Raw genomic sequence first — 510,522 nt, forward strand, 5'->3', positions numbered from 1 at the left:
AAATAACCACCGTCCTTGAATTTCATATTCACCAAAACTATCTTTCAAAAGCAAAGGTGAAAAAAATGTACTTATAAGCAGAAGCTGAATTTACTACCTAGAAACCTACCTGTGCAAAGAAACTTCTAAAGGATATAAAGAAGAAAGAAAATGACTCAGTAGGTAGTCTGAAAAAAGGATTAAAATAATATTCAGTGGAAGTCTGTATGTAAATCCAAGTAAGTAATATTTGTGTATAATAACAACATCTAATTTGGGGTATTAATAGAAAGAATAGTGCTAAATACTGTTCTACATAATGATACGTGTGATGAAAGGAAGTGTCATGAGAGTAAGAGTATTCTAAGGTCCCTTTACTTTCTGGCAGAGCCTAAGAAATTATTTAGCTTTAGACTTTGTTAAGTTAAATAATCATGGTAACATCTCAAGGGAAATTAATAAAGGAAAAAGTATCTAAGTTCAAATAATTAGAGATAGATAGAAAAGGAAAGAAAAAACAGCCCCCCCTCCCAAATGGCAAAATAAGAAAATAGAAAGCATAGAAAATCTAGGACAAATAAGATTAACAAGGTAAGACAGGAAAAAAAAAAAGTAGAGAAAGTCCACATTAAAAATCATACTAAATATTAATGGACTAAACTTAAATGTTTTATCAAATTTGATTTTTTAAATCTAGATAACTATTTTTAAGGGACATTTTAAAGCATACAGATATGGCAAGATGAAAATAAAGGGAAGGGGACAAGCTTTTCAGGAAAAACAACAACAAGGAAACCTAGTACAACAATATATTAATATCAGCATTGTTAAGCAAAAACATTATTAGAGATAGAGGGCATCAGTATGCTTATTTAATTTACCAGGAAGATATAACAATTCTAAAATTGTGTGCTCCTAATAAAGTCGCCTCAAATGTGTAAAACAAAAATAGGACCACAGGGGAAAATAAATAAATCCACCATCACCATGAACCCATCTTTCTCAATTATTTATAAGACAAACCCACAATATAGGGAGGAGTACGGTTTCTGGTTAAAACCTATGTGTGATTTTTCAGGCATGACCGCAGGCCATGACAAAGGCTTCACCTGGCAAACCTCCTGGGGGAAGTGCCCTCCCCACACCAGATCTGGGCACACCAATGCAGCACAGCCTCTGAGGGGCGTTGCAGTCAAGGACTGGGCCCCCTCTAACAAGTCATGCTCTTTCACATACATTCCCAGTCCCAGAGCCTTCATCTCTAGGTCTCTTTAGCTGAGCCTGGGCAGAGATCTTCAGCTGCCTCTGCTGAGGCCTCCTGATGGGGGCAGAGGGGAAAACCTAGAAGACACTTTTACTCAGGCAGCCTCAGTACTTTTCCACTCCTAGCTCTTTCCCCTCACCCTGACCCTGACCCCAGTGTCCATAAAACTATTGAAGTCTTTTGTTCCTGGACTCCCTCAACAGTGAAATGACTCCCACATCTACATCTACATTGATCCACCTGACCTTGCCCAGTGCATCATTCCGTGGGGGAAAATGAAACAGGAGGAGTCTGCACTTTCTCCTGCTTAGCCTCTTGCTGGTACCATAGCATTAAGTGATTAAAGGCTTAGCTCTTTCATTTTTGGCTTGTTGCTTTAATCAGCTACTCTGACTCCTGGCAGCTCAGGTCTTTCTTTCTCACTCTTTCCCTCAACCTCCCCCCTCTTCCCACCACTTTCTCTGTCTCTGTCTCTTTCCCAGCTGAGATGGCTGAGCTTCTGACATAGATTTTTTTTTAATTTTTTTAAATATATTTTTATTAATTTCAGAGGGAAAGGGAGAGAGGGATAGAAATATCAATGATGAGAAAGAATCATTGATCAGCTGCCTCCTGCAAGCCCCACATGGAATCGAGCCTGCAACCCCGGGCGTATGCACTGAGCAGGAATCGAACAGTGACCTCCTGGTTGACACTCAACCACTGAGCCATGCTGGCCAGGCAAGACAGATTTAAAAATAAAAATTTTTTAGCCCTGGGTGACTCAGCAGGAGCATCATCCCATTCATCAAGAGGATTGGGGCTTCAATTCCCAATCAGGGCATATACCTAGGTTGCAGGTTCAATCCTCAGTGGGGGCACATTAGGGTGAATATAAGAGGCAACCAATTGATGTTTCTCTCTCCCTCCCTCTCTAAAATCAATAAACATATCCTTGGGTGAAGATTAAAAAAAATTTTTAAACACCACAATCTTAATGTAATGGACATATGTGAAACTCTGTACCCAATAATTTAAAAATGTGCATTCTTCTCAAGGACTCATGGAGCATTTACAAACATTGATTAAGCATTTTACTTAATAAAGCATGACTTGTGGATTCTGTAAAACCAAGTAGACCATATTTTCAAATTGTAATGCAAGTTATTCAAATAACAATAAAAAGACAAATGAGGCCGAAACCGGTTTGGCTCAGTGGATAGAGCGTCGGCCTGCAGACTGAAGGGTCCCGGGTTCGATTCTGGTCAGGGGCATGTGCCTTGGTTGCGGGCACATCCCCAGTGGGGGGTGTGCAGGAGGCAGCTGATCGATCTTTCTCTCTCATCGATGTTTCTAGCTCTCTATCCCTCTCCCTTCCTCTCTGTAAAATATCAATAAAATATATTTTAAAAAAAAAAGACAAATGAGGCATAAAATAAATTTTGGAAGTGAAAATGCCCACTCTTTAGTAGATCATAGGTCCAAATAGAAGTCATAATTGAATTATAAAAATACTAGAGGCCTGGTGCACGAAAATTTGTCCACTCGGGGAGGTGGGGGTTCCTCAGCCGGGCCTGAGCCCTCTCGCCGTCCAGGACCCCTCGGGGGATGTCCACCTGCTGGCTAAGCCATTAATTGGATATCCTTAGTGCTGCCATGGAGGCGGGAGAGGCTCCCACCACTGCCGCTGCGCTCACCAGCCACGAGCCAGCTTCTGGCTGAGCGGTGCTCCCCCTGTGGAAGCACACTGACCACCAGGGGGCAGCTCCTACATTGAATGTCTGCCCCCTAGTGGTCAGTGAGCGTCATAGCGACCAGTTGTTCCAGGTTCATTCGCTGTTATGGTCAATTTGCGTATTACCCTTTTATTATATAGGAGGATTTAGAACTAAAAAATAATAAAAGTTTAAATATCAATTTATGAGATATAATGAAAGTAATATTTGAGGGACATTTACAATTTTAAATGCTTATATTAGAAAAGAAGAAATGGGGAAATTTAGTGACCTAAGTATTCAACTTAAGAATTAGAAAAAGAACACTACAATAAACTCAAAACAAGTAGAAGAAAGCAAATAATAATGAGCAGAAATAGATGAGATAGTAAAATACAATAGAGACAGTCAACAAATAAAAGTTATTTTTCTTAAAAGATTAATAAAATAGACAATCAAGAAACCAAGATGGCGGCATAGGTAAACACCTAAACTGCTGCCTCGCACAATAATTTCAAAACTACAACTAAAAGACAGAACGGACACCATCCAGAACCACAGGAAAGCTGGCTGAGTGAAAATTCTACAACTAGAAGGAAAGAGAAAAGCTCACAGAGAATTGGAGGTACGGAAAAGGGGCTTTGTGCGCGCAGAGAGGAAGGGCGGCTGAGAGCCTGGCTGACTTTCTCTGGAATAGGGGGAAGGAAGCCTCCGACGGCACTGAACCCCAGTTCCGGGCGAACCCCTGGGGACCCACGCTCTTACGGGGGGAGTCTGGACTCTCGGGCAGAGACTCGAGCTGGGAAAGGCAGAAGTCTGAAGGCGCACGCGGGCCAGTGCGCACAAAGGCTGCGGAGGTTGCCACGGGCTTTCCCTAGTGGAAGGGAGTCAGAGGATCCTGACTGCACTGAGCCCCAGTTCTGACTGCAGTGAACCCCAGTTCCAGGCAAGCCCCTGGGGACCCACGCTCTTGTGGGGGGAGTCTGGACTCTCGGGCGGAGACTCGGGAGCCGGGGAAGGCGGAGGACTGAAAGTGTGCACGTGCGCGCGTGCCAGTGCGCACAAAGGCTGCGGAGGTTGCCACAGGCTTTCCCTAGTGGAAGGGAGTCAGAGGCTCCTGACGGCACTGAGCCCCAGTTCTGACTGCAGTGAACCCCAGTTCCAGGCGAGCCCCTGGGGACCCACGATCTTGTGGAGGGAGTCTGGACTCTCAGGCGGAGACTCGAGCTGGGGAAGGCGGAGGACTGAAAGCGCACATGCGCGCAAGGGCAAGGCTGACAGGAAGCCAAGACTGAGACTCCACCCCATCCAAGCTGAGCACAGAGGCTATTGCAATTTGGCAAGTCTAATCCTATAAGGCTGTCTCCAGCACCGAACTTCTCCCAGCATAGACACAGCTGATCCTTACAGCCAACTGGCCTGGAGGTCAATTCTTCCCAGTGATACCAACAACAATCAAGACTTAATTACAACAAGGCTGTACACACAGTCCACAAAGGGGTGCACCAAGAGTGTCCACCTCAGGTTAACTGGGGAAGCAGACCCACTGGGCCATATTGGAAACCTAGCACAAATATCTACCTTACCAACTCAGGGAATCAGTGAAAATGCGGGGTCAAAGAATCAGATCACAAATGAAAGAAATGGAGGAAAACAAACGACTGGATATAGAATTCAAAACCACGGTGATAAGACTTTTTAAGAATATCCTAGAAAAGGCCGATAAATATAACGAGACCCTCGAAGATATGAAAAAGGACCAACTAGAAATTAAACATACACTGACTGAAATAAAAAATATTATACAGAGACCCAGAAACAGAATAGAGGAACACAAGAATCAAGCCAAAGAATTGAAATACAAAGAAGCAAAAAACACTCAACCGAAAAAGCAAAAAGCAAAAAAAAAAAATCCAAAAAGTTGAAGATAATGTAAGAAGACTCTGGGACAACTTCAAGCGTACCAACATCAGAATTATGGGGGTGCCAGAAGAAGAGAGAGAGCAAGATACTGAAAACCTATTTGAAGAAATAATGACCGAAAACTTCCCCCACCTGGTGAAAGAAATAGACTTACAAGTCCAGGAAGCCCACAGAACCCCAAACAAAAGGAATCCAAAGAGGACCACACCAAGACACATCATAATTAAAATGCCAAGAGCAAAAGACAAAGAGAGAATATTAAAAGCAGCAAGAGAAAAACAGTTAATTACCTACAAGGGAGCACCCATACGACTGTCAGCTGACTTCTCAACAGAAACTATGCAGGCCAGACGGGAGTGGCAAGAAATTTTCAATGTGATGAATAGCAAGAACCTACAACCAAGATTACTCTACCCAGCAAAGCTATCATTCAGAATTGAAGGGCAGATAAAGAGCTTCACAGATAAGAAAAAGCTGAAGGAGTTCATCACCACCAAACCAGTATTATATGAAATGCTGAAAGGTATTCTTAAAGAAGAGGAAGAAGAAAAAAGTAAAGATAAAAATTATGAACAACAAATACATATCTATCAACAAGCGAACCTAAAAATCAAGTGAATTAAAAACCTGAGGAACAGAATAATCTGGTGAATATAATAGAATCAGGGGCATAGAAAGGGAGTGGACTGATAATTCTCAGGGGGAAAGGGGTATGGGGGGTTCATGAAGAGAATGGACAAAAATCATACACCTATGGATGAGGACAGTGGGGGGGAGGTAAGGGCAGAAGGTGGGGTGGGAAATGGGTGGAGGGGAGCTATGGGGGGAAAAAGGAGAAATAATTGTAATAATCTGAATAAAGATTTATTTAAAAAAATAAAATAAAATAGACAATCATCTGTCAGGATTTATGGGGGAAAGAGATTATGCAGAATTAGACAATATTAAGGATGTAAAATGGGAACATAATTACATATACACTTTAGATTTAAAAGACAATAGAATACTCTGAACAATTTTATGCCAATGAAATTGAAAACTTGGAGATAAGTTTCAAATATGTAGAAAAAATAGCCTGCTTTGTGAAAGAAAATAAAGCAGTAATTAAACATCTTTCCATGAAGAAATAGCCAGGTTTATGGTGAATCTTACCAAACACTTAAGGGACAGATCATTCGTTCTTACATAAACTATTCCTGAGATGATAAACAAGAGGGAATGCTGGCCCACATGAGGTGGGGGGTGGAGCGGGAGGTGATGACAGCATAAGGACTTCTAAAAATTTGCCTCTTTATAAAAACATTTCTCCACATCCTCACCAATACTTGTTATTCTTCTTTTTATTGTAGCCATCCTCCTGAGTGTGCAGTGTTATCTCATTGTCATTTGATTTGTTTGTCCCTGATGGCTGAAAATGTTGGGCGTCTTTTCATGTGCTTATTGACCATTTGTATATCTTCTCTGGAGAAATTTCTATTTACTATAACCTTTTTTAAAAAAAAAATATTTTATTGACTTTTTACAGAGAGGAAGGGAGAGGGATAGAGAGTTGGAAACATTGATGAGAGAGAAACATCGATCAGCTGCCTCCTACACGGAATGTGCCTGCAACCAAGGTACATGCCTGGGACTTTTCAGTCCACAGGCCGATGCTCTATCCACTGAGCCAAACCAGTTAGGGCTACTATAACCTTTTAAATACACTTCAATAATAGTTTTGCTCACAGTACTCCACCAAAGTTTTCCTTGATATAGCTCCTCCTTCCTTCAAGAGTCCTTTTTTGTCTTCCTCTTACTTGAAAATCAGCATTTTCTTCTGTATACACTTTCCTCTCTCGGCTTCCAGAGCCGCCAACTCTTCTGGGATTTCCTCCGTCCTCCCTGACACTCCTTTTCTGTCACTATTGCTGATTCCTCTTCAACCCCAGGATATCTAGACATTAGGTGGCCCCCATGACTCAGTGGTTGAACCTCTTCTGTTCTCTATTTATACTCATGCCCTGGAAGACCTCAGCCGGCTCATGGCTCTAAATCCCATCTTTATGCTGGATATGCCGAACTTTCTCTCTCTGGCCAGACCTCCCCTCTGATCACATGTCCAACTGCCTAACCCACATCTCCATTTGATGTTTAATACCTAACTTGTCCAAAACAGAATTCCTCATCCTCCCCTCCAAACTGCCCTTTTCACACTCTTAGAGAATGTCCACTTCATCTGACTTCTAATTGCTCAGGCCAAAAACCTCAGCGTCTCCCTGAGTCCTCTTTCTCTCATGCCCCAAAGTCGATCTGTCAGGAAATCCTGGCAGCTCTGTCTTCACACTATATCCAGAATTCTTACCCCTGAGAAAATTACCGGGCAGCCATTAGAAATAGCATGCACACATTTTAGATACAACATGGAATGAAAAGAGGCATGTAAGTCCCATGTGTAGTGTGATTCCCACTGTGTAAAATATGCTTTTAATAAAGATTTGAAAGCCACAGAAATAATATCTTCAAAAAGCCACACACATATTTTCATATTGTCCCATATTTTTTAAGAAATTATTTATCAAGCTACAAAAACTTCCGGGAAGATTTCAGTGTTTATATTGATGAATGTTGATGGAATACAGTACCCTTTTAACTAGCCCTGTGACATAATTTGGGAAGGGAACTCATACCTGTAGGCCAACTTGTATGATATACTACATTCAGTGTTTTGCACATGCTATCTTATTTAATTCTCTGGCCCTTTTTTAAAAAAAAGCTTTATTGAGATATAATTGACATACAATAAATGTTTAATGTAGGATTTGATAAGTTTTGACATATGTGTATACCTGTGAAATCATCACCACATCAAGATCACGACTTATTCACCCCTTCAAAAGTTTCTGTGCATCCTTTTGTAATTCTTTCCTCCTGCCACCCCCTGATCCTTGGTTCCCCAAGGAATCACTGCTCTACTTTCTGTCACCATAGATTAGTTTGCCTTTTCTAGAGTTTCCTATAGATGAAATCATGTTAGGTACTTTATTTTGTCTGGCTCCTTCCTTCCCTCTCCTCACTCGAGGATATTTTTCCACTGATTTTTAGAGAGTGTGGAAGAGAGAGGGAAAGACAAAGAGAAATATCAATGTGAGAGAAACACATCGATTGGTTACCTCCTGCATGTGCCCGACCAGGGCCCAGGGCAGGGAGGAGGCTGCAACTGAGGTATGTGCCCTTGACCGGAATTGAACCCGGAACCCTTCAGTAGGCAGGCCAATGCTCTATTCACTGAGCCAAACTGGCTAGGGCTTGTCTGGCTTTTTTCAAACAAATTTTCATGTCTTTTAAAAATTTTTTCTAATGTCTTATTCACATCTTATGGTAAAAGAAGTAGATTCGTAGGAGTTATGTAACTTTCCTAAAATCATATAGTAATGTGTTAAGCGATAGCTCTGGAATTCCAACCCAATTCTGCCTGTCACCTCAGTGTGTTAAAAGTTAAGCCACAGCCCTAGCCGGTTTGGCTCAATGGATAGAGCGTCAGCATGCAGACTGAAGGGTCCCAGGTTCAATTCCGGCCAAGGGCATGTACCCTGATTGTGGGCACAATCCCCAGTAGGGGGTGTGTAAGAGGCAGCCAATCAATTATTCTCTCTCATCATTGATGTTTCTATCTCTCTATCACTCTCTCTTCCTCTCTGAAGTCAATAAAGAAATATATATTTTTTTAAAAAGTTAAGCCACAAATGGTTCCATTAGTTGTCAAAAGTTATAATAGCAGTGAGTGACAAAAGTAGGACAGAAACCCGCCTCTTGGATATTTATGTGGCTATTAGAGCATTATGACTTCTGTTGGGTTTCACTAAGACCACATTTTTTGAAGTTCCAGTCATTAACTCGACCTTGATGATGGCCTTGGGCAGAAGATCCCAGGTAGTGTGTTCTGATAGAGCTTCCTTCAACCCAGTTTCTTTCAGCTCCTCAGAATAGAGGAATCTTCTGTAGAAGCTGCCTCTGATGTCCTGTGGATTACTGTCCTTTTTAGAAAGACACCTGAGCTGGCTGAGGTTAAATAAAGGAAACCTCTGTTAGTTTGGGCTCCTCCCCTCCCTCCTTTCTCTGCTCCTTCTACATCCCTTCCTTTTTCCTTTCCTCTCTCTCTTCCCCTCCAGTTTTCTTCTGCAGTATTTATTTGCAGCGAATCCTCATCACTTTTGTTATCATTGCTATATACTCTAGGTCAGTGGTCGGCAAACTGCGGCTCGCGAGCCACATGCGGCTCTTTGGCCCCTTGAGTGTGGCTCTTCCACAAAATACCACGTGCGGGCGCGCACGTACAGTGCGATTGAAAATTCGTGGCTCATGCGCAGAAGTCGGTTTTCAGCTCTCAAAAGAAATTTCAATCATTGTACTATTTGGCTCTGTTGACTAATGAGTTTGCCGACCACTGCTCTAGGTGACCTAGATTGCCAGAATAATGCATGCAATTGGAGCAAAAAGGCTTGGTTTGTGACTCCTAAAACTGCCACATTCTTAGAGCTTGATTTCTAATTAATATATTATTAGGCTTATTTGATGCCTTTATATTTAAGAGATCACCAAAGTTTTATGTTAAATGCTTTTTTAGTAACTGCAAGGTTTAATTAGTGGGTTAAGTGTTGTTTACACCTCAAAAAACAAGTTTTAAAAGATAGAGCATTTTTAAAAGATAAAGAATGAAAAGGATAGTTCGCAGTAGTCTTCCCCTTAGCCACAGTTTTATATTAAATGGAAAATTCCAGAAATAGACAATTCATAAAATTTAAATTGTGCACCGTTCTGGGTAGTGTGATGAAATCTTGCACCGTCCTGCTTTGTCCAGCGCCCAGGACATGAATCATCCCTTTGTCCATGCTCCCCACCCCTTAGTCACTTAGTCTCAGCTATCAGATCAGTTGTCAGAGGAGAGAGAGAAAGAGAGACCATATTCATATAACTTTTTTTACAGTATATTGTTATAATTGTTCTATTTTATTATTATTGTTTTTAATCTCTTACTGTGCCTAATTTATAAAGTAAACTTTATCATAGGTATGAAAATATAGGAAAAACATAGCATATACAGTGTTCAGTACTATCTGCAATTTCAGGTATCCACTAGGGGGGTTTCAGATAAGGGGCATTACTGTATATAATGAGTAATGAGATGAAACCCTGGAAAAGGTATTGAAAGTATTGAATGCTTGTCAATAGGCAGAGAAAAGACCTTCATAGTGTTTAAGATCTTCTGTTTAAATAATAATATTAATTGTGTACAACTATTATGCTCTATGCGTGTAAAGCTAAATGTCAGAAACCATATGTTTTGATTAAATTTCTGAGGATCTTGGCTAACTAACCTATGAAAAATAATATTCTATATCCACTGGGGCAAAGTATTTAAGGAGATATGAGAAACAGTGACAGAAGCTCCCATATCACAAATGCAAGCTAGAAAACTCTTGGGGAATTGTCCATATAAACATTAATTGGTATGGGAGCCTGAGGCTGACTTATAAAACTGCAAGCCGGAAGGGAATAGAAATCATCTGGCTATAGGTGCCTCATTTTCCTGGATTTATGCCCAGCAACTCAGCAGAGTAGGAAGAAAGTACTAAACAATTTTTAAAACAATATTGATGAGAGAGGGACAAATCAACCTTTGTCCTTTCTCCTGAAAAATTCCAGGTTATAGATATGGAATTCTATTTATGAGATCCTGACATAGTATTTAAGTCTTGTTTTAGAGATGAACTGTATGCTTGATGAACTTATACATGGAACCTGGCAAATTTTTATAAAGAAGTAAACAAAATGTAATGAGATTCTTTGACTTCTATACTTGTGAAACCTGCTTGTTCTGATCTCTGGTGTTCTCAAACTTATCTTCTATTTATTTTTATGGAGATACCAGGCCTAAGAGGTTATACACAGGGCACAATTTATATAGGTGAAAAGAGAGAAATAAATGTATCATGGTTAAAGAAAGAAGTCAAAGTTTTCAGTTTAAACTAGCCAATTGCAAAACACCAAGTTGAGAGAACAAAAGCATAAAATGAACATGAGGGTAAAAGGTGGGAAATGAAATGTTCTAAATTCAGGCCTCATTTCAACTCTTTTGACTTCAGTGACATTGTATTGTAGAGATACCAAGTTCCTGGATCTCTCTATTTTTATATGTCCTACATTCTATGAGCACAAAGAGTGGAGAAGACACAGAATGTGCAGAGAGAGGAGGACATCCACATATTTTCCAATCATCTTAGCAAAGTTATTTCATCTCTCTGAACTTCACTTTCCCATATGTAACATGGAACTGCTCATAGTCCCCGCCTCACAGAGAGCTACTGGGATGAAGTGAGTTCATGCATTTATTTTTATTTTTATTTTTTAATAAATCTTTATTGTTCAGATTATTACAGGTGTTCCCCTTTTTTCCCCCCATAGCTCTCCTCCACCTGATTCCCCACCCCACCCCATGCCCTTACCCCCTGCCACTGTCTTCATCCATAGGTGTAAGATTTTTGTCCAATCTCTTCCCGCACCCCTCACACCCACTTCCCCCTGAGAATTGACAGTCCACTCCCTTTCTATGTCCCTGATTCTATTATATTCACCAGTCCATTCTGTTCTTCAGATTTTTTATTCACTTGATTTTTAGATTCACTTGTTGGTAGGTATGTATTTGATGTCATTTTGTTGTTCATAATTTTTATCTTTACCTTTTTCTTCTTCTTCCTCTTCTTAAAGAATACCCTTCAGCATTTCATGTAATCATGGTTTGGTGGTGATGAACTCCTTCAGCTTTTTCTTGTCTGTGAAGCTCTTTATCTGACCTTCAACTCTGAATGATAGCTTTGCTGGGTAGAGTAATCTTGGTTGTAGGTTCTTGCTGTTCATCACTTTGAATATTTCTTGCCACTCCCGTCTGGCCTGCATAGTTTCTGCCAAGAAATCAGCTGACAGATGTATGGGTGCTCCCTTGAAGGTGACTAACGGTTTTTCTCTTGCTGCTTTCAAGATTCTCTCTTTGTCTTTTGCCCTTGGCATTTTAATTATGATGTGTCTTTGTGTGGTCCTCTTTGGATTCCTCTTGTATGGGGTTCTGTGCGCTTCCTGAACTTGTAAGTCTATTTCTTTCACCAGGTAGGGAAAGTTTTCTGTCATTATTTCTTCTAATAGGTTTTCAATATTTTGCTCTCTCCTTCTGGCACCCCAAAAATTCGGATGTTGGTACGCTTAAAGTTGTCCCAGAGGCTCCTTACACTATCTTCATATTTTTGGATTTTTTCTTTTTGTTTTTCTGGTTGGGTGTTTTTTGTTTCCTCATATTTCAGATCTTTGGTTTGATTCTTGGGGTATGTTGATCTACAGTTGAGTTTCTGTATATTCTTTATTTTAGACAGTGTATGCTTAATTTCTGACTGGTCCTTTTCCATTTTTTTGGCATTCTCATTAAGATCCTTAAAGGTCTCACTAAGTTCCTCAGCGGTTTTTAGAAGATTCTTGAGTAACCTTATAAATGTGGTTCTGAACTCTATGTCGTCCAGTAGTTTGCTTTCCTCCATTTCCTTCATTCGTGACATGTTTCTTTGTCTCCGCATTTTGTTGCTTCCTTGTGTTGATGGAGTGGCTTTGTGTGGTAGGTGACCTATAGGGGCCAGTAGCTCAGCCTCCCCAATCACCTGAGGTGGACGCCTTTGGTACACCCCTTTGTGGGCTGAGTGCAAAGTCCTGGTGTAGTTAAGCCTTGATTGCTGTTGGTACACTGGCAGGAATTGACCTCCAGGCCAATTGGCTGTGAGGACCCGCTGTGTCTATAATGGAAGAACTGCTGCGCTGGAGACACACTTATGGTGCAGGACTTGTTTCAGTGGGGCTTTGGTGCTCATTGAGTCTGCCTCTTGAATGTGTCACTTATGGATGTGAGTGGTTGAAATCTGGTGTCTCACACTGACCACTAGGTACACTGGCTTCTGGATCTCCAATGGGGTGCAGGTCAGCTACTGTCTGAGGCTACCCAGCAGGAGCTACAGCGAGAACTACAGTTTTCTCCTCTTTGCTTGGGGTTTGGAGGTTTTGGAGCTGTCTGACCTGGGCTACAAGTTTGCTAGGTTAAGCTGCGATAGGGCAGGTCATTCATATGCTAAAGCCGCTGCTTGGAGCTTGGGTGGGTTTGTAGATTGTGCGGGGCGGGGTCTCAGGGCATCACTAGGCTAGGGCGTGGCAAACAGCGATGGCTGCCAGTAAGCCGGTTCTGTGTCTCCGACTGCATCTCTGAGTCCCCTGCCCCAGCACAGTAAGCAATTATTCCTGCACGCAGCCCTGCAAGCAAGCCTCCCTCACTTTCCGACCCGATGGCAGACAGTCCAGCTTCTCCCCGTAGGAGTTTGGGTCCCCCGCGTCTCCCCAGAAACTGGAGTTCGGAGTAATCGGGAGCTTGTCTCCCTTCGGGTTGAAAAAAGCAGCGCTCCCAGTCGCCCGCCGCCAGCCCGATTCGTGCGCCTCCGTACCTCAGCTTTTCAGCGCTTGTGCACCCCTCAATGCTGTTTGCTCTTTCCTTCTAGTTGTAGAACTTCCACTCAGCCAGTTTTCCCGTGGTTCTGGGTGATAGACGTTTTGTCTTTTAGTTATAGTTTTGAAATTGTTGTGCGAGGCAGCAGTTTAGGTGTTTTGTTTTTTTTTTTAAATATATTTTATTGATATTTTACAGAGAGGAAAGGAGAGGGACAGAGAGCTAGAAACATCGATGAGAGAGAAACATCGATCAGCTGCCTCCTGCACACCTCCCACTGGGGATGCGCCCGCAACCAAGGTACATGCCCCTGACCGGAATCGAACCTGGGACCCTTCAGTCCCTAGGCTGACGCTCTATCCACTGAGCCAAACCGGTCCCAGCAGCAGTTTAGGTGTTTACCTACGCCGCCATCTTGGATCCTCTCGAGTTCATGCATTTAAAGTGCTTAGCAAACACAGCTGATATTCAACATCACATTAGTTTCAGGTGTACAGCATAGTGGTTAGACATTTATGTAACAGACTAGAGGCCTGGTGCACGACATTCTTGCACTGGGGGGGATGTGTCCCTCAGCCCAGCCTGAGCCCTCTCGCAATCTGGGACCCCTTGGGGGATGTCCGCCTGCCAGCTTAGGCCCCGTGGGGAGCTGGCCTAAGCCCGCAGTCGGACATCCCCTGAGGGGTCCTTAGCACTGCCATGGAGGCAAGAGAGGCTCCCGCCACCGCCACTGCACTCGCCAGGCATGAGCCCAGCTTCTGGTTGAGCGGCACTTCCTCTGTGGAAGCGCACTGACCACCAGGGGCAGCTCCTGCATTGAGTGTCTGCCCCCTGGTGGTCAGTGTGTGTTGTAGCAACCAGTTCATTCCACTGTTCGGTCGATTTGCATATTAGGGTTTTATTATATAGGATGAGGTGATTCCCCCCACCCCCGATAAGTCTAGTACTCACCTGGCACCATACATACTTAGTACTATATCATCCTATCTAATAAAGAGGGAATATGCTAATTTACTGTCACGCCCTCACAAAGATGATAGTGCCCACAGCCAATAAGGAGGGAATATGCTAATTGACTGCCACACCCTCAAAAACGGCGGCACCCACAGCCACAAGATGGCGGTGCCCTGTCCCCTCAGCCCTGCCAGGGCGGCAGGTGCGCGGCACAGCCAGGCCTGCCCCCAAGCGGGTCCGGCTGCTCCGCGTGCCTGCCTCCGGAGTCCCCCAGTTCCCTCAGCCCCCCAGCCACCGAGGGCTGGCCCGAGGCGCAGACAAGCCTCAGATGTTGGCTGCCCAGCCAGCCAGGACCGGCCTGAGGGATGACCAAATGACTGAACAAGCAGGCTGTGTGGGGCAACCAGGCCAGCAGGGGGAGCTGTTGGGGGCGACCAGGCCGGCAGGGGGGGCATTTGGGGATGACCAGGCCAGCAGGGGGAGCTGTTGGGGATGACCAGGCTGGCAGGGGGGCAGTTGGGGACGATTAGGCTGGCGGGGGGGGGGGGGGGCAGTGAGGTGTGACTAGGCCAGCGGGGGGGGGGGGGGAGCAGTTGGGGGTGACCAGGCTGGCAGGGAGGGGCAGTTAGGACCGACCAGGCCAGCAGGGAGGGGGTAGTTAGGGGCAACCTGGCTGTCAGTGGGGGGCAGTTAGGGGCGATCAGGTCGGTGGGGGGGCGCAGTTAGGGGCAACTAGGCAGGCAGGCAGGTGAGCGATTAGGAGCCAGTGGTCCAGGATTGTGAGAGGGATATCCCAGATTGGAGAAGGTACAGGCTGGGCTGAGGGGACCCCCTCGAATTTCGTGCACGGGGCCTCTAATAGACTATATTCGGTAAGCTGTACTTTACATCTCCATGCAATCATTCTGAATAAATACATTATTTTTTCAATTTTCTAGAGGCATGTCTTTTTCATAGTACAACTTCTCATGTTTGTTAACAGACCAAAATATATGTAGCTTCTTTTTACTGTATAAGATGCCAAAAGGAGATAACTTTATGGTCAGCAAGAGAGAACGAGAGAGCACTTAGCAAATAGCTGTCAGGGTGTCAAACATGGTAATGATTACAAGGGGAGGGACTAAACACGTATTTTAAGTTGGTTTTGTGGTTAATCTGGGTTCTCTCCTTTTCTTGCCTTGTCAATTGCCCATACGTTTTGCTCCAAGGACACCAAGTTCTATCTCCATAAATCTCTCCAAGTCAGGCTCCCTCTTTACTGCCAATCTGACCTTGCCAGTTATTATAATTGCGACCTCTGGCTATATACCTAGGAGTGGAATTGCTGGGTTAAACAGTAACTCTATGTTTAACTTTCTGATGTACTGCCAGACTATTTCCCCGAAGTGGCTGCACCATTTTACATTCCCACCAGCAGGGTTCCAATTTCTCCACATCCTTGACAACACTTGTGATTTTCCTTTCGATTATAGCCATCCTACTGGGTGTGAAGTGGTATCTAATTGTAGTTTTGATTTGCATTTCCCTGATGGCTAATGAGTTAATCTTCTTTTCGTGTGTGATTTGGCCACTTGGAAATCTTCTGTGAAGATATGTCTATTTGGATTCTTTGCCCACTTTTTTTAAAAAATATATATTTTTATTGATTTCAAAGAGGAAGGGAAAGGAAGAGAAAGATAGAAACATCAATGATGAGAGAGAATCATTGATCGGCTGCCTCTTGCTGCCTCCTGCACACTCCACACTGAGGATTGAACCCACAACCTGGGCATGTGCCCTGACCGGGAATCGAACTGTGACTGCTGGTTCATAGGTCGACACTCAACCACTGAGCCACGCTGCTGGGCTCTTTGCCCACTTTTTAAAATGGGTTGTCTTTCTATTATTGCGTTGTAAGAGTTCTTTATATATTCTAAATACAAGTCCCTTATCAGATATATGATTTGCAAATATTTTCTTCTATTCTGGGCATTATCTTTCCACTAGGTCATCTAGCAGGGCCCACACATCTGTGTGCTAAGCACCCAGTCAATAACTGATTCCATATTACATGCCAGGAATTTGCAAATCAATAAGACATGTTTCCTGCTATAAGGAGGGAAGAGTTACACAGAATTGGAACACTTGGGTCATCTCCTGGTTTTCCTCAGTCTTCTGGCCACTCCTAATCTTTCCAGCCTGTCTAACTGTCCCAGAGCTCAGTCCTGAACACTCCCTTTTCCCCAAACATGTCAAACAAGGCATGCAGTTCGCTGACCGCAAGTTTGACATGCTTGAACTACACTCATCTTATCCATCTATAAACCAATGATTCCAAAATTTGTCTCCATCTCGGATCTCTTCCCTGAATGCCAAACTCACCTATACAATTGCCTACTTGACATAGTCCCCTATGTATCCAATAGACATCACAAAGTTAAAATGACTAAATCAGGACTTCTAATATGACTTTCCAAATGTGTTCTCCCCCTAGCCTTCTCTGTTTCATTAAATGGGAATCCCATTTTTTTAAAAATATATTTTATTGATATCCTACAGAGAGGAAGGGAGAGGGATAGAGAGCCAGAAACATCGATGAGAGAGAAACATTGATCAGCTGCCTCCTGCACACCCCCCACTGGGGATGTGCCCGCAACCAAGGTACATGCCCTTGACCGGAATTGAACCCGGGACCCTTCAGTCTGCAGGCCAACGCTCTATCCACTGAGCCAAACCGGTTTCCGCAGGGAATCCCATTTTTAATTGCTCCAGCCAAAAAACTTGAAGTGATCTTTAATTCCTCTTTTTCTCTCATATCCAACATTCCATTTGACAGCAAATCCTATCTCTATATTCAAAATAGATCCAGATTCTAGCAACTTGTCACCACCTTGCTCACTGCTAACAGCTGGATTCGAGTCAAGACATCTCTCATCTGGATTATTGAGCTACCCTTTTGATATCTTCCTGCTTCTGCCCTTATCTACCTCCTACAGTCTATTCTCAACGTAGACTCATTAAAAATAAGTCAGATCATGCCGCTTTGCTTATAACATTCCCATGGTTTCTATTTCAAGTGGAGAAAAAACCAAAGCTCCTGCAGTTATCTACAAGGCCCTACAATGATCTTGCCTTCCCCCTGTCTTAGTGCTCTGATGTTATCTCCTCCTATTCCCCCAAACCCCCTCATTAACTACACTCAGCCACACCAGCTTCCTTAGTCATGCTTATGCCACAGGGCCTTTGCACTTGCTGTTCCCTCTGCCTGGAATGCTCTTCCTAGGGAGTCTCATGACCACTCCATACGTTCTTCAGGCTTTGGCTTAAATATTCCTGTATCTGTCAGGTTTCAGCCATGGAAGCAGAGATACCATGAGTGTTGTTTTTTTATATATAGGAATTAGATCTTACCCAGCTGTGGAACCAACTGGGGAAGTGAAAGTCTGGGATGGTGGATTTGGAGGATCAGATAGTCACTAAGAAGTTCCCCTGAAGCATTGGTGCAAGACAGAGCTTGCAGGGAAATCTGAGAAGCCAAGAACATTCAGCCACTAAAGTGGACCACAAACAGGGAATTTGTGGACAGAGCTATGAGAATCTGTTTCTCTTCTGTATTTACAGCCCGGTCGCTCCCAACTTCTCTCCCCTGCTGGCCTGGTCACCCCCAACTGCCCTCCCCTGCTGGCCCAGTCACCCCCAACTGCCCTCCCCTGCTGGCCTGGTCACCCCCAACTGCCCTCCCCTGCTGGCCCGGTCACCCCCAACTGCCCTCCCCTGCAGGCCTGGTCACCCCCAACTGCCCTCCCCTGCTGGCCTGGTCACCCCCCCAACTGCCCTCCCCTGCAGGCCTGGTCCCCCCCCCCCCCAACTGCCCTCCCCTGCAGGCCCAGTCACCCCTAACTGCCCTCCCCTGCAGGCCTGGTTGCCCCCAACTGCCCTCCCCTGCCGGCCTGGTCGCCCCCAACTGCCCTCCCTTGCTGGCCTGATCACCTACAACTACCCTCCCCTGCCGGCCATTTGTGGCAGCCATCTTTGACCACATGGGGGTGGCCATCTTATGTGAGGGCGTGAGGGTCAATTTGTATATTACCTCTTTATTATATAGGAGATATATTTATATATATATGTATGTATACACACACACACACACACACAAATATATTCCTATCAAAGTAAGGAAGAAATAATTTAACTATTTATAGTCCCTGTTTCTGCAACTGATCATGTGCTTGCCAGATTTATGACTTCCTTCTTCTATTCTCACTGGCCATAAGCATGGATTGAGAGAGAAGAGGAATTATAGCAGGAGAGAAGCCACGGGGATCTGAGTCACCTGCTCACACAACATATTGTGAAGCATTTATTTGGAGTGGGTGGATGTATTGGTTTCCTAAGGCTGTGGTAACAAAATACCACAAATTGGATGGCTAAAAAAAAAAAAAAACTGGAATTGTATTTTCTCACAGTTCTGGAGGCTAGGAGTTCAAAATCAAGGGGTTGGCAGGGTTGCGTCCTCCTGAGGGCTCTCAGGGAGATTTTTTCTGATTCTCTCTCCTAGCTTCTGCTGACAGCAATTCTTGGCATTGTTGGCTTGTAGATGCAACTCTCCAAGCTTTGTCTCCTTCCTCACGTGGTATTCTCGCAGTGTCTCTGTGTTTTCACATGGTTATCTTCTTATAATAGCACATCAGCAATACTGCATCAGGAGCCCATCCTGTTCTAGTTATGGCCTCATCTTAACTAATTACATCTGTAATGATCCTATTTCCAAATAAGGTCACATTTTGAAGTATTGGGTTAGGACGTAAGCTTATCTTGGGCGGGGAGAGGGGTGCAAAGATGAACCTGATAATGGCTTGTATCTTGTATAATAGCCGAGAGTTTAACATTTTTGGAATGGGAGGTCAAATAGCACAATGACAGACTCAATGCCGAACACAAATATGTTTGTTAAATGAATGTTGCCACCAAGGAGCTCAGGATTAAAAGACAAGCATCTCAACCATTGGCCTAGTGAATGAGTCAGATGGTGACCGCTTGCCACATAGGAAGTGGGCTTCAGGCAGTTCTGAGAAGAGACTACCTCTCCTGCTCCCCAGTTATTGAGATATGTAAACCTATTGGGAGGATAAGGGTCATTTGGGCAACAATTAAACAATTATTTCAATTTTACAGCAAGGCTTCAAACAGGAAATCTTTTTCCTTAAAGTTTATTTCAAATGAAATTATGTTTTATCCTTTTGGGTAGTTTTTAGGCCAAGGAAATTTAGCTAAAACAACTTTGTGTATAGTATATGTATACATAATCAGGTTTTAATATGTTCTAGAATTAATAAATTTCCATGAATCAGTCATGTGCACTGCATTTTATTTCATATGTATTTGCTTTAAAAATAATATTCTTATTCTCTGAATCTCCTTCTGTTTAAGCCTCACTTTTCTGTGTTTCTTTATTGTTTTATATGTTTCTTACTTTTTCTGTTTCCCATACCCCTTTCCTCTTCAACTTACATGTCTATTATGCTTCAAACATGTGCAAAATGTGTGATATTCCTACACACTCTACTTAAAATGTCTGCCATGAATACTCTAGAAGCCACAAACAGAAGAATAATAGCTTAGTGATGAAGTGATTAATACAGGGTGATCTTTATGAACTTTCCCACTTTGTATCTCATTGCAAAGGCCTAGGACACCCATTTTTTAACACATTCATTCATGTGTGGTTGTTTACTTTTTCTTTTAATGGTGAAAACAGGAGCCAATGTGTTTGTTTTCTGATAACCATAACCCCACAGGAACGTTACCATTCTAACATATTTAATGTTTAGTGTTGGTTTTCTTTACTGTCAGCTCTGACGACTTTTGGTGGTTTATGTTTCAGGTTAACTGACACAATGAGGAAGAGCCTTAAAAGCTAAGGAGCTTGCCCTAGCCAGTGTGGCTCAGTTGGTTAGAGCATCATCCCATGCACCAAAGGGTCGTGGGTTCAGTTCCTGGTTAGAGCACAAACCCAGCTTGCAGGTTTGATTGCTGCTTGGGGTGCAAACAAGAGGCAACATCGATATTTTTTTCTCTCTCTCTCCCTCCTTTTCCTCTCTTTCCAACCTAAGTTTTAAAAGTTCGTCCTCTGGTGAAGATTTAAAAAAGATAATAAAAATAAAAAGCTAACAAGCTCTCCTTCAGGAATGAGAATGGCCTCAGTATCAGGGAAGCTATAAGCCAGTAAGTACCTTTGGAAAATAGGTTGTGAACTGGTCACAGAATTCATTAAAATATTTTTCTGGACTAAGGTTTCTTAGTAGCCTCCTCCTCCTCCTCCTCCTCCTCCTCCTCCTCCTCCTCCTCCTCCTCCTCCTCCTCCTCCTCCTCCTCCTCCTCCCCCTCCCCCTCCTCCCCCTCCCCCTATTCCTCTTCCTCCTCCTACTCCTCCTCCTCCAAAAAGGTTTTGAAACCATGCATAATCATCCCAGAATGGATGGGTTATTCTGGAGTAACAAACGACTTCCTAAATTTCAGTGGCTTCAAACAGCAATGATTTACTAGCTCTCACACTACATGTCCAAAGAAGGTCAGGGGAGACTCTGCTCACTGTAGTTCTTCAGGGATCTAGGCTGAAGCAGATATTACTTTGACATGAGCAAAAGGCATGAGTGCCACTTGGCACTCACATTATGTCCACTCATATTTCATTGGACAAAGCAAGCTATACAGCCATGCTTGGTTTAAAAGGGGGTGAAAAATGCAGTTCTATTTGTGAACAGGCCTCATGTCTATCATACCCTGAGTGACAGATGGCTATAAAAGCAAAAGCAATTCTGGTTATTGGAAATACTCCAACTTAGAGCCATAGAAAAGGAACCCCATTGTCAATCAAGTGCATGTCTAGATATTAGTTTCCCTCAAATTAATCTATATTCCATGTAATACTAATCAAAATTCTAAAGATATTTCTTTACAAAATGGTAGATTTATTGTAAATTTTTATAAGGAAGAGATATTGTGAAAGAAGAGCTAAGGCAGTCTTGGTAAAGCAGGAAAAAGATGAGAGGCCTACTGAACCAGATATCAAGATAAATAGTGCAGTATTAGCATAAGAATACAAATTAATCCGTGGAATGGAATAGAGAGCCTAGAAACAGACCAATGAGAACTTGGTGTGTGATAGACGTGGCATTACAGACATGGGTAAGTCAATACATTGCATCAGAACAGTTGGCTTTCTACTTGTAAAACTGTATCTGTATCTCACACCATAATATAAAGAAAATTAAAGATCTAACTATAAAAACATAAACAAAACTTGAAAACAACGAATACAATAGGGAAAAGTATCTTTATAACCAAGGGATAAAAAAAGTCTTTCTTAATCAGGAATATTTTTCCCGCCCTGGCCTGTTTGGCTCAGTAGATAGAGCGTCAGCCCGTGGACCAAAGGGTCCCGGGTTCGATTCCAGTCAAGGGCACATACCTCAGTTGCAGGCTCCTCCCCAGCCCGGGCCCTGGTTGGGGCCTCTGGAGGAGGCAACAAATCAATGTGTTCTTCTCACATTGATGTTTCTCTCTGTCTTTCCCTGTCTTCCACTCTCCCTAAAATATTAATGGGAAAAAAATGCTAGGGTGAGGATTAAAAAATATATATTTCCCAATCCTATTTTTATTCCTGGAAAAACAGTAACATTTATCAAAGTATGTAGAACTGCTTTGAAAATCATGGATGAAGAAACATATATACTTCCTATTTCACTTAGTATTTCCTCTTTTCCTAAGCAAATGTTCTTTAGGAAAATTCAAAGGCAAAGTTTTTCTAAACATTTCTAATTTAGTTCTTTTCTTATAATAAATAACATTTCTATGATGTTATCACTTATCACCTCAAAACTGTTATCTAATTTAGTAATACAAAAGTTGACATAATTTCAATGAAAGTAAATGTTTTTCTCTCAGTGATAACTTTCTGGACAGGATATAAAGCTAAAACAAAAACGTAAACACTGGGAGACTGTTTCCCTGCTCCACTTTCCTGGTTTGGGCTGCATCCTATTTCTCCATTTCTTGGGCATTTTATTTCCAAACTATTGCTAGTGCATGATGGGAGAAAATATATTGTAATTTATCATGTTTACTAATGCTCTTTGATTTTTTACTATTATAATCTGAATGACAGTAGAAATTATTACTTGCAAAGTTATTGGTTTGGATACTATTTTTCATGAGAAATTATATCTTATTTCATTAAAATAAAGATGGATAATTCAATGTCAAAAAATTCATTTGTCTCCTAAGAATAGCATTTCAGAGATTCAAAGGAATTAGAGGTGGAAAAATCAATTAGAACTAATCTACCAACTTGTCAGAAAGGATAGCTTTCCATAAAATGTATTTTAGTTCTTTGTCCAGGTTAATTTTAAATGTCTCAAGGGATAACATACTTGTTATCTCCCTTTGAAGTCTTTCCTTTTATCTAACCTTACCAGGAATCCTTTTTCTCCTAATATCTAACCTCCACATTAGGTATTAATTCCGTGCTATTATTTTAAATTACACTTCTTTTTCCTATACTAATGCCCCTCCACCTCCCAGATTCAGTTTTTATGCTCTCATGAATTTGTAAGGAACTAGGCTTCATTGAACCTAATGACAGACATTTACTTACTAGTATAATACTAATCTCTTAAATCCAAAATGTCTCTAGGTCTTTTTCTCCATTTACTCTCTCTGTCTGCCCTCCCTCCCTCCCTCCCTTCCTTCCTTCCTACCTTCCTTCCTTCCTTCCTTCCTTTTTGTAGCCCTTGTATTGAGGCACTTAAAAGTATAAGATACTTGGCAGGAACACGTAGAGAAAGGAGATAATCAATTCTTTGCTTGATCAAGGAAACTATCAATTGCTTTGCAAATTAGCAATATTTTGCTTGCCCATCTCTGGTATAAGTGAAGCATTTATCTCTTGTACCTGATTTCCGGTTCTTTAATAACCTCTTCTGTCTTTCAGCATTCTTCATTTCAGATTCCCCCCTTTCTATTTAATTATGTTTACATAAATTTTAAAATGAGTATTACTCCAGGTTGCATGGTATTATTTAGGTCATACCTTTGAGCATGAAGGTGATGATTTTCCTCCATTTGCAAGATTTAAATTTCTTGCCCTTATCTATGCAGACAGTTCATTGTGAGACACTATGCACTTTGGTACTCTGGACTCAAATTCCTACTGTCTAAGGATAAGCAAAACAAGGTTTTGGGAGGGTGAGAGGATATAATATAGACAGGGAAAGAGATCGCCCTGAGCATAAGAACATAAATTCTTTGTACCAGAGTCAGTTCAATAAACTGCCAGTGTCTTCAGTAACAACTCTTGGTAACCTGGGGAAGGGCAAAGACAAAGAGTGTGACGGATTTTATTGTGTGCTTTAGTGCTCATAAACGGAGTTTCTAGGAATTCCTGCATAGAGCACATTCATTATCATTGCTCAAGAACCATGAATAAGTGTTCATAAAATTTCCTAAATACATTTTTAATAGTGAGAATTTACAGAGGAATTTAGTTAGCTTTCTCCTCTTACTAGAGGCGGTCGGGGTTAAAAAAGAAAAAAAAAACAGTTGTGGTGGAATTCCCTAGAAAAAGAATTATGTACCAACTTTCACAGAGTTATAACATCTCATTAGGTAAGAGCCTAAGCTCTGGAGAGCTTGTACCTCTGTCTTTCAATAGCTGTGTGACCTTGGGAAAGTAACTTAACTCCTCTCTGCCTCAGTTTCCTCTGTTAAGAAATGGCGATACAGTCTGAGAAAATATTGAATTATAAATTGAGAATAAATTGAGTTAATATTGTAAAATTCTTAATACAATACCTTACTAAAAGCTAATTTTCCTTCATTCACTAAACAGATATTTATCAAGTGTCTTCTATGTGATAAAGCTGGAAAGAGGAGTTCACAGTATAGCAACAAAGAATGATACAACATCCAACTATGTGTATGAGGTGCTGTAAAAACATATGACACTCTGAAACTAAGAAGTGACCAATTAACCTGTATAGTAGATTCAAGGAAGAATCTTGGCCTTTGAAAAATGGGTATGATTTTGAAGAGTGGACAAGGTGAAGGAAGTAGGATTGGGTCAATGTGTAAAGCAGGGAGTATATTCTAAACAAAGGGAATAGCAAAAGCAAAGTCATAAAAGCATAAAGGTACATGAGGGGAAATGAGGGAGAGGATAAGACCCTCTTTCTATTTTTGGTGAAACCCCTATTGTGTGAGTTTGGGTGGTAGGAGGGCCCTAAATCCCAATAGGGAATCTGAAGGGAGGCAAACATTCCCTCTCTTTGCCTTGTGGCTGCTAATGTATGGGCATGTGACCTTGGATATCTCTACCGGTGACCTTGAATTGGGAGAATGTGGTGTTAAGTTGCAAAGATTTAGGAACAGTGGTCACAGCACATGGCCGGTGGGGTGGGCCATAGCTGACATACAGTGCCACAGTCTGGTCCATGTTTGTTGCTGCTAGGCTTCCATAGATCCTGACCTTGTTCTGAACCAATTCTCCATCTTTGTGTTAATTCAGTGAGCTACCAGACAATGCTTCTGTAATTAGTTTTCTGAACAAATTAAGTACAGAGGTTCCTTTTATTTGCAACCAAGAAGTTCTCAAACAATAGAGAATTTAATCCTTTTGGTTTATTATTTCTGTTCCCTAAATTTTGTCCAATAAATATCAATTACTTCTATAAAAAATACTTTTTGTTTAATGTAAGATCCAATGGAAATTAGAAACATTTTTTGCCAGTTAAAAAAAAAAAAAAAAAGACCCGCATAGAGACAAAAGGATAAAATGGATGAATAATCATAACAGTAATAATTTTAAGGTACTATATTTTGACCTGGGCACATTATTATAAGCTTTATGTGCATTATCTCATTACATACTTTCAACAACACTAAGTTGTATGTGCTATAATTAGCCACAATTTCAGATGAGGAAGCTGGGATTGGAGATGGTAAATCACTTTCCCAAAATCACCAATGGGATTGTGGTGCATCCAGCATTTAAACCTGGGTAGCCCAAATACAGCAACTATACTTTTAAATCTATGGCACCACAGACAAGCTGGTCACCACCTTTCTCTGGGGCAGTTGCCTAAGCTTTTATAGAAGAGATACTATCTGAACTGGAGCTTAAAGAATACGTGGGAATTTGCTAGGAAAAGAAGATATAAAAGGGTCAGTTCAGCCTGAGAAGGGTCTGTGCAAGGGCAGAAATGTGAAAGGCCATCACTTGTTCCAGGAATGCCCCATGGAGCACTGGTTACTGGTGTAGGGGGTGTGGTGGGTGGGGGGAAAGGAGTATAGGGAGAGTTATGAGCTGGGGGAGGGGCGGCTGAAAGAGAGGTTGGTAATAAAGGAGTTCAATGTAAGTTTGAAATGTAATGGGAGGTTGGTCATGTGAGTCTTTAGGTTTAATAGTTAAGTTTTTATTTTTAAGCAACTGGAAGTCATCAGTGGTTTTAAAGAAGGTGAGTGACATCATTAGCATCTTTTTTTAGAAGGATCACTCTGGCAGCAACATGAAGGAAGGGCTTGGATTGGAAGTGATGGGTGTCACCAAGGTCAGTTAGCAGGATACTGAAATAGTGGTGAAGGAGATAGAGAGGAATGCCCAGATTTAAGAGATGTCCCTGAGGTGGAAGCAACAGGGCTGGCAGAGTAATTTGAAGCCAGTGGTTGAGGAGGAAGAACTGAAGATGACTGAGGTTCCTCATTTGGAAAACTGAGTAATTGGTGATGTCATTAACTGAAATAGGAATGGAAGAAAGGAAATCTATGTAAGGTCTAGTAGAAGCTTTATATGTGTCATTTCATTTAATCCTAAACACACGCATGATGAAAAGATTAAGATGTCCATTTTATAGATAAGAAAATGAAGTTCATTGAGCTTCAGGTACTTGCTCAAGGTCACACAGATGGTAAATAAGAAGGCTAGGGTGTGAAATAAGGTCGTACATCAAAGCCCATATCTTTCCATGATAGTATTCCACACTCTGATCATAATTTTAGTTTGGAAAAGTGGGGCTGGAACTTAGGGAAAAGGTAGAGCTGGAAACGTGGTCCTCTCAGAGGAAGAATGGCAAAAAGTGAAGAGATGTCACCTTACACTATTAGGATAAAGGACTGCAGCAGCAGCATCCCATACATTTTCTGCAGGGATGGAAATGCTTTGCACTTGTACTGTCCAATACAGTAGCTATCAGTCCATGTGGCTATTAACACATTGCGTAATGCTGGTGTTCTTGACCCAGCATCTAGAAGGGTTCAGGAATCTGGAGAAGGCACTGTGTGTAAATTGATTAGAGTCCAGAGATGAAACATAATTTTGGAAGGCATTTGGGGGTCCAGAGAAGATTTAGCTAAAGGAACTAAATTCTCCCTTGTCTCAGGACCCCTTGCTTTTTTATTAACACAAATTGTCCTAAGGCAAAGTAGATATACATCAAAGGCCAGGGTTTAGTATACAGAATCCATTGTCAGATTGGAAGAATAGCTGTTCAGGTGTTTTCCCAGTAGGAGGCAATAACATGTAGATTGAAATGACCTCAGCTATCTGGCAGCAAGCAATCATCTATGCAATTCTTTTTTTTAATTTTTAATTTTTATTATTTTTATTTTTTATTTTAATAAAACTTTATTCAGATTATTACAATTGTTTCTCCCCTTTCCCCCCATAGCTCCCCTCCACCCAGTTCCCACCCCACCTTCTGCCCTTACCTCCCCCGCACTGTCCTCATCCATAGGTGTATGATTTTTGTCCAGTCTCTTCATGAACCCCCCATACCCCTTTCCCCCTGAGAATTATCAGTCCACTCCCTTTCTATGCCCCTGATTCTGTTATATTCACCAGATTATTCTGTTCCTCAGGTTTTTAATTCACTTGATTTTTAGGTTCGCTTGTTGATAGATATGTATTTGTTGTTCATAATTTTTATCTTTACTTTTTTCTCCTTCCTCTTCTTAAAGAATACCTTTCAGCATTTCATATAATACTGGTTTGGTGGTGATGAACTCCTTTAGCTTTTTCTTATCTGTGAAGCTCTTTATCTGCCCTTCAATTCTGAATGATAGCTTTGCTGGGTAGAGTAATCTTGGTTGTAGGTTCTTGCTATTCATCACATTGAATATTTCTTGCCACTCCCATCTGGCCTGCATAGTTTCTGTTGAGAAGTCAGCTGACAGTCGTATGGGTGCTCCCTTGTAGGTAACTAACTGTTTTTCTCTTGCTGCTTTTAACATTCTCTCTTTGTCTTTTGCTCTTGGCATTTTAATTATGATGTGTCTTGGTGTGGTCCTCTTTGGATTCCTTTTGTTTGGGGTTCTGTGCGCTTCCTGGACTTGTAAGTCTATTTCTTTCACCAGGTGGGGGAAGTTTTCAGTCATTATTTCTTCAAATAGGTTTTCAGTATCTTGCTCTCTCTCTTCTTCTGGCACCCCCATAATTCTGATGTTGGTACACTTGAAGTTGTCCCAGAGTCTTCTTACACTATCTTCAACTTTTTGGATTTTTTTTTTGCTTTTTGCTTTTTCGGTTGAGTGTTTTTTGCTTCTTTGTATTTAAATTCTTTGACTTGATTTTTGTGTTCCTCTAGTCTGTTTTTGGGTCTCTGTATAATATTTTTTATTTCAGTCAGTGTATGTTTAATTTCTAATTGGTCCTTTTTCATATCTTCGAGGGTCTCGTTATATTTATCGGCCTTTTCTAGGATATTCTTGAAAAGCCTTATAACCGTGGTTTTGAATTCTATATCCAGTCGTTTGTTTTCCTCCATTTCTTTCATTTGTGATCTGATTCTTTGACGCCGCATTTTCACTGCTTCCCTGAGTTGGTAAGGTAGATTTGTGTGCTAGGTTTCCAATATGGCCCAGTGGGTCTGCCTCCCCAGTTAACCTGAGGTGGACACTCTTGGTGCACCCCTTTGTGGACTGTGTGTACAGCCTTGTTGTAATTAAGTCTTGATTGTTGTTGGTATCACTGGGAAGAATTGACCTCCAGGCCAGTTGGCTGTAAGGATCAGCTGTGTCTATGCTGGGAGAAGTTCGGTGCTGGAGACAGCCTTATAGGATTAGACTTGCCAAATTGCAATAGCCTCTGCGCTCAGCTTGGATGGGGCGGAGTCTCAGTCTTGGCTTCCCGTCAGCCTTGCCCTTGCGCGCATGTGCGCGCCTTCAGACCTCTGCCTTCCCCGGCTCCTGAGTCTCCGCCCGAGAGTCCAGACTCCCCCCACAAGAGCGTGGGTCCCCAGGGGCTCGCCTGGAACTGGGGTTCACTGCAGTCAGAACTGGGGCTCAGTGCAGTCAGGAGCCTCTGACTCCCTTCCACTAGGGAAAGCCTGTGGCAACCTCTGCAGCCTTTGTGCGCGCACGCCTTCAGACTTCTGCCTTCCCCAGCACCCGAGTCTCCGCCCGAGAGTCTAGACTCCCCCCGTAAGAGCGTGGGTCCCCAGGGGCTCGCCCGGAACTGGGGTTCAGTGCAGTCAGAACTGGGGTTCAGTGCGGTCAGGGGCTTCCTTCCCCCTTCCGCCAGAGAAAGTCAGCCAGGCTCTCAGCCGCCCTTCCTCTCTGCGCGCACAAAGACCCTTTGCCGTACCTCTAATTCTCCGTGAGCTTTTCTCTTTCCTTCTAGTTGTAGAATTTTCACTCAGCCAGCTTTCCTGTGGTTCTGGATGGTGTCCGTTCTGTCTTTTAGTTGTAGTTTTGAAATTGTTGTGCGAGGCAGCAGTTTAGGTGCTTACCTATGCCGCCATCTTGGTTTCTCCCATCTATGCAATTCTTTAGGTGTGGGGAAATGCCCTCAGCCATCTCCAGATGATTCAGCCCTGCTGACATGCTGGAATTGGCTTCCGGCAATTTCGAACCATTAGTTTTATTGCTAGCTTTACCCAGTGGCCAGATAAGTTTCTATTGAATGAGTACAAAAAAAAAAAAAAAGGTTTTCTCCCAGGTCTCCAAATGTTAGAATATTCCAAAAGGAAGTACACATTCAACAAGATAAAAAGGTAGATAGAGTTTATCTGTGGAATCTAATGAATAAAATAAACTGATGAACAAAATAGATCCAGAGAGACAGAAGCATGGAACAGACTGAGGAAGCTCAGAGGGAAGGAGGGGGTAAGGGGGTAGGGGAATTTGGGGGGTTGGAGGATGGAGGGGCATTCGGGTGAGGGGGGAAGAGATTAACCAAAGAACTTATATACATATATACATAACCAATGGACACAGACAATAGTGTGGTGAAGGCCCTGGGAAGGATGGGTGTGGGGTGGAGGGGGTCATGGCGGGGGGGGGGGGGATATCTGTAATACTTTCAACAATAAAGATACATTTTTTGAAAAGTTATCTTATTGTAGCATAAGTTTTGCAGTTATATTTGTATTTCACTTTGATTTCTATTTTGTTAAAGAATTTAAATCAGTACAATGGCAGGTCATAACACTGCTATTTTGTTGTGGTCATCATTAAAATTCCCTTGGCTTTACCTCAAAGCGTTCATATACCATATGATCAAGCAAAAATACTGGAGACTCTTTAAGTGTTGACTCAAAAGATTCCTTGATGTGTTGCGGTTCTGAACAATTTCATACTACTTTAATTGAAATATTTAATGCTTGGTCTCTGACTATCTTAGAAGTGGTTGGGTAGATCAAGGACTACTTAAAGAGGAATGACTTCAGAAGTTGGAACAAGTAATAGGATCCCTTCTGTTGCTATCGATTTTGTACTTTGTATTCTTGGGATGGAATAAACAGCACTGTAATATATAGTCTTGCTCTCGGTGCAGTATTTGTGCAAAAAGCACAAATATATTTTTTTCATTAGACTGAGGTGTCAAGAAATCTGGGTTCAAGTGCTATGTCTGCCATTGATTTACCTGTTACCTAAGGAAAAGTAATTTACCTCTTTGGACCACAGAGAGATAATGTCCTCTGTAAAATATGTTGACCCAGACTTAATTCTAGAATCACCTCCTGAGTATCCTTCCAACCCAAATTTCTTGAATCTGCCTTTTCCTTTTCCCTTTGCCCTTAACGGTCTTCCCGAGGTAGACCTTAATTTTTACTTTCATGCTTTTATAAACATGCTCTTGGAATACTCGTGGAATATATAATTTCCTTGGAGAATAACTCATTGGTGAGTCAGCATGAAGGAAAAAAACCCACTCACAAGAGATATCAAAATTGCATGAGGTGGGGACACGAGAAATGATTTTCTTTGTAAACTGAAATTATGAGATACAGAGAAACCAATTACTTATTTATACAATGAGTGCATGGTGGAAGGCTTTATGTAGCAGAGCTAAGGAGCTGTTATTTATTTAGCAAGACGGAGTCCTCTCTATACTCCTTCAAAACTGCTATTACTATAAACGTTCCTTTCAGAGAGGGAGAAAGAAAATGTGTTGGGAAGTGGACAGAGGAAGGAAGGAAGGAAGGAAGGAAGGAAGGAAGGAAGGAAGGAAGGAAGGAAGGAAGGAAGGAAGAGCGGGAGGGAGGGAGGAAGGATCGGTAGGTTAAAAGCCCTGTCTCCACCCCACCTCCAGCCCCCGCCCATCTTGGGAAATGCATAATCCAGGGAATTTCCTCCAGCAGCCCCAATGCTCGGTGGCAGTATCCTCGTCACTATTAGGGCGGCCAGGGATTTTGCTTTCCCAGGCGGTGATTTCCCAGCTCCTCCGGCCGGTCCATTGTGGGACGCCGAAGGTCGGCCCCCGTCCCAGGCTAAATCGGGGGACCGGGCGGCTTGATACCCGGGCGGGGGTGTGTGCGCAGCGGCCAGAACGGTGTGGAAGCGTTTCCTGGGTGAGCGCGGAGGCCGGGCCGTTTCCGGGAGGCTGATTGCATCAGGTGTGGAGCTGGGCGCCTCCCGGCCCAACCTGGCGGCCACTGCGCCTGCGCGGCCGCCCCGCCCCGCCCCGAGCACTCCACCGCGGGTTTTCCTCCCGGTTCCGCGGAGGCCGAACCGGAGGGGTGGTGCGCTTTTCAGCCCCAGGACCCTAAAGAGGGGCTTGCCGAGCAGGACTCCTGGGGGACCGGGGAGCTTTAGGGTTCGAGGGAATAGAGTGCTGGGTGGAGGACCTGCCGGGAAGGTGGGAGGCCGGCCCGATCTGCTCCCGACAGACGGGGTGGTCTGGGGCTGATTTCCTCACCTCTTTGGGCCTGAAAGACGTGGGCTAGAATTAGAAGGCTTTCCAGCTCAAAGCCTGCATTTTCGTAAAGTGGGTTAAATTTCCCAAAGTGGGCTCCCGACGGTCCATGGTCCACAGGTTCGATAGGCGGATCTTGGGGTGCAGAGACTCAGCCCCAAGGGTGAGCACTTTCATAGATTTCCAGTTGCAGGCAGGGGCGACATGGTGGTTGGCCTCCAGATGGCTCTGAGGGAAATTGTGCAAAAGGCAGAAACACCTCTTCACAAGGCAGCTTCCCCTCACCATTCATTCCTTCCAACCGCATTGTGCGTCTGTGTCAGGTCCCATGATACACACTTTACACACAGTAAATTTCCCTCTAGCACTCTCCACGTTGAAATGACATTTTTGTTGTTGTTAATCCTCATCCAAGGATATTTTTCCATTGATCTTTTAAAATATATATATATTTTTATTGATTTCAGAGAGGAGGAAGAGGGAAATAGAGATAGAAACATCAATAATGAGAATCATTGATTGGTTGCCTCTTGCACACCCCACACTGAGGATCGAGCCAGCGAACCAGGCATGTGCCCTGATGGGAATCGAACCCTGACCTCCTGTTTCATATGTCGACACTCAACCACTGAGCCACACCCACCGTGTTTCATTGATCTTTTTAGAGTGTGGAAGAGAGAGGGAAAGACAGAGAGAAACACATTGATTGGTTGCCTTCTGCATGCACCCCAACCAGGGCCCTGGGTGGGAGGAGCCTGCAACCAAGGTACATGCCCTTTACCAGAATGGAACCCAGGAACCTGATTCTTTGATGGATGTGTCTGTCCACCTAGCTGGACTGTAAGCTCTATGAAGGCAGTGCCTGAGCATTTTTATTCACTGCTATCCCAGGACTGTGGATCCTCAATAAATTCACAATGTTTGGAGGAATAAAGTAATTCCCACTCCAAGCACGTAGAGTCCGCACTTGTAGAATTAGGGCCAGCTGGTGTGAATTTGTTATTTGAGGAAGGAGTACATTCTGAGACCAGCAGCACCTGGGAGCTAGTTAGATATACAGATCGGTGGAACCCACCACTCCTACCCACAGACTCTGGGAGTGAGACCCAGCAATGTTTCCATAAACTCTGCAGGCGATTCTGACTCAGGCTCAAGTTTGACAGCCACTGACTGCATGGGGAAAGAGCAATCCCAAGGATGCTTTGGGGATGGCACTCCCAATCTCTGGGCAGAGCACTGGTGACCACTTACAGCGTGTCGGTTCTTAGCAGGACCTTGCTTGTCTGCTTACAGTTGAGTTAAAGGTAATTTTCCTGGTGGTGAAAAGGAAATTATGCTTTCCCCTTCCTGCAGGTGTGTTTTTCCCTGAGGTGCTCTTGCTGTGATTTTCACATCGAGGAATAGTGTGTGTGTGTGTGTGTGTGTGGGGGGGGGGGGCATATGCCTAGGGCTCTGGATAAGGAGGCAGAAGGAAGGACGTCTCCTTACAAGTTGCATCTGAGAGGGTGTGGGCAGCTCTCATCTGGGGACATTTTCCCATTATAGGGGAATGCAGACATGTAGGAGGAAAGACAGCTAGGGCTAAGGTTACGCAACTGCCTTTTAGTGCAGACAGACGCCAGGCCACATGGATGAGGTACCCGGCTGCTCCCTAACTTCCAGCATTTGGGTCTCCACACGCTAGGCCCCACCGCCTCCTTACCATTTTCCCAGACGATGCGGGGACTGTGCGTCCCGGAGGCCCCGCAGCATCTGCCTGCAGAGGTCGCACTAGGAGCGCGGCCCGCCCCCTCCTCCCCGGCCCCCGCCCCCGGCCCCGCCTAGATCCCCCTTGGCCCCCGCCGGACCAGCCCCTCCAGCTTCTCCTCGCGCAGCCGCCGCCAAAGCCTGGAGAAGTGGAATGTCGCCGGCGCCGCTCCCTGCGCGGGACTCGCGGAGCGGCACTGGGCATGCTCAGTCGCCGGAGCCCGTCCTGATCTCAAGTAGGAAGCTCGCGCGCTGCACCCGCTGCTGATCCGGGCGCTTCGCGGAGGGCGAGACTGGAGCAGAGCTATCGGGCACTGTAGCCGAGGCGAGAACCGCGCGCACCACCGGTGAGCCTCGCTTTCTTCCTTGCTTTTGCCCTGGACCCCGCGGCGGCCCGGAGTGCTGGCGAGGCACCCGGGCAGCTGCGTGCGGCGAGTGGCTGCGCGTAGTCCCAGCGGCTGCTCCTCTTCTCCCGGATCCCAGGACTGCGCGGCCACTGCCGCCCGCCCAGCCGCAGCCCAGCCACAGCTGCAGCAGCTGCCGCCACATCTGCAGCGGGCGCCCGCTGCGGAGTCCCGTGCGCCCTGCGCCCGGCGCCGCAGGGCCGGGTGGCATGGTGACTGCGGGCTCACTCCTTGACTTGCATCCCTCCTGCTTTCCGGCGCCCTGTTTCCCTCGGCAGCCCCAGCTTGGCAGGGCCTGGGGCGGCGGAGACAGGCTTAGAGGGGGTGCGCCCGAGTGGGGGCTGCGTAGGGGAAAAGTGAGGGTGGGCGCCAGCGGGGAAGAGCGCACACCCCCTAACCCTGGCACCGGCCTCCGGTGTGCGGCTGGGCTCTTCCTCCCGGGGCGGCATCGCGCTCCTGACGGGGAGTTGGAGAAGGGGCTGGCTTCTCGGAGGTTTGGAGACCAAAAGGGGAAAAGTTCATTTTTCCCCTCGGAGGCAGAGAGCGTTTTAACTAGAAAATGGCTGTGCGAAGGGGATCGAACCTAGAAAGCTGGCCATTGGGTCCAGAAAGCCCCTCTGCTGCTCGCGGGGCGCAATGGAGGGGTGAACGCTGGAAATGACATTTGTGTGATGAAAACCTTGCTGGACGGAGGCAGAGGTTCGGAGTCCCATAGAAACAATGAAAGGTGGTCTAGACTCTAGATATTTGGTGCAGAGAGAGGGCAGGGAAGACAGGGGCGATGGGCCGAGGGAGCATTGGACTTAAAAAAGAATTGGAGAATTCAGATTTCGAGTTGTGGCCGTTTTGTAGTCAAGTTCTGTGCAGTTTAGAGAAACGACTGTCACAAAGGTTTTTGGGTGGAATGAGTGGTTGGGGAGAGCCAAGATTGAGAGGTCAGTGTCGGAGGCGCCACGCCTGGGCTGTGGGAGGGCACAGTTTTGTTTAAGAAGTCCCTCAGTCACTGGCTTTACATTGTGCCTGATGACTTCGGTGAAATACCCAAAGGATGATTATAAAATGATGCCAGCAGCGGTGTTCAAGAAATGAGGAAACTTTGTGAGGTTGGCATTGGTCTGTCATTTGTTTTAAAATTCCATTGATTTTATTTAAAAAAGCAAACAGTGGCATCTTGGTCTGTTGTTCTGGATTTGGGTCTATTAAATCTTTGATTGATTGATTTTTTTTGCCCTTGCCATGATTTATATTTCAAGTCTTGTCGTCAAAGGTCCATGATAATTAAGAGCATCTGAATCCTTGTAGCTGGCCTTTCAGGAACAGCAGGTAATCCGTGCGAGGGGATTTCCTTACCATGTAGGTAGCAGCTTTGTTGTATTTTCAGTTTGTAGCTTGAAAGCAATATTTGCTCAACACTTGTTTATCATAACTTGCAGAATCCTAGAAATGGTAGTGTTTTGAAAGGATGACATTTGTCAAAAGAACGAGGAACCTCCCCGCTGGGGGAAATGCTGGGAGAACACAGGGGGCAGTAGCGTACAGTGGGCTGGTAGTCAGAGCACCAGGGGGGAAGCAGATGCGCCTCTTCTGTTCTGTCCTTTACTCATTGGCCGGAAAAATCACTCAGGGTCTTCAAAACCTGGGATGGGTGTTTGCTCAGAACCTTTGAGAGACGACTCTAAAGTTGAGATTCTTTTCCAGGGAAGGTGTTTATGTTTTATGCTATTCTCTTCCAAAGTATACTTTTAACTAAGTAGTAATGGGCCTCCATGGAGCCAGTAGTCCTGCTTTCTGAAACTTTTATATAGAGGAAAAGCTCGATAAGCTTAAGTGTAAAAGACTGGTGTTTTACATTTAACTCGAGTAATGTGAGTACTGACTACAAAGTTATTTAAGAAAAGTCCACTAAACATTGCAAGAATCTACATGTGCAAAGATAAAATATTTTAAAACTGTTACTCTTTTTATGTCATGTTTAAACTTTTGAGGACTGTTTTCTTTCCTTGCTACCAGATAAGCAATAAACATAAAATTCACCCCCCACCATTACAGCAGGAATTAATACTGAAAACTTTGCCATAACATTAGAATAGTGTCATGTTGATTTCCCTGAATTCAGGATATCTAAATTTGTCTTTTAAGAGAAGTCAGTGCACTTCTCTGGGCCTCTGTTTTTCCTATCTGTAAAATATGTCTCTCTCTGCCTTTTTCAGTTACAATTTTAAAATAAAATAAAATACCATGATGATATAGTACCTTACATTTTCCAGGAGTGGAGGACAGACATTTAGGAAAGTAAAGTAAGAAGGTAATTTCTACTTATGTGGGTGATACTTAATGTTTCCCACCCTGGGTCAAGGAAACAAGCATTTGTTCAATGCTTACTCTGTGTCAAGTCTGTTATTAAGCTCCTTCCATCTATTATCTAATGCAGCTGTCGCCAACCTTTTGGGCCTCACGGACCGCCAGTGGCCCACGGACCACCGGTTGGCCAATGCTGCTCCAAAAGTTTCCTTAAACCAGCGGTTGCCAACCTTTCAGACCTCATGGACCACTGGTTGGCGACTGCTGATCTAACGTGTCAGTATCTTTGACATCAATGTCAACTGTGACTTGAGGAAGTCAGTACACTTCTCTGGGCCTCTGTTTTTCCTATCTGTAAAATGCGGCAGTTGCCATAGAATGCACCCTCTGGGTGTCTGTTGGGTTCTTCGTGGCGCAGTCTAAGGCTCTGCGGTACAGCCATTTGAGGAGAGGGGACTTCATTTAAAGTATTAGACAAAGCCGACTTTGTGTTTCCCCAAGTCTGGCCTGTCCGGCTTTGTTGAATGCCCTTCTTAACTCCCTTTTAGTTTTTATTTGTTAAAGAAAGATTGTCCTAAAATTAACTCTTTGTGCCTCTACCAAGACTATGTAGGAAATAAAATGATGATTAGATTTGGGTAAAGTACATAGGATATTTAAAACTTTCATAGAATCTTCTGAGGAGAGATGCAACTCTTGGGCATTCTGAGAAAGAAGCCTCCGAGGGGGCTGCAGAGGAGGCTGTTCTGTGACTTGGTGGCCAGGGCCCACCCACGTGACATTTTGGCAAGCCTTTCCCATGTCCCTGCCTGTGATCGGAAATGCAGCCCTTGGTGTCTGGCTTACAGTGATCATTTCGTGTTAACACCATCACTGGGTTGGGTCCGTGTCCATGGTCAGCTGCTGCAGTAGCAGGAGCGATGGCTGTAGAAATGTGCCCACACGTTGTTGGCAAGATCATGAACTTTTTAAAAAATTATTTAATTTGGCAAGCTATGATGATGGGGCAGAGAGCGAAGAAAACCGATCCCATTTGGTGTTTTTAGTGCCCTTTGCTTTCAAGGTACTCACAAAACTCAGCCTCATTAACCTTTAAGTGAGGGAGGTGAGGAGAAGCCAGAGTCGTCATTGCATTTAAGTAATTGATAATAAATGGACAGTGCGCCTGGAACTTCTGATCATAACCAGGCTCCAGAGGTTACTGGGCTCGGCTAGGAGAGGAGCAGTCACTCGGAGTCTAGGCACTAGATGAGAGCTGGAAGAGAGGAAGGACAGGGAGGACAGAGAGTCAAATCATCACCACTTGGCAAAAAGCAAGAAGTCTGAATCAGTATCAGGGTGTAGAGTTACAGGAGACACATATCATATGTGAATTGATAAGATTCACATCATATGTGAATCTTACCCAGTCTTCTAAGCATTGAACCAATGCTAGGACAAACATTGCTTTCATCAGGAGACAAGTCCAAATGTATAATTTATTGATACATAAAACATACAGTTTTGTATGGACAAAGAGGGGAAGAGAGCATGAAAAAAATGGAGTTATGATTAAAGTTTTTCTGTATGTATTAATGATTTGATAGTGGTTATAAATAACGTGAACCATTCTGTCCTTTGCCTCTTACAGAAATCTTACAAAGTTTGGTCTGCTAGGTAATAGCTGAAGTTTTAGAAATGCATCTCTAATGGGATAGTATGCTTTGGGAATGCTTAGAGTGAGAGGAAGAGTGATTTTGTTCTTCTCTATAAAGTTGATGGAAAAGCATGCAATTTTGGAACTGAGCTAGAAGTGTGCACTTAGGAGGGTTTGGTTGGGGAGATCTTGCAGAGCTCCAGAGAGAAGGGAAATGCCCTTGATGAATAAGAAAAGCATGGTGTTACCGGTGGTGTGGGATGCAGCATTTACAAAGCCGCTGCTCATTGAATCAGAGCTTAGGTTCTATTCAATTTAAAATAACTGAGTGTCTACTGTATGCAAACCACAATGCTAGGCCTGCTGTCATTGTCTGTTGGTGAGTTTTAGCTGTCCTTATCAAAATGATACTGATGATGACTATTTCACTGTATTCAAATGAGAAAATATGTCCTTGTCTCTGAGATTATACTCTTCAGATTTGGGGGTAAGATTTTTTTTTTTTTTTTTATGAATTGATGGGAATATTTTTACTTGGCAGTTTAATGGTCCATGAAATTGATAAGTCTGGGAATCCAGGGCTGAGATGTAGACAGCCCTACTCTCAGGATCAAGTTGAGTAGTAGAGGCCAGGTCAAACGAGCTTGTGGGTGGGCCTGATGATGGGGCCTTTGGGCCTTCCAGGAATGTAGTCACTGGTACAGACCCAAGATCCTAGGAATTGAGAAGAAACTAATTTTGAAAGTGCTCTGGGAACCAGCGTACTATTTTTGAATTATAGCCTAAGAATGACAAGGAAAGTGCCAAGATGAAACATGAGGGTCTGAGAGAGCAGAAGGGACTAGTGACTGAAATGTGAATTTTAGCAGGCCTCAGAATGATGGATCTCAATGTTTATTTCTTTGCATGCAGGCCTCTTTCTGCCAAAACAGCACGCTTTAGCAATTGGAGGTTGGTGATTCTAGGAAATGCTGATGGAATCAAAGCCATAGAACCACGAGTTGTGTAATAGGCAGCTTGGTTTGGACCTCCAGGGCAAGCTTTGATGAATCTCTAGAGGAAACTTGAGAATAATTTGCTCATGGAATTGCAAAACTTAAATTATTTGTGAGTTTTAAATAGTAGCTTGTGAAAATAATGTATTACTGATAATATTTAAGAAATCTGTGCTTAGTGCCCTGGCCAGTGTGGCTTAGCTGGTTGGAGCGTCATCCCGTGCACCAAAGGGTCATGGGTTCAGTTCCCCGTCAGGGCTCATACCCAAGTTCAAGTTCAGTCCCCAGGGGGGTGCATGCGGGAAGCAAATGTTTGGTGTTTCTCCCTTCCTCTCTCTAAAATCAATAAAAAACATATCCTCAGGTGAGGATTTAAAAAGAATCTGTGCTTAGTGATACCTGCATCTCACTGGTCATAATAATAAATTATTATTATTCTTGTAGAGCTCTTATTTTGTACTAAGAGCTTTATAGTTGACTAGAGGCCTGATGCACAAAGATTCGTGCAAGAATGGGCCTTCCTTCTCTTGGCTGTTGGCACCGCCTTCACTCGGCCCGGAGCCGCCTTTCCGCCTTCCCATGCTGCCCAGAGGCCCAGAGCGGCTGGGGCGGTGTGGAACACCTGCGTCGTTGTGGAACGCCTGAGTCCCACCCCCGGCCGCTTGGTGCCTGCATATGCAAATTAACCTGCCATCTTTGTTGGGTTAATTTGCATACACACTCCTAATTGGCTGGTGGGTGTCACAAAGGTACAGTCAATTTGCATCTTTCTCTTTTATTAGTGTAGATAAACATTTTAATTCTTAAAAACATTGAGATACTGTTCCCATTTTAGAGATAAGGAAACTGAGGTTTTGTTGTTGTTGCTGTTGTTTTTTACTAAAGACTGCACAGTGAACGATGATGCTTTACCTGGAATTGTGGTCAATGCAGAAGAGTGCATGGAATGCTGAGGGACTGACAGGATGAAGCAGTAACATTTATTGATGAACTAAGGGTTACGTATATGCCTGGTGCTATATAGGAAACACTTCACTTAGTGTTTTGGGCTACCTCCTTCTTATTTCCTCTTTTATAGGTGAGGAAGCCTTGGCTCTGAAAAGCTAAGGACTTGCCCAGGCCTACCAAAGCCTGTGTTCTTCTTTTCAGCTCACCATGAAACCTTCCCAAATTCACCATTTTCATAGTGGATGTTCATCTAAATCTTCATATTCAGTGGTGGAACTATTTCCTCCAAATTATGGCCCCATTGTGTATTTCTTTCATCTGAACACAAATTGGGTAGTAGGGAAACCCAAATAGAACTACTGACTATGTGTGAAACGTGGGGTTGCTGTGTTGAATGTCCCTGGGCAGATTCCAGGCTAGAATGTTTCTGATTTGTTGTCAGGTACCAATTGTGAGGCAGTGTTGAGATGAGAGAAACTTCTGGTGACTGGAAGGAGACAGGTGGTGATGTCAGCCCCTTGGCTGACTCGAGGCTTCTGGCTGCTGGAGGGGTGGGTCTGGAGAGAGGACCTGCGCTCCAGGTGATGGGGCCTCTCCTTGGGAGCATCCGACGTGCTCCTGGGTACTGGCTCTGTACTTACCTTCTGATCTTCATTTGGTTTCCCAGTAGACTTTTGTCCTGGGCAAGACAGGCAGTGGACCTGGCACACTGAGTGTCCCAATTTGCAGGACAGCACTGTGTGTCAGTGGAAGTGAATGAGTTAGGTTTCTTGAGTCGATTTGTTCCTCAGTGAACGAATACAACTAAATGTTTAATATAATAGCCATGGCCCGGCCTCATAGTGAACTTGGGGGTATAGGTACTTCACAAGCACTGATTCAACCTCAGATTCTTCTAATGATCTGACCAGAACCTCTTATTCTCCTCAAGAACCAAGTTTTATTTCCTTATGCCTTTTTCAGGTCCCTAGTGAAGACAGCGATACCTTCATTTAGTGACACCCAGAAACCTCAGCTTCATCTGTTCATGCCTTTGTTCAGCAAATGTTGATGGAGCCCAAGCTTTGTGGCCGGTACTGTGTGAAGTTCAGGAAGACGGGGAGGAAGGTAGCAGAGCACGGGTTTAAGGTGCTGCACCGGTCTAGGCCTCAGAGAGACTGTGTGTGCGTGAGGTTCTAGGGAATGGAGAGAAGGAGGCTGCCCACTCTGCTGGAGTAGGGAGGCCTCTCAGGGTAGGAGCCGTGGCAAGGGACTTCTAGTATAACCACCCCCCCCCCCCCCCCCCCCCGCTAGAGAAAAACCTTCAGCTGTCTCCTTTTCCATCTTTTCTTCACTCAGTAGAACTGTTGTAGCCTGTTTCTTCTACCCAGCACTTGCCGCTCTTTCTATAAGGGGCCTGTCAAATCTCTCTAACTGTGATCCTCAAAGGGGGCAGTTTTGCCCTCCAGGGAACATGTGGCATTATCTGTTGACATTTTTGATTGTCATGGGACGAGTCACTTTTGACTATGGAATGAGTACTACTGTCATAGAGTGAGTAGAGGCCAAGGATGCTGCTAAACATCCTAACAGTGCATGCAGGGACAGCCCTATGTGGACGGAGGAAGTCGGGATCTGGAGGTTAAAAGCCAGACTTTTAGGGTTCCAATACTGCTCTGCAGTTGAATAACCATGAGTTATTAGAATTAGAAGCTTTGGTGTAAAAATGGGCCAGTTTTTGTTTCTCTGGTTCTTTTTTGTCCAGGGGTTTTATTTTCCACTGTTTTCACCTCTTGATTCTAAGACTTTGGGTAACTTTGCCTTTCCTTCCTCCCCTCTCCCTTCCCCCGTCCCCGTGAGGGACCCAAATCTGTGTCCTTGATGAACCTCCCCTCAAAGGGCTAAGAAATGTATTTATGATTTTCCTTAGCTTTGTCTATTTTGGGAATAGTGAGAAAACAGGAAGCAGGTCAGGGAGATGTTGCATTACTTCCTGATTGTCACAGCTCCTTTCTCTATAAAATTCTGTGCAGGATTGAGAGGCAGGTGGTAGTGCCTGCTTAGAAACTCTTCCTGCTACGCCCACCAGCTCCACCCCCAAGTTAGGTGCCTGCTGCTTCCAAAATACCCTGTAATTGGGTCACAACATTATCTGCCTGCTTGAAATCATTTCTAAAAATCAAAGCAAAGGCGTAGACTGTCTCAGCGGGATATGAAATGTCTCCATCCTCTACTGCGAGGCGTTGCAGATTGTTCTGAAAACGAAAGAAAGCAAACTGACTATCTCAAATAGGTGGCAGTTTCTCTGGGCCTAGACCTGTGTCTTACTTCCCTTGCAGAAGCACTCAAACCGTGGTCCTTTCTGACTTGCCACAGGAAGATGCGTTTGTGGACTTGACCCAACCTGTCAGATTTACTGTTGAATTTTCATAACATAATTGACTTGAAAAGATTTTCATCCAGTGGTTTGAATGGTAGCAGCAGACTAGAGAAAAACAAAGAAGTGTCGTTGTTTTAGCTTTGTAAGTCCTTCCCCGTGACATCTGGTCATCTCCCCCCGGAATGAGAGCAGTGGCCTCTCCGTGGCCTCCTCCTGGCTTGTCCAGCTTCATTCCTTCAGTTTGGCTTTCCAGGTGCTGGGTGGGCGCTCTTCCAAATGCTGTATGTGGATACTGATCGGGATGGATACTGACCAGGATGGCCACTGCCTCTGCCTGCCGGAAGCTGTCAGTCTATAGGGAAGGACCGACAGCCAGAGAACCAACTACGATGACATGGGATGGATGTGTGCTTCCAGGAGAAGTACTCAGTGCTTCCCTGACCCGCAGTTGCCCTGGTTGGGTGTGGAGGGTGTGCCAGGGAAGGCTTCACAGGGAAAGGGATGCTCAATCCATCCCACAGTGTGCCTGGCGCCCCATCTCTGTGTGAGGCACCCCTGACTCTCAGCTCCCTCTTGGAGCCCTGCTGTTTCTGATGGTGTGCCTCTACTTTCCTTCTGACCACTATTGGCTCTCACTTAGAGTCTGCAGCTGCCTTCTCTGTGGCCTCTCTGTGTTTGTTTTCTACACTGCCTCCAAGGTGAAAACTTCTGTAGGTCTTAGATGTCCATCCTAACCCTTCGTGGGTTCCTTGCTCTCCTCGGGGTGAGGTCCCAGCTCCTTGGTGCCACACCTGACACCCTTCATGACCTGCTGTGTTCTCTGTCCCAGGAGCTCAGCTTGAGTCACGCTGTTCTTACAACATGCCGGGGTTTCTGTGGCCTTCAGGCATTTATCCGCTGTTCTGCCTGCAGCCACCCTGTCTGTCTGCTCTTTACCTGCTTGACTTTTGTTCCTCCTGCAGGAAGTAGCTTACTCATCATCCACTCAGTATGTGTCAGAATGACTTGAGGGCTTGTTAAAACACACATGGCTGGCCACACCTTCAGAATTTCTTGTTCCATAGGTATACAGGGGTGGCCAGATGAACGTTTGCACTTCTAATAATTTCCCCGGTGATGCTGCTGGGACCACACCTGGAAGACGACGGGGCACTGCAGAGGGCGACTTGTGCTTGCTCCCACTGTGAGCCCCTCACACCCACTTGTGTCACACTGCCTTCCTTTCCCGGCTCTTCTCTAGTCTGTAAGCTGCTGCAGGGATGCCCTGTTGCTTCTTCATCTTTGTGTTTCCAGTGCTTAAGAAGCCCTGGGTGCTCAATAAATATTTGTCAAAGAATGGATATTTGAACGAAAAAGAATTTTGTCATCGGAGGCTTTAATAAATATGCCCCAGGACATTTTCAGCAGCTAGTTTTCCTGAGCGGTCATCCCCAGTGATGATGATGTAGTCTTAGAGCAGGATCTTAATGAGGTCAGTATGAGTTTGGTTAACATAAGAGTCAGTTAACTTTGTGGTTTTATGTCCAGATTCCAGAAAGGTCTAGGGGAGGAGTTCACTTTAAACCCATTGTTTCTGAAATGGCTCAAAAATATATAGTTTTTAAATGTTTTAGTGGCTCAGTCTGAAAATATGTGTCAAAAAGAAATGCAGATGTCATTTAATTTAGTAACCATATCATAAGCATGGTCTCTTTATTTGAAGTAATAAATCATATTGAGCTGAAATGAAATATAACCAGGTGTATAAGTAATCATTTTTCCAAGCCAGAGGGAGGTATAGCTAGAATATTTCATTTACTTATTCATTCTGCATATGTTTATTGAGCACCTGCTATGTGCCAGCAGGCCTAGGGATATGGCAATGAGTTAAATGCTTTCTGCTGTCTGTGTGGAAGGTCCTGTAAAGAAAATAGAGATGGGTGGTATGATATAAAATACCTACTGGGCTCCTTAGATCAAGTGGTCTGAGTGAGTAGCTATTAGTCTGTGTTCTGAGTGGCATAGTGATGTTCATGTCGAGGTCATGACATGGAGAGGAGTAATTTCAGGCCTAGGGAATGGTATAGAGCAGCAGTCACCAACCTTTCGGACCTCATGGACCACCAGTGGTCCGCAGACCACCAGTTGGCAACCGCTGGTAGAGAGGGTTTTTTAAAATATAGAAATATATATATTTAATTTATTGATTTTTAGAGAGAGAGAGAGGAGAGAGACATTGATATGTTGTTCTGCTTATTTTTGCATTCATTGGTTGATTCTGGTGTATACCTTGACTGAGGATCGAAAACACAATCTCGGGATGACGCTCAACCACCTGAGTTACCCGGCCAGGGCCAGAGGGCCTCATTTAAAAACATCTCTTCAAGGATCCCTGCTGTCCCTGCAGACACTGGATGGATGTCGCCTGTTTATCCAGGTCTCGGCTCTAACCTGTTTCCAAGGCCTCCAGAGCAGTGCTTCCCGAAGTGTGCCCACGAAACCCTCGTGATTGGAAATGTGTTGTGAATAAAGGCTTCTACCATCAGATTCATCTTCTCTTCCCGTTAACACATTCCAGAAAGGCCTGCTGAAAAGGAGATTAATTTCGTTTAGTTCCGTGTTTGTCCATGGGCCCATTTTGTACTTTCCCCAGAGCTAGTAGTGTTTCCTCGTGCACACCTTGGACAACCAGCTCTAAAGGTGCAGCGGTAAAGGTACTTCAAGTGATGGAGACTTCTCTCTACTCCCCACCTTCTGCTCGCCCTTCTTCAGTGGCTTTGTGAACATTGTAGAAGACTGCAGTACCTTCGGCAGAGACAGGATTTCTCAAGTTGGTTTTTAAAAAAACTATATTTTTATTCATTTCAGAGAGGAAAAGAGAAGGAGAGAGAGAGAAACATCCATGATGAGAAAGAATCATTGATCGGCTGCCTCCTGCACACCCCCAACTGGGGATTGAGCTCTCAACCCAAGCATGTGCCCTGACTGGGAATTGAACCATGACCTCCTGGTTCATAGGTCAAAGCTCAACCACTGAGCCAACGGGCCTCATGTTGGTTTTCCTTGTGCCTTGTGTCCAGTTGGTCTGTCCCACCGACTTGGATCCAGAGGTCAATGGCATGTATAGTCCAGGAGATTATTGCTCATTTGCTGCATCAGGAAAGAGCTGGCTGCAGTGCCACCTGGCACCCAAGCCAGTTTTGTACATGCTTTGTTGCAGTTAATTTAATGAAGAGTGGTTTTTGACTTGAATTGTTCAAATTATGACTTCATCCTATCTTCTTTTTGGTATTTAGACATAGCCTTGAATGTCAGCTGTCCCCAAGTAGAAATAGGGAGAGAGGACTGACCTATTTGAGTTGCTAGGGGTAAGCATTAGGTATGAGAAAATAAACTTGGGCTTAGACTTGGTTAACATGTCTGACATTTTTGCTGACATTTTGGAATCTTGATCCCAACTTAAAAATATTGACTTTTAGATTTCCTTTTGGTTGAGGTATATTTAGTTTTGGTGCTTCCTGAAGACAGAGCTGATGGTCTGGGTCTCTCTTTTCAAAGAGTTGTTTTTCTCTGATAGTCTTTATGGTTCTAGTTTGGCACAGCAAACCGGGAAAGAGAAAAGGTGTGTAAGCTCACGAGAAATAGGGGAGGAGACCCTATCCTGCGCTTCTGATATTTATTTTAGGCTTGGGGCAGTCTCCAGAAAGATGCCGGGGACTTTCCTGAGAAGAGGACTAAAAGAAGTCCAGAAATATCCCCCCCGCCCCGTCCCCCGGAAGGGAACCAGGTCTGGGGTGTTAGGGAGAATTCAGGGTGGCATCCCCAGGACTCCTTGCAGTTCTGTGTACTTGGACTCTAAATTTGGAATGATTGGTCCTTTGGGGTCCCCCATGTTGGGGTGCTCTGATTTCCTGGTGCTGTGCTCTCCCTAAATGAGACAGGAAATTTGGTATGAACAGTGGGTATGTTGGACACCATTACTGTGGACAGGGTCTCTATGAATGCAATCATCTCGTACCCTAAAATCAGGGGGGGAAACTCCAGTATTTAATTGAAGTGGGTTCCAGTGATTTGAGCAGAAAACGTATGAGCAGCGGTGCAGCCAAAGTCACACGCACTGTTCTTCCTCGTGAGACCTAGCAATTGGGTCAGTGTCATTTTCTAAAAATGTCTTTTTTCCAGGACTCGAGATTATTTCTACTAAAATAAATAAAGGAAGTCTTGCATTCCATCAACTTAATGTATAATTGTCTCCCGATCAAAGTCATCTCCTGCTGACTTGAGTTTTATTTCAGCTTAAGTCATTTTCCTTTACTGGCACTAGATCCTGTTGTTAAATATGTACATATATTTTTACAAGCCACAAATAGAAATAAGAAACAAAAATAAGATGTGGAATTTTATTTTTTTTCTCTTTAGTTCTGAGAACATGTGGATTGCAAGAAAAACCAATAAAAAAAATAAAACTGAGGAGAATGTTGACTTGTGGCTTTATTATCTTTATTTCCTCTAAAGAAAACAGGATTTTTATTAAATGTTATGCTGTTTTCCACTGAGAGATATAATAGTGGGAGGGATGGCTGCATTTGGAACTTATATACAGTTTTACTTAACATTTAAATGATTTTGTATGAACATTTGTGAAGGTGTTGTCTTCTCCCTGCACCAACTATTAAACAATACGGTACTGCCAAGAATAATTTTCTTATATGAGAGTGAACCTTCAGGCACTATTAACTTATTTCAATCATAGGAGAGCTCAGTAGATACAAGTTTTCATGAAAGCTCATTTATTTTTCTTTAGTGTTGACCTTGAAAGTTAATTTTTTTAAAAAAATACATTTTATAGATTTTTTTACGGAGAGGAAGAGAGAGAGGGATAGAGAGCTAGAAACATCGATGAGAGAGAAACATCGATCAGCTGCCTCCTGCACACCTCCCACTGGGGATGTGTCCGCAACCAAGGTACATGCCCTTGGCCGGAATCGAACCTGGGACCTTTCAGTCCGCAGGCTGATGCTCTATCCACTGAGCCAAACCGGTTAGGGCTGAAAGTTAATTTTTGAAATAATTGCAGAAATATCACTTTGATAGATGGTTATGTTAAAGAAGGAAGATACTCAGTGTGATGTAATTATAAAATATTTATAGAAATAAAGATGCAGTGGTTCCATGGTGGGATTATGTATGATGGCTTTCTCTCTCTTCTTCCTCCTCAGCTATCCTTAGTGTTTTTATATCCTTTTAGTAATGAGTAAGTAGATAGGGAAAAATAATTCTCACTTGTTCATTTTTATTTCCTCTAGAGCAGTGGTCTGCAAACTCATTAGTCAACAGAGCCAAATATCAACAGTACAACAATTGAAATTTCTTTTGAGAGCCAAATGTTTTAAACTTAAACTTCTTCTAATGCCACTTCTTCAAAATAGACTCTCCCAGGCTATGGTATTTTGTGGAAGAGCCACACTCAAGGGGCTAAAGAGCCGCATGTGGCTCGCGAGCCGCAGTTTGCCGACCACGGCTCTAGAGGATGTGCATTTCAGGATGTTTATTCAAGGAGACTAACCGGGGGCCGGGGGGGGGGGGGGGTGAGGGGTGGGGGGAGAGAACTGGCCTATGCTTAGTGAAATAAGCCAGTCACAAAAGGACAGATATGTGTAATGTACTTATGATACCTGGAATAACCAAATTCATAGAGACAGAAAGTGGAATGGTGGTTACCAGGGGCTGGGGGAGGGGGTAGTGGGAGTTATTATTTAAGGCTTGGTCCAGAGGGTCAGTTGGGGAAGATTAAAGAGTTCTGAAGATGAATGGTGGTGATGGTTGCCCCCAAAATGTGAATGTAACTTAATGCCACAGAACTGTACACTTAAAAATGGTTAGGATGGTAAATGTTGTTATGTCTATTTTACCACAATAAAAAAAAGTGTATCCTCAAAAAAAAAAGAAGAAGCAAAAAGGAAAGGAGAACTAGTCCCATGTCCTCACCAGCCCAAGAACTGTGATCCAAGGATATTTGCCTTATTGTCCATTTAGAACCCTAAGGAGGAATTAATTTGCTTTGGACTGAAGCCACTCAGGGCATGTCCTAACCTTGGTGCAGTCTGCTACTAAGACCTGAAGCTCTGTCCAGTGGGGAGGGTACAGGCCCCAAGAGCTGGGGAAGTTACGGGTACCACTCACTTGAACCTGATGCTGAGCTCCTGTCTTTTCAAAAGCTTTCTTTTGTGCGAAATTAACACTGACCTAGATAAGTTTGAAATTGTGATTGGGTACGTTCTACATGAGGCATGTTTTGGGTCATGTCTATTACTGACTTCTACTTTGGAGATGAAATAATTTGGTAAAAATTAATCTTCACTGGGATGTCCTCAAAAACGGTCACCTTTCCTGTTTATTCTGTTGATTGTACCCTCAAAGCCAAGCAGTTAGGTGGCCTAACCTTTCTTTTGCCTTGTCCATGTGGTTTTAAAGAGAACATAGGTTTTAGATCCAGACAGTGCTGAGTTTCAGTTCGGGCCCTGCCTTGCCCTGATACAGGTGGAGGTGGGTGGGTGTCCTGCCTGTGCCACAGTTTCTCCATCTGTAAAACATCGGATACCTACCTGATTGGGAGGAAATGCATGCTATAAAGTGATCAAGATATTTACTTTTTTGATTTCCTGTTGGTGAAACAGTCAGTAGATTTACCAGGCATTCTAGTTTAAGTTCACATTTGTTTTTGCGTCATAGAAGATAGTCCTTGGTCAATAACTTACATACTAGGATTAAAATATTTTAAAATAATTGTGGGGGAAGGTTAATGGGGAGACAATTGTAATTGATAGTAAGTTTTTAATGCTTTATGTTCAACTGCATGGTCTTGATTTTTATTGTTACCTTCCCCCTCCCCTTTTAGTGTCTTCAGAGAATGTGGATGAGAGTCCCTCAGTGTGTTTGATGCCTCAGACTATCGTTTATAGGCTTGGAAGACCGATACTGTACTGTGGTTTTGAACCTGAGTTAGTCTATCATCACGGTGACCTCACCTGTGGCAGGATCCTTTAAAAATTATAAAGGTTAATGTTTATTGAGCACTTACTGTGAGACAGTGGGCACAGTGAAAGATGTATTACATGGAGGATATTATTTGGCTTCACACCTCTATGAGGTAGCTGCTGTGATTAATTATCCTCAAATACAGGTGGGGAGGCTGAGACTCCCAAGGTTGTCCAAGGGCATACAGCTAGAGCAGGTGATAGGGTTGATCTGAATACAGATTACGAAAACAGAACTTGATATTGAGGAAGGTACTCTGTAAATGGGAGTGCAGGCTCCCCCTATTCCCTTAAATTAATATTTCCCTGAGACACAAGAGCTACTAGCTTGCAAAATTGGGACTTCCCTAGGAGGGTAGAGAGTGTCTAAGGACCAACTAGTGTGAGAAAGCTCATGTCAGAAGCACAAACTGTCCTGAGACTGTGCTCAGTATAATTACAGAGGCTAAGCTCCTGCCGTCAGGGGTAAGCAACTGGCCGTTTAGAAATGTTCTGTACATATATTAGCCTGAAAATTGCATTTTAATGTGGTGTCCTGGTAAAACAGAATTTTACTTGCTAAGTTATTCCATGTTAATAACACTTTCTCTAGAGGAAGGCTATTTTATTATTTATATTTTTAAAATATGGTTCATTTCTTTCTTGAACTGTCCTTTGGAATAACCTGTTAGACTTCCACTTCTGTTTGAGTCTAGATAACTGATGGAATGCAAGAAACCAGATCAAATTTCAGATCAAGAGTTTGATTTTTAGGAAATATTTTCTCTACAATGTTTTTTTTTTTTTTAATATTTTATTGATATTTTACAGAGAGGAAGGGAGAGGGATAGAGAGCTAGAAACATCGATGAGAGAGAAACATCGACCAGCTGCCTCCTGCACACCTCCCACTGGGGATGTGCCCGCAACCAAGGTACATGCCCTTGACCGGAATCGAACCCGGGACCCTTCAGTCCGCAGGCCGACGCTCTATCCACTGAGCCAAACCGGTTTCGGCTACAATGTTTGTTTTGAGTAGCTTTGGCCTGCAGTGCATCCTGACTTAAATGTTATATTTTAATATTTAAAATGAGTTGGGTCACTTTATGTGGTCTTTTTCACCATCTGCATGATGTTAGCAAACTATTCATTTATTTAGTGATGCCATCCAAAAAACCCATTTCAAAGAATAATTCCTGAATAGTGGGGTGATTAACAATTATACAGGCCAGAGAATTTTCCCAAGTCTGTTTCAAGGGCTAAGTTTTGATTTAGCCTTTCTGGAAATTTCTGGTTGCTTCCCTAACATACAGAGAAAAGGAGGCTGCCAGTGTACGGTGAATATATTTCTCATGACTAACAGATGAACAAAGCACAGTTTGACACTAGAATAAAGAAGCTATCAATGGGGGAAATTTGAAACACACCTCTTTACTTGAATACTTGTGTACTTTGTTTACATTTTTCCTTACAGGCTAATTTTTGTTAATCAAAATTTGAAGATTGTATGTAATCTTTTTTTTTGTTGTAAATATATTTTTGTTGATTTCGGATAGGAAGGGAGAGAGAAAGAGAGATAGAAACATCAATGATGAGAGAGAATCATTGATCAGCTGCCTCCTGCATGCCCCCCACTGGGGATTGAGCCCACAATGGGGGCATGTGCCCTTGACTGGAATCAAACCTGGAACCTTTCAGTCCACAGGCCGACGCTCTATCTGCTGAGCCAAACTGGTTAGGGCGATTGTATGTAATCTTAAACTGTTAGCTGTAGACCCCAAAGAATCATTAGCTTTCAAAAGAAATGGGCACTTCTTCTAAGTTTTTAAAATAAAATAGCAAATTTCACTATTATGGAATATTGTTTAATTATTGTTCATTGCTCAAAATTCAAAGGTGTTGCCTTAAATGGAAGAAATGGAGGTGTATAATAAATTAAGAGGGGGGAAGGTAAGCAGATTATAAGTATTGAAAACATTTTCTGGCATATCAACTGCTTTCCATTCTAGGGAACTTCTTACCGTTTTGTGATACAGTTTTTCATTACTTAAAATACATTTACATTTTGATTGTGATCTCTTTACCTTATATATAAAGAAGCCCTTGAATATCAAACTTTTAATCTTTCCCTTATTCAGAGGAGTGATTGAGAACTGGCAGATCTTCATTAATCAAGAGGGTAACTGGGAAACAGAGTCATTTCCCTGTATCCCTGGAATCAGTTCTATACAAGCTATCTAGTACGGGTTAAATTGTGTCCTTTCCCCAAAAAAAGATACCTTGAAGTCCTAACCCCTAGTACCTGTGAATGTGACTTTATTTGGAAAAGAGTCTTTGAAGATGTCATCAAGTTAAGATGCGGTCATACTAAAGTAGGGTGGGCCCTTAATCCAGTATGATTCGTGTCCTTATAAGAAGAGGGAAATTTGGGCACAAGCACAGGGAGAACACCATGTGAAGACAGAGGTACGCAACACACAAGGAATACAGCCATGTGAAGAGATGGAGACACAGTAGAGTTATGCTGCACAAACCAAAGAATGCCTGGGGCTACCAGAAGCTGGAAAAGGCTAGAAAGACCCCGCTTCTCATGGCTTTGGAGTGAGCACAGCCCTGCCAACACTCTGATAGCAGCATTCTAGACTCTGAAACTGTGAGAGAATACATTTATGTTGCATGAAGCCACCCACTTTGTGGTAATTTGGTGCAGCAGCCTCAGGAAACTTCAGGACTTTAGAGTCAGACTTGGAGCCCGAGTTTGAACCCTGGTCTCACATTCTAATTTTGTGAGTTTGGACCAGTGATTGAGCCTCATAGTGCCTCCGTTTCATCATCTATAAAACCGGGCTAAAAAGACTATCTTCCTCATATAGTTGTTTTGAAGGTAAAATACTATGTGTGTAATACTTTGAACAGTGCCTGGTGCTATTATATGTAAAACAAAACAAACCCCAGTTATCTCAAAGCTAAATAGAAATGACTTTTGATCATTCAACAAATATGTATTGAGCTTCTTTTTTAATGACAGGCCCTATGCTCGACAGTGAGTGTCCAGTGGGAACCAAGCCCTCAGGGGTCTTTCAGGTGACCATTCCTACTATTAATGTGAAGGAGAAAAGTGGATTCCATGTGACACCTTTATGGGCAAGAATTGGGACCTGGAGAGTCTGTTGCAGAACCTGTGTCCTGGGAAGGCTGTGAGCGTGGAACCAGACATCCTGGGGTCAGATTCTGCTTTTTACGAGCTCTGACCTTGGGCAATAATAGAATTTTTAACTTTCTCCGCCTCTGTTCAAAGTATTACACGTATATTATTTTACCCTCAAAATCACTATATGAGGAAGATATTCTTTTTAGACCTGTGTTATAGATGAGGAAACTGAGGCACTGTGAGGCTCAATAACATGTGCAGAATGAGGACAATAATAATACCTTCCTCAGTAGGATTAGAGTTAAAATACATAAAGAACCTAGAATGGAGCTCTTAGTAAATATTACATTATTAAATGAACCCTGAAAGATCTCAAATTTGTAAGTTAATTTATTCTTTTGATACTTAGTAAGCATAGAGAATTCAGGTATGAATCAAATGCAGCTTCTTTCCACATAGAACTCATAGTCAAGTTGGGGGAGATATATTTACTTGTTAGTGAAATAGCATATAACAAAGACAGTGGTGGGCGAAAGTAGAAAGGGCATGGTTAATTCTCCTGGGAGTATTTGGGACCGTTTCCCATGGTGAGATTTGGAGGTTGAGTAGGCATTTGCCAGACAGCAAAGGAGGGAAAGAAAATTAGGGAAAATGAGCCAAAACCGGTTTGGCTCAGTGGATAGAGCGTCGGCCTGCGGACTCAAGGGTCCCAGGTTCGATTCCGGTCAAGGGCATGTGCCTTGGTTGCGGGCACATCCCCAGTGGGGGGCGTGCAGGAGGCAGCTGATCGATGTTTCTCTCTCATCGATGTTTCTAACTCTCTATCCCTCCTCTCCCTTCCACTCTGTAAAAAATCAATAAAATATATTAAAAAAAAAAAAAAGAAAATTAGGGAAAATGGGAGCAGTATATCCACAGGCAAGTGTGGGAGACACCCAGTGATCGTTCACAGTGGTATAAGAGCATAGGACCTGGAGCCAGGCTTCAGATTCGGCCAACTTAATGCTATGTGACCTTAAGCTACTTTCTTGACTTTTCTGTGCCACTGTATTTTGTCTTTTAAATAGTGATAACAGGCTGTGGGAGGATTGGATGGGCACATTAATTCAAAGTGCTTAGATCAGTGCTTGGCCAAAGTAAGTGTTCAAAAGTATTGGTTCTAATTAATGTCATTACTCTTGTATTTGCTATTAGAAGGCCAGGTTAAGAAGGTTCACTCAATATTCCTAATCCAGTGCAATTATTCCTGTGGACTTGCATAAAGTGTACACCCTTGGGTCTGTATACTCTCAGGAAAACAACTTTCACCATTTGAACACTGAAAAAAATGTAACACACATGTAAATAGAGGGGGAAAATGATTAAAATAAGCCAGACATTGGCACAGAGCTATTTGTAGATTGCTGATTAGGCAAAAGTAAAAACAAACCCAGCATGTTGAGCCAACATGGTCTTGTTTTTAAATCTGGTGAACCACCTGTATCTTTAAGTGATCAGTTTAAAGATGATTTTTGTTTGTTAATTATCTCCAAATTCAGGTCACAGCCCGCTGGCCCATTTGGCGTGTGTTCAGAGGTGCAAAGGAGGTGTGCGGCCTCAAGATTTCTTTGGCTGCATTTCTCAGAGCTGTGGATGGCAAATTGGTCTTTTCAGCCATGGTCTTCCCTATGTTTATTTGTTTAAGAAGGGTCATTTGAAATTGCGGTTTTCTTGAATACATATTTTTTATTGATTTCAGAGAGGAAGAGAGAGATAGAAACATCAATGATGAGAGATAGTCATTGATCGGCTCCCTCCTACATGCCCCCCACTGGGGATTGAGGCCGCAACCCAGACATGTGCCCTGACTGGGAATTGAACTGTGACCTTCTGGTTCATAGGCTGACGCTCAACCACTGATTCCCACCAGCCGGGCAAAAGAATTCAAGCTTTTTCGAGACTTTCACCCATTGCTAGGATTTTAGACAGTAAATAAATAACCAACATTACAAGCACTGTGGAGAAAAACCCACCAGACTAGAGGGATGGAGAAAGGCGGCAGGGGGTGGGGTGGGGTGGGTGGGGTGGTGCTAGAAGCAGGGGTTGGGAGTCAGAAAGACTTTATGGAGAAGGTGGTTTTTGACTCAGACTGGAAAAAGGCTGAGGGAGGAAGGCCAGTGCTGCGTCCAGGAGCAGATATCAGCACAGGTAGAACTGGGTGAAGGAAGGGGAAAGGAGTAGATGGGATCAGGTAGATAAAAAGGTGGGGGAGAAGGGCGTGAAACATTCTGCAGGGCTAGGTAGGTCATTGAAAGGACCTTGAACTTCATGTCAATTAAGATGTATAGCTGCTGGACGGTTCCCAGCCAAGGGTAGCTCTGACATATATTTTACAAGGGTCATCTGATGACTGTAGTGAGAATAGATTTTAGGGGTGCGGGGTGGACTGAGGGAGATCAGTTAAAAGACTGTTATAGTAATCTCATTTTGATAGGGGTAGAAATAGAATATTGAAGACCAGCCATAATTGTAAGAAATATTAATCATGCTCTGTTAACTATGATTGTTTTGTTCTGATTAAAGAAGGGCATTCTAACCTGGCTGGGAGTTGCACGTAGGAACTGGGAGCTCACCTGGAAATGCAGATTATCATGGAAAGATTAACAACCTTGTTGCAGAAACCAGAATTGCTAGCTCTTTGAAGACCCCCAGCCCTTTGCATATCACTAGCCCTTTGAAGACCTGTAAACTGCCCACTTGGCATATACTCTTGCCTACTTCCTCATGTAATGTTAGTCCTCCTACCCAGTATAAGCAGCTGGCTTATGGTGGGGTGGAGAGCAGAGTTTTGTGGATGACCTGTACCTCTCCCATACTGCCGGCAGTATTGGAATAAACGCTCATATGAGTCAACCCTGTCTCTGCTTAATTGGCTCAAGTAGTGACAGGCAGCACAGACCCATTGATTGTCCGGTTACAGTTTGAGAGATGATGGAGAGTTGGACAAGGGTGGCCACTGAGGTGAGAGTGTGTCTTGGAAGCCAAGTGAAGATGTGTTTCAAGGGAGGGAAGTGATCTGCTTGGTCAAATATAAAAATAAATCACATCTCTGTGTAAAAATATAGTAATTATTGAAAACTGATGCATGTTCTTTAGGTTTTATCTTATTTATTTCTTGAGATACACAGAATTGTATTAAGTATAAATACCCCATTCTCTCTCCTACTCTTTGTAGATAGCATTAATAGTTAACAGTCTGGGTAATCTTCCAGATGTGTGTGTATATGTGAGAGTCTTTGTACATGTATTTTGGTATCTGTGTTTTTATCTCAACAAAATATTTTAAATACACAAATATTGCAGGAAGTAGAGACCAATGTATTAGATACTGATGTGCCTACTACCCGTATTAAAGACATGTGACCACTGTTCTGGATGTCTTAAAATTTATATCTACTTCCTTATCATTGCAGTTAGTTCTACTAGTTTATTTTTTTTTTTTTTTTTTTTAAATATATTTTATTGATATTTTACAGAGAGGAAAGGAGAGGGATAGAAAGCTAGAAACATCGATGAGAGAGAAACATGGATCAGCTGCCTCCTGCACACCTCCCACTGGGGATGTGCCCGCAATTAAGGTACATGCCCTTGACCGGAATCGAACCCGGGACCCTTCAGTCCGCAGGCCGACGCTCTATCCACTGAGCCAAACCGGTTTCGGCAGTTCTACTAGTTTAATTTGTGTTCTATTCTTATTTTTGTACACACATGTGCATCTTGCTTGCGTGCATGCCTGTGTGTGTTCTCCCTCTCTACTCAGGTCCTTCCACTCTGCCCAAGGCTGTGCCATATTTTTCCTTCAGCTGCTGTAACAGCAGCAACGTGGTCCTGTATCCAGCTGGGCCCTGGGAGAGCCACAGAAGTAATGATGCAGAAAACAGCAGCCTCCACAAGGGATGTGGTAAGCTTGCTGAAGGAAGTGGCCTTGGGGGGTCCCAGGTTTCCATTTGGAGTGCTCAGGAATGCCAGTGCGAGGACCATAGTTTAGGGGAGGGCCCAGGCCTTGGTGTCCTTCAGTCCTTGCTTCAAATCCTAACTCCGTCCCTAAGTGTGATCATGGACAAGTTACACCTGAGTCATCTTCATTTGCAGATTAGAGACACTAATTCCCACCTTAACAGCAGGAAGGCAGGGGAGGGTGTGTGTGTGTGTGGGGGGGGGGGTTGGTAAGAGATTAACCGAAGGACTTGTATACATGCATATAAGCATAACCAATGGACACAGACACTGGGGGAGCAGGGTGGGGAAGAGAGGTGAGGGCATGTGCGGGGGAGGGGGGAGGGGGAGCTGGGGGAGGTAAATGGGGGGAAAAGGAGACACATGTACTACTATTTGTAATACTTGAAACCAGTGGTCGGCAAACTCATTAGTTAACAGAGCCAAATATCAACAGTACAACGATTGAAATTTCTTTTGAGAGCCAAATTTTTTAAACTTAAACTTCTTCTAACGTCACTTCTTCAAAATAGACTCGCCCAGGCTGTGGTATTTTGTGGAAGAGCCACACTCAAGGGGCCAAAGAGCTGCATGTGGCTCGCGAGCCGCAGTTTGCCGACCACGGCTTTAAACAATTAAAAAAAAAAAATCCTTGAGAGAGGATTTAAAGAAAAAAAAAGGCTGTGGGGATTGTAGGAGATAACATGTATGAGGAAAATGCCTGAGGGTTTATCACGTAGTAAGTACCCATTACATTCATGCTTCTCCAGGTCTTTCTCCTCTTTTACTGTTAAGGTAATTGGTGGGTGAAAAAGGCTTGGAGGTATATTATTTCAGTAAACATACTCTGATTATCTAAAAAGGAATATTGAGATTAATGAATCTTAGTACCTAAAGTGGCTAATCTGAGACTAGAGCTCTATCAGTTTGTTTGTTTTGTGTGTGTGTGTGTGTGTGTGTTTTAAATCGGTTCCTTAGCTAGTAAACCTGTTTCACTGTGAATAGGTTTGTTTGTCAAGCTCACACTACCAGGTTTGATGGTCTTCTGGAAAAGAGTAGCTAGTGATTTGGCCTCTCTGACTATGGCCTTGCCCTACCTATGCTATTTTCCTGCATCAGGAGAGGATAACACTTCCAAAGGTCTATTTCAGCATCATGATGGTGTGGTATCAGTTGTCAAAAACATCATTTAGCTAAATGCCATCAGCTATTGTTTGTGAAAATGCAGCAGGTGAGATGAAGGGGTTGAAAACAAGTGGGGAAAGGACTTCATTTTGTCATTGCTGACAATGAACGAGTTCTGCAAATGTGTAGTATTGGCTAAATGTTCACTATGTTGCCTTGGCCACTGCCTGGGGATGTGATTGAGTCAAGACCACCCAACATACCAGAGGCACAGTCACGTGGCTCTCAGACTGGCAACCCCACTTGGTGAGGGCCTTGTGTTGGTGAGAACCATCTTCCTTTACACTTGGGTTTTTGAGGGAGGGTTTCAGGGAAAATTAAAATAAATGAATGCATAAAAATAAGATTTAAAAAGAGCTTAATAGCTGTTGACATAGCCCATGGGTTGAAAGTTACACAGAAGAATTAAGTGGGCTGTTGCTGATTGTTCATACCATGGTTTGATCATGTTAAGCACACAGGCATTAATAAGGGGGAAGTAAAACCACAATGAAATATCACCTCACACCTGCCAGAATGGCTCTCATCAAATAATTAACAAACAAGTGTTGGAGAGGATACGGAGGAAACACTAGTTCACTGCTGATGGGAATGTAGGTTGGTGCAGCCACTATGGAAAACAGTATGGAGTTTCCTCAAAAAATTAAAAATGGAACTCCCATTTGACCCAGTGATCCCACTTCTGGGAATATATCCGAACAACCTTCAAACACCAGTCAGAAAGAATATATGCACCTCTATGTTCATAGCAGTATTATTTACAACTAGAGGCCCGGTGCACGAAATTCATGCATTGGCAGGGGGCGGGGGGGGGGGGGGAGGGTGTCCCTCAGTCCAGCCTGCACTCTCTCAAATCTGGGACCCCTTGGGGGATTTCTGACTGCCGGTTTAGGCCCGGTCCAGCAATTGGACATCCCTCTCGAAATCTGGGACCGCTGGCTCCTAACCACTTGCCTGCCTGATCGCCCCTAACCACTCTGCCTGCCTGCCTCATCGCCCCTAACCCCTCTGCCTGCCTGCCTCATCGCCACTAACCCCTCTGCCTGCCTGATTGCCCCTAACTGCCTCTGCCTGCCTGCCTGATTGCCCCTAACCACTCGCCTGCCTGCCTGATCAATGCTAACCACTCGCCTGCCTGCCGGATCGCCCCTAACTGCCTCTGCCTTGGCCTCCGCCACTGTGGCTTCATCTAGAAGGCCATCTGGAATGACATTCGGAAAGTCGTTCAGCTGTCTGGTCTAATTAGCATATTATTCTTTTATTATTATAGATAGCTAAGATTTGGAAACAGCTCAAGTGCCCATCAGTAGATGATTGAATAAAAACGGCATTGAGCAGAGTGTAAGGGCCTGAGTAGAGAGAGAGAACACACACAGGCATGCACGCACACAGGCATTTACACTGTTGAATACTATGCAGCTGTAAAAAAGAGGGATATCTTAACCTTTGGGATAGCATGGATAGCCTTGGAGACTATTATGCTAAGTGAAATAAGCCAATCTGAGAAAGACAAATACCACATAATCTCACTTATTTGTGGAATCTAATGAACAAAATGAATTACCCAACAAAATAAGACCTGAAGCATGGAGGCATGGAACAGACTGACATACCTCAATGTGGGGGTGAGGGAACGAGAAGAGATAAAACAAAGAGCTTATATACTTATATGCATAGCCCATGGACACAGGCAATAGGGTGGTGAAGACCTGGGGGGTGGGCATAGGTAGGGGTTGAGCAGAGAGGGACAAAGGGGGGAAATGGGAGACATCTGTAATACTATCAACAGTAAATATATCTATATATTTTTTAAATAAAAAATTAAGGGGGAAGGAGGCTATTGATTGGCTAAAGTGGATGAAGGAGGAAAGGATGTGTGGTGCAAGTTTTCCATTGCCCAATCCCCTGTCCACAAGTGGCATATTTTCAGTCTTTACATTCTTTCTAGGGCCTATAAGGCTGCTTGTACTTGTGACTTGACTCCATTGGGTTCCTGCTGAATTCCTCCCTAGGGAGAACTAAAATAATCCAATTGGGTCTCAAAGCATCATCCACACGGGGAATGGCAGGCCAGCTACACCTGTCTTATAGCTGGCCTGTATTCCCCTTCCTTCAGCCTTTTGCTGCTCTTGTCCATCAGAAAAAGACCACCAGCTCCTTACTGGTCCATTTCTCCAAAGCTCCTTAATCAGAAGTGGGAGATTAGCTTTCTGAGATCTCTTACAGAAGGGTCTTACTTTTGGAGCCTTACTATTGGCTCAACTGCTTTATTTTACTGGGAAGTGAAGTTTAGCTAAGTCCAGGAATCAGGCCATATTTTTATGGCCCAGTATATAAGACTAGTATGAAGTTGTCTCTGATGCATAATATATACAATTAAACATTAGAAACCAAAACATGCTCAATAGCCACATCTGATTATAGAAAGGAGGACTTGTATTCCTTTTTTCATGACTGATACTTGCTCTTCTTTTCGCACTTCTTCTGATGAGGTGATCACAGGCAGAACTTTAAGAAATAGACTAGCTATGAAGCTGTGGAAAATTTTTTCTTCAAGGATGATAATATTAGGGAACTAAGTCAACTTAAAAATATTTTTATAGATTTCAGAGAGGAAGGATAAGAGAGAGGTAGAAACATCAATGATGAGAGAGAATCATTCATTGGCTGCCTTCTGCACCCCCCTCACTTGGGCTCGAGCCCGCAACCCCAGACATGTGCCCTGACCAGGAATCGAGCCATGTCCCCCAGGTTCATAGGTTGACACTCAACCACTGAGCCATGCCAGCTGGGCTAAGTCAACTTTTTAATGAAAAAATAATAATAATAATTTCATGTAAGTTTGGACCCACTTCGATAATTATAAAAGAAGATGTGACACTTGATCATTAGCCATGAAGTTTGAAGGGAATTTTATTGGAGGCATATTGACTTGATCAAACAAAATGCAGTAAACATTGATGGAACATCAGTCCTATGCTAGGGCAGTGTACAAGGTGCTTAGGAGACAAAAGTGAATAAGCTGTCATTATAATAAGTGTTATTATATAGAGACCTGTTGTGCTAACACATAAGCAGGATCGATGGATGTTGTTTGGGGGTTTTAGAGAAAGTAAAAGAGAGGGGATGGCATACTATGTCAGAGCCACAGTTCTGCATCTGAAGAATGTGAGCCATGTCCAGAACATTTAATGACTTTCTCAGGAAAGCTATGTATTACATACATTACACACACATACTTAAACACACATTTACTTGTACTGTGGATTTCAGTCCTCAGTCATTGTAATAAGTAAATTTTACTTATGAAAATTTTAAATTAAGGTATAGCTTCTCTTCAGTGATGTGCATATGTCATAAGTGCAGCTTGATGAGTTTTCCCCATATGCAGCAGCTGTGTACCATTATCCAGATCAAGATAGAGAATATTTCCATCTGTCCTGCAGCTTCCCTCCTGGCCCCTTCCAGACAGAAACCCTCCCATCAGACCTCTGTCATTGTATACGAGTTTTCCCGGTTTCGAATTTTGTGTAAATGGAGTGAATATGTCAAAGAATATATGTGTGTTCATGTTGGCTGTGAAGGGGTTCAGAACAGAGGTCCCCACCATGTGCTATTTTACATGTGAGTTATTTTGAGCTGAAGACAATCAGGACTCTGGGCGCATGAGACACTTTTACTTCTCCCTTAAAGAATTTAAATTAGGGGCCTTGCCCCTAGTAAGACTTATCTCCAGAAATAACTTTTTATGACCTATCTATAGGGCAGGGCAAACTTCCAGTTACTGAACATCTGCTCTTATTGTCCTGTAAAAGACCTTCCTCCCCTCATATGCCCCAAGGGGCCTTACCTCATCCTTGGCCCAGAATGTCATATATACTACCTCAGTCCCCCCTTTTGTCTCTGAACCTCTCATGTGTGTGGGGTTCCCGTACCTTAAATTTGGTCATTTTCTCTTGTTGATCTCTCCTATGTAGATTTAATTATTAGACCAGCTGAAAGAACCTGGAAGGGTAGAGAAAAATTTCTTCTCCCGCCCCTCCCGTCAGCTGTCCTGTGCTCAACTATCCATAGTGTTGTGAGTAGCAGTAGCTCAGTCTTGTCCATTGTGTTATATTCCATTATATGACTATACTTCAACTTATCTATGTTTCTGTTAATAGACATTTGGTTTTCCCGGTTTCTGGCTATAGAGAATAATGGTGCTATGAACATTCTTGTAAATGCCTTCTGGTGGCCATTTAATAAAGTCTTTCAGAATGTTTGTTCAGGTTTACATCCCACCAGCTATGTATGATGCCACCACTTTTTAAATTTGTTAGGACTTCCTTTATTCCCCACTATAGTTAACAGTATAACCATCCCCATAGGCACCGATGCTGGGAACCTTCCTGTCTCTTTCCTTTTGCCTCATCCAAGTAGGCTGTCAACAGGAGTAATAGCCAATCTTCCAAAATGTCCCTGTAATCTGTTTTCTCCTTTCAGTCCCCAGATGTCTTCATACTTTCTCACCTTGATGGTGGTACATCCTGCTAATTGGTTGTTCTGTCTCTAGATTTTCTTTTCTACAAGTCAATCTCCAAATGTTCTCCTAGAATATTAAGATACATAACTAATAGTGCCCATTATAATTCATAGGCACTTTAATATGAATTGAATGGGGATCTAATTTAAAATTGGCTGTCATGTAAAGTTTAAACTTCTTTGCATGCATATATATATATATATATATATATATATATATATATGTATATGGAAGAGTTAAGGAGTAATGATTTTTTAGTCTGTTGCTGATATCATTTGGGAATATCATTTGAGAAATACACACACACACATACACACACACACACACACTTGTGCACTTTGCCTTTGCAGTAAAATTTGGCTTCTAAAATGGTTAAAATAGGAACAGATAAATTTGTGTCACAGAAATGAATGAGAGTACTATCTATTTAAGGATCTTTATATTTATATTTTAAAATCGTGATTGTTAATAACTCTTAGATGGCACTTTACAGCTTATGAATGTAAGTGTGCACATAAATACATGTGCTTCTCATCTAGTTCTTACAGCGACCATGTTCAGTATGTAGTGTTACAGTATCCTCGTTTTGCAAGTAAGGAAATGTGGTGTCTGAGGAGTTGAATGACTCCCCGGGGGTCACATGGGCAGCACTGGATAGTTTGGTACATATAGACAAGCCCTCTGACTTCATAACATGTGGTCATTCTATTTAATTTTATTCTTTCTGTTTATGGCTTCTGTAGACAAGATCTGAACTTAAGAATCACTTATTTATTTTTCTAAAATTGAAATACTCTTTTTTTTTTTTGAAGCTCCATCCATGTTTTTATTGCAGATAACAAGGTATAATTTTTGATGGTTGAATAATATTCCATTATATACATCACATGTAAAAAAATAAATCTTTATTGTTCATATTATTACAGATGTTCCTCTTTTTCCCCCCTGTAGCTCCCCTCCACCTGATTCCCCCCCCCAACCCCGTGCCCTTATCCCCTGCCACTGTTCTCATCCATAGATGTAAGATTTTTGTCCAGCCAAAACCGGTTTGGCTCAGTGGATAGAGCGTCAGCCTGCGGACTGAAAGGTCCCAGGTTCGATTCCGGTCAAGGGCATGTAACTTGGTTGCGGGCACATCCCCAGTGGGAGGTGTGCAGGAGGCAGCTGGTTGATGTTTCTCTCTCATTGATGTTTCTGACTATCTATCACTCTTCCTTCCTCTCTGTAAAAAATCAATAAAATATATTAAAAAAAAAAAAAAAAAAAAGAATAGCTAAGGCCAGACAGTGTTCTGATTAGATGACAGGCAATAGCTATTTAAAAAAAAAAAAAAAAAAAGATTTTTGTCCAATCTCTTCCCACACCCCTCACGCCCCCTTCCCCCTGAGAATTTTCAGTCCACTCCCTTTCTATGCTCCTGATTCTATTATATTCACCAGTTTATTCTGTTCATCAGATTTTTTATTGACTTGATTTTTAGATTCACTTGTTGATAGATATGTATTTGTTGTCACTTTGTTGTTCATAATTTTTATCTTTACCTTTTTCTTCTTCCTCTTCTTAAAGAATACCCTTCAGCATTTCATATAATCCTGGTTTGGTGGTGATGAACTCCTTTAGCTTTTTCTTGTCTGTGAAGCTCTTTATCTGACCTTCAATTCTAAATGATAGCTTTGCTGGGTAGAGTAATCTTGGTTGTAGGTTCTTGCTGTTCATCACTTTGAGTATTTCTTGCCACTCCCTTCTGGCCTGCATAGTTTCTGTTGAGATATAAGCTGATAGTCATATGGGCATTCCCTTGTAGGTAACTGTTTTTCTCTTGCTGCTTTTAAGATTCTATTTTTGTCTTTAGCCCTTGGCATTTTAATTGTGATGTGTCTTGGTGTGGTCCACTTTGGTTCCTCTTGTTTGGGACTCTCTGTGCTTCCTGGACTTGTAAGTCTATTTCTTTCAGCAGGTAGAGGAAGTTTTCTGTCATTATATCTTCAAATAGGTTTTCAATATCTTGCTCTCTTTCTTCTTCTGGCACTCTCATAATGGGAATGTTGGTACATTTGAAGTTGTCTCAGAGGCTCCTTACACCATCTTCATATTTTTGGATTCTTTTTTCTTTTTGCTCTTCTGGATGGGTGTGTTTTGCTTCCTCATATTTCAAACCATTGATTTGATTCTCAGAACCCTCTTCTCTACTGTTGAATCCCTGTATATTATTCTTTATTTCAGTGTATGCTTAATTTCTGACTGGTCCTTTTCCATATTTTTGGAAGTTTCTAGAAGATTCTTAACCTTATAACCATGGTTCTGAACTCCATATGCAGTAGTTTGCTTTCTTCATTTCTTTCATGTGTGACATTTTTCTTTGTCTCTGCATTTTGGCTGCTTCCTGTGTTTGTTTCTATGTATTGGTAGAGCTGCTATGTCTTCTTGAGTTGTTAGAGTGGCCTTGTGTAGTAGGTATCCCCTAGGGCCCAGTGGCTCAGCCTCCCCAGTCACCTTAGCTGGGAGCTCTAGGTGCACCCCTTTGTGGGCTGTGAGCACAGTCTTGTTGTGGTTGAGACTTGATTGCTGTTGGTGTCACAGGGAGGAATTGACCTCTAGGCCAATTGGCTGTGAGGACCAGCTCTGACTACAGTGGGAGAGCTGCTGTGCAGGAGACACCCCTATGGAGCAGGACTTGCTTCATTAGGGCTTTGGTGCTCACTGAGTCTGCCCCTTGAGTGTGTGCTTATGGATGTGTAGAGTTGAAATCTGGTATCGTCTGACACTGACCACTGGGTACACTGGCTCCTGGGGGCCCAGGGAAGTTTAAAGTCAGTTACTGCCTGGGGCCACCCAGCAGGAACTACAGAGAGATCTACTGATTCCTCCTCTTTGTATTGGGTTTGGAAGTGCCCAGACGAGGCCCAGCTGTGAAGCAAGTCAGGCTGGTGCAGTTCTTGGTCCTTTTAATGATAGGTTTGGGGCTCCCTGACCCAGCTGCAGCTTGTTTGAGATGGTTTAGCCTGAGCAAGGACAGGCCACTCATATGCAAAAGCTGCTGCACCCAGCTTGGGTAGGGTTGTAAATTGGATGAGGCGGGCTTTTAGGGAATCACCAGGGCGGAACAAACAGAAATGGCTGCCAGTCAGCCCTATGACTAGGGAGTTCCCAGCATAGGAACAATGATCCCTGCGAGCACCTCTGTCTGGGAGAAAGCCACCCCCGAGCCCCTGCCCTGATGCCAGACAATCCAGTTTCTTCTAGTATGTTTCTAGGTCCACCAGAGCCTTGTCCTGGTGCTGGAGCTCAGAGGAAGCAGGACCTTGAAAGTTCAGTTCATGGTGCTGGTGTTTTAAGAGGAACAGCTGGGTCTCTAGCAGCCTCTGTGTCATGAGCCCTAATCTGCACTGGTTTTTACAGCCTGTAGTTCTTATTGCCCAGGGACTTCTTTTCCCAGCTCTGGGACCCTGGACTGGGGGTCTGGGACCCCTTGCTCCTCCGGGCAGCCTCTGTAGAGATGATCTCCCTCCCGATTATAAAAGCGGCATATGTGGGTGCCGGACCAGCCCGTTCCGTGCCTCCGCACCTCCTACCAGTCTCAGTGTGCTTTCTTCTTTATTTCTCTAGTTGTAGGACTTCCATCCAGCCAGCTTTCTGGTGGTTCTGGATGATGGTGGTTCTGTATTTTAGTTGTAATTTTGATGTGGTTGTGGGAGGCGGTGAGTACAGGTGTTTACCTATGCCTCCATCTTCCTTTCTCAGGTTTTTCTTTTTAATATGATGGAAGCCAAAGAACTGTTGCCCTCTGTTACCTGAGAGTCTGTTTTGTATCATCATGTCTTCACATCATCAGGAAACAAAATTCTAGCTGAAGCTCAGAGCCTAACCTGACTTCATTTCTGTGCTGTGGTCATCTGAATGCTTGAAAATAATCTTAAATGAGAAGACATAATGCCAAATAGCACTTTCACATTGATTACTGTGTGTGTGCAGAAGCCATGAATTTTAGTGATAAAACTAGGTTGTCTCTATGCACCTTAAATGTTTGTTTACACTTACAATAATTTCCCAAGGAACATATAGTGCAGTCAAATGCATGGGGTTTCCAGTCTGACAGGCCAGCGTCCCAGTACTGGCTTCATTGCTTCCTATTTGTATGGCCTTGGGCAAGTTTCTCAATCACTTTGAGCTTCAATTTTCTCATCTAACTGGAATCATACCACCTGATAGGGTTGCTATGGAGATGACAGTGGGATCATGTCCGTGCAAAGGCAGTTGTGGTTATTTTAGTAATAGTATGATGGTCCTTTATTTATGGCCAGCAGTAATTTGTTTCCAAATGAAGTGGACAGCTGAACTTCAGCAGTGACAATAGTGAGTGTCTCATTAGGATTACACACAGCTTCATTTTTGCATGTGGTACAGTTGTTGGCATAGTGGTAAGAGGTGGCACATGGTACTTTGGAACTTCCTGGATTCTGCTTCGTGGCCATCGGCGGCAGAGAACTGAAGCTCACGGTTGCAAAGAGCATGCACACACAACCCGGTGAAGTTAGGTGCATACCAGACAAATGAATAACATACTAATTGTGATCCTACCTTGGAAAAGGTCTGGTAGAAGTGTAGCTTCAGGCACTATGTAAAAGACCTAGCTTTTTAAGCTGGCAAAATAATGATGACTATTTTTAGTTTAATTTATACCCTTTAAAAACATGTAGTATACTTCTTACTACTCCTGGATGGCTTTATGTATTTTAATTAATGTTATCTTACTGCATTTGCACCCCGAGGCTGCTTTTAGCAAAAGATGTAACTTCAGAATGTTGATGAAATTAGATAGGTCTGACTGGGAAGATGCTGTTATTCATATTTATGGTTATAAAATATTTCAGGTACACCTGTGTATGACATTCTTGTGCTGTAAACACCCTGACAGTGTTCTGAATCAGACCAGTGAAGCAATAGCTCCATTGTGGGTTGATTTCATTGTTTTTGGTGTTAACATGTCTTTTTTCTTTTTCCTTAGAATTTCCTCATGCACAATGATACCTAAAGAAATGAAAGTACTTCTATAAGTCAAACAAGCACAACTCCCCTCCCTCCACCTTTATTATTATTATTTTTTATTTTTATTTTTAAATATATTTTATTGATATTTTACAGAGAGGAAGGGAGAGGGATAGAGAGCTAGAAACATCGATGAGAGAGAAACATCGATCAGCTGCCTCCTGCACACCTCCTACTGGGGATGTGCCCGCAACCAAGGTACATGCCCTTGACCGGAATCGAACCTGGGACTTTTCAGTCCGCAGGCCGACCGACGCTCTACCACTGAGCCAAACCGGTTAGGGCCTACCTTTATTATTTTAGAGCGAAACCTCACATATCCTTGATTGACTTGGCATGAGGTGCATGCGCAGGTAGAAGTGAGCGTTATTTGGGTCTGAGCTAGTAGCCAACTATAGAGCATAAAAAATATTTTTTAACTCATTTGCCAGAGCAACACAATTAGTCTTGCAATAAAGTGAAAGACAATTCGCCAAAAAAGAGAAAATAATATTTTGAATGAGGCTTGAAATAAGACACAATCAATAAAGAGAAAAGCTATAATAAGCTCTTTATTATGATAAAACGCAGAGCAGACTTTCTTGTTAGTGGGAATTAAGAAGTAACATGTCACAAAGCTATGGTACAATAATGAAGTGGTATCTTCCCTACTTTGAAGGTTAAGGTATTGAAACTATCTTGGTGGTAGAACTTGAGGTTGCAAAATGTCAAATCCTAGGAAGAGGGGAAGAGCCAGGAGTATCAAGACAATAAGTGAATCTTACAAACTTCATACATATTTTTATAAGTTTCTCTGAAATCAAACAGCAGCGTGTTACTTAGAAACCTCATACAGTTTCATTGTAATAGTGTGTATTCCTTTGGCTCTGTGGCAGATAATGACCATATTAAGAGGCTTTTGTTTTATCCAGGAGCTAGTCTCCAAATAGTGCCTTTCTCTCCTTCCCTCCCTCCCTTCTTGCCTTCCTTCTGATAGTTCTAGTCGGTCATTTCCTGTTTTGTGACAGGAACTATTTTAGACTTTGGGGACACATCAAAACCAAGTCCCTGCCCTCAGTAAGATTACATCCCAGTTGGGGGGAGTACACCAGTGTCTCAGGGTTGGGTTCTCCAGAAGCACAGGCTGACGTGGAGTTCGGGGAACAGATGTCTGTCTGGGATCAATACTGTGAATACAGGGGACAGGGTTGGGCAGAGGAAGAAGTGTGAACTGGGCTGCAGATTTGACAAGGCCTCCACCAACCCAACCCAGCAGGGAACTCGAGAAGGAGCATTACCTGTCAGTGTCCCGTACTGAGTGGAAACCTCGTCCTGAGTGGAAACCTCGCTCCTTTACCAGGTGTGTTATCAGGTGTGGGCTGCTCTGAAAAGGGTGTGCCCTGGGCAGGTGAGGCAGCTCTGCACCTGAGGCTGACCTGAGGCGCTGGGCCCTGAAGGTCATCTACCTGCAGCTGCTCAGTGAGTTCTGGCAGTGCATCTCCCAGTTGACAAATACAAAAAGTATTTAAAGTGTCTTCTGGTGACACAGGATGGAGAAAAATAAGGCTGGTGGAGGGGGGGTGGAGAGTGTCAAAGGGAGAAATCCTTATGGAGGTATTGGAACAGAGAACTTCAGGAAGTGGGGGCCCTGGGGCAGGCAGAATGGTCCAGGCAAGGGAAGAGCCAGAGCAAAGGTCGGAGGGTCCCTCATGTGCGGGGGAACAACCAGGAGGCCAGCGAGTGAGCCAGGTAGAGTCATGTGGGGCCTTTTGGCCATTGCAGGTTCTCCTTTCATTCCGTGTGACATGGTGTCTTAGTTCGCTAGGGATGATGTAATAGAGGACCACACACTGGGTGGCTAACCAACAGACTGTTTCACAGTCTGGATGTTAGAAGTTCATGATCAAGGTATCGGTAGGGTATTCTTTCTGATGGCTGAGAGAGAATCAGTTTCATCTCTTTGTTCTAGCTTTTGGAACCTGCGGAGGGGAGTGAACCATCAGGGCTTTTAGTTGTAAGTTCCCGCTGCTCAAATGCTCTGTGAAACCAGGTAGAGAAAGCTCTGTCCAGAGGTGGAATTGGTTGCAGGTGAAGGCATGCACTTCAACTTTCAGGGCCACCTGTGCCATTTTGGAATCAATGGAGATATTAAATGCTTGGTTTCTACAGGGCCGTATTAGGCCTGAATTTTTTTTTTTAACATAAATGATAGAATTAAATGTGATCATTGATGTCCTTCCTTTTTTGAAGAGGATATCATTTAACAAGAGCACACCTATTTTATTAACTTCCAGAATTCATTTGACCAAATGTGATTATTTCTGAGATGAAAGGTTGTTTTTTTTTTTTTTCTTTCAGGGGTTTATTCTCTTCCACTGAGTTCACAGAGGAAAAAAAAAAAAAAAAAGGAAGTGAAATTAAACTGCACAGAGAGAGGAGCTTTAGATGTAATAAGAGGGACGCTTTTTCTGACGAGGCCCCTGGAGGACGGGTAGGCTTCTCTGCAGGGTTTATAAATCCCTCCCTCGTGGACTGCCAAGGTGTGGGAAAGGCAGGTGCGCAGACCTGAAAGGGGCATGGGAGAAGGGCACATTTGTTCCATTAGATATACAAGAGAACATCTGGGCAAGTTTAACTCTACTTTTTAATTTTTATTTTTTGATGTTAGAGAGTGTATGTGAGAGAGAAACATCGATTTGTTGTTCTCCTTACTTACGTAGTTCCCCATTCGGTTGATTCTAGTATGTGCCCTGTGTGGGATCGAACCCACAACCTTGGTGTATTGGGACGATGCTCTAACCAACTGAACTGCCGGGCCTTTAAGTCCCTCAAGCACAACCACAGCATCCTGTAGGTTTACTTAGGCTTATTCAAGCCTCCCAGGACCATAGTGTTGGGAAGCAGTGGTGTCTGTGTCGGAGAGGTGAGCTGGGAGACAGGCGTTCTTCATGGACTCAGACCTTTGCCCACGCTCACAAATGGTTTCTCAGGTTCCTGTCCATTCCAAGCATTATTTTGTTCTTGCAGCTGTCCTCTTGTCTGAGGTTGGCTTTTCACATTCAGCATTGAAATTTAGGTAGGAAAGAAAGGGGGAGGATTCGTTGGGTATTGTTTTTATTAAATGCTGTACTGCATTTACATATTATCGAATACTCTTTTATATGCTTTCCCTCAAGGCTGTAAAATATTGTCATTTCCAAGATAAGGAAGAGTCCCAGGCTGCTATCTCCCTTTCTTCTGAATTCATATATAATCTAGCATCATTAACCCTTTGTAGCTCTTTTTCATGCCAGTATATGTCTGTTATGGGAAATTTTAAATAAAGCCAGCTGTGTTAAATATTCATAGAATCGATTTTCATTTGTTTAAAGTCTTGGGTGATTTATCTTCAGGGAGTGTTAATATGGCAGTAATTCTGCATTACATTTCTTGCACCAACATTTAATTGATACTATATTTCATGAGGGTTATTGCAGGTTTATTGCTGTTGTATTTCAAGTTGTGGTTCTGTGCTAGTAATCAGACGAATAGGACCCCTGAATCTTGTTTCTATTTTTAATTGTGTGTGCTTTTGAGCTGACAAGTTTGAAAAGGGCTTTTTAACAGACCTGATGGATGGAGCAGACCTGGGGATACTTGGCTTGAGGATGTCATTGAATGAATATATTTTTTTTTATCATGGGAGATAAATTTAATCTATATTCCTTTTTAAACTGATATAAAATTTTATATATATATATATATATATATATATATATATATATATATATATATATCTTTTTTTTGATGGGCATTAGTGTTTGCTTTACTTCTCAATTAAGGTACCAGGGACATAACAGGCTTTTTGAATGGCAGCGATTATGTTGCATGAAAATCTGGTTGGTTTACATTGTTAACTGTTTTCCAGAAACTTCAGTAGTTTTTCAGACCACTAGGGTGTCAGTATCCCAACTGTACACTTCTCATTGGGACCTCATATAGCATGGCACTCAGCAGGTGCTCACTGTTGTACTGAGAGAATAAAATAAATGTCCCTACAATGAAAAACTTTTGTTGAGTAAATAGATGTCCATTCAGTAAGTGCCGCACATATCGGGGAGTGGTGGGCCCTGAAGGAAGAAGGGGGTTTGCCCATCAATCACAGTCCTTAATAAATATTTGTTTATCTGTTGAATGAATGGAATGAATGAAAAGTGGGAAAAGAGGTAGGAGGCAGTTCTGGGTGGGTGGAAGGGAAGAGGAAAAACTTCAGAGCCTGGAAAGTGCAAAGCACAGCCAGTGCCTGAGTATTTTGTATTAGATTTAACTCAGGCAGCAGAATGTTCTAGAAGGAACTTCAGACTGGGAGTTAACACACCGGTTCTTTGTCACTTGCAAAGAATGTGACCCTGGGTGACTCAGTGAATTTTCGGACCTTGGTTTTTCTCCTCTGCCCTGCCTTCCCTCAAGGCTTTCTATGTGGCTAAGACAAGAGAATTTATGTGAGTGTTTGGCAAACTGTGAAGGGTCATACATATTTAGGTGATGGTGTGAGCCTTGATGGATGAAGAGGCTCATTCATCCATCAATAGTTACCGAGCACCTGTAGCAAGCCATGGCCTGTGATAGACAGTGGTGGATAGAACACAGACCTACCTCCTGGGCTTTCATCCTAGTGGTGAGAAAGGTATTAGCCCAGCAATCACTCAAATATATAACCACAATCTGTTATTAGAACTGTGAAGTACAGAGTGCCAGAGGCTCATCCTAGTCTTGGGGCGGGGGTAGAGCTTGGTTCTGGGGTCTGAGGTTTATCTTATTCTCTGTGGGGTTTTTTAAAAAAATATATTTTTTGATTTTTTACAGAGAGGAAGGGAGAGGGATAGAGAGCTAGAAACATTGATGAGAGAGAAACATCGATCAGCTGCCTCCTGCACACCTCCCACTGGGGATGTGCCCGCAACCAAGGTACATGCCCTTGACCGGAATTGAACCTGGGACCCTTCAGTCCGCAGGCTGACGCTCTATCCACTGAGCCACACCGGTTTTGGCTACTCTGTGGGGTTTTTAAAGGCTTTTGTAGGGACTTAAACACAACATTGCTTTTAGTACATGTAATCTAGTGGCTACATAGAGTCGATTGACGCAAGATTGGAGTCTGAGAAAGAGTTACATGAAGCTACTGATATGTAGATCCTCTCTCTGCCATATAGATCCTATATGTCCTATGGCATGTATGTCATATCTAGTCTTGGAATTGTTTTGATATTTTAAATGTCTAATGTTGATATTTTTACGTGAGGTTTTCTAGGGGCTTGATGTTTTTGTTGTTTTCCATTTGGTATATTAGTGGACATCTATTTTTAGTTAAAGATGAAGTTACCATAAAATATTAGCAAACGCTTACATTGGTTCTTCTGTGTGCCAGAGACACTGTGCTTAGTGGCTTATATATATTCACTCCTGTTGACTTTCAACAACCGGGTGAGGTGTTAAGACCATGCCATCCTCATGTACAGATGAGGACACTGAAGCTTAGGAGTTCAAGGCTGTGCAGCTGGCGAAGGGGGACTTCCACCCTGGCCACCTCCGTCCAAGTATGTGTTCTTCATTATAGCATTATCACTTCCCATTTAAAAAGTATTAATTTAACATTCTATAAGATGAAGATACCAATAAAACAACCTTAAAATAATCTCTGTGAATCCCTTCCTTCTCAATATATTTCCTTCTTGTTTTGTGTTTTTTAAATACGTGTTTCTTAATTACAAACTCAGGAAGAAAACCTATGTTAAGACCAAATTGTTTTCAAAGTTCTGTTATGATTTTATGCATTGGTCCATGAAAAATGATACAAATTTAGTAGTTAGTCCCTGCATTGCTCTCTGGGCTGAGTACCTCCCCATTTTTTCCTTTGTTTCATAACCAGAACAGCGATCAGCAGGTCAGCGAGGGTGCGGATCTGCCTCCTGCCTGCCCTTCACTGCCCATAAGAGCTTCAGTTTAGTGTCAGTTGTATATTTACTTCCCAGGCAGTAGAATCTTTAGTGTCTATAGCACCTGCGGTGTGTACATAAGCTGACTCCTTGAGTTCACAGATGGGGACCCCAAAATTAAGGTGAGTTGTTTCCACGGGACTCTGGTGCTAATTATGGGTAGAGCCAGAATGGAGAGCAGGACTCTGAACATCAGCCCAGGGTCCCCACAGCCTGTGGAGGCCTTACATGTGGAGGGCAGCAGAACATGCCAGCCCAAAATATGACTTAGGAGTTCAGGACATGCTACCGGGAAATATGCCTTTTTGATACACTGATTTTTTTGAGCTGTGGACACTTGAAAAACAGGAAATGCAGGGAGAGGCTTGAACTTCCCTCATCTGCCTGAAGACAGAGCCTCCAAAAGGAACTCGGCTGTCATTGATCCCTCCCTGGGAGTTTCATCAACCAGGGAAGATGGACTCTTACCTACGGAAGTGGACACCACACCCAGACCGCCTTTGTCCAGACTTTCATACTTCCCATCTGTTCTTCTAAGGACCCATTTATCTTTCCCGAAATCAGTTTCTCTATGAGGATGGGATTTAAGCCTGAATTCTAAGCCACTTCTTTGAATTACTCATTTCTCCCTGGGTGTCTCCCATGTATACATGAGGTATACGTGTTAGTAAACTTCTGTTTATTTTTATCTTGTTAATCTGTATTTTATTTCGGGGATCTCAGCTAAGAATTCAGAGGGTAGAGGGAGAATTATTTTTCCTTTCCTGTATATGTTTCCATGCCTTTTCCTTGAATATTCTTTTCATTGTATTTTATTTGTACAGTATGATTGGCAGTGAAATTTTATGTTGATTTAGCTAAGTCCCAATGCTGTGAAGTGGAGATAGGACACACTCTGGCTGTTAGTTCAAAATAAGTTTGTCCTCAAATTATTTCAATATAAATATTAATAAAACTAGAGGCCTGGTGCACGTGTGTGTGTGTGTGTGTGTGTGTGTGTGTGTGTGTGTGTGTGTGTGTGTGTCCCTCTCCAATCTGGGACATCCCTCTCACAATCTAGGACTGCTGGCTCCCAACTGCTCGCCTGCCTGCCTATCTGATTGCCCCTAACTGCTTCTGCCTGCCAGCCTGATCACCCCCTAACCACTCCCCTGCCAGCCCAATCGACGCCTAACTGCTCCCCTGCCGTCCCGATTGCCCCTAACTGCCCTAGCCTGCAGGACTGGTCCCCTCCAACTGCCCTCCCCTGCAGGCCTGGTCCCCCCCCCAACTGCCCTCCCCTACAGGCTTGGTTCCTTCCCACTGCCCTCCCCTTCTGGCCTGATTTCCCACAACTGTCCTCCCCTGCCAGCCATCTTGTGTCCACATGGGGGTGGCCATCTTGTGTGTTGGAGTGACAGTCAATTTGCATATTACTCTTTTATTAGGATGTTTAGAAATATTTTTCTATAACTTTTATTTTTGTCCACCCAGAATGCTTTATTAACTGAGACTTCCTGTGTTAATTTCCCTCATCACACTATTACACTTTTCATTTGTTCTGCTTATTTTTTCTAACACTGAATTAAAACATTAATCTGAAACTGTGGGCCAGTGTAGATAACCTGCAGAAAAGTCTGAATTCAGAATTAAACTTAAACCCATGTCTTTGGATTTGTTCAATGCATGGATTAGCATCACTGACACTTTTTGTAACTATAGTGAGGAAAATGTTTTACAGGATCTCAAAAAGCACTTTTAATATATTTTTCGATTTATGCTTTTGTTTCTTGACCTTTCAGCTTTGCCTGTGAAATTGTCCCCCAAGGGCTCTGCTTTCATTTGGTTAGTTAACTGCTAAAAGGCACACTCTCTGCAGGAATCGGGTGTGGATATAACATCCGCAAGAAGGAGACATATGCTTTGCAGTTTCACAGATTGTTTCATTTTCTTTATTTGGTTAAAATCTCTTTTTGGACTCCTTGCGCTTTTTGTGATTGGTGCGAGCCTTTCCATACATTGTGTTTTGTCCCCGTTTTATCACCTACCAGTTACATCTCAGTAACAGAGCCAGAACTCAAACATGTCAATGTACATCGTGTTGCTGATTTCTGGTATAGGGCCCCATTTGTGGTTTCTACATTGGCTTTTCACATAAACCGCACCCGTGATGCATGGTCTGCCTGGTTTTCAGTGTGGGTTGCTTTGATGTGTTACAGGAGCTTTAAGGTACTTGTGCACTGAGTGCAGAATCCTTGCAGATTTTCTGATATGTCTCCGAGTCCTTTGCATTTCTTCCTCAGATCTAATATACCAGACATTATGTTAGTGTTTTACTTTTGTTAGATTATTGCACATTATTCAAATATTCAACTTCATTTTATAGAAACATTAATTTTTCTGGACTCATTTTATATGTTTACTAGTGACCCAGTGCACGGATTCATGCACATTGAAAGGAAATTAATTAGAAGGTGGCCGGTGGGGCAGGACTGGGCGAGATGGGCTGGACATGCCCTGGAGCCAACCACCCACAGTCCCTCCCCAGTGTCTGCAGCGTGAGCGGGGCCCCTCCGGCAGGTGGGGTCCTTCGGCCTGACCTGCGGGCCTGGCCTGTGGGGATCAGGCCGAAACCAGCTCTCCGACATCCCCGAGGGGTCCCGGAGTGCGAGAGGGCACTCTGCAAAGTTGCTGTCATACAGGATGTGGAACGCAAATGCAAGTGTGCAGTAAACCAGATTCGGGACCGACAGTGCTCCAGGAACAACATAACCCATGGCTGAAGGTGGAATCACGCGGCCCCGTGAGGAATCAGGCTTCCTCCTCTCTGGTTTTGGGGTGTGTCACCCTAGAACCACTGCTGCCAAGTCACTGCAGCTCGGCAGCTCCTGCATTGAGCGTTTGCCCCCTGGTGGTCAGTGCGCTTCATAGGGACCGGTTGGACACTTAGCACATTAGCCTTTTATCTTATACTAGAGGCCCATTGCAGGAAGATTCCTGCAAGAATAGGGCTTCCTCGGGCCTATTCCTACAAGAATAGGGCTTCCTGCGGCTGTCCCCGCCACCCCTCCTGTCTCCGCCGCCCTGCCTGCTTCCCTCCCTTCTCTGTGACCCCGCTTGCTTCTCCGCAACCTTGCTCCCTTCTGCAGCGCTTGGCTTCCTTCTATGCTGTTTTCAGTCTTCGCTCTGCACCTGGATATGCAAATCAACCGCCATCTTGGTTGGGTTAATTTGCATACTCGCTACTGATTGGCTTGTGGGCGTAGCGGAGGTACGGTCAATTTGCATGTTTCTCTTTTATTAGTGTAGATATATAGATAGATATGCAATTTACTATGTGTTTACATATTAAATGATAAGAACAACTGGCATGAATAGGTTAGGAATAAGCATTATCTGTCATAAATTGGTTAGGAATAAACATGATACAGTGTGATTGGTGGGAGCAGATTACTGCTTCTCAGCTTATGTTGTGAATGTGTAATCTTTTTCATTTTCAATCTGTTACGGAACTGTAATTTTATAAATAATAAAAAATAAAAAACACATACAAAATTACAAGCCTTAATATTTTAACTTAGTTTTAGAAACAACAGAAATAAAATTACGTTTTATTAAATGTAATCAGAACAAACATAACATAGGGAAAAAGAAAATTACAAAATCTGTCATGTTCTTCAAATCTGGGCATATAGGCAATTCACATACAAGACACTATTAATTGCATTAATTTGTTATTTAAGTTATAACTAAACAAAAAGTTATGCGTGAAATGTTGATTCCCCATATTAAACACTTCATGTATACTTTGAATAAATTCCATATATACATATCAATATTTAAGATTTTTGATATCACAAATGAATTTGCTTGTTTACCTATTTACTCTAGGTTGGTGACAGCTTATCTCAGGGTTAATGTATCTAAATTGTTTATTGTTTTGTTTTAATAACACTCTTGGTGGAGGAATTGGTCTTACAGAGGGATGTTGAGAATGAAAAAAGACATTTTAAAGCAATTTCAGCAAGTTCAAGATCTTAATTTTTCACTTTTCTCCAAAATAAAGCAAGTGATGCTGCTGTGTCAAAATTCACCTTCAATCCTTCTTTAGTAGCCAGTTCCAACAATTTATTCTTTAACTTCCTCATCAAATTTAAAAGACCTTTTGGTGGAGGAAATGGATTCTGGATTTTAATACTTTTGTATTACAGTTGACAAAGTGACCTTAAACTATCACTTGTGGTGACATGGTTCTACAGGGCTTGAGTAGTAGGCAGCTGGTGCCACATGCAACTCACCTTACAAGGTCAACAACACCAGAACTGGTCAGTGCGAGGAGTCTGCTGGTCATGCGTTTGGATGTTGCAACCATGTCTAATGGCTCCACACATTTCTAATGTCCACTCTCCATATCCTGGGCAGCTGGTTACAAACAGTTTGCAGACCGGCATCTGTTTCTGAACCAGACTTTGAGAAGCCTTATACTCATCCTGCATCTCCTGTTAGTTGTGAGTGGTTAGTGTGCTCAAACATCAGTCATTATGCTCTACAGGGGGAATGGTTCATTTGGCAAGGTGGTTAAATGGAGATCAGCTAAGACAGTCTCCTTTAATATAAGCCACTCCCCACCCCAGAAAAGATTAGTAACTTTCATGACAGTATAAGGCGTGTGCATATCCTATCCTATGTAATAAAAGCCTAATATGCTAAGGGTCCGGTCGTCTGTTCAACAAATCAAAGCATAATATGCTAATGATATGCTAAGGCTGCTCAACTGCTCGCTATGACGTGCACTGACCACCAGGGGCAGACAGTTGACCGGTCAACCAGTCGCTGTGACATGCATTGACCACCAGGGGCCAGGCGCTCTGACCGGTAGGTTAGCTTGCTCCTCGGTCCCGCCGATCAGGATTGAGTGAGCCAGGCCGGACATGCCCTGGAGCCCTCCCATGACGGTCCCTCCCCGGCTAGCCAACTTCTTGCGTCCCTCCCCACCCCGATCATGCACTGGTGGGGTCCCTTGGCCTGGCCTTCGCCCTCTCGCAATCTGGGACCCCTCGGGGGATGCCAGAGAGCTGGTTTCCGCCCGAAGGTGGAATGACCGGTCGCTATGACGTGTATTGAGCAGTGCTGGGGATGTCCATCAGTCAGATATCTTCTGAGGGCTCCCGGACTGCGAGAGGGCGCAGGCCGGGCAGAGGGACCCCCTGCACCGGGCCTCTAGTTTGTATACATTATGTATCTGTTTATCCCATGATTATGAGGACTGGGATCATGCTTTCCTCTGAAGGAGTTCAGGACATGCCACCCCAAAATATGCTATTTTGGTATATTGATGATTTTGAATTGAAGGCTCTTGAAAAACAGCAAATGCAATGAGAGGCTTTCTCTGAATCCCTATTACCTAGCTAAAGACGGATCCTCCAAAAGGGAGTCAGTTGTCATAAATCCCCTCCCTGGGGGTTTCATCAGTCAGGGAAGATTGACTTCTAACACACACCACACCCAGACAGACTTTATAACAAGCTATCAGACCTCCTCTGTCTGTTCATCTAAGGTCCCAATCATCTTTCCTAAAAGTCATTTCCTCGGGTTACATCGCCATCTCCCATTTATTTATATAAAAAAAAAAAAGTTCCGTCATTTCGACGTAAGTACATATGTGTTTTATGTTTTTTATTATTTATTTACCACAAGTAAAGGTCAGGAATTGTTATCTTTATTTAAAAAAATATTTTTATTGTTTCACTTCATTACTGCTGTGTATGTACTCCATGTGAGTGACGTAGATGCTTATGTAGGTGAGTTCCAACTTACGGCGAAAATCACGTTACCTCGCTCCAACATAACCTGAGGACCTACTGTACTCTCTCCGGAAAGGCCCACAATCCTCCCTCCACTTCCTGTATTAAGGTAGTCTATAAACTCTCAAATCTCACTGCTTCTTGAGTATTTATTTCCCCCCTCTTTGTGATCTTGTGCACATAATACTAAAAGTAGTAAGTATGTATACCTTTTCTCCAGTTAATCTGCCTGTTGTCAGTTTATTTCATAAACCCAGCTATCGAAGCTAGGAGGGTAGAAGTAAAGTCTTTTCTCCCCTTCACCATCTATCTTTGAAATACCCCATGGACTTTGCATATATCTGCTAGGTATTACTGCATATGATACATAGCTGTGGGAAGTAGCCATTTCAATGGAGACATTTTCTAAAGCCTAATTCTCTATGGTGTAGTTTTCTGCTAAGGACACTATACAATCTTGAATTCTCATTTCTCCTCTGGTCTGTAGGAATCCGTTTAGTTATCTGTCCCCTAAGATAATCTCAGTATTTGGTCCCCATTTCCTTTGCTTGAGTATATTGTCTGGGCCCAGGAGAATTTAGCTGGTGTTACAGTGAAACAATCCTAGAAAAATGACCAATTTTGGTGTTTCAATCCTCCATCTTATCTTTTAACTAAATTACAATTTTAAATGATTTTAAACTCTCCTATGAACAAGGATGACTTGGGATAACTGTGATTATCCTGGTTTTATAGTTCATAGTCGAGATAGAAGCAAGTTTTTCATGGTTTTAAAGCAAATGAAATTTTAGTCAGAGTTGAAACTCATTTTTATGAAAGTTATTAGTGGAGTATTTGGTGTTTGAAGAGGAACCGCCGTCTCTGTGTGAGTAATAACCAGGACTTCGAAAGAGAAGACGGCAGTGAAGGCTGCAGAGGGAAGTGAAAATTTAGTGATGACGAGTATAGATTTATCTCAGTTAAAAAAAAGTGTAGTGTGTTAATTTTGGAAGCATTTCCTTTCTTGATGTTATACCTTGCAATTTGAAGTTTTCAGTTTCTTAAAATGAGCTGAGTTGACAGTCAAAAAGTATCATTGAAAAAAATTACAACTTGGCATCTTTAGCCAGGCTTTTTTTTCTCCTCCATCAGGTGAAAGAAAAAGCAGTGGTAAATTTCAAGCATATTTAGAGTGAAGTCATTTGAATGTAATGCAAATAGCTATCATTTATTGAGTGCTTGCCATATCTATATGCTTGCTTGGCTTATTTTCTTTAACTCTTGAAATAAGCTGAGGACTTGGGGATCATTCACCCTGATGTCTGATGTGCAGAGGGTTGATAGGCATTGGGAAGTGGTAATTTGCACACCAGATTTAGTTACTGGCTTCTGGATGCTGCTACTCTAGTGTGGGGGACGAAGAGCCTTACAAATATATAATTAGAAATGGTGGTGGATTCTAAGAAGAAAAATTGTAGGATGCCATGAGAATGTAAACAGAGAGTACTCATCTAGTCTCCAAGGTTGACCAGGGAAGGCTTTCCTGATTAATTGATATTTAAGCTGAAACCTGAGTAAATCTTGATGAGTGGAAGTTAGCCAGGCTGAAATGTGTGTGTAGAGGGGAGGGGAGGTGGGAAGACATCCTAGACAAAGATCACAGTTTGCACTAAGTCTTTGAAGTGATGATCAAGGCTGACTCAGGGACTGTAGTGTGCAAGGGCGAAGGATGCTGATTAGGAGTTGAAACAGCAGGCAGGAGCTATGACTCCAGGCCAGGACCAGGATTTTGGTCTTTATTTTAAATGCAATGGGAAGCTGTTTAAGAGTTTTATGTTAGGGAAAGACATGCATAGATTTGTTTTATAAGGATAATTCTAAGTCACTGTGGATACAGCTCCTCATGGAGCCTTGTATAAAGGTTACTCAACTCAAACAATCTGCTAAACTTTTGCTGAGTTGTGTATGAGTTTGGCTCTTGGCTCTTAGCTATTCTGTCCTCCATTATCCTGTTGAATAAGATTCAAAGTTTTCTGCTGACACTGTCCCCTGCTTTACCAGGTGATTTTAGCTATAGTACATTCTTTTTTTAAACAATCCTCAACTGTGGATATTTTTCCCATTGATTTTTAGAGAGAGTGGAAGGAAGGGAGGAGCGGAGAGAGAGAGAGAGGGAGGGGAGGGGGAGAGAGAGAGAAAGAGAGAGAGAGAGAGAGAGAGAGAGGGAGACTGAGAGAGACACATCTGTTGGTTGCCTCCTGCATGTACCCCAACCAGGGCAGGTGATTGAACCTGCAACTGAGGTATGTGACCTTGACTAAGAATCAGGCCCGAGATCTTTTGGCCCACAGGCCGATGCTCTATCACTGAGCAAAATCGACCAGGACAGAGTACATTCTTTTTGTTGGAGCTGGCTGTTGTCTTTGATAGAAGCTGTGGAATAGTAACAATCTATGGGTGTTATAGGTTTGCAGAATGGTTGTTGGGCAGTGTCTACTAGACGAGTAGCTCTTTATCACCATCGTCTGGGGTCTGGTTCTTATTTTGATTACCTGGAATTTAATTTTCTCAGCACACCTATACAGTGATTGGAATTTGAGGGTCCTCTATGATTCTTGTTAACCCAGGTCACAAGAAATTTATGCAAACAAACATACACATGGTTAATGTCAGAGTGAAGACTTCGGCTGGGAAGGGGTCCGGATACTAGTTCTGGATGGGAACCTACATGGGAAGCCAAATGAGAATCTGACGTCACATGTTGGTTAGATCTCCATAAGGGGCATCTCTACAGAGAGGACCAGACACTTTAACCAGCTGGACATTAATAACCATTGCTGTTTGGGCTTCCTTTTTGTTGGTCTATACCTGAGGTCGGCAAACTGCAGCTTGCGAGCCACATGTGGCTCTTTGGCCCCTTGAGTGCGGCTCTTCCACAAAATACCACGGCCTGGGCGAGTCTGTTTTGAAGAAGTGGCGTTAGAAGAAGTTTAAGTTTAAAAAATTTGGCTCTCAAAAGAAATTTCAATCGTTGTACTGTTGATATTTGGCTCTGTTGACTAATGAGTTTGCCGACCACTGGTCTATACCATTTCTTGTCTATTAAACATATTTTATTGTTCTTAACTTTTTGTTTTAAAATAATTTCAGTCTTTCAAAAAATAGTACAAAGAATTTCCTTGCATTCTTCACACAGATTTTCTAAATGTTGATATCTTATATTATCACTGTACAGTGACCAAAATCAGAAAATAAACAATGATTTAATACTATCATCTGAAGACCTTATTTAAATTTTACCAGTTAATGTCCCATTAATGTCCTTTTCTGGTCTGGGATCCAATCCAGGATTACATGTTGCATTCAGTTGTCACAGTTCCTTAGTCTTGTTAATGTGGAACCTGCCTCACTGTTTCTTTGTCTGTCATAACATTGACAGTCCTGTAGAATGGCCCTGAGTTTGGGTTTGTTGGTTGTTCCCTCGGGACTGAATAAGGTTATGCATCATTGTTAAGACTATTATGGGAGTGATGTGTGCTTCTCAGGGCATTTTGTCATTCTTCTCTGTTTTTAACCTTAAAGTAATTTACTTCTTCCTTCCCATTGGATATCATACAATTAGCTAGGCTTGAGATGTTGACCTCTGAGACCATATCTGGGGTACCACAGCTTGAGAACCATGAGCTCTCATTTTAAGTGATCTTGGTATCAGCGAGCTTATAAATGCAAATGTAGGAATTGAGATTATATGACTATAATCAGCTTGGTATCTGGATGGCCTAGGATATACTTATATTACATATATTAATTTTAAAATTATTATAAAAATAGAAAAGAAATAGAAGTTTGTAAATCTCAGACTTCTGGGGGAAATGTCTCTGGACCCCACAGTTAGGGAAACTGGAGAGGGCTCTGACATTACCCTTCGTAATTGCTGCACTCACTTGAGAGTGTACCATTTTGTTAAGGGATTTGGGAGTTCCTGGCCTTGAACTGTGTATTTAGGCTGGGTACTCTCCCCCAATGGCTACTCAACTCACTTATTATACATGGACTTTTAGTGTAGAGTAACCTCATTCTGTTTTAGGATTGTTTTAGATTAACGAATTAAACTAACCGACATTTTTCTTAACAAAGTTCATTCTTTTCTAATTCTCCCATTTGTAGCTTTTATCTTAAAAAAACAACAACCCACAGTAATATTTTCTTTTCCTTTTTTCCTCTATTCATTTTTGGCTTTTCACCCTTGTAAACTACTATAAAAATAAGTCTGCTAAATTTTAGCATAAATACAGTGAGAGCCAGCTATTGAAATGATTGCAATTTGGAAAAATGTTAGATGGAGGCACATTAGAAAAAAGATTTCACCCTTTCTCAGGCTGCTGCTTTGAAATAACTCATGTTTCTTTCCCACCTCGAAATTGTCATTTTTCCAATTCTCTTTTTTGGAAGTTTCAGTATGCAAAGCTTTGACAACGATTTAGGAAACTGAAATCACTACCCACTGTATGTGACATTTACTTGAAGATAATTTATTTGGCTCCCAGTTGGCGGTTGTTGAAATGGGGGAGACAATGAAATGCTTGCACGGCTTATTGTTTAACGGAAGGAAATCGGTCAAGGTGGCCATTTAATTGCAGGGCTGTGAAAAGCCTTTATCTGACTATATATCTTTGAATGGATATTTTTTTCTTCAGTTTCATGGAGAGTTTTATGTTACGATTGGAATTCTTGGTACCCTTGCCTGCGTTGTGTCGTATCTCCACCTTTGTCCTTTCTCTCAGTTTACTTTGGGCTGATGGTTAGTTAGTTCCCTGCATCAGATAAAATAGTTTCTATTGTAAATGGCAGAAAAGTCCACTCAAACAGGTTTAACCAACAAAAGGTAACTGTTGGCTCATCTAACTAAAAAGTAGAGATTGAGTCAGGCTTCCAATGGTTTGACCAGGGCTGAGTTCCAATTCTCAAGCTATCTGAGGAAAGTGACTTTAAAAAAATTCTAAATCAATGCAGACCAATACTTTAAAAAATAAATTTTTATTGATTTCAGAGAGGAAGGGAGAGAAATAGAGAGATAGAAGCATCAATGATAAGAGAGAATCATTGATTGGCTGCCTCCTGCACATCCCACACTGGGGATCTAGGTCACAACCCGGGCATGTGCCCTGACCAGGAATCGAATAGTGACTTCCTGGTTCATAGGTCAACCCTCAACCACTGAGCCATGCCGGCTAGGCCAGACCAATACTTTTGTAAAATACAATATAAATGAATTACTAGAAAAGTGAAATTAAAAAATGCAAATATAAACCCAGATCCTTAATTTACTGTATTCAACAGATGTAAAATTATTCTGTCAAATTGCTATAACTGTTTCTAAACATGCTTATTCTCAATTTCTTTCTGACCTTCTTACAGACTGTTACAGGCTATTGAGGAGTGCTGCTTTGGTGCTGGCCTCTGCTGCCAGCTCCAACCCCCCTGCCGCCCCCCACCCCCCGCCCCGGCCCCAGTGTGGTCCTTTTCAAGGTGACAAATGGCTGACAGTAGCTTCTAGAATGGTGTGTATCTGTGTTCACATCTCAGAAAAAAGTTTTCCCAGTTATTGTTCAAATGTGTTGAGCCTCATATTGGTTGGACGAACTTCAAGTCCTATAATCAGCTTGGTATCAAGTCCTTCGCAGTGAGCAGGGGAATGCCACCGGGTCCTTGTGCATATTCCACAAGTGCTTACATGACTCCGGTGTACAGGGAGGAAAGGGTGACGCCCCAGCCTTACACAGCTGAAAACTGCACGTCTGGGGTCCTTTGACTTATAAAGCTCAAAATCACATTGTCTTTCTCTACATGGGCGTATTGCATACACCTCAGATGGTCAGATAAAATAGAAAATAATTTTTTTTTTTTTTTTTTTTGTGAGGGGATTGTTAGGGATTTAATGGTTTAGGGAAGTGGTTGATTACTCTGATGGTGAAAATTTTTGCAAATGGGCCCAAAGGGAAAAGATTCCCACTTAAGATCCTTTGTAAAATTAAACTTAAAAAGGAAAATGAAAATCCAGAATTGGTCTTAGAAGGTGGACATTGTGTTAACCTTGATGTATACTTAACCATCTAGATTTAATCTGGTCCTCGAAAAAATAGCCATGTTTTAAGGGATCACTGAGGAATATTCCTAAGTAACAACTCTCTGCTGGTTCTAAAAGCACCTGGAATTTACTCTATGCCTACGTTAAAGCTAGTGTGATATAGGATTTAAAATGCAGAGGATAAAATAGCTGTTTTAGTTATTTAAAGGTTAAGATTTAAGGAGAAATGGTATTATTTCACTTTTTCAGGCAATCTGTAAAGGGTGGTTTTTTTTTGTTAGTTGTTTTAAAGGGATGTATCATCACGGAAAGTATCTATTAAGCACTTAATTGGGTTTGCACTGTCTGGTACAAAGAAAAGGATTGTATTCTCCTAATTAGATAACGTGAAGTTATGTGCCTCGAGGTCTTCTCTAAATCAGAGGAGTCTTCTCTTGTGCTCTGTGTCAGTGCCTTGAAATTTGTCGTCCTAAGATCCTGATTATAATTCGTGTGGACATTTAAAATCAGTTGTGAATTCAGAGACTGAGATTTAAACACTTGCTTGCATTTTTTCCCTAAACACAAGAGTTGGTGAAGCAGGTTTACAGTTGTGAGTACCTGAAACACTGTTTATTCTTGTATTATTATTTATTGTATTATTTTCCATAGGAACAACTCTAAACCTACTTTGCCCACCCTTATATAAATATAGAGTGGGATGGGGGGGATGGGGGGAATTAGGGGCTGGGGGGCTGAAGGGGGATGGGAACTAGGTGGATGTAGAGCTAAAACAAGATTGGCAGTGAGTTGGTAATAGTTGAAATGTTGAAGCAGGATAATGGTTGTAATGGGTGTTTGAAAGTTTCTGTAATAAAAGGTACAGGGTAAAGCAAGGGATAATGGGAATCTCTGGGGGTTGTCAGGCACCAGATGTTCAATAAATATTAAGCCTGGTGGTGTCAGGTGGTTTTTTAAATATATACATATTTTTATTGATTGCAGAGAGGAAGGGGGGGAGAGAGAGAGAGAGAGAGAGAGAGAGAGAGAGAGAGAGAGAAAGAAAGAGAGAAACAACAATGATGAGAGAGAATCATTGATCGGCTGCCTCCTGCAAATCCCCTACTGGGGATCAAGTCCGAAACCTGGGCATTTGCCCTGACTGGAGTTGAACAGTGATTTCCTGGTTCATAGGTTGATGCTCAAACACTGAGCCACGCCATCCGGGCATGGGTCTTGTTTGTAAAATATTGCAAGGGTGTGAAACTGGGGTCTGTAGGCTCAGATTGCAGCCCTGGCTCTCTAATGACCTGAATGACTTCGAGTCGCTCATTCGACATCTGAGGGCCTCGTGGACTCTCCTGAGTAAATGAGTTCACGGGTGGGCCCTCGTTGTCAGTGGTCACCTATGAGAGAGACTTTGGGCCTGCGCTCAGGGAGAAGGATTCCAGGATTAAGGAGCCATGTCTGCGAAGGGCCGGGTTTCACTCCAGCTGTGCATTTGCCAGATTGTAGTTCCAAACTTGTCGCTTCCTCTTCCCCAGAGACACCGGCAGCTCTCTGTAATGCACGCTGTCGGTTTGAGTTGATAGAATTTCAGCCAAAGAGCAAAGAAGCATCATGTACTTCGTGGGCAGTCTCATCCCTGACGGTAACGCTGCGTGTGGCGTGGTTAAGAGCTCAGGCTCTGGAGGCCAGGTTCAGATCCTCGCTTACTCACAAACTGTGTCCCCGACAAGTTCCTTCACCTGCCTTCCTTAGAGGGCTTTGTGAGGATGAAAGGAGCTAATCCATGCCTGGCACATAGTAATGGCTCAGTAAATGGTAGCTATGCTTTCTACCAGCGCCATTAGCTTTGTTTATATTTGGGGTGTCCCGTTTTTAGAGGAACCATCCTCAGTGTCATCCCTCCTTTCTCCCTCTCTTTGGAGAGCGCTCCGCAGTCTGTGAGAGGTGAGAGGGAGACCAAGGTCACACGGGGAGGCAGTGAGTGACCAGAACTTCCTTGTACAGGTCACCCTGTCTGCCCTTCACTGGGTGCTGATGGTTGGAGTTGCCGGGGCATTTGCCTGCGGTGGTGCAGCCAGGGCGTTTGTGGAGCCCCCTCTGGAATCAGCCTCCCGACTGCCACTGGCTTCTGCTGCCGGTTCAGCTTTGCGATGCCTCCTCTGGCGTCCTAACTGCTGATGAGGGTGCAGTGTGGGGAGAGCAGTTCTTCCTGTGTGTCTGGTCTATGTCGTACGTGAAAACCACTCCCTCTGTTGAGAAGGAATGTCTGGGGATGCTCTAGCATTTGCAGGGAGGAGAAGTGGAAGCGAGCGTGGTGTTCCTCAGGCTCTGACTAATCTCTTAGGCAGCGGGGCTTCTGTCGTTTCCTCTGTCAGGCCTGGTGATCTCAGGCCCTTGTCCTGGCCAGGCCGGCGGCACCTGTGAGGCCCGTGTGCTCCTTGCAGCCAGCTTGCCCTGGGTCCCGGATCACTGTCTGACGGTGGGCGGAATCACCTCCCCGCCCTTGTTCCTCATCCTGGCCGTTATTTCTCCCGCACCCACAAAACAGCATCCTGTGATTTTCTTTTGTTCGTTTTTCTCCCGTAAGCCTGTTGTTTTTTCTCTCTTTAATTTTATTTCTCGATTGCCTTCATTTTCTTTGGATGTTTCTATTTATTTTCTATTCATTAAGCTGAAAATAGGTTTACGAGCTTCTCTTATTTATTCCAGTTTATAGATTACCCACATCCCTTTGCTTTTTCTGCAGCTTGGAGGCACTTTACGGCTAATGGGAATGTTCTAATAACAGGAAAAGTAGTATCTCTATGACTTGACAGACTACATAGCAATTTTATAGGCAAAATAGCATACTAGCCTTAAGAACTGAAAGGCTAGATTTTATCCTGGGTTTGAATGTCCATTCATACTCTGTGGGTCTTAGGACAAGCTATTTTGACCTTTTTCTACCTCCGTTTTCTCATCTGTGAAATGGGACTCTCTGGGGTTGTCAGGCACCAGATGTTCAATAAATATTAACTTACGTTACTGTGGATCTTGTGAAGTTACCTGAGCTTCATAGTAAAGTAGTTTTTGAGGTAGATGAGGCCATTTTCTTCATTTTTATCTGACTATTAAGTCATCTATTCTTTTCTTCTTGCTTTATTAAGAAGAAAAAAAGGGAGAGAGAAAGACTGAAGGCTAAGACATTTCTGTTGTATATATGCATCATTAAGACCTGTTGGGCCTGAGATTTGTCCTAAAATCTTTCCCTGGAGAAGGCAAGGGGTGAGTAGACCCTTTAAACCTCAGCTTAGTCCTGGTTCAGTACAGTCTGAGAAGACCTGGGGTGGGATGTAGTGTCTGTGGGAAGGACCTCCTTCAGTCCAGTTTCATTGACTTTGATTTAGAACCATGGGTTCCTGAGGACTGGGAGGCAGTGTGGTGCCGAGGGCAGACACACCTGGGGGTGGGGGTGGGGGTGGGGAATCTTGGCTCCGCTATGGAACTCTGCTCCTCAGTTTCCTCCTTTGCACAGTAACTGTGCACCGAGTGATGGTGAGGAGCAGGATGTGTGTACCCGTATCTATTTATATGTAGACTAGAGGCCTGGTGCATGAAATTCGTGCGGCGGGGGTGTGTCCCTCAGCCTGGCCTGTGCCCTTGGGGGATGTCCGACATCCCTCTTGCAATCTGGGATGCTGCATGCACCAGTGAGCATACTTTTCATACAGGTGAAAGGCATCTTGCTGTTGTATGGGCAGCTACATTTTATTGCCTTGATTATAAAAAGGAGTACATAACATGATTCTTCTGAGGCAGTAGTGCCATTTCCCCCATCTTATGTGGGGGGCAAACTGAAGCAGAGAGAAGTTAAGTAATTGGCTTTGTCACACAGTTATAAGTGTCAGAACCAGGGCTGACCACAAAATGTGCAAGCCAGAGTCCATGCCTGTCATCGCTGCATCATCCTGTTTTCTCAGTGTTAGAGTAGCCTTGCCAGGTTTTAATTTTTAAATCTAAGAGTCTGTTCCCAATATATAGGGTAGAGTCCCTAGGCCTGGCCAGCAATCAGGGCCGATATGTGGGGCGACTGGCAGGCAGGGTGATTGGGGGGCCCCCGCTGGCACCCACCTTGGCTGGTGGCCTGGTGCCACCCACTTGCCGGACCTGCCCCCCGCCGCTGCCACTGGTTGCCTCCCTCTTCAGGGCAACTGGCAGGAGGGGCAATTGGGGGGTTCCCCACTGGCACCCGCCTTGGCTGGTGGCCTGGTGCCACCCACTCGCCGGACCCGCCCCCCGCCGCTGCCACTGGTCGCCTCCCTCTGCAGGGCAACCAGCAGGCGGGGCAATTGGGGGGTCCCCCACTGGCACCCGCCTTGGCTGGCGGCCTGGCGCTGCCCGCTGGCTGGCCCTGCCCCCTGATTGCCGCTGCTGGTTGCCTCCCTCCCATCTGGGGGCAGCTCCTGTGTTGAGCGTCTGCCCCCTGGTGGTCAGTGCACGTCATAGCGACTGGTCGTTCCGCAGTTCGGTCAATTTGCATATTAGGGTTTTATTATATAGGATTATAGATAGATACACATATACACGTGGCCTGACACGCTGTAGATGCTCAACCAACGTTAGTTCCTTTTCTAGTTTAAAATGCATGTTTGACGTGTGCAGTGGGAATCTGCTAAAAGGGATTTCAGGCAGCAGCACGCAGGCTGCAGAGGCATCTTCCAACACCCCTGCACTGTCCTCACCCTGCCAAGAAAGGCTGGACTTGTAGAGTTCGGACTTGCTTTCAGCCAGTGTTTCTCATGTCCAGGTGGGCATTAGAGTGACATTACTTTGTCAAAATGCACATTCCGAGCTCCAAACCACACTCACCGCCCAGGCATGTACCTTTGGAAAAGCTGCTCCCGATGCCACCCTGGCTTAGAGCTGAGAGCTTTATGGACAGGTAAGGATGACTTTCTAGTGAGTCTAAAATGTGATTCACTTTATGAAACATTAGTTTGGGCGTAGCCTCTTAAGGATACAGCGGTTTTTCTGAGAAGACAGTATACTCTTGTCCAGTCCACCTCGTTAATGAGAATTGGGTGTAATTCTTTCATAGCAGTAATAGCTAACTCAGCTGCTTTTACACATACTAACTCATTCAGTCCTCAGAACAGCTCTACAAGTGAGGTGCTCTCATGGTGCCCTTTCTACATGACACGTCCAAGGTCACACAGCTAGGGTGTGAAGGAGCCAGGTTACGAACCCAGGCAACCTGGCTCTGGAGCCGGTGCCCTTGTCCCTGGTGGTACTCATCTCTCTTCATTACAGATAGGGTGGCCTCGGAAGTGGGCTTTGGACATGTAGCTCTTACCCAAGCACCATGGAAGTTTGGTAAGAACTGGTACAGTAGCCTCTTTTTCTACTGACTCTGTGTTGTTCCTTTTTTTTTTTTTTAAATGTATTTTATTGATTTTTTACAGAGAGGAAAGGAGAGTGATAGAGAGTGAGAAACATTGATGAGAGAGAAACATCGATTCAGCTGCCTCTTGCACACTCCCCACTGGGGATGTGCCCGCAACCAAGGTGCATGCCCTTGACCGGAATCGAACCTGGGACCCTTCAGTCCGCAGGCCGACGCTCTATCCACTGAGCCAAACCGGTTAGGGCAGTGTTGTTTCTTGGCATATCCTGGCCGGTCCAGACTCCCAAGAGGATTCATACACTGGAGCAGTGGTGTGCGCTGGCAGGTGGGGGTAGAGGTGACAGAGCGAATGTACAACCCCGCTCTCAGATTCGTTCCTTCCACACACCCGCTTGCTTACTCTTTGTTTGGGATGAGCTTGTTCCAGGAGTGGAAGTTTGGGGTCATTCTTTCGGCTTCTTTCACTATTAGCTAAAAAGATAAACTGAGCCCTTTTTGAGGGCGCTGGTTTGGCTCTTTGAGAAAAGCCTCAGGGGAGCGCCGGGCTCACAGCTTTGACAAGCCTGGTGGTGTCAGATGGTCCTCTGAGAAGGACTGTCATGTGAGAGCCCTTTGCAGCCTGGAGCAGAGTGTTAGTCGGGGAATACTTCGTCGGGGAATACTTGCTTCGGACCGTCCTTCCCAGACAAAAAAATTGCAGAGCCCTTGGGCAAATGTAGCAGGTGTGAAAATAACCCCCAAATGGCCACTTGCTGTGTGCCGGGCACTGTGGTAGGCTCTTTAGGACACTTGGCCCCCAACCCCACTCCATCCAAACACTCGATGTTATGGTGCTCATCGTATAGAGGAGAAGACGGACTCGGAAAGTTAAATGCGTCTCAAAGTCATGCAGACAAGTGGTGCAGTGAGGTCTTGAACCCATTTCTCCTCCCGTTCCAAAACCCGCGTACTTTACGTAATACTCTGCCCTTCTGTGAACGAAAACTGTGCCCTGAACTTCACAGCAGACATCAATTTGTAAATATTTTCTTTCTTACTATAACACCAGGATTTTCTTTGGGGTAAAATGAATACACACTGCTAAATGTCCTGAAATGAAAGAAGCAAAAAGAAAAGAAAAGAATGAGTATTGAGAGAGTGAGAGAGCGTGTGAATGAAGCCAGCTGGACTGCTGTGGATATATGGAGTACAGGGAGACCCTCCTACAGTGTCCTCAGGAGCTCCGATCGTTTTCTTCGGAACAAGTTTGTTGGGGATTTTTATTCCCCTTTTTTGTTAACAATGATATATTACAGTTTCTGGACCATGAGGTAGCAATTTGTATTTTTAGCTACATTTAATTTCTGACTTCTTTACTCTTGACTTTGTCCCTCAGTTGATTGTGCCTTCTGTCTCTCCCGTTTTTATTTTCCCCACCTGTCTTTTCTAGTAGAAGGTTTTGCTTGCCAGTATTACTTGGTTTAAGGATAATGTATACAATTTTTTTAAAGTTCAGATTTTTTTGAAAACAGCCTCAATTTATGAATTACAAAAAAAAATAGGATGCGTTTCCCAACAAATGTTGTTATTATAATACTTACGGTTCCATTTCCAATTCAGGCATCATCGATGCCCTGAGGAAGCAAACACAGGGAGAAAACACGATGTGATCATAGTAATTATGATTTCACTTCTGTGGTTAACTAGGTTTCCTGCGAGAGCTAGAGTTGCTTCTTAATTAAACAGATATTTCACGAGGGCCCGAGACCTGCCAAAGCCTGTACTGGCCTTTGATTTCACCTGTTCTTCAGGGGATGGTGCCATTTCTTCTTTGAGTTGGTTTTAAAAATTCTTAGCCGCAGCTCTCAGCATAATTTATTAGGCCAGAGTGTAGGAATGTTATTCTATAAAAGCCACTTTTCTGCATGCTTGAAGGGTAACACCATGTCTGTCTGTCTGCTGTCTGATCTGTTTGAGCAGTACATCTTTTGAATTCTCTCTTACTTTTCTTCCTTTATTCTAACTTTCCTGACTAGGTAGAATGGTTTAATTTTTCAAAATTTGAATAGATCAGTGTTTCCCATCAACTGGCCTTCAGACCATCAGAATTATAATCAGCTTGTGCTTGTTATAAATACAAATTCTTGTGCCCTACCTCAGATCTGAATTTGAGAATCACTGACTTAGAGTTATATTTGGTTACTATGTTATTTTAAAACTATCTGTAGAATGTTACTGTTTTTTCTTTCTTTGAAATAAAAATGTAATCTCACCTCCCCCCCCCAAGTTAATGTACTCTGAATTAAAAAAACAAAAACAACGAAAAACACTTCTAAATAAGTATCCTAGGATTAGGTTTCAGAATTTGAGATACTTCCATTAGGTTTTTATTGAAACACGAGTTGGTGTTTTATAAACTGTGGATATCAAGTTATTATTAGCAAAATATCAATCAAATTATTGGACTTAAAAATACCAAATTATTGGTTAATGATGACCACAGTCATTAATTTGAAGTCCTGTTTCAAAAAACTTATGATTTAAAGTGAGTCAGATGAGTCACAGAGTTGGATTGGGTGGCAAGACTAGGGAGAAGCAGATTCTGGTCTCTGCCCATCAGCCGTGTGGCCCCAGGGAAGTCTTTTCAATGTTCTGGGCCTCAGTGTGCTGCTCTGTCCAGTAAGCAATTGCTGTGACCCCCCCCCCCCCCCCCCCGCCCCTTTCTGGTTCTCACTGAGTCAACTCTGTGGGAAGAGAAATCTAATGTTGACACATGGGTCAATATGTGGGAGAAAGAAAGGTTTATCTTGGTATGGAGGACTTTTAAAATAAAATATCTGGTGGTTGAAGGAACTAGCGTCCATCAGTCCATAAAGAATAAGAATATAGAAGTTGCTCTGACCGGTTTGGCTCAGTGGATAGAGCGTCGGCCTGTGGACTGAAGGGTCCCAGGTTCGATTCCGGTCAAGGGCATGTACCTTGGTTGCGGGCACATCCCCAGTGGGGGGTGTGCAGGAGGCAGCTGGTCGATGTCTCTCTCTCATCGATGTTTCTGACTCTCTGTCCCTCTCCCTTCCTCTCTGTAAAAAAGTCAATAAAATATATTTTAAAAAAAAAAAAAGAATATAGAAGTTAAAAAGAAATGATTGGGAGTTTCTTGTAATCATTCAGAACAACAATGCTGTACTCACTAAAATTCCCGGTTATTGAAACCCAACCAGGAAATGGACTTCCTTAAGGCGAAGACTGCTTTGTTTGACACATTTCATTTGCTGTATTGTTGCCAGGTACACTTGTACCAATTTATAAGTCCTAGTAGAAATGGGTGATAATGGGAGCTGGACAGGGCAGTGTTTCTAGTGGTCTTATACGAAATCACCACTATCAGAGGAAAGAAACAAAGCATGCTGTCTTAAAAGATTCATTAGTTTTTAGTTGATTCAAACAGTGGAGAATTGGGGAGAAATTGGAGTTTAGTAAATGATTTCTTGCTTGTGCTGTTATATTCCATTTCTGGCTATTCATTTGTGGAGAGAATGATGGATGTATCAAAGGTGTCAAAGTATGTAAAGACCAGTGTTTCTGAAATCTTACTAATTTAGGACCTCTTTATTTAAAGGAAAAAAAGTTCTCATAAATCCCCAGTACTGGTATAAATATTTTTATTATGAACTAGCTTTAAATATGCCAAATATAAAACTAGGTATAAACTCCTTATGCCTCCAGTTTTTATATAACTATAAAACAATGACAAATTTATACAGTAAATTCAAGCAAATCTACAAAACCAATAAAATCCTAAGTAACATTAATTTATCATGACAGATATCAAGCTTCTTCTTGAAAATGTGATTATGGTCTGACAGCCAGAGTTCCAGCTCTTCTGAGAATCTTGTGAAACTCATTTCTCCTTCCACTTACCTATATTTGAATCTTTCTTCGTGTAAAGCACCTTTATTTGGCCGACTACATGATTTTGGTTTTACTTCTGCCTTATTTTTTAAAACATTTTCTTGATAATTAAAATTACACTACTAGGTTCCACATTGACCATACACTTAAATGCAAACCCACTTTTGATCAAGCAGGAAGGTGGGACGTGATGACTAGTTGCACTTGAGGCAGTGGAGGAAAGAGAAGGTCATTCATTGGTACCTGCAATATTGGGTTTCAGATTTGGGCGAGAGTCCGTGGTGCCCTTCAGCAAAATGTGGAACGAAAGAGGAAAAGTAGGTTTTGAGGAAATATGAATAGTTCAAGACTTAGGTTTCTAGCATGCGTAAGATGGACTGGATACTCTTAACTCACTTCCACACTAAAGCATTGCATTCTGGATAGAACATTTTTTTACTGCACTTCTGGGATTATGATCTAAGACATCTCCAATGTCTCCTACCCCACTGACCCTCAAAGCTGGGAGCTTTGTGCGTAAACAAACAGAAAAGACAGGTATTCTGAAGAGCAAATGCTGGTATCACCACTGTGGTTGGAGACTAAGCTTTGGGTCACTTGCAAGATAAGAGAGCCTGCATTTTACCAAGACTCATGAAAGTAGTTGAGTGGCCCCAGGTAGACAGTGCTCCTTGGTTTTTGGCAGAAGCAAATGTGAATCCCTTCTGGAGGAAAGCATCCCTGCCTTAGATCTCAGGGTTCTTCTGATTAAGATCAACCAAGGATGAGTTCAGAATCAAAGATCTCCAATCCTACTAGAAAACAAGCCACCGGGAGTGAGAGTCACCAGATACCAATAAAAAGCAATAGATTTGAAACACTGAGGAGTTTAGATATTAAAATGATCTGATACAGGATATAAAATAACTACGGTATGTCGAAATACTTTAAGGAAAAAAACTGTAATTACAAGTAATTGTAAATAGCGTAAGATAAAATTTGACCAGTCATATTATTTAGTCATTAAAAAAAGAAGGAAATCCTGCCATTTGTAACAAAGATGGATGGACCTTGATGACATTATGCTAAGTGAAATAAGTCAAACAGTTGAAAACTGTACTGTGTGATCTCACTTACATGTGTATTCTTAGCAAAAAAAATGCCACTCACCCACACACACAACTGAACTCCTAGGAACAGAGAAGAGATTGGTGGTTGCCAGTACCAGGGAGTTGGTAGTAGAGAAAATGATTGAAGGTGGGCAAGGTATGGACTTCGAGTTAGAAGATAAATATGTGCTGGGGATATAATGCTCAGCATGCAGACTGTACTTAACAATATTGTATATTTGAAAATTGCTAAGAGTAGACCTTAAAAGTTCTCAAAACAGGAAAAAAACTTTTGTACGTGAGGTGATGGATGTTAACTAAACTTGTGATAATTTTGCAATGTATAGTACATATGTGAAATCATTACGTTGTACACTTTAAACTATTACAATGATATATGTCTACATAAAATGGAGGGAGGAGAATGTGTACCAAGTCAACATTAATCTAGGTGGTTTTGTTGCTGAAAAAAATTTACCAGGCAGATTTTGGAAAAAACAAACAAAAATAAAACCTAAGGAGAAAAATAACTGTTGAAATAAAAATGTAATAAATTAGATTAGAAGCAGCTGAAGAAGCAATTAATGAACTAGGAAAAAGTTTGAAAAAATTAATGAGAATGTAACAAACGAGAAGAAAAACAGGAAAATGTAGTTGAAAGCTACAAGGAGATTTGTGCAGAGTCCCAGAAAGATAATAGAGCAAATGGAGGGAGGTAATATTTGAAGATCTAGCATATAAATAATTTCCAGAGAGAGTTTATGAAGAACATAAATGACCTGTGTTCCTTAAACCCAAGTAATTTATGGACAAAGGAAGCACAACATACACCAATAAGGACAAGTAAATTGAAAACTATATCTAGATATGGGAAACTTCAATACATCAAAATTAAAAAGATGATCTTAAGCCCTGGCCAGGTGGCTCAGTTGGTTGGAGCATTGTCCCATACACCAAAAGGTTTCAGGTTCAATTCCCAGTCTGGGCACATACCTAGGTTGAGGTTCGAATCCCTCAGGGCACATGCAGGAGGCAGCCATTTGATGTTTCTCTTTTACATGGATGTTTCTCTCTCTCCCTTCCTTTCTCTCTAAAATCAATAGACTGAATTTTGTGATTTAAATTCTGTTTTAAAAACTTTAATGCCTATGGTGTGTTATTAAGATGAGTAATCACATCCTTAGCATAGACTGTAGAAAAAGGACTTACCTTATTGAAGATCACCAGATCCAAGTGCTAAGAAAATATGGGGCAGATAAGACATGAGTAAAAATCGCAGGTCCTTGATTTAAAAGTTGTTAACATCAGTCAGGTTATTTGACTTCTTCATGACCCAAGTTTCCCCACTTAAAAATAGGCATAATAACAGTTCCTTCTTCAGGATGGGCATGAGGATTAATGTTAAGTACGTAGGAAAACAGTTAACCCTTTATTATAACACAAATATTATAATTTTTTTCAATACAGAAATAAAGTGAAACAGCGATTCCCAACCAGGTTTTGTGTATCAGCATTATTTGGGGACAATTAAAAAAATAAAGATTGCTGGATGCTACCCCAGACCTGGTATTTAGGGTACTTGGGCTTTGGACTGTATTTTATGTGGGGACCCCAGGTTTGGGAACCCTTGCTTTGGAGTTGAGTAGCATTTTGGTCAGTTTTACCTAGATATTTACTTTTTTATTTGTACTTTGAACATTAGCTCTTAGTATTTGTTGAGTATGTAAACTTCTAGGTTATTAATACGGATCAATGCAAGGATCTGCACTCATATACCTTCCTTTCTCTTTCTCACTTCATTTCCTTCACTCCCATCCGTAGTGAATTTTTAGACAGTTGGCCAAGTCCTGGAAGCCTAGTTCCCAGGCCTTTCTTAAAATATATATATATATTTTTAAAGAAACCTTTTAAGGCAGACATTTGGCATGTCAAAATTGAACTTTAGTTTCTAAAATAAATAATTCGACTTTATTTTATCTTTAAAAAAATGACTGCAGGAAATGTCTCTAAAATAACTGATATTCCCCTTCTTAAAACTGGGGTTGTTATTGGATAGATTCCAGTATGTGTTCTTTTTCTTTTGGGAGTGGGGGACGGTGTCTGGGGAGTGTTCTACTCCATTGCCACCAACATGCAATGGTAATTCTTCAAGCCCAACAGCAACTTTTATATGATGGCAGTTATTTGGTATATGGTAAAACGTGGCCTGGAGATTAAAATAACAAAATGTTTACTGTATTTAGATCAATTAGAATATGCCTTTTACCTTTTGTATGTGGATATTTTGGTTTAAAAACCCATTTTATTGTAGCAGAAGCAGCCTTGGTGTTTAAATCTATTTAGTTCATGTATTTTACATTCCGTATGGGTGAGGAATGACTGAAATGTTAGCTCCATTAGGGCAGAAATTTGTTCAGTGCTAAATCCCTAGCACCTAGAATAGTGCCTGAACATGGCGAGTGTTCCATAAAAGATGTGCTACATGAACGCGCTAACAATTAGACAAACAAAAGTAAAAACCCCATCTACCACTGCTCACAACCAGATACTTGTCTGGTATTGGGATTAGAGGTTGCCTACATGTTCCCATAGCTCCCTGTGCCTCTTACAAATTACACTGCATCCCTTAATCTAGGTCCTTATGGTTGCATCCACAGCACCATATCTGGCAGCATTGTAGTTTCTTAGGAAATACTTGTTGACTGGCCCTAGCCGGTTTGGCTCAGTAGATAGAGCGTCTGCTGGTTCGATTCTTATCAAGGGCATGTATCTTGGTTGCAGGCTCCTCCAAGGGCCTGGGCCCTGGTCAGGGCTCATGCAGGAGGCAACCAATCAATGTGTTTCTCTCACATTGATGTTTCTCTCTGTCTTTCCCTCTCTCTTCCACTCTCCCTAAAAATCAATGGAAAAATATCCTCGGGTGAGGATTAACAAAAAAACAAAAACAAATATTTGACTGAATACATAGTGCCTTAAAAATTTCTATACTGTTTTTATATTTGGTTTCATCAGTTGACAATCCCATGAAGTTGGCTGATAGTCTCATCCCAGTTTTACAAATGAGGGAACCAAAGTTAAAGAGAATAAGTTAATTGTCCCAGAAAGCCTTGAGTCATAAGTAGCAGAACTGGGACCATAACTTCTATATGTGCTAATTTCTTCATCCTTTGTTCTTTATAGAACAGTCTTTAAAACATTAATAAGCATACATTTTCACTCTCGGCACTCCAGTTGAAATTCTCTTTATTTGAGAATATGACAGGGGAGGTTACTGTGTGAAACCTTTTCTGAATTGCCATAATATCTTCATCATCAGCCACAAACTTTGTTGGGTGCCACTTTGGGTTATTCATTAATAGATTCTTTTCAGTTGCCTGTGGTGGGTACTTAAGATACATTCTTTTTTGGGGGGGGGAAAAAGGAGACAAACAAGCTCTCATTATTTCATATAATTTATACCTTCTCCCAAACATTTTAAAATGTAAACTTGTTAAAATGTGAATTTACATTTTAAAAATCAAATTTTAAAAGTGGTTAGAGGAATGTTCTCCAACATATTCTTGCCTGGATCTCCTGGTCATTTTGAGATAGGAATTTCAGAAGTCTTGAATAGACTTGGCTGATATTCCTGGCATCAGGCACAAGAAGGAGAAACTTTCCCTGTGGCATTAGAATAGAATAAATAAGATGCTGGCCAAACATTTAAGGTTTTCACACAGTGGCAACATCTGGGCACACATTTCCCCAAAGGCATTCACTGAAGCTAAAAACTAAACAACACACAGCCAAGTGTTAGGTAAGAAAGGATTTCAAAATCTGTGAATCCAGTTTAATTATAGCTTTTGTATACTAGTCTCTATTAAGAAAGAGAATTTGGTGATGTCAGTAAGATTTTACCCAATTTGATTAGTACGTCAGACTTCATTCTACTAGACTGTTAGATTTAAACATACTGCCATTGCCTTAGACTTCAAAGAGTTATTTGAACAATACTCACCACAAAGCTTTAATTTCATTGTATAATAGCAACAAGAACCTAATTCCTTGTGCCCACCGTGGATATTAACCTTTGGCAATAGAACTGAGGCATCAATGGGAAAAAACTGACAATACGGTCTTTCCTTCTGGATCCAGCCATGGAAATATACAGGATGGGGCAAACGTAGGTTTACAGGTATTTGTATGGAAAATAATACAGCAATCCTATCTAATAAAAGAGTAACATGCAAATTGACCGTACCTCCGCTACACCACAAGCCACACCCACCAGCCAATCAGGAGCGAGTATGCAAATTAACCCAACCAAGATGGCTGCAGCCAGGGAGTGAGCAGGAGGCTTGGGTTTCCCTGGCAATGGAGGAAGCCAAGCTTCCTGCACACCCTGGCTGGCCCTGGACTCTACTCAAGGCTACAAAGTTTCAATTATAGAAGATAAATAAATCCCAACAAACATGGCGGCAGCCACAGAGCTGGAGAGAGCAGGAGGCTTGGGTCTCCCCGGTGATGGAGGAAGCCAAGCTTTCCGCATGCCCTGGCCTCTGCTCAAGGCTATAAAGTTTCAATTATAGAAGATAAATAAATCCCAGATACCAGGGCCTCTGCTTGGGTCGCTGGGGAGGGGGGGGGAACGTGGCCAGCCTGAAAACCACCACAGGCCCCTCACCCAGGCCACCCACGCCCCAGGGGAACCCCCACCGTGATCCGGGACACCCTTCAGGGCAAACCAGCTGGCCCCCACCCGTGCACCAGGCCTCTATCCTATCTAATAAGAGTAATATGCAAATTGACCATCACTCTAACACAAGATGGCTGCCCCCATGTGGACACAAGATGGCCACCACAAGATGGCCAGCAGGGGAGGGCAATTGGGAGGGACCAGGCCTGCAAGGGAGGGCAGTTGGGGGCGATCAAGCCTGCAGGGGAGGGCAGTTAGGGGTGACCAGGCTGGCAGAGGAGGGAAGTTGGAGGCAACCAGGCCTGCAGGGAAGGGCAGTTGGGGGGGACCCAGGCCTGAGGGGAGAGCAGTTGGGGGGGACCAGGCCTGCAGGGGAGGGCAGTTGGGGGGGACCAGGTCTGCAGGGGAGGGCAGTTAGGGGCAATCAGGCTGGCAGGGGAGCAGTTAGGCATCAATCAGGCTGGCAGGGGAGTGGTTAGAGGGTGATCAGGCTGGCATGCAGAAGTGGTTAGGGGCAATCAGGAAGGCAGGCAGGTGAGCAGTTGGGAGCCAGCAGTCCTGGATTGTGAGAGGGATGTCCGACTGCCCGTTTAGGCCCGATCCCAGTAGGCCCAATCGGGCCTAAATGGGCAGTCGGACATCCCTCGAGGGGTCCCAGATTGGAGAGGGTGCAGGCTGGACTGAGGGACACCCCCCCCCACACACACACACAAATTTCATGCTCCGGGCCTCTAGTTAATAAATTATGATACAAGAATAAACTCTGGGTTTCACCTACTCACAACTGTAGACCTACTTTTGCCCCACCCTGTATGGTGGGGATGCAAAGAGCAGTTTTGGGTGGAAAAAACACATTTTCTTCTCTGCTCCAGTGCCTGACTTCTCCGATGGGGTGGGACAGAGCCATTGTATTTGTTCTGGCTCTTACAAAGCGAGATCACATCATCCCTCGATGCAGCTTTTTTATTAGCAGCGTTACAGTTCATGCCTTTGTTGTCCTGCTGCACAGTAGCAAGGGTGGTGAGACGTGAGCTCGATAAAGGCCTTTCAAGGGAGCGCTTCTGTCCTCTTCTCTCCTCTGTTTTTCAGGCTATTCACCTTTTGTGATACTCTTAGGTTTCTGATTAGCGTGGCCTGGACACTGTAGGTAGATGCTAAGAAAGAAGTAGAGGTGAGCAATATTTCAAATTAAGAATTTAGAAGAAAAGAGAAAAACCTGCTTACTCTCTACGTCACATCTGACATAAGACAGGAAGCAGTTGGATTATTTTATTTTAGATCTTAGAGAGTCTTGTTAATTTTTGAAATCACTGATGTCTCTCCCCAAAGACATGGGTCACTTTGGAAGGGAGAGGCCTGGATGGCATACATCACTTATTTCCAACACTAGCGTGGGCATGCATCCCACCTCTCTCTCAGATGGCTTGGGTGCAAGTGTCATCTTGTTGAAAATCTTTCGTCCTGCTCTGAGTGGTGGGAATGTGCTGTTGTCAACAGAGCAAGTACTGGGACCAGAGAGCTTTCCGTGTGATAGGCAGTTTCAGTTCAGGACACCTGCTCCCCGAGCACACTGCAGCCATTGTTTCTCTACCGAGCGTGTGCTGGGTCGTCTGTGTTAGCCTGCGGTTGAGTCTTGGCTTTTTTCCCCGCATGCATTTCATTTTCGGTGGAACACATTTCTGTCTTGTTCTTCTGGTTTTGCTGGTATGGAATTAACATGTGCAGGTGGTTCATACAAACTGGTTTTGAGGAGTGCTGAGACATTGGGTGGTGGGAAGCGCGCCTGGTCAGCGCGGAGGCAGGTGATGTGGACTCTCATCCCTCTCAGGAAAGACATTGGACCTTTCTGGGTGGCAGTGTCCTCATTGGTAAACCCAGGGGTTGGGTTCCTCAGAGTCCTGGACTGCCAAGTCCCCGGGTGTTACGATTCCACCCCGTGTTTGGTGTTTTCTGAGATGCTGAGTATCAGAAATGGATGTGGCGGTGTTTATTCACCGAGGGCCATGCCTCTGTGAAATTGTCAGCAACACGGGGAGGTGCTCTTATTGGATGACTGGTCAGAGAGGGAGGTACCGGGGCCTTTTTGTTTCTTTGTGGCAAATGTACAGAATAATAGATAAAAATGTCTTACTTCTGAGAAAGTACTGTTGTTAGCCCTGGAAGTGTTTATTAGGCACTTGGTTGTTGAACTTTTAAATTAAGAATTACTCAGTTCAGTAATGAAGACTTGTTAATTCATTAGCCCTTCTTGTTCAGATAAGAGGAAGCCTACAGATCAGGCTAATAGAGTATCACACCCCATTTCTGATTTGTACTCCCATATCCCATAGTGTTTAATAAAAATCTCATTAAAATATTCTAATAATTATAGAAAATTTGGAAAACACCAAGAAATACAAATATCTCCTAATCCCATTACCCAGAAATATCTATTATTCAAACTGTGGTGCCTTTACATTATATATACCCAGTGTTAGAACAAAATTGGGATAGAACCATAAATACATAACTTGGTATCTTTTTTCTTGCTGAGGTTTTTGGGTTTTTTTTAACTTATTTTTGGGACTAAGGTTTCAAATGAAGGTAGAGATTAATGTAATATTATGCTTGGCACACTTATGATAGGATCTATTTTGACTTACAGAAATAGAATTATGGACCCAGTACCTGAAAATAACATTTGTCCGGTTCCTTTTTGAATAGGCTTTCAATATTTAGCATGTATAAATGTTGTCATAACTATTACTATCATTAACAAGTGAAAACTTCCTAATCTATTCGTTTTTAATTGTTCACTAGTTGCTTTTATAAGATCTCCCCTCATTTTATTTTTCTGCACCAGAATTGCTAGCTGCAACATCAGTGAGCAGACATTATTTTAACACTGTTTTTCTGGATGCCATGATTCTTCAAATTGAAGCATGGTAGCTAGTGTGGGCCTGGCCACAGGTTAGGCTTGGAGTAGGATAGTTAAAAGATTTCCTTTTGCTCGAATATGTTAAACACTTGATAATATTTGTGAGCCGCATGTTGAATATTGGTTTCATATATCATTTTCCTCTATTAGGAAATGAAAGGTGATTAGTTTCCCCTTCGGATTATGTTAGCCTATAAAATTTTCTGCTGCATCCTTCATTTTGCATTGAAAATACATTCTAAATTCTGAGCCACATGGAATTTTTTCCTGACCTTTCCCTTATATGTCTTTTGGTGGTGCCCTTTGAAGGCCTGAAATGTTTTTATATTTGATTGAGATTAAATCTGGGTTTCATTTTACTTAAAAAAAACCCCACATATTGAGCAAGTTAATTTTCTGTTCAAGTTCCTAGGGGGAATGATTCCAGCCTTCTGTGTCCCAAGAATTCGACTGAGCCCTGCCAGAACATTCCTGTGGTTTTCCACAGGGCAGAGCTGTATGCTCATGAAATTTTAGTTGTAGCTTGTGTTTTCTGTGGTTAATTAAAACAGCTGGCTTTTAAATTTTCCACAAACAGAGCCCAAGCATTTGGCCAAGCCTTTTCAATAATGATTAAATACTTTAATCTTCCCCTCACAATAGCCCAAGCTTTTCTCTAGGACACTTGCAAGCTGTTGTCTCTGCTCATTAATGATTTTAAACATTTAGATGTTTGAGGTTATCCTGCCAGGTCCATAGGAGAGAGAGAGAGAGGGAGAGGGAGGAAGGAAGGGATGAAGGAAGGGAAGGAGGGAGGGAGGGGGAGAAGGAGGGAGAGAAAAAGAGAGGGAGAATGAATCTCCTTTCTTCTAGTCTTCTAATGGCTTCTGGCCTTTGCCCCTCCAGGTTGGAGCTGTTGTGGGTAAGCTGCTGCGGTCCATAGCCAAGCATGCTGTGGTCGGATCTGCCCAGCTGTGGAACAGAAACATTTGCTGGATGGAAAATCCATAAAAGAAAGCTGCTGTGAGAGCCTGAGACAGACCATCACTTAAGCGAGATCAGGTTGGTATAAGGTAACAGAGGCTGGACAAAGTGGCCTGTGCCAGATGCGGAAGATTTGTTTTGTTAATTTCATAAAGTGTTTTTGAGACGACCCCAAATAATCATTCCTGTTACGTGAGAGCATCAGATAAGTGGCAGATGCTGTACCCTGATAGACTTCTTGTACAGGGTATTGTTGTCTTCCTTCTTCCTCTCCCCCCCGCACCCCCATCTTCCTCTTCTAGAGGAGAGAGGGAGATCTCTAGCACAAATATGTGACAGGGCACTCATAACAACCCAGTGATCTTGGCTTTATTTTGGAGAGGAAGCAGTGACCCTGAGAAGCAGGACTGGCACTGGCCCTTTCAGAGAGGTGCCCCCATTTGGGTTTTCACACTGTGAAGGGTGATCATGGGGGCCTGCCCTTTTAGGGGGTCGTTTCTGTTTGTGCTCCTTCAGTTTGCGTGGCAAGTTTTTACTTTTGTCTCCCCCAAAACAAAAGCTGGCAACACATTTGGTTTCAGCAGAGGGCACTGGGCATTAAGCGACGCATGTAGGACAAAGGAGAAGAAATCCCCTAAAGTATAAGAATGTGAAGAAGGGCAAAATGAAGCGGACCACGAGAGTGACACTGCACAGCAACCCCACTGGCAACAACATGGAAAATAATTCATTGTGAGAAAGAGGGTTGTGTTACAGGGATGGGCACCGCGGACCTTTTTATCGGATGTTCAGTGGGAAACGCAGCAGTGGACATAATACGCAGTTAATAAATACTCACTGGAAGGGAGCGAGTCAGCAGTCTGGAGAACCTGTGAAGTACTGAGCATCTGTTGACTTTGCCCACCCAGCATCCTTTCCTCCTCCAAAAATGTCCCAGGTTTCCCTGGGCAGTCACCCTTGCTTTGTTTTTAGCCTGTGGAGTTAGAGGAGGTGACCTCAGTGTCTCTGTTGTGGGCATTTGACATAGCCTGGCTAGTCAGGGTCACCAGGATCAGTTCATGGAGGAGCCCCAGTATTTTCACGGAAACTATTGCAAAGACATTTTTCCTTTTTGTGGGTTTGTGAAGCTGGAGCTGCTGGTTACTCTCTTTGCTACCACTTAGGGAAAGCCTCCTGAGAATGAGGTCAACACAGGAAATCAGAGCAGGGAGATGGAGGAAACAAGATGAGGAGGGAAGGGGTCACACACACACACACATATACACACCACACATACACACACACATACACAAAACATACACACAACACAAACACATGCAACACACACAACATATATACAACATACAGAGCATACACACACACACTACACACAAAACATACACACACAACATATACACAACACACACACAACCCATACAAAACATACACGCACAATACACACAAAATTTAAGGTCCCAGATTCTGTATCACCTAAAGCCAGCAAATCCATTTTTACTTTTCTGGCAGGTCAGCTACTTAGTTTGAGTTAGTGTCCATCACTTACCTCTGCAAACATTTTGATGGGTAATGCCTTTTAGGATGGGTCTTAGCATGAATGACTGTGGCAGTCTCTGTACTCAGGGGCTCACAGGGAGAGGGTAGGCTAGATCAGTATTTGGCTAGCTGACAGTGAAAAATGTATCAGTAGAGGTAAGAACTAAGTTTTGGCCCTGACCGGTTTGGCTCAGTGGATAGAGCGTTGGCCTGTGGACTGAAGGGTCCCAGGTTCGATTCTGGTCAAGGGCATGTACCTTGGTTGTGGGCACATCCCCAGTAGGGCGTGTGCAGGAGGCAGCTAATCAATGTTTCTCTCTCATCGATGTTTCTAACTCTCTATCCTTCTCCCTTCCTCTCTGTAAAAAATCAATAAAATATACGTAAGAAAAAAAAAAGAACTAACTTTTGTGGGAGTAGAAGAGATGGAATTATAAATTCTGCTGGGTAGTGGAGACACTAGCAGAGAGAGCTATTATTTAACAAAGGAGAAATAGAATTTTTGTTTTCATAAACATTTAAAAAATATACTTAATTCAATTACTTGGTTTTTGAATCTGAAAGAAAGGGAGGCTTTCCAGAGGCTATCGTTAAATAAATTGCAGATAAGGAAGATAATTTCAGAGCTTGCTAGTAGCAGAATCTTGGTATTTACTGTAAACACAGTTGTTTCAGGGCAGCCAAATGAGAGGTTATCAGAGAGCTATCCAGAGTTTATTTTAACACCACAGGGTGACAGTTATTCTTCTTATGAAAACCTCAGCTGGCTTTCTGTTCCAGGCAGAATTTCAAGTGTGTCATGAATTTTAAAGATTTATTTTCTCTTCTTAATATTAGACTTTATTGTTTTATAATGGACATGGTTTGCTTTTTTAAAAAAATCATAGACTTTATTTTGGGGAGGGCAGTTTTAATTTACAGAAAAATTGAGCAGAAAGTACAGAGTTCCAACCATCCCCTAAGTTTTCCTAATGTTAACATCTTGCGTTGGTGTGGTGCATTTGTTAAAATTGATGAGCCAAGATTGACACATTATGATTAACTAAAGTCCATGGTCTACATGAGGTTCACTCTTTGTGTTGTACATTTCATGGGCTTTGACTAATAATTAATGACATAGATCTACCGTAACAGCATCACACACAATACTTTCACTGCCCTGAAAATCCCATGTTCTAACGATTCATTCTTCCCTCCCTTCCTCCCTCCCTATGAAGTTTTGGCAACTAGTGATCTTTTTACTGTCTCCATAGCTTTGCCTTTTCCAGAATGTCATCTGGAATCATACAGTACTTAGTCTTTCATATTGGCTTCTTTCACTTTGCAATATGCATTTAAGATTCCTCCATGTCTTGACAGTTTTTTAAATCCTCATCCGAGAATATTTTTGCATTGATTTTTAGAGAGAGTGGAAGGGAGAGGGAGAGAGACACAGAGAGAGAAACATTGATGTGAGAGAGACACATCAATTGGTTGCCTCCCGTGTATGCCCTGACCAGGGCCGGGGATTGAGCCTGCAACTGAGGTACATGCCCTTGACCAGAATCAAACCCAGAACCCTTCAGTCCACAGACCGATGCTCTATCCACTGAGCCAAACCAGCTAGGGCTTGACAGTTCTTTTTAATGGTAATATTCTATTGTCTTGATGTACTACAGTGTATTTATTCCTTTACCTATTGAAGGGCATCTTGATGGCTTCCAAGTTTTAGCAGTTGTGAATGAAGCTGCTATAAACATTCATGTGCAGGTTTTTGTGTGGACATAGTTTTCAACTTTTTTAGTGAACACCAAGGAGCATGATTGCTGGATTGTATCGAAGAGTATGTTTAGTTTTGTAGGAAACTGCCAAACTGTTTTTCAGAGTGTTTGTACCATTTTGCATTTCCCTCAGCAGTGAGTTTCTCCACATCCTCCCCAGCATTTGGTGTTGTCAGTGTTTTGCATTTTACCCATTCTAATATGTGTATGGTGGGTATCTCATCGTTGTTCTCATTTGCAATTCTCTAGTGATGTATGGTGCTGAGCATCTTTTCATAGGCTGTTTACCATCTGTATATCTTCTTTGGTGAAGTATCTGTTCAGATCTTTTGCCCATTTTTTAAATTGGATTGTTTATTTTCTAATTGTTGAGTTTTAAGAGTTCTTTGTGTTTGGGTACCAGTCCTTTATCAAATATGTCTTTTGCAAATATTTTATTCCAGTTCTATGGCTTATCTTTTCATTCTCTTGACAATTTCTTTCTCATGGGAGAAAATTTTAATTTTAATGACGTCTAGCTTGTCAATTATTTCTTTCATGGATCACTGGTCTTATATCTGAAAAGCTGTTGCCAACCCAAGGTCATCTAGGTTTTCTCCTATGTTATCGTCTTGGAGGTTTATAGTTTTACATTTTACTTTTAGGTTTATAATGTCTTTTGAGTTAATATTTGTGGAAGGTTTAAGGTCTTGGTGTACATTTTTTTTTTTTTGTGGATGCCTAGTTATTTCAGCACAATTTATTGAAATTACTATTCTTTCTTCATTGAATGAATGGCCTTTGCTCCTTAGTCAAAGGTCAATTGACTGTATTTGTGTTAGTCTCTCTGTTCTGTTTCATTGATCTATTTGTCTATTTTTTCCACCAATACCACTGTCTTGATTATTGTAGCTTATAGTAAATTTTCAAGTCAGATAGTGTTAGTCCTCTGACCCTGTTCTTTTTTAAAAAAAATATATATTTTATTGAGTTTTTTACAGAGAGGAAGGAAGAGGGATAGAGAGTCAGAAACATCGATGAGAGAGAAACATCGATAAGCTGCCTCCTGCACACCTCCTACTGGGGATGTGCCCGCAACCAAGGTACATGCCCTTGACTGGAATCGAACCTGGGACCCTTCAGTCTGCAGGCTGATGCTCTATCCACTGAGCCAAACCGGCCAGGGCTGACCCTGTTCTTTTCCTTCAATATTGTATTGGCTGTTCTGGGCTTTTTGCCTCTCCATGTGAACTTTTGAATCAGTTTAACAACATCCACAAAAGAACTTGCTTTGAAATTGTGTTGGGTAAAGTTGGGAAGAACTAGCATCTTGGTAATATTGAGTCTTCCTACTCATGGAATAACTATTTCTTTAGATCTTCTTTGATTATTTCATCAGAGTTTTGTAGTTTCCCTCATGTGGATCTTGTACATATTTTGTTAGGTTTATATCTAAGCATTTCATTTATTTTGGTGCTAATATAAATAATATTGTGTTTTTAATTTCAAATACCAATTGTTTATTACTGGTATATAAGAAAGCAAGTGACTTTTGTATAATTAACTTGTATTCTGCAAACTTATTATAATTGTTTATTGGTCTCAAGAGTATTTTTGTTAATTCTTTGAAAGTTTCTATATAAATAACCATATTATCTGCAAACAAAGACAGTTTTATTTCTTCCTTCCCAGTTTGTATGCCTTTGATTTTCTTGTCTTATCTCACTATCAAGGACTTCCAATGTGATCTTCCATGGGAATGGTGAGAGGTGATGTCTGTTCCTTGATCTTGTTCCTTAGTGAGAAAGCATCTAGTTTCTCACCATCAAGTCTAATGTTAGCTGTAAGTTTTTTGTAAATTTTTAAAATTAAGTTGAGGAAGTTCTCATATTCCTAGTTTACTGAGAGTTTTTGTCACAGTGGATGTTGGATTTTTATGAGATGATTTTTCTACATCTATTGATATGATCATATGGTTTTTGTTTTTTAGCTTATTAACGTGATAGATTATATTAATTCATTTTTTAATGTTGCACCAGCCTTTTGATAAGGATTGTATTGAATCTCTAGATCAACTTGAGGAGTATTTCCAACTTAACCAATATTAAGAATTCCAATCCATGAACATGGAGTGTGTTGTATGTTTATATTGATTTAGTTCTTTAATTTCTTTCAACAGTGTTTTTTGCTTGTTTGTTTGTTTTTAGGGAACAAAATTTCTTATTACATTTATTCCTAAGTGTTTTTCTTTTTGATGCCTTTATAAATGGAATCATTTTAAAAATTTTATTTTCAGAGTATTCATTGCTAGTGTATAGAAATACAATTGATTTTTGTATATTGATCCTGTTTTCTTCTACCTTGTTGAACTTTTTTTTTTTTTTTTATCAGTATTGATAACAGTTTTCTTTATTGTGTATGTGACTTCCTTAGGATTTTCTACATACCAGATTATATCACCTGTGACTAGAGATAGTTCTATTTCTTGTGCAATCTGGTTATTATCTTTATTTTTTACAGTGATGTGAAAACTTGACTGTCATATGATAAATATGAAGTAATGTGCTTTGGAGTTTCTAATGAAATCATCTTATTTTGTAGCTTTTGAAAAGGACAAAGATGGTAATTATGAAATTTATCTTCTCATAGTTAAGCTAGTTATTCAATCAGTGAGCTTCTTAGCCACTCCTATCTTCTTTGGGGAAATGCTATTAAAACCCTTTGCATATTTTTATTTTAGGTTATTTGTCTTATTGGATATATGTAGTTGTACATATTTTCTCCCAGTCTCTGGCTTGTTTTTTTTTTTTTGCTTTCTTAATGGTGTCTTTTGAGGCTCAAAAGTTTGTAATTGTAATCAAGTTTAATATATCATATTTTCTTTCAAAGCTTATGATTTTTGTTTCTAAAAACTCTTGGGCTAACCAGAGGTCACAAAGATTTTTCTCCATTGTTTCTTTCTAGCCCTACATTTAGTTCCATGATCCATTTTGGATTAGGTTTTGTATATGGTGTGAGGGTCAGGTATACTTTTTATTTCCTTCTGTTCTTTTCTTTTTTTGCATATGGATATCCAGTTGTCCCAACACCATTTGCTGAAAAGACTATCCTTTACTTATTGACTTATTTGGCACCTTTGTAGAAAATTAATTGACCATAAATATAAGGATTTAGGAATCTCAGTTCTGCACTTTATGCTAGTAGCTCACTTTAGTTAGTTTTTTACAATGCAGTTTTTCTATGAAAAAAGTTGCTTCAAGAAATGGGCTTAAGTTGAAATATATTTCTCTTTTTTAAAAAAAATAAACTATTATTGTATTTTTGCTACTTTTTCTCTCCCTTCCTGTTTGAGTGACTGTGTTAAAGGAACTCTAACGTCTGGTTATTTCCCTGGGGATAACTGTGGGAATCGGAAGTAGCGGAAGAGAATGTAAGTCAATCTACATGCATTTTCTAGATTATTATATCCGTTTTTTTAAAGCAAAAGTACTTCTTTTCTGATTTCACTTTTATGTTTATTCCAAAAAACAAAGTAAGCGAACAACAAAACAAAACAGAAACAAATTCATAGATACAGAGAACAAACTGATGCTTGCCAGATGGGAGGGAAATTGGAGGGTAGGTGAAGGGATTAAGAAATATAAATTGACAGTCACAATATGGTCATGGGATGTAAAGTACAGTATTAGGAATATAGTCAATATTGTAATAACTATCTATAGTGCCAGGTGGGTTTAAGACTTATCTGGGTGATCACCTTGTAAGATATATAAATGTCTAACCACTATGCTGTACACTTGAAACTAATATATAATATCCAATGTCAACTGTAATTGAAAAATTAAAATTTTTAAAAATAGTAGTTTTCTCATGAAAGTGATAAGCATTTTTATGCCATTATCCATTTGAATAAAACAGATTAAATTAAAAAATGTTTATTACCTCTTCTTAACCATTGCCAATAACTACTGACAAGGACTTACAAGTTTGGTATTATTTCAAGAATATCAAGAATTTTCACTAATGGTTATATGAGTTGAGTCTTTTATACAGAAAAAGCTACATTTCACAAAACTATTCTTGTACTAAATGGAAAATATTAATTAAAATGCCTTGGGTTTTGGGAATATAGTATGGTTTTATGTTTTACGAAAATTGGGTAGTTTTCATAATATAATTAAAATGCTAGCTGTATTTTTATACTTAGCTTTGCTATATTTTTCTTTGTATTAGTATGGTTCTCAATAGACTACTGTGTTGATATGAATATAATTATATGGAAAATGTGAAGACTAAATTTATATCTCTTCTTTACTTATAACTTTGTAAGAATTATGAATGCATTAAGATTGAAAAGGAGTAAAAAAAGTCATTGCTTTATTGCAGCAATTTTCAACTGGTGTGTTGCAAAAACCACACTGGTGTGATGCAAGGATTTTCAAAACATGTAATACCTATGCAGTGACTAGTCAGGAGCATGGATCTTATTTCCCTTAGATTGTGAAATTTTAAAAAATGACCACAGCCAACACAACAATAGCCATTTGTTATGAATGAATCAACATTACATCAATTTTTTTTTGTCAGATTGGCAAAAAATAGAACATATTTTTTGATGTGCAGCAGAATTTTAGTAATTCTTTTATGTGTGCCATGAGATGAAAAAGGTTGAAAATTGCTGCTTTATTGAGATGTTTGGACTCTAGTTGGCCATTTTCTTTCATTTTGTTTTCTAGTAAAGTTATAATTTTGTTTGGGGACTAACTTATTTTTAATGTGAAAATATATAAATGTGGTGTTGAATAAAATTCAGAGACACTTTGCTGCTCCTCAAATAGGTAAAAGCTGATTTCTCCTGCTGGGCTTTTAATTAAAGCCACAGTATCAGATTTAAAATATGTTTTTTGCAGATCTGTTAGTAGGTCAAGCCATGCCTCCCAGCTCTCTTAGGGCTCAGTTCTCCAGAATGGCTTACCTGCTTCTCCTCTTTCATTGTAATCTTCTCATTTCAACGTGGGTAGAGCAGCTAGATGGGAACTGACATGTTTGTTACCTGGCCCCAGTGCATTTCTTGGCAGTCCTTTGGCTGATTTATCAGTTCTTGGCTGATAGTATCACTTCGTAAAAATGCATCTATAGAGAGCAATGTGGAGTTACTATTTTTTCATTCTTCATTTAAAAGAAAAAAGCCATAGTTGAGCTTTCATTTATATCTCTAGGATCCTGGAAGTGGGTATCACGAATCTTTTAACCCAGTCACTCCTACAAATCTTTTCTTCCTCTTTGGTGCCCTTTCAGAATTCTCTGTGACCTATTCTCAGAAGATGAATGACCCTATGAGGAATGTAGTATAATGTTCTAGGAGAATTTGGTCTTGTTTTTCTTAAGAAGCTGAAACAGAATATGGCTGGGTGACGGTAACTTTTTAACTGCCCTTTACTTTGAGTCGGGTGTTGTGCTGACTGAAATCAGGGGTTCAGGATGATTGAGCCGGGGAAGTTTGAGTTGTGGTACAATTACATTTGTGAAGGCTTCAGCCTGTTTATAATTATTTGGTTGCAGGTGAAGAAAAAGCACCACATCAACGTAGTCACATTTGGGGAGCCAATGCAAGATGAATAAAGAGGGTTTCTGTAACTTGCTTTCATTAGGAGAAACCATTTTTGTGTAAATCTGTAATAAGGGTGTTTATGATAAATACTAGTGCACTGGTGGGGTCCCTCGGTCTGGCCTGCGGGGAATCTGGCTGAAACCAGCTCTCCGACATCCCCTGAGGGTCCCGGATTGCGAGAGGGTGGTTCTCAGGTGACGCACTCCGGAATCGGGCTCCCTTCTCTCTGGTTCCGGGTGCGTCACCCAAGAACCGCAGCTGCCAAGTCACCTCAGCTCGGCAGCTCCTGCGTTGAGCATCTGCCCCCTGGTGGTCATTGCACATCATAGGTAGTGGTCGGATGGTCAAATGGTCGGACGGTTGCTTAGGCTTTTATATATAGAGATACTAATAGGGTTCAGAATCTTACGTGTTTTGATTTTTTTGCTTGTCTTTATATTTTTATGTTAAGTAACCTGTGAAGTTTTAGGTTTCATTTAAAAGCCTTCAAAGATACTGCACTCGAATGACATATAGTCAATTGTCATTTATTTTAATGTAGCTATTGGTATAAACACAGGTGATAGTTTCTCAGTTCAATAATGACCTACTGGTATAATGAACAAAACATTTAATTTGATTCTATTTCACAAGTAAGATCTGTATTTATGACATGACTGTTCAGAATTTCTGAAGTTTCCAAATTGATTATTATCTGCTCAAAAAAGGATTGATCCTCAGCTTCACTTACTAACGAAAATAGTCTATTGGATGTTTTTACATAGACGATGTCCAAGCCCAGTAATTTATTTAAAACATGAATGTCAGCATCAGTCTAGCTTGTGTTAGGAAATTTCTCAGTGCAGTGTGCTAGCGCACCCTTTTTAGGAATTAAAGAAAAGCAGTTTTTCCCGCAGCCATCATGTGAGGCTCTTTTAGGACAGATGTTAGTATCTTAGTCACTGTTCTGTGCTTGGTTTCACCAGGGTGATTTCCTTGAAGACTTAAGGTTGCAGATGGTTTGTTCATGCTGTGGCTATTATCTAGTTAAAGCGTGACCGTGCCCAGGAAAGTAAGAGGGTAATTAATGACTTTACCAAAGACTTATCACAAGTAAAAAAATCTGGAATTCCAAGCACGACTTTAGGCCCTCGAGGATTCTAAAATTGGACTCAAAATGACCACTGATCTTGAGCAGGCATTTATTTATGAGTGATAAGAGATGTTGGATACATTTTACTTAGTTCAGTGCAATTCCATTAAATCCCAAGTTAAGTTGTTAATGGTATCCTCTATGGAAGTCTAGTTCGGTAGTTGCTAGAGGGAATAGAATGTAATATCTTGGGGAGAGACAGCCAGAATACAAGCTCTTTTGGGAGAGCCCAGATTTTATTGAGCATGTCCCATGTGTTAAGTACTTAAGCACTTTCTCAGTCTTTGATGGGGAAGCGGGGGAAGGAACTTTATTTGATCTTCACATCAGTCCTATGAGAGAGAGAGTATTACCCTCTTTTAAAGATAAAGAAGCTGGGGATTGGCAAGACCAAGTGATTTTATCCACATCTCACATCTACTAATTTAGATTTGAATCTGAACTTTTTCTCAAAACATTAGATGCAGTATAAATAAAAGCAATGCCTATGAAGCGATTGACCTATAGAAAACTTTCTCTCTATATCTTTCTTTATGTCGTTTACTCTTCTTATAACTTAATGAGACAATAACGGCCCAAAGTAATAGATAAATTGAATGCTTTGGAATTCTCAAGGAGAGAGTGCAATGTGAGTGTAGATTAATCTGGAGAAGTGGCATTTTTTTTTTTTTTTTTTTTTTTTATAAGTAAGTAGGAGGTAGGAGGCTGTCAATGAATGGAGGATTTTAAGCCCTTTTACCGGAGGAAAATACCTAATCAGACCCTCAGAGGTGGAAATAATAATGCAGGGTATGTTTGGGAATCTGTCCCAAGGTTTTTGTTCTTTGTGTTTTTTTTAAATGTATCTTTATTCTTGAAAGTATTACAGATGCCCCCTTTGTTTTTGTGTGTTTGTTTGTTTTCCCCTATCGATCCCCTCCACCCTGTACCCGCCCCTCCCAGGTCTTCACCACTCTATTTTCTGTGTCCATGGGTTATGCATATATGTATACAAGTTCCCTGGTTAATCATTCCCCTCCCGTCCCCCCATCCTACCCTACCCCCTCTGAAATTCATCTGTCCCAGGTTTTACAGCCAAGCTATGTAGCCCAGCCTTGCCTCTGTCAGTTTGCTGTGTTATTCAGAGCTGTCTGGTTGCTGGGGGAAGCAGACTCTCCTAAGCAGCTACTTAGAGAAGGAAGGAAGAAGGTCATTCCTTCTGGGATGTTCCTGACTGCATCCCCACTCTGCATTCCTTGTTTGGGTCTTTGAGCTTTTTCCACACTGACTGCCTTGGGGGGCTCCCGAGGATTTGACAATGGGGAGAGTCCAAGGTGTTCAACTCTCTGATGGTATGTGACTGCCCTCTATCTACTGCTTTCCTAGTATTTTCAACTGCTAGTATTCTTAGGTAAGTACTGTGTGATCTAAATGAATGTGCCCCCCCAAATTCATACGTCGGAATCTTAACTCTCAAAGATGAGCTAAAGAAGTGGTGACTGGGAGGTGCTTCAGTCATAAGGGTAGAGCCCTCATGAATGGGATCAGTGCCTTATACAAGAGCCTCTAGGGAGATCCCCAGCCCCTTCCGCCGGGTGAGCGCACAGGGAAGAGGTCAGCCATGGAGCAGGAAAAGAGGCCTCACCAGAAGGTGACCATGCTGGCACCTCAGTCTTGGATTTCCAGCTTCCAGAACTGTGAGCAATAAATTTCTATTGTTCAGAAGCCACCTGGCCTATGGTATTGTGTCATAGCGGCTAAATAAACTAAGGTAAGTACCCAGCAGAAGATAACCCCCCCGCTCCCCCTCCATCTTTTCCTGCAGTTGTGTCTTAGACAAAGAACGTATAAACAAGTAAAAGGTCAGCTGCACAGAACCCTGACAGAGCTGTGATGGCCACCCTCCAGCTTTGTTCTGGGATGTTTCTGGTTGGTTCATAGAGTGTGTGTTGTCTAGAAGAGCCTGACATGGTCTGGGATGGGTTGGTTGTCTGGCCTGCTGTGCTGCAGCTGGAGACAAAGCAGGTTATTTGTGATACTTACCGCACATGTAGAAAAGGGACTGCCATCTGTAATTATTTGTCTTCTAAAATAGACACCATTGGAGAGCAATTTGGCAATGTATTTCATAAATACAAACGTATTTATTTCATAAATAAAAAGATAAATCATAAATAAGTTCACTTAAAACCAGCAATTTCATAAATAGGTTCACTTAAAACCATGCCAAGATATTTTACACATCACATTATAGCATCTTTGTAAAGAATGAAGTAGCTCTGTGTGTGTGTTGATTTGGAATTGTTATACACACACATACACTTATATGTGTATGTGCATGTATCTATATAAAATGAAAAATGTTTTGTAGACCCATATGAATACCATTTCCTTTTGTATAATTTTAAAAAAGCTGGTATATACATATTTTTTCCTAAAAAAGATGTGAACTTTTATATATTGAAAAACGTTTCTTCTTTTTCTTTTCTGCATGATTTGAGTTTTCTACCTATGGCCATATATGTATTTTTTTTTTCCTTTTAGAAAAGAATCAGGAGCTAGCCAGGTAGTGTGATCATGCGTCATTTTGCTTTGTTATGTTTTAATATAGTTTCTAAAACCCTAGTAAATACTTTTTAAAAACGTTATTTTTAAAAAACTGTGTTTATTGGTCAGTCTTTCTTATCCTCTTGGCATGCAGAAGAAGTAGGTAATTTTTGTGGGAAAAGTGGTAAAGTATGTGCTGGGCCAGCGAATGTTCCCCTGAAAGCGTATTAGTGAAAACCCTGAGCTGCGACAGAGGAAGGAAAAAAGACAGATGCTTACCAAGTGTGATTTGAAGGACAAAGAACCCATCTTGCTGGCGTGTGTCTGAAAGTGTACCTTTAGGCTCCGTCTGTTTGCCTTAAATATGAGCTTTGGTCTGCACTGTATTTGCTTTTCAGGCGGTAAGGCCGGGGGTAGCCTTGGAAGTCTCCACAATCTGATTGCTAATCAGGAAGGCTGTTTGCTAAGGAAGGCCTGCCTGTTTGGACTAGAAGTAATGACTGCGGCACAGATAAAGGCAGTGGGCCTTTTAAATATCTTCTGATTTCTCTGTACAGATTTCACTTTCCTCTTAATTAAAACCTAGGTGCAGGTTGTAAGTCAAAGGAGATGCCTACCCTAAACTCTCCCAATAGCAGTAACTGCTTAACTCTGCAACTCCTGATGGGCTTGTCTGGAAACTGTTGGAGTCATTTCTCTGTGGTGTGATTTACCTCTGTAGCCTTAGTTTGAACCCTGAAATTTAATAATCCTAAATAATAAGAGGCTAATATGCAAATTGTACCCTTGGGAGTTGGACTGACTGGGAGTTCAACCTCTCGCTATGATGTGTGCTGACCACCAGGAGGCAGCGCAGAACGAAGGAAGGCCCTGGCCAGCAGCCAGCAGCGGTGGGGGAAGGAAGGGCCTGATGGGCCCTGATCGCCAGCCACGCCTAGGGACCCTACTGGTGCACGTATTTTGTGCACCGGGCCTCTAGTAGATAAGAAAACGATGACAGTTTTTCTTTTGAATGTAGGCAATGGTGGTCTGGAGTATAAACTCATTATGGCATCCCTTATCTATACATATTTCAATACATTATAATTACTGTTTCATTTAAAAAATAAAGCCAAATTGTTTTTTCTAATTAAAAAAAATTTTAAATAACTTTTTTCTTCAAATGGTTTGATTGATGGGTAGACCATCAGAATTAGTAATATTTATTTTTTTGTTGTCTTCCTTTTTTTCTTTACAGCTTATGTACTAATATCTGACTTACTTACACTTAGTCATGGCAAGAATTGTACCCCCATACTTTAAGGTATTTGAACCATAGTGTAGGAATTGTAATCTCTTAGGGAGATTAAGATGACATTGTCCAAAATACACATATGTGTATGTATTTGTATGTGTACATAATTGGTTATTTATGTTTTTAATACAGAAAAGGCTGAAACACTACCACTGTCACTGGGTGTCATGCATGACAAGCACGGAGGAGACAGGTCGGGGAGGGCTTCAGAGCAGGTCTGTGCTCCAACCCGCTGTGCGCAGCTGATGGGAGAGCCATTCTGAACACCACCCTGCGGGGGTTTGTAGGATGAAGAGAGGAGAGAATTGATGGAGAGGAGAACAAATTGGAGCCTTTCACAGACACGAAGGAATGACGAGAAGGGTCTGAGCTGGGGCTTATCACTATCAGTGAAAGGAAGAAATGTAGACATGTTTCCAAGGTCCAGTCTGTCAGAAAACTTAATGGACTTGACCTTTAGAACATATCTATTGTTGCCACCTTGACCCGAGCCACTGTCTCACCTGGACTATTCCAAGGACCTCCTAACAGCGTCCCTTAATTCTCTCCATGCCTTCCCATACTCTATTCTCACGAGAGAGGTTCTGTAAAGTCTTGGCACTCTTCTGCTCAAAACTTGCAAAGATTTCTCTGTCCTCACGATAAAAGATGAAGTCCCTGGGATTGCCCGAAAGTCTTCATATGATGTCTCGCTTGTCTCGCTGACCACATCTCCTCATATTTTCCCCCAGCTAACTCCACTCCACGTGCCCTGGCCTTTGAACACACTGAGCTTATTTCTGCCTCAGGGACTTCACATTTGCTTTTTCTTCCTCCTGTATGCTATTCCCCAGATATTCACAGGGCTAACCTCTTCTTTTCTTTAATCTTTGATCAGATGTCACCCTCTACCTACCTGAATGACATACTGAAAGCTGCAGACCTATGTTTTAAGTTACTACGTCTCTCTCCTCACTATAATACAAATTCCAATAGGCAGGGATAAGTGTGTGTGTGTTCAGTGATATATCCCCATAGTTCCAGTGAAGGTTGGGTGCTTTATAAGAAGTTGTTGCATGAATGAGTAAGTAGTTTTCAAGAGGCACTCAGTATTTATTACAAGTAAGCCACTGAGAATAAAAAAGAAAAAGAAGCCCTAACCGGTTTGGCTCAGTGGGTTGAGCATCGGCCTGCGGACTCAAGGGTCCCAGGTTCGATTCCAGTCAAGGGCATGTACCTTGGTTGCAGGCACATCCCCAGTAGGGAGTGTGCAGGAGGTAGCTCATGGATGTCTCTCTCTCATTGATGTTTCTAACTCTCTATCCCTCTCCCTTCCTCTCTGTAAAAAATCAATAAAATATATTTAAAATAAAAAGAAGAAAAAAGAAAAGAAAAAGGACACAGGCCCTGCCCTCAGATTGCATGGTTTTTTGGGAGACAGCCAGAAAACAAAGTGTAATGATTTAAGACAGTATGTCTAACGTTCTGTGCAAACCAAGCAAAGGGGCAAGTAATTCTTCCTTTCTACGTCAGGCTCGGACTGTGGATTTGGGCTTTCCGAGGCCCACAGGTGGGATGACGTTTCAGGGGGAGGAAGTCGTGCGAATGAGCTTATGGAGGCAGGGGCGTGCATGGAGGAATTCAAAGACCAATGGGTGTGTGTGTGTGAAGCCAGCAGGGTGTGAATGATGGGGAATGACGGAAGACAGACTAGAAATGGGAAGTGGGGCCAGAATGAGGGGCCAGGAATGTCATACACAGGAGTGCTGCCTTCCCATATTTCTTGAGCTCCTACTGTGTGTCAGGTACTGTGCTAGGAGCTAGGGGTTTAAAAGTGAGTAGTTCATTATTCCTGCTGTGTGGGTTTCATCTTCTAGAGAGGATGTTGAGAAGCAAAATGACCTGGATTATGGTGGTTGGAATGGAGAGGCCAGAAGAGACGGGAAGGGTTCCAGGGTCTAGTGAAGGATAAGGCGTGTGTTGGAGAAAATGAGGGGTGAAAATGTTGAGAACTTTCTTCTTGAATTCTTTCTTGATTGGGTTACTGGGACACCCTTCATTTGGATATTTAAAACATCTAGAGACTAAAAAGCGAAGTGTTGCCATTCTCTGCTGTGAATCTAAGGTCAAACGTATCTTTCAAGTTAATGATACCTCTTCTGCTTAATACCAAGAAGAGATCTTCAGATTGCTTATTTTCATATACTGCTAATGTGGAACAGAGATGAGACTATGATTAAAACTGAGCGAACTTAAAGTCTTCTGCTTTAAGTTATGAAATAACACGTTTTGGCCCCGCCGTCTCCCAGCCTGACCTTTTCAGCAAATTTTACGGCTCCTGGGGACAGATGACTCTGAATTCTAGAAGCACCTGAAATCAAAATAGTTCTCATTCCAGAGCCCACACAACAGGGTGTGTTTAAACGCACTTGAAAGCAAAGTGTAAGCAACACAGTGTACACTTTATCATAAAACATTGTACTGGAATCTGCCTTGCCCCAAAACGTGGGAGGACATCCTCTTCTCTGCCTAAGCTTTTGTTACAGTTCCCCTTTCCGATAAAGGAAGGAGCAGGGCACCTTTTTTTCACTAGAGTGGAAGATGAGAGTCTTAGATGAAGAAAAAGATGCTTTCAGAATTTGTTTGGAAATGATCAAAATCTGGGTGGAAAGACAGTCCTGAAAGAGTGATTAGTAATGTTTATTCACCCAGTAAACTGTTCATCCAGCACATTATTCTTTGCCAAATACAGTTATTCCATGCTTAATTGTAGCTACCCAGCCGATTGATTGACTAGATGTATTTTGTCTATAGAAAAAAAACCACCCTTAGAAATTATTTAAACCAGGGGTCAGCCAGCTACAGTGTGGAGCCAAATCCAGCCTGCTGCCTGTTTTTTGTATGGCCTGTGAGCCTGGAATGCTTTTCACATTTTCAGTTGGAAAAAAATCAAAAGGAAAATAGTACTTCATGATGCTTGAATATTATATGAAATTCATATTTCAGTGTCCATAAACAAAGTGCTATTGGAGCACAGCTGTGCTATTCATTTGTGTGCTGTGTGTGGCTGCTCTCCTGTTACAGCAGCGGAGGTGAGCAATTGTGACAGATTCTATGGCCTTCAAAGTGGAAGTTCCGTCAGGCCCTTTACAGAAAACCTTTGCTGCCCTGGTTTAAACAATTGTTTAAGTTTATTCATGTTTTCTGTTTGTCTACTGTGTACTTTGCTGGATTGATGTGCAGTGTGGAAAATCTTTATGTAGGATGGCACATTGTTCAACAATCTCCTCTTTTAATTTAAACAGAATCCCTTCCATAGCATCTTCGAAAGCTGGCCACTGAACATACTGGTCACAGGAAATTTAGCTGTAGTCCTTAAGGAAGCAGATCGGCAGTTCTTCCATTTATTCAACAAATGTTTAGTGAGTGCAGACTGTATGCCATGCCCTGTTGTAGGCAGAGGGAATGAGCGGTGATCCTAACGGACAAGGTCCCTACTTTCTGGGACCATGCACTCTCGTAGGAGAAAATGGACCATAACCAATAAACATATCAGTGTAATAAGCACAGTGGAGAAAAATCAAGGGAAAAGAGAGCTGGAAGCTCATCAGAACCATTAAGGAGATGCAAATCAAAACCACAATGGAGGCCTGAAGTGGTTCTCACCTCTTGCCGGTGGGCCATGGAGTTGGTGGCACAGTAATGTCTGAGGTGTGAGGATTGCAGGGCCGGCGGCCATGGAGGCCGTGCTAAACGAGCTGGTGTCTATGGATGAGCTGCTGAAGTTTGAAAAGAAATTTCAGTCTGAGAAGGCAGCAGGCTTGGTGTCAGGAGCATGCAGTTTGCGTATGCCTGGTGCTTGGTACGAAGCAAGTACCATGCTGACCTCCGTCAAAGCATTGCACTGCTGGAGGAGCTATTGCTGCAAGGGAGCAAAGAGGAGCAGCGGGATTATGTCTCCTGCCTGGCTGTGGGGAACTGCCGGCTCAAGGAATGTGAAAAGGCCCTAAAGTATGTGCGAGGGCTGCTGCAGACAGAGCCCCAGAGCAACTAGGCCGAAGAACTGGGACAGCTCACTGACAAGGCCGTGAAGAAAGTTGGACCGGTGGGCATGGCCATTGTTGGAGGCATGGCCCTGGGTGTGGCGGGACTGGCTGGAGTCATCGGATTTGCTGTATCCAAGTCCAAATCCTGAATGAGACTGCACCTCTGCCTCTGCCCAGGGATACATGGGAGCCCATGGAGAACACTCGGAGAGGGACCCATCCATTCTCGCTGTGTTCCTTTCTTCTCCTGCACCCATCACTATCCTCTATGGCCTCAATCTCCTCTCCCCTGACATCTGTCCTCTAGCCCCAGATCGTGTGCTTTAGGAGGAGGGTAAATAAAATTGGGCTTTGATTTTGGGGGAAAAAACACACCACAATGGTGTTTCACCTCACACCTGTTAGAATGGCTGTCACCAAAGAGACAAGAGATAAGTGTTGGCAGGGATGTGGAGAAAAGGGAACCCTTGTGCACTGCTGGTAGGAATGTAAGTTTTTGTAGCCACTGTGGAAAACCATATGGAGTTTCCTCAAAAAATTAAAAATAGAACTATGTGATCCAGAAATTCCACTTCAGGGTATTTTTCTGAAAGCACACACACACACACACACACACACACACACACACACGAAAGAAAACACTAACTTGAAAAGATATATGCACCTCCTTGTTCATTGCAGCTTTATCAACACACTAGTCAAGATATGGAAACAACCTGTCTGATGAATGGATAAAGAAGTGAGATGCACACACACGTGCACACACACACACACACACTCACACACACTCACACACACACACAGACATACATATAATGGAATATTATTCAGCCATGAGTAAGAAGGAAATCCTGTTTTTACAACAACACGGGCAAACTTTGAGGGCATTAAGTCAGACAGAGGAAGACAAATACTGCATAGTATGACGTATATGTGGAATCTTAAAAAAAAAAAAAAATCAGACTCATAGAAACACAGAGTAGAAAAGTGGTGCCAGGGGCTGGGGTAGGGAGAATAGGGAGAGGTTTGTAAAAGGGTACAAACGTAGCTGTAAGATGAATAAGGCCTAACGATCTAATGTAAAGCCTGCTGACTGTAGTTGATAACCCTCGGTGGGAGGAATCCTTTCACAATGTATACCTATATCAGATCACTACAATGTGCACTTCATTTAATTGAAAGTATTGGGATGACATTGGTTAATAAAATTATAGGTTTCAGGTGTACAATTCTATAATACATGATGTACATGTGTAATATCACTATTTTTATATGTCAGCTATATCTCAATAAGGCTGGGGGGAAAAAGACCACTTAATCTACAAGTATATTTCTATTACTGTGTAATTTATTACAGATGATGACATTTTGAGGATTAAAATAAAAAACAAAAACAAAAAGCATGTCAGTGCACCAGCCAAAACAGCTTTAAAAGGTTCTGAAGTATTGTAGATGGACTCTTCTTTGACATAAGTGATGTCGGGCTGTCATAAAAAAGGGATCAACCAGTGCTAATTACAGGACACTATCTCGTTAGGTGCGTATCCAAAGGCTTTAGGTCTACATAGTAGTTAGGTCCCATCAGGACACAGGTGGCACATTCAAACTGGGAACTCAGGCAGGGTGTAGGGACCACAAGGAAGCTCAGTGCCCTGGGGCTTATAGCAGCCAAGCTCCTTCCACTCTGTACCTGGGGGGTAAAGGAGGTCAGGTGGCCACTACACTACAGGGAGACAGAGAGCTGTGTGTAGTGGCCACCTGACGGGACTGGTGACCTGAGAGGACCCCGCATGGCAGGAGTTGTTCTCCCTCCTTCTGCTCTCCTGCAGGCACCCTCCTGTGAGAACCTCTCCATTGGCTAAACCCAACCATGAGCCAGAGGACAAGGGCGCCTGTTGTTAAATGCTCAGCCACCTGGAGCAAAGAACAGGGTCGAAAAGCAAAGGGGCAGGTGGAACCAGATCATAGGAGGACCTAAGACACTTTTTATGAGTTTCATCTCTGATGCCTACCCTCCCCCACATCAACCCCACCCCCAGGCACAGCACACATGAGCACCCATAAGTGTGTACACATACCACATGTGCATGTGCGCGCACACACACACACACACACACACACACACACACAGCCCTAAGTTCCTTCTGGTATTCTGTGATGAGGGCAGAGGAGCAATTCAATAACTGTGAAATTTGAGGACATTTCTAATGATTTCAGTTTGACTCTACATTATATGCCTTTGGATATACAAGAAAAGGTTTGGATCGCTCTACACACCTCATCTCTCATTTCTGATAAAAAAAATTTCAAAGCACGTGTGTTACTGATGGTAGAATTAAACATTTTATTATTTTTATAAAGCCTCTTTTATAGTTGGACACAGAAGGAAAAATACAGTGAAGCAGAACTTAAAACCTTGATGAACTATATTCAGTTTTGGTTATTCTGGTTGAAAACAAACAAAGCAAGCATTGAATGTTAGCCTCTTTGATCCCAGTGGTTTTAGTTTTCCACCGTTGGACCTGGTAAAACTTGGAAGACACAGAAGTACTATTCAGTAAACTGCTTCTTTCAGCAACTTCTGTGATGTCCTGGCGCAGGGGAGGCCTTCGGTTTCCCTTCAGGCAGGAGCCGTGAACTCCGAATTAGTCCCTCTCTATGTGAAGTCAGGAGCTTTATATTTCATACTAGGGGGCCGAGAAGAATTTTTTTTTAATGATTTGATCTTTCAAAAATATTTGACTTTCTGCCCTGGCTGGTTTGGCTCAATGGACAGAGCATCAGCCTGCGGACTGAGGGCACATGCCTGGGTTGCAGGCTCGATCCCAGTGTGGGGCATGCAGGAGGCAGCTGATTGATGATTCTCTCTCATCATTGATGATTCTCATCACTGATGTTTCTCTCTTCCTCTCTTCCTCTCTGAAATCAATAAAAAATCTAAAAAAAAAAAAAATTGACTTTCCATCTGATTTAGCTTCTGAGAATCAAAGGTTCTCATAACAAAATGGTCAATGTGGCCAGTAAGTCCACAGAAAGAGAAACACTGATTTTAGGTGTTTTGTAGAGGGTGGTTCCTGTCACAGGAACTCAAGCGATATAGATGGTCAAACTCATTTTCCTCTCCCTGTTTTCTGGAATCTGGATACAAACCAGGACCTGTGGCATGTTCCCCAAATGTTCTTGGCCCCAAATTGAAAGCCGAGCTGAGGACTCAGGAGGAAAACAGAACACTTTATCTTTTCTATTTATGGTTATCAGCCATGTTGTAAAACAGAACCATAATTTATTTTGCTTCAAGGTCAAGGAAAAACAGTCACCTTGAACTTCCTATTCGTGTTCCGGAACCAGAACAGGGTATATTTTTGTTTCACAACTTCTGCCGATGGATAAGCTTTGTGGCACAGGATCATGCATGTGGGCATGGGCTGTGGGGTTTGGGGAGCACCCCCGTGGGAGGCATTGTGTCAACATGCAGGGGCTGTAAGAATGAGTGGGGACATGCCCTAGTCCTGAGTTGGTTTACATAATTCTGCTCAGGAGATTGGATGCATGAACAGATAAATGACCTGGAGAGAGAGAGGAGGGGGGGAGAGGGAGACGGGGAGAGAGGGATTTTGATGTAAAATAGAGTTACTGTTACTCGTGGTGATTTATTAGGTTAGCCCCACATAGGAAGGTTTTACATGGGGAAGTCTAGCAGATCTCACAAAGGCAGCCGAGAGAGTCATGTATTACAGTGGCGAGAAGTCTCTGGATCGGGGATCTGAAAGTTCTCTTTGGGAGAGAATCAAGCATGGATGGTTGCCTTTGTTCATGTGCAGGTGCCTAATGTTCTGCATTTGAGGTGGCTATAGAACTTGAGAATTGGGACTTGGATTTTTAAGGAAAAAATACCAACACTATTTTTTCAAAATTGAATTTCCTGGAGTCTTTCTGACACTTCCTTTAAGACCTTGACTTAGAGAAGTAGGAGATGTGGTAAATTCCTTCTTGGGCATGTTGGTTAAATCAAACATGACTGGACCACTCTTCTTTGGAATTGTTGTGAGAGGCGGTGTATGAGCCAATCAAGAAAACCAACCTCATTGTCACATTCTTTTTTCTTTTTAAAAAATAGACATTCTTGCCCGGCCGGCATAGCCCAGTAGTTGAGCATCGACCTATGAACCAGGAGGTCATGGTTGGATTCCTGGTCAGGTCACATGCCCGGGTTGTGGGTTCGATCCCCACTGGGGGCATACAGGAGGCAGCTGATCAATGATTCTCTCTCATCATTGATGTTCCAGTCTCTCTCTCCCTCTCCCTTCCTCTCTGAAATCAAGAAAAATATATTAAAAATAAAAAATAGACATTATTTTAAAGAATAGTTTTAGAGTTTCAGAAAAATTGAGATGATAGTACAGAGTTCTCATATACCCTTCCATTTCATTTCTCCTATTCTAACATCTTACATTCATATGGTACATATGCTACAATTCATGAACCGACATTGGTACATTATTATTAACTAAAGTCCATAGTTTGTTCAAATTTTCTTATTTTTTTTATGTGGGTCAAAAACTGCCCTATTCCACTCAACCACTTCATCCCATCATGTTGAGCCGGTGTTTCCTGACAACAGAGGCTTTTCCACAGAGATTGGTTGAGGGAATGAGTAAGTGAGGTGCTCTGCCTGCCTCCAGTTGCCATGTGTAGTAGGGAAGGGTCAGGGCACCGAGCAAATGACATGCACTTTAGTGCTTAAGCCTTTGGGATCCGATGGGGCTCCATGGGAATGAAGCCTGGGTCTGCCACTTACTCACCTGGTGACTTGGGTAAGTTACCCAGCCTTTTAAAGCCTGTGTCCTCACCTGTGAAAAGTGAGTGATAACAGTTCCTATCCCAGTGGGGTAGGAATAAAATAAGTAAATGGAAGAACACATGTGGGAGTAGGCAGACCAGGGCCTCACACAGGGGAAGCTGTGTGTAAATGTCAGCTTCAGTTTTTGCCATGAAAGACGGACAGTGATCAGTATGATGACAGGTACTCAGTGTTATGGGGAGTCAGAAAACAGTGATGCATAAAGTTGGCAGCAGTTGAAATGGACCTAAGAGAATAAGTTGAGTCTCACCAAAATAACTTTGACTGGAGAGAAAAAATATCAGGTTGAGAGAATATAACACATAGGTCAGAGGTGGGAAGGTGTGACAGAATGTCTTCGGGAGGAAAGATAATCATTGATTATAGTTGGACTGTAGTCTAATGTGGCAAGACAATAGAACAGTGGTTCTCAACCTTTCTAATGCCGCGACCCTTCAGTACAGTTCCTCATGTTGTGGTGACCCCCAACCATAAAATTATTTTCGTTGCTACTTCATAACTGTAATTTTGCTACTGTTAATGAATTGTAATGTAAATAGAAGGCTCTACAGCAGCGGTTCTCAACCTGTGGTCGCGACCCACAGATTGAGAACCACTAGCAGGGTTGCCTAAGACCATCGGAAAACACAGATATTTACATTACGATTCATAACAGTAGCAAAATTACAGTTATGAAGTAGCAACGAAAATAATTTTATGGTTGGGGGTCACTACAACATGAGAAACTGTATTAAAGGGTCGCGGCATTAGAAAGGTTGAGAACCACTGCAATAGAATAAGGGAGATAAAACTATAAGGTCGTAAATATTATTTTATTGTTATAAATTTAAACTTTTAATTCTAAAAGTTTTCAAATGTAGAAAAAGTAGAAAGAATAGAATGATGAACACCCATAGAATCCCCATCTACATTTAACAATTATTAACATTCTTTTCTACGTATGTCATTTGTGTAAATTTATACGTTTTATGTTTTGCAGAAATAGATGGCATGATATTTTACCCCTAAGTATTTTAGCAGGCATCTCCAAGAAATAAGGAAGCTGCCTTAAGTAAACACAATACCATTATGACATCTAACAAAGTTAGCAATAGTTCCCAAGTATTATTTACTAACCGTCCATTGTCAGATTTCCCAAATTTATTCCCCAAGTCTTTGGCATTAAAAGACGGTGTATTACTTTTTTTTTATTGTCAAGCTTCTTAAATCTCTTTAAATTTGAAATTCCAGCTAAGATAGTAAGCCATTTCAGCTTTGGGGCACTGAGAAGATTATGGTGGTCTTCCCTCTCTCCTGCCCCATCTATCATCAATGTAATCATCATCATAAACAGCTAATATGCTAATGGTTGGGACGCCGTAACACATAACGACCTGCCTGCGCGTGCTCCGGAGACGGGCTGAGGTGGGGAGGCGCCCGGAGAAGGCGGGACCATCCTCAGGCGACTCCAGGGACTGAGGGCGGGGCTTGAAGCAGCCAGATAAGGCCAGAGGGGTCAGGGGCTGGGCCAGGCGCGCTAGAGCTCTGCGTGGACAGGTTTGGGTGTCAAGGCAGGGCGGTGGGTGAGTGGGTGGGTGGGGCCGTGCGATTTCGTGCGCTGGGCTCCTAGTTAAAAAATTAAAACAACACTGACTTTCAATAAAATAGGTGTAAGGAAGTCTAAGTAAATTCAGATTTCCCCCAGGGAAGACGATGACTTTGGTACTCGTTTTGAAATCTCATGTGATCACACTTTAATCATCAGTATAATGCTTACCTGTCTGGAGTGTTCTGGCGCTCAACTCTCAGAATTCAGCAGAGATACGATAACACGTTTCCAGTTGAGCCAAATGTCCAATGTGTGTAAACCTCAAAGCTATGAAAGCACTTCCTTAAAGCTACTATGTAGATACACAGAAGTGATTTTCAGTTCATTGTATATATGAGCTTTCCAGACACTGAGTTCTAATCCTTGCAGGTAGTTTCACAGTGAGAGTCCCCAAATCAGTTAGGACTTGCAGGTGCAATTGTCGTGTGAATACCTGGAGCTTGTGATGGGGAATGCTTCTCTGGAAGTTGGGAGAAAGTTGAGTTGGGAAGCAGAGGATGCAGGGCTGGTTAGTTCCGCTCCGACTAGAAGGCCCTGACAATGCCGTGGGGCAGGGTGGCTGGGCTGCTTCTTTGTTTTTGGCCTCCTTGAGGCACAGACAGGTATGGCTGGGCAAGTGTCTAGAACGGATGCAGGTATTGGAGCGGGTGTGAAATGCCCACCTGCCAGGCCTGCAGCTTCTACCAGCTGCAGAATAGCCCTGGCATCCTTTGGAACGCCACCGAAGGGGAGTTGGATATCTGGGGAATGTTTTCTTGCAGATGGGCACCCTGCATTGCCTTTTCCTGATGATCTCTCCTTGTTATGCTTTGGAATTGGGGCTCTTCTGAGGGTCATTTCCTTCCACCTCTCTTGTAGGTGCTCAGCGAGTGCTGCTTTGATTTATTCCATCCAACCTTGTTGTGGACCCCAGCCCACCCTGTCTCTGCCGGGAGAACGCGTTTCACTTCGCTTTTAACTTTCATGCAGTTCTGTTGACCCACTTGGAAGAGGTTCAGTGTAGCGCCTGCTTGTTTTGTCTTCTGTCCTTAATTTGGTTTGCCTTTTATTGTATTCCAACTGAATGGATTCTTTCTCTTTCTGTTAAGGGAAAGGAACCTGAGAAAAACAATGCTTACAGTAGTGGCTGCTTGTTTAGTGTAATTGCTATTTTATGTTAATTTGCATGTTAAAATGAGTATGTAGGGGATTGCTAAATTCACCAACCTGTTATCTCCAAAGTCTAATCCTTTTAAATATATTTGTTGCTTAAATAAAGATGTAGGCATGCAGAGTGAAAAGGTTAAACTCTACAGGTTTTTATGCATGTACATACAGCATTTAGAATTTTTATTTCCATCAGCAAGAGTCATTATAGAACACTAGGGAGTTACAGAAGAGCAGAAAGCAGAAACCCAGAGATAACTAGCATTAACAGTCAGTGAATGTATGTCTTGTCATTTTAGTCTACATGCTATCTCTCTCTTTTAAAAATATATATATTTCAGAGAAGAAGGGAGAGGGGAAGAGAGATAGAAACATCAATGAGAATCACTGATCAGTTACCTCCTGCACCCCTCCCATTGAGGAGGCATGTGCTCTGACCGGAAATCAAACTGTGACCTCCTGGTTCATAGGTCAGCGCTCATCCACTGAGCCATGCTGGCTGGGCTATATCTTTTTAAATGGGCATAATTTCACTACAACTGTCTAGAACTTTTTGCTACTCATAAGCCTGTCTGTAGATCACCTGCATTACCATCTCTTGGAAGCTTGTTAGAAATATGAAATCTTGAGCTCTATCTCAGACATACTGAATCATAATTTGTATTGAATGATAGTACGCATACATTACAAGTTGTAAGCTCTAGAACACAGTATATATACCTCAGGCAGCAGGTGAAGTGGATCTGCCCCAAAGGGCCAAGACCTGTACTCGCTCTTCTTTTCCATTTCCCCTCTGCTCCTCTAGTCTAAAATAATTCCCTCCTTATATGGTAAAGATAAAAAGTGAGATCATAAATTTTTGTTAGCAAGGCACAGCAACCCAGTTGAGAAACCCAACTGTCTCATGCATAAACATTTCATTCATTGAGCATTCATTAAGTGCCTACTCTGTTCCAGGCATACATGTGGCTGTCGTGCACCCCGCAGTTCAAGCTTGCACACCTGAAACCTATGTGACTTTATTGACCAATGGTACCCAGTAAATTCATTGGGAAAAAAGGCTTGCACATACTGCAGTAGAAGCATACAGAGGCCAGGAGGACGGAGTGGTTGGTTCTGTAGGGATGGGGGCTGGAAGTCAGAAAGACAAAAGGTCTCTGGGCTGAGTCTTTTTTAAAAAATTTGTTTAAAATTGACTTGTAGTGCCAAAACCGGTTTGGCTCAGTGGATAGAGCGTCGGCCTGTGGACTGAAGGGTCCTGGGTTCGATTCCGGTCAAGGGCATGTACCTTGGTTGCGGGCACATCCCCAGTGGGGCGTGTGCAGGAGGCAGCTGATCGATGTTTCTCTCTCATCGATGTTTCTAGCTCTCAATCCCTCTCTCTTCCTCTCTGTAAAATATCAATAAAATATATTTTTTTTTAAAAAAGAAAAGAAACTAATAAAATAAAATCTACCAGAATGTTAATAAATAAATAAATAAATAAATAAATAAATAAATAAATTTGACTTGTAGAGAGAGAGAAACATCAGTGTGAGAGGAATAACATCTATTGGCTGCCTCCTGTATGCCCCCACTGAGGACAGACCCTGCAACCCAGGCATGTGCCCTGACTGGAATCGAACTGGCAACCTTTTGGTGCACAGGATAACGCCCAACCACTGAGCTACACTGGCCAGGGCTCTGGACTGAGTCTTGAAATAAGAATAAGTGAACATGAGTTACAAGCATGCTTGGCTGTGGAGAGAGCTCAAAGTTGGATAAACTGGATCCCTTCCTTCAAGGAAGGTTTGATGGATTTAAGGACAGGAGACCGTGTTTAAAACTAATGAATGACAATACGAAGCACTTTGGTATTGGGGTAGAACCTGAAGAGCAGGGTCTGAATATTAGCTTCACAACTCGGTGACCTTGAACAAGTTTATTGCACCTGTCTGAGTAGCTGTTTCTTGGGTAAAGTAGGGATAAAATAACATAAACTACTTCACAGAATTGTAGTGATTTAAAATGAGGTAACCGAGCAAAGCACTTGCTTGCCTTGGGTGCAGAACCAATGCTATGTGGTGAAGAGATTTTTAAAAAGTGCCGAGTGAGTGCCATAGACAGAAATATTGAGAAAGAACAAGAAAAGAGAGGTCATTTCTACCTGGACTCTGAGGGACCTTGTGGCCAACATGGCTTTAAGGATGTGGACGAGGAAGAGAGGGTGTGAAAAATGGGCCATTGGGAACTGAAATAAAAGATAAAGCTGCAATTTTGAGACTGGAAAGGAAAGAGGTAACAGAAATGAGGGATCAAGTTTGTGGCGGGGGCTGGGGGGTGGTGGGGGGACGGGAGAGAGAAAATTCTGTGTCAGACACATTGAGTTTGGGCAGCTGCTGACAGCTGTGGGTCTGGGACAGGGGTCCTCAAACTTTTTAAACAGGGGGCCAGTTCACTGTCCCTCAGACCGTTGGAGGGCCGGACTATAGTTTTAAAAAAAAAACTATGAACAAATTCCTATGCGCACTGCGGGCCCGGGACGAGTCGGCTGCTAAGCAGGACAGGCAGCAGCACCTGGCGGGCCGGATAAATGTCCTTAGCGGGCCGGATAAATGTCCTTAGCGGGCCGCATGTGGTCCGCGGGTTGTAGTTTGAGGACGCCTGGTCTGGGATGTGTGTTTGCTCACATGGCTTGTAATTCAGATGCCTGGCCCTGTTCTAGGCTTGACCAGAGGTGGGCACAGGATGAAGTCCATGTATATCTTGCAAAGGGGCCCTTTCTGCCTCATTGGAAATGCCCACACCCACACCGGGTTTCTCATCAGGACGGGAAACAAGGCAGATCTTTTAAAACCTGGAGACCTAACTCTTCTTCAGAATGGGTGGAGGAGAACTGAACTTTTGTTGCTGATCTTGACCCATTGTTTTCCCTCTCCTTTGGGTTTCTTTTTCTTTTTCAATCTCCTTCTCCCAGCTAACAACCATTAATTGCAGCAGAACAGAAATGAATCGGAAAAAGATTTTTGAATTCTGAAACGGAAAAAGTTTTTTGAAAAATGGACTGAATGCTCTAACACCAGTATTCCTATTTGTGTCTGTTTCCTTTCCACCATAAGCTCTTTTATGATCTCTCTTTATACAGAATAGATACAGCCTGCAAGTAACCATGGTTACTCATTTTTATGTTAGGGCTACCCTGCCATAGAAGATGCTAGCATTTTGCCAAGTTTGCTTTATCTCTGTTTTCTCTCTCTCTCTCTCTCTCTCTCTCTCTCTCTCTCTCTCTCTCTCTCTCTCCACACACACTTAATTTTTTTGCTGAACCATTTGAATTAGTTGTACAGATATGACCTTTAGCACAAGAATATTCTTCCACCTAACTGATAATACTATTATCACCTAGAAATATTACCTCACATATAGATAATATTTGAATACCTACTTAAACTTCCTAAATTATTCCAATAATGTATTTTCTAACTCCTCTCCTCATCGAAGATTCATCAACAATCATTCGTTGCATTTTGTCTTTTTCGTTTCCTTCCATCTGGAACAGTCACCATGTTTTTGTTTTGTTTTGTTTTTTTTGTTTTGTTTTGTTTTTTTTTTTTGTCATTCCCAGCACTGATATCTTGGAAGATTCCAAGACAGTTGTCTTGTAGAAAGTACCACAATCTGTATTTGTTTGTTACTTTATAGTTACATACAGATTAAGCATTTTGATCGACATACCACATAGCTCCTGTGGAGACACATATATTTAGTTGTCCTTTAACTGAGCTCAAGGTACCTTTCCTCTTAGGTAAGTGGTGTCTGCGGGGTGATCCTCGGAGACTGAGTGTCCTGTCGCACAGCAACCTTTTCCCTCATGGCTTTAGCATGAATCAGTTATTGCTTCACTGGTTGCGAAGTAGGATTTTCTATTTGTGCTCTTTTGGTGTTTATTGCTTGCATTTTAAAAATAATGATGAGCTTCCCACTATCCTCTTTTTCATGACTATCTATGGGTAAATGGTTCTTTTTGATTCAATGTGTTCTAATTCATCCATATCGTTTTGTTGTTGTTCAAAGTGATGACCAGGTCCTACCAATGTTTTTTTGTCATGTCTGCATTAATAGTTGAGCACTTCTTGCTTTATGGCATAGAAAGATGTTCTAGGCTTATCTTGTACTTTTTTTTAAGCTCAGGCCTGTACCCAACTATTTCTCCAAAGAGCTAAAATATTTAGAAACCAAAATCTGGGTAATTTTCCTTAAAAATGCATATAACCCAGAGAAAGTTAAGTCACTCATCATTTGTTTAAGCTTCCCCACCCCTGAACTTCTGCTAAAATATTCCCATGGAAGCATTGTGAGTTTAGAAATTGGCAGGAAAGGACCAGTGAGAGGAGGAGGTCATTGAAAGCAAAGATCTTTGGGTTTTGGACCGGAAGTGGCACAGTGATGCAAAAAATGACCTGCGATGGTGCCAAAGACCAGTTTAGATTATGTTGGAATTCTGCCCCAGGAGAGACTAGAGAGCCTGAGAAAACGATTTCTGCTTGTTTTCCAGGTAGACTTTGAAAACATTGGTTGCCCTTTTTTTAATACCCGGTAATGCTGCAAGACTGTATTCCCCTGAGCTATGCGTATGTTAATTCTTGCAGCAATTTAAGAAATATAGGTTTCATACTGAGAGTTCCTCGGTGCTCTACATTTTCAGTCAGTGTGAGGCATGTAAAGATGGGTGTGTATTTCAGCATGCCTTCTTTTAAAAATTAAAAGTCATAGATTTTCTTTTGAATACTCATAGTTGAGTATAGTATCTGAGTTTACTTGCTGCTTATACTAGTAATATTTGGTTGCAAATTATTAAAGGTGCCTATGTGCAACATTTTAGGCAGCAACTTGTGAGACACAGAAACCAAGAATTCCCAAGTTATTTTCCGAAGTAATCGGCATGCATTTGATAAAATGATAGTCTCCGAGGGGGATCTTGAACTTGAACTGACTGATTTTTCTGGAACTCAGTATCTCCTCTGTGATCTATTTTTATATGTAATAACATAATTAAAATGTTCATTTGCCTATTCTGTTCTTTCAAACAAAAACAAAACACGATGCCAGTAGCTTTTGTTTCCATTTGCTAGGGAACCTATGAAAATGCTTAAAAATACAAAAGCAGATTTGAAACAGAAGGGCTTTGTTTTTGTTTTTTTTGTTTTTTTTATGGAAGTCAGCATTTTTTGAAAGAAAACAAAGAAGCAAAGACTACTTCATCTATGCTTTGTGCAGCAGGAATATGGTTATTATTTAGGTGTATACATCTAATGTTTCAGATGCTTTATACTTTTATGAAACAAAACCATACACACATACACACACACACACACACACACACAACACACTTTGACTCTTAATCTTCAGTACATTTTTTGAGAATGGGGAGTCATAGTAAAGCAGCTGATCTATACAAAATAGTTACTGGCTGTATGGTACGTGGGAAGGTTAAACCAAAAATGGAAAGGGACACATCATTTAAATGTGCTGCTAATAAGCACAGGTGAGTGAACTCAGGTGTGTGGGGGCCAATCTCTTGAGTACTATCACCATTCAGTTGTTATGTGATTTCTGCCTATGGGATTAGCGACATGCACTCATGACTACAGAGTCACCACTTTTGGCAAGTGGATTACTTTCAAAGCCAATTTCGTCGTGGGTGGGGACATTTTAATATAACTGAGTTCTTTTGGAGATCATAAAGATCAATCTCTCTGTTCTCACTTTCTATTTAAAACTGCCCAAGTGAACATTCATCCCTGTGCCCAAATCCATCACTCCTTGTATTTCTTTCATCTTGCTTTTTCAAACAAGAGCTTTATCCAGAACACAATTTCTTCATTCAATATAAAATTTCCTTCAGACATTAAGACAGCTTGTGTACAATTATATAATTTAAAAAATCTTTCATCTGGGTTTTCCCAAGTCCATGACTATTTTAGCCAGTAAAAGCAAATTATATTTTGGACTCCGTAATGGATTGATATACTTTGAACATCCCTCTTGGGGCTGGGTTGCCCTTGAACTATGAGTTAGAAAATACTTTTAAGGGTACAGCCATAAAACTAGCTCTGTTAATAATTGTGGAGAAAGCTTCTGGTGTCCTGGTTCTTGTGCTGGCCTTCATTCTATTGTCTGGATTCGCGTGTGAAATTAAAGTGGGGATAAAAAGAGACTTTTCCACCAAATGTCTCAGTCTTATTTTTATATAGCACATTGTTATTTTTTAATTGGAAAAGTAGATGAGATTATTGTGGAAAATTTTGGTACCACAGGGAGATGCAAAGAAAGAAAAATTATTCTACTCTAATTCTATTATCTCTAGTAGGCAGCTATTCACATGTTGACATATTTTTTACTTGTAGTTTTTTTTCTAGATGTACATACTTTTAAACAAAATTGGTACCATATTGAACATTTTGCCTTATAGTCTGCATTCCCACAAACACTACTTAAAAACATTTACCCAGTTAAATACCTTACAGATTTAAAAAATCTATTTATCCATAGTTGGATACTTGAAGTTTTCAAATTGCTTGAAATGATATTACTTATAATAGAAAACTTGTTAGTATAAATCTTTACGTATAATTTACACTTTTTTAAAGGATAAATTCAGAGTCTTTTCAATATACTAGTTCAGTGGTCGGCAAACTCATTAGTCAACAGAGCCAAATATCAACAGCACAACGATTGAGAGCCAAATTTTTTAAACTTAAACTTCTTTTAACGCCACTTCTTCAAAATAGACTCGCCCAGGCCGTGGTATTTTGTGGAAGAGCCACACTCAAGGAGCCAAAGAGCCGCATGTGGCTCGCGAGCCACAGTTTGCTGACCACGGTACTAGTTTAAAGTCTGCCTTCCCGAGAGAGGATCCAAGATGGCGGCGTAGGTAAACACCTAAACTGCTGCCTTGCACAACAATTTTAAAACTACAACTAAAAGACAGAATGTCTATCACCCAGAACCATGGGAAAGCTGGCTGAGTGGAAGTTCTACAACTAGAAGGAAAGAGAAAACAGCACTGAGACGTGCACAAGTGCTGAAAAGCTGAGGTACGGAGGCGTGCGATCTGGGCTGGCGACGGGCGACTAGGAGCTCTGCTTTTTTCAACCCGAAGGGAGACAAGCTCCCGATTACTCGGAACTCCAGTTTCTGGGGAGACGCAGGGGACCCAAACTCCTACGGGGAGAAGCTGGACTGTCTGCCATGGGGTCGGAAAGTGAGGGAGGCTTGCTTGCAGGGCTGTGCGCAGGAATAATTGTTTACTGCACTGGGGTGCAGGATGCAGGGATGCGGTCGGAAACACAGAGCCGGCTTACTGGCAGCCATCGCTGTTTGCCACCCCCTAGCCTAGTGACGCCCTGAGACCCCACCCTGCACAATCTACAAACCCACCCGAGCTCCACCCAGCAGCTTTAGCATATTAATGGCCTGCCCTATCGCAGCTTAACCTAGCAAACTGCAGCCCGGGTCAGACAGCTCCAAAACCTCCAAACCCCAAGCAAAGAGGAGAAAACTGTAGTTCTCGCTGTAGCTCCTGCTGGGTGGCCTCAGACAGTAGCTGACCTGCACCCCATTGGAGATCCAGAAGCCAGTGTACCTAGTGGTCAGTGTGAGACACCAGATTTCAACTCCTCACATCCATAAGTGACACATTCAAGAGGCAGACTCAGTGAGCAGCAAAGCCCCACTGAAACAAGTCATGCACCATAAGAGTGTCTCCAGCACAGCAGTTCTTCCATTATAGACACAGCGGGTCCTCACAGCCAATTGGCCTGGAGGTCAATTCCTCCCAGTGTACCAACTGCAATCAAGGCTTAACTACACCAAGACTTTGCACCCAGCCCACAAAGGGGTGTACCAAAGGCGTCTACCTCAGGTGATTGGGGAGGCTGAGCTACTGGCCCCTATAGGTCACCTACCACACAAAGCCACTCCATCAACACAGGGAAGCAGCAAAATGCTGAGACAAAGAAACATGTCACGAACAAAAGAAATGGAGGAAAGCAAACTACTGGACGACATAGAGTTCAGAACCACATTTATAAGGTTACTCAAGAATCTTCTAAAAACCGCTGAGGAACTTAGTGAGACCTTTAAGGATCTTAATGAGAATGCCAAAAAAATGGAAAAGGACCAGTCAGAAATTAAGCATACACTGTCTGAAATAAAGAATATATAGAAACTCAACTGTAGATCAATGTATCCCAAGAATCAAACCAAAGATCTGAAATATGAGGAAACAAAAAACACCCAACCAGAAAAACAAAAAGAAAAAAGAATCCAAAAATTTGAAGATAGTGTAAGGAGCCTCTGGGACAATTTTAAGCGTACCAACATCCGAATTTTTGGGGTGCCAGAAGAAGAGAGAGAACAAAATATTGAAAACCTATTAGAAGAAATAATGACAGAAAACTTTTTCTACCTGGTGAAAGAAATAGACTTACAAGTTCAGGAAGCACACAGAACCCCATACAAGAGGAATCCAAAGAGGACAACACCAAGACACATCATAATTAAAATGCCAAGGGCAAAAGACAAAGAGAGAATCTTGAAAGCAGCAAGAGAAAAACTGTTAGTTACCTACAAGGGAGCACCCATACGACTGTCAGCAGATTTCTCGGCAGAAACTATGCAGTGGCAAGAAATATTCAAAGTGATGAACAGCAAGAACCTACAACCAAGATTACTCTACCCAGCAAAGCTATCATTCAGAGTTGAAGGTCAGATAAAGAGCTTCACAGACAAGAAAAAGCTAAAGGAGTTCATCACCACCAAACCAGGATCACATGAAATACTGAAGGGTATTCTTTAAGAAGAGGAAGAAGAAGAAAAAGGTAAAGATAAAAATTATGAACAACAAAATGACATCAAATACATATCTACCAACAAGTGAATCTAAAAATCAAGTGAATAAAAAATCTGAAGAACAGAGTGGACTGGTGAATATAATAGAATCAGGGACATAAGAAAGGGAGTGGACTGACAATTCTCAGGGGGTAGGGGGTGTGAGGGGTGTGGGAAGAGATTGGACAAAAATTTTACACCTATGGATGAAGACAGTGGCGGGGGTAAGGGCATGGGGTGGGATGGGGAATCAGGTGGAGGGGAGCTATGGGGGGAAAAAAAGAGGAACACCTGTAATAATTTGAACAATAAAGATTTATTTAAAAAAAAAATAAAGTCTGCCTTCCCAGCAATTATGGTTAAGCCCTCTTATATCCAAGAATCTATAACACCATCATCTTGGTCTGTAAAGAATGGTGCAGTAACACCTTATTTATCTACCACCTTTAGGGAACTTCTCATAAATAAATTTTTCACATAATAGAAACTGACCCTTAAGAGTCCATACTTGGTAATTGTGAACATCGTGAATGAGAATCTTTCTAGAATTGTATTATATATGCTGCTATTCCCTTTAACATAATGAAAAGATTTGAAAAATCACAATGCAACCTCTTCTGATTTAAACCATAAGCAATCTTATACACCAGGGGTGGGGAACTTTTTCCTGCCCAGGCCCATTTGGATATTTATAACACCATTCTCGGACCATACAAAATTTTCAACTTAAACATCAGCCTGCTACACCGACTGGCATGGCTCAGTGGTTGAGCAACGACCTATGAATCAGGAGGTCAAGATTCAATTCCCGGTCAGGGCACATGCCCAGGTTGCAGGCTTAATCCCCAGTGTGGGGCATGCAGGAGACAGCCGATCGATAATTCTCTCTCATCATTGATGTTTCTATCTCGCTCCCTCTCCCTTCCTCTCTGAAATCAATAAAAAAAATATTTTTAAAAAATCAGCCTACTATATTTGGTCAAACATGTAATTAACTCACCCCCTAATGCCCTGACAGGCCAGACCAAATGATTTTGAGAGCTTATACAGCCCGTGGGGCAGACGTTCCCCACCCCTGTTATAAACACTAGTTACCGCGCAGTCATTTCTGCTAAAATGTGATGCACGCATTTCTAAAAACCACCTTGCTATGCAAAATCATGCAGTAGAACCCAACCCACAACGCTTATGGGATAAATGGGGTCAGGGACATAGCACTCAAAAACCTTTATCAGTGTTTACTAGTGATACATTTAAAAAAAAAAGATAGGAACTGATAAATTGGAGCACAGTTTTACACGTATTAGTTGGTTAAGGAATAAATAAATATGGTACTTTACCTTGACAAAGTCCTGACCTTTTCTTGTCTGAGGGTTTGGAAGGGTTGCAGCCTGTGAGGTATTCTGAAGTGGTAGAAGGAGGGTTACCTGAAATCTGAAGGAAAGTTGGGGCACCCGATGCGGATGGGTGTGGCCCACAGCACGCTGGTGGAAACTGAGACCACTAGTGCATGTGTGAGGCATGGACTTTTGCATTCTATCTGTCCTTACACATCTGGGTTCCACCTGGGTGCAGTCTTCTGCTATTACCCAGCGTTGCTTGCAATGAAATGATGCATAAACAAATGTGAAATTTGAGTAATGCTCAAATTGTTTCGTACTCTATCAGTCTTGGAACAAACACAAGGTTTAGCAGAATTGAGTACACTGTGTGGTAATACGGTGATGTGTAGGAGATATTCTGCTTGTGTCTATCCTATGTAGAGTTAATATGTGTAAAACAGAAGAATCTGGCATGAGAGTCAACACTGTGTAAGTGTTGGCAGTAACAATGACAATAATAATAAAAGATGCCTATTGGTGTTTCTGGGATTTTGCCTGCTTTTCAGTTGTGACTGCTACTGTAGCAGTTCTTTCTGTCTTCTAATTGACCTATTTTTCAACCTCTTGTGGCTCACAGATGAGTTCATCACACTTCTTAGAATTACATCTAACATAAGGCCCAGAATGGGAGAGCACAGACTTGAGGTTATGGTTTACCTGTGGCATCTGTTTCACCTACTCAAACTTTGTAATCTTGTGAATGGCATGTTATGTATGTATTCATTCACAGCATGGTTGGGGAAGTAACTTACGTTTTAAATCAGGTTATTATCATGCAGAATTTTTGGATTTTCTGTGTTTTTAGAAAAAAGTTAACAGGACTCTACTGATTCCCACCTGCTGCAGGGAAGGGTGCCCAAGGGAATACATCTGAAGGGCATTAAGTTGCTGATGATTTTCTTTGTTATTGTTCACGTCTGTTCAAACTGGCTCCGTTTGTGAGATGGGCTCATCTTTGGAAGGTGGTGCAGGCACAACTGTGATTTCATTAAACCTTCCCTCCCAAGTCTCAGTATAATTAGAAGTCCAGGTCCTCCCTCAGTTGCTCCTTATGACTCCCTGAGAAGGACATTGTTACCATGAATGGTTGCCAAGAAGCCTCGCGGATTCCTGCTTTAGTAACTTTAATAAGACAACAGATCAAAATGCCGTCCAGATTTAGCAAGCCTTGTTAGTATTGTTCTGAAAGAAAGGTAGCTCACAAAACTCATCATTTAGCTATTCAGTGAAATCTGTACTTTAATTATGCAGAGAGGATGTGAATAGCAATGGGATGTTTTGATTTTTAATTTCTAATCTGACTTTGAATTTTAACTATTTTTGTCTTTACACAATTTTTAGATACATCTGAGCTGCCTGACCTCACTGAGTGATTGCTATTAATTAACAAGACTTTGTGGGAGAAGGGAACTTGCCTTTTGAGCTTTGTACCAAAGATCTGGGAAAAGTAAGTCATTTTCTAACTTGCTTTTAAAAAAAAAATTCTGATATACTTCTCTCAGAAAGTTAACAGTGGGTCTGTGGCCTTTCTGCTTTCCTTCTGTCCTGGCTTTGTAAGTTTTATGTATTCTTATGGATTTGAAACATGGAAAGGGACTCAGGAGACTTTTTCAAAAAAACCTTCTAAAGAGATTTGGATGACTCTCTGCATTGTGCCATTTCTTTTGGGTTTCAAAAACTGAGTCCTCAAGGTTGTAATAACGCCTTTTATTTGATGTGCAGATTAAACTTTAAAAAAAATAAGGGGATGCAATGTGGTGTGACAGAAAAGTGAGTCCAGTTTTTTGAGCTTCAGGTATTTTAGAATTTTATTCTGAATTTTTGGAGTAAGAATGAAATCCACATGGTTCTTTTCTTGTCTGGAAAGGAAAACAAAATGTAGAGTCACTTGTTCAATAAGTTCTTCATGTAGCCTTTAATTGGAAGATTTGGTGCACCTGCCCGTTTTATTATTTTATACCTTTTTGAGGGACTTTCAGATATGCTAATTGAGACACCTGTATGAATTATTTTGCTATCTTTTAGAAAAAATTGCTTGAGACTATAAAGTTCAGTTTTATTCTCTGATATTTTTGAAAAGATAAAATGGGCCTTAAAAAAATACAGTCACTGTACTTTGCTATAAATACTACTTGGAAGCATGCATGGCCCATAAGAATGCAAGCAAAACAACACACACACACACACACCCAAACCTTCTTTCTGGCATGTTCCAGGAACAATATCATTGGCAATAGGAACAGTTCATGCATTTAATTACTAGGCAGTTTTCTAAACTAGGTATGCCTTGGGTCTTACAGCTCCTCTACATATTTGATAGTACAAATGAACTAGTTGAAGCCTCTAAAGTAAAGCAAGGCAGAAAAGAAGTTTGCTTTACAAGTTCTATAGAAGCATTAGATAATATCAGATTTTATTGTTATACTAGTGGCCTGGTGCATGGATTCGTGCACATTGAAAGGAAATTAATTAGAAGAAATATTTTAATATTGCTATTCACCCTTTCTCTATAATAGAAATGTCAACCAAATTCATGATCGACAGTGACAGATTGAAACACACGCGTATATGTATCGCGCTTTATATGTATCGCGTTTTATATGTATCGTGCATGTGCGAGTCAACCTAGCCTTTTATAGATATAGAATAAACTTGCTTAATTAGACCTGCTTTCTGATTTAGCTAAACTTTTTCCAGCCCAGTGAAGCACCCCAACTTCTCTTTCAGGTAATTGTCACAAACACAGCAGTAAATATCAACACGAAGCAGATTATTATTGTAGATCACGCAGGGAGAACAAGGGGTAACATATTTAACTGCAGCAGTGTTTGACTATATTCTGCACAGTGAGAAAACCTGAAGTCATTTTCAAGGTCGACCATTTCTTACTTCTTTCCAGTCAGGTCAAGTTTCTAAACTTTCTAAATCTCCATTTTCTGGCTATTGAAAAGAAAATAGGATTCTAATGAGTCTCCTATCTACCTACTCCAGGACTTCTGTGAGGATCAAATGAGATTAGGCATGGGAAAATGCTTCACAGATATTTAATTAAAGTGTGCAATGTTTGCACCTGGCTATAAAGCAAGTTGTGTTCTTGGGCTGAAGAAAATGCAAGGAGGCTAGTTACTAGGGAGAGCAAGCCAGGCGTTGCTAGGTGATGTCATTACCCAGCGCCCACAGCGACCATTTCTGGGCTGGGCTGGGCTGTGGGCCACATTTTGTGCCATGGGGTCTTGGCCGCATTGGCTGTGATTTGCTGGGCTGTTGCTCCGGGGTGGTGGCGGGGCCTGTGTCTCACTTGGGGGAAACTGAGTGTTGATTTGTCGGGGCCAGGTCCATGGTGCTGTTTATTTTTAAATGGCCAGTCCGTGTCATGGCAGCTCCTGCATTGAGCATCTGCACCTGGTGGTCAGTGTGTGTCATAGCTACCAGATGGACAGACACTTAGCTTTTTATATATATAGATTATATTTCCTATAAATTTACTTATAATTAAATTGTGTATTTTTTGGTAGTAATTATAATAATAAGGTAAGGGTCTTTAATTCTGAACCCCATTTGAAGTTTAATAAGATATTTGTACTGAAAAAATACTATACATACACACATAGAGTACTCACACACCACAAATATAATTCTGAGTGCTGTCAAGTCTCTGCTCATATAGTCCATTGAAAGTAAGGACTTTGGAAATTTCCTTCCAAAACAGTTGTTTTGTTCCAGTGAAATATTGCAATAGCGAAATACTGTTGGCAATGGAATTTTATTTTTTATTTTATTTTTTTTTAATTTAATAAATCTTTATTGTTCAGATTATTACAATTGTTCCTCTTTTTCTCCCCATAGCTCCCCTCCACCCAATTTCCATCCCACCCTCTGCCCTTACCCCCCACCACTGTTCTCATTCATAGGTGTACGCTTTTTGCCCAGTCTCTTCCCGCACCTCCCACACCCCTTTCCCCCCGAGAATTGTCAGTCTACTCCCTTTCTATGCCCCTGATTCTATTATATTCACCAGTTTATTCTGTTCATCAGATTTTTTATTCACTTGATTTTTAGATTCACTTGTTGATAGACAGGTATTTGTTGTTCGTAATTTTTATCTTTACCTTTTTCTTCTTCTTCCTCTTCTTAAAGAATACCTTTCAGCATTTCATATAATACTGGTTTGGCGGTGATGAACTCCTTTAGCTTTTTCTTATCTGTGAAGCTCTTTATCTGCCCTTCAATTCTGAATGATAGCTTTGCTGGGTAGAGTAATCTTGGTTGTAGGTTCTTGCTATTCATCACTTTGAATATTTCTTGCCACTCCCTTCTGGCCTGCATAGTTTCTTTTGAGAAATCAGCTGACAATCATATGGGTGCTCCCTTGTAGGTAACTAACTGTTTTTTCTTGCTGCTTTTAATATTCTCTCTTTGTCTTTTGCTCTTGGCATTTTAATTATGATGTATCTTGGTGTGGTCCTCTTTGGATTCCTTTTGTTTGGGGTTCTGTGTGCTTCCTGGACTTGTAAGTCTATTTCTTTCACCAGGTGGGGGAAGTTTTTGGTCATTATTTCTCCAAATAGGTTTTCAGTATCTTGCTCTCTCTCTTCTTCTGGCACCCGCATAATTCTGATGTTGGTACGCTTGAGGTTGTCCCAGAGGCTCCTTACACTATCTTCAAATTTTTGGATTCTTTTTTCTTTTTACTTTTCCTGCTGAGTGTTTTTTGCTTCTTTGTATTTCAAATCTTTGACTTGATTCTTGTGGTCCTCTAGTCTGCTGTTAGGTCTCTGTATAATATTTTTTATTTCAGTCAGCGTATGTTTAATTTCTAGTTGGTCCTTTTTCATATCTTCGAGGGTCTCGCTAAATTTATTGGCTTTCTAGGAAATTCTTGAAAAACCTTATAACCGTGGTTTTGAACTCTATATCCAGTCGTTCGCTTTCCTCCATGTCTTTCATTTGTGATCTGTTTCTTTGTCTCTGCATTTTTGCTGCTTCCCTGAGTTGGTAGAGTAGCTTTGTGTGGTAGGTGTCCTATAGGGCCCAGTGGCTCAGCCTCCCCAGTTACCTGAGGTGGACACTCTTGGTGCACCCCTTTGTGGACTGTGTGCTCAGCCATGTTGTAGTTAAGTCTTGATTTTTGTTGATATCACTGGGAGGAATTGACCTCCAGGCCAATTGACTGTGAGGATCAGTTGTGTTTACACTGGGAGAACTTCTGTGCTGGAGACACTCTTATGAGACAAGACTTGCAAAGGCCCCTGTGCTCAGCTTGGATAGGGCGGAGTCTCAGGGCGGAGCAGACAGCAATGGCTTCCTGTCAACCCTGCCCTATGAGGCCCCTGGGTCTCAGTGTCCCTCGGTAATCTCTGTAAGTACCTCTGAGAGAAAGTGCTCTCGAGTTTCGCCCGCTGCCAGACAGTCCAGTTTCTCCCCGAATGAGTCGGGGTTCCCAGAAACTTGCCCGGAACTGGTGTTCAGCGCAGTCGGGAGCTTCTGTCTCCCTCCCGTTTTAGAAAGCCAGCTGCACACTCAGCCGCTCGTGCATTCAGCAGTCAGTCCTCTCTGCACGTGCGCGCCTCTGGACCTCTGCCTTCCACAGCTCCCGAGTCTCAGTGTGCTTTCTCTTTTCCTGACAGTCCAGATTCCCCCCAAATGAGTCTGGTTTCCCAGGGTCTCGCCCGGGACGATAGTTCAGTGCAGTTGGGAGCTTCCATCTCCCTCCTGCTTTAGAAGGCCGGTCGTGCACTCAGCCGCCCGTGCATTCAGCAGTCAGTCCTCTTTGCGCGTGCGCGCCTCCGGACCTCTGCCTTCCGCAACTCCTGAGTCTCAGTGTGCTTTCTCTTTTCCTGACAGTCCAGATTCCTCCCGAATGAGTCTGGTTTCCCAGAGTCTCGCCCGGGACTGGAGTTCAGTGCAGTTGGGAGCTTCTGTCTCCCTCCCCCTTTAGAAAGCCAGCTGCGCACTCGGCCGCCTGTGCACTCAGCCTCCCGTCCTCTCCGCGTGCGAGTCTCCGTACCTCAGCCTTTTGCAGCTCCTCTGAGTCTCAATGTGCTTTCCTCTTTTCTTCTAGTTGTAGAATTTCCACTCAGCCAGCTTTCCTGTGGTTCTGGATGGTGTCCGTTTTGTCTTTTAGTTGTAGTTTTGATATTGTTGTACAAGGCAGCAGTTTAGGTGTTTACCTATGCCACCATCTTGGTTTCTCCCCTGGCAATGGAATTTTAAAAGATGATAGCAGTTTTTATTTAGTTAAATTTTGTAGCCTTGTATTCATGTATTGACCTTAATATAAAGGAAATCCTATTGGTGTAGTTGTTATTCCAACTTGGAAGGATATTTGAAAGAGGATTATGTTGGAAGTCACCAATCTGTTCACAGAAATGGAATGAAAAGGACAAAAGATTAATTCTCTGGGCCTCAGGATTCAGATATATGCAGTGGTGTTTGGATTGGAGATAGAACTTAGTCTCAGAAATTAAGCTGCTTAAACAGCCTTTAAATCATTTAGCATTTCTTGAAAATTTAATATAGTCTCTGGTGAAATATTTTTCTTCCATTATACCAAAATATTCCCTTTGGGACATTGTTGTAAAAGTCATTTTTCCATTTTGTGGAGGCGAGGTAGCCGTAGGGCTTTTGATCACAATAATAAGCTAAAGATAGACACTGTGTTGCCAGAGGGACCATGGCAAACAGATCTCTGCTCACTAAACCTGATGTCATAGGTGAATATTTATATGCACCAAAGGATGTTCATAATTCACCTTTAAGCTAGCAAAAAATAAAAGAAGAAGGTTATAGTATACTTATAGTATAAGAAGGTTATAGTATACTAGAGGCCCAGTGCACGAGATTCGTGCACAGGAATGGTCCCTAGGCCTGGGGCCACCTTCCCTGGCTGCCCCACCCCCTGCCACCACCCACCCCTGGTTCCCCGTTCGCCATCGGGTGATTGGTGCCTGACGGCCAGGGGAAGGGACTGAGAGGTTGGCTGTTCCCGCCAGCTCACTGGCCCTGCCACCCACCCCCGGTTCTCCGTTCACCATCGGGCGATCGGAGCCTGTCGGCCAGGGAAAGGGACCAAAAGGTGGTCAGTGTGCCTCATGATGACTGGTCCAGTGGTTGTTCTGGTCCTTCCACCGTTAGGGTCAATTTGCATATTACCCTTTTATTATATAGGATAAGTATGCTGCACATGAATCTTGTCCTGAAGAAATAGTTATGTGGAAGTAATCATTAGGGAAGAGGAGGGACGTCCTTTCTGAAATTTACAAGCCATGAGCAAATGGTGCTGACAGTACTTTGTACACTCTCAGGGGTGCTTACATGTGTTGGTGACTGGCTTCGTTTCGAGGAGGCAAGCGCACGGTTTTAGGGAAAATTCAGAACTATAGACCACCTCCACACTTCTTTTTAACTCCCTTTTGTCCTCTATTTTTCTTTCTTAATCACAAATATGTTTTCAAGTCTTCCCTGTTTCAAGTATTTCATTTAATTATGTGAGGTCGATTTCTGGAAACTTGAGTCTGTAATGTTGACAAAATATAGATACACTCTTGAAAAATTAGCCATGGATGATTAACAAGTGAAAAACTGTTTTATCTTATTTAATACATGCATATGTTTATGTTAATACTAAAAGAGTAGTATATGCCATAAATTATTTGCAACCCTGTTTTTTTCCATTTAACAATAAATAATGAACTCCTATGCTAATAAATAATTTTAAAAAAAATCCTCACCTGAGGATATGTTTTTATTGATTTTGATGTGAGAGAGAAATATTGATTGGTTGCCTCCCATATGAGTCCCGACTGCGGATTGAACCCACCATCTAGGTATGAGCCCTGACCAAAAATTGAACCCACAACCTTTTGGTGCATAGGGCAAAACTCCAACTAAGCCTCCCAACCCGGGCCCTATTTTAATAAATATTTATCTACAATATCATTGTTAGTCAAAGCGAAACTGTTGAATCTTAGCTTTATGTTGATTTGAGGTTATCCTGGCTTTCAGTTAGAAAGGAGTAGAAATAGGTGTCGTATCAGGGGCCCTCAAACTTTTTAAACAGGGGGCCAGTTCACTGTCCCTCAGACCGTTGGAGGGCTGGACTATAGTTTAAAAAAAAAAACTATGGCCGAAACCGGTTTGGCTCAGTGGATAGAGCGTCGGCCTGCGGACTGAAGGGTCCTGGGTTAGATTCCGGTCAGGGGCATGTACCTTGGTTGCAGGCACATCCCCAGTGGGGGGTGTGCAGGAGGCAGCTGATCGATGTTTCTCTCTCATCGATGTTTCTAGCTCTCTATCCCTCTCCCTTCCTCTCTGTAAAAAATCAATAAAATATATTTAAAAAATAAAAATAAATAAATAAATAAATAAAAACTATGAACAAATTCCTATGCGCACTGGGGGCCCGGGACGAGTCGGCTGCTAAGCAGGATAGGCAGCGGCGGGCAGGATAAATGTCCTCGGCGGGCCGCATGTGGCCCGCGGGCCGTAGTTTGAGGACCCCTGATAGGTTTTTCATCTGCAAACAGAGAATAGATTAGGACTCCTCTTCTGTAATCTCTGCCATGTTTACTGTAACCAGACAGCTTCTGAATAGGAGGCTCGTGGGGCTAAATATGTGTTCAAATTGTAGGTGTCACTGTCTGACAGGTACTATGTCTACAGCATTGTGTCTTCTTTGGTCCCTTTGTTCTGTTACAAGAGTGCAGGTGACATGTTTCTCCCGCATAGCTGTCCCCATCAATATTTCTGTTCTTAAGGAAGGATTCTACCTACATATTTCTTCCTCTCTAGAAACTCTATCTCAGGTAAGGTAATGGGTACAGAAGGAACATTTCATAGACTTTGGGATATAATGTATTGGAATAAATTGGAATTCAAATTAATTGGAGATGCAGAATGTTTTAGACACCTTTACATGCTTTCTCAATTTTAAGTTTATTAAGCCAACATCTGTTGAGCAACTGCTATGTGCCAGGCACTGTGTTAGGAGCTCATTATTCAAAGATTATGCGATATGCTCTTGCTTTCAAGGAACTTAATTTGAGTTTCAAATTCAGAACTCAAATAACATTTATTCAGCTTGTACTGTATGCCAAGCAGTGAGCTGGATGGATGGTCTTAGATGAGGTCTTTGGCTAGTAAAATTGAGTAATGATATTTATTGACCCATCCCCTCCAAAATAAGTTATGAGTAGAATTTTCTAATCTATACATTTTTTTTCTTCCATTATATTTTATTAAACTTTTGGTACCTGCTACTACTTGTTAAGTTAAATCAGCAAATGGGAAAAAAAGTTAAACAAATAACAAGCATTTAATTGATAAATTTAGAATGATGATTTAAAAAATATGTATGTGTGTGTGTATACATGTATATTTTTTTTATATTTAGAAACCTGTATACATTTAATGTAGTCATACTTTCTGCTAGTAGTTTTTAGTTCACATGATACAAATAAATATATCAAGATTGACTGTATTATTATTTTTTTAAGTATATCAAGATTTAATGGCATTCTGCCCTTAGTGTAGCTCCACTGTCTGAACAAGGATGGAAGCCATAGTGTTTAATCACGTGGTTTTCCCAGTAATTCCTGGGATTGGGGATTATTGAAACTCAGGGGAAAAGGAACTTGCTCACATTCACACAGCTAGAAAATGTTAGAGTGAGGTTTCCAATCTCCGTCTGTCCAAGTCTTGCAGGATCCTCCTGAGTCCAGTGAGCTGATGGGGAAGGTGGACTCACAAATGCTCCGGGCCTGCCAAAGAGGGGCAGTCATTTCAGCTGAGGAATCGGGAAAGGTGTTTGCTGCACTGAAGAGCTGGCAGTGAAATCAGCCTCAGGGCTGAGCTAGAAGACAGAAAAGGGGAGGAGAGGAGGGGCTGCAGGAAATGCTGCTCCTGGTCATAGAGGAAGGGAGGCTCGTGGGTGTTCAGAGAGTGGCTGGGGATGGGCATGTTGGAGAGCAGTGTAGGGTTGGTTCAGGTTGCAAAGCCTCGGTGCCAGAATGAGGAAGGCCTATGTGTGCCATGCTGGAGACGCGGGGTTTCTAAGCTCTATATAATGGTGAGAATTTTACGGTAGAAGGAATTTCATAACTGGAGGGGAGTTTTACAAAGATCGCTTGGGGGCAGGCTGCAATATAGACTTAAGAAGAGGAAACAGGAGGCACAGGGCTGCCATGCGAGGCTGTGCAGGTTGTTCACTGCACAAGGGTACGTGTGCGTGGTGGTGGGGACCAATAATGGCCCTGCACGTTACTCACCAAGCTGTGTGCTCTTGGGATTGGGCCTGCCTAGAGAGGGCCTGCACCTTTAAAAATTTTTGCAACAAGCTGCCCTGCTTGCTTTTTAATTGCTTATAAAATAATAGGAGAGATTAGATCAAGAAATAACCATGTACCCTAAGGCTTGTGTCTGGAGGTGGGTGTGATGGCCTATTTCCTGACTATATGATGCTGGGCATGTTCCCTGTCCTCTCAAAGTTGATTTCCTCATTGTTAAAGGAGAGTTAATAGGCTCTAGCAGGGCCCTGGACAGAGCAGTTAAGGGGCATTGGTAAGAAAAGGAGCTAGGCAGGCAAAATCCTATCTAATAAAGAGGGAATATGCTAATTGACCTTCACTCCATCACAAAGATGGCTGCACCCACAGCTGAGGCCAAGTTCCCATCAGGAGCCTTAACGAGAAATCATCAGGGACCTGAGGCTACGCCCTCCCCTGCCCCCATGGGGCTTTGGCAGGGGACCTAGGCCGAGCCCCCCACCCTGGAATCAAGCTGGGGGGCCTCAGGCTGCACCCCCCACCCCAGAGCCAGGCCAGGGGACCTGAGGCCACACCCCTCACCTGGCGGGGCTTGACGGGGGACCTCAGGCCGTGCCCCCCACCCAACAGGGCTTGATGGGGGACCTGAGGCTGCGCCCCCTCCCAGTGCTGGGCTGGGGGACCTGAGGCTGCGCCCCCCCACCTGGCGGGGCTTGACGGGGGACCTCAGGCCGTGTCCCCCACCTGGTGGGGCTTGATGGAGGACCTCAAGGCATGCCCCCCACCATGGTCTGGGCTGGGGGACCTCAGGCCACGCCCCCCATCCTGGCACCAGGCCAGGGGACCTGAGGCTACGCCCCCTGCCCAGCAGGGCTTGACAAGGGTGGGACTGGTGGGGTCTGGATCTAGCCCAATGGGGGCGGGGCGTGGCCGGGTCTGGGTCTCACTCGATTTTGAGGTGCATGTGGGTGGGCAGGGACTTGACTCTGGGTCCCGTGGTGTGCCCCAGACTCTGACAGGAGGAAGGTTTTCATATACATTTTACTAATTTTCTTTCATCTCTGACACTTCTATTATAGAGAAAGGGCAAATAGCAATATTAAATTATTTCCTCTAATTAATCCCCTTTTAATGTGCATGAATTTCGTGCTTGGGCCACGAGTGGATAGATAATAGTCCTGGGACTGGAAGCCACTGCTGGCAGGTTACCCTGAGAGTGTCCTGAGAACTTAAGAGTTTTACATGTTTTATCTTATTTAATCCTACATCCGTTCTGAGAGGTAGATGTCATTGCCTCATTTTAAAGATTTTGAAACTTTGGCTCAGGTGGGTTAAATAACTTGTCTAATGTCACACAGCCAGGGAGTGGCAGTCAAGGCTTGAGCCCAGGTCTGTGTGGCTCTCATGCTCTTAACAGCTGTGCTGAAGTGCTATGCTTAGAAGTGTGTGCTGCATGTTGAACTCCCTTAAAACCCTACTTGAATCTCTCTGATGACACAATCTGATTTTATCTTTTATTGTTTTCCACTTGAATTGGGTCATAGTTTTCATATAATGCTGTGTTTAACTTACTAGACTGTGAGATCTTGAGGATTGGGATGTAGTCTCATTAATTGTGTTTTCTGTGGTCTTTCCTAACTCTCTGTTCCCTAAGTTATGCATAGATAAGGTGGTAGATCTCTAAAATTATTTTGTGTCCTAAAATTCAATAATTTTTAATTATGTAAGTAAGGCTTCAGTTACAGTAAAAGGAGTCACCCACCCTGGTTTCGTTTGCTGGTGCATCGCCCTGTACACTAAAAGGTGGCAGGTTTGATTCCCTTTCAGGGTACACACCTAGGCTGTGGGTTCCATCCTCAGTTGGAGTACGTATGGGAGGCAACCGATCGATGTTCCTCTCTTTCTCCCTTCTTCTCTCTCTCAAATTAATAAAAACATATCCGTAGGTGAGGATTAAAAAATGATAAAACAAAAGGAGTCACTGGATTTTAGTGTGATATCTGGAGTGATTGCTAAAGTTTTAGGAAATTCCTAATTGCCATTTTATCAGATAAATAATTGGTGACTGGCTGTCCAAGACTGAAGCCAAGATCAAAGTGCACTTTTGCAAGCCCTCTTTGCAGGCTGTGAAGCCGTGCCTTCGGCTGCATCGCCATGCCGGATATAAAAGTCAGTTGTCTTGAATGATCATTTTTAGTCCATGAACAACGTTACACTGTCATTCATGCCGGCGAGGACCTCAGCTTGTAAACTCATGCAGAGCCTTTTTGCTGAAGGTCACTGTTGTTTGGTCTCTGCTGGGTGCAGATTGAGACAACGGAGAGACGTGCTTTCCTCCTGCAGGGCAGATCAGGGATCTGGGGTCACATTGCCTAAGTTTGTGTCCCAGCTTCTCTCTGCTTCTGAACTCTGTGACCTTGGTGAGAAAGAGTCTGTCAGATGAGATGGGTAAGAAAACAGGTTGTCATGATTGGTTCATTGGGGATTTAGTGGGGAATCCATATCCTGATGGGAGCCACTTGTGCTTTAAAGGAGTCCAAAGTGTGAGCGCAGAGGACAGATTGGACGCTTCACTGTTACAGCCCCTGTTTATGTCAGGACGAGGCTTTGCTGATGTCAGAGCAGAGGTCATATTCTCTTATAACACGTGCATCTCCATCGTGAACTCTGTGGAGGCAGGTTTGGCTGTGCTTCATACTCTGTTTGCCTGAGGACAGTAAGAAGTGATGGCTTTTAAGAAAATGGAAAATGCTATTCCAGGTCAACATTGCCTCTGGGCTTTGAGAAACTCGGTCTTTCTTTCATCTTCCAGAAGAACAGCCCAAGTGAGCTGTGAGAAAGGAAACCAGACCTGGGGAAGTTTCCTAGCTTGTCTCTCTTGCTGCTCCTAAGAAGAGGAAGAGAAGACCCTAAATAGCTCCAGTAGCCTCAGTAGATGGCGAGTTCAGGTGTGCTTGAAATAGAGCATGTGGTAGCTTCTGATTCCCATGGCCCACTGCTGGGCTTGCGGGAAATGCAAGAGCAGCAGAATGGGCCTCAGAAATGCTCTGCTGCAAAAACAAACGTGTGCCTGTCTGCCACAGAATTTATATACCATCTAATAAAAGAGTCATATGCAAATTAACCATCACTCCACTACACCCATAAGCCACACCCACCAGCCAATCAGGAACAAGTATGCAAATTAACCCAACCAAGATGGCTGTGGGCACAGAGCAAGCAGGAGGCTTGGGTTTCCCTGGCAATGGAGGAAGCCAAGCTTTCCGCACACCCTGGCCGGCCTAGGCCTCCACTCAAGGCTACAAAGTTTCAATTATAGAAGATAAATAAATCCCAACAAAAATGGCGGCAGTCACAGAGCTGGAGAGAGCAGGAGGCTTGAGTTGCCCCCGGCGATGGAGGAAGCCAAGCTTCCGCAGCCCTGGTCTGCCTTGGTCTCCGCTCAATGCTACAAAGTTTCAATTATAGAAGATAAATAAATCCCAGATACCAGGGCCTCTGCTTGGGTCGCTGGGGGGTGTGGCCCACCTGCAAACCATCACAGGCCCCTCTCCCAGGCTGCCCCACACCCCAAGGGAATCCCCATCCTGATCCAGGACACCCTTCAGGGCAAACCAGCTGGCCCCCACCCGTGCACCAGGCCTCTATCCTATCTAATAACAGAGTAATATGCAAATTGACCATTGCTCCAACACACAAGATGGCTGCCCCCTTGTGGTCAAAGATGGCTTCCCCCATGTGGACACAAGATGGCCACCACAAGATGGCCAGCAGGGGAGGGCAGTTGGGAGGGACCAGGCCTGCAAGGGAGGGCAGTTGTAGGCGATCAGGCCAGCAGGGTAGGGCATTTGGGAGGGACGAGGGCTGCAAGGGAGGGCAGTTGGTGGCGATCAAGCCTGCAGGGGAGGGCAGTTAGGGGTGACCAGACCGGCAGAGGAGGGAAGTTGGGGGCATCTGGGCCTGTAGAGAAGGGCAGTTTGGGGAGACCCAGGCCTGCAGGGGAGGGCAGTTAGGGGTGACCAGGCCTGCAGGGGAGCACAGTTAGGGGTGACCAGGCCTGCAGGGGAGCGCAGTTAGGGGTGACCAGGCCTGCAGGGGAGGGCAGTTATGGGCAAACAGGCTGGCAGGGGAGCAGTTAGGCATCAATCAGGCTGGCAGGGGAGTGGTTAGGGGGTGATCAGGCTGGCAGGCAGAAGCGGTTAGGGGCAATCAGGAAGGCAGGCAGGTGAGTTGTTGGGAACCAGCATTGCTGGATTGTGAGAGGGATGTCAGACTGCCCGTTTAGGCCTGATCCTGGTAGGGCAGTCGGACATACCTCGAGGGGTCCCAGATTGGAGAGTGTGCAGGCTGGGCTGAGGGACACCGCCCCCCGCCCCCCCCCCCCCCCCCCGTGCAGGAATTTCATGCACCAGGCCTCTAGTTCTTTCATAAGTGTGAAGTTGCACAAAGACTCATGATGTGATGCCCTCTTGAGGTTTTATATCTTGGATTACTAGAAAAGCAAGCAAGTTGGATAAAAATACTCCCCAGACCCAATCTTATTCTTTACACTTTCGAGTAAGGGCAAACGTGGCCAGTGCATTCTTCACAATGAAATGCAGGCGCTCTCAATAAACGTAGGATTAAAAGCCATTTCCAGGGTCCCCTTCCCCCACTATGTGACCCCTGCAAAAAGCTTCAGTCGGCTGTAAACTGGTAATCCCTTAACACATGGATACTTCAGTGGGGAAAATAAAATCGGGTTGTGCACCTTTCCTTTTACTTGTTAAACTAATTATTGTTGTTTTCCTGCATTTAAAAGCAGATGTTAAACTCTTCCTTTGATGTTCAACAGCAGACAGACTCCAGTTGTGTTGTAATATGTTTATTCAAACATATCTATTGTTTAAATAAAGATCAGCTTTGGCAAATTAGATTTTGCAGGTTACATTTTGATCTGGAGCCACAGAACAGAATAGCAATTTATCTATTCATTCAATTCACGCTCATGTGATTCCTGCTCGGCCCCTTACATAGATTGTTTTCAAATCTCACAAATACCACAAAAACCTTGCAAACTAGATAGTGCTATCTCTATTTTATAAATAAGAAAAAGAAGGCATAGAGAGTGATCAGAAAACTTGCTCACAGTTACATTGCTATTAAGTGTCCGGGAAATATATGTGGGTTTTTTTGGCTGACTCCAAAGCTGCCTTTTAAGAGAAGATAATCAATGGAACAAAGATTTTGAGGAGTTGGAATCAAGAAAAAAAAAGGTTAACCTTGAACCTTTTGTTCATTCATTTACTCAGCAGGTATTTACTGAGTGCTTATTTTGTGCCAGGCACTCTGCAAAGTGCTGCAGGTTCAGTGGTGGGCAAGACATGGTTGAGTCCTTACCAGCTTCAAGGAGGAAACAATGATTGAAGAAGAGTGTTTGCTCCCCCCAAAGCTGCAGTGTCTTAGTTGGGAGAGTTTTTTTTTTAAATTGATTTCAGAGAGGAAGGAAAAGAGAGATAGAAACACCAATGATGAGAGAGAATCATTGATAGAAACATCAATAATGAGAGAGAATCATTGATTGGCTGCCTCCTGCACACCCCCTAAAGGGGATCGAGCCTGCAACCCAGACATGTGCCCTTGGCCGGAATCAAACCAGGGATCCCTCAGTCTGCAGGCCGACACTTTAGCCACTTGAGCCAAACCGGCTACAGCTTGGTTGGGAGAGACCTTATAAAAAATTTTTAAGATGTGGAAATTTTGACACCTTAACAAAAGTTTATTTTGTTATTCTTTTACACCCGTATATATACTGAGTGGCCAGATTATTATGATCTCTGAACGCATAGTAATCTGGCCGCTCATTGTGTGTGTGTGTAATATATATATATATATATATATACTAGAGGTCCCGTGCATGAATTCGTGCATGGGTGGGGTCCTGCCAGCCTGGCCAGGGGGAGGGGACATGGGCGGTTGGCTGGCCTGCCTGCTGGTCGAACTCCTGGTCGAGGGGACAATATGCATATTAGTCTTTTATTATACAAGATATGCACTGAGTGGCCAGATTATTATGTGCTCAGAGATCATAATAATCTGGCCACTCAGTGTATACTAAATTAATAAACAGAGGGGTGGCTTCACTAGAATACTTTGCAGTTGTACCCCTTGCTTGGGCTCCTTAGAACATGCAGGGATGGAGGTTGGAGTGATACTATATTGAGTTTTAAGTAAAGTGTTGCAAACACAGATTTGAAAAATCACCTGGCAAAGACTATGTCTGTTTCAGCTTTGGATTCCGCAATTCATATAGGAGGCACAGTGCCTGGAATGTAGCAAGTGCCAATACCTCTGGTTGTTTGGCTCAGTGATGGGAAATCAAATAGGGGGAAGGACGCTCATAGGGGAGGGGATAAGTTGGGTAACATCAAGGAGGAATGTGAGATTGGCAATAAAAACCCCCGATAAATAAGCAAGGAGAGCCATGACATATTACAGACTTACTTCACATGTGCAAACTGTTTTAATAACCACAGCGGGGAGGATCTGTGTTCAGGGGGTCTGGACCTGCCATTGAGTTTGGGTGCTTGGGAGAGACTGCAGCCTTCGTTTGATCGTCTAATTCAGTGGTTCTCAACCTTTCTAATGCCGCGACCCTTTAATACAGTTTCATGTTGTGGTGACCCCCAACCATAAAATTATTTTCGTTGCTACTTCATAACTGTAATTTTGCAACTGTTAATGAATCGTAATGTAAATATCTGTGTTTTCGCGACCCACAGGTTGATCACCGCTAGCAGGGTCGCCTAAGACCATCGGAAAACACAGATATTTACATTACGATTCATAACAGTAGCAAAATTACAGTTATGAAGTAGCAACGAAAATAATTTTATGGTTGGGGGTCACCACAACATGAGGAACTGTATTAAAGGGTCGCGGCATTAGAAAGGTTGAGAACCACTGGTCTAATTGGACTCTTCTGACTTCCTGTTCACACATGAACTCTCTATGCCCTCTTTCAAACCACAGTCTTGATTTCATTTTTGAGATTTTTGGCTTTTAAGTACAGTATTTGGTAGGGTGACTAGACATGTTGGCTTGCTGGGACAATCCTGACTATGCCTGTTTTCTGTTATTATATTTCGTAATGCTCCCTCTCAATATCATGTATCCTGGTTTGGAAGGTAAATTAAATAGCCACTTAGCTAAGAAGGGAATTTGGTGGCATTCTATATCTTTAAAGAAAACCTTTGCAGCATCCAGACTACTTTGAGGAATTAACTTAATGTGGATGTAGTACCAATAAAATTACACAATACACTAGTGTCTGATTTCTTATAATAAGAAGAAAAAGAAAATGAGTGGTAGCTGAAAAGAATCATATGTAGAGAGAAATAAGTTGATTTCAACAAAATGAACTTTAATTGCTAATACAACTAATGGCTGGCATCGCCATATGAGAAAGGGCATTTAAAGGTTATCCTGATGATGGGTGCCGTTTAGGGAACCTGGCATGCTTCGAGGAAATCTTGGCATCATCACTAGTTTTGATTTAGAGTTCCAGTGTTTCCACAGCAATGGTAATTGAATTCAGATGCATTTTCATTTGTTCTCTAAGTGGAAAGTAAAAGAAATAATTCTTTAGAACAGAGGATTTGCTAGAGATTTAAAGAAATGGCCGGATGGAAAGTTGTTACATTCAGATTGCTCCCCCTCAAATCTTCTGTTAAATTGTCTTTTGTTGAAATGTTTTAATAAAATGAGGCATTCATATAGGGACTTCAAGGGTATTAATAGAATCTCTATTGGGATTTTTCTCTTAATTAATAGGGTTAAGTTGGTTTTGATAGTTCATTTATATGGATTTGAAGAAACAAACTAGTATTTTGTCATACGGATGTATGTAAAAGCTTTAGGTATTCAGCTAATGTTTGACAGTAATTGCAGTATAAGAGTGGGTAGATTAAAATCATGCTTATGACCAGTCTTTTCCACATTAATATTTTATGAGATAGTGATGCATTTGCCTTCAGGTCCCATTGTTTCTTGTTCCCTGCAGTTCAATCTTTCATAGGAGGGTAGATTTCTAGAGTAGAAGGACTGTTTTTATACAATCCTATAAAATTCCATTTGTTTTGGAATTAAATTTGGACTTTGCCACTATCTATGGGTTAAGTTCTTTCTCTGAGTCTCAACTTTCTAGCCTATAAAATGGGAAAAACGATATCTATTGCTTAGAGTTTATTAATATGTTTATTCATTCCAGAATCTGGGATAAATATTAAGCATATTACACAAAGTTTAGTGTTCTCCCAGGCTTAGGAATCACTACCAGATACTGAGGATAGAGAGACATGTGTTGTTATTGGAAGGGTGAAAGTCAAAATAGTTAACCAATTTCTGGCCAATCAGAATGGATTCTGACTGTAAACATCTGGATGGTCATCATGGTTCTCACTGGATATCAGCCTGTATTGTCAGTATCAGCAAATCTGTGTTTGACCTGGGATGATTTGCAAGGAAGCCCACTGTGCTTCCTAGTATAAATCAATGCCTTCTCTGAGATGATCGGGAAGGGACACCCCCTTCATATGATGGTGTGAGCTTAGCCTTCTGCCTGGATTCCTGTCTCAAAGGTTCCCGTTTTCTTTGGGGACCTTGCTAATCATCGCTGCCAGCAGCGTGGCAGCTCTTTGGGAACCGTGCTTTCCCATTTTCTATTCCATCCCTAATCTGGAAACAGGTCCTTAGTTCCTTAGAGCAGATAGAAGAGGAGTTCATGACTTTTCACAAAACCTTGAGAGTCGCATAAAATTGGTTACTAGATACGTTGGCCTAGACCAGTGGTCGGCAAACTCATTAGTCAACAGAGCGGCAAACTGCGGCTTGTGAGCTGCATGTGGCTCGCGAGCCGCAGTTTGCCGACCACTGGCCTAGACCCATTCTCACTGGGTTCTGAACAAGGCTGCCTTTCTGGCCTGACCCCCGACCCCCAACCCAGAAGTGACTGTCAGCCCATCTAGACATAGAGCCCAGGCGTCAAAGAGACTGAGGCCCTGGAAGACGGAGGAGTCCCCTCTTCCTCTGCCAAGTCTTTCCTTGCCAGTTCCATTACTGACCTCAGGCTCTGCTCTTCCCAGGATCATTGACATTGGGCACTTCATCTCTCACAGGGCAGGCCCTCCAGCCGTGGGCAAACTACGGCCCGCGGGCCGGATCCGGCCCGTTCGGCTGTTCTATCCGGCCTGCGGAGCCGAAAGAGCGGAGGGTTCTCTTGCTCTCCCCTCCGCTCCTTTACTTTGAATTTATATTAGTTCACACAAACAGTCCATCCATGCTTTTGTTCCGGCCCTCCGGTCCAGTTTAAGAACCCATTGTGGCCCTCGAGTCAAAAAGTTTGCCCACCCCTGCCACCCTTTCCGCAGGGATGGATGGCAATAGGCACAGCGATCAAAAGCTGCCGTGTAATCCTGGGAGGTTTCTTTCCCATGGCAGGGGTGAGTCGGTGGAACCATATTGGGCATATACTGGTGTAGTTAAAAGTCTTTGAGTAACTGTGTTGTGATCACCTCAGACCTGTTAGTTTGTCTGTCATGAAAAAGACAAGAGATAACAAGTGTTGGCGAGGATGTGGAAAGAAGGGACCCTTGTGCATTGTTGGTGGGAATGTAAATGGGTGCACCCACTATGGAAAACAGTACGGAGGTTTCTAAAAAAATTAAAAGTAGACCTACCATACGATCCAGTGATTCTCCTGTGGGAACATATCCAAAGGAAATGAAACCATTATCTCGTAGAAGTATCTGTTCTCTCCTATTCATTGAAGCATTATTTTTACAACTGCCAATTCATGGAAGCAACCGAAGTGTCCATCAACAGCTGAATGGATAAAGGAACTGCCGTCCATGTATACAATGGACTATTACTCAGCAGTGCTGATTGGTAGCCTCTATGATATAAGAGATGTAGACATAGTTATATAAAAAAATTTTTAAAATCATGTGTATAAAAGGCTTAATTATCTGACAGAAAATGGTCCCTCTTGCTGTCTAGCCTTTTTCCTTCAAGTCTAAACCTTCCAAGAGGCCTGTGACCCAGTGTTTGTCCAGAGCTTCATGTGTCTCGTTTCTCCAACAGCTAAGCTCCCTGTTGCCGTACCTGTGTCACATGCTTCATTTCTGTTCCACGCCTACCACAACCTCCTGTGTTTGCAGTAAGCGTTGAAGGATTGGCGGTTCATTTGACTTGCTCTCAGTTACTACTTTTTCAAACGAGAGACGATATTTCCCCATTTTCTACTTTCCTTAAAACTTCATCGACTCTCCATTTACATTGTGTGATGTTGGTGAAGTCAAAGACATTTTAATTATATCTTGTCATATTTGTTAAATTCAGACAAAGAAGGTGTTTGAGAGATTATATAATCCGATACAGATTCTTATAGTGAAATCTAAAAATCTGCTACTTCTGATGATTGGAAACAGAACCTTCACAGGACAAAGGTGAAACCCCTCTGTGTAAATTTCTGGCCGATCCCGTGAACCATTGCAGAGCGGGGGAACAAAGAATGATTTCTATATACCTAAATACTCATTCACACTTTGGGTACAATGAGTCCTTTTTGGAAATAGCTATCGAGGGTTCTCCCATTTTGAAATCCATGAGCTGGCTGTGAACTTGCCTCCTTTGTATTTGTGCATAAGAAGCCGACCTTACTTTTAAATTTCTTAAAAAGGTAGTTGGAGCCCTGGCTGGGTTGCTCAGTTGGTTGGAGTATTGTCCTATACACCAAAAGGTTAAGGTTAAGGTATATGCTGGTCCGGGCACATACCTAGGTTGTGGGTTCGATTCCTGATCGAGGGGCATTCGGGGGGCAACCAATTGATGTTTCTCTCTCTCACAGATGTCCCCCCCCTCCTTACCTTTCTCTCTAAAAAGTCAATAAAAACATATCCTCGGGTGAGGATTTTTTAAAAAGGTAGTCTTGGAAACAGCTTTTTACACTGGTTTCTTGGAATCCCCCTCCGCTTGCCCCTTTTCTTTTTTTTCAGAATTGTATGTTGTTCCCTACAGAGCTGTGCTGATTATGTTGTGTATTTACTTGGAGACACACACCTTTTGCTGTGCATGATCACTGTCCATTGTGATCCCCAAATGAAAGAATGGTGCAGATTCTGAAACCGAGATAAATTTATCTCCGCTTTTCAAAACACGCTGTGAACACAGGATAGTTCACTCAGACAGTGGTGGGATGAAACTCCTGTTTTAGCGGCCATTAGATATTTCATGGGAACTGACTGCACAGAATATGTGATAAAGATGGCTTGGCAGTTGACAGAATTTGAAGTTGCATTTATATCACCAACGGAGATGAAATAAATTTTTGGCCAAAGTGATTAGCAGCCTGAATTCTGTGACTGAGGGATTGATCTCTTGGCAGATCTTTATGAAATAACACCACAGGCAGGGAATTTATACACATTCCATTTATTTTGTAAACCTCTCCACAGGGGGAGTATAGTCCTGTTCTGTACAACTAACAAAAACTGCACTTATACTTTGTCATGCCTTTAGCTGTAGCTGTAGCTTGTCCTGAAAGACGTTCTCAGTTTCCAGAAACAATGGGCACCACAGAGAGAGGCTTTCTTTCTTTGCATCCACGTTTCTATTAATGCCATGACTGTTTTATGGAGCCCTTCTGGTCACATCAACAGTTTGTTCTAAGCTATCTATCTTAACTTCTAGCTTCGTCCACAAAATTTGTGTGGTTAGCCTGAGACATGTGCAGATAAATTGCCTGGGGTTCAGCTTCCTCAGACTGGGAACTAAATATGCTGCAGTGGCTGAGCTGATGGATGCAGCTTTTCAGCAGTATTGATGTCGCTACAGTCGGATATAAATCTTTGCATGCCTTGGTGTGCATTTTCATATTCATGTGCAGTTCTTGACCACTGGTTTCCAAATGGCTTCATCTCTCAGAAAGCTCTGTTTTAAATAGAAAGACAAAGAAAATTGTTCTTCCTCACCCACTCACAACTATACAAACGGTGAGCGTAGTCTTTTTGCCAGAGGTAAATAGCGGCAACTCCCAGTTCACACACTGATTACATCCCATGGCTTGTTGTAAAGTCAGTTAGTGGTTTTGAACTTGGAATGTATTTCCTAATGGGAGACACCAATTCAACTTCTACTGAAGTTGAAACTTCTTTAACTCATAATGTTGAGCCTATTGAAACTTCTTTAACCTATTGAAACCATTGAAACTTCTTTAACCCATAACGTTCCAATAGCATCGTTTTCTTTGGACCTTAAAGCCTGACCTTCCCCCATGTTTCCCTGTGGAAAGATGTCCTTGGTTCTGCTTTGGTATCTTAAGGAGCATAAACATTTTATTCTTAACATCTGTAGGCAGCCACCTATCTCTACCTGTGTATCCTGGGGCACCATATCAGGCAGCGTTCTTAGAAGCAGTGGAGACTGGCTGAATGATTTAAGCAGGTAAGTAACTTCTGAGAAAATACTGGGTAGTTTCTTGAACTGCTGAAAGTTGGGAAAAGGGCAAGAGCAAATAGAGACTAAACAGTCAGGTTCATAGCCAAGGTCATCTGATATGATGAGTTCTCTGCAGGGTGGACCTGGTCATTGAACACTGGGCCATGCTGGTCTGCATTGACTGCACTGTTAGCTACCAGACACTTGCCACCAACTCTGTCACCTTAGCCTTTACTGCCTCTGGGCACGGGCTGTTGCTACCATTGCTCTCAGCCTTGATAATGCCCTTCTGCCCCCGCCCCATTGTGTCTCCAGCTCTAGATGTAGGGTTGGCCAAGGCTAAGTCATGTGCCCATGCCTTAGCTGCAGGGAGTTCTGGGAAGGTGAGTATCCAGCCATATTCCCTCTGTGTCTAAAGGTGTGGCTTTCGTCAGAACTCATGTGATGAGGAATTCCCCAGATACAGGAAGGGGGTTCAGATACTGTGCTCTCCATCCTACCCCCCTCGAGAAGGACAAATCTTCACTATCAGACGCTATCGTGGGGTTCTGGTAGAAGGGAAGTAGCCAGCATGTTTTTCCATCTGAAGCTGCAGTTAATGAAATCAGTGATAATGATGAAGGCTCACTTTTCCTGTGCACTGGTGGTGTTCAGGGACCTCTTCACCATGTGTTACTAAAGCCAGGGGGGTGACTTGATGATTTAGGCATATTTGACCTCTCACAGTATGTTCCTTACTACTTCAAGATAAAATTAATTAAATTGAATATTAGTGGTTTGATTGGGAGGAGCAGATTAAGGTTTATCTGTTTCCTTATCCTATGTCATAAAAGAGTAATATGCAAATTAACCATCACTCTGCGACAAAATGGTGGTGCCCATAGCCACAAGTGGCGGCGCCCAGTCCTCTCAGCCCCGCCGGAGTCCCCCAGTCTCAGGGAAGGCTTCTGCTGAGAGCCTGCAGAGTAAGCGGCCTGGCGGAATGCTGCCCAGAGGCCCTCCTGACCCTTTATAAAAAACAAAAACAAATTCACTCCCCACGGCCCGATCCCCTCCCAGCGGCGGCAGCCTGGGCTGGGGTCTCAGCCTGGCAGGGGCGCGCACCCCCATGGCGTGATCCCCCTCCCAGCAGCGGCAGCCTGGGCTGGGGTCTCAGCCTGGCAGGGGCGCGCACCCCCACTGCGTGACCCCCTCCCAGCAGCAGGAGCCTGGTGTCTCAACCACTGAGTCACACCAGCCAGGCAGATATGGAGGAATCTTAAATGTTTCTTTTTTAAAAAAATATATTTTATTGATTTTTTTTTACAGAGAGGAAGGGAAAGGGATAAAGAGCTAGAAACATCTATGATAGAGAAACATCAATCAGCTGCCTCCTGCACACTCCCCACTGTGTACGTGCCCCCAACCAAGGTACATGCCCTTGACAGGAATCGAACCTGGGACCCTTGAGTCTGCAGGCCGATGCTCCATCCACTGAGCCAAACAAGTTAGGGCTGTCCAATATGTCAAAGAAAAAACCCTATCTAATAAAGAGGGAATATGCAGGGGAGGACATTTGGGGGTGACCGGGTTGTCAGGGGAGGGCAGTTGGGGACGATTGGGCTGACAGGGGAGCAGTTAGGCATCGACCAGGCTGGCATGGGAGTGGTTTCGGGGGTGATCAGGCTGGCAGGCAGAAGCGGTTAGGGGCAATCAGGCAGATGGGTGAGCAGTTGGGAGCCAGCAGTCCTGGACTGTGAAAGGGATGTCTGACTGCCTGTTTAGGGGATTGAGCCTAAACAGGCAGTTGGACATCCCCCGAGGGGTTCTAGATTGGAGAGGGTGCAGGTTGGGCTGAGGGACACCCCCCCCCCCAGTGCATGAATTTCATGCACCGGGCCCCTAGTCCTATATAATAAAAGCCTAATATGCTAAGTGTCCAGTCATCCAGTCAGCTGTTTAACCAATCAAAACGTAATATGCTAATGATATGCTAAGGCTACTCAACTGCATCTATGATGTGCACTGACCACCAGGGGGCAACAGTCAACTGGTCGACCAGTCGCTATGACATGCACTGACCACCAGGGGGCAGACACTCCTACTGGTAGGTTAGCTTGCTGCTGGGGTCCGGCCAATTGGAACTGAGTGAGATGGACCAGACACGCCCTCGAGCCCTCCTGCGGTCCCTCTCTGGCCCTGATCGTGCACCAGTGGGGTCCCTTGGCCTGGCCTGCACCCTCTCACAATCCGGGACCCCTCAGGGGATGTCGGAGAGCCAGTTTCAGCCTGACGGTGGAATGACCAGTTGCTATGATGTGCACTGACCACCAGGGGGCAGATACTCAATGCAGGAGCTGCCTCCTGGTGGTCAGTGCACTCCCACAGGAGGAGGGCCACTGAGCCAGAAGCTGGGCTCACAGCTGGTGAGCTCAGTGGCTATGGTGGGAGCTTCTCCCACCTCTGCGGCAGCCATCAGTCAGACATCCCCCAAGGGCTCCCAGACTGTGAGAGGGCGCAGACCGAGCTGAGGGACTCCCCTCCCCCGCGAGTGCACGAATTTCGTGCACCGGGCCTCGAATTTATAGTATAAAATGAAATTTTACATTGTCAGTTAGTCTTATATGGTTAGATGGTTTAATCAATTTCTACCCTTTTAAAAATTTATTTTTTATTTGCAATAAGACATATATATATATAGCTTATAACTTCCTGCCTGCTTATTTGTATTATTCCCACTTCTCAGAGGCAACCACTTTGAATTCATTTAGCTCTTCTTCTAATATTTACTTCCATATAGCTAATTAATATCTTTATATTGATATTTCTTGATTTTTAAAAATATATATTTTTATTGATTTCAGAGAGAAGGGAGGAGAGAGAGAGAGAGAAATGACAATGATGGGAGAATCATTGATTGGCTGCCTCCTGCACACCCCCCACTGGGGATCGAGCCCGCAACCTGGACAAGTGTTCTTGACTGGAATCGAACCCGGGACCCTTCAGTCCACAGGCCAATGCTCTATTCACTGAGCCAAACCAGCTAGGGCAATATTTCTTGATTTTTTTTTCAATTTTAGACATTAAATATTGAATTCTAATTAAGGAAGATAAGAGGTTAGCTCTCTTATTCTCCCTCCATTAAATACCTATCATTTACATTCCAAGATAGTTATATCTCAATTTGTTTTCACTGTATTTTTCACAGCTGAGTTATGCATGTACTATGGCTTGATTTTCTTTCTTGTACAGCATATTAAAAAATTTCTTTTTTTAAATTCAAATTCTACTTATATGCTATTTATTCATCCCCAAATTCTCAGATAAGATCAAATACAATGGCTTGTCTCTCAGTTTTTGTGTCTGTGTGACATTTTCTCCGGAGCCTTCCACTTGCCTGCTCCATTCTGGACTGTTTACTCTTGAGGCCTCAGGCACAGCTGTTGGCCAGGAATTTGCCTTTACTCTCACCTTGGGACTTCTTGATTGACCTGTTTATGCTGCATGGCATCTCTCTGGGTTTCTTCTCTCTTTGGGGGAAGCACATTGCCCAGTTGCTTCTTGAGAAAGAGTATGTATGATGTAATTTTTCTTGAGTCTGGCATGTGCGAAAATATCATTTAGTTTCTCCACACATATGATTGATATAAAATTAAAGTTGGAAATTATTTTCCCTGAGAGTTTTGGAGGCCTTGTTTCATTTTCTTCTGCTTCTAATTTTGTTATTGAATTGTTGGATGCTTTTCTGATTCTGGTTACTTTATATGTGATGTGGGGGAGGGAGCGTATTGAGTTTTTTGGTTTTTTTTAAATGTTCTGAGGTTTCATCATAATGAACTCGCACTTTCCTAAGGTTCTGTGCCCCATCTTGGCTTGCTTCTTCCTGACAGTTCTGTCTGTAGGCATTTAAGTTTTTCCTGTCCCTGCTTTGAAGACTCACTCATCTTGGGCCCATCTGCTTTCCATTTTCAACGCCCCCCCGCCCTGCAATTAATTTTCTCCTCTTTCATTGTCTTTCTTTTTGTGAGTTTATCTCTGCCTCTTGCTTACTGTCATTTAGTGGAGGGAATGGAGTTAAGCACATGATTATAATCTACCACATCCAACTGAAAATCCCTACTAATGAATTTTTGAGATTTGGTCTTTCAGTTTGGATACATGATTGTCTGGTCCATTAACGAAGAGTTAATTAGGTTACTCTAGGATGGATTCCATTTACTCTACTTTTTAGTTCCATTCAGAGATTGTTACTCTCACTGACAAAGTGAGCTAGGTGTTACCCGTTCTTGATTTGAGTATGTAATAGGAAAAAGGGTCAGTTATGTCTAAGGTATAAATTCCAAGTCTGATCTCAAACCGTTCACAAGAATAACATGCAGTTTCCTATAATATAAAGAACTGACTTTTATTGCCTGGAGTGTTCTACGACCATAATCCCAGTTGGGTCCGTCTTAGATTTCCTACTAGTTTGACTTGAGTTGTATTCAAGCTGGAAAAACATTCTTTTCTGAGAACCATTCTCTCCAGTGGTCCCGGTTAAACTCTGCGGGATGCTGAGTTTCCATGAGGCATTTCTAGATTCTATAGGAGAAAGTTGGACCATGACATCCTCTATTCCTAGGGTAAAATCACTCGAGTAACTCCTGTAAAATACAGAAGGTTTTGTAATGTGCCAAAGGCTTATGTTATTGAACACATAAACACCACAGCAGAATCAGGGCCAAATATGATCTTTCAACACTTTCCTTAAATTTTATTAACACCCCCATTTTAACAGTAGTGACTGATTTTTTTTTTTTTTTTTACAATTTTTGATATATTATTTAGGTCTTTCAAGAATTACTGTAAATTACTATAGGCCTTATTCAACCATTGTAAAACAAAGGGAAGCCAATTCAAATTTTAAAGGCTTTGTGTCCTGCAGCGTTTGAGTGTAGGGGAATCCAGTCTGATTCCCAATCTAGAGTTTACAGAAACTTAAAAAAATAATGATATTTATCTTCACATGATAGAATTGATATTTCTTCTGTTTCAGACACCTCATGTTCCTTGTTGGTAAATCAAGACGGAGAGTATGTAGAGGTTCTGAGAGGAAACATTTCTATGTGAAGGTTCCTGTTTTCCTCTGATAGTGGGAGTGCCAGGCATCTGTCTTCCTGCTAACACTTGCTAGAGGTGCTGCTGCCTCTGGGCAACGAGGAGGAAGTACTTCTGTCCTTCACCCCAGAAACAGATACTCTTCCTCATTAGCATAACTCAGAAGATCATCTTTTTAATGAGATGGGCGCGTCCCTTGTGGTTTTCACAGGTTTAACTATCAGATCATGTATTGCGGAGCTCGGAGAAAAATAGCTCTGGTAAGGTAGGTAACGGGAATTTTACTGAAAGCTACAATAGCAGCAACAACTTTGTTCTTTTCCTCTCTGCCAATCTTTTGACCTCTTCTTCCTTTTATTTTTCATGTATTACTTTTGATGATTCTTGAAGGGATTCACTTGTCTTGTTTTAACATAGTTAACATGTACACATTTCCTACTGTACTTTAGCTTCAAGAAATCACCACCAGGGGTGAAAAATTGTTTGCCGGGAGAATTGGATGTGTCAGGATTTAGGTAAACCGTACACAGTCTAACTTGCATTAGGCAACTCTGCAGAGTATTGTGTATTAATGTGTTGGCTGTGAGAAGGAGAAAAATTGATTCTTGGCTGATTATGGAAAGTTCTTCCTGTGTTTTTGGCAAGCGGAGCAAGGGAAAATAAAGAGAAGAAAGTAGACATAATTTAAGGGAAATAAGGTAATGTATATTAAAGTGCCTTGTAAATAGCAAAAGATGTTAGTTGCTGTTATTGCAAGGGTTTAGCTTAAATGAGAAAAAACATCCACAAAGATTCAATAAAGAAAACTGGGAAAGAGAGAAAAGAAATAACTTGGATTTTAAAAAGTTAAGAAAGAAACAAAGTAGGAAAGTCATAATGGGGGAGTTGTACAGTTTAGTTTTTTATCTGAAAAAAACGTGAGTATTTGTACTTACTATTTAAATGGTTACATTGAAAACATTTTATTTATTAACCAGAAGAAAAGTTCCATCAAAAATAATTGGGGGGGAGCGGGGGAGGAGTTCTTATCATAAGAAGTGGTGAGGATTGGGTGGAAACCACCAGGCATATGACTTCCTCAGCTTTCAATAAAGATGTGTATGTCAGGGGGTTATTCAGGGGTGGGCAGACTTTTTGACTCGAGGGCCACAATGGGTTCTTAAACAGGACCAGAGGGCCGGAACAAAAGCATGGATGGAGTGTTTGTGTGAACTAATATAAATTCAAAGTAAAGGAGCGGAGGGGAGAGCAAGAGAACCAGATAGAACAGCCGGATCCGGCCTGCGGGCCGTGGTTTGCCCAAGGCTGGTTATGTACTGTGTTTCCACTTAATTAGGTTTAATTTACATTTATTGATGTCATCTCTGCCTTTACTTTTGTTCTCATTCACACCTTTGCAAGGTGGGTGTGATTAACCCATTGTACAGATGGGGCATGGGAGGCTAATCGACATGCCCACAGCCATTTCCTTCCCCAGTGACAAAGCCCTCCCGTCTTTAGGTTTTGGGTTTATTTCCACAGATGCTTCACGTCAGATCAATTGATCTGTTGTGTTTCTGGATATTCAGCTTATTGGATTTCTCTACAGGAAGTGCTTGTTAAATAACAGTGGTCACTTACAAATAACACCTCCGGGCCTTGTTTTAGGCTTGGCTGTGCTTGTACAAATGACTTCAGGTGAGTCCTACTTAAGGATTAGTATTTGAATTCTCCAAGATCCAAGGAATAAACAAAAAAGACATTTCAACTGCCCAAGTATGGGCGCAGAGTCTGAGCACTATGCCCTTCAGATCTTATCTGAAGCTGGTATTTTATGTTTAGTTCTCTTACATTTTTTTATTTTATTTGGTTTCCATAGCTATCTTGAAGAAGGGAAAAGTTGATACTCTGGCAGCAATGAGACTTGACCTTTGAGGGCAAAGGAGAGGAGATAACCAAACTATTAAAGGCTGACAAAATATCTCCCAGAGCATAGCAGTCACAGGCTTTGAGTAAAAGAGCAAGCGGCCCTCTGTGCTTTGTTTGGAAGGTTGTGTTGCCTTTACAGGAGGTTTAGTTGGTTACCAGTAGCATCCACATAAAGTCAATCTTACGCCCTGTCCCTCTATTGCATTGATTTATCTTCAACTCAGATCCTGACTCTACTTGTCTTTAGACCTAGATCTGTAACCTGGATTCACCTTTGACTCTCCAAAGAGTACTTATATCTTGGTGTTTGAACGTTGGCAATTTCTTCTTTTTGACTCTCAGAGTGCTCTGTCCTTTTGATAAGAACTCCCCACCCAGCTCTCCTCCTGGTGGTAGAAACCCAACCTCTGCCTAGTATGCACTGGGCCAGCTCCTTTTCCTCGGAGTTAGTATTCTCATGTTCCAAGGGAGCAAGATCATTGACAGTCATAGTGATGATCCCGTGTCACCAGACAAAGGTTAATTATATTCTAGATTCTCTGAGAAGGCATTACCTTTTAGAAAAAAAAAATGAATTCAGTATGGTTGAAAGTAAACCCACTTTTTCAAGTAACTTAGATGAGTAGTCCTTCAACTATTATGAAAATCTTGATCATTCTCAATATCTTACTCCTTGAGCTTTCCAAGTAGCAAGATTATATAGTATAATAACTGCAGAGTGATTCAGAGAATTGTAAATGTTATAGAATATATTATTTTTGAAGAACATTACCAACTTTTTTAGCAGCTTGCACAGCTTTCATATAAAAATGTTGCATTAGCCCTAGCTGGCTTGGCTCAGGGGATAGAGCATTGGCCTGCAGACTGAAGGGTCCCGGGTTTGATTCTGGTCAAGGGCACGTGCCTGGGTTGTGGGCTTGATCCCCAATGGGGGCGTGCAAGAGGCAGCCGATCAATGATTTTCTTTCATCATTGATGTTTCTATCTCTCTCTCCCTTTTCCTTTCTCTCTGAAATCAATAAAAATGTATTTCAAAAAATAAAAGGTCAATATTTTTTAAAATGTTGCATTAAATAAAGCCATTTTTTTAACATTTTGTTTACAAATTTGTTTTTTAGGTCAATAATAGCAAATACTTAAGTAGAGACATTGTGATGTCATAAAATACTTGGAAAGGGAGATAGTAGCGCAAGTGGTTATTGACAAGAAATGTTTATTTGAGAAAATTCTTGGCATTTTTGCCCCATATCAGCATAATGAGAGTTTGTAGGAGAGGCCCAGCATTAATGTATCTGTTGAGCATTAATGTCCTTGTAGAGCACTTATTAGTGAATATATTATGAATAGTATCATAAATATAGTAATTAAAAAGTTGCACACTAAACACTTTGTGGATTGGCATAAACATTCCTTTCGTCCCCTCGATGGCTTGCATTCAAGTGAGTAGTGTATTGTTCATCTTGGTCTCTTAGCATTCTTAATCAAGAATAGAAAGAAGGATGGCTGTCTCAAAGAGTTGTTTCCTTCTCAAGATCTTGCTGATCAGATGGGTAGAAACACTGGTTGTTTTCAGGACCGAGTTATTTTTTAACAGCTCAGAAAAAATGTCACATAGTATATATAACAACAACAACAATATCCCACTGTTCCTTTTGAAATTTTTATTATTAAAGTTATTTTCAGACAATACCATAGTGTGCTGCTGTGTGATGTGTAAAATGTATTCAGTGTGATCAGTGGTTCCTCAAAGCTTGTGTGTTATAAAAGAAGTGAAATGATGAATAATATAAATATATATTAGTACCAAACCATGGACCTCTGAATTTTCAGAATTTTCAAAACGAGTCTTGATTATCTTACTACTATCTATTGCCCCAGCGGGTTGATCCTGAGCAGGTTGCTGTGTTGAAGCAGCATCTGGGAGGAGAGGCACCCTGCTGTTAGAGTAATGATGTCCTGTCCTTCACGCAGAAGGATAAGGAGGAGGCAGACAGATGTAAAGTGGGCAATTTCCATTTCTTTGTATGCTCCAAATGTTCTCACCTACCTGTTTTCTCATTTAAGAGGCATTTTTTCCCATAATTTTGTTATTTCTGAATCCTCTTACTTAACACACAATATTTATTTATGAGATCATAAAGATTTTCTTCTGTGCAGAGAGGAAAGGAAATGTAGTTGACTGTGATTTGCAGCTTGGCTTTGAGTCAATGAGGGTGGGAAAGGAAGGAATAGAAAGACTATTTCTGTTCTCATTATTTAATTGGTCTCTTTCTTAGTTGTGTGAACTCTTCACTTATGCGTTGGATTACTGATGAATCCCATATATATTGACTGCTTGTTACATATCCTTGCCCTGGGGATACAAAGGAGTGGCCCAGTCAGTGGGCATCAGAGGGCTTAGGAACCTTCTCCTGGCACAATTCAGTGATGATAAGGTGCTTAACTAGAATTCTAAAATGCTGCCATCTTCCAAAGATGGCCTGGAAATGTTCATGTTAACAGGATAGACAAACTGGAGGGGCCTCAAAGTTTCGGAGGTCGCAAAGGCTGTCCAGGGAACATAGAATCTACTTTCAAGGCATTTTCCATTTCATTAGATTTTCTAATGAACCTTGCTGTTTTGAACATGATTGGAGTGCTTTCCAATACCTCCATTCACTTCTGTATTTGCTGAGACTGGAGGTTGAAGAGTGGGCAGGCGACTGAAGTGGGAAGACATTGCCACTGTCTTAAGAGGCATTACACTAGGAAATCTCAGGGGTAGGTGTCTCTGCCAGCTCCATTCTCTCCTTCTTGCCTTTATATTCAAACTAGAGGCCCAGTGCACGAAATTCGTGCACGGGTAGGGTCCCTAGTGGCTGCTGGCTGCCAGCTGCCAGCTGCCAGCCAGGGCCTCCCTAACCCTGACTGCCTACTGCCACTGCCGGCCAGGGTGGGGCCGAGCGGGGTGGGGGGGGGGGCCCTTGGGCAGTTGGCCGGCCGGCTGGCCCCACCCCCTGGTCGAACTCCTGGTTGAGGGGACAATTTGCATATTAGGCTTTTATTATATAGGATGTCTGACTTTATTTTCATTAGGTTAGTCATGCTAGGAGGGATCTTGGAATTGAAGCATCTTAAGAAGCCTTATAAGATGGTGGGTAGTGGTTTCACTTAATGAAACTATATGCAAACCTTTGGAAAGATTGTCATCCAAAACCCAAGATCATTTTAAGAAGAATGTTCTTCTGAATCTTTTGATACTATTAAGTTCTATTATGGGTGTGCTTACTTCACAAATACCCCTTTCCACCTTGATAAGTACTAACGAACACAGTATTTATTTTCATTAAAATGCGGTTGAACTACTTTAATTTTGCCAGAAACCAAGATTTTCAATATCTGTGTCTCCAAACCATTTACGTGTCAGCTCATTTCAGCAAAGTCTTGCCAGCTATTTTATTGACAATATTGATGTCATTTGGTATATTGATTCCAACATCCCAGTGCTTTTGCCTACACACTTACTATAACCACATTTGTCTTTATTCCTCTAACTCTAATAGTCTTCTAACATCAGAAGGTTGTGGATTCCACTTCCTTTTCAGGGCCAGCCCTTCCCACCTCCTTTGGGATCTTATTCCATCCTTACCTCCTTCCTCTTATACTCTCAACCTTTCTCTCCCTACCGATTCCTTCAGCTTCTCAATGTGGACTTCCATCAGCACGTATCTCTTCCAGCAACCATCCATTCTCCTTCTCCTCTTCTGCTGGCTCTGTGATCTCTGCCCCTACCCTTCCACTGAAACCTCCCTCAGTCAAGGTGGCCAGTGACTGCTTGACTGTCAAGTCCAAAGGTATATTTTTCATCTCTCCTCTCTATTCGTCTCATTGTATTCCATGGTACTTCTCTGCCTTTCTCCCTTGGTCTTCTTCACAAGACCTTCCTCTGCCCATTCTGTCATTGTTCACGTTCTCTAGGGTTCTGCTTTTAGCTCTGATCTTCTAATCTTCTCCTTCTATCCAAGTTCCTTCAGTGGTATCATCCACTAACATAATTTCTGCTACTTTCTGTGTAATGATCACTTATATGCCTTTATGTTTTGCTTAGGTTTCTTCTCCAAGCTTCTTACTCAAGGATATCTGGGCATCCCTACCTGAATCTTCTACACCTCAATTTCTAATGCCCCAAACTAAACCCCTTATCTTCCTTAATAAACTTGTTCATTCTCCTGCACTCTCTACCTCAGTTGTCACTTCTATCCACCCACATATAGTCATCTTTCCAAGTTGTTTTGCTTTGGCATCTGGATGTTTCCCCAGTCCTAATTCTTCCTCTCCTTTTCCCTTTCCTACTTACTTCACGACCCTAATCCCCACCCTGCCTCTCCTGTCTAACAATTAAACTGGCCTGCTTGGTCTCCCTGCCTCCACTCTGCCTGCCCCCTTTGGATCCATCCAGAGCCAGTAAGCATCTGAAACCCAGACCTAACCCATCAGTGGGTGTCTGTAACCAAGATAAAGTCAGAGTTCCTGGCTATGTGAGTAAGGTTATGATCTGGCTTTAGGCTTCTTTCTTTGCTTCACTCCCCACACCGAATTACACCATGCAGTTTCTTACCTGTTTTTCCCCTTGTCTTGTGCCCCATTACCAGCTTGGCGAAGTCCTGCCCAGCCTGAGGACATGCCAGGCACTCCTTTTTGTTGGAAGCCTTCCTGACCTCTCCATTTCTGGGCTGGGTGCCCCTGCTTGGCGTGAATCTGTCACTGCCCTCATCCCACTGTCCTACCAGGTGCATTGTGTGTGTCTCTAGGCCCCACTAGACTTCACTTTTCTTAATGACAGAACCTGTGTCTTATTCCTCTGTATAGCTCCAGTGTCTAGCACAGTGCTTAGCATATAGTAGGGATTCAACGTGTGGTTTTTAATGGAAAAATTAATAATGACAGTAAATCAGTTTCATGTTTACAAAAATGGGCAAAAGTAATCTGTGCATGAAGGGAGCTCCTGGGGTGCTGATACTGTTCTGGGTTTGACCCGATGTGTTCAGGTAAGGAAAATCCATTGTGCCGTCCACTTGCGGTATGTGTACTTTTCTGTATCAATGTTAGATTTCCATAAAAAGTTTTTCTAAGAATCAGTTTGACGGCTTATCTACCCAGTACAGAAAATTTCCTTTTTCCTTTCAAGCTCTTAGAGTTTTCACAGGATATTAGTTCAGATGTCACAGCAAAGAACCAGGCTACTGCTGTTCCTTTTCGTTAAGGAAGAGTGAGATGAAAAGGCATAGGAAACACGCATGGGATTGCCTGGTCTTCCAGAGAGGGCCAGCGGGCCAGCCCGGCTGGGCAGACATGCAGTGGCCTGCGCTCCTGTCACACTTATTGCAGGGGCCACATGCTAATCGTCAGCGAGCTCTGTGCCTGCCTGCAGGGACAGGGAGACCGCCTCGGATGTGACCATGAATAATTCATAAATGTAGTTATCTGGAAATTTGTGGTCATCATTAGCATTTTAATGAAAAAAATGCAGTCATCATTCTCAATCTCTGTTTTGTTTCTACTTTTTTCTCCTCCCCCACCACAGCAAACCCTCTCAGTCTTCCTGAGTAGTGGAGACTCCCGAGGCCCCTGCAATGTGCTGACTGGTCGCTATGGGCAGACGGTACCCGGAGGCTCACTGTCATCCAGGCAGCTCATGTATGTATGGGATTGCCCTCTCTCTCTCTCTCTCTCTCTCTCTCTCTCTCTCTCTCTCTCTCTCTCTCTCTCTTTAATTTCCATTGTAGAATATGACAGGGTGCTGAACTGGTAAAGGTTTATATTTAATTGACAGTATTTAAGAATGCAAGAGAGTGAATCACTCTAGGGTAAATGTTTAATATTGAATGATGAGAAATTAGAATTTTTTATAATTTATTGGCCCTATAAGACCAGGAGTGTATATCAGCAATCTTCCTTTCGATGCATCCAGTCATATAGAGGGTTTTGTGTGTGTGTGTGTGTGTGGTTTTTTTTCTTTTAGCTTTTCTTTTTCATCACAATATATAGCATTTAGACCAATAGCAATGCCATAAATTAAAAACATGTCCCAATGACCCTTTGAATTCCTTGAAATAAAAAAATTCATGGATTCAGAAGAGAAGTCCTCTGGGGATGTCATTGTTGGACACGTGTCAGGGAGAGAGGCCCCAACTCTTATTTCTTAACATTCTCCAAAGAGGAAACTCCTGACTGCCTCAGTGATGACTTTCAGTGCCTCACAACACTTAGGTTTTTCCGATCATTGTCTTTGGGGAATGGCTACAATTGTACCCTTTTCCTGTTTGTCACTACCCCTGATTCACTTAGGAGAAAAATGATTATTGCCCATGTAATATTCCTTCTTATTTCTATAAAGGAGAGTTTGTCTCAAACATATTTTTTGTTCCCTTTAGTCTTTCAGCTAGCTGCTTAGATATTTCTTTGTTTTTGTTGCTTCCCTTTGAATTTCTGGAATTTTAGCTTCAAATCAGGGTTGTGTTTGGGTGTGTAATTCCCCAGAGTGTCTTTGCTTCCATGTCCCGTGCAGTGTTATGCTTGTCCATATCCACCTTTAAGTCCCTTTTCCTTGTACAGTTCACTTTTTTCTTCATAGGAGAGTTAGAACCCCCCTCAAAGCCATACCCAGACAACTGCTTCTAACATCACCCTAACAGCCAGATCGCTCGGAGCAGCAGTGGAGGGAGAACTGACAGCAGGGTGAGGATTCAGACCAAGCACCAGGGTCAAAGCCACAGGAGTGGGATGGACAGCTTTTCACATATATCTTAGCATCCTCCAAGGCCATTACTGAATTACTGTAAAATGAACAGTTTTCATAGTGAACATCATCACAAAAAGTTCACCCTGTATACTGTAGGAGCTAACAATGGCTTCTGTGGTTTTAAATGGTTATATTTCACATCTATTTATATAAAGAGCCAGGGTCGTAACATCCAAAATGACCGAAGGCTCAACCGAACTCCAGGCTGCGCCGCACAGCAGGTGAGCGGGCTGAACTGCTGACCTCTCGGGGGGAGAGAGAGAGAGAGAGAGAGAGAGGGAGAGAGAGAGAGAGGCGGGACTGATCAGCAGCAGCAGCCAAGCCTCTCTCTCTCTCCCAGAGGTCAGCTGTTCAGCCCACTTGCCAACAGCCTGGGGCGGCTGCTGATCAGCCCTGCCTCTATGATCAGGCCCGAAGATGGGCCCGAGATGCTGACTGGCATAGAAACTGACCAATCAGAACCAAATCTGGGTGAATTGCGAGGAGCCAATGGCTGCCTAGGAGGCAGAGCTTTTGACGCTGACTGGCATAGAAACCAACCAGTCAGAACCAAATCTGGGTGAACTGCGAGGAGCCATGGCTGCCTAGGAGGCAGAGCTTTTGATGCTGACTGGCATAGAAACTGACCAATCAGAACCTAATCTGGGTGAACTGTGAAGGCTGAACCTAAGGTAGGGGCTGAGAGGGGGTTTTAAGGGCAACAGCTATTTGGTGTAAGGTGTAAGAAAGTGATTCACTTTTTTAATGACTGGTTTGGCAGTATAGTGCATGTGGCTGGCTATCAGTCCAGATATAGGGATTATGTGTTTTTGTCTGCCAAGAACATCTCCTCCTGCTGAAAAAGGCTCCCCCACCCCTCATTTAAGCAATCCTATCCTATATAATCTATCTATACTAATAAAGGGTAATATGCTAATTAGACCGGGTCGACCGGCCATCTTCCAGACATCCAACTTCCTTCTAGAACAAAGCCATGATGGTGGAGTCTGAGGCAGAGGCAGTTAGGGGCGAGATCAGGCCGGCAGGGGAGGACAGTTAGGGGCGATCAGGCAGGCAGGCAGAGGCAGTTAGGGGCGATCAGGTAGGCAGAGAGGTTAGGGGCGATCAAGCAGGCAGGGGGGCAAGGTAGGGGAGATCAGGCCAGCAGGCAGAGGGGTTAAGGGTGATCAGGCAGGCAGGCAGGCGAGTGGTTAGGAGCCAGTCGTCCCGGATTGCGAGAGGGATGTCCGGCTGCCGGTTTAGGCCCGATCCCTGTGGGAATGACCAGTTTCTATGACACACACTGACCACCAGGGGGCAGACGCTCAATGCAGGAGCTGCTCCCTCGTGGTCAGTGCGCTCCCACAGCGGGAGCGCCGCTCAGCCCATGTAATGTTCCTTCTTATTTCCATTGTAGGATATGGCAGGGTGCTGGACTGGTGACGGTTTATGTTTAACTGACGGTATGTAGAAGCCGGGCTCGCCAGCCAGAGCCTCTCCTGCCTCCAGCACTACCAGGTGGTGGCAGCAGGTGCAGCGGGGCCGGGATGAGCAGCAACAGAGCTGCGCCCAGCCCCGGCTGGGGTTCCTCCCCAGCTGCCTGCTGCTTTGGCACTGCTACATCCCTCGGGCCGAAACCCGGCAGTCTGACATCCCCCAAGGGGTCCGTCCCGGGGGGTCCCAGATTATGAGAGGGCACAGGCCAGGCTGAGGGACCCCACCCATGCACGAATCTGTGCACCAGGACTCTAGTGGTTATATGAATTCCTACATAATCTCTATTTTGCTTCTTTTCCCTAAGAACCTAATGCAGTGGTCGGCAAACTGCGGATGCGGCTCGCGAGCCGCGGTTTGCCGCTCTGTTGACTAATGAGTTTGCCGACCACTGACCTAGACTCTCGATTCCAATAATTACAGGCTGTTGTTGTTCCTTGTGGTTAAGCCCCTATCCCAGTGGTCGGCAAACTCATTAGTCAACAGAGCAGCAAAACGCAGCTCGCGAGCCGCATCCGCAGTTTGCCGACCACTGACCTAATGTATCTACCATCTGTCCTGTTAAAAAAATGTTGCCTATCCCTGATGTAGAAGAAAGTTGGAAACCAGGTGCTACATTGAACCCTATGAAAGTGTTATTATTCAGCCTACTAAAATGCTTATTTCATATGGTTGGATCTAATATATATCAAGGAAATTCTTCTTTCAAATGGTTAAAATTCCAGCGTTTGTTCTCTTGGGAAGTTAAATTTACTTAGAAATTCACAAATGTACATGTGCTCCTTTTTCATCGTCCTGGGGAATGATTCCCTGCACACCCTCTCCGCCCCCATCCCACCCCCTGGGAGTTTTCCAGGGGGCTCCGAGCTGCAAAGGCTTTGCTGTCAGGTAGCTAGCTGAAAGGAAGCTCTTCTTTTACACATATTACTTTTTACCCAGAGTTCTCTAGGAGAAAACTGTCTTCTTATCTTACCTTCCTGGGTGCAGGGACTTGCTGGCATCCTCAGGGGCCTCCGCTGGACATGTCACCTGTGCTTTCTGCTGGTGGGAAGGAGAGTGAGTGGCTGCCTTTTCCATGGGGCACACGTTGGTCCCTTGGCCTGCAGTGTGTCTGCGTGACACGTTGCTTGAAACGTCCTTCCCTGCAGCTGGAATGTGGTTCTCACCCTTGTATGCTTTCCGTCCCTTCATTCCAATATTGTTGATCCCTTAGTCCAATGCATTAAAACCGTCATTTATTTTATGTGGTTTCTTTTCTGTTCTCACCGCTCCCCTTTGTACCTCCCTTCTCCGGATTATTCGATGAAATTTGCTTGTTGAAGCCTCCCGCTGACCTTCTTGAGTGGCCACTCTTTGTGGAAACATTAACCTCAGCTGCTCTGTCTCCTGTCATCTACAACAATAAATCTAAGGTGACATGGTGCCTCCGGGCCAGGCCTGGAGCTGAACAGGGCCACATTGTTCCCAGGGAAGGGAAACTATTTCGGGGAAAAACAGTTCTCTGGAGTTTATAGTTTTGTTACTAAGTGTGGACACGAGCTGCTGTGCTCTGAGTTGTTTTTGAGGCTCACATGGCAACTTGGGAGTTTAGACTTTCTCTCCTGTTTTGGGATCCCAGCTTTGCCTTTCAAGGACAGGATGCTGCTTTGAGGACAGGATGCTGTTCTGACATGAGTGTGGACTGGCATCCACTGAGCGCCAAAATAAGAAGCCAAGAGCCAGAGCCTGACCTCTCCTAACTTTTCAGCAGGTGTTCGTGCTTGTGTTAAGACTAGAGTGAATTGGTCCTGGGACTGATAAGGAGGTTGCATCCTTAATTATTTTTACCTGCATCTATCCGTTCCTTTGCCTGACTGCAGCCGCCGCTCGAACACTGGCATCAAGATCTGGACTGCTGCAACAGCCTCCTGACTTCTGGCCTGCTGTCTCCCTCCCTGCAGATTTGACTCATTCATAAAAGCCAGATTAATCCAACTCCTGAAGCGCTTATACCTTAGCTCTGAGCATGCCACTTCCCTGCCAAGGTCCTCAAACTTTTTAAACAGGGGGCCAGTTCACTGTCCCTCAGACCGTTGGAGGGCCGGACTATAGTTTAAAAAAAACAACTATGAACAAATTCTTATACGCACTGCCGGCCCGGGACGAGTCGGCTGCTAAGCAGGACAGGCAGCGGCACCCGGCGGGCCAGATAAATGTCCTCAGAGGTCCACATGTGGCCCACGGGCCGTAGTTTGAGGACCCCTGATTAGAATATCCTCACTAGTCCAGAAGGGCGCCCTGACATTCAAGTCCTCCACACTTCCTTTTGCTACTCCTGTAGTACCCATTGCTCATGGTTAAAAATTGTGATTGCTGTTGTTCGTGGAGATGCCTGGGGCTAGCCCACGTGGGCGCTCCTGCTGAGACACACCTTTGCCTTCCGGCTCAGTGTGCCGTTGCTCCATCTTCAGACACCCGCTAGAACCCTGCTCCGGCTTCAGGGTGCAGCAGAGCGGCCCTCTTTCCCGGAAGCCCCGCTGGTTTCCCCTCGCTGGCAGCACGTGCTCCTGTAGCTCTTACGTCTCCCTCCTGAAGCCTGAACCCCCAGTTGCTCTTTATGTATACTCTGCTGAACTTCGACACCAGACATTTTCATTTCCCTTCTCTCCTGTGTGTGAGGATAGTGCTCAGTTACTTGCGGAATCACCTTGGGTGTGGGCGTGGGGCTGGATGTCTGTCCTCAAGACGGCCCCGGGAAGCATTTTCCAGAGCGTGTGGCAGAGCCTGTGCAGGCCCAGGCCGAGGAGGCATAGGCAGGGCTCCAGGCAGCCCGGGAGCCGGGCCTGTGCTGCTCCACCCGCCCAGGCTCTGCTGCCTTCCCTCCCTCTCACTCAGAGGGGCGCATTTCCTCCCTTTCTGCACTTAAGAAGTTGCCATTGGAAAAGTTGAAGCCACAACAGGCACTTAGGGTTCTTTCCTGTGGCTGTACCTTCTTACCTTCCCCACTCTCACTGAAGAAAGGCGTTGGTTTGCTTTGTGCTTCTTCTTCATGCCACACGTTGTGTCCTGATTTTACGAGAAGTTTTTCACTTCCAACTGGATAAACTTTGAAAGGTTCATCTTATTATCTCCACCTCACAGATGAGAAAGAGAGGCTTGAACAACAAAGTAACTGGTCACAGCGGAGTTGCGTGTGAGCATAGGTGTGTCTGCTCCGCGGGTCTGTGCTTTTTCCCATCGAGCTTTCTACTCACTGGCTGAGACCCAGGCGATCGATTGTTTAGGTGCTGTCTACTTACCTGTTCTCGCTAACACACTGTTTGGTAATACGGGTCATAAGGCCTAAAAGTTACAGCAGCAAAGGATGCTGACAGCTGTCTCATGCCTCCTCTTTTCTCCGTTCTTTAAACCTGGTAGCCACCGGTAATACAAAGGCCCTAGCACTTTGTATAGAAAGAGGAAAAACGACTAATACGGAAATAGTAACATCCTGAAAGCAGTACATGCGTGATATAGAAAAAATTTAAAAATAAAGTTCTTATAACCCTACACACCGAGAGATAACTGCTTTTAACATTTTGTTGAATACTTTTCTATACTTCACATACTCTCTCTCCATATATTTATTTACTCTGTTTACTTGCAGAAATGGGACGAGGTCATGCATTGGGTTTACTCAGTGTCATAAATATCTCTTTAGACCAGTACATTGAGTTTCATAGCAGCTCACAGATAGCCACAGCCTGTGGTATAATTATTATTTCGATGATGTTCCAGAGAAAGGCAGTGAAACCAGGGGAATGCCGGACAGCTGATTCACCTTGGTATGAGGAAGAACAATTGTGGTTAAAAAATGCTGGTCAGGACCCACTCAGTGGATTTTCACCACCCATTCATTGTCTCACCTCCCAGTTTGAAGAGCACTGGCCCCGAGAGCAGGCGGGACTGGAGCTTGGGCAGAATTGGAGTTTGCAGGGGTGTGTGGTGGGAGCTCGATGTGCGTAGCCAGGGTTTGAGGAAACATTTGGAATTTGCGTTAAGACCAGGAGCCTGAGAGCAGTGCTCAAGGTCATTACCAGCCAGTGGGTCCCACTGCCCAGAACAGCCAGGATATGCTGTATCTCAGAAGAGGGGCTTTCTGCTCTGGTTTTAATTGGTTTTCCTGGTGCAGGAGGAAGTCCTGCAGGATGTCCAGACGTGGGCGATCGCAGCAGAAGAACCCCTGGGGGAGGCTCACGGTTTCAGTAATGAAATTCCATGAATGAAGAGAGGATACAGGAGTTGGGCAAGGTCAAAGGCAATATGATTTTTTAAATAACATTGATTAGATTTTTACTCTATCCCAAGGCAATAAGATCCGTTTATTTTAAAAAATGTGCAAACACCAAAAGCACAGGAAGGGAAAAAAGATCCTCCACATTTTACATGTGTCTTTATAGTCTGTGTGTATGTGTGCATGTATTTACACCTTTAGATTAAGCCTTATTGCAATCATACTGTACATCTTATTTTAGGACCTGCTTTTTTAGCTTAATTCATCATGGAAATTTCTGATATTATTAAACGTTCTACTAGTATGTGATATTTTATGATTTTATACTTTACTACATTGCATGGATATAATTAACAATCACCCATTGTTGAACATTAAGGTTATTTCCAGTCTTTTATTGTCCTTCTAGCGTAGTCATCGCTCATAACTTTTTTCTCCTTAAAAAGTGTCTAGAAGTGAAATGGCTAAGTTAAAGGGTTGCTTGCACACTTTAAAGACATCGCTGCACACATCCAGACTGCCCTCGGGAAAAGTCTTATCTGTTTCCATTCTATCATCCTTGTATGAGGACTGCCCGTTTCCTCCTACTGTGGCCCAGGGATTTATTTCTCATGATTTTGACTGTTTCTTCGTATTTAAAAAATTGTTAGTTACATCTTACTCAGTTTTTCCATGTATTTAAAACAGGCAGAGTCCTTCTTTGTCGTTTTGGCTCACCATATTGGCTAGAAATTTTATCATCACCGTCTGATTATAGGATTTTAAGATCTTTGAATCACCAGCTTATGATCCCTGAGTTCTGCAGAATTTTAAAAATAGTTAAGTATTAACTAATGTTAAGTCAGTGGGTGATGGCTGTTCTACACATTCTTCTGTTGGGACTCCTTGTACCTGAGTAACCACGGTTTCACAGTGCAGTGAGTTCGGTCTCTCAGTGGCCATCTGGTCACCCATAGGATACACTATCTGTGCCTGTCTCAGACTCAGTAAGTGAGGTTCTAGATTTTTACATAGCATATAAACCTGAGCTGTGAGATTGGTTATCTCTGGCCTGTCTATTGCCAGTTTTTTTAGGTAGTCACAACTATAGAGCTCCTTTTCATGTCTAGTAAATAAGGTTATGTCTTGGTATTAACAGTACTAAAGAAAGGTTATTTCTCTGTCTCGAGAGAGAAATTAGAAGTTCCACAGCTCAAGTTAAAAATCCCTTCTTTGTAAACTTTTGTGTGCTTTTTAACCCCCTCTATAATCTTCCTTCTTTAAGGTTGAGATTTGAACTTTTATGTTGTTGGAATGAAAATGTCTCCCCTTCACATGGTTGCTCTGGGTCTAGCACTTTCCCTGTGGCAACGAAAGAGCACAGAATGGGATGTTCTTGTTGTCCTCAGTGATAGGAATCAACCCCTGGGAAAGAAGCCCACATGGTATCTGCTTTGTTGTGGAATGAGAATAGGAAACATGGCAGAAGAGTCCTTGGAGAGAACTAACTGTCATTTATTTTCCTCTTTCTATAGACTAGCTTTCTTGTTGCAAGGAACTCTGTTTGTGGTGTGTTGAGTACCTGGGGACCTCATGCCCAGCATTTGTGGACATTTTCCCTGCACTCCACATGAAAGGGATTTGCAAGGGTCCCTTCTGTGTATGTGGACAAGCTCTCACTCAGATTGAGGTGAGAAGAATGTGTTGTCCTAAGGGGTTGGCCAGGGAATAGCAGGAAGGAAGTGCCCCTGCCAGACTTTGGGAGTTTAAGACCTATCTCCTGGGAGCAGCCCTCGGAAAGGAAAGAAGAAAAATATGCAACTTTATGGGGCAGTTTGGAAACCAAAGCCGGTGGGAGTTATTTTTCAGATTTCCTAGACACTTTGCTTGTTTATGCAAACCTGGAATTGTTCTGGGTGGAAGTGAGCGCCAGTGACCTGAATGAAGACCACAAAGAGGCTTGCAAAATGAAATCAGAGAATTCTGAAAGGAATGACTTGGCATATTTCAGAGTCAGGAGATAGGCCAGGCTGTTGTTAGCCTCTGAACCTGCTAGATCTTTCTTTTATGAGCGTGTGTGTGTGTGTGTGTGTGTGTGTGTGTTTGGATAGATAGGTCGGTCCATAGGTAGAAAGAGTATATATATAATAGCAAGCACTACTATGAATATTCTATAGAGAATGCTTTATTAAAGGTATATCTGTACTTTTTAGTCATTCTCTGCCTTTCAGTTCTGTGGAAAATCCATGGGATTAAGTTTGTTTCCTCCTTTGAATATGTTCTTAGGAGTGTCCAATTATGGGAAAAGTTGATTCCCATCTCCCAGGCTACAAGAAATTCCCCAAAGAGCTTAAGTAACATATTGCTTATTTGCAACTTGATACCAGTGAATCCAGCATGACTTGGCTAGATCATGCATACCTGCCACTGTCCTCTCCTGTGATTGGAGCTCGGTTAGGTGTGAAGAGAATTTCCTATGGTTTTGAACATCGGGAGATAGAAAGTCTTTGTTTTTAAAATCACTGTTCCTCACACACAAGCGCCAAGCTTAAAAGAGCTTTCCCTTTTTCTGGTTGAGGGTCAGGGTGGTGTTAAGGCTGAAGGGTGATCAGGGTCAATCAGTAGATCAATTGAAGCTGCATCTCTGGTACTCATAATGCTATGCTGGCTTCTGGAGAGTTGACGAGTTACAGATTGTCTTCACAAAGAGTTTATGTTTTCAAGGTAGTAGCAATATGATCAGAATGAAGTTATGTGGTGTAGCATTTAGAGGCAAGGAAGGCCAGTAAAGATATGTGTTATTGGTGAAGTTCAAGGGAAACAACAAATGTAGAGAGCATCTTCTTCCAATGGGACACAAAGGGCTGATAATAGGTGTGGTTCAGATCATGGAGTCGGAAGGTCAGCTATGGAATTGGCAGGTGCTGTGGGTGGTGTTTGAAGGGCACATGAAATGGGATATTATGGAGAGACCTAATGAAGTATGATCACTCAGGAAGGATCTAGGGAGTGTATATCCTGGTGAGAACAAAGAGCAAGTTCATGATAGACTATTTATATTATTATTAACTAGAGGCCTGGTGCATGAAATTCATGCACAGGGGGAGAGGTGGGGAGGGGAGTCCCTCAGCCCGGCCTGCATCCTCTCAAATCCGGGACCCCTTGGGGGACGTCTGACTGCTGGCAGTCGGACATGCCTCTGACAATATGGGACCGCTGGCTCCTAACTGCTCACCTGCTTGCCTGCCTGATCACCCCTAACCCCTCTGCCTGATTGCCCCTAACCACCTCTGCCTGCCTGATCACCCCTAACCACCTCTGCCTGCCTGCCTGATCACCCCTAACTGCCTCTGCCTCAGCCCTGCACCTGGGACCCAGGATTCCCTCCCTCTGGCTGGCTGCGGGCACCTGGGACCTGGGGCGGCTCTGCCTGGGCCGGCCACAGCTGCAGAAGACCCCGGGCGGCTTCTCCCTCTCCTGGGCCGCAGCTGCAGCCACTGGGGCCCGAGACAGCAGTGTGGGTGGCTTCTCCCTCTCCCGGCAGCAGCCACAGTCTCTGGTGCCCGGGACCATGAGGCGGGCGGCTTATCCTGGGCCTGGCTTTGTCAGGAAGGACGTCTGGAAAATGTCTGATTAGCATATTACCCTTTTATTAGTATAGATTACTAGAGGCCCAGTGCACAAAATTCGTGCACTCGGGTGTCCCTCAGACCAGCCTGCGCCCTCTCGCAGTCCGGGAGTCCATTGGAGGATGTCTGACTGACGGCTTAGGCCCACTTTCTGAGGGGAGCTGGCCTAAGCCGTCAGTCGGAAATCCTTAGCACTGCCACGGAGGTGGGAGAGGCTCCCGCCACTGCCGCTGTGATCACCAGCCATGAGCCCGGCATCTGGCTGAGCAGGGATTCCCCTGTGGGAGTGCACTGACCACCAGGGGGCAGCTCCTGCATTGAGCGTCTGCCCCCTGGTGGTCAGTGCGCATCATAGCAACCCGTTGTTCTGCTGTTCGGTCGATTTGCATTTTAGCTTTTTATTATATAGGATGACTAACACATGGGCACTGTTCTGAGCACTTTATGTGTATTTTTTATGTGTTTTTTTAAAAAAATTTACTTCAGAGAGAGGAAGGGAGAGGGTGAGAGAGAAAGAAACATCAGTGATGAGAAACATTGATTGGCTGCCTCCTGCATGCCCCTTACTGGGGACCGAGCCTGCAACCCGGGCATGTGCCCTGACCAGAATCCAACTGTGACCTCTTGGTTCATAGATCAATGCTCAACCATTGGGCCACTGTGTATTTTTAAATCCTCCCAACAGCTCTCTGTGACACAGGTGCTGTGATCACTCAAGTAACAGATGAGGACACGAAGGCACAGAGGAGATAAGTAATTTATTTAAGGCTACATCATAGGTGGTATAGTTGGAATTTGAAAGCAGGTTGTCTGGCTCCAGAGTCTGTGCTCCTAAATACTGTGCTGCCTGCTTTGATAAATGTGAGAAAACTAGGAAGAGATTATAACAGGGGTGGGCAAACTTTTTAACTCGAGGGCCACAATGGGTTCTTAAACTGGACCGGAGGGCTGGAACAAAAGCATGGATGGAGTGTTTGTGTGAACTAATATAAATTCAAAGTAAAGGAGCGGAGGGGAGAGCAAGAGAACCCTCCGCTCTTTTGGCTCTGTGGGCCGGATAGAACAGCCGAACGGGCCGGATCCGGCCCATGGGCCGTAGTTTGCCCGTGGCTGGTCTAGAGGCCCTACTGTGTGTTGGGCACTGGGGATAGAGCAGTGAGTAAGGCAGGTAAGGTCGCTGCTCCATGGAACTTGTAGTGACGGTGACAGACAATAGGAAAGCCACTCAATAGAGAAGATAATTGTGGGTTATGGTACATGCTGTGGAGGAGCCAGGAGAAAGACGTGCATCCCTGGGCAGGGCCCATATGACATAGGGGAACATAGGGAAGATCTCCCTGAAGAAGTGATGTTTGGTCAGTGGTCTGAAGCATGGGAGAAGCATGGGGAGACTGAGGAAAGCTCATTCCAGTCCGTAGGAATAGGACAGTCCAGGGAATGGAAATGAGGTGAAAGTGGCCCCAGCATAGTGGGTGTGATGGGCTTAGTGGGAGATGAGGTTGAAGAGGAGGCGGGACTCAATCAGACTTGAGGGCCTTGGTGAGAAGTTTCTCTTGTTTTCTAACAGCAGTGGAAAGTTAACAGTAAGTAGGTGGGTGGCAGGATCCTGTGGGAGATCCAGGGTGTAAATAGGGTTAGGCAGGGGCAGGGAGGTGAATAAAAGCAGAGGGAAAACAGATGGGAAAGTACCTTTAGAGTGCTTCTCTCCCAAATGGTACATTGGAAGATGCATTGCAGCTGACAAGGCCTTTCTGTCTGGGGAACGATGACCCTCACCTCGGGTAGAGCTTCTTTGTGTTCAGGTTGTGACCAGAATTCACAGCAGCAAGACTTCATACCCACCTTTTAACCATTTGACTGCCAATTTATACCTGTTTATCTATATACAGGTGGGGCAAAAGTAGGTTTACAGTGTTCATATGGAAAATAATCTACACTAATAAAAGAAACATGCGAATTGACTGTACCTTCGTGACACCCACCAGCCAATCAGGAGTTAGTATGCAAATTAACCCAACAAAGATGGAAGGTTAATTTGCATATGCAGGCACTGAGCAGCCAGGCGTGGGGCGGGACGCTTGCATCATCGCCATGGCGATGACACAGGCTTCCACACCGCCCCAGCAGCTCCGGGCCTCTGGGAAGCATGGGAAGGCAGAAAGGCAGATCTGGCCGGTAAGAAGGTAGAAAGGCGGCTGCGGGCTGGAGCGAAGGTGGTGCCAGCAGCCAGGGGAAGGAAGGTCCATTCTTGCACGAATCTTAGTGCATCGGGCCTCTAGTATAATAAATAATAATATAAAAATAAAATCTGTGTTTCGTGTACTCACAATTGTAAATCTACTTTTATCCCACCCTCTGTATTTACACTGGAGCATGTGACCCTAGAGATTAAATAGCTTTTGTTTATTTGTTTTTATAGGCATTGGGATTTTTTAAAATGTTACTTTATATGTAATAGATACTTTTGATATGAGGAGCAGAAAACACTAGAAATACTTTAATTATCTTCTCTATTTACTGGATGACTTTCTTATTCCTAAGTTGGAGGCACAATGAATTGCCCACTCAGTACCCATGTCTTGCTCTGTTTTTGCAAGAGACCTGGATTTAATTCAGGGTGGCACAGTGACCAGCCGCAGATAGTAGACTGTGATGGTGTAAGCCAACATACCAGTCCTGGCCCCTGACTTCCTAGCATTCCACTAGCTAGCGTGGCCATGTGACCTCGTTCTGGCCGGCAAGACCTAAGGGTAAGTCCACAGGGATGGAGGTAGGATTTCTGGGAAAGCATTTATTGTCCTGATAAAACCTGACAAATGAGCCTGTCACTGCCCTTCGTTGCTTTCCTCTGCTTTCTGCCTTGAATGCTGATAAGATTCCCGAATGCACAGCAGTCCTCTTGTCACCCTGAGGTGATGAGCCTGAAGGACAAGCTGAGAGCATCATGGAGAGATACCTGCTCGTACACTGTTCCTGCTAAATGGACACCAGCACCCCGGCCTTCCAACTACTTTCTGTTGTTAGTTAGGTGTCTGATACTTAAGGCTGAATACAGTGCTGACTGAAGTGAATGAGAAAATACAGATGTAATAAGCTTTTTCCTGTGTGCTGCGATAGCTTCATAAATGTTCCTGGATGTTCAATGTGACCTTTCGCCTGTGTGTAAACAGTCTCTGGAAACACAGTTCTAACTCATGTTAAAAGTTGCTCACAGTTAAAAGTGATGAGTTGTGGACCTAGAAATGCAATTTTCGCAATAAATGGACTTGTCTGCGTGAACCTGCTGTAGCACGTACCATAGAGCGTATTTCATGGCCAGTGTCTTCCTTATGGCCTTTTTTATGATAGTCTTAGTCAATATTCTGGTGGACTACATTGTGTATATTTATGACTTTATAGGAAGTTATAGCAATACTAGGGGTAATAGCGTAAATAGTCTGATTTCTTAAAAATGTGAAGCTCCAACAGGCTTTATTGTACTTCAGGGTAATGGTATTATTACATTTTCTGCTGCTTCTAGAACTTTTTATGACTAAGTTCCACCCTGGCGATTTCAAGAAATTTTGGGGGCTGGTTTTGTACTCTTATGGAAAACTATTAATCCTGTAATTCTCAATTGCTGAAAGGAGGGGTAGGGGGAATTAGTTCGTATTTTCTTTTTTTATTGTCTTGGACTTAGTGCAAACACTTAGTGCATTGTTTTCCACAGGAGGGGTAGAAATGGCTCTGTAGTATGCATCACAGAGATAATATAAGGTATAAAATGAAAATTGGCCCTAGCTGGTTTGGCTCAATGGATAAAGTGTTGGCCTGCGAACTGAAGGGTCCCAGGTTCAATTCTGGTCAAGGGCACATGCCCAGGTTGCAGGCCCGATCCCCAGTAGGGGACATGCAGGAGGCAGCCGAACAATGATTCTCTCTCATCATTGATGTTTCTATCTCTCTCTCTCCCTCTCTCTTCCTCTCTGAAATCAATAAAAATATATTTAAAAATGAAAGAAAGAAAATTATCTTCTAAGCTGTTAGGAAAATAGGGACTGTAAGTCATAGGGCCAGCAAGTTGTAAAGAGAAAGGGATTTTAGACATTATCTAGTAAAAATCCTACTTTTTTTCATAACCTCAGAACTTGAGACCTAAAATAAATTCAGTCATTTATTTTAAAAATAAAAATACATATGACTACTCTGTGCATCTTGAAAGACTGTTCCAGGAATGAGGAAACATTGTGCAGCCTTAAGGACCTAATATGCTATCTGTTGTGATGCCTCGTTTTACAAATAAGAACTGAAGCCCTGAGAGGAGAAAGGTTACTTCTTTGAGTTGGAGCAGGAAGTGGCTATTGGGCAGGTAGGGACAGGACCACCAAACTTGTAGATGTGTTTACAACTTCGGTGCTGTCTGCTGGAATTCGTGATGGCAGTGCCTTAGGTGGGATTGGTGGTTTTGTCTTTGAGAGCTGGTGAGCATTTTGTTTTGTTTTGTTTTTTAAGTTCTTTATTGTTTAATGTATTACATAAGTCTCCTTTTTCCCCCATTGACCTCTCCACAGCCGTCCTCAACCCACAGCACATGCCTCCCCCACTCCCCTTCTGTGTCCATTGTTCATGCTCTTATGCATGCATACAAGTCCTTTGGTTGATCTCTTACCCCCTCACCCCCGACCTTCCCTCATAGGTTGGACAGTCTGTTTGACACTTCTATGACTCTGGTTCTGTTTTTGTTCATCAGTTTATGTTGTTCATTATATTCCACAAATGAGTGAGATCATGTGATATTTATCTTTCTCTGACTGGCTTATTTTGCTTAGCATAATGCTCTCCAGTTCCACCCAGGCTGTTGCAAATGGTAAGAATTTCTTCTTTTTTACCGCAGCGTAGTATTTCATTGTGTAGATGTACCACAGTTTTCTAATCCACTCATCTGCTGATGGGCACTTAGGTTGTTTCCAAATCTCAGCTATTGTAAATTGTGCTGCAATGAACATAGGGGTGCATATATCCTTTCTGATTGGTGTTTCTGTTTTCTTGGGATATATTCCTAGAAGGATCACTGGGTCAAATGGAAGTACCATTTTGAATTTTTTGAGGAAATGCCATACTGTTTTCCACAGTGGCTGCACCAGTCTGTATTCCCATCAGCAGTGTAAGATGAGGGTTTGACAGGCACCGATACGAGGCAGGGCATCCAGGCAGAGCAGGTGATAGAAGCATGCAAGTGGGAAACTTTTAGTGGGGTCAGTAAAGGGGATGCAACCCAGGGTAGTGCCCTTTGAAATCAGGAGATAGAGGTAGGGCTTATGTCCATAGAAATCAGGGGCAAGTTGGAGCTAGTTCAGGCCAGTTTGGGCCAGTGAAAATGCAGAGTCTGTCAATGGAGAGTCTATAAATGGAGTTAGAATTTCATTTGGTAGCCAGTGGGGAGCACTTAAAATGATGATGATGATGATGATGATGATGATGATGATGATGACAACTATGATAGCTAACACATCACACTGATTGTGTGCCACCACCGTTCTTAGTGCTTCACATGCCCTCACCTGTTTAACTCCCATAAGCCTTTGATGTTGGTACTCTGTCTCCAGTTCATAGTTGAGGAAACTGAGGCACAGAGAGGTTAGGTGATTTATAGAGACACTCATAGGCAGTGATGGAGACAATTCAAACCCAGGTGGTGTGGCCCTAGAGTCCCCTTTTCAATGATCTGTATTGTGGGTATGGTGCTGATAAAAGTGGCGGATTCCCTTGGGAAGATGAGTTGGGGGATACTCGGGAAGATGAATTGGTAGGAGTGTGCAGGAGGACAGGGGTGAAGCAGACGGGCAATCAGGAGGTGGATTGCAGGCCTCCAGGAAGGTTCATAAAAGCTTTACTTAGGTGATGACTGTGGCAATAGAGTGAGGATAATACAGATGCCAGCAACTTCTGAGCATGAATTAGTGGTACCACGTCCCCAGTTGGACGTGGGGGCTGGGACATCACTTGGATGTCTGCCTAACTGGATTAGGGAAGTTGAGAAGAAGATATGGTGGGAGCATGGTGTTTATTTTTACCGAGCTCTCTTTTCTCATTGTGATCAACTAGTGCAGTGGTTCTTAACCTGGGAAAACTATCTAGAGAAAAATCCATGGATGTGTTTCCTAACAAACATCTGAGTTTATGGACCCTCCCCCACTCATCTGTCTTAGCGTGGCATTGAGTCCACAGTAGATCTTAACAGTGTTTCTAGATAGTTTGTGACCTTAAAGGCACTTGTCCTCTTCCCAGTTTAAGAATATTGGGTGTGAGAACAGGAGAAGTGATGGGTGTGGTCCTGCATTTGGGGGCACCTTTGTTTCAGCTTCCCTGCCAGTGATTCTTGCCTTCCGCTTTCCTGTCTGCCCTTCCGTTTCGGCTAGGAGAGCTGATCATGGCTAGAGATAGAGGCCGTTGGTTCTCTTTCTGAATGGTCATTCTGTGTTGAGGGCACGCCCTGTTCCTGGTGGCGGCCTCAGCCTGCTGGTCAGCCTGAGGACATTTTTCTTCCCCCTGCTGCCTTTCTGAAAAATGTGCTCCTGGTGGGGACTGTCTTCTCTGAGACCTGTCTGCAGGACCAGCTGAAGGGCCGAGGACCAGCAGGTTATTCCAAGATTAGTAGCTGATACTATTGTGGGGAGAAAAAATCCTGAAGTCTATGAGAGAACATTGAGATTACAATTTGGGTGTGTGTTTTCCTCCCATTTCTGCAGTCTGGGACTTTTTTTTCCCCCTCTCCTTTTCTTTCTCTCCTTCTTTCCCTCCTTTCATTCTTCCTTCCTTCCATCAGTCCTTCTCCCCCTCTCACCTTTTTATTAAAATCCGAACAGTTAATTGTACAGGGTCAGTAAATGGGACTGCACCTATTTTTGTCTTTGATTGTGGTTTTCCATCTTTTTTTATGTTTTTTTTTTAATTGATTTCAGAGAAAGGAAAGGAGAGGGAGAAAGGGAGAGAAATATCAATAATGAGAGAGAATCATTGATCAGCTGCTTCCTGCATGCCCCCCACTGGGGGGTCGAGCCCATAACCTGGGCATGTGCCAAGACCCAGAGTCAAACTGTGACCTCCTGGTCCATGGGTTGACACTCAACCACTGAGCCACACCGGCTGGGCATATGGTTTCTCATCTTGTTTTTTGGGGGAAAGGTAGCACTAGGGAGTCACATAAGGATTGGTTGCCTATGGGATTATACAGCCATGCACTATTCTGGGCACAGCTATCCAGCAAAGATGAGGGGAATTTGAGGACTTGGCTCGCTCTGTCCTCAAGCTCCTTAAAAATCACTCGTAAGACAATATGCCTGTGTGGATCGCAATTCTGGTTCAGCCACTGGCAGAATGTCCAATCTCTCATCTCCAGGTGAAGGTTGGTCATATTTACTGGAAGGGGTGTCATGATGAACAAATGGAATAACACATCTAAAAGGTCTTAGCTCCCTGTTTTTATGTTAAAAATTTCTGGGGATTGTACCTTAGAATGATCTCAGAAATACTAGAGGGAGAAGGGGGAATATGTGTTAAACTGATTTTTGCATGTTTATTCCATTTCTGCTGAGGGACCATGTGAGGTAAATATTTTTACACTTACGAGATGAGAGAACAGAAGTTCAGAGAGGTTGAAAACAAGAGTTCCACCACCTGCTGGATGCATGGCCTCAGGCAATTATTTAGTCTCTCGCTGCCTGTTACCTCATCTCTAAAGTGGAATATGGTAGTTCCCTCCTCACAGGATGGTTATAAGGATTGGGATGGTTAATATGTATAAAGTCTTAAGACAATGCCTGGTGAATAGTAATGTGATATGAGTATTAGACATTATTATCCTTGAGAAAATTGCTAAGTGTCTTTTAAGCCACTATAAGGTGAAATTAGGATGGATGCATATATATAAGTTGTTGAAATGGGATTTAACTGTCATAGTTGAAACGCAGAGTGGGTTTGGTTTTCATGGCGAGGGGTTGGGGAACTGAGGTTAGAAGCATCAGGAAAAGTCCAAGGGGGAGAGAAGAAAAGATTTCAAGAATGCGGGGAGAAAAGGAGGTCCAGAGATCATTGCGGGGCTGCGCAGAAGGAAAGCTCTGTGTTGCTTTTGTGATGTGGCTGAAGAGAAGCCATTTATGACTGCTTGGTTCTGGAACCAGGAGGTGAGGGAGCGATGAATTGTAAATGGGATCTTTGGAGCCTCTGTTTCACCAACTCTGAAAGAAGCAGTAGCATAGAACTGAAACTAAGGATTCTGGGATGAGGAGACCAGGTTTGGAGCCTGGGGTGCTGCTTATGAGCTGCCTTATGTGTTGCAAGTTTCTTCACCACCCTATAGCTGTGTCCTTCGGTGTAGAATGAGGAGCATGATGGTGCCTACCTCCCAGGACTTGTGGGGCTGAGAGAGATTGTGCACACTGTTCGTGATTAGCTCACAGGAAGCCCTCAACAACTGTTACTTACTTAGTGTTACCCAGGGCTTACTGTTACCCCTGAGCTTTGGTTAGAAATTCCGGCTCAGTGGGCAAGCCATGCGTAATGACGTTTCAGAGCAATGCCCTTTCTGGACGAATCCCAGCCAAGACCATAAAAGATCCCAGGCTCCTATCACTGTCTCAGCCAAGAGGCTGGCCTGGACTCTTGAGTTGCTTGTGAGGTACACTTTTGTTTCCCTCTCTCTCCTTCCCCTCTTCCCCAAATTGTCTTGGAGCTTAAAGGAGAACAGAAATGGATATAGTTTCTCTTCTTCTGTTGGTTTCAAAACATCTGAACCCTCATTTCCATTTCCTCAGATTTTTTTAAAAAATATATTTTTTTATTGATTTCAGAGAGGAAGGGAAAGAGAGAGAGAGAAATATCAGTGATGAGAGAGAATCATTGATAGGCTGCCTCCTGCACGCCCCACACTGGGGATTAAGCCCACAACCTGGGCACATGCCCTGACCGGGAATCGAACTGTGACCTCCTGGCTTCACCACTGACCCATACCGGCCAGGCCATTCCCTCAATTTATAATTCTTAATACTGCACAAGAGACTCTTATATCAAGCAATGAAACAAAATTCTATTACAAACTAACAATTTTGCATTTACAGTCTTTGTTATACAGAGATTTTTCTCATCTCATTCGTTCTCACTACTAAGATAGGATGAGCAGTGGTCGCAAACTCATTAGTCATCAGAGCGGCAAGCCTCAGTTTGCCGACCACTGGGATAGAGGAATGCATAATGGACTTCCCTACGAAAAACTAACGTGACAAAATCACAATTGAGAAGTCAAGTCCCATGTGTCCTGACTTCATTCCAGTGCTCCTTCCCCAGGGCCCTGTTCCCCCCCAGCCTTCCTTCTTGCTTCTGTTAATAAGGCCCGGCAGGGGGTCCCATGCTGTCTCCGAGGCAATTGCCCTTGGAACAGCTTCTCTTTTTAATGTAGGCATCACCAAATGACCTGTGTCAGCTCTGTGGGCAAACTCAAGATCCTGCCTTCAAAAACGCATGCATCCTATTCAGATGAAATCATTTTCCTTGGCCAATTTAACAAGATCCTTGCTCTCATTCGTTTCCTTTAATTATCTTGTTAAAAAAAGAACTGGGGAAGACCATCTGCTTTTCGAGGCCGTTCATCTCCTGTGTTTTCCCTAATAGATATATGAGGGCCCAGTCAAACAAATTAAGGCTTTATCTCATTCTTGTTTAGGGTTGTTCTGTTTGGTGCTTTTTGCCTCACTGCCATCGGCTTTTCTTGGTTGTGTATTTGAGATGTCTTGGAGTGTAGATTTTATGAAAAGTTGTTATCTTCGTTCCAGAAATTGCAGGCACTGTGAGCCATTTCCCATGTAGTGCCAAACTGTCACAACCGGGTTCTTTGCTTTTTTTAATGCCTTCCTCTCACCATGAGAAGTCCTATTCTCTGAGCTACAGAGTAAAATCTATCAAATATAACATGGAAAGTAGATGGCGGTGGTTGCTGTCTTCCTATTCACAAACTCTAAATCTAATCTTCCCTAGCAAAACTCAGCTTTATCACTTTTTACACCAGAGCCTTCATTTATGAATAGGAGACATATGCAGTGAGGGTAGGGCAGGATGGGGGTGCTATTCTTCCTTTCTTTATTTTAAAAACTATATGGTATGTACATTTATAGATTCATGTACAAACTTTATTTCTATCAAATTGAAAATAACTCTTGCTCTGAATATGAAAATGCTTCATACTCAGTATAAAAAATTTGCATAAATCATCAACATATAAAACATTAGAAGGCATTTTTCTAAATCCTGCCACCCAGAGATTACTGCTGTTAACATTTTGATTAACTTTTCTATTTATTCCATTATGAACTATTTATTAAACATCTGTGATGGCCTGACTGGCGTGGCTCTGTGGTTGAGCGTCGACCTATGAACCAGGAGGTCACAGTTGGATTTTAGTCAGGGCACATGCTGAGGTTGTGGCCTCAATCCCCAGTAAGGGGCGTGTAGGAGGCAGCTGGTCAGTGATTCTCTCTCATCGTGTTTCTCTCTCTCCCTCTCCCTCTCCCTGCCTCTCTGAAATCAATAAAAATATATTTAAAACAAACAAAAAAGCAAACAAAAAAATGTCTGCTATGTGCCAGGCACTGGAAATCTATAATAATAAAAGCGTAATATGCTAATTAGACCAGGCAGCCGAATGACCTTCCGAACATCCTTCCAGACGACCTTCCGGACAAAGCCACGGCTACAAGGGTCGCGGCTGCGAGGGCCGAGCCCTTGCACGAATTTTGTGCGTCAGACCTCTAACATATTCATAAATGAAACAGACATAGTCCCTGCCCTCATGGGGCTTTTCCAAATGGGGAGGCAGAGATATTAAATAGATGATATAAATTAATTTAACACCGATACACCTGGACTTATGATGAGGTTTTGTCCCGATAAACCCAGAGTATTTGAAAATGTAGTAAGTCAACGATGCATTTAATACACCTAACCTACCTCACATCATAGCTTAGCCTAGCCTACTTTAAACATGCTCAGAACACTTATTAGCCTATAGTTGGGCAAAATCATCAAACACACAGTCTATTTGATACTGAAGCATTGAATATCTCATGTAGTTGATTATACGTACCACTTTCTATACCACTGTAAAATAAAAACATTGTAAGTTGAACTATCATAAGTTGGGAACCATCTGTATATTCTAATTCAGATGTATGTTTTTCTTTCATACCTTATATAATTTTAAAAATTATTTTACTTTCTTTTGAAATAATATATTATAATTTTAATTGTTTAAGGACATGTCTTTTTGTCATGTTTTCATTGTAAGGATATCAATCTGTTCATTATTCTTTTTTTTAATTATATGGAATTTAATTTTGTTAGTGTTCTGTACTTTCATACCACTTAATACCATAAAATTTTTCTTAAATTTATGAAAGAATAACACTATACATGCTGTCTTTATTCCAACTTTTTATTATGACAAGTTTTCAAACATACTGAAAAGTTGAAAGCACTGTATGTGGAATTCTAATATGCTCATCATATTTTTTATAGATAGATATTTCATTCAATAATATTTAAGAGACTTCTACATAACTACATATAGAAACAATCTCACTTTTAAATGATGAATTCCATTTCAGATATTTTATTTAATCTGTTTCTTATTGATGGGCATTTTGCTTGTTTCTGATTTTACTCCTAGTACAAGTAATGTTGCTTATATGTCCTTATGAAAAATTCCTAAAATGGCTGTCCTGAGGTGTTCTAATGTGCACAGTGTACATGGTTGTAGGTTGTGAATGAACAACAGTATAGATGAAGATGCAGCCTCCTTTGAGGAAGGCAGCCCCAGGTGATCTGGGGAGGGCATACATCTTCCACAGACAGCAGATGTGGGTTAGCAGAGGTGAAGGGGCTGGGGGGAGAATGAAATGGGTAAAGGGGTCAATATATGGTGACAGATGGAAACTAAATGTTTGGTGGTGAGCATGCTACAGTGCATATGGATATCCTATATAATAAAGAGCTAATATGCAAATGGTCATCACGCCATAACGGCTCAGACACTCAACACTGGGGAGAGAGGAATGGGGAACAGCCAGGCTGCGGCCTGAAAGAGGGACAAGCCTGCCCCGCAGTCCCGGGTGCCAGTGGCTGTGCCTTTGCCTGGGGCCCAGGAGTGGGACAAGCTGCACACCCCGCGGTCCTAGGCACCTGTGGCTGCGGCCCGGGTGAAGACGCCCGCCCACGGTCCACTGCAGCTGCGGCCGGCCCGGGCAAAGCCAGCCCAGGTCCTGGGTGCCTGCGACCAGCCAGAGGAGGGAATCCTGGGTCCTGGGTGCAGGGCAAGGCAGAGGCAGTTAGGGGTGATCAGGCCAGCAGGGGAGCAGTTAGGGGGCAATCAGGCCAATAGGGGAACAAGTTAGGGGCAAGCAGGCAGGCAAGTGGTTAGGATCCAGCAGTCCCAGATTGTGAGAGGCAGTTGGACATCCCCCAAGGGGTTCCGGATTGGAGAGGGTGCAGGCCTGGCTGAGGGACCCCCCCTCCCCATGCATGAATTTCTAGTTGAATTATAATGTTGTACACCTGAAACTTATATAACGTTATTAATTAATGTTACCTCAATTTAAAAAAAAACACAAATTTAACATTAAGAAAAAGAATTTGCTTCCCTGTAGTGGGATTCTCACATAGCATCAACTCTTCCCTGCACTGATTCAAGTTTAATCTGAGTGGCTCTTCTTTTATAACATTTCAGTTGTTGTGGGTATAATTACGGTATCACTTACCTATTGCCACAATAATGCTGCATAAGGAACCACCCCCACATTTAGTGGCTTAAACAATAGCCATTAGTATCTGCAGGATGGCTGAGTGATTCTTACAGTCTCTGCTGGGTTCACCCATGTGCTTGCAGTCAGCCGCAGGTATAGTGTGCAGGTCTTTGCAGCGTTCTCGCAGGTGTTTGACGGTCAGCTGGCTTAGTTAGGCTGGCCTAAGATGGCCTTGGCCAAGAGGATTCAGGTGTCCTACCCAAGTCTCCAACATCCTTCCAGCAGCCCAGCCTGGGCGTGTCCTAGAGGTAGTAGCACAGATCTTTTCTTTCTCCTGGGGCTGGAAACGGGCCATGCTTTTCAAGCTTCTGTGTCATCTCATTTGCTAACCTATTGACCAAAGTAAGTCACACAGCTAGGTCTGAGCCAGTGGGAAGAGCGTGCAGTTACCGAGCAGGGAGCGAGGACACAGAGAAGATGTTGAGTAAGGCCATTAATGCAGGCCACCCTCCATTGCTATCCAGCAGCATATTTTAAGCTAGCACTTCTTAGAAGCATTAAACATTGCTGTTATTTCAAAACTGCAGCTGTTTTGCCTTTGAAATATGAAAAGTGAGGACCAAACTTTTGCTTTACATTTAAAAATGTCTTGTTAAGAGTTATAAAGGCAACTCATGCATGGAAAAACTCACTTTCATTGTTCTATCTTGAAAATATTTCTGTTCCAGTTGGTGTTTTCCTCTGGGTTTCATTTCTGGATACAGGGTTTTCCCTTCTATGCATCTTTTTCTTTGTTTGATAGTGTTTTAGGAATTGATTTTGAAATCTGGTGTTGAGAACAATGAATCAAGAAAGATGAAGAGCTAGATAACTATGTATAGGGTCAGATGGTAATAAACTTATCCAGGTGATGACTTCGTACGGTATATCTCTGAATGCATAATAATCTGGCCACTCAGTATATATATATATTAGAGGCCAGGTGCATGAATTCGTGCATGGGTGGGGTCTGGCCAGGGGGAGGGGACATGGGCAGTTGGCCGGCCTGCCTGCTGGTCAAACTCCTGGTCAAGGGGACAATTTGCATATTAGCCTTTCATTATATAGGACTAGAGGCCCGGTGCACGAAATTCGTGCACGGGGGTGTGTGTTCCTCAGCCCAGCCTGCCCCCTCTCCAATCTAGGACCCCTCAAGGGATGTCCGACTGCCCGTTTAGGCCCGATCCTGGTGGGCAGTCTGACATCCCTCTCACAATCCAGGACTGCTGGCTCCCAACTGTTCGCCTGCCTGCCTTCCTGATTGCCCCTAACCACTTCTGCCTGCCTTCCTGATTGCCCCTAACCGCTTCTGCCTGCCAGCCTGATCACCCCTTAACCACTCCCCTGCCAGCCTGATTGATGCCTAACTGCTCCCCTGCCAGCCTGTTTTCCCCTAACTGCCCTCCCCTGCAGGCCTGGTCACCCCTAACTGCCCTCCCCTGCAGGCCTGATCGCCCACAACTACCCTCCCTTGCTGGCCATCTTGTGGCAGCCATCTTGTGTCCACATGGGGGCAGGATCTTTGACCATATGGGGGCAGCCATCTTGTGTGTTGGAGTGATGGTCAATCTGCATATTACTCTTTTATTAGATAGGATAGAGGCCTGGTGCACGGGTGGGGGCCAGCTGGTTTGCCCTGAAGGGTGTCCTGGATCAGGGTGGGGGTTCCCTTGGGGGGTGGGGCGGCCTGGGCGAGGGGCCTGTGGTGGTTTGCAGGCCGGCCACGCCCCCTGGCGACCCAAGTGGAGGCCCTGGTATCTGGGGTTTATTTTTCTTCTACAATTGAAACTTTGTAGCCTGGAGCGGAGCCAAGCCTTCTGCTTGCTCCGTGGTGGCAGCCATTTTTTTTGGATTTATGTATCTTCTATAATTGAAACTTTGTAGCCTTAAGCAGAGGCCTGGGCCAGCCAGGGTGTGGGGAAAGCTTGGCTTCCTCCATCGCCAGGGGCAACCCTAGCCTCCTGCTCTTTCCAGCTCCGTGGCTGCCACCATTTCTGTTTGGATTTATGTATCTTCTATCATTGAAACTTTGTAGCCTTGAGTGGAGGCCTAGGCCCGCAAGGGCAGGCGGAAAGCTTGGCTTCCTCCATTGCCGGGGAAACCCAAGCCTCCCTCCGGCTCTCTGTGGCTGTAGCCATCTTGGTTGGGTTTATTTGCATATTCGCTCCTGATTGGCTGATGGGCGTGGCTTGTGGGTGTGGCTTATGGGTGTAGTGGAGTGATAGTTAATTTGCATATTACTCTTTTATTAGATAGGATATACACTGAGTGGCCAGATTATTATGCGTTCAGAGATCATAATAATCTGGCCACACAGTGTAATACCTAGTCATTATATTGTGCACCTGGAACTAATACAATGTCAACTGCAATTAAAAAACAAATTTAAAAAGCCAAACAAACAAACAAAAGGTGCAGTGGCATTTACCAAAAAAAAGAAGGTAAAGAGCTAGAATCTACACTAATAAAAGAGAAACATGCAAATTGACCATCACTCCGCTACACCCACCAGCCATTCAGGAGGGAATATGCAAATTAGAAGGCCAAAGATGGCAGCCGCCCAGCTGCTCCAGGTGTGGAGTGGCCGGGTGGGGCAGGACACCTGCTATGAGCGGGAGGGCAGTGGGCAAAGGGATCTACAAGAGCGGCATTCGGGCCACAGCCAAGACGAAGATAGCAGGCTCCGGCCGGAGTCTGCAGCGAAGATGGTGACTCCAGCCAGAGTGTACAGCAAAGACGAAGAAGGCAGACTCCAGCCGGAGTGAAGGCCTGGGTCCCAGGTGCCTGAGGAAAACCAGTGCTGGAAGCCAAGGGAAGGAAGGCCTATTGCACGAATCTCTTCGTGCAACGGGCCTCTAGTCATAAATGAAACTCCTTAAATGTTGCTTTTGCTTACACTGTAGACATTAGAGACAGGATTAGGTCCCTGCACCTATTGCTTTTTCTCTACTGTAAGTCAGAATAAGTGGTAAATTTGGGCTCTTCCAGAACAGTGATTCTCAGCAGCAGCTATGCAGCACCAGGTGTGCAGATGGCAGGAAATTGTTACTAGTAATTACATCTCAAAAGTTTTTCTAAAAATCAAGTTTATTCCCGTAGAGTGCAATATTATATGCCACGCCTCTCTCTTCTCTGCAGAAATAAACCACTGAAATAAAAATTTGCATATACATACTTACTAAACACTCTTCATTGTGTATGCATCATAAAGTTACACATACTTTAGTTGTTTAACGGAAACTGTGCGTATTGTACTAAGTAGGCAGCTTAAAGGATTTTTCAAAGTAAGTTTGTTGTCGAGTTTTGCTTCATTTTTTGACTTTGGAACTCACCCCCAGAGTGAGCTAAGAGTTCACACACCTGTTCTTAATTGTACTACATTTTACTCTCTTGAGCTATAAGGAAAAAGAGGACTTGGGTTTTGCTTGTCAGCAAACAGACAGCCCCTTTGTTTGTAGTTTAACTGGTTATCAGGATGTTGGACATAAACTTCAAAAGAATTATAATGTGGCAAGAAGTGTCATGCAGAATTAATTGATTCAGGTAATCTGAGTCAACTTCAAGAGAAAGAGTCTTGACAAGCATGGCATAGAGGTCATGAGTCTGCTTTTTGGAGGCAAAGAGATGTGGGTCCTGATACCAGATTTGTCACTTGCCTTCCATGTGACCTTGGACAGGTTACCTAACCCCTGTGCCTCAGTTTCCCCATTAGTAAACATGATGTAATAATAGTACCTCTGTCATGGGATGATTGGAAGTGATAAACGAGATGATCCTTATAAAGTTCCTATATTGCACAATGCCTGGTACCTAGTGTAAGTGCTCAATAAATGTTAGATGGAGTGGGTACTGGAAGGAACCCTGTTCATCTGACGCAGCTGCTCCATTTTATAGATCTGAATAGAAATTAAGTTCCTCAGGGGAAAATGTTTAAACCCTTAAAATGAGAGTGAGTCACTATGAATTAGGAGACAGGTCTAATCCTGGAATGCAATGTCTGCTTTAAAAGTATTTATCCACTAATACACCCTGTATAGTTTCAAGAGCAAGGGTAAGACAGTAGATTTTGACAGCCCTGTCTGTGCTTGGCAGTTATGATAATGATTCCAGTAATGGCAGAAAGTTTTCATTATAATTGCAGTTCTTAGCTCCCTTCTTGGACTCAGCTTATCATTTGTGAAACATTTTACAAGACAGCAGGACAGGGCAGGGAGAGAAGATGGAGAATGTGCGAAGGTCTCCAAGGGACTTTGCTTTTCTTCAGAAATCTTACAACCTCATTGAGAAAACAGGTCATGTGTGTAAGAAAAATGATAATTATAACAATAGTAATAGCAGTTACCTTTATTGAATGTTTGGCACTAAGCAAAGCAAGCAAGCCACCTGTCATATCTCATTTAGTCCTCAGAGTAACTGTCAGATTGCTGGTAACCACAATTTGCAGTTGAATAAGACACGCTTCCTACATTAGTATTGGTTCACAGTCATATAGAACCTAAGTGTTGAACGGGTTAAGGAGAGGAAGAGATAACTCTGGGTCAGGGGTGGGCAAACTTTTTGACTCGAGGGCCACAATGGGTTCTTAAACTGGACCAGAGGGCCGGAACAAAAGAATGCATGGAGTGTTTGTGTGAACTAATATAAATTCAAAGTAAAGGAGCGGAGGGGAGAGTAAGAGAACCGGATAGAACAGCCGGATCCGGCCCGCGGGCCGTAGTTTGCCCACGGCTGCTCTGGGTTGAGGTTAGACTTTTCAAAATTAAGGGTTGGAGGTACCTACAGCACCCATTACTTGCATTTTTGGGGATGGAGACCAGAGATGATAAATGTCTGGCAGTACCCAAGACAAATCTGTGTAACAGAGAATGTCTCACTCTGCAAAGCTTGCAAATACTGTATCAAATATTCTTGTAGGTTCGATTCCCGATCAGGGCACATGCCCAGGTTGCAGGCTCAATCCCCAGTAGGGGTCATGCAGGAGGCAGCCGATTAATGATTCTCTCTCATCATTGATGTTTCTATCTCTCCCTCTCCCTTCCTCTCTGAAATCAATAAAAAATATATATTTTTAAAAAGACAATGAAGCTTGGACTATCATATAATACACTGAATAAATATATAATTTCAAATTTATATATTGGTGTCTAATGGGGAAAAAAGTAGATAGCATATTATACCAAAATAAGATACAAGTGGGCATTGAATTTATTTATTCAGTCCTTTGTTTAAGTTTTGTACCATTCCAGGACACAAAAATGCTATTGGAAAGGAAACTGTTGTTGCTAGATTGTTTCACTTGTGCAGTTTTAAGCTATGTTTTAAAATCACAACTGCATTCTTTTGTTTTAAATTTATTTGAGAGAGAGAGAGAGAGAGAGAGAGAGAGACTTTGATTTGTTGTTCCACCAATTTATGCATTCATGGTTGCTTCTTGTATGTGCCCTGACTGGGTATCAAACCTGCAATCTTGGAGTATGAGAACTATACTCTAACTAACTGAGCCACCTGGCCAGGGCTAATCACAGCTGTATTAATGTGGAGCTTATAGGGCCTAACCTGTTTCCCGGGTGTCTTTGAACTCATATGTGGTTTTTCAGGAAGCAAAGGCACTTGTTCTGAATGCCAGCCAACCTTCTCCAGCTTTACAGCTGAGCTAGCATTTCTGCCTGTCTTTGCTTTTATGGGAAAGGTAGACAATATTTGGATTAGGATAAAGTTTCAGAATCTGCCTGCATTATCTAGATCAGCACTTCTCCAAATGAGATATCATATGAGCCACATATGTAATTTGAAATTTTCTAGTACCCACTTTCAAAAACAGAAATGAATGAAATTAATTTTAACTGTTTTGTTTAACTCGCAGTATCTAAAATATTATTTCAACTTGTAATCAATGTTTAAAAATTATTACTGAAACACCTTACTTTTTTTATGCAAAGTCTCCAAATACAGCATGTGGTTTACACTTACAGCAGTCAACCCAGATGCAGAATGTTCATTGGAAATACTGGATCTGTATTTAGATTTCATAAAGTTTATAGTTGAAAGGACTGTGGGACTCCGGTGGCAGGTGGGTCCAGCTGCACCGCGCGCCTGCCACCCCCCTCACCACCCCACAAGGGGCTGAAAGGACTGGGGGACTCTGGCGGGGCTGAGAGGACTGGGCGTCACCATCTTGTGGCTAGGGGCGCCACCATCTTTGTGATGGCGTGACTGTCAATTTGCATATTCCCTCTTTATTAGATAGGATTAGACTTAGTCCATGCCACAAAGTCCTTGGAAACAGTTTTACTAGGTTAAGATTTATTCATCAAGGATACCAGTGCCTAGGGGGAAATAGCTCTGCATATTTGTACTTTATTCTCAGGGCTGGGGAGTGCCTTGCACATAGTAGGGGTTTAATAAATACTTACCTAGCTAAATCCTCAACTTTAGTTGAGTTTTACTTTCTCAGAGAAGTATACATGCCCCATAATTATATTTTCTCAGAGTTCTTTTCCTCTGAAACATACAGGGTGTCCCCCCAAAATATATATACACTTGAACAGCTAATAGCTCAGTTTTGAAAATGAAATGTTTTTTAATTAACACTGCCTTTATAATGTTTCAAAGTGTGTGTATACACTGATTTGAGTAATTTAGTGATTGATAGCCATTGACTAGGCTATAAAATCCACGAAGGTGGGTAAGGTGTTTTTGTTCACTGAAGTATTCCCTGCCTATGGAGAATACAGAATAAATATTGGTCAGATAATAATACCACAGGGCCATTTAAAATATGAAGTGATTAGCAAATTGTCCAGTTCTGAACTTTATAGACGTTGGAGTTTGTTTTGTGTTGGGGAAAAAAGGAATATTTTATTTTAAGAATTATGCATACTAAAAATATGCCGATTTTGAGGTTTTGTTCAAGCCTTTTCAAAATCCTCCTGTAAGTATGCCTTTTCTTAGCTTTCTTCTACTTGATTGGTATTCATTTTCTCGGAATGCCTATCACCACACATCTGTCTCTGCTTATAACTTAAGGTGCACTGAAGACAAAAGCTAGAGAAAAGGAAGGAATTGTGAAATACGTTTAAGGAGCTGAAAAAGGCTTAGGGCAAAAGCAGAGATGACGGAGGAAGCATCTCCTGCTGTTTCAGGACAGTTAAAAATAAATCCACCCTTTTAATTATAGCAGAGCAATGAGCCGTACCCACAATATGTGAAAATATGATTAAAAATGTATTGTGGGCCAGTAGACCAGGTTGTCAGGTCATTATCTGAATCATAAAGTTGGAAGTAATACCCATTAAAGGTTACTAGTTTGGAAAGGTTAGCTTAGGATTTAGTGTTTGCAAATGCAGGGGTGGGCAAACGTAGCTTTACAGTTGTAATACAAATAAATAATGCAATAATTATTAAATAATAATACAAGAATAAACTGTGTTTCATGTACTCACCACTATAAACCTACTTTTGCTAACTCCTGTATAAAGTGTCTCCATTTAAATAATGCTTTAGTAAACCTCCATCATTTGACTTTTTTTTTTTTAACATGTCACAGAAGTGTAATAAACATACAGAATGTGGGCACGAGGGAACAGCTTGGTGGATTTTCACATCCAGATCAAGAACTAGAACATTACATCACAATATCCAGGAGGCTGCCCTTCTGCTTTCTCCCCCTTTCCTGCCCTCCAGGGTAGACCATTATCCTGACATAGATAAGTTTTTCCTGTTTTTGTTCTTTATATAATTGGAATCACTGCAGTATCCCCATTTGAATTAATAAAGCAGATTATCATTCTAAGTGACATTTCTGATAGCAACTCATTGAAAATAAGGTCTGTTTCCAGTTTTCCTTATTATGCACCTAATTTGGTAAACTGGCAGTATACCACTGTAATATTTAGTTCTTTAATATTCCTTTAAGAAATGTTCTATGTAAATGCAAGAGTGTGTGCATGCACACATGTGCACAAGTGTATGTGTACGCACATGTATGTGCCTTAAAGAGTTTACTCAGATTCAATCACGCTGTGCTGTGCATGCTTATTCACCTCTCAGTGGTCTATCTGCAAGTCCTTTCACATCAGCTCACGGAGATCTGCTTCGTTTTTCCTACCGGCCACACAGTGCTCCATTGTATGGAAGTATCATAATTGAATGAGCCAGCTGTCCACTGAAGAACAGTTAGGTTGTTACTGATCTTTTGCTTTTAGAACAGTGGTTCTCAACCTTTTTAATGCCGCGTCCCTTTAATACAGTTCCTCATGTTGTGGTGACCCCCAACCATAAAATTATTTTCGTTGCTACTTCATAACTGTAATTTAGCTACTGTTATGAATCGTAATGTAAATATCTGTGTTTTCCGATGGTCTTAGGCAACCCTGCTAGTGACCCACAGGTTGAGAACCGCTGCTGTAGAGCCTAAGACCATCGGAAAACACAGATATTTACATTATGATTCATAACAGTAGCAAAATTAGTTATGAAGTAGCAACGAAAATAATTTTATGGTTGAGGGTCACCACAACTTGAGGAACTGTATTAAAGGGTCGCGGCATTAAAAAGGTTGAGAACCACTGTTTTAGAACAATAGAATCCATGTGAGTTTATCTATAAAATAAATTCTTGCCCTAGCTGGTTTGGCTTAGTGAATAGAGTGTTGGCCTGTGGACTAAAGGGCCCCAGGTTCAATTGTGGTCAAGGGCACATGCCCAGGTTGCGGCTCAGTCCCCAGTAGGGGGTGTGCAGGAGGCAGCCGATCAGTGATTCTCTCTCATCATTGATGTTTTTCTCTCTCTCTGTCTCCCTCTCCCTCTCCTTCTTCCTCTCCCTCTCCCTTCCTCTCTGAAATCAATATAAAATAAATTATAAAATATATATTCTAAATTATAAAATAAATTCTTAGAAATGGAATTGCTGAGCAGTGGGGTTCATATATTTGTAATTTGCTCAGATATTTCTAAATGAGTTTTGCCAGTTTTTACTCCTACCAGCAAGGTTTAATAACTCCTATTTCCAGTGTCCTTGCCTTAGGTTATATGTTATCAAGCCTCTTAGTCTTTGCAGTCTAATATAGGAAAGCCAATAAATCATTATTATTTAAATTTACATATTTTTCAGTTTCAAGGGCAGATAGTTATTATACGTTTTTTGGACATTTGTGTTTCTCTTGGGACTTGTACCTATTCTTTGCTCATTTTCCTGCAGATTTGCTCATACTTTTCTTAATAATTTCAAGAAGTTCTTTCTATGTAAAGGAAGTAAGCTCTTTTGTGTCATTTTTGGTGTGTGTGTTTTTTTTTTCTTTCATTTTTTGTCTTTACTATGTTTGTAGCCTTTTTTTTCTAAACAGAAGGTTTAAATTTTTATATAGTGAAATGTACCAGTTTTGTTTTTTTCTTACTGGCTTCTGAATTGTGTGTTTTTAATGAGAAAGGCATTGGAAACCTTAGATAGATATTAGATAAATATATAGGTAGATAGATAGATAAACATAAGCCTGGAATGAAAAAAAAAATAATCACAAATGTTTGTGGGAAATGTGGCTGAGCAGGAATTCAAATTTTAGCCAAAAGTGGTATAAGCAACTAAATAAACAAAAATTTGGACATTATCTGCCAAAATTTGTTTAACATTTTAAACAGCTTTGGAAGGATTTTCAATGATATGCTTTTTTCCTTATATGCTTTGTTATTTGGGGTTTTAATTTCTCAAATGATCCCTCTTTTCAGATTTCAAATTATAACCCATTTCCTGCACCATTGCTGACGTCCAGCGATCCATGTCAGAAGTACTTCCAGGTCAGATACACTTTCACATGTTTCAATGCAGACAAGCAGTTGAATATTGAAACTTTAACAAATATATATATGATAGATGATTGTTTTGATGTTAAACATATGGTTTGCTAAGATAACAAGTTTTGGGTTTTCATTGTTTTTCACCAATGTAATAGAAAAATGAATCTTTAAAATAAAGTAGGAGAATCAATTGGACTCAACTGTATTCATGTAATAATTGCACAATTCTACTAATATCATAATGTGAAAATATTTTAGTTGACTATAATGGAAATTGAAACTATCACGCTTTGCCATCTACCATTTCATATTATAGCCTGTGAACTGCTAAACATGAGCAAAGGAGCTGTTGGTTGTGAGTCTCTATAAACAGCTTCTTAGCCATTGCAGGTTTTGCCTGGAATGGAGCTCCTCAAGTCGGCATTCTTTTGTATTTAGTGCTGATTAATTTCAGTCCCTAAGAAAAATCACCTTAATTTTATTGTATGTTCCCTTCTTTGTGACATGATGGATGCTAGTCTACACACAAGATGGTGTGGGATTTAATTCTTAGCATCACAGTAATATAATAAGGAAAAAGCAATGGCAATAACATTTGGAATTAAAGAGAGTAGAGGACTGTAAGTGGGAGATACATCTGGATGGATTCCATGTTTGTTAGGATACATGCCACTCAGAGAATTTTGCATTTTTAAAGAAATAGATTTTAACCATAGACAAATAGATATTAATGTCCCTAAATTTTAAATCAAACTCATTAAGTATGCCAAAGCTGTTTTTTCTTTATATAACATTGCATGTTACATTTCAACAGAGAACTGAAGTTAAACAATAAAATAAACACTAAGCTCAGTAGAGGTATATGAGTGGCAGGAATATCCTATTTACAGAAGTCAGCCAAAACCAGTGTGGCACACCTATGTTCACAGAGGAAAATTAGGAACTTCGAGGTGATTCTTAGAGGTTAGCGAATTCATACTGTGAAAATTTGGGGCCAGGGAGTAGATTTTCTGTGTAAATACATATTTGAATAGGTATGTTAATTTTGGAAAATCAAGACAAACATGCATGTGCTTTTAAAAGTACATTTTAAGTGTTGAGAATAAAACCTTTTAGGAATTCTTTAGCATTAAAATTCTTTTTATTACATTTGCAAGATAGACTCAAATTGGAAACATTTTAGGAACAAAGCTGGCAAATATATAAAATGATGTGTTTTCCTCTAAATGGGGGTGAACTAATCAAATAGCTTGTGGAAATTTCTTATGGCCACTGTATTTGGTTATGCTGACTTAGTCATTCTTTCTGTTGATACTCAAATCGCGTTATTCCTTGGGAGTTAAATAAGAGATCATGAAGCTGTTATCCAGCATGGTTTTTCAATAAAAGCTACTACTATCATGCATTGGTATAGAATGTAACAAATTTTGCCAAGAAAGCAGTTTTCCTACTTCAGTGGAATATCATATTCCAGCCTTTTTCTTTTTAATTTAAATGGCAGCTAGTAAGGGAGAGTCTGGACCAGTAAGTGGGATAAGGTATGCCTCAATCCCATTTTCCAACTCTTAGGAGCTGTGACTACTGAGAACCTTTTCAAAAACAAACATACCAAAATCTATACCATTATCTGCTTACAAAATTCTTGTTGAACCTTCCAGATTCAACTTGGGTGTCTCTTCTGAATAGGTCTTAGCTATGACATAGTCAAGTAACTTCCTTATTTTAAGGCTTCTTTCATTGTTTAATATTTTTTTTGGAATTGACTTGTGGTTAGCTTTTTCAAGAAAACCTGCATCAGTACATTATAGCTTACTACTTTTTTCACCTAAATCAATATTCCCAGGCTTGATCATTGACTGTGTTCACCAGAGTTGGCCAAAAACGTCCAGAGCCCGGCCGTGGTGGCTCAGTGGTTGAGCCTTGACCTATGAACCAGGAGGTCATGGTTTGATTACCACCAGGGTACAAGCCCAGGTTTCAGGCTCAATCCCCAGTGTGGGCGTGCAGGAGGCAGCCTATCGATGATTCTCTCTTCATGTTTCTCTCTCTCTCCCTCTCCCTTCCTCTCTGAAATCAATAAAAATATATTTTTTAAAATGTTAAAAAAAAACACCAACAAAAACACAAAAAACATTCATCTTCAGAAGACACTGAAGCTCTTCTAAACAATGAAAATGATGAAACTTAGAAATTGAGCAAAGATAACATCCTTGGGATCAGCGTATCATATCTCATGGTGACTACTCCGAATGTCTTAATTCTTATTTGAATACACATATTCTGATTTGTGTTTCCCAAATAGTCAGTCATCACATGTACCAGTTGTGATGTTGCAATGCCATCTTTTCCCCCATCTGGGGGCTTCTCTTCCTTGTCAACTGGTGGACTCCTACCCACCTTTCAGGACCCAACTTCACTGTTTTCTGTGTTGTTGTTGTTTTGTGTTTTGGGTGGGAGCCTTCCCTGACCCTCTCTCCTCATCCCTAGTATCTTCTTATAAGCCCCTCTGTCTTTAGCCATTGTGGGTTTGTTTAATAAGTTACCTTTCTTGCTGCCCTATCTGACTGAGTTTCTTAAAGGAAAGCAATTGGTACACCTTTTTTGACTCTCCTCATCCCACTGGGGATGTTGAACAGAGTGAGCCCTCAGGCAATTACATTGAGTGGAGAATGGGAAACCCTTAGGTGGTTTAGACCCAGCTCTTAAAATCACCCCTTTATCTCCAAGAGCCTGGGGAAGTCGCCCTGGGAACCAGCTGTGTGAAGCTGCTTTCCTGGTTTAGAAACTTCCAAGGTACGAATCCTGTGATCTCTCTGAGCCAGTGACCCTCGCTGCCTTCCAATGACCTTTTCCTCTTTTGTTCATGGAGAAGTTCTTATCATTTTTGTCACATTGAGAGTTTACTTTCATGAGTAATTTCAGGAAACCAGCTTTATTTTGCCTCTCTTTCCTAAAAGAAAAAAAAAATCTGAGTTTGTTTCATTTCCTTAATACTTTGAGGTCTAGTTCAAAAGGCAGCATCCCTCAGGGTAGAAGTTTTGCCGTTAACTCCTCAGTGGAAATAAAATTGTACAGCAGAAAAAATAAAAATGAGGCCAATGTGAAGTCTCATTTAAGAGTGGGCCCAACGTCGGGCTCCCTGGGCCCATTCATCAACCCCGGGACCATTTGTCAGTTTCCAATTTTATAAGCATGTCATGGGAGCTGAGAAAGAGCAGCGGGTTATTGAAGAGCGGAGTTTCCTGTCATTTCTGACAAATTTTTTTGTTGACAGAAGGCTAGAGGTCTCAGGAAAGAGAAGAGGGGAGCAGGTTTAACTACAGGCTCCAGCACGGGGTGTACTGGGATGTCATCTGAGTTATGGGGTCACAGCTTGGTTCTGGGACCTCTGTGATCTGGGTTTGAGGAAAGCTTTGTTGGCCATCGAATTAAAATGACCCTGGCTTAGCTAATTCTGTTTAGGCTTCCTAAAAAATACTTTGTATATTAACTAAGGCTCTTTTAGTTACTAAAAGGAGAAAAACATCTTAAAGTGGTTTAAGCAAAAAAAAAAAAAAAAAAAAAAAAAGAAAGAAATTGATTGGCTTCTATAACCTAGACGTTCCTGGGTGTTATGTTTCAGACACGGCTTCTTTTAGGGATTCCAGCGATGTCATTGCAGCCTGCTCACTTTCTCTCTGTGTCTTCACTCTACTTGCCCATGTGTTCAGTTCTCGCTGATGCAAGAAGCAGGTTCCTTCCATGGTGACTCCATGAAGCTTGTATCTTCTAGTTCAAGAAGGGAAAAGAGAGCGCTTCTCTTCTGGTCACTGTGGCAAAAGTCTTAGGATTGGCTGAGTGTGGGTCTCATGCTTTTCCTTGAACCAGGCACCACTGCCATGGGGGATTTGCTATTGTGATTGGCTGGGCCTGGGCCATGAAGTCAGGGGTGGAGTCATCTCTGCCTGAAACACAGGGGCTGAATCCCTCGAATGTAAGTTCCGTGAGAGCAGGTATTTTTGTTTCGTCAGTTTTGTTCACTGCTGTAACCTCAGCAGTGAGGACTGTCTCTGCGATAGTGGTACACTCCCCAGAAAATCTGTTGAATGGGTGTGGAGGAAGGCTGATTCCTCAGGAAAAAATTTTGGGGCATTTATGAGAAAAGGAAGAAATACATGCCAGGTTATAATAGATGTTTCTCCATCCTGCAGGAGAGTGATGGCAGGAGTCCCATTAGTTCTTGCCACACTCTTAACACTGAACTTATATAAAGCTCTGGAATAGGAATTGATCCTCTTGCATTGATGTTGTTGGATCTTCATAGGTAACACTCAGAACAGCATGATGAATAGATGGGGAGGTGATGGCAAAATCTTGGGCCCTATCCACCTTCCAGAAATCTAGGAGCAGAAACACCCTTGTACTGAAGACAGGCCCTTAGCGTGCCACCAAACACCCTCATTACACCCCCCTCTCAGGGTATCTCTTTCCTTTTCCCCCTCCATAGATTCCATAGGTTGCCTTTTCATTTTGTTGGTGGTTTCCTTTCTTGAGCAAATGCTTTTTAGTTTGATGTAGTCCCACATGTTCCTTTTTTTGTTGCCTTTGCTTTTGGTGTCAAATTAAAAAAAAAAAAATCATCGCCAAGACATGTTAAGAAGCTTGCCCCCTATGTTTTCCTCTAAGAGTTTTATGGATTCACGTTTTACTTTCAAGTCTTTAATCCATTTTGAGTTAAGTTTTGGGTATAGTGTAAGGGAGTGGTCCAGGTTCATTTTTTGCATGTGGCTGTGCATTTTTCCCAGCACCATGTATTGAAGAGACTGTCCTTCCCCCATTGTATAGTCTTGGCTCTTTTGGATAATTTAATTGATTATATATGCATGGGTTTATTTCTGGGCTCTATATTCTGTTCCATTGATCTGTGTGTCCGTTTTTATGCCATCAAATTTAAAAAAATTTTTAATGTCACTAATCCTGTGTTTTGTCCTTGCGAGTATTTCAAAGAGTAGTCCATCTCCGTGGGTTCCCCGAGACAGCTTCCCCTCAGGGAAGACTTAATCTTCATGAGAAAATGGAGGCCATCAGTTTTGCTTTTCCGCAGTGCGACATCGCGCCTGTCCCCATCCTTACCCCTCACTTTCCTTCTCACGTGAAAAAGTGGCCCTTGTCCTAGGCAAGGCCGACTCTTCCACATCTGCCGTGGTCCCTCCTGCCCTCTCCTCGCCTCACCTGTACCCTTCCTTCTGGGTCTGTCCCTCTTCTGTGTTCCGCTTTCCCCCTCTCTGCTGGCCTCTGCTTTTCCGGCCGGTGAACAATAAAACATGGCTAAGACTCTCCTTCGAACACAAACTTCTTCCCACAGCTGTGGCTCCTCTGGTTGCTCTTCTCTCTCCCCTGCTTTGTTCACAGTGAAGTTCCTCGAGGCAACCTCTGCCCACCCCTGCCATCTCCTGAAGCCGATCTGACAGAGGCCACCAGAGTCCTCATCGTCACTCAGTGCACCTGGTGCTTCTTAGTCCTCACCTCTAAGTCCAGGTGGCTAACGGAGACTTCATCTCCATGCCCTGGTCAAGGGAGGAGTGACCAGTGTGAGAGAAAACTTCCCCCAGACCCACGTCTGCCTTGCCCACCATGTCCTCTCCCTGTGTCTGGACTGAACTGTTCCAAGCCTTCCCGTGTTTCCATGCCTGGGCTCTCCCACTCGGTGAGTGGTAGTCAGGCTCTAACACCAGATAGTGGAGCAGGAAGGTGGGCCCAGCCTACCTCTTTGGCTAGGGAGACACCCTCTGTCTACCTCTCTCTACTCTTGCCCTGATGACCGCTGATGTTGTAATTGCCTGGTTTACATTGCTTCTTTAATGCCTTGGAAAATGTGCTGGAGGGAACATGGCTTTCCCCCCGCCACATAAAGGAATACCACACACACGCACACATGCACGCACTTCAGCTTCAGATTCATTCTTCTTGGGTATTTAGAGTGACACTGTTGTGAGAAAGTTGGAAATCTGCTGGCTTTTTAAAAGGCTGCTGTTGAAGTGCTTGATCTTCTCTGCCTCAAGCATGTCTTGTCGGACTCTGCCTGATCCCTCCACCTCCCCCTTTACCACCTCTCCTTTCATGTCTTGATTTGCTCAGACTATGTAGATGGTAACCCGCCCTCTCTTACCTTCTGATCCTCTCCAGCCTAAGGTGGGAAGATAACTTCCTCCTTTGCACCTTCCTCCACACTCACCCTGGTTGATCTCTATCACTCTATTGTGTGTTTGTCTTCCACAAGGCTGAAAGCACTTTAGGTGCCTTGATTTCCCCATTCCCAGCACAGTGCCTGGCAGGAAGAAGGTGCTCAGTAAATGCTTGCCTGAGGTATGGTGGCCAGAGACAAAGTGTACGGGGAAGGAGGGAGCTGTGAAATAAGAGTGATCCCTATAGGGACCGAGCTCTTATAGATGCCAGGCATTGGGCTAAATGCTCCACAGTCTTCTCTCTCAGTCCCCATGGAAGCTCACTGAGGTGTAGGTACTGTTATCTACATTAGAAATGGAGTTGAAGTAACTTGTCTGTTATATTAAGGAGTTTGGCTTTATTCTTAGCCTTTTTTACTCCAAAGAAAACAGCCGCGGGGTTTCGTACGTAGCAGAGCAGCTCCCTCGCTGCGATCTATTGAAAGTCAGCCCTCGACACAAGGGTTTGTAAAAAAAAGAAAGAAAATAAATAAATAAAAATAAAAATAAAACAAACAAACAAAAAAAGAAAACAGCCAAATAGTAGAAGGTTTAAAGAGACATGGTAAGATTTTCTTTCCTTTAAAAAAAGAAACACATCACCCAGCTGGTGTGGCTCAGTGGTTGAGCATCGACCTCTGAACCAGGAGGTCATGGTTCGATTCTCATTCAGGGCATATGTCCGGGTTGCAGGCTCAATCCCCAGTAGGAGCCGTTCAGGAGGAGCCAATCAATGATTCTCTCTCATCATTGATGTTTCTATCTCTCTTTCCCTCTCCCTCTCTGAAACGAATAGAAATATATTTGGGGAGAAAAAAACACACAAACCTCCTTCCTTCTAAGCCCGAGGAATGTTTTTTGTTTTCATAATTAAACTCTTCTAGACCAATTTCTTTATCCTTTCCTATTAGTCTACTTACTCTTTATGTATCTCTGTAATAAGACCATTTTGTTCACTCACACCAAATAGGGAGGTTAATTTGGGGGCCTTGATAGGCAGCCCTGGGCTCTGTCCCTTAAATAAAAAGGGTGAGGTTGCTCACATTTATTGCTACATCCTATGCTAAACTTTCTGCTGGCATTTCTCATTTTAATCCTCACAACAACCTGGTACTATTATTGTTCCCATTTTTCAGACAAGGAAACTGAAGGTCTGGTGTCCTAGATCACCCAACTGGTGAGAATCATGGACAGGGCTCAAGCCAGTCTCTCTGACCCCAAGGTCTGTGTTCTTATGCTCAGGCCACTGCCTGTCACTTTTGGGGGCCTTTCTCTTGCAGCCTGGGTCTTTCTAGGGTTTTGCTAACCTCTACCTCCTTCATGACCCTTTGAACCCAAATGACTGCCTCACAGATATGTCATCCCCTGGAGACACTGTAACTGCATAGAATTCCCTGGTCTGCCTCAGTGCTAGATCCAACCTTTCAGATGACACCATCATTTCACATCTAAGACACACTCACACTGTGTTCAGGCTTTGATCTATAAAAACAGCATATACAGAGCCATTTGGGCTCCAAAGGCTGATGTGAACATGGCTGAAAGTGTTTATCTGTCACACCCAGGATATGAAAGTGACTTGAATATTAAATCACCTGGAAATGTTGATGGTGTTCTTTCGGAAAATGTTTATGGCTATAAACAAAAATTTCTCCCTAATAACACTGCTGGAATGTAGAACCTGGCATAAAATAGCCTCATGAAATTTCTTGCCATGCCTTTTTGAATGCCAGCAGATTTCCAGCTTTCTCATAATAACGTCGGTCTAAATACCCGCGGGTCTAAAAGTAACTTTCCCTTGTGTCTGCGTGGTGGGTGTGTGTCTCGGGGAAAACTTCATGTGGGTTCAAGATGGGCTCTTCTCATAACAAATGCTACACCTGAGTGAGGCTGAATTATAAATGGAAACACATGTTTTCCATAAAATGGTAGTAGCAGCCAAAACAGTATTAATTTTTTTTTAAATTTAGTCTCAAAGTATTGTTTGAAAGGGAGAAATGCACTCCATTCTCTGTTCCTGTAACATGAAGCCCAAGTGCTGAGGTGGGTGCTGGGTAAGCAGCAATTCTCATAAATAATAATTCTGCCGAATGGGGCCCAAGGGCGGGCCGCTTGGGACTACAGCCCTGAACTATCTCTGTGGGCTACACGGTCATTCTGTAGTAAAAGTGGACACTGCCTAGACCAGCCGTGGGCAAACTACGGCCCGCGGGCCGGATCCGGCCCGTTCGGCTGTTCTATCCGGCCCGCGGAGCCGAAAGAGCGGAGGGTTCTCTTGCTCTCCCCTCCGCTCCTTCACCAGCAGCAGTGTTAACATGGCAACGTCGGGAAACACGGCTGCAGCTCCTTCTTCTGAGTGGGCGGATATAAATCAGTAGAAGGAACAACCTCTCAATCTTCCAGAGGCTCCTTGGAATGCCCGCAGACGTGTCTCCCGACATCACCCTGGGAATGCGTAGACACGTTATCGTGGTGATGTAGGGAGACACGCCCCTGGAGAGCACAGTATCAGAGCACAGTTTGAAATGAATAAAACTATTGAAAATAAAAAAAAAAGACGGTACCCTTTTATGTAATGATGTTTACTTTGAATTTATATTAGTTCACACAAACACTCCATCCATGCTTTTGTTCCCGCCCTCCGGTCCAGTTTAAGAACCCATTGTGGCCCTCGAGTCAAAAAGTTTGCCCACCCCTGGCCTAGACTGTATAGACGTTGCCTAGTCTCCTAGAAGCATGCCTGCTCTAGGATGAGTGGGGCATCCTTGTCTAAAACAGCCCATCCTGTGTACTGGATGACAGAGAGATGCTCTCAGCTCCTGAAGGGAACATTCTTGCCTTCCTCTCCTTGTGGAGGTCCCTGTGGTGCCTGGGGGAGGAGGAGGGAGTTGTCACAGAGCAATTTTAGGAATGTTAGGAGCTGTGCTTTGGCTCACCCACGGTGGTGGAGAACTCACTGAGGTCTCTGTGGAGGGCAGAGGATCAGATAAGAAAGAAGTCATTCCTCACAGGCTGAGAAATGTGAAACCTCAGGAATTCTCGCTGATGAATTTTATTCCCTTCTAGTCTGAGAAACTGTTCTTTCTTCCTAGCAAGAGACACATGGAATAAATCACTGATGGTGCGAACAATATCTGAGATAAATGCAACTGTCAGATAGTTGCCTAGGAGTCCTGCAAGGGCACATGGTGCTGCAAGCAGCTGAGTCTGTATTTTAATTCAGTGGAACATAGTCAGGCGCCTTTGGGGCTCTAACACGTCTGAAGGGAAGGGCTCAATGCTACATTATTAGTAATAGTTGTGTGTGTGTGTGTGTGTGTGTGTGTGTGTGTGTGTTTCTTGAGCAATTAAGGCATTTCACCAACATTTCTGTTTAGTACAAACACTAAGCCCAAGTCAAAAATGTTTACAACAAGACATTAACAAAACACTCTAATGGAGGTGTGATTTTTCTAGGCATTCTGAACACTATTCCTAAACCTGATTGAGAAAAATTACCTTGGATGTATAGTGCATTATTGAACAGGGACCATTCAGGTTAATTAAGAAAGCTGGAGCCTCAGAGAATTTTAAAATATATTTTTTATTGATTTCAGAGAGGAAGGGAGAGGGAGCGAGAGATAGAAACATCAACAATGAGAGAGAATCATTAATTGACTGCCTCCTGCATGCCCCTTCCTGGGGATTGAGGCCACAACTCGGGCATGTGCCCTGGTGGGAATCGAACAATGACCTCCTGGTTCATAGGTCAACACTCAACCCCCAGGGCACACTTGCTGGGCCCCAGGGGATTTTGAGCAGCTTTTTTGTTGCCTGAGGGAGCATGGGTTAGAAATGTGGTGTAAATGTTTGGAAAGGGGGTGATTTTCAAGCTTGTGAAAAATGAAGCCATCTGAATGCTTCCATATGAATTCAAAAAAGAGATACTTTTTAATTTTAGGTAAAACGTGGACCCTTAGACCTCTTAGCTCTTCTGTAAATTGGCTTTTGGGAATCCACAGTAAGCCTTTCATTTGCTCCTATTTGATATAGAAGCAAATGGTGACAATAAAGAGGAAAATGGGTCAATTTTACAAGAACATGTGCAACAGACGCCTTCATTCTCTCAAATTTCTGCATAAAAATGTTTGCTCACTCTGTATGCGAAGTGGTTTCATCATGTCAGGCAGCTAATGCCCTGTTCCCTTCGTTTTCCAGCTGCCTCGGGTGTAGACACTTTGGCGGTGTTTATGGCCAGCAGCGGAACCACAGATGTCACGAATCGGAACAGCCCGGTCACACCACCGAATACCCTTAATCTCCGTTCCTCCCACAATGAACAGTTGAATGCTGAAATCAAGCACACGGAAGCCAAGAACGGCACCCCCCCCAAATGCAGGAAAAAATATGCACTAACTAACATCCAGGCAGCCATGGGCCTCTCCGATCCCGCCGCACAGCCTCTGCTGGGAAGTGGCTCGGCCAACATCAAGCTGGTGAAAAACGGGGAGAACCAGCTCCGGAAGGCTGCAGAGCAGGGACAGCAGGACCCCAACAAAAACGTCAGTCCCACTGCCGTCATCAACATAACTTCTGAGAAGTTAGAAGGCAAAGAGCCCCAGCCGCAGGATTCCCCGGGCTGTGAAATTTTACCCTCCCAACCCAGGAGAACCAAGAGCTTCCTCAATTACTATGCAGACCTGGAAACCTCAACCAGAGACCTTGAGCCGGACTCGGGCAGCCAGCATGGGGTCGTGGAGGAGAAGTCCCAGCCGGGCCAGGGCCAGGCCTCCACCGTCATTGGGAATGGTGACATGCTGCTGCAGAAACCAAACAAATCCCAGTTCAGCCCTGAAGATGGCCAAGTAGCCACCGTGTCATCCAGCCCCGAGACCAAGAAGGATCATCCGAAAACAGGGGCCAAAACGGACTGTGCCCTACACCGGATCCAGAACCTGGCGCCCAGCGACGAGGAGTCCAGCTGGACCACACTGTCCCACGACAGCGCCTCGCCCAGCTCCCCGGACGAAGCAGGTACCCCTGGGAAAGGTGTCGGGAGGGGGCACTTGCTTTTGGTGTTTTCCGTTATTGATGGAATTCATCTCTAGACTGACTTAAAAAACCCATTTGTGGCAAGAAGAACATGATCCTTTGGGGTAAAACTGGGCAATTTGTGTGGCAAATGTATCCTTTAACAGTTTTATTTTGATTCATACAAAAGTTGTTCTTTCTGGGAAGCAGTTTTGTAAAAGAAATAGGTCCTTGGTGGTAGGTACAGTAAAACATCATCTGTTCAGAAACTGTGCTGCCCGTGCTTAGATGAACTATTTCTTTATACTATCTAGAAATAGTGGGTTTTGTTAAGCAAAATAATAAAAGAAATACAGTTGCCGGGGACAAGATATAACCCAGTTAAGAGAACCAGTTATTTTAAAGTTCTCAGCAAAACGTATTTATGTTCAAGCTAATGAAAATTTAAAAGTCCGGTTATTAAAAGACATCTCCCTTTTGACTTTTACTGGGGGACTTTTTATTAGTCTTGTGTAAGTGGTATTTGAAAATGAGAAAGTGATGTTTCTTTTAAAATATGTTCAGCAGTTTAGGATTTTAGCTAGTCTGATTGACTTCTGCCCTTATCAATAACGTCTTCAGACGTGTCAGAGGAGTCAAGACTGTGACAGAAATAAACAGGTCCCTAAACGTTGGCTACTTTTAACCTCAGTTTTTCATACCCCTCCACTATACTGATCATAAAACTAACAGATGTAGAGAACATTGTATCTGAAGTCAGAGTAAACAAGCACTCGCAAAGGCGTAGTTCTGTAACATAACCTTGCAGACACCCTGGTGGGTTCCTGTGTGAGTGTATAGAACCACTAGGGAAGGAAGTAACATTTCCCCATCCTATACGGCAGAGAAACTATAAGGACTACGGATAAGGACAAGGGAAGGGGAAAGTTAAGACGTTAACTTGTTTTTAAAAAGTTTTTGAAATGCCCTTTAAAAATCACAGTACTTTAAATGATTTCATCAGCCTGCTGTAGCTGGTAATGGCAGTGGGGAGGTTGAGGTGAGTCTATTTCATCTTGAAAATGTCTAGACCGTCTATTATTGGGATCATAATTATGCTTGGTAATGTTACTGAGTTCACAACTCTATTACTTTTCATCCATTGAGAGAATTCATATCCTATATCAGTGGTCGGCAAACTCATCAGTCAACAGAGCCAAATATCAACAGTACAACGATTGAAATTTCTTTGGAGAGCCAAATTTTTTAAACTTAAACTTCTTCTAACGCCACTTCTTCAAAATAGACTCGTGCAGGCCGTGGTATTTTGTGGAAGAGCCACACTCAAGGGGCCAAAGAGCCGCGTGTGGCTCGCGAGCCACAATTTGCCAACCACGGCTATAGCTGATGGCACTGTCACCTGCTGGTGTTTGAATCTATAGAGATAACTTGAGTATCTCACACACACCCTAACTTGACCTCCTATTTTCACACTTCTTCCTCCCACCCCTCCATGCTCATGCAGACATGGCTGCTGTCTGTGGTTGTTCAATTTTAAATTTTACTGCAAGTTATTTAACGAACAGTGAAGTCCCCTCTGCTCCTCACTCTAACTCTTTTCCCAATGACGACCACTACTTCTTAAAGTGTTTTCTTTCAAAAACATTTTATGCACATACCCACTTCTGTAATAAATTTTAAAACATATCCAATTTTTTACCGTAAAAGGCATGAAGAAACTTTCTCGGTAGATGGAAATGTGTAGTGTGGATGTCTGGTTGTATACATTTCTCAAAAGTCTTTCAAAAGTTTCTGTCACAATGATAAAATACTAGTGTAAATTCCTTTACAAAAAATAAAATATACCCAAATTTTATGATAATGATGTTGTTAATGAGTCCCTACTTTTTAGAGATATACTATTATACTACTATATGGAATGGTATAATATATAATATAACATAACGTAATATAAATTAATATAAATAATAATCAGTATGGACTTTTTTCCAAAATAATTGGGGTGGGGATAAAAAAAAAAAAAACACACAAAATTGCCCATAAGCTGATAATCGTTAAAGGTGGGTACATGAGGGTTCATTGTTGTGTGCTCTCAAATTTTATATATTTAAAATTTTCCACAATAAAAACTTAAAACAGCCCAGCTGGCATGGCTCAGTGGTTGAGCGTTGACCTTTGAACCAGGAGATCACGGTTCAATTCCCAGTCAAGGCATATGCGAGGGTTGTGGGCTCGATCCCCAGAAGGGAGCGTGCAGGAGGCAGCCGGTCAGTGATTCTCTCTTATCATTGATGTTTCTACCTCTCTCTCCCTCTCCCTTCCTATCTGAAATCAATGAAAAAATATATATATATATATTTTTTAAAGTTAAAACAAGAAAAAAATTACATTAGATTGTTTTATAAATGCTTTGCTCTTTTCACTTAAATGTATACTTTGTAGAACTGCCCACATCAGGACATTCAGGCTTTTTAAGTATTAGGGGTGCTACTCCATCATATTCAAGCTCTGTGAGTTACTTACCAGTTTCTCACCACTGAGATTTAGATGGTTAGTGTCTCTAGCCCCATCGCTCAGACGGAGTGCTGGTGTCAGGAAGGTCCTGCGGAGAGCTCAGAGTTTTGCTGAAATGTGCAGTCCTCTCCACCCACTGCGGCTCTCGGGTCCCTCTGCTCACTGCTCCTCGCTCCGTGCCCTGACAGTCCTTCCTGTGGCTTCTCTACATGACCCATTACAGTGCGTGCATCGTGGGAACTGGATGAGGGTTTTCTGACACGTTGAGGGATATGTTCATTTTTCTCCCTTAAAGTCAGTTTTGAAGACCTTAGAATTTTAAAGTATGGGTGACAGTATGGTGATGGCCCTGAATGGGCTGCTAAGGACTGACATTTTGAATCGAATATGCTGGGAAGAGTGTGTTAGCTGTGACTCTAAAGCAGTGAGACTGAGTTTTTTAAAAACGTACTGGAGGCCAAACCTGTGCTATCCTTCAAAATGGTCCCTTTGGGATCTCTGTACCTATTTCAGCATGCTGCAGTGTCTCCAGATATTAATCCTATATAATAAAAGTGTAATATGCTAATTAGACCGGATATCCTTCTGGACAATCTTCCGGACACGAAGCTGGGGCTGCAAGGGCTGAGGCAGAGGTGGCTGCTGCGGCGGGCGGGGCCTGAGGCAGCTGCCCCAGTGGCGGGGGCCAAGCCCCTTGCACGAATTTCGTGCATTGGGCCTCTAGTACTATATAATAATCCTATATAATAAAGAGCTAATGTGCTAATTAGACCAGATGGCAGAATGACCTTCCGGAACGACCTTCCGGAATGACCAGTGGGTGGGGCCAGACTCACCTCAACCTCCCCACTGCCATTACCACAAGGCAAGGCAGCCAGGGCCAGAGGTTGGAGGCAGCTGGGGCCACGAGGGCCTACCCTTGCACGAATTTCATGCACCGGGCCTCTAGTATTAATAATATCTGGGAATTCTTTTGGAATTTCCTGGGAGCCAGTTGTGAACGCCGACTGAATAGAAACCCCTACTTCATGATCACACTTTGGAGTTTCAGGTAGTGACCACCATATAAATTAGTGAATGAAATAAAATAAGCAATTATTCAGAATTGGTATTGCTTTTGATTTCATCTTTCCTATGAAGCATAGTGTGTGCAATGATCACAATCAGTTCAAATTAAACATTGTGTGTTTCACTTCTAATAGCAAAATTAATGTTTATTCTGTATATTTTATATAGTATACCCGTCTTTATATGTAATACACACAAACACTGACTATTGAAGAAGAAAAAATAGGAGCAAACATTTTGTAAAATACTAGTATGCACTGTGATAGTTCATACATAGAAAAAGTGTATGTGTGTCTTAAGTAAATACTCATCACTGGGGTGTGTGTCCTGTGGCTAAATCAGGATGACACAGTTACCTTTGAGTTGTAAACTGTGTGCTTTGGGGAGCCTAGAAAAAGAGAACAGACTCATCCCTACCTTAGGGGCATCCTTTTCAAGTTAGAATGCTGTTTGTAAAGTAAAGAGTACGACTAATTAAAAGATTCATTAAAAGATTCACGATTTCCTATTCCCCTTTCTGAATTGCCCCCTCCAGCATCTTAGTAACTTTTTTTTTTTTGCACAATCCTATGTGTACAACATGTTGCTCCTCTTTGCCTCCTCGTCTGTCCTTCGAGAAAACAAGAGGCTATTATATAAAAGGAAAGCATCTATGAAATTACTGAGTTTCGTAAGAGTTTCAAAAAGTCCAGAAGCATGCCTTCTCCTAGATTCTAAAAGAAAAGGGTTGGTAGTTGAAAGTGAGGACTTTTAATCTGTTAGAATTTGGCCAGAGGTCCCGCCTCCTCAGTGGCCCCAGGTGAGCACAGGGGCTCAGATAAATAGGATTGTGAATGTGGTCTCTCTATTCATCACCTGGTGTCTTATGTTTGCTTCATGAAAACTTTTGGAAGAGGCAACATTTTGGTGCTCCCTGGGTACAGTTGCCTTGCATTGCAGATGGATCCCTGCTGCTCAGGAATTTGAATCCTTTGATGTTATAAATTGATTGGCTTTCACTCTCCAGGCAAACTAAGGGGAACTCCTTGCAAGCTGGATAGTTGGGGAGGGTGGAAGCCAAGGCACAAACTTGATTACATCAATCTCATTTGGCAGCACTTTTTATTTCCGGCCTTAGCTAGCCCAAGAGTGTTAGAGCATTGGGTACCTTATATTAACACTTTTAGGAACTTCTTCTAAATGTTCATTTTATGTCACATTGCTCTGGTAATTTCAACCATAAATGATTTTAAAATTGCTTTTTAAAAGCTCCCAATCCCTTTAAAACAGAAAAAGAAAATTTCAGGATATCGGAAATGCTGTTTTCAGCTGGTTTGCCCCCATTGAATTAATGTCAATCTTTTAAACACCCTTTAGTGATTCACTGGCCTTCCTGTCCTATCTTCTCAGTTGACAGTTCCATAATGTGACAGGAGGAATTCAAGGAGACAGATGTGAGATGTTTCCAAAATAGCCTGGACACATGGTGTCCTGGGGTAGATCATGTGATTTCCAAATTAGATTTTACTACCTTGGGAGTCAGATGTATAAAAATATTTCTTTCTTTTTTTTTTTTTAAATATATTTTATTGATTTTTTACAGAGAGGAAGGAAGAGGGATAGATAGTCAGAAACATCGATGAGAGAGAAACATCGATCAGCTGCCTCTTGCACACCTCCCACTGGGGATGTGCCCGCAACCAAGTTACATGCCCTTGACCGGAATCGAACCTGGGACCTTTCAGTCCGCAGGCTGATGCTCTATCCACTGAGCCAAACCGGTTTTGGCTATAAAAATATTTCTTATCTCACCCCATGAACTTAAGGAAGAAAATGATTTTGCTCAATTAAACCTTTTTAGAACATTCTAGAGAGAAAAAATTTATTCAATTAAACATTCATGATAGTTTTTGGTTGTCTTACATTATAAGATATCATGCTAGACTAGAGGCCCAGTGCATGGATTTGTGCACATGGAAAGGAAATTAACTAGAAGAAATATTTTAGAGGCCAGGGAGGAACGTGAGAGATTGGCCAGCGGGGGAGTGGGGAGGGAGGGACCACAGGAGGGCTCCAGGGCATGTCCAATCTGTCTCGCCCAGTCCTGATTGGACAGACCCCAGCAGCATCTGCCCCCTGGTGGTCAGTGCATGTCATAGCAACTGGTCAAACAGTTGAATGAATGGTCGGACACTTAGCATATTAGGCTTTTATTATATAGGATACTTCGGGCGGTGGCGGGAGGGGGGAGAAAGATAAATATAATAAAAGGGGAAGCAGCAAAAATCTAACAGTCAGTGAGCACAAGACAGAAGATATATTCAAGATAGAACCAGGAAGGGGCTATAAGAGGCTAGAGCGCTGTGGGATAGATGCTCATAGGAAGGAGAAACTTAATTGATTGGGATGTGGAAGTTAGGGTTCTTGATGTTATCAGTGCTGGAAGTTGAAGAGACTTTCATTGGATGGATATCTGGGGAGATCATTGCCCTTTAGAGCTGTTAAAAAGTAAGGAATCGCCCTAACCGGTTTGGCTCAGTGGATAGAGCGTCGACCTGTGGACTGAAAGGTCCCAGGTTTGATTCCGGTCAAGGGCATGTACCTCGGTTGCGGGCACATCCCCAGTGGGAGGTGTGCAGGAGGCAACTGATCGATGTTTCTCTCTCATTGATGTTTCTAGCTCTCTATCCCTCTCCCTTCCTCTCTGTAAAAAATCAATAAAATATATTTTTTTAAAAAATAAATAAATAAAAATAAAAAGTAAGGAATCACTTTCATTTCTTTTATACTGATCACTAAAGAAGTTTAAGTCATGACTTTTATCCCACTCTTCTCTGCTTTACTGGCATTTTGGAAATAAAAATTTTAGTTCCTATTTTGGCAAGTTTTTTAGCTTCTGGGGAAAGAGTAGTGTAGACAGAGAGTGGCTGCTTAGGAAGGAGGGCAGAGTCCTGTCATAGTCCTGCATGAGGTGCTCCCAGAAGTGCCAGGTGATTCCTTAATGGACGGTATGTAGCCTGTAAGATTGCGACTCAGTGGACTCACAGACACAAAAATACTACTGGCCATGTTCAGTTGTTTTCTGGTCAAAATTCATCATGAACTATCTGCCCAGACTCATTATCCTCACAACAGAATCTTAAATTAATATATGCATATTTACCATTGCTCATTCGTTCATCCATTCATTCTTTCTCATTTGTTCATTCATATGTACATACACATGCCAGTCATTTTTTGAAAGTCTACTCTGTGAGCTGTGCTAGATACCCAAGACATAGAAATAAGTTAGAACTGTGACCTCAAATAGCTCAAACACAGTTAGTTTGCCGTCTCCATGGAGAATGTTCCCACCATATATAGAGTGCTTTCTAAAATGTGTCCCATTTGGCATGGGTCACATCTTAGTAAGAACAAGAAATAAAGCCCAGATCCTGGGCAGCCTAAGTTTATAGCAAAGAAAAGGAGATGTTTGGATGTTTTATTAGTTTCCCAGGGCTGCTGTAACAAATCACCACACACTTGGTAGCTTAAAGCAACAGAAATTTATTCTGTCTCAGTTCTGGAGGATAAAAGTGTGAAATCAAGGTGTCAGCAGGATGACTCCTTCCTTGACTTTTCCAAGCTTCTGATGATTTCTAGCGATGCTTGGCATTCCTGGGCTTGTGGCCGCATCGGTGCAACTGCGCCTCTGTCTTCCCATCCGCTTGCTATAAAGACACCAGTCATTGGATTTAGGGCCTCCTCTAATCCAGTATAACACCCTCTTAATTTAATTGATTATATCTGCAAAGACTCTATTTCCAAATGAGGTACATTTTGAGGTCGTGCGTAGGCATGAATTTTGGGGAGACTATTTAACCCAGTACAGATATCCTATCTAATAAAAGAGTAATATGCAAATTGACCGTACCTCCTCTACACCCACAAGCCATGCCCACCAGCCGATCAGGAGCAAATATGCAAATAAACCCAATCAAGATGACTGCGGCCACAGAGAGCAGGAGGGAGGCTTGGGTTTCCCCGGCAGTGGAGGAAGCCAAGCTTTCCGCCTGCCCTTGCGGGCCCAGGCCTCCACTCCAGGCTACAAAGTTTCAAGTATAGAAGATAAATAAATCCCAACAGAAATGGCGGCAGCCTTGGAGCTGGAGAGAGCAGGAGGCTAGGGTTGCCCCTGGCGATGGAGGAAGCCAAGCTTCTGCAGCCCAGGCCTGCTTTGGCCTCCGCTTAAGGCTACAAAGTTTCAATTATAGAAGATAAATAAATCCCAACAGAAATGGCTGCTGCCACGGAGCGAGCAGAAGGCTTGGCTCTGCTCCAGGTTACAAAGTTTCAGTTGTAGGAGATAAATAAATCCCAGATACCAGGGCTTCCGTTTGGATCGCCGAGGGACGTGGACGGCCTTCAAACCACCACAGGCCCCTCGTCCAGGCCGCCCCACGCCCCAAGGGAACCCCCACCCTGATCCGGGACACCCTTCAGGGCAAACCAGCTGGCCCCCACCCATGCACCAGACCTCTATCCTATCTAATAAAAGAGTAATATGCAGATTGACCATCACTCCAACACACAAGATGGCTGCCCCATGTGGACACAAGATGGCCAGCAGGGGAGGGCAGTTGGGAGGGATCAGGCTTGCAAGGGAGAGCAGTTGGGGGCGATCAGGCCAGCAGGGGAAGGCAGTTGGAAGGGACCAGGGCTGCAAGGGAGGGCAGTTGGGGTGATCAAGCCTGCAGGGGAGGGCAGTTAGGGGTGACCAGGCCTGCAGGGGAGGGCAGTTAGGGGCAAACAGGCTGGCAGGGGAGCAGTTAGGCATCAATCAGGTTGGCAGGGGAGTGGTTAGGGCAGGGGTGGGCAAACTTTTTGACTCTAGGGCCACAATGGGTTCTTAAACTGGACCGGAGGGCCGGAACAAAAGCATGGATGGAGTGTTTGTGTGAACTAATATAAATTCAAAGTAAAGGAGCGGAGGGGAGAGCAAGAGAACCCTCCGCTCTTTCGGCTCCGTGGGCTGGATAGAACAGCCGAACGGGCCAGATCCAGCCCACGGGCTGTAGTTTGCCCACGGCTGGGTTAGGGGGTGATCAGGCTGGCAGGCAGAAGCGGTTAGGGGCAATCAGGAAGGTAGGCAGGCAAGCAGTTGGGAGCCAGCAGTCCTGGATTATGAGAGGGATGTCCCAGATTGGAGAGGGTGCAAGCTGGGCTGAGGGACACCGCAGCATGAATTTCGTGCACTGGGCCTCTAGTATCATATATAATGCCTTACTGTATGCAACATAGAGGAGATGTGAGAGGATGTTTGTAAGAATTATTATATTCAGTTTTTTCGAGAAGGAAAGCTAACATTTGCAGGCATTGTGAGAATTGATAAGTGAATAATATATACTGCAAGGGACCTCAAGATAGTTTTGGGTTACCTTCATCCAAATTCTTCATTGTTAAGATGAGGAAACTTAGGTACGAACCTGATACTGTTGAATCTGAAACCGCAAACCCAACTGAGATTGGGGAAAAGTATGGAAAAGGCAGGAAAAGATAATAATGATATAGTAGAGCTTAACATTTAACAGTATGGCTCAGTTCTGATAGTTCAGCGTACTTGGCATGTGGAGATGGGGTTATTCTTTTTTATCGAAGCTTATAATAGCCATGTTTTTCTTAGCTCTTTTTAAGAGACATTGCTTTCCAAATATACAGGATTTTCTTAGGCGCTACCTATAATAATAAAAGTGTAATATGCTAATTAGACCAGACATTTTTCCAGATGACCTTCTGGACGAAGCCATGGTGGCGGGGGCTGAGGCAGAGGTGGCCACCGTGGCAGCAGGGGACAAACCCCTTGCACAAATTCTGTGCATCGGGCCTCTAGTGTAGAATATAAAAGAAAATGATGACCCTAACTTTAGAGCAATGCACAGGCAATATGATGCTGTGAAAGCTTCACAAATGGGCAGTGCTGGAAAGCCTACAGGCAACCCGCAGACAGGCTGTGTCCAGTAGACAGTGTTTTAGAAGACTTTGATTTCAATGCCAAAGCTTAGAAATGGGAAACTTTTATAAAAATGTGGGTCTCTTATTTTTCTTATAAATCCAGAAATCTCATGACACTGGGCTCAAATGCCCAATAGGCAACACTCAGCAGCAGCTTTAGATGGCTCCTGTCCTTGGCACAGTAACTGGGCTTGTGGACCCTGTTCCAAGTGTTCGTCGACTCAGCCATCGTGTACACATGAAACTTATGGTAGAAAGAACTGGGCTGATGTTGATCTTGCCTGTGACTACTGCATGCAAGTGCAGTGCCATTGTAGCAGCATCCTTGTATCCATAAACTTGTTTTAATCATAGTCATTCTAGTCTCAGTCCCATGCCTTCTGGTAGAATTATAAAGTGTGACATGAACTATTAAGCAAAACATGTTTGAAATTTCCAAAGTCATCTTTAGATGACTCCTCAGAGCTCTTCCATCTGTTAATCTGGTTAGAGGAGGGAAAACATTAGCTTTTCAAAAGCTGGGATGTGGGTGGTTCATAAATTTTTGTACCTCGAGTCTGATTCAGTTAATATACCCAGTTCACTTTCATAAATGTGAGGATAGTTACCAGTTACCCTTATAATTTATATATTGTGCTTATCTACTAGAAACCTTGGGTGTAAAATGGTGAAACAAAAGCTTCATATTCAAACAGATTTGACTGGAAAAATCCAATTAGTCGACTATTAGAAAATTGTCAGCATTCCATATGGAATGGTCAGAAAGTGAGAGAACAGGATAAAACACCAACTCCAAAATATTGGTGTTGGTATCTCAGAGAGGAGATCATATTTATCATATGTAAGCTTTTTTTGTTGGTTTGCTTTCCTTAGATTTGTTCTTGAGAACAAAAATTTAATTCCTGCAAGGATTCTTCCTTAATATCATTAGAGACTTTGGTGGTTGATTAGTTTTCTCCCTCAGTATTTGAAGAAGTTTTCCTATTGAATTGCACTGAACTGGTACATCTGGGATATTATAATGGTAGATTTCTATCCTATCAGTGACTTGTCTAAGAAACTGATTTCAGTCTGTTGGTTTGTTACCAGGATCTTTCTCTCATACATATGGTAGTGTATTTGGTGGTTAGGTATAAAGATGGCTGGCCCATGAAAGCCTATTTAATCCCTAATAGACATGTAGAGTAATCATAATAGAACCATAAAACAGTTTCTCAGAATGTTATAGAAGAAAATGTCCTATGTGGAATTGTGAGAAAGTGAGAAAACAAAGATGACCCCCAGCTCCAAATCATTGGGAAGGGGCTGATGGGAGGTATAGTAGAAGATCAAGGACTGGGGCTGTGGAGACACCTGCTGATGGAAGTCTCTTTGGACACTTCTTAGTAATGGGCTAATTCTCCACTTTGCTTTTCTGTGTCTGCTTCAGGCTCTAATCTGTGGGGGACCTTTGACCAACATTCCTTTCATCCCTTGCTCACTGTGGACATGGGAGACATTCCATGGCTTCCTGCCCTTCCTCTCTTTCCCCATAACACGACTCAGCTTCTTTCATGATTTCTGAGTGGCTTTCACCTTCTAGTTGACGTCTTATCCATCTGCCCCCTGTTTATTTTTCTTGCATGTGTTATGGGTGTGTTATGGGTCAAGGGCCCTGAATTATGGAATGGATTCAGGTCCATCATGTCTTTAATGGAGGTAAGGATAATTGGTTTGGTAACCTCTAGACTGTTTATTTTAAGGGTACTTTAGTGAGGATGACACTCACATACTTTCTATGGATGAATGTCTCCTGAGTTCCTACTGTGTGTAAGGAACTGAGCTAGTGTTCTGGGTGACTCCGTGATTGAGGCACAACGCTTCCTTCGAGGAACTCACAGGCCCCTTCCTCAAGATTCTTTCAAATCTCTTTAACTCTCTTGTGGCATTTACCGCCTTCTGGGTTTTATTTTTCTTTAAATATATTTTATTGATTTTTTACAGAGAGGAAGGGAGAGGGATAAAGAGTTAGAAACATCAATCAGCTGCCTCCTGCACACCCCCTACTGGGGATGTGCCCGCAACCAAGGTACATGGCCTTGACCGGAATCGAACCTGGGACCCTTCAGTCCGCAGGCCGATGCTCTATCCACTGAGCCAAACCAGTTAGGGCTACCGCCTTCTGGGTTTTAGAATCCAACATCCTGATTGGTTCCAGCTCCATCAGGTTCTTTTTTTTTTTTTAAATATATTTTATTGATATTTTACAGTGAGGGAGAGGGATAGAGAGCTAGAAACATCGATGAGAGAGAAACATCAGTCAGCTGCCTCCTGCACACCTCCCACTGGGGATGTGCCTGCAACCAAGGTACATGCCCTTGACCAGAATCGAACCCGGGACCCTTCAGTCCGCAGGCCAACGCTCTATCCACTAAGCCAAACCAGTTTCAGCTCCATCAGGTTCTTAACCTCTGAGCCCCAACTTTCTTATCTCTAATGTGGGAATAATAATACTACCGACCTTATGGGATTGTTATATAAAGCCCTTGGCACAAAAGCTGGCCCACAAGAAGCATTTTTTGAAACGTTAGTTATCATTATAATTAGTCTTATCTTCCCTATGAGGTGGAAAGCTCCTTCAGGATATAGGTTGTTTTGCCTTTGTTCTTGTTGATTTTAAATCTCCAGAAATAAATCTATACACTGGGTACTCATGTTTGAATGAGTGATGAGCATAATAAGTACATTGTATTATTTACACTAGCAGTACAACATATTAAAGGTAATAGTTTACCTCCAAGAAGTTCATAATAATTAGAGAGATGCGTAAATTCTCTGCTCCTCAGATGCTAATGTGCAGGAAACTCTCCGGGGGGCTTGTTGAAATGCAGGTTATGACTCTGTAGATCTGGGCTGGAGCCTGAGATTTTGCATAAAAACTTTTTTTTCATTTTTAAAAATGTGGACATTCTGCATTTTTAACAAGCTCTTTCAGGTGATATTGATACATGCTTCTGGTGTTCGACCAATTTTGAGTGGTAATTCTGGATTATAAGCTGCGAGGGGAAGGATGCAGTCTGTTCTGTTCACTGCTGTATTCTGAGCACATAGAAGAAACAGAGCCTGAGGCATGCTTGTGGGGAAAAATAATGTGCAATAAATACATTTACCTCAAAATGATACCCGGTGGATTATTTGCCAAGTATGTAGGACAGATAAAGGTCATGAAGTTCCAGACAAAGCATTTCTTGATCTGCAGGGCTCATGTCATGCACGAAGAAGACAGATTGAAAGATGATGGTGTTTAGAGAAGTAAAGAAGGAGTGAGTACACAGGAAGAAGAAACAAAAAGGAAGCAAGAGAAGAGATTGCTGGAAGGCAGTATTCTCAAACACTTTGGTCTTGGGGACCCCATTACACCTTCAAAAACTACTGAGAACCCCAAAGAACTTTTGTGTACATGGAGTATATCAATATTTATTGTATTAAAAAATTAAAACTGAGATATATTTAAATTTTATTTATTTAAAAAAAATAAGAAGTTCATTAACATGAACAGAATAAAACATTGTTTGAGACATAACCATTTTTTTCAAAGCCAACAATAATTTTATAAGAAAAGTAATGTTTTCTTTATTTGAAAATCTCTATAATGTATGTCTTACTCAAAGGTAGCTGGAGTCTCTTGCTTACTTCTACCTTTAGTGCATTTCAATAAACGTGGTTAAAGTAGATTAAGAAAATCCTGCTGGCCTCATGCAGCTTTGTAGAAGGAAAAGGGGGATATTTTAATAGCCTTTTCAGGCCATTATGACTATTCTTTTCTGATGTTACACCAAAGCTCGATAATTGGTAGTTTCTTAAAGGTTAGTTACAATGTGGAATCTGAAACCACAATAGTAAACTCTTTTGGACTGTTTCATTAAAACCCAGTGTCTGTCATACATTTTGGATGTATGTTTTACCCATACATAATTTTGTGACATCATGCTTTGGCGACTTGGACAACACTGGTTCAATGAGTTATGAAGCTCTTCCAAATGTTGACACATTTCGTTATGCACTATGAAAACATTACATTCATTGATCTCACCACACCCCATCAGAAAAGCCATTAATTATTGGGGAAGCTGTCAAGCTCTCAGTGGCGGATACAAGTTTTCCAAAATTCCAACTTTTGCTTGAAAGCTCGCATTTTATCATGGCAACAAATACTGTCAGTTGTTTTCCTTGAAGTGTCAGGCTCACCTCATTCATTTTTTAGAATATTCTGCCTAGTACCCATATTTGAGTAACCATCATTTGTCCTTCGTTCTTTCAAGTAAAAAGGGTGCTCCATGTGCTTTTCCTGAAACAATCTGACCTTCGTCTGCAGCAGAAGTGCTGTATGCATACTTATATTTAAAAGGCATAATAGCCTTAGTCAGTTTGGCTCAGTGGATAGAGCATCGGCCTGCAGACCAAAGGGTCCTGAGTTCGATTCTGGTCAAGGGCATGTACCTTGGTTGCAGGCTTCTCCCCAGCCCGGACCCTGGTTGGGGCTCATGCAGGAAGCAACCAATCAATGTGCTTCTCTCACATCGATGTTTCTCTCTGTCTTTTCCTCTCTTCCACTCTCCCTAAAAATCAATGGAAAAATATCCTCAGGTGAGGATTAACAAAACAAAGCAAAACAAAACAAAACAAAACACACAAGAAAATAAAAATAAAAGGCATGATAGTTGCCCTAGTCCAGTGGTCGGCAAATTCATTAGTCAACAGAGCCAAATATCAACAGTACAACGATTGAAATTTCTTTTGAGAGCCAAATTTTTTAAACTTAAACTTCTTCTAACGCCACTTCTTCAAAATAGACTCGCCCAGGCCATGGTATTTTGTGGAAGAGCCACACTCAAGGGGCCAAAGAGCCGCATGTGGCTCGCGAGCCTCAGTTTGCCGACCACTGCCCTCATCGGTTTGGCTCAATGGATAGAACATCGGCCCACAGACTGAAGGGTCCTGGGTTTGATTCCAGTCAAGGGCATGTACCTAGGTTGCAAAGCTCCATCCACACACCTGGTCAAGGTGCGTGCAGGAGGCAACCAACCGGTGTGTCTCTCTCACATCCATGTTTCTCTCTGTCTTTTCCCCTCCCTTCCATTCTCTCTAAAAATCAATGGAAAAATATCTTTGGGGTGAGGATTAACAACAACAACAACAAAGGCATATATTTAAGGATTGAGGTTTAATAAAACTAAAAATTTCTACTGCTACAACGGGGACATTCTTGGGTGAAACTGACATTGTTTTCAGTGGGCGTGTGTAGTATTGGGGAGTACCATAATTTCTGGTACAAGTTGTGCCATTGTCTTGCTTCATGCTAAGATGCCAGCAATTTTATCCATTAGTTTTGTGCTCTATCAGTTAAAGGTTATGTTAGCACAGTGAAAAGGGCTGTAAATAACATGTTAGTGTTATGGAAATAATTTCAACCTCAGAGACCCCCTGAAATCGCTTTTGGAAACATTTGCTCTCAGTACAGGGATCAATACTTCTAGCAATTTGGGTGGAGAGGAAAGTCTGTGAAGGCTAATTGTGAAGGGTACAGTTAGGTAGGTGGAGGCCAGGTTGGAGAATGCTAATGCTAATGCTGAATTGTGAACTTGCTTTTGTTAGTAAAAATGATTGATGATTATGAGAAAAGGAGTGCTGTTTGTAAAGTGGGCAAGATGAGTAGCATATTCAGCTAAAATACCTTCTGCTGTTCTGCAGATTCTAAAAGAAATCTAGAAAACAGAGGGATAAGCTGAATTAGGGAAGGAGAATCTTCAAAGCAGTAAATTAAAAAGTGTCTGTTTTGGCCTGGCTGGTGTGGTTCAGTGGTTGAGCGTTGACCTATGAACCAGAAGGTCATGGTTTGATTCCTGGTCAGGGCACATGCCCGGGTTGCGGGCTCCATCCGCAGTGTCCCAGTGTGGGATGTGCAGGAGGCAGCTGATCAATGATTCTCTGTCATCATTGATGTTTCCATCTCTCTCTCTCTCTCTCTCTCTCTCTCTCTCTCTCTCTCTCTCTCTCTCTCTCTCTCTCTCCCCCCTCCCTCCCTCCCTGAAATCAATTAAAATATATTTTTTAAGGTGTCTATTTTGTAAAGAGGGTCTAGAGCTCATTTGTATTTCTGTATCTTCTTCTCTGCTCATTTGCCACAAACAAACAAAACCACCTCACTTCAAACTCAGGACCAAGAAGCAGCAGGAAACTGCTATAGTTAGAATTCTGTATGTACTTTTTCCTGTATTCTTTGTGTATGTTTTTTAAAAAAATAAACAGCATCATCTAGTATGGACTCTGGCCCATCATAATTCAATCTAAAGGGTTTTGAACATTTTATTCTTAATCTGAAGGATAGCACAGGTTGAGGTAGAGATGTGAGAATTTCATAGTGCATGACATTCTCCAGGGGACTTCTTATCAATACCAGGAAGTAAAATAGGACATTTAATGCAGAAGTCTGTGTCATCAGCAGACTAGATCCCCCTCCCCTCACTGTTCAGGGTCCTCCCTGCTTCTCTTTTCCTCTGCTTGCCTCCATAGAGCACGTAAACCCAGATTAAACCTCCCCGAGCTGAATTCCAGTCTTTGCTTCCCTTGGCAGAAGTGGAAGAGACGATGCCGTGTGTACAGTTGGGAGTGGCGCGATGAAACATAGTTTTTAAATGATGGATGTAGCTTGGGATGAAATGAGTCACTGTTTAATCGGTATCACTTTGCCCAGATGGGTACCCTTGGACCCACTGCGCATTTCCTGCATGACACATGGGGTCTGGATTCCATGGTGGTGAAGTAGTTCCCCGGGAGCTTGCATAGTTCTGCCAGGAGCCTTCTGGAAGTCTGGGAGGTGTGGAATGGCAGGCTAATGAAATGCTGAGCTATTTGCTGAGTTCTCTTTTTTTCTTTTCTCTGTGTAAGAAGTGGTTATGGCATGAGTGCTTTCATGAGAAATTATCAGCTTTGGACTCTCACCACTTGCTTTTAGCACTTTTGTAAAAAGATCACTTTTTCTTTGGTGAGACACCTGAAACAGCTGAATGTCCCCATCATGCTGGGCATAGACTGTCAGTTTTAAGTTAAGTATTATTTTATGAAGCGGTTTTTACAGTTGAACAAATACATGCATATTTACTGGGTCATGATGAGAACATGTAGTTCTTACACTTCACGCATCCCTGTGGTATAGTGGCAAAAGGATAGTATTTAGAGTCAGATGTATCTGAATCCCAGATCTGCTTCATTGCTCTGTGTCCTTGGGCAAGTTGCTAATTGTCTCTAAGCCTCCATTTATTCATTTATAAAATGGGCTCATATCACCTTCCTCATAAAATTCCTGCGATGATGAGATGAACTAATAATATATATGAAAAGTATGTGTGTGGAAATATGTGCAAAATGAGTACATATGTGTATGTCAAATATATTCCTGACACAGAACAGGAACCAATAGTCTTTCCTTACTTTCATTTTTATCTAGTTTTCACAGAATTTCAAGATGCTTGTTGGTGGTTCATTTGATTTGTGTTAGCATTGGTCTATTATTATCGTAGAGCCAGCAGAATGGAGCTTGCATGGAAGGAGGCTTTATGGAGCTGCTCTGCTCAATGAATGCCTATGTTAGGCAGGTGCCGGGGTGCCATAAGCTCTGCCTTCCCCTGCTTGCCTTGGCCTACTCCAGCCTTTAAACTTTACTCTGTTTAATGATGGCATATGTTTCACACCTGTCTTCTAAAGAGTCCTTAAGATCCACACTTCTTTCTAGGAAATCTGGCATTTTGCAACTCTTTTCATTGTCCATCCTGATATTTGCGTATATATCCTGACCATATATATTTATGTATAAATCATGCACATTTGCAATATGCTAATATATTATGTGTATAGATACAACACACAAAAATAGAAATAAATGGATAGGCTAACAAGTATAAATAGAAGATGTACTTCATTCATAATCCCATAGGCCATCTTGCACTACTCTCATTTTTTTTAAATTATAGTAAGACGCATATAACACAAAATTTGCCATCTTAACCATTTTTTAAGTGTACTGTTCAATTACATTAATGACATTAGTTTTGTTATGAGATTCGATCCCCAGTGTGGGGCGTGCAGGGGACAGCCGATCAATGATTCTCTTTCATCATTGATTCTCTCTCATCACTACCACCCATCCTTAGAACTCTTCATCTTATAAAACTCCATAGTTATTAAATGATAACTCCCAATCTCCTCTCCCCCTAGCCCCTGACAACCACCATTCTACTTTCTGTTGCAATAATTTTGACTACTCTAGATTCCTCATATAAATGGGATCATATAGTATTTGTCTTTTTTTTTTAAATTTCTTTATTGATTAAGGTATCACATATTTGTCCTCATCCCCCCATTCCCATCCCAAACCCCTCCCCACGCATGCCCCCACCCCCCTCTTGTCCGTGACCACCGGTTAGGCTTATATGCATGCATACAAGTCCTTTGATTGATTAGTATTTGTCTTTTTGTGACTGGCTTATTTCATTTAACCTAATGTTTTCAAGGTTCATTCATATTTTAGCATGTATAGGTACAACATTTTATTTATCCATTCCTCTGTTGATGAATACTTGGGTTGCTTCCATGTTGCACCACTCCCACTTTTGAGACTACTGGTGTAGCAGGTGGGCCAAAGACCTATGGTAGACATGTATGATGGGTCATAGGAAAAAAAATGTGTCATTGTCCTCGGCAAAGGATTCAACCCAGTCACTCTGGCTATGCATTATAATATCCTTGAAGATTTTAAAAACTATGCTGGGGTATTTCCACTATGGACTATGATTTGACTGGTCTGTGATGGGAACAGTACTTACTTAAAGCTTTGGTATCAGTATTTTTTTCAAGCTTTCCAGATTATTCCATTGATTCTTTGAGAACATAGTTTTAGCATTTTGTATGTGGTCTTTCATTTTCTTCTTTTCTCTCCCACTTGGACAGTCTGCTGAAAATCTCTTTAAAACCAGGATTTGCTCTTCCTTAATAACCAGTGATTGTAATCTTGTTGCTATTGGATTAGAAAGTCTGGTTGGGTGATATTTAATCTATAAATGTAGCGTCTATGACACCATCCTCTAGCAAACACATTCCCTTTCGATGAAGCTCTTATGACACAGTGATCATTCTAAAGCTCCATATAACAGGGACCAGATTCAGTAGGAGGTTTTATAATAGTCTATATGATGCATGCACTTCTCTGAGTTACTATGAATTATTTATTAGAGTAATTAGAGAATAAATACACAAGCAAATTATGAAACAAAGTAAATATGCAGCTAGTTTGAAAATGGACACATTTGGGGTGGCTTTGGGGGGAAAAAGTACTTTCTAGTCTACTCAAGGGAAATTAAAAACTCTTGTGTTTTATTGATTTCCACTAAGCTCATCTGCACATTGTTTTTATGAAAGCTAAGTGATGAAAGAAAGGCCATAATTTTTGGAAGCATAGATTTTAGAGGCAGAGATTTGGGTTTTGCTTCCAGGAAGTGAAGCTTTCTGCAGAGAAGTATCCACTTGTGGAAGGCATTTTTCATGTCTATTCTGGTGCATCCATGAACAGCTGAGGGGAGAGAGCACCCTGCCTGAGCTGAGCGTGGCTTTCCTTGGGCCTCAGACCCTGAACAGTACAGGAAGAGGCAAGGCATCATGTGATAGCTGTCTGCTTTGAGAGTCCAAGCAAGTAGTAATGGTCACCTGACTGTGGATACTGTGCATGAGTAAATGAGGTGGGGAAGGGGGGCTACATTATCAACCTCCTCCGTCTTCTCTACGCCACTGAAAAATCTACTTGTTTCTCATCCACTAAATGAAAATGGGAAAATCCAGAAAAAGACTTCAGACAGCAGAAGAAAATGCCTTAATTTATTCGTGTTCATAACAGCAGTTTTGATTGTGTGTGTATCATGTGCTAGCCCCTGTCATTTGAAAACAAAAGGATGGGTTGTTGGAGAGAATTAAGTTTTAATTCTTTTGCATTGAAGTATAGGGTGTATCGAAATACAGGCTTTCCGACTAAGAGCAATGGGAACAACACATCTTAGGTTGGGTCTGGTTCAGCCACTCTTTGGGATTATGTGTGTGACTGTTGTTGTTGAAATTCTTGTGTCAGAATTGGCTTTGAATCGTCCTTGGTGTGAATCACTCAGTCATGGTGACCATATGTTTCTCAGCAACTACATGAACATCCATGATCTCATGCAGTTCTCAGAGTAATCTAGATATAATTATTCCCATTTTTCAGACATGGAAACTGAGGTTTGGAGAGATTGATTTTGTCTGATGAATGCTAATGTTTGAACATAAAATCTCATTTTAATGCAGTGGAAGACCATAGAATCTTGGAATTTGAAGGGACTTTAGATTTTTACCTACTCTAGATCCCTTCTAATTCCCTTCTGTTCCATCCTAGAGAGATGGTTATTCAGCACATGCATAGGATGAATCCATCTCTCAGATGCTTGGTGGCTCACAGAATCATCACAGTGAAAGAGTTCGAGAGCAGTCGTGAACATGGTGGTACATAGCTTACTCGCCAAAGTTCACCTGCTTTCATTTTGTGATTACCGGCCAGAAATATGGGAATTCTCATACCCTAGTTAGAAGGAACTAAAGTGCCTGAAGAGGCACTATTAAAATAAAGAACTGGCTCAGTATAATTTGTAGTCAAAGCATCACTTCCTGCTGATTATTTTGTAACTTTAAGAAATTGGCTAAACTGGGAAAGAAAGCAACTCTTTACAATTATACTGCCAAGTTCTGAAGAATGTTTTGTGCTGGTTAAGTTTCAAATTGCTTTTAAATTTGACAGCACATCAAATATCTGAGTAATAAAAAGGATAACTTTATTATTATACTTGGTATCATATTGTTTAACATTGGACTTTGCTTTTCAAGAGAGTATATTGGCAAGCTGTGGCAAAGAATGAAAGTTTTTACTTAATAATTCTCTTAAGAGTAATAATTCCTTAGCAGACACTAATTTAATTTTGCTTCTATGCTCCACAAAAAAAAAGTTTTCATGGTCATTTGGCTGATGTGATTTTTGGCTTTACTTTAAATTATTGATTATGGTTGAAAGGGGGAGGGCCTTTCTGATGAGAATAGCACTCTCTTTAATAGCCTCTCACAAAATCAATTTCTACCATTCTTGCTGTGCTCCTGTGGAGTATTGAAGGTTAAGAACCTCGGAAAGAATTTCCCCCCCAAATTTGTCTTTATAATTTTTTATTAGCTCTTTTCTCCCCTCCATGTTTATCCCAATGATTTCTAAGGAAGGTCTTCTTATTGAATGGTTTCCTTTGTGCCTGAAAGAGCAGTGTGTATGTGAGGTGGTTTTTGTTGTATAGGTGGCTGTTTAGTATCCATCATGGATGACAGATTAATATAATAGATTCATGTTCCAAATGCCCTGTGTGTAGAGCTCGTCTCTTGAATGGAGTAAGTCAGATCATGCATCAGTGTCTTTCAAACTGGAAGCGGGTCAGTGGTGAATGCGCCTTTCCCAGCTGCCTTTGCTCAGCTCTGCAGGACCAGGAGGTGTTGATTTCGTTTGCATGGAGCGCCTCAGGAACATGGTGTCTGGGCAAATGTGCATGGGAGAGGTGGTTTCTTTCTTCCCCACGAAATCGGATTCTACTTAGGCCAATTAACTACATTCTTGTTTCCACATGAAACGGTGGGCCTTGCTTTAAAACTGTGTGCACTGGAGGCCTGTGAAGGAGGATAGGAAACTACTGAGACATGTAGCTCAAAAACCTAAAGGATGCTGGTAGCAGATCAGCTGAGAGTGGGTTGCACGGTCGCAGCTAGAGACTGTAAGTAATCTCAGGTTATGGTGTTTCGTTGGTTATAGCTTGCTTCTGGATCGCCTCAGAACTTCATTTTTTTTACATCATCATCATCATCATTATTTTGAGAGCCTGGCAGGGGAATCATAAAAAGAGGGAAATGAGCAATTTTGAGTTGAAGTAGCTTGAAAAGAGTTGTTGCAAGTTAAAGTTCTTAGCTTTACTGTGAAGTTTTGTAAATTGTGGTCTGTGGAGCTTGAAAGTTTTCAAACAGAACCGGAATCTGTTGTAAAGCTTCTGTTTTCTCCTTTGTGGTCATTAATTTCTTCTCTGGGTGACCTGTTAAGTTATTCAAGTGGAAAAAGTCTATGCTCAAGATATGTGAATCAGCAAGTTCATTTCAGTCAGTGCGTTAGTACAAGGCAAAGTAACTTTTCACTGTAATGAGATAGAAACTGGAGCTGAAGACTTGTGGTTATTACCAGTGACGCTTTCTCGCCCAGTTTGACTTATATTTAGAATGCTTTCCTCAACTTTTAGAAATTACTGGTGTTCATCTTTTTACCCAGCATCACTCCAATTCAAATTAATTAATCCGGGGGTATTATCTTTTTATTGTTTTAATACTTAGAGATTTAATGTGATTAAACTGCAACAGAATAAAAAAGTATTACTTTAATTTCACAATATCTGGTAAGAAGTCCGCCTTTAATACTGGATAAGATTGCCATGATTTTTATCTTCTTTATTACGGTTTGTGGATTAGTTCAATATATTGAACGTGAAACTCACTATAACTAGATTTTACAAGATAATGAAATCACTACCAACCTGAAGAGGCCTGTGCTGGTCATAGTTACTGCACAGCTGGCACTGTGCTCCCTGTCAGGTATATACTTACTTAGACTCTACAGTTTTTTATGGGGCTGCTGAAATGGGCCTTGGTTCACTAAAGCAAACTCGCCCTATGGGTGTTATTTAATTATTTTTTTAAATAATTAGATAGTTTGAAGTTTTATTAATTTATTAATTGCATAAATCAAGGCTTGTTCATTGAAGATAAAATTAAGACAACATAGGTAAATGTAAATATACAATTTAAAATCATCTCTTCTAAATCACACACAGGATTTCAAACGCGTAATACAAGAAAAGAATGTGAATGGCCCTGTCAGTATTTTGATATGGATCACACGTTGACATTTTGGATATACTGCAATAAATACAATATATTATTCAAGTCTTCTCTAACTCTACTACTGAGACATGAGAACTGTTAAATGTCATTTATGAATATCCTTTCAGATTTTGTTCTATGGCACTATCTCTAGCTTTTCATGTGTTTATATATCTATTTTTTCTTAATTACAGTGAAATTGCTCAACATTTATTTGGTAACTTGCCCCCTTTTACTTATTATTACATTAAATATTAGATATGCTGATAAATTTTCATGTCAGCAAATATACGTTTATTAAGTGGTTTCAATGGCTGTTCAGTAACTAGTGTGTAGAGTACCATAATTTAATTAGTTCCATCATTGGACATGTAAGATTTTTTTCCCCAACTCATTTATTTGACAAATATTAACTTATTTCATAGCATGGACCAGCAGTAGAATAGATTCCATAGGCGTATGGCCCCTGCCTCATGGAGCTGATACAGCCACACAGGAGATTTTATTAGCAATCATGACAAGTGCTTGAGGGGAAAGTTCTGGTAGCCAATGGAAGGGGTGGCCTTAAGGAGGCGATGTTTGTAGGAAGGTTTGAAGATTGGAAAAGGGTTAGCTGTGCCAGCAGGTGGAGGTAGGGATGAGTGGGCAGAGAAGATTATAAGCGAAGTCCCTGGGGTAGGTGGGGTATGGCAAGTTTGAGTTGCTGAAAGACAGCTGATATAGACGACCTAGGGAACAAGTGATGCCAGGTGAAGCCAGAGACATGAGCAGGTCCAGATTGTTGAGTACTTTGGTCTTTATTAGCAAGCAGTGGAAAGGTGTATGAGGGTGACATCAGATTTGTGTTTTAAGAAAATAATTGTGACTGTAGTATGAAAAAATCAGCTGGTAGAAGTTCTTGACCTTTATTGCACCCTTGACCTCTTTGGGTATCTAATGAAGTTTAGGGATACCTTCTAAGAATAATGTTTTAAAATCTATAAAATAAAACATATAGGATTACAAAGGAGACCAATTACATTTAAATGTAGTTGTCAAAATATTAAACACACACACATGAGATGTAGTACTATATGTGCTTCTTTATTAGCACAATAAGTAAGAAACAGTGGGCAGTCTGATAGCTACAGTAATTTCAAAGTAGGGATGACAGTAAACAAGATATATAACAACTGTCATGTGATATGAACACATTGGTTGGTGGTAAAATCACAACAGTATTTGGAATACTAGTATTCTCCTTATACTAGTGTGGTTTGTTGCTGACATTCATGATTGAGTGAAATGGAACATTTCAGTTTGAGATGAATAAAAATAAAGATGTGATTTCTTTTTCTCCCATCCAAGTTCACGGGCCACATGAATTCCATCTGCAGACTCCTTGGGAAGGAGTCCGTGGGCCCTGGGTTAAGAACCTGTGAGAAGAAGACAAGAGTAAAACCTGGAAACCAGTTAGGAGACAGTTGCAGTCTCCTAGGTGAGTGAGTGTGTAAGCTGAAGAAGGCAGCAGTAGAGATGGAGGGGGGAAGGAGACGGATGTGAGGGAGATGCAGTAACTAGCTATTGTAGGATTAGATTTGGGGGTCTAGTGGAAGAGGGATTTGTCTGGAGGAGCCCAAAGTATGTGGCTTCCAAAACTGGATGGGTGAGATAGGGGATGATGGAAACCGAAGACCAGATCTTGAACATGGAACATTTAGTGTATCAAGTGACGATGCCAAATGGGCAGTTGATGTTGTCAGCTGCTCAAAGGAAGGATCTGGAGTGTAAATGTGAGAGGAATGTTCCTAGACACGGTAGCTGGAGCCCTGGCACTGACGAGGTTGCCTAGAAGTTGAATCAGGTGAGAGGAGAAAGGGCCCAGGATCAGCCTTCAACACTGAAGGCCCACGGGGAGGCCATGAGATAGTCGAGGAGACTGAGGAGTGGGGAGAGGGGTTGCAGAATAGCCAGGAGGCTGAGGTTTCCTGGAAGCCATTTTTAAAAGAGTGGTGTCAATAGCGTTGAAAGATGCTAAGAGGTGAAGTAAAATAAGAATTGAAAAATATGCTTTGAGTTTACCAAGAGGTTGCTAATGACAAGAGGGGAGTAATTTTGGAGATGTGCCATGAGTGGAATGCAATTGGTGTGAGTTAGGACTGAGTAGGAGGTAAGAACTTGGAGAGAGCCAGTGTAGATGATTCCAGTTCTAAAGGATCCAGGCAGTTCTGAAGGATAGGCTTATGAGTCAAAATTCTCTTTCATGCCCATTCCCCATTCTGCCTTTGCTCTTCTCTAGAGAGAAACTCTGTGTGTGTGTGTGTGTGTGTGTGTGTGTGTGTGTGTGTGTGTGTGTAAGAGAGAGACAGACAGACGGAGAGATGAGGGAGGGAGAAGGAGGAAGAGATGGGTAGATAGCTATGTGGTTGTAGCTTGTTGATTTAATTTTGTGTAAATGGGATAATCTCTATGTATTCTCACAGCCCTGTATTGGGGATAGTACTACTAGTAGCTAACACTTCTATGGCCCTTACTCCATGCCTGGCAGTGTTTTAAGCACTTTACTTATAAACCTCACACCAGCCCTAGAAGAAGACAACTGTTATTATCTGCATTTACAGTGCCAGGAAATTGAGTCCCAGAGAGGTTACAGAGTTTCTCTAAGGTCACATAGTGAGACCATTAAACAGCAACACAGGGATCCATGAACCACTGTCTGCCACAGTCTTGTTTACCTTGGAAGAGACATCTGTCCAATGCCTGGTGGAGTTCGGATTGAAATACAGGAAGTCTGGTTCAAGACTCCAGGCTCAGACCTCCATCATTCTCCTGCATAATAATTTAGAATATATATTATGTTTATTTTATTGTCTCTTATTGATGGGCCTTTAGGTTGTTTCTTATTTTCCCCATGACACACTAGTCTTCCGTGAACATTCTTGTATATCTCATGAATATGTGCAAGTGTTTTTTCGGAATAGTTACCCAGGCAAAGAATTTTGACAGATACCTCTGCCGAGAAGGTTGACTGCTGTAAATGAAGCTGGATGAAAGGTGGGTTCATGAATCTCTTTGTTTCTTTGTGTAAGGGTCTCAGCAAGAATAGTACTAGGTATATGCAGTATTCACCAAGAGGGTGTAGGTTGTTTAAAAATCTAGTAAAATGTGTTTTATTATTAACTAGAGGCCCGATACACGAAGATTCGTGCAAGAATGGGCCTTCCTTCCCCTGGCTGCTGGCACCACTTTTGCTCAGGCCCCGGAACTGCCTTTCCGCCTTCCCACACTGCCCAGAGGCCTGGAGCAGCTGGGGCAGTGCGGAACGCCTGCGTTGTCGCCATGGCGACAACGCAGGCATCCCGCCCCTGGCTACTGGGGCCTGTGTATGCAAATTAACCTACCATCTTTGTTGGGTTAATTTGCATACTCACTCCTGATTGACTGGTGGGCATCACGAAGGTACGGTCAATTTGACTCTTTCTCTTTTATTACTGTAGATTTCATATACTCCACATAACATGAAGACTGATATGGCAGCATCTTTACTGCAAAATATTCTTTACCCAAAGGAAAGAATAAGCAGCACACTGAATTCCCAACTTTTTCTGGGCAGATTTTCTCTTGCCTCTTTGCTTCTTGTTAGTGTCGTTCTGTCTCTCGGGGCCCCAGGGGTCTGGGTGGCACTAGAAGAACACATCACCACAGTGAGCCAAATGACATGTCTGGTCTGGACCATTTCCACAGAGCAAAGTGCTCCTGAGGGGGACAAGGGGTGGCGCGAACTCTGCCTCCCTGACTCCTCCCCACTGCTTGCCCTCGGCTGCAGTGGAGAAGTTCCATTGGCCAGTGACCATATACCTCTTTCAAAATCCCCAGATCCATGCTTATTTTACTTGACCAACTTTTGTCCTCCATTTTCTCAGAAAGGAAGTCTATTATGATCCCTGAAAGGGAGAAAGAAAACTCTGAACTCACTCAAAAATAACTGATTCTAGGCTCAGTTACATGAACTTTCAGAAGGCAACGCAAATGCTAAAGACGCTGAGACTGGTCAGCTTCCCAGGAGGGCAGCCCCCTGTGGGTTTCGTGCATGACTACCGCCCTTGTACCACTGAGAAAGCCTTCTTGTGCCTGTGATTTATGCCGAGTGACAGGCCATCGATTTTTAAGCCTCACCCAACAATCCCTTGCACTGCCGCCTTCTTCTGTCTCCAAGGACCCAAACGAAGTTAGGAATCTGTGGACTAGTCCACATCCAGCATTTTAACTAGATAATTGCAGATCCAGGCTCTTCTTTGGATCATTTCATTAGCCAGTGAACTCACTGCAGTATTGCAAGTAAGAATGTTATTTTTCCCCTCATGATTCAGGAATCAAAAAATCAAAATAAATAGGACTCTGGATTTAGGGATACAGACTTGCTGTGGCATTGTACTAAGTCAGCTTTAGCTGTGTGTCCATTAACGAAAAAGAAATAATATTTACCTTCCTCTTAAATGGTATGAAGAGAATGTCTGGGAAATGTTTCTAGTTCCCAATATTTTACATTTAAACTATGAGTTTCATTTTTCCCCCCCATAAACAGTATTCAGGACATGGGTGGGAAGGCAGATCACTGAAAGAACACTTTTAAACCATCTCTGCTTTTGCCTCAGTTCTTAGGAGAGAGCAAGTAGTGTAATAGTTGAGAGCCGTGGCACACAACTGCCTAGGTTGGAATCCCAGTGGCACCATTTATTGGCAATATGACCTTAAGCAAGCCTCTTAACCTCGCTGTTCCTCATTTTCCTGGCCTGTGAAATGGGAAGTTTTGCGAATTAAATGAGTAATATTTTTTTTAAAGGTGCTTAGAACAGTGTCTGGCTCATGATAAGTGCTCAATAAATGTCAACTACGGTTATTATTTTTGCCACCCTGAACGTAGGTAATGTCTGGTCTGTGTCCATCCTTATCCTCCCCAAGCCGGTAGCCTGGGTCAGGCAAGGAGGGAATGACAAAGGGCAGTTCAAGTTCCCTGGAAAGGCCAAGGTGACATGTCAGGGATGGTTCGCTACTTTTCTACTTGGTGCATGTGGACAGATAGAAGGATTTGGGCAAGTCTGATATTTCCTCTCTGGGGAAGAGGAGGAGATACCTCTGACGGTCTGTGTCCTGGTGGGAGGACGGGTGGGAAGGGAACCTGCCCACATGGTTTTGCTCCCGTGTTTGTGTTTGTTGACATGGGTTATTGAAGTTCATTCTGGGGGAGGAGGACAGGGGTTTTGCTTTTTTCTCCATTGAATTGATCTTTTGTGTGTCTATGGGTTTAATTATTTAAAATGAAGATTTATTTTTGAGTGATGAGCAGAAGTGATCAATATGCATTATTTTTATGGACTCTGCTTCTTCATGACCACAGAAATACCCACACTTACACACTTGCAGGGAGAATATGGGTTTTTAAAAATTCATTGACTAAATATTTTCTAATCTTGAAAAAAAAAGTTGCTGCAATCAGAACACTGATTAGTTGAAGGGAAGGATGGCTGGAATGCAACCTCAAAGCTCATTTCTTGACTCTGGTTATCGCATAGGGGATGTTATGTTTAGTGAGAGTTGTTACTGTAGATAGGTGTGTTAGTCTGCTAGGGCTGCCATAACAAAATACCACAGACTTGCTGGCTTAAGTAACAGAAAATTATTTTCTCACAGTTCTGGAGGCTGGAAGTTCAAGACCAAGGTGGCTTCTGGGTTGGTTTCCCCTGAGTCCCTTCTCTTTGGCTTGCAAATAAGCTGCCTGCTTGCCTCCTCCTCACATGGTCTTTCCCCTGTGCACACACATCCCTGGTCCTTTCTCTTCTTGTAAGGACACTGGTCCTATTGTAATAGGACGCACCCTAACAGCCTCCTTAACCTTAAATACCTCTTTATAGGCCTTATCTCCAAATGCAGTCACATTTTCTTGTACTGGGGGTTAACACATCAATATACGAATTTTGAAGGGACACAATTCAGTCCATAACAATAGGTGTTATTGGAGATTGAGTGATATTGGGAGGTATTTTAAGGCAGATTCTACTTCACTGCGTGATCTGCACATGATAAAAAGCATAGTCCCAAACAGGAATGTGACTGCTGTAGTGGAAGAATTTAAGGCTGCAACTGGGCTGAGTAGGGGCAGCCCATACACATCATCATGGAAGCCACACACTCCACAGGGAGCAGAGACCACGTGTGCTGCCTGAACGGCACTCGTTTGGAGCCGTAGGTGGTTGGGAGGGGACATTCAATGAAGAACCTTCCTCACAAGCCATTTCTGTGATAAGTTAGTGTATTGCAAAATTTTGCATAAACCATAAAATGCTAAATAGTCACAAACCTCAGCGAAATGGAATTGTTTTCCTAATGTGTTTACGTATTTCTGTCACTAGAAAGTCATTTTATCTTCACTACTTAATTATCCATACTAATGGAGGGGAATATCCTGTGGAAAACGCAGACACGGGTTCATTTCCAGCTTCCTGATCTACATCCTGGATTCTAAATCCTAGCTCTCCTTGCTAACCATGTCTCCACAAACAAGTTGCTTAGCCTCGTGTTCCTCATCTATAAATGATGGGATTGGCCAAGTTATATTATTAGTTTACAAATTTAGTGTACAGAAGACTCAGTGTGTAAAAAGTGTACATTCCTGAGGCCCCACCCCAGAGAGACTCTGACTCAGTAAGACCTAAAATGGGCCCAAGACTCTGTGGTGAGGAAGCATCCCTAAGTGAACTGGACACGGGGTCCTCCAATTGTACTTGGACAACCTGATCCGAGATCTCCTAGTCATGAAAACAGATGAGATTGGGGACTGGAATAGAGTTGGGAAAAAGCCTGAGTTTGAGAAATAGTAAATTTTGGACACTTCTTACTCCTTTGTTAAGTCCTTGCCCGCAGAGGTATACAATCTAAATTTTATTTTGTGCCCCTATGCAGCTCTCAAGTTATGAGGTCATAAGCACAGTCTACTAGATTGCACAAAATGGAGAGACAGCTCTCTACTGGTGGGTCTATAATTTCTACTGTTTTTGATACTGTCCCAAGCTTTCCCCTCTCTGGTACTACAGATCTTTGAGCTAAATGGTTGTGCCTTAGTTGGACACTCACTGGCTCAGCCATGTCCCCTCATGGATCATACGTGGATGTTCCTTTTTCTTACTCCCACGGTTGAACGGCTCCTGCTCCCTCAGGCGGGTTGTACAAGAACAAATGAATTCAAAATGGATGAAGAAGAAAAAAAATAATCCTGAGGAGACAGAGAGTGCTTTCCAGGAAGTTGCGGACTGGAGAAGGCCAGGAAAGGCCCAGCTGGTGGTGAAATGTGGAAATGGCCCTGGTTTTGCTCTCCAAACCTAGGTGTCCTGTATTAGTTTTCTATTGCTGAGTAACCAGTTACCAGAAATGCAGCGGCATAACACCTGTAGTTTCTGTGGGTCTGGATTCTGCGTGTAGGTTAGCTGGGTCCTTTGCTGAGACTCTTAAAGGCTGAAGTCGAGGAGTCAGCTGGGGCTGTAGTTTCATCTAGAGCATCGGGTCCTCTTCCAAGTCACTGGTTGTTGGCAGAGTTCGATTATGCTCAGCATCCTCATTTTCTTGCTAGCTCTTGGCCAGACTGTAGCTATAGAGGCTGCCCTGGGGCCCTTGTCATGCGGTGACTTACTTCTAGGTGAGCATCTCCTTAAAGGGCTCACCTGATTAGCTAAGGCTGGTCCGGGATATTCTCCTTTTTAATTAACCCAAAGTCAACTGATGAGAGGCTTTAATTAAGTCTGCAAAATCCCTTGACCTTACAATGAAGCATCATCAGAGGCATGATCGTCCATCATAGTCCTCAGAGGTATCACCCCTATTGATGCAGAGCACATACATCAGGAGGCGGGGATCTTGGACCATCTTAGAATAAGGCCAGAGGGGAGGGAGGTTGGGGGACTGGGTGAAAAAGGTGAAGGGATTGAGAAACACAGATTGGTAGTTACGAAGTAGTCTCAGGGATGTAAAGTAAACATAGGAAATGCAGTGAGTAATATTGTCATAACTAAGTATGGTGCCAGGCGGATACTGGAAATATCAGGGGACCGCTTTGTAAAGTATATGATTGTCTAATACAGAATAATATTAAATGTAAACAATAATTGTAAAAAAAGGAATAAGGCCTACCACATGTCCAAAGATTGTTTATTATATGTTGGGCACTAAAGGTTGACTGTTAGTTGGTTAGAAGCTCCATAAAAATATTAATTTTTGCCTGGCCCGTGTTGTTCAGTGATTGAGTGTCGACTCATCAACCAGGAGGACACAGTTTGATTACTGGTCAGGGCACATGCCTGGGTTTCAGGCATCATCCCCAGTAGGGGGCGTGCAGGATAATTCTCTCTCATCATTGATGTTTCTTTCTCTCTCCCTTTCTCTCTCTGAAATCAATAAAAACATAAAGTGTCAGAGCATAAAGCTGATGAGATCCTCCCCTAAATGCCCAGTCTTTAAAACCCCTCCAAACGAAGGCCCAGTGTGCACGCTGCTGAATAATAAAGTTAATTTAAAAAACAAAAAGCCAGTCTAGCTAACTCTTTAAAAGTTAATTTTTATGGATCTCAAATTAATTATATCAACTTTAATCTGCAACTTTTTTGAGAAATGTTGTTAAGTTGAATAAAATATTTCTAGCCTTTCCTTCCAGAATTTGTAATCATGGAGTGCTAGAAATTCCCAGAGTTCATCCCATTATCTGCATTCCCTTGTGCAAATGAGGAAACTGTCCCCTGGAAGAGACTTCCCAAGGTTGTGGAGCAGCGGGAGGCTGCAAGTGCTCTGTCCGTTTCTATCTTTTCCTTTTCTGTGTGTCTGTTCGTGTTTTTTTAAGATGAGCTCCCAGTACTCTTATTAATCTGGAGCTCACTGACGTTAATGAACAGTTTTCTTTGTTTCCCATTATTGTCTTGTGAATTAGAACATTTTTCTTCTGATGTGTATAACAATTAGTTACTAAATGACTCGGAATCCTGGATAAAATGAGCTTTGGGTTGTTTATTTGTATTTGTATAATCTTCATCATTTTCATGATAACTCACACAGTCAAGGAATTACGTAGAGCTAATGGTGGGGATAGGAACTACAGAAAGCTTTTATGATCCAACTGCCTCACACACACCAAAAAAAAACCCACTTTTTTTTTTTTGTGGTTGACAATTTGATTGATATCCATTAAGTAATTTTCCATGCTCCTTTCTCCCCATATTCAGTGATATTTGGTAGTTTTTAAAAAATATGTCAACTTAAGTATAGATAGGATTGAATATTTTTACATTTCTTCCTCCAAAGTAAAATCTTACCAGTGACAAGACAATGTGTGTCTATGGCAGTTTGTATTCAAGCTTCCTCTCCAGAGGACCCGCTGGTAAATGACCTCCGGGGTGGATAGACTCGCTTGAAAAGTGACTGTTACCAAACGAGAATCTAGTTATTGTCCCGGTATAGAGACTGTGTGTGTGTCAAGTAGGCATAGTAGGTCCTTAGTCTGAATGCATGACTGAAGTAATGTGTGACTTAGCCCAGTCCCCGGCTGCCTGACTTGGGGTGAAGCAATGGACTGCTTGCCACCTTGGGTCTGAGCACACTTCTTAAGCAGTTGTCAAGGCATGTGCATGAGCTGAATTCCCAAGGTGAGGAAACAATGTGGCCACAGCCCTCTCTTTCATCTTCTTGTATCTCAGCTTGGTTGCAGATACAAACAAGGACATCTCTTACCTTCACGTGAGAAGGGCTGAACCCCTTTGCTACTTCTGCCATTCATGAAGCCTACTATCTGTGACATCACTGTATCACACCCTCTTGGACTCTGGGGGCTGGGGAGATTGTGTTTACCCTTTACCTTCTATGAAACTCATCTGTCCATTTGTTAAATCTCCATTAAAACAAAGGTTCCTTTCCCTAGCTGGTTTGGCTCAGTGTTTAGAGCGTCGGCCTGCGGACTCAAGGGTCCCGGGTTCGATTCCGGTCAAGGGCATATGCCCGGGTTGTGAGCTCAGTCCCCAGTAGGGGGCGTGCAGGAGGCAGCCAATCAATGATTTCCTCTCATCATTGATGTTTCTATCTCTCTCTTCCTCTCTGAAATAAATAAATATATATTTAAAAACAAAACAAAGAAACAAAAACAACAACAACAAAGGTTCCTTGGGGTTGGGACAGTGTCCCCAGTGTCTGTCGGCGGATCATCTTTGTCCCTATCGCATATTGTAGTAATTCTTCGTCTGTGGGCCTCGGGCCTCCGGCCACAATGAGATATTTTAGAGTCTGTGTATCTGTAAATGTAGCCAATGATTGATATGAATGTGACTCTCTTTCAAGTGTATTTAGATGCCCATGAGATGAAACAAAACAAAACATGTTTCTTTAAAAGCTCACTGGCTTTATTATAATTTGAGCCTTTTCTCAGTTGGTGTTTACTAAGAATACTAGACAAGATGCCCTCATGCTCGCCTGTTGAGAGCCACTGCCCATCAGCATCCAGCAAGGTGCTTTGCGTTTTGAGGTATTTAGGATATTGTCCTCTCTGAAACCTCTGGCCCCATGTTTCTTCTGAGGTTTGCAAAGAACGCTGAAGTGTTGCTCCTTTGTAGCACTGATAACACAGTTCGTTAATTGTTTGAGTGAATATCTGACTCATGTCCACTGCCACCCCTAGACTGCAAACTCCTGGTCCCCAGGACTGTGTCTGTCTGTGACCCCTGCCTAACAGAACATGTTAGTGATCAAAGGCTCTGTGGTCACAGCTGGTAAGTGTTGTTAGGAAACACTCTTTTATCTATAGATACACGTTTTTCTGCTTTTTAAAAATTGGAATTCCTATTGTAAGTAATGTGATTGCCAAAGGTCTCTCATCTCTGAATCAAAGGATTAAAAGGAATACCTTAACAAATTTTAATGTTAAAGCAAAATGTCTGCCACCTGGTGTCAGATTAAGAATTAGCATCTTGCATGAAAACAGTTATATAGATCAATGGAACCGAATAGAGAACCCATAGATAAATCCTCACTTACTGGTCAATTAATCTACGACAAAGGAGGCAAAAACATACAATGGAGTAAAGATAGTCTCTTCAATAAATGGTATGTGGAAAATGGGACAGATACATGCAAAAATAATTGGACCACTTTCTATACCATATACAAAAATAAACTCAAGATAGATTAAAGACTTAAGTGTAAGACCTGAGATGGTAAAACTCCTAGAAGAAAACATAGACAGTAAAGTCTCTGACAAGCGCTCTTAGCAGTTGCTTTTTAGATAAGTCTCTCCGGGCAAGGCCAACAGAAGAAAAAATAAACAAATGGGGTTACATCAAACTAAAAATGTTTTGCACAGCAAGGAAACCACCAACAAAATGAAAAGACAACCTACTGAATGGGAGAAGGTATTCACAAATGATACATCTGATAAAGGGTTAATATCCAAAATATATAAGGAAGTCATACAACTTAACACCAAAAAAATAAAGAAATAAAAATCTGATTGAAAAATGGGCAAAGGATCTGAATAGACATTTCTCCAAAGAAGACATGCAGATGTTCAACAAACATATGAAAAGATGCTCAACATCACTAATTATCAGGCGAATGCAAATCAAAGCATCAATAAATCAATAAATAACAAGTATTGGCAAGGATGTGGAGAAAAGGGAACCCTTGTACACTGTTGGTGGGATTGTAAATTAGTGCAGTCCTTATGGAAAACAGTATGGAGATTCCTCAAAAAGTTAAAAATAGAGTTACCATATGATCCAGCAATTCACTTCTGGGTATTTACTGGAAGAAAACAAAAATGCAAATTCAAAAATATATGTGCACCTCTATATGTTTATTGCAGCCTTGCTAGTAACAGCCAAGATATGGAAACAAACTAGATGTCCATCAATAGATGAATGAATAAAGGTGTAAATGGGATATTATTCAGCAATAAAAAAGAATGGAATCTTGCCATTTGCGACAACATGGATGGACCTAGAGCCGTGGTCGGCAAACTGTGGCTCGCGAGCCACATGCGGCTCTTTGGCCCCTTGAGTGTGGCTCTTCCACAAAATACCACGGCCTGGGCGAGTCTATTTTGAAGAAGTGGCATTAGAAGAAGTTTCAGTTTAAAAAATTTGGCTCTCAAAAGAAATTTCAATCGTTGTACTGTTGATATTTGGCTCTGTTGACTAATGAGTTTGCCGACCACTGACCTAGAGGACATTATGCTAAGTGAAATGAGTCAGACAGAGAGAGACAAGTACCAGAGGATTTCACTTACATGTGGAATCTAAAACAAACAAACAAACAAAGGAATAAATAAAACAAGACAACAAACTCATAGATATGGAGAACAAGTTGATGGCTATCAGGAGGTAGGTGGGTAGGAGGATGGTAATTTAAAAAATACATTTTATGGAAATAATAAAGGGGTAATTCAGTCTTTCTTGGCTAGCACCCCACCCCTCAAAAAAAAGAACTGGTATCTTGGATAATTCTGATACTGAGTGAATCCCATTACGTTTATTATTTAATTGTTACAGTAAATTATTACACATTTTACATAAAATTAAAGTAAGCACCATTCTGAATTCGATTCTGTCTTGCTACTATGAAATTGGGATTTTTGCACTTGTATCAACATTATTGGTTTTTTTTTTCCAGAACTAAAAAACAATTTGGAATTAAAGTTTAATTTTAGTAAATTTTCTATATACTGTTAACTCTGTAGCACTGAATTTTATAGAGGAAAGAAATGATAGCTTTTACGTGAAACAAAAATAGCCTTAAACATCATTTGTATTTTATGAGTTTGTATAAACCTTGTTACTGATGCTCGTTTTCCTAATAATTTCAACTAAAAGGAAGGATAGAAATTTTTAAAAGTCTGAATAACTTAAATTCACTGGTTTGGATTAAGTGGGAATGAAAGTATTCCCGAGATTCCCTAGAGTTAGAGTCAACCTAAGTTGTGGGTTAAAAAAAATAAGTAAAGAATGGGTTTCTCTGTTTTGTAAAGAATAAGGTTTTACCTGGGGGGAGTAGGGTGTTTTTCTTACTGCATTCAGACCCCTTACTTACCTGCACTGCACAGGGGACCTTACGGCAGTCTGTCCTCCGTTCCCCCAAACGGGAGGTTACCGGAGACACAGTGCACGGTGCCTGGAGTGGTAAAGGCTCATAAATGTTAGAAGATGAAGGTATTTATTAACAGCGTGTAGCCTGCACCCAGGTATTGCACAAGATGCTAAAGATCCATCCCTTATATCCGTCTGCTCCATTTAGAGCCTCAAGGAGCTAAAATTCCATTGCTGGAGTCAGTCATTAAACATATAATTAAACAAAACCAGTTGTGATCACTGCTCAGCATGGAAAACCACCCTGGTTTAGGGGGTAGGAGCAGAATTAGATCAGTGAGATGAAGCTGAAACAAGGGCAGAAGCCTTTGGAGAAGCCAAAAATATAGGCCGTTGTCCGTGTCCCAACCATTTTCACTTCAGTTACTGAGGAAAGCCAGGTCCTCGCTCCAAGCCTTTTCCTCGGATTTAGACGTAATATTAACACAGCTGCATGTAGGCAAGGGGTTGGGTTTAGTGGTTTAGAAGGGAACTAGGAGGTGGAAGGGAAAATCAGGAGAAAAGAAACCGATAGAGCCAAGCCTTCCAATGTTAGCAAGGTGATAGCTTAGCATTGGGGTGGGGGTGGGGGGGAGGCAAGGAGCCCAGCCCACACTTTAAGTGGTCCGAGAGCATTCAGTTAGCAATGCTGTATGTGAAGAGTTTAAGTGTCTCGTTAGCAGTTGATATTTGGAGTAAGGCCTCGAGTCACCAAAAAAGAGGTGAAATCATGCTCTGAGCACTTGAACGAAGCAGAGAAATGAACAGTGAGCGCAAGGCCCTCTGCACTGTGTGTGAGGTTTGGGCCACTCTGGGCTGTGAGTTCCTTGAAGGCAGTGACCATATGTCATTCATATCTGTAGCCTCAGAATTTGTGTGCGTCCAGCCCAGAGCGGTGAGCTGTTCAGTACATGTTCTCTGCTTGTGTCTGATTAAAGAGGGGAACGTCTCTAGGCAGATCTTCGTGGCGGTCGTAGAATTAGATATGCACAGAGCTGGATGCACAGCAAACCGTGCCTTCAGCATCCTGGCCTTCAGTTCTGCAGCAGAAGAAATGGGGCAGTGGCTTCTGTTCTTTTATCACATCGCTATTGACATGATATTGTTAACTATAATAAAACCACAACTCTCTCTTTTAATAACTCTGCCTGCCATTCATTGACTGATTGGTTGGGTCTGTGTGAGCACACACTTATTACACTGTCTGTGTGCTTGGCCGTAGCAAGGTCCTGTGCGGGCAGGTGGGTGAAGATTTCTCCCTGACCTCAGACAATTCAGGATGTAGAAGATATCGCTGAATACATTAGCTATTGTTATGGTTTGAATTATGTCCTCCTAAAAGATATGTTGAAGTTCTAACCCCTGATACCAGTGTGTGTGACTTTATTTGGGAATAAGGTCTTGGAAGATGTCATCAAGTTAAGATGAGGTCCTACTGGAGTAGGATGGGCCCTAATTCAACGTGTCTGGTATCCTCCTAGGGGGAGGGGGATTTGGGCAGAGACGCACAGGGAGATGTGTGTGAAGATGGAGGCACTGATTGGAGTTAGGCTGCTACAAACCAAGGAAGAGTTGGGGCTATCAGAAGCTGGGAAAGGCTAGGAAGGATCCTCCCCTAGAGGTTTGGAGGGAGCGTGACCCTACCAGCACCTTGATTTTGGACTTCCAGCTTCCAGAACAGCTAGAGTGAATTCCTGTTGTTAAAAGCCATCCCGTTTGTGGTACTTTGTTAGGGCAGCCCTAGCAGAATACAACTATAATACACTTCTGTGTGAATCAGAAGGAGATAGATGATCACTCCAGCAGCGTAACTGGGGGGAGTTCAAAAAAATACTGTTCACAGAGAAAGAATACTGCTCACAGAGGTTTGGACACGGTTAAGAGAAATTCCAAGGGATGGGGAAGCTTCCCGGGGCCAGCGGCTGGTCTCAATTCTCACTCCAAGGGTGAGGAGCCAAGGGAAGGTTCCTGGGGCCCACACAGAGCTTCATTTGCAGCTGTGGGTGTAGGAGTGGGGCCTGATCTTAGCCCCGCCCGGCCTGTGCTCCTGAGAGAGGGAGCTGGGGAATTCTCACTCCGACCTCTTTCTCCTCCCGCCTTCCTGTCACCCGCTGAGCTGCTCTTCAACCGAACCTGCCTAGGATCTAGCTTCTTGGAGTGTAGGGCAGGGTGGAAAGGGTGGGAGAGTAGATTTGGAAGAGAAACTGGAGAATCTCCCACACCTCTGGAATAAGGGGTCTATGCCATTTCCTCCATGAGAAGGAAAGAATCCAGTGTCTAAGACAGGATTGTGCATCCCACTGGCTCTCAACAAATACTGTGGTTGCAGATATAGACTGCCGAGAAGTGTTTATTAAGTACCTACTGTAGTGCCAGAAACTAGACAGCTCTGGGGATGGCACTAAGCAAACTAGACTGTCCTTACCCTCACAGAATTTGCAGTCTAGTGAGTACCAACTGTCTTAACAACGGTTAGAAGTTCCATAAGACTCCACTTTTCTCATAAGGGTATAATTTCAGTGTAGCTTTAAATTACTTACTGCATGTCACTCTCTCTGAAGACTGCAAGCATGAGGGCAACGAGGGGATCTCTCGTGTTTACTGCCAGAGCCCAACACTTAGCCTGACACCTTACTTATGGCTGATGTTCAGTGAAAGAAAGAAACATGGAAGAGAGGGAGGGAGGAGAGAAAGGAAAGAGAAGGGGGGAGGGGAGGGGAGGGGAGGGAAATGGGGAGGGAAAGGGAAGGGAAGGAAAGGAAAAGGAGAAAGCCTTATATTTACCAGAGAGGAAAAATTTTTCCTCTACCCTCTTATGTTCAATAGCTGGGGCATGCAAATTAAATTGATATTAAAGCAGATTAGCAAGAGAAAACAGATTGAATTACATACTTAATGCCTCCTCCAGAGTTCACTTGAGAAGGATGTTAGAATTTGGAGCTTATATACCATCTTAACAGGGGATGGAGATGGGCAATGTAGCACTTTGGGGAGAACAAACAACATTTTTTTAGAAGGGAGAAAGGGCACTTATGGAAAAACCAATTATTTGGGGGAATATAACCAGGGTTTTAGGAGAGCAGGAGGGAGCTAGGATAGTTTGGTGACAGTCTATTTGGGTGTGGACTTCTCGTCTCCCAGGAGGGGGTTTATGATGGTTGAGTTCTTTGGGGAGGCTCTGCTTTTGGGCAGATTAGAGATTCAGAAACTCAAATGCTTTCAGTGCAGAGTTATTTCTGTGCCACAGTGGCTTATTCTAGACCCTTTCATTTTACTATTTAGGAATTTCTCAAAATTAGTGGGTGGCTTAAAATACATGAAATTGGACAGATTAACTGCATTAGGAAATTTTGCTATTTGAAAGGATGTTTACATGAATCCTTTAGCATGGAACCATGCTAAAACAAAATAGTCTATAATTTATCTATTTTATAACTCTGGATTTAACTTATGGGAGTTTTGTTTTTTTCCTGAGAGCACTCTTGTTCAGTTTTAGGGATTGAAACCAAATATCATTCTGTTTCCTTTAGTTACTGTTCTCATAAAGTGATTGGTTCATAAGAATATGCACTGAACTTAAATTAAAGCTTTAATGTGAATATGAAATGATTTATTTTGCACTGTACCCTTTTCACATCTAAGTCAGTGGCTTAGCTGTAGACCAACAATTTTGGGGAATACCTTCACTCATCTTAATGTTAAAGCAAATACCTGCCACCTGCTGTCAGATTAAGAATCAAAAGGTACCAAAGGAGCAGTTGTTGGATACTTACTTTCCCGGCTCTTCAAACATTTTCTGGTATTAAATTAGGGGCATTAACTCCTTAGCGCCTCCAAAGTACCATTACTAAAAAGAAACCAGGTCTCCTTTGATGCCCATAGAAGGAAAACACTTCCAGGAAAAACATTGCAGAATCCCTGAGCAGCTATGCTGTCTAGTAGCCTTGGGATGGGGAAATGCAGAGAGAATGAAAAGCAGCTGACTTCACTATTTTCCCACAGCAAGTTTCTGCCATTTCTGCACGATGTGGAATTTATCCTTAGAGAGTCTCACTCCAGTTACTGCGTCCTTTATTGGAACGAGTGGAGAATTTAGTTTTTATACTTGCCAGTAGTACAAAATGCCTCCTCAGCTTAAGAATCATTGAGGGAAGTTCTTGTGAAAAGATTAACAAAGGAAACCAAAAAAAATAAGAGAAGGCAGGTTCGCAAGGCCACGGATCTGTTTCTCTATATGCAGTTTGATTCTTGGATTAAAATTTTTCCTGCCTTCTAGAGGTTGCGTCACCTAAGGAAGAATTATGCTGACATCCCCCATCCCCAGTGTTGGGTTTTGCTGGAGCTTGTCAGTCAATAGAAATATGCTGAGCAGTAAGAAGACATTTCGTAGCCTTGATGTAGGAATTATTTTCATAAAAGCTGGCTTGCATGTTCACCCATGCTAAGAATGCCTAAGGTTGCAAGTATGTATGAGGAAAATTACTTGCCCTCTGAGACATACACTATAAATAAACGGCGCAGTCAGAAGGGACTGTGAGTTAGGGAACCATAGAGGATTCTTGGACTCATGGGGCAAATGTATGTTTACTGTCTGCAAAAGAGGAACGTCTCCAGTGTTTGGCAGGAACATCCTTCATTAGTGCTGGACAAAGGGGGTGGTTTGCCTGGGACTGGAAGGCTTCCCAGGATGTAGGACTTCCATTGCTAAAACCAGGGAAGTCCCGGGAAAACCAGGGCGGTTCATTACCCTGGGTAGAGGCCTTGCTCATCCCTGGAGCATCCCTGGCCCTCACTTAACAGTAGTTCCCCAAACACCCCCATATATTTCCAGATGCCCCCTAGAGGTAGGAACTGTCCCTGGCGAGTCTCACCTAGAGTGTTGGAGCCCCTGTTTGGGGCAAAGGTTGGCAAGACCATGACTGAAGTGAGGTGGGTGCAAAGGCTATCTTCCCTCTTCCAACAAACACCCAAACGCACAAAGGAAAGGAGAAGGGGGAGAGGTGGCGATGCTAATAAATACTCCATGGCATGGGGGGCGGGGGATGAGGAAATTGATTCTGTGTATAAACAGTCAAGTTCTCGTTCATTTTGGTAATTACCGGTTTTCACAGAATTTTCGAATGAATGTATATAGTCATGCAGGATGTCCACACGTAGAATATCTGGGTGGGTGGGAGAGATAATGCACCTCCATGCCACGCCCCACCCAACTTCTTTGAAGCAGAGAATCAGTTCCCAGTGATGGTGCATCCTTCAGATGGGATGAGGCAGGAGGAAGATGGGCGGCCTCTGACTTAGGAAGACTTAAGGTAGTATCAGAACGTGTGAGGGCAGACTGTGTTGTGAAAAATCCCTAATTACAGGGCTGGTGTGTAGGGCTAACATGTGTATTATTATTATCTGTAAGGAATATAGATGCTAAGCTCAGTTTTATTGATTAGGAAAGCCCAGCCTGGTTCTGTTATTTAAGGGGATTTAAATAGATTATACTGGGTGACCATGGGTTGAAACACATACCCTTTACATTTCAAAATTGGTCAATGTATTCTTTATGTAACCTGATCGATCCTCATCTTCTCCTGGTAAACATAAGCTTGTTCACAGAGATACGGCTGGAAGTCATGTTGTCATGGCAACAGTTACAGGCTGGGAGGAAGGACTCTTCCAAATGGCCAGTGACTGGTTTTTAATCACTGATTTATAATCATAGCAAAATTAAATAGCAATGTCGATCTTGTAATTATATGTTAATTTGGTTCTGTGTTTTCACTTCCATTATTGGCACATAATTTGTGAACATGCGTTATGAGACATAATTTTTACACTGATACACCCAACTCCATCTCATCTATTTTCTACCTTGTTAATAATAATATTCACAAAACATATGGATTTTCCTGCTCAAAACTTTTGGTAGCATTTTGTTGCTGTACAATGAATTCTGAACTCATGAATGCGGTTGGGAAGCCCTGTGAGAAGTGGCTTCCACCTCCCGTTCAACTTTCTCTCAAGGTCATCGTCACAGACCCCACACTTGTGTGATCCTTGACTCCAGACTACATGAGCTGAGGGGGAGGGTGTCTCACTAAAAACTGTAACACTGCCCTAACCGGTTTGGCTCAGTGGGTAGAGCATCGCCTGCAGACTCAAAGGTCCCAAGTTCGATTCCAGTCAAGGGCATGTACCTTGGTTACAGGCACATGCCCAGTATGGGGTGTGCAGGAGGCAGCTGATTGATGTTTCTCTCTCATCGATGTTTCTAACTCTCTCTCCCTCTCCCTTCCTCTCTGTAAAAAATCAATAATATATATATATATATATATATATATTTTTAAAAACTGTAACACTAAGTAGAAAATCAGCCTAAGTAATTTGTCTCTAAAGGGGGGTGGTAGTACAAGGAGGAACAGGTTAATTTTTAAAATGGGTGCTTTGGGAAAAGTTTCGTGGAGGAAGCAACCCTTGAAGGATGACCAAGTTTTGGTTTGGAGGAAGGTAGAGAAGGAGATTCCAGCTGAGGGAACAGCATAAGCACATGGCTGCTAAAATGCACAGTATGTTGTGAGACCAGTGAGTTCATTTTGTCTAGATTGGACGGGGCAGAGGGTGGGAGATGTTGGAGGGAGTGGATACCGTTGATGAGGGCATTGGCCACACTGCCATGCTAAGGGAAGACCATTTATTTTGTACGGGAAGAGGAGTTTGAAGTGGTTGAAACGGATGTTCTCTGGGAATTACTAGTTGGGGTATGATTAGAGGGACCAGTGTCGTCACAATAACTGATTATGAACCATTTTCAAATCCAGGCGAGGTTCTTGAGAGCTTGGACTGACACACTGCTGTGGAGGTTGGAAAGCAAGGCATGCGTATGCGGGCTGTACTGTTCTCGATTCCATTCCTGAAACAGATGATTTTGTATATTGACCAACGTGCACTTACAAGCATGTGCTCTGGTGGGGGACTGCCTGCCTGAACCCCAGCTCTAGCTCTGGGACCATGAGCCACTTTCTCTATGCATCATCTATAAAATGGGGGTAAGATAACACCAACCTTAAAAGGTTCTAGTAGGGAGAAAATGAATCAATAAGTGTGAAGTGCTTCAAACAGTGCTTGGCACGTGATAAACTTCTCAATGAACATTCATGTTGATGCTGATGTTGATGAAATCTGGAAACATTGCTGAGTGTAGGGCACTTTTTTATAATGTTCTTAAGTAGTCTCAAGAAAGTAAGTTATCTGACTCTATTCCTCGCCAAACATCTTCATCTGCCCCTCTAGGAACTCTCACAGTTAATTTGATGGATAGCTGTTGACCATCCATCATGTGCCAGGCATTGTACTCAGTGCTAGAGTTTCAAATATGAAAATGCAAGGTTTTTGTCATAAAAGAACACAATTGGCCCATACAAAAGAGTGTAGAAAAAATAGTCCATATGTGGCAAAGGACCACATAAGAAAGAAAGCGAGAGAATTGAGAGTGTAAGTGTGTCGCGGGGGACAGGAGGGAAGGGTGAGGATTACTGAATACCATGTAATTTCTAAATTGTTAATGCTAAGGTCATTTTGATTTTAAAATCTTTCTTTTTAATTTTAAAAGCATCTCGTGGATGCTCAAATCATATTTGTGTGTCTATATTGATCAATTATATCAGATTTTTCCCAACTAAATTTTATTATTTTAAATCTTAGCTTCAGAATGAGATATAGTAGAAAATTTCTTTTCATTTTAGTCTGGTTTCAAGGACTGGGCTTCAATTTCGGAAGAGTGGCACTAATCCTAAGTAAGTTTTTAAATGAGAGAAATGGAAGGTCGTGAGTGCTTCAGAATTGTTGGCAATTCCTGACCTACAATGTTAATATTTAATCCTGAACTGCTTTTATATCTTTCCAGTCAGGGGATCACATTATGTTTTTCAAGCAACCATTCCCCAACCTCCCACTTTGGGGCTCCAAAGAAATTTTTCAAAAAGGATCCCTCTTTTACCCCTGGCTCACTGGAAGCCTCTAGACCAGTGCTGGCCATTAGAAATACATCGTGAGCCACATATGTAATACCAAACAGTCTAAAAGCCTCATTCAATAAGTGAAAGTAAACAGGTGAAATTGATTTTAATCATGCATTTTATTTAACCCAATATATCTGCAATATCATTTGGACATATAATCCATATAAAATCATTAATAAAATATTTTCTGTTCTCTTTATTGTACTAAGTTTTCCAAATCCAGTGTGTGTGTCACGCTGATGACACATCCCTGTGTGGACTGGCCACATTTAATGTGCTCAGTAGCCCGTGTGACTAATGGCTACCATAGTAGAACTTAGGGCTTTTAAGAGCCTTGGCCAGTTCAGTAACCTAAACAATGGCTATTATCTTTGTTCAAAAATGTGCTTGCGATGTGCACTGTTGTTTTGTGTGTGTGTACTTATTTAAAGGGTTTCCCCTCTGCACTGTGTTTTAAAGAGCTACCCATAAGGCTGTGTGTACATCTGATGCATTGTTTCTCGTTGCTGCCTGGTGTTCCATGGTGTGAATCCAGCACACTTTCCTTCGTAGAATGATGGGTTCCCACGGTGCCTCCATTTCCCCCGTACCCCCACAGGGAACCCTGTGGCGTATGTGCTCTAGCGGAACTGCGTAAGAAAGTGTGTGGAATACCAGCATATACTTAGTGTTGCTGGGTCACAGAGTATATATATTTACCAGTTTTGGGAAAAAATTATTGACCTTATTTTTATTGATGGCTATACTTTTATATAATCTTGTTCAGTGAAAAACAAGCATTGCAATTGTTTGTTAAATCAGATCCCTTTGACTACTAGGGTGAATCCAGTTGGGGCTTATTTTTTCAGGAGTAGCTTAACGAAATCTCATAGACATGATTCTCAAACAGACCCAATGGCCATGAAAGGGGTCAAGCTTTCCCAGGGTGACCAGTTCGGATCTGGGCCAAGTGCAAGTGTAGCCTTTCTTCACAATAAGAAAATGTGCAATTCTCCCACTATCCAGAGAGCATACTATATTTTTTTAAATGAATTTGTCATCAAAGCAGAAAGTGGAAGAAAAAAATTATTACCCTTACGAAAATAACCCATGGAAAATTTACACTGAAAATACACTCTTGCCTTTAAAAGTAATTTATACTGTTTATTTCTCCAAAGGGAATTTTTTAGAAAAAAAAAATCACAGTGTTTTCTTTCACTCAGCTCCTTTCCGCTCCTGGCTCCAAGGTTAGGTACTTCCCACTAAAGAGAGGGGTATGTGCTCTCAGTTCATTCATCAAAGCTCTTCTGTGACATAAGACACACAAAGTTTGTTTCTCCAAGGAAGGAAGCACATACAGCTGTCTAGGGTGAAGTTCTCCACATAGCCATCCACTGTCCCCACTGACACCCGCCTGTTTTGTCTGCAACAAGGCGGACTTTGACACAGCATCTGATTCATTGGCTTCCAAAGAATGTTCCTCTGTACCCACTTCTGAGATCTAAGGACCATTTGTGTGTGCTGAGAGAGTCTTCTCTCAACGGCTTCGAGGGGACAGTAATTTCTTTCAGAGAGAAAGGAATGGGGAGAGTTGAGGAGGAAGATGCTTAGAAATAGTAGAATTCAAGAACAGATAGACCATCATTTACAAATGGACACCACCTACCAGTAGATCCAGAAAGAAGGAAATGGAGTTCACCCAGAACAAAAATGTTGCTTGAATCAGTTTTCACAAGTGAGAGGCTTAGATTGAGATGAGGAGGGGCGGGGGAAAACACACACAAAAAAAACTTATTTCTGTAGCATAATAAATTTGGAATCCTTCCGAGACACCCTGCAGATAAGAGCATTTTTCTAGTAGGAAATTACAGCATATTGGCTGGAATTCGAGGCCTAGAGGGTTAAGCCAGTACCTTTGTGGGTGAATAAAAACTAACAATGATTCTAGTTCCTTTTCTGATTCCATAGCAAAGTAGAACTCGCCAGGCAGGCTAGTTAGCAATACATGCCCACACCCCCATTTCCCCTTTTTTTCTTTCCTTCCTCCTTTCTCTTCATTGGTATCCACTTTCCTATAGATTTCATCTGTGTGGGTGCTATCTAGGTGGCTCTATAGTTTCAGAGAATGAAATATGAAAAAGGGAACCACTCCCACATTGCACACCTGCTGTGTATGAGACATGTTTGTGGTACTTTGGTTGATTAAATAAAACAAAGAACCAGCCTAGTCTTTTCTTTAAGGAACTTAGATGTGTTTAATTTGTGATTAATAGTATCTCTACTTTTTCTGAACATTTTGCTATTGGGGACCCACAATTTAAACACCAAATAGTCCCATACCAAATTATTACAGAAAGGGAGTCCTTCTGAACTTTAAGCACTAATTTATTGTTTGAGATTTTGAGAATAACTTTTATTTACTTGTTCTTTTCTGGAATTTTGGCTCACTTATCTAATATTATCTTATGCTGGATTCTATTTTGAGAAGCATTATCGGGGGAAAAAGATACTTTCTACATGTGTATCCCTGGCAGATGGGATCCACAAATACCCCTGCCTCTTTTCTGCAAGTGCCCCCAGCATCTTTGAAAATTTCAGGGCTCTGCATATCACTCTTCTAATGGTGGAAAGAAAAACCAAACTATTGCACAGGTGTGCAGCAGCTAATCAGTTTTGACGTTTTGTTTTCCCTGGGGAATCTTTGCTTTTCTCTTCTGACCTAGAATTGGAGGGGGTGGGGGAGGAGGCTGGTGTAGATCAAAGAACTAATAAATGTGAATCAGATGAAGGGCTGGACATTGCATGCGGTTGGTTGATACTTCTTGAAGTTTGTGAACATTTAAGCCCAGCACTGAATTTGGTATTTTTGACGAGAGTTGGAGGTGAGGTTAGGATGCTTGAATTGGTGGGTGATGGAAAGTGAATGAATGATAGCTGATGACATTATGTTTCAACAATATGCTGTTTTAGAAAAGAGTGTTGGAGAATTTGGGAGTCAGGAGCCTGGGTTTTTTAAAACTATGTGATTTAAGTGCCTATAGTTTGAGATTGAATATGGGTTTGCAAAACAAAGTTGTTAGAAGCTGTTTCTTTCCTAGGTACTAGGTCTGGAATTCCGTTTCCTGCCATTAGGTGGATGAGTTAGGATCAACTCCAACTGCTAGTAATACAAGACTTTAAAATCACAGTGGTGGATTACAGCAGAAATTGATTTTCCTTTCACATGGAAGCCCAGCAGTAGCAGCCCACTCATGCTGGCTGTGTTTCACACATACCTCAGGAATCCAAATTCCTTGACCATACTGCTCCACCATCCCTAGAGTATAGCCTGTGTCCTCATGGTCCAAGGTGGCATGTCTATTCCAGACAGCAAGAAAAAATGTTTTCCAGCTATTTTATAAGGAAGGCTCTGAGAAACTGACATGCAGTTCTGTACTTAACAACCCAATGGTTGGAATGTTACCTACATGGCTACACCTAGCTGCAAGGGAGGCTGGGAAATGTATTCTTACTCGGGGTGGCCATGTGTTCAATCAGAACTCTTTATTGCTTTGGAAGAAGACACTGAATATTGATTAACTCCTTGCATTGTCTGCTACAGGTACCTTATGTATGAAACCCAAATAGCAGGCTTTTCATAGACTAAAGGAAAAGCACAGAATGGTTAGCCTAGTTAACTTTATTATTTTTTTAAAAATTGTTTACATTTAGTTCCCTGTTGTTCATATGATTACCATTCAGAACCAGATTTACAAAGTCAGACCATCGGGATGCAATGTGGAATTTCCGCATCAGTTATTGCCCTCGTATCACCAGTGCTGTTTCCCACATGCCGAGTTCCTCTTAGATTTTGTACTTAGAGAAAGTTTCTTTCTTGATAAACTTCTTTTATCAGACAACTAAAACTTGGTACATTTTTAGAGCAAGAAATTAAATTTCTGCCCTTGCCAGATTGGCTCAGTGGATAGAGCATCAGCCTGCGGACTCAAGGGTCCCGGGTTCGATTCCGGTCAAGGGCATGTACCTTGGTTGCGGGCACATCCCCAGTAGGGGGTGTGCAGGAGACAACTGAATCGATGTTTCTCTCTCATCAATGTTTCTAACTTTCTATCCCTCTCCCTTCCTCTCTGTAAAAAATCAATAAAATATGTTTAAAAAATAAATAAATAAATTTCTTCTCAACTCCCTGTTCTCGTTATTTTATTAGTTGAAATATATATGTTTTATGTAAGTAGCTTCAAACTCTTTTTAAAATTCAGGTGGAGAATAAATATCTCAGAGGAGTAATAAAAAACAGCTTTTACTGTCATTCCTTTAAATGTGTTTTTAAAGTTAAATTCAGAAAAACATTCTTCTCTGAACTCCTCCACCCCATCCATAGTTTAAAATCTTATATTACATCAAATATTGCAAACTTGTTCACTAAACACTCTGGCAAATTGAACAATTCACTTCAGTGCTGCTGTTTTTTTAAGGGCATTTAACCTTTAAAAACACACTTAACCAAGAGAACGGTTCATGAACAAAAATACAGAGGTTTCTCCACAGTCAACCAGTTTCCTAGCCTTGATCAAGTTATTTAACGTTGCTGAAATTTGTTTCCTCACCTGTGAAATGGGGATATTATCTCCTCTATCTGTGTCATAAGATTTTGTGGGATCCCATGCGATTGGATTGGTTACAGCATTTGGAAAGTCCTGTAGGGGCCAGCGGTGCATGCTCTTGTTCTTATATTAGAAACAAAATATATGCATTTTAACCTATGGGAGCATAGTTCTGTGTGCTCCCACATATAGATTTTGATTCTAGGAAAGAATGCATCCACTTCAGCTTGCTTTTGAATGTGCTGAGGAAAGGCCACATGGTCATTTGTCATTGAACACTGTCTGTTTCCTAGATTCTCAATAATCACCTTTTGTTCTAATATTTAATGTCGCTGGGAAGTCAAGTCCTGGCACACCACCATTTAAAATAATAATGACCTTGAAATTGGTCCAGGCAACCTTGGAAAGCTTCCACCTTGTCATCATCGCAGCCTGAGGAGGGACACAGCTCTAAGAGAAAAGTGTATTGAAGACCCTGACAAAGTAATGGAAAAGAACATTGGCTCTATTTAATATACTTTTAAACCAGTCTACCTTGAAAGAGTATGGTGCCAGGAGTGATTTTATCTGTCTAATTGTATGGAAGCCAAAGAAAGATTTCTGCTTATGATGGTGGTATTTTGTCTTCTCTCCTCTAACTGCTCACTGTGAAATGATAATCAAATGGCAAAGTTGTGTGGTTGGGTTGACCAAGGGTATGGCTGCTGGACACATTCTCTGAATGATGTTGTGCAGTTGCCTTTGCTCAATGTTCTTTTTTTTTTTAAAATATATTTTTATTTATTTCAGAGAGGAAGGAAGTAGGAGAAGAGAGGTAGAAACATCAGTGATGAGAGAGAATCATTGATCAGCTGCCTCCTGCATGTCCCCTACAAGGAATCAAGCCCACAACCCTGACTGGGAATCAGACCATAATCTCCTAGTTCATAGGTCGATGCTCAACCACTGAGCCACATCAGCCACTGAGCCACGTCAGCAGGTCACCTTTGCTCCGTTTTCATAGATAGATCTTCCTAGAACACTGTTTTTAGGATTAGGCACTAAATTCCCAAACTTAAAAGCAAAGAATATTAGGCCCGATTTGTTGATCTTTCTGATTAGTCCCATCTGGTATTACGTGGCTGCCATTCAATCGGTACGTGGTATAGTCAGACAACTGGCAGTAAAACTAATAAACCTGTCCAGCAATTTTACATAAATATGTTGTGATCTTTACTTTTTGAAGTTATTTAAATATTGATGATTTCAAGAGCATCCTCATCTGCACCCGTTTTTCATTCATTATTATGGATTAGATTTTTGGATTTCAGACATTTGTTGGTTTCACCACACATTTTAGCCAGCACTTCTTAGAAAAACAAAAGTGAGGTTATCGAAATGGTCTGTAGCTTTCTTAAAATGAAATATAAATCTCCACTCATGTTTTATGTTTTTATTTTTAACTTTTTTTGAAGGGGAGGCCCTTAAGCCTGTGGCTTCTCAGCAGTAGCTGTAAATTAGGCTACTTTGTCCTTGGTGCGTCCTCTACAAGAAAGTAGTGTTCTCAGATATTTCATGTCCTCATAAGATTTTAATGTCTTCTTGTATAACTTGTAGGGAAATGCATGTTTTATTATGTATTTACGTGTTTAGAATAAGACCGTCTGATGATATTACAGTATCTATAGCCAGGCCATAAGATTCACCTCAATTATATGTATGTATAGGGATGGCTCGATGGATATTTATTAATACCAGTTTTCCCTCTGAATAATTTTCAGCTGCTTACATCTTGTGCCATTTAGTTTTTAAGTGTGTCTTTGCAGAGTCCCCCTGACTCCTGTGTCGTGTTTCGATTTTGGATAACAGCCTGTGAACAGAGGCACATTTTCCTTTTCATCTTCCACCAACATCAGGTCCGTTCCTATATACAGACCTTCTCGGGGCTGTGAGCTAGAGCAGAAGCAGTCTCAGAGGATGGATGTCTTAAATAATACAGCACACCCAACAAGCTATTTTGTTTGGACTTCATTTCGGCCGCTTTAATGGCTCAACTACATGACATAAAGCAGCCCCATGCTGATTAAAGAGGTGCCACGTACACCAGCATGTGTTCTGCATTGGCAGGGCAGTGCCAGGGTTATCGTCTGGTTTCCTTGGTCTAAATAAAAACGGCCTTTTTAGTAGAAACACCTTTGGCAAACTCTGAGAAGTCTTCGTTTTTAAAATGGATTGCACAGTGGTTGAGGCCATTTCAAAAACGTTGTGTCCCCACAGCCATGTTTGAATGAAGCAATTCGCAGTAATAATAACTTGGGGTTCCTGAGTGAGTCCCGTGTGCCTGACGCTGTGCGGGGCACTTGGTTCTGCATCCGTCCCCTGAGGGCGGCTTTGTCAGCAGTTCTGTGATGCGCGGAGCAGCCAGGCCATTACACATTAGGCCGTTTGTCTGAGGTCACACAGCGAGCCAGTGTTGGGGCTCGGCTTCAAGGCTGTCGGCTGGCTCCAGAGCTCCTGTCTGCGATAGTAAAATGGCCCTGAAGCTTAAAATGTAATAGGGTAAGCTCAGCAAAGACTGTGTCTCCAGTGAGTTTACTAGTAAATGAAGAAATTCTGTGCTGACCTTATGCCAAAATACTTGATAAAAAGATACAAAGTATGTAGTGTTGCCAGGCCCAAATGTAAGGCCCATTTAAATAATGAGCCCTTGGAATATTTACTCCAAAATCTTTAACAGAAAAATCCTCAGCTACAAATAGCTCCCTATTTGAAGGACACTCAGATACCTTAATTTTTTCTTTTTAAAGAAAAATATGGGGAAAGGTGTTAGGAAATTAACACTCCCAAAACTGTTGGGAGTTGTATTGTAACTGTTAAAAGAATGCTACCCCAGGAAAGCTCAGTTGAGTACAGCGTGCGTTTTTCCTAAGGCTGGGATAGACATTTCAGGGCCTCAGTGATGCCTTGCAAATACGTATCACGAAGTAGATGAGGCCCCGAAACTGTTGTTGGCAGGCTGGTGGGTCAGGGTTCTAAACACTTTGGGGCTCATTCTCTTGTTCCCATAGTCCTTGGGTTTGCCAGTCCCTTTGGCTGAGGACAGTTTTGCATCAATTCTAAGCAGTCTGTGTGCTGCTTGGAATCCTCAGCAAATACATAATTAACGATGTAGACCTAGAGTCTGGGCTCTCTGCTGCTGTCTTCAAAGGCTGATAATGAAGCTGGAGGAAATAAAAGTCTTGTTTGCTGTATTCCGAAGTCCTGAGTCCAATAAAAGTAAAGGAACTAAAAAGAGGGAGAGATGGAGAGAGGGAAGGAGGGAAAAGGGGGGGAGAAAGAGAGAAGAGAGAGGCAAAGTAAGCAGACCACCGGATGATCAGAAAAAGAGTTTTAAAGCCAAATTCAAATGGTTTGGATTAAAGTATCTGGATCCCTTGGGAATAACATTGCTTAAAAGAGTAAGTAGCAACAGCTGCAACTAAGACTTTGGAAGAGACAGTCTTTTCTTCTCCAAGAATGGGAGCATTGTGCAAATTATCCTTCTGATTTTGAAGACACAGATCACACAAGACCTTCAAGAGTTTTCCTTTGCATAGAGAGTGAATTCTTAGCCTGGGTGGCCGTAAAGATGACTTTTCCATTAAAATGACATGACAAGCTCTTTCCTGCCACATGGTCTTTGCACTGGCTGTTCCCTCTGCTGGGAATGCTGTTTTCTTATCTGTTCCCCAAGGCTCACCCCTTCTAGTTTATTCCTCGTAGACCTTCCCACACCACCCTGTCCAAATAGGCCACCCCGTCCCCAGGCACAATTGATCACATTTCCTACTTTGCCTTTTACTCATTACCATGTTCACAGCTTCTAGAACAGTGCTTGGCATTTATAGGAGGCCCTCAATACAAAAGAATGAATGAATGAATGAATGAAAAGTGGGTGAGTGAATGAATGATGGAATACATATCCACATGCTTTCCTTTATGGAGCCAGTAGTTTATGGAGCCTTTATGGAGTTTGCTGGGAAGGAATTATTACCTTTTCTGTTTTTCCAGGCCAGTGATTCTTGAAAGTGTGGCTCTGAAACCAGTAGCATGAAATCCGTAGCACCAGGGAGCTGTTAGAACTGCAAATCCTCAGACCCACTGAGTCAGAAACGCTGGGGTGGCACCCAGTGGTCTCTGCTCTAGCAGGTTCTCTGGGTGACTCTGCTGCTTGAGAACCATGGCCCCAGGCCCCTGACACCTGGCCTGGGTCTATCTGATGACCTCTGTGTCTCCAGGCCTAAAGAAATGCCTGGCACAGAGCAGATGGGAAATGGTTGCTGAATGAATCACTCCTCCTCCTCTTGCTCCCCACTCCCTCCCCATGCCCTGCACACCGAAGGCGTTGAGGAAGGGAGTGCGTGCCATCTGAGGACCCGAGGGAAAGGTCCTCAGACCCGGCCAAATTCAGAATCCCGGCTCACCCATTCCTCCTGCCTGTGGCCTCCAGGAGGCGAGGAATTTTCCAGCTGCTGCTGGTAGATGCTAATTTGTGTTCATTTGACCCTTGGATTCCTGCAAGTGAGCCCAGGGGAGAGGATGATTAGAAGCTGGTTTGCCTCACACACAGGCCCCGCTGGGGAGGCGGGAGGGGAGCAGGTCCCTGCAAAGACACGGGTGGAGCCAGGCCAGTGGCACAGGCGCCAGAGGTGGCTGCAGGGGGCTGGTCTTGCTGCTCACATATGGGCTCCTTGTTCCCACGTCAAGCATGGCTTTTGGCCCAAGAGGCTCCCAGCAGGAGAGGGACTTTCTGGGGCTCTCAGCCTTGCTATTTTTACATGCTGACTTCCAGGCCCTGCTTCCTGTTCCCTCAGGAAGGAACAAAACTATGAACAATGAAGGACCGCAGAGCCACATTGAAAGGGCACCTCCTGAGTTCCGCTCCTCGTCCCTCATCCACCTGTCAGCCTGTGACTTCGCCTTTAGTGTTGCTTTAGTGTTGACGGGAGACCGTTAAGCAGCTTACGGGCAAGATCCTCGGGACAGATAAGATGGGCTTCCAGCCTCTGCAGCTGCCTAAGGGGGAGTGTGATCCCAAGGCCTCTGATGGGTGAGCCCAGATGTGTGGGCAGCTGGAGCGGCTGCCCCCATTCACTGGAGGCAGATTAGGGAGGGAGGCCCAGAAAGGAAGTGCCTGGGGAAAGCCTGCATTGGAAGTGCCCTCATCGGACTTGAGTGGTTCAGAGGCCCAGTCTCCCGGAGTAAATCTCGGTGCCATCACTTACTAGCCTTCTGACCTTGGTCGGGGCAGCTGGCTGGGCGCATGGCCTCAGCATTGCAGCCATTGTGATATTTTTCTGTTGTTTCTCCCCCTATTTATTCATTCACCTTCTCACTTCCCCCGAGCTGTCCATACTGATTTTTCTCGGGTCTTTGAAAAAGTGAAATCCAGCTACCATTTCCTTTCCATGGCATCAGCTCCTTGCTTTTTCTTCAGCAAAACCTAAGTAATTTTCTGGGAATCAAAAGGAGCTGGAACTTTCTCCTCTGATAGCCTGGTATTTGCAGACTTTCCTGTTTTGATGCAGCCCACGTGCCCTCCTGCATGCCCTCTCCACTGTGGTGTCTGTTTGAGGGCAGCCACTTAAGCTGCTCTGCAGTATTTTTGAACAATCTTATGACAGAAGCAGTTTCTTGGTGTTTAGATGCCTTGGCCCCACTGTTCTCTTGCCTTGGCTATGGTTTCTAGCTTTATTGTAAGCAGTAAAATTCTTTAAAACAACTGACCCCTGTTTGCAAGGAAAATAATACATACAAGACCAATATGTAAAACTGAGAGCCCTCATAGAGAAAAATGGTGCTATTATGTTTGAAAGGAATTCCACCTCCCTGTACCACTGTCTTCCTCCCCAATTTGATAACAATTGAAAACCACTGGCCCATTAAATAAGGTCCAAGGTACTTATTTAAATATATGCATCATTTTATATAGGAAAAAAACTACAAAACAAATTGGGGCTATGAAGACGAAACACAATCCTATATAATAAAAGCCTAATATGCTAAGTGTCCAGTCGTCTGGTCATCCGTTCAACCAATCAAAGTGTAATATGCCAATGATATGCTAAGGCCGCTCAACTGCTCGCTATGACATGCAATGACCACCAGGGGCCAGAAGCTCCAACTGGTAGGTTAGCTTGCTGCTGGGGTCTGGCCGATCGGAACTGAGCGAGATGGGCCGGACATGCCCTGGAGCCCTCCTGCAGTCCCTCCCCAGCTGGCCAACCTCCCGCGTCCCTCCCTGGCCCCGATTGTTCACTGGTGGAGTCCCTCGGCCTGGCCTGCATCCTCTTGCAATCCAGGACCCTTCGGGGGATGTCAGAGAGCCAGTTTGGGCCCGATCCCGCAGGCTGGGCCTCTAGTGAAGTATAATAGGGCCGTGGTGCCCCAGAAGACATGTTTTTTGTTTTTCCTTGTTGAATATATCGATAAAAAAAAGAAACAGCCCAGCCGGCGTGCCTTAGTGGTTGAGCGTCGACCTGTGAACCAGGAGGTCACAGTTCGATTCCCGGTCAGGGCACATGCCTGGGATTTGGGCTTGATCCGCAGTGTGGGTTGTGCAGGAAGCAGCCTATCAATGATTATCTCTCATCATTGATGTTTCTGTCTCTTCCTCTCCTTTCCTCTCTGAAATCAATAAAAATATATTTAAAAAGAAAGAAACAAACAAAATCTCAGCTCAAAGTCTCTTACTTCCAGCCCAGAATTCTTCCCAAAATTTCCTTTTGCATTTTTTTTTATAATTAAGCATATTCATGTGCACCATCCAGGGAAGTAGACATTACTCTAACCAGAAGCTAGCATCCCTGTGCTCCCTTTAGTGAACTTGCACAGAACTCATTTCTTCAGAATCCCTCTTTTGCTAAGTGCCAAGTTACAAATCCCCACTACTCAAGGACTTCATTCATTCATTTCTCCCTTCTTCTTTATTCCTTCTTCTTCCCAAGGCCTCTGATGGGTGAGCCCAGATGTGTGGGCTCATAAATCCATTCATTTATGTATCCATCCATTTATCCATTCACCATCCATCCAACTTAATGTTAGTGAACACCTGCTGTGCTAGTTCTTGGGAATATGATGGTGAACAAGACCGGCATGAGGTCTGCTTGCCCTCATAGGGCTTACAGCCCCTTACTGCCAGTGTGGGATGATGTGGAAGGGATTCTGTAAGTGGTTCTGGAACTGTTAATAATACTGTAGATGTGCCCACCTTACTTTCTCCATCATCATCATTTCACCATCATTAATTTTTACCAACAGAATCACTCCCCCCCCCACCTTTTTTTATTTCAATAGAATCTCAGCAGAAACTCAGAATATAAAACAAATATAAGTGGGTGGGTCTGGTTAAAGACAGAACAGCCCAATTAGTTCCTGCCCTGCAACCCACAGTTCCTTTTGTTTTGCCCTTGAGGTACCTCCTCACACAGCCAAACCTGAAGACCACTGACCTTGGTCTCTGTCCTTGGTCTGACATCTGTATATATAAAAGGTTAATGTGCACAGTGTCCCCTCAGGAGTTCGACCGGGAGACCGGGAGTTCGATCACTCGCTATGACATGCGCTGACCACCAGGGGGTGGCACGGAATGAAGGAAGGCCCCGACCGGTGACCAGCAGCCAGGAAAGGAAGGCCCCGGCTGGCAGCTAGAAGGCCCCAATTGGCCCTGATTGCCGGCCAGGCCTAGAGACCCTACCTGTGCACGAATTTTGTGCACTGGGCCTCTAGTAATTTCATACTGTGCTAGTGCTCTGTATATAGCTATTCTCCAGCTATGCTAATGCCCCAGCTGTAGAGGAAGCTAGGATAAATATGTAAACGCAGGCCCACAGACCTCAGAAACTCCAGAAGTGGTAACTGGTAGCCTCTATGTCCTTTCAGTTTCTAGCCCCAGAGCTTGTCTTGGAGTCACTGGAATGGGACAGGGGACACCCTTGAGCGTTTTTTTCCACGGTCCCCAGACCCATGTATTTACCTGTCCTGTCTCAGTTGAGATGCTGAAAACAATGTAACTGCAGAAACAACCTCCTAAAACCAACACAGGACAAAGGAGTTTATGCACATGTTTGTTTGGACTTTGGGTAACTTGAAATTATTTAATCATGCTTAATTTCCTGCAGGGGGAGGGTAAGTTCCATCATAATTTGAGACAAGTGGCAGTTTTGCCTCTGGCAAATTTAAATGAGAAAGTGAATGCTGGGATCCAAACAGCCTCATGAATGTACATCTGTGCCCATAGTCTTAATCAACCTCTTTGTTTCGCTTCTTTCTTTCCTGTGGTGGTTGTAGCAGCCTTCCCTCCGCCTGCCCACGTGATGCAGTGACATTTGCACAGAGCAAGGCCCACAGGCTTTCTCATTTGCATTGCACTCCAGCCTTTTCTGAATGGCCACCAAGAAAAGGACCTGATCCTTAGAATAAAGTGATCCCCAGATTCAGAGCTCAAGTTTCTTAAGTTTTTCTACCCGCCTGCAGTGATGGCTGCCTGTGATTCCTCCATTCTGCCTCTGCCTCTATGAATTTCTTATTCTGTTCCTCTTCCCTCTCCTGTCTTCTCTAGCACTTTAATCCATTTCAGATTCAACTAAAAAAAAAAAAAAAAAAGGTCAAGAGAGAGATTTTCAAAAAGCAAATAGCTATTTAGTAAAGTTATAAAATATTCACATAGGCCAGGGAATGGCTGATTAATTTTATTAACCACCTCCCCTGCAGTGTTTAAAAATTATTTCTTGAATTTGAACGCCTTTGGACTTTGCACATGCTTGCCAGTTTGCCACAGTCCCCACCATTCTCTGTCATATTTCACACCTACCCGACTTTATATATGTACTAGAGGCCGTATGCACGAAATTCGTGTAAGGGGCTCAGCGTTCACAGCCACAGCGGCTTGCTTCGGCCCTAGCAGCCCTGGCTTCGTCTGGAAGGTTGTCTGGAAGGACGTCCGGAAGGTCATTTGGCTGTCCATTATAATTAGCATATTACGCTTTTATTATTATAGATATTACTAGCCTGGTTTTACAGTCAGCCTGGTCCCTTCCTGAATACCAAGGCTTTCCCAGGTGGTCTTCCTTGAGAATCTTTGTGCAATTTAGAGTTCTAGAATTTTATAAAAAGCATTGCTACTGTGCATATATTTATATCAAATGGGAGGAGTTATTAAAAGGTGGGAATACAGTATTCATTTATAGAAAGTGGTTAAAAGAAAATACGAGTTGTATTCATTGCTGGGAATGTTATAGGATATCAGGCAGTAAATCTTACTAATAACTTATAAATGAATTCAATAGATTTTGTGCATAACCTTGTAAATGTCACTTAGGTAGTTAAGTCTGAATAATGGAGCTAGTTAAGCCTGAAACATCACAGGAGGCAAAAATGACAAAACTGAAACTGTCCTGCTTTGGGCACATCATGAGAAGTCAGGGTTCTTTAGGAAAGACAATAATGCTGGAAAAATAGAAGGCAGCAGGAAAAGAGGAAGTCCAAATATAGAGTGACTTCATGTAAGAAGTCATAGGTCTGTGTCTACAGGAGCTGAGCAGGGCTGTTGAGGACAGGACACCATGGACATCACTCAGTCATAGGGCTGACTCAACAGCACTTAACAACAAATAGAGCCTTGATTTGATCATAGGATTCTTGGAGGTGTTGGATAACTTGATAGTGAGTGGGTCCTTTATATAAATACTAGAGGCCCAGTGCACAAAATCCGTGCATGGGTGCGGTGCCTAGGCCTGGCCAGCATTCAAAGCACAAGCATCTGGAGTGGAAGGGCGGGTCCCAGCTGACCTCTGGGCCCCCCATGTGTCCCCCTCTGCCTGAGTCATGGCGCCATAGTCCCCACGCGGAGATGCAATGAGCGCGGCCAGACGCTGTAGGCCAGGGTGCAGCGTGGGCCTCTGGGCCGCCCACCAGTGCCACACAGAAGCCAGGTGGGCAGTGCACTCTCTCCCAGCCAGCCTCGCAGACCGGCTCCTGCGCGAACCCACGGGGAGCCCGACCGGCCCCTGTGGTCCCAGTGGCTGTGGCCTGGCTCACTCGGAAGAGGCCGCATGGTTGCGGGGAGGCCTCCTCGCGAGCGCCTGGCACCTAAGCGTGGGGACTTCCTTGGTGGGCGAGCCCTGGTTTCCCAGGGGAGGGTAGCAGGGGGAGTGAGAGCGAGCTTGGCAGACACCCCAAATTCTCACCGCACCTCTGTCGCAGCCCCTGCCCGGGCAATGTGGGAGGTTGGCCACTGCACCCACCCCCAGTTCCCCATCTCAGCCCAGGGCCCAGCCCCGATCGGGCAAGCAGGGCCTGCTGGCCGCTGGTTGCCATCTTCAGGGCGATCAGCGGGGAGATTGGACCCCGCTCACACCTACCTTGGCCTGGTGCCGCCTTGGCCTGGTGCCGCCTGCTCACCTGCTCCACCATCCTGCCATGGTCCCACTCTCATCGGGGTGCATTGGAGCCAGTGGTGCCTCCACTGCTGCCCGCTGCCAGCTCCGTGTTGCTGACACCTACCATGTTCCACACCGCCCCTTTGTGGTCAGCACAGGTCATAGCGAGTGGTAGAACTCCTGGTCGAACAATTTGCATGTTAGGCTTTTATTATATAGGACTAGTGGCCTGGTGCATGAACTTGTGCACATTGAAAGGAAATTAATTAGAAGAAATATTTTAATATCGTTATTCGCCCTTTTGCTATAATAGAAGTGTCAACCAAATTCATGATCGACAATGACAGATGGAAACACACACGTGCGATTGGAGCCAGCGAGAGCTTTATATGTATTGTGCATGCGTGAGTCAACTTAGCCTTTTATATATAGAGAATAAACTTGCTTAATTAGACCTGCTTTCTGGTGTAGCTAAACTTTTTCCAGCCCAGTGAAGCATCCCAGCTTCTCTTTCAAGTAATTGTCTGCAACACAGCAGTAAATATCAGCACGAAGTGGGTTATTGTTGTAGAGCATGCAGGGAGAACACAGGGTAAAATGTTTAACTGCAGCAGTGTTGGACTATATTCTGCGCAGTGAGCAAACCTGAAGTCATTTTCAAGGTCCACCATTTCTTCTTTTCAGTCAGGTCAAGTTTCTAAATTTTCTAAATCTCCATTTTCCAGCAAATGAAAAGAAAATAGGATTCCACCGAGTCTTCTATCTATCTACTCCAGGACTTCTGTGAGGATCAAATGAAATGAGGCACGGGCATTTGGTTAAAGTGTAAATGTTTCCACCTGGCTATAAAGCAAGTCGTGTTCCTGGGCTGAAGAAACTGCAAGGAGGCTAGTCACTAGGGAGAGGAAGTCGGGTGTTGCTGCGTGACGTCATTACCCGGACAGTCGGACACTTAGCATATTAGCCTTTTATATATATATATACTAGTAGATTCTCAAACATCATCCTTCCTTTCCAGTTCTTCCCTTGTTTTATTCTATATCACCCCTTTACCATGCTCTGTATCCATTGGATGGCTGTGATTCTTCTCACTTGGGCTCTGGACACGTCTGTCTATGGAATTCTCCTGACTGTTGGTGCTAAACTTGGAAGACTGTAATTTGTTTCCTCTTTTAACAAAACCCTCTCTCTCTCTTTTTTTTTTTTTCCATTTCCCAGCAGATGTATGGAGTGATCACTCATTTCAGACTGACCCGGATTTGCCTCCTGGCTGGAAAAGAGTCAACGACATCGCTGGGACCTATTACTGGCACATACCAACAGGAACGACGCAGTGGGAGCGCCCTGTCTCCATCCCAGCGGATCTTCAGGGATCTAGGAAAGGCTCGCTTAGTTCTGTAACGCCATCTCCCACCCCAGAGAGCGAGGTAAAACGGAGTTTCTTTGTAACGACTTAGTAGAGTGGATGTAACTGGTGATTTCTCTTTACACTCATTGCTTCTGCCCCAACAGGTCATCGAGGTAAGCTTTTTGATTATCGTGCATGTTGCATTTGAAACCTCAGTAATGCTACCTCTTAGTAAATAGTGTTAATACCATCTTTCAGGGATGTTTTCATTTTTTAATGGCTCTTGATCTCTGGAAACACTGTTTTAGGTACACCAAGTAAGAGGGGCTGATTAATGAGAAGTGGTTAGGATTCCCCAGGGCTCCCAGAGGCAGTATTTCACTCTGTAGGTGTCATTGCGTGGTGCTGACTCCATAAAATATTTACACACAGAAGACCGTCTCTTGGCCAGACGTCTTATAATTACTGCATATCTTATTATCCTTGGGTTCACTGGATTGCATGGAGAGGATGTCTGTAAGAATAACCCTTGAGAGCCCTTAAATGCTTAATTTCTATTTTAAAAACAGGATCTGTTTATTTAGGAGAAGTGACGTGATTTTAGAAATAATGAGCCCCATAAATTTTTCTATCCCTGAGGAAGAAATCGGAATGTTTAAACAAAGAATTGAGGCATTAAAAAAAAATTCCATTGTGGTATTTATTAATATAAAGAGTCCTGCAGAGAACCTCTGTGAATCCTGCTAATGAAATAGTCAAGAGAATTACATTTGGAAAAGGTCACAATTATATAATGGCTTTTTTTTTTAATGTAAGAAAAGTGATTTGATCACTGACACCAAGACAGTTTTGCTTTTCTCTGACCACAATCTTGTTTTTTTAAACAACCCATTTTCTTTTACTTTGGGGACATGGATGGCATTTGAACTGCATCTCTTAACTGCAAAGCTCCACCCTTCCTGTAAGAAACACGAAAGAGATCTTGTTTTCTACGTCTTTGATTATTTGCTTGCTCTTCTCTGGGAGGCAGTAAAACCTACCTTCCCACCACATCCTGCTGTTACGAGCCACGTAGGATTTTGTTGTTTATCACTGGGCGATTTTGATAACATTTCTTGAAGCATCATATTCCTGCTCTCTGAGCAAATTCCACTCAGTCCATTATTCATCCTGTGTTAGGTGCACTGGGGGATAAAGATGAACGAACACAGTCCTGATGCTCAAAGAGCTTGGCAGTGGCCTCCCAGAATCTGAGCCAGTTCTCACTGCGGCACGGATATCCTCTCTCTTCCTTACCCACACACCTTTGCTCTTGGCATCTCTGTTAGAGTCTTTCTCCATTCCAAGGCTTCATTCCCCTATTGCGACCCTTCAACCATCTTCACCAATGAGAAGTGCCCTACAGCCAGAGAATGCCAGGGTTGGAAGGGGCCATTTGACACCAGTATCCATACATCGGAGACAGGGAAACTGAGGCACAGAGAGGTCAGTGACCAGCGGCAATACTGGGTGTAGAACCTGGACTTCCTAAATCCTCCTGAATTATAGGCCTGAGTGCTTCTCACTCCTCTTCCTTGGCTTTGGGGGTTCAGCCTGCTCTGCTTTCACTTGGACCCAGAGGGGAGGAGATTAGAGTATCTTTGAGTCCCCATTTGTGTTCAGTAACTCTCTTGTCCTCTGTATGTGGGAGAAATGAAATCCTTCTAAAGCTCACCTCCTGGGCCAGGGTGTGGGTATGGTGGTGTCCAGGGGTGCACCCCACGGTTTCTGTGTCTCGGATTTTTATTTCTTCAATGACTATAGTAGACTTTCTTTCCTTGTTTTGGGAAGAATGCAGCACAGGTGGGCAGCTGGCCCTGGGGGCCCGTGTCCGGTAGCGAGTCCACCTCTCACCCCTGAGCCTTTTTCTGATGCCTAGTTGTGCTCTTCTTCCCCCTCTCCATGCCTGCTTCCTTCTTCCCATCCACGGGTTGGGGATCCCTTCCCCTGGCCCTCCCTTCACCCTCCTAGAGTACAGGGTTTCCCTCACACCCTCATTGCTCAGCCTCTGCTGCTATTTATGACGTATTGTGGCTTTCAGGATATTTCATGGATGTCATTTCATTTGTTCCTTCAAGACTCTTCATGTGGCAGGGAAGACTGCCATCATGTTCCCTATTTAAGAAAAGAGGTAGCTGAGGCTCACTTACTGGAGTAAGCAGGCAGCTGGTGTTGGGGTGGGCATTCATCTGGTCCTCTGGCCCCAGGGCCTGTGCTCTGCCCAGGACTGAGTGAATTTCCACCTCGCTGTTGGTTCCATTCCGCTCTTCTGTTGCTAACCACGCCATGGTTTTTGACGAAGTCTCATCCTTCCAAGGAACTTTGCTAATGGATGTGTAGTTTTTGAAGTTTCAGAGGGAGAGTGACTCCTATCCAGCACTTTGATAGGCCAATGGGATAGGTGTTCTTCAGATCAACCTTTCCATTGTGTGCTTCATGCATGTTTTTCCTGTACATAAGGCCACCCATTAAGTCAAAGAACCAAACAGACTTTAAAGCCAATAAATTAAAAGGAGACATATGGAATACTTTAAACAATAAAAATTAAAAAATAAATAAAATAAAAGCCAATGAATTAAAATCACAGGGGCAAAGATAGAGAAAACAAGTGGAGTATTGGGGGAAAGACCCAGCTGTCACACGCCCAGGGCGTGCAGATGCTGCAATGAATATTAAATCAGAGGCGGTGAGGGTGATTGCGTGTTTACAGGGCCAGACTCATGCCTTATCACCTCACTCATAAAACCCTCTGCACCTGGCACTAGAGTTTTCACTCTCATTTCACATTTGACAACACTGAGACACAGAGCGTGGAAGGAGCTTGTTCAAGATCACACACCTGCCCTGGCCGGTTTGGCTCAGTGGATAGAGCGTCGGCCTGCGGACTCAAGGGTCCTGGGTTCGATTCCGGTCGGGGGCATGTACCTTGGTTGCGGGCACATACCCAGTAGGGGGTGTGCAGGAGGCAGCTGATCAATGTTTCTCTCTTATCAATGTTTCTAACTCTCTCTCCCTCTCCCTTCCTCTCTGTAAAAAATCAATAAAATATATTTAAAAAAAAAAAAGATCACACACCTGACCCCCGGTAGAGTCGAGCTTGAATGAAGGTCCCCCTCGTCCCAAGCTTCACTATGCTGTATGTGAGGGTCTTGGAGAGCCTGGAATCTCTTCACCTCCCCCAAACGAGGGCTGTGTCATATGCAGAACCTTCCGGAAAATGACTTCTCTTGATAACATTATCTCAGGTCCTAACAACAGTTAAAGAGACATGATTATTTCTCTGACACCATTTCTTTGATCCCTAAATAGACTCTATTTCAGCTAATTTGGAAACATGAGAGAAAGGGAAATGTTAAGGGAGAGAAGAAACTTGTAAAACGTTGAGTTAGAAATGCATATTTTATTCAACTTTTCTCTGAGCTGGCTTTTTAGAAAAGAGTGAGTGCCAGATCTGTTGACTAAGCCTCACAAAAGTTTAGGACTGACGGCTTCCTTACATTTTGACAATTTTACATATCACGTTCCAGAGCTGTCTGGGGAAGTGTTAAGCACAGCGGATAATGTTTCCTCCGCACATGCCAGCAGTATTTTCGAACGTTTATAAACTGGCCAGGAAGCTCTTGCTGCTGAAATTTGGCCCGTGATCATCTCCCCCCAGTCTGTTGACTTGTTCCAAATTACTAAGAGGTTGAATTTTAGAAGAGGGAGCCATACAAAATATTTTTATGGATAACTAATAGCCCTTAGGCAAGTCTTCCTTATACCCTTTCCAACCCGAAGGTGCTTCCCAGTTCCGTAAGGAGAGAGGATGGAGGAGAAAGTAGGGTTTTGTTTGAGTTGTGGAATTGCTTTCCAAGATCTCAGAAGAGAAATATGGAAGAAGAAAGCTCTCCCTGGGCAAGGTTAGAGAACTGAATTCCTTTTGTGGGTTCATCCTCACACAGCGTCTGCTGTGGGGTCACGAAGGTGCCACGCTCCAGGCGCTGGGTCAGTCCCTCGGACACACTGTCTCTGAGGAGCTAAGGCCCCAGGGCCGTCTGAGAACCGAGAACAGAGCACAGGCACCGTAATCAGGGTCAGAAGTGCTAATCCTGGGCAAGGTCAGGACAGGCACCAGGAGAAAGTGTCCCCAGCTGTGACTCTAACGCCAGACCATCACTCGCTGTGCTGCCCGAGAGATGATCAACCGGGCAGTCATGGCTCATGGAAGACGGTCTCTGTTCTTCCCTGACTCCCCTGCCCCCCTTTCTTTGTGCTGTGACTTTGCCCCCCACCTGCCTTTTCCTCTTTGGCTTTCTCTTTGTCTCTTCTCTCCTTTCATATCTCACTCCCGCCATCCAGACTACAGGCTGGGGCAGCTGCAGACTTCCTATAGAACCAAAGAATATCTGTTGGGTTGTTTTATTTTTTTAAAAATGTATTAGCTACAATATTGTATTATCTCCCCTTAATTTAAAAAATTAGATGAATAGAATATGTGGTTCTGAAAATTTAAAACAAATTGTTGTTGAATTCCATTGTCCTTAATTTAAAGAAAAAGAAATTATGGTCACTTATTGAAGAGAAAAAAAAATTTTTAATGACTATTTTAAAATACAGAAGGGAAAAAAAAGGTCTTTGGCCTAATCATAACATAAAATGTCAGTTTCTATTTTTCCTTACTTGATTTTTGTGTGAAAGGGTTTCTTGAGGAGTACCCATGTTATTTTAAGTTTTTTTGAAAAATCGCTGTATTAGACCTTTGTTTATTTAAATCTGTAAAGGGTGATTGTTGGAAGCTTGCCAGCTGACTCATGTCTTCGTAGCATGAGAGCTAGATTCATGTAGTTTTAGGACTGAAATCGACTTTTACTTTACAGGGACCCTTTCGTCCAAAGAGTAAATACAGAAAACATTTTTAAACACACTTACAGAGAACTTTTTATTAAATGATGAAGGTTTTTCTGAATACTTATTTAAAAAAAAAAAAATACTCTTCTTTCACCCTCCCCAATCCCAGCAGAATATCTCTTAAGTATAAGTAGCAATTTGAGATTTCTTTTGTCAGACATACACCCTTTTAAGAAAAAATTTCTCTGCAAAAACACAGTGATCTTAGTCTTCCTGATTCGTGTTCTGATATCCTTTCAAATTTGACTTAAGTGAAAACCAAAGATGGCTTACATGTAAACAATGATGATGATTTGGAGCTTAATAGAACTAGTTTCCTTTTGAAAAAGAAATTTTAGCTTAAAATTTTATTTTCTACTCGATACCCCTACAACAGTGACTCTAAATGTTTTTGGTCTCTGGCCCCTCTGGAAATAGAAGAAAAATTGGGGATCATCTCCCCTGGAAAGCACACATGCACAAGAGCCCACCCAGGCCAGGGGGCTCTTTCAGCACCCGGGCTGTTGGAATTTGGCTCCTTCTGCTTTGAGTGGTTTTTAAAAATTGTATTAATGTTGTGAGCAAAAGGTATGCGCAGTGCTTTCTTCTCACCGTCAAAGGACTGTAGTTGACGTTTCCGTTGTTGATTTATTATCTGAGAAAAGAGATCTGCCCTGACCGGTTTGGCTCAGTGGATAGAGCGTCGGCCTGCGGACTGAATGGTCCCAGGTTCGATTCCAGTCAAAGGCATGTACCTTGGTTGCGGGCACATCCCAGTAGGGGGTGTGCAGGAGGCAGCTGATCGATGTTTCTCTCTCATCGATGTTTCTAACTCTCTATCCTTCTCCCTTCCTCTCTGTAAAAAATCAATAAAATATATTAAAAAAAAAGAGAGAGAGATCTGCCCATCGAGTCAATGCAACCAATTCATAGGGGTGTCCCTGGGCCTGATTAGTATTATCTCCCCAAATCTTAGATGAAAAATATTTGAATATTCACTCAATCTAGTGGGGGGAGGGGTTTCCCCACTAGAAGTTTTTGTTTAGATTCAAAGATCTATTGTAAGAGTTCTTCCAACAAGGCCAGGCTTCCTGCTTTGTTCTGTAATTATGTTTAGTGATCAAACATTAATTAATTTGTGAGGAGGCTTGTGTGTCCGAGAAGCAGAGCTTTCTATGGATTAGAGGAACTTACGTTCGCTTGCTTGGGGCTAAATCTCAGCAAGATGGTGATGTCAGGCTGTTCCTTGCTAACTCTTTCCCGTTCGTGGTCCTTTTTTTTTTTTTTTTCTTTTAAATGAAAATAATTTGACCCCTCAGCTTTTTATGCCCTTGGCCATGGACATTCCTCAGTTTCCAAACCAGCCCATTGACAGGTGCACCCCTAACTGCACCCCTACCCAAGACAACAGCTTTGTTTGGTTCCTGGGAAAGAAAGTGGTTCCAACGGGGTTAGCTGTGCTGGGGATTTAATATTTGGAAGCATTTTGTTTGCTGTAAGGCCACAGTTAGCAAACAAGTTTTCTGTCTGCTAGTACTGTGCAGGCATGTGTTTCGGTAAGTAAAGTGCCCTCTGTTCCTCCTGCCCAGTCTTTGGATGCTCATCTAGACCTAGAGAAAGTGAGCTGGCCAGTGGCTGTTAGAGTGAACTTGTTCCCTAACCCATCCTGTGAATATCAATGCTAACAACAGTGTCTTGTGTCTTTTTTTTTTTTTTCCTTTCCTTTTTCTTTTCTTTTCTTCTTTTTTTTTAAATCAATGTGCTTTTTTCCCTGTGTGAATAATTGTGTGTCTAGAAACAGCCATGGAGTGATTTTGCTGTTCTGAATGGGGGAAAGATTAATAGTGACATTTGGAAGGCAAGTATATTGTCAGCTTTTAGATCCTTTGCTGTGTTGTCCTTTGTGCATGGCTGTGGCTGTACCTTTCTCTTCTCTGCGAGCATCATGCACTCGGCAGGGACGGAGCGCTGGGGCTTCCTGCTAGGGACGCCCAGCTCACACACACGTGGCCTTTTTTTTTTGACGTCTCCCCTTGCGAATGACTTCAAGCTGATTGCCCGGGCTGCCTGCTGTGAGCAGCACCTTGCACGGAGCCAGCACCCAGCAGCCCTTGCATGCCTCCTTCTGCCTAAGCTCACGTGCACTCTGCCTCCGGCCGGGAGGACTCTCCTCTCTCGTGATATTTGCAGCCGTGTCACGGGCCCTCCCCCATTCTCCACTAACAGGCGTCTGTTTTCCTCTAGGATCTGCACGCAGCCACAGTTAACCCGGACCCCAGTCTCAAAGAGTTTGAAGGAGCAACACTACGCTATGCATCTTTGAAACTCAGGTAGGGCATTGGGACGCCCAGCCGTGAGGTGTGGCTTTTTTGCCACCAGAGTTTGCAGTAGAATTCTAAGTCCCATTTTCTGCTTGTTTGTTTTTTCTAGAAATGCCCCACATGCCGATGATGACGATTCTTGTAGTATCAACAGTGACCCAGAAGCGAAGGTTGGTAAAAACGTGCTTTCAGCAACTAGGTTATAGTCTCACCTCAAAGTAATGACTTTGGATAATGGCCCAGTTTTTACAAACCATCAACCCAGAGCCACTTATTAAGTAATTATCCCTCGATGCGCTGTCTTTTCTAATCTCCCCAACACTGAAAGTAAATCCCTGGACCACGTTAGCTTTGGGAGGATTTCTGCGATCATCACGACGCTGCCTGTATCGGTTTTTTGCACAACGTGGCAGGTTAAAATTACTGTTGACTGGATGGGCTTCAGAAGCCTTTAAAGGTAAACCCGGTCCTGCCTCGCAGGTGGTATGAGACCCCTCACGCCGCCTCCTCCAGGGTGGCTCACCCCTATGCAGGGCAAAGCCTCCTTGCCATGCCTGTCATCAGCGCAGGCACGCTTTATGATGGAAAGTGAGAGTGAACTTTGGCTTTTGGCCTCCTGGTGGGGTCCCCGAGGGCCAGCCTTACGGGCTTTGTGTCATGCAGTTGTACAGGGCCCTATGCTGTGAATCAGGGCCTCAGGCCTGGGGTTTAATTCAATGCAGTCGCCGCCTTGAAATTTTTAATCATTTCATCTTTGACTTTGTGTGTTAGTGAGTCCCGTGGGGCAATGGAGTGTGCACCAGGGGTTGGAGCCTTAGCTTGTGCACAGCCCTGCCACCTCCTTACACCAGATTCTGCCAGACCTCCCTACCCCTGTCCCCACGCAGCCACCTCTGTTGCCTTCCACCCCAGTAGGAGCCTAGTGTGAGCATGGGGAGAGTTGGTGTTGGGCACATAAGGTCCATGGTGTCTCGGGAAGGGTCAAAGCAGTGGCCTGCCCGGCCCAGGCTGGCAGCACCTGAGGTGTTTAGTGGGTGACTCTGGAGGGTGAAGCCTGCCTACTCTCATTCTAGGGACCTAGCATGTCCTGGCATAGATGTTGCAATAAACTTGAGGGACCTCTCTGCTTTGGGTTGGGGGTTAGGGGAGTAAGTCCATGGAAAAGGGGTGTTCCTGGCTCAATTTCGCCACCTCTGGCCAGGGTGCAATGTAGCGGTCCAGCAGCTGGTGGGAGGGAAACCCAGAAGATGATGGTCTGTGGGGGTGGGCCGGGCCCTGGGGCCTGGGACGGTCTGCACTCACCCTGCCAGTATCCCCATGCCCGAGGGAGCGTGGCATTAAATAAGCTAACAACACCATAAGTCAAGAGAGAGAGAGAGAGAGAATGCCAAAGTGAGCAGTTTCATGTTTTAATACTTTCACAGCATTTTTTCCCTGCTCTTTTGAACCAGGGGTCCCTAATTTTCATTTTCATTCGCAAATTATGAAGCTGGTTCTAGATATTTTTTGTGAATCACAAAGCAGATCTGTGTCTGTGAATAAAACAGGGAACAGGCGCCCTTAGTCGCAGTTACACCTTGCAGGCTCAGAGCCTTGATTCCTTTGCCCAAAACTGCCCAAGTGCCATGGCTTTGGTAAGACACGCAGGGTTCGTGGATGATGACTCCACTGCTCCTCGTCTGCTCGGCTTCATTCCAAGCACAGCCTGGTGGCACGAAGGCCGCTCCGAGCCAGCAGTGTTCTGTTCGGAAGAAGTCCTTGGCCTGCTCCTAGCATGCTGGCCTTTATTTTATTTCATTTTTTAAATATATTTTTTTGATTTTTTTATCAGTGCATCAGCCTGTGTGCATTGAGGGTGAATGACACGAACCTCTAAGGGCAGCTCAATCTTGGAGGGACTTCGGCAAAGTGCACCCGCTTCTCACTACCCCGCCCACCCAGGACCTCAAGGTCCTCGTGCTATAGAAAGTCACTGTTGCTGTTGAGAACCCCAAGCATAGAGGGAGGGGAAAGGGCTCTGAACCCCACTTTATATGAGTCACACTGTGCAGAGCGCAAAAGCACCCCAGCCCCTTGTGGAATGTGATGGTTTTTCTAGTACCTCGTCCTAAAATCACTGTAATCATGAGTCTTTATTGAGGGCTAATTTTTTGCCATGCATGATCCTAAAGATTTATTTCCATTGACTCCCACCCTCATAAAAATTGAGGGGGCCAAGTACCATCGTCCCCATATTGCCGACGAGGACACCGAGGCCTGGAAAGTTCAGCAGCGAATCAGTAGTGGAGTCAGGATTGGCGCCCCGGCCATCGGGCTCCAGTGCCCTTGCCCACTAGACTGTCTGGAGGAAAGTCTCACTGGGAGCTTTATTTAGGGGCCCCCAGCAAATAATGTGACCGGTGCCCTCCACGAATGCCGAGCACTTAGAGACAGAGAGAAATCCGGGATTGCCTGCTGGTATTTCACAGCATTAGTCACTGGAAAGAAAGGACAAACACCCAGGCAGAACTCCTTCTCTGTAAACCGGTGGGGGATGGTGGACCCGCCCGCGGGTCTGACTTGAGGCCAAGATGAACTCTGGACTCTAGAAGCGCAGTGGGTGCAGCGTTTTTCAGACCCCTCCTCAGTAGTATTATTTTAGCTGGTCTTATGATAAAGGTGGGCCCACAGCAGGAGGAAGCAGGGGTTGGAGTGGAGGTAGTCTGCATCGCTGGTGATTGGCAGATGTGCACACTTTGGGCCACCGCTTAGTCCCCTTGCAGACACTGAGCTGTTGTCCGATGTGCTTCTCCTCGGGGTGCGTGGTCACGTGGTCACGCCACCCATTCATGGAATTGGGCCAAGGGAAGCCCTGTGGAGAGAGCCGAGATGTTCTCTCAGAATTACAGCTATTTCGAAATCCAACAGCCCTAATGAGTTTGCATTTTACAAGTTTTGAAGAAGCCAGTGAGTTTAGAACTGACTTGAATGAAGCCACTTTGGAGGAAACCCTTCCCCCGTCCCCCATCTCCCCTCCCCGCCCCCCCATCAACCCCCTCTCTCCCATCCACCCTCTTAGTCGCTCCTCACCTATTTAATGCTGCCTCGAGCACCTAAGAGGGGACCAGTGACTAGAAAACCAGGATTTTCCAAATGCTCAAGCTTTGTAGAAGTAACGTCTTTAGATAAACAGTTACATGGCGGGGGGGGGGGGGGGGGGACTGAGTGTGACCCTCCCCCCCAATAAGCAGAAAGTATCCTGAGGAGTGGTTCCTTAAAAAGTTATTATAGAAAGTTTCTTCTTTATTCCCTACATGAGACTTACACGCCGAAAAGCACATTTTTAGACAGTCAGGATGTGGACACTTCCCAGCCCTCTGTGAGTCTGGGCGTCCTGATCATGGTTAGTCCAGCGAGGCCTCTAAACAGCAACGGCAACACAGAATGCCTGTCTGTCTCCCCACCCCGCCCTCCAACCAAAGAGCAACGAGTTTTTATAACTCTGGAAATGTTCCTCCAGCCTACCTAGTTTTTATACAGTAAGTCCTTTTGTAGTTGATAGCAATAGGTGTTTGTGTATAATTCTGAGCTCTTTGTTTTCACTTTAACAAAAATTAAGATTTATAAGAATCGCAGAAATTGAGTTCCCTAATACCCTTCACCTAGCTTTCCCTAACAACATCTTCATAATCATGGCATGACCGTCAAAACTAAGAAGTTACTATTAACTAAACTTGATCCACATTTCCCTCCCCACCCCACTAATGTCCTTCTGTTCCAGGGCCCGGTCTAGGATGCTACATTGCATATAGTGAGCTCTTTAAAAATGGCTTCACATAGTCCTTTCTACAGTTCTCAGGTCACCATTCTTCATTCCATTATCATGTCCCATGTAATTTATAGCACCAGAGTTCGTCTAGGCACCCACTGGCCACAGGAGCAATTTCCAGTACTGCAGAGCAGATCTACGATTTCATAAAAATAGGTGACCTTTTTTTTTTCTTTTAAATTATTGCTTTCGTGTAGGTTGCTAAAACTGATATTACCAGGTCAAAGGCTATCAGTTCATGGCTTCTGTCCTCGAATACACCTCTTTGTCCACCGCCCACTCTGCTCCAGGCTTTGTCATTTTTATTTATTCGTCTTTGTTTTATTGCATGTGAGCGACTGCCCCTACTTTCCAATTTCCTTTTCTTAAATCATCATCGAGACAGGACATTTCTTATGGAAACTCTTTGTGTTTCTGTCTATTCTTGGCTATCTGTTTGTCTTATTTTTCTATGCATTTTTTAGATTGAAAATTTTATTGTGGGACAATTTCAGATTTACAGAAACGTTGCAAAGATAGTGCAGCATTCTCTTTTACCCGTCACTCAGCTTCCCCTAATGTCTGTCTTACATGACCGTAGTACAGGTGTCAAAACTAAGGCATTAACTTTGGTACAGAGCTAAATGCTTTATTCTGATTTTGACCAGTTTTTCTTCTAATGTCTTTTTTTCTGTTCCAGGATCTAGTTCAGTATACCACATTGTGCTTCATCCCTATGCATTTTAAAATTCAAAACTTTATTATTAGAATCTTAAATATTTTTTGTAATCACTTTTATCTCTCTGTTTATTCTGTGGCACTTTTCCATGCTTTTTAAATTTTTGTATATCCAACCCTTTTGCAAATAATTGCCTCTCCTACTTTGGTTACCAAGAAGGCGAGTCCTTGCCATATTTGGGTGATTGGGTAGCTTGTGTTTCTAAATCCCTTGTACGCATCCTACTTTAATACCTTAAAATACACACTGAGCTCTGTAACACTTCCCATGTCTCCTGGCATGTGGCACATTGCTGGCCAAACGCTTGACTAGAATTACCAACCCCAAAATAAAATTTTATCATTAAATTGCAGAAAAATTAATATTTTGAAAAATATGCACTAGTTTCTTAAAGTTCTTTTCCCATCCTTTGTGTCACTCTGCTGGGACTTCTGTAAAGGAGATGTTCTGCCACCTTGTGGACAATATTGAAAATTACATCTTTGAAGACATTGGCAAAAGCTACATTTCATTTGGAATCATTGAATTGCTTATAAGGGAAAGTGACTATAGAGATGACCTAACGAGCCTCCTTTACAAGGGAAAAAAGTGAGTCCCAGAAAATTTGAGTAAATAAGCCCTAGGGTCACACAATTAGTAGTGGAGACGGCATTCAAACGTGGGTCTTCTGGGCCTCCGACCACCCATCCTACTGTCGGCTTCCGGTGAAAAGCATCGTTCTCAGGCTATTTGTGAGGAGGGGGTTTTTAGAACTGCACTTCACTGGTCTTGATATCCATAATAAAGGAGCTGGGTGAGGAAGGTTGGATTATCCCAAGCATTACATTCTCTGGGTGTCCGCTGCTTCACTGTTAAATGAATGCATCATCATCTCCAAAGCCACTTCTGGTTCTGAGCAATTTGAAGGTTCCAAATGGGATGTGGCAGTTCTGATCCGTCATTGCTTCCCTGAGCTTTAAGGTCAGGTCAGGTTGGCTGCCTGGGAGTTTGGGTGGAGGTAGCAGAGATGTTGGAGGCTGGTGCAGTGAGGGAAACTAGAGAGTCACCACCCGAGAACAGAGTCCCCCTTCTTTTCACCGTCACCAAGCTCACATGGCTCGTCCTTTGCAGTTGCTTTCAGAGTGTTCTGTACATGGTGACATCCCGGACCTCTGGGGCAGGACACAGAACTACATTTCTATTAAGCGCTCAGGTGCTGCTGGTGCGGCTGGTTTACTAAACCACGTGTTGAGTAGTAACACTAAGTTTGAAACCTGCAAATGAGGCATCGTATCCTCGCCTCTTCAGCCGGGAAGTGGTCATAGTCCATCTACACCGACCTTCCAGTTCTTCTGTGGCCATTTGCAATCAGTTCTCGGCTGCTTGTGGATTTTTTTTTATCCAGACCCTGGATTTGGTGAAAGCTCTGCTTTTCTCCTTACTCTCATTGTAACCTGCCCCAGATGGAGAGAAAGGGGAAGGAGATGATACGTATTAGTTGGTCAGTATGTTTGATAGAGGAACTTGCTGAAATGAATGGTGAATGAGCATGAGATTCGAATGTATTCATCTGTGAGCTTTGTCTGTGCCCTCCCTGGGTTCCTCTTAGCATAGATTTTCAGGAAGTAATGATATTAGGGGCTACTGACTTGATTAGCACTAATAGATAAACAGGAAAGGGTAGGGAGTATCTTTTCTCATTCCGATTTATTTCTGGTCTGTGTAGCAAATTCATTATCATTACTTAGCATTTGTATGGGATTTTATGTCAGCATGTAGTTCTTACAATTGATTTTTATTCATGTGGTGGCGCAGGTTTGTTGACTTCAGAAACCCTGATCTGTGTGAGAAGTTTGGAGTTGATTTCTATGGTGGATTCATTAATAGCATCAGCAACATTTATAGAATGCCTAATGACAGAGGAGAGGCTGCATGGTTAATGGTTAAGCGCATGGACTCTGGACCCAGACTGCATGGGTTCAAAGCCAAGCTCTGCTGCTTACCATCTGGGTAGGTTACCCAGCCTTGGGCAAGTTACTTAGTCTCTCTACCTCAATTTCCTCATCTGTAGTGAAGGTAATAATAGTATCTACCTCACAGGGCTACTCTAAACACTGAGTGAGTTGATATTGTAAACATAAGATATATGTCAAGTGCTTTGACATAATAAGCATTCTTTATGCATTATCCATTATAATTATTCCTATTACAAAGGACTAGTTATGTCCCCTGCTTCTAGGGGCAGACAGCAAACAGGCAAATTCAATGCATTGTGCTGAGTGCTGAGCTGTGATGTCAGGAATGGGGCGTCTCCCCTGGCTGTGAGGGGTGAGTCATGTGCTTTCCCAGGAGATGGTGCCTAAGCGGATGAGTGTACTTGCATTGCAATAGAAATTAGCAATTCTCCCCCTTTCTGTAAGTGTAAATGCAGACTTTTAAATAATGATATATGTAAATTTGTGTTCCTTTTCAGCAAGTGCTTTTAGGAGCAGATCTGTTAAGATAAGTAAGGCTTATCCTTATATGTCTAGTACTGTAGATTACCTTGCTTTTGTTATCTAATCCTATATACTGTGTGACACCAAAACAACTATAGTCTAAAACAGTGGTCAGCAAACCGGCTCGCGAGCCGCAATTTGCCGCTCTGTTGACTAATGAGTTTGCCGACCACTGGGATAGGGGCTTAATCACAAGGAACAACAACAGCCTGTAATTATTGGAATCGAGAGTCTAGGTCAGTGGTCGGCAAACTCATTAGTCAACAGAGCGGCAAACCGCGGCTCACGAGCCGCAGTTTGCCAACCACTGGTCTAAAACAACTGCATATTTTGCTCATGATTCTGTAGACTGGAGAAGGGTTCAGCAGTGCAGTTCCTCTCTGATCCACAAGGGGGCAGCTGGGGCTGGAGGACCCACTTCCAAGGTGGCTTCTTCACCCATGTGGCTGGCAGCTCAATGCTCTCAGTGGTCTCTCTCTCTTTTCATTTGGAGTCTCACCCTCCAGGGCCTGCCCAGGTGGCCTGGGCTTCTCACAGTGCTGCTCTCTGGGTGGGCAGGTGTACTTCTCATGTGGAAGCAGGAAGCTGAAGCCACCAGGTGAGATGAGGCTGGTCCTGGACACAGCAGCACATCACTCCTGTGGATCAGAGGCCACAGCCCAGACCGACCATGGAGATATGAGTCCATCTCTTGAGGGCAAGGGGCAAGGTCACATTGCAGAGAGCACGTGGGAAGGGAGGCTTTCTGATGGCTACCTTTGGGACATGCAACCTGTGACAAATGTCATTCCCACCTTTCAGTCACTCAACAAAAATGTCTTTAGTGAAAAGCATGATTATTGACACGGTGGCATCAACAAACCAAGGCACAGAGCCAGGGACGAGCATACCGCGTCCTGGAAGAATGCAGGCCGTCCTGTGCGTGGCGTTTTTAGGTTGATGTTCACAAAGAGAAAGTCAGGACCATCCCATTCAGGCCTGAGGACAAGTGGGAGGCGAGCAGAGAGGCCATGTGACCTGCCCAAGAGCACAGGCTGGTCTCAGAAGAGCAGAACCCCAGCGTGGCTTCCTGACTTGGGCCAGCGTGGCTTCCACCGGACAGAGCCCCTTGGACACTGAGCCACTCATTGGCCCCGGATGATCATTTGTCTCCCAGCGAGAGGACAGCTTCTGTGTCTGTAAAAATGTTTTCCTCCCTGTGTTTGCCAACACAGCCCAACGTGATGCTGTGCTCCTGGCAAGACCACGGCTCCCTTTTCCTTATGAACTTCTGGTCCCTGAATGAGCATTCGAGGAATTGGCAGCCATGTGAGCCCCCGAGTTTTGAAGGGCGCTCTTGAAACGAGCTGCATTGTTACCCAGTGGTTGGCAGCTGCGCCCTGTGGTGGCAGATGCCTGGAGAGGCTAATGAAGGAAGGCAGTCTTCCCCCTGCCCCTGAAGGAAGGTGGTGGGAACAGGTGAGGGGGTGGGCAGCCACCGGCAGCCGCAGCGGAGACGGGTATCCCGAGAATGCCAGAGCAGCAGGTGCGGGAGCCTGGCCCCGCAGGACCCTGGCAGGGAATTCTGGGCCACTCCTGGCCACTGAGCTGAGCGGCCTCAGGCAGAAGCAGTGGGTAATCCATCTATCAGGGCTGGGTCCTCCCAGAAGGGCCAGCTGGTCAAGACTTGGGGACCCTGAAGCTGGGGTTCCCAGGCTGCCTGGAACGTTGCCAACAGATATTCAGCCTTGTCCTCTCGGGGCTGTTGACTGAGAACTTAATTCCAGCACCAGGATCTCGGGAGTAATGCAAACATGTCTTATTTCTTTGCAGTTAAGAGAATTTGTAGTGAAATGATGGTTCCTCCTACAGGACTGTTGGGGTAGTCCCAATGCTGAGCCGTCTTAGCTAAGCCACACTGTCCCCTCGCTGCTAGAACACCTGTCTTAAAATCTCATCAGTGTGCAGAGCCACGAAGATCAGAGCCTGCGCTCTCCTCCTGGCTCCGCTGCTCATCGGGGACCGTTTCAGTAGTCAGGCTTCCGTATTTTCAGTCTCTGAACGGACACCGATGGTGACAACTCTCGACACGTGTCTGCAATGGATTCAGCCAGCCATTCACTTAGCACATTGTTATTCAACAGCGATTACATGCAAGGCGGTAGGACACTGATCACACTGGGAAGGGAAGCAAAGGAAAATAATAAGGCAGAGAAAATGGTAATCTGTTTCAGAACAGCAGTTACAACATAACTGGGTCACAGAAGGAAGCAGTCATCTGCATCCATGGAATTTCAGTTGCTTCAAGTTGAAGAAGCTGAATGGATCAAGATGTTCAGTAACACACGTCTTCCTGTCCTGATGCCCAGGGGGTAAGCCCAGTCTGGTTTCAGCTTCGAGAGTCCTGGTTGAAAAGATTTGGGCCTTAGTCACCAGAGGCTTCATACGATCTTTAAAAAAAAAAAAAATACTCCAAAGTTCTGTCTAAGTAATAATTGACTTTAAAGTTGCCCATTTTGTAGGAAACAAACTGTCAATTGCCACTTCTCCCCAGTGTTTGCAGTGATTTTCAGAGAAAGAATGGCCAAAAAGTGAGGGATTGCAGCCTCTGGCCTGTTGCATTGGAGAACTCATACTGTCCAGGAGATAAGACCATTGTTAAATAATGTAGCACCTAGGAAACATTTTTCCAAAAATCCTTTTCTTTTTAGTTATTAAAAAGTTAACATGGGGTTAGAAGTGGACACGGGAGCTGGGAGATTTGCCAGTGGCCCCAGCAGCCTTTGGGGTTGCATCCCATGTGGAACACCATCCCATCCTTCTCGAGTTCTCGGCGGACCTCTCTGAGAAGGACAGAGAGTCTGCAGAGGCACACGTGGCCGTGCTCAGTGACTTTGAAGCAGGTTCCGATGTGCTGTGGACAGGCCAGCACCGGGCACACCGCATTGTTAACGAGTCGATATTTTCTGAAGACATGAAAATGAATATTATTGTGTGCCCTCTTTTACGTGCTGTCACCCTCTCCTTCAAGAGGTAAGGATTCTTCCCAAAGAAATTTGAAAAGTGGGATGGTCGAGGCTCTAATCACTGCCATGCAGTAAGTATCACAGAGGTTGCATTTTGCAGACAGAATCATAACCTAAACACAGAATAAACTGGTGATGCTGGCGTAGGCATCTTTGTTGAAACAGGAAGTTCCCTGGGGACAATGAACTCATGAAACTGTTTTGGAAGCTTTGCCCCAGGAATAAAGAGCCCAAAGTTCCCTCAGTACAGGGTTCCTTGTTTTAACATCATTTTCCTTAGGAAGTTCGCTATTAGCATTCTCCAAATTTTCATCATAATTCCAAAACCCTCACCTTGTTCTTGATACCCTATGTAGAAGGACAACTTGGCTGGCATTTGCCCCACAGTCATTCAGATAATTCAAGCTCTGGCCAGTGTGGCTCAGTTGGTAGGAGTGTCATCCCATACACCAAAAAGGTCACGGGTTTGATTCCCAGTCAGGGCATATACCCAGGTTGCAAGTTTGATCCCTGATCAGGGCAAGTGCAGGAGGCAACTGATTAATGTTTCTCACATTGATGTTTCTCTCTCTCTTTCCCTTCACCTCTCTCTATAAATCAATGAAAAATGTCCTTGGGTGAGGATTAAAAAAAATAATACTAATTATAATTCAAGATGCTCTTTTCATTCTTCTCTGAAAAAAATAATGTAATTTTATAATATAATGTAATATGTATTATATATTATATGTTATATATTATATAAATGTATAAATTGTAATTCATAGGACTCATGTTGCTCTGATTAGTTTTGGCGATTGTTCCCTGGATACTCTGTATCTTCTCATTAGAAGAAAAAATAATCAACAGATATTAAGTGCTGATAATGTACTTGGCACTCACCTAGGCATTGTGAGGTTTGAGAAATACATATTTACAGGGGTCTCTGATCTCAAGTGGCTCCCGGGGAGGCCGCAGTGGGTAATGGAGGGGGCACTGGGTTAAGGATCAGGAGACCCCTTGCTCACCATACCTGCCACTAAGAGTCTGGGAGACCTTGGGCACGTCACTTCTTGATGGACCTCATTGATCAAGCAGAGGACAAGGAAAGCTTTGAGTTCAGCTCTGAACACAAGGCTCAGAGGCGAACTGGGGAGCTGGCATTACTTCAGAGAATAGTAATAGTAATAGTCCCAGCCTGGGTGGGAGCCCTGGTCTGCGCAGGGAGCCAGCAAAAGGCTGCCGTGTGGCCCAGCCCCACCCATGGTGCGGAGGCTGCCGGCTGTGTGCGCTGGAGAATGTGAACTTTTCTCTCCTTCCTCTGACCCTTCCTGGCTCGTTCTCCTCACCCGGCGCTTCCCTCTGGGCCCTGTCTGTCCAGGCTTGCCTCCGCAAGCGGCTTACTTCCTGGTGCCCCACCTCAAGGCTTTGTGGCAGGATCCAATCTGCAGTCACGTCTCTTGGAATTTTGGGAATCCGGTGCCTACCAACACTCTGGGTCCCTCCTCTCCTCCGTCATTTTGTGTGATCACCAGGGTTGGTCAGCCACTGGGCTCCCTTTATCCATCTTTCCTTGTGTCCACACACGCACAAGTTAAAGCGCGAGTATGTCTGAGACACAGGTACCTCGCCTACTTGGAACAGAAGCCAACCGTGTTAAGTTAAAAGTGGGCTAAAAGCTGTTTCATCCTAATAGAAACCCATCTTGCATTTTGAGGAGCTCAGCTCAGCGAAACGGTAAGAGCTGCCAGTCTCCGGGTGAGGAACAAAGTGGAAAATCACTGCCTGAGGAACTTGACATGTTCTAAAATAGGTTTGTCGTCGGCAGCACTGCTTCGCGCCTGCCTGTGAGCCGAAGCCGCGAGAGGTCTCTCTTGGTCTGTCTGTCTTCAGATAAAGCCCGAGATATGTCTGTTCCTCAGACACCTCGTCATCTCTGGGATCAGGCGTTCAGCCTTTATTCGATTGCTGAAAATGCCCTTCTTTTTAATATCAGAGCTGTGCACATGCATTCCTCCCCTAAGAATTCAGTATACCTCATGTAAAGCAAATTCTCTAAAACAACTACTTAAAATTCTTCTTTTTCCTTGGATTGCCATAAACGTCTTACAAGAGCATCTATTCCTACTCACTTCACCTTTGCATTCACAGTAAGTAGCGGTTGGTCAGGGACCATTGCAGTAAGTGGTAGTTACTCACGGATCTTTTAACAGTGGTGTCCACTCTCTCGAGGCCCCATCGCGCCCACTCCACCCGGCGCAAGGCAGGCCTTGTTTTTGACTAGCGGCCACTCTGGGAAATGCTCTCAGGACTTGGTACTCGTTTGTGAGATGCGGTGGTCGGATTCTAGCGTCCCCAGAGTCTGTGCTGTGGGTCTCTGCTGTGGTTAATGCCTTTCCCCATGACTGTGGTGCAAATTCTGGGAATCAGCTCAGATGGGACCTAGAACAGCATGAATGCTCTCTGCGGGCTGGTAACAGCAGTGCTTTTAATTGAGGTTTTGCAGGCCTTTGCACTTGATGAGCTCACGGAGTTCATCTGAGACACCTTGTAAAAACGCCGCAGATTTATTAGTGAGTAGTGCAATGAAACCTTTCTTATAAACCAGCAATAAAGAGGCGATCAGTCCGATGATGCCGATGATTGGAGCTAACTTTTACCGTACCGCTCACACCTCACTTCACACGTGTGGGCTCTTTCACCCTGACGGCAGGTTCTCTGCCTGGGGCCGGGGCGCTGCAGGCCAGGTCCTGCTTTCATGTAATTTCACTCCAGTGTCGAGAGAGAAACAGCAAAACAAGTGGAGTATAAGTGCCTCAGATGAAAATCCTTGCCATGGAGGAAAATAAATCAGGGAAGAGAGCTAGATGGTCCCGGGAGGCAGGTTTGATAGTCAGGGAAGGCCTCCTGAGAGGTGACATCGGGGAAGAGGTGAGGGAGGGGCCAACTGGATGAGGGGGAGAGCCCAGGTAAGCCATGCCTGGAGGAGGAGGGATTAGCCCGGAGGCCGGTGTGGCTGGAGCCCAGTGAGTGACAATGGGACACAACGTCTGAGGGGTACTTTAGTGTTGGAGAAGTCCTGAGCGATCTTTTTGCCCAAACTCTTCTCCCTCTTGAACTCCCTCCTTCTCCTCTCTCATTTGCCAGATGAGGAACATGAGGCCTAGATAAATCAGGTGACGTCCTGAAAGTCACCAGTTAGTAGCAGCACCAGGACAAGAACCCAGGGTTCCTGGTTCCTTGTCCCACCTACACCCTCCTACACCAAGATCTAGGAAGCGTGAGAGTTGTTAAATTCACCATCACTACCCCTTGCCTGGGGTGAAGGGCAGATGCAGCCATTTCTCACTATTTGTAGTCCTTCTCTGAAGGCACAACCACAATAAATTAGCAAATACTGAACCATTTCCCCAGGGGAAGTGCAAGGTTAGGTCCTGTGAGCCTCCTGTCACTACATTTTCATCAACCCATCAATGCATAACCTTGTTTTATGTGTGATTCTGTTTAAAGACGCCTTACTGAATGTGGATTGTTGGTTCACTCACACGGAACTGACAGCCAACAGCTCTGTGACTCAGGCCTGAGCAAAGCTCACGTGACGTATTTTCTCCATAAAGTACATCCCAGCCCTCTCCCACTTAGGAACACTAGACAGCACTTCAGCACTGTGCTTGGGGGGTGCATTTTAAACAGCGGAGTCACCAACAAAAAGCACAAAAATGCAAAAAAACAAGGCGCTAGTAGACCACGAAAAGGACACTTCTATGCAACAGGAGAGCTGAAATAAGAAGGCAGCGAGTTGCCTTGTTCAACCTCAGTGGTAACGTGTGTATCACGCAGCTCACTCTACATGTCCGTGAGTGACCACAAGAGTGCATGAGTGTTCGCTGCGGGGGACAAATGTTTCAGTGAGCAGGTGAGTCTACAGATAATGGGGACTGACTGTATTTGCACGGGAGCTGTTCAGAGGAAGGACTTTATTCAGGACCTGAGTGGCATCATTCTTAGTGGAGACATCTGTTGGGCCCATTTTAGAGCAGAGGGTCGATTAGTCCTGAATTGCCTCAGACTCCGCCTGAGAGCATACTTATGGCTAGCTGTTGATGAGAATCATACCCTTGTTTATTTGAATATTGCAGTTCCCGTATTACAAGTAGACTTGTCTCTAGTTGAAAGGGGACCGTGTAAAATCCCATCTCTCCAGGGTCCCTGCTCTGGCTGTTCCCTGCTGCCTCGGGCCGCAGCCCCAGCCCAGAGGGTACAGCCTGTCTCCTGACTTGAGGCCTCTCTGCTCCTCTCTCTGAACCAGCATCTCCCCTAGAGCTCACCTGGCCATCTCGCTTCCCCTGGCAAAATAACATGGCCCACTCTCCATGCAAAGCTGGGGTAGTCACTGAGGCTTTACTCTATGCTTACTCTGCAGACAGCATTTCTCAGCTTTCAGCAGCAGACACAGACCCTGTGGGGTAAGTCAGCCGTGTGGACCGGAGAACTCGCCTCCAGTTTCTTCCAGGACTCCTGTAGGGAAGACTAAAATACCGTTCACAGCTTCTGGGGGGAAGGATGGTGTCCCGGTAGTGGGGACATGCTGCTCCTCTGCAGAAACAGAGGCGGGTCCTGCCAGCCTAGTTTCTTGGCCTGGACTTGCGCTGGCTCTCGCTCAAGCTCTGAGAGTGTGGGCTGGGAATCCGGTGTTTGCTGCCATAGACCCGGCTTTTGTTGGCATTCGAGTGTCTCCAGCAGGATCTTCTGCTGCTTTTGTGTAACGCGTTCACTGTCCCACCAGGAGAACTTTCTGTGGTGACTGTCAGATCCTTTCTTAGAGATCTTCGTGGTGACTCTGAGCTGACTTGGGCCTTGGGCTATAGTGTAAATGGCTGTGCCAGGCTGCCTGCCAGGGTTCGGCACACGCACCTTGAATCCTCGCAGCACCTACCTGCAAGGGCAGGAGTATTCCTCCAAGGATGCAAAACTGGCGACAGTTAACTTGGCAAGGGCACAGCCAGGAAGTGGTGGTCCAGGGCTCCTAACCACATCTGGTCCCCTCTTGCCACCAGACCTCGGTCTGTCTCCAGCTCACGTGTCTTCATTTGACACTAACATTACGAAGCATGAAGTATGTGCCGGGCCCTCTGAGTAGTGGGCGGTCAGAGGGCCACAGAACAGGCCTGGTCTCAAAGAGCCTCCTGTGGATTGAGGTTCCTGTTTATAGGACAACCAAGGTAGCAGAAAGAGCAGTGGGATCGGGACCAGGCTGGGCATCCAGTGGGTCCTCAGGGGGTCACTGCACTGAACTTCACTGAGCTGGTTTCTTCTCTGAAACCAGGATGATGATCTACCCTCAGGACTAAACCTCTGATGGAACTCTAGCTGCTGCGTACTTACTGTGGGACCCTGGGCGGTTCACTAAGTTCTCTGAGCCTCGGTTTCTCGTATAGAAAATAGCAAATGTAGTCCTAGCTGGTTTGGCTCAGTGGATAGAGCATTGGCCTGCGGACTGAAGGGTCCTGGGTTCGATTCTGGTCAAGGGCACATGCCTGGGTTGAGGGCTCGATCCCCAGTAGGGGGCGTGCAGGAGGCAGCCGATCAATGATTCTCTCTCATCATTGATGTTTCTATCTCTCTCTCCCGCTCCTTTTCCTTTCTGAAATCAAAATATATTTTTTTTTAAAAAAGCAAGAAAGAAAATAGCAAATGTAGCTCATACTTTGTGGGGTTGGGGAACATGTGCTACGTGTCATGAAGCATGTAGTGTTTGGAAAATGGTCCATGATTGTCAGTGCCATCCTTCATGATTTTCCCAGCAGGTGTAGGCTCTTAATTTTGTATAGGAAATACTCAGCACAGAATATGTAAAATTCTCGGTAAATGGTCACTGCTAGTAAGATGGTGATGATCACGTGAACATGTGCAGTGTGATATGCCTGCAGGTTTGGGTTTAAGTATGCACATACACATAATTTGTGCTGGGACATTTGAAACATTGAGCTAAGTCTCGTGGTTGAACCCTCCTCCACTCAGCTCTTCCATTGACAAACATAGGCCTCAGAAGAGCAGCCTGCCTCCTGGGCAGGACATGACTGATACAGTTAACTGTGTTCGCATTAAATCACAGCCCAGAGGCCTGTCTCTGTCACACTGGCCATGAATCCCCAAGGGTCCTGGCCGTTGGGATGCAGAAGTGGGCTTCTCGGCTTGCATCTTCGCGCAGCAGCCTGCAGTGGGCTGGTCACTAGAAACAGGAATGGATTTTCTCTCGAGAACAAATCCTCCTGTTAGCCAACCCAAGCATCCAGTTAGACATATGTTTCTCTCTGGAAATTAATAAATAGACATTCTGGTTTTTATTTTTAAACTTAGGTTGTTAATAATGTGGTGACAATTCACCCTACTCAGCATGGTAAGGAAGAGTGACAGTGGGCCAGGCATTGTGGAGGATTTGTCATTGCTGGGAGCACTGGCCGCTCTTGGACAGCAGAAAGCCTTTGGTGTAAGAGAAGGAGCAGCACTCTAGCTGAGGAGGCCCAGGGGCCCCAGCCCCACACTGGGCTGACCCTCGGCCCCGCCCTCAGGTTGTCCCTGAGCCTAACAACACTAGGCCATCACAGAACACAGTGTGAACAGCAGTGTGGTAGACAGAGCACAGGCCTCAGTTGATTGCAGCTGTATTTCCCCTGTCTCCATGGAGATTCCTTACCTTCAGTGATCCGTTACCAGGTGTTGGGGGTTGGAGAGGGAAGGAAAAAAGGAGGGGGAAGGAAAGAAGGAAGTGTGGTGGCGCCCCCTGGTGGACATTGTGCACATGGCAGACTCTCGAGCCCTACCCTCACCCACTGAATCAGAAACCATGGGGACGGGCCCAGTTTTCTGCATTTTAACAAAGCCCTCTAGGTCGTGTGCTCACACACACCACAATCTACTGTACCTCCCCTCCACCCCATGTGCTAGCTTGGCTAAAATCAGTTAAACTAGAAAAATCTTTAAAATCCACACATAGAAAAGTGTTAAATGTATCAATAATAATAATCCTATCTAATAAAAGGGTAATATGCAAATTAACCGTTACTTCATCACAAAGATGGCAGCGCCCATAGCCACAAGATGGCGGCGCCCAGTCCTCTCAGCCCCGCTGGAGTCCCCCAGTCCCGGGGGGATGGCCGCTGAGAGGGGGCAGCATGAGTGGCCTGGCGGGCACAGAGTGGCCGGTGGCAGGGGGCGGGGGTACCTCTTGCATCGTTGCCCTGGCGATGAGGCAAGCATTCCACACCCAGCCGTGGATGGGCCTTTGGCCAGGTCAGGGTGCAGATGGGCCTCTGGGCCACAGAGAGCTACTGGTCACAGATTCGTGCACATGGCTACTGGTAATAATAATAATGAACATTATTGAGTTCTTACTATATGCCAGGCAGTATACTAAACACTTTACCAGCGTTTTATCTCATTTAGTCCTCACAGTGGTACAGTAAAGCATAGGTACTATTTTTAGTCCCATTTTACAGATGAAGTAACTGAGACTTGGAAACCTGAAGTAACTTGCCCAGAGTCAGCAGCTAGTAAATAGCAAGGTTATGACTGAATCCAGATTCGTCTGATGGCACAGTGCATACTCTAACCATTACTCATTTTTGCTTTTTTGTTTAAGAGCTATTGAAGAACAAGCATCAGTCAAAGTGCAACTATTGAGCTAAATTGAAAAAGCATTTTTAAAGGCAGGTTTATTAAATATTTTGAACTCTTCCCATACTCTGAAATGAGTCTTCCCAGAGCTGATTAGTATGGAAACCATTAAATACACACACACACACACACACACACACACACACACACGCACGCACGCACGCACGCCCCGCCCAAAGGAAAAGTGATGGTGGTTATAAACCTTCCAGGCCACACGGGGGCAGCACCAAACAGCACAGGTTGCTCTTTGCTGCTCCATCCTTGGGAGGAAGCTGAGTGCACTCCCTGGTGGGGCTCAGTTATTCCCCATACACCCTGGTGTTTTTTTGCTCTGGTGGTGATGCTTTTCAAATCAGAAACTAAACTGCAAGAGCAGAATTGCACAAGGAAAATTACTTAAAAACATTATAATAATATATTTAGGGCTCTTGTTTTCTCTTTATCAGCATGACAAAACAATATACTTAATGTGCTGTGGTCGGATTAGTTAGTCATTTGCATTTCTTAGGCAAGAAAAGTAGCCTTGATTTTATTTATTTTTATTTTTTTTTTTTTAGTGAGCTGGTTTAGTTTGAAATCCAGGTGTTCTTGGACTCAAGGGACAAAAAGCAGCCAGTATTTTTGTTTTTTACCTTCCTTAACCTATATACTAAAGATGTAATATGCAGATTGACCCTCACACCATCACAAGATGGCTGCGCCCATAGCAGAGGAAGGGGTCCCGTAACCCAAGATGGCTGTGCCCACACGGAGGCGGGATTCCTGTAAGGAGCCATAACAAGCCATCAGCAGGGACCTGAGGCTGCGTGGCACCGGGCTGGGGCAGGGGACCTCAGGCTGCGCCCCCCGTCTGGCAGGGCTTGATGGAGGACCTCAGGCTGCACCCTTTGCCCCAGGCCAGGGGACCTGAGGCAGGGCTTGACAGGGGTGGGGCCAGCTGGGTCTGGATCTCGCCCAATGGGAGTGGGGCCAGCCGGGTCTGGGTCTCACGTGATTTCAAAGAACGCGCGGGTGGGTGGGGACTTGACTCTGGGTCCCATGGCGCACCCCAGACTCTGACAGGAGGAAGATTTTCATATACATTTTACTAATTTTCTTTCATCTCTGATACTTCTATTATAGAGAAAGGACAAATAGCAATATTAAAAATATTTCCTCTAATTAATTCCCTTTTAATGTGCGTGAATTTCATGCACCGGGCCACTAGTTGTTAATAAATTCTTTTGGGTACTCATAGTCTGTAGAATTTTGTAGTAGGCAATTAGAGAAAGTGAAAAATTATGTTCCTGGCTTCTAGTTTTAAGGACATTTCACATTAATACTGGTTTCTTAGGGTTCAAACCCAGGATCACCAAGAGACTCTACTCATAGCAGCTTCTGTTGATTTTGAACCCCATTTCCACTTGGGCACATCTCAGTATCCTGTCCAAGCCTATTTCCATACCAGAGGCTGAGTGGCTGGAATTTTGACTAGAGTGACTGTAATAATTTATTATTCAAACTGGGAGCTGCTCTTAATGATTTTGCCACAACAACAGACATTAGCCAGAGCCATCCTGGGGACAAATGAAATGTGTGGTCACCCTAAGTACAAATGTTCTGCTCCTGTCAGTCTCCGCTTTGATGACCCTAGTTAAGATTTATGTGGCACTGTATTCATTTGCTCTTTCACTCAACACATGTTCATTGAGTATTTTCTACATGCTGGTTCTCTTGCTATATTACATTGTTTTCTCCTAGTGAGAACCCTGAGAGGTAACAATTGTTATTCCTATTTTTAGAAATGGGGGGAAAAAATTGGGACTTAGTATATTAGTTTCCCACAATCACAGTACCAGTACATCTAAGAGCTAAGAATTGAATCCAGACGATCCCTACTCTAGAGCCATGCACTCAAAACTGCCTTGAGCCCTAGCTGGTTTGGCTCGGTGGATAGAGCATCGGCCTGCGGACTGAAGGGCCCCGGGTTCAATTCCGGTCAAGGGCACATGCCCAGGTTACAGGCTGAATCCCCAGTAGGGGGCATGCAGGAGGCAGCCAATCAATGATTCTCTATCATCATTGGTGTTTCTATTGCTCTCTCCTCTCTCTTCCTCTCCCTGGAATTAATAAAGACATATTTTTTAAAAAACAACAAAAAACTAATGACATCGAGCAGTCGCGTTGCAGTGGGCACACACCCCCGAGGGAATGTGAGGGCATCTCCTCGACCTCTCCCCAGGACACAGAAACAGGCCACGGACTGACTCCGGACTTGAGGCCTGTCTGCTCCTCTCTCTGAACCAGGACACAGGGCCCTGCGGAACCTTCACAGTCATCCCAAGGGCAACCTTCTCTTTTTGGTGTATTTGCAAACGGCCCACAGGCACCATCAGCCTGTGGCTGCGGTTCTGGGTGGTCACACGGGTCCCTCAGTGCTTCTGTGGGAGGGGAGGATCCTCATGCACTGGGCTTAGTAGGTTGACTTTGGTAATTGTGTGTGTGTGTTTCCCCTCAGATACTGTGATTAAAACTCGGGAAGGAGTCTGGGCCGGGAGGCTGAGACGGGGAAGGTTGAACTGGGCTGAAGGGGTCCCTTTGGGACCATTGGCTGTGTTTCCTCATTTTATTGTGACTTTGGCTTTGGGAAACTTTACAAGATGCCCCTCCTGTCCCGGGAAGGTGGTCTCTTCCACTGATGCAAGCTCGGGAGGCACCCAGCCCTCCGAGGGGGATGAGGGGCCCGGGCTGCAGGGTCAGGTGAGGGACCCAGTCCAGCCACCCGGCAGCCCTGGTGATGGTCAGCAAAGCAGATGCTGCAGCCCGCACGGGTCCCGGGGACTTTTTCTTTATTCGGCTTTAGATTTTTCACGTGTTGCGATACGCATACGGTGCTTTTTATATTATTTTAATTGAATAACTGAACTTTTAAAAGACAAGGAACGTCATCTCAAAATATCTCTAAATGATAAAAGAATAAATGAACTTGCGCTTTAAGGAGTCTCACGAGCCGGCCATTCTGCGGGCTTCGCGGGATGCGGTGCTTCGGGCACTAGAGGGTACATTTTGCCTCTTTATTGAAGTGCTTAACACGGACCTGATTCATTCTCTCTCCCATTGTCTTTTTCTAGGCGCTAACAACTAACAGAGCTCATGGGGGTTGCACTTCCTACGATTAAAAACACTGCCTTCTAATAGACAAATGAGCTTAGAAGTTTTTATGTCCATTGGCCCTGTAATTCCACTTCTAGTTATCTAAGAAAAAAATGTGAGCATGCACACAGAAAGTTAGGCAAGAAGATATTTATCACTACACTTTCTAACAGCAAAAATAGTCACAGTGTAACTTTCCAACAATAGGGATGGGGAGAAGGGGTCCTAATATATGGTGACGAGAAGGTTTGACTTTGGGTGGTGGGCACATAGTGCAATATACAGCTCTTGTAGCATAGAAACCCACTCCTGAACCTATATGTTCATGTTGCCCAATGTCACACCAATAAATTAAATTTTTTAAAAAATAGGGCTGAGATATTGAACATGATGTAGCAGCTAAAGGCTCATTAGGCATACCTTGCAGAGGCTTTTATGGTAGATTGACGGAGAGTGACCTGTGACCTATGACCTGTGACCTGTGAGGAATTTCACGTTCCTGACTCTGTCTTCTAGTGTTTTGCTGTGCGCTCCCTGGGATGGGTAGAAATGGCAGAGGAGGACCTCGCCCCTGGGAAAAGCAGTGTTGCCGTCAACAACTGCATCAGGCAGCTCTCTTACTGCAAAAATGACATCCGGGACACGGTCGGCATTTGGGGAGAGGTAAGTAACGCGTGGAGACAGTGAATGGCAGGTTTGGTTCCATCCCGCTGTGCTTCGTGGAAGCCGGAGCCCTGTGGGACGTGGTCCTGAGGGGCGACAGGGGTGTAGCAGGTGCATTTCCCCACAGAGGCAGGTAGTGTAGGCAGGAAGATCCCGTTAGCAGTGTCCGGTCCCAGGGAGGTCGGGGCCCTGGGAGAGAATGCTCTCCACGTCTCAGTGACAGGGGCTAGCCTGAGATCCCTGAGTCCCCAGGAATCCACTGTGGACTTTAGGGCCCAGAAAACCCCTTGGATTTGCGTGCACAATTGGACGTGCCAGGATATAAGAAGACCCATGGCCCTCTCAAAGTATGTCCTCAAAGGGAAATGTGGCCCCACACATGCACACAGAAATGTTGATGCAGCCGCTCTAAAAGTTGGAAAAATTTTCCTTTCTAACATATTCTTTATTTACAATCTGAAAATCAACTTTATACATGAGTTTCGAAATTGATACCTATCTATTCTTCCTCACTTTGAACAAAGTAATTCCACTTTGAAATAATAGTTGAGATAATTTCAGAAAGGAAAATAATACGTATAAATATGAACTATCCATAGAAATCATGCGAAATATGAAAAACCAATTCCTGCCGTGCTCTGAGACCTGCCAGCCAGCACACGGGAGCGTCTTGGCGTAGAGTTGCCACACGAATCTACCCTGCTCGGTCCCTCCCAGTGAGCAGAGCCTCTTGGCTTTGGGAGGCCCAGCCGAAGTGTTTAAGCTGAACCAGCCCAAAGAAAGTGCATCTCCCAGCTCATGGGGGGACTTGGCCTCACTGTGGGCCACATCCTGAAAGGCGTGTTCCGCATGTCAGGTGGTGATGTCAGCCACAACGAGCCCCTCCGTCTGTTAGTCCCTGCAAAGTGTTTGCCATGAAGCAGCTGCACAGAAGGGGTTGCTACCTGTAGGAGTTGTACTGGGAGCCATCCACTCGTGGGTCTGGCTGAAGACCTCCTTTAGGCTGCAGCCAGTGCTTAAATCTTAGTGGAAAGGGACAGAGAGAAGAAGGCACCAAAAATCCTTAGCGACCCTGTTATCTCAAAGCACATCGCTGGTGGCCCCAGGGGGACCTGGGGCCTGCTCTGCTCTCCGGCTCCCAGGTCGTGGCTCTCATGCAGCTCCTGGGCACTGCTGTGTGGTCTGGAGGCGAGGAGCCCAGCCCTTAGCTGAAGGACAGTGCAGGGTGTCGGCAGCTTGGCTCCTCTTCCTGCTCTGCGAACCGTTGCTCAGCTACTGACCAGCATCCGTGAGATACTGGGCAACTGAATCTCTCCAGGACCCGTACCGCAGTCACGGTTAATCTGCAAACTAGTTAATTAAGGATTGGCCCTTTGCCCAAGGTCTGGACACAGCTGTGACCTTGAAGTGGCCACAGACACATGGGCCCTACCCTTCCTTCTCCCTCCCCCACACAAGCTGAAAGAGCTGCAGTTCCCCAGCAAGGATATTGGGGGTGCCGTGGATCTGAGGTAGCGGGCAGCTGGTCGCTCCAGCTCCGCAGTCCTGCGCAGGCTGTGCTTTCTGCCAGGGCTCTCTTCTGGAAATGGCTTCCCTGCCCTTTGGGGAGATTTCAGATCATCCGGATCGCAGACGTAGACTCTCAGCTTACACGTTGGCCAGCAGAGGCACCGAAAACCCATGTCTGCCATGTAAACAATGGAGCTTATATTCGCTCTGAGAACCTTGGACGGGGACCTAAAACATCCTTCTCAAACGCCAGGCCTCAGAGTAACGCAGCTGTCCTGCTCTGGGACTTGAAGACCCACCAGGAAGCCTCACCATTCTCCCAGCCAGGCCTCCCTAGCTTCAGTGTCACAGCACCAGGGGTGGCCGTGACCTTCAGGAGGCATAGTCTCTCAGTTGTACAGCAGAGTTGAATCATTTCTTAAAATTATGCTTCAGGAATTTCAGGGGGAATACAGTTGAATAGTTAGCATTCCCGCCCTCAAAGGGCCAACCCCTGTGCGGGGACAGGAGGCCGAAGCCCAAAACCTAAGAGGTGATGTGGGAGAGAAGCAGCCACGACCTCTCCCTGCGATGGTGTATGCACAACACCCTGTAGCTGACAGCATCACAGGCTGTGTCAGACCTGGCGCAAGTTGTTTGCCAGCCACATCACACGGGCATGAAGTGGTGTGAGAGGTGAGAAGAGACGGACATCGTTGTGGCTCTGAGAGGCTGTTGAGGGGCCTGCTGGGGTCTGGCCAGGGGGAAGGGATGGGGAGAGCATGGTTGTGTGAGGACGCCAGGCATGGAGTTGGTGAGGGGCCAGATTCTCCAGGGAACCCACCTTTTTCTTGAAGATTCAGAAATGTAAATAATGAAAAATTAGAGCCGGTTAGAAAGCAGCCCAGGAGTGCTTTCCAGAGGACTTGAGAGGGCGAGAGAAATTGGAATGTGAGGAAATATGGAAGATTTATGAATTCTTTACTCAGGAGAGGGTATCTCTCCCTTTAGGACAGTGGTCAGCAAACTGCGGCTCGCAAGCCACATGCGGCTCTTTGGCCCCTTGAGTGTGGCTCTTCCACAAAATACCACGGCCTGTGCAAGTCTATTTTGAAGAAGTGGCGTTAGAAGAAGTTTAAGTTTAAAAAATTTGGCTCTCAAAAGAAATTTCAGTCGTTGTACTGTTGATATTTGGCTCTGTTGACTAATGAGTTTGCTGACCACTGCTTTAGGAGAACAAATTCAAGACCACAGGTGGCTTCTTTTGGGAGGGCGTGTGCGCTGCGGGAGGAGGCTAACGTGCTCTCTTTGGCTCCAGGGGAAGGACATGTACCTGATCCTGGAGAATGACACGCTCAGCCTGGTGGACCCCATGGACCGCACGGTGCTCCACTCGCAGCCCATCGTGAGCATCCGCGTGTGGGGCGTGGGCCGCGACAACGGCCGGTGAGTGCCCGGGGCTGGGCCTGACCCCTCACCAGGGGCCCCAGTGTAGCTCCACACCTGTTGCTGCACTTCATTGAACATGCAATGACAGTAGACTTCCTTCAGAAATGTAAAAAATTACAGCTGATTTCTGTCCCCACCGTGGAAGCCCTCCACGCTACTTCCCCTCCTGGTTTCAGTACCTCAAACCTTTGGTCAGTTCTGGATCCTGCCTTTGATTTCTGCATGTTTCTCCTCCTGCTCATCCTCTATCCAGCGACGTTCCCAACTCACTAGGCTCCCTGCACCCTCACTTCCCTTCCCCCCTGCTCTGCATTCTGTTTTAGTCCTCCACTTCATTCGGTTGGGTCTGGGCCGTTTGTTCCTCCCCCCGGTACCTTCTCTGTAGAGGGCCTGTGTGGGGGAGCAGCTTGCGAGTGGGAGTGGCTGCACAGCCTGAGTCACCACCTTCAGATCACTGAGTCACGATCACCAGGAACTCCTGGGGCTTGGGGTGGCTGAACTTTTTTAACACTTGAAACATCTGGTCATATCAAATCTCCGTTCAATGCGTCTTTCCCTGAAATCCTGAAAACGTGTGATTGACAGAGGTGCTTCTTACTCAGGTGTGTGGTGAATTTTTTGTCCTCAAGGCTGACTGGGAGTTCTGATTTTCATTTTCACATTCTATCTCAAAAGTGGCCGTTATTACAGACATCCCGTGGATGCCACCGTTCAGCACCTGGGCTACGTTGAAGGCACTGAACTCTTGAATCACAGCTGACCCCTGAGCGACGCAGGCTTGAACTGCTTGGGTTCACGTGTTGGACCCAAGTAGTTCAAACCCACGTTATTCAAGGGTCAACTGTATTCTCTAACTGCAGTTGGAAATTGGAGTGTGTGAATGCCAACTGAACTTATATGTGACTTTTCCTCTGTTCAAATGATTGGTGCCCCTAACCCCTGCGTTTGTTCCGGGGTCAACTGTTTATTTCATCTTTGACAACCCTCAGTGCACCTGAGACCTCGTAGCTTTTGGGGATGCGCCATAGGGTGGTTAGTTACTGCATGGTTGAAACTGGGTAAGAACGTTGTCAACCCGGGTGAAAATCCCACACAGCAGCGAGGTGGCTCTGCTGGTTCCATCCTTGGGCATCTGGTTTATTGGAGTGGGTGGTCCTCTCTAGAGCTCTGCCTCGGGATGCCCCTGCCTTGGTTCAGTTGCAAGTTCTACACCAGAAAGGAAAATGGTTAGGCATCCATTGGTCAAAGAAAAAGCGTTCTTGCTGGAACCAGACTCGAGAAATGGTCTGCACAAGAAAGGGGAGGCGTCCTCTGACTGCTGGTGAGATAATCCTTCCAGGAGCATGGTTGTGCCTGAGCTTCCGGAACCAAGTACTGAAGGGTGGCCGCTGGGCCAGGTGCTTTGAGGGGAACGAGTGGGTAGATTAAGTGAACACACCTCCCACTCACTCGATCTCCAGAGCTGTAGCACAGGAGTGGATGCCCGACATGAATTGATTAATTTTACAAGGAAAATACCTGATAATGTTTGCTCAGCATTAAAAATGTTTAGCCTTGCCCTAACCGGTTTGGCTCAGTGGATAGAGCGTTGGCCTGCGGACTGAAGGGTCCCAGGTTCGATTCCGGTCAAGGGCATGTACCTTGGTTGCGGGCACATCCCCAGTGGGGGGTGTGCAGGAGGCAGCTGATCGATGTCTCTCTCTCATCGATGTTTCTAACTCTCTATCCCTCTCCCTTCCTCTCTGTAAAAAATCAATAAAATATATTTAAAAAAATAAAAATAAAAAAAATAAATAAAAATGTTTAGCCTTGATGGGAGGTTGTAAGATACTTGATCCTTCCCTGGTTCCTGACCTCCAAGTTTGTTTACCAAGGTGAAGATTATTATAAACACACACAACGAGGTGGGGTTGTGTTTTCTTAAGGGTACATTGTGAGAAGATTGCACTGATGAGGTTTTCAGCCCAGTCCAACTCTTTAAAGTGAGGCCAAATGCTACATGTTCAGGAAGAAAAAAAAATGATTCAAACTCCAGTTGACTGAATTATTTAAGCTCTGAGCCTCGGTTCTTGTCATCTGTGAAATGCGGGTCATAATGAGGACCACAAAGCATGGTATGTGTGCCTGTGTGTATGTACAGTAACTGGCACAGTGATGGGGACGCGGCAAATGCTTAGTGGGTGTTAGCTCTGGATTTGTCAAAGCACTAGCGGATGCAGCTAATTACGTACATGGCTTCCTTTCAAAGACAGGGAGGGGCCTGGCCTCAGGGAGGTTTCAAGAGCAGCTTACCATGTGATGCAGAGGACAGAGGCCAGACGCTCTGAGTTCAGTTGTCCTACGAAGCAGGAGGAGTCTCACCTCTGCCCCCCAGGGATGTCAGTGTAAGTTAGGTTACTTTGCCTTGGTTATGTCTTTGAGCGGTGGGCTGGGTTACCCATGTTTTTTAAACCACTTCTTGCTCAATGTTAGCAGATAAGTGTTATTTAGAAACTAGAGGCCCAGTGCCTGCACTGGAGCGGGGGGGATTCTTCAGCCTGGCCTGCCCCCTCTCACAGTCCAGGAGCCCTCAAGGGCAGAAGGCGACCTGGCCATTAGGGGAAAGTGACGCCTCATCACACCTCTGCTGCTGCCACTGCTGGCAGTGCAAGCCTCGGCCGGCCCTGGTTACCTGAGCCTCAGGCGGCCCTGGGCGGCTGGGGGGCTGAGGGGACTGGGCCCTGCCATCTTGTGGCTATGGGCACTGCCATCTTTGAGGGTGTGGCAGTCAATTAGCATATTCCCTCCTTATTAGCTGTGGATACCGCCATCTTTGCAACAGCCTAAGGGTCTATTAGCATATTCCCTCTTTATTAGGTAGGATTGTTGGTGAGTTTTTTTTCTATTTTTTTTTTTTTGTTTTGTTTTTTGTTTTTTGTTTTTTTAAATAAATCTTTATTCAGATTATTACAATTATTTCTCCTTTTTCCCCCCATAGCTCCCCTCCACCCCTTTCCCACCCCACCTTCTGCCCTTACCTCCCCCCCACTGTCCTCATCCATAGGTGTATGATTTTTGTCCATTCTCTTCATGAACCCCCCCATACCCCTTTCCCCCTGAGAATTATCAGCCCACTCCCTTTCTATGCCCCTGATTCTATTATATTCACCAGATTATTCTGCTCCTCAGGTTTTTAATTCACTTGATTTTTAGGTTGGCTTGTTGATAGATATGTATTTGTTGTTCATAATTTTTTCTCTTTACTTTTTTCTTCTTCCTCTTCTTTAAGAATACCTTTCAGCATTTCATATAGTACTGGTTTGGTGGTGATGAACTCCTTCAGCTTTTTCTTATCTGTGAAGCTCTTTATCTGCCCTTCAATTCTGAACGATGGCTTTGCTGGGTAGAGTAATCTTGGTTGTAGGTTCTTGCTATTCATCACTTTGAAAATTTCTTGCCACTCCCGTCTGGCCTGCATAGTTTCTGTTGAGAAGTCAGCTGACAGTCGTATGGGTGCTCCCTTGTAGGTAATTAACTGTTTTTCTCTTGCTGCTTTTAATATTCTCTCTTTGTCTTTTGCTCTTGGCATTTTAATTATGATGTGTCTTGGTGTGGTCCTCTTTGGATTCCTTTTGTTTGGGGTTCTGTGCGCTTCCTGGACTTGTAAGTCTATTTCTTTCACCAGGTGGGGGAAGTTTTCGGTCATTATTTCTTCAAATAGGTTTTCAGTATCTTGCTCTCTCTCTTCTTCTGGCACCCCCATAATTCTGATGTTGGTACGCTTGAAGTTGTCCCAGAGTCTTCTTACATTATCTTCAACTTTTTGGATTTTTTTTTTTGCTTTTTGCTTTTTCGGTTGAGTGTTTTTTGCTTCTTTGTATTTCAATTCTTTGACTTGATTCTTGTGTTCCTCTATTCTGTTTCTGGGTCTCTGTATAATATTTTTTATTTCAGTCAGTGTATGTTTAATTTCTAGTTGGTCCTTTTTCATATCTTCGAGGGTCTCGTTATATTTATCGGCCTTTTCTAGGATATTCTTAAAAAGTCTTATAACGGTGGTTTTGAATTCTATATCCAGTCGTTTGTTTTCCTCCATTTCTTTCGTTTGTGATCTGATTCTTTGACCCCGCATTTTCACTGAATCCCTGAGTTGGTAAGGTAGATATTTGTGCTAGGTTTCCAATATAGCCCAGTGGGTCTGCTTCCCCAGTTAACCTGAGGTGGACACTCTTGGTGCACCCCTTTGTGGACTGTGTGTACAGCCTTGTTGTAATTAAGTCTTTATTGTTGTTGGTATCACTGGGAAGAATTGACCTCCGGGCCAGTTGGCTGTAAGGATCAGCTGTGTCTATGCTGGGAGAAGCCCGGTGCTGGAGACAGCCTTATAGGATTAGACTTGCCAAATTGCAATAGCCTCTGTGCTCAGCTTGGATGGGGTGGAGTCTCAGTCTTGGCTTCCTGTCAGCCCCGCCCCTGCGCGCATGTGCGCTTTCAGTCCTCCGCCTTCCCCAGCTCGAGTCTCCGCCTGAGAGTCCAGACTCCCCCCACAAGAGCGTGGGTCCCCAGGGGCTCGCCTGGAACTGGGGTTCACCGCAGTCAGAACTGGGGCTCGGTGCAGTCAGAATCCTCTGACTCCCCTCCACTAGGGAAAGCCTGTGGCAACCCCCGCAGCCTTTGTGCGCACCGGCGCGGCGCGTGTGCGCACTTTCAGTCCTCCGCCTTCCCCGGCTCCTGAGTCTCTGCCCGAGAGTCCAGACTCCCCCTACAAGAGCGTGGGTCCCCAGGGGCTCGCCTGGAACCGGGGTTCACTGCAGTCAGAACTGGGGCTCAGTCAGGATCCTCTGACTCCCTTTCACTAGGGAAAGCCTATGGCTACCTCCGCAGCCTTTGTGCGCACTGGCCCGTGTGCGCCTTCAGACTTCTGCCTTTCCCAGCTCGCGGTCCGAGGCTTCCTTCCCCCTTCCGCCAGAGGAAGTCAGCCAAGCTCTCAGCCGCCCTTCCTCTCTGCGCGCACAAAGCCCCTTTGCCGTACCTCCAATTCTCTGTGAGCTTTTCTCCTTCCTTCTAGTTGTAGAATTTTCACTCAGCCTGCTTTCCTGTGGTTCTGGATGGTGTCCGTTCTGTCTTTTAGTTGTAGTTTTGAAATTGTTGTGCGAGGCAGCAGTTTAGGTGTTTACCTATGCCGCCATCTTGGTTGTTTCCCTTTTTTTTTTTCTATTTTTCTCATCACCATTTATCCCTTTTGCCCTGTTCCACCTCCACCCACCCCACCCCCTACAATCACCACACTGTTGTCCACGTCTATGAGTTCTCTCTCCTCTCTCTCTCTCTTTTTCTTTTTTGCTCAATTCCTCCAACTTCTGTAATTTAGAAACTCTCTCAGGGTTCCCTGTTGGCTCTCAGGAACAAGCTCATGTGCTGGTTGGGGCCTCGGGCCAGATTGCAGCAAATAAAAATGTATGTTTGCCATCGAAAGGTTCTATTTCCCCCATTGGTCCCCGGAGTTTTCATTCCCTAGAAGGGGCCTTTGCATTCCTGTCTTTTTTTTTTTTTTTTAAACTTTCTATTGCTTTTGATTCTTTTCTTTCTTTCTTTCTTTTTTTTTTTTTTTTTTTTACAGCAATTTACAAGAGCAAATTCAATTCGTAATGCCGCAAAGGGAAGGGGTTTGCGCTTTGCATGAATAAAACATAAAAGTGTTTCATTTTGCTTGTGAAAACGAGCCTATTTCTCATTCTCTTTTGTGGCTTTCCTTGCCGAGAGACTGGACTCTCTTAGGGGATTTCCTGACGTGGTTAACGTGGAGAAGGAGTGTGTATACCCGAGGCTTGAAGGGCACAAGTCCCTCTGAAAGTTCAGAGTGCTTCACTAAGCCATGAGATTTCCGAATTAATACGTTATTTTGGGTTTAGCATATTCTTAAGGCTTTCAAGTGGTTTTGATTTGCTCTGAAGAAATTTCTTAGGGAGTAAGTTTACTTTAGGTAAGGGGGTGATCTGGGGGGACCTCCTTTCTCCCACTGGCCCCCAAGGTTGATTTGAGAAGCTGCTTCTTATGAAGGAGTGGCAGTCACATTGGTGTTGGTTCTCTGTGGGGGCTTGGTGGTTGCTCGATGGGGCTGAAGTTTTTGTCTTGGTCCTGAGCCAGGCCTGCCTTTGGCATTTCTTGGGGCACGTTTGCATTCTTGCCGGGCGGAGGGAGGGCTGCCTCCGCTCCCTGGGCCATTCTGTACTTTGGTTCCTTTTGATCACCGTGGGGGTACATATGGAGGCTCCAGACATGGAGTGGGGAACAGGCTTTTGTGAGCCTTGTATTCCGTTCAGAGGCAGCACCAGAGCACCCAGACTGACCTGCTCTCTCCTGCCCTCGTCCTTCTGGGTGTGAGTGGCTCTGGCCTTCGAGCTGGCGTTTTGCCCCCAGTGCCTGGGCAGACGAGCCCAGTGCCACCTGTCTTCCTGTCTCTGTGGGCCTGCCAGGCTGCCTTTCCCAGGGTGGGGCGGGCTGTTTCAGGGGCTCTCGTTACCCATGGGGGCCCTGGGAAAAGCTCCCTCCCTGTTCTTTTGTAGAGGAATCAGAAACAGGCAACGTAATTTCTGAACATTGGGGACTTTTACTAGGACCCCTCTCTCCTCTTTTGGCGGATATGCCTCCATCATCTGGACAGTTCTTATGTACGTTGCCAGTGGGCAGTGGAGTGTGCTAGTCCACCTGCTTCCCTTGAGGCAGGAACATAGGTAGATGGTACAGTCACAGAACTTCAGACCCCGTAGTGGGATTGTCCCTAGTGATTTCCATATCAGTGTGCCGTGGAGCATAAATGAAGTAAGGCGTTCGTAGACTTTCCTTGAGAAAAAAAAAAAAGGTTCTAGGGTCAGTGGGGAAACTGAGACCTCCTGGGAGGTTTTCCTGTGCTGACGAGCACTGGGACCCGCCAGGAACGCATTTCCAGACCTGAGCGGACCCCTTTTCTTCATGGAAACGCAGGCACATGGAGCACACTGTGGGAAAGGCTGCTTTGGCCCGCCAGCGCGTTAATTTAAATTAGTGACAATAGATTGCTACTTGGCTTATACGAAAAGAATTGAATTACTGCTCATCAACAACCGCTGTAAGTTGGAGACCCCATTGGGCCTGCTTTAATAAAGGTCACAGTCCTTCAGCAGCAGCAGCGGCTGTCACAGCCACTGTGCACAAGTGCTTTTTAAAAGGGCTTTCTTCTGCAGTACATGTCGACCCGGTGACACGGCTTAGGGTCATAATTTGAAGAACTAAAACTCTCCTCCCAGAAGGCATTGTGTACACTTCTGTTTTTTATGAATAATTTTTAATAAAGTTTTACCATGTCATAGAGCATCCATAAACTTCCAAATGAGTTTACCTTTCATTGTTTTATCTGGTTAGGATCTCAGGGAACTTTTACCTAAAGAACATAGTGCCAAGCGTGCAGAATATTTTCCCCTACTGACTTCTCCTACAGTGGTCGGCAAACTCATTAGTCAACAGAGCCAAATATCAACAGCACAACGATTGAAATTTCTTTTGAGAGCTAAATTTTTTAAACTTAAACTTCTTCTAACACCACTTCTTCAAAATAGACTCGCCCAGGCCGTGGTATTTTGTGGAAGAGCCACACTCAAGGGGCCAAAGAGCTGCATGTGGCTCGCAAGCCGCAGTTTGCTGACCACTGTCCTAGGATATTCCCAGCTGGCTTTCTCCCACAAGCCCCTGGTTTAAGTTGTTTTAGAGGCTGGGCACAGCAGGGTGTGACTCCCCTGCGGTGGCCTGTCTGGGGCAGGGCATAAACAGACCCCTAGGATCTCCCTCTGTCCAAAGAGGACGCTCCCCTGTTAATCCCAACAAGAGATGATGTTTGGTTTGAAATGACCTGGGCCCAAGGGGAGACCAGACTCTGTGGCCTGTCCCTGATCTTAAGGATCTGGCTTCCTAATTGATGAGAAAAGACACAGGTGTGAATTGAAAGCAGAGGTTGACAGACTATGGCCCCAAGCTAAGCGTGGCCTCACATCTCTAGGGGGTTGTCTGAAAAAATAAAAATTAGCCAAGAATACAGATGTGGAGACCCAGCACACCTGGCTTTGGCTCTTTACAGAAGAATGTTAGCAATAATGCTTTCAGCATAGGGTTGGGGATCATCTTGGCTGTTGTAGGCAGTCGTGTGGAAAAGGCCAAGTCCTGTTCTTTTCTGCCTGTGGCTCAGTTCTGCCAGGATGCTGGGTACCTAAGCACTGCTCCTCTGGTTCCTAGAGCTAACCCTCTGTACTAACCGGGGCCCGGGTCACAGCTAACGTCCCTGTCCTGTGGCAGTCTGCCGTGCGCAGTGCTGTCTGCGGGCAGCTCTGGCCCCACAGGCTCTGTCTGTCCCTCTGTGTCATCCCTCCAGGGTCGTCCTAGTCTAAATGGGTCAAGGGACCTGTCTCTGAGTTGAAGCAACCTGGAACTTGCATTCCTCACATTATACTCACACTAGGGCAGTGGTCGGCAAACCGCAGCTCACGAGCCACATGCGGCTCTTTGGCCCCTTGAGTATGGCTCTTCCACAAAATGCCACGGCCTGGGTGAGTCTATTTTGAAGAAGTGGTGTTAGAAGAAGTTTAAGTTTAAAAAATTTGGCTCTCAAAAGAAATTTCAATCGTTGTACTATTGATATTTGGCTCTGTTGACTAATGAGTTTGCCGACCACTGCACAAGGGGCCCAGTGCATGAATTCGTGCACCTTGAAAGGAACTGTGGGCCACGTGAGGCTGCGGTAGGCACAGGGGTGGGTCTCAGCCCATCCTCTGTGCCCCCGCCTGGCCCTTCCTGCCGCGGCCCCTGGTCCCCTGTCTGCTGGCAGCCCTGCTCCCACTCGCACCTACTGACGGCACTGAATGGTCAGGACAGGTGCCGGGCACCAGCAGTGGGTGGGAGCGGGGTTGGCGCCAGCAGCAGGTGCAAGCGCCAGGCAGGACCGCGACGCATGGAAGCACAGAATTTTCAGTAACCACCAGAGGTTCGCCCCGATGACAGCGACCTGTGCCCTGCCTTGGTCTGGCACCCCCACTCACCTGCTCCACCATCCCACCGCAGCCAACGCCCACCATGTTCCGCCCGCGCCCCCTGGTGGTCACCACACATCATAGCAACCGGTTGTTCGGTTGTTCCACCATTCAGTCTATTTGCATATTGGCCTTTTATTATATAGGATTCTGTTCATATCCTGTTGGCCCAAGGCAGCTGCAAAAGACTCTGGGAAATGGAGTCTCTAGCTGGGCTGACAGTTGTCAAGGTAAAACTATCCAAAAAGAGAGGTGAAGCTTCCCCTGCCAGCTACTAAGCTGCGGTCTCTTAGCTCGGAGCCCACCTCTGCTCTGCTTTGTGAGGCTGGGGCTGGGACTCTGCAGAACACATTTCTGCTTCTCTAGTTTGCTGCCTGTTGGCTCTGACTGGAAAGAGACTGCAAGGCTGGAGGAGGAAGAAGGAACCTGCTTCCTGTTGCTGTGAGCATCATCCTGGACAAGCTTCCTCAGTTCGAACCCCACCCTGCAGGTTTTCCAACACTCATGGCTGCATCCCACCCCTTCCAGAGCCCCCAGCACCACCCGCTCTCCTTAAAGGTCTGGTTCTGGAGCCTTGAGGCCCTTCAAGCCTAGAGACCAGCATCTGCCATGCAGGGCGGCGTCCTCAGTGTGAGTGCATTTGCTCCCTGGGGCGCCACCTCCAAGCTTCTAAGGGTGAATGATTCCCACCTGTGTCCTTTGTTCCCTGCAGGTCACTGCCCCGCCTTGCCATCACTGTCTTCCCAGTAACCTCTCCATGTTCCCTTTTGGCGTTTTTAGTTTCCTAGTGATCTTACATGATCTTCTCTCTGTTCAAGTAACCGTGTGCTTTCTGTCTCCTGCCTGTGTGCTCCCTGGTTGACCTTCCAAGGAGTTGGTGCTGACTAAGGAGGCAGCCAGCACAGTGCAGAGGCGGCTGCTGGAGCAGGCGACACACACCGCTTGTGCCAAGGAGACTTCCTTGCTAATTGGTAGAAGTTGGCAGCGACAAAGGGCAGTTCTGTTTCAGGTGACAGGGATGTAGAGATAGCGGGCTGCTGGGTTTTTGAGTTAATCTGAAAGTTATCGCTATTTTTGCCTGGCTGTTGTTTCTTTTCCTAGGAGTAATGACGGCGGGTAGGGGGGGTGGGGTGTCTCTGCATAGAGGATGGGGACTTTGTAATGACATCTAGTCAGTGGGTTCTCTGAGCCAGACAGTAATGAATGATTGATGGATTCCAAACCCGCTGATGAAAGTTTAATCCGGGGGATGCGCTGTCCTGCCTCAGGAGAAGGGTCTTCAGGGCCACAGCTGTAATTCTCTCCCCGGGCTGCGGTGTTATCTTGACCTTTAGAGTTGATTTCTTTTTCATGCAGCCCCATGAGATGTGGAGACATCAGGGTGTACTTGACCATTTTGCTGACTTACAGTGTAGTTATTTTTTATCTCTTTAGAAGTGGCTTCCTTGCCTTCTATTAATCATGCTGGGATGCTTGCTAATACTTTCAGCTCAGAATAACCTTTTAGGGAAGACATTGTAAGGGATCATCCAGGTAGTTTCCCTCAGAGGAATGTGTGAAGGCATTTCCAGCAGATCTTTCACAGTGAGACTGTCCCTGCTGGTGCCTATGTGACGATAGCAGTATCTTCTGAAGATCACATCATCCATTTTGGTAACTGGTTCAGCACATGATCTAGCATTTCTTATAAGCATGTTTCAGCACCAGCCAGTGAAGTGTGGAGGCCTGAGGTTATTGTAGGGAGAAAGAGAGAGAGAGACAGAGGAAGGAACAAAGGATGGGAGGGAGGGAGGGAGGGAGGAAGAGAGGAAGGAAGGAAGGAAGGAAGGGAGGGAGGGAGGGAGGGAGGGAGGGAGGGAGGGAGGGAGGGAGGAAGGAAGGAAGGAAGGAAGGAAGGAAGGAAGGAAGGAAAGAAAGAAGGAAAGAAGGAAAGAAGAAATGATCATGCTGATCCATGAACAACTTCCACTGCACACCTCCCCAGAGTCCCAAGCCAGATGAGGATTGGGGCTTTGTGGATACAATTAGGAGAGATCAATCATGCTTGGCTGCAGTGATTCTCAGTGTCAGCTCTAAATTATAGGTCTTCTTGGAATACTTGGAGCATTCCAACAACAGAAGGAAGGATAATTTTAGTGGAAAAACAGCTTAATAATCCACATATACATGGCTTAGTGTCTTAGAAGAGAAAGTTGTCGCTCTTCTAACCCAGAGCCTGGCTTGGTTGCTGGCATGTTGCATAAAATCAATAAATAGTTAGGTGTGTGATGAATTGCTGAAAGCCTCATGTTATTGCAGATGAATGGGCAGTCACTACTTTCCATGCACAAGTCATCACCTTGAACTTTTTGGCTTCATGGTGCGTCCGATAATTGGGAACATAGCATAGCTCCTGTGATCTGTTTCAACTCACAGAATACTTCTGACACAAAATGTGTGGGTTTTACACATCAAGCAATTCTCCAATTCTCTGTAGATACCAACTGGATGTCCTACAATTTAATTCAATTCTAACTACCTGTAGTTAGTGAAGATTCCACAAGCTTGGATGCCAATCACAAGTCCAGAAAACTGACTGACTAGCTATACATCGGGGATTACCACGACCCCTCCTCGGGTTGGGTAATTTGCTAGAATGGCTCATGGTCTCAGGGAAACATCATAAAGGCATCCTATATAATAAAAGGCTAATGTGCAAATTGTCCCCTCAGGAGCTCAACCAACTGGGAGTTCGACCACTCGCTATGATGTGTGCTGACCACCAGTGGGCAGCGCAGAACGAAGGAAGGCCCCAGCTGGCAGCCAGCAGCAGGGGGAAGGAAGGCCCCAATTGGCCCTGATCACCGGCCAGGCTGAGGGACCCTACCCATGCACGAATTTCATGCACTGGGCCTCTAGTTTATAAATGGGCAGCCAGATAAAGAAGCAATAGGTTGTGATCCAGAAGAGTTGCGATCACAGGAGCTCTTGTCCTCAATAAGTTTGGGGTGTTCCACCATCCTGCACCTGGACGTGTTCACCAAAGCGGAAGCTCTCCTAACTTTGTGGTTTAGGGGTGTTATGGAAATCTCATTACATAGGCAGGTTGATTAAATCATTGACTGTTGGTGATTAGCTCAATGTCAAACCCCTCTTCCCTTCCTGGTGAGACTGAAAAACTAAATATGTATTTCTTATCTATAATAATGAAAGCATAATATGCTAATTAGACCAGATAGCCGAATGACCTTCTGGACGAAGCCGCCGTGGCAGGGCCAAGGCAGAGGCAGTTAGGGGCGATCAGGCAGGCAGAGGAGGTTAGGAGTGATCAGGCAGGCATGCGAGCGGTTAGGGGCAATCAGGCAGGCAGGCAGAGTGGTTAGGGGCAATCAGGCAGGCAGGCGAACAGTTAGGGGCATCAGGCAGGCAGGTAGAGCAGTCAGGGGTGATCAGGCAGGCAGGCAGAGGCGGTTAGGGTGATCAGGCAGGCAGGCAGAGTGTTTAGGAGTGATCAGGCAGGCAGGCAGGCCAGCAGTTAGGAGCCAGTGGTCCCGGATTGCGAGAGGGTGCAGGCCCGGTTGAGGGACCATGTCCCTCCCCCCCCCCCCCCCCCCGTGCACGAATTTCATCATGTCCCTCCCCCCCCCCCCCCCCCGTGCACAAATTTCATGCACTGGGCTTCTAGTCATATTATAACATCACTGTAGCAGTTAGTCACTGGAGAAGACAGATTTGAGAACATCAGGTGGGACTCAAGGAGTCCCATCACGGACAATTCTATGAAGTTTGAAGATCTAGAATTGGTCGGCTGAAGGAATAGTGGAATAGGAATCCCACCGTTTGCTTTTAATGATAGGTGGTTTTTTTTTCATGCAGTGACATTGGGGACGCTTAGTGTCCCAGCCTCTACATCTGCCATGGGGGTCACTGCTGGGGTGGCAGATATGTGGAGGAGCTTCCTTAGAAGCATCACACGTTGTTCCCAATTGTACTGTTTTCATGAAGATAGTAATGTTTCCTTGAATTGCTGCCTGGGTCAAACATATAAAAAATGGGGAGGAACTTAAACACATGGGAGATTAGCATTATTCTCTCTTTGACTTTAAATATCTAAAAACTAGAGGCCTGGTGCACGAAATTCGTGCACGGGTGGGATACCTAGGCCTGGCTGGTGAACAGGGGCGATCAGGTTCCCTGCTTCCCCTCCTCCCTCCCCGCTTCTTCCCTTGCCACCTGTGCCTGCTGCCGGCCAACCTCCTGGTCCCTCCCCCTGGCTGGCAGGTCCCGATCGCCTAGAAAATTATCTCACTCAGATGTTTCATGCCAGACACATGCCAAAAGGAAAGAAACATTTGAAAGTACTGGGGACAGGGTTGGGGTAGGTGTGCATAATTATAGGCTCTGATGGAGACTGGGGAGGGAGGAGGACTGAGTACAGGGCTCACAGACTTGTGAGTAATGACCGGGGGCGGAGGGGAGGCACATAAAGGTCAACCAGACATGGCTCATGTTTCTCATTGCTTCTCTAGGCCTCGTCACCTACCCTGTCTTGCCCAGTTCGCCCCTTTCAATGAGTGGCTGCAGGTGCATGTTCAAGGGCCCCTATTTTCCTGCACAGAGCACCTGGCCCCTTGGAGACCCACCCTCAGGCAGGGCTCATGGCCATGCCCTATGCCCTGAGCTGCCCAGCCTGGGATGTCATGATAGAGTCGAGTCCCTGTTACTGGGAAATCGTTCATGGCTCCTGCCTCTTGATCCCTAAGTCTGTTCCTGCCACCCCTGCAAAGAGAACTCCTAAGTGCACATTTGTTGGAAACAAAGCCAGAGAACTTTAAGTCTCAATCTTTTGCTCAGTGGAACCAAACACTTCTGTGTGGGCACTGAGCCAGGTCTGCACAGGTGGCACACTAAATAGGTAACGACATCCTGGCATGCGTTCTGCAGGGATTTTGCCGACATACCAACAGAAGCACTGGTGCCATATTTTTTAAATTCAATCCTTCTTTGATTAGCAAATCTGTGAAATAGGTGTTTGATTCAAATTGCAAGTATCCAGTTCTCTTGGCCCCAGCCCCTCAGCAGCCCCTACACCCCATCTGCCTTGGGACATGACTGGAGTGGGGATCGGGATTAAGGAGAAGAGAGCACAGTCATTCCTAAATCTCTACGCGACTGTCTGAAGCCCAAAGAGCTCAGCATCCATTTCAGCTGCCTTTGGAGGAAGCTTCTCTCCTCACTGCTACCACGAGGTCAGTGAGTATGGCCCTACTTGGCTAACCTAGGCCTCAGCCACCTTTTCTCTGAGTGTGGTAGTAGCTGCCTGCTGGAATGCCAAAACATGTCTGTTACACTCAAAACTGAGAGTAACGTCTTTAACCATCCACACACCTAACCCCATCTTCCTAGTTATTCATTCTCCTGTGTTCTAGACTCGTGCGTTCATTCACTCGTTTCTGCATGCATGCATTCACTCACTCACCCAACTCCTGCTAGTCCACCATGGGTAATGGCTCTGTCATCTAATCAGCTGCACGAGTCAACAACTTGGGGGATCCTCTTACCCTCCTCACATTCAGGGAGGGCTCAGCCCTAATGATTCAGCCTCTTTAGTACTTAGGTCAAAGAATAATTTTTAAAAAGTTAAAAACACTCATATATGCAGTAAGTAAGAAGCAAAGCTGGAAACAATTCAGATGTCCATCAGCAGGTGAATGGATAAGCAAATTGTGGTATGTCCATACAATGGATGTTCACTCAGTAGCAAAAAGAAGTCAACTACTGATATTCACAGCATAGCTCATTCGCAAAGAATTTTGCTGAGTGAAAGAAACCAAATGGCCTCCCTTAAAAAAAGGTTCATACTGTATGATTTTATTTATATCAAATTCTAGAAAATGCAAGGTAAACGAATCTATACTGATGGAAAGTAGATCAGTGGTTACCTAGGGAGGGACATACGGCAGGGAATATAAAGAGACAAGAGAAATCTTTGGAAGGCACAGATATATTCACTGCTTTGATTGTGGAGATAAGTTTTGACATGTGTATAAGTTTCACAAGTGTATACACAGGTCAACACTTATCAAATTGTATGTTTTAAACATATGCAGTTTATTATATGTCAATTATACCTCAATAAGGCTGTTTTAAAAATGTAACTTTAAACATATACAATGAGTAACATGTCAAAGGTATGTGTAACTCATGATTGAGGGAACCAGCAGGACACCAGAGCCAGGTAAAGGAATAGGGAAGGCAGAATCTTCCAAAACTGATCATCAAGCCACCAGGAAGCACAGGTGCTTTCAAGAATCACAAAGATCCTAAGCAAGATGAATTTTAAATACACACACACACACCCCTGTACGTATGTATACATATATGTATGTATTTATACACATATCACGTTGAAGGGAGTTTTATCTAAGTTGCTGATTATGTGTATGTTCACCTACATAAAAATAAATTTTGCAAGGACAGTAATTAGATTTTTTAAAATTGTGTGAACCCTACATTCTTTCTAGTCATCTATTTTTCTGTGTTATTGGCTTTCAAACTTATTTTGTCATAACCCATAAGAAACATAATTTATGACATGACCTGATTTTCCCCTTAACCCACCCTCCTCTCTCCTCTCTCTGTCTCCTTTACTCGCTCACATGTAACTAACAAAAATTTCACACAGTGTTTACCTTCACTGTGTGTCCGGCCCTTTGGTGTTTTTCGTCTTTGCTACTCTATTCTATTTAACTGTTTAAATGCTGCTTATCACCACAAATCGGTCATAGTCTGAATAACACTGATCTTGGTTAAATATTCCAAAAAGTTTTGAGCTGAACACTGTACCGGTTTAATAATTTGTGTATAAAGAGAAAAAAAAAAAATGGTTCTACGGTCAAAAACCAATGAACTTCCAGAGGGTCAGCTTTTCGGGGTCTGCCAAGCTAGGAAAGGCTGAAGAGCACTGATTTAGGGATTCTCGATGATAATTATGTGTCAAGTTGTATTTTAACACAGCTAAACTTTTAGACTTTTCATTTGCCTAGCACTTCACCCCCCATGCCATCACTGAAAAGGGCTGATGATTATGAGCATAGCTTTCATTGCAGTCAGTGAATATTATCTTTCTTAAATAATTTGGTTAAGAGTGATAATTGCATAGTTTATCATGTTTCTCTTTTTGCCAGGAAGTTTCAAGTTAAATTAAATCCCTAATTGTGGTAATAATAGTAGATTGAACCATATGACTGCTATTATTGTGGATCAGAAATGGTTGAATGTGATTTAAATTAATATTTAGCCTAATTGATTTACAGAATTACTTCTTCTAGTTGGTTTTAAATTTTACTTTTCTAATTTAAGAGCCTGATAGAATGTGTGTCTTTTATTGCAAATCACTTAATTCTTTTGCGAGGCAAATGGGATATAATTTTTAATAAACAAACAGAATCCAGTTATAATGCCCCATTAACCAACAGGGTGTTTAAAACAGATTCCCACCCCCCAACTTTTCTATTATTCAGTAATTGGGAAATGCTATGCATTCTGCAATAGGAGTATTTTGAGGGTGGGTTGTTTTTGTTTCTTTGTTTGTTTACTGTAAAAGCCCTGAGTGGCTCAGAGAACAACAACATTAAAAATATATCTCGCCCTACCCGGTTTGGGTCAGTGGATAGAGTGTTGGCCTGCGGATCAAAGGGTCTCAGGTTCAATTCTGACCATGGGCACATGCCCCGGTTGTGGGCTCAGTCCCCAGTAGGGGGCATGCAGGAGGCAGCCGATCAATGATTCTCTCTCATCATTGATGTTTCTGTCTCTCTCTCCCTCTCCCTTCCTCTCTGAAATCAATCACACACATATATAAACAGTCAATTTATATTTATTGACCAATCCAAATGACGTTTGTGGCCTTGTACATGAATTAGAGAATAATAGTGTCACAGAAACTGCCTCAACCCTAAAGCTATTGCTGCCAAAGTACTATTCCCCACCACCAGGGGTCCCATTACCAAGATAAGCAGTTATTACCAAAAGCATTAACATCTAATGGAAGGTGTAGACTTTCTTAATATATTTCCCCCACAAATTCAGTGGCCTAGAATAATTACCTGTGCCCCTTTCTTGCCCAAAGGAAATGTTTTGATATATCTCTACATATCTTCGAGCTAAAAGTTGCTTTGTCTTTTCTATTGACATAAGAGAAGCTATGGAGGATATTAAGAAAGAGAAAACTGAATCATATTCATTGAACTCACTAAGTCAAGGGTTGGAAATAAAGGGAGGGGAAACTTTTTTAATTAAAGATAAGATTTTAATATGTCTGTACTGTACCAATTAGAGTGCTTCTTTAAAAAAAAAAGAAGAAGAAGAAGAAGTAGAAGAAGATGGCCTATATCTTAAGTCTTTATATCTTGGCTCACTTTTAATCAAAATGTTGTTAATCATTCTCTTAGGCCTTGGAACCATGCTGTTAGAACAGATTACACCGAAGAAGTATATTAATTAGGACAGGAGGAGAAGTGTCATCATCCAGAAGGGGCTCCGTCATTTTTTTCAAGCTTTGTGATTATAATTGAACCTTGGTTGTACTGGTGTATTTTTTTTTTAAATATATTTTATTGATATTTTACAGAGAGGAAGGGAGAGGGATAGAGAGCTAGAAACATCGATGAGAGAGAAACATCGATCAGCTGCCTCCTGCACACCTCCCACTGGGGATGTGCCCGCAACCAAGGTACATGCCCTTGACCGGAATCGAACCTGGGACCCTTCAGTCCGCAGGCCGACGCTCTATCCACTGAGCCAAACCGGTTTCGGCTGTACTGGTGTATTTTTAAGTGACTAGTCAAGTTGGCTTTCTTCATGCCCAAGGCCACATCATCTTAGTCCAACCTTGAGGTGTCAAGCTGTAAAATTTCTTTTCTCCTTCCTTCTTCCTCTGTGGTATGGCCCTATCTACCTCTCTGTTTATTTATTGAACACCCATGTATTAAGTTTCCACCGTGTGTCATCCCTGTGCTTGGCACCAAGGATGTAGCTGTGAACAAGATCATGGTCCCTACCCTCACTGAGGTTACTAAGTGGAACAGTAAATGGTCACACAAGTCCTTGAGTCCATGAAGCACTTTGTAATGTCACTATCAAGCCCCCACAAGTGTTAGATGGCATCACCGCCCCTATGGTTTCATCCAGGCCCCACCTCTCCTGTTACCCTTTCTATCACCATTTATATCAGTCAGCACTGGCTGCATTGTGCTGAAGTAACAACCAAAAGGCTCAGAGGCTTAAAGCACCTCTCATTCTGCTAAATGTCCCTGGCGGGTTGGTTGGAGGCACTGCTCCTTGTAGTCATTGCCCTCATTCTGCATCCAAAGCCGATGATACAGTCACTATTTAGACTAGAGTATTGTCAGCCTTGGTGGGAGGGCAAAAAGATGCACTGACTCATTAAACTTCTGCCTGGAAATGACACGGACGACGTTTTCTCAAAATCATTGGCCAAAGCAAGTTACATGGCCAACCTGCCTTCAGAGGTTGGAGAAATACACTCCTCCCCTAGGAAGGGGACCGGATAGTCACACCACCCAGTACCCTATGGTCTCTTGTTATCTCTGCAGTCGTGTAGATGTTATTGGAACTTAATCTTTTCAACCTTTGTTGTTACTAAACGTTGTAGATGTGCATGTCTCCCTAGTGAGAAGGTAATTTCCTTGACAGCCCGCACCGTGTTTTCTAGTTCCTTGTCCGTGGCTCCACGTGATGCTATTCTTGGTGTTAGGTTTCTAAAGATGCTTTTGATTGTATCAAGGAGAATAACTGAACTCTTTCCATAAAAGTTTTCACATAGTGCTTTAGAGTTTACTAAGGGTCTGTGCACACCCGTCTCCGGTATTATTATTATGCCTGTTACAGATCAGGGAAAGTGAGACCTAGAACTTGTATATGTATTGCTTGGTGTTGCACACACAAAAAAGTAACTGAGCTTTGTCTGAAACCATGAATTCTAAATCCTGTCCTTTTCCTACCCTTATAGTTGTTCATGTGAGCACCCCAATTGTTTCTTGTGCTGAGGATCACACAGGGGGAGGGACAAGGAAGCTTCAGAAAAAGAGTTGAAAGCCCTTGACCAGGATGGGGGTATAGCTCCTGGTATTTGGTTCCCAGTAAAGCTTAGGGGACACACAGCAGCAACTCCAGCTTGTAATCAGCAGCAGTGTGTTAGTTTCCTGTGGCTGCCGGGGCATATTACCACAGACCGGCTGGTTTAGAACAACAGAAATGTATCCTCTCACAGCCTGGAGGCCGGAAGTTCAGCATGAGTTTCACTGGGCCGGCATCAAGGTGTTGGCAGGGCCCAGCCCCCTGGAGGCCGAGGGAAGAATCTGTGCTGACTCCCCTGGTGCCTGGTTGCTGCCGGCATTCCTTGGCTGTGGCCACCGCTCTAGCCCCAGCGTCCTCTGTACAGAGCCTTCTCCCTCAGCTTCTTTGTAGGCACATTTCTGATTGGATTTAGAACCTACCTAGATAATCGAGGGCACTATCTCCATGTCAGGGTCGTCAACTTCACCATGTCTGCAAAGACCCTTTTTCCTTATAAGGTCACATTTGCAGGTTCCAGGGGTTAGGACCGGATGACACCTTTTCCAGTCTCCTGCAGTCAGCATGGTGGGAACCCTCTCTGGGTGGTGCAGGTTAGGTGGTGCCGTGGGAGGACCTTTGGATTCCTAGGTCTCATCTGCCTCTCAGCTGTGCGACTCCCGGCAAGTCACTCACTCGGAACCTCCGTGTCCGGTGTAGAGGTGGAGGCTTGAGAACCGACTTGCAGCCTGGAGTGAGATAATAAATCAGCGGGGGCCAGGCCTGGGCACCTTGCAGAGAGCCCCTCCGCACCCGCGCTGTGCTCTCCACCCTCGGCACCCGCAGCCATAGGCCCAGTGGGCCGGAGGAAGAGGGTGCTGCCCATTGAGATTCCTAGAGCACCTCCTCCCAGTTGTTTTTCTCAGGGAAGCGGAAAACACGCGCTGTTTATTAAATAATTAATCATCCTTTCCTAGACGGGTGATTCCATTTCACGGGTGAGCAGTCTGCTGCCAGAGAGCTGTGTCTTCCTCCAAAGTGATGTATAACATGCCTTGGTATCTATATTTTTAGACACTTGGATGTTTTCTCTCTCAGCCATTTAAACTGGAAGGTAGTGTCGGGCACAATCATGGGCACTTTGTCCCTTTAAGAGATAGATACACATGTGCATAGTACAGTGACCTCGTATTTTTCCATTTCTGAAGTAGTATGTAGAGCCTATATTAGTGAACATAAAGTCCAGTAAACTTTAGTACTGACTAAATACTAAGTATTTAGTAGTAAATGGCATAGATACTAAGCCTTCATAGCATTAAGCCTATAAAGAAAAATAAACAATTATATAATTGACACGGAAATTAATACAATGGAATAAACCAAGAAATAATAAAGCCTTTTTTTTTTTCTCAGAAGTTTCTGTGATTTCACAGACATTCACTGTCTGCCTTCAGAATAAAAAATTCTGGCCCGATTTGTTTATAAAGCAGTCCCTTCAGACATCTGCCTTATTTTGAGGACATTTTTACCCTAATATAAGGATAGTATGTAGGGGGTCTGCTCACCATTCTGACCTAGTGACATGAAGGGCCTGGAGTGCTGGACTGAGAAGACCCATGAGACCAAAACCAGGCGTGGTGAGGAGCTCTGTGATCTGTTAGTCATGTCTGCCAGGAACATGGAACAGGAGGCACAGGCGTGCCTTTTGAACAGGCAGTTATTGGAAGGCACTTCATCTAGGCCCTTACACACTCAGGTTGCCATCAGAGTCATCAGTTAACAATGACTTTTGTACAGGGAAGGTAAAAACTGGGCTGGGGGGTGGGGATCAAATATTGAATACTCTCAATACCATCATAGCTGAAATTCAGTAGTTTCTTGAAAACTATCTATTAAAGGAAGAAAGGAAGGAGATAATTGTTTGCCTAGAAAACTGACCTTTTCAATAAGGGAAAACACATTTTTAGGACCCGATTGTGAACCTTGAGGGCTCTGAGTTTGTGGCCATGCAGGATTCAGAACGACCAAGAACACCGGTACGGTGTTCCTTTGTGGATAAATAGCATAAATGCAGTGTTCCAGTATTAAATATTTAAAGCATTTGCATTGTCTAATAGCAGGCACACAGTGCTTGCAACGGTGTGGCATTTTGTTTAGTTTGCCACACCTCTGGAAGAAAGAAAATTGATATTTAAGATTTGAATCTCAGCCCTGCCACTCACTATTTATGTGTTCTTGGGCAAGTTACATACTTGTCTGTACCTCAGCTTCCTCGTCAGATAATAACATTGCCCTCCGCCTGGGAGTGAATGCTTCTCTTGCTGAGAGTTGAGAACAGTGTCTGGCAGATACCTAGTAAGTGCTTTTGCCCTCCACTCCCAGCCCTCCCCTGCTGACATCTGACCCCTGCAGGCTGTCCCAGCCTGGGTTTGGCCAGTGGGAGGCGCTGGAGGCTGGAGGAAGTAGAAGCCAGGGTTCCTCTCCCCTCTGGGGGCCTCCAAGCTGTGGCTCCTCTGGGTGGCCTTGACCTTGACCCCAGGACTCTAGGTCTACCACCTCCTCCCTTGGGCCCTTCTCCTGAGAGTGGTAGGTTGCTTCCTGCTCTTGCTAATCTTTGTACCTCACTATCTTCTGTTTGTTTTCTAACTCTCCCATTACCCATGTCACCAATCCTATTAAATTCCCTCCGTTGGAAATATTTAGAGCCGTTTTCCTTTTCCTTGTTGTGCCCTGACTGATAAAGACTAGGTAAGTGTGTACTGCCCTTGTCTACTTGCTGCTACTGTTGTTGTCATTGTCTTGTAGTCTTTAGAGGGGGTTGGGGAACCTTTTTTCTGCCAAGGGCCATTTGGATATTTATAACATCATTCACAGGCAATACAAAAGAAAAACTGCTCTAAATATTTCAAACGGAGGGAATTTAATAGAATTGGTGACATGGGTAATGGAAAAGTTAGAAAACAAACAGAAGATAGTGAGGTACAAAGTTGAAAATTAGCTTGCTATATTTGGTCAAACATTTAATTGACTCACCCCTAATGCCTTGGCAGGGCCAGACCAAATGATTTCACAGGCCTCATATGGCCCACGGGCTGGACATTCCTCACCCCTGCTTTAGAGGAAACTCTAAAGGACACAGACTCAGGAGGTGAAGAGAATTAACCAGGATCCCACAGCTGATGGGTGACAGACCCCAGCACAAAACCCTTTGCACTGAATCTCTCCTTCCGCCAGCCTTTGGATGGGCTGGTATCTTCAACTCTAGTCTGAACTTGCAATGTATTGACCAAGGTCCCCTTGCCTTTTTGGATTTCCACCTATTGGAAGTTATGTCTTCTTGGACATGCGCTGGGTAAACAGCCGTCCTAGTGGCCAATGATTGCTTTTGGAGTCATATATGTTGAGTTGGCACTGACCTCAGGCCTCATGGGGGACCTACCATCATGGAGGGCTTGGAGGTGTTAAAGATCATTGATTACAAGCAACAGGAAACAATTTGATCTTAAACAAAAGACAATTCGGTTGTCTTATTGAACCCCAAAGTAGGGGTGGCCAAGCCTTGGACAGAACAGAGTCTAAAGTAGTAAGTTATGAATTTGTTTGATTTATCATCAGTGCACTCAGAAGTCATCCCAGCAGACTGTGAGCTGTCAGCACTTGCTTCTTTCCTTCTGGTTAATTCTGACACATCTCACCTGTCAGGATGAACTGTTTCTCACCTCTCTTCTCGGTTTCATTCTCTTCTCTGCTTCATATGGTAGAAAATGACCATGTAGGCCAGCTGGCGTGACTCAGGTTGAGTGTCGAACTATGAACCAGGAGGTCACGGTTCGATTCCCAGTCAGGGCACGTGCCCGGGTTGCAAGAGGCAGCCGATCAGTGATTTGCTCCCATCATTGATGGTTCTATTTCTCTCTCTCTCCCTCTCCCTTCCTCTCTGAAATCACTCTGAAATTTATTTATTTCTTAAACAAGGAAGTGACCATGCGTATTTCTTCTCTAGGCAGTCTAAGAGTATAGTCTCTCAATTTCAAGTTCCTGAGGGAAGAGACGCTCACCGCCCAGGCCAGGTGCCCACCCTAGTCTAATTAACTGGCCAGGTTCACTTCGCTGGATGTCAACCAGGAGCCTGCGGTTGCCACATGGGTGTCGTGTGGTGTTTCCCAGAAAAAGGCTAGGACAGGCAAGCCAACAAATGTCCATTTCAAAATGTAAGCAGCCTAGTTAACAATCCTGGAAATACCAACTGCCTACTATTGGGTACCTACCATTTGTTAAATCAGTGCTAATTACATTGTATCTGTTTTTTGGTTTTGATTTGTTTTGTTTTTTAAATCCTCACCTGAGGGTATTTTTCCCATTGACTTTCAGACATAGTGGAAAGTGGGGGGTTGGAGGGGGTGGATATAGAAACATTGATGTGGTTTTATTTTTGTTTCTTTAAATCCTTACAACAGCCTTAGGAGGCAGGTTTTATTATTTACATTTTGTAGATGTGGAGAGACCAAAGAGAAAATTATGCATCTGTGCAATATAAAGCTGCACAGGCCAACTAAAACATTGCTTCTGGTGGGAATTAAAATATATCAACTCACAGTGGCAATGCTGGTTAGCTAATGCTAATCAGAAGTATTAGTAGAGAGAAAACAGTGGGGGGACAAATCAAAGCAGTTTATTTGTACGAGAACTATATATTAAAATAAGAGGTCTTTGGTGGCTGAACTAATTAAAATGGCTCTGGTGTTTAAAAGGATAAATTTGGTCCAACCCCCACTCTTTGAAAATAAGGAATTTTACTTAAGGTAAGTAATTTAGCTTTTTTTTTTAATCCTCACCTGAGGACATGTTATTATTGATTTTGAGAGAGAGAGAGAGAGAGAGAGAGAGAGAGAGAGAGAGAGAGAGAGAGAGAGAACATCTATGTGAGAGAGAAACACTGATCCATTGCCTCCAGTATGTGCCCCAACCAGAGATCAAACCCACAACCGGGGTATGTGCCCTGATCAGGAATCGAACCTGCAACCTTTGTGTATGGGACGACATTCCAACCAACTGAACCACCCACTAGGGCAAGTAATTTAGCGTTCTTGTGGAAAGTTCCTTCAATTTCTAAGATGATTCAGAGTTCAGAATTACTGATTCAATCTTCTGACTGTCAGGAGTGTTTAAATATACATTTCCCACTCAGTAAGTCATGAATTTGTTTGATTTATCATCAGTGCACTCAGAAGTCATCCCAGTAGACTGTGAGCTGTAAGCATTTGCTTCTTTCCTTCTGGTTAATTCTGACACATCTCACCTGTCATATTTTTCTAAAATTCTAAAAATGGGATTGCTTGATGTTAAAATTGATTGTTGTGTTCCTAAAGAGAAACTATAAAACTTACTCAACAATATAATTTCCCCTCATTTCCTCAAAACTGTTTTTGCATGAGCAGAGAAAGTAGAGCTTACGGTCTAGCAGACCAGTGCTGGAACCTGAGCACGCGTTGGAATCGGCTATAGGTCTTTCCAGAGCACAAGCGGTCGAGTCCCATCTTCCAAGTTTCCGACTCTGTACTTCTGGGGCAGGGCCTGAGAACTTGCACTTAGAGCAAGTCCCCAGTTGAGTCTAATTTTGTCTGTGGACCACACTTTGAAAACCACTGCTTGAGGCTGAAGAAAGAATTTGACAAGAATAAGCATGAAGGCTTTCAGACTCGTAGCGTTAAGAGAAAGCGATGGGGTGGCAGGTTTAAATAATCATTCTGCTTAGCCAGAAGGCTCCACTCTTCTCTAGAAACTGGAGTATATGAGTTTCCTTTCTCTAAGGGGGAGAGATAATACACAGAGGAGGATTTACTATTATGATAATGAAGCTTAAACTTAGGGCCCCTCTCCAGGCTCTGGGAGGGGGCCTAGCAATAAGGTCTCACGGTTTTTGTAAAATTTTCAAAAGGAAGATATTTTTGTATTCTTTTTCTTAAAGAGGGACCCAGAAATTGTCTAAGCTTTAGCTCCCATAAAACCTGAATCAACTCCCTGATCATTAATTAGTATAATGAACTACTATATGTGAAAGGAATACAGTTTGTCACAAGAAGTATTTGTAGGTTAAGCAGTCCCTTAGTGCCAGAAAGAAGGGTTAGTGGGGACGTGAGCATCATCTGTGACCTTTGTGTGGAACTTACTTTAATTGAATGAGCTCAGTGGGGCATTTAGGCTGATGAAATCCAAGTTGATTTTAACTTGTCCACTAAATGATGGGCATGCTATGTGTGCTATATTTTGTTTTCTGTTTATTTTATTTATTTGTGACAAGAGCAGATTTGAAGAATCAAATGGGTTCAAGTCCTGGCTTCACCTCATTCTGGCTTCACCTCTTATAAATAAATTCACCCATTCTCTTTGAGCTGTTTTGTCTGTAAAAAGGTCATGGTAATAATAATAATCGCCAAATTAATAGGGCTAATGGGGTAATGAAATTATACATATGAACAGACATTTGTTATATCTGAAGATATAAATAAAATATTACACAAATGTTAGGAATTAGTAGATACACAACTAGAACACTAATATTAATGGAATGGCTACAGGCTGTTCTATGAGATCCAGAGTCAGCAAACTTTTTCGGTAAAGGGCTAGACTATAAATACTTTACATTTTGTAGGTCACCCTGTCTGTGTCTTAAATACGCAACTCTGCCGGGAATAGGCCAAAGCCACCCTACAGAAGATATAAATGAATGGCTGTGCTGGGTTCCAATAAAACTTTAAAAACAAGGCCTAGCTATGCTAGATGTACTATAATTCATCCAAAATGCCACTGTCCTTCAAAACTAGGAACTTCCAGTTGAGCATGAAGATAAAACAAATGCTAGCAATTGCAAATGATATTTTTATGTAAACTCAACACTAAAGGATCGAAGTGCTGGCTAATTCCATCTGCCTTGCTTTCCATAGTCCCCTGACCTAGCTGATACCTCTTTGGAGGATGAGGGCATGTAAATGGATTATGGCAGGTAGTGTGGGGAGGAGAGAATCAGGGTTCAGTTATGGGTCAGAACACCAGCTTGTGTCTCTTTATGCTCCCGGTGCTGTAAGTGGCAATAACACGATGAGCTCTCCGGTGAGACTCAGCCTCCACAGCAGGCTTATAAGAATGGATTTTTTGTGACCACCAAGAAACTCAGTGGCTTCTTTCGTAATCTCTTAGTTTTATTTTTAAATCACTGATATGCTCAGGTCTGGGGACACTGAAAAACTGAAATAAACCAGAGGAGTTTTAGGAAAACCGTCCTGAAAGACAGTTGCCTATACATCTGAAAAGGGAAGTTAATAATGAGTCGTGAATAAAGTTGCTATAAACATTCATGTACGGGTTCTTGTGTGAACATATGTTTTCACTTCTTTTGGGTAAATACCCAGGAGTGGGATTGCTGGGTTGTGTGGTGATGGTACATTTAACTTTATAAGAAACTGCCACCCTACCCGGTTTGGCTCAGTGGATAGAGTGTTGGCCTGTGGACCAAAGGGTCCCGGGTTGGATTCTGGTCAAGGGCACGTGCCCAGGTTGTAGGCTTGATCCCCGGTAGGAGGCGTGCAGGAGGCAGCCTATCAATGATTCTCTCATCATTGATGTTTCTATCTCTCTCTTCTTCTTCCTTTCTCTCTGAAATCAATAAAATATATTTTTTTAAAAGAAATTGAACTAAAAAAAAAAAAAAAAAGGAGGAAGGAAGACAGTGCCAAGCCACTTTTGGAAGCAGCTACACTATTTTGCATTCCCACCAGCAGCATAGGAGTTCCAGTTGTTCAGCATCCTCACCAGCATTTGGTGTTGCCAAGTTTTTGTTCTTTGTCAGATTTTGTTGCTGTTATTACAGGATTCTAAAATGTGTGACGTGGTAACTCATGGCAGTTTTAATCTGCATTTTCCTAACAAATAATGATATTGAGCAGCATTCCTGGGCTATGAAAACCATATTATCTTTTTGGGCAAAGTGTCTGTTTAAATTTGTTGCTCATTTTAAAAATTGGGTTGTTGTTGTTTTCTTATTATTTGCATTATTCATAAGTGCCCAAAACTGGAGACAACATAAATATCCATCAACTGGTAGATGGATAAACAAAATATGGTCCATCCATACAATGATATTCTCAGCAATAAAAAAGAATGAGCTACTGATACACTCAACAGTTATGCTAAGTGGAAGATGGAAGGTTCATATGATTCTGTTTATATGACATTTGGGAAAAGGCAAAACTATAGGGGCAGGACCCAGATCAGTGGTGGGCCAGAGGTGAGGGAAAATACAATTTTTCCCAAGATCTTCTCTCGGCTTCGCTCTACCAGCCCCCATCCTCCTATACCCCTGCCTTTGCCTTCAACCATGGATTCAGTATCCACTGAAGCTTGAGTTTCTAATACAGAAATACAAGCATGAAGTTTCTCTAATTTTAATCATGGAAGTTGCCAGTCAGCAGGCATTTCTCCTGGCCGTTTACTTTTGCTCCTGGGTGGGCTCTGTCTTCTTCAGGCTTTCAGTGCCCCTGCATCTCCCTATAATTCTGCTTTCCAGAGAGAGCAAGCCAGGGGGGTGTTGACTAGGGAGGCAGTTGAGCAGATGCCCTTTAAGAACTGAATGCTGTGCTGGTTCTATTAGGATTCTGAATCATAGCAGTGGGGAACATGAGAACTACTGGGTGAGATGTGGGGAGGAGGGAAGTCAACTCTCCTTATAGTATAGGGAATCCAGCGATTCGCCTGCTGTCTTTAGTCTGGTGGGAGGTTCTGTCTGCTAAATATCGCATAAAGGAAATAAGCTGTACCCCCTGCCTAGGGCTTGGAAATATCTTCCATTACAAAGACTATGGTTGTACACATCCTATCTAATAAAAGAGTAATATGCAAATTGACCCTCACTACGCTACACGCACAAGCCATGCCCACCAGCCAATCAGGAGCGAATATGCAAATAAACCCAACCAAGATGGCTACAGCCACAGAGAGCAGGAGGGAGGCTTGGGTTTCCCCGGCAATGGAGGAAGTCAAGCTTTCTGCCTGCCCTTGCCAGCCTAGGCCTCCACTCAAGGCTACAAAGTTTCAATGATAGAAGATACATAAATTCAGACAGAAATGGCGGCAGACACGGAGCTGGAAAGAGCAGGAGGCTAGGGTTGCCCATGGCGATGGAGGAAGCCAAGCTTCTGCAGCCCTGGCCGGCCCAGGCCTCTGCTTAAGGCTACAAAGTTTCAATTATAGAAGATAAATAAACCCCAGATACCAGGGCCTCCGCTTGGGTCGCCAGGGGGCATGGCCGGCTTGCAAACCACCACAGGCCCCTCGCCTAGGCCACCCCACGCCCCAAGGGAACCCCCACCCTGATCCAGGACACCCTTCAGGGCAAACCAGCTGGCCCCCACCCATGCACCAGGCCTCAATCCTATCTAATAAAAGAGTAATATGCAGATTGACTATCACTCCGACACACAAGATGGCTGCCCCCATGTGGTCAAAGATCCTGCCCCCATGTGGACAAAGATGGCCACCACAAGATGGCCAGCAGGGGAGGGAAGTTGGGAGGGACCAGGCCTGCAAGGGAGGGCAGTTGGGGGCGATCAAGCCGGCAGAGGAGGGAAGTTGGGGGTGACCAGGCCTGCAGGGAAAGGCAGTTGGGAGAGACCCAGGCCTGTAGGGGAGAGCAGTTGGGGGGGGACCAGGCCTGCAGGGGAGGGCAGTTAGGGGTGACCAGGCCTGCAGGGGAGGGCAGTTAGGGGCAAACAGGCTGGCAGGGGAGCAGTTAGGCATCAATTAGGCTGGCAGAGGAGTGGTTAAGGGGTGATCAGGCTGGCAGGCAGAAGCGGTTAGGGGCAATCAGGAAGGCAGGCAGGCGAGCAGTTGGGAGCCAGCAGTCCTGGATTGTGATAGGGATGTCCGACTGCCCGTTTAGGCCCGATCCCGGTGGGATTGGGCCTAAACGGGCAGTCCGACATCCCTCGAGGGGTCCCAGATGGGAGAGGGTGCAGGCTGGGCTGAGGGAACCCCCCCCACCCCCATGCACCAATTTCGTGCACCAAGCCTCTAGTTTATTATAAATAGCCTTTGCGCTTTATAGGGCAAAACAGGAAGACTCCAAGCCATTGGGCAGGAGAATTTTTTTTTCCAATATTTTGTTAGAACTGAGTTAAAGAGCTGTTGTGGTAAAACCTGGAGGTCTTTTAGAATAAAGTCGCATCCCTATGTGAGTGCCTGCGAAGGCCCAGCTGGACCTGATCAGTTTCGTGGGCGGTGGGGTTTCTTTTACAAATGCAGTTACTCCTCCAAGAGCAGCCACCATGTACACTGGTCCTTTAAAATAAGTTGGGGAATATTATCGTTGGTCCACAGTTCCCTGGCTTTTGTTGTCCAGGCTTACTGTGTGTTGCCCCAGTTCACTGTGTATCTGTGCTTGAATTATTTTTGGCTGTATATTTGTCTTTGTGTCCATTGTTTGGCTAATTTGCATCTGGGTTCTTTTCCCCTCAGAGTGCAGTCTCTGGCCTAGAGCATCAGCACCACGTGGGATGTTTTAGGAATGTGGGCCCCACCCCACACCTACTGCATCAGTGAGCATTTTAGCACACCCCCAGAGGACGCCCTTGCACAGTGAAATTTGAAAGGCACTGATCTAGGTCAAGGTCCTGTCCTCGTGATAATCTTGTTAGGCTCATGTGTGACCCTCAGAAATTCACCCCTGGTGAATTCTCCTGAGGGCCATGGATGAGTGTGAGTGCATGCCACTTTGCTACAAGAGAACTTAATTTATTTAATGAAATAATTTATTTTATTTATTATTATTATGTGTATTAATAAATACAATTTTTTTTCTTTTTTAGAAAGAGTGGAAGGGGAGGGGGGGCAGGTAAAGGCATGTACTGTGGGGAAGGGGAGGGTGGGGGGAGGTCAATGGGGGGAAAAAGAGACATATGTACTACTATTTTTAATACTTCAAACAATTAAAAAAATGTAATAAATAAATAAATAAATAAATAAAATAGGAAAAAAAAAAAAAAAGAGTGGAAGGGAAGAAGGGAGGGGGAGAGAGAGAGTGAGAAACATCGATATGAGTGAAACACATTGATTAGTTGCCTCCTGCACATGCCTCAACTGGGGCCGGGGAATGAACTTGCAACTCAGGTACATGCCCTTGACTGGGAATCAAACCTGCCACCCTTTTGGTCTGACCACTGAGCCACGCTGGCCAGAACTATACGAATTTATTTATTAAGCTGAACTGGTCCATAAAGATACAAGCCCAAACGAAGTATGGTTGAGTTTCAGAGTCTAGTGGGGAACACAAAAAGACATACAGCATCATATTGTCCAGAGTCTTTATCTGTGTCATCTGACTTCCTTCACCTACACAGAGGACTTCTAAGTGTGTAGTCCAGGGGCCACCTGCCTCTGTATCCTTTGGGTCAGAAGGGGTGGTGCTGATGCAGAAAGAGCAGGGTGTTACTCCAAACCTACTGGTTGAGTTATACTCTGGGGGCGAGGCCCTGGCATCTTCACCGTAAGGATTATTATGCACATTCTAATGTGAGAACCACTGATCTGGGTGCAGCTTTGTTATCCTCAGTGGTTATGCGGTCATACAAAGGGATGTTTAAATACAATCTCCAATAGTTAAGGCATCAATCAGGGATTTTATTATCCTAAAGTCAGGGAGAGTTTCAGGTGGCCTCTGAATTCAAAGCTGCTTTTACCTTTGGGTGAGGCACTATAAGGACATTTGTGGTGCTACCTAAGGATAGTTCAATTCATATATATATGTGTCTGGTAGCATGTTTTCTAGGAGCAAATTAAAATGCTTTGTTCTATAATGAGTTAACAGTGTGAACATTGCTATTAAAATCCCGTGACTTTCTTGTTTAGTGTTTATACTCATCTAATCAAACAAATTGAAATTGGATTATGGCTGTTACACAGGATAGCAGTTATTATCCAGTTTAAATGCAGGTCTGCAGGAAATAAAATTGATTTTTCTCTGTGCTACTTGGGGACATCACAGGTTATTGGTATGCTGGTTGAATTTTTAAATTAGGTTTGTATGGAGGAAAGTAAGATTAGTGGTTGCTAGTGCCCCACGTTGGGCTGCCAGTTGCAAGTGTCTCCCCCCACCACGTCCCGCGTGGTTCAGGGTTCAGGTTCAGGGTTTGGGCTCTGGCCTTGCTATCCCTTTTATTAAGACTATGGGATACACCCATAGCCTTGAGGCAGGCAATTCCAATAATAGCCAATCAGCAAGAATTTACATAAAACTAAAAGGTGGAAGTTGCTTCAGCTACCATTGTCTCAACTAAACAGTGGGTGGTTGGCTCTGACCTTTCAGAGCTTCAAGGTTGACCAGCCTTCTGGGTTCCTTGTCCACACCTCTCTGCTAGTGAGGACAATGGGCGGCTTCCAACAAGTGGTTGTTTTTTTATTTTCTTAATGTATTATGTAAATAAATGGTAATATTTTATTCTAATTAGGAAGTGAGATGATTTTTAAAAGTTGGATGATCTACTTCCATATTTTTATTTAAAGCATGTCAGGCTTTTAAAGTGGATAATAATTATAAGGAACAATTTTATTTTTAGAAAGAGGAAAAGAAACTAATAGAGCAGAATACCATTATAACACTCACTTACTACAGTAACAGCTACCTTATTTTTTAGGGAATGAGCAGTAATATGCACCAGAATTCACAGATAACTGAACCTATTTTTCTATAAACCAAACCTGTTTTTAAAAATTGCCTTCATTCTGCAAACACCTTTTGTGCACTTGCTCTGTGTACATGCCTGAAGCTAGGATTCAGAGTTCATCTAACAAAGGGCCTTCACAAAGACAGATGTTTCAGTACTGCTGACAGCTATGAACACAAAGAGATGGTGCCAGAGACTACAGAGCCAAAAATGATAAGCCCTGGGGAGTAGGGAAAGGCTTCACGGAAGAGGTGACATTTGATCTGGACCCTGACTCAGAAGTAGGAGTTTGCAAAGTGAAATTTATTCCTGAAGTTGTAAAGGCAGTACATGCAGATTGCATGCATGCTCATTTAAAAAGTATCTATAGAAAAATTTTAATTTATCACATTTGTTCATTATCCTATATAATAAAACACTAATATGTAAATCGACCGAACGGCAGAAGGACCGGTCGCTATGACGCGCACTGACCACCAGGGTGCAGATACTCAACGCAGGAGCTGCCCCCTGGTGGTCAGTGCGCTCCCACAGGGGGAGTGCCACTCAGCCAGAAGCCAGGCGGTAAGGAGTGAGGGGTTCTGGACTGCGAGAGCCCCAGACTGCGAGAGGGTACAGGCCAGGCTGAGGGACAGCCCCCCCACAGTGCACAAATGTCGTGCACTGGGCCTCTGGTTAAATATAGTAAGTACTTCCTGTGGGTCAGGAAATGTGCTTGCTGCTAAAATATACTGGGGGAAAGTCCACAAGACCACTCAGGTTCCACAGGTTACTGGAGGGACTCACAGGACTCACTGCAAGCTATTTTACTCAATTATGGTTTATTACAGCCAAAGGATAGGCATTAAAATCAGCCAAGGGAAGAGCTACATAGAGCAGAGTCCAGGAAAGTTCCAAACACAGAGTTGTCCTCTCCCCGTGGAGTCATGGACAGTGTGACTTCCCCAGTATTGATGTGTAACAATATGCAATGGAGTTTTGCCAACCAGGGAAGCTCATCCGAACCTTGGTGTCCAGAATTTTAATTAAGGCTCCATCACGAAGGTATTGGTGACTGTCCACGTGGCTGATCTCAGTCTCCAGCCCCTCCAGAGGTAAAACTGATGCCAGATGACCCAAAGCTCCTGCCCTAAATCACATTGTTAGACTATCTAGTGTGACCTAAGACCTCCAGCTAAACAAAAATACTTGTATCAGGTATGACATTCCATGGTCTTAGAGATCGCCTCCCAGAAGCCGAGGGCAAAGGCCAGACCTCTCTCGGTCAAGGTTGAATTTCTTATTATACAGAAACAAACTAGACATTACTATCCTATCTAATAAAGAGGGAATATGCTAATTGACCATCACACCTTCACAAGATGGCGGCGCCCACAGCCCCGCCTCATCCAGCTGGAGTCCCCCAGTCCCCTCAGCCCCACCTCATCCAGCCTCAGTCTCCCAGTCCCCTCAGCCCCACAGGGGAAGGCAGTTGGAGGCGATCAGGCCGGCAGGGGAGGGCAGTTGAGGATGATCATGCAGGCAGGGGAGCAGTTAGGCGCCCTGGCAGGGAAGTGGTTAGAGGGCAATCAGGCTGGCAGGCAGAGGCAGTTAGGGGCAATCAGGCAAGCAGGCAGGCGAGTGGTTAGGAGCCAGCAGTCCCGGATTGTGAGAGGGATGTCTGACTGCCGGCAGTCGGACATCCCCGGGTCCCAGATTGGAGAGGGTGCAGGTTGGGCTGAGGGACACTCCCCCGACTTCGTTCTCCCCCCCCCCCCCGTTCACGAATTTTATGCACTGGGCCTCTAGTAAGTTTATAAAATCATAAAGTGAAAGGAGATAAGACCTGTGAAGGAAAAGAAGTCTGGGATGCTTGGGGATGGGGGTGGGATGGACAGTACTGCCAGTTAAGATGATTTTCCCAAAGAAGTGGACTGAGGTCTAAAGGATGAGCAGGATCGGCCAGGTGAGCTGTGAAGAGCATTTCAGGAGGGGGGAACGAGTGGTGGAAAGGCTGTGAGGTGGGAAGTAGCTGGACGTGTTCCAGAACCTGGAGAAGATGAGGCTGGAGCAGAGAGAACAAGGAGGGAATGTGGTTGCAGTACTGACTAGAGAGAAAATAGGGACCAGATCCCAGGTGGCCTCAGAGCCCCTGAAAGTGATTATGGACTGTGTCTCCAGTCACTGGGAAGCCTTTATAGAATTTAAAGCAGGTGCATGGATGCTCAGATTTGTGATTTGGTTTTGTTTGTTTGTTTAGATATGTTTTTATTGATTTCAGAGAGGAAGGAAAAGGGAGAGAGAGAGATAGAAACATCAATGATGAGAGAGAAGCATGGATTGGCTGCCTCCTGCATGTCCCCCGCACTAGGGAACTGAGCCCACAACCAGGCATTTGCCCTTGACCGGAATCAAACCCAGGACCCTTCAGTCCACAGTCTGACTCTATCCACTGAGCCAAACCAGCTAGGGCTGTGATTTGTTTTTTTAAAGGGACACGTGTGTGGCTGTGAGACTAGCCACTCCTGAACAAGAGTGGAAGCACGTGACTGTTAGAAGATCGCTGCAGACATCAAGATTACAGCAGGTAGAACTAGGTGGCAGTGGAGCTGGGAGCGGGGACAAGTTTGAGAGCAGTCAGAGGTAGAGCTGATGGGACTTGTCAAGCGGGACTGCCTGTCGGCAGACCCTCAGCTGTCACATCGTGCCATCACCTGTGGGCATCTGGCAGCCCCATCTGATGATTTGTTGCTTCTGCTCTGCTGCAGGCAGAGAATCAGACAAACAAACTGACTGGAATTATGTGGCAGGAAGGAAGGGAAGCCTCTGAAGGTGACAGGTGCAATGGTGAAATCGGTTCATGCCTCCAGACTTGGTGATGTCTGTTTTGACTGCTAAACCCCAAGCCTCAAACCTACCACCCCCACTTCCAGTTTGGGCTGCGTTCCAAACAATGGTGGTTGCCAGAGCAGTTCACGGTAAACATCTCTTCTAAACAGCTGCAGTATTACTGGTCATAGATTCATGAATTAAATCATGCCCCTTTTGAAAGACAACCATTAACCAAAAGATCCCATAAAAATTGTCAACACAGAGCTTATTAAGTGTTGAACAAATGAGTAGATGTCTGATTAGACATGAACATTAAAAACATGAACATTGGCCCTCGCTGGTTTGGCTCAGTGGATAGAGTGTCGGCCTGCAGACTGAAAGGTCCTGGGTTCGATTCTGGTGAAGGGCACATGCCCAGGTTGCTGGCTCAGTCCTCAGTAGGGGGTGTGCAGGAGGCAGCCAATCAATGATTCTCTCTCTCTCCCTCTCTCCCTTCCTCTTTGAAAACAATAAAAATATATTAAAAAAATAAAAACATGACCATTGAAAAGTTTCCAGTACACCTGTGATGTGTTTTACTAAATAAACCTAGACAAGACCTCCTACTTATATACACCCTTGATTTTCCATGTATGTTTTATATTTTCTGTGTGTTTCCCTGAAAAAGGAGTGTATCGAGCTTTGAATATGACAGAAAGCTCGGCTGATGTCTCCTGCCTACTCCACTTTGTTAATTGTACAATCAAATAACGTATTCTCCCCCAGAAACAGTTAGAAAGAAGTACTTTCAGTACACACACACAACATAGTCAAAGACCTTGGATTTTCCTTTCAAAGTCTATTTTGGCCAATGGCTGGCCAGCACCCTTTTCTTAAAATGCTTTCGCTTAGCCGACTGGACACTTTCCTGCTTCCATGTGTGAGTCCTCAGCTAGCGATGACAGTGTTGGGATGCCAGTGACACCCTGGCTTCAGGTCGGCAGTAAACAAAAGGTGCCTTAAGAGAGGTGGCGATCAGAAAGGTGTGCAGGGGTGACCTACTGTTAAGGGCTTCGTGTAAATTGGCAGGGAATCTGTGAGAAGTACCTTTCAGCTCCGTTCAAAACTGGCTCTCTGATTGATCAAACCACAGCTTGCTTCTGCTTCTCGGTGGCATCGCAGGGGCTTTCGGGCTGTGGGTTGCCTACCGCCCTTGCCCTGTCCCCCCACCTCCACCCCGCACGGATCAGGCTTGGTCCTATTAGAAACCAAAACCCAGGCCCGGGACGTCAGCTTTCTAAAGAGGTTCGGTGGGTTTATGAACTTCCCCAGTCCTGGAGTCCAGAAAGGGAAGTGTTTATTATAGAATGGGGGTATGTTGGTGGTATGGGTGTCCCACCCTTCTTTCAGATTGCCCCTGGCCCAGCTCCTGGCAGCTGGTAGTACCTGGCGGGGCACCTGGCGGGGCACCTGGCGGGGCGGGGCGCGGAGTGGGCGGGGCGGCGGCCCGCGCGCCTCTCCAGCTGCCAATGGGCGGCGGCGGTGGGCGGGGAGTGCGGGCGGGCGGGAGGGCGACGCCGAGAGGCGCGGACGCCACTCACTTCAACTTGAGACCAAGGGACGCGCTGCTGTTCGAGTGAGCGACGGCTCCTAGGTTGCTGGTGCCCGCACCCCTGGCCCGGTCCCCAGCCGGGGGCGGCATCCCCGCCCAGCCCCGGGAGGCCAAGGTGAGAAAAGTGAAGGGGGCGCGGGGCGCCTTTGTCTGCAGGTGCACGCGGAGGTAAGGAACCGGCTGGAGCCCGAGCTCGCACGCGGGGACCGCGAGGCGGCCCGGGAGCCCGCGGGACAAAGGCTGCCCCTTCTTTGCCCGGAGTCAGCGCTTAGGGAGGCGTCTGGTCAGGGCGGCCTGGGCTGAGGAGGGGTCTTTCTGCCTCCTTGGAAGAGGGGTGAGGGTGTGTGAGATGGGGGAGGGGGGGCCTTTTGATGCCTGCTTCCCCGCGCGGCTGGAAGCTTTTCCGCGGTGGCCTGTTCAGAGGGTCTGCGCTGGCGTTTCCGCCGTGGCCAGTGCTGTAGGATTGGGTAAATGCGTGCATTTATCTCCCGTGCCCTCTGGGGAATCGCATGTATGTCTTCTTGTCCATTAGGAGTGAGAAATTATCGCAGGGTCTGGGTAATTCAATTTTTTGGATTAAAAGCAATATGCTTTGATGTCGAAAGACCACATTTTCTAATCATTTTTATTATATGATTTAGAATATTGGTGTGACTTCCATGGGAGAAAACGTCTCAGATACCCAAAATGTAGAAAAGAAGCCAACTTACCATGTGCTTGCTCTTGCTCTTGGCATTGAAAGGGGAGCCTTTTTTAAAAAAGGAAGAACGTCATTTAAATATTACATACAACACTTTATTGGATTCTCGGGGAATATGAGGCTTTCCTAACTGATAACTGCTTCCTGTACCAATATTGTAACCAGGCATGTCCGTGGCTTCCCTAATTAATGTGTTGGCTGTGAATCTTTATTATTGCCCTGGGTGGGAGGCAGAAGGCAATCCATTAGTTTTTTTTATTTTTTTTTTAACTGTAGCCTGGCTTTGACTTGTTTCAGGAAAGGTGGGTTCTGGCTGCCTTCTTTGTTGTTCTCTTTGTGGTTTTCTTAGACCTGTGAGCAGTCAGTCTCATCTCCCGGCTTGCTCTGACACAAAAGCAGTTTATAAGTTTTCTCCCTAAAGTTCAGCTCTTTGTTACTGCCTTTTAGTTGCCACTTGCTTTGTAACAGGAGTTTTCAGGTGTCCCACAGCCTTTCCCAAGAAGTTAGAAGCATAACACACTGTGAGGAAAACAGCCCTAAATCTGTATTTGTCGGCTTTTTAAATGGCTGTGGCTGTGTTGTCCAAAATGAAATGTCAATAGGAGGCTGAATGGGGGGAAGAATTCCTACAAAGCATCAGCTGTTCTTGTTAAAGAAGGGGCAGTTGTCGTTCTTGGCAAGGTGAGCGAGGCTCAGGGTGAAGGCATGGGCTATGATCTGGTTTGGTCAGGAACCCCACTTTTCTGACGGCAGGTATATGTATGAGCTCTTTTGTCATTCTAGCAGGTCCTAGCTTTTGAGCAATGGGAATAACTTTAACAAGTATTCATTAAACACCTACTATATATGCCGGGCATTGGCAATAATGATTAAATGGTAAATGCAACAGGTCCCTTTCTGCTTTCTTGGCGCTCACACTGTGCTGGCATAGGGCCCATCTCAGGTCCTCTGAAATTGTGGATGACACTGAGAAGTGAGAGAATGTTGCCGCTGGCTGTTGCCCTGGAGATCAGTTGAGTCCAGAGCTGCAAGTGCAAACAGGTGTGCCGAGGACACCTCCACTCCAAGGGTGGCGGTGTTAACCAGAGGAGTGGTCATTGTGCACTGGGATTGTCTTCTTGAAACTGCTAGCCTTGGTCAGGGATACCTCTAAAGAGCCTGGGACTGCAAGGAGGGCCAGAAGCTGAGGTCTGAAAGAGTTTGAACATGGCTTTGTATATTTGGATGTGATAATTCCAGTCTGTTTAGAAAACTGTCAGTCATGCAGTCTCCTAGTCTCACCTCAATAACCTTCATCTTCAGCAGGCGCTTGGGGAGATGAATTTCATTCTGAAGCACTGACTGAGCAAAGCTTTACATCTGTCTACAGTCTCCCAAGTGTGAAGAGGTGACTCCTAGGTTTAGAGACCTGGGATACAAGTGGGAAAACCCAGTTTATTCTCTCTCAGACTTTTCTACAAATCCCTAGCGTCACATGAAAACATATTAAATAGTAGTGTAACTTGTTTTTGTTTTTTCTAAGTGCCTATTTTAAACACTTATGAATATAACATTTTTGAGAAATTCTTAGACCTTTTTAGTCTTTTCTGGTCCTAACATACCACCTGGCATAGGATGCTCTCCATAAATAACTGAATTGTTGAATGGGCAGATGAATGAATATAAATAAAATATTTTATTTTCTATTTATAGGGTTTAACTATGACCATTACATGTACTTGACAGATTAATTTGCTGTTCAGCAGATACGGGACATCTGTATGTCAGGCATCTTGTGAGGTATGTGAGGGAATGAGACAGGCAAGATTCAAAGAGGCAGGAGATAAGCCAGAAAAACAATTCAGAAGCAAGATGATATAGATTAGGATATATGCCATGAAGACACTCAATAGCACAATGCAACAAAAAGTAGCTCAATGGGTATAGGACCCACCAAGAGGCAACCTATCCTAGGAGGGGACAATTGAGCTGAGCTTGAAGGTTGAGAAGAAGCCAGGCCTGTGGGGAGCAAGTAGGAAGGTCTGAGGAAGGGGAGCACTTAGCGTGTTCCAGGATCTGAAAGGAGGCCAGCGTGGTTGAGCAGGAGGAATGAGGCCAGTGGTGTGCTCCGGGATGGGAGAGGTAGGTGGGGACAAGATCCTACTTTCTGTCTGTGGTTCAAGGTTTGGGTTTTCTTGTTAATGCCATGAGAAGCCTTTGAAGGGTGGTAACCAGGGCAGTGTCATGATCTGATTTATTTCATTAAAAATATCTCAGTGAATGCTGTTAAGGGGAATGGATGTCAGGGGCAGAGGTGAAAGCTGGAGGACCAGTTAGCAAGTCCTGGTCCAGGGAAGATCAAAGTCATGGCAGAGGGGATGAAGAGGAGCAAGTGTGGAGATTGAACTGGCAGGATTGGGTGTAGAAGATGCAGGAAGTGGAATAAATTAGGACCACACCTGGAATTTTAGATTTATTGTTTATCTCTGTTAGAAATGCATATTAATAGGAATAATGACTGTATAAGGACAAATACTCAATGTAACAACTCACTTTCAGTTGTATCAAGACCTTGACTTAATTTTGTTTTATTCTCCACTGTGGATGAGTGGACATAGCCAGTGGATGCTATGCATTTGGCCATTATTCTAAGATGTTTTCACCCTGGACTACCTTTCTCACCTGATTATCAGACCTTTGAGCATTTTCTTTGTTCTGCCATAAAACTAAAGGATCAGAGTAAGAAAGAAGATAGGTTTAAGCTTTAGTCTATAAAAAATAACTCTTCCTTTGCTCCTAGTTTTTAAGAAACCATTGACAATTGCATTTGAAGCTATTTATTTCACATGCAACATCCTACGTGGTTCCAATAACCAATACTCTGTCATAAGTAAAACTTGTTCCAATGTATTTAAAATCAGAAGTAGCAGCCCTGGTAGTTTGGCTTAGTTGATTGAGCATCATCCCATGCACTAAAATTCCTTAGTAACTTTGCTGGAAATGCACCGAGCACTTTGTGAGCTAGAAAACCCATTTCCTTGTATCTTAAAGCAGAGAAATGAAATATTTGGGTTCTGATAGGATATTTGGTGCCATCCTTCTACCTTCAGATTTGTGCACTTGAATGATTACAAAGGTCAGGGAACTTTGGTTCTGAACCAGCTTGAGTTTGATTTTGCAAAAAAAAAAATTTTTAATATTATATATATGTGTGTGTGTGTGTGTGTGTGTGTGTGTGTGTGTATGCATAAAATATTCCTTATGCAGAGGAGAAGGGGCAGAAGTGACTGGGGCTGCCAGCCCTCCTGATCCGAAAACCTAGACTGGTTACCCTATGCGAGTTTTTCTGGGGATGAATAAATTATGACAGTTAAAATAATTATGGTAGAGGAAAAGCAGCTGAGAGCACAGTTGACAATTGGGGCCGATTTGGCCTGATTCTGTCATGTCAAAGCATGCATCTGTTTGCCAGGTTACATGAAAATGCTATTTTCAAGTAGTCCAGTGTGTTTTGTTTTTCATTTTTCTCCCCCTGGCCCCCTTAAGCATTCTAAGAAGAGTCACAGCCTGCTGGTGACCTTCGTGAAATAAATGAACGGGGCAGAGCTCTGTGTGAATTCTGGTTCTCGTGTTGGATGTCCATGTAAAATGTCAGCTGAGTGGAAGGTTTCTTCGGTTCTAAAGAAGATACAAATTGGAAGGGACCTCTTATTCCTGCGTCTGGGTGGGATAGCTTCTAGCTGGCCCCGGAGTTTGTCCCCTATAACAAGGATTATTCCAGCTGCTCAAGCTAGTTGCACAGGTGTGATGCAAACTTGTTGTAATGCTCTGCATTACCATCTTGAAATCCTTAATAATTTTTCCACATGGGGCCTCGCATTTTCATTACTGGTCCTAATCTCTTTGTCCACATTGTATGTTGCATGCCTGAGTCAGGTTGTCATCTAAGCAGGGTTCTCCACCTTTTCTGGAAAAGACCAGATTTTAAATATTTGGGGCTTTGGGGCCGAATGGTCTCTGTTGCATCTACTCAACTCTGTCATTGTAGCACAAAAGCAGCCACGGAAAATAGTGGGTAGATGGGTGCGGCTGTGTTTCAGTGACATCTTGTTTCTAAAAACAGGCAGAGGGTAGGTGGTTTATGATCCAGGGACCATAGTTTGCATCCCCTGATTTAAAGGACTTGAATGGAACCCACAGTGACAACTGAAATAGGGACCTTGTCCTTTGGAAGTAAGAAGTCTCGGTCACCTTTTGGCCAGCTTTGTGGTATTCTGAAAACCAGACTTGAGACTTCCTGGAGAAGGGTGGGCTGTGATAAACCATTATTCAAACATCCCAAGCCCACACTTGAGCTTCTTCAAGATGGTATGTTTGTTTGTCAAATACTAACAAATATGGACAATAATAGGAAGGTAAACTCAGTAAAAATAGGACGCTACTGTCATGGAATTGTGGTTTTTGTTTTTTTAGTATTATCATATTTGACAGAAAAGAAAAAAAGATGATGAAACAAGGAGACTAGCTGCATATAAAATGTAACCTTGCCCTAACTGGTTTGGCTCAGTGGATAGAGCGTCGGCCTGCGGACTGAGGGGTCCTGGGTTCGATTCCGGCCAAGGGCATGTGCCTTGGTTACGGGCACATCCCCAGCTGATCCATGTTTCTCTCTCATCGATGTTTCTAACTCTCTATCCCTCTCCCTTCCTCTCTGTAAAAAAATCAATAAAAAATATATTTATTTATGCCCTGACTGGTTTGGCTCAGTGGATAAAGCCTCGTCCTGTAGACTGAAGGGTCCCAGGTTCGATTCCAGCCAAGGGTATGTACCTTGGTTGCGGGCACATCCCCAGTAGGGGGTGTGCAGGAGGCAGCTGATCGATGTTTCTCTCTCATCGATGTTTCTAGCTCTCTATCCCTCTCCCTTCCTCTCTGTAAAAAAACAATAAAATATATTTAAAATATATATATATATACATATATATATATATATATATATATATATATATATATATATATATATAAAATGTAACTTTATTGCCCGGACTGTGTTGCTCAGTGGTTGAGCATTGTCCCATGAACCAGGAGTTCACAGTCCGATTCCCTGTCAGGGCACATGTCCAGGTTACGGGCTCAATGCCCAGTAGGGGGAGTGCAGGAGGCAGCCGATAATGTTTCTCTCTCATTGATATTTCTCTCTATCCCTCTTCCTTCCTCTCTCTAAAAATCAATTAAAAATATATTTTTAAGAAAATAACCTTTCTGAATAAGAAAGGTGTATTCTTTCAGCCTGTATCAAGAAGCTAACTCCTGCTAAGGTAGTTCAGGGCCTTGGGCTGGGGGGATAAGGTAGGGGGGTGAAGAAGTGGGGGCCCTCTTGTGCAGGTCTCCCAACTTCTCTGCCTCAGCCTTTGTGGGAATGCATTGCCTGGGTTCTTTTCCCTAAATGATACACAAAGGTTTATTTCTCTTCGGGTACAATTATTAAGAAAATTATCTAGGGAGTCAGTAAATCTTGATAGAAATCAGTGTACAGGGGGAATTTATATATTGATTTCCTTAGAAGCAGAAGCGCCGTTTTTCATTTAGACAGATGTTCTGAAGAAGGAATCTGGTTAGGGGCTCTGGGAACAAGATGGTTGTTCCTGCTGGAGATGATCAGAGTATAGATTTGCTTTGCTTTCAAATAGTCACAAGAGATTAATCTTTTCAGAACTCGCCTCCTGCCCATTCAGGTGAAATATGTTTTATTAACTTTGTTTCAGATGACATGAAAATGGAATATGAACTAACATCATTTTTAAAGTGATGTCTGTGATAAATAGTAACGGGAGAAAAAAATCCAGCCAACTCCCTTTTATTCACGACATCGTTCCCTTAGGTTCTTACCAACCTAATCAGGTATAAGGAGAAAAGTCCTTCGTTTACCCTTTTTAGTTATTTATTCAGTCGTTCAAAAATACTTATTGACTTGCCAAAACCGGTTTGGCTCAGTGGATAGAGCGTCGGCCTGCGGACTCAAGGGTCCCAGGTTCGATTCCGGTCAAGGGCATGTACCTTGGTTGCGGGCACATCCCCAGTAGGGGGCGTGCAAGAGGCAGCTGATCGATGTTTCTCTCTCATCGATGTTTCTAACTCTCTATCCCTCCTCTCCCTTCCGCTCTGTAAAAAATCAATAAAATATATTTAAAAAAAAAATACTTATTGACTACATATTATGCGCCAGGTAGGGGTGATTGAACAACACCGTGGGAATCATCAACCAATGGTCATTGGCACCAATTCAGTGCCAACAGAAATCCCCAGTTTGGGGTGCGGAGAAGAAGGAAACTTTTTTCAGTGCAAAACAGCTCAATTGTGCTACAGCATAGCTGTGAGGCCCACCCCAGGGCCAGACTGTTTGGCCTGTGTGAGACATCTTGGCAGGGACAACAGTCTTCAGTCTTCCATGGGGAAAGCGAGCTCCCCCAGCCAGAGGGGAGCTGGCTTGTATAAGCACAAGTCCCTGCCCCTAGTCATGCAAATGAGGACTCCAAATCTTCACAGTTTGATTGAGCCAAAAGGCACTTTCCTGATTGGTCAGAATGGAGCTGCTCTGATTGGTTGGTGCTGCACAGCTCCAATTGAATGGGAAAAGCCTCAGTCCTATTGGTTGAAATAGGGAACTGCTTTATAAAGGCTGACTCCAGCGTAGGCAGGCTGTTCAGGACAGGCTTTCCCTGAAGTACAGCTTGTGTGAGAGGCCCCTGTGTAGAAATGGCTGCTAGGATCTGTGTTTTTTTAAATTTGAGTGCAGTTAACCACCACAAGCCCTTCTTAGTAGGTGTTTTCTTTTTTGAGATTCACAGGGAGAAGGAAGGACAGACAATAAACAAATAAGCAGGGTAGCTTTAGATGGCTGTGAGTGTCGGCAGTGACTGGAGGTGATGGGGGGGGAGGAGTCCTCCATGGAAGACATGAGGAAATGTGACCCAGGCAGCAGGAATAGAGAGCACAACGGCTCTAGGGCAGAGACAGGCCTGTGTACCTGTTGGAGAACAGAAGGATCCAGGTGTGGCTGGAGCCCAGCGGGCATAGGAGAGGCAGGAAGTGAGGTTAGAGAGATGGGTGGGAAGTTTGAGTGGGATCATAAGCAGGAGAGCAACAGGGTAAGCGGCTGCTGAGCAAAGGATGAAATCCTCAGTCTTTGCCCCAGACAGTTATTCAGAACAAACATAGCACTTAATTTTTGTCACCAGGCCCAGCAGTGATGGAACCAAAAATCCCATCAGGAGAGAGACACAAGCAGAGGCCACCTCTCCTCATCCAAAGGTGGGGTTCTGAGGAGCCCATTAATTGAGAGGGAGGCGGGCCTAGGTGCCAGGTGCCCCAAAAACAAAGGAGAAGACTGGCCGGGCAGACCTGTGTTCCACTTATGGATCCACCACTTTCTAGCTGTGGGGGTTCGAGCAAGTTAACTTCAGTTCCATGGGTTTTCGATTCCTTGTTTGTGAAATGAGCGTCATGAAATGCTTCCTCTGCAGGGTTATTGTGGGGCGAGGCCATATAATGCACACCCAAGACAGCCTGGCTGGTAGCAGGCTCAATAAAGGGGAGCTGCTGTTCTATTTTGTTATTAGCAATCAGTTTTCCTAGTGTTGATGTCTATTTTTGTTTAGGTATTATTGAGTTTATAGAGGGTCAGTGTTACCAAAATCAAAGGGTTTGGTGCTTGGGGTGTTCTATTAAAAAACTAGACGTGGTTGTGTGATTGTTAGGTAGTTTCGTTTACTTGCAACAAGTAAAGGAGACAGGGGACTCATGTCCGAAGTCCTTTCTCCCCCAGGAGGGAGGCTTAGCCATTGCTTATGTATACTATTTGGTTAATTGCCTGTTAATTTCTTCTTTGCAGTTGGCTGCACTTAATCCATTTGCAGTTCTGGTTGCAATTCAGGTGAAGCTCATCCACTTGCAGCTGCCTCTGCAAAAATATGGTACTACATTTTCACATTTAGCAATAATAGCGTTTAGTAAGAGCCACCCAGATCTTGAGACCCTTATCCTATCAAACATCCTATATAATAAAAGGCTAATATGCAAATTGTCCCCATGGGCGGGAGTTCAACCAACCCAGAGTTAGGTGTGCGCTGACCACCAGGGGGTGGCGCTGGCAGCAGGCGGCAGTGGAGGTGCTGCTGGGCCCCGACGAGAGCGGGACAGTGGCAGGATGGTGGAGCAGGTGAGCAGGCAGTGCCAGGCCAAGGCAGGTGTGAGTGGGGGCCCCGATCGCCCCACCGGTCGCCCCACAGATCGGTCCTGATCACCAGCCAGACTGAGGGACCCTACCCGTGTACGATTTTCGTGCACCGGGCCTCTAGTCAGGAATAATGTTATCTGGATGGACATTTACAAAATTTAAATGAAGGCCAAGTGCCTTGGCTTTTTGTGTCATCTACACCAGTGTGCCTTCTGTCAGCACAAAGAAATGGGATTGGCCATATCATGATAGCCCTAAATCCTCTTAAAAATTTAGGAAAATTTAGGAACTGGTTTAAGAATGTGCCTTGCCCACAGGAAGCCCTCCGCTGTGGCTGGGGAAGAGAGTTCGTCCTCCGGCTCACCGTGGTTTTAACCAGGAGTCTTGTTTGTACCTTGCCCGTGGTCTGTGCCCTCATGGCGCTTACTGCATGGAATTCACTTTCCCCGAGTGAAGAGCTGTCGTTTTCCCTCTCTGCATCAAAGCCTGTAAATATTCACACCTTGTCAGATAGGAGCCTCCTGGGCATCAAGTAGTTTTTGTTTTTGTTTTACCATTTCAACTTTCAGGAAGGGATCCAGCCCATGGTTTCATAATTCAGGTATAATTTACATAGCTTTTATCTTTTGATTATGCCCTAAATTTTATACCATGGGATTGTAACACTCTGTGAGTTATTTCTCACTTGAGAACTAAATATAAGTCATGCTTGTATTCTTTTGCTCAGATATTCAGATAAGTGAGATTGTTTTGTTTTGTTTTTTAACTATAATACACAACAGATGAGAGCAGACACTTGTTCATTTGTGCTGTCTTGAAAGATGGATTTTTAAAAAATACTTCCTGTTGCCTCTCAAATATGTTTTTTTCCCTCATTAGTAAGCTGACTGGTAACTATTGTGTCTTCTCTCCAGCGGCATGAGAAAACCCTTTGTTTAGAAGGATGTGCCTTGCATTTCAATGACCTTGCACCACTTTAGGGCCTCAGCTTCACAACTAGTCCCGTTGAAGCTGCAATTCCTCTTCCAGGTACAGGCTGTGCTGTGCTGGGGCCGGAGCTGGGAGGTGGGGAAGGAAGGGGCACACTTGGTCAGAGAGGGTGTTTCTGCTGCAGCCACGGGGTCCTGGGAAGGACAGAACCTTTTCCCTGAGCTTCATTTTCTTGTAACTCACCACACACCAGATGGTAAATTTGCATAAAACCCGCATTCCATTTAGGTCAGAGGACTTTCCCCTGACGGGTGTGGATACTAAAGGGGTCTGTGAGTGAGTTTCAGGGATTATTGAACCTTGGCCCCACCCACCTAAGAGTGTGCATAAAACTGTGGGTCAGCGCACATTTCTTTCTGGAGCGTTTTTATCAGATTCCAAAAGGTTCCAGGATCCAAAAGGTTAGGAAGGAACCTTCCGTTGGCATATCTCCCTCTTCATCCCCTAATTCAGTGGTCGGCAAACTGCGGCTCTCGAGCCACATGCGGCTCTTGAGCCACGGTTTGCCGCTCTGTTGACAAATGAGTTTGCCGACCACTGGGATAGGGGCTTAATCACAAGGAACAACAACAGCCTGTAATTATTGGAATCGAGAGTCTAGAGTTACCACACGGGTTAGCAGGCACCTCAGGTGCACACTGCACACACCATCTGGCTGTGCGAGCCTTATGCAGATTAAAGAGTAATCCTTACAGCACTCTTAGAAGTACCCGTGTTATTCCCATTTTACAGATGAGGAAACTGAGGAACACAGAGGTTAAGGGCCTTGACCAAGAGTGAATAGCTAATCAATGTCAGTGACAAAAAAACACAAACACTTGAAGCTGGGGGTTTGGGAGGGGGCCACAAATAAACAGGTTCAGGTTCAGCAGTTGGCATGGAGTTTTCATGACAGTTTTATAGTTTTAACTTAGTTGTCACGTGGAGGATGCTGGCCTGTGCTGGTACTCTAAGACCCCCGGTGATGGAAGACAAGCATCAAAAAGTAGCGCGAAGCACAGAGTTCTGTGAAAATGGAGGGAGACGTACACTGGCGGGTCTGCTCTCCGGGCTCAGATTGTGTGGTTGTGTGCTGCATGAGAAATAGGTGGCCGTGCCGGGGGTTAGGAAATGTCTTCCAGAAAGCCAGAACAGACATTGTCCTTCTGGTGTGCTATTTATTTGGGGGGGAATTTCCTATTCATTTGGATGCCCAGTTACACATGCCAAGTAGTTCTGTTATGCCAGGCTTATTTTAATGAAAACAATGCCAATTACTCCCACATTCATTTTCCCAAGAAACAGCCCCAGAGAGCATGCTGGTCAGGCAACCCTGGCTGTGCGGCTGGTGTGGAATTCTTTCTGGGGTTTAGTTCTTCCCACTGGTGTCTTGTACAGTGAGAAGGGAGTGAGCTTGTGCCTGACTAAATATAGCCTTCTCCAAGTCTCAGGATGGTGTGTCTCAGGCAGAAGCCCGCCTGGGTGCTGATGTTTCCCCCCCAGCAAATTTATAAGGTGTCAAATCGGTGGAGCCGCTGCCACTGAGACTCTTCTACATTTTTTAAAGGACATTTCAGAGATCATTCTAAAGTCCCTGTTTATGGCTGATTTTCACTTCACTTAAATCAAGCAGTATCTATTACCCCCAACACAATTAACCTTGTTAAAAGTTTGTAGTGTTGTTTTTTCCACGTTCAGCCCTAATGGAAAAAACACAGCGGCTACATATCGATGTTATTTCCTTAAGTGAATGCTAGTAAGGGGTCTGATTTAAAATAACCAAGGCTCCAATAATAATGATACACAAAGAATCATGTCATATACTTAGGTCTTTAGATTTAAGGTTATTGAGCAGTGTTTGTTTTTTTGCCATTCATAGGCATAAGCTTTTTATGCAGAGTAACAAATTAAGAACAGTTGGGTATATGTCAAAATCTAGTCAAGGAAATGCCAGCTGCTCATTCTTTGTAGTGAGAGTCAAGCAGTTCACAGGTCTGCTTCTGATAAAAATCTGAGCACTGTGCAATTCCTTGACTTACCATCTAGTCCAGGGGTCCTCCAACTTTTAAAACAGGGGGCCAGTTCACTGTCCCTCAGACCGTTGGAGGGCCGGACTATAGTTTAAAAAAAAAACTATGAACAAATTCCTATGTGCACTGCGGGCCTGGGACGAGTCAGCTGCTAAGCAGGACAGCAGCGGCACCCGGCGGGCCGGATAAATGTCCTCGGCGGGCCGCATGTGGCCCGCGGGCCGTAGTTTGAGGACGCCTGATAGTCGGTGATGAGAAACCCAAGACTCAGAGAGGGTAAGCTTCTCATGTTTACTCAACATTAATTTCGAATCCAGGTCTGTGGATCCTTTGCTAATGGTCTGATTGCCTCCAAAGACTAACTTGGGTAGTGGGTCCAAGGCAGAGCAGGGGGACATGAGCGGAGGTGACTTCCCCGCATCCCGTCATCAGTGGTACCTAGCAAATCCAAGGAGAGGGCCACAGGTCCCTCCTCCCGCCGACAGTCTGGGTGCTGTGTTGTTCTAGACTTACTACTGTGCATATATCACAGCACACACTCAGACTCTGTTGCTTTTCACATGAGACCGGATATCGGTGACGTGGATTGTCTGCCTGTTTGGTTTCTCCTCTTAGTGCGCCGTGGTGATGCCCTGTCAGGACGTGCAGCTCTGCCTTTCCACGTAATGACTGTGGCTCCCTGTCCGGTGAGCTTGCATTTCACATCACACATTTAGCTTTCATATCTGCAGGGTCCCGCTCGCTGCCGTGACCCTGGCCACAGGGTGCCTGAAAATGCGGGTTTTTTCCTTGCCTCCATATGACTGGCGCCCCCGCCTCTGCCATCCAGTTGCTCTATGTTTAATGCACACATGTGACCAACATGGGGCTCTGCTCTCACACGCTTTCAGCGGCTGTGACAAGAGCAGAAGGGGATGGTGAGCACTCAGTCAGGAGTTTAAGTGGCTCCGGGCGGCTCCAGGGATGGAACTTAAAGTGTTTGGCCGCAGTCCTCCAATTGCTCTCAGCATTTCTCTGCTTCCCTGGCTCATCTCCCTGTCCTCACCCTTTCAGCTTTCACTCACTGGCCCTCCCCCTTCCCACCTCTGTCCTGACCTGCTCTGTCTCCACCCCCCCCCCCCCCCCGTCCTGTGGCCCTCTCCTGAGGCACTTCAGTGAAAGTCCCTAGATTATAACATTGCAGCTCTATTAATAGAATGTCAGGCGTGTTGGTAAAACAGGTACGGCCGTTTCCATGTCATTGTTCCCATATGGTTTTTATTGGGAGCAGGTGGAGCTGGAACACGGGGCTACGTGCCCTGCCTGTGTTTACTGCAAACAGTTTCCTGTATTTGGGATATTTTAAGCTCGATTACCTCCCCCGGCTGATATGTTGCCTGTAAACTCAGCTGGTTCTCTTGGCTTCATGGTAACATGGCTCAAAATACACACTTCGGTGTAAGAGTTCAGCTAAAATAAGCACCGAAAGGTTATTAATTGCAGCCGAGTTGGGGAATAAGATGGGATGGCAGTGCTCCGAGCTGCTGTCAACGGGGTGGTTTTACTAGTATTTGCCGGATGCTGTGTGAATGCTAACGTGCTGTTTTCTGCTCTGTTCCCTCATGCCTTCCCGGATGCAGAGAGAGGTAACCATTGATTTTCGCTTCTCCCCCTTCCTGGTGCCTTCGTGTCTGGCAAAGCTCACTTGCTGTCTGTCTCCATGCCACATGCCACTGTCACAGCCGTCCTTGTCTTTGAGAGACAGAACTTTATTTTGTTTAACATTTTATCATCATCATTGTCGTGTGTCCTAGTTCTAAAGCAAAGTGTTGAATTGCATCTGGGTCCCTAATCCTCTTTGTCTCTGGCCCTGTTTGGGGAAGGTGATGGGCAGCTGAACGAGGGACGTGGTCACTGGCAGGTGGCCGAGGCAGTCTCACAGGCGCACTAGCAGTAAGCTGACGGAATATTTAGTTACGTGCCATGCTGTGTAAGGAGGCTTCTCCCGCTCCTTGGAGAAGTAATATTAGGACTTGCTTATGCTACGTATTCTCGAGTTTTATCGGTGAGGTTTGGCTCCAGGCTAATAGCCAGAAGGACTGGCTCCATTTCCATCTCTATTCTGGGCCCACATATGTGGAATTCCGAGCAACCTGTGGAAAGCATAGAACTCTGACGTGAAAGGCATTTACGCCTTGGGTCTGTGCATCTCCAGGGCTCTGAATGTCAGCCCGCCCATCGGGCCCAGTGGAGGCTTTAATCTCCTCCATTCCATAGCTCTGTCACTTAATAAAAGCTCCCTTTTCCCCACATTTTTTGTTTTTCAATTGCAGTTTACGCTCAGTGTTATTTTGTATTAGTTTCAGGTGCACCGCATAGTGGTTAGACAGTCACGTACTTTACAAAGTGCTCCCCCTGGTATTTTCAGTGCCCACCTGGCACCACACATAGTTACTGGTGTTATTGACTGTACTCCCTGTGATGTGCTTTACATCCTGTGACTGTCTTATAACTGCCGATTCGTGCTCCTTAAACGCTTCACCTCTCTCCATTTTTTAAAATATATTTTTTAATTGATTTCAGAAAGGAAGGGAGAGGGAGAGAAAGACAGAAGCATCAATGATGAGAGAGAATCATTGACTGGCTGCCTCCTGCACGCCCCCCACTGGGGATCGAGCCTGCAACCCACTCATGTGCCCTGGCCAGGAATCAAACCGTGACCTGCTGGTTCATAGGTCGATGCTGAACCACTGAGCAACACCGGCCGGGAACCTCTCTCCATTTTTGATAAAAGGATAAGGTTTTGAAATGTTTCTCCTTGAAGGCATGATCATGGTTACTGCTTGGCAAAGTAAGGAGACACAGGCCATCGCTTTAGAGTGGATCTCAGTGAACCACCTGGCTGGCTGAGCGGACTGCACTGAGGCCGCTGTCCTCCCTGAGGAGGAGCTGCTGTCTGTGCTCAGCAGGGAGGAGGGAGCAGGAAATGGCATAGACTGGGTGGGGACACTCCCAGGACCAGCCTTCCAGAGGGGATGATAAAGAGAACTTGTGAGCCTGACCTCTGGAGGTAGTGGAAGGTTCTGGAAGATGAGGGCTGGCTGTTTGGATGCGAACCCCCTCGTCTAAAGTAATAAGTCCTGTGTGAGCCAATGGTGAGGCTGTTTTCAGCGGTTGGCGAGTTCCTACCTGTGGGTCTTTTCATTGGGAAGCCGTTGCTCTGAATATGAACAGCAAGACTGCTTTAGGGACGGCTACCAATTCAGGTCCGCCCACGCCACCTGGACTATTTGCAGGTGGTAAAGTTTCAGATCTGCTGCTTACACGGCCTGTGCGGTCTCATGGAGGTGCCTGGCGAGGGACTCCCTGTGGAGAATGGCTTTACCCGGGGGATAAGCTCCTGGGGGACACCTTTTAGAATTTACTAAGTCAGCATCTTAAGCTTGCAAGGAAGGAAAAAGAAAGTTGAGTTTACCAGGCTAGAGCCTGAGCTTTGTGCTGTTAATGATGCTCACGTGTGGTGCATATGCCACAGAGTGAAATTAGAAAACAAAGTCCTGTGTGTGTGTGTGTGTGTGTGTGTGTGTGTGTGTGTGTGTGTGTGAGAGAGAGAGAGAGAGAGAGAGAGAGAGAGAGAGAGAGAGAGAGAGAGAGAAAGAAACCTCTGGATTGGCCATCTAGGAAGATGACATTTCTCACTCCCTTTCTCCCTGGTCCCTCCTCCCACCCTCAAAACAAGCTTTTCAGAGCACAATCAGAATGTAAGAGCAGGCAGTCTTGAAACAGGACTCCTCCCCCCAGGCCCTGTGTAGGTGGAGCAAAGAGGAGAGAAGGCCCTTTATCACAGAGGGCTAGAAATGGGATGTTTGGACCAAATCTCTTTGCTGCTGTTTTGTCCTTATTTGCAGGTGGGGCCCGCCCTCTGCAGTAGTAACAACTCTGTGGTTTACAGAAAGATAGGCTGGGAGGAAAGGGTTTTTACATACAATTCGAGTCTGAACATAATTCATATGCATGCAAATGGTCATTGAAACATCCCTCGTGGGTTAGGAGGCAATACTTCAGAGTAGGCTTTTTCTTGTACTTGTTTTACCACATTTATAATGATACTGGAGGCCCAGTGCACAACATTCGTGCATTGGGCGGGGGGGGGTGGGGAGAGGAGGTCCCTCAGCCTGGCCTGTACCCTCTCACAGTCCGGGACCCCTTGGGGGATGTCCGACTGCTGGCTTAGGCCCGCTCCCCACGCCAGCAGTTGAACATCCCCTGAGGGGTCCTTAGCACTGCAGGAGCAGCTGCACTTGCCAGCATGAGCCCAGCTTCTGGCTGAGCAATGCTTTCTCTGTGGGAGCACACTGACCACCAGGGGGCAGCTCCTCCGTTGAGCATCTGCCCCCTGGTGGTCAGTGCATGTCATAGCGACCGGTCTTTCCGCAGTTCTGTTGTTACAGAAAACCAGAGAAGAACCAGGCAATACTTAGAGAGATGGAGTTACATTTATTACGCGCAGATCCAGAGGAAAATGTCTCTCAAATTCTGGGCCCCAACATGGAGGAGCTTTCCCTATTTATATGTTTTTGTCTCCCAAATATGGGGTGTTTCTGGCCCCCTTTTCAAGTTCTTAAAGAGCCCCTATGTGCTGGGGCCTTGAGACCTCAACCAAAGGCTTGGCCTGGTGCCAGCACTGATAACTTCGTCCAGGGAAGGTTTAATGGCCTCTCTGAAGTGGGAGTAGTCTTATTTCCCTTATTATTTAAGCAAGCAAGCATTTACAGAAGCCAAATAGCAGGGTTAAAATTTCAAACAGCAGTTTTTATTTAAGATGGCTGCTTCACTGTTGATTTGCATTTTAGCCTTTTATTATATACGATTGCTCAGATCAAATACTATTATTCGAATGCCTGTCCCTTGCCAGCCTTCACAAGTTCCTGGCTTCAAACATAGTGTGTATTTGACCTGAGCAAATGTGGATTCTGGAGAGGAGGACTGTATCAAATTGTGGAGATGTGGTAAGGGACCCTAACCGAGGAGGTTTGGGGACAGACAGAGTGGAAGGGAGTCTAATAGAAAAGAAAGGGGTGTTACTGCCAGACAGGTCCGGGCTGCGTGTTACTCACAAGGTCAGCTTATTCCCACGCTGCCCCAGGAAGCAGAGCTCGATCCCACAAGCAAAAGTCGCAGGGAGGCAAGTTTCAGCTCATTATTTAGGGGGGAAAAATATTCTGGTTCACTAGAAATGTTCCAGCAATGGGAGACAGGCTGATGGATTGAGATTTCATATTACTGAAGTGGCCCAGGCACCGCCTGCCCAGACGGCTGTAGATGGGACTTCGAAATGTTAGTCTAGGTCAGTGGTCAGCAAACTCTTTAGTCAACAGAGCCAAATATCAACAGTACAACGATTGAAATTTCTTCTGAGAGCCAAATTTTTTAAACTTAATCTTCTTCTAACGCCACTTCTTCAAAATAGACTCGCCCAGGCCGTGGTATTTTGTGGAAGAGCCACACTCCAGGGGCCAAAGAGCCGCGCATGTGGCTCGCGAGCCGCAGTTTGCCGACCACTGGTCTAGGTGACCAGTGAGAAGTCTGTAGATGCCTTTTGATGTCCTTTTGAAGAAGATAAGAACATAAGCAAATTCTATTTATGTAAGAACATGATGGATCTGGAAGTTTGCATCACAGCGCATCGGAGCCAGAAAGGGCTCTTGGAAATTGTGTTTTCATGATTTTTTGGCATATCCCCTTTACTTAGTGATGACATTAGACTCCATGCCCAAGGTTCTATACCTCAGTGCTGTGGTTGGCAAACTGCGGCTCGCGAGCCACATGCGCGGCTCTTTGGTCCCTTGAGTGTGGCTCTTCCACAAAATACCACGGCCTGGGCGAGTCTATTTTGAAGAAGTGGCGTTTGAAGAAGTGGTGTTAGAAGAAGTTTGTTTAAAAAATTTGGCTCTCAAAAGAAATTTCAATCGTTGTACTGTTGATATTTGGCTCTGTTGACTAATGAGTTTGCAGACCACTGCCTCAGTGGAACCAGTAATAAAATAAGACTAGAATTCATTGCCCTCCAGTTCTGCACTGTCTCTGAGAGAGGACAGACACAGCCGAGACCTGCATGGCAACCACAGCTCCCATCCTTTGTGGTACAGATTTAAATACCGTAATAAGCTTTTAGACACAAGCAAGGGCCAGCAGGCCAGGCAGGCTTCTGGGCTAGACTGCACAGAGTGCAGGAGCAGGGGGCTCCCGACCGTGCAGGAGGCCAGTGGTCAGCAGGCGAGGGAGATGCCATGAGTGGACACGAGACCCACGCTCTGGAGCGGACGGGAGAGCTCCTCAGTTGGAGGAAAGATGTTGGTGGGACAAATCTGGGGAGTCCTGAAATCCAGACAAGATTTTTAGACTTCCTGTGGGTGACCATAGAGCTTTGAAGAGATTTTGCCGCCTAACAATGGGGCTGACTGTGGCATTTTGAAGGAAAAGGAGTTGTGGGTGGTGAGACTTTGTGTGTATGACTTTAGGATACGTCTCGGGAGGAAGAGCAGCCAGAGGAAGGGGGCCAAAACTGGCTTCCCTTGAGTATGGGCTTCAGAAGTGATGCCTCCTCGCACCTCGTTGTTATGTAATACGTTGCCTTGATGGTGGTTGAGACTAGGATGGAAAGGCCTCTGGAGCACAGCCCGGAGGAAGGCTGCTCCGCCCTCAGTGTGGGCCAGCTCCTCGCTCAGACCCAGCCCTCAGCCCGCTGCCACAGGACCCGCTCCTGCCGCTGACCGGGTGGCTGCTCAGGCCTGTGCTTCAGGAAGGACGGGCACTCAGGTCCGGTTGTAGCCCGGCCTCGACTGGGTATTGGGGATGAATAAGGCACAAGTCATCTTCAGGGAGCTGCACGGAATTGTGGGAAGACAAACTCATAAAGAAATATGTATGGCACCAAGTACCTTGTATGGGGAGCCGTGGCAGCACCGGGCAGGGCGCCCACCCGGCTTCAGCTGAGCCCTAAACCTCGACAGGGGCATGGAGACAGTACAGACAAAGGCAGGGAGGCGAGAGCCTGCTCGTCCCTGCGTGGTGCGGGGGCAGGCGAGGAAAGGGGGGCCCAGGGCATTTCAGAAGGTAAAATGGGCTGAACTTGGGCCTGGGGTGAGGAAGTCAGGAAGGCCTCCTGGTTCTAGCATGGAGGACACCAGCTGAGAGAGAAGGTAGGGAGGTCAGATGCAGCCAGGCTAGAGTTCAAGGGCCTGCGCGCAGTCAGGTGAAGGTGCCCCTGACCTGGAGCCGGGTTCAGGGAGTCCCACTGAGGGGCTGCCTGGGGCGTGGCAAGGCCTTGGAGCAGGCTTTCCCGCTATGCCTTCACGGTGGCCAATTGCCCCGGTGCACCCATCCCCATACCTTTCCAAGGAAGCGGAGTGTGTCTTGGGGAAAGTATCAGTCACAGTCTGTGAGAAGACCGCCAGTTCTTACATTAATAGAAATCATTAAAAATAAATTCATCTGTGATTATATATGCAGACATTATCCTGGCTTAGCAACAAACGCAAAGAAATCATCGTGATCCGTTACCAGGCGGGTACATCTCGGCATTTATTTTTCCTAAACACTTTGATCTTTAAACCACTAACAGTGAGACATTGAGTTAGATGACCTGGTTCTTTTGAAGCCAGGTAATGTCACAGTAATTACCCTTTTCATCAGCAAAATAGACACCTAAGCCAGCCCCGGCTGCATGCTCACCCTGTGGTCGCCCGCCCTGAGTGCTGGAGTAGGAGTCATGCTTAACAGAACTGGGTGCCTGGGGCAGGATCCAGTCTGAGGGGTCTCTGTGCTCCAGCACCCCCTGTGGCTGCCCATCAGCTTCCGCCAGCAGCTGGGGTCCTCCCTCCGCTGTGCACGTGTTGACGCGTCAGAGCCTTGCTTCTGTTGCCCACTGTTGGTCACAGTATCACTCATGCAAATTCGTGTTCTTCTCAAGCCTGTTTTGTTTATAATCCTATTTGTTTCTCTAAATAGAAGGTTTCTATAAAATTCCCTTCTCATTAAGGGTTTTTAGAGAGTCCACGGCTGCCGCCGACCTGGTTTGGGCAACACTGTACAGGTGTACCTCATTTTATCACACCTCGTTTCATTGCATTTAGCAGATACTACATTTTTTTACAAATTGAAGGTTTGTGGCAACCCCACGTCAAGTGAGTCTTTCGGTGCCATTTTCCAACAGGCTCAGATGAAGTTTAGTGTTTCCAGCAATAAAGCATTTTCAGTGAGGGCATGCACATTATCTCTGTAGATATAGTGCTGTTGCACACTTAATAGACTACTGTTCCGTGTAAACACAACTTTTATAAGCACTGGGGAGCCAAAAATGACACATGACTCACTGCATTTCCGTGGTCTGGCACCAAACCCGCAGTATCTCCAAGATAAGCCTGAAACATCACTGAATGACAAAACGGAAGCTGTCCCACCTAGGGCACATCGTGAGAAGGCAGGGATCTTTGGAAAAGACAATCATGCTGGGAAAATAGAAGGCAGCAGGGAAAGAGGAAGTCCACGTAGCAGGTGGAGTGACTCCATGAAAGAAGCCATAGGCCTGAGCCTGCAGGAGCTGAGCAGGGCTGCCGAGGACAGGACACAGTGGACACCACTCAGTCACAGGGCCACCAGGAGTCAGAGCCGGCTCATCGGCACCTAACACACACATGCCGGTGGTTCTGTTACTCAGAAATGAACTCCTAATGTCCATAAAGCTATTCCTCTGATTTAGGTAGCTGGTGAATTTTTTTAACCATTGCATACTGTTTACCACTGACCCACGGGCCAGTAGCTCGCTTAGCATTCCCCACCAGAATGTGTTAGTCAAGATTCCTTTTGTAACGTCCTGATGAATTTTGTTTGTACAGAGATTTTGCTTATGTAGCAAGAGACAAAGATACAAGAATTTTGAAATGTCATGTATTTCGATGTGACACACCAGCAAAAGCCATCGCCACAAGTCTCCACGAGATCTGTTCCAAGGTAAGGTGGGTCAGGGTGCAGGGGCTCATCCCTCTCTTTCCTCACTGCTGAGCAGGGAGAGGGGTGTAGGGGTGGGAGGGTGGCCCGTTGACCGCACATTGAGCCGCTGGCCCAGACACAGCGCTCTGGGGAGGCAGTGTCTTTTGTTCCACCTGGCGTGAAAGCTTGGGCTGGGAATGAAGATGTGAGTTGCTTTGGGGATCATTGAAGGGGGTGCTTCCTTCCTTCCTTCAAACCCACAGCACTATAAACGGGTGAAAGTGATGACTCTCCTAACGGAAAAGAGACCATTTGGAAGACGGCTGACAGATTTAGACAGTTTGAGAATAACGACAGCAGCTAACATTTCTGAGTGCTTACATTTAATCCTAGAACTGACATAACATTATTATTGGGGACTTAAATATTATCATCCCCATGTACAATGGAGGAAAAGAGACACAAGGGGTCAGGTGACTTGCTCAAGGTCACACAGCTAGTAAGTGGCGGAGGCGGGATTTAAACCCATATCCAGTAGTTTCTCCCCTTACCCACGGCTTCATGATCTGCGGTTTCAGTAACCCACGGTCAACCTCAATCTGAAAATATTAAATGGAAAACTCCAGAAACAAACAATTCATACGTTTTAACTTGCACATCATTCTGAGTAGCGTAATGAAATCTCGTGCCATCATGCTCCATCTGACCCAAGACATGAATCATCCCTTTGTCCAGCATATCCACACTGTGTATTCCGCCCGCCCATTAGTCACTTAGTCGTCCTGTTATCAGGTCAGCTATCGGTATCACGGTGCTTGTGTTCAAGTAACCCTTATTTTATTTACTAAATGGCTCCAAAGCCATTTGCATAACTTCCATCAACGTATATTGTTATAGTTGTTCTATTTTATTGTTGTTGTTGTTGTTGTTAATCTCTTAACCATGCCTAGTTTATCGTGGACATGTATGTAGAGGGGAAAAACAAAGTATTTACAGGGTTCAGTACTACCCACGGTTTCAGGCAGGCACTGGGACTTGGCATGGATCCCTGTGGAATAGAGGGGGGACTAATGTGTTTTGTCCCCAGAGCCCTGAAAATGGTACCTGAGAGTCATCGCCCAGAAGCAATGGGGGATGCCCACTGCACTGTCCCACTGACCACAGTGGGCCAGCAGGTCCCCACAGGCCAGGGATATTTGTGTGGGTTGTTAGTAACAATGGGAGTGAATGGAAGAATAAATTTCACCTGATTAGAAGACTATTACTGTGAGGCATAGTTATTCACCTGGTATCCCTATTCTGGCATAGTTCTCAGAATAGGCAGCTGGTTAACTTGGAAGTACAGTCTGCTCAGGTACCGGACTGGCTCGAATTGCTGCAGGCGAGCTCTGTAACCACAAGCCCAAGCTGTGATTTCTCTTCTTCAGATTATGGCCGAGCGCAAGAATGCCAAAGCCCTGGCCTGCAGTTCCTTACAGGAAAGAACCAATGTGAATCTCGACGTTCCCTTGCAAGGTAGGTCGGCGGCACCTGCTCTCTTCACGATGGCGCTCTCCATCCTACTCAGGAACCGAAGGGTCTCGGGTAGTCCCCTGGTGCTTCTCATCTCCTTAAAACCACACTCACATCCACCAGCTCATGCTGAGCGGGCCCGCGGGTCCCCCGGCCCCCACGGCTCAGAGTTGATTTGTGTCAATGGGATTAGGCATAAAGGGCCAAGATGAGTTTTGTTGTTGAACAAGATTAACAAATATTATCCCTAGTGGTTTTCTAACTCATCTACAGCCTGGGTAAGGACTAGCTAGCTAAAAAACATGTGGGTTGATATTTTGGGGGTTCTATTTAGTTATTTTCCCTGATTGCACCCTTTGTGATTAAATTTTCTCTGGGCGTCAACCACACCTAACATATAGGACAGTGGTCGGCAAACTCATTAGTCAACAGAGCGAGCCGCGGTTTGCCAACCACTGATATAGGACATCAAAATCTGTTCTTTAGTGCACATCAAAGAGACAATGACAACTTTAACACATAGGTTCCAGGTCCTGCTTTTTTTTTTTTTTTTTTTAATTTCAGAGAGGAAGGGAAAGGTAGAGAAAGAAATATCAATGATGAGAGAGAATCATTGATTGGCTGTCTCCTGCACACCCCACACCCCACACTGGGGATTGAGCCCATAACCTGGGCATGTGCCCTGACCAGGAATCAAACAGTGACCTCCTTCCTGGTTCATAGGTCGATGCTCAACCACTGAGCCACACCGGCTGGGCTAGGTCCTGCTTTCAAATGTGTCTCTGCCTGGGAAATGAAAGTTGAATGGGATTTTGATTGACGGAGCCCCAGCTTATAGAACAAGGGCCTCATTTACCTCCAAAAACAGAGGACAGTGTGGCACAGGGAGTGCGTTCCAGATGACACAGTGATGGCTGTTCTTATGTGTGTGCTGGAACCACAGAGAAAGATGTGCTGCTTTTGTTCCCTGCAGTAGATTTTCCGACACCAAAGACTGAGCTGGTGCAGAAGTTCCACGTGCAGTACTTGGGCATGTTACCTGTGGACAAGCCAGTCGGTACGTGAAGCATGTTTGTCTTTCCACCGGCAGGTGTTTGGGAGCTCAGGGGCGTGTCCGTCCTCCCATAAGGGTGGGTCTGCCGTTTCGGCCCCTTTCCTTATCTTGAATCTGGCCTTTGCACTGCCACAGCAAGAACACGCAGATCGAAAGAGTGAGGAGGACAGGCTAAGCCCCTTGGTCCCCAGAACGCAGGGACGTTGATAAAGCGGCACCTGTGTCTCGTCACGCAGCATTCCGGAGAAGCACGATCCAGGGCTTTGCTGCTCTCCAGTGGGGCTCTGTCTCTGGGGCCCGGGCGCCTGCTTCAGTCCTTGTCACCTGGTTGCCAGTGGGGAGGGCTGGGGGAGTCCTCATGCTTTCCCTTCAAGGTGTGGCCAGCAAGCAGTGCACACAGCAGTCAGCTCACATTCAGGGGCAGGGCCTCGCTGCTTGGCCAAAGGAAGCTGAGAGGCGGCGGGAGGTGCCGCCTTGACCTGGATGGACCCTCGTGCTGCTGGGGGTGTAAAATCGTGCCGCTGCTTGGGGAAACGGTCTGGCAGATCCTCAAAACGTCAGACATGGAGTCACCGTTTGACCCAGGAATTCCTAGGCACATACCCCAGTGAAATGAAAACATCCGTCCTCTCAGAAATGTGTACGTGAATGTTCACAGCAGCAGTATTGTAACAATCAAAAAGTAGAAATAAGCCAGATGTCCATCAGCTGACACGTGGATAAATGAGGTGTGATGCTGCCAGACAGAGGGATCTTACTTGGCAAGGAAGAGGGATGGCGTGCTGGCACACGCTGCCTGCCACGTGATGAACCTTGACCACATGTGCAAAGTGGGAGAAGCCAGTCACAAAGGCCCACGTACTCTGGTTCCATGTGTGGGAAATGTCCAGAACAGGCAAATCTCTAGATAGAAATTAAGTGATTGCCTAGGGCTAGGGGGTTGGGAGGCCATGGAGGGTGACTCCTAAAAGGCACAGGGTTTCTTGGTGGGCTGATGAAAATTTTCTAAAGTGGGCTGCGGTGATGGTTGCGCAACCCTGAATATACAAAAAAAAAAAAAAATTGAATGATACATTAAAAATTATTTTAATCCTCACCTGTGGATGTTTTATTTTTTTTAATCCTCACCCAAGGATATTTTTCCATTGATTTTTAGAGAGAGTGGAAAGAGTTGGGGAGAGAGGAGAGAGAGAAACTTCTATGTGAGAGAGACACATTGACTGTTTGCCTCCTGCATGCACCCCTCCTGCGATCCTTTGATGCACCAGCCAATGCTCTCACTACTGAGCCACACGGCCTGGACTGAATGACACTTTGAGTGAGCGACTTGTATGTTAATGTGAATTATATCGCAATAAAGTTGTTATTCCATCCCCCCCCAAAAAAACAGCTGTGGGAACACCCAGTAAAAGTGCCCCATTGAATAGCTCCTACAACTTTGGTAAAGGTGCCACCCTGCTTGGCCTTGTTGAAGCAACAACGTAAATGGTGGCTTCTGTTGGGTCCCCTTTCCCAAAGCTCTGTGCTTAGAAAAACGTGGCATTTGCTTGAGTACTGTTTATACAGTCAGGGCTGGGGAACCTTGAGAAAGAGAAAGGAGCATGTGGTCCGATCAGACAGGACATCACACACGACATCTCAGATGTCTCATGACCCTTCCTGTTGAAAAAGCTGGCATTTTATTTTTTTAAGCAAACATGAGAGATGAAATGTCTTCTGGGGCTATAAAAAAAAGATCAGCCTGGTGCAGCTGTTACTGGGTGATTTGGGCCCACATTTGTGTGTGATATGTAGCTATAGGGCCTTTTTCAATGATTCCTTCAATCCATGCAGGAATGGATACCCTGAACAATGCCATAGAAAGTCTCATGACCTCGTCCAGCCAGGAGGATTGGCCATCCGTGAACATGAGCGTGGCCGATGCCACTGTGACGGTCATCAGTGAGAAGGTAAGAAGGATCCCGCATACACTTGACCTGTCTGGGTGACACTGGGGTTTGGGACATAACAGTCTTCCGTGAAACGTAGGTACCTAGCCAGGGCTGGAGCTCTGGGGACTTGTGCTTGCTTATGATTAAAATAGCCTCCATTTTAAAATAAATCTGCCCTTTGCATCTGGGTGTCTGCACGCCTTTGCTTCCGTCCTGGCGCTCCTGCTTCCTTCTTCCCCACCTGCCCAGAGCGGGCGGCCATTTGCTGGCGGTGACTGGAAGCATCGCAGTATCGCACTGGTGGTTGGTTTCCTGGCCGGTCCCTCTCGGGCTCCGGTGGCAGGTGGGCTGTGTTTTCTGGGGTTGGGGGGCGGGAGAGGCTTCCGTTATGGGAAACCCTGTGGTTTGGTAGCAGCAGGGGCCACTGGTCATCTTGAGTGAGACCAGCATTCGCCTCCACTCACATTATCCCAACTTCCTGGTGGAAGAAACTGAAGCACAGAGAGGTTGGGTAACTACCCAAGGTCACAGAGCTGGAAGCAAGCAGGGTCAGGACTGATCACAGGCAGGCTGGCTCCAGACTCTCCCACCTCCCTGCCTTCGTGAAACACCATCATGGAAAGACTGCGCATCCTCGGCGGCTCCTCTGTCCTCCAGCAGGTCACCTTCAGGCCCACTTCACCTTCTAAGGGAGAGGAAGACGCTCACTGACCCTGCCTCTCTCCGGCGGCGGCACTGGGTTCTCCTCGGTCTCCAAATGGGTCTCGCCCTTTCCTGCTCCTGTGTTCCACGCCTTTGCCTCACCCAGATTTCCACTTGAACATGATTTCTCCCCAGAAAACTCCCAGGCCTCCCAGACTAGCCAGTTGGCCTGTTAATCCAACAGCAACAGCACCTGCGTGAATGCTTAATAAGTCAAGGTGCTAACGGCCCACAAGTCTCCGTGCTGGTTGTGTTCACTAATTTCAACTTGCATGTGGTTGCTGCTGCAAAGGGCGTGGTATTCGTAAGGATGCATTCCGAACCGTCCTTCACACTGCATCATAGGGATACAAGTGTGTGAAAGAGAAAAAACGATTTGGAGACTTTCTGTTTTACGCGGTTTTAGGTAGAATATGGCTCAGCGTGCGTTTAGCTTGGGAAGACGACCTGGATGGAGACAGATCCCACGGTTCCTTCTCTCTGGGGGCCGCGGGCTTTCCAGTGGGCTCACTTGGGCAGATGGGCTTCGAGCCCCTGGGTGGCCTATGTGGGGAACATGTAAGAAGTAAGCATGACATCGCCCCATGCTCAGGGAGCCCCCGAGCTTGGAGCACGTGCACAGGGAGCGCAACACACACCTCGGTTGTGTGTAGTTCAGAGCGAAATTAAATGCCAGGATGAGACACCCTCAGCAGCGATGCCTTTTCAGCCGTGGGGACACGTGCTTCCTAGACTCAGTCTGACTGTATATTTTGAATCCTAGAGGTGGCCACTCCAAGCTTGAATCTCTGGTTTAGGGTCTGAATGTGATTGTGACTGTTGCCTGGCTCCCCGAGAGTGGGCTGCTGAGCAGTGTGTCTTGCAGAATGAAGAGGAAACCTTAGTGGAGTGTCGCGTGCGGTTTCTGTCCTTCATGGGCGTCGGGAAGGATGTCCATACATTTGCCTTCATCATGGACACTGGGAACCAGCGCTTTGAGTGCCACGTTTTCTGGTGTGAACCTAACGCCGCTAACGTGTCCGAGGCGGTGCAGGCCGCCTGCATGGTGAGTAATCCGCTGCGGGGACTGGTTCGACTGCACGCCCCTGCTTATGTTTTCTGTGCCGTAGATTGAAGCAGAGTCGCTCATTTAAAAGGAGAATAGTCTAATCTCAAAAGTAATGCTTCACTGCATAACACTCTCATTCCTGGGGACAGAATCAATTGTGAGAAACAGTTTGCCATGTCCAGGTCACCCCGGATGGAGCCAAATTCCATTGAGATTCCGGGAATGTTGGAAAGGACAATCTTTGAAACCACGAGTCTAAGGAGTCTCAGTTCTTAGTCTCTTATTAATTTCAGGAAGTGATCAGGAAATGTTGGTCATGTATGAGTTGGTACTGTTTTGAACCGACTCTGTACTTAAAATTTAGTGGATTGAGTGATTTTTATTTCAGAGAGTTGGTTTATGTGCACTGTTCTTACATATTTTATTTACTTAGTGTCTGTGAACTCAATCCTTACAACAAGCCTGTTAGGCAGTTGTTAGTTGTTTTATTTATGAGAAGACAGGCTCGGAGGAAGGAAGGGGGCCCTGGGCACAGAGTTGACGAGAGTCTGCGTTCAGTCCCACCTGCTCTGGGTACCAAAGCCCAATGCTCTTCGCATCTTGTATGATTTCATACAAACAAAAATACTTTGTCATTCAAAATACTTTGAGCACCAGTGATGCTGGCACTGAGAAAGTTCTAGTAAAAACGGATTGTGTGAATGTGGGCATCAAAACCTGAAGCGTGGTGTATCCTAGCAACAGCAGGTTGGGGCGGTGGAGCCAAATGGAAGGACGCAGGGTCTGTATCGTGAAGTGCCCATAATGCTGTGCCAAAGTGTCTATCTTCAGCAAAGATTGTTAAGCAGGAGAGTGGATTGACCATAGTAGGTTTTTAAAGTGTACTCGAGCACAAGAAAAGAAAACGAAGTGGAAGACGGTTGGGAGGAGGAGTCTGGGGTGGGGACGTCAACCAGGAAGCCAGTTACTGGTCCAGATGTGTGCTGCAGAGCATGGAAACCAGGAGCAGGTGACCTGGCAGATGTTGTGGAGAGTCGCATGGCGGGGGGTTGTGGGGCAGGGAGGGGGTGCAAAGGAGATTCTGAATTTGAAGTACCTGGGCTTCATCTAGTTCAATCCACCACTTATAGGATAGACTCTGGGAAAAATTCAAGTAGGACTAAGAAAGCATCCTTGCATTATGGAATTGAGGGAAATGAACCAGTAAAGCTGACTGGAATGGAGTCATATAGATATGTGGTTGGGGCAAGGTCTTGATGGTAGATTAAGAGCCTGGGGAGGGACTTATCCTGCTAATTGGGTTGGAGCAGCGATTTTCAACCTTTTTCATCTCATGGCACACAACCCAATAACTAAAATTCTGTGGCACACCAAAAAATATATTTTTTGGCCATCTGACAAAAAAAAAAAAATAGGTATAATTTTGATTCATTCCCACCAGATGGCTATTATTGTGTTGACTATTGTCTTTTTTTCTTTTTTTCTTTTTTTTTTTTTTTGACACTCTAAGGCAGTGGTCGGCAAACTGCGAGTTGCGGTTTGCCGCACTGTTGACTAATGAGTTTGCCGACCACTGCTCTAAGGGAAAAGAGGTTAGTGCCCCTGACTAAATAGTCAGGTATTGCATGTTTTTAAAGTCCTTGTGGGACACTGGGTGAAAATTGCTGGGTTAGAGGGACTTTGAGACTGGCCAGAAGATGCCAAGAATCCAAGAGTAAGTGGGGTTTAGAGAAATTGAGGGAGTTCAGTAGTTTTCCATACAGCATGTTGCTAGGTTAAGCATGAGAGGGAAGAAATGCGGTGGATGGCAGATAACAGAGGTGGGGAACAAGAAAAGAGCTGATTGACTTTTATCATAAAAGACCCCTTTGAAATGGAGAGGGGCGGATGGGGAAGGGAAGGGAAGAGCTGGCTTCCTTCTTACCACAGTCCTTGATCAGGGGTACAAGTCCCCCTGGTTCTGTGGAGCCAGGATTATGCATATAAAGGAGCAGGGCCAGGTGAGGGAAACGGGTGCGGGAAGAGTCGAGATGAACCTCCTGACAGGGTGTGGGAGACCGAGAGGGGATGCAGGGACTATGTGAAGAAGAGAGAAGATGGAGAGTTCAGCCAAGCAAAAATGGAGGGTGACTGTTTAGGTATGTCATGAAATTGAAAATGATCGTAACAGATGGTTTTAGTCATAAAATGAATAGCTTTCAGCCTTAATTATACATTTCAATGGCAATGGCAATTAAATAATTAGCTTTATCACTGGTTACAGTTTGTTTTCTGATTCCCAGGCCCATTTTATGTCTTAGAAGCAATTTTTTACTCATTTGCTTGCTCCTTTAATGGCATTAGGGCAGCCGCTGAAGAGGCTCAGCCAGTCCTGTATAAGGCCCGCTGATAAAATCAAACCTTATATGCCGAAGCCAGCGTCCTGAATCACATTTGTATGCTTCTCCGTCTGAAATATCTATGCATGAATCTGTACCATCTGAGATGTCTGTGACACGAACACATTCTTTTGAATCTACTTAATTGTTAGGCAAATTTTGCAGCTGTGTGGTAGAGTCCAGCTGAAAATATTTTGGTGAAATTTAGAATAAGGCGGAGAGGGATAGGGGCAGTTTTGACTCGAGCTGGAACTGCCTAATTTGCATTAGGAACTCCCGGTCCAGTGTACCATGTGCCACAGCTGCCCGTTAACAACCCCAAGTTCTAAGAGTGTGTGGTCTGGGTTGTGGTGCAGACCTGGCGGGTACCTTACACAGAGGAGACACGCAGTGACTTGTTTCTCGTGCGTTTGGGTTGGAAGGGGCTAGTTTTGAGGCCTGTGGACTGTGCAGACACTGACCCAGAGTCTTACTACAAATAGTTTATACTTCTGGGGGGGGAGGGGGAGGAGCATCAGCCTGTTTCACACTGTACTCAGGGAATTATTAATGTTTAAGTAGGTTTTTAAAAACCAGCCATGGATTTATTTTCAAGTGCTTGGGTTAGGGAAAAAAATGGATAAATTTTAACCTAATTTTTAAGAATTACTTACTTTGTATAATACAAAAGCAGATGGATTGTGTTGTTATATTTCTTTCTGAAGGATAAGAAACTGTTCGTGGTGCCAGGATAATGGATTCTTTTAACTAATCCATTAAGGTTTAGACTTGTAAATCCTAGACTTGCTCTTCGACTCTGAGGTGTGTGAATTGCAGCCTATCAATATAGAGGACAAGCAGAGGGAGGAGCTGGATGGAAGAGAAAGATGGCAAAAGCCAAAGCATCTTTGTCAAGCCTCAGGATCTTTTAAGAAAATTTAAAACACTCCACTTAAAGAAAAAGTTACTGGATTCTTGGATTCATGTTTAGGAGCTAGGTCATTAACTTTGGGGAGTAATGTATTGGTGATTAATTAAAATCACATTCAACAAGAAGGGATGATACGTTATTAACGACCATCAACCATGTTTTGTTTCAGTTGCGATACCAGAAGTGCTTGGTAGCCAGGCCGCCCTCACAGAAAGTCCGGCCACCTCCTCCGCCAGCAGACTCGGTGACCAGACGGGTCACAACCAATGTGAAACGTGGGGTCTTGTCCCTCATTGACACTTTGAAACAGAAACGCCCTGTCACGGAAACGCCGTAGCTGCGGATGCGAAAGGATCCCGTCATCTTTCCCTGAAGATCGAATAGCTACACTAAAGAACATGGACTGTATCCGGCCTTCCGTTCAGTTGCTGATGCTTTGTCTTCAGAAAATTTACCCTTCACCGAACAGTGTTAGACAAGCATGTTCTCTCGTCTTGCCACCATCATGTGATATGAAAAGAAGCATGACTAATTTTTTTGCTGTAAGTTACATCATGAGCCGTGGAAGGTCTTTTTCTTATTGTAAATATCATGAACATGATTAACTTCACACACACACAGGGAAGAATGTGGCCACACCCTCCCTCCTCGCAAACTGATGCCGAGTCCTTGGAGTGAAGGACGCCTGGATTGCGGTCTTCGTGACAGGATCTGTCCTGAGCAACGTTGCAGTCCTACAGCTCTTTGTCCTTTGTTCAACTTTGGAGAAGACACTGTATCCCAGACACCACTGAGATGCTGTAAAAATAGGATGATTTTTAGTTAAATTCGTAAAATTGGACCTTTTCGTTGTCGAGCTCGACACGTGGACACCGTTTCATGTCTGCAGCTGATTGTGGGGTGTTGGGGGAAAAAAATGAAACTTCACAATTGAAAACAAACCAAATGTCAGAAATTAAAATCGAACAAAAATAGCCTTTCTTTTCAGATGGTTTTCAAACCGATTAAGAAAAAGAAAGAGGTAACAAAATCATAGTGCATTTTGGGTGGGACATATTCAAACTTCTGCCTTATATTGTACAATGCAGCTAGAGAATTATAGTTCACTATGGCCATTCTCTGCATAAACAACATTAAAATGAAGTATTCCTCGTAAGCCTTTTGTCCTTAGTTTGCTAATTAGCCAATATGCAATTTGGAATTGAGGAAATGCCATTTTTTATATTGTTACCACACGTTATTTTGTTAGCCACCTCCTGAGTAACGTCTGCTAGGATTCCGCATCTGGCTCAGTCTTACCCTAATGCTTTTTGCCCAGAAAGCTGTCTGTCCATCATGTATTTTCCATGGCAACAAATTACATTAAGTTGAACCTTTCTTGGATTTATGCCTTTACTACCCGAATTTGTTAGACTCCACTAGCTATATTTTTTAATTTATCTATTTTCCTTTATATTTTCAAGATTTAAAAATTTCATATCAGAGCAAAATCTACATAAGGACAAAGTACTATCTAACAAGTTTCCCAAAAGTAACGCTTTTCTCCTCCTCTCTCTATAGGTATGAAACTTAGTTGTAAGTCACAGATTTAGATCCTTGTTAACATTGCTTTAAAAGGAATTTGCTAAGATCAATCCAAACATTCGTCTTACTTTCCAATGTCAAAATTAACATTTTACAACATCCAGTGATAAAAGTAACTGCTTTCTGTATATCCCCTGCTATGTGCTTGTCATATGGTTTCCACATCCTTATCACACTTGAGCCTTATAAGGTAGAGAAGGTACTAAACACATCTGAGAAATAAAAACATGAAGTACCGAGACGCTCAGTCTCCAAGCCTGAGGTCTGACCAAAGTTGGTGAGAAAACCAGGACTAGGACCCAGGCTTCCCCTCCCATTTGTAGGCTATGCTGCTTCCTCACTAGCCAGGGCATCTTTACACACTGACTCTGGGCAGACCCAATATGGTCAGGAAATCGTAGCATTCCCTGTAGAAGTAGGAAATGTGGCGGAATTCCTCTCACTGGTATGAGTTATAAAACCCTTGCCTTCTCAGTCCAGGGCTGTCCCGCAGGGTGCCTCTGGTGTGTTGGAGAGGACAGAATCCCAGGCCATTTCCCAGAGATGATGTTACGGGCGGTGGAGATAGTCCTAATCCACACAGCTTAGCCACCAGAGAACGTGGAATGAGGAGTGCCTCTGTTCCCGCTCAGAATTCTGAAATTGTGGCTGGCACCTTCATGTTAGGACAAAAAAGATGCCCCTCTAGAAATGAATTATACTTCTCACCAGCCTATATGCTTCTATCTGAAGTAACCAATACCATTTTCAGAAATTATTGCATTAAGAAAATCCATACTGTGCCCTTTGGAAGCTTTCAAATTCAATCATGATCCTCTTTCATCTTGATTTGCACAACGAAACGTTTTAGTATGATAAACTTCTAACTTCTGAACAACGAATCCACTTTTATATTGGAGATCTCTACCAGAACCCTGTGTTCATTTTTTTAAGGCATATGTTTGTTTATTTACAGGATCAGGCATACTGAGCTAGCTTTAAGTAGCAAACTGATTTATATATGCAATTATAGGATACATTAAAATGAATGATAGCCTTTACATATTGAAAACCTTACTGCAGATACTTTGTTTTGAAGGTAGCTTTGCATACTAAATGTGGTTAATTTTGTGAAGTTAATTATGTTAAACAGTATGTTCAGACACTTTCTGCCATGGCCAAAAAGTATATATGAAAGTGTGTGTGTTTTTCTGTGCAGGGACACCAGTGTTTGACATGATGTTGTAGCAACACTCTGTTATCTATGCATTCTTTATGTCTGTCCTTCGGTAAACAGGCAGCCATGATCACTATGCCTTGTATGTCTTCTCATTTTTCTAATTAACCTGTTAAATACAGCTTAAAATATTTTTATTTATTCTATTTTTACTGAAATATACTGCATTATTGTGTTAACGTATTATCTTTACTGGATATTATCTCACAATGTATCCAGGTCTATGTAATCTCAGTGAACTATTTGTTGCCTAAAAGGTGGTTTTGTAATGATTTGTAGTCACATTTTTATTGGAATATGTAGATGAAAAGGCAAAATGCTTAAAGTTCATTTTATTTTTTAAAAGCAGCTACAGACACAGACTTGCCACCTCATATATGTGCTCGTGGGCGGCATCAAGGGGAATGGCCAACATGCCTAGGGCTCAAGTTTTTACTTTGCAAACTAAAGCACTGCTCAGTGCTGCACTTTTATATCACAACATGTGTGATCTCCTCCCAAAGAGACACATGTCCACACGCCTTTGTTTCCACCCAGAGCTCATTAGAACCATTGTTTTTTGTTTGTGTCTTACTGCATGAAGGGACATTATTCTCATTTCCATTAAAATACGTTGGTGATAACCTGCTGGCACTGCTACTTTTTTAAAAATTTACTTTATGATCGACATTGGTAAGGTGATTCTACGGAAGGTCCTTTACTAGGAGCCCTAAAGCTTTCCTCCTTTCCTCATTTGACATACTCACTTTTGTAAGCATTGCAACACGTTCAAGATTGCACACACAACTCGGAAAACATTCCCCTGGTATTAGCACAATTTAGTGAAACCACTCGCTCTCTGGTTTGCCAGACTGACTTACCCTACTCCACAGCTAACGGGTTGTTACATAGCCAGCAACATGAAGTGTATTTCAGCTTCAGGGGAACGTACTGCTCACACTTCATCGAGAGCTCTCCCTGCCACCCAAAGCAGCTTGTTTATCCTGAAAGAACATTCGGTTTTGCTTTCTTGCCCATTTACTGTTGACTACTTTTACACATTTAAATGTAATCTGTTGTGAGAATAAACTTAGCTGCATAAAGTTTTTGGCTCATTTATCTGGCATGTCAGTCACATATATGCAGAAATACAAATATAAGTTCTCCACGCTAGTCATCTTATTTTCAGATTATTCTTACCTCAAATTAAAAATCATTTCAGCCCAGCTGGCATAGCTCAGAGGTTAAGCATTGACCTATGAACCAGGAGGTCACGGTTAGATTCCTGGTCAAGGCATATGCCCCTGGTTGTGGGCTTGATCCCCAGTGTGGGGCATGCAGGGGGCAGCCGATCAATGGTTCTCATCATTGATGTTTCTATCTCTCTCCCTCTTCCTTTTTGGAATCAAAATCAGTAAGAATACATATTTAAAAAATCATTTCAGCAATGTCAGATTCAGCTTTGTTTAATTATTGCATATTTCCATCTGGTAAGAACTAGAAAGAACCTGACATCAAAGAGTGAAGAATAGAGTTGTACAGGCACTAAATCCCAAGTCAAAGGTAACTAGAAAAACAAATACGTTAAATCTGGCTTAGTTTAAGTGTTAGACATGTGGAAGAAGGAAACAGAATTTAAAGTATGTTCCCAGCCAAAGCCGGTTTGGCTCAGTGGATAGAGCGTCGGCCTGCGGACTGAGGGGTCCCGGGTTCGATTCCGGTCAAGGGCACGTACCTTGGTTGAGCGCACATCCCCAGTGGGGGGTGTGCAGGAGGCAGCTGATCAATGTTTCTCTCTCATCGATGTTTCTAGCTCTCTATCCCTCTCCTCTCTCTTCCTCTCTGTAAAAAATTAATAAAATATAAAGTATGTTCCCATCCTATGCTGATCTTGCTTTTCCCCCGATAGTTTATCTCTTATTCTATCAAAGGCAGTTACTCTCAAGAAACAAAATTTCATTTTGGTTTCAGGTATTATGTAATGGTAAGTTTAGATAAAAATCTGAATTTGCTATTGGAATATCTAAATACAGTATTATTTTAGATTTTTGCAACACCTTTCTCTAGGAACCTCAAGAAAGAAAAATGTCAGTGTTTAATTCTCCTTCACTAGAATTCTCAAATATTGTTTTTATCCCAAGTATTTTTCCTTTTTGACTCTACCACAGTATCTAAATAATTGATCATGCCCTTAGAAGACTCTCAAAGAAACCTGCAGGCTTAGTGAATGGTTTAATCAGGATCTCCATGTACTTCTAAAGAGAAGAATGATTCAGAGGCAGGTGCATGTTATGCGATTCTAAATGTAAGTGGCTAAAGTGACATGACGTGAATCATGCTGCTACAGAGATCAGAAAAATATCCTGAACTATTTCCTAACAATGAGAGTTTTCTTCATATAACTTACCACAAACACCTCAGACCTGCTACTTTTGGACAATGGAGTACTTTTCAGCCGGGGGCAGAGGGAAGAGGGGAGGAAAGAGAAGATTCCTGGGATAAAATACCAGCTCTTTACCAAAGTTCAATTCCACTGCCCTGGCTTCCCAGAGGCACAGAACACTCTAAGCCAGATGGAATAAGAGGATGAAACACTGTAACTTTTAGAGCAAAGAAATACATAGTTTTTAACTATGAAATTAGTGAAATAAGTTGAGCATTTAAAATATTTGTACATTTTAAGAGTCATAATTAACATGGGAATTCTTTTGATATTGAAAATATAGTCTGGTTCAAATATAAAGTTTTGTTTCCTTTCTTCATTGACACATTTCACTGATAAATGTAAATCTTCAGCCAAAATAAAAATAATTTACTACTAAAATGATATTCACCATTTTTTATCCTCACTTCAAGTGAGAAAAGAATAGAACATTAGAGCTGAAACGGATCTAAACATTCATCTGCAAGAGGTAATATTCTACTAAAATCATGCCACCTGAATTGAACATTCAGAAATTTTCATAACACTGTTCAACACAACTGGATTCTGAAAGTAGAACTTTAAATTCAAACTTTATGAATGTGTCTATGAACATTTTTTGAACAATAGGATTTGTAGGTGTAATTTATTACACTTAATGTCAAGCAATTTCTTTTGCCATGATAGGGGAAAAAAAAACAATAGACCCAGAAATGATAATCATACCAATTCTTGGTAGACAATTGATCATATAGTCAAGATTAATTGATTTTTAATATAATTAACATACTGCTATAATATATTTTCATTGTGCATCAGAAATAATTTACCAAAATTTGATTACTGTGTGCCATTTGACATAACTTGTAGATTTCAGTATTTGATCTTTGAATAGAATCAAATTGTTATGGATTTCTTCAACAATAGGTGTCACTTGTATTCAACAGTTTGCCTCTTCCTCAGAATTATTACTATTTAGATGGGAATTAGCTTATAATCACTTTTTACAATCTTATTTGGCATACATAGAAGGGAGGGCTGATTATGTCCGATCTGCTCAAGATCCTGGAAGCTCTTCCAATGAGAAATAGTGTTCACTCTAACTGGACATCTGAACTACCCACACCTGGAACTTTGGAACTTCCTGTTCTTCCTACTTAGACTCAACCTCCATCAAAACTCATATCAGCCCCGGCTTCATGAATGTTTTGATATTTAAGAAAAAGTGAACCTTGATCGTGACTGAAAATGTTAAACTATGACTGACTAGACACTGAAGAGCAATCTAAAGTCGGTGAGCGGGCCAGCGTCTTTTCCACACCTGTGCTTTCTAATAAATTGCCTCAAAAATTAAGTTAGGAAAAAAACCTGTGAATAAGGCAGTGTTTCCCTTCAGGAAAAGCTGTTGCAGCTTTCTTTTCAAGGTGGTGTCCTAGGTCCCCACTGAAAGTTAGTAAGAGTGAGACAAGTTCTAACAGCTGCTGGGTCTACACGTGGACATTCTAGAACAGATCAGCACTGAGATGGCGAAATCTGAGTTTTGCTTTGCTTAACCACCTACATGATTGTGTTGTCTCACTTGTCTTAATTCTCTTGAAGGTAATATCACATGTAGAAGATACTAAGTGACTGAAAGGATGAGTATCTTGAGTAGGGATGTCTAACCTTCAGAGAAGTATCAGGCTGAAAAAAAAACCCTGCTCTTGACCCCTGTAGAAAAACAACAACACACATACAAGACAGTCAAAGCCATGGTCGACGATGTCTGAGTAAGGAAGAAGGTAAGTTTCCTTTAGGCTTTTCCCCTTTTCTGGGTATCGATGGTGTGGAATGGTAGCCGGGCACAAGAGTTTTGGGTGCAAACCAACGATAGTAAAAATGTTGAGTTGGTATATGAGGTCTGATCCCTGGGGGAGGTGATAATGGGAACATTACTGGAGGCAAAACAATCTCTACGGGTTTCAGTACAACCATCTTGTCTTCTGGGCGAGGTCTTACAAAGTTTGTGGGACGTTCATATGGTCTGGAGAGAGATGTGTTCTTCATAAATGCAGGCACCAAGGGAGTGGTGGCAGGCTTGTTGGGTTTTCTGACCTGTGAGGAAGAACCCACTTGAATTGTACTTTTCTGCAGAAGAGAGATTTTTGTTGTTGCTGTCTGTGACCGATTAGCATTTGCATTAGTTTCTCTGTTCAGGAACTCAGCAATTTTCATCTGAATGCCTTTACTGTCAGTAGAGGAAGCTTTGGGCAATGTTGTTTTTGATTTTTTCTTCTTCTCCCGTTTTGAAGATTTACCCAACTCAATTCCCTCCAGTAGACCCTTTGCTGCAGCGCGAGCCAAAACATCTTTCACAGACACTGTCTCAGATGGGTCCCGCTACAATAAAGAAGCAGGTACTAAATGTGGGAGTTGATTTAGTGTGTATATTACAAATATTTATCAGTGTTTCAGAGGAAGAGAGTACAGTATACTAAAATGGTTTTTAGGCCTTAGTCTCTAATATATCCCATGAGCCTCAGCAAATGACTTCTGTAATTAAATTTCCTCATTTATGACAGGGGGAAAAAAAAGAATGACAGAGCTTAATTCTTATATGTGAAATAAGATGAACTAGGTATTGACAAAGTGGATGGAGAAGTGGAGATGGAGAGCAGGCAAGAGAGGAATACTCAGGAGAAATATAAAGATAAAAACAGGCGCTTTTTTTTTTTTTTGCCACACAGTAATAATTCTTATTCCTGCCCTTTAGCTATTTATAAAATAAGCACACTGTTACAAAATGCTCAGAGATTTCCTGAGGATTTGTTGTTTCCTTACCTCCCTTGTTAGAACAGAAAGAAAACAACCATTGGTAATTTCCGATGGCTCCATTCTGAAGAATTTATCAGCAGATGAATGTACTTCCTTTAAGGAACACAGTGGAAGGACAGGAGGACTGAGCCTGCAGGAGATAGGAGCAAACAATCCTAGTTAGAAAGGCTAATTTGCCAATGGAGGGAGAGAGTAAATTGCAACAAGTTTTCTTCTATTATGTTTTACCATTTAAACATAAATTCCAAGTTAGGATAAAATACTGAAACTGTACAATACTATTATAATTTTAAAACTGTAATATTTCATGTTTACTCATAATTTAGTCTACTTCCCAAGTTCTCCACCTTTAAAAAAACTATGCCAAGAATACCAACCTTTTAGCAAATTAAAAACTCTTCCCCAAGTCAATATGTTAACACCAAAAAAAGCTCCCATAATCAAAACAGGTTAATATGTATAGTAATCACAAAGGTACAATCCAAAAAATCCTTTATTTCCACATGTTGTCAAACTACACAAGGTATGACTTCCTTCTTTTAGTTGCCTTTTGCACAATTACAACATAAAAATTTGGTCTAGCATTTTAACTACATTATTCTTCCCAATAATTTTTTTTAGTATTAATGGATGAATTATGTAGTGTTCAAGAAAGTACATAATAAAAACTTCATATCAGAAATAAAAAATTCTAATCACTAATATGTTTAAAATTTTGGTTTTTGTATTTAATAATTTCTTATTTAATAGTAAGTGGTTCATTCATAAATAATAAATAATTCCTATATTTCCATACTTTTACAAATTAAAATTTATTTAACCAAGGCAATAAACACTTTTCATATAAATTAAAATATCAGAAAATCTTAATAATTTTGTCTATTATATTCTGAAATTTAAAACCATTTTAAAGGGCTGTGGCTACAGCCGACAGAGGAAGTGCTTCCTGGCCTCTGTGTGGCAGACAGGAGAGCTTCTGGTCTGGATTTTGTAGTCATTTGCTAGAAGGGAACATTAGAAGTGAAAATAAAGGATTTTGTAGTATGGAAATTAAGAGTTGGCTCAGAAGTGACCATTCCATAAATTGAATGATGATCTGTACCGCTGGGAAAAAAAACAAACATTTTAAATGTATTAATGATTTGCCTACTGTGCAAAGCACATAAATATTGATTCTCATAAATGGGTTACAATTTAATTGTAGACTCTAATCAGTTCACAATATAAAGAACCACAAATAAGAATGCTGAGCAAACTAGAGACAAAATTACATGGTAATACAGAATAAAATACAATCAACTCTGGCCATGGGAGACATCAAATGTGAAGATTTCACAGAAGTAGTAGCCTTGGTGCTATGTCTTTAAGAATATTAGGTTTCCGCCGAAACCGGTTTGGCTCAGTGGATAGAGCGTCGGCCTGCGGACTCAAGGGTCCTGGGTTCGATTCCGGTCAAGGGCATGTACCTTGGTTGCGGGCACATCCCCAGTGGGAGGTGTGCAGGAGGCAGCTGATCGATGTCTCTCTCTCATCGATGTTTCTGGCTCTCTATCCCTCTCCCTTCCTCTCTGTGAAATATCAATAAAATATATTTAAAAAAAAAAAAAGAATATTAGGTTTCCAATAAGGTAAGGAAGGTGATTCTAGACAGAAAGGAGAATATGAAAATGTCTGTTTGGGGTATGGCAAGTGTTTCCATATGTTGGAGCATAAAGTGAGTAAAGGGATGGAGAGGTCCCTTAGAATGTAGGCAAACACACATGACCTCAAATGACACGCCAAAGCATCTGGCAAATGGTGGTGCTTTAATAAATGCTTATGCTGAACGGAACTGTTAAAATACTAGTATAATAATAGCTATGTAGGTTGTAAAGGCAAGAGAGCTAGTTTCTCCTCTCGCCAACATTGTAACCAATAAACTGAATTTCTAAGGCCTATTCATATGTGTTCTCAACACACAGAAATAATTTTTAAAAATGTTTTTGCTTAAAGAAAACTCTCTGAAAATAATCATTTCTTCCCAATTGGGAACATAGCTCCATAATATAAATATTCATAGGCTGGGATTTTTGTCATTTTTAATTCACTGATATATTCCTAGCAACTAGAAGAGTATCTGGCATATAATAGGTATTCAATAAATACTTATTTGATAGGCTATGATGTATTTTAACTACATATACTAGTATGCTCTCTTTTAATGGTACTAATAACCCATAATTAAGATTGACCAAGCTACCGTCCAGAAATGCCCCTCCAAAGCAAAATGATTTCCAAACCCCAGTTGATGGCCCATTTCTTTGAATAGTAAAATAAGTTCATACCCAGAGTCTCACTTACACCGGACTGAGATGATGACATTTGGGATTTGTTTGAGTTGATGATATCAGGATATTGTATAAATTCATTTAACTGAAATGTCTAGAATAGGCAAGTCCATAGAGACGAAAGTATATAAGTGGCTTCCAGGAGCTAGGGGACCCGGGGAATGAGAAGTGACTCCTTAGTGGGTTCAAAGTTTCTGTATGAGGTGATGAAAATGTTCCGGAACTCGTGCTGATGGTTGCACAATATACTAAAAACACTTCCTCAGTATACTAAAAAGTAATGAATTATGCACTTTAAAATGATGAATTATTGTTTGTAGATAACATTTCAATTTTTAAAACTTATTAAAATAGGAACAGTTCCATATATTTAGTGTATATATTATCTATATACAGGCATACCTCATTTTATTGCACTTCGCTTTATTTCCCTTCACAAATGTTGCATCATTTACAAATTGAAGGCAAAACCCTCCACAGCAAAAAGATGTCAACTCACTTTATTGTGGTGCTCTAGAACTGAGTTCGCAGTATCTCCGAGGTATGCCTGTACACACACACTCATGTGGCTGATATTCAACTAGTACACACTGGTGTGGCTATACCAGTGGTAATAATATTTCTTCTGGTGCCCTCTAGCTGCCCCAGCTCTCCCAGTGCCCCCTCCAGACCTTCACATATTAGAAAGGAACAGAGGGTTACACCAGGTCATCAAGGGAACTCCAGAACCCTGTTCCAGCTGCTGGACATTTGGGATTTGGAGGTGAAGAGATATAGGAAGGTAATTATTAACCTTTTCATTATGCATCTTTGGGTTGTTTTACATGATACACAAATGTGGGTAGGGGTTTTGAAATTTAAAAAAATTAATACAATTTGAGAAGGAAACCATTTAAAATTATAATAATTAAAGCATTGTTATATTAGTATAGAAATAGCCAAACATCAACAGAGTGGAATAGAATTACAGACTCACACAGAAGTATATGCAGGATTGTAACATAAAAAAACAGAGGCATTTTAAATCAGTGAGGGGAAGGAGGTAAAGGATCTGAGGTGGGGAATGGAGCATTCTCTGTACTTTACTCCTTTACCAAAATAAACAGCAGATAAACCTATTATTTAAATATAAAAATATTAAAGGAAAACTGGTAAAAAAAAAAATGTATAAGCTAAGGATCAATATAACACAAGCCAAAAGATTGATACTCCTGTTTACATAGAAATTTGAGATTTCTATAAAGCAATTTTAATTAAAATTTTATTTTAAAATATCTGTAGTTCATATGAAAACAGTTAATATCCATAATACACAATGACAAGGCACATAAAAAGAAGAGAAATGATACAGTTGAAAAGGTGGTAAAGAATATGAACAGGCTAATTTATTAAACATTTCTTATGTGCCATGGAGTTCTATATTCAATCCCCACCAAGATCCGTTGAGGTGGGTAATATAGTCCATGTCACAGCACCTTTCCTTCCTCGGCTTCCACGGTACCCTTCTCCTACTTAACAAAAAGGCACTCGCTTGCCTTGTTATAGTACACTGTCCTGCGATGGACTGCTAAACAGAGGTACAACTCAAGATGCCGCTCTCTGCTCCAATGTCAGAGCAGGGTGTAGGTAAGAAATCTTTGAGTTTGCCAAACATTGAAAAAGCTCTGTTCTTGAACTTCCTGCTCTCCCTCCCTCGTTTTTTCTCCCTCCCTTCTCCTCCCCCCTCTACTCCCCCTCCTCATTCCCACGTAGCTATCTTAGATTAAAATTAGAAGAAACTCATGGGGGCATATAAACATGCTTATTTGAATTAAAAAGTAGCCCGGCTGGTGTTGCTCAGTGGTTGAGCATAGACCTATGAAACAGGAGGTCACAGTTCAATTCCCGAGTTGCAGGCTCGAATCCCAGTTTCTATTTCCCTCTCCTTCTCCCTTCCTCTCTGAAATCAAAAATATATATTTTTTAAAAACTCAGACTTTTCTGACCAAGTCAATCTGGTTTTCACAATGACAACTAGTTTTGTAAAATAGGTAACGAATTCATCATTTTTCCATAAACTGAGTAAGATAAATCTGCAGATACAAAGATTTAACAGAAATATATTTAATCATATGTGTAATAGAACATTCCAGAAACAATATATTTAACAACTATTGACACTTATGATAAAAAATAGTAGACATCAAATAGACAATATTAGACTTCAAAACAGAAAAAGTTATATAGTTATTTAAAAACATGTAGGGAGCATTTGAATGAGTTTCTTTTTCAAACACTGTAAAAATGTTTGAAGTCTACAGCTCTAGAACCCTCACTCTTATTTACCCCACAGTACACTTCCCAGTCAGTAAATAGCAAATGTGCCCAATCTCATTGTATCTAATAAAAGGGTAATATGCAAATTAACCATCACTCCATCACAAAAATGGTGGCACCCATAGTCACAAGATGGTGGCGCCCAGTCCTCTCAGCACCGCCGGAGTCCCCCAGTCCTGGGGGGGCCAGCCGCTGAGAGTGGGCAGCGTGAGCAGCCTGGCGGAATACTTGCTTCCGACGAGGCAAGCGTTCCACCCCAGCCACGGAGGGCCTCTGGGCAGCAGGCACGGAGCAGTGGGGGGGCTGGAGGGGGGAATGCTTGCATCATCGCCCCTGGCAACGAGGCAAGTGTTCCACACCTGGCTGCAGATGGGCCTCTGGCCAGGCTGGGGCGTGGAACACTTGCATCATCGCCCCAGCGATGAGGCAACCATTTTGCGCCCGGCCACGGATGGGCCTCTGGGCCGCGGAGAGCCTCTGGGCAGCGGGCGCGGAGCGGCTAGGCCCCACCCCCACAGAGAGCTCCTGGCACACAGATGCATGCGCAGGGCAACTAGTTAAATAGATAAATGAAAATTTAATCAACAAAGAGATCTCATCTCTTCATGTCAGCCCGGTGAAGATTTAAAGTCTGATAAAACCCAGCATCTGTGGAGCTATGGGGAAATAGGTTTTTAAGAGTGTATATTTCAGTTTGACAATACCAATTAAAATTTAAAATGTGCACAACCTTGTCAAACTGGTAAGGGTTATATGGTTAAGTGGGATTTGGAAAAACTTATCTTTTTGAGTTAGTATTTCTATAATGAAATAAAACTGTTTGAAGTTTTTATAATAGGGGCAGCAAAAAAAGTTGCATTGACATATAGGTAAGTATGATGATAGCTAAAGTCTAAAATGAGGTGAAACTTTCTGGGATATTATAAGGAAAAATTAGCAATAGGTGATTAGATTAGATGACATATAATACTGCTTTCAACCCTAAAGTCTACTACTTTGGGAATTAAGAAATTATTCTTAGAGACCATATAGTGTATTTCTCTAAGTAATTCATAATTTCTTTGACAATATCCCCAACAAGTAATTACAGACCTCTTGAATGTATACTCTTTAATTTGAGCCCAAATCCCAGATTATTCTTTTTATAATATGTCCCTAAATATTACTTGTGTATTTTATACCATATTATCTATACTAATAAAAGTCTAAGTGGCCCTCGCGCACAACATCGTCACAAGATGGCTGCCACAAGATGGCCGCACACACAGCAGAGGCAGGGCCTGGTGGCCGCTCCTCGCGGTGAGACCTGGGGGTCCCGCGGCTCCGTGTGGCATGGAGGTGGCTGGTCCCGGCATCTCCGCTACGGGTTCTAGCAGAGGAGGCAGGTCATGGCTGGGGAGGACAGTTGTGGGTGATCGGGCCAGCAGGGGAGGGCAGTTGGGGGCCATCAGGCCGGCAGGGGAGGGCAGTTGGGGGCGATAGGGTTGGCAGGGGAGAGCAGTGGGGGCGATTGGGCCAGCAGGGGAGGGCAGTTGGGGGCGATACAGCAGCAGGGGAGCAGTTAGGGGGTTATCAGGCTGGCAGGCAGAAGCGGTTAGGGGCAATCAGGCAGGCAGGCAGGCGAGCGATTAGGAGCCAGCGGTCCCAGATTGTGAGAGGGATGTCCGACTGCCAGTTTAAACTGACAATCAGACATCCACCGAGGCGTCCCAGATTGGAGAGGGTGCAGGCCGGGCTGAGGGACACCACCCCTCCCCCCCGAGCATGAATTTTGTGCACCGGGCCTCTAGTAGATTAATAATGGTTTACCTGAAATAAAATGTAGTGAAATAAAATATGGATGTTCCTCCATGTTTGCCATATTACATTCTAGAAACCTTATTCCTAACAAATGATAATCCATATTGATGAATTTGGTTATATACCTGCAATAATCCTCTCTGCCACTAGATGGTGATTTAGCCTATGCTATGTTGGAATCACTCAACATAAGACTGGCTGTTAGCTACCAACAGGAGTTACTAAATAAGGAAGTAAAATAAGAAGGGAAATACAGGTGTGATTAACATGTCCACTTGTGAATGGACAAAGGAAAAATACCAAATTAAAAGAAGGAAGCAAACCATATGTATATTAAGACTCTTCTATAAGAATTAAAGGAAAATTTCAAAAACATGAATAATAAGTAAAAATAGGAGCTCTGGTAGGAATGGCTCAGTTGATTGAGCATCATCCCAGATAGATTCCGGGTCAGGTCACATGTCTGGTTTTGGGCTCAATCCCCAATAGGGGGTGTGCAGAAGACAGCTGATGAATATTTCCCTCTTACATCGATGTTTTTCTTTCTCTTTCTTCCTCCCTCTCTCTCTCTCTCTCTCTCTCTCTCTCTCTCTCTCTCTCCCCTCTCTCTAAAAATCAATAAAAACATATTTAGAAAATAGAAGGAAACATTTTTAAATATTGTCACGGACTTGAAGAACTAATTGGTGTTTGGTGTTGTATAGTCTTATATCTTCTTATCTTTTTTTTATGTTCCTTATCTTGATGTTCATAGTTCAGTTGTAGTATTACTGTTTTTCTTCTCTATCCCCAGTTCATTGCAACATTTTACACAGAAGTTACTATTCTAGTTATTTAGGCTGTTTTTACCTCAGTCTTGCTGGAGCCAAAGGCTATATATAAGGGTCTAAGAAATGAATGTTTTCAGATAATAAACATCCAATTTTCTCTCTAGTTTCTCAGGATATTTTATATATTTATTTTTTTTCTAACTGGGGCATGGATGTATCTAATATTCAGGATATAAAGTTTAGACTCAATTTTTCCAGAAAACAGTAAGTCAAGGCCAAAATGGCTTTAGCTTTAATAATAACAATAGAAATCTAGTGTACAAGAGAATGCTCATACCAAGCCATTGTAAAGGCTCTACAGAACTGATATTAATGTTGTAAGAAGATGGGCAACTTGGGCATATTAAAGTCTAACAAAAAGAAAATGGAATATCTTCAGAAAACTTAGAAAATCATAATTTTTCACTTTTAAAAATATTTGGTTGAGTTATTCAGAAGAATCCTGTCCTTTCTTACCTATAAGGTTGTATTTTGGTCCCATGGTCTTGAAATTCCAGTGCTTTCTTAACAACAGCTTCGTTTTCTTCTGGATAAACTGAACATGTGCAGTAAACAACTGCTTGAGCTTTAGTAACTACATTTAAAGAAGATGTAATTAACACAATGACCCCATTAACAATTCTAAGTAAATGTGCTATGTTTCCAAACCTCTGTTTGTACTAATACTGCATGGCTTCAATGGGCATGATTTCCATAGATGGTTCCCCTGTATAGCACATATAAATTATGTAGTCTGTGGCCAAAAAATAAAGTAAATCTAACTGTTTTGTATGGAATTGAAAATTCAATCAATGTGACCAACCTAGTTAGTTACAAACACAAACAAATAAATACTGCGATGACCATGAGCGATTACTTCCAGCCACTAAAGACCTGAGGAAATTATTCTCTACCCTTACCTCACCTCCTACCCATCAGCTCCAAACATGACCTGGAACCGACAGTGTCTTGAGGTTTTGCCCTTTGTCTGTCACCTACCCATCATCAAGGAATTCAGGATTTTGAGCATTAGCTTCCGGTTCTCCTGGGTGGCACCATTTGTCAATAAAATAGCCAGTATTTCTCCACTGTAATTCTCAGTGTCTAGTGTTTGGCTTTGTTAGCAACCGGGTGGAGGAACTCTGTCTCTAACACCTACACTTACCTTTGAGTAGGCATTTGATAAACATGCACTGAATTCATAAAAATGTATACAATTTCTCAGGCACTTTTAGATTTCCATGTCCATGTGTACTCAGAATCTAAATGGTACTTAAATCTGAATTAAAGTGATTAAAGAACTTATTACTCAGGCTTCATATCAAGAGATCTAGGCTTGATCTGTAATTGCCTCTCTCTATTCTCTACTTGGCAGTAAGAGAAATAAGAGTTTAATTAAAATTTGGATTGTAGAAGAGTTGTTAGGAGCAGGCAGTGACAACAGAAAAATTGTATCAAGTAAGAAGCCAAAGAGAAGGAATAGAGAAGATGAAACTATCATAATGGATGTACATAATTATTTCACTTCAGCATTAAGAAATGTGAATTATCCTTGCTAACCTCTGTTAAAAATGATAGCAAAGCATATATTTTTTAAAGACTTAAGTTGATAAAAATGAACGTTTTGTTACTTTAAGGTGTTAAGACTGAGTGTTCTGGGAAATTCACTATGGTTCACACCTCACTGCTTGATTATACTAGAGAAATGGAGTATTAATGCTTCTCAAATGACAAACATGTTAAGAATGAACTGATAAACTTACAATTCATTGCGTGTGTTAGCTGTGCATATTGCTGTTGAGCAAGAAAACGAAGTTTATCTTCTGATGTGCCTCCTTGAGAGAAATCTTTAAGTAAATCTGTATCTAAAAGCAAACAAATTTTTAAATTATATCACTATTACATGTTTCCCATATATTGCTATTATCACATTATTTAATGTTTTGATCATTTTCCCTATTAATGAAAGTTTTCATGGAAAATATTAAAACTAAATATAGTATTATAAAAACACTGACTTAAATATTGAAAACTAAGTTGACAAAGTTAATTTTTTTTAGTTTTAATAGTTTTTCTTTTTTCTCCAAACTTATGAGATTGCCATTCAACTAGCCAAATAAGTCTTTAGGTACAGAAAAAAGAATGCTGTCAGCCTAGAGACTAACAGAGGAAAAGAGAAGATAACATTTATTTTCACAAGTAGAAATGATGACCTATAGTCTAATCTCAGTACGAAAAACACAAAAGAATACAATTTAAAAAATTACCTTACCAAAAGAAATTTTGGATGAAAAAAATTCAGGGAAGCAAATATATGCCTTCTTAATAGATCAAGAAACTATTACAGTGACATTTTAATTTCTGAAACTAATGTTAACATATTTCTTGATATTATTTGCTAAGACACATTGAATGCTACTTTATATAGATTATTTTATTCAACAACTTTTAACATTGAGGAAACTGTAAACATACATTAAACAATTTGTCTAAGGTCACATAGCTACTCTGTTGAACCAGGATTCTAGCTCCAAAACCTGACCACAGAGCCCAAATTTCTAACCTCTGTATTATTCACCTCTTAGTAACTCCCTGGATTGTAACAGCCAATTATTTTTACCCCATATTTGGCTGTTCCCCACTCCAGTAATATCACTGAAGGTTAATTAAACTCCATTTCTTTTCAACTTAGTTTTACACTACACATCTTTCTATCTCTGTTCTAAAATTATCCATCACTTTTTAAAGGACTATTTACGGCATACATTATTACACTCTAAAACCATATAGATTACCTTTTTCATCCTATTTTAAAATAATTCCAAGTAATTTTAAACTTCATATATTCTTCAACGGTTCTAACAGTTTTCAATGTTTTCCAAAATGAGTTCATGATTGCTCTCTTCCACCTAGCATCTAAGTCTGATAAAACATCTTTTGGATTCATCCCCTAAATTCATGGCTACTGTTTCTGCCATAGTCATCAGGTCAGCAGCTCCTTATTTGCTTTGGCTATTATTTCCTCAGAGTGCAGTTTTCTTCAAAAGCCCTCGGTTTTTCCAAGTTTGCCAAAGACCACTTGTTGGCTTTATCCTGTTACCTCAAAACGTTACCAATACCTAGAAAACTTTTTCCTGTCTCCCTTTCTCATCATTTGTAGTTTCCATTGGGCTGGTCTCCCAGCCTCCAGTTTATTTTCATCCACGGCTTATTTAGTTCTGCATTCCCACTCCAACATGGCCCAGGATAAGGCCAGAGACCCACATTCTCAGCTATGATTCTCTTGCCTGCGAGGCTTATTATAGGTGCTATTTCTCCCCCTCTCCTTTCAGTGTCTACTAATTCTTCATTGATCATTTCCCAGAGTTAGTGCAGGCTTTTCTCAGCCTGCTCTCCCATCTCAGATAGTTATTCTTCTGTTTAACTCTCACTGGAAAAACATTATCTACAGCACACCAATATTCCACATGGTACAGGGTAAGTCCAATTAAAATAATGTAGTAAAACAAACAAACAAATAAATAAAATGTAGTTACTGGAAAGAAAATGTGCTGGTTAAGTTTAAAACCCAGTTTCACTATTTACTAGCTATATGACCTTAGGCAACTTGCTAAATTTCTCTGAGTCTTGGATTATTCCTCTCTGTAAAATAGAAATAATCAACACTATCCCCCAAAAGTTATTGTGACTATAGTGATAGTGCCTGTGTACTACCTAGAATATCAACTGGGACACAGTTTTGCTCAATAAGTATTAGTTCCTTTCCCTTCATTTCTTTTTCTCAATTTTTAATTATGTCCTTGCTAGAAAGAGAAAAGTTATTCACCATCTTCTGAATCTTAGTGGAATGTCTTCTTTGTCTAATGTGCTAGTTACCTTTATCTACACCTTTCAATATAAAGGGATTAGAGTAAGAGTCGATTTCAGTTAATGTGGGGCCAATATACTGTGATTAAGAGAAGGATTCAAAGTGCTGACCTTGGAGTGAGAGCGGTTGTGCTTGAATCTGGGCTCTGACACTTACTAGTCGAATGACTGGGGGACTTCAAACTCTACTGTAAGCCTCAGATTCTCTATTTGTAAGATGAAGATTATAAGAGTAACTACTTCTTTGCATTCTTGTGAGGATATGGTGACATTATCCAAATAAAGTGCTTAGCTCAGTAGTGCCTTACATGTAAGTGCTCAATAAAGGTTCATGTTAAATAATATTTTGAAATTTATTAAAGGAAATAAAATATTCCTAGAATTAACATTTAATCTGAGTATTCATATCAGAAACCATACATGTTAAGGAAGTCTTGAGTTTGAAATTTGAGTCCTAGTTCTGCTACTAACTAGCTATGTGACCTTATAAAAATGAATTAATCTTTCTGAGTCTCAGTTTCATCATCTATAAAATGCTGATAAATTGTTGCCCTAGCTGGTTTGGCTCAGTGGATATTGTGTTGGCCTGCAGACTGAAGGGTCCCAGGTTCGATCCCGGTCCAAGGCACATGCACGGGTTGCAGGCTTGATCTCCAGTAGGGGGCGTGCAGGAGGCAGCTGATCAATAATTCTCATCATTGATGTTTCTATCTCTCTATCCCTCCCCCTACCTCTCTGAAATCAATTTAAAAAATATTTTAAAAAATAAAAATAAATGCTGATAAATTATAATGCCTATAACTTGAGCTCCAGAATATGCCAGAACAGTACTGGCCAGCTTCTGTTCTGATTGCCTACATCATTCCAATTACTAAATATTTTTAATATCACCCTTGCCCATATCTCACAGGATTAGCTTGAGGATTAAATGAGGCAGTGAATATCAAGTACATTATACACAGTATTTCTTACATGGAAGCTATTCATTAATCAGATATATCTGATATCATTTTAATTATTTTAAATAATTTTAAATTATCAATACATTTCAATAATTTAGAATTTAAAAATTAAAACAAGTACCTTCATGCTCATTTAAAATAAATTCTACTGGATTACTAATACCCAGTCCTGAACAACGAGGTAGTAGCAGAATCACTTTAACTTTCTGTAATCTATTATCCTTCCATTCAATGTTCAGAAATGTCTCATGAAGTATTTCAATATCTGGGAGAAAAAATACAGAAAAAAATAATGTAAAATACTAATTAAAAGCCCTAATGCAGTATGTAAGTAAGCCTATTTATCATTGTTCATTTTTAAATCCTCATTGCCACAAAAAGTCATTCTAATGTAGTCTGAAAAGAGGATGTTCATCTCTGATAAGTTCCCAAAAGTTAATACATGAATTCTGTAGGGTTTTCTCTTGAGAGAGTGATTTTGAAGTTTAAATATTTCCTGCATAAGACATAATTAAGTTTTCCATTCTGAACTTCAGATTCCATTTAAAGCAGTATGCTGCAGTGGAGGGAAATGTCTTTGGAGGCAGAAATACCCAAATTTGATTCCTGATTTCACTATTTACTAGCTGCGTGACAATCTCTCGAAGCCTCCATTTCCTTATTCATTAAAGTGGGAAAATAGCCCTAACTGGTTTGGCTCAGTGGATAGAGCGTCGGCCTGCGGACTGAAGGGTCCCAGGTTCTATTCCAGTCAAGGGCATGTACCTTGGTTGTGGGCACATCCCCAGTAGGGGCTGTGCAAAAGGCAGTTGATCGAATGTTTCTCTCACATTGATGTTTCTAACTCTATCCCTCTCCCTTCCTCTCTGTAAAAAATCAATAAAATACATTATAAAGTGGGATAACAAAGCCTCCCTCATCTAATGGTGGTGAAGACTGAGATGAAGTAGTTAAGCTCACATGGTGCCTCGTGTACACCCAGTGCTCAGTAATGGTTATTTCCCTGTCCATTTTTAAAATCCCTTTTATATTCTATCTTCCCAGAAAAAAACAGGCATCAGTAGTATTTATGAGGCACAGTGTAAGGTCCCTCAGGGGCCTTGAAATTTAGTTTGAGAGTCTGCCCTCCCTCGGATTATAACTCTGTGCCCCATCATTTTTGTTGTTCATCTTCAACAATCTCCAACTGAGGTACATGCCCTTAAAAAGAATCGAACCCGGGAGCCTTCAGTCCCCGGGCCACTGAGAAACCTGGCCAGGGCTCTGTGCCCCTATCTTAACGCTACTTCTCTACTTCTGCGATGGCTCATGTTCCCCTCACTGCTGAGGAGTCACTCCTGAAATTGCCCTACCCACTCCTTCCTCTCGCCTGATCAAGTTTTCCCTCTTCCTATTCTGTCTCCTTTGAAATTATTGTTTTATTCAAGTGGACCTTTTGCTCCCCCACCTCCACCCCCATTTTAACTTATTAGAAAAGTTCAAACATATGCAAAAATAGCCATAATATATAATAAATTCTCAAGAACTGTCACAGACCTGCAACAGTGAACCATTCATGTTCAATCTTGTTTCATCTACATCTGCACCCACTTCTACCACCCCACATTACTTTGAATCTATAAATATTTCACCGTATATCTCTAAAAGATAAGAACTCCTTTTAAAATAGAATTTCAAAATTTAAAAAAAATTCCTAATTACCATCAATAATGGCATCAAATGATGGCTCAAATTTCCCATCAGACACACGTCAAAAATGTTTAATAGTTTAAATTGGTACATCTTACATTAAATATTTTTTATCTAAACAAGGTTCCCTTTCCATTATTCTTACCATTTATTTCTTAACTAGAGGCCTGTTGCAGGAAGATTCCTGCAATAGGGCTTCCTGCAGCAGTCTCCCCAGAGCCTGCTTCCCTCCCTTCTCCGCCACCCCGCCTGCTTCCCTCCAGTCTCTGATGCCCCGCTTGCTTCTCTGCAGCTTCGCTCCCTTCTGCAGCACTTGGCTTCCTTCTACGCTGTCTTCAGCCTTCGCTCTGCACCTGGATATGCAAATTAACCGCCATCTTGGTTGGGTTAATTTGCATATTGTTCCTGATTCACTGGTGGGCGTGCCTTGTGGGCCATAGCAGAGGTGCAGTCAATTTGCATGTTTCTCTTTTATTAGCTAGGATGAAACTTGGTTATTTGTACTACTAGATTTTCCCACAGTCTGGATTTTGCTAATTGCTGCCCTAGAGTGTAATTTCATATGTCCCTGTTTTTTGTTCTTCCCATCAATTAGATTTTTAGAAGCTCAATTAGATTCAGACTCTTTTGTTTTTTTTCAGTGGGGAGGCAGTGGGAAGCAAAACTACTTCACAAATGGTGTCATATTCATCCACTATGTTCCCTCTGTAGTATCAGCACAGGGGTTATAGTCATAGGGTGGTGTCCCCTTAGCTACAGTTTGTTTTCATGGTTTCAGTTACCTGTGGTCAACCATGGTCTGAAATATTAAATTTCCCCAATCATCAACTTCAGCTGCTCCTGACATCAACCAATGACATCATCAACCATTGACATCATCATGGCTCAATGATTCAGGATCACAGGAAGCAGATGATCCTCCTTCTGATATATCATCAGAGGATCATAGTAGCCTAACACTTCATCTCATTATGTAGGTGTTTATCATCTCACATCTCATCACAAGAAGGGTGAGCACAGAACAATAAGATATTCTGAGAGAAAGAGAGGGAGACCATATTCACATAATTTTTATTGCAGTATATTGTCAAAACTGTTCCATTTTATTATTAATGTTGTTAATCTCTAACTGTGTTTGTTGGCATTAAGTTGTTCATAATATCTTTTTATTATGTTTTAACTGTCTCTAGGATCTGTAGTGATTTTTATCAGAATGGGCTCAGAATTTTTTTTATATGTGCCCTGACCAGGGATCAAACCCACAACCTTGGCAAATTGGGATGGTACTCTGAGCTAGCCAGGGCCAGATCAGAATTGTTTTATGATCTTTTTCTTGAGTCAAAATAAATTCAGGTCCTTTAGCCAGTATTTGTGATATTTGTCTTAATGAATTTAATATATTTTAGATATAAGTCTATTATCAGAAATATGATTTTCAAGTATTTACTCCCATTCTGTGGGTTGTCTTTTTCACTATCTTAATAGTGACCTGTGAAGAACAAAAGTTTTTAATTTGGATGAAGTCCAATTTAGCTATTTTTTTCCTTTGTTGCTATGCTTTTGCTATTATATCTAAATAACACTGCTAAATCCAAGGTCATGAAGATATACCCTGTGATTTCTTCTAGGAGCCCTATAGTTTTACCTCTTACATCTCTGTCTTTAATCCAATTTGTGTTAATTTTTCTATATAACTTGAAAGTAGGAGACCAACTTCATTCTTTTTCTCTCTCTCTCTCTTTTAATCCTCAGCCAAGGCTTTTCTTCCATTAATTTTTAGAGTGTAAGAGACAGGAAAAGACAGAGAGAAATATCAATGTGAGAGCAACACATCGATTGGTTGCCTCTTGCATAACCCCTGATCAGGGCCCAGGCTGGAAAGGAACCTGCAACTGAGGCATGGGCCCTTGACTGGAATTGAACCTGGACCCTGTGGTCCACAGGCCAATGCTCTATCCACTGAGCAAAACCAGCTAGGGCCAACTTCATTCTTTTGCAAGTGGCTATCCAGTTGTCCCAGCAGTATTTGTTATTCCTTCCTCATTGAGTGGTTTTAGCAAAATCTATATATATAAAAGCCTAAGCAACCGTTCGCTATGATGCGCACTGACCACCAGGGGGCAGACGCTCTGACCAGTAGGTTAGCTTACTGCTGGGGTCCAGCCCATCGGGACTGGGCGAAACAGGCTGGACATGCCCTGGAGCCCTCCTGCAGTCCCTCCTGGGCCCCGATCGGGACTGGGTGAGATAGGCCCAACATGCCCTGGAGACCTCCCATGGCCCGATTGTGCACCAGTGGGGTCCCTTGGCCTGGCCTGCACCCTCTGGCAATCTGGGACCCCTTGGGGGATGTCGGAGAGCTGCAGACCAGGCCGAGGGACCCTACCGGTACACGAATCCATGCACCGGGCCTCGTGTGTGTGTGTGTGTGTGTGTGTGTGTGTGTGTGCATGTGTGTATCCTATATAATAAAAGCCTAATATGCAAATCAACCAAATGGCAAAACGACCGTTGGAATGACCAGTCGCTATGACGCGCAGACCACCAGGGGACAGACGCTCAATGCAGGAGCTGCCCCCAACCCACAGGCCCCAGGCCAGCCAAGGTGGGTGCCAGTGTAGGCTCCCCAATTGCCCCACCGGTCACCCCACAGATAAGCCTTGATCGCCGGCCAGGCCTAGGAACCCTACCCATGCATGAATTTCATGCACCAGGCCTCTAGTATATTATATATTGCAGTTGTTTCAGTAGTATGTATCATACATGTTAATATAATATTCCAATTCTATTTCCCTCTCTTCCTTAGCTATTAGATATACATCCTTTATTTGATTGCTCCAAATATTATAACACACATCAATGACTTAATAATTTACTACTTTTATCATTTCATGGACAGAACAAGTATGACAGAACATATTAATTCTGTTTCCTTCTATGTGACGTTGTTGTATTTTATTTTAAGTACATATAACACACATATTTATAATCCCACAAGACATTACACTACTTTTATTTAGATTTATGTATGTACTTACCTTTTCCATTGTTCATCATTTCTTCCAGTATCTACAACTTTCTATATGAGATGATGTTCCTTCTATTTAAACAATAGTCTTTAGTATACCCTTTATTGTGTCTGCTGGTTACAAACTCAAGATTTTATTTGTCTGAAAATGTCTTTATTTCACTTTATTTTAATTGATATTTCTGTTGAGTATAAAAATCTAGCCTGACAGTTTCTTTCAGCATGTAGATATTGTTTAAAGGTCTTTTGGCTTAAGTTTTTTCTGTTGAAAAGTTAGTTTTTAGTTTTATTGTTATTCCATTAAAGAATAGTATATATCAAAATTATAACTACAATACTGAACAATCATCATTGAGAACTGCCTGAAAGCTGGCTGAATAGAAGCCCGACAACTAGAGGAATAAAGAAGAAAATACACTGAGATTGGTAGGAAGGGAGACCGCACTGAGCGAGCTGGTCCGACACCCACACGTGCTGCTTTTTTACTCGACAGAGAGATCGTCTCTGTGGAGGCCACCCAAGAGCAGAAAGGGGTCCCAGACCCCCCAGCCCAGGTTCCCAGAGGTGGGAAGAGAAGTCCCCATAACTACGGGCTGTAAAAACCAGTGGGGCACTAGCCAGTTTGGCTCAGTGGATAGAGTGTTGGCCTGCAGACTTGAAGGGTCCCAGGTTTGATACTGGTCATGGGCACATGCCCAGGTTGTGGGCTCAATCCCCAGTAGGGGACGTGCAGGAGGCAGCCAATCAATGATTCTGTGTCATCATTGATGTTTCTATCTCTCTCTCCCTCTCCGTTCCTCTCTAAAATCAACATACACACACACACACACACACACACACACACACACACACCAGTGGGGATTGGGCCTCAGTGACACAGAGGCTGCCGGAGACCCAGGTGTTCCTTTTAAATGGCCAGCATGTGAACTTACTCGGACTTAATATCTCTGAGCTCCAGCACTGGGTGGCTCTGGGGGACCCAGACACATATTGGGAGGAACTGCTCCACAGTTAGGCCTCAAATCCTGCACAGCAGCTCTCCCACTGTAGTCACAGCTGGTCATCACAGCCAATTGACCTGGAGGTAAACTCCTCCCACAGAGACCAACAGCAATCAAGGCTCAACTACAAGACTGTGCACACAGCCCACAAAGGGGTGCACCTAGAGGGCCCAGCTCAGGTGACTGGGAAGGCTGAGCCACTGGGCCCTACAGGACACCTACTATATAAGGCCACTCTACCAACTCCAGGAGACATAGGAGCTCTTCCTATTACATAGAAACAAACACAGGGAAGCAGCCAAAATTTGGAGACAAAGAAACATGTCACAAATGAAAGAAATGGAAGTAAGCAAATATTAGATACAGAGTTCAAAACCATGGTTATAAGGTTACTCAAGGGTCTTCATAAGATTTTCAAGAATCTTAGTGAGAATGCCAAAGACATGAAAAAGGACCAGTCAGAAATTAAGCATACACTAACTGAAATAAAGAACAATTTACAGGGATTCAACAATAGAGTAGAGGATTCCATGAATCAAATCAACGACTTGGAATATGAGGAAGAAAAAACACCCAATCCGAAGAGCAAAAAGAAAAAAAGAATAAAAAAATATGAAGAAAGTGTAAGGAGCCTCTGGGACAACTTCAAGCATACCAACATTTGCATTATGGGGGTTCCAGAAGAAGAAAGAGAGCAAGATATTGAAACCTACTTGAAGAAATAATGACTTCCCCTACCTGGTGAAAGAAAGAGACCTACAAGTCCAAGAAGCACAGAGAGTTCTAAACAAGAGGAACCCAAAGAGGCCCAAACCAAGACACATCATAATTAAAATGCCAAGGGTTAAAGACAGAATATTAAAAGCAGCAAGAGAAAAGTAGTTAGTTACCAACAAGCGAGCACCCATATGACTGTCAGATCATTTCTCAACAGAAACTTTGCAGGCCAGAAGGGAGTGGCAAGAAATATTCAAAGTGATGAATAGTAAGGACCTACAACCAAAATTACTCTACCCAGCAAAGCTCTCATTTAGAATTGAGGGTCAGAAAAAGAGCTTCACAAACAAGAAAAAGTTAAAGGAGTTCATCACCACCAAACCAATATTATATGAAATGTTGGAGGGTATTATTTGAGAAGAGGAAGAATAAGAAGAAGGATAAAATCTACACTAATAAGAGTAACATGCTAATTGACTGTACCTTCGCAACGCCCACCAGCCAATCAGGAGTGAGTATGCAAATTACCCCAACAAAGATGGTGGGTTAATTTGCATACGCAGGTGCTGAGTGGCTGGGGGCAGGGCAGGATGCTTGTGTCATTGCCATGGCAACGACGCAGGAGTTTCGCACCACCCCAGCCGCTCCGGGCCTCTGGGCAGCGTGGGGAGGCGGAAAGGCGGCTCCAGCCAGAGCGAAGGCGGTGCCAGCAGCCAGGGGAAGGAAGGCCCATTCTTGCACGAATCTTTATGCATCGGGCCTCTAGTATGAACAATAAAATGGCAACAAATACATATCTATCAACAAATCTAAAAATCAAAAATAAACTAACAAGAACTCTAATGAACAAATAGGTGAATAAAACGGAATCAGAGGCATGGAAGCATGGAACAGACTGAGGAATCTCAGAGGGAAAGGGGGGGGAAGGAGGGGCGGGAAGAGATTAACCAAAGATCTTACCTATGGACACAGACAGTAGGGTAGTGAAGGCCTGGGATGGGGTGGGAACCGGGTGGAGATGGACAATGGAGGGAAAATAAGGGGGACATCTGTAATACTCTCAACAATAAAGATTAAAAAAAGAAAAGAATAGTATGTATCATCTCCCTGGCTGCTTTGAACACTGTTCTTTGACTTTGTCTTTCTGCAATTATGCTATGATCTTCCTTGTATATTTTCTGTATATTTATTCTTACTGGAATTCATAGGGCTTTTTAGATCTATGACTTAATTTATTACATCCATTTTGAAAAATCTCCAGCCTGAATTTCGAATATTATTTCTTCCCAATTCCTGTTCTCTTTTCCTGGTTCCCCAATCACAACACACGTGCAATCACTGGATCACTGAGTCTCGTGTATTTTGTGATATCTTCCATATTATTCACACTTTTGTCTTCCCATGCTTTAGTTGGGGTATTTTCTTCAGGCTTATCAGCTCACTTATTCTTTCTTTAGCTCTGTCTTATCTACTAAATCTATCAATATCTTAATTTCACATACTGTATTTTTCAGTTCTAGAATTTTATTTTAATTTTTTAAAAATATGTTTTTATTGATTTTAGAGAGAGAAGAAGAAAGAAGGAGAGAGAGAAACACTGACGAAAGAGAAACATCAACATCGATGGGCTGCCTCCTATACACCCCTACTGGGGATCAAGCCTGCAACCCAGGCATATGCCATGACCGGGAATCAAACCTGTGACCTCTTGGTGCATGGGTCAATGCTCAACCACTGAGCCACACCAGTTGGGCTTCTTTTCACTTTTTTTTAAAAATACATTTTATTGATTTTTTACAGAGAGTAAGGGAGAGGGATAGAGAGAAACATCGATGAGAGAGAAACATCGATCAGCTGCCTCCTGCACACCCCCTACTGGGGATCCAGCCTGCAACCAAGGTACATGCCCTTGACCGGAATGGAACCTGGGACCCTTCAGTCCGCAGGCCAATGCTCTATCCACTGAGCCAAACCAATTAGGGCTTTTCACTTTTTAAAATTATTGTTTCCAGTTCTCTGCTAAAATTCTACAACTTGGCATTTAATCTCATCAGCATATTAATCGTAGTTATTTTGAAGTCCACATCTGATATCTCTAGTATTGGACCCTCTGTGGGCTTGCTTGTATTATAGTGTTTTTTCTTCTTCTATTTATTACAGCTATAGCTTTTCTTTTTGTTTGTCTACTGGGTTATGTTTTATAATTTAGTGCCAGACATTACTGCATTTGAAAAAAATTTAAGAGATAATATGAAACCTAGGATTATGTTATTTTCTTCCAGGGAGAATTTACTTTCACTTCTGGTAGGCACCTGAGCACTAGCAATCCCACATCACCTTAATCCAACTGCTAATTGAGATGATTGACATTTGGGCTTCAATTCATGGGAGAACTAATTACTATCCAGGATATACTTCTTTTATGCTCCAAATGAAATGCTGGTTATTTACCAGTCTATCTTTCTAGGTCAAGCCCTGAATTCTACTTTTTCTCTACCTCACCCTGTGAATCTGTCAAAAGTTTTTCTTACTTTTCAGCCTCACTGGGTCTATAATAAATGTTATTTTTAGTCCTAGCATGATCCAATGAAAACCTTTTTAAAAATAAGAAGCCTAAGGGGACTTATCTTCTAGATAATATCTTTGTCCCTTAAGCACTCCTATGATAGTGTTCCTATTTATTAAAGGATCATCAATCATTTCTACCACTCACTTTGACTACTTATTGTTTGAACCTAAAATTAAATAGTGGCTAAATGTCAAGCAATATACCAAAGTACCAATATGTCCATTAATTTAAACTGTAGTTGTTTAGTCCTGGCTGATGTAGTTACGTTGGATGAGCATTGTTCCATGCACCGAAAGGTAGCTCGTTCAATCCCAATCAGGGCACATGCCTGCGTGGCAGGCTCAATCTCTGGGCAGAAGGTAGCCAATAGATGTGTCATTCTAACATAGATGTTTCCCTCTCTTTCCCTTCTCTCTTTCTCTAAAAATCAATAAAAATACTTTTTCAAAAACTATAGTTGTTTAACCAATATTAAGCGGTAAGAACAGACTGATATAGCATGACTTAGTGAGGATTTTAAGAGTATAGTTCACATAGAGTTTTTACATTAAAAATAACAAATTCAAACATTTTTAATATTTCTAAACCTTTTTATAATTTTTTATTGATTGGTTTGAGAGAGAGAGAAGAAGGGGGAGAGAGAAACATCAATTTTGTTGTTCTACATCTCCATGCATTCATTGGTTCCCTCTTATATATGCCCTGACCGCGGACCGACCTGCAACGTTGGTGTTTCAGGACAATGCTCCAACCAATTGAGCCACCTGGCCAGGGCTCTAAATCTTGTAGAACATTATCAAACAAATGAATATTGGTACTTACTTTTACATCCCATTTTTGTGAAAAGGTTCTTCAGGTCAGGATGCTTAGCTTGTGATTGTACTCCACACACAAATATTTTTGAGATATTATTTGTTAAGTTTGACATATGGGCAACTGTGTACCATGAACCTGTATTGACCATTAAGATATCATCATCCACATTTAATAAAGCCTTTACAGAATGGACAGCAAGACTTCGAGATTTGTCCTGCAAGGTATGATATGATTAGAATTTCAAAGAATTTAACTAGAAGCATGAACTGACTTCTTTTTGGTAAAAGAAAGTAGTTAGTAGGAATCTTGAAGAGACACCTAACCCATTTTATTTTAAAACATCTTATACATAAAATATAAAGTTAACAAAAATAACTGATATAAACTGATTTAAAACAAAGACCTTTGTTTAGCTTAAATTATGACTGTTATCATTTAACTTGATTTGTAAGAGGTATATAATGCAATGCCAAAGTCCCCAAAATGTGATTAATAGATTAGTGATGCCCTGCCCATTCCTATTCATTCATGAAAACCCATTCATCTACTACTGCCATTCTCCTTTTTAAGAAAAAAAATTTTTTATTGATTTGAGTGAGAGAGAGGAAAGAAGAACTAGAGAGAAACATTAATTTGTTGTTCCACTTATTTATGCATTTATTGGTTGATTCTTGTATGTGCTCTGAGAAGGGATCAAACCAGCAACCTTGGAGTATCAGGACAATGCTAAACCAACTGAGCTTACCTGGCCAGGGATACTGCCATTCTTTCCTCCCTATTACATTGTAATTTAAATTGCTGCTAGTTCACAGAGCTTAAAAAATGGCTGATAAGCATATAAAAGGGAGCTATACAGACTGGGATTCTGCAGTTGATCTCAGTGCTCAGAAGGGTGTCACTCTAATATAAGGCCAAAAGATTCTGCCCAAGAATATGGGTCCAGTAAAGGGATAAACCTTAGAAGACTAGGAGAATCTGAGCTAAGAATTGGAATCAAAGGACATAAAAATTAATTTAACTTAATATTTTAGACCTTTTACTTTTTATTTTATGGAAACCTCATTATATCTCACATTCTCTTCCTACAATGATAGACATTACACATCTCTTACAAATCAAAGCTATAAGACTATATTAAAGAGATAATGGGAAAGTATCACACATTGCATTTTCAAATGCAGGATGGCTCTAGCATCTTCCACAGAAATGTAAGGCAGAAAAGGTATCATTGTACCTTCTCTTGAATCTTCCCTTGGGAGAGAAAAATATAGTTGCCAGCAATACAAGTCTCCCCACCTATGGAGTCTAGGGAGAGAATATGTTCTTTACAACTTCAAATAGGACAAAGATGCCAAAGTATAATAGGAACACTGATTGTAGAGGTATTAATTTTATTCAAGGTGAAAATCAGAAACCTCCCTGATAATCTAGAAAAATATAATGTTTGTTAGATTTTATTTATTTTATTTATTTTTTGTTGTTGACAATCCTCACCTGAAGATATTTTTCTATTGATTCTTAGAAAGAGTGGAAGGAAGGGAGGGGGAGAGACAGACAGAGAAAAAAACAATGATGTGAGGGAGATTGCTTGCCTCCGCATGTGCCCCAACTGGGGCTGGGGATTGAGCCTGCAACCAAGGTACATGCCCTTGATCAGAATTGAACCCAGGACCCTTCAGTCCCTGGGACTGATGCTCTATTCACTGAATCAAATTGGCTAGAGCAGGTTTTATTTTTAAGTGGAGAGATTCTTTGGATAAGTAGGATTATTGAGAATCACAATGAATATAAGTGTTAATTTACCTGAAATATGAGTTTATAATCTTTGAAGAGATCTATATTTAGAAGATCACTTTTAAGATGAGATGGAAAAATTAATACATCATAGCAATGTTGGTCCACAGCAAAGACTTTTCCACCAATATGCAATACAGTTTTGACTTTAGTGTAGCCTCTTTTCTTCAAACTATAATAAACTTCTTCAGGGCTGTAAATATACAACATTAGGTTGTAACTACAAATATATTACATTAAAAATGTGTTTAACACTTTTTCCATATATTACACTTAATGGAACTTACAATTTTAGGCAACAATACGTTAAAAGACAGAGACAGAAATGTTAACCTATTTACGTGATTATATGTGGTAGTTTGGTGATAAGATTCTGAACTAAACTATGATTCTCCAATTACTCCCCCAGATGTGCCCCCACCCATTTAAAAGGTAATATTTCTTATCACATTATTTTGAAATATGAATAAAGAATCTGATTAAAACTCTTACCTAATTTTTAAAGTATTTATCCAAGCATAAAGTGGCAAAGTGGAGGCCCTTAGTTCCTGGTTCCTAACTGTTTCTGGAAGAATGTGGTCAATTGAAAGGGCATCATGTTTGATTCGACATCTTGCCAATGCCGCAGCCAATTTTGTCTTAAAACTAGAGATAGAAAATCCATTCTTGGTGATTACTGCATTGAAGACAAGCAATTTTCCACTGGAAACATTAACAAATTAGATTTCAAATTTTAACAAATCCTTCAGTAATTCTATTTCAAATTTTTATAGTCTAAAATAAAAAATGGCCATATTTGAAAATAGAAATTCAATAATCCTGCTTCCTCTTTTTAGTTTTTGCTGCCCCTGTATAGTTAACTGTACATCTGCTCAGATACTTATATCAAGTGCTAGTTTCAAGACAAATTTAATGTAGTGAGAGAGGTGTAGGACTTAGAGTCAGACAAACCTGAAGTTAAAGTCAGGTTCTGTCACTTACTAGCTGTGTAACCTTAAGACAGCAACAGTGTAGTCATTTTTCTTTTCTTTCTTTCTTTTTTTTTTTTTTTTGAGAGAGAGATAGAGAGGGAGGAAAGGGGGAAAGAGAGAGAGAGACAGAGACAGAGACACTGATTTTGTTGTTCCCCTTATTTATGCATTTATTGGTTGGTTCTTGTATGTGCCTTGAACCTGGGATCAAACCCACAACCATGGTGTATGAGGACGACGCTCTAACCAACTGAGCTACCAGGCCAAGGTAGTCTTGATAAGGCTAAGGAACTTGCATGAATCTGTATCAAGCCCTTCCTAGTTCTGATTATCCCATGCCTCAAAGTTCCAAACAACAGAAAAGAAAAAGAATTGGTTAGCATGACCATGAAGACCCAATCATTTTTCTTGATGTCATAGCCCTAATTTTTAATAAATGAGAATACAGGACTTTCTTTTGACCCATATTCATATCATTTTCACAGTAGGAATCTAATCTACACTAATAAAAGAGAAACATGCAAATTACCGTCACTCCGCTACGCTACCAGCCAATCAGAGTGAGTATGCAAATTAACCTGAACACATGGCGGCAGTCCCCCCTCCCCACGTCGCTCTGGGCCTGTGGGGATCAGAGAAGTCGGGCGCCAGTGCCTGAGGCTGTGTGTGGCCCGGGAGACGAAGAAGCCACCTGCCCCATGATCCCAGGTCGCAGCCAGTCGGAGAAGTCACCCACACTGCATCCCAGGGAAGACGGAGAAGCCACCCACCTGCGGTCCAGGCGCCAGCACTTGCGGTTGCAGCCCAGGCGAAGCCACCTGCCCACCATCCCCTGCGGCTGCAGCCAGCCTGGGTGCCTATGGCTGACCAGAGGGAGGGAAGCCCGGATCCCGGGTGCCTGTGTTCAGCTGGAGGAGGGAATCCTGGGTCCCGGATGCGGGGCCGAGGCAGAGGTGGTTAGGGGCAATCAAGCCAGCAGGGGAGCAGTTAGGGACAATCAGGCTGGCAGGCAGAAGAAGTTAGAGGCAATCAGGCAGGCAGGCGAGCGGTTAGGAGCCAGCAGTTCTGGACTGTGAGAGGGATGTCCGACTGCCGGTTATCCCGAGGGGTCCCAGATTGGAGAGGGTGCAGGCCGGGCTGTGGGACACCTTCCCTCCCCACCCCCCTGTGCACGAATTTCGTGCACCAGGCCACTAGTTGAATAATAAACCTCAAAGATAACCTTGAGCCCTAGCTGGTTTGGCTCAGTGGATAGAGTGTCAGCCTGCAGACTGAAGCACCCTGGGTTCGATTCCAGTCAAGGGCACGTGCCCAGGTTGCAGGCTCAATCCCCAATGGGGACTGTGCAGGAGGCAGCCAAACAATGATTCTCTCTCATCATTGGTGTTTCTCTCTTTCCCTCTCCCTTCCTCTCTGAAATTAAAAAAACAAAAAACACCCACGTTTTTTAAAAAAAAGGAACTAGAAAAAAATCATAACCTTAAATGAGAAATAGGGAAGAGAATACACAAAAGAGTCAAGTACAACCAGGGTGATGTGTGTGGCTGCCAGAAGTTTAATAAAATTAAGCTTATTATCTACTCGGTAGAATGAGAACTTTTCACATAAGAATGTTTTTAAGTGTGAATATGTGTATGTGCATGGGGGAGTTGGAGAGAAAGAAAGAGAAGAAGAGGGAGAGAACAAACATAGAGGCACTTGGAGAGGAAAGTGTTATCTACATGAAGTCTTCTAGGGCTATAATAAAATTACATTGGTGTAGTCCTATGTACTAATGTCACAGAACTACAGCAAGGGATACTAAAAACAATTACCTAATATAGTGGTCGGCAAACTCATTAGTCAACAGAGCCAAATATCAACAGTACAACGAATGAAATTTCTTTTGAGAGCCAAATTGTTTAAACTTAAACTATATAGGTAGGTACATTGTTATTAACTTAATTAGGGTACTCCTTCAATCGCACTGTACGTGCGCGCCCACACGTGGTATTTTGTGGAAGAGCCACACTCAAGGGGCCAAAGAGCTACATGTGGCTCGCAAGCTGTGGTTTGCCAACCACTGACCTAATACATCAATGTACATAAAAGAATACATTAATATAAAGGAGGTAACAGTTCTATATTATACACTGTGAAATGTTTCTGAGTACAAACTATTTTTGATTAAACAATCTGTCCAAATATCTACATAGTTCAAATTTACCATAATAAATGCACTGTCTGGACTATTTAATCATGAAATATAAATATTAGAGATATGAAACCTAGAAAAATGTATGTATTGTGTATATGGGTAAAATTTCCAGTTAACAAACATTTTGGAGTGTGAATTTTAATATCATTTAACCACACAAAAATTTAAAGTATATATACAGTTATACAGATTTTAAATAAATATACAATATCAGATTGAGGACAAAGACCAAATCTAAATGCTATTAGGATAACCAAACATATTACTTCTATAAATGAAATACTCTGGCTACCATAAAAAATGTTTTCCATAGTGAGGCAGACTGCATTGATGAAAACTGAAGCAAAAATAGCCTTTCCCAACATTCTTGAGCTAGAAGTCCATCTCCTGCTACAATTTGAATGTTATCATGGAAAACTGCTCAATTTTCTCTTTTTACCAGCATCCCCATTGTACATATAGCCAGAGCTTGCTTTCTGTATGTTAAATTATAGTTAATGTAATTCCTAAGCTTAACCTCCATTCCAGAATTTCTCATGGCTACAACTAACATGAGATATGACTACGTCCTGTCTTTAATCTTCCAGAGTACTCAGCCAAGCCTCATATCCTGAAGGCAAGGAGTGGCAGCATATAAACATTAAAGCTTGGACTCTGGCCCTAACTGGTTTGGCTCAGTGGATAGAGCACCGGCCTGTGAACTGAAAGGTCCCAGGTTCGATTCCAGTCAAGAGCATGTACTTTGATTGCGGGCACATCCCCAGTAGGTGTGCAGGAGGCAGCTGATCGATGTTTCTCTCTAACCGATGTTTCTAACTCTCTATCCCTCTCCCTTCCTCTCTGTAAAAAAATCAATAAAATAAAATAAAAAATAAAAAAAGCTTGGACTCTGGAGTCAGCCTTCCTGAAATTTGAATTCTGTCTACTCCCCTTTCTAACTCTATGACATTAGATAGGTTCCCTTAATCTCTCTATGCCTCCCTTTTCCCATGTGTGAAAATGATAAGAGTATCCACCTTATAAGGTAATTATGTCAAGAGTTTCTTATAACAGTGATTGATACATATTAAGTGCTCAATAAATGTAAGCCATATTACTCCACTACCTGAGTCCTCTGGTCTCAGCCTTCAATAATTTAAGTGAAACTGCTTGAATTTCCCACCTATAATAATAAAAGCGTAATATGCTAATTAGACTGGACAACTGATTGACCTTCCGAACGTCATTCCGGACATCCTTCTGGATGAAGCCGTGGCGGCGGGGCCGAGGCAGAGGCAGTTAGGGGCGATCAGGCAGGCAGGCAAGCAGGGATGATCAGGCAGACAGGCAGAGGGATTAGGGGCAATCAGGCAGGCATACAGGCAAGCGGTTAGGAGCCAGTGGTCCTGGATTACGAGAGGGATGTCCGACTGCTGGTTTAGGCCCGACCTCATGGGCCTAAACCGGCAGTTAGACATCCCCCGAGGGATCCCGGGTTGGAGAGGGTGCAGGCCGGGCTGAGGGAACATCCCCCGCCATGCACAAATTTCATGCACCAGGCCTCTAGTTAACAATATAAAATCAGATATCACACTAACAACTGTTTCAAATTATCTGTTAGATAAAAATCTTCCTACAAGATTGTTGTTGTTGCTATAAAGTGCTTTCTAGTATGGTTCAACAGCATAACAACAAAAGCCCTAACAATAATAGTACTTAATGTTTATTGACCATTTACTATGTATCTGGTTCTAATCTAAGCATTTTACATACATTAGTTTAATTAGTTCTCCCCATCACCTTTGTATTATTATCTCCATAGTAGGTTTCTGCTAATATTTAGGATATAAAGAAAAACAAAATCAAAACATGTTTGTTCTTAACTATGTCAAAGTTTGTGGGGTTTTTTTCCAATTTGTCAAAGCAGTGGGTTCTTATCTACTGTTGAAATTCTCATTTGATACAGGTTAGTTTTTTTAAAAAGAGCTATAAACAAAGCTAAGTAAATAAATATTTCAAATGAAATTTAATTTATGTATGTGCAAAAATTCTTAAAAATTGTTCATGATTTTCCAAATACAAGTTGGATCTTACAACTTGATTTAAACAAAAGATTTAACCTGTTCAATACTGTTGTTTTCTTAAGGTTTTTTTTTTCTTTTTTTTTTTTAATATATATATATTTTTTTATTGATATTTTTACAGAGAGGAAGGGGGAGGGACAGAGAGCTAGAAATATCGATGAGAGAGAAACATCGATCAGCCGCCTCCCGCACACCTCCCACTGGGGACGTGCCCGCAACCAAGGCACATGCCCTTGACCGGAATCGAAGCCAGGACCCTTCAGTCCACAGGCCGACGCTCTATCCACTGAGCCAAACCGGTTTCGGCTTTCTTAAGGTTTTTTACTAATTTTTAGAGAGAGCGGACAGGAGAGGGGGAGAGAAAGAGAGAAACATTGATGGGAGAGGGAAATACCCATCAGCTGCCTCCTGCATGCCCCCTACTGGGATTGGCATGTGCCCTTAACAGGAATTGAACCAGCAACCTTTTGGTGCACAGGACAATGCCCAACGAACTGAGCCACACCAGCCAGGGTTTCAATACTGTTGTGTGTTTTCTAATACGTTTTTTACTTTTAGAGAGAGAGGGGAAGGAAGAGGGATAGAGATTAACGTTGATGAGAGAGAAACATCATCGATCAGCTGCCTCCTGCATGCCCCCTAATGGGGATTGAGCCTGCAACCCAGGCATGTGCCCTGACCAGGGATCGAACCAATGACCTCTTGCTTCCTCAACCCCTGAGCCACACCAGCTGGGCTCAATGCTGTTTTTAATCCTCACTCGAGGATGTTTTGTTTTTTATTGATTTTAGAGAGAGGAAGGGAGAGAAACACTGATGTGAAAGAGAAACATCGATTGGTTGCCTCCTGACTAGGAATGGAACCCTAAACCTAGTAATGAACTCTGACTGGGAATGGAACCCACCCCCTTTTGGTGTATGGGATGAAGCTTCAACCAGCTGGACACCAGCCAGGGCATTTTAATATTGCTTTTAAAGGAATGTAAGAAACTTGTGAACTTTTATATTTTTTCTCTATAAAATTTAACACGTATACATTATACTATATAGAATTTTGCCAATGAAAATACTAATAATGAGTCCATATAAAACACTAGTAGCCCTGAGCACGAATCTGTGCGCCAGTAGCTTGCCAGTAGCTCTCTACCTCCCTCCAGTAGCTCTCCACCCACTGCCCCACCCTCCTGTGGCTCCCTCCGCCCCCCCCCCACCCCCCCATAGCTTGCTGCCCTGCACCCTCCTGTAGCTCTCTGCCACCTGCTTGTAGCTTGCTGCCCCTCCCTCCTGCTGATCCGTGATCCGGTCATTACTCGTTCGGTTCGTTACACTTCATGGCCTAACAACCATTTGCATACTGCATCCTTATTATATAGGATCCTTTTTACTTTTACAGTTACCTGTTAAGAAGGTTCTCTACTTCTTGAACTTCCACTATGCACTGTTTGTTATCAGAAAAGAGACGAGCTTGAAATTTTCTATCTTGAAAATCATACAGCATCACAATAATTAAACTGCTCAAATGATCTGGCTACCAAGGGGAAACACACAAAAAGAAAAGTATATAAACAATATCTAATAGCACTATTTTTCATTCCATTATTTTTCATAACAGGTCAGGAATATGACTATATTTACAGAATCTGGCTGGATTGAGAGAAAAACACCTCAAAATAGAAAAAAAAAAAAAGAGTCCAGTACGAAAGAGATCTTTCAAAGAAGACAATTTTTGGCATGTTCATCAAAATGAAAGGACTAGGGTCAGTATTAGAAGCATTAGAAGTAAAAAGAGTTAAGAATATACTTTAAAGAGGTGTCAGCATTTAGAAAACTAGTTATGACTTAAGCCTGAAGGCTTTTTAGTACTTTCGAAATAACAATCAGGAGACAGCTAATTATATAAAAGGCATCTACTTACTATTGTAGTACTTGGAAAGATGCAGCTATCTATTAATATAGTTTCCAAAATACCCTGATCTGCAAGACAAGGTAAATGCCTGTTACTGAATATACCAAAGCTGAAAATGAAAACACTTTGGAATCAAAATACACTTTAGACAATGTCATAAAATACATTTACTTTCATATCTAAAATATACCTCAATTCTTGATAAAGACTTAAATTACAATGACATGATGAAGTTGCAACTGTTACGAATTTGGACCCTAATGACCCAGGTACCACATGGAATCGCAAAGGTGCATTATCTGAATGGTCCAAGTAGTAATAAAGAAATCCCAACCTTTAATTTATGTCTTTTGAAAAACATTAAAGATCTCATTCATAATGTCTTATCTTGCTATGAATTGTTGGATTCAATTTGCTAATACTCTAGGATTTTTGTTATATGTTTATGTTCATGAGGGGTGGTCTGTGACTTCTAATGTCCTTGTCACTGTTGGTGCACATCTTGGTCCTTCCCAAAGGCACCCAGACACAGCAGAGGGAGCCACAAGCTGTGGATTGCGGAGAGCTCCACACAGGTATACAGGGCCAGTCAGAAACAGCATCTGACACTGTCCTGCACTAGAGATTAGGAGGCATGACAGATCTACATAACACATAGTCACAAACTCTAACAGGCAGCCAAAATGGGGAGACAAAAACAAACAGGCTCCAAACGAAAGAACAAGAGAATTCTCCAGAAGAAGAGCTAAATAAAATGGATAAGGAATTTATCAGACATAAGAGTTCAAAATAATGATGGCAAAGATGGCATGAGAACAGATATAGTAACTATGAAGAATGACATAGCACTAATAAAGAACACAGTGGAAGGAATACACAGCAGATTTGGGGAAGCCAAGGATCAGATCAGAGAATTAGAAGACAGAGTAGAAAAAAATCACTCAATCAGAGAACCAGAAAGAAAAAAACAATTAAAAAACAGGAGGTCAGCTTAAGGGAGCTGTGGGACAACATGAAATGTAACAATATTAGAGGTGCCAGAAGGGGAAGTAAGTGAGCAAGGGATTCAGAACGTGTTCTCAAAGCATACATTAAGCAATTATAAGGTTTTCCGCTGACAGGTTAGATGATTCTGAAATGACCAGGTTAAGGCCACACCAGTACCTGGTATTTATAATTCACTAACTACTATATACACCTAGAGAAGTTGGAGAAAGAATTAAGCCATCAATAAAATCAACAATTTCAGGAACATATCTTTCCTCAAGGTTTTTTCTTTCTTTTTTTTAAGAAATTTATTTTTTTAAGAAATCATTTTGCCAGTTTTTCTTTGTTTTAAATATTTAGTATTCCTTGAAAGATCCAGAGATTCTTTGAAAAAAAAAATTTAGCTTCTAGTACTTAATAGGAATAGGCAGGTTATTCTTCATTACCTCCTTTAGCAAAAAGGTGACCTTCAGGCTAGTTAGTAAAGCAGGAGTAGTGGTTTGTCTTCATTTCAAAAAACATTATACTGAGCCCTTTAAACCTTAGGTTAATCAGAACATACACTCTCTGCTTTGATAGAGCTTATGCACAAAGAATGACATCATCGAAGGAGCAAACAATAAAACTGAAAAACATAAAACCCAACCAAAGGAATACACTTAACTGCACACCACATGACTATCTAATTAGTGCATAATTTTACATAAAATAATTTCAGACTTTTAGTATTGATTTCTAAAGGTAAGATTCAATATTCTATTAGGAAAACAAAGTGTCTATAATAGAGTCTTGGCATTAACATTAAATACCAACTAATCAACACAGATGCCCAAGTCTGCATTTCATTCTTGCGAGGAAAAGTGTAGAAATGTTCATTTGACTCATTGGTTGGTCTTTAAGATTAAACTGGAGGAGGAAAAATGGTTAAGACAGATTTTAAAAGAAAAAAATCACAAGCAGGAGAAAATAAAGAAATGAAAACTAAAGGGAAGTTGCCTCTTAACATCAAATTTTTCTCTATATTGACAAATTCCTGGCCTTAAAGTTTACCTCATCTCAGCAGACAACCAAAAATACATAATCATATCTAAGAAATTAATGGAACGTTATTCTAGCAGGGGATGTGCGGGAGGCAGCCAATTGGTGTTTCTCTCTCTCCCTTCCTCTCTCTCTCTCTAAAATCAACAAAACATATTTTAAAAAGAGAGAAATTAATGGGACATTTTAATTCCACTAAACAATTGTTAACTGCCTATGTGCAAGGAGGCCCAGTAAGTATTAATACTAAAAATAGATAGGCAAATGAGTAGTTGCCCTTTCAAGATCTCTTTAGGAAGCTATGTGCTTATCACTCCAACCATACTAATACTCCAAATATTTCCAGAACTTCTTTTTGTAACTATATTCAGTCAGTTTACAAGCCAACATAAACTTTGCAGTTTATATTACATTATAAATCACTGTATTATTTAAATTAAAGTTTATGGTTAGTACAAAAACAAATGTCTCCAAGCCCTCTGACTTCTTGCTCTCCTAGTAACAGTATTTGGTTCTCTCCTGGGATCTGCTCCCCACGCTCAGAAGTTAATAATTAACCACCACTGAGGAAATCTGAAACATGGCATCTCCCGCCCTAGAAGGAAATTAGCAGAATTCTGCAAAAATTTGGAGGAATGAATGTATAAGTTCCCAAAATCAAAGCTATTTATTGGTGATAAATGGGGTCATCTTAATTGGGGTTGCTTTAATTTTTATATACATTTTTAATATATTGCACTTTTTCTTCTTATTCTACCCCTGTTCCTCTCCCCGACCCTCTTACTGGTTTTTATTTATATTTTTGAGAGTTTCACACACTAAAACACAACTAAAATACAAGATGTAAACACTGAGAATGGAAAGAAATACCCAAGGAGAGGGAAACTATAAATGCGTGCTTCAATGGATCCTTGTTCTTCCTGCTAATGGGAGTGTTTCCTTGTTCAATTTAATGACTGAATTGCATCTAAGGCACCATGCTAGACAAAATCTACACTGAAAAACAGTTCTGGCCTGAAAAAGCGTGTTTTACTGGAACTCTCCTCATTCCTTGACATTTGCAACCACCGACTAAAGATATCCATATGCACAGAAACAAAACGTGGTCTGAGGGGGCTGCACACCACAAGTTCTCTCATTCTTTTCTTGTGCTGATCCTCACGGCGGGGTGCTACTCACACTTCAGGGCACTGAAGGCCAGCTCATAGGACAGATGCTGAAAGGATTCATCCGCCGACTCGCTGGACAGGGGCCGCAGGGGTTCGTTCCCATACTTTATTAAGACTTTCTCTGGTGACGTTTCGATTCGAATACCCTGGAAAATGTTCGCTGCCATAATGTAAACGGGATCCGGATAACCCGTTTTGTCGGGGATACCGCTCGAGTTCTTTTCGCTGGATGCCTCGTCGCCCGACAGGGCCAGGCAAGCGAGCTGGGAGAGCTCCTCGGTATTGTTTTCGCTGGAAAACTGCAGTTCACTTGGCTCTAGCATGTCTGCCCCTGGACTGCCGTCGATTACAATTCAGATGTTCCAGGAAATGGTTTTACTTGTACCGTAAGCATCGTCTGTGTGAAAAGAAAAGCTTATCTCAGTACATCCCTCTCTCTGCAGGGCCACACCTGGTGCCCCACTCGGCTGTGGCCTTAAAGACGGGGAGGTGACGTTCACTGGCCGATCCGAGCATCCTATACTCCGAGCCCAACAAGCCCCAACGACATCACACACTCTAAAGGGGAGAGGGATGGAGACAGCTGGGGAGTCGCCTCCCAAGCGACAGGCGGCTTTTTCCCAGGCCGGCTTGGGGACACAGCTCCCCAAGGAGCCGCCTCTACCGCCCCACGGGCGCCCCCTTCACCAGCTCGCGCGAATCCTCCTTTACCCCCCAGGGCGGACGTTTCCCGGGCCTGGGGACGCAGAGGCGGCACCGCGCACACCGAGGCTGGCGTCTGGAAAGGCGCCCTCGCGAGCCCGGGGCGACAGAGGGCGACGGAGGCCAGCGAGGGCCGTTTGGTTCCAAGGCAGCCTCTCCCACCGGCGGGTTCGGGGCAGGGGCCGGGGCCTCCGGCGCTCGCCTCGCTGGGGTTTCGGGGAGGAGGACGCGCCGTAGCGCCTCGCCTGCCACGCGCGGTCACTCGTCGCGGGCGTGGCGGCTGAGCCGGTGGAACGCGAGCCGATGGACCCCGCGGGCTCAGGCCGCCGCTGGTACGCCTCCTTCGCCTCCGGTAGCTCTTCCGCCTAGGATCCTGGTCTCCATGGCAACCGAGAAAGGGGGCGGAGGGCGTGGGGGCCTGGGGGCGGGGCGTCGGACCCCGCCGAGGGCAGTTCCCGCGGGATTTGGCCCAGGCTGCCTCGGGCTCCGCGAGTTGCTCTTCCCGCCTCTCGGGACACCTGTGCCAGCCCCGCCCACCCCGAAGTGGAACGGCCTTAGCGCGGACCTGGGGGTCCTCGACTTCCCCAGGATTGCAAGTGGCCCCTCTTTCCGACACATTCCCTATGGTCTCCTGGAAAGCCAGAATTTTGTGTCGCTGACAACACCCAGTTTAGCGGGTTTAGCAGAGGCGCAGGAAACGCAAACAGGTGGGTGTAAAACTACTGATGAAAAGGGAAAAAAAGAAGAGACTTAATGTATTCCGTGGTTGTTTTTTTACAACTGTAGCTAACACGTTAGACGGACTCTTCCAGGGTAAGTTATTTAAAGATCTCTGCCAACTTAAGACCACATCCCTCCTTTACCGACGTTGCCTGCAAAGAAAGGCGTTGCTGAAATGGACCTACGAAAGATCAAATTCGCCCCACCCTCCAAATTATAGAATGCAACTGGGAACATATATAAACCTCCCCAGAGGGTTTTAATATGGCTATTTTTAATTTTTGAGAGCCCTAGAACGAAGTCTGCATCAAAGAAAAATCTTAAACATGCAAAAATACGCATTAATTTCTAGAATAAAACCAAATGACTGAGATTTGAATTTATTGTTGAGTTTCTGTGCATTTTAAACACTTCATTGATGGCCTTGTAACCTATTTTGTTATCTTCAAAGTGCATGTTCTAAAACCAAAAAGGAAAGGAAAAGATTGCTTTATTTTTCTATTGCTACTTTCTATCTTCTCCAGCAAATTTCAGGTCTGGTAATCTAATAATTTTAATGCCAGTCGAAATATCTAGAGCCTTTTTGCATGCACTCTAATTTCTCTTGCAGTAAAATTCAGTAAACTAATACAAACGTGAATACATAAAGGTCATGCAATGAAATGTCACATGTATGTACTTTACATTTCCTGGTTTAGAAAAACCTTTTGTAAAATAGAATTAGGCATTGAATTATGGAAGAAACTTGATAAATTATGTTTCAAGTTTAAAATTAAATCTTTTAAAGAAATTAATAAAATACATGCTAATATCTATTTAAAAGAAAAAAATCTGCCAGGTACTTGGTCCCTATTTTCTCCATAAGGCAAAAACAAAACAAAGTCTACAAGATGAGTGAAGTTCTTAATTCTGGACTGAGATCAAACAAAGTCATATGAAAAAGCTTGCAAGTGCAAGCATGCAAATATACTGAAGGTAAATAGCTCTAGAGACCCTACTGACTCCTGTTCAGGAATCTCAGAAACGTGCCCAACTACTTTGTAGAAGTGGTCCAATCTGGAAAATAAACACAATTTACACTAACATTATTATGGATACTCAGGGATTCTAAATTGTGGTTCTTAGTCCTTCTCTTGGTGGGTGAAATAAGAAGGGATAGACTTTCGCATTTGATTAACTTACATCTGTGAAATCTTAGGCAAGTTTTTAACATCCCTTGGCCTCAGTTTGGCACCATTCAATTTTTATTATAAATATTTGCGCCCAGCTGGTGTGGCTCAGTAGTTGAGCATCGACCTATGAACCAGGAGGTCACAGTTTGATTCCCAGTCAGGGCACATGCCTGGGTTGCGGGCTCGATCCCCAGTGTGGGGTGTGCAGGAGGCAGCCAGTCAATGATTCTTTCTCATCTCTCTCATCATTGATGTTTCTACCTCTCTCTCCTTCTACCTTCCTCTCTGAAATCAATAAAATATATATATACATAATAAAAATAAAAAAATTATTTGCACATATCTATTCCCCCTACGTCTACCTTCTTTCTACCCACACAACCTGAACAACACATGCTCTAAAATGGTTTTATTTTTATTACATATTATATCTTTTTATTCCCAGAAGTTAACAAAATATTGTTCTCTTTAACACACACACATGCACAGAAGATTATAAATATAAGATGTCTTAGGAGTTATGGTGCATTTTATTATTCATCACATAGTACACAGTACAATCTGCTGAAAATATGAGCTAAAAGCCAGCTATAAACTTAATATTGTCTTTCAAAATATTATTTGAGAAGCTTCTTGTCTTTTATGGTAGATCAATATGGGTGACAATCCATTGTATTGAAAAATAGATTTAATGAGAGTCTTTACCACCAAAATAAAGCCTAGGCAAACAGTTGTGGGTTAGTGAACTCACCGTTGCTATTTACTCTAATCGTGTGTATAAATAACCCTGCCTCCTTGCCTCTCACTTCTGGGTTATGGCTTCCTTGTGGAGGGGAGGCCCCAAGGGGAGCACATTCAATCTCAGTGAGCAGTTTACAAAAGTAACCATAGAGAGAGGTGTGTGGAGTCAATGGCTGTGAAAGCAGAGTAGTAAAAAATGTAGTCTTTTGTTTAAGTCACACTCTGTAATATGATCAGAACATTAAATTAGAGATGGTGTCGAAACTTAAAAAGTTAGTTACCGGGAGCTTTCTGCCAAAGGAACTTAATGGAGTGCTTTTCTTTCCCCAGGGTGTGAGTATTGGAAATATTTGTAAATTAACATTCCTTCTATTTGACTCAGAGTAGCTCCTGTATATTCGCCAAGTAGGTGCTCAAAATGCATTTGCTCACTTGCTTCAATTTGATTTGGGTGTATAAAACTGCTCAGTTCCTCTAAAGCCTGTTATAGAAATGTAAAAAGCATATGAAAAATAAAGATTTATAACTTGTGTTCTTAAACACCAGGATGCAATTTATAATTATTGCTATTTAGAAATGGGAATTCATGGTCAGATCTGAAATATCCCATCCCCAAAGGAGGGGATAAGGGCTAGATGCCCAAGAAGGCAGGAGACTCACCCCAGTTAGGTGAATATCATCCTCTGATGCTGGGTGACAGTGTGAAGGAATGTTTTACGTATTGTGAAGGGTAGCATTACTCAAGCGTCCTCTTGCTAGTAGTCCTTATGGAAACTTGTCTCAACTTGAAAAGGATGTAGTAAACTGATAATGCAAACATCCCTCTGCAAAAAACAAAAGATGATTGTGGGTGGATTATTTAACACAAGACCATTAATAATGAATGATTAGTTAAAAGAGCCTTACTCACTTGCAGAGGGGAAGCAGCAGAAGACTGGGTGGAACAAAGTGTTCTAAAGGGTAGGGCATGTGGAGAGGAACACAAGTCTACACCATAGTCTTTCAGAGATGGTGCCATTAGAAATAATACTCTGAAATTTAGAAGCCAAAAATGACAACAGCAACTAATGAAGAGTTTGAGTTACCTAGGATGCAAGGGGAAAAGAGGATTCAAAAGACTTATCATTCCAGCCCTTGATTGTCCTTTGTGGCCCAGGAGAAACAAGGATTACAACAGACAATCACTGTAATAGAGTAAACCAACACAGTAATTTCCTAGAGTTGGTTATTCAAGCACCACTTGCAAGATTTTTTCGCCATACTCAAATATTTACTTAATGTTTTCTTTTAAATCAGATTGACTTTTTTTTTTACTTAAGTAGAACTATAAATGGAAAATCAACATGATATGCCATCAATTAAAATAACCGCAACAAAAACAATAGTATGAAATTCTAGCTAGAAACAGTTGTGCCAAGGCTCCCAGCTTGAGGTTGACTGTTCCTGGTTAAAGAGCAGATGGGCAATATACGTGTTAAACACTGGTATAGAAATGAGACTTTCTCCTTGTCAGAAGGATCAAAAGAGCATTGAATAAAGCAGCTTTTTTGCTGTGTGGTTAAATGTTATTCAAAGCCAAGTCTGCATACCACTTCAAATCATCTCTCCTATCTTCAGTGGTTCTCAAACCACACTTGAGAAAACACTGCATTAAGAGATTTAAATCCAAGAGTTAGTTAGAGGATAAGTGGTTCCTCTGAAACAAGAGGGAGAAAATACAAAAATTTAGAACTGGCAAGAAAGAAATTAGAAGGATCTCATGTCACAGATAAGTTTAGTCTACTTATATGGCATAATGGTAGTAGAAATTTTAAAGCTAGGTAGAATCCGAAGACCTGGTTTTTAGTCCTAATTTTGTGATGAATTAGTTACATAACCCCATGGGAAGGCCCTCCACTTCATATTTGTGTCTTGATTTGTTCAAGTCTATGCTTAACTTACTAAGAAAAAAGTGGGTGGAGAAGGATTTAAAGCATGGGACAGACTGCAGAATCTTGGAGGGAAGGCAGGGGAGGGTGGGTGGGAGGGAGATAATCAACCAAAGACTTTGTATGCATATATGCATAACCCATGGACACAGACAATAGGGTGGTGAAGGTCTGCTGTAGGAAGGAGGAGAGGTGGGGGGCGGGCTGGAGGAGGTCAATGGGGAATAAAGGGGACATGTAATACTTTCCACAATAAAGGTTTAAAACAAACAAACCCCTTTTACAAGACCTCAAAAACTGTAAAATGGCCAAGATACATAAGGAGCTGGGAAAGCACAAGATGAGCCTGGCACACCTTGAAGTGTCAGAAATAAAAAAAACAAAAAAAGACTAAGATTGGCAGTCAATAGGAGAAAGATATTCAAAGATCTATTTAAATGTTTATTTAATAATATATGTTTAAAATGTCTATTTAAAAGTTCATTTTGCCCAGCTGGCCATGGCTCAGTGGTTTAGCCTTAGCCTATGAACCAGGAAGTCACAGTTCAATTCCCGGTCAGGACACATGCCTAGGTTAGGGGCTCAGTGCCCTGTGGAGAGCATGCAGGAGACAGCCAAGCAATAATTATCTCTCATCATTAATGTTTCTATCTCTTTCTCCCTCTCATTTCCTCACTGAAATCAATATATACGCGCGCGCGTGTGCACACACACACATATATATCTCCTATCTAATAAAGAGGGAATATGCTAATTGACCCTCATGCCATTCATTTTCTTTCTGTAATAGAAAAATAAAATAATCTTCAGCCAAAACCGGTTTGGCTCAGTGGATAGAGCGTCAGCCTGCAGACTGAAGGGTCCCAGGTTCGATTCCGGTCAAGGGCACGTAACTTGGTTGCGGGCACATCCCCAGTAGGAGGTGTGCAAGAGGCAGCTGATCGATGTTTCTCTCTCATCGATGTTTCTAGCTCTCTATCCCTCTTCCTTCCTCTCTGTAAAAAAATCAATAAAATATTAAAAAAAATAATAATAATAATCTTCAAAAGAGAGCTTGAGTGGCCGTGCCATTGTTAGACAAAGTAGACTTTAAGATACAATCATTTCTATAACACTTTTTTTTCTTGGAAAATAACTCATAGCCCTAACCGGTTTGGCTTAGTGGGTAGAGCGTCAGCCTGTGGACTCAAGGGTCCCAGGTTCAATTCCAGTCAAGGGCATGTACCTTGGTTGCGGGCACATACTTAGTAGGGAGTGTGCAGGAGGCAGCTGATCGATGTTTCTCTCTCATGGATGTTTCTAACTCTCTATCCCTCTCTCTTCCTCTCTGTAAAAAAGAAATAAAATATATTTTAAAAAAAAGAAAATAAATCATAGAAACATAGCAAGACATTCTGGCATTGTTAGAGGGTTAGTAAGATTGTGGCAGGATTAAAAATTCTATTATTACTACTTTATTGGAAGCACTGTGAGTCAATTTTTGGGTCAAAACTAAGTCATGCCTCAATGCTAGAATAGTGAGCACATCCAACTGTGCTGAAGAGGTAAAGGCATGGTTTTTATGAAGATTCCTGCCCTAATGTTCAACATACATAATGGTATGAAATTCATTTGTGAAAGGTATGTCCGTTTACACTGAAATTATACATGTTGACTTAGTATTTAAATGCTTGAGCAAATATAAAAGAAAACAGTGTACAAAATTAAGTTACGATTTTCTTTTCATTTTAATTCTAAATTTTAGGATCACAAAAGAGTCATAAAATGGTGGGAAGGGGTATTTTATGTTTTTATGTAACTAAATACAAAATTCTCACTCCTCCTCCAAAAACTAAACCAACCACCCCATATCAATCAAATAAATATACTCAAAACAAAATGAGTGTAATCATTACTACAATAATGATTCCTCACCAGGTTTAAGTGTACTATTTTACTCTAAATTAGTTTTGGGGAGCCATCTGCTGGTAAATTGGTGAGTTGTCTGTGATTTTTTCCCCCCAAAGGATGTATAATCAGGTTGTCAGATAATTTACAGAGTGCTTAGTTACATTTGAGTTTCAGACAAATAACAAATGATTTTTAGTGTAAGTATGTCAGTAAAGTACTTCCTCCATATGCCCATGCTTCCTTGTTTTAAATTTACACTTAGGCCGAAACCGGTTTGGCTCAGTGGATAGAGCATCAGCCTGCGGACTGAAGGGTCCCGGGTTTGATTCCGGTCAAGGGCATGTACCTTGGTTGCAGGCACATCCCCAGTGGGAGGTGTGCAGGAGGCAGCTGATCGATGTTTCTCTCTCATCGATGTTTCTAGCTCTCTATCCCTCTCCCTTCCTCTCTGTAAAATACCAATAAAATATATTTTAAAAAAAAAAAATTTACACTTAGGCTCTTTCAAGTGACTCAGAAAAGGTTTCCTTGAAATCCAGAGAGCATGACTGTTGAAGAATATGTTCATTGCTATATTCATGGCCCAGCACGACGTGTTTGTCTTCCTCTGTTCCAGCTGATCCCTGACTCCTTGTCATCTCTTAATTGAGCTCTTCTTCCTTGACTGTATTTCTTCCCCGCTGCTACACGATAGTCTCATATATAAGGAATCTAGGTCAATTATAACTGTAAATGAAAAATCAAAAGAAAATTCATTTTATTCTCTGTAGTACCTTAGTTGCAGATTCTGCTTATTTTTAATAATGTAAAAGGGACATGCATTGGTATTTTATTTTTGACCTTTAAGTTTTTTAATTTATGTTTTGCATTACATTCAGATATATTTGAAATATATTCACATGGTATTAAATTTTTTAAAAATTCCAAAAGATATTTAATGGAAAGTCTCCCACCCCTATCTTTTAGGCACCCAGAAGTTTCGTGGTGCAAAGGCAACCAATATACTCTATGTGATATTTAGTCACCCTAAGGGACATTATTTTCTTTTTTTAAAAATATATTTTATTGATTTTTTTACAGAGAGGAAGGGAGAGAGATAGAGAGCCAGAAACATCGATGAGAGAGAAACATGGATCAGCTGCCTCCTGCACACCCCCCACTGGGGATGTGCCCGCAACCAAGATACATGCCCCTGACTGGAATCGAACCTGGGACCCTTCAGTCCGCAGGCCGACGCTCCATCCACTGAGCCAAACCAGCTTCGGCGGGACATTATTTTCAAATGAAAGGATAAGTAGTGTTGTCTCTCAGTTTTGTTTTGTTTTAAGTGCCATAAATGATAATAAAAGACATTTCTTTCCTCATAGCTCTGGTTTTTAATTTAATGGCTTAATTTAATTATGCCTGAAGAGCAAGCATCAATAAAATATACTCTTAAATCTTAGTTGTATCTGAAGGATTGCCTACAACTGTAAAATCTAATTAATGAAAAACCTTCATTATAAAATATCACAAGATGGAGATATTGCTCCATGAAAGTGGCAGTTAAAAGGGTAAGAAAAAAAAATCGTCTTGTCTCCATTTGGACATTTTCCTGTCTGTATTTTTCTCTGTCTTCAGTCATTCAAGGTAGTAAGAAGTGTTCAAAGGGCCTGTGTTCAAATCCCAGCTTTCTCTCTTTCTGCCTGTAATGCTGAATAAAATTAACCTCTAGGAGCCCCAAGATCATCTATAAATACAGGTTTATGCTCTTGTTATGACATTTACATTAAATAATATACTTGAAAATGGCCGTGCCCTCCAGCCGAAGCCACCAAGGACACACCTGCAGTTAAACAAGTTGGGTTATTACTCGCTGTAGTGAGGGAGGATGCACACCATGGGGAGCAGGGGACATCTCAGTAAGAGGGTGTTAGAAGGGACCTGTTACAGGATGTGGGCTGTGGTTGGGTGATTGTGGGAGAGTCCAACGAAGCAAGGTCCTGCATTGAGTCCTGTCAGAACCCAGGGACAATCCAAGACTGGGTGTCTCATACTTATTTATAGGGAGGGCAGACTAGAGCAAGGTTAAATTCCAAACGTAAAGAAGCAGTAGTGACTCATATTAGCTGTAAGAGAGAACTATTTGGTATTTTGTGGGTTGCACAGAGACTTGGCTTTTGTTTATGCCACTTTCTCCCCCTCCTTTTCCTTCCCTTCCTTCTCCTCCTTCTTCTTCCCCTTCTCTTTTAATCAATAATTGTTTATTGAGCACCATACCAGACAGTATTCTAGCTGTTAGGGCTATGCCATAACGGGACAGTCTCTGGCCTCACAAATCTTACACTGGTATTCCAATTTGAAAAGCACAGTCAGAGTATGTTCCCAGATCACAAACAGTAATACCAAAAAGGGTTTCAGAAAACCCAAGGAAAAGTATACTTACCAACTTTCTTTTTTTAAAAATATATTTTTATTGATTTCAGAGAGGAAGGGAGAGAGAGAGTTGGAAACATCAATGATGAGAAAGAATCATTGATTGGCTGCCTCCTGCGTGTTCCACACTGGGGATCGAGCCTGCAACCCGGGTATGTGTGTCCTGACCGGGAATCAAACCATGACTTCCTGATTCATGGGTCCATGCTCAACCACTGAGCCACGCTGGCCAGACTCAGTAACTTTTTATAGCATTTCCTTCTGTAGTATTATGAACAGGTGAGAGGAATTTTGATAAACCAACTATACACTATCTTATATTTTCAGAAGTACAACTAATTTTAAGTTGTTCTGTTCAAAGAAGTAGAAGTAATGAAGAAGATGAGGTAGTTGAAACTGGACAATTTATTTGAAACAGAAATGCCAAGTGCTGTTGATAGTAATGTCATCTATTTATCAGACCTCCTGAGTACCTTTCCCGAACAGACATTTCTATTTGAAAGCATTTTTAACAACAGTACAAACTGTATACTCAGAGAAATGGAACAGAGAGCAGCAGGATTCAAGAAGAGAACAAAGAAACAAAGATCCAGCAGTTTGCCAAACAGTAGGTCCCTGTGTTTTAAACAACTGGAGAGCTTTGTAGCAACTTCATTTTATAAGTTTCCTGTAAATGAGAGATTAAAGTCCAAAGCACAAAGCTCATTTTAGAGATGAAAACACCTAAATTATTGGGTTAAATGTAATTAGCATTGCTTATTTCCTAGTATCATGATCTCTGAACGCATTATAATCTGGTCACTCAGTGTGTGTGTGTGTGTGTGTGTGTGTGTGTGTGTGTGTGTGTGTGTATTAGACGCCCGTTGCATAAATTCATGCATGGGTGGGGTCCAGCCAGCCTGGCCAGAGGGAGGGGACATGGGCGGTTGGCCGGCCTGCCTGCTGGTTGAACTACTGGTAGAGGGGACAATTTGCATATTAGCCTTTTATTATATAGGATATACACTGAGTGGCCAGATTATTATGCATTCAGAGATCAAATAATCTGGCCACTCTGTATTTTTCTGAGAAAAAATTGACAAAATAAGAAAATATATTCTCCTAAAGAACACTTGTTTTAAAAAATTAATAATCAGAATTTGAGCGGAGAGGTTTTGCATAGAGATTGAGCAGAAGCTATTTTTAGTTTTCAATAAAATTGGAAAGATTGACTGGCACGTTGGTAGCTTCTAATATTAAATTCATGTTGTCAAATGCCCTTTCAGTAATTGTACCTTTCATCCTCAAAAAAACAAAAAACCTCTTTCAGCTACTAGAGGCAAGAACATTTTGATATGGAACACAGACAAAAAGCACATGTGGCATTGTGGTTGTTCTTTGGGGACAGTTGAATATTATAAATATTTTGTTATCAGAAGGTTTTTCCACATAAGGTTGGCAGCAAGTTGATAGGGCTATGGAAGCAAGCTTGCCTTGCTTGGGTGCCCACTCTGGGTTTTACTAGTATCATGGAAATTGGTGAGCCTCCCTGGTGTGGCTCTGGTTGAGCATCAACCTATGAACCAGGGGGTCATAGTTCGATTCCCGGTCAGGGCACATGTCTGGGTTGGGGGCTCGATCCCCAGTGGAAGGCATGCAGGAGGCAGCCAATCAATGATTCTCTTATCATCGATGCTCCTAACTATCTCTCCCTCTCCCTTCCTCTCTGAAATCAATAAAAATATATTTTAAAAAGAAAAGAAAATTGGTGAGTATATTTTTCCTTGGATTTTCTGAAACCCTTTTTGGTGTTACTGTTTGTGATCTGGGAATATACTATGACTGTGCTTTTCAAATTGGAATACCAGTGTAAGCTTTGTGAGGGCAGAGACTGTCCTGTTATGGCATAGCCCTAACAGCTAGAATACTATCTGGTATGGTGCTCAATAAACAATTATTGATTAAAAGAGAAGGGGAAGAAGAAGGAAGGGAAGGAAAAGGAGGGAGAAAGTGGCATAGACAAAAGCCAAGTCTCTGTGCAACCCACAAAATACCAAATAGTTCTCTCTTACAGCTAATATGAGTCACTACTGCTTCTTTACCTTTGGAATTTAACCTTGCTCTAGTCTGCCCTCCCTATAAATAAGTATGAGACACCCAGTCTTGGATTGTCCCTGGGTTCTGACAGGACTCAATCCAGGACCTTGCTTCGTTGGACTCTCCCACAATCACCCAGCCACAGCCCTCTCCTTTCCTCTATGAAATCAATAAAAATATTTTTTAAAGTTACTGAGTTTAATATAATAGGAAAAGGAAGTTGGTTAATATATTTGTGCTTATTACCCTCAAGATAAGAAAATTTCTGATAATTGTTTTGTTAAAATTAACTGCTGTGAGTTTTTATTTAATAAGCTTGATTACTTGAAAATTGTCATTTCTATTACATCTGTAGTTGTTTGTACTACTCTATATAAACGATGGTAGATAATGCATATGATTACACATGGAAAATGTAAATGTTAGTGTATGCACCATATACAAAAACCCAAAATGGGTCAAAGACCTAAATGTAAAAGCTAAAACTATAAAACTCTTAGAAGAAAACCCAGGAGGAAATATTTGTAGCTTTGTATTAGGTAATGCTTTCTTGGGTATGACACAAAAAGCAGAAGCAACAAAAGAAAAAAATACATAAATTGGACTTCATCCAAAGCTCAGATATACATCATTAGGAATAAAAACTTTACTGATACTCTCAAGAAAATGCAAAGATAACCCATGGAATGGTAAAAAATATTTTTAGATCATATATCTGATAAGGGATGTATATCCAGAATGTATAAGGAACTCTTACAACTCACAATAAAAAAACAAAGGATTATAATCGTCTCACACCTAGTCAAGTCAGGAATACAAATGACTGTGATAGACCTCCAAGTACGAGGGTGATGAAATGTCAAAAAACCTTTGGAGAACCTTATCTTTAAGGTGTGTGTGTGTGTACTTTCAATATGTATTATATAATCAGTGTATAAACTAACACTTTTAGATTCTAAAAGACAAAGGATTAAAAAGTAGACAAAAGATCTGAATAGACATTTTTTTCCAAAGAAAATGTGCAAATGGCCAATAAGCACATAAAAAAATGTTCAACATCTTCAGTCATTAGGGAAATGCAAATCAAAACCACAGTGAGATACCATTTCACACCTATTACAATGATGACAACAATAATAACAATAACAATAAAAAATAAAACAAAATAAGCATTGGTGAGGATCTAGAGAAACTGGAACCATTAGACATTGCTGGTAGGAATGTAAAATGATACAGTTGCTTGGAAAACAAATTGATAGTTATTCAAAAACTTAAACATAGAATTACCATTGTACTCAGCAATTCCATTCCTACGGTAGTTACATGCCCAAAGGAACTGAAAAAAGGTTCCCTTAGGGCATATGTTCATAGCTAAAAGATGGAAACAGTCCTAGCCAGTTTGGCTCAGTGAATAGAGCAATGGCCCTCCGACTGAAGGGGTCCTGGGTTCGATTCCAGTCAAGGACACATACCTGAGTTGCAGGCTTAATCCCTGGCCCTGGTTGGGACTCATGCAGAAGGCAACCAATGAATGTGTCTCTCTCACATTGATGTTTCTCTCTCTCCCACTCCTTCTCTTCCACTGTCTCTAAAAATCAATGAAAAAATATCCTCAGTTGAAGATTAACAACAAAAAAAGTTGGAAACAATCCAAATGTTCATCAACTGATGCTCAGAAAGAATAAAGTTCTGATACATAACACAAGATGGATGAGCCTGAAAGCATCATGCTAAATTAAAGAAATCAGACACAGAAGGCCACCTATTTTATTATCCCAATTATATGAAACTAGAGGTCCAGTGCACGACATTCATGCACTGGAGGGGTCCCTCAGCCCGGCTTGCACCCTCTCACTGTCCGCGACCCTTTGGTGGACATCCCCCAAGGGGTCCTTAGCACTGCCCTGGAGGCGGGAGAGGCTCCCACTGCCACTGCGCTCGCAGCCGTCAGCCCGACTTGTGGCTGAATGGAGCTCCCCCTGTGGGAGTGTACTGACCACCAGGGGAAGCTCCTGCATTGAGCGTCTGCCCCTGGTGGTCAGTGCATGTCATAGCAACGGGTCATTCCACCGTTCAGTTGATTTGCATATTAGCCTTTTATTATATAGGACTAGAAGCCCAGTGCATGACATTTGTGCACGGGGGCGGGGGGGCGGGTAGGCCTCAGCCAGGCCTACACCCTCTCCATTCTGGGACCCCTCAAGGGATGTCCGATTGCCAGTTTAGGCCTGATCCCTAACTGCTCTCCCCTGCTGGCCTGATTGCCCCTAACTGCCTCTGCCTCTGCCCTGCCACCGTGGCTTTGTCCAGAGGACATCCAGAAGACGTCCGGTCTAATTAGCATGTTACCCTTTTATTAGTATAAATAGGGCACATCCATAGAAACAAAAGATAGATTAGTGGTTGCCAAGGGAGAACAAAGGGTGACTGCTAATGGATATGGGATTTCTTTTGGGGGTAAAGAAAATGTTCTGGAATTATATAGCCGTGATGGTTGTACAACTTTGTGAGTATATTAAAAACCACTGAGTTGTATACTTTAAAAGGATGAATTTTAAGTGTTTGAATTATATCTCAATAAAATAGTTGTATGAGAAAAAAATGCTAGTGTATGTCTGAGGTTAAACCCATATAGACCTTGAAATCCATTTAACTTAGTCTGAGTTACAAACATAAAGGTAACATCAGAATAATTATTTATAATGCTATTAGATATTCACAGGGCTTAAAATTTTACATATAAAATTATACTTTATTTATTGTCATCATTTTAACTCTGGGAGGAAATTAAATTATCATTTATGAAAATTGGGAACAAAGAGTCTGGCGATGGTTCTAACAAAATTTATCAACTTAAAATAATTTTTATAACTGTATTAACAAATATTTATTAAACCTTTCCTATTTGTAAGAGAATACAATGAGTCTTTTGACTGGTTACCTACTTTAAGACCAGCACTGTGTTCGTCTCCATGGGGCTTATATAAAGATTGAATGACAGTCCTTGCTTGAAATCTGGGTAAGGAAACAAGACTAACATAACTGAAGCAGTTAGGGAGCAAGTATAGGATAAAATTGAGGACTGAATGCTATAAACAGACTCCTAGGATTGCAATTATGAGTGTTTCTTAGTACTCTTCTACCTCAAACTTCTTTTGCAGGTCCTGACCTCAGGAAGTAAGTGTGATAGAGTTCCAAAATATAGCAAATATAATTGCCATGAGGATATCATTTTGCAAATTATTAGAAGAACATAAAATACTAAGTAACTTACATGGGAGAACTCTTGAGAGTTAATGTAACATCTCAAAATGGCCTTCAGATAAGCTTCTTTTCTTATAGTTTAATTACTGGGAGGGAAATCCTTTCTGGATTATGCAGAATTTGTTATGAGGCATGATCAGAAGCTGACCTAGTGATGGGACTGTTAGTGATAGCGGAGCAATCAGAAAGAACACATCTACAGTTATTACAAGACTAGACTCCAGGGTGTAGGAACTATTTCATTTCAAATGACAGAGTTTTAAAGCTAATAACTGCTTGTATCTTCCAAACTGTTCTAAAGAATATAACTGTCAGAAATCTGTGTATTTGGTGGACTACATTTCCCGTGTCACCTTTCCCTAAGATTAAGTAATTAGAGTGTAGTGCCAGCGTTTCATTTCTGAATACACATATGTTCCAGGAATTTTCTTTCTGAATTAAAAATGTCATTTCAGTGAGATAACTGAATTGATGGTTCTCTTGTACCTGCAGTTTGTCATGACTAGTGCCAGATTCAACAAATGTAATTCATTTTCACCAACTCCCCTAAGGTTAGTTGGATGTCATGGCTTTGAAATAGCTAGATTCTCTGGCGCTGCAGGTATGTAATTTATGTTCTTTCCTATGAAGTGAGTGAAATGAATGGCATGCAGTTTTCATATGGGGAGGGCACTTTTTCTCATCAGAGTTCATTAACTCACCGTATTTCCCACTTGAATAGCTGACCTCTCAAATAAAGCCTTTGACTTTAGTCCCCTCACACTAGATTTTTTTTTTTGCCTTTTTATTTTTCTAACCATTTTGTTTTTTCTAACCTTGAGTTTTTGAACGTGCAGTAAGAGGAAGAGGTATTGGGGAGAGCAGGAAGTGTACAGTTGATTTTTTTTTTTCTTGTGTTGCTCTTCACATTGGCCAGCAAGGGGAGTTATAGGAACAATTTCGTCTGTTTGAGCTGCGACACTTGTGAGCATGCCTCTCATAGTTGATTATTAGTCACCATGTTGCTGGTATTGGACTTCCTGTATAACCCCGCTAGTATTTTACTATGTATCAGCCTAGTGTTCCTCTCATCTAATAATTTGCTGAGCAAAAATTAATCGTGGATTTCAAAGTAAAACCATCTCCTGGAATAGTGGGACATTGGAAATGCAGCGAGCTGCTCTGCCCAGGTAGCATAAAAATCTGATTGTGTCTGAGAGCAGCCCAAGCCCCATTAATGCGGATAAGACAGCATTCAACTGGCTTCAATAAAAAGGGACTTAAGTGTGAGGGAGGTGGCCCTGAGGGAAGCCACGGTGACTGCCGGGACTGAGAAGTCCATTGTCCTGAGTTCTCCTGGGGCTGGCGGAGATTGACAAGGCACCTGCTGCTTTCCACAGCTGATTGGTCAGGTCTGCCCTGAAACAACAGGGTGGGCCGCTCCGGGCCTCTGGCCCCCAGCCATCCAGGTGCCGGAGATTCAAAGATGTGGAGGGAAGTGTGGGAAGAGCCTTCAGGAGGGATCTGGGTCCACTTGGTGAGCAATACAAGACAGTTCTGTCCCCCCCCGCCCCCCCCACCACCACCACGTTTAAATCGTATTTCATGATTCTCAGCTCCAGCCAAGGCTTTCAGTGGTCTTCGGTGGAGTTCCTCTACTGTGCATGCCACAGCAGCATTTAATCACGGACCACTTTCACAGACAATCATTTACTTGGCTCGCTCAGTTTGGAACTAAGATCAATGACTGTGTACTCTGCTTAGTGCCTTAACACTGCTTTCCCGATCCTCCTCCTGGCTGCTAAATACAATACTTTGCTGTCAATGGCAAAGTAGACTAAAAATCAGTATTCACTAGTTTTATGATGTGTGGGAAGGTCAAATTTTAATTTCAATGATTAAAACATATTTTGAATAAATTATGTGTCCCATGCTTTGCTTGTGGACGGACGATTGTATAAGCGAAGAATCTGGCCCTGAGAATACATATAGATTTTAGCTCTGGCTCTGCAGGTTACTAGCTAGCTGTATGATCATGGACAAATCATGTCGTTTTTTGGGGGTTTGAGTACTCATTACAAAAATGGGGAGGGTTGCTAACTGAGCGGACAAGATTCCAATTATGCAAGTCAGGCGGACCAGTGTTCTAATCCTGGCTCTTTCATGTGTTAGCTGGATGACTTTGAGCAAGTAACTATGGGCATTATTTTAAGGCTTTAATGAGATAATGCATGTGAAACCTTTAGCATCATTCTTAGAACATAATAAGCACTCCAACAAAGAATAGTCATTATAATAATCATGATAATGATCATCATTACTAAAGTTTTACTAGGGCTTTTGGTAAACTCTAAAAGGCAATGACAACCCTGGAATGCTGTGACCAGTGGCTGTGAATGAGCCTGCCTATTTGATCCTGTGCTTCTCGAGGGACTTTAAGAAACTGACTGACATGGAGAATTTTGCCAAGTGTTTGGATTTTATTATTTAGTATTATAGTAACATATTCAGCAAGCAGTGTGATTGTAGGCATTCTGATAAATACATCAGGGACCAATCTCCTTTTTTTTTTGAGAGTATGAAGCCTACTTAAAAATGTTTAAAGGTTAAAATTCATAATCAGTAGTAGCACTACGAGTGTGAAAAAAAGAGAGATTGGCTCCTGTCGGTTTTGAAACTGATTTAAAATTTTCTTTTCATTCACAGATTTTGAAAATGTTCTCTTTATAATGTTCAGGTTTAATTTACTGGAAATGAGCTGTGTTCACTAGCTCTGCAACTAGGATGGCAACTAGATAGAATTCATTGAGTAAGTACATATTGAACGTTCATTACCTTCCAGGCACTTCTCCAGGTTTGGGGATATAGCAGAAGACCAAAGCCCTGCCCTCATGAAACTGACCTTCTGTTGGGGTTTACCTTCTGGGGTGCCAGTGCTAAAAGAGGGCCTGTCTCTCACACTGTGGTGACAAGATTAGGAGACCAAGCCAGAACTCATTAAGAAAGGATGCTGTAGCTGACTGGTGATTTCCAGGGGCAGGACATGGGATAGTTTGGGACTACACTGTATTTGCCATCCTTACTGTGGTGCAAGCTGTCCAATGAGGCAGCACGGGCCACATGTAGCTATTCAACCTTTGAGCTGTGGCTAGCTCAAATGGATATATGCTGTAAATATAAAAAACACACTAGATATGGCTCAGTGGTTGAGCTTCGACCTATGAACCAAGAGATCATGGTTTGATTCCCGGGTTGTGGGCTCGATCCCCAGTGTGGGGTGTGCAGGAGGCAGCTGATCAATGATTCTCTCTCATCATTGATGTTTCTATCTCTCTCTCCCTCTCTCTTACTCTCTGAAATCAATAAAAATATATTTTAAAGAAAGAAGAGATAATTACAAAGTTATTTACCATTTTACAGATGAAACTCCCCTAATTTATTGTATAAAACAGCAAACCTTTAATACCAAAACCTAAAAAATACAGTATAACAACATAAAAGTATAGAGCAATTTCACTTATAAAGAAAGATGCAAAAATTCAAAATAAAGTATGAGTAACAAAACTCTAACTATGCTACAAAAGAATAACGTACTATGAGCAAACAGGAGTTATTCCAGAAATATAAGAATGGTTCATTAGCAAATAATCTGTTACATATATAATCTATTCCATCAATAAACTAAAGGAAAAAATATAAACATACCATTCCTTTTTCTGGACAAATAATATTACATTGTATAGATAAATCATATTTTGTTTATGCATTCATTAGTCAATGGATATTTGGGTTGTTTCTACTTTTTAAGCTATCCTATATAATAAAAGGGTAATATGCAGATTGACCAAACGGCAGAACGACCAGAACACCCGAGGCCACTCAGCTGCCCTGTCCCTGAGCGGGCACCCCCACCCCGATTGGGGGCAGGGCCAGCTGCCAAACTGCCTGCAGCCCCTCGCCCTGGCCGGCCCCACCTACATCCCCTTGCCCCAGCCGGCCCGCCCCCGATGGCTCATCAGGGGCTGGCCGGCTGGACCCCACCAGTGCACAAATTCGTGCACCAGGCCTCTAGTTATCAATAATGCTGCTATGAGCATTCATGTGTAAGTTTTTGTGTGGACATTGGTTTTCATTTCTCTGGGGCACATACCTAAAAGCAAATGAACTGCTGAGTCAAATGGTAACTATATGTTTAACTTTTTGAGGAACTAGCCAGACTGTTTTCTGCAGTAGCTGCATCTTACATTCCTACCAGCAATGTATGTGGGTTCCAATTTCTCTACATTGTCAACAACACTTGTTAATGTCCATTTTTTATTTGTTTGTTTGTTTTGTTTTAGTTTTGTAATAGCCATCCTAGTGGGCATGAAGTGGCGTCTCATTGGAAGTTTGATTTGCATTTCTCTGATGATTGATAATGTTGGCCATCTTTTCATATGCGTATTAGCAATTTGTGGAGAAATGTTCAATTGGAGAATGTCCAGATCCTTTGCCAATTCTTAAATTGGGTTGTTTGTCTTAATATTGAGTTCATTGGGTATTCTAGGTACAAGTTCCTTATTAGATTTATGATTTGAAAATATTTTCTCTCATTCTGTGGATTGTCTTTAAATTCTCTTGATAGTGCCTTTGCATCATGAAAGTTTTTGTTTTTGATGATGACTACTTAAACTTTTGATGAAGTCTAATTTATCTGTTTTCTCTTTTGTTCCTTGTGCTTTTGGTATCATAGCTAAGAAATTATTACCCAATCTAAGGTCATCTGTATTTACTCCTGTTTTCATCTCAGAGTTTTATAGTTTTAGCTCTTACATTTATGTCTACACTAGAGGCCCGTTGCACAAAGAGATTCATGCAATAGGCCTTCCTTCCCTTGGCTTCCAGCACCGGTTTTCCTCCGGCACCTGGGACCCAGGCCTTAGCTCCGGCCAGAGTCTGCCATCTTTGTCTTCGCTGCAGACTCCGGAGTCTGCCATCTTCGCTGCAGACTGCCTTCTTCATCTTCGCTGCAGACTCTGGAGTCTGCAGTCTTGTCTTTGCTGCGGCACTCCACTCCAGTAGATCCCTTCGCCCCCCGCCCTCCCTCTCATAGCAGCTGGGGCCACCATCTTTGGCCTTCTAATTTGCATACTTACTCTAATTGGCTGTGGGCATAGCGGATGTACAGTCAATTTACATGTTTGTCTATTATTAGGTAAGATATAATTCATTTTGCATTAATTATAATATACTAGAGGCCCTGTGCATGGATTCGTGCACCAGTGGGGTCCCTCCGCCTGGCCCGTGGGGATCGGGCCGAAACAGGCTCTCTGACATCCCCCATGGGGTCCCAGATTGTGAGAGGGCGCAGGCCTGGCCGAGGGACCCCACCAATGCACGAATCCGTGCACTGGGCCTCTAGTATGCATATAAGATGTTTGGTTAATCTCTTCCCACCCTCCCCCTTTCCTCCTTCCCTCTGAGATCCATCAGTCTGTTCCATGTTTCCATGCTTCTGGTTTCTGCTTTTGTATTGAGCGTCTGCCCCCAGTGGTCAGTGTGCATCATAGCTACCATTCGGACAGTCGAACAGTCGGCCAGTCAGCTGGTCAGCCGGTCGCTTGGGCTTTTATATATATACAGATGGTTTGAGGTAAGGATTCAGTTTTATTCTTTCATATGTGGATACCCATTGTCTCAGTACCATTTGTTATAAAGACTATCCTTTCCCATTGAAAAATCTTGACAACCTTATCAAAAACCAGTTGACCATTGATATAGTTTATTTCTGGCCTCTCAATTTTATTCCATTAATCTGCATGACTATTTTATGCCAGTACCCACTATCTTAAATAACATTGCTTTATGATAAATTTTGAAATTGAGAAATGTGAAGACCCAACTTTGTTTATCTTTGTTCAAGATTGTTTTAACTATTCTAGGTCCCCTGAATTCATGTATGAGTTTTAAGATAAACTTGTCAATTTCTACAAAGAAACCAGATAGGATTTTTATAGAGATTGTGTTGAATTTCTTTCAACAATATTTTACAGTTTTCATAGTATAAGTTTTACAGTTCTTTTGTTAAAATATTCCTAAGGATTTTATTTTTTATGCTGGTATAAGTGGAATAACTTCTTAATTTATTTCACTTTAAATTGTACATCTCAAGTGTACAAAAATACAATTGATTTTTTTATATTGATCTTGTGACCTTGCTGTACTTATTCATTACATTATGGTCTGTTTGCTTATGGTTGAACCTGGAAATTATATACCAAAAGAGTCTACAATTGTTGCAAAATGTTATTATTTTGGAATGCTTGAGGTAGAGGGCACAGAGGGATCAATTTTCAATTAAAATAAATTTTATTTATGAGTTTAGCTTTCACACCAAATTTTATTTTTGTTACTTTTTTCATTGGTCTTTCAATTAATGGAAAGCAAGCAAGTAAAGAGAATAATACAAAAAAGCAAACTACAATTTGTACATTTTATTTTTTCACAATTTTAAATGAAATCAACAATTTTGCACTTAACTAACAAATTTATTTATGAAACAAGCAATTTCTCAATGGTTTGGTTTATCAGGAACCTTGTAGATGTCTGATAACTTGTTTGCTTATTATTATGGGCAGCTATTGCTGGAATTCAGATTGCCCAAGTCTAAATGTCAAGGTTAATATCAAACACAACTTTTTATAGTTTCATTAACTTTTCAAATTAAGCAAGACATAGTTTTCAAAGAACAAGGCCTATTTTACATCAGGACCTTTAAAAAATGAAACTTTATTTACATGGTGTTAATTATTGTGAAAGCATTTTTAGATATGAGCTAACTTTTTGGATTTGTTCTAAAGCAAAGTACTCTCTTTATCCACCTAACCCGGTCTGTCCTTGAAACTAATAAAATCATTTACACACTCTTTGCAGCATTATATACACACACTCATATATTAAGGTCACTCCGCTATCAGAACTATACTAATCATTTACAAAGTAGTTACACATTATATTTTCATATTGTTATTTACTTTGGTATATATTGTTGTGGTTCTTTTAAAATCAGGAATATGATTGAAATGGTTTCCTTATCCAGTAACTGAAATTTTTAAATTTTTAAAAATATATTTTTATTGATTTCAGAGAGGAAGGGAGAGGGAGAGAGAGAGAGAAACATCAATGATGAGAGAGACTCATGGATCAGTTGCCTCCTGCACACCCGATCATTGGGGATTGAGCCTGCAAACCTGGCATTTGCCCTGACCTGGAATTGAACCATGACCTCCTGGTTCATAGGTCGATGCTCAACCTCTGAGCCATGCCAGCCGGGCTTGAACTTATTTTGATATACACACAAAGATCACTGCCTAAGTTTAAAAGTCTCTCTTGCTAACTTTGTAGTAATATTTTCATTGAATGAGGACAGTGACTAAATTGATGATAATGCTGCTATTTCTGGCAATAATAACAGTTGTCTTTACCATTCTTTGTTTAATTTCTGCTAATAGATAAATTTTAAAAAACTAATATTGAATGTGACTCCAAGATGGTAATTATCTGGAATTTTACTTTGACCAGATCTTAATCACCCCAAAGCCAGGCTTTTCTATAACTTCGTCGGTTGACCTCTAATTGTAGGTTCATCAAAAGAGCATTTGACTGTGTTACAAAGGGCTTTTAATTGAAGTATTTTTCCACAAGTAAAGGAGCTTAAAGGAGAATCATGGCTGGTGTAAATCAGTAAAATAAGTGTTGTATTTTTCCTAAATTTGGGGGGAGAATTTATAGTAAATTATCTGAATAGTTGTCTTTGTGTAGCATGTCTCTTTTAGAAAGGGATCTGCTCTCAGTGTGTTTTCTAATTGTCAGAAACACCAACACACACTTGGAACCATCAGCAACAGAAAACTGGGAGACAACGTGGACAGGAGTAATCTTTCGCTGAGTAACTAGAACTGTGATTTGTAAATAAAATGGTTGGAAAACAAGGGGCATCCCCAGCCTGGAAACTTCTTCATCAGGTGGTCACTAGGTCTTTAACTCTCTTAGTTGGGGTTTTGTTTATTCTCAAACCTCTCAGGGATTGTTAATGTGGGGTCCATTGATAGAATTCAAGGTGATCTTGGATGAAAAACTTAACCTGTAAATAAAAGTTCGAATTTCCTTCAATAATGATTGTAGGCAATACACCACACTAGCGGTACCTGTGACTTTTCACTAAAAGAAATTACAGACATTTTTATATCACATTACAGTTGTGCTAATATCTTAGAAATATCATTATACTACTTCAAATTTATGTAGTCATTAGAACCCAGATTCTGTTATTTAATGTGTTAACAAGGAAGCACAAACATATATTACGATATAAGAAAATTTGGTAACAGTATTGCAATATAGCTTATTTATGAATTATTTTTTCATTTAAAAACTTTACTCTCAGAATGAGTAAAGAGATCCATGGTGAAAAAAGGATTAAGAACCCAGCAAGTGCAGGCTTAGGTGCAGTGGGACTCAACAAGTGTTCTGGGGAGGGGCTGCCTCTGTGTGGTCATTGAGCATGCCCCATCTCTTCGCTCTGTGTTTGAAGGGAACTCTCCAGTTTCAGTAACCACCGGAATGCCAGGTCATGGCTAGCTCCAGTCCAGAATCTGATCTTGAGGTGAGAATTCCTTGTGCAGACCTGTAGTCAACTTGAAAACGTACATAAGAACACAGTTCTCAGGATCTGCCAAAACTAGATTTGAACTTTGAGGGTGGCCCTTAGCCAGCCCTGGATCATCTTGATTTCAGATTTTCACCCCTTGAAGAAAGCCCTGGGGTTGTGGGATGAGCCACTACATTTATCCCTGGCCACCCCAAACCATAAGTCAGCACTGGGAAAAACATACTGATGAAGGCATGGGCTTTATAAGCAATGTCAGTTCAGTGGTTGGACCAGGCGATGGGAACTGAAGCAGTGGAAAGACAGAATGACAGTTTATTCAAGGAAAAGTCAACCATCTAACTCAGTGGCTTAGTTAAAGCATCATCACATTTCGATGATAGCTGTTTATTGCACATATAAAGTGATCTTACAGGTAAAAAGTTGAACTTGCTGTGCGTTCATTACCTCCAGGTCCATCTGGTATTTCTAGTTTTTTATGTTTGTAGTGAAAAGAAAAAAAATGTTTCCTGTTTTTGCTCACTTTAAGCAGAAATACTGTGTGTGACAAACAGTTTGTGCAGCTGGAGCTGTCTTTCTGATTAATGGTTTATTTAAATTTTTAGTATAGGAGATAAAGGGGAGGGAGATTCTTCAAAATAGAAGGCCTAAATTCTAACCCTCATACTTTCCCTGCTTAAACTAGTTAAGTTCTCTTACAACTTGCGTTTTGTCATGCTCAGATTTCCTCAGTCTATTTGACACAGATTATGGGAAGACATGAAAGAGGTGGGAGAGAGAGAAAAATCGGTGTGAAGTTCTTTGAGTTTATTGCAAAGTTCAGCAGACATATTATTGCAAAATATGTTTTATTTTTTAATATATATATTTGTATTTATTTCAGACAGAAATAAAGAGGAAGAGAGCGTAGAATAGTATCTGGAACATAGTAAACCCTCAATAAATATTGAATGATGTAAGAGGGGAGTACAATTAACAAATCTTCAAAGTTATGATATATTAATCACATATAGATTTTATATGTATATAATCCATTAGTGGAGAAAATTAAAGCAAATGTTTCTTTTGAATCCATTAATTTAGGTTGGGACAACAAATATTAGAATAAAAAAATGTAACCTACTGTTCTCCTCCCTGTGTTACCCTTTAGCTTAATATTTGCAGAGTTTGCAGTTAATAATAGTATATGATTTTGTGGCAGAGGGAATGAAACATTACTACTAGAAAGAGTGTATTGTATTTTTGCCACTGTGTTATAGGTAAGGCATGTGGAGTAATAATGGCAGGCATTCTGGCTTTGCTTTAATTAAAAACGTCTCACAGCAGTTCTGGCTCATGGCCTTAAAATGCCCCTTTCCCACATAAAATTAAATTACGCTCTTGGGGCTTTCATTATTGTCGTTTCTCTATGACAGGATGCCAGTCATTAAGCTGAGTAAGTAGAAAAAATAGAGCAGAATCCTATTTTTCTTCCAGATTCTGAAACAAGTTTTGATTTCATGCTCTAGACTAGAGATTTGCAAACTATGGACCACAAGCCAAATCTAGCCTAGTACGTACTTTTTATATATACATCCCAAGAGCTAAGGGTAGTTTTTGTTGTTGTTCATTCTCACCCAAGGATATTTTTCCAATAGGGAGAGACAGAGAGAGAGAAACATCGATGTGAGAGAGAAATATCAATTGGTTTCCTCCCACATGTGCTCCGGCCAGACCAGGGATCGAGCCTGCAACCAAGGTACATGCCCTTGACCAGAGTCGAACCCAGGACCCTTCATTCTGCGGGCTGATGCTCTATTCACTGAGCCAAACCAGCTAGTTTTTAGTTTTTACATTTACAAATGATTGAAAAAAATAAAAATAAGAAGAATATTTCATGGAATGTAAAATTATATAAAATTCAAATTTCAGAGTCCATAAATAAAGTTTTATTGTAATATAGCTGGGCTAATTTATGTATTTTCTATAGCTAATTTCATGCTACAATGGCAGAACTGAGGAATTGTGCCAGAAACCATGTGACCCTCAAAGTCTGAAATATTTACTACCTGCCCTTTACATAATAAATTTACTGATGCCTGCTTTAGGTTGTTTAATGGATGAAGAACTTTATTAAACAATATGAGATGAAAATAGATGTGAGCTTTTAAATAACTAAAAATAATGCTAGATATTTCCCATGGACTGAAGCATAATCTTTAAAATGAATTTGGTGTTTTTTTAAAGGAATATTCTGAATCAAAAGTTAAGTTGGTCTTGCATTAACCATGCCCTGGCTGCTTCCTTCAAGGTTGATTTTAGTTTCTTAAACAGATGTTCTAATATTCTGGTTTCATTCAGAATTTAACCACAAAAATCAAAGATGAGTCAGAGTCAATATTGCCCAAGAGGGAGTCAGAATGGAATTCTTGAGTTGATGAGACCTAGGTTTCAATTTTGGTTCCACCATTTATTACCCAGGAAATCTTTGAGCCTCGGTTTTCCCATCTATAAAATGGCAATAAACATATTGAGCTCTAGGGCCAAGCCAAGATATGGGGGCACTACAGGTATTGTTTGGATGCCTTTACTTCAAACCAATATTCTTTACATATCTATTTGCTAATTGTTAGTGGGAATGAAGAGAAATGGATTTCCCGCTGACAAAAATAATTGCTTACCATTTTTTTGATGTTCACAATAAGAAATTTCTTATGCTAAGTTATTTGGAATTGCCTCTCACATTGCAGCTTCTGACATCACTTATAATTATGTTGGTTACTCTTAGCCAAGGATTAGACTAATTCATGTGGATATACTTATTAGGTATTATCAAGATACATTGTAAAGGCCTTTTTTTCTGCTTTCTAGACTTGCAAATCATCTCCCACCTTGCTCTCTCCATTTATGTGCCCACATAAACGTGTTTGTATATGTGATTTTCTAAAGCAGACCATTTCTTGGAGGATATTAAAAGTTTTATAACTTCGGTGATAAAAGGTAAATTGATCTTCTTCAGTAAAGAACACTGTGCCCATCCATTGTTTGGTCCCAGTTTTAAATGTTTCCTGGCTGTTTAGGCCTCAGGGTTCATGCCCTCGTGTCCTTGAACTTGCAAGCTTTCCAGATTCTGAAAAGACTGATCCACACTGGCAAGAATTGTCTTTCATTTGCATTGTAAGCCTCCATGGTCTGATGGGGTGTGGACCAATTTACATTTTACCTGATGATTAAAGAGTTGAATATGGAAACCTGAGTTAATGGGTATCCAATTTCTAATTTATTACAGTGATATTATAGAATAGCCTCACTGCGTTGGCTCATGTGGAATAAATAAGATAATTTATCTACCTGCCTATCTATCTGGTACTGTCTTACCACAATTTTTGTCACACTGTAGGCACTGAAAGAAAGGCCCTTGATAGAGTTATTGCAGATACCTCTTAGAAATAGGAGGTATGTCAGAACACTCAGGAGATGTGACAGGCAGGCTCTAGAACAATGCTGCCCCACAGGACTTTCTGCAATGACAGAAAATGTTCAGCATCTGGGCTGGCCCCTGTGGTAGCCCAGATGTAAACTGAGGAGTGGACTTTTAAATTTTTAATTCTAATTAGCTTAAAATGTAAAGTCATGTGTTGCTGGGGTACCATATTAAACAGCACAACTCCATAATTTTAAAAGATATCTATAGCCCTGACTGGTTTGGCTCAGTGGATAGAGCGTCGGCCTGTGTACTGAAGGGCCCTGGGTTCGATTCCGGTCAAGGGCATGTGCCTTGGTTGCGGGCACATCCCCAGTGGGGGGTGTGCAGGAGGCAGCTGATTGATGTTTCTAACTCTCTATCCCTCTCCCTTCCTCTCTGTAAAAAAAAACAATAAAAATATTTTTTTAAAAAGGTATCTACAAAGAATTAAACAATATAATATAGCTCTGGTAACAGAGGGAGAACGAGTCTCTCAGATTACTAACAAGATACCAAACTGGGGAAATCCATAATAAGTAGTCACACTAATATTCATGACAAGCAAGCCTTTATTTAACAAGATTTTTCATGTAATTTATCATGCTGTAATGATGTGGTAAGGTGAATTAGAATGATAATGTCTAAGAAAGGTATTCCAAAATGCAATCACATAATTTATTAATATCACATATACTTACTCCAAAATATGTTCACGTAATCTAAAATAATACCACATGGAATTTCGGTAATAGTGAATTCTGAACTTTCTCCAAAACAGGAATAACTCCAAAGTGTGGATTCATTTTATAGACCACATTTGATTCACGAATTAAGTAACTCAACAAATTTCCGGAGCCCTTAGGCATAGGATGGACAAGGATGCACCATGCAGACAGAGGAAGAACATATCAGGACAAAGACATGATCTGGAGAAAGTCCTTGAAGTAGAAAGAACTGAAAGATCAATGTGTCTGGAGTAGAAAGTGGGAGATGGAGGGGAATACAAAAGGAGAGGTGGGGGCTAAATCTTACAGGACGTTTTGGGCCAGAGGGTGGAGTTAAAACTTTCTCTTAAGAACAAATGAAAGCCATTTGAGGAGTTTTACCTCGGGGGTTGAAAAGGGATGATGACAAGATCAGACTATTTTAAGGAATCTGATTATTGAAAATAAAACAAATAGATGGAAACCTGTTTAGGGAAAAGCATGGAAAACAATCTGAAAAATATGATAGCAATTGAATAGTGTACAAGGTCTTTTAAGAATGAAGTAGACTTTCATCATGTTACATGATGTAGTCCCAATGTGTTTTCCAACACAGCAGCCAGAAGAATACTTTAAAAGGCCAGATCCTGCCCTAGCTGGTTTGGCTCAGTGGATAGAGCGTAGAGGGTCCCAGGTTTGATTCCAGTCAAGGGCGCATGCCTGGGTTGTGGGCTCGGTCCCCAGTAGGGGGCGTGCAGGAGGCAGCCGATCAATGATTTTTCTCTCATCATTGATGTTTCTATCTCTCTCTCCCTCTCCCTTCCTCTCTGAAATCAATGAAAAAAATAAAATAAAAAGTCAGATCCGGCCTTGGCCGGGTAGCTCAGTTGGTTAGAGCATCTGCCTGATATGCCAAGGTTGCATGTGTGATCCCAGGTCAAGGCACATACAAGAATCAACCAGTGAATAGATAAATAAGTGGAGCAACAAAAATCTCTCTCTCTCTCTCTCTCTCTCTCTCTCTCTCTCTCTCTCTCCCTCTCCCTCTCCCTCTCCCTCTCCCTCTCCTCTCCTCTCCTCTCCTCTCCTCTCCTCTCCTCTCCTCTCCTCTCTTTCTGTCCCTTGTTCTCTCTCTCTAAAATCAATAAATTTTTATTTTAGGGAGAAACCAAGATGGCGGCATGGGTAACCAACTGAACTGCTGCCTCGCACAACAACTTCAAAACTACAACTAAAAGGCAAAACGGACATCATCCAGAACCACAGGAAGGCTGCCTAAGTGGAAACTCTACATCTAGAAGGAAAGAGGAAAGCACACTGAGACTCAGAGGAGCTGCAGAAGGCAGAGGTACTGAGATGCGTGCGCGGAAAGGGCTGGCAACTGAGTACTTGACTGGCTTTCTCAATCGGGAGGGAGACACAAGCTCCCGACTGCTCTGAACTCCAGTTCCGGGCAAGACTCTGGGGACCCAGACTCATATGGGGAGAAACTGGACTGTCTGCCAGCGGGTGACACTTGAGGGCGGCTTTCTCTCAGAGGTGCTTGCAGCAATTACTGAGGGACACTGAGACCCAGGGGCCTCTTAGGGCAGGGCTGACAGGAAGCTATTGCTGTTTGCTCCGCCCTGAGACTCAGCCCCATCCAAGCTGAGCCAGAGGCTTTTGCATATGAATGGCCCGGTCCTTTGAATTCTAAACTTACCTAACAAACTGCATCTGAGTCAGTGAGACCCAGAACATCCAAAAGAAGGCCCAAGGCCCCACAGTAGCTTGCATTGCTTCACAGCTGGGCCTCATCTGGGCACCTCCAAAACCCAAACAAAGAAGAGGAATCTGCAGATCTCTCTGTAGCTCCTACTGGGTGGCCTCAGGCAGAGGCTAAATTAGCACCTCCTTGGAGATCCAAGAGCCAGTGTACCCAGGGGTCAGAATGGAACCATCCAGATTACAACTCCTCAGATCCATAAGGGACACACTCAGGGGGCAGACTCAGTGAGCACCAAAGCTCCATTGAAGCAAGTCTTGTCTCATAAGGGTGTCTCCAGCACAGAAGTTCTCCCATCATAGACACAGCTGATCCTCACAGCCAATTGGCCTGGAGGCCAATTCCCCACAGTGATACCAACAACAATCAAGGCTTAACTACAACAAGACTGTGCACACAGCCCACAAAGGGGTGCACCAAGAGTGTCTACCTCAGGTGATAGGGGAGGCTGAGCCACTGGGCCCTATAGGACACCTAGCACACAAAGCCACTCTGTCAACACAGGGAAGCAGCCAAAATGCAGAGTCAAAGAAACAGGTCACAAATGAAAGAAATGGAGGGAAGCAAATGACTGGATATAGAGTTCAAAACCACAGTTATAAGGTTTTTCAAGAATTTTCTAGAAAAGGCCGATAAATTTAGCGAGACCCTCGAGGATATGAAAAACGACCAACTAGAAATTAAGCATACACTGACTGAAATAAAAAATATTATACAGAGACCTAACAGCAGACTAGAGGATCGCAAGAATCAAGTCAAAGATTTTGAAATACAAAGAAGCAAAAAAACACCCAACTGGAAAAGCAAAAAGGAAAAAGAATGCAAAAATATGAAGATAGTGTAAGGAGCCTCTGGGACAACTTCAAGCGTACCAACATCCGAATTATGGAGGTGCCAGAAGAAAAGAGAGAGCAAGATACTGAAAACCTATTTGAAGAAATAATGACAGAAAACTTCCCCCATCTGGTGAAAGAAATAGACTTACAAGTCCAGAAAGTGCAGAGAACCCCAAACAAAAGGAATCCAAAGAGGACCACACCAAGACACATCATAATTAAAATGCCAGGAGCAAAAGACAAAGAGAGAATATTAAAAGCAGCAAGAGAAAAACAGTTAGTTACCTACAAGGGAGCACCCATACGACTGTCAGCTGATTTCTCAACAGAAACTATGCAGGCCAGAAGGGAGTGGCAAGAAATATTCAAAGTGATGAACAGCAAGAACCTATACCCGAGATTACCCTACCCAGCAAAGCTATCATTCAGAATTGAAGGTCAGATAAAGAGCTTCACAGATAAGAAAAAGCTAAAGGAATTCATCACCGCCAAACCAGTATTATATGAAATGCTGAAAGGTATTCTTTAAGAAGAGGAAGAAGAAGAAAAAGGTAAAGATAAAAATTATGAACAACAAATACATATCAACAAGTGAATCTAAAAATCAAGTGAATAAAAAAATCTGATGAACAGAATAAACTGGTGAATATATTAGAATCAGGGGCATAGAAGGGAGTGGACTGACAATTCTCAAGGGGAAAGGGGTGTGGGAGGTGTGGGAAGAGACTGGACAAAAATTGTACACCTATGGATGAGGACAGTGGGCGGGGGGGGGGGGTTAAGGGAAGAGGGTGGGGTGGGAACCGGGTGGAGGGGAGCTATGGGGGGAAAAAGAGGAACAATTGTAATAATCTGAACAATAAAGATTTATTTTTTAAAAATATAAATAAATAAAATTTTATTTAAAAAAAAGTCAAATCCTATAATTTCTCTTCTCAGAAACCTCCAATGTGTACCCCTGTCACTCAAGCCTAACACTGGCCTACAGGATCCGATGTGGTCTGGGCTCCACAATCTCTCTGATCTCATCTACAGTTTTTCTCCTAATGCCACTCTGATCCCACAGGCCTCCTAGCTGTTCCTTAAACATGTCAAGCCTTCTGTAGCAAAGCCTTTACACCTGCTGTCCCCTCTGTCTGGAATTCTCTTCCCGTCAGATACCCCCTGGCTTCTTCCCTCTCTGTCTGGAATTCTTTTCCCATCAGATACCCCCATGGCTTCTTCCCTCTCTGTCTGGAATTCTCTTCCCATCAGATACCCCCATGGCTTCTTCCCTCAATTTCTTCAAGTCTCTGTTCAAAGGTTATCAGTGGGCTGCACCTTATCAGTCCCCAGCCAACATATATAAGGTAGTACCATGAGGAGTCACTTCTCTTTTTACCATGCTTTCCTGTCCTTCACAGCCCTGATCACCAGCTTATGTACTAGTTATTGATTTGCTTGATGTTTCTCTCCCCACTAGAATATAAACTGTGTGAGGACAGGGACTTTGATTTGTCCCATTATATTCTGCACTGTAGGTGCTCAATAATTGTTTGTTGAATGAACATGTGAAGGAGTGAATGAGGGATGGGCTTGACGACATCTCAGACTTCTTCCCTAGCTCACTTACTGGAGAACCAGGACCGGTACTTCACGTTATGCTACTTGTGCAAAAAGCTTTCTGCCACCCTCCCTTGGAGGAAGTTCCAAAAATTGTGGCTAATCTCTCCCATCTTCTATTATCTTTTCCCACATAAGGAGCTGTGCCAACCCTTCACCCAGAACCAACACTTTGCCAATTATCTTCTCCCCCACGCTTGTACTTTACCAGAGGATGAGGGAGCAGACCATGAGGGCTGAACTCGGGGGGCGAGGGGGGAGGAATTTAGTGGTTACAGCCCAAATGCAGGGCTTTGGGACTCCTCCAAGGATGCACACAGGGCAGCTGCTGCCAGACCATAAAATTGTCCCTCATACACTGCCTGGACTCCATCCTAGCCATACAAGGCATAGACTGCCCGCCCGTGGATGAGTGCCCTACATTGGTTGTGACACAGACACCACGTTTGTTGGACTCACCTGGAGATCTACTATATTACTTTTCGTTTTTCAGAGGAGGACCTAAGCAAGTGGGAGCTTTAGTATCTTTTTTAAAAGCAGCAGTATCTTTTTTTTTTTTTTTATGTACAAAGTAGAGAAAGATCTGGGTTTGAATCCCAGCTTGTAATTTGGTGTGTACTATAGCCTTGGGCAAGTAACTCAACCTCTTCTGGCTTAAGTTTCCCATCTGTCAATAGAAATAACTATTTCTGCTCTGCCCAACCTGTCAGGGCTGTTGTGGGGATCATGAGACAATAACAGGCGCATACTTTATGAGCTATACTATTCCTACATAGTGATTGTTATGAACAGAAACATAATGGTGACATCTCTCAAATGCCCAACCAAAGGAGTGATCTCTCTTCACCCAGTAATGAAAGTTCAAGAGAGGTGAGGAAAGGAACCTTGATGTGTTTTTGGACTTTGCATTTCTATGGAAACCATTAGCACATTACCTGTTGTTTGCAGAGAGATACTCAATTTACTAGTAGATGTGTTTTTATAGCATGGACAAATTGACTACTTCTAGTTATTTTTTATTTTAACCAAAAAACAAACAAACAAAAGCACAGATGGATCCACATAGTCATGGTGACTAGTTGAAATGGCTCTTAAAAAGAATTTTTTTTAAAAAATGGTTACCTTGATTATATATTTATCTGTGTGTGTGTGTGTGTGCATGTAACATATAGACTTATTTTAAATGTGTGCATCCAGAAAGGATTTAAAAATATACTCCACGTAATTTCAACCTAAGCAAATAGTTTAGTTAAGATTGACATGCAAAGTACAATGCTATGAAAGAAAATGTCATCATCTTGGTTGAGGAGTTCGAGAGACTTTAAATGTTCATTTGTCATTTGCAAGCATGAGATTACTGTGCTGATCTAGGGAAGTGGTGAGACTGAGCTGCTGTTTCTGGGAAAAAGAGTAGGTGGGCACAGGTGAAATCCCAAATAAAAACCCTAAAGCAAGTAGAATTACATGAGCTATATGTCTCTTCCCACACAGTAAAAAGAACTGAGACTTATCAAAGAAAAAATCTAAAATGGCCTTTGGGTGGTTGATTCTGAGAATTAGTCAAGTGAGCCTGCTGTGCTGTGCGACACTCCCATGAAGTCGTCTTACTCACTCCAGTGTTCAGTCTCCAAAGGGTTACGATCCAGTTTGGGACGGAGCCATGGCCTTGGCATCTTCACTCACGTACTGCATGACTCAGTGGCTGCTCTGCAGGATGGGGCTGGGGAAGAGGGTGGAATCCTGCCTAAAATGTAGGCCTTGGTTACAGCTGGGCCTTGGTGAAAATAAATCGCAGAAATAAAGGCTTGCGTGTTCAAGTACCTGTGATATTCCTATCTCACGGCACGGCACTCGAACGTGGCATATCCCGCTGAAATCGGAACGTTTGCAAGGATTTCTGAGCAACTAGATGCAGTTAGGGCTTCTCCTGCTTTGCTGGTTAGTATTTGCTCTGGTGGGTGGTTGGGGATCGTTGTGTATTTGGTGGTTCCGCTTACGCCCCCTGAGGTCATCATCTGTCCTCTCAGGAACTGAACATGCACCTTGATTGCTGGTCGCCCGTATGTTTGGCAGCTTATAGACCCCATTGTCTTCCATGCATGTTTTAATCATGCAACATGTGAAGCCTGTGGCATGGAATATCCACATTATATAAATTGCAATAATCAGCTCTTGACAGATTTCTGCAAAATGTTTGTCGATAACTTCCTTCTGTGTCCTGAGACATTTTACAAAGAATCATTGTCAGTGTTTCAGAGAGAAAGAAAAATGAGATAGTTATCTATACTATTTCTCCATTCTAGTATTGCATGTGCTTGGAAGCTGACCAGATTTCTAACAGGGTTTAAAATGTCAGCCAGAATGCACCGAATATATAGCAAAGGCTAAGATTAAATTTCCTTTGATTTACTGAGATAAGCAGGGCTTGGGGTTAGTTTAGGGGGAGGGAAGGGGTCACTGGTCTAGTAATGCAATTCACTGACCTTTAATAAATCTTTTCTTACTTATGTGCATTTTATCATCTCCAGAGAGGTAGGCAATATCCAAATCTTTTAAATGGCATCTTGTTGAATGCATTCTAAAAAATATTACCATAAAAAATTAATCATCACATCACATACATTTCTCTATACCATGAGAAAATATAAATGAAGCAATTCAAATAATTCCTTTATACTTTTCCTAAATTGAACAAAGATGTAGAGTTCCCCAATGAGAATGAATTTGCTTATATCAGTCTCCAAACAGCATTACTTTGTTTTAAACTCAAATGGACAAAGATATTTTCTGTTTGACCAAAAAACAACTTTTACTCTTCAGTTGCAAACAAAGCTGCTGAGTTCCCATGTCACTCCCAGCCAGACCCATTTGTGTATACTTGGAACTGCTCCAGGTTCAGCCCAGCATGTCAAGAAGCACGGGCTTCTGGGACATTTCTTGGGCCACGTCTAAGGCTGAGAGAGCTCTTCAGTGCTCTCTGCACCTGTCTTCCTGCTGATGCTGGCAGAAGCAGGGCCATTATTGCTGAGGCTCTACAACTCTCCTTTTCTTTTAAAACAGTGGCTGTTGGCAACAGCCAGGCTCCTTCTCTTTTGCCATGGAGCCTTTCTTGACATCAGGAGCTGTCAGTGGTCAATGGCCCAGCTCCCTTCCCTCCAGGATTGAAATCCTACCATCAAGAAGTTTGTGTTTTCGCCTGGCCGGCGTGGCTCAATGGTTGAGCTGTCGACCTATGAACCAGGTAGTCACGATTCAATTCCCTGCGTTGTGGGCTCGATCCCGGGGAGGGAGGGGGGGCGGGGAGGGTGCAAGAGGCAGCCAATCAATCAATGATTCTCTTTCATCATTGATATTTCTATCTCTCTCCCTCTCCCTTCCTCTCTGAAATCAATTTACATATATATACTAGAAGCCCTGCTAGAATGGGCTTTCCTTTCCCTGGCTGCCGGCACCGCCTTTCCACTCCAGCACAGCCCCTTTCCACTCAGGCCCGGGAGCCACCTCTTTCCACTCTGGCCTCGCCTTCCCACCTGCCCAGAGGCCCTGAGAGACCGGGGTTGGGGCAGAACGCCTGCATCGTTGCCATGGCGATGACACAAGCATCCCACCCCCATCACTCATTGCCTGTGTATGCAAATTAACTTCCATCTTTGTTGGGTTAATTGCATATCACTCCTGATTGGCTGGTGGCATAGCGGAGGTACGGTCAATTTACAGGTTTGCCTATTATTAGGTAAGATATATATACTAGAGACCCGGTGCACGAAATTCGTGCACGGGGGGGGGGGTGTCCCTCAGCCCAGCCTGCACTGTCTCCAATCCGGGACCCCTCGAGGGATGCCCGACTGCCCTCTCACAATCCAGGACTGCTGGCTCCCAACCGCTCGCCTGCCTGCCTGCCTGATTGCCCCTAACTGCTTCTGCCTGCCAGCCTGATAACCCCCTAACCACTCCCCTGCCAGCCTGATCGACACCTAACTGCTCCCCTGATGGCCTGGTTTCCCCCAACTGCCCTCCTCTGCCAGCCCGGTCACCCCTAACTGCCCTACCCTGCAGTCCTGATTGCCCCAAACTGCCCTCCCTTGCAGGCCTGGTCCCTCCCAACTGCCCTCCCCTGCTGGCCTGATCGCCCACAACTGCCCTCCCCTGCTGGCCATCTTGTGTCCACATGGGGGTGGCCATCTTTGACCACATGGGGGTGGCCATCTTGTGTGTTGGAGTGATGGTCAATTACCCTTTTATTAGATAGGATATATATATGTGTGTGTGTGTGTGTGTGTGTGTGTGTGTGTGTGTGTGTGTGTATGGTTTGTGTTTTCTCAGAATCATCATGATCATGTGCTTTTAACTCCTGAGGAATTTCAACTGCTCTCTTCTATATATGTCTTAATTACAGGAACAAAATTTTATATGTGATGAAGTGCCATGACTCTACCATAATACCTTGAACATAGATGATTACAGTTTATTGTTTAATTCATGAGAATAAAATTACCTAAGTTTCATGATTATAGACATATGGACCTGGGTGGGGTACTCAAGATAAGTCCCCTTCCTCAAACCAGAAATGTACATTACCTAAAATGGGGATATATTACCTATCCCTATCAACCTCAGAAAAAATATAAACAAAAACTGGACATTTTTTTTTTTAAGAGACTTTCCCTCTGCCTTTTCATTTTTTACCCCAGGTGCCCCTCCTTGGGAAAATGAGGAGGCAGTGACATAAATCTTATCAGCATTTCTTCTTTTGGTGGAAGACTTCCCCTCAAGATAATTTAGTTTGATCCCTTTATTTTAAAGACAGAAGAATGGAAGCCCAGAAAATTTTGAGAAACTATAGGTCTTTGATGGAGACCCAAGACTGGAACCTCAGTTTCCCCCTATCTAACCCAGTGCTTTCAGCATTGTATCACCATATGCTTTTGTACCCTGAAATGACTTTGGACAGTGGGAAAACTTTTACATGCAACATGCAGGCAATTCCATACTTGCCTCTGGAGTGTTGTTCTTGTGCTAAAATGATATCGGTCTCTTTCCTACTGTGTTGGCCCAAGGCCAGTGCATGTGGATGGACTATACTTCCACAGAGACTGCAGAATATTTCTGCACATTGAGAAAGGCTGTGGCCAGCATAGAAGTGGGGTAGGGCAGTAGTTTTCAAGCATTTTCACCAGCATCCACAGTAAGAAATACATTTCATAAAGTGACCAAGCCCACCCCCCCCCTGCCCAAAAAAAATGATTATGAAGAATCAAGTATGGCCCAGCTGGCATGGCTCAGTGGTTGAGCATTGACCTATAAAGCAGGAGGTCATGGTTCAATTCTTGCTCAGGGCACATGCCCGGGTTTCAGCTCAATCCCCAGTGTGGGGCATGTAGGATGCAGCCAATCAATGATACTCTCTCATCATTGATGGTTCTATGTTTCTCTCCCTCTCCCTTCCTCTCTGAAATCAATAAAAATATATTTAAAAAATAAATTAAGTGTGAATTAAAAAAAAAAGAGTCAAGTATGTATACACAATACTAGAGGCCCAGTGCATGAAATTCATGCACTGGGGGTGGCGGGGGAGGGTCACTCAGCCCAGCGTCAGTTGGACATCCTTAGCACTGCCGTGGAGGCAAGAGAGGCTCCCACCACTGCCACTGTGCTTGCCAGCCATGAGCCCGGCTTCTGGCTGAGCAGCGCTTCCCCTGTGGGAGTGCACTGACCACCAGGGGGCAGCTCCTGTGTTGAGCATCTGCCCCCTGGTGGTCAGTGCACATCATAGCGAGCAATTGAGCAGCCTTAGCATATCATTAGCATGTTACGCTTTGATTGGTTGACCGGATGACCAGATGACCAGACACTTAGCATACTAGGCTTTTATTATTAAGGATAAATAAAATAAATTACACACACACACACAAAAAATCACTCTTACTCTTTCAATGACTTCTGCTCTGTTGCATTAAAGAAATATAGTTTGTGACCCACTAGATTGATTTTGTCCCTTTAGGAATAGGATATGATTCTATGGCTTTATTCAATGGGAATTTTTTTTTTTTAATATATTTTATTGATATTTTACAGAGAGGAAGGGAGAGGGATAGAGAGTTAGAAACATCGATGAGAGAGAAACATCGATCAGCTGCCTCCTGCACACCTCCCACTGGGGATGTGCCTGCAACCAAGGTACATGCCCTTGACTGGGATCGAACCTGGGACCCTTCAGTCCGCAGGCCGACGCTCTATCCACTGAGCCAAACCAGTTTCGGCTATTCAATGGGAATTTAACTGACTTTCCTTATCATGCTAGTCTTGCCCCAAATACAAGCCAAACCTATTTCTTTCTTTCTTTCTTTTTTAATCCTCACCTGAGGATATTTTTAGAGATAGTGGAAGAGAGAGGGAAAGACAGAGAAATATCGATGTGAGAGAAACACATCTATTGGTTGCCTCTTGCATGCACCTGGACCAGAGCCCAGGCTGGGGAAGACCCTGCAACTGAGATACATGCCCTTTCCCGGGATTGAACCCAGAACCCTTTGGTTCACAGGCCCACACTCTATCCACTGAGCCAAGCCAGCCAAACCTATTTGTTTCTTAATGTGGGACCCAGCCACACCCTATAAAACATTTCATGGGGAGCCATCTTGGTTAGTACTCAGTGCAATCAAAGAGCTTTCCTCTGGGTGTATCCATGGGTGTGTCCTGAAGAGCAGATGCTGCTGTTCAAGCTGCTGGCTTGTCTTTTGGGTCCTTTCCCCATCTCCCTTCTCAAGTAGGAATGATCAATACATGGAAGCAGACCAACCAGTTCTACTCTGTGCTGTGACCTTGAGCAAGTCACTTAAACTCTTTGATCCTTGGTCCCTGATCTATAAAATGAAAAACTAGTTCTACCTCCCAAGGCTGTTCTGGAAGGCAAATGACAAATTAAATATGAAACTGCCCTCTCAACTTTAAAGTAAATGTTAGGTATAATTATAATTTTAACACCATAGGCTATGACACATTAGAATTAAACAAATGACACAGCAAACTACAGCTCTGGGTGGGTTCCTGATGCTTTACAACTCTGTGGTATTTAACAAACTAACAATCACATTAATATATTCTAAAAGCAAATCATTAAATCTGTCAGTATCTGTATGAAGTTATATGTTGCTACCTAACAAACCACCATAATTTCAGAGTGAGGGTGGGGGGTTAGGGGAAGAGATTAAATGGGGAACTTATATGCATATATGCGTAGCCCAGGGACACAGACAATGTGGGTGAAGGCCTGGGAGGAGTGGGTTCGGGGTGGGGGTCAATGGGATAAAAAACAAAGGGGACATCTATAATACTTTAAACAAAGATACATTTTTTAAAAACCACCATAAAACTTATTGACTTATATTCATAGAGACAGATAGCAGAACAGTGGTAACCAGTGGTAACCAGAGACAGTTTCAGTTTGAAATGATGAAAAGGTTCTGGAGATGGATGGTGGTGATGATTGCACAACAATCTGAATGTACTTAATGCCACAGAACTGTGCACTAAATAATGCTTAAAATGGCACATTTTGTGCTATGTATATTTCACCAAAATAACAAAGAAACATGTGGTGACTTAAAAACCCTTTTATTGTTTTTATTTTTAAAATATATTTTTATTGATTTCGGAGAGGAAGGGAGATGGAGAGAGAGAGAGAAACATCAGTGATGACAGAGAATCATTGATTAGCTGCCTCCTGCACGCCCCCTACTGGGGATCGAGCCCACAACCGGAGATGTGCCCTTGACCAGAATTGAACCCGGGACCCTTCAATCTGCAGGCCAATGCTCTATCCACTGAGCAAAACAATTAGGGCAAAACACAACCCTTTTAGAGTCAGGAGCTGGGGCAGGGCTCACCAGGTGCCGCTCATCTTTGCTCTATAAGGTGTCTCCTGGGAGGAGAGGATTCAAGACGGCTTCATTGACCACGTTGGTGCTGCCTCCTTGCAGAGGTGCCTCTGCTCTTCTCCACATGGGCTTTCAACCTCGAAGCTTCCCTCCACATGGGACCTCTCTCTACAGGTAGACAGCCTGTACTTCTTTACAAGTTGGGTTCTGGGAGAGAAAGCAGAAGCTCCAGTCCTCCTACGGCCTGGGCTTTGAAGTCCAGAAAGCTGCTTCCGTCACCTGCTGTTGGCCGAGCGAGTCATGCTGGCATGGGTTCAGTGTGGAAGGGGACTACACGTGGCGTGATTTCAGGGAAGCACAGTTCGTTCAGGGCCATTTTGAACAATCTACTATAGTCTCCATGCGTTTCTCCATGCTCTTTCTTATTTGAATTCTGCTCTGGTGCAATATCTATAGACTAGCAGTATAGGGTAGTGGTTAAGAGGATGGGCACGGGCCGTAGGCTTCAATTGTTGGCTCTGCCATTTGTTCGTTGTGCGACCTTTGGCAAGTTATTCACCCAGCGCCTCAGTTTTCTTATCTGTAAAATGGGGATGGCAATAGTATTTGTCCCACCGTGTTGTTGTATTAAGTGAGTGAATATGATTTAAAAACTCAGCAATACCTGACACAAAGTAAGAAATATATAACCATCTGCTATTATTGTCATTGTTATAAAACAAAAAAGAGATGGTGTTGTGGGGAAGGGACTATTTAGGGCTAAATAAAACAGAAAGGCTGGAAACGCAAGACCTCCCTGCCTCACTGGGTTCTCACTTACATCTAAATCCCTTGCTGACATTTAAGCCTCTTTCCTTTTGTTCTGCCTACAGGAGACATGGAGAACAGCTGATCAAGATCACTCCATAATAATCCCCTGAACACCTGAAGACAGCTGGGAGCGCTTAAAGATTTGCTGGGGCTGATCTGAACATAGGTAACTGAGTGGGTGGTATGTTCGGATGCATGTCAATCTATGCCTGGGCACGGTTGCTGGGCTAGACATCGGCATCTCACACTTCTCTGAGGAAGCTGAATGCAGGAAGGGAGTGAGTCTCCTCTCTCTGAGCAGGAACCTAGAGCCGGTCTCTGAGAAGGACAATGCAAGGTGGGGCTGTGAGGTGCCATGCGCATGGCCCTCTGCTAGCCCGAAAGAAGAGTTAAGCCCAGGAGCTGATAATGTTGAGCACTTAATTAGCACCTACTGTTTATTGCAGTGAGTTCTTGCTGAGCTCACCAGTGGCCCTAATCCAATAGGCACTTTTTAATCCTCCGCTTCCTGGACAGCCCACAGCATTTGTCATCCTCTCCTGTTTTGGAGGGAAGCAGAGTGCTGTTGTGTTTTTTAGTATTGGAGCCAGAATACCTGGATTGAAGTCCTGGCTCTGCCACTTAACCAGCTGCATGACATTGGGCTAGTTAATTAACAGTCAGTTTCTTTATCTGCATCCTCATCTTCATCTATAAAATGGGATTGGTAATAGTATCATGCTATTGGGTTGATTGGAAATTTTTAAAAAATATTGTAAACCTCTTAGCATGGGGGATGGTGACATAGTAAGAATTCAAAATATCTTTTAAAAACTCTTCACCATTGATTTCTGGGACAGTGGCTCTTCTCCGGCCTGTTGGACCACTCCTTCCATGCCTCTTTTGCCAACCCACTTTTTCACTCATCCATGAAAAATTAGTGCAGCGGAGTAGCTGGAATCTGCAAGGTAGGGCACTGGAGAGGAGGGAGCTTTGCAGAGAGAGGGCTGCAAATCCCTGTAGAGTCTCTATGGGTACTTGGCTAAGAGCTGGTTGCACATGTGTAAGGTGAGACTATCCAAGGATTACCAGATACCAGCATTTCTGGGGTTGAAAGCTGAGCAAGGGATGTTAGAATTTAAAAAGTGATAGGGGTCATGAGAGTTTAGGCTTAGCCTGAGTGGAAGCCACATTAATACTTCGTTAGTAATATCTCATTCATCCAGTTAGAACACTGGGAAGATCACATTTTAAAAGTAAGGATCATGTTCTGGAGCAATTTTTTTTCAAATTGTTGCCCCCAGACCAGTAGCATCAGCATCACCTGAAAATTTGTTAGACACACTGTTGGAAATGCAAATTCTAGGGGCCACCTCAGATCTACTAGATGAGAAAATCAGGGAAGAAGCCCGGAAAAGTATGTTTTAACAAGCTTTGAGATGACTTTGATATATGCTAAAGTTCAAGAACTGCTGCCCTAGAGGAAGACCTACACTAGATCTGCCCTAACAATGCCTAAAACTGAGCCTTGACAAGATCCACAGGGGAAACCATTTGAAGATTGAACATACTAAGTCAGAGCGGCTTGGGAAGACATCTTGGACTTCCCAAAGATCTACCCTAACAAAGGAAGAAAAAAACCTACTTAAGTTCAAAGTGGCCAGATAATAACTGAACTGCCTATTAGAATAAAAATAAAAACTCTTCAGGAGATAACAGAATCTAGGATCCAAAATTTCTACAATGTATCACCTGTAGTCTCCAGTATTACAATAAAAAAAAACAAAAAAAAACAAGACATGCAAAAATAGCAGGAAAAAAAGTAGAAAATAGAAATTGATCTTATTACTCAGATGTTAGATTGAGTAGAAAAGACATTAAGGCAGTTATTATAAAGATATTCAAGGAATTTAAGACCAATATATTCAAAATGACAGAAAATATGATTTGAATGAGTAAATAAATAAGGAATGGATAGGGAATCTCAGCAAAGAAATGGAAACTATAAAGAAGTAGCAAATGCAAAATCTTGAACTTTTCAAAACAAAATAACAAAATTCACTAGAGGCTTAATTAACATCAGATGAGACATGGCAGAGGAGTTAGTAAACCTGAAGATCAATCAGAAAAAATATCCAATTTGAGGAACAGAAGAATAGATTGAAGAAAGATGAATAGATGCTCAGAGACCTGTGGGACAATATCAGACATATATGGAATTTGTATCCCAAAAGGAGAATACAGTGAGAATAAGACAGAAAAATAATTGAAAAAGTAATGGCCAAAATTTCCCAAAGTTGATGAAAATGTCAAATGCAAGAAGTGCAGGGAACCCAGGCAATATAAATAGAAAGAAAACATGCCTAGGTCCATTATTCTCAGATTTCCAATAAACAAATACAATTTTGAAAATAGCCATAGAAGAATGACATGTTACATACAAGGCAACAACTATGTGGAGATAACCAATTTGTTAGAAACCAGGGAGAACAGAAGACAATGGAGTGACTAAGTGCAACTTTGGGCATATTCTTTTACTTTTCTGAGTCTCAGTTTCCTGACCTGTAAAATGGGAATAATAATAATAATGATGATAAGCCTATCTGTGGAAATTTTCTTAATTGCACAGAAATATTCTGTCTTCTCTATGACAGTCCCAGGTGAACTGAGTTATGCTGTAGTTACAAACATCCTTCAATTCTGAGTCATGTACAGTAGCAGCTCACACTACATGCCCAGTGGAAGTCAATGGAGGCTCTGCTATCTATTATTCTCACTTTGGAACCCAGAATAAAGGAGCAGCCACATCTGAAATATGGCCAGTGGCCACAGCAGAACGAAAGCAAGAGCCTGATCAATTATGTTCTAGTTCTTAGTTCTTAAAGACTCCTAGTTCCTAAAGCTTCTTTCATTTCATTGACCAAGTTAGGTCATATGACTACATCCAGCTTTAAAAGGTCAGACATACGCAGTTTTATTCTATACTTGGAACTAGGATGTGTAGTAATTAGTGCTCATGTCTAGGTATTTCTGGTTCTCCTTTGGGGCACATGGTGGGATTACACTTCCCTGCCTCCTGTGGTACTGGTTGTGGCTGTGTGACATTTGGGCAGAAGTTTGAGAGCCGAGACACGATGAACCACATTCCCTCCCCAGGAAGCGCAGGGAATGACCCCTTGCCACTGCTGTGAGGTATATTTTGAAATGGAGCCTCCATTATCCTGGGTTTCTATGGGACTGTGAGGAGCAGAGTTCCCCCACCAACCTGCATGGGGCCTGTGGCACCAGCAAAGAATTACTGGTATTTTGATCATTTTAAGCCATGAGATTTTGGCGTTGTTTCTTGTCACAGCATGACCTAACCTGTCCTGACTAGTATAGTATCTGGTAGGGTCATTGTGGGGATTAAATGAGGTAACACATGTCAAGTGCTTGACACATGGTTAGCACTCGGTATATGTTCGTAATTATCCTTCTTGCTCAAATCCATGTGGTAATCTTCTAACCACTGGTCTCTGACCCTTCCCTGTTTATTTCATCTACTCCACTGCTACCAAAGTAACCTTCCTAAAATGCTAATCTCATCCTTTCACTTCCTGATTTAAAATCCTTTCATTTCTCCTTTGATCAAGCCTAAATTTCCTACCTGGGGTTAAGACCTTCCATGGCCTGCCTCTCCAACCTCATCTCCCACAGATCTCCCAAAGACCCCCTGTGTCCCACCCACATTAAGCAATCATTATTGTCTCTTTCTCACATTAATACATTATCATAAATTCTGTTCCCTAGACTGGAGTGCCCTTCCTTTTTTTTGCCCACAAAGCAAACTGCTTATTCCTTTAGGACAGCTCAAAAGATTACCTCCTCTTGGAATCTACCCTGATACATTCTGTAAGAGTTAGCTACAGTCCTTTCTTGTGCACTAATTATTTGTTTGCTTCTCTATTTTTAAAAATATATATTTTTATTGATTTCAGAGAGGAAGGGAGAGGGAGATAGAAACATCAATGATGAGAGAGAATCATTCATTGGCTGCCTCCCGCATGCCCCCTAAACTGGGGATTGAGCCCGCAATCCGGGCATGTGCCCTTGACCAGAATATAATACCCTTCAGTCCACAGGCTGACGCTCTATCCATTGAGCCAAAGTGGCTAGGGCTTGCTTCTCTATTTTTATTAAACTGTGGCTTTCAATGGCAAAGACTCTCCCCTCCACTTCATCTTTGTAGCCCCAGTGCCTAGCACTGTGCCTGGCAGGAGCCATATATTTGCTGAATGCCTCTTTTTTGAAAGATTGAATAAATGGATCTTTATTAAAATCTGTTTCTAATACAATTTATTAATTAGAATACACCAAGGTGAGCAAAGTTTCCAATATTTTTCTTAGACATGACAGAACCTAATAATGGAAAAGATTTTCAAGATAAAATCCATGCAAACTAAGGTAACTTGTAATTCAGTATTTTGTATTCTGAAGAATGCAGTACTGATCCCAGTTCAGTAATATGGCTGTCACATAAAGTGGTAGCATAATGTAATGAGTAGAGGTAATAGTTGTCACCTAAAAGCTTATTTTTTGTCATTTGGGCTGTCTGAGATACTTTATATGACAATATTTTTGATGTAACAAAAAAGAACCATCAATAGATAAAGTGCCTCAGGAATATATATTCAGTTAGTGTTCTCTGGCTGCACTTTTTCTTACAAATTATGGTTTTAATAGCTTTGAATGTCACAGTCCACTTTCTGGAAGGATTACTGCCCTTTCTGTGGCACAATCTTTCTATTCCTTTAATTTGCAGCTTTCTTGAGAGCTCTTCACTCTCTCTCTGAGTCTTTTTCTGTTGAGTTTTCTGAACCTTTTACCTTTTACCTCTACCTCCACCATGAAATTCATTACCATTACAGAGGGCACTGACTGCGATTTTTCCCAACGAAACTTCCCCATCATGAGTTCATGATCTGATTTCTGTGGCCCATAATATATTCCAGAACACTTAGATTTCCCACTGCTACCACAGGAAAATGGATCCACAAGGCTGGGGTAACCCAACAGCAAAATGTCTTAATAAGAGAACTCTAAATTCATAACACATATTCTCAAAGATTTATAAGATTCAGCCCAGTCAGTGTCTCAGTGGTTGAGTGTCAACCTATGAACCAGAAAGTTATGATTCGATTCCCAGTCAGGGCACATGCCAGGTTGTAGGCTCAATCCCCAGTAAGGGAAATGCAGCCAATCAATGATTCTCTCTAATCATTGATGTTTCTATCTCTCTCTCCCTCTCCTTTCCTGCCTGATATATTTTTAAACATAATTAAATATATTTTTAAAACAAAACTTATAAGGATCAGATGGTGCAGAGGTTGAGGTAAAGAGAGCATGCAATAATTAATAAATAAAGGAATCTTGAAATCTGGGTATTAATCGACCTGCATACACCTGTGTGTAGTAGGGTACAGAGGCCCAGGGTGACTGGGAGAAGGTACAGTATTTACACAGGAAACTACCTGTGTAGGTTACGTCTTCAGAAAAAAAAAAACACACACACACAAAACAAAACGTGGTTAATCAAGAGACAAATGTAGATCCCAATTAAGGAAAGGCATGACTCAGTGCTGCCCATGCGGGCTGGTCCTTAGACCTGGGAGTTGGAGGTGACTGCATGTAGCAGCAGGGAGGGAAAAAGAAGGGCAGAAACTCAGTTCTGAGAAGGCAAAAGGACACTTCCAAAAATACTTCTCTCTTCCTGTGCATCAAGGACCGAGGGGTTTTTTTGTTTTTGTTTTATTTTATTTTTTCCATCACCATTTATCCCCTCCATGTCCTCTTCCACCTCCACCCACCCAAGGACAGAGGTTTTTTTGGACACCACCACCCCCAAAGACAAAAAAGGCTTCAGCCATAGTTGGTGATTTCAAAAAGGAAATTTAAAATTTCCCAATAGAGTTTGAGCAATAGCACAGCCATGTTGGTATTGTTTGGAAAAACGCATTATGTGATGTGGTAAGTGTGGTATTAGGTTTAAATACGTCTGTTGAATTATCAAGGGGACCAATCCAGTGTTTAGCACATTGTTTCTGTGAGAAAACATGCGCCCAGTTAAAAATGAGCTTGGAGTACAGGCTGTTTTTCAAATGTGGCAGCTCGTATCAAAGCAGCCACCTCTTTCTATTGCATCACTCCTTCGGCAGAGTCTGGCTAGCCACACAGTGGCAAATTAAGCACTTAATGGTCACTGAACAGAAATGTCCATTTTTATTTTTGTAAAGAAACTAACTGAACAGGTACAAGGAAACAGCTAAAGGAAGGTAATTTCCACGGTCAGTTCTTTCTTAGATTGGGTCTGAAACACTCTGAACATACCGATTATTTATCGTTAGCAATGAAATGTGCTTTAGGGAGAGGCTACATCAGGTTACATAACAAAATTAAATTTTATTATCAAGGTGTTCCCAACATTGATCAATTCAGACTGATGCTGTACTTGTTGGTCTCCCATTTTCTAACGTTTTGTTTGTTTTTGTTTTTTATTGATTTCAGAGAGGAAGGGAGAGGGAGAGATAACAACATCAATGATGAGAGCGAAGCATCGATTGGCTGTCTACTGCATGCCCCCTACTGGAGATCAAGCCTGCAACCCAGGCATGTGCCCTGACCGGGAACTGAACCAGTTGACCTCCTGGTGCCTGGGACAATGCACAACCACTGAGCCACGCTGGCCGGGCCATTTTCTAAACTTGTTTCAGGTAATAGACAAGGTGACCTGATCTTTGTTATTTCAGGTGAAAATGAATGAACACAAACAGAAATGATGGGCTCTGAGGAATTGTTTGCTGGTATAAACAGGGTTTCAGAGGTGGGTGTGTGTCCTCTCTCTGCCTTAGGCATTGTTCCATCTTTTGGCCCAGTGGTAACTTGAAAAGCAAGTCAAATATGATTCTGGTCAAGACATGTATTTCCCCAACTGAGTGGCTTTGCATTTTCAAGTTAAAATCTAATAACTTTTCCAATGAAAGACCATCTTCATTTTGCATAATATTACCTGAAAACAGCAGTTTTTTTCCAAATGGGAAAGAATTCCCCTGTTGTTTCCAAGAAGGTCTGAAACATCCAAATCTGGGTCCGCTTGGGATTCAGGAGTCCTCTGTGTCAGAGAAGTAGGCCAAGTTGAATTTTTCTTTTTTTTGCAAGGAAAACCAGAGATAAAGTAGTCCATCTTCAAAATATACTTGAAAAAAAATTAGCCTTAAGAGCATGTAATGTAAGGAGTCAGCAAAGTGGTGAGACTTGAGGATTAATAGTTACACAGGATGGTTTCCATGGTTGGTTAGTAATGCTTCCGAACTCAGAAACTATTTATTTCTCTGACTATGCGGGTCAAGCAGAGGACAGTGTATAGGCAGGTGTGGTGGTGGGGGCAGTGGTGTGTAGCTGTTAATAACATATTCTGAAAGTATTATTGATTTTACATACTTTTAATGATAATAAATAATTTATCTTAAAATTTCAAATAATCTTAAAGCAGAAAGTGAGATTTTTCTATTGATTAAGCAGATGCACTGGTTAAAATGCACCACATGTTGCATGAGGACCACTGGGGTCACTCATTTAGACTACTTTTTGCAAAGAGAGCAGGATTGGCCTTTTAAATAGATTGATCATGATTTTCAATACTTATAATCATTTAACAATGTCAAGAGGAATGATAAAATAAAAATCTTCCTATCCAACCAATAGTGACTCACTTTTTACTCTAGATTTTCACCCTTGCTTCAACATATTCACCTTTATTAGCAGCAAAAGGGACATGGCCAACATCCCAGTGGTTCTGTTCTATAGGAAGGTAAACTCTTTCTGCTTTCAAAGTACAGGCTATGTCTACCACCACACACTTCAACTGACTTTAAAAAAAAAATGTTTTGCCGAAACCGGTTTGGCTCAATGGATAGAGCGTCGGCCTGCGGACTGAAAGGTCCCGGGTTCGATTCCGGTCAAGGGCATGTACCTTGGCTGCGGGCACATCCTCAGTGGGAGGTGTGCAGGAGGCAGCTGATCGATGTTTCTCTCTCATCGATGTTCCTAGCTTTCTATCCCTCTCCCTTCCTTTCTGTGAAATATCAATAAAATATATTTAAAAAAAAATGTTTTTATTGATTTTAGAGAGGAAGGGAAAGGGATAGAGAGATAGAAACATCGATGAGAGAGAAACATCATCGATCGGCTGCCTCCTGCACAACCTCCACTGGGGACCTCTTGTTTCATGGGTCAGTGCTCAACCACTGAGCCACAATGGCCAGGCGTAACTGTGTTAAAAGGAAGAGAGTAGGCCCGGCCAGCGTGGTTCAGTGGTTGAGCATTGACCCATGAATCAGGAGGTCACACTTTGATTCCCGGTCAGGGCATATGCCTAGGTTGTAGGCTTGATCCCCAGGGAAGGGCATGCAGGAGGCACCCGATGATGATTCTCTTTCATCATCAATGTTTCTGTCTCTCTCTGCCTCTCCCTTCCTCTTGCTGAAATCAATAAAAACATAAAAATATTTTTATTTTATTTTTAATAGATTTTTATTTATTTCGGAGAGAAAGGGAGAGGGAAAGAGAGAAACATCAATGATGAGAGAGAATCATTGACTGGCTGCCTCCTGTATGCCCCCAAATGAACCGAACCCGGGACCCCCCAGTCTGCAGGCCAACGCTCTATCTGCTAAGCCAAATGGGCCAGGGCATAAAAATATTTTTAAAGGAGAAATAATAAAAGGAAGAGAGTGGTGCGAGTAAGTTCCCAGAACACACAGACCCTCATAAGAAGTGTGAAGCTGGGGCACAGACCCTTTCAAGTACATTGCACAGTCCCGTGATGACTCACCTGAACCCTTCACTCAGAGCCCGCTCTGAATGTGGAGTCAGATGGAGACTGTAAAACTGTTACAAGTGTAACAATTGCAAGCATCTCTACCCAAGACTTCCACTGAGCCTTGCAGTTGGTCTGTTAGATCTCCAGACTTTGAGCAGGTCTCAGTGAGTCCCGCCTCACATGTATACTCATCAACCTTTTAGGTGTCCCTGTCATTACCTCACAAACAGGCCCATTACTCTGTCAGGTGTTCTAGATCAGTGGTTCCCAACCTCCTTCTTTATTGGAACCATCTTAGTAACATCAACACATTTTTTACTTTATTTGGGCTTTTAGTATTTATTGAGTGAGAAAACTACGTAAGGGCAAAAAAAGTTACTATCAAGCTAAAACTGAGAATTAACTTAAATTGTTAATATCTACTAGTACAGATGGTTTTTAAAATAATAGCTATATATGAATCGTAGTCACTCTTCACACAAAGCTTGAAGATCTGTATTTCTTAAGGCTCTTTTGATTGCAAATAACAAAACAAAGTCTGGCCAAAATAGATCAGTTTTGCTCTTTAAAGTCCATCCACAGGAGATAGGGTTTGGTCTCATGCACAGTCCCTTGTCATGACACTGGAGTTGAAGCTGGGCGTATTTGTCTGCACACTCCTACAACAAGGAATAACTGATGAAGTAAATCATGAAATAGTACATAGTAATGACTTGTTTGAAATTGATTAAAAACAGTTACTAAACCAAAAGACTCTGAGGAAGAGTTGGAACCAAACCTTGGGAAGGGCAGGGTCACCTCAGTAGCAGTTCTTGGCTCCATTTTGGGGCATGGACATCACCATTTCTCCTGGACTCTCAGTTCAGCAGTTCAGATTCCTTGGACCTAGAAGCTTGTTGACCCAACTTGGGTCATTTGTCCACTCCTAGGCCAGTTATGGCCAGGGAGGTGAGACATATAGTCCAGACACAGTTGCTGGGGGTCACTCCTAGGTATCCATTGGGATCAACAGTTCACATTTCACTTTTCAGAATTTTTCTTCCTCCTTGAACCAAGTCCCTTTGAGAGTTTCTATATAGAGACTCAGAGCTATCCTTTTCTGGGGACTCTCTGAAAATTGGCATTCCCAGAGTTTAAGATTCTCTATCTCCTCTGTCATGATATTTGTCCCTCGTGGTCCTATTCTGCCTTGGAAGTAAAAATTAAGGACAGCCCTAGCTGGTTTAGCTCAGTGGACAGAGTGTCGGCCTGCAGACTGAAAGGTCCCGGATTCAATTCCGGTCAAGGGCACATACCTGGGTTGTGGACTTGGACCCCAGTATGGGGCATGCAGGAGGCAGCTGATCAATGATTCTCTCTCATCATTGATGTTTCTATCCATCTCTCTCCCTCTCCCTTCATCTCTGAAATCAATAAACATACATTTAAAAAATTAAGGACAGAATAATATTTTCTCTTATGATTTCCTCTCCTGAGAAATGAAAACGTGAGGGCGAGAGGGTAATTTAGCAACTGCTCTTCTTTTAACAAAATTGCATTCCAGACACACATCAGGGAAGTGGACATATTTGTCTAGCCACAGTTAATCTAAAATTTCTATACAGGAGAGACTTAGTGGGGAAATTTTGGAAGATTCACCCAAGTTATTATTTTTATATATTTTATTGATTATTTTTTTTTTTTACAGAGAGGAAGGGAGAAGGATAGAGAGGTAGAAACATCGATGAGAGAGAAACATCGATCAGCTGCCCCTGCACACTCTCTACTGGGGATGTGCCTGCAACCAAGGTACATGCCCTTGACCTGAATCGAACCTGGGACCCTTGAGTCTGCAGGCCAATGCTCTATCCACCGAGCCAAACCGGTTAGGGCCCGAGTTATTATTTTTAGAGCAAGTCCAAACACCTCAATCCCCCATTTTTATGTGTAGTGGATACCATCGGTGCCCTGCCCAGGTTTCCTTTACCTGCTAGTGCACCCATCCCAGCTGCTGAGTGACTCATAGCTGCTTCCTTCTCCAGACACTGCTCTCAACTGAAGAGTCAGCATACCCAAAAGGTTACTAGTATATCCTCCCATAATGGGGAGATCTTCATTTGAAGACCCAATCAGCAAGGGGTCCTATAAGTAGCATATCAAGGCTGCTGTATGGGATTTTTAAATATCTGTGCAATTATCATTATAGAATATGTACAAGACCAAATGGAGATAATTCATTCACCTGTTTATTTGGCATCCAAATTAGGGAAAAGCAAACACACACACCATAGCATGGTTGGCGTTAACCCAATTCTTTATTCAAGTGACATAATATCAGTCCTCATAGGTTAGATGTCATCATCATGGAAAAAAGGAGGGAGGTGGGAGAGTTCTATGTTATTTAATGAAGATTGGACTTGGAACAAAATTTTAGCTGGAAAAGAGAAGAAACAAGAAACATTCAGACTTAGAGTTTTATCAGACTTCCAGCCAATTTTAACTAAGATTCAAAACATACATATAAACTCTTGGTTCAAAGAAAAATTTCTCCAAAAACTGATAAGCCTTTACCAGACAAGGCTGAGGTACAAAAAGACCTAAACTACAGCTATCTATAATTTTATGGTGTACAATCTACAATTCAAACCTTATTACTTTAAGAAGTGGATTTTCATCTGGGCTTGCAGTATCCCTACCCTCTAATTATGTGCCAAAAGAAACAATTGTTCATGTTCTGGTACATAAAATCACTTTTATAGTGTTGCATGCTGTCAGTTATCACTTGAGTAATATCATAAAGCATAATATTACCAGGACTGGGTGGTTTTAAGTATAAATCCAAGGAAGAAAACCTCTTTCTTTCACTAGCTAAATGCACTGACAGACACTGGCCCCTCCCAGGCCCAGGCACACGCTGCTTCTCAGCACGGAACAGTGAGTTCCAGACGTGCCATCACGTTGAACACAGATAGATTTCAACGACTCCAGCATTTTCCTTGTTGACTCTGCACACTTTTGACTGGTGGTGCTCATGCAGTTTGGTATTTAGGCTGGTCTCTCTCCTGAACACAAAGAACTCTGTTGTACCTGCTGAGAGCCAATCTTCAGAATAAAAGGGCCCAATGTCCATGCTCAAAACAGCCACTGCTCCCCATTCACATGTCCCACTGCCATGTGAACTGTAGGGGATCCACATTAAGCAGCCAGAGCCGAAGGTATATTATCTGCATGTGGAAGATCATTTTTGGTCTTCACTGAATCTTTGTTGTCATAAAGTCTTGGCAATCTTGTATTGACAGCTAGGTTGTTACCACGGAGAATGGGATAGAGTCAGATTTAGTTGTCCTTTGCCTCAAAGGATCTTGGTTTCCAGAGATCCATTTGTCTGCGCTATCATGACTACAGATAAGAGAGTCCCTAATTATTTCTGCTGCTATATTTGCTAGTGAATATGAATAACCACATTGACACGGGAGGTCAAAGTCAGGCCTGCAGTCTATGGCAAAGAAAAACTTGGAAATAACACACTATTTTGGTGAAGGGATGGGAGATCAGGCACTCACATACTGTTGGAGAGAGTATAAATTGGTACAACCTCCATGGAAGACAACTCAGCGGTCTGTATCAACACTGCACATTTTTTTTGACCAAATAATTCTACCTCTAGAAATTTATCCTGCAGATATACTCACGGATGTGCAAAATGACACGTGGGTATTGATCACAGTGTTGTTTATAGTGGAAAAGTTTGAAAACTAAGTGTCCATCCACAGGGGACTGGTTAAATAAACATGATATAGCCATCTAGTGGAACACTCCACAGCATCTGAAAGAACAAGGTAGCTCTCTGTGTGCTAATGTGGAGGAGTCTCCAAGAGACATTGCTAAGTGAAGAAAAGTAAAGTGCAGAAAAGAATACAATGTTATCCGTGTTAAAAACATATTTGTAAAAAAAACAAACATTTGTGAAGATGATCTATATGATATATTATATAAACTAGAGGCCTGGTGCACGAAATTCATGCACGGGGGGGGGGTGGGAGGTGTCCCTCAGCCCAGCCTGCACCCTCTCCAATCTGGGACCCCTCGAGGGATGTCAGACTGCCCGTTTAGGCCCAATCCTACCGGGATCGGGCCTAAACGGGCAGTCTGACATCCCTCTCACAATCCAGGACTGCTGGCTCCCAACTGCTCGCCTGCCTGCCTTCCTGATTGCCCCTAACCGCTTCTGCCTGCCACCCTGATCACCCCCTAACCACTCCCCTGCCAGCCTGATTGGTGCTTAACTGCTCCCCTGCCAGCCTGTTTGCCCCTAACTGCCCTCTCCTGCAGGCCTGGTCATCCCTAACTGCCCTCCCCTGCAGGCCTGGTCTCCCCCAACTGCTCTCCCCTGCAGGCCTGGGTGCCCCCCAACTGCTCTCCCTTGCAGGCCTGGTCACCCCTAACTGCCCTTCCCTGCAGGCCTGGTCCCCCCCAACTGCTTTCCCCTGCAGGTCTGGGTCCCCCCCAACTGCTCTCCCCTGCAGGTCTGGGTCCCCCCCAACTGCTCTCCCCTGCAGGCCTGGGTCCCCCCTAACTGCCCTCCCCTGCAGGCTTGATTGCCCCCAACTGCCCTCCCCTGCTGGCCTGATCGCCCACAACTGCCCTCCCTTGCAGGGCTGCTTTCTCCCAACAGCCCTCCCTTGCTGGCCATCTTGTGGTGGCCATCTTGTGTCCACATGGGGGCAGCCATCTTGTGTGTTGGAGTGATGGTCAATTTGCATATTATTATTTTATTAGATAAGATAGTCATACTATAGTTTATATATAGACTATCTTTAGGAAAGTGAGTAAAAACGTATCAATTATTGCTTCTGGAAGCTCAGTATCTGGATGCCTGAGTAAGAGAAAAACTTATTTATTATTGCTTATTTTTTTGCACCCTTTTAAATTTTGTAGGATGTGTAAATTTTGCTAACTCAATCAATCAATAAATAAATAATGCATAATTTAAAAAATCCACGCCACTGTCTTTTTTTTAAATATATTTTATTGATTTTTTACAGAGGGAAAGGGAGAGGGATAGAGAGTTAGAAACATCGATCAGCTGCCTCCTGCACACTTGCTACTGGGGATGTGCCTGCAACCAAGGTACATGCCCTTGACCGGAATCGAACCTGGGACCCTTGAGTCCGCAGGCAAACGCTCTATCCACTGAGCCAAACTGGTTAGGGCCCATGCCACTGTCTTATAAGAGAATAAATTAGGCTGGGGAAGAAGAGAACAGCCTTAAGGGACTCACTTATGCTACTTCTTAGCAGATCCGATGAAAGAGATGATGGAGAAACTTTATTTGCTTAACAAACACTTATGTCGTACTTCTCTGCACCAGGCCCCGTTGTGAGCACTTCATAAATATTAATTCAATCCTCATAACAACCCTATGAAGTAGATGCTCTGCAGATGAGAAAACTAAGCACAGAGAGATTGAGTACCTTGCCCAAGGCCGCACAGAAAGAGAGTGGCACAGACAGGAATTTGAACCCTAGTGGTGTGGCTCTAGAGTTTGTGCTCTTTATGGTGCTGTGCTATGCACCATGATGTCATGATGTCAAAACTGTGTCATGTCATGAATGTGAAAATTGTAGCCTTGGTCATCTTTACTATAGTCAACCAAAATAGTCACATTCTGGGCGCTTTCCCTCCCGGGGGGGCACGCCTGCACCTTCCCAGCCCACTCCTCTTCCCTCCAGGCAGGAAGCTCCAAGGGCCCCTTCTTTTGCTTCTGTACCTTGTTTCCTGAGCCCATTTCTTCTACCGCTCACTTTTTCTGCCTCTGTGAGTTTCTAAGTAAACTTTTGCTTATAGTTTGAAAAAACAAACAAAAAATCATATCCTGAAATTAATTCTGAACTACACCCACTCCCCTTTTATGTTTTCTGGGCCTTCAATAATATATGCAGAGAACATTCCTTCCCAATTTTTAAGGTGGCAGGACTTGCGTCAATTCCCAGAATTCTTTTGGTGTTTTTACTATAAAATCCTGAACTCAAAGTCTTGTGCTGATGAATGTCTCACCAAAGTACATGGGAAGGAAGGAGAGGCAGCTTTGCCAAATGATTTGATAAGGGAGAAAGAAATAACGTACTCAAAAGAAAAAGGAGAAACTCAATCTTTGTCTTGTTAAATTGGATCAAATAGAACTTCCAAACCAAGTCATCAAATCAATGCTCCGAGTAAAACAGAGATCACTTATTCTGTGCAAAATACTATTTTAACATCTATGAATGTGAGAAAGATAATAACTATTTACTATAGACAATTCAGAGTCTTGTCTTATACTTGATTCAGCTAGTAGCTCAGATACTTACCTGCTCCATACACCAGAAGGGTCCTCATGTATAATACTGGCTAAAGTGATTGTCTACTGTTTTACACATATCCATTACCTCTAATTTTCAAGGAAGTTCTCTGAGGACATCATCTGTTGTAGGCAAAATTGTTAAGATGGCCTCGGAAGATGTCTTGGCCTTACTCCCTGGAACCTGTGAATATAATGAGACTTCACTCTGGTGATTATATTAGGTGATATGACACAGTGGATCCTAAGGAGATGATCTGAGTGGGCCTGATCTAAATGCTTGAGCCCTGAAAAGCAGCCCTGAAATGGCTGAGACCAGAATTCAGACACTCCGAGTGGGAGAGGACTTGATGTGTGGATCCTGCTTTGAGGAAGGAATGTGAGCAGCCTTCAGTTGCTGAAAGGCCTCCAGCTGACAGCCAGCAAGGACGCACCTGCAAGGAACTGAATTCTGCTAAGAACAGGAATACGCTAAGAAGAGGACCCAGAGCTCTAGGCAAGAGCGCACTAACCCGTACCTTGATTTCAGCCTTGTGCCACTTGGAGCAAAGGACCCAGTGATGCCATCTGGGACTTCTTACCTCCAGATCCACGAGATAATAAATGGGCGCTGTTCCAGTCTCCAGATGTGTTATGCAGCAGTAGAAAACAAATACAGCTTAACAGCCCCCTTTTACAGAAGAGAAAACTGATGCTCAAAGAAGTTCATTGGTTAAAACGATCTGGTGAAGGCTGTGTGGGCAGGATTTGACTTAGACCTGACTTCAGAGCCTGAAAGTTCACCTTGCTCCCTCACTGCCACACCACTTAAGGCCCGGGAACCGTTGACCCTGCCCACGCCGCTGCTAAGTCATGTGTTAACCAACCAGGAGCCGTGGAGAAAAGGAATAAAGCTCTGTCTGACTAAGGAAAGGATGACTCAGATTCTTACTTATTTTTAGAAACCAACGTGAAACTATTGGCTGCGCAGTAGCTCAGGTTTCTGCGGTGATCTTGATCCATGGGAGTGGCTCCTTCTATGGCTCTGTGGAGATGTAGTTGTTGATCTTTTTTGGCTACAAAGTGACTGATTTCCAAACTGGTGAAGCTGAGTGGATTTAGACAGATTAGCATCCTAACAGCAAGAAGTTAGGGAAAGAAAAACAAATCCTGGGATGTTGGTTAACATACTGAAACACACACACAAATGCGTGCAATAAAACCCCTCTCTCCAAGGCCTAGCTTTGTAAATATTAGCTTTATACTAGTAAAGACCTCGTTTAAAAAGGAGTTTTGAAGAGCAGTTACCACCAGGATCTGGCCCTAGCTCCCTGTGACCCTTCCTTCCTCTTTCTGGTTTACTCCACTCCAACCACAGGGCCCTGGGCATTCCCTTGAATATGCCAAGTCCTATGCGGCCTCGGGGCCATTGCTCATCTGCTCTGCCTTGGCCTGGAACATTCTTCCTCTAGTTCCTGCTCTTAATTCACTCAGATCACTGCTCAGGTGGCATCTTACTGGAGTGTCTTTCCCTGACCATCTTTATTGAAGCAGCTGTGCTCCTTGCTTTAATATTCATAGCACTGTGACCATCTTACACATAAAAATCTATTTATTTATTTGTTAAGATCTGTCTCCCACCTGAGAATGTGAGTTCTAGGAGGGCTCTTAGGCTTCGTTTATTTTATTCTTTGCTGTATCGCAAATGTCCAGAACAATTCCTGTCACACAGCAAGAATTCAATCAAATATTTGTTGAATGAATTAATGGATCGGGAACAAAAGCATTGTATCTGTTTAAATAATTTGCCACTCCTGAGGTATCCCTGCATCAAATTTTTCCTCTTTTTTTAAAAAAATAGCATGTGCTATCCTGTTCATTATGGAAAGGATACTTGATTGGATGGTTGTAAAAAGTCCAGAATGAAAAATATTTCAAACTAGAGACAATGTAATAGAAGAATGAAGTCTTTCCTTGCCTTTCCAGAGTCATGTGACCTTGGAAAAGTCATTTATTTCTCTTGGCTTCAGATATTTTATGTTTCAATGGGGTAGAGTGTTATTTGAAGGGCTAAAGCAAATGGGGCCTGGAGATTTTTTCCTACACTAAGATCCTTTGAAATTAGAATCGAGTTGGTAAGAAATCAGGAAATACTGGTTTTAGCCTTGCCTATAAAAAGTGTAAACTGAATGTGTAGCATAAGCCAAGTTCTTTAACCTCTCTAGGCCTCCAGAGAACCCAAAATTTCTTTGGGGTCCCCTTGAGGTCAGGTCTCAGACACCAGTAGGGGTGGGTGGGCAGCAAGGTCTACCAGATGTTCTGGTGTTTGCAAGACCTTGATCTCTAGACCCTATACGGCCTGGGTCTCCACCTGTTGTTTGGTGGGAGTGAGGTTCAAAATTTTAAAGTTGGTTCAGTAAATATTTTCCGAGCACTTGCCATGTGCTATGTGTTGGGCGTACCACAGGGAACACTGCAAACAAGGTTCTTGACCTCTTACATTCAAATGGTAGAAAACAGAGACAGCTAGGTATATGGAAAATAAATCAAGACTAAAGACCAGTGCTGGGGAGGAAGAATGTAGAAGAATGCTATAATAAGAATAGCATAAAGGAATTATTGAGTTAACTTGGATCAGAGAAGACCTTTCTGGAACATTTAAGCTGAGCCTTAAAGGATGAGCAAAATCCAGCCATGGAAGAGCATTGCTGGCCAAGGCAAGGCAAGTACAACCATCAAGGCATTGGGAATGGAAAGGGTCAGGATGTTTCCAGACCTGACAAAGGCCAGTGTGTGAAGGGTGTAGTGATTGAGGAGACAGTGGCATGAGGTGAGGCTGTGAGGCCCTACAAGCCATGGTTAAGGGGCCCAATCATCCTTATTTGCCCAGAACTGAAGAGTTTCCTGGGATGCAGGACTTTTAGTGCTTAAATCGGGGAAGTCTTGGGCAAAAACCTGATGAACTGGTCACTCTAGCCATGGTAGCAGGTTGCACTTACCCTGTCTGCAATAGGTGGTCACTGAAGGGTTTTAAGTAGGGAAATGATATGTTGTGATTTCTCTTCTCAAAAGTCACTCTTGGATTTTGTGTGACACATGCATTGGGAAGAAGAAAAATGGAAAAGGAGGCCAATTAGCCAATTATTGCAATTGTTCATGCAAAAGAGGATGGTAGGTTAAAATAGACAGATGGCATTGAAGATGGAGAGATGTGAATGGATATAAGATACATTTTGGAGGTAGAATGAACAGGACTAGGGAATATGTGTAGTGAATGAAAAGGAGTGAAAAATGATTCCTGGGCTTCTGGTTTTAATAACTAGGTAATTCGTTTTGCCAACAGAGGGAAATCTGAGAAAGACCAGATATGGACGTTGGGGGAGGACAGGGAGGGAGGTTCTAGAGTTCCATTGGGAGGAAATGTGATACTCAGAATGAAGACACTCTTATTGTTGATGTTCAAAGTATTTTGTAAGCAGTGTAATTAGTTCTCATAACAGTTGTTGTGAGTTGTTAATTACCTGAACCCCATTTTACAGGCTATGGAGAAGAGCAAGTGTCAGTAATTTGCCTAAGGCTAGAGTAAATTATAGAAATAAAGCAGCACCAATTAATTCCTGGTAGTCCTATGCTCTGCCAGTCTTTTAAAGGAGTAACTCTTTGGGTTTGGATGATTAAACTGATGGTATTTTGGGACAGTAAGGCATGGATTTTGAGGTCAATTGATTTGGAGTCATGTTGTAGCTTTGCCTCTTATTATTTATGTGACATGGAAAAAAAATATATATATATATATACTCTATCCCTGAGCCTCCAGTTTTCTATAAAATAAAACTTATCTTACATAGTCAAATACTACATATGTTCTTACTTTCTGCTGTATCCTCTGCCTAGAAATACTTTTTCCCAGAAAACCAACTGTCATGTATTAGAGAGCCCTTCTCTGATCACTGAAGAGTGAACTCTTCAGTTCTGGGCAGCACTGCCTCCTGAAGGCATTCTCCACACCCTGGTTTGATTTCTCTTTATAGCACTTACCTACTCTATAGCCATAATTTCAAGGATTTTGCCAGTTTTGTTCCCTGCTATGTCCCGGAGTCTAAGACAGTGCCTGCCACAAGTGAGTGCTCAATAACCTTTGTTGAGTGAGTGAGCGAATTCAATGAAGTTATACACATAAAATACTTCACACAATATCTGCACATGGTAGAGGCTCAATAATTGTTAGCTGTTACTGTATCAGAATAGGAATTGGGAGACACACTCAATTTTATATGTTCCTTGTCTAAGAAACTAAGTAGCGCTTCTTTGTATATTTATATTAAAAATGCAAATTTTTGGCTATTCTTGAAGAGCTATTTGCTAATTTTATACTTCATTTGATTCATGAACAGAATGTCAGTCTTTGCTGGCCTGTGGTGGTTCTCATTATCATTTGTGAATTCCAGTTACGTGCTCTTGAGAGCAAACCACTCAACATACAAGCTCACAAACAGCATGTGCACAAGCAAACAAAACTGACTGAAGGTTCACATGTATGCTACCACCACTTAGAAGGGATGGAGATTTTATTTTTAAACAAATTGAGATGTAAATTGAGTTTATAGATGCTTTGTCATCTCTGAGACCTCCCAGGGCAGAATGGAAGAGCTACAGGTAACTTTTCCTCTGTAAAAGTACTCAACTTCTCAGTAGTAATCCTATCTAATAAAGAGGTACTATGCAAATTGACCATCATGCCAACACACAAGATGGCCACCCCCATGTGGTCAAAGATGGCCACCCCCATGTGGACACAAGATGGCCACCACAAGATGGCCAGCAGGGGAGGGCAGTTGGGAGGGACCAGGCCTGCAGGGGAGGGCAGTTAGGGGTGACTGGGCCAGTAGGGGAGGACAGTTGAGGGGGGGACCAGGCCTTCAGGAGAGGGCAGTTGAGGGGGGATTAGGTCTGCAGGGGAGGGCAGTTGGGGGGACCAGGCCTGCAGGGGAGGACAATTAGGGGTGACCAAGCCAGCAGGGGAGGGGAGTTAGGGGTGACCAGGCTGGCAGGGGAGGGCAGTTAGGGGCAATCGGGTCAGCAGGGGAGCAGTTAGGCGTCGATCAGGCTGGCAGGGGAGTGGTTAGGGCAGGGGTGGGCAAACTTTTTGACTTGAGGGCCACAATGGGTTCTTAAACTGGACCGGAGGGCCGGAACAAAAGCATGGATGGAGTGTTTGTGTGAACTAATATAAATTCAAAGTAAAGGAGCGGAGGGGAGAGCAAGAGAACCAGATAGAACAGCCGCATCCGGCCCGCGGGCTGTAGTTTGCCCAAGGCTGGGTTAGGGTGTGATCAAGCTGGCAGGCAGAAGTGGTTAGGGGCAATCAGGCAGGCGAGCGGTTGGGAACCAGAAGTCCTGGATTGTGAAAGGGATGTCCCTGATTGGAGAGGGTCCAGGCTGGGCTGAGGGACACACACCCCCGTGCACGAATTTCGTGCACCAGGCATCTAGTTTTATTATAAAACATTCATTCTTAATTTCTATAATCTATCAATAGGGGTTTAACCATTCTTTTTTAAAATATATTTTTATTGATTTCAGAGAGGAAGGGAGAGGGAGAGAGAGATAGAAACATCAATGATGAAAGAGAATCATTGATTGGCTGCCTCCTGCACACCCCTATTGGGGATCCAGCCCACAACCTGGGCATGTGCCCTTGACCAGAATCAAACCCAGGAACCTTCATCTGCTAGCCAATGCTCTATCCACTGAGCCAAACCAGCTAGAGCTTAACCATTCTCATTATTATCTTCCCTTTAACCTCATCTTCTTTAAATATTTGTTCATATGCCACCCTGTAGGTGAGGCCCATTCTGATTTCACCTTCTTAGCCCCAGCATGCCTGGTCTTCCTTATCCTGTTCTATTTTTGTAAACCACAGAAATTTGTCACTTAAAGCTATTATGTAAGTTATTTATTTTATATATATATATATATATATATATATATATATATATGCCTATATCCCCCCATTTAAAAAGTAAGGTTTATGAAAGAAGGAATTTTTATCTATATTGTTCACTTATATGGCCCCAGGGCTGCCCTAGAATATAGTCTATCACTTCATAGATGAATGAGTGAAATGTAAACTCCAAAACTAACAAAATATATGGTTGTTGGAGGTTAGGGACACAAGAGGACATCGTGTCTCCATTCTCAAGTGACATCAGAGTAGGTAGGAGCATAAGGCCTGCATGATGCCAGTGTGACTTGCAACCATGACATTAGCCAAGGCTGTCACTACCTTGGTTCCCTTCCAAGTGTCTTTTCTATTTCTCCCCTACACTCCCCATGTCAGTCTCTACTTGTTTTCCAGCCCTAAGCTCAGTTATTTTCCTGGATACTCCCATTTATTAACTGCCTCTTCCCTTATCTTCCTCATTTTCTATCCCTCCACTAAGAATAAAAGAATAAACAGACACATAAAGCAATCAATCGATTGATCAGGCAACAAACATTTACTAAGTATCTGTTATATATTTAGCACCAGCATGTGCTGTGCCAGCACAGCCAAGGGTTCGGCAAGCCTGAGGGAGGGCTGGAGAAGGATGAAGAAAAGACAGACAAAAAGAATAAGCTGGGTCTAGGTGGATCTTCTGTGCCTGGCTGAGACCAGAGAACAGACCCAGACTGCAAGCTGATGCTTTATTTTATAGTCAGAGGTAAACAAGGTAATTTACAATGTTCTTGTAAGTTTCACTTGTTTTAGCAGCACTTGCTGCACCTCCCACAGCCCATTAGCTACCCAGGAAAGATCTAGGGAGCAGTCACAAGATCATTAATTATGCTTAGAGGACTGTGCCCTCCAAGCTGGGACTTGTTTGCGACTTTGCCAGCAGGTCAGTCCAAGGCTTAACCCTATAACCGCTCCCTACATCTCACCCTTCTTTTAATTTTAAGCTACTAATAATGGAAGTAAAACTTAAACATCAAGAACAAAGTTCTGACTATTAAAATATTAACAAAACAATGCCAATGCAAAACCCAGACATGGCTATTAATAAAACAATTCCAATGCAATACTACAATAATAGAGAAATCAAACTACAGTAACATTTTCCTACCAAATGAAAGTTTCTTTTGCTGATTTACTCAAGAGTCCTCTGACTTGGCTGCAAAAGAGTTTGCAGAAGACTGGCAGCTAACCAATGCTAGCATAGCCAGAAACATGATTGAGGGAGTAGCTTCCACTTCTTGCTTTTCTGCCATCTGCTGGGCCTCAGTTATTAACTTCTTCAGCTGACCCCATGTTGGCACCTCGGTCTCTTGTGTAGCCTTCGTCATCTTCCTTTTCCGCTTTGCTGTCATCGGGGCAACACTCAGTCTTTTGAACGATGGGACAAGGAGCTTCTCTGGGTCCCTTGTGGTGACGCACATAATGCTCTGGCACCCAAATCGGCTGCGCTGCTCCTTCTGGAAAGATACAAACACAACCTCTTCCCCACATCATTATTGGATCTGGTCCAAACCATTGTCCAGTCTGTGCATCCTTCCATCGGGCTAACCCCGCGGAGGCCATTGTACAGGAGGCCCGATGCCTTTCGGCTGCTGTACGACCCTCTGCGTCGCAATTCAAAAAACTTAAAGTATAAAGAACATGACTGAGTTTGTTTTGAGGTGATACATGACATCCGTCTCCCCCTTTCTGTTTTAGTAATTGCATTTTAAGAGTACGATTTGCTCTTTCCACTATTGCTTTACCTTGAGGGTTGTAAGGGATACCAGTTTTATGGCAAATTTGATATTGCTGACAAAAAATGTTGAAAAGCAGAACTAGTGTATGCAGGTCCATTGTCTGTCTTTAGCTCTAAGGGAGGACCTAGTACTGCAAAGGCAGCTAGGCAATGATTAATTACATGCTTGGCACTCTCTCCCGTTTGGGGAGTCGCAAAGATAAAGCGGGAGCAGGTACCTACATTAACATGTACCCATCTATGCTTACCAAATTCCGGTATGTGGGTGACATCCATTTGCCAAATTTGATTAGGTTTAAGACCCCTGGGATTAACCCCCAACGATTGTACAGGGCAATGGATTACACACTGAGAGCACTGCTTAACAATTTGACAAGCTTGCTCCTGAGAAATACGGAATTGTTTGCGTAAGGCAGCAGCATTTTGATGATGCAAAGCATGGGAGGACTGGGCAAGAGAAAATGGGGTAGCCTCTTGCATTACAGCAAGGAGGCGATCAATAGCATCATTGCCTATAGCTAATGGACCAGAGAGACCTGAATGAGATCGGATATGACCAATAAAGCAGGGAAATTGTCGTTCTCTAATGACTTTTTGAAGGTTGAAAAATAAATGAAAGAGTTCCTCTGAATTAGTGTGCCCTATAGTAGCTGTTTCAATGATTTTGGCCATACTTACCATATAGGCACTATCACTGTATACGTTAATGGGCTCTGTAGCAAAATCTGTCAAGGCATAGATAAGAGCTTGTATTTCTACCCGCTGTGCTGAAATATAAGGGGTTTGAAGGACCTTTGCACCTCTGCTGCAGTAGTATCCAGCTTTTCCAGAACTGGATCCATCTGTAAAAATGGTTAGTGCCTGAGGTATAGGTTGTGACTTCACTATCTTTGGGAAGGTAAAGGTAGTAACTGAGAGAAATTGTAAAACCTTATTTGCTGGATAATGGTTACCAACCTATAAAGGAGTTAATACCTTAGTTGGAGAATGAGCCAAATGTAGCCATTCAACAACTCCAGGAGCTTGCCAAATGACCCCAGTGGGTGTATGTGTTGTAGGGAAAATTAAAACCTGTAAGAGGCATAGCCAGCCCTCACCTGGGCTATTTAGATTTTTTATAATTAATACATTATTTATCTATATTTCAACAATTTCTTTGAGATTCTAGAGTCAATTATAATTATTTTAAAGCATTTACTTTGGATAAATTCTATAACAGACAAATTTACTTATTTTCTTGAAGGCCTTAAAAGTTAACTTTTTTAACAAGGTTCATTAGCATTTTGAAAACTACTCTTTATTATGGAAATGGGAATCCTGTTGCTGGAATTAGCTTGAATTTCTTTCGAGAAGACTTTTTCACCGTTTTTTCTTAGGAAAAAGAACCAGTTCTGGGTTTCTCATTTTCTATAGCTCTTGAAGAGAGATCCCAGCTGAAGACAATCTAAATGTCCAAAATCGGACCGTGCACGCATTCTGTCTTACAGCTAGGTTCTCTCCCCACGAGCACAGAAATTCCAGATACATTTCTAAATTTTCAAGACTTTTTCATGGCGAGAAAGGAAACTTTAAATTAGCATACTGGGAGAATGGGCTTCCATATTGGATCGCCACGCTTCTCCCTTCCCCCACATCCTGCTTACTTCAGGGGAAGTTTCAGCAACAGATCTGGCCGAATTTCTTTTCATGTTTAAAAGATAGACAGATCTTAAATTTTTTCTTTCCTTTTCGCTTTCTGAAGTAATAACTAACACCCAATTTGGCCACTAACACCCAATTTGGCCAAGATTTGCATTTCCCTGCCACATTCCTCCACTCCCCTTCTGGAGTGGGCTCTAGGCAGTCCCAAATCAGGGACCACAAGCAGGCATTTCCTCTGGACCTTCAGCTATATAATGATCGCAAAGTTGTTTTCCTACCTTCTCCCATGCCTCTATATTTACCTTTTCTTCCTCAGAAAACCATGGGTAGGTTTTACTCACAAAATCCAAAAAATCGAAAAGCTGTTCATACCTCACAGAACAGCCCCTTGCTTGGAGCATAGCCTTAAGCATGGATACACATACATTCTTTCCCTGCGATCCTGAATTTCCCATGTTTTACACCTAGCTAGTACTAAACTGCGCTCCTTACCTTCCTTTTTGCTTTCTGCACGTGCTTCACTGGAGCGTCCTTTCACCTGACAATTGCAGTTCCCTCACACTCAGGTCCGCATTGAGTGCCACTTGGGCCGAACTCAGCCCCGCATTGGGCGCCACTTGTGCCGCGCCAGCACAGCCAAGGGTTCGGCGAGCCTGAGGAAGGGCTGGAGAAGGATGAAGAAAAGATAGACAGAGAATAAGCTGGGTCTAGGTGGATCTTCTGTGCCTGGCTGAGGCCACAGAACAGATCCAGACTGCAAGCTGATGGTTTATTTTATAGTCAGAGGTAAACAAGGTAATTTACAATGTTCTTGTAAGTTTCACTTGTTTTGGCAGCACTTGCTGCACCTCCCACAGCCCATTAGCTACCCAGGAAAGATCTAGGGAGCAGTCACAAGATCAAGCTTAATTATGCTTAGAGGACTGTGCCCTCCAAGCTGGGACTTGTTTGCGACTTTGCCAGCAGGTCAGTCCGAGGCTTAACCCTATAACCACTCCCTACACCAGCAGGCATATAGTGGTTGAACTGGCAGCTTTGGGGTTGGACAGACTTTGGTTGACATCTTGGCTTTGCCTCTTACTAGCTGATTAACGAGGGCAGTCACTTAACCCCAGTTTCCTCATCTGTGAAATGGGGATGATAGTAATAGTGTGTGCCACAAAGACTGTTCTGAGGAGTGAGTGAGAGGATAAGTATAAAGTACTTAGAATATTGCCAGACACAGATTAAGTGGTCTATAATTATTAGTCCTTGGATTAATTATTTCTTAGGGCTCTGTGAGAAATAGGCTATATAGACTTGTTCCTTGTCTCCGTAGAACTTCCACAGAATTGACAATCCATAAGTCAATTAGAATACATTCCAGGGCTGGATATATGACCCACTACTAATCTGTGTGGTTTAGACTGTATAGAGATGTAGTGGTGTTGAAAGGAGAAAAAAAGCAAATGCCAGAAATATTATTTATAGTATATTTAAGAGGCAGAAAAATAGATACCTTTAGATTTGTGGTATATTTAAAAAAGAAAGAAAAAAAACCATTTTCGCCTGGCTGGTGTGGCTCAGTGGTTGAGTGTCAACCCATGCACCAGGAGATCATGGTTCAATTCCTGCTCAGGGCACATGCCCAGGTTGTGAGTTTGATCCCCAGTAGGAGGGGTGCAGGAGGTAGCTGATCAATTGTTCTCTCTCATTGATGTTTCTCTCTCTCCCTCTCCCTTCCTTTCTCTGAAATCAATAAAAACATATTTTAAAAAAGCATTTTCCAGTATATTTAAAATACATATATAAGATTCACAGTATATATAAGAGGAACAAAAATATATAAATCTCAAGGGCTATTCGCCTATTGAGCTGCAGTGTATTGTAGTGGTCAAAAACTTCAGTGTCCTGAAGCCACATTGCTTGGTTAAAATCCCAGCTCTGCACTTATTAGCTGTGTAATGTTGTTTAAGCCATGTAGTCTCTCTGTGCTTTGCTTGCTCATCTGTAAGATCGAGGTGGTAATAAATATATCATAGGGTTATTATGAAAATTATTCATTAACATATGCAAAGCACTGAGAACAGTTTCTAGCATAATGGCAAGTACCCAAGTATTAGCTACTTTGTTTCTCTCCTTTAGACTTCACTAAAGGAGACTAGTTCAAACTGCCATCATTGGATTCTTCTATTATTTACTCCTAATATAAAGGATGTGTTTCTTTCACTTGAGTTACCTGTAATATGTTGATAGCAAACAAAACAAAGAAAAAACAATTCTTGCACTAGTCGGTTTTGCTCAGTGGATAGGGCGTCGACCTGTGGACTGAAGGGTCCCAGGTTAGATTCTGGCCCAGGGCACGTGCCCGGGTTGTAGACTCGATCCCCAGTAGGGGGCATGCAGGAGGCAGCCGATCAATGATTCTCTGTCATCACTGATGTTTCTATCTCTCTCTCCCTCTTCTTTACTCTCTGAAATCAATAAAGAAATAATATATTTTTTAAAAACTCTTCTTGAGAGAAGTCATAATAGAGTGATGCCAGGTCCTATGGTCTGCTGGGAGGAAATCTGAAAATGAATTATAATGTGCATGAAGGTAGTATGGACTTGAATATGTATTAAAGGGGAGAGTTATTATATTGCCACATATGCCTAAAATATCAAGCTCTGAAATTTTGCATTTATAGTATTACTCTTCCCCATGTGGATTTTTTTTCATTGGCTTAATTGGTTTTCCACTCAAAGAATTATCATTTAATGACTATATTTATGAAGTGCTCAGAGAAGGACTATTAAGTCATAGTTCAGTTTCAATTGACCTATGCATAGATGTTCAATTCAAAACAATTAGAAAGCATATCAGCATTCAAATAATAGCTAACACTTACATGGCACTTAATATGTACCAGGCCCTTCTCTAAGTATGTTACAAATGATAGCATATTTAATCCTCATGCCAACCCTATTGGGGTAAGTAGTATTAATTATCCCTTTTGAAACTGAAACACAGATTTATTATTATTATTATTACTAGAGGCCCATTGCAGGAAGATTCCTGCAATAGGGCTTCCTGTGGCGGTCTGCTTCCCTCCCTTCTCCCCTGCCTCGCCTGCTTCCCTCCCTTCTCCGCAGCCCCACTTGCTTGCTTCTCCGCAGCTTCGCTCCCTTCTGCAATGCTTGGCTTCCTTCTACACTGTCTTCAGTCTTCGCTCTACTCCTGGAGATGCAAATCAACTGACATATTGGTTGGGTTAATTTGCATACTTGCTCCTGATTGGCTGGTGGGCACAGCTGGTGTGTGTAGTGGAGTGATGGTTAATTTGCATATTACTCTTTTATTAGATAGGATTATTTGTTAACCCTCACCCAAGGATATTTTTCCATTGATCTTTTAGAGAGAGTGGAAGAGAGAGGGAAAGACAGAGAGAAACATCGATGTGAGAGAAACACATCAATTGGTTGCCTCCTGCATGAGCCCCAACCAGGGTTGGGGCTGAGGAGGAGCCTGTAACCAAGGTACATGCCCTTGACCATAATTGAACACAGGACCTTTTGGTCCACAGGCCAACCCTCTATCCACTGAGCCGAACTGGCTAGGGCTCAGCGAAACACAGATTTTAAGCGCCTTTCCCAAGATCACAAAACTAATAGATGGCAAAGCCAGGATTCAAATCCAAGCAGTCTGGCTCTGGTGTATATGTGCTTGTTCAAGATATGAAACTTTTCCCCATGTAGGTTTTGAGTTATTAGAAATTTTATTTTGAATTACCTATGATCTGGGGAGCATCAACATCAGTCCAGTGTTTAGGGCAGCTGTGGGCAAACTACGGCCTGTGGGCCGGATCTGGCCTGTTCGGCTGTTCTATCCAGCCCGCGGAGCCAAAAGAGCGGAGGGTTCTCTTGCTCTCCCCTCCGCTCCTTCGCCAGCAGCAGTGTTAACATGGCAACGTCCGGAAACACGGCCGCAGCTCCTTCTGAGTGGGCGGATTTATATCCACCCATTCAGTAGAAGGAACAACCTCTCAATCTTCCAGAGGCTCCTTGTAATGCCCGCGGACGCGTCCCCCGACATCACCCTGGGAATGCGTAGACACGTTATCGTGGTGATGTAGGGAGACACGCCCCTGGAGAGCACAGTATCAGAGCATTAGCTAAAAAAGAGACCAACAACACTGTTCCCACTGAAGTTGATGTTTTAAAGACCAAAAACCTTTCAACCCAGTCTACATTGCCATCTACAACTACGTCCCGGGCATAATTTGGAAGTTGCACTAGAGAAAATGTTTAATTTACTGTTTACACATTTTGTTCTTTTCTATTTGTTTTAGTTTTAAATTATTTTATTATATTTAAGTTTAATTTGAAAGGCTTTTGTACCTTTCCTTTGTTAGGCAATTTTATTTTGCCTTTGCCATCTTCAATATAAGGTATGTTATTGTGCTATGATTCCTCCATTTTTTGAAGTTTCAAATGATAATAATTAGTGTTTACATTCTTCTTGTTAAAATGTTTGAAATGAATAAAACTATTGAAATAAAAAAAAAAGACCGTACCCTTTTATGTAATGATGTTTACTTTGAATTTATATTAGTTCACACAAACACTCCATCCATGCTTTTGTTCCGGCCCTCCGGTCCAGTTTAAGAACCCATTGTGGCCCTCGAGTCAAAAAGTTTGCCCACCCCTGGTTTAGGGTCTTGAGGCCTGGACCCTTTAAGCCCTCAACTATGTCTGACTGTGGCCTGGAACTCAGCTCAAAGCCACCCTACAGTGTTCTGGGTCTACAGAGAGGTCACTGAAACCCAGAAACCTAGAGAGAAAAGATGCCCTTCCCAAACCCAGTGCTCAGTTGTCTATCTTAGGAGTGGGTTTCATTTTCTCTACAGAAAAACAGAATCAGATTTATGCTATATAATCAGTGAGTTTGCAGAGCAAGAATTACACCTGTCCGATATTATCAGTACTGAATGTTCGGACCAATAGGCTCCTAAAACAATTGGTGAGTCAATTCAACTAGAAAAAAAAACACAGAAAAATATGTAACTGGCGTGGTGGGGCCAGAGTGGGCGGAGGAAATCTAAATTTCTATTCACAAAGTCTGATTCATTTAGAAAAAGAAAAAGTCACATGCCATCATACTGGGGTTTGTGTTCACTGCTCCGAGGAGCAGTACAGAGCCTTCATGCTCTCAGGGGTGACTAAGCCATTATTTCACTTTGCACTCCCCTCACTGTAATTAGCTCTTGCAAACAGGAGATGAAGAATTGAACACAAGAGGTCCTTGGCTGTGGGCCAAGCACTCAGAATGATTTACTTTATTTTGGGTAAAGAAACAGAAGAGAAGAGGGCCACGTCTAACAGCCTGTTTCTTCATGGCCCCTGATGTACGTGCAATGGGATAATAATTACGCACGCTCCTGTTTGAGAGCAGTAGGGGGGTCCTTCCGAGAGACCCAGATTGCACATACGGGTTTGAACCAGTGGTGCACTGGAAAGTGCATAACAGCCAGTTCTGGGGGAGGTTGAAGGCTGCTTTGCACTGTTACCGATTTCTGCAGTGTAAATATCCCTGCCTTGGGTGACTTAAGCCACTAATCTGGCATCACTGAACAAGGAGTTTGGAAGCGATGCAGAGTGGCACACCACTATCTACTCTTCCCACCATTCAAATACAATGGATAGAAATAACCTTAAAAATAGGTAACAGTGAAATGTAATGAAATAATTGGGAAATGATGAGGTTTGAGTGTTTGTTACTTCATTTTAAACGTAGTGTATTTAAGTGTAAGTTTATATCATTCACTTTTAGTCGTGGCTGTTTAACCACTGGCTCAGCAGTGGTGAGAGCCGGAAGGCAGCCCCAGCGCCTGTGGCAGGGCTTACATCTGTCACTTCAGAATGGAGCTCAGCCACTCTCACCCAGGGCTTCTGTTTTCTCGTTCTGTGAGGATACAGTGGGTCCTCGGGTTACACGGAGATCCGTTCCTAAGGCGCGATGTAACGCGATTTTCGCCGTCAGTCGGAACCCACCTACATAAGCACCTATGTCACTCACATGGAGCACATACACAGCAGTAATGAAGTGAAACAGTCAAAAAAATTTAAAAGAAAGATAACAATTCCTGACCTTTACTTGTGGTAAATAAATAATAAAAAACATAAAGCACATATGTACATACATAGAAATGACGGAACTTTTTTTTTATAAGTAAATGGGAGATGGCGACATAATCGTGAAACGACATACGTCAAGTCCCACGTAACGCGAGGACTGCCTGTAGTCCTTCTAGCATGCCTTGGCTCACCTTACCCATTGGCAAAACAGAGAACACCACCCCCCTTCCTGGTTATAGGTCTGTAGGTTATCTAGTCCATAGCCTCTGATTTTACAAGTGAGGAAAGTAAGTCTCAGAAGAGTCACATAACAGTAATAATAACAACTGGCATTGATTAAACTCCTACCTATGCCAGCCGCCGTGCTAGGTGCCCTACACGGTGTCTCATTCAAGCCCCATAAAAATGCCCTTTTGGTGCCTTAGGCATCATGGTTCACAGAAAAGAAGCTCTCCTCTTGACTTTGTGTTTTCATCACCCAAGCTGCCTTCCCATCCGTTTTTTGAGATTAAAGACTGTGGCTTTATCATCTTTATATGTCCCACCAGACCTTGTACAGAGCCTTCTGTACAATAGTGTACAATAAACATTTACTGAATTATCTTGCGATGTTTAGGCTCCAGACCCAAATATGCTGCTTGAAGTCTTGAAAAGCACTGCCCCCGTATTCTTCATCATTCCCAAAAAGGCTTTTAGAACTTTTTGTGGTAGCAAAATATATAAAGTATATAATTTACCATTTTTAAAAGATTTTAAATTGATTTTTAGAGAGAGGAAGAGAAAAGAAGAGAGAAACATTGATATGAGAATGAACATCAGTTGGCTGCCTCCTGCACACCCCCTACCGAGGATCAGGCCTGCAACCCAGGTATGTGCCCTGACCGGGAGTTGAAATGGCAACACTTTGATGCATGGGACCACACCCAATCAACTGAGCCACACCAGTCAGGGCCATGTAAACCATTTCTAAATGTACAATTCAGCGGCACTGGGTACATCTACACAGTATTGTACATCCATCACCACTCCCCACTTTAGAACTATTTTTAAAAGATACCCACAATAGTTATTTTAATTTGTTTATTAAATAAGTGACAAAGCATATGGCAAAAATTAAGAAATATAAGCAATCTATGAAAGTTTACGGGGAAAATAAAGTCCTCCCATTGTACCATCCCCCTTCCTGCTTCCCCCCCCCCCCCCCCCCCCCCCGCCGCCCCGTTTCTCCTCTCCAGAGGCAACCAATAATCATTACTATACATCTTTGTATGAGATAAGAACATGAACACTAGAGCTGACTGGCCTGGGTTAAAATCCTGGCTCTACCACTGACTGGCTGTGTGACCTAAGGCAATTCACTTAACCTATCTGTGTCTCTCTAAGATAGGGATAAAAATAGTGCGTACTTCCTAGGGATGTTTTAAGAATTCACAAGTTCCTGTGTTTAAAGTGCTTAGACGTGTGCACATGAAAAGTACTGCCTAGTGCCTAGGAGGAGAGCTCTGGGGTTGTTATCCTCCCAGAGATCTGAGTGCATCTATGAGTGAGTTGTGGGTGCAGATATGTCAAAATAAAAATCAGGGTGGAAGCACTGCAGGGTGAAGGATGAGATGGGGCAGTGGCATCTGTTAGAAAGTAGAGATTCGTGTTCTGCCTGTGCCGCTGATGAGCTTTGGGGCCTACAGACTTGACCTCTCAGGGCCTTTTTCTCCCCTGTGAAATGAGAACATTTGGCCAGATGAGTGCGAAGGTCCTTTTCACATATAACAGCCTGTGTCTAACAGGTTTGAAAAGACTTTTTAAGGAAACTGAAAAAATTGAAGTAATTAGTAGGTAGGGAGGAGGGTTCCTCAGACAGGCATTGATACCTCAGTGGAACCTAGACTCCCAGGTCAATGGTGCCACCTGCTTGAGTCAACTGGTTTCCCACATCCTCTTTTAAAGGAGCTATGCCCCATTCCTCTGCAGAGATTCAATTTCAAGTTAACTGATCTACTTCTAAAAGGCCAGAGGGATTCTTTGTAGGCCTTGATGACTCATAGGGACACTTGCCCACCTATTTTATTCTGACTAAAATCCAGAATTACTGCACTGATTATTGAGTCTTTTGCTTGATTTTTTTTTTTTTTAAAAAAAGGTTAAATTTGCCAGCTGGCAATCTCTGGTTATTTTTTTTGTATGCTTGGCCAGATGGCACTTTCGGTGATAAAACTGTACAGAACAAAGAGGTTTCACTGTGCTCTATATCTTCTCTGCACTGTTTCTCAGACATCAACATTTCTGCTCATGCAAACTCTGTTTCTGAGCCCAGAAACTGAGATATTCAGTGATGACAACTGATGAGGGAAGCTCCCAGGGCCTGATTAGCCTGGAGTCAGCATCTAGGCCCTGTTAGATTAGATATTCAAATAAGATTATGCGTATTTCTATTTGGATACTCACTTTGATTATGAACACTTAAAAATTCATTATTGTTGTTACTACTTCATTATTACCATGATTGTTGTTTTGATAATGAATATTGTATGGAACACTTGTATATTGCCATTTACAAAGTATCTTTTAAAATATTACTTATATGATCTGTGTTATTATCCTTTAGGGGAAGTATAGGAGGGTAGATAAGAGAATAAGCTTCAGAGTTTTACCAAATTGGGTTTGAATCTCACTCTACTCTTTGATTTGGTTGCTCTCAATGTCCTTATCTATAAAGTGGGGATAGTAATATCTAATTCATACAATGTGGGTGGGTTCAGAGACATAATACACAGAGCCTAGCTCAGTGGCTAGTACATAAATTTATCCAATAAATGGTGGCTACTGTTGTTATAATTATCCTTTTTTATTTCTACACAAAGAAATTGAGACTCAAAGAGATGAAGAGATTTATTCGGGGTTGTTTATGCCATAAATGATAAGACTGTAATTCAGTTGTAGGTCTTCTGGACTCAAAACAAAGTATGACGTTGCCACCCAAAAGAATTCTTTTAGTACACTAAATGTGCCTAGTTTTGTTATTTAACTTGTTAAAAAGATATTTGTTATTTTTAAATATTTATTTGCTATTTCCTTTTTCCTATTTACCTCTTGATAGTCGTCCCTCCCCCCCCCTTTTTTTTTCTCTTTCATTTAGTTGAAACCAAATTAGAAAATTTTAAATAAATAGCAGTAAAAATAGCCCTTGGATTAGTTTCTGACTCACAACCCAACAGCTCTTACCACATTGAAAGCCTCCAGTCAGTTCGGCCAGGGTGGCTCCATGGGTGAGCATCAACCTATGAACCAGGAAGTCACAGTTCAATTCCCTGGTCAGGGCACGGGCCCAGGTTGCTTGCTGGATCCCCAGTAGGAGGTGTACAGGAGGCAGCTGATTAATGATTCTCTCTCATCACTGATGTTTCTATCTCTCTCTCCCTCTCCCTTTCTCTCTGAAATCAATAAAAATATATTTAGAAAGAGAGAAAGGAAGACAGAAAGCCTCCAATCAATCCCTTAGATCAGCAATGTTCAACCTTCTTCATCTCATGGCACATATAAACTAATTACTAAAGTTCTGCAGCACACCAAAAAATATATGTTATATTTTTGCCAATCTGACCAAAAAATAAGTATAATTTTGATTCATTCACACCAGACAGCTGCTGTGGTGTTGGCTCTTGTCATGTTTTGATTTGACTATCTAAGGGAAAAGAGGACAGTGCCCCTGACTAAATAGTCAGGTACTGCATGTTTTTAAAATTCTTGTGGCATACCAGTGTGCCGCGGCACACTTGCTGAAAATCACTGCCTTAGATCTTTGGCACTGGAAGTTCTCTTCCATGACATCTAGCACAATTCCTTCCTGAAAGCAGAGGAAAGTACAGAGGTATCACCTCAAGTTCAAATGAGTGAAGGAGCCAGAACTAGAACCTGCATGTCCAGGATTCCAGTCCAGGTTTCTTTCTTCTTCTCTTTGTTCTTCAGCAAGAGTTATCACTCCTCTCCCCTTTTACTAAAACTAGTGTACGTTAGCTTCCTAATCCTGTGTGATGGACTCGAGGATCATTTTTGAGTATCAGCGAGTTACACAACTGCGACACTTGAGCCGTCACAGTCATAAGACCAGCAGGGCTTCTTTGGAAATCAGGCAGTGGAGCTGGGAGTTTCCTCCAGGGCCTTTGTTCCGGTCTTAGGGCAGTAACAAGAGGCTTTCTCGTGACATACCTAAGTCTTCCTGCTTTGGGCTGAATTGAAAGTAGGGCAGTACTTGCCAGTCTTGTGGGTGGTATTTTAGTGTCTCACTCTAGTCATAACTAATATTAGGAAGTGTGAAAATTTAAATCTTATGCTTGCAGCCTCCCGCTCTTCCCCTCTCTCCCTTCTTTCTCTTTAAGCCAAGCTTGCTGCTAAACCTAAATTTGGAGATTTTCCCCCAAATTGGGCCTCTTTAAACTTGATCCTCTAAAACAGTGGTTCTCAACCTTTCTAATGCTGTGACCCTTTAATACAGTTCCTCATGTTGTGGTGACCCCCAACCATAAAATTATTTTCGTTGCTACTTCATAACTGTAATTTTGCTACTATTAATGAATTGTAATGTGAATATCTGTGTGTTCCGATGGTCTTAGGCTCTACAGCAGCGGTTCTCAACCTGTGGGTTGCTAGCAGGGTTGCTAAGACCATCGGAAAACACAGATATTTACATTACGATTCATAACAGTAGCTAAGTTACAGTTATGAAGTAGCAACGAAAATAATTTTATGGTTGGGGGTCACCACAACATGAGGAACTGTATTAAAGGGTTGCAGCATCAGAAGAGAACCACTGCTCTAAAAGATCCTTTCCCCTTCTTTCTTCCAGTCATTGCACCAAACTCACAATGCACCACCTCACAATGCACCAAAATGCAATGAATTTGCAGATGCACAGGGGAGGAAAAAAATTAGTCATGACATGATTCCTGATTATTTCATCTTGTTTCTTGAATTGGATATGAATTATTTTCAAACTCTTCTTGTCATTTAAACTTAGATTTCATTCCTAACTAGCTGGGATACCTTGGGCTAATCATTTAACCTCTCTGAGCCTGATTTTCCATCTGTAGAATGGCCATAATAGCTCAAAGCAATTGAGCTCTAATTTATTATAATAATAATAATATAATTACTCAAATTTCTTTGATATAAAAAAATAAATGCTACCTGCCTGGCACATGGCAGCCCTTAAGAAATGCTAATGTGCCCTAGTCAGTTTTTCTCAGTGGTTGGCCCACACAGGGAAGGGTTGCGGGTTTGATTCCTGGTCAAGGGCACGTACCTTGGTTGCAGGCTCCATCCCTGCCCAGTAGGGGTGCGTGCAGAAGGTAACCAATTGATGTGTCTCTCTCACATCAATGTTTCTCTCTCCCTCTCTCTTCCCCCCTCCTGCCCCTCCCTTCTACTTTATCTAAAAGCAATGGAAGAACAGATACCCTAATGCCCCTTCCTTCCTTCCTTGCCTACTTAGTGCATTTACTGCCACTCGTCAAGTCCTCCTCCTTTCCTCATTTCCACTAACATGGTAGAACACGAGGTCACTTTCCTTTGCCAACTCCCATTTCTTATGCTGCAAGAAATTTAGTTCATTTCCATTTCTGCTCAGCAGGGAAGACCAGCTTTCCTTCTCTGGAATTTGTGTTTCTATTTGTTTGAAATCTCACATCGCAGGGGATCAGCCAGCGCCTTCCATCCCTGCTAGTCCTGGTTCCTCAGAGGGTCAGGTCTTCCTTGGCAGTGAGATAGTAAAATAACGCCGCAGGCAAAGCACAGGGAGTCTGTTGAAACCAGCCTTCCCCGAAGACCAGCTGCCTGCTTAACCAACAGTTTTGGGCTCCTCTCCTGGATTACATCTCTTTTTGGGCTATTTATTCAGTCCTCAGTTTACTCAATCCTGTGGGAGGGGCACGGGGAGGTTTCCTAACCTCCTCTCGAGGCATAGTCAGAATTTCTCTTGGGCCAGAAGAGCTGGGTCAGGAACATGGCTTCCAACTTCTTGCTGTGTCCATAAGAATTATAGCCAGGAGACAACAGCAGAGGGTCATGGAAGGTGAGCATGGAAAGTTGGCATGGTGGCGTGCGGGTAGGCTAAACAGCCACCTCAGAGAGTAGATAAAGAAAAATTTAATTTATTTAAGGGAAGAGGGTTGCGGGGCGGGGGGGGGGGGGGGGGGGGCGGGGCAGGGATATCCAAAGGGAAGCGCTGCACAGCACCAAGCCAAGGGGACATTGGGTCAATGATGGTGCAGCCAGGAGCTGGAGTTTCATCCTTATATGCAGTCACTGGTGGGAAACTTGTCCTCCGTGGGCTTGGAGGCTGAGCTGGTGGGCTCGGAATGCGGCTGGAATGCAGGGGTGCGATCAGGTGCCTTCAGTTTCAGTTCCTTGTATGGTCTGACTCCTGGTGTCCAGCGAGTTTTTCCTGGTCTTTCATTCTCCTCTAGCGGGAAGCTTACAAATGGCCGTTAAGGATTGTATTGCCCTCCAGTCCTATCAGGTCATATATTCATTCATCAAATATTTATTAAGTATCCACTCTATAGTATCTATTCTTCTAGGGCCTCGGTTCACAAAGATGCGTAAGTCCCAGTTCCTAGTGGGCAAAGTCAGTTACAATGCCGGGTGATGCGCATTATCAGAGAGGTCTGTGTAAATGGCCAAGGATCTTAGGGGAAGGAGGCCTTCACATGTGGATGGTGGCATGTGGAGGATGGGAACTGGCATCACAGAGGAGGTGATTGTCCAGTAGGGCCTTCAAGAATAAGGAGCTCCACTGACTGGAGACGAGGGGCATAAGGGCCGAGGTTGGGGAGACAGAAGAGGCTGTTTGGTTTGGATCCCTCCACGGGTAGACCCAGAGACAAGAACTTGAATGCAATAGGTCATTTGGGAGATGGAAAGAACGGTAGAGGAGTGGAGCCTGCAACCAGGAATGAAAGATCTGTTATCAGATGTTTGCCATTGTGGGTAATTTGCAGCTTAATCCCTTTGCACAGCTCAGGGATTCAGTATAGTGTAAAGCAGGCGTCCTCAAACTACGACCCGCGGGCCACATGCGGCCCGCCGAGGACATTTATCCGGCCCGCCGGGTGCCGCTGCCTGTCCTGCTTAGCAGCCAACTCGTCCCGGGCCCACAGTGCGCACAGGAATTTGTTCATAGTTTTTTTTTTTAAACTATAGTCCGGCCCTCCAACGGTCTGAGGGACAGTGAACTGGCCCCCTGTTTAAAAAGTTTGAGGACCCCTGGTGTAAAGCATGTCTCTAAGTTATCCTAACAGAAGGGCAAAGAAGCTGGGTGGGGGGATTTATGTCCAGGGACACTTCTGGCTTGCCCTTCCTAGTCCTCCCACGGACTAAAAACAAAAATCCTCAGAAAGAGAGATACAGCTGTTTGCAGCAACTTTTAGGGTAGACAGGTAAACGCGGCCTGATGTGAGCAAGTCCCATAGCATCTGCTACAGGGGACCGAAGGCACTGAGACATGGAAAGAGCGCCATGAATTACGGACTGTTCCGTGAAGCGGCAAGAGAGAAAACTGAAAAGGAAAGTGGGAGTCAAATTGTATGCCTTGCTAAGGGGGGCTGTTCTTTACGGATAAGGGATGGGAGTCACTGAGGGATCTGGGCGGCAGAGTGCTTGGCCCAGAGGTGCCGAGGGCTGCGTGCTCGTAAGCAGGACAGGTTGTGAGATGGGAAGGCAGAGGGACACACAGACACTGGTCCTGCCAGCACACAGGATAGAGGAATCAGCAGCACTGTTGGGATAGGAATAAATGGTTTCATTTTCTGTGTAGCCAGGCAGAGCAGGGCCCCTATGCTGTTATAATAATTAGTTCTGCTTGTCTATGCTTACCCAACCAGACCTCAGTCTATAGATTATGATGATAGATTATGTACCATCCTGAGCCTAATACCTAGTGCAGGGTCTATCTAGCACATGGCAGGGCCGAAAAAAGTATTTGACTGGTGAATGATTAGATTGGTTTATAATCACAGCTCTATCCAGGCCTATGCAGTGTGCTTATAGCAGGATTGTTCTTGAGTCCAAAGGACACTGGATTATCTCGTGTATGCGTTTTGGAAGCTAACCGGAAAGGAGATGCCGATGGGATGGTCCAAAGTATTTTGGAACTCCTTCCCTATAAGCCCAGAGCTGGTCACAGAAGATGCTACCTTCCCCCTGTGCTGCCCCCGCCGGGCCTTGGTGGAACTTGGCCTAATTGTCACTTCTATGGAAGATATCTAGCCACAGTCCCGATGTCATCATAGGAGGCTGGACTTTCCCTCTGGCCCTGGCCAGCTAAGTTGCCTAGCCCCCTCTTTCTGCTTACGTCCGACAGCACTTGCTTCTGGTTGCAACCAGAAAAAGAGGCTATCATTGTCATTCAACAAGAGCATGGTTTTCTGAAGTGGCTATGTGACCTTTTCAGAAAATCCCCATGGAAAGGGGAAATATCCTGATGGTAAACAAGAGGAGAATAGAAACAATCCAGTAGCCAAAATCATTTCTGGAATGGAGCTCCACACCCAGTGATCCTGATGCAGATCTCAAGGTCACGGGGAGTTAATGGGACCCGACCATCAGAGTCCTTGAAGAACCTGCAGAGGTCATTTAATCCACCCCCTGATGTATGCGCAACCAAGCTGAATGCACTCACCAGCTATACTGCAGACATTTTAGGGAAGGAGATTCTTTATCTTTTTCCTGTAGGGATCAAAAACATTAGGAGCCCTTCAAAGAAGTAAAAGAATTTATGACCTGGAACCTCATTTCATAGCTGAGGAAACTGAAGCAGAGTCAGTACTAAAATATTGTCTCTTGATCCCAGTTTAGAAACTTCCTTCAAGCATTCCTTGAGGGCACACCATGTGAGCCTCTGCTTGGCGCTGGGAAAACACAGCTCAACAAGACAATTTCTGCAGTCCCAAGAGGGGGATCATAATACAGTTGTGTAAAGATATTTACATTTAATTAACTGTCACTAGTACTACAATAAAGGCATGTTCAAATGCATCTTGAAGTCTTACCAACGATCTTTTTTTTGTTTTTTAAAAAATCAGTGCTAATATTTATAATAGATTACAAAAGCTTCTACTTCTATCTCTTGCTTCCAATCCTCATATCCATTAAGAAATGTATTTAGGCCCTAGCCGGCTTGGCTCAGTGGGTAGAGCATTGGCCTGCAGACTGAAGGGTCCCAGGTTTGATTCAGGTCAAGGGCACATGTCCGGGTTGCGGGCTCGGTCCCTAGTAGGGGGCGTGCAGGAGTCAGCCGATAAATGATTCTCATCATTGATGTTTCTATCTCTCTCTCCCTCTCCCTTCCTTTCTGAAATCAATTAAAAAAAAAAAAAAAAAAGAAATGTATTCATGTAGGCCCATACTTAATGACAAGTGGGTAAATCCCTGAATTTTATTATAAAGACAGAAAACATATGTTCCCGTCTCAAGTTGGCAGTGTCAGGCTGTTACTTGTCTAAAGAGTTCAAAGTTGCTAATGAGATCCATTTCCCTTTCTACTGCCTACAACCTTGGAAAGATGGTCACTGTGCTGACAATAAATGGAATAAACTAAAGAAAAAGAAGACCATACTACTTGTTCAGGTTTGTTGTAATAACCACAATGGAACACAGTATTTTTTAGGGGAGGAGTCATATGGGTCACTGGACCATGGAATGGTTATCATTGCTAGAGGAATAGGTCAAGGTTAGAATGTGATTTTATTTGAGGAACACTGTGTCAGTTAGGCCCTGAAAGAAAGATGCTGGTAGACTATACTGGTACTTACCATTCTAAAAAGAAAAGATGCACTAGTCTTACTAAAGTTAAGGAAGGGATATCACTTAGCTTTCTGAATAGTAAGACATGAGGGGGACATGTTCCTAGGGACAGACGGGTAATTATGTATGAATTTCACTAACTCCTCCATTGCTATTTCACATAACTCTTCATACAAGAATTGAACTTGAAGGTGTGGGTCAGTGATGCATTGCAATAAAAATGCCACTTAGGTTCTGGAATGGAATCTCTTTCTACTCCCTTGTTAGTCAGTAATGACCTAATTTCACTGCTTGATGCTGTGGAGAACCTGTTCCAACCAACTCATGAGATGCCCCACTCTCCTACCTGCAAAATGCCAACCCGCTCTGTAATCCCTATTTTGACTGATGGCCACATGAAGCTTGAAACCTTGGAAGTAGTTGCCTCCTCTCTTTTTCTCATTGCCACCCACTCCCTTCTTCCTTATCATGTTCAATTGGCATCAGATCCTCTCAGTTCTATGTATTCAACAGTCAAGTGGGTTTCAATCGAAGTAAGTAGAAATCACTCTAGCTGTTTTAAACAAAAAGGGATTTAATATATGCAATTAGGTGCTTACATAATTGTTGGAACACCAGGCACTTGGCTGGACCTTGAGGTATGACTTCTATAGTAACATTGCCAGCCACAATCAAGAAGATGGGGAAGCAGAACAGCATCCCTGGAACTACTGTATTTTGTGACACACACTTTCTTTGGAATCTGGGGTCAGAAAGCTACCACAACCACATTTGCAACAGAGCCGTGATGTGTCTACTAGATCCGGGGCGGTGGGGGGGGGGGGGGGGGAGAGGGGGGCGTGGGAGGGGAAAGGTGCCTTGTGCTCCATGCTCTACCCATAAAGCTAGATAGAACAGCACCCTGGGGCACTACCACGGGAACATGGTGTGTTTATGACTGTGCCTGGTGGAAGAAACAGCAGAAAAAAACCAGAAACCTGGCCTCTTCCTCACTTTGACCTTCCAAATCTTATGCAAATGGATCTGCTTGTCTGAACTCACATTACATTTGGAACTGTAACTGCAAAGAAGTCTAAGAAATGTAGTTTTATTTATTTTAATTTTTTAAAAATATGTTTTTATTGATTTCAGAGAGGAAGGGAGAGAGAGATAGAAACATCAATGATGAGAGAGAATCATTGATTGGCTGTCTCCTGCATGCCCCCTACTGGGGATCAAGCCTGCAACCCAGGCATGTGCCCTTGATGAGAATTGAACCTTGGATCCTTGAGTTCACAGGCCAACACTCTATCCACTAAACCACCTAGGGCAGGAAATGTAGTTTTTAGTCCTCCAACCTGTCAGTACAGGAAGGTACACTGAGAGGAGAGTGGAATGAGATAATCTGAAGTAGCTACCACATTGAACATTTCTGGAACAGCCACTGCCCTAAGGACCTTATCATCTCTCACCTGAACCATTGCAATTTCCTCCCAAGTTCTCCTCTCTTCAATCTATCCTCTGTGTTAAGCTTGAGTGTTTTTTTCCAAAACACACCCAGAACCACATAAGGGTTCAAATCTGATCACCCATAACAATAAGGACCATTCTCCTTTCAAGTCTCTTACTCTCTGGCCCAACCCTACTTTGCCAGCTGCAAATCCTGCTGCTTCACCACACCCCTAGTCTTCCATCACACGGGATGCTAATGCTTTCTCACCCCTCTCTGCATCTTGTCATTGTTGGTCATGAAGTTCCCCTGGCTAGAATGCTCTGCTACCCTTCATTTTCTCATTTTTAATTCCCTGTTCAAATGTTTGAACCTCCAGGAAGTTTCCCTCACTCTCCTTTTCCACGAAGGCAGAATTGATGGGTTCCCTTGCATTTCACATCCATCTCTTTTGCCCTCCTCACTTTGTATTAGTTATAGATGTGTATATAGTCCACAACATCAGGAAGTGGACCGTGTTTCTGTTCATCTGTGTATCTCCAGTGTGTGACTGACTCTTGGTTGATGCTGAACAAATATTTATTGAACAAGTGAATAAATTAGTGAATGAATTGTCTTATGCATCTAGAATACCTGGTCCCACCTGACTAGCTTTTCTTATCAGATTATAGACATCCTGAGGCCTTTCTGGTCTCAAAAAGCAAGTTCTCCTTTGATCCTGTGGTTATTACCTTATCTCTGTTCTTCATTCCAAGCCGTTATTTGAGATGGTTGAATATACCTACTATCTTCACTCCTTCACCACCCATTCACTGCTCAGATTTACCAACCCACTGAAAGTACCCTTGTCAAGGTCACCAATTATCTCCTAGTTGTTAAAGAAAATAAGTCTTCCATCCTTATCTTACTTGTATCTCATTTGACTTTGAACATGCCTTTCTTCTAGAATCTCATTCTCTTCTAGACTAATACTTTCTTCTAAGTCTTCTTCAAGGGTACTTCTCCCTTTGCCAGGACAGAGTACCTGTCTCCAGTCCTCTTTCTTGTTCTCCCAACACTCTTAAGTAGTCTCATGGCTTCAAGCACCACCAAAACTGTGTCTATGCAGGGGACATTCTCATGCCCGCCGGGTGCATCCAATGAACTAACCACTAGGCCTGTCTACATGGGTCTCCCACAGGCACCTCAGATTCAGGAGTTCAAAGCTGGACTCATACCCTATTGCAGTGACCTCCTCACTGATCTCTCCACTGATGTTCTGATTCCCTGCAGCGTGTGTTAACACAGCACACAGAGCAACCTTCTTTTTTCCTTTTAATTCTTTATTGTTTAAAGTATTGCATAAGTCTCCTTTTTCCCCATTGACCTCTCCCCGGCCGCCTGCATACCCCAGTACATGCCCTCACCCCTCCTCCTGTCTGTGTCCATTGGTTATGCTCATATGCATGCATACAAGTCCTTTGGTTGATCTCTTACCCCCTCAACCCCCCAGAGTCATGCTCTAACCCAGCCGTGGGCAAACTACGGCCCGCGGGCCAGATCCGGCCCATTCGGCTGTTCTATCCGGCCCGTGGAGCCGAAAAAGTGGAGGGTTCTCTTGCTCTCCCCTCCGCTTCTTTACTTTGAATTTATATTACCGGTAGTTCACACAAACACCCCATCCATGCTTTTGTTCAAGCCCTCTGGTCCAGTTTAAGAACCCATTGTGGCCCTCGAGTCAAAAAGTTTGCCCACCCCTGCTCTAACCAGTTTGGCTCAGTGGATAGAATTGCAGGCTCCTCCCTGGCCTGGGCCCTGGTTGGGGCTCATGCAGGAAGCAACCAATTGATGTGTTTTTCTCACATCAAAGTTTCTCTCTGTCTTTTCCTCTCTCTTCCACTCTCCCTAAAAAATCAATGGAAAAATATCCTCAGGTGAGGATTAACAAAAAACAAACAAACAAACGGAAACCTAGAGTCAGATCTGCCCTCAGAGCAAAAGCCAAAGTTCTTACAGTGGCCTATGAGGCTGTGCACGTTATCTCGCTGCATTATCTCACCAACTCATTTTCTATCACTCTTTCTTTCCACCCCTCCACTCTAGCTACACCGACCTTTTTGGCTGTTCTTCAGTATGCCATGGACACTCTTGTTCTGCTTGGAGTGCACTTCTTCTGGGCGTCTGAATTTGCTGTTTCTCACCATCTTCAGTCCCTCTCAATGTCACCTGCTCAGAGAGGTTTCCCCTGACCACCTTTGAAATATTGCAGTCTGCCTCAGCTTTATTTTTCTTCTCTGCTTTAGTTTTTTATTCTTTCCCCTGCTTTATTTTCATTTTTAGTATTTACCATCATCAAACCTGCTGTGGCCCTGGCTGGGTAGCTCACCTCATTGAAGCAATGCACCAAGGTTGCAGGTTTGATTCCCAGTCAGGTCACATAAAGGAGTCAACCAATGAATGCAGAAATGGGTGGAATAACAAATTGATCTCTCTCTCTCTCTCTCTCTCTCTCTCTCTCCCTCTTTCTAAAATCAATAAAAACAAAGGTCGGGAACAGTACCTGGCACATAGTATGTGTTCAACAAATATTTATGGAATGAATGACCATTTCTACTCTAAATCTTCAGATGAATCACTAAGCCCCATGACTCCTACCTCCTGTGTATATCCTGAATCCTCTCCTCGCCATCTACTTTACCACTTACACTCTAGTAGATATGCCAACCTGATATTAGCACTCACTATTTAAAATTCTTCTGAACTCTGACATAACATAATTCTCCCCATCAATTGGCCCTGACTCTCTCTCAATTTCATCTACGCCACTGCCATACAGCCCTCTAGCTATAAAGATCTCCTTGCCTTCACACCCCTGAATCCACCATTTCTCATTTTCCTTGGTGATTTTCACTCCCTGAAATCCACTTCTCATCTCCCTAACTCCTACGTAACCTTTAGACCTCTCAGTTCTGACATCATGACCCCTAGATTGACCTCTTAAGTCTAGCTTAGACTGCCACTGACTTCCTGGGCCTACACACTGCAAGATCATTGGCTGATTGCTTACCTATTGCCACAGAATATGAGTGTCTTGGAGATAGGCACCATATCTCATTTATTTTTCTATATTCAGCCTGATGCACAGAACCTGACACATAGTAGATCCTTGATAAATATTTGTTGGATAAAATAATGGATGGGAGGTAGAATGGATAATTGTCTTATATAATAAAAGGTTATTATGCAAATAGACCTGTTGCTGTGATGCGCACTGACCACCAGAGGACAGATGCTCAATGCAGGAGCTGCAGTGGCGGAAGCCTCTCCTGCCTCTGAGGCCTAAGCAGGCAGGTGGACACCCCCGAAGGGTCCCGGACTATAAGAGGGCACAGGACCCCAGCCCCCCAGTGCACAAATGTCATGCACCGTGCCTCTAGTAACAATGTAATGGTCTGGTGCTATTCTCTGATCCTGTTTATAAGTAACACATGAAATCTTCCTAATACTCCTAAGGAGGTGAGTGCCTACAGTCACACAGTATATGGCAGAGACAGGATTCAAACTTAGGTGTCTGGCTCCAGACTATATTCTTTTTTAAAAAAAATTATGTTGGAAGTTTGGGTGAAAGGACAGACTGCATTCTCTTTTTTTAATTGATTTATTTAAAAATTGATTTTGAGAGAGAGAGAGACATCGATATGAGAATGAAACATCGATAGACTGCCTCCTGCATGCCCCTTACTGGGGATCAAGCCCACAACTTGGGCATGTGCCCTGACTGGGAACTGAACCGGCAACCTTTTGGTGCACCAGATGACACCCAACCAACTGAGCCACACTGGCCAGGGCCAGACCATGTTCTTAACTACTATGTTTATAACTGGTAATGGATGAATGGATGTAGCATACAAGGGTATTCCAAGCAGAGAAACAACAGAAACAAAGTGAGAATATTCACATTATTTTTATGTGGTTTTTATAGTCATTTACTTAATCACAGTTCAGTAAATTTGGCCACACCTGCAATTAATTCTGTCCCACAAAATACTCATTTCCTATAGCATATATCAAATTAAAACCATAATCATATTTTTGAAAACACACTTGTATTCTTTCTCTAATGTGACCCTAAACCTCAGATCCTAGATGAGCTAAACCCTACCTCCTTTGACACACACTTATAAATATTGAGATCATAACATTGAAATGTACACTGAGCCCTGGCCAGTTTGGCTCAGTGGATAGAATGCTGGCCTGCGGACTGAGGGGTCCCAGGTTCGATTCCGGTCAAGGGCATATACCTTGGTTGCGGGCACATCCCCAGTAGGGGGTGTGCAGGAGGCAGCTGGTTGATGTTTCTCTCTCATTGATATTTCTGATTCTATCCCTCTCCCTTCCTCTCTGTAAAAAAATCAATAAAAATATATTAAAAATAAAAAGAAATGTACACTGAGTGGCCAGATTATTATGATCTCTGAATGCATAATAATCTGGCCACTCAATATATATATTAGAGGCCTGGTGCATGAATTCATGCATGGGTGGGGTTCAGCCAGCCTGTCCAGGGGGAGGGGACATGGGCGGTTGACCAGCCTGCTGCTGGTCGAACTCCTGGTTGAGGGGACAATTTGCATATTAGCCTTTTATTATATAGGATATACACTGAGTGGCCAGATTATTATGGCCACTCAGTGTATATCTACATTCACTCATTCATTCAACAAACTTATGGAGTGCCTACTTTGTGCCAGGCACTGTCTTTACGCAGGCACTACTGGCACTAGAACACACGCACCCATATGAAATATAACCACATGCACATGCAGATTCTTCTGTGAGGCAGTAGAGTGCTGTGGTTAAGATCACACGCCCTGGAGCTGGGCCGCCTGTGCCACTTTCTAGCTGTGAGACTTCAGCAGTCTCTGCGCTGTGCTTTGGTCTCTTCACCTACGAAATGGGCACAACAGCAGTCTCTGTCTCACGGGGTTTTTGTGAGAATCAAAAATTACAGCGGGAAGGATAGGGAGAGGTGGGGGAAATAAGAGATCAACCAAAGGACTTATATGCATGCATGTAAGAGTAACCAACGGATGCAAAACATTGGGGGGTGAGGGCATGTATGGGAGTGGGGTGGGGGGGCCATGGTAAGATATGTACACATATAATACCTTAATAAAAATATATATAAAGGAAAAAAAATACATGTGAAGTGCTTACTGTCTGGCAAATACTCTGGTAAGCACTAGTTCAATGTTAGTAATTTCTGAATGAGTGAGCTTCTGATGTATGGCTGTTTTCCATTCTCAACTAAAAAGAAATCTGGAGATCTTCTCCGGTGGGGAATAGGTCCTAAAGGGAAATAAAGGAATTAACAGCATTTGTTGCCATAACAAAACCACTTCTTGGTCTCGGGTGGGCCTTTAAGGGCCTCTAATTTACATTAGTGCTCCTTCCATCCCAGCAGGTGGGTGGAGGCGGGGAGCTGTCAGCGCAGGCAGGCGGGCGGGCTCTGGCAGAGCTATTTGTGCAAGGAAGAACGAAGGTCAAGGGACTCATATTGAAGGCCTTTCTCAAAATCAAGGATTTGGCTTCTGAGATTAATGTTTGGAGCGAACCCCTGCTATACTTAATTCCCTTTTCTGTAAACTCAGTGCATTTTTAAAATTCAGTTAGGGGCCCTCCTATGGTGTGGCATGGAAACCACAAACCCTGTCTCACAGAGTTCTGAATGGCCCTCCCTCCTCCTTTAACCTGGGGCTGCTGACTGCCTTCTAGGGTTGTCCTTGGGCTAAGTCCCTTGGATTAAAGAGTGCCCAGGAATAACTTGTCTTAAATTTGCACATATTAGATCCAGTGGGGATTTATTATGGAAATTTAAAAAAAATAAAAGATTTTTAGGTTTTCTGGCATGTTGTCTGTTTGGCTAAAATAAGCTCATAAAAATTCAAAAAAATAAATAAAAGATTTTAAAAGAGGTTTCTATGAGAAGTTAGTGGCTACCATATGAGGGAAAGAGGCTGTGGAAATTATGGAGTTGAAAGGTCTCTCTGGGTCAAGTGCATGTTCTAGATTAAAATAGGGCTTATTGTCTGAATGATTTCTGTTGGGAAAAAATATCAGCAGCCTCAATAGAAAGTTTGGGTTCACGTCAGTAATTTTATTCCATCCGGCAATAATTTTTTTTCTGTTTCAGGTAAAATTAGGAGAAATAAGGGAAACAGAGGGAAAATAAAACCATTGAGAAGATATTATTATCCTTTGTCACACTATAAGATGGTACCTAAAATGTCAGCTCTCATAAGAAATAAGTAACAGAAGCTCCTATCCCTTAAAAAGTAGATTGTTTACCATGACCTCACTGCAGCACAGGAAATTATTATACAGAAAGATAATAACAATAATTAATAGCAAATCGCAATTACTCTGTGCCAGGCATTGTTCTTAGCTCGTTGCATTTATTTATTACATTCCTCATTTGGGCCTCACATGTACCATTTTAATACTTGTTATTTGATTAGAAAAATAACTTACATGTATTGAAAACTGAGAGTGTGTTGAATGTTGGCCTTTTATGTGTATCATCTTATTTAAGCATCATGATGACCCTACAGTTAGGTATTGCTATTGGCAGCAAACTGAGGCTCATGCCCATGACCCCACAGCTTCCAGGAAATAAGCTTCACTCTTGCTGACATCAAGCCCAAGCTCTTTACCTTGCTGCCATTCTGTTTGTCATAGGGGTGGAAGCGTACTCCAGAGGGTCAGCACACCTGACCTGCATAGAGCACAGACCTTTGATGGTTTTCTTTGTGGCTTTCCATGCCTCCAAAATGTGAAGTGTCCAGAAACTCTGTCCAGAATCTCCTGGCTCTCTCCCCACAACTACAAACCAAAGCAATCTTTTGGAACTCCTTGATTCTTCTCCATAAGTGGGAGTAGGAATAAAGTGATCACAGTTCTAATAGTAGGGAATAGTCAAAAGCAGTAAAAACAAACAAACAAAAAACTGGCTCTGGCCTGGATGGTGTGGCTCAATGGTTAAGCATCGACCATGAACCAGGAGGCCACAGTTCAATTCCCAATCAGGGTACATGCTTAGGTTGTGGGCTCAATCCCCAGTGGGGCGGGGGGAGGCGGGGGGAGGTGGGTAGGAAGCAGCCTATTGATGATTTGCTCTCATCGTTGATGTTTCTGTGTCTTCCTCTCCCTTCCTCTCTCAGAAATAAATAAGAACATGTTTTTAAAAAACAAAACAAAAGAAAACCTGTCTCTGCTACTTACTAGCAACTGGGAACAACTCTTGGGTTTCCTAATCTGAGCAATGGGGCAATACAAAGGATTTGAGCTTTGCCCATAGTTATCTTAGCTCACACAGCGGTAATGATCAAAGGTTATAATATCTCATTGGAAATGCGATGTACATGGTTATTATTATACTTTGGTTCTTTACAAGTTTCTGATGCTTGCCTTTGTTACTGAGGGTGTCTTTGAATAACGTTATTTGATCTAAGATTTAAATATGGGAAAGAATTCTCTGTGAGCTGTGAAGTAGATTCCTCCACCCCACCCCAGGTACAAAAGGAAATACCATTATTTGTTTTTGTGGGGGGTTTTTGTTGTTGTTAATCCTCACCCAGGATATTTTTCCATTGATTGTTTAGAGAGAGTGGAAGGGAAGGAGAGAGAGAAACATCAATATGAGAGAGACTCATCAATTAGTTGCCTTGGCACATGCCCCGGACCAGGGCCGGGGATCGAGCCTGCAACCGAGGTACATGAGGTACATGCCCTTGACTGGAATCTAACTTGGGACCTTCAGTCTGCGGGCCGACGCACTATCCTCTGAGCCAAACTGGCTAGGGCAGAAATACCATTATTTAAATACCTTCTGTGTGCGAGGAATTGTGCTAAGATTTCACCTCTCATTTAACTGATATAGAAATCTAGAGAGTAGCAGTTATTACTTTATAATGAAAGCAGCAATTTGCCCAGCATCAGATAGCTAAGTGATAAAATGAAGATTCAAACTCAAATCTGTGGGAAACCAGTCTGCATGAGGTTTGCATTCACTCTAGCAATTGCCTCCCAGACAGAAGGAAAGGAAGGGTTTTGCACACCTAAAATACCCCAGGAATTAAATTATGATGATGATGATGATGATGATGCAGCATCAAGGTTTTGCCACAAAGAAGAAATAATGAAAGTTCCCGTTTCTTTTGCTATAGCCTTCCTATTTAATAGGTGGCAGTGGGCAAAACTGAGAAAACAGGAGCAGAAGTTCCAAACAACATTTGAAAGTAATCGACTCGGAACTGCCATCAGGACTTGCTTCCAGGGACCTGTGCCTCCAGGGCCATCTTCCCTGACTCCAGCTCCAGGTCACCGGGAGTCACTGACCTTCACACTTTCAAACTGGTTTTATTATTTCTGCTCATTATTCCCCAGGCTTTGGCCCAGTGCCTCCTACTGAAAAACCTGTTCTGAGGTAGAACAATCTGTGAGACTGGGAAGGTTCCCCCTGGAATCTTTTAACTCAGAGGGTCCCTGACAGTGAGAGGCTTTTAAGGCCACAATCCAGATATTTCTGGGAAAGAGAAGAAAGGCTAATATGAAACTGGAGTTTTTAAGTGTGGAGCCCTTGTTCATGCTTGCTAGTGTTGATCCCTAGATATAGTGAGATGACCTGGGAATATACAGAGCCCCTGTTGTTGATAGTTCATTTTGGCCTGTATTGACCAGGAACAAATCTAGAACTCGGAATATGTTTAATTGACCTGAGTTAAATTTTGCCATTTGAGGAAGATTAAAAAAAAAAAAAAAAAATCAAAGGCCATTGTACTCAGTGGTTAGTGCATCGGCCTCTTCAGTGAAGGGTCCTGGATTTGATTCCTGGTCAAGGGCACATACTTGGATTTCAGGTTCGATCCCTGGACCTGGTCCAGATGTGTGCAACTAACCCATGTGTCTCTCTCACATCAATGTCTCTCTCTCTCTGTCTCTTTCTCTTCCTTTCCC

General features: G+C 43.1%; 2 protein-coding genes and 1 pseudogene across 16 annotated transcripts; 2 read left to right on the forward strand and 1 right to left on the reverse strand.

Annotated features, from left to right (window-relative positions):
- The first annotated feature begins 33,308 nt into the window (after window positions 1-33,308).
- On the forward strand, window positions 33,309-466,333 carry APBB2 (amyloid beta precursor protein binding family B member 2). Of its 14 annotated transcripts, XR_013960184.1 has the most exons (19): window positions 33,309-33,583; window positions 103,387-103,542; window positions 140,514-140,619; window positions 174,456-174,568; window positions 207,535-207,603; window positions 218,004-218,819; window positions 278,705-278,913; window positions 285,538-285,600; window positions 285,987-286,072; window positions 286,173-286,233; window positions 307,376-307,522; window positions 310,329-310,456; window positions 367,456-367,570; window positions 368,977-369,064; window positions 370,035-370,118; window positions 371,949-372,064; window positions 373,602-373,793; window positions 459,760-459,863; window positions 466,220-466,333. XR_013960184.1 is itself a non-coding variant. In XM_080661207.1 (18 exons), the coding sequence occupies exons 5-18, from the start codon at window positions 207,585-207,587 to the stop codon at window positions 377,419-377,421; spliced, it is 2,292 nt and encodes a 763-aa protein (XP_080517333.1). In that variant the 5' UTR covers window positions 33,309-33,583; window positions 103,387-103,542; window positions 140,514-140,619; window positions 174,456-174,568; window positions 207,535-207,584; the 3' UTR covers window positions 377,422-380,966. The 14 variants fall into 14 exon arrangements, 13 of the variants coding, with proteins under 13 accessions (XP_080517333.1, XP_080517340.1, XP_080517343.1 ...); XM_080661207.1 differs by lacking the exons at window positions 459,760-459,863; window positions 466,220-466,333 and adding an exon at window positions 377,254-380,966; XM_080661214.1 differs by lacking the exons at window positions 459,760-459,863; window positions 466,220-466,333 and adding an exon at window positions 377,254-380,966 and having other exon boundaries at window positions 373,614-373,793.
- LOC308251154 (mitochondrial fission 1 protein-like) lies at window positions 120,962-121,473 on the forward strand (annotated as a pseudogene). Its single transcript has one exon. The product of its transcript is annotated as a mitochondrial fission 1 protein-like (transcript).
- On the reverse strand, window positions 383,971-419,952 carry NSUN7 (NOP2/Sun RNA methyltransferase family member 7). Its single transcript, XM_080661351.1, has 12 exons — window positions 419,836-419,952; window positions 419,135-419,521; window positions 415,940-415,998; window positions 415,422-415,552; window positions 409,287-409,439; window positions 408,804-408,987; window positions 407,007-407,214; window positions 397,302-397,445; window positions 394,115-394,216; window positions 392,829-392,946; window positions 385,106-385,229; window positions 383,971-384,664 (listed from the first exon to the last, which is right to left on the reverse strand). Exons 2-12 carry the CDS (start codon window positions 419,445-419,447, stop codon window positions 384,029-384,031), a joined length of 2,172 nt encoding a protein of 723 aa, XP_080517477.1. The 5' UTR covers window positions 419,448-419,521; window positions 419,836-419,952; the 3' UTR covers window positions 383,971-384,028.
- Window positions 466,334-510,522: the final 44,189 nt, after the last annotated feature.

Source organism: Plecotus auritus (assembly GCF_963455305.1).
Source record: "Plecotus auritus genome assembly, chromosome: 1".
Classification (NCBI taxonomy): Eukaryota; Metazoa; Chordata; class Mammalia; order Chiroptera; family Vespertilionidae; genus Plecotus; species Plecotus auritus.

Coding starts and splice junctions, on each gene's coding strand:
- APBB2 (XM_080661207.1), top strand. Junction 369,065..370,034: donor TCTCGACGTTCCCTTGCAAG/GTAGGTCGGCGG, acceptor TGTTCCCTGCAG/TAGATTTTCCGACACCAAAG. Junction 373,794..377,253: donor CGGTGCAGGCCGCCTGCATG/GTGAGTAATCCG, acceptor GTTTTGTTTCAG/TTGCGATACCAGAAGTGCTT.
- NSUN7 (XM_080661351.1), bottom strand. CDS start 419,447: ATGCTAGAGCCAAGTGAACTGCAGTTTTCCAGCGAAAACAATACCGAG. Junction 394,217..397,301: donor TATTTTAAATGAGCATGAAG/GTACTTGTTTTA, acceptor GTTTGCTTTTAG/ATACAGATTTACTTAAAGAT. Junction 385,230..392,828: donor ACCAAAATACAACCTTATAG/GTAAGAAAGGAC, acceptor TATCTCCTGCAG/GCTCAGTCCTCCTGTCCTTC.